General features: G+C 38.4%; 38 protein-coding genes, 4 long non-coding RNA genes and 7 other non-coding genes across 82 annotated transcripts; 22 read left to right on the top strand and 27 right to left on the bottom strand.

Annotated features, from left to right (window-relative positions):
- Positions 1-10,897: 10,897 nt before the first annotated feature.
- Positions 10,898-12,985, bottom strand: LOC135172592 (uncharacterized). Its single transcript, XR_010301137.1, has 4 exons — positions 12,722-12,985; positions 12,351-12,577; positions 12,178-12,261; positions 10,898-12,032 (listed from the first exon to the last, which is right to left on the bottom strand). It is a non-coding gene; the product is annotated as an uncharacterized LOC135172592 (long non-coding RNA).
- A 53,654-nt stretch (positions 12,986-66,639) lies between these two features.
- Positions 66,640-70,644, bottom strand: LOC135170278 (uncharacterized). Of its 2 annotated transcripts, XR_010300349.1 has the most exons (3): positions 69,674-70,644; positions 69,480-69,603; positions 66,640-69,163 (listed from the first exon to the last, which is right to left on the bottom strand). XR_010300349.1 is itself a non-coding variant. In XM_064135968.1 (2 exons), the coding sequence occupies exons 1-2, from the start codon at positions 70,031-70,033 to the stop codon at positions 69,553-69,555; spliced, it is 411 nt and encodes a 136-aa protein (XP_063992038.1). In that variant the 5' UTR covers positions 70,034-70,644; the 3' UTR covers positions 69,435-69,552. The 2 variants fall into 2 exon arrangements, 1 of the variants encoding a protein (XP_063992038.1); XM_064135968.1 differs by lacking the exon at positions 66,640-69,163 and having other exon boundaries at positions 69,435-69,603.
- A 4,881-nt stretch (positions 70,645-75,525) lies between these two features.
- LOC135159856 (uncharacterized) lies at positions 75,526-91,911 on the top strand. The gene is made up of 3 exons (XM_064115949.1): positions 75,526-76,418; positions 82,353-82,765; positions 86,186-91,911. Exons 1-3 carry the CDS (start codon positions 76,280-76,282, stop codon positions 86,366-86,368), a joined length of 735 nt encoding a protein of 244 aa, XP_063972019.1. The 5' UTR covers positions 75,526-76,279; the 3' UTR covers positions 86,369-91,911.
- A 10,796-nt stretch (positions 91,912-102,707) lies between these two features.
- Positions 102,708-105,585, bottom strand: LOC135159859 (uncharacterized). Its single transcript, XM_064115955.1, has 6 exons — positions 104,543-105,585; positions 104,251-104,410; positions 103,516-103,781; positions 103,245-103,444; positions 102,851-103,101; positions 102,708-102,770 (listed from the first exon to the last, which is right to left on the bottom strand). Exons 1-6 carry the CDS (start codon positions 104,752-104,754, stop codon positions 102,768-102,770), a joined length of 1,092 nt encoding a protein of 363 aa, XP_063972025.1. The 5' UTR covers positions 104,755-105,585; the 3' UTR covers positions 102,708-102,767.
- Positions 105,586-105,773: 188 nt separating this feature from the next.
- On the bottom strand, positions 105,774-108,567 carry LOC135159860 (uncharacterized). 2 transcript variants are annotated; one of them, XM_064115956.1, is made up of 5 exons: positions 108,415-108,567; positions 107,775-108,026; positions 107,180-107,378; positions 106,035-106,198; positions 105,774-105,955 (listed from the first exon to the last, which is right to left on the bottom strand). In XM_064115956.1, the coding sequence occupies exons 2-4, from the start codon at positions 107,959-107,961 to the stop codon at positions 106,063-106,065; spliced, it is 522 nt and encodes a 173-aa protein (XP_063972026.1). In that variant the 5' UTR covers positions 107,962-108,026; positions 108,415-108,567; the 3' UTR covers positions 105,774-105,955; positions 106,035-106,062. The 2 variants fall into 2 exon arrangements, with proteins under 2 accessions (XP_063972026.1, XP_063972027.1); XM_064115957.1 differs by having other exon boundaries at positions 105,774-105,951.
- A 1,921-nt stretch (positions 108,568-110,488) lies between these two features.
- On the bottom strand, positions 110,489-241,538 carry LOC135159843 (uncharacterized). Its single transcript, XM_064115934.1, has 8 exons — positions 240,305-241,538; positions 239,510-239,690; positions 220,016-220,188; positions 176,528-176,706; positions 170,470-170,615; positions 114,381-114,607; positions 113,956-114,088; positions 110,489-111,654 (listed from the first exon to the last, which is right to left on the bottom strand). Exons 3-8 carry the CDS (start codon positions 220,086-220,088, stop codon positions 111,483-111,485), a joined length of 930 nt encoding a protein of 309 aa, XP_063972004.1. The 5' UTR covers positions 220,089-220,188; positions 239,510-239,690; positions 240,305-241,538; the 3' UTR covers positions 110,489-111,482.
- LOC135159844 (uncharacterized) lies at positions 118,848-124,360 on the bottom strand. The gene is made up of 10 exons (XM_064115935.1): positions 123,833-124,360; positions 122,199-122,340; positions 121,267-122,099; positions 121,108-121,197; positions 120,499-120,561; positions 119,963-120,028; positions 119,444-119,485; positions 119,297-119,368; positions 119,147-119,250; positions 118,848-119,043 (listed from the first exon to the last, which is right to left on the bottom strand). The coding sequence occupies exons 3-10, from the start codon at positions 121,348-121,350 to the stop codon at positions 118,896-118,898; spliced, it is 669 nt and encodes a 222-aa protein (XP_063972005.1). The 5' UTR covers positions 121,351-122,099; positions 122,199-122,340; positions 123,833-124,360; the 3' UTR covers positions 118,848-118,895.
- On the top strand, positions 128,215-128,286 carry Trnaq-cug (transfer RNA glutamine (anticodon CUG)). The gene has a single exon. It is a non-coding gene; the product is annotated as a tRNA-Gln (tRNA).
- On the bottom strand, positions 128,636-128,729 carry Trnay-gua (transfer RNA tyrosine (anticodon GUA)). Its single transcript has 2 exons — positions 128,693-128,729; positions 128,636-128,671 (listed from the first exon to the last, which is right to left on the bottom strand). It is a non-coding gene; the product is annotated as a tRNA-Tyr (tRNA).
- Trnaq-uug (transfer RNA glutamine (anticodon UUG)) lies at positions 132,750-132,821 on the top strand. Its single transcript has one exon. It is a non-coding gene; the product is annotated as a tRNA-Gln (tRNA).
- Trnag-gcc (transfer RNA glycine (anticodon GCC)) lies at positions 153,407-153,477 on the top strand. Its single transcript has one exon. It is a non-coding gene; the product is annotated as a tRNA-Gly (tRNA).
- On the top strand, positions 153,624-153,694 carry Trnag-gcc (transfer RNA glycine (anticodon GCC)). The gene has a single exon. It is a non-coding gene; the product is annotated as a tRNA-Gly (tRNA).
- Positions 186,610-188,499, bottom strand: LOC135159842 (SUMO-activating enzyme subunit 1). Its single transcript, XM_064115932.1, has 6 exons — positions 188,311-188,499; positions 188,048-188,219; positions 187,588-187,844; positions 187,355-187,527; positions 187,022-187,160; positions 186,610-186,867 (listed from the first exon to the last, which is right to left on the bottom strand). Exons 1-6 carry the CDS (start codon positions 188,406-188,408, stop codon positions 186,705-186,707), a joined length of 1,002 nt encoding a protein of 333 aa, XP_063972002.1. The 5' UTR covers positions 188,409-188,499; the 3' UTR covers positions 186,610-186,704.
- Positions 188,597-192,510, top strand: LOC135159839 (protein C12orf4 homolog). Of its 2 annotated transcripts, XM_064115926.1 has the most exons (10): positions 188,597-188,686; positions 188,775-188,819; positions 189,453-189,986; positions 190,306-190,527; positions 190,736-190,933; positions 191,018-191,136; positions 191,266-191,523; positions 191,604-191,722; positions 191,890-192,015; positions 192,230-192,510. In XM_064115926.1, exons 3-10 carry the CDS (start codon positions 189,487-189,489, stop codon positions 192,341-192,343), a joined length of 1,656 nt encoding a protein of 551 aa, XP_063971996.1. In that variant the 5' UTR covers positions 188,597-188,686; positions 188,775-188,819; positions 189,453-189,486; the 3' UTR covers positions 192,344-192,510. The 2 variants fall into 2 exon arrangements, with proteins under 2 accessions (XP_063971996.1, XP_063971997.1); XM_064115927.1 differs by lacking the exons at positions 188,597-188,686; positions 188,775-188,819 and adding an exon at positions 188,861-189,031.
- On the top strand, positions 192,757-195,518 carry LOC135159841 (slit homolog 1 protein-like). Its single transcript, XM_064115931.1, has 4 exons — positions 192,757-193,051; positions 193,365-193,721; positions 194,061-194,659; positions 194,989-195,518. The coding sequence occupies exons 1-4, from the start codon at positions 192,986-192,988 to the stop codon at positions 195,272-195,274; spliced, it is 1,308 nt and encodes a 435-aa protein (XP_063972001.1). The 5' UTR covers positions 192,757-192,985; the 3' UTR covers positions 195,275-195,518.
- LOC135159840 (homeobox protein SIX3) lies at positions 205,900-233,602 on the top strand. Of its 2 annotated transcripts, none has more exons than XM_064115929.1 (3): positions 205,900-207,572; positions 230,470-230,874; positions 231,209-233,602. In XM_064115929.1, the coding sequence occupies exons 1-3, from the start codon at positions 206,932-206,934 to the stop codon at positions 231,588-231,590; spliced, it is 1,428 nt and encodes a 475-aa protein (XP_063971999.1). In that variant the 5' UTR covers positions 205,900-206,931; the 3' UTR covers positions 231,591-233,602. The 2 variants fall into 2 exon arrangements, with proteins under 2 accessions (XP_063971999.1, XP_063972000.1); XM_064115930.1 differs by having other exon boundaries at positions 205,905-207,572; positions 230,473-230,874; positions 231,209-233,601.
- A 9,055-nt stretch (positions 241,539-250,593) lies between the features above and the next one.
- Positions 250,594-388,069, top strand: LOC135170672 (dipeptidase 1-like). Of its 2 annotated transcripts, none has more exons than XM_064136711.1 (13): positions 250,594-250,612; positions 341,570-342,293; positions 345,574-345,891; positions 364,521-364,798; positions 365,033-365,189; positions 371,907-372,039; positions 373,738-373,888; positions 377,293-377,362; positions 377,883-378,059; positions 382,819-382,903; positions 383,019-383,094; positions 383,452-383,590; positions 384,104-388,069. In XM_064136711.1, the coding sequence occupies exons 2-13, from the start codon at positions 342,033-342,035 to the stop codon at positions 384,191-384,193; spliced, it is 1,935 nt and encodes a 644-aa protein (XP_063992781.1). In that variant the 5' UTR covers positions 250,594-250,612; positions 341,570-342,032; the 3' UTR covers positions 384,194-388,069. The 2 variants fall into 2 exon arrangements, with proteins under 2 accessions (XP_063992781.1, XP_063992772.1); XM_064136702.1 differs by lacking the exon at positions 250,594-250,612 and adding an exon at positions 332,827-333,873.
- Positions 273,792-273,873, top strand: Trnal-aag (transfer RNA leucine (anticodon AAG)). The gene has a single exon. It is a non-coding gene; the product is annotated as a tRNA-Leu (tRNA).
- On the top strand, positions 275,118-278,277 carry LOC135159869 (epoxide hydrolase 4-like). Its single transcript, XM_064115967.1, has 6 exons — positions 275,118-275,843; positions 276,542-276,666; positions 276,800-277,075; positions 277,161-277,318; positions 277,483-277,731; positions 277,992-278,277. The coding sequence occupies exons 1-6, from the start codon at positions 275,637-275,639 to the stop codon at positions 278,168-278,170; spliced, it is 1,194 nt and encodes a 397-aa protein (XP_063972037.1). The 5' UTR covers positions 275,118-275,636; the 3' UTR covers positions 278,171-278,277.
- LOC135159868 (organic cation transporter protein-like) lies at positions 278,522-284,802 on the bottom strand. Its single transcript, XM_064115966.1, has 9 exons — positions 284,435-284,802; positions 282,955-283,268; positions 282,158-282,261; positions 281,902-282,056; positions 281,639-281,807; positions 281,192-281,526; positions 280,799-281,103; positions 279,944-280,080; positions 278,522-279,790 (listed from the first exon to the last, which is right to left on the bottom strand). The coding sequence occupies exons 1-9, from the start codon at positions 284,454-284,456 to the stop codon at positions 279,760-279,762; spliced, it is 1,572 nt and encodes a 523-aa protein (XP_063972036.1). The 5' UTR covers positions 284,457-284,802; the 3' UTR covers positions 278,522-279,759.
- LOC135159835 (WD repeat and HMG-box DNA-binding protein 1) lies at positions 286,822-290,453 on the bottom strand. Its single transcript, XM_064115920.1, has 4 exons — positions 290,241-290,453; positions 288,416-290,003; positions 287,512-288,310; positions 286,822-287,327 (listed from the first exon to the last, which is right to left on the bottom strand). Exons 1-4 carry the CDS (start codon positions 290,315-290,317, stop codon positions 286,996-286,998), a joined length of 2,796 nt encoding a protein of 931 aa, XP_063971990.1. The 5' UTR covers positions 290,318-290,453; the 3' UTR covers positions 286,822-286,995.
- On the top strand, positions 290,593-293,068 carry LOC135159837 (alkaline ceramidase). Its single transcript, XM_064115924.1, has 4 exons — positions 290,593-290,905; positions 291,500-291,656; positions 291,897-292,134; positions 292,536-293,068. The coding sequence occupies exons 1-4, from the start codon at positions 290,813-290,815 to the stop codon at positions 292,855-292,857; spliced, it is 810 nt and encodes a 269-aa protein (XP_063971994.1). The 5' UTR covers positions 290,593-290,812; the 3' UTR covers positions 292,858-293,068.
- LOC135159838 (nuclear envelope phosphatase-regulatory subunit 1 homolog) lies at positions 294,996-296,251 on the top strand. Its single transcript, XM_064115925.1, has 4 exons — positions 294,996-295,186; positions 295,300-295,371; positions 295,439-295,573; positions 295,716-296,251. The coding sequence occupies exons 1-4, from the start codon at positions 295,150-295,152 to the stop codon at positions 295,871-295,873; spliced, it is 402 nt and encodes a 133-aa protein (XP_063971995.1). The 5' UTR covers positions 294,996-295,149; the 3' UTR covers positions 295,874-296,251.
- Positions 295,714-301,057, bottom strand: LOC135159836 (regulation of nuclear pre-mRNA domain-containing protein 1B). Of its 3 annotated transcripts, none has more exons than XM_064115921.1 (5): positions 300,723-301,053; positions 299,333-299,637; positions 298,812-298,997; positions 298,229-298,504; positions 295,714-298,043 (listed from the first exon to the last, which is right to left on the bottom strand). In XM_064115921.1, the coding sequence occupies exons 1-5, from the start codon at positions 300,871-300,873 to the stop codon at positions 297,894-297,896; spliced, it is 1,068 nt and encodes a 355-aa protein (XP_063971991.1). In that variant the 5' UTR covers positions 300,874-301,053; the 3' UTR covers positions 295,714-297,893. The 3 variants fall into 3 exon arrangements, with proteins under 3 accessions (XP_063971991.1, XP_063971993.1, XP_063971992.1); XM_064115923.1 differs by having other exon boundaries at positions 297,986-298,112; positions 300,723-301,056; XM_064115922.1 differs by having other exon boundaries at positions 298,006-298,136; positions 300,723-301,057.
- A 401-nt stretch (positions 388,070-388,470) lies between the features above and the next one.
- On the bottom strand, positions 388,471-406,044 carry LOC135172925 (uncharacterized). The gene is made up of 4 exons (XM_064139441.1): positions 405,846-406,044; positions 389,729-391,522; positions 389,069-389,307; positions 388,471-388,949 (listed from the first exon to the last, which is right to left on the bottom strand). The coding sequence occupies exons 2-4, from the start codon at positions 389,801-389,803 to the stop codon at positions 388,730-388,732; spliced, it is 534 nt and encodes a 177-aa protein (XP_063995511.1). The 5' UTR covers positions 389,804-391,522; positions 405,846-406,044; the 3' UTR covers positions 388,471-388,729.
- Positions 391,551-402,187, top strand: LOC135172912 (uncharacterized). Of its 2 annotated transcripts, none has more exons than XM_064139425.1 (7): positions 391,551-391,962; positions 393,900-393,983; positions 395,122-395,224; positions 395,367-395,498; positions 396,797-397,456; positions 398,573-398,825; positions 398,906-402,187. In XM_064139425.1, exons 2-7 carry the CDS (start codon positions 393,909-393,911, stop codon positions 399,375-399,377), a joined length of 1,695 nt encoding a protein of 564 aa, XP_063995495.1. In that variant the 5' UTR covers positions 391,551-391,962; positions 393,900-393,908; the 3' UTR covers positions 399,378-402,187. The 2 variants fall into 2 exon arrangements, with proteins under 2 accessions (XP_063995495.1, XP_063995494.1); XM_064139424.1 differs by having other exon boundaries at positions 393,894-393,983.
- Trnat-ugu (transfer RNA threonine (anticodon UGU)) lies at positions 396,071-396,143 on the bottom strand. The gene has a single exon. It is a non-coding gene; the product is annotated as a tRNA-Thr (tRNA).
- Positions 402,345-408,770, top strand: LOC135172916 (pre-mRNA splicing regulator USH1G). 3 transcript variants are annotated; one of them, XM_064139430.1, is made up of 7 exons: positions 402,345-402,599; positions 403,370-403,513; positions 406,509-406,781; positions 406,905-407,196; positions 407,416-407,724; positions 407,825-408,029; positions 408,443-408,770. In XM_064139430.1, the coding sequence occupies exons 1-7, from the start codon at positions 402,577-402,579 to the stop codon at positions 408,694-408,696; spliced, it is 1,500 nt and encodes a 499-aa protein (XP_063995500.1). In that variant the 5' UTR covers positions 402,345-402,576; the 3' UTR covers positions 408,697-408,770. The 3 variants fall into 3 exon arrangements, with proteins under 3 accessions (XP_063995500.1, XP_063995498.1, XP_063995501.1); XM_064139428.1 differs by having other exon boundaries at positions 402,346-402,599; positions 408,440-408,770; XM_064139431.1 differs by lacking the exon at positions 402,345-402,599 and adding an exon at positions 402,960-403,280 and having other exon boundaries at positions 408,440-408,770.
- Positions 408,762-416,909, bottom strand: LOC135172921 (HUWE1-associated protein modifying stress responses). The gene is made up of 5 exons (XM_064139437.1): positions 416,197-416,909; positions 415,885-415,956; positions 413,541-413,712; positions 413,282-413,424; positions 408,762-412,846 (listed from the first exon to the last, which is right to left on the bottom strand). The coding sequence occupies exons 1-5, from the start codon at positions 416,390-416,392 to the stop codon at positions 412,704-412,706; spliced, it is 726 nt and encodes a 241-aa protein (XP_063995507.1). The 5' UTR covers positions 416,393-416,909; the 3' UTR covers positions 408,762-412,703.
- Positions 416,910-417,145: 236 nt separating this feature from the next.
- LOC135172929 (uncharacterized) lies at positions 417,146-419,111 on the top strand. The gene is made up of 2 exons (XR_010301214.1): positions 417,146-417,959; positions 418,475-419,111. It is a non-coding gene; the product is annotated as an uncharacterized LOC135172929 (long non-coding RNA).
- On the bottom strand, positions 418,619-425,481 carry LOC135172914 (sorting nexin-8-like). Its single transcript, XM_064139426.1, has 9 exons — positions 425,106-425,481; positions 424,502-424,629; positions 421,582-421,714; positions 421,306-421,499; positions 421,109-421,226; positions 420,539-420,998; positions 419,922-420,138; positions 419,605-419,793; positions 418,619-419,337 (listed from the first exon to the last, which is right to left on the bottom strand). The coding sequence occupies exons 1-9, from the start codon at positions 425,128-425,130 to the stop codon at positions 419,230-419,232; spliced, it is 1,572 nt and encodes a 523-aa protein (XP_063995496.1). The 5' UTR covers positions 425,131-425,481; the 3' UTR covers positions 418,619-419,229.
- A 248-nt stretch (positions 425,482-425,729) lies between these two features.
- Positions 425,730-426,556, bottom strand: LOC135172928 (uncharacterized). Its single transcript, XR_010301213.1, has 2 exons — positions 426,293-426,556; positions 425,730-426,129 (listed from the first exon to the last, which is right to left on the bottom strand). It is a non-coding gene; the product is annotated as an uncharacterized LOC135172928 (long non-coding RNA).
- Positions 426,557-428,059: 1,503 nt separating this feature from the next.
- Positions 428,060-429,356, bottom strand: LOC135172927 (uncharacterized). Its single transcript, XR_010301212.1, has 3 exons — positions 428,871-429,356; positions 428,695-428,792; positions 428,060-428,432 (listed from the first exon to the last, which is right to left on the bottom strand). It is a non-coding gene; the product is annotated as an uncharacterized LOC135172927 (long non-coding RNA).
- Positions 429,357-431,917: 2,561 nt separating this feature from the next.
- On the bottom strand, positions 431,918-433,512 carry LOC135172923 (UPF0193 protein EVG1 homolog). 2 transcript variants are annotated; one of them, XM_064139438.1, is made up of 5 exons: positions 433,057-433,512; positions 432,858-432,979; positions 432,689-432,794; positions 432,286-432,429; positions 431,918-432,201 (listed from the first exon to the last, which is right to left on the bottom strand). In XM_064139438.1, exons 1-5 carry the CDS (start codon positions 433,151-433,153, stop codon positions 431,975-431,977), a joined length of 696 nt encoding a protein of 231 aa, XP_063995508.1. In that variant the 5' UTR covers positions 433,154-433,512; the 3' UTR covers positions 431,918-431,974. The 2 variants fall into 2 exon arrangements, with proteins under 2 accessions (XP_063995508.1, XP_063995509.1); XM_064139439.1 differs by having other exon boundaries at positions 431,922-432,201; positions 432,698-432,794.
- Positions 433,513-433,675: 163 nt separating this feature from the next.
- LOC135172924 (uncharacterized) lies at positions 433,676-436,590 on the top strand. The gene is made up of 5 exons (XM_064139440.1): positions 433,676-434,188; positions 434,285-434,459; positions 434,523-434,608; positions 434,681-434,816; positions 435,412-436,590. The coding sequence occupies exons 1-5, from the start codon at positions 434,108-434,110 to the stop codon at positions 435,618-435,620; spliced, it is 687 nt and encodes a 228-aa protein (XP_063995510.1). The 5' UTR covers positions 433,676-434,107; the 3' UTR covers positions 435,621-436,590.
- Positions 436,401-439,678, bottom strand: LOC135172919 (WD repeat domain phosphoinositide-interacting protein 3). Of its 2 annotated transcripts, none has more exons than XM_064139434.1 (6): positions 439,444-439,678; positions 438,652-438,828; positions 438,202-438,459; positions 437,821-438,022; positions 437,456-437,676; positions 436,401-437,262 (listed from the first exon to the last, which is right to left on the bottom strand). In XM_064139434.1, exons 1-6 carry the CDS (start codon positions 439,508-439,510, stop codon positions 437,156-437,158), a joined length of 1,032 nt encoding a protein of 343 aa, XP_063995504.1. In that variant the 5' UTR covers positions 439,511-439,678; the 3' UTR covers positions 436,401-437,155. The 2 variants fall into 2 exon arrangements, with proteins under 2 accessions (XP_063995504.1, XP_063995505.1); XM_064139435.1 differs by lacking the exon at positions 439,444-439,678 and adding an exon at positions 438,944-439,200.
- Positions 439,679-439,878: 200 nt separating this feature from the next.
- LOC135172915 (sodium channel protein Nach-like) lies at positions 439,879-443,238 on the bottom strand. Its single transcript, XM_064139427.1, has 9 exons — positions 443,081-443,238; positions 442,586-442,921; positions 442,221-442,353; positions 442,038-442,160; positions 441,775-441,946; positions 441,630-441,683; positions 441,382-441,559; positions 441,189-441,304; positions 439,879-441,119 (listed from the first exon to the last, which is right to left on the bottom strand). Exons 1-9 carry the CDS (start codon positions 443,236-443,238, stop codon positions 440,863-440,865), a joined length of 1,527 nt encoding a protein of 508 aa, XP_063995497.1. The 3' UTR covers positions 439,879-440,862.
- Positions 443,239-444,398: 1,160 nt separating this feature from the next.
- On the bottom strand, positions 444,399-447,025 carry LOC135172918 (sodium channel protein Nach-like). Of its 2 annotated transcripts, XM_064139432.1 has the most exons (8): positions 446,701-447,025; positions 446,436-446,565; positions 446,005-446,127; positions 445,530-445,701; positions 445,412-445,462; positions 444,950-445,127; positions 444,753-444,868; positions 444,399-444,625 (listed from the first exon to the last, which is right to left on the bottom strand). In XM_064139432.1, exons 1-8 carry the CDS (start codon positions 447,009-447,011, stop codon positions 444,399-444,401), a joined length of 1,308 nt encoding a protein of 435 aa, XP_063995502.1. In that variant the 5' UTR covers positions 447,012-447,025. The 2 variants fall into 2 exon arrangements, with proteins under 2 accessions (XP_063995502.1, XP_063995503.1); XM_064139433.1 differs by lacking the exon at positions 445,412-445,462.
- A 1,447-nt stretch (positions 447,026-448,472) lies between these two features.
- Trpm (Transient receptor potential cation channel, subfamily M) lies at positions 448,473-464,817 on the bottom strand. Of its 7 annotated transcripts, none has more exons than XM_064139418.1 (16): positions 464,370-464,817; positions 463,696-463,848; positions 461,648-461,730; positions 461,061-461,117; positions 460,327-460,513; positions 459,655-459,868; positions 458,957-459,116; positions 458,497-458,633; positions 458,183-458,339; positions 457,869-458,034; positions 455,906-456,752; positions 454,871-455,082; positions 454,613-454,780; positions 454,127-454,186; positions 453,236-453,448; positions 448,473-453,140 (listed from the first exon to the last, which is right to left on the bottom strand). In XM_064139418.1, exons 2-16 carry the CDS (start codon positions 463,723-463,725, stop codon positions 450,903-450,905), a joined length of 4,929 nt encoding a protein of 1,642 aa, XP_063995488.1. In that variant the 5' UTR covers positions 463,726-463,848; positions 464,370-464,817; the 3' UTR covers positions 448,473-450,902. The 7 variants fall into 7 exon arrangements, with proteins under 7 accessions (XP_063995488.1, XP_063995489.1, XP_063995487.1 ...); XM_064139419.1 differs by having other exon boundaries at positions 463,696-463,844; XM_064139417.1 differs by lacking the exon at positions 464,370-464,817 and adding an exon at positions 461,885-461,989 and having other exon boundaries at positions 463,696-463,844.
- A 2,173-nt stretch (positions 464,818-466,990) lies between these two features.
- LOC135172926 (protein lethal(2)essential for life-like) lies at positions 466,991-468,022 on the top strand. Its single transcript, XM_064139443.1, has one exon. The coding sequence runs from the start codon at positions 467,124-467,126 to the stop codon at positions 467,646-467,648; it is 525 nt and encodes a 174-aa protein (XP_063995513.1). The 5' UTR covers positions 466,991-467,123; the 3' UTR covers positions 467,649-468,022.
- Positions 468,023-469,652: 1,630 nt separating this feature from the next.
- Positions 469,653-470,750, top strand: LOC135172920 (pupal cuticle protein 20-like). The gene is made up of 2 exons (XM_064139436.1): positions 469,653-469,817; positions 469,970-470,750. Exons 1-2 carry the CDS (start codon positions 469,722-469,724, stop codon positions 470,624-470,626), a joined length of 753 nt encoding a protein of 250 aa, XP_063995506.1. The 5' UTR covers positions 469,653-469,721; the 3' UTR covers positions 470,627-470,750.
- A 370-nt stretch (positions 470,751-471,120) lies between these two features.
- LOC135170428 (golgin-84) lies at positions 471,121-474,005 on the top strand. Of its 2 annotated transcripts, XM_064136244.1 has the most exons (5): positions 471,121-471,271; positions 471,374-471,540; positions 471,815-473,123; positions 473,490-473,714; positions 473,874-474,005. In XM_064136244.1, exons 2-5 carry the CDS (start codon positions 471,395-471,397, stop codon positions 473,931-473,933), a joined length of 1,740 nt encoding a protein of 579 aa, XP_063992314.1. In that variant the 5' UTR covers positions 471,121-471,271; positions 471,374-471,394; the 3' UTR covers positions 473,934-474,005. The 2 variants fall into 2 exon arrangements, with proteins under 2 accessions (XP_063992314.1, XP_063992305.1); XM_064136235.1 differs by having other exon boundaries at positions 471,126-471,540.
- On the bottom strand, positions 473,994-530,917 carry LOC135170554 (uncharacterized). 6 transcript variants are annotated; one of them, XM_064136531.1, is made up of 4 exons: positions 529,584-529,722; positions 518,098-518,204; positions 478,049-478,300; positions 473,994-477,497 (listed from the first exon to the last, which is right to left on the bottom strand). In XM_064136531.1, exons 3-4 carry the CDS (start codon positions 478,284-478,286, stop codon positions 477,184-477,186), a joined length of 552 nt encoding a protein of 183 aa, XP_063992601.1. In that variant the 5' UTR covers positions 478,287-478,300; positions 518,098-518,204; positions 529,584-529,722; the 3' UTR covers positions 473,994-477,183. The 6 variants fall into 6 exon arrangements, with proteins under 6 accessions (XP_063992601.1, XP_063992592.1, XP_063992584.1 ...); XM_064136522.1 differs by lacking the exons at positions 518,098-518,204; positions 529,584-529,722 and adding exons at positions 484,053-484,176; positions 484,297-484,442; XM_064136514.1 differs by lacking the exons at positions 518,098-518,204; positions 529,584-529,722 and adding exons at positions 484,053-484,176; positions 484,304-484,429.
- LOC135159853 (beta-1,3-galactosyltransferase 5) lies at positions 492,669-495,237 on the bottom strand. Of its 3 annotated transcripts, XM_064115947.1 has the most exons (3): positions 494,542-495,237; positions 494,178-494,288; positions 492,669-494,100 (listed from the first exon to the last, which is right to left on the bottom strand). In XM_064115947.1, exons 2-3 carry the CDS (start codon positions 494,185-494,187, stop codon positions 493,031-493,033), a joined length of 1,080 nt encoding a protein of 359 aa, XP_063972017.1. In that variant the 5' UTR covers positions 494,188-494,288; positions 494,542-495,237; the 3' UTR covers positions 492,669-493,030. The 3 variants fall into 3 exon arrangements, with proteins under 3 accessions (XP_063972017.1, XP_063972016.1, XP_063972015.1); XM_064115946.1 differs by lacking the exon at positions 494,178-494,288 and having other exon boundaries at positions 492,669-494,058; XM_064115945.1 differs by lacking the exon at positions 494,178-494,288 and having other exon boundaries at positions 494,542-495,236.
- Positions 498,109-501,199, bottom strand: LOC135159854 (beta-1,3-galactosyltransferase 1-like). The gene is made up of 2 exons (XM_064115948.1): positions 501,067-501,199; positions 498,109-500,680 (listed from the first exon to the last, which is right to left on the bottom strand). Exons 1-2 carry the CDS (start codon positions 501,197-501,199, stop codon positions 499,596-499,598), a joined length of 1,218 nt encoding a protein of 405 aa, XP_063972018.1. The 3' UTR covers positions 498,109-499,595.
- On the top strand, positions 513,931-529,163 carry Cadps (Calcium-dependent secretion activator). 7 transcript variants are annotated; one of them, XM_064136118.1, is made up of 15 exons: positions 513,931-514,065; positions 514,139-514,212; positions 520,553-521,131; positions 521,425-521,592; positions 521,964-522,455; positions 522,552-522,949; positions 523,020-523,844; positions 523,932-524,171; positions 524,231-524,534; positions 524,952-525,108; positions 525,231-525,682; positions 525,919-526,077; positions 526,166-526,282; positions 526,349-526,587; positions 526,665-529,163. In XM_064136118.1, the coding sequence occupies exons 3-15, from the start codon at positions 520,673-520,675 to the stop codon at positions 526,864-526,866; spliced, it is 4,212 nt and encodes a 1,403-aa protein (XP_063992188.1). In that variant the 5' UTR covers positions 513,931-514,065; positions 514,139-514,212; positions 520,553-520,672; the 3' UTR covers positions 526,867-529,163. The 7 variants fall into 7 exon arrangements, with proteins under 7 accessions (XP_063992188.1, XP_063992206.1, XP_063992178.1 ...); XM_064136136.1 differs by having other exon boundaries at positions 520,540-521,131; XM_064136127.1 differs by having other exon boundaries at positions 514,012-514,065; positions 514,115-514,212.
- Positions 530,918-531,814: 897 nt separating the features above from the next.
- LOC135170461 (pyruvate dehydrogenase E1 component subunit beta, mitochondrial) lies at positions 531,815-534,679 on the top strand. The gene is made up of 5 exons (XM_064136306.1): positions 531,815-532,003; positions 532,124-532,186; positions 532,506-532,712; positions 533,029-533,659; positions 534,040-534,679. The coding sequence occupies exons 1-5, from the start codon at positions 531,995-531,997 to the stop codon at positions 534,189-534,191; spliced, it is 1,062 nt and encodes a 353-aa protein (XP_063992376.1). The 5' UTR covers positions 531,815-531,994; the 3' UTR covers positions 534,192-534,679.
- LOC135170456 (acidic fibroblast growth factor intracellular-binding protein) lies at positions 534,045-537,114 on the bottom strand. Its single transcript, XM_064136293.1, has 6 exons — positions 536,720-537,114; positions 536,230-536,431; positions 535,798-536,025; positions 535,387-535,614; positions 535,065-535,319; positions 534,045-534,821 (listed from the first exon to the last, which is right to left on the bottom strand). Exons 1-6 carry the CDS (start codon positions 536,802-536,804, stop codon positions 534,743-534,745), a joined length of 1,077 nt encoding a protein of 358 aa, XP_063992363.1. The 5' UTR covers positions 536,805-537,114; the 3' UTR covers positions 534,045-534,742.
- Positions 537,115-538,857: 1,743 nt separating this feature from the next.
- On the bottom strand, positions 538,858-546,718 carry LOC135170450 (growth/differentiation factor 8). The gene is made up of 4 exons (XM_064136279.1): positions 545,997-546,718; positions 542,135-542,392; positions 541,509-541,891; positions 538,858-540,946 (listed from the first exon to the last, which is right to left on the bottom strand). Exons 1-4 carry the CDS (start codon positions 546,433-546,435, stop codon positions 540,779-540,781), a joined length of 1,248 nt encoding a protein of 415 aa, XP_063992349.1. The 5' UTR covers positions 546,436-546,718; the 3' UTR covers positions 538,858-540,778.
- Positions 546,719-553,312: the final 6,594 nt, after the last annotated feature.

Here is a 553,312-nt window from a genome sequence, read left to right as displayed (position 1 = left end):
TCTTTGGTATCGATATTGGGTAATAACGAGTGATCGTTTTGTCTGTTGTGTGCTGAAGTATTATCACCTAGTGGGGTATCGAAACACGACCGGTTCGTTCCGCATTCGCGTCATTATACGAGTTGTTGAGTCGATTGAAACGAGTTCAACACATTGTTTGATTTTTTTTCCATTTTTTTTCTTCAATTTATCCTGTTGATATTTATTGTTTAAACTAACGCAATCGTAATTCATTTTGCCAGTTTGTTTCTCGGAGCTCTAAAGAAGACATGCTAACAACAAGGCAATTGAAAACAGACAACATGAAATGAAAACCAAGTTTAAATTATATGAATAATTAATCGTCGAATACATGTGTAAGAACATTAGTGAATTTTAATTTTCCTCCAGTGGATTTCTGCATGTCAGAGAAATTATGAATTGCATCGAGTCTAATTAAAAATTAGTAGAATTACTTGTACGTGTTCCTCCAATCAATCCTTCAGAGCATTAATTGCAATAATACACCGCATAATCTACCAACAGAATATCAATTATAATTTAAAATTATTTTTCCAATGAAATCCCCGTCTGCCCCAGTAATTCTATCTCTACTCAGCCCTTCCCAATCGTCCTCACTTCATATTTACATGCATCACATTTACGTGTAGTCCGTTCAAATGTAGTAAACTCAAAAGCATTGCGACTCAACTTGTATTCGTGTCTTAGTATTACGACAGAGAGTAGGCCCGTTATCGGGGCCTGCTGATTGCCAACGAACAAAGCCTCGCCTCCGTCGGCTCCAGCGATACGAGGACGACGCTATGAAGCGCGGGGGAGGGGGCGGGAGGGATGAGAGGGGGAAGTGAAGCGAAGAAAAAACGAAGCAGAGAAGTGGTGGAGAGAGACAGCTAGTGGAGAGGAAAAAATAAAATGGAAAAAAAAGGAGTAACACGAGGAGATTGTTCGTGATGAGGTGGTTAGACCGGTTTCGTCGCACGCGTGTGCGTGAAAACGTGCTTCTACCCGTCTCACTTTTATTTTCGTACCTCCATCTCTGTCAGCCCTCACCTCAATCCCATTCTCATTTCACTCCCACCAACTACTGTTGTCCGGATTGCCATCTCTTTCACTCTCTTTATCTCCCTCTCTCTCCCTGAAACATCAACTCAAACTCATCTCCCCGACTTCTCCTTACTTTGATAGTTTGAATCTTTCACACATACAAGGAACTGCTCGAGGGGAAGAGCGAGAGCGTTTCTTCACGAATTTACGTGTGTAGGCGATTGAACAGTGGTTGAGGAGAATAAAGGGACATTCAGGCAAAATGTTAAAACTCATTCTCTTTCTTCACCTCATCGCTGATCTGGTTGGTGATGATCCTGATTGGGTTAAGTGCATGGACAATGGGTCGGACAAACTTTCGGTGGGGAGATTTTTTTTGGGAATGCACAAGAAGCAGATGAAGTGGAAAAACTAGGGTCGAGATGCTGTCATTTGAGATATTGAACAGAAGAATAGAGTATCAGAAGGGAATTTGGTAGTAGGAAGAATTATCAAATCACGATATTTATGACACTAATCTCATTTAATGAAGTAAGGGATGATCAGAGTTTCAAAACCGCACATATAATAACGGAGGACTGGTGAGGAAGTGCGACCGGTTCGCAGCTTAAGGCCCAAATGTCGAGCTGTTCTCCAACCCTCTGAGTCCCCCTATGGGGTTCTTGCCTTTGAATCCATCACTAGGAGATGCGAACTGCTCAGTTTTCCTTTTTTCAATGACCGAAATTTTGACTGGCTTCGAGGAAGGGGATTTCCTCCATTGGAGACATGAAGATTAGCATATCAGTGGTCATCATCAACCATTGGAATGTCCGAATAAAATGTTTATAAAGGCTGCTACTAAATTCTGTCATTAAATATTATTAAGACTCATGGAGACAATGAAAAATGGTAGCAAGTTCGTGGTGACTTATCCGTTCTTTTCACAAGCCCCAGCAACACATGAGTCTGAGTTAACTCCACTACATCAGGAAGTGTGAGTCGACAAATACTACTGAGGTCTTTTCGGCTGTGGTCAGTGACCGATAAGCGGATCTGGTCGGTACAGAGAAATGTGCCTGAGATGTTGAGTTGAAAAAAATGAGAGAAGGCCCATTGGGGTTTGATAAAACCCCGAGAAATCGCGTGCTACTGGAAGTTTAAAAGATGCTTCCGTGAACTTGAACTCCCCTTGACTGGGGAGGTTACCTACCAGTTGGGCATAATGGAGCCCTTGGCGATATCTTCTCAAACTGTTATGGATGAACGGTAGCGAATCCAGGCGGATAAAACCAGCGTGGAGCTGACAAGAAACTAATTGTGAGAAGATGGGGATTTCAGGGAGAAGACAATGATTGGATGGGACTATTCGAGATAAGTGGCTTCATCTTTTGTCATTGATTTCAAAGGAAATACTGAGGTTGAGAAAATTCTTCATTTGTGTTTCCCTTGATTCTTCCTACAGGCTGAGAAATATTTATTAGTGCAAATTGAAAAAACGATTGTCACGATTGAACAATTGAGCTGTTGATTATCAATATCTCATGATATTGTAAATAATAATCATTGCTTGCCCACATCGCTATAAGAGGACTAGCCATCTCTTGACCTTTTGCAATTCTTTCTCATAATTCTTATTGTCTATTTTTTTCCCTGAAATCTGGGACTTGTCTTTCCGTCACAGAATATTAAGACTGAATTGCTTTGCGGCTTAACCCGAGGTGGCGTCCTCACTGGTGGCTGTCCATATCAACTACCTTGTGAATTGTCCTCTAACAATGTCCAATCTCATTGTTAACTTCCTCATCGAAAAGTGCTCTCAGAATTAATTTTCAGGGATGAATGACCGTTCACCATCCTCGAGGATCACAAAGTACCCGCAATTTATTCCGGAATAAGATGTCCTGATGGAAACTCGTCATCCCGGCTCATGATAATGTATTCGTGAACATTTATTACCGTCATAAGCTGACTTCTTCTTAATCTCCGAGTGATCGATAATGCAACTGTTGCTTCAGGTCAACAAGATTAATCGTCATCCAACTCCCTTGAATCCACGCTCACTGAATCATGATGTGATCTCTACAAATTTCAACTTCCACTGGATTCATCAATAATCAATCGTCAGCGTCCCAAAAATCTACTCCTGCGGTTGCCATCGTGTAAGATTTCATTTTATTCAAAGATCCCATTGGCCCTAATTTTATTGTCGCTAATGAATACTCCTCGATCTTGAAGGAGATCTCCCCGCCCCAAATATGTGAGCTACTTAGATATTCTTAAGTACAAAATCTCTCGACAAAAATTGTGAAAAGATGAACCATCAATTACGTGTCGGGCCACACCTACTGACGATTAATAATACGTATTCAGGTCTCTTTCACTACCAACACGTTTATGAATATCTAAAATCCGAGTTGTTTTCGTGAAAAAAGATGGAAATTAAAATAAGTAGAAACAGTGTTTTGCGTCAGCCAACCTCCGAAGATCTCCAATGGTGATATTCAAGGTTATCTGGTAAAATCCAGAATAGTAGGATCTTTTAGCTGGAAAGGGGGAGGACGTCTTGGACGACGTGCATCGCAACTGGAGGCTATAATTACTCTGTATTTTGATCCGAGAGAAGAACTGTGATACCTCATTCTTCTTCTCCAACCTCTTCACAAAATTTATTTCATAGAAAGCCGTTCCCCTTTTTTTCTCCCCGAGTTGTATCTCCCACTGGTGCCCTCAAAACGTGATTCGACGAAAGCCCGAGGTTTTGTTTTGACAAATCTTTACGTAGGTGTGTGCCTCGCTGACCGCTTGCTGTTGTGTTGGTGAAGAAATAGAAGAAAAAAGTTGCGTGTGGAGGGGGTGGAGGAGGGAGAGCGAAGCTCCTCGTTTTTTCCCCCCGCTGGGCGGCCCTTCCGAGCGTACGTCGTCCAGCTCCGATGTAAACACGAGTGGCTGATAGCCCCGTAGGGCCCGTAAAGAGGGACAGGCACGAAGATGGCTAAGGAGTATAACGCCGTTGATGCCCGAAGTGTTCCGAGCTTGAGCCGAGTATATTCCTTCACTGGTTCGTGATGCAAAACGAACACGATGAGAAAAACGAGAAGAACACGAGAGGGAGGCTAAGTGCAGCTGAGGGGCTACCAGTAGCGTAGGACTTTTTCAAGGCTCCAATAATATCAATTTTATTCGTTTAAATAATCACACATTTGGCTACGACGATCTGATTAGGCATTGATCAGAAAAAAAAATCTATTCCATTTTCTAATTCAATAGATAATTTGGAAAATTCACTGACAATATGTTGAGGGAAGATTAATCCTTTATCATAATCGGTTATCTTATCCCTCAATGTTTATACTTCTGTTAATATTTTGAATCCATTCCTACATAAGGTCACGCAGGCTCATAGACTAATCTCAGAGATAATAATAGTGACGATAGTGATAACAATTGACAATGAATTCATTTTTCAATGTTCAGAAACCAAATGTCAAGTGGGTCTTAAAAAATCTTCGATAAACTGCAAGAGAAAGTTTTTTTTTCATAAATTTATACGAGTTGAGATGGACACCCCTTTGGGATTGAATAAGCTAGAAGTGCTATTGTGTTGAGGATAAGTATTCAGTAGATGAAGGGGAATCTCCACGAAGGAGTGTAAAAGGAAAAGAAGAGAGGATAAAATAGGGGGGAGGAGCGTGGGCCCAACGGTCCCTGCTGGCATGAAGTGGGTCACAGTAAAGTGGTTGATTGTTATTTTTTGTTCATCGACATGCCCCTCGTCTGTTTAATCCCACGAAACAGTCAACAAATCGATATGCTATCTATTCACAATTTTTTATTTCAATTTTTATTTTATTTTCACCGAGAAATGCAGAGGGAGAAGGGCGTTATTACGAAAATGACACTGTACCTGCAAAGAGATACGTGGCAACCGCAGACCGTGGCAATTACGCATAATGAAACGCCCCTTGTACGAAATGGTAAGATGCCGAGCATGTGAGGCAGAGAGGGTAGGAAAGGATGAATAAAGCGAGAGACACGAAGGATATACAGTGGCAATTATTGGTGACGTTTTGTCAGTGAGAGGGAAGGGGGTGGATGAAGAGTAAAATAAGTGGATTGAAAAGTTCCAGGTAATGTGTACACAAACGTACAGAGGATTGCGTGCAGATAAGCCGTTAAAAAACGTGTATTTTCCTTTTTACCCATAGCCAACCCCTGGGTTGAGATGAAAATTATTGACGACGAAGCACGTAAAATGCTGGGATCAACATCTTCGCTGAGAATTGAAAATAAACTGCGAAATTTAATCGAATAATTTTTACCTCCATTTAATTTTTTTTTCTCGCCCTCACCCTCCCTCCCTGCCCCCGACGGGTCTGGATGAAGTTTTAAAATTCAAGACACGCGGTGGGAAGAAAAATCGATAAATTGTTGGTACATGTGATACAACGTTGGCGACAACGAGACAAGTCTTAAATCTAAACACGTGTTTCTCAACTCGTACTGAAAACTCAAACGCTCACACAGACAGACATACATACAGATTAAGAGTGAAATGAGTGTGAGCTTTTGTTTGATGTGATTCACCTCGGGGTTTTGGTTGTGGTGGCATACATCCTCACGACTTTTATATACAAAACCCGATAGGTTAGGATAGACTCATGCATGGGTTATGTACACAAGACTCAACAGGTACGGGTTACTTACTCACACCGACGACTTCACATGGGCTGGATTTTCTGCCCTCGAGTATCCAATGTGTTACACGTAACTCTTGTCCAACACCGAGATGAAGGGCTCCCGGTATTGTTACCGGTGTATGACTCACTAGGCCAACCATAAAATATTGCCCTGATTTATGTCTCGAGGTTGCCACGAGAGTGCAATATGCCGTGGGCCGTGCAGCACCGTGAACAATCGGATAATTGATCTGGTATTAATTTTTCACATCCCTGGGACAATTCTGAAAAATTGATAATTGAGGTTAGGGGAATAGAGGCAATTATGAGGGGATCAGAATTTCATTTTTTTTGTGCCGTTTAAATGATGAGAGTATGTGAATTCTAACTTTCAATCGCTCAATCGGGATGTTTTAATTAATTCTTAATAAAACTTAATTTATTCTTCTACATCGGTATGAGCTTTAGTAGTTGGAATATGAACTATTCGATAAGAGCTTACTCTCCTACCATTGCTACACGATCGCCATCTGTCAATCTACATGTGCATCAGCAAATGAAGTTTTTAGAGCAGTAGAAAATTTCTTCAATGTCAGACAAAATATCTCAGGCAGTAGTTCATGCCTTTGAAGTGAGGAAGCATTGTTTTATGTTCGAGAACCTTCGATTCAATCATTTCCCACAAAATGAATAAGGTAAAACTGGATGAGACTCACTGAATGGAGGGATTGAGGCTTGTGTACGTGTATTGGATGGTCAGACGTGTATTCTGTCCAATGACAATTTCGTAACAGCTCATACACGACTCGGCTACACTCTCCCCCTCGTCGCAACCGCCATCTTCACCCCTGTGCGGCACATCGCCATCTTGGCTCCCCGCACCCCCGGCTGGCTCATTCCACCAGCATTAGTTTCCAATACACGTCCCTCACGCCTTGTCTCACACCGTGTTTTTTTCATCTGCATTTAACTCTCGCGTTTCACCGAAACAAAATAAAAATCTTTGCGGCGTAGACGATCGACATGACACACGTGGCGGCTGACCCAGATAGAGAAGTGGATGATAATTGGAGGAAACGTCCACGAGAGTCAACCATTTCATTGCCGATAATTTATTCATGTTTTTATTGTGAACGAAGGGATTAAATTCGTTAAATCAGCAATTTTTCTTGAAGTTTTTTATGAAAATTCATTTCATTATTTGTTAGAATATTTGATCTCTAATTTCACACACATAATCATAGAAATTATACTCAAAACCGAATCGCTCGTCTTGAGCACTATGTCTGATCTATTTGTAAATCAACGTCCATTTCTACTTGTTCAGTTCAATTCTCGCAGAATTCTTTTACTCGGCAAATAATTCTGCTATAATTACATTTATGTCGTCTCTCACTAGATTATTTTCTAGTCAATTATCGATGTGTCCCTCTCCCTGATCCATTTACTCCCATAAAATTAATATGTCATCATCCAGTTAGAAGCAAAAGGGTAAAAAGTGTAGATAAGATTTTGAAGTTACGTTTTTTTCTGCGTCTCCCAGCTTTGTTCGAACTAATTCTTTCTCCTCTATTTCTACCATGAGTTCTCAGATCTCTAACCCAAGTCTAAAAGAGCCTGGACTCACTTTATGTGTCAACTACAACTATGCTCCCGCATAAAACCCGCGGATTAGGGTCGATTGGAGACAAGAGCAGCCCATGTGTACTGATTTTTTTTTCTCTCTCCGCTTGTTTCTTAATCCTACTATTATTCCCCACCGACTGGTGGAGAAACACATGGTGTCATAAATTGATTATCACAGTCATTCAAGTGATGAAAAATGTTAGAAACGTATTTTCATTTTTTCATCGCACTGTAAAATACGTGTACGTGAGAAAATAATTTATTTCAACCGAGAATTGATATTTTTTATAATAAAAAATATCCTTTTGAAAGACCGGCACCATCTGAATTTAGTGCCAAACATCCAGTTATTATTACAGTCATTATACTGTCTATAACCCTGATAAAATACATTTCACTATTTTCCAAAATCGTTGTATGCAATTTAATTGGCCAATTTAATAATTGAAAATTGTTAATGTATAGCGTGATCTCTACGAAATCGTAAAAAATCCTTGGATAACCATAATGGGGTTAATGTACGTTGTCCCTAATGGGGTTCACGTATGTTGTAAAGTTTTAAATTTCCTCGCTGGCATTTGCAGACATTACGAAAAGGTCTCATACACCAGTCGCCTCACTCTCAGGTATTCCAAATCTCAGTCATCATGAAGTACCCAAATAAGTCCCAAATTGAGCCGTCCCAACGACACTACTTTCCACTCACTGCGTCTGGAATATTTTTTTATCATCGAGAATAGCCTTAACTGATAAACATTAAACTATAATTCACGGCAACGTGATTTTTATCTCGAGTAAATCCATGTCTGATCTTTCGGGCAAATAGCCGGGTATTTCAATCTTCGAGGGCCCCATTATCCCTCTCCCGGTCTCTCTCTCACCTCTCGCTTTCTCTCTCCTCCACCTCTTCCATTCGTGAAGACTATTACGACAGGCCGTGTGATTCACAGTATTTGCAGAGGGGTTACCCATCATTCGTCCAACATTTTTTCTCTATTTACTCTCTCACATTGTCCCTCTTTCTCTCCTGGCCCGACTCTTTTCTCCCTTTCTCCATAACCCGGGACTCTTCGTAACCGGACGACTAGTGACATAATTATACACCGCCTTTACCACGACGTTACACCACCTGAGTCATTCTCAGCTACTCTCTTTTGTTTCTTCCCCACCTCCCCCTTCCCCCTCACCCTGCCCCGCACACTTTTTACATCGTATTATCCAAATAATGTAGCTCTTTACTCAGAGCCAACAGTTACATTATGGATAATGGAAGAAATGCACTCGCGGCCACTGATATTCCACATTTTAGTGTGCGATCGTTATTGGAATTAAGACCTGGAAAAAACGGAGAACATTTTTTATGATTGGATTAACTGTTTTGTTTCAGTCGTTCTATGAATTTATGACTCACGGCTCGATCATTATCTCTTTCCAAAACTGTCGTTCGTCATACTGAGTGTAACGCTGTCCTTATCGAAGTCAAATGAAATAGGGTAAATGGATTTTTTAAAATGTCTAGTTCTTCAGATCTGTTTTTTTCTGTTATCACTTGGAAGCTTTCAGTGTCGTTCCCCGAAATGACAGGGCTAATCTCGGGGCTTAATGAGCTGCAGGAGAGGCTACCGGGTGCAATCACCTGGACATTCACTCTACAACTGAATTTTTAAGGACAAATTTACATGGAATTTTTATATATTTCATTAGCGATGAGTGATTTCAAGTTTTCAGATTTTTACGAATGAAATAATTTGAAATTTTCCTGGTATCTTTCCGACGCCACTCATCCGGTAGACCACATAACCAGTGTATAATCCTGATGTTCATTCCACCATATGTGTCCTATGATTGGCAGTGGAGTGACCCTTTTCCGTTTGAAAGCCGAAAAAAAATAATCAACCATAAAAATACGGTGTAACATAACGACTAATCTGCATGTGAATGGACCCCAACTTCCCCAGCACCCCTCACACAGGTGTACAACCCCGTTCTAAAAGCGATGAGAAAAAAAAAAGTGAACAAAAATCTATGGGACAAGTGTGGTATACGGTGGAAACGGTTACACCATACCGATTTTTTCTCTCCCTCAATAGGTACATAACCTCACAGCGTTTGTGCACAGGGGACCGCTCCGATAAATAGGGGGAAGACGATAAAAGTGTATGGGAATCTCACAGGTGCAAGGATTTTCTATGAGGGACTTCCCCATTGCTTCAACCTCTGGCTAACGTTTGTGTGCGGATCGTAAAGAAAAAATGTGTATAATGAAAACGAGGGTGGGGTCATGGTGGTGATATTAAAATACAATACATTGGAGGTGAAAACTGGATACACAAACGTGACAGTTAGTAGAGAAGTGAGACCGAGGAGACCCCATGGGCGATGAGACTGCTCTAATGCACGTGCATGGGAATTTGATAGTTAAAGAAAGGGGGAACTCATCGTTGAATTTTTTTGGAGGATTTATCAGACAACAGGAGCTAAATTAATTTTTTAGGATCTCCTCACTCTATTGTTAGATTTTTAATTTATTCATAGATTGAAATGTATACATTAAATTTATACGTATTTGATTCAACGAAAAGTGTTCATTAAAAAATCTCCAATCTATGGTGACCCTTATATAAACCTGCAAAACTGATTTACACATTAGTTTCCAAATTGGGCCCACGAGTGAATCAAAGCTGCACATTCATTGCTCACGTACTCCGATGATTCAACTCACGAAAAATCTCCTAGAGAAAGTTATCTGATTCTCCAAAATCCCCATTCCCCCATTTCAAACTGCATTTGTGCCTTGACCATCAGTTTTTCCGTTGTAAAGTTTCACCTGAAATGAACGAAAAAAAAAGTATACGAAAAAAAAACCTCGTGTGAGACGTAAATCGATCAGACACTGGCTTTGCCTCGCTGCTAGGGTTTTGTTCGTTTTTGGGTCCTGCTCCTGTACAAGAGGGAATCGAGGGGGCCCTGATGAGTCACGAACGGTGCCCCGCGGCGAAGAGACCAGGGGTTCTCTATTTTTGGTTTGTAAATTGGAGATTTACTCTATCAGAACAATAGTCCACCCATTCACTCTCATCCACCCCAACCATTTCCTCAATATTCCATCAATTTTCCATCAACAAAAACGACAAAATACCTTTCAACGCCTCACAGCATTTTCCACCCCAGTTTTTCTGTAAATTAATTAGCAATCGATGTCGCGATCTCAATCATCGACTGAATAAAATTCCTCACAGATGATTTACGGACATTACTGAGAAATTATTGTCACAAAGGACCAATTCAAAACAATGATTTAATTCACTCCAGTAATAAGAACCAACTGAGAACCCTCATCCAAGCAAAAGAGGGGTTTGGGTACGTTAGGAACACGTGCAAGTCTCGAACGGTCCAGCGTCTACCCCTCTCCCCACCTCACCCTCCGCCGTCCCCCTACCCCCTCGTGAACGTGTTCGCGTCCGGACGTAGTTGGTACCGCGTAGAAACCCGAAGCATATACACACAAACCGTTTGCATGTATTCGTTGAGATATAGGGAGTCGTCTGCTGTCCTTTATTTTTCTGAGCCTGCTCGTACCTAAGTTATATCCAAGAAGGGAGAGATTTGTATTTGTGCATTCGACGCATTGTTTGTGTAGGTTGTGTTGCCCTCTCTCCCTCGTTTCATTCCTCTTTTTTTTCCTTCCCTTGGTATTTTCCATCTCCCTCTGGCAATGGCAGGTTAGCCACCTGTTGACTAACCTGACTAACCTTTAAGTCTGCCCACACTGGCTTTTGTGCAAGGGTACCACGATGATGGTTATTTTTTTTTTTTTTTCAAACCACCCGCTTTCCACTATTCTCGTTTAATCTCGGGGTTAGGGACCTCGCTGTCGATTTCCATCAAGAAAAAGAAAACATTGCATTAAAATTCAATCAGCGAAACTAATCCCATTGACTTTATTCCTTGTTCCCTTATCGTCTTCTGATTTTCATGCGTTCAATCCACCCGAAATTGAATGAACAGAGGACAGACTCAAAGCTGTCATCTCATTTCTTCAACATCTCCAATAACGACTTATCTCATTGTCTCTTTCTCGACTGCAACAGTTGCTAGATTGCGATGCAATCTCAGTCCGAGACAGTGGAAATGAGATTTCCATCCGAAATTGTTCCGGGGTCCTGCAGCCTTGGACCCACTGATTCCGACCCCCATTATCCAGATATTTCTTGTTCTTGCTTAGTCAATACCTCAATCGAATTCAAAATGTATTCAAAGATATTCCAGATACCTGCGGCTGTCAGGTTGTTATATCGACCAGCGGATAGTTTTCCGAGGCAATTCTCATTACCAATGTTTCATGTTTGAATTATATGAATAGCCGATTTGGGTTACCTTGATAGATTTCTGAGTCAGTACTGTCTTTTGCATTGGTAATGGTTTGATCTAGTAAGAACAAAAGCAGTGGAAAAGCCAGTGTCGAAAATAGATTCATTATGGATTAAGAGCCTCGTTTTTGTAACCCTCATCCTAAAAAAGGTAGTCAGTAGGTAAAGACCTTTTTTGTCTGGCGTTGAAAGACGTTGATTTTTCCCAATTGAAATTAAGACATTTTTGTCTACTCTCTAGATATCGTAATTATCTTAATCCAGATCCATTTATTCACGTCTTGTAGACACTAGTTGTTACAGTGAGACAGAGGTGTTTCATAATCTGGAAAAACTAAGAGAGAAAATTCTCATTGAAGGAAATTGATGCATCTACGTCTAATAACACAGCTGTTTAGTGAAGCAATGATTAAAAGAACACGACTTGTTTATTTGAATTTAAACATCCTCCTTTGAGTAGAAATTATGATAATGCCTACCCGTTAATACTTATCCATTGTCTAATTATCATTTAGTCTAACGACATATCCATTCAGATGATTTTTTCCACTCCTTCTTAGAAACTAATGGATAAAAATAGATATTATTCTCAAGAGGGGGCAATTCTTGGTGGGTAATCGTGCGAATAGTCGTTGTCTGCCTTCCAACTTACGCGTGATTTATATTTTAATTACGCATCAACCGCCGTCTCGTTCACCCACGCTGATATTCAGTAAACACTGGGTATACCCAACTGGTGGAGCATTGACTTTGCATAATGTCCTTTACCTCTGGTTACTGGACAATAAAGAAAGCAAAGACCCTTGTCTTTCCTTCCGCGTAGATAACTGGTTTTGTTGGATTTAAATAAATGTGGCGAAAAATGTTGGAATCGTTGCTCTGAAAAGGAATACATTGAGATTTTGATGGTCAGTGGATTAGAAAATGTTCCAAAAATCTCTTTCCATTCAATATCGATTTAAAATGCTAGTGTTTCTTCCCCCCCCCATTTTTCAATTCAGAAAACTCGTAAAACTACCCCACCTCGGTAAATATTCATTTTGTCCACCGGTACAAATGAGAAAATCACTGTTCCACTAAACAAACAATGAATGACATTCACTGGAATGATTTCTTCTCCATTATCAACCCCATCACGTTCTAGTCCAACTATACCTAAACACCTTTACAGCTCTAGTTAAATAATTGCCGGGTCATTATGAAAATAACTCCAGCTAAGTGGCATCATCGATATGTGCCGCCTGAAGCACAATGAAGAATCTAATGACACGCGATGCCTCTAATGATGATCGCGCTGATTTCTAGCGCATGCGCACAATCAGTGTAATCAAACGTTGTGTAAGGTTAAGGTGTCATGGACGCGTGTTGTTTGTATTTGCGAGGCGGGAGAATTTTTCCTCCTATCTCTTTCTCCCTCTCTATCATGTGTATTAAATATCGAAGATGAAGTGCAGCGTGAATAAGAAACTGGGGAGAATGTAACGTGCGCGCACAATCGGCATGAATTATGTTGTGAATAGTTAAATGTAATAACGAACAAGGCCAAGTTTAGATCATCGTTCGGTTCAGCCATTGGCGATCTTTCAATCTGCGACATTCTAGTCGCTGGGAGAGACAAATAGGCGTCCAGCGGACGCTGTCCTCGTGTTGTTTATGTACACGAAGTATCGGCGTTACCGCCGATAGAATTTTTTTTTATTTCACTGTAATAATGGCCGAGTGAGGGGAGTAATAAGGCTTTTATCATATCGATCGTAACGGACCATTCAAGGGTATTTCTACGTCACTTTAACCAATGTACGTGCTACAAACTAATTGCTCTATCAACGGAGATATACCGTTAAGTGTAGCGAAAGTACTGCACGTATTGACACGTAGACTTGACGGATGACGAGGCTCTACCATCGGGAAAAATTATTTTCTCGATTTTTCTTTCATGTTTTTTTTTTCCATGAATTTTCTCTTCTCATTGCGGTTGATACCATCTGAGCATCCTCACGGTCACCCTTTCACGTGAATTGAAGCTCCTTGAGAAACAATGCCTATGATAAAATGATGAGGAATAACGCCTTCGGGGATTTTAGAACAGAGAAGAAAAAAAATCGTTAATGTTTACTTGTTCTTCTTCTTGCAGTTAGGCACACATCGAGGGGCTCGTTTTAACGTAAGCAAATGATCATGTGGGGAACGAGTGCCGAGAGGATCGCAACATGTGTTGACGAGAGTTTAAATAAATCACGACGATGTGTTAAAGAAACTTGAGAAAAACAGAACGTGAAACTTATGGAGGGGGTAGGGGGAGAATTTGAAAATATGAGGTTGGAGGGAGTTTAAACGAAACATTATGCTTGGGTTCTGACCTGTGACACGTGCTGAATAAAGTTGAGGGCTTGCAAAAGTTTTTGATAAATAATGAATGGAAAAACTCGAGACTGATGATCACTGTTTATAAATGTTCAATGGCTATTTATGATAATTTAACTGGGGGTGTGGTAAACAGTGACAGTGAAATACAGTGAATTATCGATGAGGATCAAGCAAAGTTTTGTTCCCTGGAAGTAATCGCGGCATTTTTGAAATCATTTCATGGAAATAACTGCAACCGAGGACAATTGCAATGTTGAAAAGTTTGAGAAAGTTGTCGGTGGGAAAAATAAATCGCAGCAGAGCACAGAGGCAATAACAATTTGAAAATTGTCCTCGACTGTGACATAAGCCAGATGACAACGGGAATTATAACAAGGAACTATGACTCAAGTGAAATAGGAAAACTCACGTATATGGTAGTGTATTCCTTTTACGTTTGAATTGCAAAATTTTTCATCGCAAGTGGATGTTAACTTGTGGTATAACGTCAGATGTCGTATATCCGGCTGACAGAGAAACATCACAGGGAAGTGAGGGCACATTGATGCACGATGAGTGTCCGAGATTTTTCTCACGGAAGAGGAATAAAGGTAATAATTCCCAGTGAATCGTTGAGACAATCGCAGGTGTTCGGGGACACAGTCACGGTCGTTACCAGGATATGAACGAAGACACTAGCAACAAGAAGTGTCTGAGATTGAGACACTTCAGTTCTTTTTTTCAGTCATTCGTGTACCAAAACCAAGTCATTTTTAATGTCTTAAATTGGACCATCTTGAACACTAGTTCTTACAGCCCTCCGGGCAATTGTAGAAATTATCCTGTGGATTGAAAAAAAGATCAGCTCCAGGTGAACCGGAAAATTTCGAGGTTAATGGGTAACCACGATCATGTTTAACGACTTGAGCGTCCATCCATAGCGAATTTGTTCTGTTCAAGACAAATCCTTCACAAAGATGGTCAACTCAATGGTTCAGTCAGTATTTCTCTCTGAAAGCCAATCAGCAGTTAAATTTTCAACAGACTACCTTTCCCACCAATTAACCAATCCTCCCCTTTGCCCTATTATACCCATTCTCAAAGTTTCGTACCACGGTGAATCCTGAATGAGAGTAATACAGGTACACATGAGATGAATATTTGGATACAACCGGGATGCGTCTAATTAGCCCCAACCTATTCTCAAACTACCTTGTATCTTACTACACATTGTGAACAGGAGAATACAACATTTGAACATTCACTGTTTACAATAGCTCGGTACGATACACAACCCTCAATGGAAACAGGTTGTTAACTTAATATCCATTCTCCAAAAACTCATCCAATTTACCCAGCCGAGTACCACGAAATTTTCATAGAAACCATTTTCAAAATGAGATCTCACTGATTAAATTCAATAAATTCATTCTCCCCATTAACATCGCAACGATTCTATTGAACATCGTGGCAGTTATGCCCATGAGAACTTCATATTCTTGAAGCTAGAAACTCCCAAATGTACCCAGTGAATTTTTTTTAATGAAAAAAGCAATCAAGGAACCATTTCTAACTCTATTTTCAATTTATAAATTGAAATTACTGATTACTTCGATAACCAGATCTCCAAGTAACCCATCTTGATGTAACACCCATTACCCATTAATGATTTCTGTAATGCTATAAAAAAATGATCAGGGCCGATCCCTGATTCAAAATAAACCCTCGGCATCAACAAAAAGGTCGAAGGATTATAACGGTAGTCACGACGTCACCACTGGACCCGGGCGAAGGAGAACCCCAAGCGATGATGATGCAGATAGACCCTTCCTCTGAGTACGCAGCTGGCCAGGTTTATCCTCCTCCACTCATCTCCCCCCATACCCCCCCCCCTCCTTCACCATCACAATTTTTCCCTCTCAACCAATACCACTGGTGTCTCCCGTGCATTATGCCATCGCGTAATGCCTATCTCACTCAAGGCCAGTTGTACTACAGTATAATACATGCAGGCCAAGAAGTGGACGGTGTATTGCATTATTGCAACGGCAGAATAAAATTGTTGCGCAACCCACAACCACCGGGCAATAATGCTTAGACACAGTATGTGTGTATCTGAGAGATAAACAGAGAGGAATGGAAGGCGAGGGTGCTGTGGCATAAAATTATTGCCTCGTTTATTCTAAGCAATGATCTCATTGCCGCGTCGTGTGTCTCTCACTACACGGCTAAACGGTTTAATGTGTGGTATATCCACTCGATCGTTTTGTCACGGTGAAAATCAGCGAGTTCTTGGTGGATTTTGAGCCTTTCACCCCATTCGTCATAACGTAGAAATATTTTGTAATTGACGGAGATCTCCACAATTTTTTACTTCCGAATGGAAGCTATGCAATTATACTTTATGTTGTCACGCCATTATGTATGGAAAATGTTTATACGTACGGTTTCACATAAATTTTAACGCGATTGATCGGGAAAGGAAGACCATTCTCAACCATACTATTATGTTCATGTAGATGCAAAAACAATTTCAGACTTGGGTCATCTAAAAAATGTGCAGAATACGAGTCATTGATGAAAGGAAATTTATTTCCGCCGATTGCAATGATAAAGGTCTCAAGTATCTTGTGAATTTACCTTTGGGTTCTGTTTCGCTTGAGTTTTAAAGAAGATTAACTTACTCCCTGCATCGTCCACTTAAATTCGGCCAGTGCGCTCTCTCGGGAGCGTTTTGGTAAAAAAAAAAAGGGTGAGCCAACGGGGCCTCGGAGTATAAATACACACTGGGTTTCAAACCAGAACCCTAGTGGTGCTGGGGAAGGTGAAAAAGGGGGAGAACGAGAGAAAAAAGTAGGATGAAACAAAAGTGCGTGCATCGGAGAACCGGATCATCAGCTGGTACGACTGGTCTCTGGGTTCTCTCCTTCTTCATCCAAGTGGGTGCATCACCTTCTCTCCTTCCCTGCCTCGATACTGGCCTGAATCCTGCCCGCAAAAAAAAGGTTGAAGAGAATTTTTACATTTTCCATCCAGGGATTCAGCTTCATAGTTTTTGTCCGTTTCCAACGGAGCTGCGGTTGAATTAAAACGTAATTGTCCAATTGAAGTGAAATTCACAAGTGAATCAGATGGTGTTTCTGGTATCGTCACTGTGCAATTCGTTTGAAAGCATCGATTGTCTCCCCCTTCCAAGTTCAATTCGGTTCCTTGCCTTTAACGGACAGGGGGACCTTGACATCGACCAAATTGTCCCAGATGCTTCACCCAAGGAAATCTCCTTGGATTCCCTTTCAGTTTAAACGCAATTTCCTCCAGGTAATCCGAGGGTGTGTCCTGAAAATAGTTAAACTACAATTCCTCCCCATTCCCACCAGTAGCTCTTACCTCTTTGATAATTTACGAGACACTCGCTGGGCTCTTCGTTTCGGCTGAGTTACTCCAGCAATTTGACTCGAAAGATCTTCGACGTACATTTTTTATGAAATCTCATTACAACCGAAAATCCTTGGCCATCGTAAAGCCCAACCATTAATTACTATCATCATTTCAATTTGAGTGCATCCTTGGAAGATGTAATTACACTGTTAGATTGTATTCAACAGAGTGTTTGAGCCTGAAACGATCGGCTCCTCATCTTTTGCACTAAAACTCTTTGAAAATATATACAGCAGAGACGTACAATTCAATTTCCAAATTTTATTCTACTCCAGCAAGCTGCGAAGCCCCATCAGGCTGACTTGGCCCACAACTGCAAGCCCTGAATCACGTCATGATTTTAATGAATCCAATCATCGACTCGAATCGTCCTTCTTAGCAAGAACAACTTGAACGGAATAGATTCTCTAATTGAATCCTTCTACACGGCTTCAACTCAAATCACGAAGTATTTTCTGGGTAATGTTTCGAGTCTCTCAGCACCCGCGTATCAGAGAAGCCGATAGACCAAGTGCTTCTTCCTCCACAGAATCAGCAATGGTAGAAGGGGGTTTCCCTATCGGCGCACGCGGCCAAGAGGCATATAATTTTCTCAGCATTTTTATTGTGGGGTAACTTGTCTTCAGGTGAGCCAGTCGATCTCTCTTGCTCTCCAGCTTGCAACAGCTAAGAAGTTGGAGGTGGGACACTATATCCAACAAGACCCCTCTGCCGTCCCACCGCACAGTACCATGAGCTGGAGTACTACAGGCACAGCTAACGCGCAGTAGCCTCGAAGCTCTCGAGTTGATAATTTTTCTCTCTCTTTAACTCGAAGTAAATGCACAGCATCTCTTACTCACCCAGTGTCCCTCTTCCACCTGGTTCAATTCCCTCATGTCTCTTTCTCGCATCTCTCCATCTCCCTCATTACTTCTTACTGGCTGTGCAGGCTGTCCCTCTGAGCGCAAGGATTTTGACCCTCGTTTCGTGTTGCTTGCGTTTCGCCGTATAAACTTTGCCTTGTTTTTCGCTCTCTCCTCTCTCTGTGCTCCTGGAAAACACCACGAGATAAGACCTGATAAACCAATGTCCGGCACAATTTTAAGGGAATATAAAAAAAAATACTGGGGAAGGAGTTGTGGGTGAATTTTTCGTTGGAAACTCGAGGGTGAAGATGTGCGGGGAAACTCGCGAGTTGTGGGAGTTGAGTTTTGTGGCAGGTCCGAGGAGGAGGCAAGCAGATCCGATCGCTTCCAGCCGGATTGTAGTCTTATTGTCCTGGGGTCCTTGACGCTTCCAACCTCGGGGCACTGTATATAACACCAGTTTACCACTTGGGATTAACGAAAAAGAGAGATTGAGGAGATAGATCTCTACCGATGATGCGGGGAAAATTGATTGGAAAATTGTAGAGGTGATGTGGAAAACCTTTCGATGGCTCTTTTTAAGTGGCTGATGATGGAGAGCTCATTGTGAGGGTTCGGAGTGGGCCATGGGATAGTTTGCGCGGGGGCAATGGCCTGGGGCAAAAAGCCAATGGCGTTTGAGTTTCGAATTGCTGGGAAAATAACCGACGGGGAGGATTAAAGTTTGGAAAAGTTGGAGAATTGCGTGTCGAAGGGATAACGATAACAGTTACATTGGGTAATCGAACAGGCATTGATGGTCTTTTTGGGGTAGTCGCTTGGAGTTTCTTCGAATTTCGTTTAATGCTTTATTGGGGTCTGTGCATTACTTCCTCAACAATTGTCATGATCAATTTGTGGCAATTTTTTTGACGGTTTTTGTTTACTTCAGGATAAATTTACAGTCACTGAATTGAATCTTTACATACTTATCGTCTTATTCAACAGAGAATAGGTGGAACACGTGATGAATTATGAATTCATGTTCATTCATTCAGGCAATTCATTCTTTTTTAAATAAACGTGATGGGACATTGGGTCGTCATAAATCACTGGCCCATTTGTATAATAAGTAACCGCCGAAAATGAAAACAAAATTAAAAAAAAAATCCATTTCCCGTCAATACTAGATTCACTTCATTTAACGACTGGAATTTGCATCTCGATGAAAGATCACAATCAATAAAAGTCAATCTACGTATGATGGATCATGGAAACACTCACTCAACTCATAAATTTCGCAGTTTGTCCGTTAATGGAATAACGAGCCCATTTCATCCGTCAATCGTTGCCATTGCGACACAACACCGTAAGGTAATAAAGGCAAAAAGGAGTTGTAAAAAAAAAAAGTTGAACGCGAAAAGCGTCTTAAAAGGCGACCGTCCATAACGCCTCGTAATTAGGTGATCGACCGCGCACCTGCACTCGCGTGACGTTTACAATGCAAAACCCAATACACTTGAGCACTCGTCGCGCAAAAAGCGGTAAATATGGAGAGGGAATAAATTGAAAAATAAACCGTAAAGAATGAAAACATTGAATTCCTCGGGGTAACTCGATTTGTCAATACAGGATCTTGGACGGAGATTAGTCACTCCCGGACAATGTCTGCGCCATGCAGTCTCGTGTCTCACAATAATACTGACTCGAGAATTTTCGCACAACGACACAGAATTTATAACTAATTAATATTTAAGTGGCTTGAGGACCTACGCACTCGTATTTAAAGGTATTTCAAAAATTTATTGTCTATGAAACACCGTATTTTCCGTGACCCAATAAAATGGTGAAATAATAACAATCAGTTATAGAAAAACAGCAAATAAATTGCTCCACAAAAACTACATTATATATATTCAGATTATATATTAAGATTGGGGAATATCTCAGAATTCACAGACAAAATTGAAAGCTCTTGTCGATTCATTATCGACTATCGTATCGTCATAATGTATGCTCGCCCATATATACAATAATACATGCATTATATAGGCCGTGTCCCTAGGGCCAGTAGCGCTTGTCTCACACAAACCACCGTGGAATTGCGTAGCATGTTATTAGCAGCATCCCCAGTCGAGCGTGTTGCCCATGGGCTACTGTATATACTCGGGTTGTACCCCTCGTGTGCCTCCTTCCTGGACGATAGGTTGGGGCCCAAGCCACAGCAAGCACATGCAGACCCGTTGTGCACCATATACTCGTACCTCTTGAGGCAGTAACAGACACCGTATCTCATTCTCATCCCCCTTTTACAGAGTCTACAACTCTCCAACTGCAGTGTTCAAGGTACATTTGGCAACGTATGTAGGAACATCATACCAAGTATATACTGGCCAAACCCACTGCAATATCTTGTGTTGAACATTATTCCAGGATAGGCAAACAATTCAAACGAAATCCATAATTTTTCTAGATAAATTACGAGAAAAATTTTGATTGTTTTGAAATAGCATTTTTCAGGTCTAAAATTATTTTCTAAAGATTTAATTCAAGAATGAGAAAATTTCGGGAGGAGCACTGGTAATTCTGAAGATAACAATAAACTGGTGAAGTTTTTAGATTTTTATTTTTGCAAAAATTCGCTGAAATAAAATTATTATCAGAAATAAAGAAACAAATAATTCTCTATCGTGTCATCGAACCTAATTTTCCCCCAGAAAGTTTGCCATGTGTGTACCGATGCGTCCCATAGATACGGAGAGACCTATGTACACTCGGTTTATTGGCCTCGTGTGGGTGAGCGTTGACTCGAAAGTACGAGAGGAGAAGAAGAAAGAAGATAAAAAGCCCTAAAAACGAGAAAAAAAACAGCTGAAAACTACGAAGGGAGCAAGGCGAAACCGGTGTACCCGACAGCGTGACGCCAGTCCTGCCTTATCCCCGCCCCCTGCCCTGGTGTCTCGGTGAGCCTCGGGAATATATCGAGAGCGACGTCAAGGATCCGAGGATGTGTCCCTAGCAGATAGTTTCCACCTTTTGTTATTTTGCGCCAATAACGAAACTGCTGAGGGAAAAAATACAATGGATCCTCCCTTTGCCCACAACAGTACGAAATTGATATGCTCTTTGATGGTTTTTGGGACATCTCCGCTCACAAATTGAGACCCTTTTTGATGTCACTGAACAAGATGTGAAGAGATGCTTTTTATCGAAATCTGATGTTTGGCTTGAAGATTTTTTACTTCATTTATCTTTCCATCATTCATTTTAGTTGAGTTGAAATTTCATTTTAGACGCAAGTGATGAAGACATGAAGTGATGATGACGCCTGATGATGTCTTAAGTGCCCCGAATTGAAACGAAAATCATTTTGAATTAGATAACTGGTAATCCAAGACATCAAGAAATTTTTTGTCTATTGAAAGCTCTAATTTTAGATTGAAAAACTCATTTTAGAAGAATCAAAATTGAACATCACGAAATTAACTGGTAAAACGTATTTTTGCGGCTGATGTCTCAAATTGAGACGTCTTCAAGACACTAGTTTTTACCGCGTACATGTTAAAAATAATGACTCGTCTATCACGAGTAACACAGGGGGCCATGATTTAACCACTGTTGTTCCCATTTCTTTTACCGTTTCTCCCTTTATTCTTCTCCAAAGGACCCTGATGACTCCTTCCGACGCGCCTTCTTGCGCACGGTAATACCATAATACAACTCAAAGGCTTAAACATTGGGTTCATCTCATCCATGGTGGACTGAAAAAGTGGGGTACAATGTATGGAAAATTACAGGCTTGAGGCTGCTTTCTTATGAGGTTTCATTACATAATTATGTGGGTATCTAAGAAATGGGACGGAGCATGCAATTAAAAATTGTTGTATTTATTGGGGATTTTATTGCGTGAATGTTAACGAAAAATTGAAATTTTATGATGCGGTGTTTTAGAAGCGTATAACAATTGAATTTTTTATTCAGCCACTACCTCATCGGAATTCTGATTTTTGCAACAGTGACAAGCCGTACATTTCCAACTCCCGTGAATTATCAATTTACAGAGATTAATTCATAGAAAAATATGAGATTAAATTTTACTACTCAATAATCGAAGATTCCGCAAAAACTGAGATAATAAAAATCATAAAAAATCTTCTTGAGAATAGAACCGCAGTATAAAAAATCTGATCGATGAAAAATCACCCAATCAACCCGCCACCATTTCCCTAATTGAATATAATCCTAAAACACGATCCTCAACTTCAACTCTCTAAAAATAGTACCTCCAATTGCAAATGAATATTACGAGAAAACCACACGCAGTGAGGATTCGACTGGGAGACCGGTTTCAAGGTGAGTCCGGGGTTAGAGGATCCTCGGTGCTCTACCCGCGAGTATAACCAAGGTGAGGTTGGCTCCAGCAGCATCCCAAGGATAAATATCCCGTTGCACCAGCCCCCCCTCGAATTAAAAAGAAAAGAATTCGTCGAGAAAAATAATTATTTTACACCATAGATGCCGAGTAAGGAGTGCTCAGCTGCCGAGAGGGATAGAATTTTGTCGTTATATTCGCTCGAAACAGCCATCGTAAAACAACTGAGCATAGAATAATATTTTCACCAGAAAGAAGAGGGAAAAGAAAAAAAAAAATGTTGAAAGAGGATGGAAAAAGGAACAGAAGAAAAATAAAAATTTTCACTGACTAACGGGTGTTGGATCGTTAAATCCCCCTCGGTTTATTCTCTAACATACAGAATGCGCAATATCTTCATTCTGTTAGAGGGGCGCGGTCGATCGTTTGAAAGAATCCACTGGCAAGAAAAGCAGAGATGTAAAAAATCCATTGCACCTAGCCGGAGCATTGTTAATGGAGAAATAGTTGGCTTTGCCATATTTGGTGGACCTTTTACTTGGTTACAAGCGTGACTATTCAGGGTGAATAGATGCCAGGAGATGAGTATGTTATACTCGTGAGGAAACTATCCTTGCATCCGCGGCTAATTACTGAGTCTGTGTTTCGTAATCTGAGAGTTTGTGCGCGGTTTCAGCTTACCCGGGGAGGAGAGAGCATGCTGAGAGATATATTCGTCGGGAATATTTTAGGTATTCAAATGTAATTAACATATATTGTTTAATTGAGTGATGTTTCATTGTAAGGAGACCTCGCGAGTTGGCAGTTTTGTGGACTCGACGGCTGGGAAAAATGGAATTTATCGTGATTTCAGATGTGAAAGTCATTGAGGGTAGTCAGGTACTTTAAGCAAGTTTATTCAACTGGTGAAATCTATGACATCCACTATGATTTTATGTTATTAATCTCCCTCCATCGTTCAGATCCACCGACAAGCAATTTTATCAACATAAATTGAACACAATAATTCCATAAGGGATTTTCACAACTTTTGAGTTAAACATTTGTGCTCAGTACTGTCGATTCCGTATAACGATGCTCTTTGATTTCAACCCCTTTCTCCAAGTCGATAAAATCCGTCAAATTGGTGGGATTTTCCACTTCCTTCCTTCCGCAGTTCTCCTTCTTATTTCGGGAATCGTCGACTTCCTTCGTTCCTGATGCTCCTTGAACACCCAACTGTTGTACAGTGCTCGATGGAGGGGTTGATGAGGCTCAAAAGATTTTACGATATTTCGAATTCTGTGGATTTTCACAAATACACCGTAGAACAGTTAATGATCCATGGGGTCCAAGGAGTATGGCTGAGTGTGGCTGAGGGGGTCCTTGTTCTTTTTTTTTTCTCCCCAACTTCTCCAGTCGTACGACTTAAAACTGAAGTGGTACACAATATCGTCGTCGGGGTCAACGACACACCCCCACATACAGGTCTCTCATTTTTTTTTCTTCTTCATCGTTCTATTCTTCCTGGAGACCCTTTTCTTCAATTAAAGTGGAGGGAATCGACGGGGATGATTGAACGTATTGTGAGAAGTGGAATGGCACCGGGGCCCTCGATATTTTGCAGCCAACATATGTACATAGAGGCACATGGAAGCAACTGGACCATGATTGACGACGTGATGTCTCCCCTCACCTTGGTCTCCCGGCTTTTATTGGTCTCGAGTATGGTGGCTCCTTCTTGGGCGCGTTCGCCAGGAGGTGAAAGAGGGGCAAGGGGAGGGGTAATCCTCGACGAGCAGAATATCACGCCAGAGGCGTCCGATACACACCAGCCTCGCCTTCCTCTTTTACTCCTCGTTTTATGGTTTTTTTTTTTCGGGGTATTTTTATACTGCCGCATCATTTCGATCCGCTACTGGCTACCAGTCAGGGTCAGACACCTTTAATTTATTATTTCGAGTTAATCAGTCTTTTTTTGAAGGGAGGAATTTTTTTTACAAGAGCAGCATTCTCATCTAGGAGAAGGGTCGGTGAAAATTCAGTAAATGGAGTCTCATTTTCTATTCTTACAGTTTTTTTCACATCAGATAGGTCTAATAATTGCTTCATTATTTTTTTTATTTCGCAGACTGGAAATTAACAATTGTTTAGTTGAAGCGAATCTTAATTTTCATTCCTGTGTTTATTCCATTTTTCGCCATTTTTATTATATCTGACATTCGTAAATTGATAAAATTGCATGAATTTATTCAATACCCAGTGGCAATTCCCTCGGCTGCAGAAAAAAAATCCCCCAAAACAATCTGCATTCGAAAAATTTTCATCTCAGAACGGCGATCCAACTGGATTGTCTCCCCACTGAATTTCTCCCAGTGATCTCTATAACGTTCCAAGCTTTTGCACCAGATAGAAATCCCGGAGTACAGTGAATTTCCTCGATAGAATAGAATGAGAAGGAGGAAAGAAGTGGATGTCACAGTGTCGTATGTCGAGTTGAAATGAAATCTCCGAGGCGTCAAGTCGATTCCTTAAGGGGTTATTCTCATGTGAACGCCTATATTTTACCACTTTTTCGGAATTTTTTTTTTATGCGACAACAAACTTCAATCATGTTGATTTTTCAATACATTTTTATTTGTATTTTGAAGTATACGAAAAAATTTTTTTTTTTCGTTTTTTACATTTTTAACATATATTTTTTTTAAGTCAAAGTAGTCTCCAACAAAAAAAGGTAGTTCGCTGGTCAAGGTGATAACGGCTGTTCATGTTGTCTGACATAAAAAAATCGAATGGATTATTATTCAGTAGATCTGTGGCTATCGTCCCTACCAAATATAATCAATTTCATTAAAAACAAAAAAAAATATCGAACTTTAAAAAAAAAATCACGAAAATCTCCTTCTTTTTCGTTACAAATCGTTTAAAAAAAATATGAAGATATTGTCGAAAATAAACAATTGTGGTAGGGACGATAACTATAAATGAGTAGAAGAACATATGTAAATTTTAAAGCAATCGGTTGAATACTTTTTCTTGTAGGACCTTGACCGTGTCAGAAAATGATGATTCGAGAAAAACGCGTTTAAAGTTGAAAGCCTGGTAGACAATCGCTTACGACACGTCGGCGACTATGAGCTGTAACTTATCAAATACTATGAATTTCGGTCTGAATTTTTCACAGCATGTTTTCAATAGGTTTTACTGTCAAAATATAAAAAAAAAAAAAAATCGATTTTTTGAAGTGCTCACATGAGAATAACCCCTTAAGACGACTGAGTCGCGCCAAAAGGTAGCGGGAGAAACGTCTTTCTCCAACAGTAATTCCCTGTCTTTCTCTACTTGTCGGTTGTTTGCCCGCTCTACACTCCCCGGGTCAACCAACTCGTACGTTCGAGCGTCCCTGCAATGTCTTTTTAATTTTCAATTCTTTTCTGACTGAATTTGCCAGCTCCAATCTCGCGCAGTGCATCTAGTGTCTCCAAGACGTCTCAATTTATTATTCAATTTTTTTTCTGATTGAAATTTCAAATGTCTTAACGTGAGATATTTGATAAAATGTAACATGTTGGACAGGGATTTTTTTAGGATTATTTCACGAGACTTGAAGACTATTAAAAGGTGGGATGCAGGTAAGGGCGGAACGTAATAGACGTAGAACTCAATGTGAGAAGAAAAAGTCAAATTGATCAACGATAAAAAGACAGAAATTTCACAACTTCCCTTGAATTTTCGCAGGATTCCTGAAAAATTTCTGGAACACCAATCATTTTTTCACAAAACACTTTCCCTAAAACACTCTTGAGAAAGAAGAAACGCAGAAACAATTATTCAAATGAACTAACTCACGGAAGAAATTATGCGAATTATTCCAATGATTGGGAGAAGTATAAAAGATACATCTCTACCTCATGAAAATCGTAAAATTTAATTCCATTGAGCAAGCCGATAATTAAAATTAACACGAGTCATTGTTTTGGAAATGATAGAGAGACACATGCACGTATACATTGTGCGCTAAACACTATTTCCCTATAGCCGCAGCCCTCCCGCTAATTACCCCTCTCCAATCCCCAGCAATTACTCATTACTGTCTTCCTAGTTGTTGCGCACTTATGATTATTCCCAGCTATTTCATTTCACTCGTGAATACATTCGCTCTTTATTCAATTTCAACAAACAACCGACTGTATTTCATTCTTTTCCTAGTTTGAATGCGATGATTCAGTGTAACGTAATTGTAATGCTGTGTAATGTAGCTCAGCAGTGGTTTTCATTAGCGAGGGAGCATTAAATTGTGGAGAATTATTGAGAGTGAAAAGAAATTGAACCGCTGGTTATAGTCGGGCTTTTCGTAACACACAGGGATTAAAATCTTTATCATTACTCTTGACTTTTGTTATTGTGCAGCATTTCAAATGAAAGTGAACATTATCTTTGAACTTACAATTATGTTGATGTGCAACAGGCTAAGAAGCAAAACTAAACGCTGCGCAAAATAGAAATCCTCATCAACGAATGAAAATTACAAATTTAAAAATTCATGTAATCGAAATATCAACATCAAGATCTTAATTACATTTTTGTCAAATGTCCCCAAACACCAGAAAAATTATTGGTCACGGGGTTCGTGCCCAATCGCGATATAAACAACTCGGTAGTGTAGCACTTTGTGCTCTCGCCATTTGTAACTTGCACCAACGAAACAATGAAAAAAACGGCACTTCAACCCCCTCGAAATAATTGGTATTAAATCCCCGTAGATAGATTCAATCTTGTGGCCATGATTATCCATGTGTTTGCGCGCGACAGGTGGGACCGGTTTGTTGTCTTTTTATCGTAGACGAGATCGACGGCCTCCGTTAAAGCTGGATGGGGTAGAACGGGACAAGTTACGCGGGCTTTTGCAGAGAGTCCATTAAGATCCGGGTGATATTTGCCTGGGACTAATCAGAGGCCCTCTAAAACCCACCCAGTCCAGCACTTCAAACGGGGAGACGAGTGGCGGTGGTCAGGGCTCGTTGTCAGTGCCCAGAATGGGGCTCGTAGGTTCACAGTAACGATCGCGTGTTTCGCGATACTTCGAGGGTATACAGTGCAAACACGCGATAAGAGGTTATAGCCGTGCGGGGATTAGTTTTTTTTGGGTGATTAATGAGGCAGTGACAATTTGGCTGGGATATTTGGAAAATTTAGGAGATATTGTTGCTGTATTTTGGAAAATTTCCATGACAAATCCGTACGCAGTGAGGGAACAAGAGCGCAACAATTTCCGCTTCTTCAGGGTTTAGCGTTCGAAGGGAGGAGTTGAAATCGTTTCATTGAGAGATTTTTTTAATTTCCTTGGAGGGTTGAAAATCGTATGGACACGAATGTGCGACTGCGACGCGAAAAAGGTTTATCACTGAATAAAATACTGCAGTTCTGCACAATATGACTGCGTTCACAAACATATTTGTGGGGAAACATGAACGCTGATGGTTCGTAGAACGAACAACGCGAATAAAATTGTTGACATATATTAGATAACAAATAAAAATGTAGTATTTAAAGCTCGGGCATCTTCAGTTACCAATTAATTCACAAACTCAATGAAATGTGGACAATCGTTCATTGTTGTCGGTACTTTAATCTAACATTCAACTTCAATAGCCGTTACCACAAGTTCCAGCCTCAAACTTCACATGCTGAAGTGACGATTACGTTGGAGACGTGCACGTGCACCACAAAAAAAAGCGAAAAAAAAGAACACGAGAGTTAAACCAGAGGAGGTTATACGCGTGTCGATCTGGTGGCTGTTGTTGGACTGCAGTTATACAGTTTCTTTGAGGGCCGATCGTGTTCGTGCAGACGTTCGCGCGCAAGTGTGTTCACGGCTGATCCCTGAAATAGAATTAGCCAGAAGGGAGTGAAGAAAAAGTCTCCCTCAGGAATTGAGATCGACGAGTTTTTTGCTGCTATACTTCTACACTTCGACTTCTCGTAGTTTTCGTGATCAGACCGCTGCATTTTTAACTTCCGGTTTTATATCAAATAGTTATTGTAATGACTACGTTCTCCCAAAAATTTATAAAAATGAAAATATTGCTTGACGTTTCGAGTGAGAAAATGAATTGATTTCTCTCTCAAATTGGGATTTTTTCAAATAAATCGGAAAAAAATTCTACTGCTGCGGCTTTTGATGTCAAAATCAACAAGAATTATTGAATTTAGATTTTTAATAAAAAAAACCCAAGGAATTATTCAAGATCTTCTTGGTTCACCTTGTAATGGATGACACTCAGCCGGTGTCCGATTTTTTTTTTTGGCAAGTGAATTCTATGAGAGGCCAAAGGGTTATCTTATGTGACAAGTCTCAGCTCCGAAGATTACGGCCCTCGGTCGTTACCACCCACAATTTATATCTCTTTTTTATAAGCACAGTATCAACAGCCGTACCATTAAATTACGACACTTGTAAAATAAATTCCAATTAAGTAAATTCACTCTTTTTGATGTTTACGTTTAAGGTCAGTGACCACGGAATTGAAAAGAGAATAAGTTAGTGCGTTTAAACGACACGTTTGCTGTCGGTTTCTTTCTTTTTTTTTCAGCGGTTGATCGGAATAATACACGTGAACATTAGTGCGTTATGTTTGGTCAGGCGAAGGTCAGTACCCCGGCCTTGCGCTTTAGTACATACGGGTTAGCGTTTGGCAATGACGGTGTGTTAGCAAAACCAGTGATGCATAATCGGTTGACATAAGTCATATGTTGTTTGAGAATAAGAATTTTCTCGGCTGGAGTATTTTCACATGCGTTATTTGCAAATCGGATATTTTATTGCGGATGTACAGAATTCATCTAGAATTTATGTATAATAAATTTCATATGAAATTGATAAATGGATAGAAAATATTGCAATTAATTTCCATCCAAATATGTATTTATGCATAAAAATACATGCGAATTTAGAAAGGCATATAATGGACGTACCATCGTGGGTAATTCGTCTTTTATCGCACGTATTGATTGAAAAAATATATCCGTCGAATCCAATGGGACTAGAAAAAAAAGAGTTTATTGCTTCGATGTAATTACACCATAGGGTCAAAGGAGAGTGAAACCACCTCTCATTGGTGTTATTTAATTCCATTGAAACTTGAACAAAAAATGGAAAATTTTCATTTCAGCATCACGCGACGTTCGTAGAAAAGAAAGTACCAGTGACTTTCCATCGAAGTAAAAACCCTCTCCATCGAATTCTCGTTTTTTTCTCATAGACTCAAAAATAACTTCATCATAATCCTTTTTGCTGTACAACACGAGAGTATCCAACAGGTTGTCGTGCAGTTTCTGCGACCGGTTTCCTGGGGCCTCGAGGCGGCAAGTATCCTCCGTGAATCCAGAGGAAAACGAAAATGTTGGAAAAAGTGATCCAATAGTAAATGAAGGAGCAGCACGAGGAGTGAACGGTGAAAAAAAAACAATGTGATAGTGGCGAGAAGACACCGTAGTCGCGTTAAGTAGGAACGCGACGTGGTCGGATTTATGATGGACCCTGGCAATGGTCCAGGGGTAGTTGGAGTCAACATTTATTCCCGGGAGTTCTTCAGCGAGGAACGCAATGGTCCACACCCAAGTGCCCTTATACCCATCTCCCTTTTGAACTCTAGTCTTGTATTACCCTATAGAGCGTTAAATTATGCACGAGAGGTTTTTTACAACCCTCTCACTATACTTCGAAATCATGTCAATCCGGAGTACAGTCTGGGGGTGATGTGATGTCAAACCTCCTCTTTGATGATGAAATTCGTATTTTATAAGCTACTATTCCGACAATATTTTTTTATAATAGAGATAAGAAATGCGAAGTTAAAAACAGTCGAATGCACATAATAATTTCAACTTGCCAATCACCCCTTGGGCTATATTTGTTTAGAGTATTGAGACAAGAATAAAAACATAATTTTAGTCAAGACTTTAGTCAAATTATCAATGAATAAAAATTCATCCGCAATGACAATAAAAACATTCCACCATTTATCAAAAATCAAATATCTTCACGTCAATTACCCGAAAAATTTTCATTAATATCCCGTTCCTTAATACTTCTGGGACATTAACAAATAACCGCAGAACAAGAAACGCTGCCTCTCAGAATTGGCCAATTTAACACCAATTTTTACCAGATGTGTATCACACACGGGGAAAAAATTCACGACTATATCCCTCTGACTTTTATTAATTCGCATTGCATAATTGATCTGCGATCTACAGCTACCATTGATTTTATCATGAGGCTGTGAATTTTAAATGCTGAAATTCTTTCGAATATCAGTAAAATTATCATCTGATAAATATTTATCAGGAATTCCCTCCCAAAATCTCGAACATTCCATTAAAAATCAAACTCCCCAACGCAAATAACCCAAACAATCCTCATTTATACGCCCCCCCTTTATTCATTTAAAACATGAAAAAAATGAAATAAAAAAAAAACAAAAATCATTGCCCCTCGGAATCGGCCAATTAAACGCGTCCGGAGTTGGCCATAAAAAAGGAACAGAAAAGGACGAGTAAACAAGAAATAATAAAGGCCCCTGGAGGGCGAGTGAGGTAAAAGGAATAAGGAAAGAGAAGAGCTTCAAGAATACGGTAGCCCGGGCTAAGTTATATTTGATGCGTTGATAATTAGTTTTCAAGAGAGGGCCTGGCCTCTGACTCTTTTTTCCTCCCCTCTCCCTCCCCCACTCCAGTGTTTTTTTACCTCTCCCCACTCCTTTCATTTTTCTTATCTCCACTGGTCGCCCCACTCCGATGATGTTTCGCTCTATACCAGTTTCTCCGTTTATCTCACCAATGTTTCTCTGTGCTCTTTCTTCCAACTTTACTTCACTACCGGGGGAACTTCCCAAGTGGAGCTGTCAAGTCGACCATTTGTTTCCCGACGCGCGTCCACCATCTCCCCCTTCCCTAACCCCTCCAGCCCTCCTCATCTGTCGACCATTCTCGAATTTTAATGCCCTCATCCTCGGTTTTCAAATGCCCTCTCTTTGTACTCGTCAGGAGAAAAAAAAATACATTGAAATGAATAAAAAAGAACCGAATGACTTTTATTACGACATCTTCGAGTGGTGGGGAGACGAAAATTTATTGGATGGTTTTGTAAAGAAGAGAAGAGTTAATTCCAAAACGAAAAATAAAAATCTAGTCATTATTTTATTGACATTAAACTCAAATTGTATTTCAATTTTTGAACGACTGCATTTTTATGGGGGTTTTAAAAATAAAGATTCTTTTTTTTCGAAATCCTCATCAAATTTTGTTTCAATGTTAACATTTTAATGCTCTTTTCTATGGTTCTCGCATCTCTTGTACTTCCCAGAGGAAAAATCAATACATTGAAATGAATTTAAAAAATCGAATGGCATTTATAGCGTCTTCGCGTGGTGGGAGAGGGGAAATTTATTGGATGTATCCGCAAAGAACAAAACAGTCAATGCCAAAACCGGAAAATCATTCTCTAGTCATTATTCTATTGTCATCTCGTCCTTTTTATTTTTTCCTGATTTGAGGACAAAACCCGCGACTACTCCTTCGTATTCACTTCTCGCATCCGCCTAGAATCAATCCTGGGCTGCTTCGAGGACGACAAACACACCAGAGCGAAGAGAAATACTTCAAGGACAACGCGAATCAGGAATTGTTCTCGCGTTCATTGGACAAAGGTGGGGAAATAAAAATTGGCATGAAGTTGACGAACAGTGCAATGTTGAAAATTATCGGTTTTCAACGGGTAATAAATCGCGATAAATTCACAAAAAAATATTACTAGTGCTCGTACTTGAATTTTACAAAAAACTTCTGTCCATTTTTTCTAAGAAAAGGATCTTAAATTTTCGTTAAACAGTATACGATAAAAAAAAGCAAAAATTCAGTGGTAATTCTGATGTTGATATTGCGTATCGATTGGGAAATCGATCCTTGGAGGTTGGCGCCTCCACCCCATTCCATTTTGACATTAATCCCTGGATTCTCCAGGACTGCTCGCATGTAAATGCATCCCGGGTTATATTTAGATCGGGGTATACAAGCACACTGACAAAATGAGGGATAGCCTCTTGTTTGTGCGAGTGGCTTTTACTCCAGGGTATTGGTGCGCCTGTATCACGACGAAAAGACGGCCGCTGATGGGAGTGAGAGAGAAAGAATGATCGCGCGGAGGTGAAAGGGGAGTGGTAATCGTGTACGGTGGAGAGAGGAGAAAAGGAATAATGAAAAAAAAAGTACGAGGAATAAAAGTAGTAAGAAGAGGAGATGCGTGCGTGCGTGCAACTCCTGGGGACTCGTCAAACCGGTTACCCACGCGGCCCGACACCAACACTGCCCTGGAAGACACCACCTCCAACACCCTACCATCAGGGAATGAAAGTATAGGGCCTTTGGCTAACAAATGTTGATGCTTATTGCTGGGAGAGCGGACAAATTTTCCATTGCAAAGTGCTTTATTTCGGTTAAAGGAAATAATTATTTTTTACTGTATCAAATAGATCTGACTGAACAGGGCATTAATTCAAAAGTGTCTTCAATTTTGAAACGGAGAATAAAAACGAGGATTGACATTTATTTCGATTAATTTTCTTCGGCTGATTCCACTTATCCTGTGTAAATATTTCCCATATTTTAAATTCTGTTGAGTATAATATGAAAATTTTATGATTTATTATTATTGAGTTGTTCCAGGATTTTAGTGATTTTTTCCCTTTTTATTTCATTGCTGTTCAATATAAATTCGAGAAGATTTTAGAAACATCACCTGGAATGATAATTAATCAATAACAGATTGTAATAAATTTCCAGAAAGTTTTTATGAAATTCATTTAAAATTCATGAAATAATCAATTTGAATACTTAATGAATTTCTCGTGATATAAACATGAATATTCCCCGCAAAACGAAACAACATTGTAATATCTTTGCCCCGTAAAATGAATAAAAACATTAGAACCTGTGATTTCTTCATTTTGTTTCTCCTTTTACACACTTTTATGTCCCCCCCGCAAAAATTTTGTAATCCCATGGGCTATTAATCTCAAACTCCGCGAAAGCACGTTCAACCGTCAGTCAACATTCTACATATTCCTAGAACCCAGACACAGGAGACTTCCAATTGTTCTCTCTAGTTTACCGTATAACCGAGACGATTAGACAGACATGCATTCAAGAAGAAAAAAAAAACCATGAATAATCCTGCGATTCACGCAAAAACCCCATAAACCTTGCAATTAACCTGAAACAACTCTCCCTAAAAAAATCATCAACATCACTGGCTGAAATTTCTTGCTTCTAAACGAAGCGGAAAAGAACTTCAACATCACACGTACGAGTAAATTTCATTATAAAAGCCTAATGAATTCTCTATAAAATTTCATTGAATTGTTGGTGAACGTTTTATTGGCTTTGGGCCGATTCTATTGAAAAATTCCTCTGATGGTCTCCAATCTTTTGCCAGTGGAAATGTGAAGTAGGAAATATTTCATAAAAAAATCAATTCGGTCCGATTTTAGGCAATCGTCTGAATAATCGGCTAAAGGAAAAACACTCGAAGAATTCTAATCTACGAAGTACAATAGAAATCCAATAAAATTCGCTGGACCTTCTTGAAAAAAAAATTTTTTTCGTTCGTGTACATATTTTCTGGCAGTACCAGATTATGGTACCAAGAGCACGATAAAAAAAGGCCAACCGAAGGAGTTCGCCGACTCTTTCGAGGCCCAGATGTGCCCGTGACACGAAGTAACCTTGCGCATATATTGGCGCGAGCCCCAGCACAGTTGCCTGATATACCTGACGTAACATTAAAGAGAGAGCATGTGTACTTCAACGAAGTAGTAACAAAACGCGTGGGTGATGAGTGTTGGCGCGTAACCGCAGTGAAACGCATCACTGGCAGGCGATGTATCCTGTTTTATTTACGAGCAAGTGTCAGGAGACAGATCAATGAATACCGTGAATTCCCAGTAAATCCACATGCATCCATCTTACCCTGGATAATTGTTCAGATGCTTCTGCCGGTGAAGAAAATAAAAAAAAAACGTAATAGGCTGCAGGATTAAGACAGCTTCCGCAATCTTCTTGAGCTATTGGGAATTGACGATTCCACGCGGAGAAAAATGTATGATGAATGTTGTGGTTATGACGTGCGGAAAAATAGTGACATCAATGTGTCATACCATTAAAACAATTCTGTCAAAATAAACGTCCGAAATTAATCACTCGCATGTGTAGAAAAATCATTGTCTAGCGAATGTCTTTCAGTCTTCAGAAGAATCATGGGAGACTATTGCAATATTTGGGGATATTTTTCAGAATAAACCCCTTCCAAGATCCTTTCGATCTTCCGAACAAAGATCTTTCTACGTCACTAGGATGAATTAGAACTCCTTAAACAAAATTGTGCATAAATGACCTAGATCTGCATCAAAAAATCACCAGCCGGGGTTATTTCATAATTCCTATATAAAAAAAGAAGCAGAATAAACTACGCCGTTGGTTGTGCCCATTATTTTATTGGTGAAAAGGTAGCTGTGGTCATGATCAGTGGAAAAAAATTATCGTAAAAAATGGAGGAGTGCAGGGTTGGCGTAAACAGTGAAGTAGTGGAGAGGGAAAATGTGGCCCAAGGCGGTGGCCAGTCCTCTTCGATTCCGTGTCGTTATTGTCCAAGTTTACCGCAATAAGTTTTGCCGGGATAATCTGCGCGTAGATGGAAGAGAGAATGAGACAGTGAGAGAGACTGGAGATTTCCAAGAGGTAATAATGACAGGCCATGACTCGTTAGAGTACCAGAATCGAGTGAAACAGATGCATAAAGAGAGATGGAGTAATGGGCTTGAGTTAGAGGCAAAAAAGCCCCATGACCGTTCATGCCTTCGTTTGGTACTGGACTTGGGTTATAGTAATAAAAATAAAAGAGGGGAGAACAAAAAGAAATGTTCCGGGGGGTGTGGAGAGGGAGGGGGGTGAGGGGGAAAAAAGGAAAAGGGAAAAACCAGGGCGCACCTGTGGCCAGCGGTAACACTTTACTGCCACGATGATGTAAACGTGAACGTAAATGAGAATAAGTGGCTGTGGAGACGCTGGAAAATTGCACAGGAACTTGAATCTTGTGATAGGATGGCGCGATCAATATTATTTATCGTGAAGTGGTCAGAAGCTTTTATCAGTGATTATGAAATTGAATTCTCGAAATTGACGGAATGGAAATTATAATATAATTTAGCACAGCATAAAATTAAGAATTCCAATGTCCAATGAAGATATAAAAAATTAGTGATAGCTGTCACTGAGTTGTTTTATCTTCCAGAATTTTATTGAGTTGTGTTAATCTCCTCGGAATAATCAAATAGTTGCTATTAATTTTTCAGGAGCACTGCAATTCCCAGGAGCCTTTATCATATTACTTCAATAATTTCCTCGTTTATCCCGAAATAATGAAATTGAGTACCTTGAAGCGTATGAGTCCGTCAGTAGGTGAACGTGAAGAAATGATCTTCATCGCTTGAAACCCGTTAAACCCCACCTCTCAATAACCCCTCAAAAAAAAATCAATGAACAGCACTTAAGCCTCCCAACCACCATAATCGTAGCGGCGACTCCTCAAGATAGCCTCAATCCTCTCCCATTTTCGACGAGTGAAAACTCGGCGCATTAATCGAGTTGGCCCGCAATTGACACGACAGTCATTTAACTCATGAAGCTCCCAAGTTACCCCGTTTGACACTTGGCAATAATTTATCACGAGCCCCAGATGTGCTGCCGAAAGATTCCACGAGACAAAAAATTCACGAGATGCACGAAGAAAAAACATTTCAAGGAAAGCTCCCGCATACAGCAATTTATTAACAATGAAACTATCATAAACACAATAAACTATAATAAGCTATGATACAACCTTTTAATCACGTGACGTAATTTATGTGCCGACAATTTTTCAATCTCATCATTTATTCTATTCATTCTATCAAAAGACGGACACAAGTTAAATTTATAGGTTTTCTTTCATTATTATTTAAAAAATTACTTTTTACTTCTTTCCATCCACTTTCTTTCACGCCTATATTTTCAAAGTCATTTTTATCCACCTTCACTCGGTGCAGAATTTGAAAAGAGTTAATTACTCCCTTCGTTTGATGTACATCGCTGCAGTTTCAATCGAGTGCACCCCAAAAGCCGCTCAATCCGAAAGTACATCACAAGAATAAACAAGAGGAAATGTGAATTTGATTCGCATTACCCGAGGATCAAACCCATCGACTCTCATCTCAGCTGAGGTACATCGACATTTTCTCGAACCACTGCCATCTCTTTTGAGAGACAGAATATCCTCGAGTGGTTTAAAGAAATCCTTTAACCGATTGCACAAAACCCACCCCCTATATCTTTTTTATTTTCTTCCTTGTATGCGTGCATTCAAACTCACATAATGCGTACCTACTCGACATCACTGTACGTACGAGGGCATAAACACGGACCATTATACACACATAAAAGCCATCGTGTTCGTGGCGAGGTGAAGTTCATTGCCTCCGATGCCACAGCCGTTGCTTGTGTTTTCCCTCCTTCTCTGGCTTGTATGTTTTTCCCTCTTTTCTTACCTCCTCACTCTCTCATACATACTACCAGTGTACCTCGCACTCATTTCTTGAATTTTATAAGTACTCGGGGCATCTTAAAGAATTACCGTAACAATTTTATCTGTTCTTCGTTTTTATTCTGTTGCAGACACTGACATCATGATGCTTCGAGGTGAACCTATGAGGAAATTAATGATAATTGATAATAACTGATATTTGGTGGACAGACAGACTCAACTGATATATTTAGAGTAGAAGTCCTTTAGTTCGCATCTTCGGTTGTTCCCCACCGATTTCTATTTTTTTCCCCTGGGAAGATCTAATTGAAATTTTTTTTCAATTCCTTGAAATTTTAAGAAAAAATAATTTGTTCAATCAATGATTCCAATACCTTATTTGAATAGCTTTGGATATCCCCGATGCCGTCTCAAACGTTCCTCCCTCCAATAAATTGTCCAAAATACTCCGATATCCGAAAAAAGTAGTACAAAATTTTTTATGTCATCCACTAGTTATCCTAATACACAGATTACACGTGACTTGACAACTCGACTTGCCAGGTTTATCCCACCTGAATCCCGATAGAGCCCCAGAAAAGGAATAAAGGTAAGCAGATAAAAAAAAACGAAGAAACGTGTATACCGTTCGGAGGGATTGGAAAGGGACGAAAGAAATTGCGTTGTGGCGCAGCTTATGCGCCCTCCAGGCACCATTATATGGTAAACGCTGCATCTTCTTTCAACCAATACCGATCCCAAGCCCCTTATCCCTCTCTATTCCTTGGGTTTTGCTCTTCCCCTTCGTTTCCCCCGGGCCGTTCTTCCTGTTCGCTCACCCGAGGCCCACTCGACTCTGTCCCTTTTTTTTCCCTCCTTTTTCCCTCATTCTTTTTTCATCATCATCCCTCTCTCTCCCATCTTTACTCCACTTCTATCGCCCTCCTTCACTCTCACTTGTCCTTTTTTCTTCTCTCTACATTTTTTTTACTCCTTTCTTTTTATCCATCTCTCCACTCCACTCACTTCTGCATCACCATCTCACTTCAACCCATCGCTTCAACATCTCCGTCTCCATCACCCTCCACCACCGACGTATATTTTCTCCTCGCTTTTAGTTTGTTTTCCATTTTGCCAGTGGGTAATCGCACTCGTTTTTACCTCTTCCACCATTTTCTTCTTCTTCACGTTTCCGTATTTTTTGTCAAACAGTTTTGTTCTTGGAATCTCCACACACGAACCAACTCGTGCTACAGTGAATTTTATTTTTATTTTTTCACTCTTCGAGCTTCTCTTTATTATGCTCTTTTGCCCTGTGAGTCGCGTATTGAGCAACTGATTTTTCTCAAAACCCGAGACGCAACACGGTAGCGCTTGAGGGGGTAGTTCTGCTGATCCGGAATGAGTGGATAGGTATAGGGCTCGCCTCGGGCTGTTGCTTCTGATGCTTCTGGCTCACCGACTCCTCCCTGATGCTCGAAACATTAAGGCTGGAATCTTGTTGAGCATTATCATTTTACATATCAAAATAAATTCTAGAGCCATTAGGAAATCTGTTTCAGGACTTTTTTTTGTTCTAGTCACTACTGATGGTGATGCTGGTGGAGATTTGTGTAGTGCCTAGATTGTCGTGGCTGTTTAAATGCTCTGGGTATTCATGGGGTTTTCGATATGAGTTATTACGTGCTAAACTGTCGAGCGAGGCGACTCGCTCTTAGTGAATATCGCAAGCAGGTTTTGTATTCAATTCAGAATGCCGTCAATTTCCACCAGCGTCAGTTACGATTTAAATGAGAACATGGAATTCATGATTTCCCTTCAATAAAAATTTATGATCTCTACATGATTGGAGGAAAATTTAATTTCAATTATTTCTTATCGGAAGGACTCATTTTATTTCAACTTTAATTACAAAATTGATGAAAATGTGGAGAGATTGGTCCTGCGAATTCAGAAAAATTAATTCAAGTCCAGAGTACAAGCAATTCCATAATGGATGACATTATTATTGTTGTTCAAAAAATTATAAACAACAAATTGTGATTCATTTCGTTATCTCGGGGGTTGGAAATGTAGTGTCACTTTATGGGTCTGAATAATAGAATAATTAGTGTCGATTGGTTTATCTCAATTTGATTTGCCCCGTTCAATTGGAATAACTCTGGTTTAAAACGCACATGGGAGCGTCAGTTGACGGATTGAATTGGTGCACTCAATCCATGGCGCGTGCTTCCAACACTAGCATCACGTACAACTGCTTACGAATAAAATTGTCGTGGCTCTTATTATATTACCACGTTATTATCTACTTATCGAGTTATTGTCCGTATTGACTTCATTGAGCTTGATACGGCAGTGAGGAGACGCTCACATATATTCTGTTTACATTCCGGTGGATATCGCATGACAGATTGTTTTTTTATCACCACCGCGTGAAACTTTTCTAATTAAATTAAATAACATGTGCAATAATTTCAACAAATTTTTCCAATAGTTTATCTGATCCACAGGATCATCACTTTATGATGAATCGATCTATGGCTGAAACAACCTGGAAATTTGATAATTTTCCGAATCACCAGATTGTTACACTATTAATAAACGATTTTTACCAGTCAAGTATTCTCTAAGGTTGCCCTGTACACCATAAACTACTCGACATATGCGTTAATTAATGCACCAACGAAGTGGAATGAGTGGAGGGGATAACCGAAGGGTTACTCGTCGACGTAGATTAATTTCTCGGACGTAGCAACTGATGCTTCACAAACAACGTTACATATTTACTCCTCGGTTACTCATGTTGCCCAGTTTCCCGGCAACTGAGCCGTTGCCGAGGAAGAATGCCACGGTGATTCCTTGGTGTACGTTCCATTGGCTTCTCATGCATCGAAACCAATGGAAATTTTCATGTATACATGAACTTTTCAGTAATACTATACAATCCAGGGATAGTTGTAACTCTATACAAACAGTGGTATGGGGCGCACTTGTGGCATGTGCCGCAGCTTGTTTCTGGTGTTTTTTTCATATATAAAACTGGGAAAGAGGCACCGACTACTGATAACATACCCAAATCGTATGAAATTATCTGCCTCACGTCATTCACAAAAAATAAATGATTTCCGTGAATTATTAACTGTATATGAGGCAATAGGGGCCATTTTTTATCGCCAATAAGTCACGTACTCGCTAGTTATTTTTACGAAATTTTTTAGATCCATTTTTATAACACAATTTGACATTTTGCCTCGCCTCTCTTATTTATAGAACATTATTCATCGTGATTTCTATGACTACGCAAAATACAGTTTCCATTAGCGAAAAATCATGCAGTGAAAATAGGCCGGAATGAATCGCACGAGTAAATCCACGTACGCGTGGCTCTCGATCCCCTGCAGTGGAAAGGCGCGTGACGAGTGCTAAAGTAAGTGGTTGACTTAAAGTCGAAGCCACTGTTACTCCTCGAGCTCTACCCTGAGCACAGGTGTGCGAACGTAATCGCGATGTCACGGGCAAGTCACGCCCGCCCTCCTCGTTTCCCCTCAACTCAATTCCCTTTTTTTGTGTTTTCGGTCTCTCTGGTCTCTTCTCTTCATCTACATTCACCCTTGCAACTCCACCCAATCACTTCACATTTCATTATTTCTATCACCCCCTTTTTCGCTTTTCCAATCGCTTGTGTCCAACATAAAACTAAAATGTTACAATGACTACGAGCTCTTTGTGTTTTGCGCCAATGTCTGTAATTTTCCACTGCTCTGAATTTTTAGACATCGATCGAGGTCAACCGACAAATGATGAACATTTGATTTAACACCACAGGACATACCAGGACGATTTAACCAGCGACGTACGTATTTTTTCCATTGACTTGTAAATGTGTTGTTTCATCCTCACCATCTCGCCTCATTACCTTCTTGTTTTCCTCGCTGTGCTGCATCGAGTAACTCCAGTAGCAATACTCCATCACCACACCTCAATTTTCTTGTACCATAATTTTTTGCCATTTAATACAATTTGCCATAACCCCAAACACCCGGCAAAAACTTCAACCTCTCATCGAACAAAAAAATCCTGATTACTCAGAAGCGAGAGCTTCCCTGGGTGGTTGTTGTGCCCATCTCCTCAATACGTGACGGATCAATCTGTAAAGTTGTTTGCGAGACGATTAGGACTTCTGTCTCGATACATATTCCACAGTCGTTGCGTGCCACTAGCACGTGTATAACATCCTCGCATACCTGACAGCATTCAGCGTTAGGCCAATTCGATCTTTTTGCTTGTTTTAATCGCCCCAAGACTGGTTTTATATCAGTGGAAAATTTATTATCCAACATCCCCTCGATCAATCTCCTCCCGATGTTAAAAGCTAGCTACCCCGAAGCTCATTAAAGGACATTAAACAATCCACCGTAGAAGGCAATGATTGAATACAATTGTTTTACCCCACAACTCACTTCCTGAAGGCCCCTTAGCCCTTGCAATCTCATCTCTAAAAAGAAAAAAAAATATCACATCCGGCTCGTGCAAGAACTTCACCTGAGCATCATTGTATACCTTATTAATTACACGAAACATGAAAGCTAAAAACGCACACACACACACTGACTGGCACGCGTAGGCTGCACCTTCCAGTTGTATAATTCCCAGTGACCCCAGTATGACCCGAAAAACGTAACATACCGTCACGTCATCCCCTAAGGATGTTAACAACCTAGAACTGATGACTTCTAGAGGAAATTATTCCACATGCAACGAGATGTATTTCCGAAGGTAATGTCTTTGTGTAGTGGAAAAAGATTGATCACTTAAAAAATGTATTTTTTAAAAACAAACTCCATTAACCTCTAGGTGATAATGGAGGATAATGGAGATGAATGAATATGCTTCGGTATTAAAAAATATTCAGAACTAGCTTCGAACCAATGATCACCGAGGGCTTGATGATGCCCAATGCTGATTATCGAGGTCTTCTCCAGTTTATTTAATTTGCCACGAAATACGAAAATCATCAGAAACGCTGGAAGTCATCAACCATGACAGACTTCTCCGTCTGCGTGGGCGTCAGTCAGTCGAAAAAACGCGTGTACATTATGGGCGGTAGACCCCTCTACACAATCATACCTTGAATAAAAAGGGGAATAGCTACCTCTGGAGTGACACACGCACGACTGCCACGCTTAGTGGTCACGGTCGGTGGAACATCCCCAGGACAGCAAGACGAGTCCAGGGTAAAGGGTCACGCTTGGCTAACTCAGCAAGTTGCACGACAAGTATAAGCTGATGTATATATTTAAGTTCCACCCGTCCTGATAATTCGAGGAATTTAAGCTCCATCATGATACGATTCGGTGCAGCAAGGTCAATTGATGCCTGGTATATTTAATAATTCCAGGCATGCTGGTGTTTCCATCGCAATCTTATTACCCGAGTGATTCTGTAACCCGATACGATGAGATATCAAAAACGATTCCAATCTACCTTTCATAATACCGGTTAGTATGCGTAAAATCACGTTGTACGTTGGTAGCTTGACTACCGGGTTTGTAACACACTCCAGAAAAGATAATGAATGTTATGAAGGTAAGTTGGATGAGAAGAGCCGGTTCTCTGTACGAGTATGACCATCTCCCCGTGGCTAATACCAGACAATTATATCCAGCCCCCCCGAAGGTGGAGTCACGATGTCATCCCAGCTGCCATTAGTGCTACCGAGTCCACGTATACCTCCCGAATGTGCGTTCCTTCGTTGAACAAGGGGACTGAAAAAATAAGGGAAAAATGAAGGTTAAAAAAGCATCGAAGAGACAATGACTAGAAGCGACCTCTTCAACAGAAGCTTAATCATTCCTACCATATACATTACCCGGGTTCACCGAGTACTTCGATTAGTCTGAGTAACCACGTGGATAAAGCTCACGGCATGGTAAAATAAACTACTTCTCTCATTTCACGCCAAAAAGCTTATCCAAGGCTTCTCCAACGAAAAAAATTTTTTACGGTCGTCTGGAATAGGTTGATGTACGTCTTCGTAATTAAGTCGAGGATTTGGAGTTTAATAGCTAGCAGAGTTGACTCTGAGATATCGTTCGCTAACTATTCAAGGATATATCCAACTCTTTTCTCGTATCGTGATCTCTTCTTTCGTTAGATCGTAAAAATAATTCATGAATAAAACTTGTTTTCAGGTCTACTGGTGTTAAGACAGGAAGATAGTCTCTTTCCTTCATCCACACTATTGGAATAAGGGATACAGCATCGCAAAGTGTTCTTGTTACTTCGGAAAACGAGGAGGCGGATGTTAAGGGGTTTATGCCACGGTTGCTGTAGTGCGAAACGTAATCTTGTTCATTAGCGTTTGCTTCAACTCGTCTTTTTCCTACAATTCACCTGTTACAAACAACTAAACTATGTCTTTTCCCTGGATTCTACGTTGTTTCACCGTTGATGCAAATGATTTCGTGTACCGTAATACTGAACTTCTAGCTGATAGACCACAAAAGATGGTAATTTTTATGGATGAACGAGTTACGTGAGCCTCCAACCAAACGTGCCAATCAACCAAGGCGATAGAAACGTCAGTGAGATCGATTACCATCACGTATTTCTCTCATCTAGTGTTCAGATTGATTCTCTCTCTTGCATAACATTCCGTTCATCATCAACGCCCTTTTCCGTTCTCATTCTGATGTATTTTCTTGATGAATAGTGGAAAGCCACCGACAAAGTAATGCTCCTACGTTAATTCAGATGTTGTTAGTTCTGAAATAAAAATTACTGGACGACCGGAAATCGTGGCCCAAGATTATAATTCCATAAAAGATACTTTGGCTTCAGCCCTGCGCTAACTTGACTCTGATCAGGCATTTGGTCGAATCATCCAGATGTACGTTCTCCTTTCTCATTACCATAAAGACCGATTGGCTGTCGATAACCCCTTCGGACCAAGTCAACCAAGCACAAGTAATCAATTAATTATCGTATCCACGTGTGAGTGATTCCACAATTCGTCCAGTGATATCAAGCTCGAAGAGCATGCTTCCAAGCAACTGTTCCACCCTGATATACCCCTGAAACGCATAATGCATTTTCCCCTCACTCTCCCATCGCTCTTGTCTCACATAAATTGACCTGACACCCTCTCCCTTCACCATAAAATGACAGTTGGATGAAACTACATAGGTACAATGCCTTGCAGTATGCCTCCAAAGGATTGCCACCGAGAATGATAATACGAGTTACCCCACACGAATTTCAGGGTAAACACCCACAGTGATATTAAATTGACAACGAAAATAACACATAGTTATTTTGTATTGGCATATGGCTGGTTTTGAAGAAGGCACACATGACGGTGATGGCACGTGAGGAGGTGGTAACCTCAGCGAAATTATCCAAAACACCTGGTTGACTCAGCTACATTTCGATATGATTAAAAAACCAATCAGGTTAGTCATTAAAATGACAGTTCAACGATGTACTATCTAAATTGATTCAAGAATCAACGATAACTGAGGACAAATAACTATCTGAAAACCCCATTTTACGGTAATTATGCTACCGTTACAGTGATAATTGCTGGCTTATACGAGTGAGGGGCAAATAGGCTGTTTTAATGAGTGGCGAATGTTAGTTGGAGCTCTATTTAACGCATTGCCACGTGTTGTTGAAAATGAGGAGGGTTCATTTTAATAATAAAAAATAACCGTGAAGCGATGGCATATGGTGGAAATGCATTGGAGCCAGATGACCAGAGAAAAAGGGCCACAAGTTCAACATCCAGTGCATACAAACGAGGTGATATTCCGGAGGATTCGTGTGGTAAGTGACAAAGACTTCAATTGGTTAATTTTTTTCTTTACCCCGACGAGTGCCCTGTAATCCTCTGACTCGACATTTATGGCCCCTTTCTCCACCTCAATCTTCATCCCTCGCGTAATTCAATGGTCCTCACCCCTACTTTCTATTTATTGTCCAATGGCCTCTGTAATATTGTCAGCTCTCGATTCCAACAGCTGAAAATCTTCATTTGCATTCGGAGATAAATGCGGGCGGGCTATAAAACATTGTAAATCCTTCAGTCATCAGTGTAACTGAGCAAAATGCCACTTGCCCTTGTACCTTTAGCGCCCGAAAAAGATTGCCGAGAGATATATGCATGGGTTTTGGTGAATGGGGTGGATCTGTACGTGATGAAACCCCTTGGTCTTCTCGACTTCAACTCAGCCGTTATTTAAATTGGACCAATAAACCTCAGGGCTTCACTCTATTTTATCTGGTAGGGAGGGCGGCTGATGTTGATCGCACATTGCTACTCATTTTGCGACCTCTATTAGTAATATCTGCGTCTCGTCAAGCGTGTTTCTGCGCCTTGGTAATGCTGCCTCGAGTCTTGGGTAAAATTGCAGCTTAAGCGGAATCGAGCAGCTGGATAAAGCCTATCCTTCAGCGTAATTCACTAGAATTTGCAAAGTACGATGGGTTTAAGTGGTACGTGTGTATTTGAGGTTTATGGATGTTAGGGGGATGAATTAATTTTATGCATAAAATACCCCAATACCTCACAGGGTATTGATAATTGTTTTTAACGGTTTTTGAAGATGAAAGAATTGAGGGAATTTTTGGCCAGCCTCAAAACTCGTTAATTATGAATAAAACCTCATTTCAGAGGAGAAGAAATCATTTTAATAGCAAAATCATTAAAGTGAGGATATAAGTAGCCCAGATAGTTTTGCAGGAATTTAGGAGTAATTTATTTTAATGAAATTGTATGTGTTATAAGTATTTTGTTTGTCTTGAATGAGTGCTAGAGTAAGACAGATTTTATTTCTCCCGGACGTGCTACGAGACTCTGTCTCTGCCTCTGTTTTGACAAGGATTTCAATGTCACTATATTTTGGGTGTTGAGCTATTAATAGTTCCATAACGAGCAATTGAGATGGACCACAATTGCCTCGTACGTCAGTCAGATATTTTTCCGTAAAATATTGAGCACTCAACCCAATAAATTCCTGAAAGCCGCCGTAAACCGAGGATCTATATTCCATTTAAATTCAACCCCACGATTACTCATCGCATAATATAATTTGTCACGATATTCTAGATAATTTTCATTCAACAAACAACTGGAAACAACTGGAATGAACATCAGGTAATTCCCAGCCATCACAAAACACTTCGTCTCATTGTTTCCCCATTAACCTAAAGTCAATGTCGTCGCCCCTGATTATATATCGCCTATAACTCAGCGAGGGAATTAAAACAATGCAATTTCCCCCTTTAAAAACCGTCTCTCCTCGCGACAGTCGGGTAGTTTCGCCTTTGAGGATACTATTTAACTTTACGACTCTGAGTATTGCGATGAGAAATTTATCCAGAGCGAGGTCTCGGGCAAGTGGCGTCCAGGCGTCACAAGTCCTCCCTCAGAAGTTCATTTTTACAATCGCACGATTCGCGTCAAAATAAGAAAAAAAAAACTGTTGAACAACTTATGAAGTAGAGGAGTATAACTCAAATGTATTTGCCCTCGTTTTTATTCAAGGCTCAGTGCCCTCTCCCATCGGTAATTGATCATTAGACAATGGAGAATGGCCGTTACAATTTTACAATAACGAAATGAGTAATGAGAGAATAACGCGCAAAAAAATGAAAAATTGACTGTATTTCAGTGCAAAAGAGGGCGAGGATATTTTTTATTATCCAGGGAACATCAAACAATTTACTTTAGTATTTTTTTCCAGCAATAACTCGTACGTAATGTAACGTTGAAGTAACGTTAATTGTAATTATTCAATACCCACATGCACTCAAACTATTTGTTTAGCCAACATAAAACAGTTATTTATATTTTTATTCACTAAATTATGCAATATTCAATTCCCCTTGCGTCATTTATATTTTTATCTGGGAAATTATATGAAACTGATGATCTCATTTACCTCCCCCATGAATAAACGAATATTGGTTTTCCTCTGTTCCGAACATTTTCATTATCGCGTCGGCTTTCACGCATCTCAACAATTCCGGGAGGGTGAATATCGAACTCTCTCCCTCTTGCTCTCTACCCCTTTAGCAGAATAACATGCCAATTGCTATCTCCCTCGCGCTTTTCCAACCTCCTATGTACCGGTTCATATGATTTTCATTTGGCTGTCGCAGGCCCCGGAGCACATTGGGTAAATAGATCAGACTGATTAACTCTGCTAATTTAATACATCGATGATGCCTTAGCTCAGGTTATTACTAAAAAAAAACACGAATGGCAGGTATCGTATTGGATATGAATCAACTCCGTATATGCATTGATTAACAGACACGGGTTATCAATTACACTTATCGTATTTTATTACCTACATCGGTTCTCCGAGGAAAGCAGCGATAGGGCAGTTTAATTGTTGGCCATTTATAACGAAATTTGTCGTCAATCTCAAGGAAATTAATTCGATTTTGTATTTTTTTTTATTCTGATTGAGAGTTGATTTGAGAATCAATAAATTCAATGAATTTGAATTATTAGTATTTCATAAGATTTAAATTTAGATTTTCTACTAAAATCCATAGGCTGACCCAAACGTCTTCAAAAAAGAGAGGAAAGTGGGGAAATGTCTTGTCTTCACCGGTATATTTTTCTAATACATCTCACATCCATTAGTTTCTCATATTGCTATAATTCCCTCAAGATTTTCACAATGGAAATCCGATCGTGAGACCGGTGAATGACACACCCCATCACCTGGATATCAATCAAAACATGTACACGGAAGCACATAGTAGAATAGTAAGTACACACCACGAACAAACCCAGGAATAATCATTCTTGTCTCTATCCATTTGTATTATTCCATCGGTAGAGGTGTCATCATTGACACCTCCGTCACGCTCTGTCTACGTGCAAAATCGTTCAAACGCGTCTCCCTCCTAAATGTAGCCATCAAGCACGGGCACATGTGACGCTCAAATCCATTAGAATTTACACGCACCATTGTACGACCAGAATTCCCCCCCGTCGCCCCTTGCACGAGTCAAAACCGCTGCTTTGAGATATCCAACAGCTGTTTATAATAATTCAAATCGCTGTAGCTATTTAGCAATAGGCCTCGGCATAGTCATCGAGTTAATTATCGAGCATCGATTGCACTGGGACTACTCGAGCGCGACGTATTTAATCGTTCCGGAAGTCAATGACTATCGCATTCGGCTTCAACCCGTAATTCAATCATTTTTATGGTTAAAAACGGAGGTGAATGAACTTATCAGTCGTCACAGAGGAGTTATACCTTCGAAATTAAAGATATTCAACTACTTCGTTGACGTTGGGATTTTTTTTTCAATTTGTTGTTTGCGAAATTTTCGTTGTTGAATTCTGTTACAGAGGAAATTCTAATGACAACGATTGATAGAATGATTTAAATTTTTTTAGACACGTGGAACTGGATCAAAAAATAATTGAGAAAAAATTGATTTTCGTAGTTTACGTTCTTCAATTTTTTATTGGCAATTTAACTGATGAATTTGATGATGAAAAGGTTGAATCTATAGTGCGAGCTTTACCAAGCTGTAAAAGACACTCAGATAGTCTTAAGAGTCAATTTCAATAGCTGGTGGCTAAATTGATAATGATTTCAATCGAGTCTCGTCCCCGTCGAGTCTAACGATCCTACAAGTGATTGATTCGACCAAACAACGCCGAGTCATTCGACTAATTACGAAGGTTCGTAACCACTGAACATCTGGGTGTATCTGGACACTGGACTGGGGCTGTAGTAAACAAGCCTGACACGTGTGGAATTTTATTCTTCGAACTGACCAATGACATATGACGCTACTCGCAATGCTACCGTTTATCTGTACCAAAAAGAAATTTATATTTAATCGTGTCAGTTACGTTGTTCTTAGTAATCAAGAGCTCACCTCACAGCTCCTGTCAGGAGGTAATTTCTTTATAAATTCAACATTTTGATTGAACGCCCAAGATTTTTATTATACCATCCAAAAACTCTTACATCCTCTCAACATTTCTCCATTAATCACCATCGAAGATTTGTTAGCCCTCTATCTATTCCAATAAATACCCATATTTACCAAAATAACATAGCACCCAAAGCATTATACGAAAACGTTGGAAATACGTCAACACAAGGGATGTATGCACTGAATAATGCATTATTGTTGGTTGAGGCTAATGCACAGTCAGCATATTGCTGTACGAAATAGGCATCACCGTGTAATTGAGGTTCATGTTTGCGAATCAAAGTCATGACGGTCGATGCAGTAGCTCTTCCCCTCTCGTCACTGCTCATCATCTCCGGCTGGACGTATGGGCAACGATGAAATGTCCGTTGGGTATTCAATACGCGGCAGGGGGAGAGGGCGACTGGGTACAGTTCATAAATGATAACCGCTGTGCAAACACCTGATACACTCCGGCAGCGATTCATCATCTAATAATTGAACTCGATATTTCGTTTCAATTACATAAAATTGAAATTATTGCGCCGACTGGCGATCGTTGACCTCCTCTTTAATTGCGACCGCGACATACGTTGCGTTTTGCATGTGGGGAGAAAAGCTTTGATAAAAATTGTGTGCAGCTTTTTGTGCGAGAGAAAATGGTACCTCAAGAGTCATAATTCAGGTGAATTGATCACTGGAACTAATGATAATAATTATTGCAATGAAATTTCACTCTCGAAAGATCGGAGAATCTTTCGAGATGATGGAAATGTGATAGTCAAAGACATCTCGACAGTCACAGTTACATATAGCTTATCTGATTTCCAATGGCATTCGTTCTCTGCCATTTGTGACTCTCGACATCGCCCCTTCCGCCCCTTCGTGATGTCGTCGACGATCTTCGTGAGTGCCCAATACCCCAATGGCCACGACTAAAGCTCCAATACACAATGCAAGAGAGAAAAAAAGAAAATGCACAAACGTTTATATCTGCACGGATGTAAGGGTGTACGTGGGGGATTCTACCGAGGGGCCTCAATAATGGGACGGGGGCAAACTTTTATAGGTGTACCAGTCGCCACCGGTGTATATATACGGGCAGGAGTCCACGTGAAGAGCCAATAAGAACGGACACGATGTTAGCCGGAGAGAATTTAGCAAAGACGAAATTACATTCCAGCATATAGCGATGTCCACTGTCACCACTAGAACATACAATCCTCCCACCACCCCATTTTCACCCCCTCCCCCTTTTATGCTCTGAGATGAAAGAATGCGTCTAACGAGAGCGCAAAATTGAGGAGAGAGAAAGACAAATGCAATTAACTCGTACCGTAAAAAATTCTGGCTTCCCACGAAATGAAATTTTCCCGTGTCTTCTTGGACGTTTTCGATTGTTAGTGTCGAGGAAATTATTGTCGCTGTCGTCTCTTTTGTGGGAGTCTGTCTACCCTCATTTACGTCATTTTTTGGTTTCTCGAATCTACAGGTCGAGATGTCCATTGAGTTATTCCACGTCGACAGATATTTTCCAAAAAATCATGAATATCAAATTGAACCGGTAAAACTGGCCGCTGAAAAAATATTATTGAATTCAAATTTAACGTCCTCAGGATGGTGTGATGTACTGAACAACCAGATGATATGAAAAAAAAATATTTTGATAATTCCCCGTGGAAATCCGAGCACAATGCAGGCATCATATATTTTTGTATCGTTTTTCCCATTTCTCAAAGAATAAAAAGGAGTACGGGGGGCTGAAGATCGTATTCAAGGCGCAGAAGCGCGCGTTCTGTCTCAGATTTCACGGGTTTCAGTAGTGGTATGAGACGAAGAGGATGAGTGCCCCTTACTGTACGCCTGTGCTTCTCTCCTCAGCATCACGTTTAATATTCTCTCCTGTCCCCAGCTACGCCAATGGCGTGTAGCCCGGTAGCCAGTTCTCCCCCATCCCACACCTGCAGGTCAGCCCCTGCCTCTCATTATCCCAACCTGATCTTTCAAAAGATATACCCGGACTTTCGTTATTTACCAGGAGGGGGTCAACGATCAGAATTTCTAAAGGCCACTCGAAAAACACCTATTCCCCTAGCGCGCCTCGCCGAGTTTGTTTTCAGTTTTTTGTTTTGTCCCTTTTTTTACGTTATGGGTTCAGTTTGAAGTGATCTTGTAGCAATTCGTTGAGGGGTTCGTTGTCAATCGATGAAGTTGAAATGTTTTTATTTATTCCTGCTAACGTTACATGAGAGTTGTTAAATTAATCATTTCAATTTATAAATTTTCAAGAGGAAAATTGTAGTGAATAATGGAGTAATTTTGGATGGCCATTCCTGTTTGATTGATGAAATGCGGAACATCTCCACTGGCGATCTTAATATAAGAAAATATCAACAACCAAATGATAATGTATTTTTTGCACGCACGACACGCTTGAACAGCAACTCATTTTCTCGTCCATCTCCGTTGAAGATGTTACCAATGTCCAGGGAGGGGCGAAGGTAACGACTCCCCAGGAAAATAAAAAAAAGTGAAGAGAAGAAGGGCTCGTAGTGAGCGTGCAGTAGTCACTCGCTCTGACTTACGACGACACCTCTCACGGATTAAGCCCACATGCGCGATAATAAACTGTTGCGCGCAGCGTAACACGCTGTAACCCGTTGGCATAAGACTCTCGAAACGGGGCGTGCCAGGTTACCAGGATGGAGAGAGGAAAAAAATAAGAGAAAATAAATAATTTCATGAGGTCGAAAATGAAAAAGAAAAAAACATGAAAATCAACCCAGGAGTTGAGGTAAAAGTGAAAGAGAGTGAGGAATAACGAGAGACAAAGCGGATGAACTCGGACAGAGAGAGACGTACGACAAAAAGAGAAGTCTTTAAATGAGAAAAAAATGAAGAGAACGAGAGAGGGGTAATCGACCGATCTCTGCGCGCCGTAAAACAGGATTCACCGGGACGATGCGTATATTATACCAAACTCTTCGCCAAGGGCGGGGATGACGGGGGAGAAGAAGTGCACTTACTCTTTCGTTTCGGTGCTTAGGGATTCAAAATAAAGGAGTTGTGGGAGGAAAAAAAGACTGGGAATCGGGTGGAAAAAACAAAACAAACGTGACCATTCGAATTTCATATTCCCCGGGGTGAATTTCACTCGCGTTCGTTACGACCGATAGTCCTATGGCGAGCGAGATCCTCGCATCCGATTACCATTTTATTGCTCGACCTATTTTCGAGGTAGCCAGCCAACCGAGACCGAAAACGCACTCGTTCGGGGATGATTCAGCGGGAGAGGAGAGTTCCTGGTTACTTTGAAATTTTGATTTTACAGAATTTTACTAGTTCTTTTTTTCACATTTTCTATACTTTCGTACTCACGGTGTAGCAACAATCGCAATTTCATGGATGGTTGAGTAACGAATTTCCAGAGAGTGACATTAAATTTGATTCACAGGGAGGAACTCATGAAATTTCGAATTTTAAGGACCATTCAACTTATTTGATCAAGATTGTTGAATAGTTTGCAATTGGTTTCATGTTCTGTTCATTATTGCGTAGACTGTGAGAAGAATAATGAGCGAATGATCTACTGACTCATGCAGCTTGCAAATTTTACTTCAACATTTGCTCAATATCACACTGTGTCTTTGTTATCCAAACTGTGACGGTCCAGGTGGCATGAAAGTTACGATAAAATAATACTATATATTTTTGACGTAATAAAAATAAACGTCGCCATAAAATAACTTCATGACACTTTCATCTCTCGCATTTTCGTTTGGTTTTCCATTCCTCTTTTGTCGAGAAAAATCGAGAAAAAACGATTGAAAAAAACTTATTAAACATATGCCAAATCCTTACCCTCACGACCCCGCCGTCTCTGAAATGATAATAGCGGGTAATCCGTCTATGTTGAAGAGAGACTATCCGTTAATTGGGGCTGGGGTGACTCGACCAAATTCACCTAAACATCGAACCAAAGAATGGGCGAGTGGAGATCGCCCCGGTCAGCCTACTCCCCCTTCCTCGAGCCCCATCCTAAGGTATTATATTTATACCCCCAATGTACTTGTATCCATCGACTGCAGAACGGAAAAAAAACACCATATGGTGATTGCAGGTGCACCGAAAAAGTGATTAGCTACCTCGACCGAATTCCCATCAACGTGCTCGATTTTACGATATGTTAACGGGATTTATCGTTGCTCGCGTGACTTCGCTTCTGAGTATGATTGAACATATAATAATTATAATGTTTCTAAATAAAAAAAAATATCATTCGAAAATTATTTGATTTTTAGCGTGACAATATGTCGAGAATTACATCAATACCTTAGTTGCGTTATCCACCATAATTGCCAAGTGATTTATCTCCCATTCAGTGCTAATGACTCATAAATAACCACTTTTTATCTAGCAACAAATCACTAAATCACTTCGAGCAACAAAAAAAGCAATGGTGGATTCAGGAAAGTTCAGCACGGACTGCATTTGCATATTTTTAGTAAATTGAATTTTTTATGCATGTGCCAAGTAGATTATTCTATTCAGTCTCTCGACCATTTCATTTTCATCTAAATTTTCTAAGGGCAATCGTCAGAATTATATTAATATTTTGACGTGTCAATTATGCTCCTAGTTCTTTTCCCTCGTGTACTTGTTGTAAATGTTTTTTCCTCAAATGGAACTCAATGTAACTGTTACCAAAACGACTAACATATTTTCTATCAATCCAGGTGTATATAAATCAGTTGAGAATGACTTGAAAAATTATCTACAATATAAAACAAAATATGAAAAGTTCTGGCGTACATTTGACGTTCAATGAACATCTGCAACGACCGTTTTGGACCCATAAATTTACATTTCTTTACACAATTGTGCCTTCTCGTTTAGATACCGTTACCCAAACCCTGAATTTCCATTATTGCGTCCGACCCCGAGTGCCCCTCCTCATAAGAAAAAAAAACCTCAAATCCTCATCCACAACAGGTTTTTCAAACTACATACGCATCGTCCGTACTCCATAAAATTAACAGGTTTCACCAGATCGAGTTGACTCTGTTAACGCCCACGTGGTGGCTTCAGTTTTCTCCTCCACGTTATTTTTATCTCCAGAGCTCATGCAAACCTCTGAATTTCTCAACAACCCGAAAAACCAATCCTCAACAATTTATATCTCTTCACGTATGAAGTGGCCCCATAAAATGCAAATGGACGAACAATGTTTGGTGAAGACCTCCACCACATGCTCCTCAATTTTCGAGAATGACGTCACTCATGCATAACACGCGATGTAACCACCTGTGTTTTATATATTGTTATTTCAGTACGATTCGGGAGATAGTGAATCCTCGGTTGAATTAATGATTTTTCATTACCATAGATCAATCGCTGATTCTCGTAAGCGATACATTATTATACTGTGGGTTCAAAATACATAGCGTGGGTCAAACACGATTATCCAAACACGTGGTAGAATTCTCAAAACGCGTGCCGTATCCTCCTCACGGTGTAATCGTCAGATCGACTGTGTTTGATAATTCAAATTAGGAGAATTGAAAATAATTAGAGGCACCAAGAAACCCAATTTCCTAAAATTACCTTTTTTTTAACGTGGCGGTGATAATAATTACTTTGTACTTTCGAAAATTAATTAGACGGAAAATCAGCAACGGAGAAAAGAAGGACCTATACTGCCCCATCATCTGCTGTTGATGAAACTGTTAAGCAGTAGATCTCATGGATATTTTTTCAGAGGAAATTTCCACGTATGTCAGACCGTATAATTGAAACTTTCAATGTGAAAAAATGGCACTGCAACGACGTACGAACAAGAACTCTACGACCCAATTAAAAACGTTCAAGTTCACTGATTCACCTGAAACAAAAAAATCTCCACATTCTTTGTTCTCCTAATCACATTTGTTCATCGAAACAAATACATAATTACCCCGCGAAATCAGATGGACTTGTATATCACCTGCCCTTCACTTAACTCAATTAGCCGGCAATAACCTGAAACGAAGTGTCAACAGTGTTACGTTTACCATGAATTTTCATACCCATCGGAGAATGACTTTTGTCGATATGGCAAGTGGGTCAATGTCTTACTCATTAAATTCGTTTCCCTTTCATTTGCCATTGAAATTGACCGTCCGCACTATTGATGAGTCAGGTTAACAGCCTGATTTTCTGCCATTGCGGGCATGCGCCGACAGAGAATAAAAATGAAGAATAAAAAAAAATCAGAAGCGTCGCGCGCTGCTTAACAACGGGAACGAAGTGAGTCATCCGGGATTCGCCGATGGACTCTTCCGTCTGGTGGCTTTTACACATAATGCACCCCACCACCACAGGTGAAGCCACCACCGAGGGAATTTTTCAGTCGTTTTAACGAACTTCGACGACCAGATGAAAGATTGAGCTCGGATTTATGCTGGCGTCAAACCTCCAACAGCTCGGCCCTACCATCAGACTGACGTTAAATGCCACTTTGAGGTGTGCACTGCGCATAAAGCCACTGTCCTTAATCAGTGATTGCCTATTAAAATAACAGAGTTCATGAATAGAAAGTTGTAATATCGTGAGTCTCATGTTTCGCAGCCAGAAACTATCCCGGAAATTGAAAAATTGCGAGAACACACAAAACTCTTGCCAATTTTATTACTTTTGATGATTGGATTTCAGTTAAAAGTTTTCACTGTCATTTACGTCACACACTGGAGACATGACTTTGTCATCAATGTCTCAATGCAAGATGTTGCACATAAAGGTATGTCATCCATACGAAGAGAAATTTCTGAGACAAATTCTCGTACTCGGACGGGAGATAAGGCGTTGGGAACTTTATTCAGTTACACGTTAGTTGTTCCTCGAATTTCTGCGGAAATAGTTTAGAAATCTCAAAAAATTCCTAAACATCATTCACCCCCGAGGGGCGAAGGGGGCAGGTTATTAATGAGAATTCAATGTATTGTCATCCAATAATCCTTCATTTGCGTCCATTACCAAATTTGTTTGACGAAAATGTCTCTTTGTCAATCAGACAGCAGCTCGTCACCTGGACTAATCAAGTTATTACCCATAAACAAAGCCATTAAAATCCCCGAAAGCCAAAGAATCGTGCCATAAGGCAAGAACCGGGTGTAAGGCCCCCCTCGATTTATGAAGGGTTCATAAAAACAAAACCTGACACACATTTCCACCCTCTCAACTCTCCACTCATGCGGGTCATGAAAGCCATCGTATACGGATTAAAAACTCCGATTAAAATCCACCCATGATAATCCTAAAAACTGATTGATGTAATCAACTGGTGAATAAGCTAAATCCCTTAGCTGAGTTGTATCAGCCAGTGAAATGAAGCCCACGAGACCCAACGAGAATGAAAATTACACAATTACGCCACCTTTGACTTTTACAATCCATAATACTCGGATTATTTACGACTTTTGGTACTTCAGGATAGTAATATGCGTGGGCAAGGAGTGCGAGAATATACATGTACATGTTGTGTACTTTAAGATCAAGCAAATACGCCGTTCGCCAACCTGTTCAATAAGGCATTCTATAAATCCATTTGCAATGTGTTGAAATTCACATGGGATTTTCTTTTTCGTTATTCTCTATTTTCCACTATGACATGTAAAGTTTTGCGAGATAATGGAGAAAACCGAATAGAGACTGAGCTATAAAATCCTATTTTGTCATTGTAATTGATTGAAGTACATTGAATTTCTCAGACAATGGTTTGTTTACTTATGATAGTCCAATGAATTAAACGTTGACAACATTTTTCTGTCTACCAGAACTTTCACGATTTCGAAAAATGAATAATTCTGGGAAAAAGGGTAATGGAGGAGGAATGTATTATGATGGGTAACTGAGCTTGAAGTTCCTACATTTTATCAGACTCTTTCCTTGGGATGCAGTGAAATATGAGAAACTGTTGACAAAAGAAAAAGCAAATAAGTAATTTCCCAGACATATCCAGTGCATCCTGAGCTGAAATTGAATGCATAATACGGAATATTCGTTAGAGGTCTTGAATGCCGACATCTCGGAGCCACTGCATACATCCAGTGTCATACGACCATCAAAAAGGGCCAGCAACTGGGAAACTATTCCCAACAATTTTATGTCCCGTAACTCGCTTCGCTAGACAAACGCCCGCTTGTTTATCCTCTATCCTCTCATCATGCTGTCCCTCACAAAATACCGTACATGTCAGCTCCTCGTCTTAATGGGAATCTCCGAAGTTGTTGGACATTTTTTGCTCATAACCCACCGATAAATATGACTCCATATTTTCCCCTCAAATATCTTGAAAAATACCGTACAGCAGATGTTTCATTTAATACCTTGAAAATTATTGTTCATCGGGAGGAAAATACTGAAATCATTCGACGATAAATATTTTGTTCTCCTGAAATTTCAAAGAATTTGTTGTGAATATTTTTTACGACTTTTCATTGGAATGTTTTTTTTATCAATAAAATCCATCAGTTTTACCATGATTTAGTATCAGAATCGATTCGCCTTCGATACCAGCTCACGCTCTTACTCGTCCATTAACTGGGGGTAGACGATTTTCTCGAGTTTTACGATCACCGGCTGGGCACATCCCCACAAGGAGATCAGGGCGCTATAAAACTCGTCTACGAGACACCGATTTTTCGTTGTACTGGCATTGGATGGTATGAATAGACCGAACCAAGTACTTCAGCATCATCGCAATGCCCGTCTCGGTCGAAAATTATCGGGTGAACTCGAGTGGAAAAGAAGGTTAATAGCGGCCACATGTGTGTTGACAGTTTTGCGCTTTCAGCCGGGTCTAGTGAATTCGGAATACCTCGCACCTGTGATCGTCGGTGCGTGTCTCCCCCCTAAATCAGGGAGTGAAGAGGGGCCTGTCCATCGTAAAATCCGATGAATTATTACTGAATGCGTGTCTGCTAGGAGTTTTTTTTCAATTTAGTTGGATTGCTCAGTCGAAACGAAATCACTCTCAAGTGTTCGTCAAATACGGAAACATTGACAATCTAGTTGAAATGACTTTTATTTGTAACGATCACATGTTATGTGTGTCACAACAGGGTTTACTGGATATTTTTGAATGAAAAATAATGTGGAAAGTGCTGTTATTCGGGAATGGTTAAGTCGTTTTTCCGATTTTATGAAGCTTTTTCTCATTATAAAGAGTTTTTCGATTCTTCCGATTTTTTAGAATTATTTCTAACGGTTTTAAATGGGACATTGGGGTCAGAATTCAATAAATTTGAATGTTTATTTCAATTGAATATGTTTTCATGTTCTCAAATAATTTTGGAAGAATATTGCCTGTCATCAAATATTTGACGTCATTTTATTCAAATCACTTGTCTCGGTCCGTCAATTTCTCCAAGTATTCAACCTAGAATTCCCAATTTCCCTAATTTCATGAAATCTCCTGTCCCACTTCCCCCAAAATAATTAACTCCCAAAGATGATGATACATAAATACACAAGACCGATGGGATTTGCTCATGCGAGTTAAAGATTTGATACCCACATTACTCGGAAATACTCGTGCATAGAGTCCTACTAGGAGCACCGAGTTGAGCTTGGCTGGATTACTTACGATCCAGTGATTACAATCAGCGGGCATTCAGAGAAATCACCCTTCCGCCGACGCACCACACACCACTGCTGTTTTACTTTGGTGTACAGCCGCGTATGTACGGTTATGGAAGGACGTGAGGCGCCACGTGACCGCAATCACGGACCCGTTTGTGGGTACTTACGCAACTGTTTAACAAACACGGATGATTCCACCGAGTGAACGCACACGCACGAGGTACGAGGGCGTCTATAACGGGTATCAGAGTACGAGAGGGATGATATTTTCGGGGGAGAGGGATGGGAGGAGACCAGAGGTGAGGGTCTGACCCTGTAACGCTCCGCTGAGGAGGCTCAGAGTTCCATTTGGCTTAATTCATCAAATTTTCAATTCAACACAGATGGAGCATCGGTAAAATAATAATTTTGTTTTATAATTATTTATCCAATTCATCTCTTCACTTGCCAACTAGAAATTGCCAATTTCTTTTTTCATTTTTTTCGTTATTAAGGGGTTATTCTCATGTGAGCACTTCAAAAAATCGATTTTTTTTTTTTTTGATATTTTGACAGTAAAACCTATTGAAAACATGCTGTGAAAAATTCAGACCGAAATTCATAGTATTTGATAAGTTACAGCTCATAGTCGCCGACGTGTCGTAAGCGATTGTCTACCAGGCTTTCAACTTTAAACGCGTTTTTCTCGAATCATCATTTTCTGAAACGGTCAAGGTCCTACAAGAAAAAGTATTCAACCGATTGCTTTAAAATTTACATATGTTCTTCTACTCATTTATAGTTATCGTCCCTACCACAATTGTTTATTTTCGACAATATCTTCATATTTTTTTTAAACGATTTGTAACGAAAAAGAAGGAGATTTTCGTGATTTTTTTTTTGAAGTTCGATATTTTTTTTTGTTTTTAATGAAATTGATTATATTTGGTAGGGACGATAGCCACAGATCTACTGAATAATAATCCATTCGATTTTTTTATGTCAGACAACATGAACAGCCGTTATCACCTTGACCAGTGAACTACCTTTTTTTGTTGGAGACTACTTTGACTTAAAAAAAATATATGTTAAAAATGTAAAAAACGAAAAAAAAAATTTTTTTCGTATACTTCAAAATACAAATAAAAATGTATTGAAAAATCAACATGATTGAAGTTTGTTGTCGCATTAAAAAAAAATTCCGAAAAAGTGGTAAAATATAGGCGTTCACATGAGAATAACCCCTTAATCTACTTACCAAGTGCGAGAATCCATAAACCGACGCAAAGTAGCAATTTCCCAAAAATTACTTTCTCCTTCCCCACTCCCAAGGTGACGATAATTGCAGTTTAAATCAGCTGTGCAGCGACTCGTCCAGCGCATAACAGAAAAAAAATCCTGAAAAACCTTCAACTCTGCACGCAACCGTATTTGCGTTTGTCTAGTCTAGCACCATTAGACGTAGCGCATTACATTTTGTTCTGCCCTTAATTTTCGGTCGTTTTTTTTTCCCGCTCACTAACAAGACACATATTTCCCCCTCTCCTCGTCGTGCGGCTCACTCGCGTGGGGTAATTAACAGCACTAATTTTAATTGCTCCAACAAAGGGCGGATGAGCCTGCGAATTCCCACGGGGGCTGAAGTAAGAGGCAAAATAGAGAGACAGGGCGAGCAGTGATGAACGATAATTCCGCTGAATTCTCTTTAATTCCTTCCGCCCTCCCGCCCCGTTCGCCTGCACCTCCGCGAATCTCAATTTTTTTTAACTCTTCCGTATTTTTTTGTTTTTCATTTCATCATACGGCGAGCGCGTGCGATTCGATTATTCACGGCTCGACGACTCGCTCGGTGTGCACGCTCGTGCCTCCAACCCGCCGGTTGCTCTTTAATTTTATTCGGCGAGGATAAAGGGGGGGAAAGGGGGCAGGGGGGGCTTGACGAGTACATCAACCCAGTACAACTCTTATCGGGCTGTCCATGCATGCATGCATCGATTAAAAATTCACGCGATTCGCTGAGTGCAGGCAACGCTGAATTTTCAGGGGAAATTTTCGCCACTGAAATAGTCAATGCGAGAATCCCCGGTTGCGGGAAATGGTGGGGTGGTTTTGGGGATGAATCAACGTTTTGTTTTCTCAGTGGGTTTTTCATTGTGTACATTCATCTTAAATCATTGATGCCATTGAAGTTTAAATCAATTGAAAAATTGGAGAATGATTTTGTGAAATTAAAAAATACTCAATTTATTTGTCACTGGATTTTTTAAAAAAGAAGAAAAAATTAAATTTTTTATATTTCTACATCTGCTCGATTCATCGATAAACGATAATGCACCAGTGTGGTGTCTTTATAACTACCGGCATTATTAACCTCGGCTTATCAAGTCGATCGCAGTATTTATGAGCGCCAAGGGGTGACAGAACGAATCAACTCTATTATGTGGGTTTTCCTATTTCATTCAATATTTTTTTTTACTATTTTTTTTTGTTTCACCGTTGGGTGTCGCCGACTGGGTGGGTTAAGCGACAGTCTCCGGGAGGTAATGCCCCATAATGCAGGTCTATTTCAGGATGGCGGATGAAAAAAAACTGGTCAACTACCCCAGCGAGTGATAATCGACAACAGGGACAACCGAGGGATGAGGACTTTTTTACCAGAGCTTTTTGCTCTGCACTCGCCCTTTTTCTCTCTCTGTCATCCTTGTATCAGGAGACGCGTGACTAACCAACCCAGTGAAACTGAACCGAGGATAATAAAAGTAAATTACCCGTCGGCTTGGTAATAATTCATGTGGCTTCTGTTCTGCGATTTCGGGGGGTTCATTTCCTTTTGTCGATGTGAACAACTTCACTTTTGGATACCTGTCCGTGTACCCGTATTATTAGATTATGAATAATGGCCGATGTCAGGTAATTTCAGGAGGAGATCCGAGTTGATATCAATTTTCATCATAATCATAATTGGACGTGGAACTGTCTGAAATTTTCCTTTATTCATCAATTCTTTTAAGGGGTTATTCTCATGTGAACGCCTATATTTTACCACTTTTTCGGAATTTTTTTTTAATGCGACAACAAACTTCAATCATGTTGATTTTTCAATACATTTTTATTTGTATTTTGAAGTATACGAAAAAAATTTTTTTTTTCGTTTTTTACATTTTTAACATATATTTTTTTTAAGTCAAAGTAGTCTCCAACAAAAAAAGGTAGTTCACTGGTCAAGGTGATAACGGCTGTTCATGTTGTCTGACATAAAAAAATCGAATGGATTATTATTCAGTAGATCTGTGGCTATCGTCCCTACCAAATATAATCAATTTCATTAAAAACAAAAAAAAATATCGAACTTCAAAAAAAAAATCACGAAAATCTCCTTCTTTTTCGTTACAAATCGTTTAAAAAAAATATGAAGATATTGTCGAAAATAAACAATTGTGGTAGGGACGATAACTATAAATGAGTAGAAGAACATATGTAAATTTTAAAGCAATCGGTTGAATACTTTTTCTTGTAGGACCTTGACCGTTTCAGAAAATGATGATTCGAGAAAAACGCGTTTAAAGTTGAAAGCCTGGTAGACAATCGCTTACGACACGTCGGCGACTATGAGCTGTAACTTATCAAATACTATGAATTTCGGTCTGAATTTTTCACAGCATGTTTTCAATAGGTTTTACTGTCAAAATATCAAAAAAAAAAAAAATCGATTTTTTGAAGTGCTCACATGAGAATAACCCCTTAAATACAGGATTTACCAATGAGTGCATTGAATACATTCACCGATGAAAGTTCGTCAAGATTATTGAATTGGCAAAGGGATAAAACCTACCCCTATAATTCTGTGCAGGATCTCACGATAATTGTAACAAATGCAGGGATTATCTCATATCTGTCCCAAAACATTAAAAATTAATTTATTGTGATTAATTTTGATTCTCGTTCACATCAATTTTTTTTCAACGCATAATAAATTTTACTCTCCCAGCAAAATTTTGTGCAGATAATCCTGAAAATTCCTCAACGGTTGATAAACTTCAACCTACCGGTACAGTGATTTCATTTTTATCGAAATAAAGACTTCAGGATAGAAATGAGGTAACGATGACTCATCTCAGACTTTTATAGGACGGTGGGGTAATTCTTAAAAAATTTCTCACCATGTAGTTTGTCGACATTTACATATAATTAGGAATTTATTACCTCATTATAATAACTGTATCATCTGACTCATTATAGAGAGTTTACGACTTTTCTACGCATCAAAGTCCAATTCTGGTCTCATCTGTGCAAACTTAACCGCATTCTAAATAATATCTCGTTTGTTTATATTTCATTGCTCAATCAGCATAATCCAATAAAAAATCCTTTAATGTTGAGTGCATTGGCGAGATTAATGTGACAGCATCATTATTAGAAATTGCTAGATTAGTTAATCAAAGTTTTCGGATTAATTAATTAATTTAGGTATTGTCCAATGGAACCCATGCTTATTTCCAATTGTTTTTCCACCTCTCCACACAGTCGTCACGATTTCATCATTTTTATAACAAAAATAAAATAGATAAACAAAGTCTCCACCCACATCTCGCTTTCACCCAGCCCTTTTTTCTTCCGGGATTTTAATCTCGTAATGTCAAAGGCTGACAGTGGGCCCGGTATCATTAGTCAACCTGTCATACCGATATTAATAGCATAACGCGCAAGTATCGAAGTATGCACTCCAGTGAAAATGCATTTCATTTATTCCTCTGGCGTGTTTTGGTACGAACAGTTGACATTGTTGAATGACTGTGAGCTGTTCAATTTTTTTGATGAATTTCTGTAACACTATTGGAGGTTTCTGAATCGATTTAACATGCCATATTTTCAGTGGATATGACACATGGGGAATTGATCGATAAGAGTTCGTGATTGAGGGTAATGTCAGTTATTACAACAAAGTGAGAAAAAAACAATGAAATTGATTATATTTCGAGAAATAAAGATGAAACAATTCATCGCAGAATATGTAGTAATATCATAAGTCATTATTTTCCCTCTGTTCTCCTCTAGTTATGAGAGTCCCCATTTCATCCCTAATTAATATTTGAATAATGAAGTTTAGAGTTTCTTGTATTAATAAAAAAATCGACAACAATGCATCACTCCCATAATAATTATTACATCCTATGTAATGATTCCCGTTAATTCTTATGCAAATGAACCCCTCCAAACGCTCTCCGTAAAAATATAATATTTGTAAATACTATTTTCACGTATTATTCTCCCAGCTCGACAATTAACACCAGTGTGCAAGGCGTACGTTGAGCTCTAACGAGATTAGCATTAGATCGAAGTGTTGTACTAGTTCTCCACAGGTTGAAATACGTCTGGAGTCCCTGGGACTGGCAAACGGATGGGCCCCGGTGCGCTGCCGATGACTCATGCAGGAGTCTATGGTGGTGGTGGCGATGATGATGACGGGCTATAGCTCCCCCTCGGAAGTCACCCTTTGCCGTACACTCCTCTTCACGTGTGGGTATGCGTGTGCTAGAATGGCGATTAGTCACCGGTGCCGTTTTTTTTTTTTATATTTAACCTGATCACAACCTGCACCACCCATTTCGAAAGGTGAAGAGGGGAGAATGGGAATGGGGAGAATAGTATTCTGGGAAAAAATTAATTGAATTTTCGGATGAATAGATGTGCATTTATTTCATTCAGAGAATTAATTCGGAAATGATAATTTATCACATTTTTTTTTGCTTAAATATTTTTTTAATTATCCTTCTGCAAATCCACCCCGTACAACATCACGCAAAATTGTAAATAAATCCAGCAAGACAGTGTAAATTTCCCTGTAAAAATGATAACAATTCAATTTTATTAGGTGTTTGACTGCAATGCCTTTGTCCACTAAAACCACCTCATTGCATCGCTATCTCGCCATAAACCCCTTATACATGCGTTATATACATTCCACACGGTTTTGTTTTGATTCGACGAAATGAGGATAAGGAGGTAAGGGGAAAAAAAGGACAGGATACGTAAAGCGGCATACACCCAACCGGACATTGCACTCGGCCAAGTTTGAGTGTGTGGATGCCGGATTGCGATTTGAGATGACGCATCTTACTCTGGGTAACTAACCGACATGGCTCGCAGCACAGGTGACACAATGTAAAGCCGGGTTCGTCAACCTGTTTCGTGATATATATTTGTGGGATTATTGACCGTCACGATTCCCTGGAAGTTGTGAATTTTTATGCATTCCTGAAGAGTTAATAATTTAATCGTTTATGGAGACTATCATTTTTGTTAATTGTAGGAATTTACGATCCTCCTGCCATATTCGTTTTATTCCGGCAAAAAATATGAATTGGTATTTATATTATTTTATACAGTCGTTAATTAATTATGAACTATTCATAATGAATCGTTGCTTCAAATTAATTCTTCGATGAAATGATTTACATTTTTTCTTCTTCCAAAAGTGCTCTCCCTCTCGGACAATGTTAATAGAATGCTCAACGCCAATAATTCATACCTGAAATTACTTTCCCCAAGCGATTAAGATATCTACCTAAGGTGAGAATAAAGAGCTTTAATTTTATACCAGGTATTTGCATGGTTAGACACTGCGCGATGTTTAAAATATATCTTGTTGGGTGGAAATGAGGCGATTCTGCGAAGACACTCATAAAAACTATTTTTTTTTATGATTCAGAAATATTTCAATAAATGTCAGATAATATTCTTGTCATTATGAGGGGAACCCTCGGGACTGTTCAGTAGAAACCATCGCGTGGGCGTCCTGCATGAGAGGGCACCTGAAACTACTTATCATGCCGGCACAAAATCAGTTTTTCTCCTTGCAAAAAATCGCAAGTTCAGGACTTCAAAACTGTGATTGTTCTGAACTCCAAAGTTGGACCTGTATTTAGGCAGGTGGTTAAACTCAGGTATACCTGTATGCCTGAATTTCTCTTTATCGATTCAATTCAGGACCGAACCTGAATTTGTATTTGACCGTTAATTTCACCACAAATTTGAATAAATACGATGAACATTATCTGATGGCTGAGAATATCTCAGTTATCCTAATAAATTGAAAAAAAATATCAAATCACAATCTTCTCATCACGAGTTCAACCCTGAGGGCTGTTCACCGGAAACCATCACGTGGGCGTTCTGCACGAGAATGGCACGTAAAAATGCTACTCACGTCGGTTAAAAATCATTTTTCTCCCTCCGAAAAACCGAAAATTCCCAATCTTGAGATAAAAAAAAAGTTCTCTCATTGGTGTACATGGGCTGTTGCACTGGTGTTAAGTGACTCGGTGCGCGATTTATCATTATTTTTGGTTTACCATAATCTGCGTTCGACCGCCCACCGATTATCCGCACGTTGGAGGGGGCCCCGAGGCTATTTCCCATACGGTGAGACCTGTGGGGATGTATTTTTCTCACTCACTTTTCTACCACTATCCTCGTTTATTCACCCAATGTTCTGGGGGGTTGTGGCTGGGGCTTTATTAAAATGCACCATAGACCTTAAATAAAAAAATGGAAAAGTGAAGGGAGACTTGGAGTCGGTAAATAACTGTGATTAGATACCAAGGGCCCACCTACGCTAACCACTGTTTCGGACTTTACCCCAATTACCCATTTTGCCTCTTGTTTCCTTCTACAATTTATTTATTTTCAACTGATTTGTTTTCGATTATGAATTTATTCCATTATGTTAAATATAACACTTCACTAGGTCAAGTCTTTTACATTATCGAAAAGATTATTAAATTTTCTGATAATTATCGCGTTAACTTGAACCTAAAATTAGGTACAAGGACCTGATTTTTTATTCTGCCATAAATTTCAACCTGAAATTGAACTCGCCGATTTCACCCGGAAAATCCTCGTGAATTTCATCACGGTCTCCACTTCTCACCTGAATTTTTACCATCTCACAGCATCCAAGGCCCCCCAAAACCCAAAGATCTCAACGGTTATTCCGCTTTTCCATAAATTCCACGTTTTGTTGCACACGTTTTGCCCGAGACCCATGATGTTTTGGTCTCGGGTATCGTGTTCGTGGTAGGGCAAACGAAACTCCAAGAAAACGATGCTCAATTCTCGGAACCGGGTTCCCTCGTCTCTCCCACTACTCCCCTGTGTGTCTCCCCGGGCCACCACTTGATTCTTTGTCCCTGCATTTGTGGGCCCCGTGGTTTTTTTTCCCTCCACATGTTGTTTGGGACCGAGAGTGCGATCCCATAAAGATATACGGAGACCAGTTTTCAGTCCTACTACGTTGTACTAAAATCCTGGGGCCGCTGGTGTCTGGTCGACTTTTTCATTTATTGGTCTGGTGGTAGCTCTTTTCGAGTGAAAAATATCTTTTTATTTGGTAAGAAAATAACCAACATGTTTTCTACATCTGGTGGAATAGCGGGAGGGCCCAACCTGACTGTCAAATATGGGGGGAAATCGGAGACTCCGTTTAGTGGCTGTTTTTTTGACAACGCCCGACTCACCAGCTGATTTTTACACTGGAACTCAAATTTTGAAGTGTTGGTCATTGATATACAGAGAGAAATATTTGGTAAAAAATTAGTTCCGCCCGTTCGACCCAAAATCATTTGAAATTCGATTCCAGCCGAATCAAAATCCCCCGATATCATCTCCCGCACTCGTTTATCCCTATTTCGTCCCAAGACGTCTATCCGGGTCCTCAGGTATCGCAAAACTGGTTTTTGTGAAAAATCAAGTGGGGGAGGGGGAAGAAGGAGCTAAAGGGCGTCTGAGGGAGAGGCAGTCTTGATCCGACCTGTTACGACCTGTTCCAACTCGCAGGTGGATCAGCCTCCTCCCGTGGAGCCTAAAAACTCTGATTTTGACGAACAAAAGGCCCTCGCACTGTTTGAGCTGCTGCCCTTTCTGTTGGCCCTCTTTTCATCGAAAAAAATTGCTCCATGACGAATACCTGCTCCTGAATAAGGCCCTAAGTACACCCCTCCATGGTCACGCCATCTTTCGTGCATTGCGATAGGTCAGGTTTTTGCATTGAATGCTTTCTTAGTCGAATGTTACTTCTTCGCAGGTGTGCTCTGCCTTTTCAGCGTTTTTTTTTCTCTTTTAAGGGAACACAGATGTTCGGTATTCAAATATAAGGCAAAGCTTTCATTCGATCAATGGAGATAATGAGAATTCAGGAGGTCTTTCATCACTTCTGGAGGATAAAAACATTGAGATCTTTTTTTAATAAATATTTCTCCTTTTTACAGCTTTTGGAGATCATCATTTCAATCCAGGTATTCGAATTGATAGACTCAGTTGCGTCAGAATGATTCTATCATTTTTTTTTTGGAAATATCTTCCTGATTAAATATTACAGTCTTTACAAAATTTTAGCGTAGCTAATGTACTTTACCATAAATAAATTTAAAACCTTTTCGGTCAGTTTCAAATGAAGAATCGTCCTCTGATAAGTCCACAGTAATAAAACCGTTGCGAAATATCTTTCATTGCCCCTCTAATTAAGGAGACAAGAAAAAAAAAATCAACTTACTTGAACTTCTCAAAATAGAAATGTTCCGCAGACGAATTCACAAAATCGTTTCCAGGAAAAAGAAAGACTGGCTATCTTCACAAAACTACAATCGCTTTCAATAAAACTCTAAACAAACTTTGATATTAAAAAAAAATGCACTAAAAAATCCCGAAAAAGAAGATCGTGACCACCTGTCAACCCTCTAATTTGAAACTTACAACTGAATTAAAATTGCCATAAAAAATTCACCTGATCCTCTAGGGATCAGCCGTCAAGTGCCCTGTAATTACCCATCGAACAAAAGAAATTGTCATTACGCATTAAAAACCAAAAGAACTATTCAGTCTAATAAGCACGCATGATATTATCGTCGTAAACACAGCGGTCTGGACACGAACCGCGAAAAAATAAAAATCACATTTGAAAATGAGAATAAAAATACAACGGATAACTCCATGTGATTTAATTCGTGGATTCACAATTATTGCGTATCTATCTGTTAGCTCGTCGATGAGGAGATAGTGGCTTCATCATTTATGCTTTTTGCGCGTCACTCTGGAGGTTATAGTAGTCTCGTATGCATAACCAACAACTAGTATTACTCATCGGCTCGATAAGTGCATAAAAAGTCTGTCCTTTTCTGTCCAAAGTATATCGCTACTTTTTTTATGGAGAGGCACGAGTAGGAAATGCACCGGGAAATGTGCAACACTTGTGACTTCATTCATAACCGATGACGCCCAGAATTTCATGTGTGACGTGGGATTATAATCCGTATTTAACTGTAATTGGTCGCAGGCCGGTGGGACTAAAACGAAGGAGTCAACATTGTGAATCATAGGAATATGATTCGAAAGTTGGAGGAAGGTGATGCGAAGAGAGAGAGATATCGAAAGGCCCTCACGAGTCATCGAAATCACTTCTTAGTTGGAAGAATAATTGACGGGTCAATTACTTATCGGAGAAATGTATTTTTTGATTTTCAATGGTATCAGCCTCTCAGACTTGGAAAATTCAGGAAAATACGTCTCTTGCTATCAATTTAATTAATTAATGACGATGATATCATTATTCTCCGGTCTGAAACGACAATATTTTTCAGAATATCAAAAGTTCAAACTAACCTGTTGTCCCAGCTTAAAAAACAACCGCCGATCTTCCTCGACGATGACTCATAGGATGCTCAAGCAGAAATCCCTACAAAACGCATCCAGCGGCGCGAGTGAACACCTTCAGCCTGTTCTCCATCTAAAAAAGAGACAGTAAAAAGTGAAAGAAATAAGTAAAAATTACGTGATTCACGGTAGTTCTGACTAACCTGGCTTATTTCACGGAAGTCATCGGCATTTCGTCTCGATGAGTCAAGGCATACTTTTTGCCCCGCGGGTACTGGACACTTGGATTGCCCGTACTGATTGTGATAACTCTTATCGGTGGTTTGGTCGCTGAATTGGGTCAGACCGGAGTGAAATAGCAAGACGCAATAACTCGGAATTTCACAATTATCGTTGCTATCGGCAGAATCAGCATTAAATCCATGAATTATCAAAAATCCACCAAGAATTATTATTTCCTTTAGAAAGCAACAAGCGACGAATTCCCGGTCGATCTCTGGATGAGTCATTAGCAGGTTATGGACCAATAGCAACGAACCAGAAAAACCCTGAACCACCGCCATTGGCTGATGACGGTGGCGTGTTCTTTACACATTCGTCCGACCGTCGACCACGATTGTGCATACTTCACAGAATAAAACGTCTATAATCGAAGCTATAAACCTCCTTTTGCATCACGCAATCCCGTAAACACCTCCATTGAACACATCATTTGAAAAAAAAATAATAATCAGTCTGACGTCAGAAGCGTAGGGAAATTTGGGCTCGTGTAACGGTTGTTGAAAAAACGTCTGGTGAAGCCGAGAATTCACAATTAGAATGCGCACCGCTCTTTTTTTGCTGGGCTGACTCAAGGATATGCCTAACCTACGGCAAACCTCTTCACAGGTTTGGCCAAGGCGAAACAATAAATGGTGGGGGCAGGGGAAAGCAAATCGACCTTGATGGAGTTCTAGTATTTTAGCAGTCGTTGGATCTCCTGCGGAGCAGATAATCCATCATTTCGAATCTTTAGAAAAAGATTGATTTACTGATGATGACTTGATTTAGGAAAATTGAATAATCAAAGGGGAACAATTACAAGTCCACTGATATTCAAAAGAATGTCGTTATTTATGACTTGACATTTCAGGGTAAAATTAACGCTTGCTGCAATTTTTTGATGAATATATCTGGGGGCATAGATTGTGTCTAGTAATGTTCATCGTAAATTAATCAAATTAATTTATGGCAGCCCTTGTTTCACATAGAAAGCAATTCGGTAATTTTCAGGACTGTAAGCGTTGCATTGGGCCACTTGACACTGATTACATCCGGAACAATATTTTCGTGTTGCTTGGCATATTCACGGGTGAATGATAAGGATCGTCTAGTCGGTATTATGACGGTTCATAGTAGAAATATAGCGTGACGTGGTGTATTTGATGGAAAACCGCAGGACTTGACGCGGGACAAAGTCAACTTGTGGTTGAGTTTATTATTGCCCGAGAATTGGGAGATATGCCTCGGGCTTCTCCGAAAATTGTCATTCGTATTTGACGAAAATTCAATGTCTTAAATTAAGATATATTTAAAATATTACACGGGTTTTTACACCGGTCACACAATTGGATTCGAAGGAGTAACGGTGCCACCTAATCAGACGCGTGCAATCGCCTCCACTCGTAATCTAGTAATTCACAAATCAATTCTAATCACTTCCCCACCTCCACCCAATTTTCTTGTCAAATAAAAAAATGATAAAATCACAATCTAATCTACCTAATTTCCAAATTGAGCATGAAAATAGTCTAGTCACTGAGTCCCCATAAATCCCGGAAATGACATATTGTCGATCACCAGTCGCTGATAACCCCCCAAAGCTCGGAGAAACGAGCTGGCCCGCAGTTTTTCCACCCATTGTTTTCCACGCATATCTATTTTTTTTTCTAATTCCACAATGCGTGCATAACCTCCACGGCGTCAAGGCCAAACACGTTGCGGTGCACCACGTACGATAGATAATTGCCATGTGCGTTTCCGCTTCTATTCATTCTCCGAAAAGCCCGAAGGTATTGCGATGAGAGGTATTAGAACCTTATTAAATTACCAAATCGGGCAATATATCTCTTTGTGTCAAGTTTAGATCATACGATAAGTAGCACGAAACATTTGAGATTATGAGTCATACCGACAACTTTCACTGGCCTTCATCACTTCAGCTGAAGATTTTAATATCTTTGAGGAGAAGATGATTACCTGCGATCGAGGTAAATTTTTTTTTCTACCATAATTTTCATTGATATTTAGATAATTAAAGAAGAACTCGTCAAATCCCTACTTTTCAATGTAAATAATCATGTTAAAAATAGCGACGATTTCTAGCTCTGGATTGTCAATTAAATTAAATGAGATATATGAAAAAATCGCATTATTCAAAAAACATGTTGCAAAGAATTACTATTTTTTGTTATCGTTTACAAAGTGTCTAGACATCCTTAATCTTAAAAGTGATTAGAATATATTTCCGATTTTATCGTCTTCAATTCCTAAATAATTGAACTGTTTTATTAACTGTCAGAATGAGTTTTGTTCCGTAAAATATTTTACTTTTCCTATCAAAATTTATTCTCATTGCCTCATCACAACTCCACATGAGCCAGAATAAAAAGGTCCTACGTCACGAAAGCGATAATAAACCAACGCTCAAGCGATAAATTATCGCATCACGATAATTACAGGCTTCTCGGCTATTTCTGTCAGGTCTATAATTCTTTTTCCACTGATGTCAACGCTTATTATTATTCATATTAGCAATTATTACGTTTTCATGGGACTGAGAATGAGTCAGTATTACCTGTCAAGCTTTATCAGGTTGCTTCCTTTGTTCGTCACTTCATTCAGACGATTAATTACTGACTATCGCCCGAACGGGATCAAGCCGATTAATGTTGCTTTGAACATTCTTTTTCGGGTGTAGGATATTTGCGGAAGGCAATAGCATAATCCTCGCACTTTGCCTGATGAACGTATTCCAATCAGGCTGATGTGAGCCCACCCCATAACAATTCTGAGGTTGACTGCCAGGATGCTGTGTGTATCGGGTAGTTTCCAACAGTCTATAGTGGTAATGTCATCGGTCTGTAATGTCATCCTCGGGAATATCCCGCAAGCTGTTTCTCCCTCTGAATCTCGTACGATATCCTGCTACTGGACCCTCCATAAGCTGATATCCTGTGTCAAGCTACTATCGGCACGTACCTCGCCTGCATTTGCCTTGACAATCAATTATACGGGAGTAATAACGTAATCACTTAATTTTATACGACGAGGTATTTTTTTGGACAAACATCCATTACCGGACGGAGAGAAAAATTCTTGACAAATCACGCACCTGTTCCGTAATCTACCAGTCAAAAGTCAAGTTTTTATTGAACGTTCTGGTCTTTTTCCAGAAAATTCACTGAAAAAGTACGTAACTGTTCCGTAATTTTTACCAAATATTCTTGCAACTGATATATTACGCAAGAGGCACGTAATTTTCCAATAATTTTTCTCTCCGTGAGTCAGAGCGTATTCTTCACTCCAGAAAATAAAAAAATTTAGAAATGAAACCTCATATTTTCCTCTCGATGGACTATTTTTTAAATAATTCAATCGTTAACGAAGATCGTTTTCTCCGACTAAAACTTTTTATTTGATTTTTTTTCCGAAATTGGAACCTACCGATTAGTTCAATAAAACTTTAGCCGGAAATTCATAGACTTGTTAATGTAAAATGTTCCAGTCGCATGGAATAAATTCCTGGATTTGAAAATTATTCTTCGAAAGCGAAAGGGAAAATCTGTCGATGAACAAAGTTGCTGTTATTGTGAGGAGTAATTTTTTCTCAGGGCATTGGAGTGAATTTTATTCGAATGCCTCTTCACTTTCTTCAAAGTCTTTTGTCTTGTAACGACCGCTGATCATTTTCATATTGAATTTTTATTCAGTTATTTTGCGGAGAAGTTGTAAATAACAATGGGGTTTTTAGTTATTATGATTCTGCGATGGATTTCACACGATTTTTCTTTCCGAGGAAACGTATTTAATCGGCTGTTGTGAATTAGATACTCCATCGCTGGATAATGACTAGTCATTTATGATTCACCGCTAGTTGTTTTGGAGCTTTATTTTCATTTTCTACCGTCATTTCTCCGTGAATCTGATGAATACGCACTTTTTTACGTAACAAGATGCTGAAAAATAGGAGAAACCACGATCACGGAATTGAATTGTGCATTCATGCAGCGTCAGATATACTGGAGATACGGGGTATGCAGTAACATAAGTAAAACGTCTGGTATCTTAACTACGGTGGCACGTTCTACAGTAGAAATGGATAGATAGGCACTTTTACATTATCGTGGTGGGTTGGGTGGAGGTGTATGTACACGGACTTATGATCGCTTTTGCGGAGTTCAATCCTGGGGAGAGGTCTTGAGTCTTTGTCTCTCAGTATTTTTTATTTTTTTATTGGCGACACGAGGGAATCGGGGAGATAACGGATGGACGAGTGGTTAAGGGGTTTCCTAGATTTTTGACTGCGTGGGAGGTTTCTGGGTCAATGCTTTTTTTGGTCATTCGACTTTTGTTGTTTTATGTAAACAGAAGGTCACAGTTATCCGAGGAAAATTAATGAATTCGGCCAATTAGATGGATCAGCCGCGAGATTAATTTTTTTGAAAATCCCTTCCTCACATGAAGTGGATTAATTTCTCTTCCGGAACTCTATGAAATATTAAAAAAAAATATATCGAATATTCGCAAAGGGAACAATTTATAAACAACAGGTCTATATAGCTCTTCTCAGTAGTTTCTTCTCGCAATAGAATAATGTATCCCACAATGCATTTGTGTTCCGCGTTCAGGTTCAAACTGTGAACGCGTACAGAACAGAACAGAATAGAAAAGAACAAGCCGTAATACGGTAGCCCCCACGGCCCTCTCTCCTTCTGTCTCCATCTCTGTCCTGGACAGTGCGCCTACCCCCTTTTACTTGCTTCTCCTGGTCCACGGGCTTTACAAACTACGCAGTTACGCTCGACCAACTCAGTGGTGGCAAGTGGTAGAGCCCCTCGAAGAGGTTTACAGCCCAGTGTCGATGCATACTGACTTGCATGCACATGAGTACGAGCGATAGAGGAAGACGAGAGGAAGAGGGACAGGGACAGCGGCACTGACGTATGCTTATGAGACTCGTTACATGCTACATGTGTACTATTGGAGTGAAAAGTCGAGTTTGAATGTTGAGGAAAAATTGTCTTTGTGGAGGCGGTTGAAATTAGTCTCAAACAGTAGTTGGAAGACACAATAAATAATCTAGATTAGGAAACATTAAGCGAATATCACGTGGAATTTATGACTCAAGAAAGTGACATCCCTTACCGTTCAACGTGAGACGCCTACCCTTCATTAATATCAACGATTTTATTTTATTTGTAGTCATGTTCATTTTCAGTAATTTACATATCGATGTGAAGAATTGAAAAAATCAATCAACTAATTGGATTGCAGCTTTTATGCAATAGTGAAAATTTAGTGATGACACTATTTCTATTGAACTCAATGAGCCCCTAGAGATGTCTAGTTCCAAAAAGCAGTTCAAGATTAAATTGATATCATTAAAAATCCCCCCAAAAAATTGAAGACTTTTATCGTCAATCCCCCCAAACAAATAAATACCCCAAATCCTCCCATATTTATATTTCCCTGCCCTAGAATCTCTCCTCACGGGACACATATCGGTGCATATGTGCGACGCTACCTCTCCCCACCCTTTTTTTTTTTCAATTCCTCCCTTCACCCCACCATCCCCCTCCAGTTAGCCACCACCCCACCCCGTCAATCAGAAAAAAAAACCTAATGAAAAAAAAAAATGCGCGCGCTCTCTCGAGCATTGTACTCTCCATCGGGTCCACGAGGTGCGCGCGCACAAACTCCCCCACCACGATTCAGCGAAGCCAGCGTGTCGTTAGAAATATTGTAGAAACCCCAGTGTATTCAACTTGCGAGCCGATGGGGTGGGGGTAGGACACAGTGTGTGTGCTGACGCTAGGGAGCAACGTTTGCCGAATGCACTGGATCATTGCCACATCAGACCTCGAGGAGATTAGACGCGTTTCGCTGGACTCAGTCGAGATCTCGTGCTTACCCAACAATTAAATAAATAAAAAATCGCTACAAACTATATAACACTGTTATCTGGATTTAGCCGAGTAAACACGGTTTCCGTAGACGTGTGAAGACAATTTTTAGTGAAATATTGTGAATCTGTGGTGTGAGGACTCAGAGACACGAAAAAATTTTGAACGAGTGATTTGTTAAATTCACTCGACGTTCTACGAGTTTGTTCTGTTATTCGGGGGTGAATTCGCGTGAGACGCGATCATTGAGACTTATGGAAATTGATCCCTTCGAGGATCCACCCTACAGACGCTTCAGACGGCGTTTCAATAAGTGAAAATCAGTATTTTCACTCCTGAGTTGATGATCTCTTGTTCAGAGTGGGACACGTGTTTTGATTTTTTTGTCTCGTGAAATTCGTGATTTTTCGATTATTCAGTCTACAACGTGTGCTGCCTCGGTGATAATAAAGTTTTCTTTTTATTGAAGTATGATAATATTTTGTGGTATCGTGAGGGTGGTTTATTGCAGGCAGACTTTTCGCTGAGAGGAACTTGAGAACTCGAGGTTTTTTTCTTGGGGGCGGGAGGGGGGGTGGAGGGTGAGTGTCAGTGAGAGACTCTTTTTGAGGAATTCGTTGGGAAGATTATTTTTTTCTCGGAACGATGGCTATTCCCTTTGCTCTGCCCTCCGAGGATGAGGCTGAGATGCAGGGCCAACAGTTGGAGCAGCTGATGCTCGATCTCTACGCAGCACTGCAACAGGTACTGCGGAGCAGGAGTGCTCAGCATCCGTCTCGCAATCGTGAGTACCATTGGTATTTGAGGTTTGGTTTTATGGGGATAATTGACTCTCGCGTTCTCGCGATTGTTATCATGTTATTCTGAGTCACGGGACGAGCGAGCGTATGAGGTTTGATTGGCGAGAGAGGGAAACGCGGAGTATTCGATGATGAAATTAGTTTTGGGGGAAATTCAGAGTACGAGAATTTTGATACTTGAGAGAAACAGGATCATATCATGTTTTCAGAGGGTTAGGAATTGTTTATCAAGTGAAAAAGAATTTGTATATTTGAACTACTTGTCTCGTTTGGAGTGAAAACATCGGTTATTTACCGAGAAAAATACGGTTAGAAAAAGAATTCGTGTTGATGGATCGTAACGGAGTATTTATTGGATGAAAATTCAGTTTGCGAAAGTGTTTGTCTTTGACTTCAAAATATTTGCTCACCCGCAGCTCCGACTTGATTAAATATTCGAATTCTGAATTATTTATTTCAGGTCTTTTCGTAGTGTCGTGTAGTCGGAGGTATTGTCAAGTCGTAAACTGGTTGCGGGGATATTTTCACTAAATTATTTATTTATTCCCAGAATAGTTGAGGTTAGTTGTATTGTCAGAGAAGTCATTATTTTCCTCGGTCAGACTTTGCATCAGTTTCCAACCTTGTTACGACTTCCGACAATTCGTCACGTCTTCCATAAACATCGGGACAAGTTGATAAATTATGCTCATAGATGTTGTTCGCTAGAAATAAGTGACAAACCGTTGTCAATTTCAACGTACCTATATTCATGAATCAATTGTTTTTTTTGTGAAATAATTTTTATGTGGTACTTAATAAATTACTAAATTATTTAAAAGTTTGAGAGTATCATTTCGATATTATTCTACGCTCAAGTGACAGTTGACACACATGATTATTGTATTTATCAATTCTTCACATTAAAAGTTTGATGAAATAAATTATTTACGTCACTCACGCGTAATTTTCCTGCAGTTTTCTTCATTCAGTTGTTTTTTATTTGGCATAATCATAAAATTTTTCTTTTTCAACCGTAGAACAGTTATGTCCACATTAATAAAACTGTCTTGTTTCAAAACTGTATCCATCCTTAATATGAAGTGTCACGTGACAATAAAAACTCACCCCTCAATTAGTCAAAAGCGTTGTAAAGACTTATAAATCCTCCCATTGATATTTTTTCTCCTGAACCGTAAAAAAAATCACCGAAAATGAACATAAAAGTCCCTTGCCCTTGCAAAGTGCTCTACAGTTGCGCACGTGTGCCGGTTGGATTCACGAAAGGCGCAAAGTACGATGATTTACATTCGCCTCGTAATAAAATGTAGTTTTACGAGTAGAGATGGTGAGAAAGAGAGCAAGAAAGGGAGAGTTAAAAGGTTCGCAAAAAAATGAACGAGGTGGAGAATACGAGTTACAGATGCAGTGTGGGTGAGGGCAAATCCCAGTAGAGGTAGAACAGACGATGTCCGGCCGTGACCCTGCGCCGGTCCGCGTCGGTGGGAGATCGCGAAGGACTTTTTCATGTAACTTGTGTCCAATTCAATCGAAATATCAAATGTCAGGATAAAAATTATCTATCTGAATCTCGATAACCAGATTAGGACTAGGACTACATTATGCGCATAATAATGTACAAATTCAAATAAAATAAAATAATGTACAAGATTTTTAAAGTCAATAGTAATTATGTGAAGAGATTTTTTTTTTAATGCACAGACTAATTGAAAATGAATACAAAATCTCGGGTTAGTTCTCCACGCTAATATTTCTCGCATGTGTGCAATTATTCATGATGAAAATGAAAACTCTACTGGGTCAATAACCACTTCAACAATTCACGAAATAACCAGTGAAGCTCAGCAGCGGGAGAGCCGGCTGTTGCATCAGATTCAGGGGGTTTTGGGTGATTCTATTTATAGGTAAACCCGACCAGCTGTGCACTCTGGCTGGTCGGCATTAGGGTTGAAACTGTCGTAACCATTTGCAGAAAATCCCACCTCCCATTTCTCCATTTATTTTCTTCCTCTCATTCTACTCCTTTTTCTCCTGTCTTACCTCCTCTTACTTTACTCCCTGCGGTCACGCCTCGCGATTTTGCGGCGTGCGTGGCATCATGTCGCGGTTATGAATTTTATACTGAGATGAAGGAGACGGGCTATCGTCTTACGTTAAATCGACAGCACGCGTCAACGTACTGCCAAGGTCAAATTCTTCAAGAAATCGTAAAAATGAGTAGCTGCAAACAATAAGAGTAAAGAAATATAATTTCAGATTTATTGGGAAAATTGATTGATTATTTCTCCTCTACTATTATCGTTCAACAATCATAGAATTTTATCACGTTATCAGCCTGTAAGAAGATAGTACTCGTGAATACACTAACAAATCCTAAAAATTGTTATTTCCGCGAATTCGAAAGTTCATTTAAATCATAACACTCGCAAAATTAGTCTTCTGCACTTCAGTGGTGAATTTACACGGTCTCCAGAGTAAAATCAATGTCTAACAGGTAATCTCTCCACAACGCTCCTCATACAGTCTCTAGTGCTCATGAAATATAGACGAGATTCATCATACCCCCGACAGAATTGGCAGACAGGTTATAGTCATCGGTGAAACCCAGAGAGGCATCTCTCAAAAATTCATACTATCGTCGTTCCGAATAGCAGATGACGTAGCTACTCATATGGATGAGCACGAAAAATAATTCTACATAAAAATTACTTGGGATTACATGTCCATGTAAAACTACCTGATGGAGTTGAACAGATTTAAATTAGCAGATAAATTAAAGAACAGGTAAATTAATGCATCGCGACTAAATAGATTTGTGGGGAAAACATAATTCTTATTTTTGAGGCTTTCGGGGCCATCATTGGCTGTCTGATGGATGTCACGTTTATGTTCAGCATCGAGCTTATATAGTTGTAAAATATATAATTATAAAAATATAAGTTCGTTATATGCCTTAGCGCACAGAGCGAAATTTTTATGCGCAATAACGTTGCGAATGAGAGTGGAAAAGTAAAACGAATGGTCATCCCTATCTCGTTATTTTCATCAGATCACTACGAACTATACTCTACACCTCTCTCTACCCCATCCTCTTTACAATCTCCCTTTACTACGCGACGATACTCTTATCAACTTCCACTCGTACGCAGAATTTTTTTTATTCAAACCAAGATAACGATACGAGGCGCACTGCGTCTGTTCCCTGTCTGTTCGATTAATCGCGAGATGGGCTTATTCCGCTTATTACAATTTTTTTATTGTTCAACTTACAAACGACAGATTTCTTGCAACCAAAGGATTACGATATGTCAATACTGTCTTTCTCTCCGATGCCTAAACAATAATTCTACCAATAATCAATCAAATGTTTATTTAGAGTGATTGAAGACAGGTTGACATTCAGAAAAACATTGTTTAAAAAAAAGACGTCAATTTTTCTATAAACGAATCGATTCCATACCAAAGGGAATATTTCATTAATGAAAAAATCATCGAAGAAAACTAGCAATTTCTTAATTTCCAAAGTGAAAATCTTTTAAAAAATAATAACTTCATGATTAACGATTTCTTCCTTCCGTCATGTATTTATCCACCAACGCAGTAGCGCTCGTTATCTCCTGGGTATTGTCCCATTGTTCCGGAAAAGCGTATTGCGATAAAACGTCTCCTCTCCCTTTGCCTCGCTCTCCGTCAAGTAAACGGTTAGCAGTTGCAAGGTGGAGGCTAGGCACGCGTCTGCGCGAGTGTGGATCATAACGAATTGACTCACTCACACCACCAGCGTAATGCAGCGAAAAGGAGAAATAAAAAAAAATCACCAAAGTGCATACGGGGTGGCAAACGGGAGGAGGGAGATTGAGAGTTTAGTTGTAAGAGTGTAACGCACGTGTACGATGTAAGACTCGAGTGCGAATAGCCGTGGACACCCCCTTCTCCCCTCGATACCAAACGGGACACGTATCGTTGTGCGCGCGCCGCGCGTGCGCCACTCATGCGGCCTTGAGTGAGGCTCTTTGTGCAGCAAAAACTGCATCGGCCGAATGCGACTCATGGATGAAGAAATGTGCAAGGCAACTGTTGAAAATTTAATAAAGAGATGGAATAGTTGAGCGAAAACTGGAAAACACAAGACTGATACCAATGTTTGATTTCATTTCCATTTTTATTCTGTGCGGAATCAGACTAAATGAAAAAAAACTAATTTTTCAATAATTCTTTGTTGATGATTAAAGAAGATCAAGACGCTGGGAAGAATTTAACGGTAGAAGACAGCGCCACAGATTTTTTAAATAGTTTTCATCCGTTTGAAGAACAAAAAGACATAAAAATGTAAAAAAACCACAATCTTTATGGTATTGTACAGTTGACTCATACGTGCTCTCAACGGCTTCAAGGGTGTGTACGTAATGCAAGTGCATGCGAGCACGTAAAGTTCCTGCATGCGGGTCCACGTGTTCCATAAAATGCGAAAAACGAGATATCGAAGCCAAAAGTAGTTCAAGAAAACCATGCAAAAAGTATTTCAAACTCCTGCAATCGATTTCCTCCAGGCAATACACGTTTTCTCTATTTTTTTTTATATTACCCTCATAATAAAGTGAAAGAAGACAATGTGGAAAATGTCAAGGATGCTATCACACGAGCGAGGTGACGTGAAACAATGAGCTGGAGGGCAATTGACGTTTGTCACGCTCGGTCATCAAAATTATTGTAATAGTTTGTAATAATCGTAAAACATTTATCTAAAGGCCAAGATTATTACCATCCAGAAAAATTGAACCCATGAGATTCATGAATAAATTGAATTAATCATTGGCCAACAAATGGAAAATTTAAAACAGATGAGCGAAACTCATCTCACTAAAAATAATAGAATTTATATAATTCTACATAAGCCCCCATTACTAACATGTGGGCGGTACAGAATAATTTATTTAATTCATCTTAGTATTCAATAGTAATAGTAACAATAATAAATAGTCCGTTGAAATAAAATAATACTTTCTTATTGCCACTTAATGCTCAATATTATTTCATTCTTATCATTAATAATGATGCGATAATCATTAGTGTCGTAAACGTCTCTCATGACAAGACTCAAGAGCAAACACAAAGCAACAGATTAATCATATGATTATTCAGAGGATAGAAAAAGTAATGAGAAGAAAGACGGAATAAGGCATTTTTATTTCCTCAGACCCCGTAACAAAAACATAAAAATTAAACGGATGAATTTCCCTTGAGTGCATGACAACTCCCCAAAATCACCAGGAATGAATACAGACTAGTTAATTTGCAAGTACCACCCCACAATCCACTTTGAAAACGAGGAGGGCTCTTGTGTGCCAACGGGGGCTCGTTGTCTTACCGCGTCTAGACTCGATAAACCAAGATATACACAAGTGCACCATATGCAACGGCTTTACGAGTGCATAAAACTGACTCTCTAGCCCGTCTATACTCTGCCTTCTTTCCTCTTTTTTTTCTCATACTTCTTCCGTGTTTCGTCCGGATGAGTATTTTTCTGGGAACTCGGGTTATCACTCCGGATTATATGTCACTCGATCACGGAAAATATTCAGTGACACGTGAATATGTACACGAGACCTCGTAAATTTCTTATCGCCAGACGTGCATTCTTGGATTATCGATATCCATATTTGTATTTTGCGTAATAAAATGGGTTGCAAATATTTTTATTTCTGTTGGGGTTAATCTATGACGTTAAATCGCGTGAAGAAAAATAATTAACAATGTCATTCTCCACGCGCTTTATAAAAAGCATGAGTTTATCTCGTAAGCAGTGATTTAACCGTATGGTATGTTCCGGCCTTTTCTTTGGAAAGGATTTTAAATAATTAATAAGAGTAACTGTTTTCGAGTTGATTAATTCTCCTGTGATTTCCTCAATGTTTTAGATCGTCTGCCGCGACGACCAATGGACGTCCCAGGGACTCGTGACCACCCGGTGATCCTGATTGACTCGGATCTGTCGCGTCTCCCACTGCCCGATCTCGTACTCTCGGCAGTGGAGCAATTGCCACCACCTGAGCCCCAGGTGACAGTCTCAGCGCCCAGCAGTCCCACTCGAGACGCTGCATTTCAGTTTCCCGAATGCAGTGTACCCGTACCCAGTCCTCGGGCAAGACCACGAAGACGAAGACTAACGTCTGAGAGTTCAGTGCTGGAGAAGGACAACAGTAGGAACGACAGTGGTATCTGTAGCGGTTGCTGTGGTCATATCAGGGACTCGCTGAATGAACGAGAGTGGGCCAGTGTGGGAGCTAATTTGAGAAATATCGCTGATGATTTTCACGCATCCAAGACCAAGGTAAGTTCATCAGAAAAAAATTTAAAAACCTCCCAAAATTATCAGCACCAAAGACGAAGCTAAACCTCCGTTAGCCGTCAATATTTCTTCATTCAACGATTCAATTAGGACGAGTCATATCTCATTTTGAAAATTAAAAAAAGTATCTTGAACCCGAAACCCGACTTATCAACCGCTGAATTCGTCCGACGAATATAAAAATAATTAAAAATTTTCATTCACTCGATGGGGTCGTTGGACACGCGGTGAAGAGAGTTCGTGAAATGGAGCTGAATTTCTATGACATTTCAAATTAGCATCAAGTATAAATATCCGACAAAATGATTACCAGAAACCTGTGAAACATTTCAACTCAGCTCCCACTGGGGGTTTTCTCATGACTAGAAACTCCCCAACTAACCCAACTTTCCTCGAAAACTTTTACCACCCCCTTAACGTACCAAAACTCACCACTTGCGGTGACGGTACCTGGAAAATGTGCGGTCCATTATGCTGTATGGGTTTTCCGTCGGTCTGGGGATACCTTCTACTTCGGTGTACATTTCAATTTACCACAAAATGCCTCAACCTCACTCGCCCCTTTCTAACACTTGGTGGAGGGGAGGGGTGGTTTTATGTGTGTGTTTCTGGAAACTTTAGTTGGAAAATTAATTGCCAGGGAGTGTCTGGCAAACTCAGATGGATCTAATTTCATCCGAAAGAAATGAGTAGCTGACAAACTTCAATTTATATCACTGAGAATTTTTTGAGGCAATTTTTTTTGTTCAATTTGTTGATTTTCTATGAACATTTTTCTTCAATATGTTTCTACACTCAATAAGGGCAACAATACATCCGCATTCAACCTTCAGATAAGGCTTTCATTCCGCTGTATAAATATTCGGCAAAATAATGGACAAAAGCGGAAGTTTAGTTGAGGATCTGAAAATGAATGAATTGATGAATAATATTGTTTCAAAGATAAAATCAAGATTCTTCCAATTATTATCTGGATTTCAATTGAATATTTATAAACATTCTTCTCCGGATTATATCCTCTAGGGTCATTATTATATATTTGTATCGGGAGGCTCGCTGGTATAAACTCAGGGCCATAAACGCGAATTTAGTTATCAGCCAGTTGTCTCTCTCCCATGGGTACAATAAATATCGAGTCTCTGACCCAGCAAGACGTCTATCGTCTTCCCTCAGTGGCTAGTTGTCATTCTCCCCTTCCATTTCCCCACAATCCCAGTCTTTTGGATTAAATATATATTATCTGCTAGAAGGGATTATTGCGAGTGTCGACGAATGTGCTTTCTTGTGCTCTTAATTCATCCCAATATCAAACAGACATTGTTCCCTCATCTCAACATTCCCAAATCTACTAATGAACAACAGATATACCATAACAAAAAAGGTTTTTCAAATATTTCCACTTGACTTAAAATTCCTTTGACAAATAAAAACCTTCTTCACCTCAATTGATACCTCTTGCATCATGAATGGCATCAAAGTTTCCCATTGACTTGCAATCGATAGCCCAGTGACACACATGTCGAACATTGTTCCCCGAAGCAATGAACTGACTCATGGCATTAGCAATTCAAGAACTATCACCAAGAATTAGCGATAAAACTTGTGAAACAATATTTCAAATTGATTATGACAGCTCTCGAGATGAAAGTTCCTCGAGTGTTTTCCAGGATAATTCACAGGACGATGTGATAAATAAATGGCCCAGTAAATAAATAAACCCGAATATTATGCATGCCAGAGTCAAGTGAGCATGTAACACGATGTAAACTGCCACATCCCCCATGGGCTTTAGCACGTGAAAGTTAAGTGGGCATGTCGTTGAACGCACGAGGCCGTGGCCGCGTGCACTTGCCCGTTATAAATTCCCCGGTACACATTAAATAAGAGGAAAAAGTGACCCCTCAAATTGTTCTACAATTGCGGTACCCATACTCTTACCTTTAAACTCTTGTTCTCTACTGTTGTGGAATTTTTTTTCAGCCACTCCTAGACTTTTTATCCGCAATTATGTATTTTACGGAATCATTTATCCATTTTTTAAGCTCATTCTTATTTTTATGAAGGAGAAAGTGAGAGTTCACGAAGCCAACGTTTTTTATATTAATCGCCTAAGATTTCCACTAACAATGGATTTTGGAATACTGCTGTTATTCATTTTTACTCACTTGTTAATTAATTTTTTTTTATATACTCATTATATTTATTGATTATTAATTTATATCTAGGGAATATTTTCAAGTTTTAAAGTGTTAAATTTTTATGTACAATCAGGAATTCGTTCTATTTAGCGAATAAAAGGAGAATTCCTATTGTTGAGATTATTCGTAGGTCAGATTATTTATTAATAATCAGAGAATATCTAAAAATAGGTTTTGTCTCGAACAAAAAAAGATATATTTCTTCCTAAATTGTGGGAAGGTGTATAAATAATAAAAATACACATCGAAAAATACAGGGATTTCGATAGCACTGGGGGTATTAATCGAAGCGTGTGTTATATTGCGTGTCGTTCCCCATAATTCTCCTTTAATGTGACGTTGTTTTTTCCTCCACCCTTGTCTCTTCGTTTTTTTCGCACGCCCGATAATCTTCTTTCGTCGTTCATACACCCGCGAGGACCGAATGAATGTTTGTAGTCCAGGGGGGGGGGCAGGGGGATGAGTTGTCGTCAGACATGAGGGGTGAGAAAATACGCAACAACGAGGCGAAGAAAAAATGAGTGGAGTCTCCATTTCGACTCTCGAGATTATTGCTCACACCCATAAAGGCGTCTCCCAGATTGGACTTTCTCTCCGGTGTTTATTATTACTCGGAGTGCGGATTAAGATGGGAAAATCGGGAGTAAGAGGCACTGTTCGAGAGGATGTACATTTTTCCCCCTTGTGGACGAGACAAAGAATGGACCACGCAATTAATTGACCGAGAGGGAGGGCGCGAAGGTGGGAGAAGAGTGATCCTTTATTCGTGCTCGTAGGACCGTGGACAAATTGGTGGATGAATTCTTTTATTTTCGCAGAGGTGGTTATGGCTCAACGATTTCAGTAATTATGGGACTCGGTTTAACAATAGAACATTATTTGATTCGTTTTTTTTTTCGGAGGAGAGGGGATCATTTGGGGGTTGGAGAGAGATGAGATGCGTAAATTCTATACCTTTTTATGTCAAACGTCAAGGTTATTGACATGGGGGGGGGGATATTTATAATACTTCGGACTTTAAGGGGAGAGATTATGTGAAAATCAAAGTATTGAAATAGAAAATATTATTATGAATTGTATGTCTCTTCACCTTTTTCCACATATGAAAAACTTGAAGGACTGATCACTTTTTCATTCGAATTTTTAGCAGTTATTTATTGATAAATTGTTGTTAATAATTGGTTCTATGAAATCTATGTTGCAGGACGCTGAGATTGAAAAATCGAGACTGCCATGTATCGGTACGAGTTTTCCTCCTGTGCCAGCCTCAACGTCCTCATCACCGGACAGTCTCCTGTCGCTCCTGATTCCAGCGCCTCTTCGCGAGACCCTGTGGACGACAGTGGCGTTGTACCTAGGTTGGCGGCTGGTGTCACGTCTCCGATAGAGACGAGTCAGACGCCCAAGTAGGCGACGCTGATGGCCCGACTGAACCATCCAAGTGAGGTAGTTGACCGATAATATCGAAAAACCAGGGGGCGAAAGGGGTTACGTCGAGGAGTCGTCTCGCGTTTGCACTTCTTAATATCGAAATAAAAAATAAATAAATAAAAATCCAACTCGAGACTGCGCACTCGTTCCCAAGAGCGATCGAGATAAGCCGCGGAGCCACGAGGAGAAGAACAATTTACGACATACGAGGAGCAAAAAATTTTAAGATTAACTGAAGAATGGAGAGAGGGCGGAGGGAGCTAAGGACGAGATCCAAAGAGGACTTAACCGAATAATCAAACGATGATCTCATTACGAATAAATAAGGGAGAGGAGTCTATAAAGTAGTGTGATTTTGTTTTCTAATTAAATAGGGGAAAGTAAATTTTTTTTTGTGATTCATCGATTAAAGATTGTGGAGTTTTCATAATTGCTCGATGCAAATACAGAGTTCACTTCATCATAAAACAAATTAAGTATTGAGTTCTGTAAATACACGAGCAGAAGTCTGTAAATATGAAAGTTATTAAGTCGATTGTATTCCAAAAATTGAGAAATGAAAAATGAAAAAAAAATGAGAAAAAAAATGGTGAGATGATTATGGAGGGAATAAGTGGAGGATTTTGAGGGGTTCGAGAATGTGTATAGCTAAAAGTTAGAAGAACAAAAAAAAAACAACAGCAAAATGAAACCCACGAAACAGTGAAAAATGATACTAAAGTAATGAATCAGTAATAAGTCGAATTTAAATAATTAAAGTAGATAATTTGATATAGAATTCGAGGATCGCAGCAATGAATTGGCTCGCTGCGATGCCCGTGGACAGTTTTCAAATGATCTCCGGTAGCTTAGCTCTTATTGTGGCGCCCTCGTCCACGTGCGGGACGCCCTCGTAGTTGTCTTTATCAGAGGCGTTCCCTTCTTCTTTTATACTTTTCTCTTTCTTTCTCTTCTATATTCAGTTTCTTACGCCATTTTTATCCTCTCTCTATTTTTCTCTATTGCTGATTATTACGTTCCAATTAATTTATAATTGAAGATAGAAGATATAGAGACAAATCATTGAGAAGAGTGGTTATCATTCACTCGATTATCCGACATTTTTTTTTATTATGAGAATAAAGTAATATAATTATTTTCGATTTTTAAGTTTTAAGATTGGTTTTTTCTCTCTTCTCAACTGTGATTTCGCGTCCCAACTTCTCATGCCCTTGATTATTATTATTATTTTTTTTTATCGTGGATTCTCGTTGAAGCCAGACCAAAACTGCATTACCGCGTCACAATCGTGTCGCCTTCTCTCTTTTTTTAATACCTTTTTTATATCCATATGCATTTATTTTTTGTTCGTTTTTTGTTTAATTCAATATAAGTATCTTAACTTTAACGAATATTTCCAGTATGTAAAGAAAACAATAGTATTTATTTACTGGAATATTTCCAGTGTGTCAAGAGAACAATAGTATAATGAAAACCGCGATTCTCTTCAGTAAAGAAGTGATTTTTAATCCCGGTTATTTTGTAGTAAGATTTTTTTAAACTCGTAAACTGCCATTTGTTCCACCGAATTTTGAGAATTTTTTTCGATTATTGTGGATGCCATGGATTTTATCATGCATTTTATTGATCTTTAAAATTGAGTATTTAGGAAATTTCCCATGATCTCGACTCTGCGGAATACAGAGAATTTTATTGATGTGCAACTGCAATAGTTTGCCACTGAATACAACGATTTTTAAAATTTTTCTCGAGATTCGAGAGACGGTTTTTCATGCCAAACGAGAGTATAAACGTAGGGCCTCAATTTTAGAAAGAATAATAGGGAATCTGCAGCCTCTTCCTAGATTTGTAAATTTTTTTAATATATTCGTTACAAATTAAAGAAAAAACCATTTGTAAGACGGACAATTGTGTATCAATTATTTATAAACAAAGAAATTAATTTGGACATATGAACTATTCATTGAAATTTTTTTCATCGTGAAAAAGATGGGGCGATTCCGTATTGTTCTTAAGAAATTTTAAAGACGCATGTAAATAGCTTTTTTATGAAAAAAAAATGAAGAATAGTGATTTCATAGCTGAATTTTCCAGACTTTTTTCCCCATGATTGTTTCTTATAATTTCCGCTACATTGTAACTCTAGCCAGAAACAAACCCTCGTAGATGCATTTTTAGTGGTTAGTCAGCCATATTTGGAAACGTAATACTAATGATTATAAAACCAGATGAAACATGATTAAAAAAATCCTATACATATTGGAAGCAAAAAAGACCCACATATTATACATACGCATAAAGTAAATATATGTATACATCGTGTATATTTTAATGCAAAACGGTATATTTGATCATATGCTGAATTGTTTTGCACATGAGATGGATATTGAATAATTAACCATAATTTTTTTGTGAATTTGAGGGACAAAATAATAGGATTTTGTCGGTGATGAGAAAGTAATTATTTGTGAGCAGGCCGAAGGGCGGATGTTTTTTCGTTGTTGTGCGAAAACACGAAATTGGCTCGCTGATGAGTATAAAATGAATTATTTAAATAAAGAGAAAATTAATAAGAGCGTCAAGGTGGAGAAGGTGGGACATAAGCTGTAACTGTGACTATGCGGATCGTGGGGAGCAGGCTGTGTAAAATGTTTTTTTGAAAAAAAAAAAGACCAGAAAACTCGCAAAAATACGAATTCGTTTTATTTTTCATGCAGAAATATTCAAAATAATTGATACAGCCCGCTCGCTCCAGATCCCCGCGCGTCAAAGCGTCACTGTGATCTCGTAATTAATAATAAATATCTAATTATAGTGAAACAAAAATAACCATATGAATATTGTAATCCCGGTCCTCCTCCCTGAGATTAAAGTCCCCCTCCGTATGAAATATTTGAGAAATAAATGATAAAAGGTTTTTCTTTTAAACAATGAATAAACTTTTTTTTTTAACCAGAAAACGTACCATATTACGCATTTAACTGAGTTTATTGCAGATGATATGAAGAGAGTAGACGTTAGTTTGTATTTTGTAATGATATTTTTTACTTTAATGCTCGGATTTTCACATGATCTCTTGGAGGCATTGTTCAGTGCGGCGGCATATTTTCTTTATTATTTTCTTTGATTGAGAAAATATTATGGATATGCCTCTCCCGTGCCAACAACCTCACCATAATTAATTAAATAAATAATTGAAAACGAAGAAAAACATATTTGTCGATATTGCGTTATGTATAAAGTAATTAGTTTATTATTATTACATTATTATTCATGAATTATTTCTATTATTGTCACTACCAATTTATTATAATGATGAATCATCTACATTTGCGATTACTATCGTACTGTCGCCTATGAATTGAGGTTCAGGTTAAACTCCGTCACTAAAGAGGTAATTCGACTAGTCTTTACCGGACAAAGCATTGAGATTTTTTTTCTTTAACGAATGGATATTTTTCGAAGGAAAATGCAGTTGACTATGTTTCCTTTTAATATTGAATTTTTCTCGGACCATTTCGCCTCGAATGATCCTCGATCTGACGATGGATTTTCCTCGATTATTCGAACAAAATTTTGTGAAAATGTGAATTGTCCATCGCCGAGATCGACGTCTCGATGTTGATTTTTTGTAAGATTATTTTTTTCTACCAGTAATAAATTATTGTAATATGCCATATGACATCTTATTCGTCAATGTATTCTTGGGGCCTTTCCTCGCACACTCCATAACCCTCAATATCCTCATCATCACGATTATCATGAGTACGAGGGTTCATTTTAATTTTTCGCGAAGTTTGGACGACTGGAGGTGAGGAAATGCTCTGAAACCGTCTAGATTTTGTTTTCATTACCGAAATTTAATGCAGAATAATTAGCTCAACTCTGATGGTGCCAATAATACCAGAACATTCTCATGAACTTGATCTCCATTCGGTTGCCAAAACCAATTAATTTAAATGATTATCCCTGAGAGAATTATTCAAAAGAATATTCACTTTTTGATGGACGAATTACTTTCGTGTAGCTACGAGTGAATATTCTTGTTTCTTGAATATTTGTCAATAGTATTTACTGCCATTCATTATAATCACCTCCGCATTCTCATGACTTCGCTGATAAATTTGTCGATAACTCCTGTAAAATTGATCATTCCAGGGGAATTAAATTTTCGCAAACGTTACCTGTAACCAAATGTCTCGTGGACCATAAGATCGCTGCGATTTTCGGGAGAGATGAGAAGAGAATACATCAAATTCATAGCACTCATAAAAAATTATGAGATACAACTTGAAAAATGACATTGTTATTCCTCTTGGATTGAAATATCTCAAAAGTTTATTATCATTTCCCTGCAATGTTCCCCACTTCGCCTTGTGATAGAGCCTGGACTACCCGTACCAATAACAATATTCCTCACGACATTCAATTAAAATTTTTTTCATAAAATCAAAGAATGGTGTTTAGAGAGTATTGAATATTTATCGAATTAGGAGAATTTGTCCAGCTGACCAATCCAAAGAATTGACCAAATAAATACGGAGAATGATAACTGGGGGATGTGGCAGGTGAAATAGATAATAATCACATAACTTCTCCAAAATTTCAATCTTAAAAAAAATTATATCATTCTATAGACTATGATTCTTTTCTCAAAGACACCTCAATCTACGAAAATAATGGCGATCACGTGATTATACTGTGACAGTCCGAAAAAAGACAGAAAAATTATTCAACTCTACTAAGATCGACCAAGCTCAAAATTATTTCAATTAATCAAAAGAATTGCGTAAAATTCATCAATTCGATTCTAGTATAGCACGGAGTTACAAAACGTTTTTTCAAACTCAATCCCTCGTTGAAGGAAATTGTGCGATTCGATATTACCGATCTTCAATTATCAGAATGCTCAAAAATTGATGATATCGAATGATTGATTTGAAAGAAAAATCGAATTAACATTTCTGCGAATCAACGAAAGGACAAAATGCTGTGTTATTTAAGTCACTATACATACCATGTGTTATTGCTACATTTATATTATTTTATGACAATTTTTTTCCATGTTATTAATTTTATTGAATTATGATTTACCGCAGTATATCAACTAAGTAATTCTGTAGTACGAATATTTTAGTTTTAATTTACATAAGTTGTAAGCGTTGTGAGTTGATCGCACGCGATTCTCTGGACCCTGATTTTTTTTCTGATAAAATGACATGATTGAGGGATGAAAGATACCGCGAGGCGTTGGGCCTCGAGCGCAAAGCGGTTGTGGTCCATGAGGATGTAACAAAATATATGATAAATTCAAGGGGCAACAGAGGCATCTCGCCGCTACCCGCTATGTCTTTCAATGTACAGATTTTTTCACTTTTATATAGTTAATGATATCATAAACGTTATTACGTCGAGTTTATGCCCGGATTCGAGCGGTGCATTATTATTGTACTTGAGTTTTCTTTTTCTAATGAATAAATGTCAACACGCCGAACGCTAGTCTGTCTTGTTAATCTTTTTCCCCTCCCTTTACATCAATTTAATGAATACAATGTACATCTCCCTATTCATTGATTCCAATCCCTCCCTACACCTTAGAGATTCAACATGATTGAGCTAAAAACTGTACAAACCAATTTCGTTCCGGAATTTCTACAAAATATGTAACTTTTATTGAAACTCATTTGTCGAAATCTCTTCATCGTTGGAAATAGTCACAAATGAACCGCTGACAAATTTTTAAATTTATTCCTGTGAATCTGTTTCGCCGATACGCCCAATCGAAGCACCTAATTAACAACAGTGGACATAAGCCGATTCGCATCTGGCCTTGGAGTGCCTTCAAGACCCACTCGGCGTCGCATAACACGACTATGGCCATCCCGCTAATACATATGCATACATCGAAGAGGTAGGAGGTCCAATGGCCATGATGTTTAGAGTCACTCTAATGGGTTCCCTGAGACGTGCCATCTGGGGAGCTCATTACCAAGGGATGCAACCGCGAACCAATCAGTTGCCCTTACCCAAACTGGAGAGATTGCTGCGCCCAAACGCACCATCGGGCGCTTAACCGCAAGGCGCTCTCGCTTCCCTGATTACGGATTAGGCCTGTAACGGCTTGCTGGTAACATTACAATTGCGTTTATGGGTCATAAATAATTAATAAGGCACTAGCTGAATCATAAAACTATCTGAACCTCGATAAACGGTTCATTTGGATCACGAACGATTTCGCAGTACATTTTTTATGATTTAAACTCGCGTACGTTAAAAACTGAATGATATCGTAAAATAGGAGTTCAAATAATTTGTTACAATGATGGATCATTACTGGAAATACCTCTAATGATCCTATTGCTAACGAACAATTTTCCACGATTATTCGAAAAATTTTGTTTAAATGGGAATATTTCTTCACATCCTCATCATCACTGTCATCATAAGAACAACGCTATTTTTTTTTTGTCAAGTTAACACGGAGGGGGGGGGGGGGGATTGCCTAAACATTGCTTGGATGGTTTTTTATTTCAGAGGTTCTATATGCAGAACATCAAATAAACCAAAACATTCTCTTGAACTTGACCTCTATCTGTTTTCCAAAACCAATTTATTTAGATAATTATTCGCGAGGGAATTGCTCAAGCGAATAAAAAATATTTACATTTGACTGTTATCTGTGGTAATCAGCCTCGAAATCACTCAAATTCACACACTCACATACCAACTACGCTGTGATTTTCCGAGCGACTGACGGAATAAAAATTGCAACCATAAAAATCTATTGACTCAAGCGTAAATAAAAGAATGAATAATTTTATCTCATTCAAATTCCCGACAATAAATATCACAATACTTGGAAAAAAAAATCTCCCGTGAATTAGACCAAAAATGTAGTGAAAGACTGGGTCATAAATCTTCATACCTCTTATGCATGTGCGATACCAATGCCACCAATCCATATCCCACTATCAGTTTTCCCCGGGGAGGCGAAAATTGCAACGTTGGGTTTTCAGTGCAATTAATTGCGCTCGATCAGTCGTACGCTCTGGTGAACATACCCGGTGTAAACCAGCTCATATAGACGCAACGAGAGATGAAAAACACGTTAAAATTGCTGTCTACAGCCGCTGTAATCGCCTGGTAAATTTCATTCACGTACTAACGGTGAAGCGTTCGTTAAATTCAGCCTATGGTGTGATGAATATTTGGCTGAACGATTTAAAAATATGCGGTGAGGGATACTCGACAGCCTCCTCATTGGCGATGTTTGATCATTATGAAACCCATCAGGTAGTGCGGAAATTGTTCATTATCGTTCTACTTCAAAAGAACAACTCATTCTAATTGATTATTCGCCTTTTAAATCCAACGCAATTAAAAGACTCTGAGCATAATTATATTTAATGATATTTAATTGAATTGGGTGAATGAAGGGCCATTAGTTAAATTAATATTTTTCATTCGGAAATCAGGTGTAACTATGCGGAAAGCCCCAGGAAAAAAACCTTTTTTTCATGATTTTTTTTTTCTCGTCAATTTGAGCTCAAATGTTCCCTCCCCTATTTTCCGCATTGCGTTGATCTCTGTGTTGCATATCTCGTGAGTTGCATCCATATGCAGATCCCCATTGATATGACAACATTTACATACTGCATATTCGCTCTAGGCCATATACTACGCTCCACGCCAATTCCCTATTGTTGGCTTTCGACCACCAGTGCGTTTGATTGACATTATTGCTCGCGCCGCTGACACCAGATTACATTTCTATTTGCATACATTCTCGGCCTGGTTTAATCCTGCCTGCCGGTTACCATTACTTTTTTTTTCCATTTCACCCGACTTTTGTTTTTACGTTTAATCTGAAATGTATGGATTTAATACCCGGGATTTTATTTTACTCCTCCAGATGATGGTTTATGAAAATCTGTCGGACATTCTGCTTTTATTTGTCCTTAAAAATTTAATTTGATGGCCGAATTTAACGAATCTTTCGCTCGTATTTGTAGTCAAATGCGAATCATTTGTTTATGATCGTCATTTATGTAATTTGCATGTGCAATGAACTCAAAATACCCAGAATAAGTAATCCATAAATAGTGTACGATAAATAAATTATGATAATGAATTTTATTGAATTGAATCGGTCCACCAACAGCGTTTCCACTAGAAATTAATTATGAACCAAATGTAATTATCTACTCAAGTCTCTATGTGACTCCATTTTCCTTTGAAATTTTGTCGTGCAGAGGGTACGTTGTTTATACCCTAGCCCTTAAAAAACTAGATCCATTGACTCGTGATCAAAGCACGAGACCAGATCGATTGGAAACCAGCGCAGTGGGAGTAAAGGGGGCGGAGGTTTGAAAACTCTGTGACACAGAAGGGCATACGGAGGGGAGGTAGTTGCGATTAATAGCTCAGAGAATGCCCCGTTCCGGATCGATTGTTCACAATTGCAATGCCATAGTCAGGGGGAGGACGAGGGAAGGGAGAAGGGAATCAGACATTCACATTTCGTCATTTTTCTGTGTTTTATTATTTTCAGTGAGCAATATTGTTTGAGATTTATAATTATTACTCCTGGCATTAAAGTGATCTTTGATCTCAGCGAACGTGACAAGAAGTTGTGGAACTAATCTAGTGGATGAATCATTAAGAAACTAAAGGAGAGATACGTAATTAATCTGTCAATGGGAGATGCTCATTTTGAATGCTTGAATAGCTGAATTCGTTGTTCATTATTTTCAGTAATATAATGGCTTGAATAGATTGTAATGTGCAGACTGTAATGTCAATCGATTATAAATACAACAAATAACCCGAAAAAGATTGCAGACACAAGATATCCTTCTTACCCCTCCTATCATCAAAGATTTATTTCAACTTCTGTTTTTCCGGGGATTTTGGCTCATTCAGGTGCTAATGAATCACATTATCAGCCACTGAAATGTCACTGATACCGCCAGCCAGTAAAAAAATGCGAGAAACAAACGACCGGGCAATAAAGCGATGGCGACAAGCGGTCTAGCGATATACTCGTGTGTAAGTATTAGGCGAGGAGTGTGTAAATGCTGGTTTGTCTTGTGTGTAAGAACGGTTTCAGGTTACACCTGTGTACACACGTTTACCTGCTCCCCGCTCGATTGTTAAAAGAAATCAAGAGATATGTTTCTTTTTACTCTGTCACTGGTGTTTGATTTCTCAAGTTGTGTGGGGACATTTTCGTGCGTCATCGGGATTATTCAGGTCGATTTTTGATTGCTTGGATGGGTTATCGGGTATTTTTTTATTGATTTGACAACGGTGAAATGACGTTGTGTAACATGACAGTTTTTGGTTGACATTTAAAATAAGATTGCTGACATTTTTAAATGATCACAATTTCAGTTGACTTTCGTTGCGGAAAATCAATGAAAAATTCTGGAAAATTATTTCTTGATATTTCAGTTCAGTAACAATTACGTAGAAAGGAACGATTTTCTGTAAAAAAAATAATAATCACCAGTTCAACTCAAGAGATATGAATCAAGAATATAAAAAATCAGACTATCGTATCTCGATAAATAAACGCAATTTTCATAGTAAAAGGCCAGAATTTTCAAGATTTATCATGAAACCTTCGACAGAATTCGAATTAATTCACGCATGGATCGACTTCCATGTGCATTCCACTGGGCAGTTTATCGTCGACTCGCTCAGTAGAAAATCTACGCCCAAAATTTGCATCGTCTAGTCATTAGCATAGTCCCAAGTCATTCTGCTTAAAACACACACGGCACACCCCCCCCCTCCCCTCACATCACCCTCTCTCTTGCTCCAGTTGGTGTGACCCCGGAATGAGTTACGAGGAAAAGGGTTGAGTTATGAACAGAAATTATTCGTCCGACTGAATTTATGTGGCGTCGGTTGACTTGGCGCGCGCGACCACGCGCTCACGAGTGATATTAATTGCCGTGGCAGTGAAGCCGACGGGGTGGACCAGCCCACTTCGAAATACCCCTTCGAGCGGCTAAATTCATTGAATTAATCTTAATTATCATTGGACAATTTTTAAAATTCACAACGATCCATATTTCCATCGACGAGCGCAATTGAACATTCTCTAAATTTTCATTCCATATTTTCTCATTCCTCTGAGCAATTGTTCGTTTAATTTTCATTTCCATTTAATTATTATTTGATTAACCAGAACAAAAATTATCTCTGAGACCAAATACACAAATTTCTCGTCATCCACAAACGTGCTTTTCCTTTGAAGGATAAAATATCCTTTCACTCCCCGGGATTTTCATTTCCTTCCTCAATGCTCTTCATCCAGAGCAGTAATAGATGAATTCCCCTTTTCCACTTGTCCTGGAAAACGACTTGCAAGCGTGAGGATAACGAAGTAGCAACAACCCCCTCTGCACTCACCACCCTCACTGGTAATTGTCATGCCGGAGAGTGCAGCAAACTCGGATACCGAATTAGAGCGAGTTTGAAGGAGCCTGGGATGCCCCACGGGCAATGCGGAAGGAGAGGGGTTCTCTGGAACGTTCATGCACTTTAAGAGGAGTTACTGACAATATAATATAAAGAGAAGAGCCAACGCATTGCAGGGCCATTGGGGGCTATTTCCAGGCAGCCAGAGACGCTGGATAGTCCGTCAATTTCCGTCATTTTCATAAAACATCAAAGTGATCGGGGAGTTTGGGCCGAGTTGTGTCGTTCCGCTTGCGTGACCACGAGTTTTCAACCCTACGCCTTTCTCTCGGAAGCCACAGGTGATCACTGGCTACTGCTGTTGTATCCTGGATAGATAATTCCGCGGATATATTTTTGATCGTTAAAGGGGAGAGTTTTGTGAGAAATGCACCTCAGGAAATACTGTTCACACGATAAATTTGATTTTTGCATAATCGTTTTGGTGGTTGAAGTGAGTTTAATAAAAATATTTGATGGGTTGGGAAAATAGTCTTCGAGGGGAAGTCAGAAAAATTGGATTTTTATATTGAAATATTTAATTTTCATAACTTGGTCAAGTTTTGTCAAATTCTTGGCTCTGAAAGCTATTGATCTTTCATTGAAACAACACGATGATCTATAGATTAGTTAAAGCTGAAGTTGATTCACGATATTTGTAATAGATTTATTTAAATTCGAATTGGGGAGAAAGTTCACACAATTTGCATTAATCAGCTTCAAGACGCGAAATGTTTATAGACCGGAAATGGTTAATTTACGCATAACCGAACTAAATTTTCATATTTCCTCAAGTTTTTATGATAGCCCGTTAAAAATTTATAAACTAAAAACTAGGGAAATCAAATTAAAAAAAAATTTTCACCCTCCCAATGGAAAATAATACATCCCTCTGAAAAAAATGGGAAAAAAATTGTTGTGAATCATCCCTCAATACATTTATCCCCAAGATGTGATTATATGGTGTCAGTGACCGAGGTTACACATACGTGCATACAACCCGCGGTTTCATGCGGGGGTTGGACCGAAACGCACTTTGCGCTGTTGTACACTGAGAGAGGGGTATTATTAAGCCGACAATACGTATTGCCTGGGCCCCGGTGTAGGGGGTTAGACAGAACTGCGGCTAACCCGATGGGGTAGAAATTCGACTCCCATGCATCATAATAGAGACGCGTGCAAGCTTTGCTCTCTGGTATTTAAGCGCGACTGTAATTATATGCCCTCCATTTTTTCTCTCCCGCAGGCTCCATGTCAATGCGCCCATCACCAATAGCCCATTGCCCTTCTCCTGGTTCTTTGGTACCTTATATTACTGAACCTCCCCCTTATTAATTCCCATCGTGTGATTTTTTTCAGTTCAAATGAATAATTTAATAAGACCTCAAAAATTCTGGAATACGTCAAACTAATTTTGTATCTAAGACAGCAATTTTTAATTATTCTAAGATTTTATAAAAAAAATTTTACTCTCCCAAATTGATGTGGACATTTTGGTACACCAATTGGTGTTGCAGAAACACCTTTTTTTACAGCGGATAAATTCACTTTTTCTTTGATTATAAAAATCGAAGAGTGATCAGTCTATGTTTGCACATCCCAATGATCTCATCTATCGCTGGCGGGTGCTGGAAAGCCACCGATAACCTCCCCTAATCCATCTCCCCCTGGCTTCTCTCCAGGTCTTCCATTGCAAATTTAAAGAAAAAAAAAATCCGCAAACCAATAAGGGGTTCGAATGTTTGCTTTTTCACGTGCGTAATACACCCCGACATTCATCCGCTTTGCGCTCTTTTCACTCCAGTTGAAAATCACCAGTGAAAAAAAAAAATTCGTAAATGTTAAATCGAAAGGTATATCCGTCGTTCGATGATACGAAAATAGTGGCACGCGCGGGTAGTTACCCGACCGATTGATCTCCGCCACGTGTCGTCAATGCTGCAATCAGCGTGCCTGATTGACGGCCAAGCCCGCACATTTTTTATCCATTCTTTATTCCTTAATGCGTTATTTATGAAGAAATGAGAAATATAAGTGAAAAGAAAAATACCGGTCACTCGAATTGGCGGAAGGAGACAGGGAATGCGAGAAAAAAAAGGAGAGAATGATCAAGAGGGTGGCTATTGTGTCCAGGGAATATCCACTTATCGGTGTGTCTGACCAACAGGATTCGTGGAACTATTGAAAGGAGACTGTGAGCACACACAATGGATCCATGGTATATCGGGAATTCACGCTCGTCTATCGTCTGACATGAATTTTTATTCCCCGGTGGAGAATTATCCTGTCGTTGGCAGACCCCGGGAAATTGGAGAAGTCGTGATCTCGAGGCGTTGGGTTTGTAATTCGATAGGATGATTTTTAAGGGGTGATAAGAGGAATAGGACGAGTGAAGAGAAATAATTCGCTGCGGGATTCAGAGCATTTTTTACCAATTGTCCATCAACACTGGTTCAAATTTTCTGATGAAAATCACAGTGACAATATCATTAAATTTAAATTTTTATTTAAATAAAAAAAACTTCAAATTTTTTAAAGTGGAGAACACAATGGGGTCGTAACTGGAGATTGGTAAAGTGAAATTTAACTTTTTTTTCATGCTGTTACCTTTATTCAGGAAAATATCCGGAAAAGCATCAGTCAATTAGTTATTCAAATCACAACATAAAAATTCAAATTTAACTACTACTCGAATAGACAAGTAAATTTTAACAACCCAAATATTCCGGCAAAATCTACTCAGCCATAAAATTAAATTCCTCTTCCATAATCCCCCCCGTTATATTTTCACCTGCATGAATCTTTTTCCACCATTTTTTCCACCGGATTAGCCGCGTCTGTCACTTATCCTTTGTCGCGACCATCTTCAGCATCGTTTCCAATTCCCTCGGATTTGTTTCGCCACCCTTGGGGTGTGTTAATCCCCCCTCCCCCCCTCCTCCCAACACGGAGTAGAACACTGTCGCCCCGTGTACAACCGCACTTCCTTCATCTCCTAATAACGTGGAATTATCACTGATACAATACCACACACTTCACTTTGATGTTGCTCGAATCCGGTGGAAAATAATACCCACGGCTAATGAAATAAGATTAGAAGTACATAGAGTATATGTATGTTCACAAAATACATGACATACCCCTGAATGCCCCGCACCCCTGATGACGCCTGATCGTGCTCATTGTTGCATCACTAATATTCAAACAACTTTGTATGAAACACGCGCACTTCCGCAGACCCAACGTGTCACAGGTGTTCGTGCCACTGAACTACCGAATCATGCGGTTCACGAACTCATTCATGGGGAAAAATTGACCAAACTTGGTGGGTGTAAAGTTGCTACTTTGTAAATTGCATACAATGTCATGAAAGTTTCGAGTGAACCCATGTTATCGGTGACGATCCCTCCGAATAATTCATATTTTCATTTCGAATTTATGAATTTATGTGGGGGGTAGTCAATTTGTCATAACACTTTATTGCGGATGTTTCTTGTTAATTTCACTGGAACCTGAAAATATATCTCCGCCTTCATCAAAACGTACAATTATATTGATAAATCAATTACCTAACTCAGTATTTTTTAGATATTTATCACAAAAAAATTAAGAGATAGTTTAATTTATCTAATTTGACCACTTCACTAACAAAATCATTGGATTATGCCTCAATAAAATTTTCTCAAAAAAAATCTGGCGGCTGTGTCCCCTGAAATGTTTCAACGGTATTTAATCGCTCGTCCCTGGGTCAAAAAGCTCATAACAAATCGACGAAAATCTTCGACAAAGTGAATAAATCGTCACCCTCGGCAGTACCATCGACAGGGCCTGAACAAATAAATATACTCGCATTATCGAAGTAACGAAAAAATGAGTAGGGGACGGGGTGTAATTATTTAGTCCTCTGTGGCGTATAATTTGTGGTGTAGACTTTCACGGGTGGCGTGCATTGAGAGGTGAGGGGGGCTAAATCGAGAGACAAGACAGTGCCCTGAAGGGGCGTGTGCTATAGACAGGGCTAAGTGGGGTGCAACTGACAGCTCCGAGACAATTAGCTTTTTGATACAAATCCAAAACACGGAGGGATCCTAAGAGACCCTGCCCTGATAACTCCCCGTGAAAATATTCAAATCATCTGACGAAAGGATAAACATTCTGAAAATTGACATTTTGCCTCCTTTGATTTCCTTTTCGACACTGTTGCTGCGTGGGCTACGCAAAAAGTTTAGTCGCTAAATTAATTCTTTTGGTGACTCCGCCGATTTAATTTACCGTCGACGTCTCTTGAAGGCGTTTTGGTCACTGCAAATAAGCCAAACGTGTAGTATGATTTGTATCCACTATTTATTTATTTTTCTTTAAGTCAGTCCTCACTGTCATCGTCGGAAACTATGCAACATATACAAATCCGAAATAAAAGTGTTCATTTCGGTAGTTAGTCACGTTATTGTCGTGAGTTGTTTGACTTTGAAGAAAAAAATAAATAAGAAAAATACGAAAGGTAGACCAACCCTAATGACACTTCCTGAAAAATTGGAGTCATCTGTTAAGGCGATGGGGTAGAATGCTTTGAGAAATGATATTTTGCTTGATGTGATTTTAGGGGCTGGGGTTTCGTTGACATGTGTTAAAATCACGTGTTTTTCTTAGTGCCCTACCTCGAAAGTTCCTAGTGCCCTCCGGGCGGAGATCCCAACTGGATAATCCTCACCCTCTCCAGTGTAAACATTAGGGTCTCTCGAGGCGATGAAACTGGGTCAAGGAACAACTTTGAAGGTACCTGGTGTTTGGGTCGTTTTGAGTTGGAATTTGTTCCTTGTGTCTAGGTGATGTAATTCCGTTGGAGTCAAATAATGACCTTGAAGAGAACTGCAGGGGATCCTTTTACCATTATTTTCCAAAAAATAGTGACACAATGTAGAAGTCAAAACAATACCTGCGTGAAGCACATCGACAATTATTTTTTAAATAATTGATTTATTAAATTACGTACCCTGTACGTATACGTTGGCCGATTAGAATAAAATTCTATCAATCGCTAGATGGGTTGAGAAGTGACCCCCGAGAGAAACTCGAGGGTTGGCACAAACACATTGAAAGTAAAATGTGAATGACGATATGAACTCTTATCTATTCCTGGAGGCTAAGAGAAGAGATAAAACACCCTTCGCTCAACCTTCGATAAACGATTACGAAATTCCCATTAATTGTTTTCGGAAAAATCATGAATTGCCGACTAATTATCACCCCCTTCGCAACCCTAATTATTCCCAGCCGCTTAATACATCCGATAATAGAGCCCGCAATTGGATCTCTGAGTGTATTTGACACGTCGTGTGCACTTGGTGCATCGCTTTGTGACAATACACAAGGCATCTCCACGTAACTGTGGCACCTTGCGAGGGTCCCTCGCTCTAGATATTCGCTTCGTGGGACCTGAGCCTATTGCCACCTGCTGCAGCCCATGGGTGAGTCGATGGAGTACCACCTGGTGCATTGAAACAGGCTCAGAAGCCAATTCCATTCAAAGAAGTGAAAACACCGAACTGGGGATTCAATCTCCACAACAATGAGACTTGAATGAGGTCTTGCTGATGGTGAAGAAAAGATCGTCTTTCTTTGGATGCATTTTAGGATTGAATAGATGGTCCCAGGGTGACAAGTATCTTAAGGTGACTGGGGAAGTGGATTAAGGGGTAAAAAGTTTTTCTCTTCGACGTAAAGGGACAACTTTCCCACGAGACGCAGCTACTTTTCAAGGGCTCTGGTGCACACAAAGTGCCTGGGGGAGGTAATCAAATTTTAAGTCTTTTCTTATTAATAAATACTTTATTCTTTAATGCATTTTTTTAAATATCTCCTCAAGAGTTATTTTTTTCTGCGACTCTTCACTGAAATAAAATTATTGATGTTAAAAAATGAAGGATTGAGGGTGTTGATTGGTTCGAAAATAAAAATATGGTGTAATTACTTGAGGAAAGAAGTTGATTTTGCCTCTGGAATTTGATAACTTGGATTTCCTCTTGGCTGAAGATCCAGGGAAAACAACTCCCTTCGTCTGACCACTTTCGGGAAGGATGCCCTCATAGGGAGTTACATCACTGGGATTATGTGATGGGCTGTCGATCGTCAGACTACCCGTACCTTTGCGATCAGACTCAGGGCCAGATATGCCTGGAGGAGGTGCTGGTCGTTGATTAACAGCAGCCCTATAGTCGAGACCTTTGATAGGAGATGAAAACCAATTTTATGAAATTTCTATATACTTTAGAAATCGTTCAAGGAAGAAATGACCTAAAAGATCGAATGACTCGGATAGAAACCAGAGAAAGTAAAGAATTAATTAATTTGTTATTTGAATTCACCTGAATTTCTATTTCTGAAAAATCTGAAAAATCCACCATTATGATTGTTGAGATAATCAACAACAGCACTAGGTTCCCTAGGGCATCGTGGATACTGCCGATAGCAGACATCTGGATTACCTCTGTTGGTATATCCCATCAAAGCGGATTTACCAAAGGTCAGGAGTGGCGATCCTCCGGCGTCGAAAGCTGTCAACAAACTGCAAAAAAAATCATCAACTTGATGGAATTCCGAAGTCCCATGGGTGCAATTAATTCAGACTCAACTGACCTGACGAGGGAGTTCATAGCGAAACCCCCGTAACTCTGCTTGTACTCGGAATTGCGGGGTACGACACCAGTGGCAACCTCGCAGAGAATTCTGGGAACGCATTTACGATCGTCGTATTGTGATATGGAGACCAGTGCATCGAGCAAGTTGACACCCAAAATTCCGGGACTGTAATTCGAGGTGGGTTCGAGGGGATAGCCCGGTGGTATTGCTGGTGGATATCGGTGTGGTGATGGGAGAACACTCGGGTACAAGGAGTCTCGGTACTAGATAACATATCAGTTTTAATTGATATGTTAGATCTATGGTTTTAAAGTTCCATAATCATTGATTGTTTCATAAAGTTGCGTGAGGGTCTTTTAAAAAAATACAGACTTAATCGAATTCTGCCAAATGAAAGATATTAATTGTCAATAATTTCAACAGTTTCATAAGCTTTTAGTCATTATTTAACGTTCAATTATACATATTGAGGAGAATGAAAAAAGTCTTCGATTGAAATAACGCAGTATTGAATAAAACGAATGGAATTAAAAACATGTTTTTCCATTTATTGAAGAAAGTATTAATGATCTTTGATAACAAGTGGCCCCTTTCAATCGTGAATATAAACCCGTCTTGTGGGCGATTTCCATATATCTGGTGGAAAGTGAAACTTACGAAATCCCAGTTCTACAACCTATGAGTAAACAGCACTCAAATGAACTATTATTTTGATTGATTCTTAATCTTTACCACAGAATTAGGCCTGTAGTCTTGCCAGTCCGGATGCGGTGGATATCGAGCATATCCGTAAGGGTCCGACCTCCGCAATGCTGGAAGGATTCTATTTTCCTCATTGGTTCGCCTGGACAATCTCTGGCCCATCATTTGTGATGCCAAATCGTTCATGCAGCTTTCAGAAACAAAGGATGAATCAAAACCTTAAATCGTGATTGGTGTCATAAACAAAATAATAATCTCGGAAATCATGTGACCAACCTTAATGAATTGATCATCAAAATCACGGTTTCGTGGTAAATAATACCTCAGTAGGTCCGAGACCCGGTGAGTCCCATCCTGAGTCTGAAAATCGCATTGAGAACATTCACGGGGATTCCATTGAACTTGAACGGTACTCGTGACTGCCTCGCTCTTGAGACCCAGTAACAACGGAACAACCAGGACAAGGCTGCTCTTCCCGGGTTTCGTCACTTTCCTTCGAGAGCAGTGGGACACTGAACTCAGTGATGTGGGCATGTTAACGTCCGACTTCTCACTCCACAATTTGATCCCCAATTCCAAACTAAACAGCTCCCACTTTACCACCTCGAAAATCCTCACATCACTTCTCTGAAAACACTGAAACTCCTCATCAACTCCAATCAACTGATGAAATTGTGCAACGACAGATTGGAATGAATCTGACAAGTGGCGAGACGTTTTAATGGCGTAAGGATGGGTAAATGAATGGTATTTCCCTCTGTACTCTGTGAAAGGTGCTTCGCAACTGATCGTCCGGGAACTTCTTTGACACACTACAGTCACAGTTGGTGAGGCGTGGGTCGTTGAGCCTCAATTCTCAAACTCTCTCTGCCTCTTTCAACCTACATTTCTACCAGACTTTGCCGGTTAAATTCTAGTTTTTTTTTTTCGCTGATGTCAGAGTGTGTTATGAAATTTTTATTGGAGGGGTTTATTGGAGATTGGTTGAGAGTCTTGACTAGTATTCACAAAGTAAATTTTTATTTATTTTTACTTATCGGTTCGTAGCAAGAATTGAAGAGTATTAAGTCAGTTACCGCTGTGATCAAACATTAAAAAAAATTTCGCAAGGGTTTTATTACTCGTCCCTTCAAATCTCCTACTACAGAATCGTAAATTAGATTTAGGAAATATACGATTTGAAAAAGCAATTCATTCCCTCTTATGAATGGTTCTTAAAAAATCCCGTCTTTTATCCATATTTTTGAAATATTTCTCAAAATCAAAGTTGACTAATCCTTACAGCTCATTCACAGAGATATAATTTCTTACGGAATTTTAATGGAACTTCTGAAGATTGAAAAGGTCAGAATGTGTTACAAAAGATTGAAACGAAATTTTTCAAAGCATCTACAATAACATATAGTTATGCAACTGATTAACATTCTCTAAAAATCGTTTCCAATCCCTAGTGTAAATTTCTGAGCCCACTCTGCCCCTATTTAAATCTAAACAATCATATTTTTTGCCCTAAATACGTTTTTTAATTGTACACTAACAATATCAAGACAATGTTCAACAAGAGAACACATTTATTCCACCACAATTTCATATTTAACATTAACACATAACACACCTGAGTTATATCACTACAAAATTCAATCTAAAATATTTCACCGAGAATTATTTACATGTTCTGTCTATAGCACATTCACGGAAGTTTCTCCACCTATCGCCTAGAGAGCTGCATGACTATCTATCAACACAAGATATATGCTCATTAATCCTAGACCTTTAGAATACTCCGATCTAAATAACTCCTCAGAAGGACTCACATCATCATCATGTGTCATCACTTTCCCTTCAGTCGGTGAGTGCCTGCTCACAGGCCCGACGTTTAGCAAGTTGATGACACAACCTCGGGCTACCAACAATGTCCCCCAAGAAAACACTGAGCAAGTAGTTTTCCTTCATAGGATCCGGTGACGCCTTGTACTGACTGGAAAATTAAAAAATCATGGCTTTGATGAGCTTTGACACGTCTCATCGGGGGATCGAGATAAAGGCACTTTGGGATGTGAAAGAAACGGTAGCTGAATAGACTGGTTCGAGTGCTTGACAAGAAACTGTGGAGTTATCAGGGAGATGCATTAGGGCACGTGCGACAGGCCATTAAGACTATCGTCGCCAGTTGCATTACAGGAGAATTTAGTGTAAGCTTTACGTCCTAAATAACAGGGAGAATATATTTGTCCCGCGTAAGTCTATCTCAGGTGAAAAAAAAATCAGGAACGAACCTAGCGAAGTTTCAAAAAAATTCTACGGTATTTTCTCCCTTCAAGATTGACTCACTATCGCCACAATTTTGGGTTGAAGTACCCTCAAGAGATTAAAATGCCCTTGAATGGCTAATGTTAATAACAAGAACCTTGATAGTGCGCAATAATCCGCTTTTCAACCCAAAAGATCCTTTTGATGTAAATTCTCTTTGAGTAATTAGAGGATCCTGGCAAGTTCAATTGACGGAGGTGCCTTCATACATCATTGATTCTGTACTCATCGTATCACAGCCAACTACAATGTTTCGTAACAGGGCGTGACAATCTATAGAAATCACCTGTAGCATGTAATAGCGCACTCGGGGAGCTTTACGTTGCCCTGTGAACTTGGTGAGCTGCTCTTATTGCCGAGTTTGTCAGTTATACTGGTTCGATGATGCAAGAAGAATGTTGCAAACGAGTAGAGCGAGGTATCATTATGGCGAGGGTAATATTATAATATTTTCTTTGTCGACAACCGAATGGGTTTGTGGATTTTCCTCGTCATACGCGAGGGAATGGCACCGAACCGCGATTAGTGGATCAGTTACGGGAGGGGTCAGACGCAACGGCGCTGATCCATATTGAGACGTCTGACTACACTTCACACGGTTAGAATAGCATTTTTAAATAACGAATGGTGTAATTAGTTGTTTGATTACCTGAAAATCTCTTCCCAATCGAGATTCTCCTGGATCTGCCCTTGTTTCAGCGTAATTTCTGCGTGGCTAGCGCATATTTTCTCATAAATACAGACATTCTCACCCATTTCAGAGACTAATTTCTTCTCCACTTGTATTACATCAAATATTTCTGGAGAAGTTTCGGGAAGGGACCTCTTCAAACGACTGGTATACGTCTCTGTAATAATATAACAGTATTTCGTATAAAATATCAACTGAAAATTTATCAATTATTTATTGTGATCTGGACCCTTTCGATATTTTCCACTATAATAATTTCTAATTTAACGAAATCGGGCGTCTTTTCTCCAGACGTATTTGGGGGAATAACCAATCAACTGAATCAATGGATTTATCCACTAATATGATCGACTTTTCGATTAAAAAAAAAAACAAATCACTTCAATGTAACCATCAACTAAAAATCCTTGGCTTCCGCAGCACTCTCCGATGACGATAATAATTCTAGCTTTCCCTTTCGCCGCCAACATGTTACATGCACTGTGGAAACTGTTGTTTCCTACCGTAGCACATCGGACGCTAACGCAATACCCCACTGGAATATTAGACTTACGTGGATTCACAGAGTAGGCAAGTTTCTTGACAAAATTGGTTATCCTGACAGCGGCGATTATCACGGGAAATCCGACCAATTGCACTGGCAATTCAAACGCTGGCTCCTGGGGGCTAGGGGCTGATGTCACGTGGCCAAGTGCAAGGAAACAGCCGAGGAGAAGGGCGCACACCCATGACAACTGCATTTTTTTACGAGAGTAATCTAATGAATAGCCGTTTCCAGAGGTGTGACAGTGATGAGTTCATTAAACTGAAACAATCCGAATTTTATGGGACCTAATTGCGCGAGGGTTTTAAACTAAGATGGAAAATATTCGTCAAATTTTGCGGTCATTATTCAATAATTAGTAATATTACAATTGTTATTTTGTACAATTATCCTCAATTTCATTTGACCCTATTATAAAATTAAATATTAAATCCTCGAATTAAAAAAAATTCCACAAATTTCCTGTGTTTCTTGCTTCTCCCGAAATTTCAATTTCGCTGAACTCCCATTAATTTCACTTACTCATAGGCCAAAATTGAATATTAAATGCCCAACACCAAAGAGTTGTATAATAATTCAGTCCACTGTTGAGTTATGAATAAGAATAGCCGATAATTTTGATGATAATGCACAGAACCTAAATACGTACTTAGAAAACAGTAAAAGCGCTCGATCCAGCAGACTGGAAGGCCTTTGAATCCCGACGACAATGTCGGCTGACTGATAAAAACTGGTTGGCTCGAAAATGTTACCTAGCGGTTCTGACCACGCTCATTTCCAGGAGAGAAAGTGTTCGGGCTTGCCCCACTCGTCGACCACTGGGGGATAATGCCGGTGAATTTATACAGAGCACAACGTACGAATTGACAATTGCAACATTGATCCTTAAGGGACGTGATAAGCGGCACGTCGACTTAATCAAATCAAATTGAGGGAAAGCTGTTCATAATCAATAATTATTCAAATAAACTCCAACATACAGACATAAGGTACATAAACTGAGCAGCAAATGTATTCATTAGACATAAAGTTTATGGGCATAAGATCTCCGCTAAAGTACGTTCTTTATCGAATTTTTGTTTGAAGGATATGAATTTAATCCAGAGAAATAATTTTATTTTTCTGTGCAGTGCAGTGTAAATTGCAAAGCTATCATTTTACGAGGTGAGATATTATAATTGCTCTCATTAGGAAAACCTGTTGGGAAATATCTGCGTGTGATTCGTCATGCCCCACTTCACTCGGAAAAATAGAGTATTGAAAGTATTGTCACATCCCTGATTACCATGCCCGAAGACTTCTTGACATTTCATAATACGTTGATGGTGCTGGTTATGGTGGCATTTACTTTCCATCTTGATTGCTTGATTAGAATGAAATATGTGTCGCATTGATGAGTCGATTGATGATTTTCATTACAATCTTATGAAATTCCTTACCAACTTTCGCCAATATTGTTGATCATAAAGTAAAAGAATTTTCCCCAAGTCCACTCACCACCAGAAAATTTATGTTTAATAATATCATAATTATATTGTGACATAATTCCATAAATATTTCCAAAGTATTAAATTCAACCGTGAAAAAAACTGCATCAGAACTTCGCTAGAACAAAAAAATAAAATAATACAAAAACGATAACAAAGCCATCCCCGAAAGATATCCTCAGCAATTCTCCACGTCCCATTTACTCCTTAGAGTTGAGCTCCGCAGCATTCACAGTTATTCCTAATGACATAGCTATAGTTGTTGTTTCTCCCAACCCCGTTCCATTGTTATCGGTAAGAACGACCAAGAAAAGTCATTGGCGTGCCAATGCCTGGCAGACGAGTCTCAAAATGTTTCAAAATGTCCACCCAAACATTTCACCCTCATCCAGAAATTGGAGAGAAAAGTCTTTTCAACCCTCCACGAGACACAACTCGTGTACATCAAACTTTCTCAATTATGAAGGACAGTTTACTTGGTCCCAAGGAGTTGGAGCTATTCCACTGTGTGAGCATCAGTAACAACTGATGAAAATCGTCGGTCATTCAATTTCCGGGGGGTGGGTGGGGGAGATGAAATAGCAGACACTCTGACATTGATTTGAACCTACGATAATTCAACTGAGGGTCTCTCAGTGATCATGACATCTATTACGGGTTATAAGACCAGTTGGATTGGATGGTATTGAGGGAAACGTGATTGTGATTCTCTGATGTGATAGCGTAGCATCGCTATATTGCCGGGATTTTATGGATTTATTCGGGAGAATGACATCTGGCATTTGATTGGTGCGTTCAATAGTCAAGTGGCATGACTTCATGAGGAGAATCTTCTATTTGAACATTTGTGTATCAAATAATGTCTCATTTCGAATAAGGTGTAACATATTTTTTGCGAGAAGTTTACCCGTGCTCCAAAGTGAAATTGAATAAATAAATATGATCTAATATACCGTTGTTAATTGTTATTATTCAATTGTAATGAAAGGAATCAAATGAAATCATTTTTGCAGATAATTTTACTGTGCCCTGTCAGACATGTCTGACTATTTTCATCCAAAATCCCTCATGTTGACGAGGAATGTACTTCAATTAGATTGCCGGGGGTTAATACTTACTAAATTGTCATCTTAAGGGAAGGCCAAAACTTCTTGCAATACCAATAAAAAATAGTACAATAAAATAATTCTCTCGAGTTGTTTCGTGTTTTGGGGAAATTGTAATCATAAACACCCATTCAGTAACAAAATTTCAAAACGAAATTTATTATCAAATGTAAAACACATGTGTTTAGACACTAATAATACAAAAAAGCTTAGCAGTCGTGAATAATAATCGTGAAAAGAATATCAACGGATGCTGGAATTTATCAATAAAATAATATTTACCCTTAACTAATTACATTTAGGGATATTCTAGTTCATCTGATCAGTATAATCTGATGTCTAGAATAAAGTGGAGCTCTACGACTCATTTTTTGGAGTATTTACAGCGTTGCTCACACGGTCGAACAAAATTTATAGAATGACTAACAAAATCGCTAGAAAATTTTATCAGAATTATATGGAGACTTTCCTGAGATTCTGATGGTTTGCATTAGAAAATTCTGCATCTTGTCTATGTTTCTTATTCCAATAGGAATGTGCGATGGAAATATGTTACTAAAAAATCCATAGAAGCCGATTTTTCAAAATAATTTATTGTATTCAAACAGTTTCTATAGAAATTCTTTGGCTCGAAGTGTTTAGTTCATTTTTTTTCGAAAATAAAATGCAAATCTTAGACAATTTATGTCAGGAATTCTTCGAAAGAATGTCTTGCTAGAAACAAATATATGGATTTTTTAATAAAGTACTTCCTATTTCCAATTTTTTATTGAAAAATGCACAAAATTCAAAATTCCTCTATAGAATCACCTAAAAACTAAAAGAATAATTTCACCGATATAATGGACAGAAATAGAAATCGATCGACGTAGTTTTTCTACAAAAATTTTTCGTACATGCGGAAACCGCCAGGCTGGTCTCCTCGAGCAACGTTTTGCCAACAGAATGGAGACAGAACCTCATTGCGGTCCTTCAATCCTTCGATTTCCGATTGAACTGAATCTTGCACGATATCACAGATATGTCAAGTAATTCTCGAGGCGCCCTTATTGGTCCCCTGAATCACTTGAAATTGATAATAACAGTCGGAATTTAATGATCGACGTATTCGGGTTCATGATAATTCAACGCAATCTGATCTTCTTCATCATATTGAGTACACTGGAACGAGGTAGAGGACAAGTTGGATAAAAATTGTGACAGCCTTGACCCTCGATTCCGGCGATTAGTTGACCCATATGCGCAGCAAAATGATATCTCGAGGCTACTTCCGCCATTGTTGTTAGACTTGTGTCCCTGTAAACGTGAAAATAGTTGTCAGATGCCATTGGTAATTGATAACAGAAATATATGATCTACGGCTTTAAAAAAATCCAATTACGCTCTAAAAATCAATCAAAATATGTAAATAAATTGACGAGCAAATAAATAAAATTTTCGTCTATAGGAAGAGGACATTTCATGATAATAAAAATGTATTTGTTCATATTACCTCATTTTTTATAGCGTTAAAAAAATTTCTGCAATTCTCTGTAATACGCCATGACAAATCTTCTTAAGATTAACAATCACATTTTTCGCATTGTACTGTCGTAATAGATCATGCGCCCCAGCGAGAAGAAAGAATGACCGAGTTGCTGTAATTCCCCGAGTTTATTGCAATAGATTCAACGAAGGTGGTAAACTTGGGTAAAGAATTCAATGTGAACTCGAGACGGAAACAGGGACAAGGCGAGTTGCCTTTTACTTTTGAAGTTGTCTGCGAAAAGTTTTCAACGACTTGTTAAATGTGATTACTCTTTTGATTATACCCATTCTCTTCGCTCCTCATTAAATTCACAATGCTCGACATTTCATTCTTCCGCTCAATTCTCCCGAGAATATTCACTAATTCTTCAATTAAATTGAGCGGAGAATTTTTTACTGTTCATGTTTTATTCACTTTTTCAATTATTTGATGATTTTTTCAGGTTTTCGTAAACATTTACCCGTTCTTCGAAATGGAAAATTGTGGTAAAACAGATATTCACAAAAATATGAGAATCATAATTATTTGAACATTATATTGCACAATTGTCTTCATTTGCAAATACTTCCTCCTAGTCAAGGAATGTCAAAATATCAGAATCGACATTTTGAAAAAAAATTGCAAAGAAAGTACGTGAAAATGTTTAAATAAAATGTTAAAATGCCAAAGGAACATCAGTGCAATGTTTGAAGGTGAACGTACAACAGCGATGGTCAAGAATAAACGAGTCATCACGTGTTGAGTCTGCGTGAAGAAGAGGAGAAAGTATCGGGTTGGATAATCTATGAAAATGAAAGTGGCTATTGGCATCACGTTATGTGTGTTATGCAAAAAGTGAGAGACCGCGATCGTAAATACGAAACCGGTGGGTTACATTTTTCAGGAACAGCTTGGCCACTGATTGCATAATTACTTTTTGTTAGGGGTTTCGCTTTCACATTTGTCATGCTTATTCAGTCGCTCTGATATTGGCATCATCCGCAGAATGAAAATACTACTAATTTGGTGATAGTGGGCGGAGTCCTCGTAGTGAAGCATAAATTACTGCCGAATGGCGGAGCCAAACGTTTATTCTATCGAGGTTCTAATTTTTTTTACTCCTTTGGGGGAGTTCATGGAACTAATAACGAGGCTAGGTGCTAAAAAAAAAGTCACCTTTAGATACATCAACTCTGTTAATTTTTGGGTCACTCGTTTAAAAGGTAAATAGTGGGTTAGAGTGTAATTGCCAAATTCATTCGCGCGGTTGTAAAATAATGATTCTTTTGATGAATAAACATCTTGGGGATTCAATTTGTAAAAGTAAATTTAATTTCATTGAATTTCTTTTGAAAGGTCTACTTGTGTCACTAATACTTTCATTAAGTAGTTTCTAAAGTAAACAACTACGAGGCCGAAATATTTATAAAAAATACCTCAATAGAATGAATGGACTTCCATTTATTTTTCTGCCGAATTTTTGCCATTGAGAATTTTTATAAAAGACAGTTGTAAAAAAATAGCTGATAGTCTGTTCAATAGAAATCCAATAGAATATCCTCTTGAACTCGACGGTTCACCGACGAAGTTTCCTCGTAATTAAGAACATCCGACAAATCGAGTATTTACACCACTTTGCCATCTAATCAAGTAAGAGAATTTCGCAGTGAGATCATAAACATTCCCGAAAATGTTCCCATAAAAAGGCAGGACGAAAAACTTTTTATACTTTGTTAGAGACGATCATTTACAACTTTCATATCACCCAGCCCCCTGTAAAACAAGGCGGAATATATGCAATGTCGAGGGCAAATGCTAAACCATTATTCCGAGTCAACGGATCTACGAACGAAAGTCGTGAAAGTGCCCGGTGAATGCACCATACCGAGAAGTTGAAAGTGGTCTTGGTAAACTGCATGACAAGAGCCCAACGACTCTCAAGGGAAATTCGAGGGCCGGGGTTTTTTCGCATTTGCCGTCGAGTTTTTAAAAATTCGTGGAGTCGAATGAGATAGACTAATTAATTCCTACTTCCGGGGATTCACTATTCCCATGGCAGCTTAATTCAAGGAGACAACAGTTGAATTTACCTGATTAAATTCAACAGCGACTTTTCCATTTCACTCAGCTGATCTTGAAACGGCGAAGATGTTAATTCGCAAATTAATTTTGGTAAACACGCATTTTTTATTGTCGCCATCAGCTTCGCCTTTCTCGTTGCACCTAGAATTAAAATTCCTGATAAGAAAACATTTTAATTAACAAACTCAATTGATCAAGGAATTAGCAGTCCATATTCTTTAAAAATCTTACAATTCATATCTTTGAAATCGAGACGACCTGCTTCCCTACTTCAACTGAATTAGTTACATTAAATTTATTTAATCCTTGTGTTCAGACACGTGCGAGCCTTGAGCACCAAGGAATTGACTAATCCACTTGGCTCGTGTCTCGACTACTGATCTACATTAGTATTTCACAAATTAGTAAAAAAAAGAACGAATTGTCTGGGTACCTTCGGCGTCATCCCTCACGCCTGTCATCATGGTCAGCCTCTCTGCATGTCCGTCTTTAGCCTCCTGGAGACCCACAAATGTTGAATTTCCCGATACCATTCCATTCCCGAAAACAGAGTTTATGAGAGTTGTGTAATCACCAGCAAAAACCAAAAACATTCCAATGAAAATGACCAGACGGACGGTTCCAGTGTCAACCACCATCTTTGATGATCTCTCAATCACTCTGAAATTAATATTTTATTTTCCGAGGTTATCGTCAGTCTTCCGTAATAAAGTTTTTATTTCAAGCAGTGAAACATTTTTTGTAGTTAAAAACCCATTCATTTCATGTGAATCAGAACGACAGTAAAAAAGTTTGTACACAGTAAAATAGTTTCAACTTTATATGAAACACGGAAATACTTATTTTGCATTTGAAAAAAACATTCATCTGAAGTGGATGCATACAACAATGCAAATTAAATGTTTGAACAGTTTGACATGTTTGAATAACGGCAACATTGTCTTTGCATAAGAAGAACATTGATGTTAGGTGAATACAAATCTTAATACAAATGTTTAATTTGAGATTGTTTAGTTTAAATAAAATCCTTTCATATTATCTCTCGCGAAAGAAAATCTACGCGCTCTAAAATTAAAGGTTTCTCTTGTATAACTATCCTGTTAGTCCTTGTCATCCTTTTCGAAAACAAAAAAAACATTGTTTCTGTCACTCGCAAATTACTCTCATTCCGCATTACGCTTGAAACACTGGGACTCATTCCGTTCGCGGAAATAAATTATACCGGTATGCTGGCACTTTGTTGTTTGTGGAATGAGCAAATTCTGGTGAAACTAACTTTCATATTAAATTTTGTAATTTTAGTATTTGTTTTGTGGTGCGCGCAGACAATACAAAACCATTTGCAGCACTGATTTTTCTCCAAAGTAAATAATTCAATAAAATTACTTTTATATCCTGTTTGCACGATTGTCGTGGTGCATTCTTTGATGTTAATGGGTTGATACTTGGTAAATGATCATGTTAAACTTCCTGTTTCAGACATTAAGAGGATAAATCATGATGACTCAGAACGAATCAATTGCACGATTAGACCAATTAAATCTATTCATCCCTTTACAAAAAAATTTTTAGCAAATTTTTTGTTATAACGCTTTAAAGCGCTTTTCCTACTTTTTTTTTCTTCAAAAAAAGTTACTATAATAAGTCTGCCACTTCCCGTATTTCTCCAGATATTCATTAGAAAGCGGACTGGAAGATAAGTTAATCTACTTCCTTTAACCGCTTCTCTACAGACTTAAAAAAAGCGTAATTGAGATTATGAAAACATTGAAAAAATCGCACTATATACTGCAAAAACCGCGATACTCGCGATACTTTCACCTGTCTGAAGCGCTAAAACACGTTTGAAATCCATAGCGAACTTTTATTTTTCCTCTCACAAAGTAGATTGAAGTTACCTTCAATCCAAAACACTTCATTGCCCGCACAGACTGCACTTTCGCTCTCTTCCCAGTTTCGCACTTTCATCGCGCCTATACATCTTCGCGATAGAACGTGCGAAGGCTCCTCAGTAATCGATCGCTAAAAATATGAGGAACTTACCAGATTTTTACCCAACGACTCCTCAAGGGCTTTAAAAAAATGCAAATAATATCCGATAAATCCGCTAAGACTGGCCTGTTGGCGCGCTCAAACAGGAAGAAAATTTTCAAATGCTTCAACTTCCCATTTAATCTTCGGACGAGGAAGAGTTTCCCGAGTTGACGTCACCTGTTCTCAATTTGTCAGCAATCACGACTGACAGTTGACACTGATATGCCCGTCGGTGTGGTTTCTCCGCGCGGGCAATAAAAAACAAGACGAAAAATACAAAACAGTGCCGGCCGGTGACGTAAAGAGTCTCAATGCTCATTAATACGGCGCATACGTAAGCACGAGGGTCAAGGGTTCCACGGGAGTTTAAAAAATATAGTGACAGAAGCCAAATACAACTGAACAAAACAAAACTGAGGATAATGGAATGAGACAGTTGGAGGAGAAGTTGATAAACACAAAATTGAAACTCCTTACTCATGAATTTTTATGAAAACAACAGTGGAGAACGTGAGGAGTAGTGAACCGTACTGGCTCTGCGGATTGACTGTGAACAGCTCGAAAATTGCGCCGGGCGTTGAGTTCACTACTGGTGGAGGACCGAGACCAGTGAAAGTACAGGTAGAACCTCGATAGTTTGAACGTGCGTTGGTTTATCATGAGCTAATGCGTTTTTTTCATATTACACGAGTCAAAACCGGGTTCTGCACTTTTTTAATAGTACAGTGACAGAAGAGGAAATGTATGAGGAAACATACGGTTACTAAAAAATTAACACTCTTGAGGAAGGTCATGTGAGACAAAGGATTTTAATTTAAGAAGTGTCTTTTGTTGTTCTAAAACAAAAATTATTCTGCTTCTGACGTCAATTGGATAAATAGAATAATTATTCCCATAACAGTGTGAGATTCACTGGGAATTTTTGGTTAATGAATTGGTTATGAAAAGCCAGGACTAAAGAGTTAGCGGAATGAGACAAATCGTTTAGTACTTGTGAGAAAAGGGCTTTTTGAATCGTGGGAGGGTTGTCGCACGAGCCAAATGTTGACATATTTCCAAACGTATGGCACGAGCCATACGCTCATAAATGCCAGATGTTTAAAGGAAATGAAAACGTAGTCCATAAATTACAGAATTTTTACTTCTTCAAATGCTAGTTTCCCTCTAAAATTTATATTCAACTTTCTAATAAACATTGAAATAATTGAAGTAAACATTTGGCAATATTGTGGTTTATTAGATCTTGAATAAGCATTTTTGAGAAGCTAAAGGCCAACGGTAAAGCATTTGCTGGAATTACTGAATGTAGTAAATTATCAAACCTCAGTAGCAATTTTTGAACACATTTTTTTACCGTATTGACATTCGAGAGATGGACGTGGAGAAAGTCGATGCTAAAATGATGTGATGAAGTCAGAGATTGAGAGAAAATCCAGGACATTGGTAGCAGATTTAATTAGAATTAGACGGGGAATGAGATGTGTTTCGAGGGTTTAAAATACTTATCGCGGTTCACTTACAAGTGTTGCATTCTGTTCCAGTGAATTCTTAATGGTTTTTAAATTTTGTGATGATTTTTTCGGATGTGAATGTTGCAGACGACTTTTGTTCTTGCTATTTTAATTTTCTCGGTATTATTTTCCGGTGGAGTCCAGAGGATCAATGCAACTGGTTCACCTTGCAGACATTGCTGAACTATAATCGTGCATCAAGGCTGTGCGTGAGCAGGGGATAGCCACGTGAAATCGGAGGCAATTAGTACTCTGTGTTTATTTGTATATTTTGATGAAATTTTTTCCCCCTATGGTAATTTCAAACCTTGGGAATTGTCAATGATTAACAGGGAGACTGTTGCAGCAGTTCTGTTTTGCAGTTAATGAATTTTTTCGAGGCAGACCTTTTTTTGCGGCTCCTCCATTTTTATTTCATTAATAAATAATGGAATGTCACTGCAAAAAAATAACCCCTGCGATTAACCTTGAGATAAATCGCACTTATGAAAATTTCGATCAAAGGTCTGAGTGGAATTCTCTCTGTTTGTACTGCAATTTTACTGTTCAATTTTGTACAATTTCTACCAGGTTCATATTGAATAAATCATGTAACTTTCCACTTATTTTTCATGTAACAGGATTATGTAGACGCCACTAATATAAATTAAATATGTAATGGGTTTAGAATGAAATAAATAACCTAAAATCCGATGTTATGATCGTTAACTCCAGACAATTTTATAGAATTCCTTAGTTTTTTATAACCAGAATGTGAATAAATATGTATGAGAGCTATGAGTTCGTGGATTTTCTAGGTCTAGGCTGCTGAGAAGGCCACTTCTGTCTTCATCAATCCAGGGAAAAATTTTACAATGTTTATTTGATTTTTCAATGTTGAAGTCATTCAATTAAACGAAATTCATTCCGTTAATATTCTCTTGCACAACGATGACGTTCTTCACTGCTCATCGCAGCTCACAGGTATTTTGATACTACGGACATAATATGGAAAGCAAATGGTCAGAATGTTTTTTTTATGGGTCGAGTGCTCTTGACATTAACACACGCAGATGCCTATATTTGGCAGTGCAGTCGTGGAGCATAAGTTGAGTGACAATGAGGAACACTCTTTTTGGAAATTAAATTGCGTGGAAATGACTTGAAGCATTAATGTCATTCAAATTACACTATCACTAAAATTATTTTGGTAGCTGCTTATTATTTATTATCAACGACGGATAGAAAATTTTTAGCTCTCAGAGATTTCATGTGGAAACATTTGGTAATAATATTTATGAACATAATTTGTGTTTATTTTTAAATATTCCCGAAAACCTGAGATTTCTCAATTTATTGAAATGATTTTTGGAAAATGTTACAAAGAGACCTACAAAATTTTTTTAAATTACTAAATTCTAAAATTATTTGTAAGATGAGGTATATTGTATCGATGCACAAGAAGAATTTTCATCAGAAGCATTACTGGAGTCGTCCCTTCGTCTGTCTACTGACAGAGAGCCCATATTTTCTCTTAGGCGGCGACCGAGGCGGGAACGACGGCTCGAGCACCTACACCCCAAAAAACAATGACAACATAAAATCCCAAGAAATTGAACATTCCAATTCCCCGAAATCGATATGCAGATGGCTCCGAGCATCGAGATTGAATTACCTTGGCATCCTCAAACGATGCCGGGGCGTCTTCCTGGAGGCATTGAACCCCCCCGAATCCCCCAGGGGTTCCAACCGTTCGACTCCTCCACTTCTGTAATTTACCTAATATTTTACTTAATTATCATAATTTTAATTCCTTTAACTTTACTTTGTCCAGGAGTTTCTCCAATGCAGTTAGTCTCTCAGTCATTTCCGAGCACTCACTCTGCAATTTTTCAATCTTGAAACAAATCCGGGAATTAGTGCGAGAAATTTATGGTAAAAAATTCAAGGCAATTGAAATAATGTTAATTACCTCGGCCTCGAGGTGCTTTGAAGTGATTCTTTGGGCTCCTTTCTGTAAAGAGAGCATTACCAAACTCATTAAATTTTTATGCAGCAGGTTATTGACATCTGCACGTAACTAAAAACATGAAGTTACATTCGTTTAAACATTCGACGTTTCTAAACACCAATAAAAATACTACGTCATATCATCATCGTTATTATGTGTTGAAATTCATTTTTTGTATTTGAACACCGAAATCGAACCGACGGGCAGATAAAAAGTCTCGCTGTATTCGTCGTCAACCCAAAATCCTGAGACTTGATAATTATGAAATGCGAATTGTTAGAGGGCAATTTCTTTTCCCCCGTATTTCACGGCTATTCAATTAACTTAATTATTCGATTTGTTCATGATAGAAAGGATTGAGGTAAATTTTATAGCCGCAATATAATCTCTGCTGTCCAGCCTGTTACCGGAACGACATTGGTAATATAATTTTTTACAGGAGAAATTTCATCGAATGACCCAAAGTGCTTCACAACTTACCACTTTCATTACAACTTCTTCGTACTCCTGTCTCTTATTTTTCAGTGCCATAACGTCATCGAGTTTCTAGAAAAATATGGTCGCCTGTTAAAAATTGCATTAATCCACGGAAATAAATATTCAGTGAAAATGATGGAACTCAAGTTCATTTACCAACTACAGATCTGACTAGGAAAAACGCTACAAAAAAATACGTAATTTTTATTTAATGTGTCTCTTCGTGGATTAAATATTTTGATTTTTTCCAATGCTCGAACTAGAATTTTTAGTGGAAATTTCTCTCCGCGTGTGGAAAACGAACGATTTAATAATCGTATTCATATTCAATACGTCATATTTTCATGTTTGTTTGGATAATATCCCAGAAGTAATTGATTACTGCTTGACCACTCGATCATGTTAATGTGGATGGTGATGCGAAGGAAAAATGTTGAGTAATAGGCATGATTTAGCGTGACCGTTTATAAATTGAAAATGATAGTCGTTCATACTGAGGAGCTATCAGAATTAATCGCAGGAGGAAGAGAGCCACTCACTTCTCTGTTCTCCGCTACTACTTCCAGCATTCTTTCATTAGACTCTTCGATGCGCTTGATTACCTGGCCAGAGAAAGTTTTGATTAAAGAGTAGGATCAGCCATGCACAAAAAAATATAATAGAAAAACCTAGCAAATTCGCTAGACAATTATATTGAATTTCCCACAGGATTTTCCTTCATTTCATTTGAAATAATAATCCCAACATTATTTTTATTCGTGTTAATCTCCATTGAGGTAAATAACTACGAAATTTTTCAATACATGCGGCTGAAAACTAATTAAAAAAGCAAGACAATTACACAGCAAATTCTGTAGGTTTTTTTAATGAAATTTCTCATTATATAATACAAACTAAATTATCTAAAACATGACATAACCTTTCCCCTGCCAATCTACGAACATTTTTTTCACCACTGACATCCCAGGCTGATTTTCGTTAATTAAACTTTGAGAAAACAATTTGCAGCAAATGAGCAAAAAATGTTTTTAAAAATGAAATTTTTCATCACTTGTACTTCTCGCAAAATAAAACTGTTGCAATTAGTCATTCATAAAGTAAAAATATTTTAACATCAATGCAAAACAATATATTATTTTGACACATACCTTATTTGCATACCACAGAGCTCCGAAAAACACGATGTATGTCAAAATACACACGTAAATATTATCGAAAATCCATTCTCTGACGAATGACTGAAAAATGAAAAAAAATGACGGGGAAAAATGATAATTCAACGTGCGAAAAAGAGAAATTCGTCTAACCTGTCTGTCATAAATGTTAACGAGTTTGAGTATTGGATGTGACTTTGCGAATCGTGAAAAATAGTACTGCCTCTGGGAATACATGATGACATCGGGCGATCCATTAGCGAGAATAAACGACTATAAAATTCATGGAATACTGCTTATGATCCACCGGAATTCCGTTTGTACTGTTGATAGGAGATACTCGGGAACAATTTGTGGGCTGACAGGGTAAACACCGTGACAGTTAATTCGTGAATTTGGCGCTAAGTTGTTTGAAATGCAAACGAATTCATTTTTCCCTTTGACGAGAGATAGCCCGTGGTGATTCAATCATTATTTTTCATTATTCAAGTATCAAATTATTTGCTCAATAAATTGATGCAAAGTTGTTATCAAAAAATTAGTTTTCATGAGCAAATGGAAGAGTAAATGCGATTATAACCCGGACATTTATCGTCTTTGAGTTTTAAATTGTTGATTGAGGTAAATTTCAGAGTAAAATTCACTCTCAATCTCCCACATTTTCGGTTATTTGAGGTGCAAAAATAGTGGAAATCCCCATTACTTGTTCTGTTTGGTAATTTTTCCCCAACTTTTTTTTTCGTGTGGAGTTATCGACGATGGAAATCCTCAGGGTAATAGCATCTGGCGCTGTGCACACCTAGTGTCAACGAAAACACGCCCCGGGGCAAGGCACTTGAAGACCGTACGTGTTTGCTGTTGCAGTTATTTCGTGAATGCCAGGGGTTGTGGGCTATATTCGAGCACTTCCATGGCTCTGAGCCAATCGTTCATGAAGAACACTCTGTTGAATGTCCATTTCTGAATGCAACTACTCAGTTGAATTTCTGCATTGAGAATAAATTTATATAGTTAAACCAAAAGTTTTCCTCTTTTAGAAACACCATCGAAGACGATTTTTTTCTCGTCACATAGGTAATATTTACCTTCACGATTCTTTAAATAATTCTCGAGATGAACTATGGACGAGGAAGTGACGGATAATTCATATGTGAAGGTTTCCAAGGCCCCCTTGAATAGGCGAATCGTTTGAAGGCTTAATTTCCCAGCCACCAGTGAATATTTATTCTATCCCCATGAAAATAAGGGGCATCGATATCCGGAAAAAAATTGAAGGACGTTCGTGTGTAGACATAGTTCATATGGATATATGATATCATCGAAATTAATGAATTTGACAGAGTCGATTTAGAAAGGGATTCGAGGACAGCTCTATTCTTCGAGATTATTAATGAAATACAAAAAAATGTATACGGTATGATTTGATGGTTATCACTATGAGTCTACAAAAATGGCGAAATCTCATAGGTTCTGGCACGTGATCGGTGCGTGTCTTTGCATCTTGCCTTTCCATGACTCTTATTCCATTCCACCTAGTACATCGTAGACTTAAATTTTCACCGGTGAAACACACTTTTGAAAAAATAAATATTTCCCGGAAGTAAATGGATATTTAGAAAAAATAATTTTTTTCCTCTTGTGAGTATGTGTGTACCTCTTGAAGTACTTAATGGTAATTTTACTCTCCATCATCAAAAATCATCAAAATATTTCCCGCAGATATGTAGACAATAACTATCGGACTTTGTCTGTACTGTGGCCGTAAGGATTCAAAGCACGACCCGATAGTGTCTCGTAAAGTAATTCAGCGTCGCTTATACGCGTGTCTCAACGAGCGTCGTCTGGCAATTTCACTGGATATACCAATGCCGGTAGTTGTGTGTATAAAACCAAAAAACCCCGGCTACTCCTTGCGGAACTTTATAATTTTACGAGGCTTAATCTCGGGAGCTTCTGGCGATGCCATCGTCCACACCCGGAGGCCACCCCGGGGTTATCGCATTATCGGGTGTATATACTGCGATATTATGGAAGAGGCGGTCACGTGCGGCAAAGTTTGCGCTTCATTTTTTATGCTGGCGTCAATTATTATTGGCGAAACGAGACAACTCTTTCATAATATTAAAATTGTATTTTAAACGGGATTTAGTGATACGGATTTCAACGCAATTAACACATCTTTCTGGTATCCGCAGAATTATTGTCGTACATTCTTGCAAAAATCGACGAGGTCATAGTTCTCATTCTTTTTTCGATTAAATTATGGGAGGTTTATAGCTTGTGCCTCATTTGTGGGGCCAAACGTTCGACATTTTTTCGAATTTCTTTCCATATGGTTATTAGAATTCACCGCACAATTCACTCTGTGAAATTTGAATAACATGAAAGAGGCATCTCAAACTCAAACGAGTATACACGTCCTCTCCAGTAAATGACTAATCACAGATGTCATAATTTACAAATATTCACACAGCCGAGGGCCGAAAGACATTACGATTCGATCGAATAAACAGCGATTAGCACATGAAAGGCGGTGACAGGGGGTTGGGGTAGAGTGGATCGATAATACCCGGTGTGTCTCATTGGAAGCATTTTCGAGTGTAGAGAGCTCCAGAGATATACATCTCCTCCTCTCTACGTATACACTCGCCACTTGTCATTTCCCACATCGCCTCGCGGCCAGGGTTGACTAACTAAATACGAAGTTACCTAAACATACCTTGGGGCCAGGGTTAAACCGAGCTTAAAACTTTGGCCCACTCGTCACTCCATGCGTGGCCAGACTGGAGACATTGCATGACCCCATCCCTCCTGTCCCCTCAATGCTGAGCAAAATAAATAGGGTGAGAATCAACTGGAAAAACATACTTCGGAAATTAGGGAAATTTCGAGTGAATGAGCCGATGGTGGAGATTGTTCTCTAGTTGTTTATAGAAAATAAGTTTTTTTTCGTGATCCCTTCAACACTCGACGCATCAAATATGCCAGTGACATTCAGGATGGTACGCCTATTCAATGTTTCTCGTTGGGGGAGGGAATATTAAAATATATCATCAATAATAATTGCATTTGGAACATGATACATTAGAAATCAACTTGTCTATCGTTTGGGTTTTCATTAATCTAAAATCAATATTTATGCAAACATGAACACGAGGAATATCTCGTGGTTATTATTAAAAATTGAAAAAATAGGAACAAAGAATGAAAAATATTATTCAATGAAAATGTTTCCAGTTATTTTCAAAAAGAACATCAAGGCTTGAGAGTAAAAAAAGTCGCATATTAATATGAAAATTTACTCATGAAAAAAACTTTATCTATTCTTTTCACCCATCGAGTAAATCCCCCTAACTCATGAACATTTTCAGAAGAACATTCACTTACCTTTCAATAAAAAACCCCCCGATAAATCTCATCAAATTTGATGCTAACACGAAGAGACACCGGATAAACTGCTCGAAACTTTTCCCCACTACCGGAACACGATGTATATTCTTTCAGGAGTTGTCATCCTCAAAGAACTAGACACAAGATAAGAGTACAAGCGGTCGATGATCCGCCTCATCCTGTATAGCTCGCGGTGAAAAAAAATCCAGAGGAAGAGACACTGCATGGGATTCCCCTGGTTAGAGTGAGAGAACGCATGCCACAATCGAGAAGTCTCTCACACTGGTGCACGACATAATCGATTTGCTGTGAAGCCAAGCGTAATTCACCCTAACCAGTCACAGTGTGACAAGAAGAAGTCCTTCTCTTCGTTTCGTGAGTTACCAAAGGCGCCACCGAACCGCGAAATTACTCATCGTTCTGATTGAGGTTAATTAATTAGATAATTAAGTCTCCGCAATGGCCCAACTGGATGATCTCAGACGCTGTACAGTGTCAGCCCTGTGGCGCGATAGGGAACGTCTCAGACGCCTCAAAGAACTGAAAAAAATATTGTTAATTTTTAAACTGCTGAAATCTATCCACAGAATTTGATGAGTGCGATGTAGGGCCGAGGTACAACCAGGCTAGATCCACTTTCCCTGATAAATCCAGATTTTTGTCGTATTTATTGAACGACCAGTACATTAAAAGAAAAAATAATTTCAGAGTATTTACGAAAATACTCAATTCCAATTGAATTATTTTGGGAGCATTAATACAAACCCATAAAATACAGAACTTACCCAGAACTTTTCTCTTCCTGCCACAACTCACCCTATTTGTCGAGCTAAAAATGAGGGATGTGCTCTATCCAATCCAAGGACAAACATTAATCAAGAAACATTTAATTGCCGAATGCGTTGGGCTTTTACCCAGGAATTTTTACCATTATAAAATATCAACGAATTCGCAGAGCTGAAGTTGAAAATTTTCACATGGAGAAACGTGTCAGAACGATTACATCTTTATGGTTTTATAACAGCAGACACTCCAAATGAAGATTTTATCTTCCCATCCCCTTCAATTTACCGTATACCGGAGTAGAAATGAAAATACATAACTAAGGAAAATAGAAATAAAACTGAAATTGCGTGTGTGTATGCAACGAATTGAGTTTCGAGCACGTAATTCTCGCTCACTTTTCCTATTTCACATTTTCCCTCTATTTTTATTCCCCCCTGCCCCCGTTCCGCCCCTTTCCACTCTCTTTAGATATATTTTTTTTCGACTAGCGAGAGTAGCGCGGGGACGGAGATTCGTTTTGTCGTGGTAATGTGGAAAAATACTGTATCCCAGAAGCGAATGAACGAGTACGAGGTTCACTGGATGGGTTTGGTGGTGAGGGGAGGGATTTGTGTACACTTATTTCATGCCTCGCGTACCATTGGAATTGAATCGTCGGCATTGCTGTAGAAATATTCCAGTGGGGAATGGGAGTTTATACGTTGAACACACTTCTCCACGGCGCCAAGCGGACGCTGGAATCATACGCGAAAAAATGAGAAAAAAATACACCCTTTTTCCTATTGAGGCATGGAGCTTTCGACAATATAACGCAGACACATCTGTGTAAACTCGGGATTAATTAAAATCTTGGGATATGCTACCGGAAATTATACGGTAAAGGTATCCAAGTACTTCGATTTTTTAAAATCTCTTTCCAGTCGCATTTAGAATTATGTTGCTATGATGCGGCCATTTTAAGTATTGTAGTGATGTGAGAAAATTAATCTGCAATTGTTGGTAACATTCACTCACAATCCGACCGAAGTCGGTAACAAAATAAAGGTAAAAACCATTCTCTAAAATAATTAATATATACGCATTCTTTATCCGCGAGAAAACGAGCTTTTCGTGTCACCCGAATGAGATTTATTTTTACCCTCCTGGGGCGATTATTGCACCTCTCTGGGCTTATTGACATTGCCAGGAAATAAATTTATCATATAACGGATTTTTAAACCTCTTTATCCGGTCCCCTTATTATTCCACTTTACGATGTTTGATTTTTTGGAGATTGAAGTCTCTCCCCTCCACAAACACCGCGATGAAATTTTGAAAATTCATACACATAAAAATTATACACGACTTTATCAGAACCAGGACCAGAATGCCCTGAGGTAGGAAGCGATTATTGTATCTATTGAAAGTAACGAGCTAATTGTAAATTAAGGAATCATTTCAACCACCGAAAACTCATCTACTCCACATCATGGGAAATAATTGAATCGTGTCGAATCTCCGTGATTCATTCTTCGATCAGTTGAAAAGTGATTCAACAATGCCACTTGCCACACACCCAACAGTTGTCATATCTCTTGACATGCCCGCACTTACCATCCATAACGCCAAGCGTTCCCTTCGCAATGCCCATTCCACATCTCTTTTTAACAATTCCCATTTCTCACTTGAACCACGAGCGTGCAGCCATCCAAAAGGGGGAGGTCACGAGTGGAATTTGGGCATCGGGGATTGGCAAGTGTTGCCAGTATTCGGTTGCTCCTGTCAGTCAAGGATTAACCAACCGTAAGGATAAGCATTGTGTACGGAAAACGAAATACAACAGAAATGGAATTGAGGGTTACATGCACAATTTTAGTTCTCCACACTCTCTCCACTGTTTGCTGGGGTGATATGCGACTGATTGAATGTCGAGTGGGGAGAGGTGAGGGAGACAGCAAAAAAAAACACCGTCAAATTGAAGAATATGCTTTGACTTGAAATTAATTTGAGTGGTTTTCACATGAATGATGCTGTGAATGGATTTCATATGTGTGGGTGCTTTGAATGCACACTCCTGATTAATTACCATCGGTGCATCCTATTCTCTACATGTACATACAGAGCATATCCATCCCTCAATTTCAGAAGGCCTCTCCTGAGACACGGGGAGACCAATTGCAATTCAAACTGCATTACTGTGAGCTCTATGACGATTAAAATTGCATGGTCTTTTGCTCGGTCCTTTACGTATTTGTGGAGAATATTTTTCAATGGTTTTGAGGGAATCCGGTGAGTCATCGGAAAGAACATCCCTGATGTAATTTTCGGTGCACTTGACTGCATGCGATGTAATTATTTTTGTCACTTCATTGTCCAAGTTGTCAATTTCCCTGGAATTTTCGGGGGAAATATAAAGAAATATAAAGTAATAAAAACATTTATGATTTCATTATGGGTAAACCTGAGAATAAATCCTTTATCAAAACAAAACAACATCATTTGCAATGAAAGCAATAGTGAATTTCCCCTAACAAAAGCATCGACACGTCAAATTAAAGCCTCAAGCAACAATTTAATTTGTTTCTCTGGGTGTAAAAACACCAGCCAAAAATGTTCACTTCAATTTACTCTTTTATGTTCACCATTTCGGTTGATTAGTATCTCTCCCACCGAAATCCTATAATCTAATCTGCATTGTATTCGAAATTGTGTGATTTATCTCCTGTGAATGGATTCTCTTGTAACCCAGGCTTAAATTGACAATCAACCCCACAGCTATACCGGGGGTATACATCCAGTCTATGTAATTCCGCATTACAGGTGTTTGTAATTGAAATTCGCGAGGCGTGTAACGAGTCTGCCACTATCCATCGATGCCAGTGTTGGACATTTTGGTGGTTGTCACGAGCCTTCCGGCTCTGTATTGACAGCCTGAATTAACGTACAGGTTCCATGGTGTAATGGTTAGCACTCTGGACTCTGAATCCAGCGATCCGAGTTCAAATCTCGGTGGGACCTTTATTTTTTCTTCAAATCTAGGGATTTTGGGGAGCTATTAGTACATCAACACAGTGTTGTTATCTCAAGACAGGTGAGCTGTGAATCATCGATTCAATGCGCCATAGTGAACGATTAATCTCCCACGATCTAGACTTATGACAGGCCAGATCACGCAAATCGTCATTTTGGTCCAATATTCATGTGTTAATAATCGACAATAATGATCTTCACGAGTAATGTAATGTTATGACAGAGGAATTTCAATAATTGTGGCATTTTTGGGGGGTTTTTGTGCCTTCGATTTGCAAAATTACTCTTTGGAAAGTGTAGATTGCGGAATTTCACAAATCGAAATAAAAAAAAAAATTCCTTCGAGCCGGATTTGAACCAGCGACCTATGGATATCCATTCGAAATTCAACCAACTACAGTCCACCGCTCTACCAACTGAGCTATCGAAGGAGAAGATATATAAGTCTGAGCCACGATGTTTACTTAAGCTACCGCGCGTAGCTGACAGTTTGATGAGTCATTTTGAACAGTATAATATTTTTTAAATTAGAGAATTTAGCGTAGAAACTGATGTAAGTGAGTTAAGGTTTGTTTAGATGGAAACAATCATGAAATTCATGGAATGAAATCATGGAATTCATGGTTCATAAATACAGTCCTTCTAAAATAATTTTTACTTTAATTTTTTCATCTTCGCAATCCCGCTTATCCCCATTTGATGTTTAAACTTTTATCGATATTTCGTAAAAACTGAATGAATAGCATGAGACAGGTAAGTTTACGACATTGAAGGCATCGAACCAGAGAATTGGGTGTCAGGCTAACCCGAGTACGGTGATTGTACTCAAGTTTATACCTCAGAAATCCCATATCGTTTGCGATGCTCGCCAATCACCATTAAAACCCGCCTCAACGAAGGTGAATGGAGAGAGAACTTTTCATGGGGATGGTTACCGACACAGTTTTACATAAGACCGTAAAGTCATGGATCTGTTGCCGAAAAGTCTTCAACTACCCTCTTGAGTCACGAGTAAAAGTGCCAGAGTGACTGCCAGCGTCGTTAAAAGCATTCTGGGTATTTTTGCATGGAGTCATTACTAGGTTTTATAGCACGACTAAATGCCCAACCCTTTAATTGCACTTCTTATTACTGAGTTAAGAGACTTTGCAACGTTATATTGTCCTTTGAGGGGTTTATTACGAATTTATCCCGTTGAGACAGATTTTTTAGATCTAGAAAATTGCCATCTTTATTTTTTTAAGGAATTTTCAACATTCGTTTTTTATTTCAACTGAACAGACAGAATATTATGACCTCTATGGGGTTCATAGTAACCCCGTCCTAATCTAGCAGCCGAAACAATGCTAAGAGCTAGTGAATCTTGATACTTTAAAAATAAGTACCTCGATATTATTTTCGAAGATTTATTTTTGTTGTTGTGAATAACAGCGTAAAACCGCCCTTTGAATTCTCGAAGAAATAAAAAAAAATCCATTATTTGTCTTCCTAAATTCAATTCAGTATCTCTTCTAAAAGTTGCAAGTCACGTACCCATTAAATTTCTATGATTACCTCATATCCTAGCAACTATGTAAAGAGAAAAACGAATAATACGTCAAATAAAAACACTTATTGATCTTAAATTTCCCAAAATTCTCAGTTATCATCCAGCGGACTCAAATACATCGTCAAAACACTGCAATAATTCTTTTATTACTGCACATGACTCACAATACAAAAATTCAGCACTAAAAAATTAATGTTAAACTCCGCCTAAAATTGTTTACCCACGGCAGCCTTTAGAGGCAGTTAAGAGACATAGTAGCGACGACTCTGAAGACGATCCAAGATATAAAATATAAACTGTAGTATCGACATAACAAACGACCCTGTATGGAATGATTTGTTTCCCTTCCCTATTTCATATTTTTAATATGCAGAACATTCAGAAGAGCATTTTCTCTAACGTCCCGCTCACTTACGGTATTCCATAAAAAAAATTCGTGTCTTATTTAAACACCGTCTTCCATTCAGACTATCACAAGGTGGTGAGGGGGTGGTCTAATAACATTTTTTACGATATAAGTTTTATCAAGGGGTGGCGCGTTGAATCCCAGCCGAGCAAGGGGCGGGAAGGATACAACCACCGCCAATTTTTTGAGGGGTTTCCATCGCGTTACAGGAGGAGTAATAAAATACATTATAATTGCTGTGATGTGCGTAAATCTAGGGTATCGGACTTTTACGACGAGCTTTCAAATTGGCTCAAGACGTTTACTGGTTACCAAAATAAATATGGAAATTAGAGAAGGTTTTATGCGCCGGAAATTTTCAGGATGTTTAACTGGAGGGCTAGTGTCATGGAGACGTCGTGGAGAAAAAAGAAAGATCTGTCCCAAGAAGGATATGTATATAAGCTCAGCGAATATTTCTCTCTGTTGCAATCGAACATCAATCGATAATTAATTTTTCCCGAAGTTCTCAGACAGCAATTTGATCGGCAACTTCTCAATAACAAAATCTCCATTAACCCCAGCAATCAACCATCCAACATAAAAAAAATAGTATCAGAAAAGCTTCGCAAGTCCCCTGCGTACGCGTCTTTATGCCTGGATTTAAGGAATACGCCGTTTCGTCATAAACTATAAAGATTCAAGTCATAACTCGAAGCGTATCACATTTTATTTAATTGCCCCGCGGGCGCACTTGGTATTTTTTCCACTGTTTCCAGCCCCATCCCCTCTCCCCCTGGTAAAATATCCTCATCCGTGTGCATAATATTATTTATTACCGTGGAAGGCTGTTAAGATTTAATGCCTAAAGCGTTCACTCTTAAAATTAAACTCGATAAAATGTTTGGGCATCCAATCGGCCAGGAAATTTTAATGCCATTCCCCTGTGAAATTTTTGTCAGTAATGCTTGGCATCAAGGAAGAACATTCTTTAATGCCAGAGATATAGATTAGGGGTAAATCTTCGTTTTCTCCCGGTTTATGGAGGAATTCAAACATTTCCATTCTATCGCTATGAACAGTGGAATTGTGGAAATAGGGGAGAAGCTTTAAACTCGGTGAATAGCGTTGAGTCACGTCATTTCGTCTTATCCGAAAGTTCACGGATTGCAGTGAGATAAGGTACAATCATCTTTCCTCTCACACCTGAAGTGGAAATTTTCATGCGAGTTCGTTAATGGTGGAAAAACAGCGAGAAAAATTTTACTGTCCGCAGTAAAAAAATCTCCATCAATAAATAAATTAATATTTCTCAAAAAATTTATCAAATGACATTATGAAGATTTGGCTTAGAAGGTTAGCACAAGAAAAATTTTGGAGGTCTGGGCGCTTCCTCATTAATGTCGAATAAAATTCTAATTTTATAATCTCAAGTCACGATAGATTAAATGGCTCCTAATCATGACAAAGAGAACTATGAATCATTCAAGAATTTCATCATCTCAAGCTTACTGAGTCCTTTTATTCCACCTACAAGTCAATGAAAGAGGGTAAATATGCATATCGATCGGCAATAATAATAATGACAGCGGGCTTTTAGAAAATACCTCGAGGCCACGTAGTCGTTCGACATCAAAGTGACAGTCTCCGTTGGTATGCAACAGGGCACGACTAATGAGATTCATTTCGCTGTTTACCCTCAGCAAAAACCTCCTCTCCTCGACAGCCCCGCGGCGCAATTTCACTCTTCGCTTCTACTCCTTTATTTAACTTAATTCAATAATTGAAACGTTAATTAATTCGATGAATAGCGCGTTCATGCAAAATATTTATTCTCAACCACATTCCCCCTCAGCTTGATGACTTCTTCACTCCGATGAATTTAATTTTATGACTTGTGGATGATATAGCACCGTGCGAAATCCAATAGGCACGATAAAATAAATAGTTTTCGAATTGCCGTGAAGGTTTTCAACACACTGATTGCACATCCGCTTCCGTTTTACAAGCGCGCGTGTGTATGTTACGGGTAACACTCGTATAATTTTCAAGACCGTGTGTTGTAAAGTTTCGTAGCGACCCTTACTATGGCTGAAACATTATATTTATTGCCGACTTCCGTTCAATTAGGGGTTGCTCATGTAGGGGAGGCTTCACTGGTACACTGCGGGAATTGTTTCCCACTATGATTTTGAATCATATGTTATTTTTTTTCAGGATATAATGTCACGTTTAATTGTTAATGCACCAGTGAAGTAGTAAAACGTGATAATTCTCTTTTGACTGTTGACCACTTTATTGGTGTATTTTATAATCAGGGCCTATTATAGTGTTGATATTTTCGCACTTTTTGGGTCATATGGATGGACTGCAAAAATATGAGTTTATGACTGTCTAACGATTTTCCAAAAAATTATGTTGTCAGTTACTCATATGGGAAGCACATTTAAATGTTAAAAAGTGGTTTAGTTATCATGAACTTGGTGTAAGACTTCCCAGAAATTTTTCCGCATCCGCGGTCCCATGGTGTAATGGTTAGCACTCTGGACTTTGAATCCAGCGATCCGAGTTCAAATCTCGGTGGGACCTGCTCAATTAAATTTTTTTTTCCTCCCATTAATGCAAAATATCTCGATATTTTAATACCCCACCTTCCCAAATTCTTTAGATTCGCAAACAACAACGAAATTTTTATTATCTCGTCATTTACACATTAACGCTCCGTTAATTAACGAAGACATGCGTCTCCCTCATTAGTATTCTACTGCTACATTGGGGAATCTAAGGTCCGATGGCCAGAGAAAATTCTAGATACATAATTCTGTTAAATAACAACTCGGTTAATTTTCTCTCACATCTACCCCTAGTATTATCAGTCTCCCTTCTCTACATTTATTCTTCCACAATTAACTAATCAACGTGAGAGCATTACCGTTTTAATGCGTCCGATTCCGATTTGCCGGGATAAGCCACCTGGCATGAGCCATAAAGCAATCAAGCCACCATTATTCACGTAACTCGGTGATTCTAAAATACCTACCCGACATTGTACTATCTATCCCTTATCTCTCCCGACGCTTTCACCGCATCACCCACCCACCAGTCGATTGGCTGCACTTGCTGTCAGTCTGATGGGTCTTATCTCGTAGCAGCTATCGTCCATCAAATTTTTACTGCTGTGTTCACGTTTTTTCAAAGCCCCATTTCTTGTTTTCTGGACACGATATTTCCGGCTTTTTTCGCAGGAAATATGTACAATCGTAAACGCTGATTTTATTGCTAAAATACATAATCAAACGTGGGGGATATAAAACGTGAAGGATATGAAGATATTGTGGCGCGTTGATTTCTTTGCGGTTTTGACACATATTTTTTACGAGTTGATGTATACGAGTTGAGAATAACATGTATCAAGTTATCAGCTCTCAAACTTTCATATTGCAATTAATGATTTGTCCGCGTTATAATTTCGATACTCATTTCACTCGTAATTACACTTCTGTAGAAGAATTATATCCTCAATTTTTAGGCCCTCCCCTTAAAGATAAATCATTATTAATGAACTTTCCTAATCGCGTGATAACAGTTGTATTTTAAATGAATCATAATCGTCGGGTTATGATTGGGCCTGATAAAATATTAAATGGAGTAATTATTTTCTATGATACAGATTTTACTTTCGTAACCTGAGAACTTTCCCCGCAATGTTCCTCCCTCGCTCACTAAACTCTAAACATTCTTAATAAACTCAGTTCGCGCTCCACCCCAACAAAAGAATAAAATCATCATTTTCATTTCTTTCCGTCCTCCTATTGAATAAAACTCATCCAATCTCCTCCGACCATCATCTCCTCTGAAAAAACCACTGCATTCACAATTTCTCCCTGAAATCGTTACCGGAAGTTCATCAAGATGTGACAACGTCACCGTGAAACTCCTCACAGCGCTCGTAAAATACTTTCTCAATTTAAATTTCAAGACCGGGCAAAGACATAGGAACTAAACGAGAGAGATAGCCAGTTTTCCTATGACGATCCACCTCGGAAAATTCAAGGAGAAACTTCTTGGGCTTAACGAGCGGAACTCCGTAACTCAGGGCAAGCGATAAAATATCCCCCAGAATGGGCTATAGAACTCAAACTGGTTTCTATATATATATTACATATATCTATAACTATAATGTGATAAATTCGATTTTCCACGTCCGTTCATTCCAACAGTTTAGTTCCATCCATAGGCTCATTTTTTTTTAATTATTCGAATTAAAGGAGGTCAATGTGTTTACGGATATATATACCAATTTTATAAGTAATTTAATCAGGTCGATTCTAAGATTAAAAGACTAATATTTCCAATTACAATTAATTGACAAAATGCAAGGGCCTAAAAACTTTTTACCGCCTATTGCCACCACGTGGTTTCCCAATTTAACTATTTCGCTTGTGGAGTAAAATCATTATTGAAAATTATTTATTTATCATAAGGGACATTTATTCCTATTAACTGATCACGATAAATATTTAATATTCACACAAAAGGTTTAATTACCTTGTTTCAAATTAATTAAATCCCCTCACATATTTCGGTTGAACTCCATCAAATATTGCCACGCGGAATTAATACTTTTTCGACAGAACTAATTTTTTTTCTGAATGTAGTGATAGTACTCGCTAACTATACCAAGTCATATTTACCTAATTCTTCAGACCTGGAGTATATGCCTCGCAATCTGATCTCCGTCAATTCCTCTGGATTTACCGAGTACCACGGGAAAGGAGTGCAGCGGAAATTGAAGTGGGATCGATACAGTATACAATGTTTGTTCTGGCACGGTATTATCAGAGAGGTGAGGCCGCAAATATTGAGAATCGAGAGACGGATTATGTATGCGATGATTCTCGTACCAGCTGAAGCAACACGCTCCAAACTGTGGCACCGACTGCGGCCCAATACCAATCCGCCCCACGAGAGACTGGGTTTCCATATCGTGGAGGTTTGTGTATCTCCTGTGGCTGCCACCCAACCCACAAAGCAATACCGATCGTCATTCGCTCAACCATTCTTTGGTTAAACAACACGAAACGGATATTTCGGAGCTCCCGCGGTGAACCTCATACTAATTGTTCCAGGAATTTCTCAGATCGCAATTTTTCGTTCGAAGGTGAACTAAAAATTTCATTAGACAATTTTGATGCCATCATAATGTCTGGGTGACAATAGGACATCCCCATCATCTCGACATTATCAGATACACTCTGGTAGACACTAGCACCACATTAGACACATCATTTTTACCATCAGGCGTGACGTGCACACGTTTATTCTATTTTCTATATTCGTTAATTGAAATCCCCCGACCCCAGCTACCGCGTGTCATCCCTGCCGATCTGTTCGTACAACCCCTTGGCACCTCTTTTCTGGGGCATTTTAAAACACACAGCAATGGCCGTCGCACAGGGTCACGTGGCGCCATAGGGGTGCACTGTGTTTAATACATTCATCGTGCGGAATCGAGTTGATCTCGCACACTCGGGGAAAAAAATAAGTCGTGACAAAGTGTACGATATACGCCGAGAGGGGTGTTTAGTATAAATTATGGGATGTGAATCGCGTACCGATTACGGAATCAATTGAAAAAAAATTAGGGCAGAATTTGCTATGGGAATTATGACTGTTGATTGGTATAATATTTTAAAATGAAACGTGATTTTAAATTATTTCCTGGTAATTATTATTGAATTTTCCTTTCCGCGTAAGTGGGCATTGTATTTCGATTCGGTTAAGTTGGCGCCCGGGAGGTGTACCGTAAATTCACGGGGAAATTGGACAATGACTGACAGGTACGCAAATATTCGTGTAATTAATTCAAACATTTTCGAGTCGGCCAGATGAAATTTTCCCGTTTCTTTTGGCGTCAATACCAATTGACGGCTGATAATGAATATTCAAATGGCGTTTGATGTTCATTAAACGTTGAATTAGTGGTTGTCCGTCTCACCCGAGGGCCCATTATCGTAATACGTAGGAAAAATAGACTAGTTTGGAATTTGATGGTTGGAATTTGCGGTGAATACTAAACAACTGAATGATGATTGAAATTTTCGATAATGGTATCTATTGACTATTTAATAAGTATTTCAGGGCTTCAGCGAAGAAAGAAATGAAAATTGAGAATTTTTATTTAAGTTAAATCTAGAAAAAAGTGCAATCAACCCCTAGTCCTAATCAATAATTTAGAATAAACAATATTTTTCTTTCAAAAAATTCTCGAATGGGCATTTCCATGTTCTCCGATAATTAATCTTCTCCAACTAAAAAATAATAATTATACTCATTTTCCAATCCTCCAAAAAAAAAAAATCCCAGATACCATCCTCTCTCAGTTTATCCTCCGCACCATTTTCCCAAACTCCATTATTCATCTATTTGCACTAAAGCGAGTGGAAAATGAAATGGCAGGCTCAAACACGAGAACAAACATCGATTGAAAAAAAAAGCCCGTCGATTTCATTTCAAGTGGAATTCACAGACAAATCACAGCTGTAGAAAAAAATTGAAGGGTGAAATGTTGTATGCGCGGACAGTGCGGTCAATATCGTATCCACCAGATGCGTCATGACATGGCGTACCATTCCACATTTTCGGCCCTCCTCCCTCCCTACAATCACCCCCGCCTCACCCGCGATTTTTTGACGTAGGTCAGTGGCTCCAATTGCGTATATTACACGCACGAATTGAGATATTGCGACTCTCGACAGAATGGGTTAAAAAAAGGGATTGAAATTTCACCCCTGAGCCTATAAATTGTTACAACTACTTTGACCGAAAAAAATTTCCCACATTGTAAATTTATATTGTTGCAGGCTCATATATCTGTGTAATTTGTCGATGTTTCGGTGCTCTTTCTGTAAATACGAATTGCATCGGGTTACGTAAATTATTGGATGGCTCCCACGATGGTCCATTGGGCACGTAAATTATTTCCTACATTTTTTGATACATTAGATGAAGTAATTTGTAATTTCGTTTTGTTCTTATTTAACACTAAAAAAATTCCTTGTTCATGTTTCTTCAATTCAAATTTTGCTTTCAACTGAAATTTTGGGAAATATCCAGTTCATATTTTTCCCATTCGATTTGCTGATAAATTTATAACTAATTAATTAAGGTTGTTGTAACTTTATATTATCCTATGGGACCATCTCCCGGCGATGATGGGCGGTTTATTTCTGGGACGCGAAGTTTCGTTGATGGGTGACCACGTGAGAGCACGTGGGGAATTTTAATTTTGAAGTGAAAATAACTATTAAAGTTCAAAAATATGTACTTCATTATTGCGCTCTCTCCTTCCAATATTCGTCACGGAGAATCCCACTTATGTATCTCAATCAATCCGTATTCTATTTTTCAATGAAAGCGGATTACCGGCTACAAACGATATTAGGCAGATGGTGGCAATGCGGGCTGTATCGCTCCGAAGGAATCTTCTCGCTTGGCTGCCCCTTTCATACTGTTTCCCTTGGCTGGTGGTTGTCGCTCCAATTTTTGCGTCAACGCTCCGGAAAGAGTCACGATCAGACAGGGCGGGGGGTCCGTTGACCCTTGGCCACCCATCGAGTAATTATTACAGGGCCTGCATGAACCCATTCAATCCAGGGCAATGAAAAAAATTTGCCACACTGTTGGGTAATTGTTGCTGTAACTGATTCCTTATCTTGAATCTTTTCGCTAGAACACCTTTCGTGAAAAAATAACAATTCACCGATTCCATTTTTTTTTCATTATGCTCTCCAACTGTATGTTCACACTATTTTAAATTAAATTTCACGATAAAAAATTAAATTTCGTCCGATTTAATTCTGAAAATATTTTGCACTACTGCAGTGCAATAATTAATTAAAAACCCCCATTCAATGCAATAAAAAATTGTCAATAATTCCGAAAATGAGTTATTTAAAAAATGAAGGATTTAATTTAATAATTAATTTTATATAATAATTGTCCTCTTTGAGAAATGGGAAATAATACTGATGAATATTGATGAATAATTGATGGAAATAAATTCATGAGTGAATAAATTCCACGTTAAGTCATTCCTGACACATTCCTCCCCATGTCTGTACCTAGTATCTCGTCCAAAAGGGTCAGATTAGATATGTCGTTCGCTCAGAGGCCATATATCCCTCAGTCCTTTCCATAGGTTTCACGTTTATACATCTATGACCCTCCTCAAGGACCACGGCGTGTGCTCTGCTGTGTATTTATCGACCATGCGTGTCCACCAATATGTCAGCGTGTGCGTACCCCTCAGCATTTACACGTGTATATGCCGGACGAGTGAGCGTAGTATTCAGAGTCGGGGAGAGGTATTTCAGTGACCAGGGTGAGTTACGGTACTGCGGACAGAGTGATGCATTGCTAGTGAAACCGAAGGACCCGGGGGCCCCATGGGAATTGAATGGGATAGAGGAACTCGATATCTCCCTGTTAGCTGTATCTAATCCTCTGTCTTTCGGCTTTGAATGAAAACAAGAAGAGTTGAACGCATTGTGGGAGAAGGATTGAACTACATATCTGCGGGATTCGTGGTTCACGAGGGATAAAATGAACCTTCTCTCAACCTTTTCTATCCTAAAAAAATTTTTTTTGGTGATCAATAACACATCATTAATTTATTACAATATATTATATCTGTTATCTCAACTATCTATAATCTTAAAATATTTTAAAACCTCAAAAAATGATTACATTCTAATTTTTAATGTCTTCAATTCACAAAAAAAGTTTCCACGAACGATTGGAGAAACTAAATCGTTTTTCAATCCCAAAAAAATAGGCAAATTATTCCCGATCATCATGAAATCGTGAATGTGTTCCTACAAGTCAAAAACTCCCCAATCTTTTCGAATATTCATCGATAGACATCGCCTCATCGTTCAATCGCATGTGAAATGAAAAAAAAATGAATAAAAATCTGTCTCATTGCAAAGAAATGATTTTCTCCTCGTGAAATTAGTTTGAATCGACCAGAGTGATTGTTTTTTGATGACTGAATTTGCATAACTCCTTGTCGGCTCCTCCACTCCATATACTCAACACGTGTAGAATTGAAATTTCGCAAAACTCGTTAAAAGTAACTCCACTAGTTTCCCCATTCGCTAATGCGTCCATTCGAGCATTTCCGTACACTGGCACTTTATTTTTATTTAAAGTACAGCCCCCAACGTTGCACCGTTGTCGTCGACTCTACACGTAGATCGTTGGTTGTATCCCACCCCCTGTTCCACCCCTCCCCCAACCCCTTTACTCCACCCATTGGTATTCATTCTCCCTGATGCTTTTCTCAGGTTCCTCTTTTGGCTGTTCGTTTAATTCCGCGAGACGATTCGATCGATTACCGCGATTAAAATAAAATGTAAATGGGGGAGAATGAGAGGTGGAGAGGAGGCCCTCACTATTTGGGTACTGAACGTGCATACAGACTGGGTGGAAACTCGTGTGCTATGCAAATACGCTCTTGGTAATCGCTGAGTGGAAGCTGATGTCTTCCTCCGGCGATACTAATGGCCGGGAAAATAACGAGAGGAAGGAAATATCGTACAGTGAGAGAAGGTGAGGGGAGATGGTTATAAACTACTATGGATCTGATATTCCTGGTGAAAGGAAGTGAATAGAAACGGATTAATGGAAGGTGAATTCATCGTCTGGGTAATCCTGTATTCTAATTCAATTAGATTTTTAATTACTGCCCACACGGAGGGAAAAGTTCGTGAAAAATTACTGTGCACTAGAATCGAGTGTGTTTTACTGGCACATAAAAATTCCTGTTAATACCATAAATTTTGTAATTAATGATGTGTTGCTTTGTACAATTTACTAAATAGCGCTATCAAATTAGAAGGTCTATCATTTTTTATTTGAAATCGTTTGAAAATTTCCATCTAGGTCAGTGTATTTTACTAGAACTTTCTTCATTTTTTATTATGCCTCTCAACAATTTTTCGGTAACTCATTGTGATTCCTGGTACGAACGTAAGTCATGTTTTGCTCTCAAATATCGTCCTTCTTTATCTTATAAAATACCTACAGTCAATGTACAGTTCGATACAACTAAATAATTTACCGTCTCGATTGTTATCGTACTATCATTCCTCATTTCAAACAACTTGTAAGTCACCCCCTGGATAAATCTAGTTCTAGAAAATATTTTCTTCCATCATGAATATCAATCTTTGGCTGCAATCCGTTTTTTTAGGGAAATAAAAAAATAATTTCACTCCCAGTGCCAGATCTCCGGATTTTTGGTGCATTTATTGAAGCGAGGGTGGCGGAACGCTCATCATAGCCAACTCCCAACCGCGCTCTCCAGTGTTTCCCCCCGAATGATTAATTGGTTGTCGCGGGTACAATGTCACAGTGTCACTCTTGCCACGGCTTTGTCACTTTCCACAAACACCGGGGGCCCAGGGGCCATCGCCTAATATATACCCATATATACATTGAACATATACGCCAAGGCAAATTGCATTGTAACCGTACTGCAACAGGCGTGCCATTAATCAATGCCCGCTGCATCGCACCGTGAGTCTACAAGTACAATATACATTCTGCCAATTTCCCCAAGTATGCGCGTATATGTGCCATTGACGTTGGCTCTGAATAACGCGAGGTGGAAGGCCTTCCACCCTTTCCCTTAAATCCTGCTGTGTAGTGTATTTTACGGGCGGTAAGGGGGGAGGAGGGAGGGGGGAGAAACACATTTGCAGTTCTCAACGTGTGTCGAGGCATCTGCGAAAGTAGGTGTATTGATCCATCGATCGTCCACTGCGGCATGTGCAATAGGGAGAAGCTCATTTCCACGCCCTTTGATGAGATGCCATAATTAGTTCTGGGATGAATCGATCCATCATTTTAGGACGCCAGAGCTTATCGGGGATAACGTGGAGACAGTCAATTGGGTAAGATAATTATTGTCATTTGGGAAATATAATTTGGGTTATAAATTGATTATTATTTGTCTATTTTTGACTTTCATATGTTTACCTCAGTAAATAATTGTTTTACTGAGAGAAAAAGAATATTCATATGCTCAATCAATTGTTTGTGAACAAAATATTTATGGACTCTAAATGAATCATCCCATAATTCCAAATAGACGATGAAAATAATTAATGTGGACTCCTCTTAAAAGATTCCCACAAAGATAATCCAACCGGAGCACTTCTGTCGCAAAATCCAGCGGAAGTGTCGCATCAAAAAAAGTCCCACAAAAAAAAAGTAGAGAAAAACCTTCTAAATCACTCGACTCCTTCCACTCCACTATCTCAAGAAGTCTTACATCAAAGATTAAAGAAATTGAAAGAATGAACTCCTTTTCTTCTCCCCGGTGCCCATTCAAAGGTACGAAGACTCCACTGAAAAAAGAAAGGAATAACTTGAACAGAGACAAGGGACTGAATCCCACTGAGCATTTAGCTCTCGTGAATTTCTTATGCCATGAATTCGCGTTTTGAAGTTAAATGTACTTCCGGATGGTGAGAGAGTTCTTTCACCCCTTTTTTTCGGGGGTGACTCAACGGTAATTGTTTTTTAGGGCATTGACCAGATGATTCCAAACCTGTACAATAATCCCTCAAGCCTGCAGTGTGCGTTTTAATGAGCGCTTCGACATCGTTCAACAAAGAAAATCATTATCTGGTAGTTGTCTTCAAACGTGAGTGTCCATTTCCAAATTACGTAGAGATATTCCTTGAAGAATTCAATAATATTTCACAGCAATCGCCCCTTAGGAGTGTTCCAGCCGAAAATGCTCCACTGTTTAATGAATTTAACTATTTCTTCAGTGTTAATTGCATGAAATGAGATAGAGGAACCCTCCACGAATGAATAACCCAGAAAACCGAAGTAGGTTCGTTCTAAAAATTGAAAGAGAGAATAATAATACCTCGCAATCATGAAATACGTGAAAGGATGGAAGTATCATTGAACCTGGTCAAACACTTCCAATCTTCTCGGTGAAGGAGACCAGCGGGTTTTGAAGTACACGATAACGAGGATACTCGATGCAACGGTTTGCACAATGAGTCTTTCAGCTCTGTGGAAAGCGATTGCACGTTAATGCCTCACATAAGCCCACGAGGAATCATTTCTCCTTTAAGATCTCAAGCTGTTGTCAAGGGATTGATGGGGTTACCATGGCGACCTATGGACGAGGAGAGAGGCCTATTGTTGCACCCCGGGTTGCTGCACTGGGTAACCCACTCCATACCTTCGTGGCATATTTATTTGCATGCGAGAGAGGGAACTCCGTGTCCTCCTCACTCATTGTGCATACCGACATACACGATGAGTGTGTGAGCCTCCTGTTTCCATCTGTGCCAGTGGTACCACATTTCACCCCTTTTTCATAAATCGGAGCAATGTCCTACCTTGAAGATGGTGACATATCTGCACAGAGGGGGATTAAACTCCCTCTTATGCAGCGCATTCTGTTACAGATAATTCCGTCCTCGAAGGATCGTGATTATCTCGCCAAGTAAGTGATGGGGAGACTTTTGGAGTCATTGAACTCGGGAATACAACTTTTTTTTCCCCCTATTTGTTGTGAAGATAATTTTTGTAATTTCCTGGGCTTTTTCGTCATTTAGGTGATAGATATGTTTCAAGCATTTTTATGAAAGATCTATTTGATCTACCAATGTATGATTTCAAATAAATCAACTAATAAAAACGCCAAAATACAAATGTTTCAAAAGTGTCATTTCGGCATGGAAACAGATGCCACATTTTTTTTATCATTCCCCCCGTAATTAAAATCCCGGGGATGATTCTTGGATGACAGAAGAACCAAAGAGAGTGTAATGACACCCCTGTAACTGGTGAAGACGAGAGATAATACCCCATCCAGGGTATTCAGAGGTTGTAGTAGGGTATTACGTACCATTCGATGATTACCTTCCAAGTTGTTGGCTCTCGCTGGATTTAGCATGAGGCACTCTCGTCATCGAGACTCTCCAGAAACGTGAATATCAAGCTTTTCCATTCGCTTCCCAGGGTTTTCTCGTCCTTTTAACCAACATGCACATTGTTGGCAAGGGGATTTTTTCTTCACGCCAGAGCTTGTCGGTGGGAGTATTCCATTTCCGATGCAGTGGTTGAGGGCTTTTGTTGGGGCTCTTCGCGAGGATAATTATGGTGTGATGTGTGAGGTGGGTGGGATTGTGATCAGGTGATAGATTTTTTTTACAAAGAGAGAAGATGATTGAATATTTCAACATCTATTTCTGATTCTTTTTGCTATCGATTTATCGTTACTTTCTGGTCCTCGATTTCTATATAAAGTGGTAAATAACATTGTCGTCTTGGAATAAAGTGAAAAGCTCTCATTAGTCCCAATTTTTTGAAATAGCGAGAATGGCTTTCTCATTGTCAGTACCTGGAGTACCTTCGCCGGCATAAAACATGCTTCGTAAAACACAACTTCGTTAACTCGGCTATTTGAGGTGTAAAGAGCGACACGGGGCTTGTTTATGAAGCGACATTTCGTGGTTCAGTAAGGCAAAGAACTTGGAGAGTGAGACAGTCATATCATTGTGTGGGTGAATGATGAGGACACGAGGTGTGGTTTTGGGGATGTAGAAGATGGCAGAGAATGGCAGCGATGTTAACACGTAAAAGAGTAACCCTTTTTGGTATTACAATTACCGTAATTTACGAAGGCAGCTGGCTGCAAATGCGTCGGCATGTCGTAAATTTTATTTTTGTAAAAAAATTTCGTTTCTATTTTTGTTCTGTACAGTCATTACAGAAGAAAAAATACTTGTAAAAACACTATCCTCAAGTAATTGTGAATTAATTATCAGGGCAACGAATAGCATTGGTTGAATAAAGACGAAAATATCACCGCTGTAAATTGAATTCATTTTATGAATAGACGGGTATCACATTTTTAAATGAATGAATTTCGAGTTCTCGAATTAAAGGATTAAGCTGTAATGCAGCAATTACAGAATCACCTCAGCTGTGAAAAACCCATGTTTACTGAATTATACAGCCCGGAAATACCCATGCAAACACGTATAAGCGTGTAAGCGTAACAAACGATTAAATACATAAAGCAAAATAAACAATTGACGAATGTACGGTAAATTGTGCGTAACCAGACCACTAAATATTAGCATTCTGTGCATGGTCAGTTGTAACCACGCAGTGGACGATTGTCAACTGACTGCTGCAAAGGTAAATACAAACACAACAAGCACATACAAATGCTCATTTGTTCGATGGGTTTGGGTTTGCATTTACAATGGTTGTGGGGTTACATGGGAGAGGTATTGGTAATTATTAAAGCAGCTCATCATCCAACAGTGAGTAACTGGTAAACGGTTTGGATATGCTTATCCCAGTGGATTCTGGAATTGACGGTGGTTTAATTGGTGTCCGCAGGAACCATCGCCCGATCGCGCATTCAATTTCTGGAATGATCGGTTGTTACGAGAGACTCCAGGGTATACTTTGAGTTCTAAGGGCGAATGGGGAGTTTCGGGGCCTATCGGGTAATTTATTGGTGATTGAAAATTAATTTATTTGAAATATTCCCTTCCAGGAATGACCATTCAACTGAACATTTTCGTGATTCTTTGAAATCCATAAACTACCACATTTTTTTTTTATTGCAAAGGGGTTAACGAAATTGTCATTGTTGTCAGAAGATTATTGAGGAGATAAACAATGGATGCAATGGATATTTTTCCGAAAAAATGTCAATCGATTGACTGAATTTTTTTCAATCTTCTCCGATAATTTTTCCAATTGTTCTCTTCTCCGGTTGTTATATTGCCCATCTAGCCATGCACGTCGACTCCCCTGATTAATTACTGATAAAAGCTCATTCCTCCACCCCCAGGGGCCACCCCCTCTCCCACCAATTGATCGAAATTTCTGGAGTGATGTAAACGCGTCGTAGTGACGAATGATGAAGAATTAGTCGTTCAATAATTCATAGCCAGAGGTAAATCAATATACCTCACAGTGTCCACGTCAACTGCAGGTATAAATTCCCTTTATTATCCGCACAATGCTTCCAATCAGTTAAAACTTTATTTATTATGTTATTATTCACGATTTTTGATAAAATGTTCATCAAGTAGTACAAGTAAAAAAAATGTTCCCATCCACGGTCGGTTATTTCCGGTGGTAAATTGATTAAAAATGGGTAGCAAAGTGAACTTTATTGAATCTCCACTGGTGCACACATATTTGTGCCAAATATTTCACCAGTTCTCGCAATATATTCTCCTGAATATGCAGAAATTGGCAAAGAGGAGACGAGAAAGTACAATATTTGTTCAGCCTTTTATTTTTGATTTAATTACCTCCGTTGACTAACAAAAAATCTCTCGATGTTTTGTTTACGGAACAGACGATATGTATACCTGAAGCGAAAATAAAAATTAAATATAGATATTTTTATGGAGCACAGGATGCGAGAGTTTTTCATCGATGTGCAAACATAAAAGAGCATAACAGGGAGGGAGAGGAGAAAAAAAAATTACCGGTCATAAATGCAGATTGTTGAATTGAAAAACATAAAACTGTATGTTCATCCCTTTTGTATTTCGTCCGAAAATCCTCGGTGGCATGGGCCACTCACTCGTGTTTGTGGTGCACTTCACGAGATGCATGTGCGCTTGCGGGTGCAATGTTAGGCCCACTGGACGATATCCCTCGGTGTTTAGTGGACGTATTATCGTGATGCGTGTTTGACCATGCTTTGTTTGTTCAATATGCACGTATTGCAATATCTACGTTTGTGGATTCATGATACTCTAGCATTTTAGAACACGATTTCTCATTAAGATACGAGAAGATTTATGGGGTAATAAACGCTGGATTTGTGAAGATAAAAAAGACACGCTGACAATTGTTGCTAAAATATTTCGAATGTTATCTCGAAAGAATAATTTTTTATCAAAGAATAATATGAGGATTTTCATTATTTTTTGATTTTTTTATTGAAAACAAATCTTCACCGTGGAAGTAGCATAAATAAATGTGATTGATAACTTAGTTTGTTACATAAAAAGTGAAGGAAAAATATCAATTTATCTCGAAATCACTCACGTAAAATGAAGCCACATTTGAAATTTATGTTCCCATCAGCCAAATATTAGTAGAAGGTGAAGATATGACGATTTACCCCATAAACAAATGCTCCGGTACACCCCACACGAACAAACTAACAATTACATTTTAAGGCACAATTTCAATACGTTAATCTCGCTTGTTTCCAACGAAGTGCATGTCAAAATGAAGGGGCAAAGGGAGAGTGAACGGTGAGGAAGTGAGTAACTGTAATGCAACGGACATTGGTTTTAGCACATAGAGAGAGGCACTTGAAATACCCCATAGAGATTTTGTGCTTGAAATTCGAGGAAGAGGGAAATACTCGACAACGGGGATTCGTGAGTGGGACGTTTCGCTCAAATGTTATGCATGGCGAGGATGAGATAGGGAAAGGCCTCGACTTTACGAGCAATATCTAATGGATTGCATTGGGGGCCATGTGAAACGTTAAATTTGACGTTCACGATTATTGCTCGTGCCGCCAAAATGTGTTTCACCGCGGGGAATACAGTACCTGGTGAATGTTAATTTTATAATCCTCGGTTACACGAGGACGAGAACGATCAAAAAAGTTAATGAAAATGTCGGGAAAATTCATTGTAAAAACAAGGGCTCGAGGAAATTTCAATTGGGGACAGATTTGACAGAAAAATTGGTTGCCATAGCACAGGAGTAGAGGCACAAAGTGGTTTCTAGTGAAAAAATCTAGGGTTGCTTCTGAAAATTTCGTTGGTTTGAATGCAATTTTTGCAAATATCTCTGAAAATATTTCAGAAATCCCAGAAAATGCTACTTCAACAGCCTTCAATTTTTGCCACGAATATTCCACGATTTTTTTAATGTCGATAATAATAAAGAGAAAGCCACGCGCCGAGAATGATTTGAATTAACCATTATGGTTAATGCAACTTGAGAATTACTCGACTCATTATTTATTTTTAGTGGAGGAATATCATGCTTATAAACACGAATATAATTCAATGGCCGCATAGACGAGATGGAATTTTGCCGTGCCAATATCCATGAAGAGACGAAATAACAGTGGGCAATGGATCCCGGGCGTTTGTAAAATAACTCGTCACTCCATTTACAGCGATTGCGTTATGACTGGATTAACAGTGTAACGCATTGGACCATCCCGTCCACCATCTCCCCATCGGATCGGCGAGTTTCCACGATAAGTGGATTTCGTTGCGCATCACCTCGTCAAAGCGCTCTCCGCAATCTACCCAGTACTTTCCACGTGGATTTATTCCATCATTCTCTTTGTATGGTATAAATATCCCCCCGGTATCGTATTGATGCCGACACGGATGGTGTAACTGAAAAATGATTGCCGGCGTTTACATCTATGTTGATCGTTATAGTCCCTTATGAATACGTCATTTTAACCGCAGGCTTTTTCAACTGAATCCTCCGCTCCTGTGTCTCTCTCTCTCTCTCTCTCTCTCTCTCTCTCGCTCTCTATATTTTTTTTTATTCTCGCTGAGTGCATTTTCAGAATCGATAACGACGCTGTAAAAGCCTGTGCAATGCTTTTTTTTAAAACCGATTGAAATATTCACTTCAGGTAGGATGAAAATTTTATTCCGAAGCGATGGGCTGTCCGCTGTTGATTCAAATCGAAATGATATTGCATACCGAAAATTACTGCACTTGATAATGTCTTGTTCTGCTCATTCAGTTGTTAATTCAAAGAAAAATTCTTGATGGACGTCAACGAGGTTCGACGTTGAGGACTTGAATTTTTTGTCTCGGTAAGGAAGAAATAAATTCTCTTTTCATAACAGCCAACAGCTAATACAGATAAACGTAACTATCACAAATATTCCGGAGGAAAAAAATATAGAAACAATATTATCGAGGGATAATAATATTCTGATTCTGGATCAGCTGCGATTCCTCCCCCTGCACTCAGTACAATCCACTTACATTCCTCCACCGAAAATCCACAAATAAATATTGATTATGCCAGTGCGATAAATCAGCTCGACTAACCCCGAATAATTCACTCCTCATTTGATTAAAATATATTTACGACCATGAGACAAACTCTTTGATTATCCCCCGATGGATATTGGACTTTGGTTTTGTGCAAAATCCAGTGGTTTGCATGGAGAATGCACTGGGGGCGGTTGGACGCGGGTGGTATAACGCCGTTAACACCCGTGATCGCTTTGAATCCACGTAGTTCATCATTCCATATTGGCCTGAAACCTCGTGTGAATACTCGTTCCCCTTTCAATGGACTTGCGACAGCGACGGTGGTGGAAATGGTTGGGGGGGAGGTGGGTTGGATGATCGCACGAGTCCACGGAATCATCAGCTTGGAGCGCAGTCATCATCGTTAACGATCCCCTCGCCCTCTTCGGAGAGGAGAGGGTTGCGAATAGATTGCTTGACGGTTGGGCCGAAGCTTTCAACCCTGTTTTCCTTCTCCAGAAGCGATTTATGGGCACAGTGGAGCCATCATCGGGATGATTGTTCATGCCTCGGTTGGTTGGTTAATCGGTTTGGAAATGTGCAATGATGGTTGAATTTCACTTTTTTTTTATTCTCTCGAAGGAGAAAATAGAGGAGTAAATTAAATGCGACTTTTTCTTTATCATTTGATGATTCCGGTTCTTAGTAAATTGTCGGGAAGTCAATTTTTTGCAATCTTATAATTAATGTGATGCCGTATCCTTCTTTCAACTTCGGCTTGAAATACTCCCCATTCTTTTTAAAATAGAGAAGAATTTTATTTCAAGTTCATTCACCTCAAATAATACGAAACATATATTTGTACAAGCTCTGAAATTCCTCTAGAAGCGAGAAAAATAATACAATTTTATTTGTCCCACGTCTGTATCCTAAACTGCGGTACCACTGACGTTTTCTCATATCACACGTTTCCACCCATGTACTGATCCCGCAATATTCCTGATACACCTTCCGCTCTCATTTGACACGTCGGGGGGGACAACCTCATGAAAAGCTCGTGACGAAATTCAACAGCAGCCATTGTGGACAAAAAAAAAATTTTATTCATAAAAACGTCACATTTAATTTTCGTCCATCAATTCAGCGTCACATATTGAAAATTTTCCACAGGACTAGCGGCCAATGTTCATACCAACGACATTGGGAGCTTCATTATTCTTTATTTTGAGTGAAAATTGAGGTTTCGGGGAATGAGGGAGGCGAGGGCAATTCGTGTGGGCGTTGAGGTTTATGAGGTATTCATCCTACACTGTCGGCCTCTCGCGGAATAATCAAAAGCTCAAATCAAATGGTAAAAGCCAGAGTAGGCGCAATTTCACAGAGCATGAAACACCGACTTCATTACTCGGTTGTTAATTCGCTACTGATGTTCGTGTTACGGCGCCTGTCCTCCTCCTGAAGCTTTTTTATAGTAAAAAAGGGGAAAATTTGATGAACATGATGCAGTTCTCAAAGTAAATAAGAATTTTACTCAATATTTCTCTGTTTATAATTCATTGGAAATTCATTATCTGGAGAATTGTAAGGAACGGACTGCGTCCCCAAAAGGTTATCAACCCTCTTCAATAAAATAAAACCCCCACGCCAGGATTACACCCCTCCTCGCACCGCACCAATCTCAGTCCCTCTTTGAGTTCAGCAGAGAATTCCAAGCCCAGGTACACATCCCCCCCCCCCCGCCCCCCACCATACTGTGTTCTCCTCGCCGGGGTTATGCGTACACCAAAGAGGCTAGAATGCATCACATGGGAAGTAATAAGCAGGGTGAATAGCACCGGGCTATTCATAATGCACAGTCGACCGAGGCGGCTTTCCCTCTTGCATCATCATCCCCCTTCCCACCACTAGCTTCCTTCCGTTCCTCAAACACCATACGCACTATTCACCTCTTTGCTATCTTGAAAGCCCCTAAGACTGCACCGCTCTCCCATTGCATTCACATCACATCTAATCCGATCAACTGGTGAACACATTCAAAACCCAAGTGTCTCTTGATTTTAATCGTCAAACACTTTGATAGTTGTCTGCATCGGACGGCTTCTCGTTACTGCACCATGAAAAATTTTGATATTTGTACATGAAGAGAAAGTTCAACCACAATCAAAAATGACCAAACTTGAGTTTTCAAGTTGTGTTAGCGAAAATATCCTGTTTATTCTGTAAAATTCACAGACTTTTGCAGAATATTTTCCAAACATCAGGTGAGATATTATAATTTTTTCAGGTTCCTCATACATCTAACTCCTTCACATCAACCTCTTTGATCACCACACTGGCATAAACCCTTGGGGAATATTCTCGACATATAAACGAAAAATCTTCAGCAGTGACATCAAATCAAAATTGAGCCCTCCTTCACCAGGTCTTCGAAACCTCCCACAAATCCACAATCTCCAATTCCAGCATTCCCGTGCATCCCTCTCCATAAAAAAGCCTTTCCATTGAGTCCTTCCTTACATATTTCCACCCCTTTTTCCTTTTGATTCACATCCTCATTGCCAGGTCTTTGCCCTCTCCTCTCGTCCCACATCGAATCCCCCCCCCCCCCCCAGCACAGGAATTGCACACTCCGCTCACCTCCACCCATTCTCACCCTCTCTCACCCTCATCGTTTTCTTTCTTTTCCAACTCTCATCTCGTTTTCCCTCATCCCTCCCCCACCCCATCCACCCACACCAACACCACCCAACGAATCATCAATAGTGCAAGGCGTATGTGCCCACAAGGACTCATATGTGTTTCACCAGGTCAGGTCAATGTCCTGTCTCTCTGTCAGGAGTGCACGTATGTTCTCGCCATTCTGCGAGATATACCACTCAGGCTCAATGCACGCACTTCTACAAGAGAAGAAAGGGGTTGAGGTCTCTCTCTCCCTCTTCCTTTCACTCACCCCCCCCCCCCTCACATTTCTTTTTACTCTGCAGAACACACGCGGTTATGTACAGTGGGCTCTTCACAGCTGTGTGTGAGGGTGCGATTTCATTTAACTGACGAAAACAAATGTGCGTGCAACGAGAGAATCTCACCCTCTGTTACCAGGCAGTAATAATGTATATTTTTACTCCACCTTTCAAAATCGAAAATTGTGATTTTTCCCCTTTGATAGTTGACGTTTTTCTCCCGCACACCACGTGAATCATAAATTTTTTTTTTCTCTGCCTTTCTGAGGGCATTTTTTTTTCTTTGATGCTGCAACGTCTGATGCTCCTCTGGGTTTTTCATATAAAATAAACATCAGACGATTTCTACTCTCTCGTTGCGGCCCATTGTTGTCCGACATCACGCCTTCTTTTCATAAACAAAATGTAAAATAATCGTAAATCTTGGGGAATTGACGAGCGATGGAATACAGGATCTTGGGAGGATTGTGTGTGAAAGGGATGGGTCGTTGGAGATTGGAGGGATCTATGGTGGACAGTTTTACTGGGTTATTTCGCTGTTAAATTGTCTCATTACGCAGCTTGTGGGGGTCCAGTGTAAAGTATTTGCATTGCAACTGGAGTAGTGAACTAGTCCGGTTGGGTTGGATGGAAAGAGGTTTATGGGGAAGTTGCAAACGGTTCTTGGAGCTAGAAGTGCGGCTGGTGAGATTTTCACCAGCACTGAAACGTGATGAATTTTGTATATTCAGAAATAATTGTGCGTATTGTATTACTCATTGAGAGAGAGGAAAAGAACTTTGATTTTTTGAATTTCCATTACGACTTTAAGTTTTTATCGAATTTTTTTCCCCGCCTAGATGCTAAATTCCAAATGCAATGGACTTATGGAAATTATTCCATGTCTATTCCGCAATATTATCGTATGTGCATTGATTTTTGAACTCGCTTTTTGTCCCCTGTGAGTATGTTTTGTTCTGAGAATAGTGTCATTCCTGGAGTATAACCTGGCAACCCCATTATCCAGTAAATGATGAGCTAATAATGGCAGTAACGAAGCAATAATGGTAATGGAAGACAGGGAGTCACCTCCCAAGGACTCGAGGATTGCTACATTATTTCCCTTCGACTGCGGAGGCTCAAGAACCACACGGGCTAATATCACTAATTATAATCAAATTATTCGAGAATAGCGCATGTCATGGGCTCATCCCAACGTCAGTTAAATTCTCACTTTGTCAAGTACCGGCAGTCAAACGTTTTATTTGAGATATTTTCGTCAAAGTATTTTCAACAATTCGAATAGACTGATATCACTCAAAGTGATTCCGTGAAGTTTCAACCGAAAATTCATGAGCTAATTATTGTGGTAACGAACTAATAACGGTAATGGGTTTGCGCGACGTTGAAGACAGAAGCTTGGTGAACAGAACTCGAAGGCGGAGAGTTTGGCTGCTTGTATGAAAGGAGTTGGAAATGGGGGGGTGGCTTCCTAATTCAGCTCTGTGACGTTTTAGTGGTTGAAATACGACCTCACAAAGCGCATACATGATGCCTGATACTCGGTGATGCTAAGTAGACGACGGAAACTCGCGCTTTTGGGCGCAAGTAACTATCGACGAAAGTGGTGTGGAGTTCATGGGGTTGAAGGGGATTCACAAGTTGCCGAATTTCAGAAACCGGTGATGCAATTTGTAAATGGGGGTGCAGGAGTGATTCACGACGACAATTGTCTATGTTAAAATCAAATTGCATACTGATTAAAAAATTGAAAACCAAGAGTTTGAAATTTATGGAGCAGGGACTAGGGATTAATAATAAATGAAAAGTGCCTTTATGAACTGATCTGGCGGTAATTCTGTAGCAAAGCAGAAGCCGAGATACGCTGAGCTAATCTTGTGACACATTTTTGAGTAATGTATCCGGATTTTAGACAGAATTTTAGTAATAACCTTTATTGTAGAACTCAATTGGTTACGTAACATAAGAAAAATGATCGATCGTTACAAGTGACTCTTCCCACTTCTCCATTGAAGTAATTACAAATAGTAATGACCGGAGAATCGGAATGCGGGAAATAATAATTGCAATAGTTTGGTGTTCAATTATATAAAATTAAACGCAGAAAGGCTGTGCTCGCGAGAAGGCGTACCACCAGTCGACTTGGAATCCACTCGTTTACAAGAAGCATCGGTGGTTCAGAGGTAGAATTCTCGCCTGCCACGCGGGAGACCCGGGTTCGATTCCCGGCCGATGCAATTGATTCTTTTTTTGTTTTTTTTTTTCGATTCAATATTAAATTGACAACATATACAAAATTAGTTCGATTAAAGAAAAAAAAAAAATTTCCAATTTTCGCAGACCTTCACCACCACTTGACTCAGAATCCATTCGATTACAAGAAGCGTCGGTGGTTCAGAGGTAGAATTCTCGCCTGCCACGCGGGAGACCCGGGTTCGATTCCCGGCCGATGCAAAGTATTCATTTTTTTTTTTCGGTTATAACTACCCAAAATTTATTCACTCGCAAAATTTTTTTCCCATATTCGCAAGCTTTGAGTTTTCTGAAAGTTATCCTCAAAACACAAATTCCGCACGTCATACGAACTCTAACTCGCGGGATTATCGTCTATTGTGTATTTAACAATTTTGAAGCTTCAAATAAAAGCCTCTGAGACAAATTCATCTTTTGATCAAAATATTTTTTATATCATCTAGACATTTTTCTGTCGGAGTCAACCGTTTATTTAGAATCATATGCAAAATCCAGTTTCCCCAGCACTACATTTGAATGGGCTCGTGCGAAATACCGGGTGTCTTGACAAGAGCAATTTATCATCACCGATCTATATTTGCATACGTCGTCAAAGGGCCTACACTCACCCATTTATGTCCTGAACATCAGATAGTCGAGGGCCTTTTGAAATTCACGTGTTTGCGAATACACTCTCGCCCTCTCTGGCGTTGGTACACTCTTCGCCCTCGTCATATCTCCTCATCCCTCATCACCATTCGTTCTTGGCTGCACACCTCAGCTAAACATCCCAATGTTCCCCTCTTGGCTTTCATTTTAACCTCCATCTCCATCCTTCTCATTCCAAGCTCAACGGTGCAAAAGATATGAACTCGACGTAGCGTGAATACTTTTTAACTGATCTGCTTCGTTGAAAAAAAAAAAAAAAAAAACTTGAAACCCCAACGGCGCATCATTATCTCCGATCATCTTTACACACAAGATTATGTATTCTCGTTTGATAAATGCGCACGCCGTCGAATTTATTTCACACATTAAATTGTATATTTCAGTGACACTGATTCATTATTTTGCATGCCCAAGAGGATTCGTCTGGCGATAATTTATGCAACTGTTCAAGTTTTGCAGAATGTCTGAGACTTGCGCATTGACTTGCCTTTACCCCCTGTTGCTGTTGTAAAAATACCTTGGGAAGATGTTCTGGCACGTACCTTGGCCCCTTCACCGTCATCATCAGTAAATGTCTCAGTCCAGTTTTTTCCAGATCGCACGTTTTATTTTTCGCTGTCTTCACGCCCCATCCGGCTACAAACAAGGATCACGCCTCTTCGAGTGTCCACAAGCCACTTCGATACAGATAAGTCATGCTTCGTCATTTTTCATTCATGAAACAACTGTTTTTACCCCTCGTCTCGTTCCCATACACGTCACTTTTGGCTTCTTTTTTTGTAAAAGGGTTGATAGACACTCTGTGTGTACTTTTCCACGCTTGTGAATTTTTATATTCTGGATGATGTTTGATAAATTACAGTGGCAATATGAAGATCCCGGGTGGCATTAATCAGCCACCTAGTGTATGCATACATGAACGGCATTAAAATACGTTGGATGCTGAGGATGGACGGAGGGCTCTTGGAGCGGTCATTTATTAAGTCTGAGAGGGGGAATTCAGTCACTCGGCGCAACCTCTATCTTGTTCAACGAAAGGTTTACACACTCTGGCACCTTTCGCTCGGACGAACACGGGAGATTGAATTAATGGTGGATTAATTCGACGATCGTGGACCTCTCGCTGTTTCTTTCTCACTTTGGGGTTGTATCGATTCGAAGTTACCGGAGGGTTGTGGTTTTCCGGAAACCGTTGCGAAAATTTGGGATAGGGTGATGTCAGAGGGATTTTTTTGTAGAGTGAAAGGTTCTGGAGATGTGGGTGATGTATGCAAATGTAGACAGTCTTGAGCATATGCGCAATTACGCCACTTGTGTAATAATTGCGCACGTTGAAAATTTACAGAATTGCTACTTTACTTTGGAATGTAGTTAAGAAAGACGAAAGCTTTGTCTTCACAACATTCCCTAAAATTTCAGGCAGAGAATTCCCTAATATTTCGCAAAACCCTTCAGTCAATAAGTGCAGGGTACTTGGAATATTGAAATCTATGTATCATTTACTCTCAAAAGTTATTTGATCATCTTCAAATCAATTACTATCAACGTTCCGCCATTCAATTCTTCACAAAAGAATGAGAAACTTTTATCCTGCCTTCTGCATTAATTTTACACCGAAAAACTAGAAGGAGGACCTAAACCCATCATCAAAGCTCGACCCCTCTGTTCTCTAAGTGCTCAAACCCCTGATTTACTAGCTGTTTATGCCCTGCCACCAGACCTTGCCTACATTATAACCGTATTTATACTAATAGCCCTGTCTCCGAGACCATAGTTCCACTGAATGCTGTTTAGCCTTCCACAGGACATCTCACAATTTTTGATTTAGTGAGATGGTAGAAGCCCATGGACCTGCACTCAACCCCGTCTCTTGTCTATCGACAACTGGATATGTTGTTAAAATAAAAAGACCAGCTAACACCCATGGGAGAGGAAAACAATGAGCGTTACGCCCTGGTGGTAACGGTGAATAGGGTGAGAAATATTCAAGTATCCTGGTTCTGCGCTGGATTATATTTCGCTTATGAGTTTTAACGTATTTTAACGTATTTTTCTCTGTACTGAACATGAATAGAATTTTTAGAATCATTTTCATTTCTTTTGTTCAGCAATTTCAGTCAATGCATCCTGACGGTTGAACATTACAATACCTTAGGTAAGACCTTTAAATTTGAAAAAATATCTCACTTTCCTCTAATATCGTTCAGAGGATAAAATAAATAAATAGAGAATATTTCATGCGATGTTTTTCATAAGAAGTATTGTTGTTTTTAAATATTATCCTCCCGGTGTTTTCGAAGATTCAATTTTCCAAGACATACGTGACTCACGCCAATGTTTGACTTGTGGGCCAAACGATTAGAATCAAAAGTGGAACTCTTTCCAAAGTGATTGAACGATTAGGCTCATTGGACACAATCGTCAATGCCCCTAAATCAGTGCTGAGACACAGTCGCGAGATAGATGGCCTTTAGAAGAGGGGGATGTATTGCTCCTAGTGCCTGCGGTTCACTCTAGTCCAGGATCCAATGTGCCAAGCTGGAGGAAACTACGGTGTTACCTTCTCTCCCCCGAGGACATACGTACCATAATCGAGTGAGAACAAGGGAGACAGATCTCACCCACTCGGTATACACGAAACGGGACAGAGAATCGAGACACGGAGGAGGGATTTCCCAGTAACAGGATGTAATTATGATCGGTGAGATACGTCACGCATAACCCCAGTATTGACGTCCACAAATCACAGGGCCGTCCATGCGTTATATCTCGATAGTACGGATCCAGGATTCTCTCACTCTGGGAAACACTGGGGGAGTGAGGTGTCGTGACAGCAGTAAATCAGAATTACGTGGATTCTGAAGACGTTGCGGAAGATTGAGAGTGTCTTCTTCAAACAGCGTAGCAATCGTTTTGTAATAATTCAAAGATGAATATGGAAGAATTAAATTTGGAGAACTTCAGACATTCCATACATCACAACCGTGAGGATCGTCTTCTTTGCCGATCATTTTGATGCCTTCTTAAAGGAACTTTCCTGAAGCTGTTCTACATTATGACCTCTCAAATATCACTTGAGTTGCGAAAAGTATCCCCACCTCTAACGAGCGCATGAATGATTAAGGTGGAGTGCAAAGAGGCAGTCCTAAATGAGCCGAGTCCTAATTTTTTGAAATATAATCATTTACCACCTAATTGGTATTTTTTATTCAAACCCGCCTACCCATACATCACACCATCCCATTACATAGACCTCCACTCAATCAGCCACTGACCTCACATTTCCCAAATATCAACTTCGCTTGTCCTTTGGACTCCTCACCACCTCCTAGACTCAATCCTTTCTCCTTTGAAACTACTCCCATCCACAATCAGCTCTCGCGTGTCTCTCGGCAAAAGGGAAAATGGGGGTACCGATGGTAGACTGCTCGGCTAATCTCCCGCAGTAATTACATTTTGCGATATGTCGATCTACGAATATGTCATTAAAGCGCAGTGAGCAATAGAAGGCCCCACGGTGTATATATCTGTCCCAGTATTCAGAGGAACCAGCCCCTCTCACTCACTCTTGCCATGAATTCACGGGACGCAAAGCACTGGGTGCGCGTTGGCTTCACCTATTAACAGCGATATAACGGGCCGATCGTATGACGCTATATGTAGGTAACATCAAAGCCAAAGGCATAGTTGCACCCCGGGGAGTCCCTGTGACGTATTCCAAAGCCGATGCTATGCACCAACGTGCATTTACCATCCTATTTCAACTGCCCTCCAACCATTCCCTCTCCCAGTGTGGGCCCTCCGGGCGTGCATCTAGAGCCTCTATCTTCCCTCAAACTGTGATATGGCCAATGATGCTAGCGACGATGTCTCAAATTTCGGATCTTCTGTAATACAGTTGATTGTTGTTATCGGTGGATGATAGGCGATAGGGCTACTTTAGTCGTTTGGGGAATCTGTCGGACGTTTCGGTGGCGGAGGAATTCAATTGTGTAATTTAAGGGCTCCAACGTGATCAATTGGATTTCTCTGTGTCGAAGATTTCTTGGTGATACCATTGATCGACAATTGCTCATTCTGCTTCAAACCGAATATTCGTTCTCATTTCACTGACAATCCATCAATTACTTAGTATTTTTTGGAGAATAAATTGATAAATTAATTTTCCAATTAATTTGGAACTGTGAGATAATGTTTAGGTTACCATTTTTTCTTATTAATCATCGAAAATTTCGATCAAGTGACCATTTCATGAGAGTTTAATACATTAAAAAAAATACCCGTTTTCAGAAATCGTTTCACTTTCATTTTCTTGAATAAAAATAACATTCGACGCTCCGTTGTCATTAGCAATGTGCAATATGGTTCGAAATCGTTCAACCCCGAAGGACAAGTGTTCGCATGTGCAGCGTAAATATAATCAAAAGAGTATACATTAAATATAAACATCGTCTGAACAAATGATTTCTGTGAAGAGAAGATTCGCCAGTTGGCAGAGGTCACGACATTCCCCATCAATGAGCAAAGAGAAATTAGGTCGCCTCAACTCTGCACTTTCCTCCCTGAATTTGAAAAAAAAGGGTTGCGGATCAGTGAGCCCCACCGCGACATCTGCCAAGCGGGCCACACACCGATACTTTGCCGCCCCCTTGAATAGTTCCTATTGCTGTTCTTAAAATAGCGTGAAAGCACGCCTTTTCTTCCTCATCATATTCATTCACTCGCAATCGGCATTTTCGGAACACCTGAGTTCACCTGACGAAAAGTGGGTGTCACCGTCTTCAAGAACATCCGATGCTTTGTTACCTTTTATTTAATGCACATGTAACTAGTGATTTGCCGTGGGTGAAGCGTGAAATTGTTCATTATTATCTCGTAAAATTTAATAACACAGAATTGAATGAATTTAATAATAAAATGTACAACGAAGAAATGGGGGTTTTACTGGAGCATTTTAGTGTCATGAATTGAAGAGGGAGGATTTTTCCTGACGCACAATGTCAAAGCGTGAGAAATTGCAGAGGAAAATTCATTCTTTTATTCTTTTATTAACGAAAAACAAATGAGTAATTTTCCTATTGTTTGGAAAATAATAAATTTGATAAGTTCTCCTCCCAAATCGCATTTAATATAAATATATGGGAACTGAGCTCAAATTTTCTTAAATTTCAACTCAGTTCCGTTCACGCTTGACCATGTTTGCAATTCCCTGATGCAACCCCATAATATTCCACATCGTTGTAATAACGCATTTACGAACTTCCGGTTGTGACAGCCCCCAGCACCTCAGTCTCCAAAGTCCTGAATAGCGCCAAGTGAAAACGATTCAACAATGAACAGGATGCAGTCCTTAAGTTAACATTGCAAATCACAATGGCAACCGCAAATTCAAGCGACAGGTTGGTGAATAGACAAGAGAACCCGAAGTGGAAAAGTGTTACGAGTATTACTACAAATTATGAATATTTTTCATCCAGATTGTGGGAAAATTTACCTCAAACTGAGATTTTTACTTCATCGAGTGTGGGAACATTCCTTCGCCAAAATTAATTAACGAAACTCATTTAAGTATTTATGGCGTCATCAGGGAGAATAAAAGATGTGAAGATCCTGGTCATTTTGTTATATTCTAAGAAAATCGTAAGAATTATAGGAATTTATGCACGAGGCTGAATGAGATATTCATTGTTCTACAATTTCCGTGTAATATGGGGAATGTCGGCAATTTAGGGAAAATAGGGAAACTCTAAATTCTGATGAAGTGATCCCACCACTCCACAATTTCCTTCACAACTCTGAAAATGAACACAGGTGTCTCATCACGTTAATTTCAAATTTCCGTAGACGCATTAACGTTGAGGATAAAGCACAAAAAAATACACTCCGAGAGAATAATCGAAGCTATTCCCTTGTACGCGTGGGCCTTCACGATGACACGAAAGCTGTTACGGTAATACGTCCAACGACATCCCGTTGCAAATGTGGGAAATACATTTCAGTTGAATGAAAAATAGGAAAAGTAAAGTTTGAATATCCTGGGGAGTTACTCAGCCTGATTACTCGAGCTTCCCGTGCCTCAGAAAACGTAAAAAGAGAATGTTTTCAGCACACATTCAATGGAAGTAATCAATCTCATTTTCAATCACCGAATTAAATTATTTTCCTCTCCTCTCTTTGCTCCATTCAACGACGAAATTCCGAAAGTACGTTGTAGTCAATCCCGGGGTTCAGATTTATAGAGAGGGAGTAATAAAAATCTTCGTGCGAAAAAAGACTGAAATGAGTTGGGCCTTAATTAATGGGTTAGATACATGACAAAGGCTCGCCAGGATACAAAACACGTTTCATTCACTCTGCCTCATTCGATTTCCACTCAACTCGATTTACGGTGCATTTTCTTGAGTCGTTTTTCACAAAATGTTACAAATTAAGTTTATCACAATTTTATCAAACCGGTCAATAAAAACCCGGAATTTTTCCAATCTGTAGATCAAAATAATTCAAATAATGACTTAATAAACCAACCGATGCGTGAAGTCCTAAAAATCCACTATATCCAATCAATGGGTTCAGATTTATAGAGAGAGAATAATAAAAATCGCGTGTCCAAAAAGATAAGTGACTTGGACTTCAATTAATGGAAGAGATACATAACAAAGGCTCGCTCGGACAAAAATCTTATTGCATTCATTCTGTCCCATTTAATTCCCACTCGACTTGATTTACAAAGAATTTTCTTGATTCGTTTTCCACAGAATGTTGGAAAGGCCTCACCGCACGCGGTGGTGGTCACCGTCAGGGATTTATTGCCCGGAGCAATGAGAAAACTCCCTGCGTATCGCCAACAGTGAATAGGATCCTAGGGCCAATTAAATATTTTTCCCCTTCGTTTAATTGCTCCAATACACGAGTGCACACGAACTGGAAAAATGTGAATTTTTCATTCGACATTTCCTGGCACTTTTAGATATTTTTTTAATGCAATTCCACGGTAATAGCGAACCCATACCATTGGATTCATCATTGGGGAGTGAATTATGTAGCTTCAGGTGTTGACTAAGCCACTTTGGATCGAAAAAATACAAGAAAGAAAATTATTCCCAGGTTTTTTTTCTCTTGACCTGGGGCGACGCTGAGTCCTCTGCATAGGACATACAGTGGTGTATAAGGCGCGAGTAAATAAGGCGGATCGTGGGTGGTGTTAAAAAGAGGATGTAGCGTAGTTGATTGTTGCAATATTCCCTTTTTTCTGCTACAATAGAGCGTAATAAGCGGGTTCGATGATCAACCAGTCCACGCCTTTCCACTTTACGGGGAATTCCACCCCCTGAGCGTCAGAGTCGAAAGAGGAATAAAAACGGAAGTCCAAGTAGACTGCACATTTTGAACGCGATGACCTGACAGGTCTTCTGTTTTATAGATTGGCAGGGCTGTCTATCAGACAGTTGGAAAAATCAAAAGTGCTGAATTTACAGTGAAAAATAATTTACAATTTTTCAGAGAAAATTCAGGCAAAAATTATAATATCATCTGATAAAGGGCATGAAACACTCCCAAAAATGGCCGAGAATACAATTTTTTTCAGCTTCAATAATTACTTTAATGATCTACAATGTTACCTCTGGGTTTGCATAAAAAAAATTCAATTATCATTCGCACTCTGCCCCTCAGTAATGACCTGAACTCCCCATTTTAATCTTCGTAAAAGTTTCCACAAAATCATCAAATGACAGGTACTAATGGAGACTCCCTCGAGGCCATACTCCTCAGTACTCTCCAAGGGTGTCATCGTACTGTCCCTCCAACCCGATCACTCTTCAGTTGACGAAGGTCAGTACTCGCACTGGCTAATACACCAGGGCGTAACCTGCTTATGCATGCGTAAACGCATAATACTGATGTGCAATGTGCACGCCACATCGTGACAGGAGGGACACTGGCCATAGCACGCGCTACCCTCACGCGAAGAACGATCTTATCGGTTCACCTTCGCTCCTTACATTGTGCGGAAATAATTGCATTTCGTACCATCTTCATTGGGGTAATTAATCCGTTGGGGTGGGGGGGTATGAGCGACATTTGCCAGGAGGTAGTTATGATTAGTTATGCCTCGTTGATGATTATTTTTTCATAATTCGCTGAGGGGTAGTGAGACAGTTGTTGAATTAATAGCTCAACAGTTTTCAACTAGCTTTGGAGTACTTGTTAATTGTGAATACTATTATTGTACGGGGGCATGTGGGACGAAATGCCATGTGTGTCACTGCGAGAATTAAAGTTAAGATATAATTAGACAGTATTCAACATGAATGGAAATAATTGATTATTGTTCTTGTTATGTCATTAGTCTTCTTACTAATTTGATTTCGCAAATTTTCTGGGATAAGAAAAATGTAGGAAAAAATTCAAACTGCTCGATATAAATGGAATTAAAAAAAATAATTGTCATTTGTTTTTATCATTCTTTAAGGTCTGAGACAGTTGTTGAATTAATAGTTCAACAGTTTTGAACAAGGTTACAAGTATCCGTCAGTTTTCACTACTGTTATTATTTCAGAGCATGTGGAACTAGCCGACATATGTGTTACAGCAAGTGCAATTATCTTGAAGGATAAAAATGAAATGATAACTAACCCGTCGTTAACCTAACCACCCACGTATTTTTTTCATTTAATAATTAGTATTTCAATGAAATGTTACACAATGGGGGAATAAATCTACAAAAATCTTCCGCAACTCATCGAAATCGCCAAAACCAATATAATCCAATATATGCAGATATATTATCCAAGCAATGTGCAGACACAATTAATATTCCCCAATAACAAGATTTCACCTAAAATTTTCATCTACCCTGGAGCATTAAATTTACGCATAGAAGAAACATTAGTTAATTACCAGGAACATAACCAATGATTGGTGATCGAAACGTAGGCCGCAACTCATGGTGCTGTTAAGCCCGGAGTTATTGCCAGGATCATCGTTAAAACTAGAAATGTATCAGTCAGCCGCTTTTGCGGGGCTACGCCGTTGACCATATACACTATCTGACCATTCAACGTGAGAGTGGTACAGGGGGTTGAAGGACGGGGGTGAGGGGGTAGATGAGTATGGAGTCCAAAACCATTCGAAAACCGATGCACTGGCAAACGTATTTAATCCCCGCAACGCTCGAGGCGAACCGACATTTTGAGGATGAACCGTTTTACCCCCTCCCTCCCCCTCCCCCCTCTAACCCCCTGCGACGGCCGCCACTTCTACCACCCCTTGCCTATTCCAATTCCCCGGAATTCAGTATGAAATGCAACGACTATAATCCATCGAGGGTTGGTAGTGGTGTGATAAAGCCCTCTGGCATTCGTCATCGTATCACGTACAGACTGATAGCAACAGATGACCATATTTTTTACATGTTTAAGGGGATTTGATATTTTTCGGTGGTTTTTATACCTCGGGTAGTATTAGCGGTTGTGTAATTGAGCGAGAATGAAGGTCCGATTAAAATTACCGAAGATCGATTAAAAAATAGAGAACTTTCTGTGAATAACATACCGTGAATTGCGTCATTTTTCGATGGATCGTCGGTAATTTTTATCAAAAGTTTATTCTTCCTTGGGAATTTGGCAACTTTCGGGTCATTTTTCTTGAATAACTTTTATCCCGCCCCCATTGGATGAAAATAAATCAGCTATTCCTCGGCTATTCAACCAAATTTAAAATCCACGAAGGTGGAACCATGAAGCTGATGAGAAAAGACTGGACACAACTCATTTTATCCGAATTTTGTGGTCACTCTCGAGTATCAACGTAGCATCTCCCGGGCCGTAAATTCACCGAGAATAACGAGTGATCCTCATGCTGTGTCCCTACCCCCCGCTTCCACCCCCTGGTGAACGTACAACGCCACATTGCTATCGGATTATACCTTGCGACTTTTCGAGTTATCAACGTTGGGTTTTATTAATGACAGGGCTAGACGGTGTGGCCCCGCGTGTGGGTCTTTATGGCAGGACATAAACTCTAAACTGATTAACAGTAGCCAGTAGTCCGTTTCTCCTCTCACGAATATACATGCAATGGCTCTGAATGTATATTCACCGAAAGGAGGAGTGCTGAGGAGGGGTGGGTTGCCAAAACTACCACGTGCTGTGTCTCGTTAGCAATAGCCACCGGTTTATAGACCATCGTCGCTGAAATTAACATTGCCCAATTAAATTGATAGATGTTTCTAACCCAGTCGTGCCATTAAATCCCGTATCCCTTAGTAAAATTGCACGTAAATCACGAATTTCTACGCTCGTTATTTCGATTATACGTGTTCATTGACAATGGGGTAAAAACTAATTTCTCATATATAATGTTTCTCGACATTCACACGGAGAGGAAAAACTCTTTAAAAATTATGTGTCTATTCTGTCATCTGCCAGTCAAAACAATATTCAGTCAAAATTCCCTAAATTCCTGAAAGTTCTCTGAAAAAATTCATAACCGAATCGTAATTTTTGAAGAATGTTTTTCTCCAGTTGAAATTTTCAATCTTTTGTAAATTATCTCATGAATGCTCAGATTCCAACTCTTCTTATCAATCATTCACTCCCCGGTGTCACGCAAATGACGCATCGAATGATGAATTCAATAATGATTACTGTCATTACCCTGGCGATACGTACGATGAAGCCCGAGTTCTCCACTAAATCTTTGAGACGCCATTTCTCATGTTGGCCACTGTTCATCGAGTGTGCAATCGCATGTATGAAATAATACAGAGAATTTCATTCCCTGTTGCTCCTTGATCAAGGCGCACGGGAAAGCAGAATTATTTACATGCGATTACGCGTATGCTCATATTCTTGGGGTGCTGTAGAAGTTTCTGGGAACATTGCGGCTTTATTCCAGCCCTTGAAAGTTTCTTGTTCAGGGAACAACACGGATTACCGACAACAGGGAATAATGCTACATTTTTCTGAAGAACAATCTACCGGTTGTATCGGACTACGATCATAAATTAATATTCAATGTCATGACAGGTGGGGAGAGACACATTGATCAAATATTGGTCTTTTATTATTCCGTTTTGCTGATGATTATAGACTGTTAACAGTCTTTTTTCTTTGATTTGGAAATAAATCCGAGGTATCGCATATTGTAGAGATAATTCGGGCTTTGACGCATGCGGAAAAAAGAGTAATTTAAACAAAATGAAGTTTATCAGCGAGGAATAAATATTTTTTCAATGATACCCGACTTTTTTTTCGGATGAATGAATTATGAATTTTATATAATGGAAATATCTTCATCGGAAAACAATAATGAGATTATTCATCTTTAATAATATTGTCATAATGTCAAAACGCTTTTGTTGTGATTTTAAAGAGCTCGATAAAAGAAAATTTGAAAATTCAATGACGAAATCAATGGCGACTATAAATTTTAGTTCAATTGTTCCATTAAAATCAGTATAAAATTACTACAGTTCTGCTCATTAAAAATTCAGTGTAATTCAAAGCTGAACATGTCCATTTTTATTTAAAAACAGAAAAAAAGTTCTACGTTGCAACTTGTATTTTTCCTGAGACTATGCTATCATTGCATTTGCTTTTTCTTCGGTTATTACAGACCACATTCCCGCCCTTCCACCCCATATCCATAGAATCTCATCGAACCAGTAATCATGAAAAACTCAATTCATCATAGAACAGAAAATCAAAGCCGGCTATCATGACATATATTAACCATGACTCGATATGAAAGTGAAGCTCCAAGATCGTCCAATGATGTTCCTGCTTTTGATATAGTGTCGCGACGTGCGAGGGCTCTTTTGCGGTTATAAGGGTTGCCGGAAGGTACAGCTATTAGGCATAGCTATATCACTGCGGGATTCAGTGCGACGTGCTGGGCAGAGAGAGACTCGATGGTACGTATTTTGCCAGCCGGGGCTTATCTTTGTCAATTAAATTAACTCCCATGCGACACACGCTCATACCAAAGGGAAGGACACGTACGTGTACGTACACGTCGATTTCATTAAATCTCATCTTCATTTGCCTATTTTATGCTCTATAGAAACACACGGAAATTATTTTGTTTTTAAATCAACTCATCTGCAATTTTTTTCCAGGGAAAACCCTTTTTTTAGGGAAAAGCATTGAAAAATGGAGAGAAATGTTTATATTGATTATTTTAATTTATTATCATCTCTTCACTAGAGAAGAATTCACTCGAAATTGAATTGATCACAGGAATAAGGAGGGAGTTGATTTTCCCAACAACTTTCAATTAAATAAGAAATGTTAATTCACCATGTACTTCAGCTAAATAGAACTAAAGTGAATTCAACTACGTTAATTTTCTTTTCATTCGGTAGAAACAAATTGTACAACCAGTTATCCGAGACACCGGGGGTGCACTTAGCTGATGAGCGTCCAACAAAACTCGCTAAAAGCCGTAGCACGCAAACGGCCTCACGGTTATCCTCGCGTGTCGATCGGCCAAACGTGCGACACGAATACGTATAACCCACTCTAGTGATATCAAAGAGGTTCAACCAACTCCAACTATTTTATGGTGATGTGAATCCGTGTGCAGCGCTGTTACTTTTCGCTTTTTCATATTTATCTTTAATTGGAGCAATTTTTATATTTATGAGGCTGAATGAGTGAGTAACTAATTCATTCCATTCCTATTTGAAATTCACTGAATTAATTCTACGACAACAAAATAACGGATTTTGTTAATTTGATTTCACTTGAGGATATCCCAGTGCGGTCTGTAGCAAATTGCAAAAGATAAATTCCACTCATTATTCAAGTTGATCAAATTCATTCAATTGCATTGGGATTAAATTGGCAAATTAAATTGAGGTATTACCCCGTGAATCTATCGAATTATTAAAAGCACGAAAAAATGATATTTCCTTAATTCAATTTCATTTTAAGCGGATTAATTGTGATGGGAAATAAATTTCAAGGAGGTAGGGAGAGGAAGGCTCATAATGACGCGTATATCCGGACTTTATTGCGGTGCTTGACCGAGCAATAGAGTCTGAAAAAGTCCAGAAAGGTAAAAGAAAGAAAAAAAAACCAGTAATCGTTAACTTTTGCATGGTCACGTGTCCCACGGAGTTAAACCAACTATTATACGTTACGTTGTGCGAACGCATCGTAGTAATTTATTTTCAAAGGAATATAATGGACCACTGCACATTGGTAAATACACTGGGTATGTTTGGGCGTAGGTGGTGGAAGCAAAAGGTTAAGTACCTATTGGCCAGTCCTTGATACTAGGCCGTGTGTCGAGGGTTTATTCTGTGCATTATTTTTAAAGGCGTATGGCCGTCGGGGCGGAGAAATTTTTTTTTATGTTTCTCTCGCTCCTGGGGGTTTTGTTGGCATTTGTGGCGCCCACAAATCCCCCCTCCCCCTCCCCGGTAGCCAGGGGGCTGATTTTGAATTTTTTTTTTCGAAAGGAAAGTGACTTTTGCCAAAATGGAATTTAGAAGCCGAGTGATTTTTTTTTCTCAATGCCAACAAAACCCCCAGGACCGCGGGAAGCTGTTAGCAATAGAAAAACAATTTGCGATTTGTTTTTCTTTCGCATCGCGAACTGGAATAAATATCCAATTCGAATCTCAATCTAGTTCAGAGATATCTCCGACGAAGGTAATGCAAAGAAAGAGTTTAGTCCAAGCAATTCATGGGAAATTCCCCTGAAACGACTGCTACGATTTGCTTATAGTCATCCTCTGGTATACATTGTCCCCAATAATTCCCCAAGACATGCAAAATCCGGGAGAACTAGAGCAGCTTAATAACTCCGAGTTTGTATCGCATAGTGTCATCACACTACTATCAGCACCTACATCCACACATCCATCACCCTCTACCACCTCGAAGTTTAATACTCTGTGTAGTTTTCTCTAGGCAGCTCAGAATGGGGTTAGAAAAATGATGCGCCGTACAATGGTCACTTTATTCGCGTAATTGACTCAATGGCCATTTAGCGAGGATGTATAGATGTATTGGAGACAAGTGGTGTAGGGGAAAATATGGAGGTAGGGGGAATAATCGTGATCGCCTTGATGGGCTTTCTTTGTTTCCATGAGGAACACTGAGATTGATACTTGAGCAAATTAGAAAAACACTTGAGATTAAAATATTATATTATTATCGCGAATTTCATTTGAACGTGATACGTTCATTCATCAATGTTGCAAAGGAATTAATAATCAGTTGAACAATTTATTTTCAGAACTTTCTTCAAACCAATTATATTAAATAATTCAGGATCAATCTCGGCATCTTCGAGATATATTGTACATCAACTCTTTATCGCCCAATCACGCCATGTCCCAAGGACATACCGTACATGCCCTCCTCCAGTTCCTCTCGTGTCTAGCCCACCTCACTGGCGATTGCTCATTCGAGAAACTAGTTAGCAAAGTCGATAAAGCCACAGCGTTTAAAACGTCCATTGCCCCAACCCTTCCTACCCTAGAATTTTCGACTACCAGAGAATGCATCTGACACCTGACCAAGCGATAACTACAATTCTCTCCCTTTGAAAAAAAAAGAACAAAAAAGAAAATTAATTCAAATGAATTTGGAAAAAATTTGTGATCAGCCACATAGAAAGCCACATCACCTATATTATTTTATATATTAATTTAATTTCCACTGCCGTTGGCAGATTGAGCTAATTGATTGACGAAAGCTAATAATAAAATCAGGTGGAAAAATTGTACTTTAAAATTTTCTAGATGGCAGTGGTTTAGCATAACAAAAAACAATGATGTTTGAGTAATTTCAAAGCATTGGCTCGGACGCAAAAACACATATGAAAATTTAGCATCGTTGTGACCCTAGCCCTCCGCAATCAATTACCCCATCAACTCTTTTGTGTTCCAGATAGACCTATTACATTATCAGCGCTGGACCCCGAGGAATCACTGATAGAGAGGAACGAGTAGCAAGAAAAAAGGGAGAATAACTCCCGGTATGATGGTGTTGTCGTTGGGCCATTGACAGGCCCAGCTGTTCGCCTCCAATTAGCCTCGCTTGATAAGCTCAACAATACCAGCATTATTACGACGAACAACCGTCTCACTGACCCATCAACGTCTCCAACAAACTTTGATACAGAGGCTTATGCTTATTAAAATAAACCATCCCCAGTTTAATTGAATTCGTGAAAAAAAGATTTCGTCGTCTAATCTCATATTAATTAATTTGGGTCAATGAAATGTTTTATGGTGATTCAACAATTAAGTGTGAGCATCCTCATTCGATATTGGATTTATCAGTCATCCTGCAGTGAAATGTCTACTTTATCGTAAAGCAGTCACGTCCTCCAGTTTATCGGAGTTATCAGTGTGTAATTTATCGTTATTTTTCATGCGCAATATTTTTACTTTTGCGGTGACGATGTAAACAAATCGTTAGACAGATCATGGATCATTAGGGAGAAATCGTACTACTTGTTCAGCCAAGGCAACTTTGTATTCGGAGGAGTTTATGTGAGCTACATAAATTTTAATTTTGTGGTATTTAACAAATACGTTGCGTTGACTACGAAATCACACCCCAAATTATTTGCCTAAAAAAAGACAAATCCACTAGCTATCATTGCCAGAAAAAAAAATCATGGGTACTTGACTACTAATTTTCAATTTAGGGGCTAAGAAGTTGACGAAATTCCAATAAAATTTCAGACTTTGAAGCGTAAGAAGGATAAGAATTCTTTAATTATTTAACTATCTAACCTCCAATGATATTAACAGTTCTCTGATTAGTTTTCGCCTACATCATATTGAATGTCATTATCCCCAACTTCAAGATCGCCTTTATGTAAATGGAAATGAATGTTACCGTCCCGTTCGATTATTCGTCGAGATTTTGAGTTTCAAAAATTAAGATGTTCTAAAATATAAGTGAAATTGCCACACGATAAAAATTTCCGCACTTTGTTGCAGAAAATTCAAACAAAATTTTCTAAGGGAAACGCCGTTTCAATTTTCACATCACCATGAAAATTATGTTTACTCAAAATAAAAAAGCCCATCCACAAGACTATTACTTCGATCAAGCCACCAACGAGAGGTCGTGGCTCTCCCAAGTGGTCATCGTGTAACGGCTACTACACTTAAAAGCACGTGCGTGCGTAGTACGATACGTAGTACTACGACTCGACTCCCTCCCCTCGTTCGTTTCGCTTTCTCCATCGTTCGTCCGGCTCGTACATCGTTCGATGCCAATGATCCCTACTACTCGCAACGTATAACAAAAAGGGAAGAGAGATTTGCCAGCGGCAATGACGTCACAAGTGGCACTGACCTTACTTTAACCGGCGCGTTCCTTCGGGGATTCTCTCCTTGGCTGAGGGTTCCTCTCTCCCCCTTCACCTTTGGGCGCTGTCCTTGGTGGCGGTGATGGGGTACTGCATCGGCCATTGCATCTGGCGATCCAGGTGCAGGAGGGGGCTGAAACGTAAGTGAATTATGAGCTATTTGCATCAATTTATTGGATTTTATCGCCTACCACGTGCAACATTCATTGCAATTCAACAAAAATATTATCCAGGACTTAACTTTGATAAAGAAATTACGAATATTTCGACGATGAATATTCACATATAATACCACAAGTGGTTCAAAATTATCGAATATTTCCCGATAGATTCGTTGCAAACAAATGAAGGAGTCAAGTTTTTCAGGCTAAAAAATCACGAGTGCGAAGCACGAGTGATTTTTCCTGAAAAACTTGACGACTTCATTTGTATGCAGGGAACCTAGAGGGAAATATTCTATAATTTTGAAGCTCGAGTGGTATTCAGGGGATTATTTTTCCTATCCAAATTTCGGCCAAGAGAATTGCGCCATGACATGAAAAGAGGTTTATTTGGTTAAGTGTCGTTTGTTTACCAAAATATTCAAAAAATTATCGCTGATATTCGAGGTAGGCTATACAAAATATCAACAAATGGTGCAATTCTATTGGCTGAAATTTGGGTGGGAAAAATAATCAATAAAAATTACAAGTCAAAATACGTTTGGAAGTGAATTTTCCATACGAATCCCTGACCGTAAAAATTACGCTTTACTTCCTTAAAAATTATGGAGCTTTTGAAAATTCTTATATTCACAGTCACAGACTACAAAATTTAATCTTAGGTTCAGAATTTTGTTTTTTATTGCGGTAACCGCAACGCAATAATTTCGTGATGAATAAATAGCAGTTAATCAAGAGATTATTTTTTCATAAGGTTTACAAGCACCTCTTGCGTATAATTATGTTTAAATAAATAGCGTTGTGAATGCATGAAGGACATTTGGATTGATCTATCAAAAGATCACTTCGAATTACCAGTTTCAAATGGTAAATTAACTCATCATATGGAGTCAAACGTCCCTTTGATCTGAATGTGAATAAGAACCCATTGATATGAATAAAAAGTATCGAAATTGCAGGCTAATGAACAGACATGAAGACTGGACAGGGAGATGGATAAATTCACAAACTGTGTGGAGGAACGTTTGATGTTTGGAAATCGAGAATGGGGAATGAATTTGAACAACACGATAGAGGCATTAATTACGGATCAAGAAATATTAATTTTTATCGGTTGTTTCATTAACTATTTATAATTGGAAGATGAACTCTTCGATATAAATCCAAGGAAGTTACCGCAATCCAATTCGTCATTATTTATTATTTAATTGAAAGACTCCCAGCTCCCTATTATCGATATACTCGAGTAACCAAACACCGCGAACGACAAACCACACGATATCTCGCAAAAAAAGAAAAAAATCTTGAGTTCAAGGGCCGAGGCCACAGCTCGACTAAAACACGCGCGTAAAAAAGCGGGAAAAAAGGGAAAGGCATATGAAAACAGAACACAACATGTGAACCCACATGCGTGTGACTCAGTGCCGCGTTAGGAAACTACATAGTAGGGTGAAAAAAAAAACCAGAAAACACAGGACGAGGAAAAACTGGGGATCACAGACCAGCACACACGTGGCTGAACACGTGTCTCGTCGATGTGCTCGCGTCATAGGGTGTCACCGCAGTTTATTATTTCCACCTTACGTGCGATTAACTTTCTGCTTCGAAAAAAGGGGATGAAATAGAAAAATAAAAAATGATAAAACATAAGTACAAATTTGTGGAAATATACCCTGGTTATGTACGAACATACAATTTGATTTATGGGAGAAAAAATCGAGAGAATGTCACCCTCTTGAGTTAGAAAATAATAATTGACCAATTTAGTTAAATTAAGAATGAAGAGTTGATAGTTAGAATTAATATTTTTAATCAAAATAGATATTTCCACCGGATTTTTTTTACATTATTCCTTCGCAATGAATAATCACCAAGAAATGACGCATGTGACATCGTACTAGTTTTTCTGGTCGGGGGAATTCCGCAGCGATGAAAATGTAATGAACATAATGAGAACGCAATCAATAACCAATAGGGGCCGAATAAATTAGCCGCCTGAAGACGCCCGGGGCGAGTCAATACCTCAACTGTTCCAAGTAATTCCCGAATCGTATTATCAGAACAATCTCCATATCTTTGAACCTCCCTCCAATACCTGAGCGCCCATGAAGTGAGGACAATTGGGCGAGTTATCGTCAGCACAAGGTACTATCCGAAAATCCAATCAAGAACCAGGTGTATATACTCCCGGTAATTCCACGATTATAATGGCAACAGTTAACGCCAAGATATCAACTCTGTTTCGTTGCCAGTCCTAGAAGTGAATATTCCAGTCATCCTCAACCCCTCTACACCTGAATATAATGTAACAGAGCTAGAGGCGTGGGTATTGTGTGCAGTTATAGACGGGAGGGATGCCTACCAGTGACCAGTAATTGCCGGGGATAGACCAGGTCCAGATGCTTCCCAATCAGAGGTACCTCACGATTGAGGATATATCCCACTGTGTTGACCCCATCGTGTCACCCCTTTGTATCACCGTGTACATATGATTTTGTCGGAGTTGTGTTGGTGGAGGAGCTGATGGGTGAACTCGCCACAGTGCCGTGACTGCGTTGAGAACGGCCGGTTAGTTCCTGACCATACGCATGGTAGCACCGGTTAATTGGCATTCGACACAATAGATTATGGGGAAAATTTTCAGATTCGGAGGAAAATCATTTCACTTTCGTTTCGGTGGGATGAAGTGAGGAATTGCGCGAAGCTTTTACTTTCGAATAATGGTATGTTATATTATTTCTTTTTTTCCAATTCCTTTTCAGGATCTTTTAAACTTAGATTTCAAATACAAGAGTTTATTGAATTAGAACTTCAGACTTATTAATTTTGAGAGAAGTATGAAAAGAGAAAATTGAGTAAATTGAAAATATTTTGTTATAATCAATTAATTCAAATGAGTGGGCATCAAACTAGTCACATCATTTGATTTTTTAAATTTACAGCAGTATTGAAACATTAATTCAGAGATAATCCTCGGAGTTTGCGGAAGGATCGAGGAACCGATAAAGAATTCTCCCCGATGACCACCCCCTACTTTAATTACTTTCGCGCTCCAGTTAACAGTTCAATTCAATAACGTCTGTCGCTTGAAATATCGACGACAATAGCATTCTTTATATATCTCTATTTCTTCCTTTCACCGTAGTTTTTCCTCTCGCTATTCATCTGTCGCTGTCGTCTCGTTGCAATTTTTTTTCCTTATTTTCCACCCCGACGTACCACCTAGCCCCTGGAAGATCGTAGACGCGGAGCCACTCAATTCCGTTCCCCAGCATTAAGCCATCGAAAGGCAGTAACCGTCTTAAATTTATCGCCCTTTGGGTATTCCCAACTGCAGTTGTTGGTTTTTTTTTATTTAGTTGCGTAGTTCGATATAAGATTGACAATAAGAAATAAGTCATTGGAAGACTTGAAGAAAAATTAAAATGTTTCTGTCAAGTGATGTTAAAAACATTTTTGTTATTCCATTAAAAAATATTCTTTCCGATTCATTCAAAACTAAATACTCTTACAAATTTTCCACCACTGCCATTTATCACTGATAAATGATAGGAAATATTTGTACAGTCGATAAAATGTTCTCCATAGCCGTACATTTCTTTGAAAAATCACATTAAATGAATCGCAAATAATCTCTCACGTCCCGTAAATTCTAATTACGTTCATATTCATGATAAAATAAAAGGAAACAGTAAAAATACCGCAAAAAGTCGAGACATAATTTCACCCAACTGAGGGGAAGAAGCTCCATAACTCGGGTTCATTTATTTTTATTCATCTCACTCGCATTCAATTGTCAAAAGGTATTGCCCTCTCTCTTATCCTCTTTTTCTCTCCCTCATCCACGAATATACCGAGGAGAATGGGGAGGGTTAAAGTGGTATGAAGCCCACCCCGGTCACCCTTTCTCACCCAAGCAATATCGTTCGGTCAGACAACGCTGGACAATGGGCGACGGCATTGAATTCAGAGGCCCTCGGAAGGGGAATGGAACAAGGGCGCCAAGTGGTAGAAGAGTCAGACAAGAGAAATACAGAGAGAAACGCTTCGCAGGACACTCATGTGTCATTTAACTGAAATACCTCCGATCCGACGAACTGATTTACAACCACCCACCGCCCCTATTCCACTCTACTATTGCAAAATACTCGTCCCTGTAATGTTGCGATTTTTTTTTATTCTATACGCGCGCTAGTTCTTCTCTTTCGTTTTCGGTTTTTCTCGCATCGACGGTGAATTTTATTCCTCTTTATCTTTTTATTTTCGTACGAAAACGACACAACAACTCACACCACCCCGAGTGAGCTGTTTTGTGTCCCCGAGCACCGAAGAGTTGTGGGCATCGCGTGGCAAATTTATTTATCGCTCAGCCACGTCCCCGAAGTGCCGATGAAGAAGGAATAAACCGGGAGGGGGTAAATAAACTGCAGTGAAAACGATTTTCATGGACAGAGTGAATTTTTTGAAAATTTACGCGGGGAATTATATCGGAGGACGTTCCGATGAGGTGCGAATGACCGAGAAAAAATTGTTTTTCACCAGAATAAAAGTTGAACGACTGATTAAAAACACTAATAACTGTCTGTAAATATATAAACCAACAATAATCACTAATTAACAATACCAGTTGGCTCTTAAATACTTGGCAGTATTCACTGGAAACCTTCCCAATTTTTCAACGCAGTAGCAGAATAATTATGTATCCTCCAATATCGAATAAAAACCTCTCCACCACTCACATTATCACTCCTGCTATTCACTCCTCCTCCTTCCTCCTTTGTCAACTGTCGAATTTCCATGGATGAGGATGAGAACGGAACTCTGAAGGACTTGGGTTTCGTTTTACAATGGAAAACACAGAATAACGGGAGTCGGTTAAAAATACACGAGAGGAATGCACCAGGGAAAAGAGAAGAGAAGTTATAACTGAGGATGTTGCCATGGGGATGCTGCCTCGAAGTTCTGTTGGCGTGTGCCATTGGAAAGACCAGAAGAAAGGAATAACAAAAAAAAAAAACAAAATAAATGAAAAAGCAGAATTTGATGAACGACATATTCTCGATGGGTTTCAAATCTTTTTTCACGTCACTCAAGACTTAATTAATGGGAATGTGATAAATTTTTTTTCCGTGTTAATTAGCGGAGGAGAATGAACTATAGTCAATAGGCATATTTTCGGGAGGGAGGGCGGGGGGATGGGAATCGTTGGCTTATTCAAGGAACAATAACCATGATGGATGAAATTACGCACATCTATGTATATCCAGCAAACTCCTATCCAGGGAGATTAGATAGTTGCTCAAAGGAGGCGACAGCGAGGGACCGAACAGGAGGGAGGGAAAGGGGATTGTAAACCGATCTATACATATGTACATCCGCCAGCGTATCCACAATGCTCGAGTAATTATGTACCTCAGTGTCAACACGGGGTGGAATAATCAGGATAGTACGTGTGTATCATAGGGTGTATCAATTCAGACACAAAAATTTGTGGATTCACTAATTGGGTAATTATCCACTGGGTGACAATGAAATTAATTAAAAAACCTACACTATATCGATTGACTCCCTCAATGTAAATTCTACGGAATGATTAAAACTATATCAGAGAATAGGGAGTGAAACCAAAGAACCCGTCAAAGATAGATTGTACCTTGCTAATGTCAGGACAATTAATTTCCAATGAAGCCTGACTGCACCATCCACAGGGCTAAGAACCATCCATTAAACATTCCCGGATGTTTAATCAGAACTCTAAAGTAGTCATGGGGATAATTGGACGGTGGCAGGAGCTGTATTTGCCACCGTCTCCCGCTTTTTGACCATGAATGAAGAGCAGAGAGAAAAAGGTGGATTTGAAAAAAGTGGTAAAATGTACACTCACGTGAGCTGGGTGGAATTGTATCGCCCTCTCCGAAAGAATACTAGTGAAAACAGGGTGGCTGAGAGGGCAAGGGGTTGCACAGGGCAAACATGTCAGTTGCAGTGGTGGGCCATTAATTAGGAGGACTCTCCTCTCTCGGTTGAATCGCCCGCTTCTACTCTCATCCGACTGTCTCTTTCCTGCAATTGGCGAAAAAATACATTGCTTTGGGGGAGAGGAGGGGGGAATGGGGGGAAAAGCAACACACAATATCTACTCTGTCTTTTGCGCCAGTTCCATTTACGTTTTGTCACAGTTATGTTACTTTGTCAACATTTTTGTGAATCGACTTTTTTATATTAAAAAAAATTCAAGATTATGCAAACCATTTAGGGGAATAATGGCAATATTAAATATTCAGAGTATATTGATAAATATAAATGTTTTGAACCTAGAATTTCTGAATATTTTTTCTTACTTATAGATCAGTGAAAAAAAAACCCAAACATTCCTTCTACATCCAATAATTCATGTTTTCAAATCTCACATTCTGAAAAATAAATACGAGCATAAATAAATAATTATGCATAGTATGTGATCGAATAAAGTATCCCATTGAGAATCAATCAAAAGCACCGACATAGTAATAGGTGAAAAGGCAACAAGAAAATAAAGAGTCAATGAGTAGAGAAAAAAAGAGAAAGAAATAAACTGAAAATAGTCCAGGGGGGGAAGACAAAAAAGATTGGATGAGAGGCCCAGTGGACAATATTAGACGTTCATTAGTTTGAAGCACGTAATTACACCCACAAAAGCCCTCGTGTAGGCACGCGACCAGTGCGACATATGGCGAAAGGCACACCGTAGCGCTGGAGAAATGATGAGAAGTGCATAAATGTCGTCCTGACGATTTGCTATACACGCGGGTTTGACATTTCGTGAGTCAGAAAAAAAGTGACGTGACGGTGACTAGCGTGAGTACCCAATGTGGATTATGTATCGTTAAAACTGGGAGAGACAGAGACAGAGAGAGAGAGAGAATAATCGGGTAGTGCCGGTGGTACTCGAGCTATGGGGTTTATCAAGATTCGTTGGAGTACCTTGATGGCATCCAGGTGAGGATTAACAATGTAAGTACTACGATTGTTCAGTAATTTTCATGCGGTTAGTTGAGGCTATGAGTGCACGACGACATGCAATTGTAAGCTATTTTTCATTATAGATTGTTGACATGAATGAAAGTTTCATTCAATTGAAGTTGAAGTAGAATTGAGGAAGAAATTTTGAAAATCTATCTGGTGACATTTCTCTTAAGGATCAAAAACTATTTGCAAAATTTCAAAGAATGAGAAATCGAATGAAACGGAAATTACGACGCTACCTGTTTCCCCCATTGCTCTAGAAAAATTTCACAACTTTTCAATGACATTCCTATCATGCCGAAATTTCGGCGTTTTACAAGCTCAAATTTAATCAGAATAAAGTTTAGACGCGCGAAAACCCGGCTGATACATCAGAATAGTCTTGGATAATAAAATGCGAGTGCAGCATCCCATGAATTTGGTAAAAGGATGAATACCAAAAATTCACCTTTTTCATTCTCCCCCATAACATTTTGTAATCCACCAGAGGGTGAAGACGCGGAAGGGGTTAATAACCGAGAGCGTGGAGATAGGCAGACGGAGAACAATAAAATGTTTCATCGAAGACCGTTGGGTTGAGTAAAGTAGATGAGTTTAAAGTGAAGAAAACAGGATGAATACCCATCTGTCTCGAAATAGGGTTTGTTTTCGGAGTTAAACTGCAACGCTTGCATCTCAGGGCTAAATTCCTCAGAAGGAGCTTCCACCCCTCATTTTGGAAGGCACTATCTGGTATGGCTGGATGCGTCACGGTAGAGAAGATACTCTCATCGCTGTCTTCATTACTTTAATGGAGGTGGAGTAGGTGTGGAAGTGGAAAGCTGGATGATGCGATGGAGTTGGCAGTCGGTGTGTAGAATATGGGTGGGATATCACTTTAAAGGATATTTTCAGCGTATAAACCCTGGATGATTATCCTGGCTTGACGACAACCAGGCAGAGGCAGACAGGAGTCCAAAACAATAATGCGGGAAAAAAAAACAACTGGGTCCCTGGAGTATGACAGACTGTTGGACAAAAATTCCCGTGTTGTGTAAGTTTCACCTTTTTTCTCATATTTTCCATTTCCAAACAGAAAATCCATTGTTTTTCAGCCTGTTGCGCACTCCCAAGTAAACTGAAAATTCCGAATGAATAGGAAGAATGACGTTTTGTTCTAAATATTTACACTTTACATATTCCCGTGAAGACCATATAGTTTATCAGGAGCAGCAATTTTTTCACTCGGCAGAAAAATAATATCGATTTTCAGCTCGATAATTTTCATAAATCCGAGAACTTCGTCGTATCGTGCTGGTGAATAGAATTCTTCTCCCCCTCTAGTTAAGAAAAGCCAACTGTAACTATTTATAAAAAGACTTGGAAGAGCGTGTTCATGAATTCAGGAGCGACTGAATATACATTTCCAGTTTATATGATGTCAGAGAGAAAAAGGAGTGAAAAGAAGTCAAAGGCTTTCGGGACATATCCGAGAGGTTCAGCGAGCAAGAAGAAGCCAGATAGACATCAGTAGTTTCCAGTCGATGGAGTTTCCTCTCTCCGTCGTGCGCACACGAATACCAATAACGAATATCTGCCAGTGACACATTGCCAAGCGCCATCACACTTGCCTTTTTCTCAACCCCCTGGGTTACAGGAGAAGGGGTTTTTCAGTGTGACATAGTCGTTCTCTTGCCTTTTCTCCGCTGGCTTTTCTCCGGGTATGCCTCCTGTTCCAAGTATTTTCCAAGCGTTTCAATGACATCCTCTTTCAACGTAAATCGTTCTCCATTCGGATTCAAATGAGACCTCGTTCACATCACGCCACGCATCATATACCTTCCAAGACTCCGGCTCTATATAACCCCGTTCTTTCATACTATTCCATGAGTCGAATATTGTTGAGGTACATTTCACTATATTTTAAATTAAGTTTCATAATTTTTGGATAAAATTTTTCACGGTTCGTTGAGTAAATACATTTTTTTTTTAATTACTTGTGAGGTGAACTGCAGAACTAATAATTATTCCTTTGTATCGTCTCAGTTAGGGATTTTTTTGACGTAGGGAATCCTCGAATAATTCGAGGACACGAGAATGTCAGTGGATTCAGTGGGAACTTTTATCTCCCACTCGAATTAGTCTCGCTGGTAATTTGGACAGTCGACTGTCACCGCAATTATCGTAAACTAATTCATTGCACTTATGTCGCAATTTTTCTCCATTGTCTACACCATAACATCACGATTATTCCGGAAGTCCTTAGCCTCGATTTGCGGCGGTCGCTCGCGCCGGAACATTTGGATAATGTCTCAGTCAATTCGATTCGACGCGGTGATATTTCACGTGAAACGTTGACACATTGGGGTTTTCCCCGTGGGAGAGGGAGAATCGGGGCATCGGATGATCAGAATTATTGAATATTGAGTGCGGCGCGTCAGTTGGCAGGGGGAAAATGGTGGAAAAAAATGCCGAGATGTTTCTTATTTTCGGGAGGGATTATTGGGGAAGTTGATCGGGGACGCAACCAGCATTTTTCCCCGAGTGATATAACTTATCCCGAGCCCTGACATCGGCATTAAACCCATGGAGCATTAATTGGTGCTTTATGAAACGAAACTCTCGCCCGTTAACTGTAATAATATTCAGTGGACATTGTCCTCCGCCACTCGAGCGAGGGGGTAATCGCTACATTCGTCATTTTTGGTCTATTTCATGTTACACGTAATTATTACTTTATTTAGTCGATTCTTTTTTCGGGGATTATTACGTGGGGAATTATTCAGGCATGGTCAACAAAAATGATATACGGGCAATTCAATTTTTTGATTTTTCCATGAGGAATGAGAACAGTTCACCTCAATTATTCCAAATAAAAAAAATACACAAGAATAAGCTGATACAACTGATGAAACACAGTTTAACGTCAGAGGAAGATCTCAAAAGTGCTAATTTTGGTGTAATTCATTCCATCCAAAACATTTGAATTTGTTAACGATTTTTTAAAATTTTTTCTAACTGAAAGGTGTGTGCTACAATGCAAATGTCTCGAAGAGGCACTTTATGTGGCAATAACTCATCATTTCAAAATGGACCCCAAAAAGCAATTAATAAATCCAAGATTGCGGGTTAGATGAAATGAAAATCTGAGGACAAGATAAAAGGGAGTAATAAACGTCTCCATAAAGGCGAAAGGGGTCGAATCCTCGGGCTTTGTTGTATATCGCAGAAATCAGATTTCAAGCGCTGAAAGCTTTCCCATCTCCACCCACACCTCCTGTACCGCCTCCATTGATGGTAGGATTTTGTTGAATCGCTTGCTCCGAAAATCCCCTGGCTTCATCTTCCCCTCTACCGTACTACTGCACCATCCGCTATAATTTTCGATTGCCAAGGTGGAAATACAGATGAATAAGTAAGAACATATCGTGCCTCAGGCCGTTTGTACGCACTTTGTACTCTAGGCTCTGGATACCTATCGTCAGTGTGTACAATTTCCCGGCTTCTCCAGAATACTCCTGACTCCTTCGGGATTTTGCCGAGCAATTACGTGATTAAGACGCCTCTGGCTGTTCAACGTGGGCTCTTACTAAGTACGTACTTAGGACTGATCCGTTACCCCAGCATCGCTCGTTCACGTTGGACGACGAGGAGTGTATACAGCTCCTTGTGTTTCTACTCCGTCGAGTTAAAGGGCGGAGGGGATGGGGATGGGATCTAACATGAATCTTGGTTTACCGGAAATTAACTAAATAATTCAGTTTGCTTGGATACCTCATCGGGCCCGAGTTTTGTCCTCGTGTAGCCGGAATAATTAATGATAATCAAATCAGTTCGTCTGTTGACGAATCTTCGCTGATAATTTCTATGGAATTTTTCTCTCGCCTAATAAAAATGTGATGTAATTTTTTTACTTGAAAATTCACATGTATTGGTACCCATACCCACTCAAAAATATGAATATTTCATGTTTTCTAAGTGCCTAAAAACATTCTAGGGCTTCCTCGATTTAAAAAAACTGCCCGGCGGCTAGAAAACAGGGAAAAAACCACCGCCACCGAAGGAAACAAGCACTTTCCCTCGGTGACGTTATGTAGAACATGAATTAGGGTCTCAAACGTCGGGAAATAAAAGCACGAGAAAAAGAATTCCCAAGTTTTCCCCGAAAAGTCTTACATCCCAATAACTCTAACGTTATTTCAGGCTCAGATTTGCCTGAAATTTGTTTCTTGCCGGTACCAGAAGCCCATAAATATGTAATACCTCTCATATCCCTTTTGACTCTCATTCTTTCGTACAACCCCTTACACATTTTGCTCTCCACTCTATTTTTTTCCCCAGCATTGGCCCGAGGCACTGACGCTGCACGACGGAAAAACCACGGAGTGGGAGGACAAGGTGAGCACGGGGAGCGAAGAGGGCGGTAAATCATTTGTCCCGAAAGAAAACACAATGCAATATCCCGGGAACCCATTGGCGTTATAATACACGCAAGACTGCGCTCTCTCTCTCTCTCTCTCCTCTCTTTTCTTTCGCGGGGAGAGAATTGCCAAAACCATAAGTCAACGTTATATTGCCAAAAATAGTTTAAAGTGCCACTCAAATTGGAGTCGAGTCGCATGGATTCACACACACGTAGAATATTTGGTGTATATGAAGGTCGTTGGATCCCACGGGACAATTTTCAGGCGTTACGGTGCCCGATGAAAAGGCATGCCGCCGTCGATATTTTATCGCTCTGTGGAGCTTTTCAGAGGAAATCATGTGGATACGAATGCCGGATGAATTGGAGATATCAAATTGATTGAATCATCGGATATTATTGGTTATTCAATCTGATATAATATTTTTTACTGTGGGATATTTGATGTTGAACTGATTTATTGAGACACTTGAAATATTTTAATGTCATTCGCTATTGTATGTCTTTGCTAGATGAACAATTCTATCAATTTCTACAGTTGAACACAAAGTTTAAAGCTATCGTTCAAATATTTTTAATTATTTATACATGAACGATAAATGAAAAAAATAATTTCACTGACACTGAATATTCATGATTTTTCTCATTTTCTTTCGACAATTTAATTATGTAAGGGTTTGTCTCTGTCGTATGTCAAAGTTATTATTCATTCAAATATTTAGGTCAACAACTTCATTTTCATACCACCCCTAAATTAACACAAAAGCGAAAGAATTGCGTAACTCATTAAAATACTTCGCCACAGTAAATTTCCAGTGCCCCAATCGAGGTGCCTTAATTAATGAACAATTCTGGGGTTGTCATGCAGTTGTGAAACATGGAGAACTGAGGGAAGAGTGTCAATTCAAGTCTCATGGGTCCCCCGAGTGCTCTCTCACTGCACGCGACCCTTCAGGGAGTAATATATTTTTTTTTCTGTTACTTCTTATTCTTGTTCTTCTCGCGCTCCCTCTCACCACTCGCGAATCCAACAACTTCCAACTTGGGAAACAGGAAACATGACGTATTTCTCGGTAGTTTATTATATGGAGAAGGAATCGCACCGAGCTTTACTAAAATAATGCACTGAAATCGAACAAAAGCATGAATTATTACTGCTGAGGACGGGGCAGTAACTCATAGCACATTTCCTCTGGTTGTGGCAAAAAATGGTAGAATACCAGTGAGGAAGTAGAAAAAACATTCACTTGGAGGCCATTATGTGGAGGTTAACACATAGGTTTCCCCTGTCACTTTTTTTTTCAGAGAGCTGGAGTTCTGGGGAAACGTCTACCACAACCATTTGACAATATTTTTTGGCTATTGAGGGAATCCGCAACTTTTGTGTGCGAATGGTTCGAATGGCAATGGGGCATTGATATAACGAGAGTGAAGGACCTGGGGCATAAAACATTCAGGAGAGTTCGACGAAAAGTGCGATGATTGGTGTGTACTTTTTTTTTGGTGGTTTAATACTCCAAACTCACGAAAATCCACTTAACTTGGGCTGAAGCCGGACATCTACTGTCAGACAATGACCTGTCCGGTGTGGCATGGGATATTTTTATGAATAATTTAGGTGGATTGAGAGGAGTAAATTTATGTCATTACAATTTCACGACTGGGGCTCGGTGGATAATTATGTGCTCGTTAGATACGTGGGTAAAATATTTTTTTCATGAACTGGATGAGCTTATTTCGTTGAAAGGTAAATAAGTGCTTTGAATTTTGGCAATGAATTATTCACTTGTGTAATTGTTTTCTATCGAAAAACAATTTTTTTTCGTGAAAAAAAAATCATTATGAATAATTCAAAATTTGTTTTTTTTCCAGTGAAATAATTACCTCCTCGAGACATTAAAAATCCCCTCACCACCAAAACCAATAAAAACTCCAGAGGCCCTCCTTTGTCCCATGACCCACAGCAGATGACAACCTCGAGCCATTTCCCCATCTCGTTTGCACTGTGAATTAATTGCTAAAACTACCAGGGATACCCTCCCCGGTTTAATTGACAAACTCCCTGAGGGACATTGAGTGAGGGCCATTAAAGAGGTCTAAGGAGTCCAAAACCATCAAGTTTGAATGTTGATCCCATCTTATTACCGTGTTTCAGTTTCAAACCGGACACGAAGTAAAACCTGAAATAATAATAGCAATGTCTTCGCTGTATACTGCAAGACGTTATTTGCATTTTAGCCGTTTTATCATACGGCATTTCGTTTTGCCCCTCTCCCTCACCCATCTCCCGCTCGTTTTTGCAAGAAACGACTTTTGCCTCTTGGGTCCCGACGATTTCGTGAAAGCAACGACCGCGTCTCATAAAGACTTTCTGGCGACGCTTCCATTCTAAACCGGATGTCAGGGATAACGCTTCGAGTGTCTGGAAAAATGCCTCTACGAAAATGCATATTGAGTCACCTGTCCGTGAAAATCACATTTTCTCGAGAATTCTTCGTTCTATTTTCTACAACTGCTGACGACGAATTGCACCGGGGGTTTTCAGACTTTTTCACTCTGGAAGGCAAGTCTTTTTCATCGTAAATTTTTCTCATTCTCTAATTGTTCATGGGGATAACCTGAAGTGACGTAAAACAAAACGTTTTCACGAGTTTCATCAGAAAAACGGCGGATAAAAAATATCGGGATAATCGTGGCAAGTGTCAGCGCACTGCACGATAATATAATTGACATAATTTGAATGTAATAAGTTGAGGATAATAAATAAATATTTTTCTGGAATAAACAGGGGTTCCACAAAAATATTTTTTTCGTGATGTAACAGTGAAACTCATTGCACTCAGACAAATTTACCACTAATATGAGATGATAATAAATACAGAAACGAGTAATCACTCAGTTTTTTATTATTATCCCTTGATTGTCGATGTTTTATTCCCTTGAACTTGAATTTAGGGGAATGCTGAACCCTTTGTCGAGTGAATTAAGAGATTGAATAAATCCCAAAGGTTTAAGGGCTGTAAACGAGTAGCCAGGGGGTCACTACTCGAATTATACGACGTACGTGTTGTAAGGAAAAAATAGTCCATCCAAAGGAGACTGTCTAGTCCGTTTTTACGAGAGCTTCATACCTCAGGATTTTAGGACGTGAGAGAACCACTCAAATTTTATCATGACATTGTGTTGATGTATGAATACATTTATTTGCAGTAAAATGCAGCGAGAGATATGGCATCCTAGTGAAAGTGGTATCATCAAATATATTTTTTTTATGGCTCTGTTTGCAAAACGCAAATAAAATTCATTAAAAAGTTGACTGAAAAAATTGAAAAATGTTTGGGTTATATTGCTAAATTTGTCATCAAACCATGAATGTTTGTTGGGAAATTCCATCGAATTTCAGCCAAATAATTCAAAAATTGAATTTATCCTCAACTAGGAGGGCTGGAAAAACCGTAAATAAATTACCAAGATAACGATAAAACCAAAGTATGTGGCAAAATGAGAATTTTCATGAGCACAAACACCAGTTAGTAGTTTCCTCACGTATCTAATTTCCCGAAACTCTAAAAAATATGGAATTATCTTCCGCGAATACTACAGCCGACCCCAAAAGATTAAACAACTCCAATAGTTTGTCTTTCAAAAAGCTATTCGCAAGGCATTCAATCGGTTAACCAAAACTTTACGATCCCCCCTAAATGTTAAGATACATTCTCCGAGCTACTTTAGTTCCTCGTTAAACCATCCAAGACGTGGACTTTAACATCCTCATCAATCAAGCCTAATTGTTACTGTCCAGTTTGCGAACAGAGGTGTAAAGAAACAGTTGTTGTTCGAATTCATGAGCTCAAAGTATTATTCTAATATTTATGCCACATTGGAAAATTTCCTCGGGCATTCCAGAGGCACTCACGTGTCATATCGATCTTCCCCGAGCACCTGGGTTAATGCTAGGGTTGAGGTACGGATTCACATTCCTTTCTATGACTCATGGGAAGTAACCCGACGTCTGGCGGGGATGACAGATAAAACCGATAACGTGGCGTGACTGCGAATCACTCGACTATTTTGTAGAAAACTTGACGGTGATTATGCGAATTGCGGTGTAGGAAATTCCGGGATACGATCTTTTCAGGCTAGACCGTGAAAGTAAATATAAAATTGCTGGGCAATGTTTACTTTCTTCTTAGAATGACGGAGAAGAAGGGTGCTGAATAAGATATTTAAATGGGTCTTACGATAAGGGCTGCAATTCTTCGCGTCTCGGGTCGTTCACTCAAAATCCGGATTTTCTACGGAATGTCATAGAATATTCATCATTTACCTGCAGGTAAAATGATAAAAGAAATCACATTAATTCAGAGGATTATTCAAATGTTTTTTTCAATCTCTGTTACTCAGAAATTAAAAACAAATATATTCAGTCAAATATCTGGCTTCCAAATTCGAGACTTAAAGCAAATTATAATTTTTTCCTAATGGGAAGAGATTCAGGTGGAGAAGAATGGAAAGTCCACTGATTTTCCATACTCTCGTGAATAAATTATGACAAAATGTATTGTACTGAAAATGAAAAATATATTTCAACATTGAAATGAATGGTTTCGAATGGAACTGTTATGAGGAAGTTGAGATACTGTAGGTACGGGGTTTAGTGCCCCAGACGAATGGCCTTTCCACACATGGTTGCAGGATCAAAGAGGAAGAGGTTGTGGAGTGGTGGCTCTTTTTGAGATACTGCTTTTATAATCTCCTGACCCATCACTCCACCCAGAATTGCGCAGACTGGACTCACTTGAGCATACAGATCACCCCTAAAATTTACAATTAATAGTAACTAATTCAATCATTTCTTAGCTATATAATCTCTCTGGATCCTTTAAAAAATACCATTGAATATACTCAATCCGGGCTTGTAATTATCTCACAGAATCGAGTCATTAATGATTGCAGATAATTTTTACTCACTCGATCAAATCCTTAATTTTATCCCCCAGGTCGAATTCTTTTATTACAGCTTCTGCTTCCTGGGACAACTCGGAAAGCTGGGACTCACGTTCATTTGGCTGAGGATCTTTCCCGTGCTTCTCTCGATAGTTCATCATTACTTTAAATTTAGAACAAAAGCGTAAAGTAATTTCTAAATATATTGTTTCAAAATCCCGTAAATTATTGCATACATGAGATTTTTGCTGCGCTATACATTAGAACATTCTTTCTTCACAGTACATTAAAATTTGCCTGATTTTACAAATTACTTTATGAGCTATTAATGTTTTTCTAATCGTAAATTATACTTACTTTGGAACAAATGATAAACTTCGGAATTTTTTGGCAATGTCTTAGCATTAAGAATTTTCTCAAATGGAACGAAATTCTCTGTTCTCTTTACAGTGTTTACAAGTCCGTCGACACTGTCATTGTCCCTGGATTCACACCCAGGTCCTGCTTTCTTCTTATTTTGAACGACATCCCTGAAATAATGAATTTTGGACATCAATCTGATTTCATAAGATCTTTCATTAGTCACTCACATAGCATATTCATGGGTCAACAGATCCTCGAACGTGTACCCGAACATTCCCCAGACATCACCAGCAAAGAACTTGACATTGTACTTTCTGCATGCTGCATTGATTTTCTTCAATTGAGAGATGGTACACTGTGAGGCACAGACAACATCAAAATCCCGGAAGAATGTATCTGGCTTGCTGTCAATGTTGGAATCATCAGCCGTAACTTCAACCATTGAATTCAGGTTCTGGGCTCGTTCCACTGAAGCTTGTGCTCTCTAGAGAAAAGTTAAATGGAAACTTAACATAATGAGCAATGGAACAAAATTAAAACCAATTCAACAATAAAAACAACGAGACAATATTCTTGAACAAGTTCTCGCGAGAAGTTGAAGGAAATTTCGTCAAAATATATAATATACTTGTACTGAATTAAAAATAAAGGATCAAGAATGAATAAATATTGTTTATGTATACTCACATTTTTGCCAATATCTTTCCTATCAGCGAAGAACTGGGAGCATGTATCCTCAATCGTCAATTCCCTGTGGTCCAAGAATTTAATGGATTTGATACCAGCAAGAATAATATTTTTAGCAACCTCAGCGCCAAATCCATTAAGTCCAATGAGAAGGACCTTCGCCAAACGCAGCCTAAAACCCCAAAATTGAGTTCAAAACGACTGTTTATAGTCCTCCTGTATTGGAGCCGGTGAAGTTTGAGGTTAGGATGAAAATAACTTACCTTTTCTGTGATTCTAGTCCCCAAAGACGAATCTGTCTGTCATACAACTCAGCCTCTGCATCAGTGAGCATCTCCGAACCGTTTTTCTCTTCCACCATTTTTAATAAAGAACGAAATTTTCGTAATACACTTATGACCACTGATTTAACACTGTAAACTACAAAGTGCCGCTCACGCGTTGTGAGGTTGATAAAAAAGAGTTTATCATACCAGCGGAGTAAAAGAACGCGAATTCGCTGCCATCTGGCGCGACGAAGGAGAATTCTCTTCTCAATCAGCTTATTAAAAAGCGAATTGAACTGTCAAAATTGACAATTATGACCAAAAATAAATCATCAATAATGTGATTCGCATCCAGTGATCTCTGATCTCAAACGTAAATAGGTTGATTTATTATCGTTGATATTTTCCTCGCATTTACATCAATAGTCAAGTGATTTCGTATAATATTTTGGTGAGAATAGGTTAGGTGCAGTTGATAAATTGTTAATTATTGAAACAAGTTCACAGTAAGTATTATCATTGTTGATAATATTTGAATGGAGCTAAACATAATAAACGCTAAGATAATTCGGCGACTCTTGTCTGTCCTCACTCCCCGATAATAAAAATGATAAAATTTTTCAATAAGTCAAATCAAAGTAATAAAAGTGAGAGCAATTTAACCAGACTAAAAAAATGTGTTATTGAATTAAGTTCATCGGAATTATCACGATATTTGGTAATAGTTGAGTGAAAGCTATCCATAAATACAGAGATAATTCGAGCAATATTATCAGTGGGTTCTTAACCCTGTCCTATTGAGAAATCTGACCTTGCAGAAATTCATAAACTGCAGCAAATTCGTTCAACTTTGGAGTTATTTTTCACGTTCTTATTTTCCCTTCGATTGTGCGCATGTTATCTCGTAGACACAACGCCTCTCAATACTGCTAAAATTAATTCAGTGGGCGTTAATCAATTTAATGAACCTCTTGATTATAATTTATGTTTGGTAAATGATAGTGTACCGAATTAATTTGTGGAATTTTTTCCGGAAATCTCATAAAAACAATCAATCAAAAACTGTGTTAGAGAACACTAACAATTGATATAAATCAACTTTCTCCCCGATTTTCATGAATCTCGACTTAAAATTTCAGCTCAAATTCCTATCAGAAAAATTACTAAATAAAAATGGCAGAGAATCCATACGTGGAGAAGCTCTTCGTCTTTGAATTTCCCACGTGCACAACGAATGAAAATTATACTCTGGAAATTCCAATCAAAATACCCTATCGTGGCAATGTCACAGAGTTTGCCTACCGAGTAATGTCGTCATTCAAGTTACCCCCTTACGTGGAAACCGACCTGATGAATTCACTCGCCGAAGCTGTGGATAAGTGGACTCAAGAGTATTACGATGAACGAGATGATAAACTAATTGATGCTGCGATCAATGGGGAACTTGATGTGGAAAAGATAGTGAAGGAATGGGAAAAGGCGTACAAAACGAAAACAGTTGAGTACGCTGAGCCCATTGGGACCACTGACGAGGAGCTTTTTGCTGCTGCCTATCACAGACTGGTACACTCACCATCCTTGGACCCTATTCTCCAGGCAGAGCATAAATATGGAAAGGATGTCACCGAAGTTATTCAAATAAGAGACGGAGAATACGATCAGCTGACGCAAAAGTTAGCATTTTCTATTTTAATGACAAACATTAAATAATGAACGATGTGATATTGAACTCTACAAGTAGACAAATTAGTTCACATGAGAAAAGAATAAGCACAATTGGCTAGTCTACAAAATGAAAGAGACCAACTTCAGTATTTAAATTTCTAGATCAAATTCAACTGAATATCCCTAGAGCTTTAAGATTTTACTCCAAAAATCTGTAAATTAAAGTTTCCAAAGACGAACTTCAAAATTCTAAGACGACTGGAGTCCTAGTAATCGTCTAATAGAGAATTTCAAACAGACAATCTGAATATTTGTATTTGTTAATAGACAAACTGACGAAATGAAAGTGGCAGTCGAGGCTCTGGAGGCTGGATCTACTGAGAGATCAATCAACGAAATGGCAGCGAGACACTTTGAGGAACAAAGTTTATTACAGGGTCACTGGGGTTCAAGAGTTGACACGCTTAAATTAGAACAACGTCGTCAATACCGTAATTGGATCATGAGATTACTCGAGGAACAGCAAACTAATATGTTACCAACACCAGTGTAATTATTCATTCGCAATTCAGAAAATTATAACAAAATAAGCCAATTTGCCTTACGTTCGCTGAATACTTAATTACTACAGATTCAACAAGAACACTGTTATAAAAAAATATCTATAAATTGATTTAGTTCGTTTCAATTTGAGTAGTCAATGTTCTTTCAATTCAGTCAGTGTTTTTTAATTACATGATTATTTTTACTCTTTCAGGGAATCTCCAATGGTATTAATGCCACTAGTGCCCGAGCTCCTTTCAAATAACGATAATAAGACAGTTAAAAACACCTCGGATTTGCCACAATTGGAAGAAAGCTTCACGATACATCTGGGCTCGCAAATGAAGCAGATGCATAACATTAGGATTTTAACAGGAGATGTTCTAGATTTTTGTAGAACGAAAAACAATGGGTAAACACAAGTGGAGTTTTCAATGAATTTGACGAAGGCATGATTCCTTCAATAAATTAAGTAAAAAATGAATGTTTATTTTAGACACATGGAACCAACTCCTCAAAGATTACAGACAGCTCTAGGCTTATACTCCAACGACCTTTGTGGCTTAGTTCTTTTGAGTGATAATCATTTAGGAAGTTATTCCGGCATCACCAAAGGTTAGCATAATATCTCTCGACTAAACAGACTCCCCCCTATCAGACCGTTATAAAAAATCAGGTTTCCCTGTTTGGGAAACTCACATCTGATGATTTATTTTTCAACTGACCAGAAGTTATCATTTCCAGAACTGTGTTCTATCTGCCAACTGACTACTGAGTTTCATTTTCCTCCGATCGATGAACAACTGGAAAAAATCAAGGACGATGTCAAGGAGGCTGTCGCCTGGAGGCAGACACACCATCGAGAGGGAAGTGATAATCAGATTAAAAAATCAACATCAACTAGATCGCTGCAGACTGGTGATGTTTTTATCACGAGGCATTCTAATTTGGCACAGGTTCACGTAGTATTTCATATGGTGGTTAATGATTCACTGCGTTCAGGTAGCAGACTTGATCATTTACGCAATAGAATTAGCGACCTAAGTGAAGTATTAATTAATCAAATTTCGATTTTTTTAAAGGAGATATCAACTCAAGACATCCTGCCATTTTGGGACTGAGGAATATTTTAAAAACAGCTTGTGTTAATGACGTTACAACAATCACAATTCCAGTATTACTTGTCCATGAAATGACAGAAGTAAAGCTCTTATTTCAATTCAGTGCAATTATCGGTACCTATTAATTACCAGATCGGCTCGAGAATAATAGGAGAAGCTAAGGAATTTTCTTCTTCAATTCAAGAGTCAGCTGTGTAATTAACGAACGTATCGATTTTTCATCCTAATTTTTTAAATTGGATTATAGGATATGACAGTTGCCTGGTGTACAAAACGTGCAGAGCTTGTATTCAAATGTGTCAAGGGATTTATGATAGAAATGGCCTCTTGGGGGGGTGCAGAACTAAAGAATCTACAATTTCTAGTTCCAAAGGTGAAGGCATTTTTCACTTTTTAAAAAATATTGATGATTTGTTGATAAAGAGGTTTCGTCATATAAGTATTTCATTGATTTCCAAAATATCCGTTGTGATATTTTCCCCCTCGTAAATCGAGATTTATCAAATTGCTGATAAATTATTTATATTGAGAAAAATAGAAATAGCACTTTTCCTTAGATGGATTTTCATTGAGGATTGTTATTCCAGGGAATGTCTGAAGAAGTTTTTGGTACACTCGCTACAATGCTCCCAAGTATATTCCGAGTCTCGAATCCACTGGTTTTCAAGGCAAATGGAGCACCGAATACACCGAAGAAATGAACTTTTACATATTTGAATTCCAATTATCAGAAATGTTTTCGTTATAAATTGATATGTACATTTATTTTGCTATGAAGTATCAGTTCGTTTGCTCACAATTGAAAAATTTTGGGTGATAATTGTGATAAGTTATCTGTTTAATAAATAAATATACAATTAAAACACAATCCATAATTTTTATGAATGTCTTTTAACTCTGAAATTATTTCATTGCTCATTTAACTGCTGATAATAAGGCAAATTGCACCCACAAAAGTGATATATCTCTGGTTCCTAATAATAGTCCAGCGAACCAAACGCTCCTATCAAAATTTCCATAATTAATTAAAAAAACATCATCACCAATTGGCCGAATTTCGGGAAAAGAGAATTTCTCGATATTAAACCCGAGGGCAGCTAAAGTATTTTTAATCAACTGTAGTGGGAATTATTTGATAAATTTATCGCATGAAGTAAAGAGTTGTACATTAGCTTCCACAATTCTGAACTCAATGACCCGGTCGTTACTGACTGAATTCTCCCGTTGAGCAAATCACGAGCGCTCTTTGTATTCTGATGCCTCGTCACGAGTAGACAGCCTCCGGAAAATCTCAATACAGTACCTTTAATCTTTGTTTTTTATTGTTAGGGAAAATATTGAAAATGTGGTCAGGTGTGCTGACAATTTTAGCAGGGGTGATTATAGCAGTGGATGGAAGCACGTCTGAGGTGAGTGATAAGAAGAATGTGTTATCAATTCAATGATAGAAAGTTCTGATATTTCAAGTTTTCAAAAATCATTAATAATTAATTTGAAGAGTTTATTAATTGGGATGGTGATGTAGGAGATGCCGGCTTATCAATCGTGCTGATTGGCAACCTATCATAATTTTTTTGTAGTGTTCAATTACAATATTGATAAGGATAACGTCATTTGTTCAAGTAAATCATAAAATACTTTGACTGGGGATGAATATTTTTTGGTATCTTAAATCGTTACATCCCATAGAATATGAAACATTACGAATTATCAATTTTGCAGATAGACTTGTCCTATCGGCACATAAAAAAAGAAGATTTCTTCGTGAAAATTCAACACACCCTGAACTTTCATGAACTAACGGAATTGAATCTGAAAGGAAATGAATTTGACAGTTTTCTCGATTGTTCTGCAAAACTGGACCACTTAAAGAGCCTGGATCTGGCTGAGAATCAACTCCAGCGATTTTTCTTCCTCTGTAATGACGAGTATGCCCTCGAATACTTGAATATCAGTCATAATCATTTGGAGTATATCGACGATCAAGCCCTAAATCAGCGAACCAACAAGCTGAAGGTGGTGGACATCTCTCACAATAGAATTTCTGTTATTAATGAGACGATGATTGAGCATATGAAGGTACATTCTTAATCTAAAATTGAATGTCTCACATCAGTAAGGCACAATTCAGTGTTTTTTTGGCTTCAAAGTCTTTTGCGTCACTCGTTAAACAAGCAATTAAAGCAACGGCGATAACTCACCAATAAAGCAGAATATCTTAGAGGAAAATCATCCCGTACTCTCCCCCAAAATCACCGCTTTAACGACGTTATGCGAGCTAGAACATCACAAAACTATACACAACTTTTTATCTCAATTACAAAGTAGTGTCAGCAAAACTAGCGATAACACCAGTGCCTGATAACCGAACAGACGTGATTTTTCTCTCTTCCAATATCTAATCACATCCGCTTTCAGGTCCTTGAGTTTCTTTCGATGGCGCACAATCCAGTTATTGACATCCACGAGAAAGCTTTCCTAACTCAGAAGAATCTCAAGCATTTGGATCTAGCCAATATCGGTGCAGAAGTAATCCCCAACTCCCTTTTCCGCCCCCTAACGAATCTAACATTCCTCAACATTTCCTTCAACCCCATCACCAACATACCCTTCCTACCCTCGTCCCTACTTGAGCTCGATCTATCCGGAACCTTCATCCTCTACCCCGACAACATCATCCTCCCTCAGCTCGCCCGATTTCACCTGAACTTCATGCCGAACATAACAGGAATTGTCCTAAATGATTTCGAGAACTTCACAATGCTAGAGGTCCTCTCCATGGAACGATGTCCCATCCTCTCTGAGTTCAGAGTTTGGCCTCCAAATAATAGAATTCTCCCGCGTCTGCATCATCTCTCAGTCAAGGGCTGTGACCTGGAGACCTTGAATGATGATCTTCGGCCAATAATGCAGAGAATCGCATTGGTAGACCTTCAGAACAACCCCTGGCACTGCGATTGCCGGATGCAGTGGGTTAATCGATTGAACTTGTCGAGCGAATTGAGCCGAGAAATTACGTGAGTACTTCGCAAAAACCACAATCTCTCTGATTATCTCAATTATTATCAATATTTCCTTTTTGGGAGGGATCGGTCACTTCAATCGTGAAATTTATCCCTTGCGGTAAAACAGAATTGAGGTCTGAACACTAAAATGAAGATGTCACTGGCAATCATCTTTGGAGATAGGGCCATGACGAACGTTTCATGTCCAGATTCCGAAATTTCCTTCAGACAAAAAATACCTAACCGTCTGTTCACACTAATTACATCGTACATTGGGATTTAATATTTTTTCCCAGGATGAAATCAATAAAGTTTTTCAATTTCCTATAATTGATTTCCAGGTGTAACACACCTGAGCAACATCATGGAAGGCTTCTGTCCCAAATTCCAAACCACGATTTGGTCTGTCTCGAGATATCAACAACCACCTACACAGCGATTTGGGCATCAATGTCAGTGATCCTAATTTTCTTAATACTAACGGGAGTCTGGCTCTTCTGGCGAGGTCCCCTGAGACACTGGAGACTACCAAAGCGCAATGGTGATACAGTTAGTTACAAAAACGTGGTGGAATCCTCCAACGACTTAATTAGAATATTAGTAACGGACGACAGGGCTGAGGAGTAGCAAGTCATTAAATTTGGTTGATTGAATGAGAAAATAACTGAATATCAATCGTTATTGTTGTTGGCTCGTAAAGAACGTCAAATTACTTATTTATAAGTGGCACTAGTCAACTGTAGTAATTTTGAATCAATGTATGGTTCACTTGATGGTGAAACACCATTGTCCCCCATTATTGAAGTATCTTTCAGCAACAATGGATGTGCATTAACCAATGGGAAAACATGAAGTTCCAGAATACATTTGACATGTTCTCTCAGCTCATTTCAACCCCTTCGTCCTTAATAAAGGAGATACAGTGGAGATACTAAAGAAAACAGTCTACCTGAGTACAATGGCTTACAGTGGCTTGGCTACCTTCGAATGGAACTACCAGTGTATCTATCCTTCATTTCACTCTACAACTATATACAATTTCCTTTATATTTTTTCATCTCTCCTCTCGCTTTATTTCAACGTAACGAAGAGGCGGTGCGTAAATACACACGTGGTGGGCTGATTGTTAACATTGGGGCGGAGGGTGACGACCAGTCAGGCAAGTTAATGGCGCGGTTATGTTCAAGTTCAACAGATATTTAAGTTCATTTATATTCACATTTACTGAAACATTTATTGAGAGAATAAATGATAGAGTAAGAGAAATCCTGGGTTGCGTATGATTTTTTTACTCCACGGAAATCTCTCATCAATATTCTAGATTTATTCGTTGATTTTTAATATTTGATTTTGGTATTCCATGGACGAATGATTGATCTCAAGTGGTTGACACATTTGCATGGAATAATGTATAAATTCGTCCATTTTCAATGAGAATGTGGTTGGAATGAGTAGTGAAATTAAAAATTTAATTTCAGGCCAATGTCTATCTCCCGAAAAATACCACTCAACAATTCACCTTTTCCGCATCATATATCACGCTACCGGAAAACTAATCATGAAAATAAAAACAGGTGCCCATTTACCACGGCTCAAGTTAAAAATTCCGGGTAAATGTTCAAAAACATTGACATCATCTCCTCAACTGTAAAATTTTGGCCACTATCCAAACAGCCCTATATAAAGATCCATTCGCTGACGTCGACCATGATCGCAAGCGATGTAGCGATCAGTCTTTGTACCGAAAGTATGATCTTTCTACAGGAGAGGACTATCGAGTTACCCGTGACGGGGGCCCGTATACAACCCCCGCGTCATCCTCATTCTCCAGAGCATCTCATATTAAATCCCCTGCAGTTGGGATATAATATTCCATGCCCTGACGTTCCACCCGAACGCAACACTCAACCGATTATACCAATCTCACTCACTGCAATACTATCCCGTTCTTCTCTCCCTCACCCTCACCAAATTTCATCCGGTAACCAATGAAATGTGGTTTACAGCATTATAATACTCGAATCGGTCGGGAAAATACTGTGTACACTTCTCTCTCCCCCGTACAATGTTCAAAAAACCGACGCAGACTGGTGCCCAGCGCTGTATATGTTTTTTTTTTTCGGTGATCATGGGAGAGGGGGAATTTTATCTGATTAAACCGTCATGGAAACATGGGGTTACGCGTGTAAGCCTCGTATGACTCGTCCATGGGGAACATCGGGGAAACAACTGAATAATGAAAATAAAACCCAACGATGGTATCGCTAAGTACCGAGGGATTACGCACGCATCAACGCTTTCTCGATGAACTTGTACTAGTTACAACGAAGCTCTTTTGCTTCGATTATATTCCGCTACTAAAAGTTTTGTTTTTTAATTTTCATGGTAATTCTATAAATTCTGGATAATCCGATTGATTGTTTTTAAAAATCTGGCAATCTATTTGAAGAGAAAAATTCTCTAAAAATTATGTGCCTGTTCGGTAATCTCCCAGTCAAAATAATAATCGATAAAAGTTAGAGAACAGTAAAGTACTCTCTCAGTGAAATTTCAGGAAAAAGTCCGGGACGTTCAAGAAAAGATGTGGAATGTTCGGTAATTTTTACTGAATACTGTTTTGATGAGCAGATTGCGGAGACACGTAATTTTTAAAGAATTTTTCTCTCCGTGTACGGAAGAAAAATTTATAATATTGAAGCGCAATATTACCATCATAGAAGTCACGTTTTCCACTAATTTTTGCAATTGCATTTTTGGCACGAAAATCTCTCTTAAATAGACTGAACAATAAGATATCCTCCATTTTTTAAATTGAATTACTTTAATTGAATTCCGTTCTATGATTACCTTTTGTGTAGTAAAATTCGCCACTATTTCTCGCTCTTTTTATTAAAATTTCCTGCGTATCCCCGCCCTCAGTACCCGTAATAGAAAGAACCAGAGGACAGAATACTGATGTCGGAATGGAGGAGGGTAGATATATTTGACAATACTCCATTCGGTATTGCGTGTCCTATCGTCGTGTGTACATTCCCCTCGGGTGTGCACCACTACCACGCATCCCCTCAATGTTTGTTGCCCCCTAGATACAAACTCCAGTGGACTAATGGGGAGAGTGGGGTACGGAGGTTGGACAATACTGAGTTATAATGGTCGACAAATGTGTCGTGCATTATACACCAAAGGTGTGAAACTCCGAGCTAAATAACTCGGATTTTAGCTCTCAATGACAATGGGATAAAGACGAAGGGGTAGGGATGGAGGGGCACTGAAGGGCAAGGTAGGGGCCCAGACTTTGGGAAAATATGAAGTGAGATGGGGTATATAGGTTTGGGCCAAGCAGCTTATGTCGATCAATGGATGCACAAGCGATCTTTACGGATTGCTTGTTGGGGAAAAAAAAATGTCCGGCTTACAATGCCAAATGTCTCCATTCAATAATACTCTTTAAATACTTTTGACCAGGGCTATTCTAACCACTGCTTTTCTCACCTTCCTCTACTGCATTATTGTTGCACTCGAGAAACTCGAATTATCCGATTTTCAGATGGTGTAGAACGCAAGTCTCCGTAACTTGAGATGCGGCACGTTCTCGGGGGTTGGGGGATATCTGGAGCAAGATATTTTTTTTTCCGACTTGAAGTTGGGGAAAAATTCTTTTGGGAATTAAAAACGATTAATCGGGGATCAGGATGCATTTAAATTAAACTCTGGGAAACCCGTTCGAGTGTTAGTGAGACATAGACAAGTACGAGAGCGAACGCATGTCAAGATATAACAGCGAAAAGTGAGGTACCGTGAGGTGAGGTAATGAGTTACGATCTGTGGAAGAAATTTACTTAATCTTTTGGATAACTTTGAAGTAAATTGGTGAAGTAATGGGTTCATTTCTAAAATTTTACGACAATTGTGTGCCCTCCAAATTAAGCCGAGTTAAGTACCTTAAGTAGTCCATTAGTTATGTAGCCGGACTAATACTCTGAATAATCCTCAATATCGGAGATCTAAATCGGAAATCGATCCTAAATAGCAGTTAATGTGCATTGTCACTGTGGTATTGATCATCATTAATCTAGAAAAACAAAGTGAACGAGGTTTCATGAACATTTGAATTTATGGCCCGAAATAACTTGTAAAGAAATCCATGGGACCTTAAATCGCAATCTGATTATGGAAAAATGGAGAAGTAATTAACTAGAGAAGAAATAGCCAAAGTTCTTGGAGCCACTTGAGATTGAATTAAAAATAATTCGATTTGGAGCGATTTTTTTATAAGAATTACGTTGTTGTAAAATCATTGTAATCTTTTGCGCACTTCAGCTGGAAGTCCATTCATTTGTTCGAATATATAGCCAATAGTACTGCCTGAAAATCGATACATCGCCATGTTTCTCTATCATATGGTGATCACCTTAAGGTTAATGGAGTATCTTATCTCGTCAAGATGTTCACCATCCATTTTCCGCTACTCGGTATCCCAAAGATGGTAAAGTAGTGGAGTAGTAATCCGTGATCCTCCTGGACCCTCACGTTTTCTCGGATCGTTGTTTACACCTCGTATCTTAAGAGGGTCATAGGACACCTTGAAGGCCCCCGGTGGATGCTTCACACTGCCATGTAATTACTTCAAGATGTGGTGACGGCACTCTAACGCCTCCTCCGTGGGAATATCCACTTTGCACTGTGAAATAACCTCCGTATTCTCAATGGCGAGAGGTTTATTGTCATTGCCTTTCGAAATGCTGGATATACCCTTAAAATCGGTACCTATTCGTCGGAGATAGGGCTGGTACATTGGAGGACCTGTGCGGGTGTTTCATGCACTTATTTAGGGACATATCCTAAGATACCTTTCCGTCCTTTAGGTGGTCAGGTTGAAGTGTAGAATTTAACAGGCTTAGTTGGAAACGATGAGGGTTGGGAGTTCCCCCAAGGATCGATAACCTAAATAGTTACTCCAATGAGCATGAGGATAGTCATAATTTTGTCGTGTCGATTGCCCCCACTCCAATTTCAGCCAATATAATTATACTACTCACCTATTATATTCTCTATAGTTCAGTATCAGTATACTATTGTATAGTATTATAGTATAGTACTATGGCATGGTACACGGAGAGAAAAATTACGTGTCTCTTCCGTCGTCTGCCAGTCAAAGCAATAATCAGTAAAAACTACGGAGCAGTTATGCATTTTTTTTTACCGAACATTCCGCACCTTTTATTGTACGTTCTGGACTTTTTCCTGAAATTTCACTGAAAAAGTGCGTAACTGTACCTTATATTTTACCGAATATTGTTTTGACGCAAATTAAGGAACAGGTACGTGATTTTTCAAGAACTTTCCTCATCATGTATCATATTCTCTAGTCAATATAAAATTCCACTGATATTTTTTCACGTTTAGTATATTTATGGGAAATAAACGATCACGTGATCGCAGGAATATAAATATTTCCAGGCAGTGATTCTGAATTGTCCCGGAATAATTGGATTGAGAAAAAGGGGAGAATTTTATTGATAAAAAACATTCCGATAAACTGCTATTTTTCAGTAACGAAATTCAAATAAAATTGTTAATAGCTTAATGATTGTTAATCACCATTATCCTTCGCTATCGAAAAGTCAACTGTTATTGTACACAGCCCAAATCAATCCGGCTGACTAACGATGAATGGTGAACTAGCAGGAGAAGAAACTCTCTGTCAACTCGCTAATGCCCCAGTGAAAAAGCACTTCGGCTGATGTTACCTTTTTTACAAATTTTTTTTCCCATCTGTGACGCCACCGAGGTGTTTTAAAACGGGAGTGCACGATCGAGTGAAACGTAACAACAAACACCTTGTGGGTGGAGAGAACGGGAGGCTGTCTATCCACTGGTGTATGGGTATTTCTGTGACGGTACTATCGGATTCCAGGGGCCATTTCCTGTGTCCCGGTTGTCTGGCGCTACTGGAAAGTAGTCGATGGTGGGACAGACATTTCTTTTTTGACGTCTTATCCACAGGGTTCTGACGAGTGCCAAACGCTCATTGGGAACGAGAATAAACGAGTGCATTTAGTAGCGAAAAAAGGGGAAGAAAGTAAATCATTGGGCCGGTATGAAAACATCCACTGAGAGATAAAAAAAAATTCAATTGACGATACTGATGTCTTTAGGAGGCAAATGAAACTTCTCGTGAGGAGAAATGTTCGAAAAGAACTTTCCACATTTCTCGTTGTTCCGAAAATAGAAAAAATCCGTCTCTATACGGATGGAGATTGTCTGGTGTTCCGTTAAAGTAAATTCACTGACTATAATTCGATTCTTTTTACTCGTATTTTACATGTTTTTTGGTCGTTCGGCGCTGTAACATTGAAATCGTTGCATTTCACAAGCGATTTGTTGGGGAATAAAATATACGTTTGCAATATCCAGTTTCATCGACGCGTGAAATCATCAATAGTGTTTCCAGGTGGAATTAAATGCAACATGGACTTTCGCATTGGAAAAAACATAAAATGGATTGGGAACGTACGTTCAACATTTTCAAGGGGAAATTTTATGATTTCGTATTTGAGCTTTAATTTTAACTGGAAAAATCAACTCCCGATTTTCAACACTAAACGCTTCAACAGTATCATTGAACCATGTTACGAACCCTCGTTAAAGACCTCATTAACTCGGGGCGGTTAACCAAAAAGCCGGGGCAGCTACGGACCCCGGCCCTCCCAACTAAAACAAACAAATTCACGGTGGCGCCACCGCAGATGCGTCTCGTCATCCCGCGATCCCTGTCTCGTATTTTTTCTCCTTTTTTTTTTGTTAACCCTCCCCCTGAACTCACCCCGCCCCGACACCCCGGTACACAACTGGGATTTCAGCCTCGAATTTCTAACGGTGAGTTTACCACTCACGGTTTCACTCGGTTTGACTCTCCCCGATCCAAAGGCTCCTGAGCAAACAACATCCTAGAGACGTACTTCCTCGGCGCCAGGCACTTGTGCTCGTGTATGCATGCATCCTAAGGTTACGTCTCCGATTTTCTCAGTTTATTTTTTATTTTTAAAGTTGCGACAGATTCGATTGAACTCGTGAGAGAAAAAATTTCTTGAGTGAAAATTACAAAAGCAAGTTCATTTGTGTATCGGAATATTTTACGTAATTCAGTAATGAAAATTTAGTCTAGAAAATTGCATGAAATTCCCACACGATTTCTACCGAAAATTATGGAATTTTCCCGGAGCGTTGCGTAATTTTCACTTGCATGTGGCATATGAAAAACAGGTTGGGTGTGGGTGGGTGAAACAGGAACTCACATTTCTCGAGCAAAAGTATTTAGAACGAGCGAATGGTTTCCGCAGCTTTTTGGCGACTAGAAAACATTCGCGAGCCGTTAATCGAAATTCACCACTAAAAGTCACAATACACCTGAAGCACTTGAATTTCCCCAATTCGATACCGTACTCAATACATTTATATTAAAATATCGCTTGAATAGAGGTTCGTACGTGGGACAAAATACAATGACCTTCGCAATTATAGAACTTTAAAATTAGCATATGAGGGAATAAGACTGCTACCGGTGTTCACCGCTGAATAAGTAAAATAAGTTTTTCACCGACGTTAAAATGAAGGGAGGGTATCACGAGTGCCAGATTGTGTAGATCGGCAAGAGGGTTTCATGCTGGCTCCATTAGGTAGTAATTGAATATGCAATAAACCTCAGGACACTCTGTATCTCCAATGCACGAGATGCCCCAGAGGCTTATTCGAAGGATTATACTGGAATATGCAAAGGGTGATGTTCGACGGTTTGATAACTCTCATTTATAAAGTCTTATTTTCATGTAGAGAAGCTCAACTCCCCCATTGCCACTATTTCCAAACCAAAAAATTATTCTCTAATACCGAGGCAATCACTAAAATTGCAAAACAGGTCTCTATGATTTTTGCTATAAAATAACCCACATTAAATCAATCAATTGATGCACAATTTTCGTTGAAATGAAACTCCAACTGAAGAATTCATAAAAATTCGTGTAGAATCACAATATACACTTCTCTATTCTCCCATTAGGCGGTACAATCCATCACCCGGCATTTGACACGTAAAAATATAATTCACTGGGTGTGAAATGAATATAACGTCATTAATCACTTCCGATGTTATCACGACTTCCATTTTCATTTCTCAGAGTAATACGAAACTGAAATTAATTTCGTCGGTATGGGACACACACCGCTGGGAGACAGCCTGACGATGTCCAAAAAATACAATGGCCACTGCGATGTTATTTGTCGAGAGATAGTGCACGATTCGTTCAAACGTAAATACGAGAAAGGAGACACGCGATGAATCGATCCCGAGTAATCGGAGGGTCGGATGCATGATGGAATGGTGTAACTGGTGGCTCTAGGAATATCACACCATTTCACGATATTCCGTAATACCGCATGCTATAATGCAATCCATTATCGTTGATTCTATTGAGAATACAATTGTACACAATAGTATCGTTTCATGAATTCAACTTTTCCTAGTTTCCTACATTTTTATTGTTATTCATAATTTTCGTGCATTTATTGCGGTGTTAATCTCTATTCGTGTAGAACCGTAATAGAATCATCCAGAACTCTATTCGTGTATATGCAATTTAACCATTCGTTAACACTTAACAAATTCTATTTTGCATAAATGAGTCATTCTGTCAATGTAGCACAGTTTGACATTCGTTCAACGTAACATCATTATCAAAAAATTTTATTTGAATACACGTGCGACGAGGTGTTTTAACTCGTGTGATTGGCAGGCCCCGTTTCCCCTCTGGCCGCTAACATTACACAAATTACCACCCCGTCGCACCTGTATCGGAACATGCTATTTCGTTTACAAGTTTCACTTTTCACTTATAACAACTCACTTTTCAATTTCAAGGTGGGGTCCCCCCTCTGCGCCACTATATTTTCGACCAATCCGGTGTTGCTAATAGTGTGATTGCATGTGGGGCCACAAGAGAAAATTGTCATAGGTAAGTCTAGCAGTTTGACTAGAAAGTTCGAGTACAGTGATCATCTTCCTTGTACCTTACACTGGGAATTTTCTAAGCGGTCTTCGAACTTTCAATTCCACCGTAACAATGGAGTTCACTGGTAAGTTTAACGTTAAAAAAAACTTGAACCATCGTCTCAAAATGTATTCCCCACCCTTTCAAAGAGGGAACAAAACAACTTCATGCACCCCACGACGTAATCCACGTTTTAAAAAATTCACAAATAACCCTTTGGGACCGAGAATGCACCACCAGTCAGCAACTAATTGGACCCAATAAGTATTTACCATCTTTCGATTCTCACTCACAGGTAAAATCTTACTCTCACCCATCGGGGGGTTTACTGGTGGTTATCGTTGTCACTTGTGATCTTTGTACAGCGAAATCTGCAGTAACGCCTCGGATAACTTCCCAACGGTTTCTGGCCTCCAGTGACTGACCCCAACTTAAATATCTTTGGGGAATCCCCAGTCGACAATTCCTTGGTAGTTTCACTGAAATGGCTCTCGCTGAGAGGCAGGATCCTTCGAGCTTTTCCCATTCCCTTCATAAATCATAAACGCATGTTTTTTTTTGGATATTCGTTGGTCACGGTAAAGGGGTCAAATGCGCCCACTCAGTTTCTAACACCTGATTTATAGAAATTTATAAGCCCAATGTATATCTCTCAATCTATCGTATTGATGTATTTCATACCTACGAACATCGATACCGGGTTCTATTAGGAGCGTGTGGTAAACAATCTGGTCAATAGACTCATTGAGTACAAAATACGATATATAATTGTAATCGTTATTGTAGAAGTTTAGTTGAGTGAATGGCTGTCTTACTTCTACGTCAGATCTATCGTGGTGCCTTGCAGCAGTGACTGAAGTCATTTTCGCATTCCAATTTGCAAATAAAGTTACGAAAAGCTGAAACATGTATCGTATGACGAGACTTTTTTCTAGTGCGTGAAAATGTCAATTTTGTGTAGATAACTATTTTTCAGACTATTTATCAAAATCCCAACCACTGGAACGGCGCCACCCACCTGATCAAGGACATGTGTACACCCAATGTACCTCTCAGTCCTTCGTCTCACTTTCCGGATTTTATACCTACCCTTCAAATATCGATACCAGGCCGCATTGAGCTTTTGGAAAACATTCAGTCCAGTCCAATCCAGTGAAAGATGCTGTCCATGTTATTGCCCTCCCACCATAAATTATGGAGAGGTTAATAAAAGTGGAAGTGACGATGGAAAAAAGGTGACAGTGAGGCAGAGAATACCTGTGACGAGATTACTTCCAGATGTGGATTTTTGTCTATTGGCAATGGTACTGGCCAATTTTAGAGAGTGTTGAAACGAAAAAAAGGCCAAATTTTTTTTCTAGAGAAAATCAGAAAAAAAATACCATTTCATCTACTAAAGTGCATTCAATTTTCTACACTCTAAAAAATTCCTGATGAAGTGGTCCACTATTTACATTGTTGTTTTAGTTTATTTTAAGAGATTTCGCCCAATGATAAGTGCGTCTTTTTCCGTGAATGAGATCTGGGTAAAACTGAGTATCTCTTCTACTCCTAATACCTGAGAAAAACCGGTAATCCGTCCGCTGTCTGCTAGCTCTTTTCTCTCCCTTTTGCCCCATAATCTCATTTTCATATTCCTTGTAAATATCTTGGGGAAAAGTTTATCCCAGTGTTCAAACGATGATTTTTTTTGTCATTGAGTGCTGATAATTCTATGGGTTCGCATTATCTCAATATGCAGTGTATCGTCAAACACGAAAGACTTATCTACAGATATCGATATCGGTATATATAGTATCTAAAGATAAATGCAAATATTGAAGATTCAGCTTTATTATGAGGAATGCCAACAGTTTGAGTGGCAGGAAAACCAGTTTCCCGACTCACTCAAAAATGTGAAATTATAGGGAAAGAAACATCATAAATGTAATTCAAAATGTCATATCTTATTGATAATTCTCGACAACTTCCACCTGCCGCAACTTCAATTAAATTCATTACTGAATTCATTTCCTCATCTGGAAATTAACAAAAGAGAAAACCACTGTGGAAAATTATCCTCAGTGCCATCGGCACTCGTCGTGATGTATCCCACATTAATCAATAAAATAATTCGGAATTCAAAAATTTAAACTGTCAGACAGCCAGAGAACGAAAATTTTGGAATAATATTTTCGAACGAACAATGTCAAAAGTCAAACATAATGAGAATTCCTAATGATGGATATCCGGCCAGCCAACACGTAAAAATTCAACTCCTCAAAGCCGAAAAAAAACCGGTAATATCACAATCATAATGTTCGAAAACTGTCCACCCACACCCCCAGTAGAAGGCATCCCCAACACTTCTTAGTAGCACCCGGCTCGTTGGAGCATCTTCCACCGACCAAACGCCGAGTGACAAAGAGCCCTCCGGAGTGGTGGGGCGTGATGTAGAATCGTGTACCTCAGCTACAGATAGTGGTTCATATCACCGCGGTAAAACACTGCTCCCACCCGGCAAAAGGAGGGGTAAAGAAACGGGGAGTAGTGGGGATAATTAAACTCACACAGTAGCGATCCCCTGTAACACGAAGAATTGTAACCATAGCAACGACAATTCGATCCGGCCAATCGGCTCTTGGTGCTGGGGCGTGGCTTAGTCATTGCCCACCAGTGGAAGGTTGATACATATGATGATCATAGTGGGGATAACGAAGGACTCTAACGAAAAAGGAAATACACCAGAGGTGGGGATGAATATCGAGGGGGATGGAGGCTTGGGAAAGTTGGAGTAGGTAGCACCGATGGAGAGACTCCTGGTGCAACGGGCGTACAAACGTATCATGCTGGGTAGGGCTGGGACAGAGATGCCGGGATGTAAGCGAAACCAGTTTGCTATCCGATACGATCGAGGCAACAGTCAGGCCACCGTTGTCCCTAGATTATTTTCATAGGAATGCACAAAGACATTGCAACAATAATTTCCATAACTAGTGGATAAACGCACTCCAGTGTCTAATTAACAAGGCATAAATATGTAAAATGTCAATTGGTGAAAATTACAAAAAGTGCTGATGACAAGTGTGCGATTGAACATCTGACATTATTGTGATGACTGAGATGATGTCAAGATGAGAAGAAAGTACAAATCCATGAATTTTGGGAAACTCGTGGATATCGATGCTATTGTGAAGTGACAGTGAATAGGAATTTAATTGTTTAGGTTTTCAATTATTATTTTTTCATAAATTGATAATGTCGGCAGTGGCGCCAGCAGGTGCTGCATCAACAGTTAGCAGTAATGGACCAATAATACCAGCACCAATATTCGCATTGCCAACGCTGTCATTCAGCGTTAGCCAAGTGGCAACAGTCTGTGAAACACTGGAGGAAAGTGGTGATATAGAGAGGCTAGCAAGATTTTTGTGGAGTTTACCAGTAGCACATCCTAACATACAGGAATTGAATCAAAGTGAAGCAGTGCTGAGGGCAAGGGCTATTGTTGCATTTCATTCGGGACACTACAGGGAACTATATGCGATATTGGAGAGGCACAAATTCACCAAAGATTCCCACGGTAAATTGCAAGCAATGTGGCTAGAGGCCCATTATTCCGAAGCGGAAAAACTTCGGGGTAGACCTCTAGGTCCTGTTGATAAATACAGAGTTAGAAAGAAATTTCCACTACCGAGAACTATCTGGGATGGTGAACAGAAGACACATTGTTTCAAGGAGAGAACGAGATCACTATTGAGAGAGTGGTATCTCCAGGATCCTTATCCCAATCCGGGAAAGAAGAGGGAATTGGCCGCGGCAACGGGCCTCACTCCGACGCAGGTGGGAAATTGGTTCAAGAACAGAAGACAGAGAGATCGAGCTGCTGCTGCCAAGAACAGGTAGGAACATATTTTTTTTTATGAAGATGTGACAAGTAGTTATTTGTGTGATTCGAGATCAATGAAAATACGGATTCATTGACGATTATATCTAGACACGAGCATTGACAGAAAAAATTTGCTTGTGTAGAGCCCATTCGATTGGGAGACGTGAGCTATTTTCGATGGTTTAGTTACTTTCAGGTATCAGCTGTCATTTTTGATCATGAAATTGAATTGGGCGAGAACAATGCAAAAAAACGAAGACTGCGGAATTATTGTTTTTCGAATATTCATTGCTTGTTAATGAATAATGGACAGTATTTAAAATCGCAGACACTTCATTCCTTCAACATTGTATGTTTATAAATTGCTATAGGAAGCACTCATTTCCAAAGGCAATTTGTTAATTACTTCATCGATCTGCTTTTATAAGAAAACTCTCAAATGTCTTTTCAGATTTTTTAAAATGCATTCCAAATGCAAACCTGTCAAGTTTCATCTTGATAATAATGAATCCTTCAATTATCCCACTTTAATTATTGGTAACAAACCGTCGTAACTATTAACGAATAGTGTAAATCGCTAAGAAGACTCATCAAGAACAACTAGATCCAAAAATTGATTACTGACATTGAGAAGTAACTGATTTATTAAACCAATTCCGAATGAGATGATTTGCCAATCCATTCAATGTTGAATGGGAGAAGTATTGATTTGGCACCATGTTTATTCAGAATTGGGGACACGGTTTGATTTGTGGGAACCAAAAATGAATTTTATCCATTAAAAAATGTTTAGCAAACGTCAGGAAAATAAACCACTACTCTCTAGATTTTTAATATGAGAGAGAATTAACTAGATGGACTAGATGTATCTGCATGATTTTTCTTTGATTGAGAAAATGTGTTGTTTTTTTTTCAATTGAAAAATGGATTGTTCACATTAAGAAACGTTTAATGGAAGTTAATCACAAAACGTTTAGTGGTTTAGGTCCCTTCGGGGCACCGAATGCCGCTTGATATTCTCTGTGTTGTCCTCAGCAAACGAGGGCTTTGTGGAGAAGTACAGTGTATGGTCCCGTTGGCTGTATACACGTTATTCTCCTCTACCCCCTTTTGGACAAACTCCATATACCCCCGACAAGGGTCGAGTAATTTCATTTCAACGTCCGACGGAGGGTCGCTGCCGTCGGATAACGGTGGAGCCTCGATTTTCGAATTACGTCTTTCAAATCACATTTTACCGAGTACATTCGCATTTCTGATAGTCAAATCTCTATTGGGGAGAGGGAAAAAAGCCATTAAATTTAGGAAATATTTTCGACGATTATTTCAAATAAAATTCCCGCATAAAAATCACTGGGACAAAAATTTTTGGTAAAAATTGAAACAAAATTGTCTGAAAAATTTTATTGGAAAAATTTTTAAGGATAATCAACGCGAGGTTGGGCATCAATCAACGATTCGTTTAATAAGCCAAACCATACAGAATTTGAGGAATGAAAGACTACAATAATAACAGCTGGTGTCGTTTGAACCGAATATTTAGAGAAAAATATTCTGAGTGATACCTTGAAAATATTTGAGAGTTGGAAACAATGCGAAAATAGGCCTCGCAATAATTCTCATTGTTGCGAAGTTAATCAACACAAAAGCAAATGAATTGCTTCTACCAAATTTTGCCCGAAATAATATCTTTCAAGATTATTTCTCGATTCAAGTCAGCTGATCTCATTTTACCACTGCCAAATTTATAAAAGCTGTATTGGTTACTTCAAATGAAAATACACCAAATTCACTGAATTTCTTAAATTGAAAAATAGTGAGATTCTTTCATCCAAAACTGAACAAATTACTCATTGATTATTGAGCCCATTAATTGACTGGGGAAAAACTTTTATTGGTTCACCTTCAGCAATTTTCAAGAACGGAATTACCTAGTTGTAAAACAATTGTCCTTCCACTCAACAAATAAAAAAAAATCCATGAATATACCTGTCCATCGAATCTAAGGAAAATCCACCCGGGGAGGATATAATTATTAGTACCCGGCACTCGTAGGCTCACGCCCGTACTAGAGACCAGCAGGTTTTGGCTGGTGGTGTCATTGTTGGAATACCGCCTACACCGATTTGTTGTCCTGTCTTCACTTTCCTTAGGTACGGTCATTATGGTTCGGGCTTGTTTCAAATGACAATAAGAAGTGAGGGAGCCGAAGGACTTTGGTTGTGTGGATAGTTTCCCCAATGCCTTCGTTACTTGATTTATGAAGAACCCAAGGGAGTGTCCCAAACCAAAAAGTCCAACAGACACTTAAGGGGTTTTCCCCATCATATTTTTCACACGGTATAAGGTTAGCGCATTTTCCGGAGTTTAAAAAAAATCATGGAAAATGTAACTACTGGGCACACAGGCCGGCCTTAACACATTCCTGTTCTACTCACTTAGGGCACGATCACCGAACCAAGAGAATCTTAACCTACAAACCAGATCCATTCGTTTGTAATAACTAATCTATTGTATCAGTGGATTAAACAATTACATCCGTGAAAATTTACCGCACCAGAGCTGGAGCTATCGCTATGAAAGATCAGCCAATGAGCGATAGAGATGACAGAATTTTAATATTTTAAATTCGCTTGAAGACACAAGTGTATAAATGTTTTAATATCGGAGTGTATGGAATAAATTGTTAAGTACTTCTGTGAAAAAAAATTCAGAAACGATCTATCAATACATCCACAATGGCAAAAATTCCATGAAATATTTCTTGATAAATCCCAAATGAGCCGTAATTTCATACTGAAAAATTTTAAACTCGATGATAAAGTCTTTATCTACTTGAATAAATATTTTTCTATAATCCGTAAAAACCGACAAAATATATTCCGATAGAATTATGGGAAGAATTATCACTCCGTTTGTTTAGACGAAAAAAGAAACGTTACAATTGCAACTCACATTTTCAGGGATACAAATAAAACGAAAAAAGCAATGTAGTGAGACTTGGAGACCCCACCATCCCTGTAAAATCCGTGCGAATAAAAAAAAGAAGAATGAAAAAATCTGTGCAAAGAGGGGTTGGAAAACGTATGAATATGGGAAAAACGAAGCGGATAGGATACATGCAAAGGACCAGTCTATGCATCCAGTGCAGGTCCTTTTCACCGTAATGTCGATATGCTCTCCAACGGTGGGAGAGTCACTGGTATGTATAACTCCAGCCGTACATAACGAATATACCGTCGCGATATACGTATTGCCGCATAGAGATAGCTCCAGCTCTGATGCGGTATATTTTCGCGGTCCAGCGAGCGAGTTATTCAATATGCTCAACCCCGAAAGCCCCGGAGCAATCTCCGCATTTCTCCTATGTCAGGGGTTGAGGCTTTAGACGTGTGTATGTGTGTGTGTGTGTACATGCCGGATCGCATTTGACTCACTCCCACTGTCTCTTTTACCCCTTCGCAAACCCCCTTCTACCTCTTTGGTACACGCTTTTGTGTGGCATCTGATTTTATTCACCAATTTCTTAATATTGTCTATAATATAATTTTTCATATTTCTTTATCGATTGGTGACAAACAACTTCAACTAAAAATCAGTTTTCTTCAATTGTCACCAACTGGAGAAATGAAGACTCGAATTTTCAATTTATTTTTGTTTCCAGAATTCTTCAGAGGGTCTTTCAGCACAATTTTTTAATTAATTCAATTTCTCTCATTTGTCCGACTCTAGTCTAACAATAACTTTTCTAATTTTTTATTTTAAAAATTACAGAAACGTTAAGGGCACGGGCTATTCACTAGTGATTGACAATTGTTGAATCACATTTCCCCTTGAAATGGACAATTAGATTTTTTCAGTTTGTAAATCAGTTTTCCTCAATTTGTTTATTTTGATTTTCATCTTTCATGTAACTTCCATTCGCTGTTCACCGCCTGTTCGTCACCGTCCGTTATCTTGATGACCTCAAACGAGCAACAAGCAAATCGCAAATGTCACGTCGTGATTCGTTTTATCTTTTACGACCCTGCGGGGTTTTAATATTTGACACGCGTGTGTTGTGTGAGAAAAGATGAGGATTCACTTGACGACAGCTGCCCACTGAATACAGTGTTCTGTTTTAAAATTTATTTTCATTTCATTTTCTTATTTTTATCACCCAACTTCCTCTTTTTGTCTCGATTTTAGCGGGAGAAGAAGGGGGGGAGGTGAAATCAATTCGCGAACAATGAAAGCAGAATGTGAATTCCAGAGCCCCCTAATGCCGAAAATATAAGTCTTGAGGTGGTCAACGTGAGACAAAGGAGATGATTAATTTCACCGTAGGCCGAGATCATTAGTGCCAAGGTGCTATGACACCTGCTCTCTTACAACTCCTCTCTGACACTCCACGAGTTTTTGATGAATTGCGGTCAACTTTCTGGGGGATCAAGAACCTCACACTTCAATTTTTTTTTTCAAAACTCTCAAATTTACTCGACGTATTCCAGTCCATCAACTCTAGATCTTTTCCTTTACGAAAAATGAGATTTACTTTTATTCAAATTTGTTGAATAATTAATGGCAGGCCGGCGGTGAAACCACCACCTTCACTTTAAACTCAATTCCTTGTTTTGAGTATAAAAAAAAAAATCCAAATTTTTCGTTTCAAAAATCACTTATTGGTGAAGGATAATAGAAAAATCACGTCTCGTGCACTCCCGAAATGAAACAAAATAATACGAAATGGGTAATTGCCAGGCAATCGCCGGGTCTCCAGTTGTCACTTCCTCCCAAAATACTTTCTTTTTGTGCACCGTAGGACCAAAAATCGAGACAATAATAATGATTCTCTCATACGGAACAGCGGAGAGATGTGAGGACGACGTGTACAGGGACAAAACTAGTCGAGTGTTGAGGAGGGTGCACGCGTGACTGTTTTCACGCTATCGCCGTGGGGGTTCCCCCATCAAGGGCTGAAATCCCAGAAAATATTAGTCAATATATGGGACCACAAGTCCACTAATTTGTCCATCGATTGGCCCATGTCGTGATTGCCTTCACTATCCGTAAAAATAAATATTAAAAACCCATACATCTCTTGCCATCAATTTCTAACAATTATATAACGCCCTCTCTCGTGATCAGTGTCAATTTTCCCTGTGAATTTTATTTTTCACAAGTACTATTTTTTCAACCCTCCGCCCATAGTTTTGAAACACGAATCGTGAATTATAAAAAATTGGTGCTCGTTACACATTGAATGGACGAAAAAGAAAAAAAAAACGAGAGTTTAATTGTAAAGTGTCATGTGATAGAGTGTCGGAGTGAGGAGACAATGCCAGATCACTCGATACTCGTTATCCCTCCGATAGGTTAATCGATACCCGTCGAGGTTCATCCGACACTACCGATTATCCATTGGATAACCATGCACTTCCAGCCGCTGATTATCCGAACGGTGCAATAACAAGGGGGCGATAGCTTCTCAATTTTCGTTCTTTCCGTTGGGTTTTAGTTGACGTTTTAGTTGTAGATGAATGAGACTAGTGGATTTGGGGATAATGATTCGGAAAGTCAAACCAATTGCAGATTTTGTTGAATTTCTTAGTTTGTGATTAAATGATCTTGGGCATAGAGTTAGAAATGAAGTTCACGATCTCCGAAAATGATCAGTCGATTGTTTTTTAAACTTTAACGTGATGAGAACTGCAACCCTACTGACGTTCAACTATTTAATTGACTGATTCAGTGAATTATAATGGCAACTTCAAGTAGATTTTGAAAAGAAATACTTTTCCACATGAAACACTATCGAACGCTGATTGTTTTTGTATAGAAGATCGAAATTTGAAGTTCTGTGAGTTACACCTCTACTAAATGTCAAATTTCCTTCAACTACATTGCAAAATAGAAGAGAAAGAGAAATTTAAAAAGTTTTCAGTGCCAACAACCGAATTGTCCTTGTCCTCTATTAAAAAAAATGAATACACTCAAATGGAAATTTCTCGTGTCCATCTTTTTTAATCGACACATCTTTAGCTTAAAAAAATCCACTTCGTAATTTCAGAATAAAAATTCTCTTTGCCTTCAAAATTTTCTCTAAAAATTCAATTCCCCATTGATCTTCAATTTCCCCAATAGCCATATGATTTCGAAGAACCTGAGGTAAACAAAAAAAAACAATTTCTAGGATGATCACATGCCAGGCTCAAAGCACTGCCACCTGTGATATAGAGTTCCATTGGGTGCGTATCGCATATCACGTTACGTCCCGTAAAAGAGACGAAAAAAACGAAATATTTAAGAGAAGATTTCCAGGTACCTTCGGCACTGATCAAGGCCCTCTTGGCAAAAGGGTGCAAGAGGGATCGTATGGAGGCTCGTGTTGAGGAGGAAGACGGTGTAGGTTCCTTAGGTAAATGGTGAGGGTGTATCGAATGTCCATGCGGTATTCTTCCTTCATAGTGTCCGGCTACCCCTCCGCTTGTTTCATGGTTAATTAAGCGGCTGACAATCTGACCACGGGACGGTTAGCAGAGGAGCAAAAGACTGGTAGGGGGGGAAAAAAAGAGATGAACCAACACCCAAGAGCTTCTTTCAAAGACCGTCAACGGCATCAGAAATTCCATTCGATGAATGAAGTTGATCTGAAGATATGCGCGTCCCATTCTGACATTTCGAATGTATTTTTTTTTTTTATTGTAGATGTGGATTTTTTTCTGTGGTCGGTTGTAATGGATATAGGGTCATTGTTGTGTAGAAATTCGTGAGAATTTTAACGGGTCCGAGTAGGTTATTTTTTCCTAGCATTGTTGGACCCAAGGGCTTATTTCTGATGATTGTTACTCACACGTCCGGTTAACAAACGACTCCAGCATGATTTGGCGGATACTCGGGGTCTAGGTCCCCATCCAAACGATCCGGCTTAATCATGATTGTTTTACGATTGAGCCGTTAACCAACACAAAACCTATCTCTTCATTTTCAATGCTCCCACGTTCTAAGGTGATTAATCGTTTTAAAATTGAAAAGAGTATTGACGTCTCAATTTCATTAGATCATCTTTGGTCCTAGATGCCTTAGATGTTAGACGAGATATTTGGTGAGCGTGAAATCATTGAACTTAAACGTGATTCTGTTAACGAGAGGCACATACGCCTTTGGAAATGTACGAAAAAGGGTGCCGACTAGAAAGGCAAACAGTTTAGCTGGAAACAATTGACTGCAGATTGAAGAGGGTAGACATCTGACGATCGATTCCGCCACGCGCTCCACTAAAGCACTCCTCTGCTCATGCTTAAAGTAAATGTTACATCTGTCGAATCGATGAAAATAGATTTCAAGTATGTGTGGAGTGAACGTTGACTCGCTATGGAATCGAGGGTGCGTTGAGAAGAACATGTCAAGGGGAAAGAACTTGAGGTTATGTATCAAATGGTCGTATTTTGTTCCTTAAAACGTTTACATTAAAAATGTGTAGTTCCTTCGAGGAGAAGTTGAGACACAGGAAGAGTATTCGGACGATTTCCCCAGGGGATTTAGTGAGGATAGAACAGAATGCAACAGAACAGAGCAAGAGTGTCCATTTTCTGGGTATATTAGTGTTTTTTTTTGTAATACACCTGTCTCCGGTGCATTACGAGATGAAACTACAATGTCAGAAGCTACAATCCTACCAAAATTCAACCTTCTATTTAAATTATTTCATAAATTATAATGCATAACTTCTATAATCTCCAAAAAGGGCGATAGCTATTCAATTTTATTAGCATAACTGTTTAAGCTTCGATTTGAATGTATGCATATGCTATCAATTCAAATATATAGGAGTATAACCTAATGAAGTTAATTGATTATCGACTGGAGTGTATTTCTCAGTAGAAATAGTAACAAGTTGTCCGGCATCCCTGTTACAACAACATTCACGCGCGATAACATTCACGCATCTGAAATTCAATGCGACACTCGCAGATATTATCGATAAAATTATCAATTTGTCCGAGGAGATTAAATTTCTACAAGGGTTGAGACACCAACTTGGAAACAAGCTGAAAGATTGCACTATTAATGACATTCTAACGCAATTTTCTGCTTCTGTAAAAAAAACCTAACGATTTATGTTCATCAAAATGAGTTATTCAAATTTTGAAACCGATCAGCCTTCGTCAATATTTATCTCTCCGTTCTTCAAAGCTAACGTTAATCTACGATGTCAGGTTTTGGATCATTACAAAGTATAATTTGACGTGTTCTTACTCTAGATTACCGTACTATGAACCGAGGCGAAAACTTGTAAACCCAGAGTATGTTGTCCTCCACTCGCGTGTCAATTAGCCACGGTTTTAATAATCGCGGTGTGGGAAGAGTCGTGAGGGCATTATAGCTGAATTTGATTTGACGAGTTGTTCGGTAAGGTACATTAGAGCCTTCCACTCGTAATGAATTTCTAATATCTCGTATGATGTGACGGTTCAATCATCATTCAACGTCGTCAGTGAATTAATTGTTCAAAAAAGGGGGTCATAATCTCGAGAAGGAAAATAACTACCACTATCATTACAGCGTTTCCATCAGTGTATCAGTGTAGTCGTATCACTTTTCACAGGTGATTTCAACGCTGACACGAATGAACGTTACTATGGGGAACATAGGGTCTTGTGTAACCGTGTGTGGAGTTGCCGACGGAGGGCTCTTAAACCGCAGTAAATCACTCTCGTGCACAGTCCTTCCACTATTACTTCGTATGGACCTGTACCGAATTCTTTATTGCCCCGGGAGTTTTTTTTTCCCTCTTGTTGTTATTTTTTTAGTTGACACATGCTTCACTGATTGTGGAGGATATAAAATACCGATGAATTGCGGGGCGGGGGGGGGCAGTTTCACCCAGTGGCTGACTTTCTACTTTAATTCAGGAATAATAATTTACGATTAATGTCCTACCCATAAACTCGATTCTATTTAAATATTACTAAAAATCAGATATTCTCGTACTCTCAAAAATAAGAATGAGAAGAGTACCTCCTCATCACTCTGTGTATCGTGTAATTCAGAAGTGATAACACGGAAATATTCACCCTCAGAGTTTTGCGGACAGGGGGACGAGAGGTTGGAGATAAGAAATGATCATCGTTAACTCAGGACAATGGTGTTTTGACGGTAGTTATGAGGAAGAGAAGGCGCTATGTGCGTCGAGGTTACCAGACAAATCGCCAGTGGAGTCTTGGGAAGAAATGACAGGTGAACATGGCGGGGTGCTTTGTGAAGAGCTCATTCATTACGACTGACGAAATTTTTCATGTTCACAGTCCATTCTACCCTGAGTAGTAGAGAAATAACACTCCATTATCCTTCATACGAGCTTTTCATCCGAATCGCTCAGACAATTTTTGATACACAAGCATGAAAATACAGTATAGATAATGCCATGTTTTCGAATGTACATAAGCCGAATGAAAAGAAAAAAAAAAGTGTAAAGGCGAGGAGCCCAAACGAGTGTGCAAACATTGCGCGACAAGTGACGTAGGTGCCCCCCCGCCCTTCCCCCTTTTTTATTCAGAGACTGTAAAAACAAGTCGTGCACGCGACGCTTTGCCTATGGGATTACCATTTGGACTAATCCGTACGCCTTGCCAATCGCTAGGCGTTTGTGAGTGCGCGAGTGGGTGGAGAGAAACGCAAACATCACGTTAAAATCTAACTCGCATGTAAGAGGATCGGTTTAAAAGGATTTCAATGAAGCATTCCTCATTGGTTCCATTCACATTTTCTCTTTGCAGTTGAATTATTTTATGCGACAATATCCCATAAATGATTTAATAGTGATTATGAAAAACGTGATACTGAAATACATTCAGTGAAAAAAATTGTAAGAAACTGGAATCAAAATTCACTGAAGTTCCAAATGGTTTTTGTCCTAAATTTTACCCAATTTTCTATTAACAATGCAAAATGGATTAATTAACGGTGAAATTTTTTATTCAGTGCAGTTTCCCCGTAATGCGGTTCCTCTGGAATTGCAGAAAGTCTCCTTCATCCCCAAATTATGGAAATAATTTCGTGGAAGTCGAGAGCGAGAATGATATGGCTAGAGATATAATAAATAACTCAGAACATGACTCCCCAGATTTTTGACAAGTTAATTACCCCCACAATCTATATTTCTACATTGTCCTAGCTGTCCTAGGTGTATATGTTTCGTGTTTCAAAAATGAATCGTTGTTTCCAAAAAAAAAAGGGCGCCCAATGGCGAACACTCTACCCCTGGCTACCTCCTCACATCCTGGATGAATCTACAGAAATCGAGCATACTTATGTAAATTGAGTTCGAAGGCGCATGCATCCGAGGTGCAAACTCACCTAACCTCTCTTTTGTTTTAATACAAATGTTTCAACCCAGGAGGACGGCCATGTTTTTCCAACGATGACGCAGCACAATGTGGGGTTGAGCCGGCCAAAAGGGGCCTCAACGATCCAACCCCGCGGGATCATTGACTTACGATCGTGTATGCGATTATAACGTCAGAGTTGACTACTCACTTTAGTCGTGAAACTTTATCGCGGTGAGTTTTTCAATGAAGATTTCGTTGTTTTTTCAAGAATAAAATAAAAGTACCAATACAAGAAGTTACATTTCGTGACTTATAACTTCAAATTATGAAACTTTCAAAATTTTGAAAATTTAAATTGAACACAAATACTGAGTGGGGGTTGAATAGTTCGCTTATTTAGATGCTCTACTCGGGACTTCACAATTTTAAGACTCTTGAAAGCCTCATCCTAAGATCCTCACGATCTTGAAATAGGGGATTACGTTTTGGTGACTTTATGGCGTTTAATTTTTCCATTACGTAAAAGGGTGTGCAAAATGTAGGAACTATGATCCTGAATGATAATTTCCAAATATCTCGACTTAATGAACAATGTCTAGTGTAATTGTGAGATTCCTAATTTCACGTACTCAAAAATCACAAAATTTTATTTGAGAATCTTCAATCTTCTGAAATACTGTGTCACCCGGACATAAAATTTGACAACTAATGGGCGATGGTCTTCGGACAAGGGCCAAGTCTCTCGGAAAGAATTTCAACAAATTTCGTTAGAAATAAAATAAGAAAAATATGATAATTAATGAATGCCATAGAATTCCAAAATTCAGCTCTCAGTCTTTCAAGACTAAATTCTCCTCCGGTGTCTTGACAAACGGGAAAGGATATTTTTACCAGTTGACACGCCATACAGATTTACCGTTAACTTGTCTCCCGGTCGTCCCAACGGATAAACAATAAAGCCTCCGACCGGCGTCACAGGGCACCGGAATGATAATTTAAACGATGACTCTCAGCTTCTTCGCATTCAATTACTAAATAATTGGCGGAAGACGGAAAGAGAGGGGAAGACAGAATGGGACTCACAAGATAAAACCTCGAGAGGGAGAAATTGTGTGTCACATGCCCTCAATGCGAAGGAGAGAGAATTTCGCATCGAGTCATTTTGCACTCGAGGTGACGAGCGTGACTTATAGCTCGTGAATTATAATCCAATTTGCGATTAGAGTTGTACACCTCGAGGGTGATTTGTCGAAAATAAAGAAAAAAAAAAAAAGAAACAGAGAGAATGCCCTGGATGAAGGTAAAAATGAATGTTGAAGACTTTCTCAAAAAAAAAATATTGAATGCAAAATTGAAAAATATTATTTGACGCGTGAAACGGAAGTCTCTGGGATGATTTGATACGTGCTAACGAGCCTTCATATCTCTCGGAAAAGTAGCCAATGTTCTGCTGGGGTTCATCTAACGAGCTCACATTGTCCTTTTACTTGAACTCCCCGCCTCAAGCGGATCATTTCCACTCGTTGCATCGCCACGAATTATACTACTTTTTTTTTTATTCATCGGTGTATTTATTTTCACTTGCTCTCACCCCTGGGGCAATGTGTGAGAGATGTGCTTATTAAAGTCTCGATATGCCGAGATCCGCGGAACGTCTTAGTCATCGCAAAAGGGCTCGAAGAGGAGGTGACCTTCGCGAGGGACTATTGGGCTTTCTGTATAAGTTTTTACGGATATTTAAATGTATAGGATACGAATTTTGAACGGACGTGAATGTTGGTTGAAGTTTACCAATCGTTGTATTGCTTTAGCAATTTTCGTAATTCGATTCTTACGACTTTGAATGAAGAAATTATAGCAAAATGTAACCGAAAAATATTCTTCACCCGGCAATTTTGACGAAGTTCCCGCCTAAAAAAAAAGCATTTCAAGACCCTTGCATAGCCTCCCAATGCATCCGCCCGTCTAAAAAACTCGCCACGAATAAAAAGATAATCCAAACCAATTTGTTCAGAAAAAACCGCCTATCGAACAAAGTGAAACAGACGTTTTCTCTCCGCCATGCGATCGCCTCATTGTATACAACGTTAAAACACGTGAAATTAATCGGGGAGACCGATAAAAGATAGCTGAGGTAATTACTTACCGACACACATCGAGACAACGTAACGCAATGAGGCTATATCCTCTCCGTCCTCTCCTTTACTTCCTTTTTCCATTTTGCAGTTTTATTTTTCACCTCTAGCGTAAATGCACCGAGATAATATCGCTTTTGAGCCATCACTGTATTGTTTTTATTTCTTCATAGAGTGAAACATACTGAAACATAAAAAAATATTGCAACATAAATAATTGCACACGTGAAAAAAAAGCTAACTAACAAAAACTCGGCTCTTTCATTTTCATTTTTACCAGTTTGTTTAGGTCATTTTTCAATTGAAAGTGGAAATTGAGTTTCGGCTAATTTCTTATCTATATTGCGCATGCGGTAATGAGTCCAGGGTAATTATTACTCTGACGAAGGGAACAGGGGGATTTTCATTAAAGGCAATATCAATGTGTGTGCGGCGAAAAAAGTTGGGGAAAAAAATGCTAAACAAGTCATGTAATCGTCGAATGGAATCTCGTTATCGGGGCAAAAATCCGGGAAAATAGTAAATTCATTATATTTCCTTATTTATTTCGCAATGCTTCTAACCCGCCCAATATTGATCCTGCGGAGGATTACGACATATGATAAACTCATCACAGGAAGCACTTTAAAGAGTGGCAGGAGACCACCAATAAATATGAGATGACAGTACGTAATGGAAAAAGTATTGCAGAATTCGATTAGCAAATGGTGAAAATAGTGAATGTTTCTCTGCTGAGTTGAAAACACCCAAGAAACACTGAACAAGAAATTAATGTGCGCTGAAATTGCCAAATTAACTATTCAGACTATCAGAAATAATTCCATGAACGTGAATATTTATTCAATATTACGTAAGCATACCGTCGTAATCAACTCTAACATTGGCCAATAATTGTTGAAGAATTTTTGTTTGAATAAATGAACAATTTTATCCGTATAGGGTAAAATTTTGTCCCAAATTTTTTATTACTTTTTATTAAACTTTTCTCTTCGTGTGCGATAAATCCCAGCACACTCATTTCACTACTTCATTACGCCTTTGCTTTCTCTCATCTCTTTCGTCACTTCCCACCCTCAGTCCAAGTTAATGCTACTTGTTACACAACGAGGTATACAGCAGTCATTTAGCCAACAGTGTCGAGAATCACCTGCAACGTGAATCGATATTTGCCAGGTGTATTAGCATCAACTCGCGCATGCTATCACGCTCACAGTTGTGTTCATAATGTCGTGGTGTGCCTGTCGGTGGGGATAATTTTACACTCGGTTTCATCATTCGCGTTCGTATAATAGAGGTAATAATGATTTTAGGTGGGACAATTGAATGATTAATGGATTGGAGTAATGACAAGGAAAAAAAAACAATTATTCTCGACATTTTTTCAATTATTTCGAAATTCACCAGATTGCAATCATGTACTCTATGCCAAATTTTTGGCTAGTCACTAACATTTTTATTCAGCGGGGCAGAATGGACTGACTTTTATGTGGAGTCAATTGATCCTCATATATTCGAATAAAAATGCTTTTGTCAAAAGTCTGGATAAAAATTTTTACCATGAATTTTCTTATTAGAGAGGAAAAAATACCCGGTGGATAGAAAGGTTGTCCCGCTTATCGAATTTGACACTTCAAGAAACCGAAACATTGAAAAGGGCCACCCCCCATTCTACTTGCAATATCAACTCACCGAGTCTCTCATCGCTCCAACTGCGAATGAAGATGGGGTAGGATTTGCTCATTGCCCCGAGGGACGAGGGACTAATTTTCCACGGGCGAACTGAGATCCCAGGAAATATAAAGATGAAAATCTCCGAATTCCCAGTGGAAACGAAAGTATTCACCTCTGAATTTCACTGCGAGAATTTTTTTTGTCTGAACTTTTTCAAATAAAGGTTGAATTTGATAATTAACCATGACTTGTGTACACATGTCGATCATGAAATGACAATCACTCCCTAATATTGAAGGAAATTCAGTATTTATTCTGTGGAATAGGAATAATACTAGCTGTTTATAAACAAATCTTTTGGTGGTTGAAAACTGAAGCGAAAAATTTGGTCTCCGAATGAATAAAAAAAAAATTATTTTTTCCTCAATTTCTATTTCATCTTGAACTTCGTCGCTGCTCCAAGTGCGTTTCCAGGTTCAACCTTTCTCCAACGTATTGAATTGAAAAGTTCCTCGTTTTCCATGGGCACAGAGGTCAATTCATCGTATGGAGTGGCTATTCTTGCCTGGAAATTGCCTGAAATTGGTTTACACGAAGATCGTCGACCCCCAAGAACTCGCCTAGAGTTTAGAAATTGATTCGTTTTTCACCGGGGGTTATCCCACCGGGGGCACCACCGGAATCGTTTAATTTTTACCCTCGTCTCCACTCGAGTCGTCCTTTGTCATTTTCCATCGTCACATTTTCCCAACATCGTGAAAACAGGTGGATTAATTCCTGAACAAAATAAACCTACACCCAAGAACACGTGCTGATGATAAATCATTCCGAATTCTTTTGATCGATCAATTTCATGATTAGACAAGATCGTTTAATAATATTTTCACTCCAATAATCCAACCGGCTGTCAATGTCACCGGTGAACTGCAAAAAAAATAGTGACAACCCTAGGTGTATCAAACCTGATAGCACACGCATGTCCGCGTAACGAGTGAACTGATTCTCCAAGATACGTGGAACAAAAAAAATATGATGCCTTCGAATCGTTGGGGCTTAATTGCTTAATCAAACGTTGTAAATCTCGGTGAGTGGAGGCATTTACGTGGGATATCAACAACGGGTTATAGGCAAAAACTGTCGTCTCGTTGGAGGTGTAATTCTTATTTGAAAGTCAAATTTTTTTACACAAATGAATTATTGTGCAAGATAACAAACAAAATTGTGAATTTCAAAATAGAATTGTTCATTAACAAATGAAAAATATTGTGAGAGCTTGCAAGAAGGTTAAGAAGGCTTCTAGAACTGAACTTTCAGAATTGTTTTGAAATTTATTCACTGGTTATTCATGTTTTAACCAGGAAAAGTTGGGAAAACTGCAAATTGGAGTTCAATTAGTCAACGATGACTATTAGAAAGTGGAAAAATCGACGGAAAATTTTTCTGGCCTCTCAACTCATGAAGATTTCAAAACCTATTTTTCCATTGGAAATTCTAGTGTTTTTTAACTACTAAAAGATAGAATTCCACCGAATTTTCACTTCACCTTTTTCCCATTGACAATTCATTAATCAAAATTTATATCTTGAGACCTAAAATCAAAAATTGAGTTTCTCCAGCGGATGATTTGCATCTCCAGTGTCGTGAAACCAATCAGTACCCGACATAAAGAGGCAAAAGACAGGATATCCCCGGAAGGCATAAGAGAGATAAACACAGCGTCTGCCCTGAAGTAGAGGGGAACGGAGATAAAAATTTAACTTTAACGCAATTCCAAGCGATTACCACGTACCCAGTTGCCTCCTCTGATACAGCGCCCCCCCCCCTCCCCTCAGTTTACTACCTTGATTGGCTTACATTGTCGATGCTTAACTGTTTCATGCACCAGTGACCGATCAACGTTGTATCCAAAGAGAGGGTACCGAAGGATATCGTTGGACACGATAGGGGTAACATTTCATACCCCGAAGGGATTTTCATTGGCATTGCTCGTGAAGATTCAAATCCCTCCACCCCTCAGCCCTTTGATATACCCCGGGTTACAGCCATCAAATTATATTGCAGTTAAATCGAATCATATGAGTTTCGTTTATGAATATTTCATTTTCTTCATCACATGGGGCTCTATTAAATTCATTGATTTTTTGAAATAGTAGTTGTTTTTTTTTTCATTAAAAATAGATATTTCCACTAATCGTCCAATAGCCATAATTATTTGAGTCATTTATGAAGAAAAATGAGTTGAGTAAAGATTAAAATATTTTGCTATTTTTATCCAAAAAATACTTATACCTTTCAACGGATGTATTTTTGGAAAAAATCCGAAATTTGCTTTAGCGTACACGCGATAATGTCTCTCAAACAATAAACCTCATAACTCCAATTAAATCTCAAATATTAATATAAATATCCCTCTCCGAATAAACGGAAGCACCACATACACAATTTCACCCCTTCAACCACAAGACTAGGCAAAATGAGTATCCGTAAAACGGACACGCCGACTAAAAGGCTTACCGGGTAATTTGCGACGGCTTAAGGCCCAGGCCAATCTGATCCTCTCCCTCCCCAACAGCTTCCTTCACGTGTGAAATTTTATACGCTCCAACATTCTCCATTGCCCGTTTTTCAGAAGAAAATAAAACCAAAATAGGTAAAATAAAAAAAAGTTCCCGAAATGTACGAAAAGACGTTGAAATCAACAGTGGAAAATAATCCAAGTGAAGAAAGTACACGAGGTGGGAGGAACGAACGGATCACTTTGAAAAACGATACAGATTGTGCCCACTCCATCATTCGATCGCATCATTTCGCTTAACCCTCCACTCGCACGCATCATTCGCCATTCGGTCCACAGAGGCGAACACGAGAACCTAAGTTTCACGGGCTGTCGCCCTCAATCTTAACCAAAAATTTTTATTTCAATCAGTTGTATGCCCAGAATTAATTGTGCGTAATTGTCCGTAACTTAGCCACGAGGAGAAAAAGCCTCACTAAATTTTTTTCAAGTGACAACTCCACCGAAATAACGAGGACTTTGATTATTGAGAACTTACTACTTCATAAAAGAATCAATTGGACTGAAAATTAAGGTGTGGATATCATTGGAGAAAAATTTGAAATTCCTTACGACTTCCCATCCTCTAGTAGCAATGAAGCACAAGTCTGCTCTCCCTTTATACTCTGAATGTTCAACTACAAAATGAAAAAAAAAATAGAACAGAAAAAAATATTTTCTCGAATTCCTATTGTTTTTCATCTACTACCGTTCCTCCACAACCCATGATCCACGGGTGGTCGTATCGATTTCTCTGATCGATTCATCCTCGACAAAAACCGATCCGATTACCCGTCTACCTCGTCCCTTTATTTTCGAAGAAAAATCCCTACCCCCTTTTCATTTTTTTATCCTCAATATTCACATTTTGATTGTTCGCCAAGGCGTATTTGGCTCTCCGGTGACCCGTGCCACCAATGGAGAGACAACAATATGGTACGGGTGGTCGTCGAATGATCTAGGATGCTTGGAGTGTTGAGGAGTGGAACTTAATTTGTCACGAAGAGCGCTCTCACTCGAGGTCTCAGAATGGGATTCGACTGGCTTGTTCAAGAGCCCTCGACACTCATTGGTATTGAGTCCAAAGGCGCGTGGGCGTCAGTTCAAACTATTGCGTCAATTTTTCATCGGTTTGTCAACATTTCACTGATTTAGATTTTTTTTTTACTGGACAAAAATGTCTTAGGGGTCGATTGAACGCCTCTTGAAGCAGTGGATTGATATCTGAATGGGATAGTCTCTCGTATTTACCCTCAAACATCGCCCAAAAGCTCTGACAAGAACGCCCCTGTGCACACTTCAATCCCTGACACACTCCTGATTACAAATAAATTATTTAACCCCGTATTTTTCTCATCTTCACACGGCTAAACAACTCATGAATACGTAATATCTCGTTTAGGGATGTTGGGACTTGTTGAAAAATTGAATAAAATTTCAGGTGGAGACAAAATCGCCTTACAGAAGTTCTTTTGATGCATTGAATCAATTCTCTTTAAATATAATAGCGAGTGATATTCCGATTAGCAAAACATACCAATTAGACGATAATTATGGGAAAACCCTGAAGGAAGAAATAAATTTTCACTGGTCAAAAATTGTTTCCCTCATTAGATAATTTTACGATTTCAATCTCTCATTTATTTCTTTAGAAAAAAAAATGGACAAGAGCTTCCGGTCTTCATCTGCCAAATGTCGGCGGGTTTTCCCATTATTTTCCAGGTGAGGAAATGGCTTAATTACCCCGACCCGAGAATAAAGAAATGTGGAAATATAAGGTAGAATGATCCACACCTGAGTAACAAAACATTTCCTCGCCTTGTAAAATCCAATCGTGCGTAGCAGAGGTATTACCCAGAGGGCCATTGAAGATGGTGGTAGTAGCTAATTATCCTCTCGTTTATCTCGGTTCGCTGCGGCAACAACGGTTAACGTCAACGGAATAATTTTACGGGCCAAAGACAAGCAAGATACATGGACGCAAGAGAATGGAAGAAGAGGATGGCTTTCCTACATTATTGTATACGGGGTTTGAAGGTAACCCCTGGAGTACAGCCAGGGCAAATTTTACGGTCTCGTTGAACGTGTAGAGACAACGGGATTACGGTTTTGAGTCCGGACGTAGTTTGCCTCGGGAGGAAGTCCTTCCACTGGCATGTTCTTGTCTAACCGAAAACGGTAGAGTGGATTCAATTTACAACTAAACCGTCTCACAATTTCTCGAGTTTTAGAAAACCCCATTTTCTTATATTTTTCACATCACAACGACGAGAAGAAAGAATGTAATCTACTGTACAACAATTATTTGAAATACTACAATTGTAACTCAGTGTAATTTCTTCAAATACAAGTTACCAACGCAAAATAAGTCAAGACATTTTACACTGAAAAGATAATTAAAGAACGTAAATTATTACTTCTTTTTTCTCTGATGTATTGCTCTCTTCCATTGAAACAAAATGAAAAACTTATTCTCGATACTATACACGTCGGGAGATGTACGTCAAGTGCCATTAGGACAAACAACACTCGAGAGAAGTAAAGGGAAAGTATAAGTGCGCCTTCCATCCCCTTCGAGTGTCCGAATATTTCTCCTGCCATAAGCGAAAAGACAGAACTAAACCGCTCGCCTCATGAATTTGTACAAAACATTGTGAACATTATCTATATAAACTTGACATTTGACCCCACATTTTAGACTTCCACTCGTCTATATCGGATGTCCTTTAACAGGCTCCCAAGTAAAACAAATCGAGCACTTAAAAACCGTCAAACATATCGTCATTCTCAGTTTAAAAAGTCATTCTACACTATCCACAAGATGAGGGGAAAATCAGGGATATGTAACTATAGTCCGGCACAAAGTGCAACGAATTTAGTTAATAAATTTCATATTCACTCCTAATATATAAATAAATCCCTCGAGAATTGTACCATTTTCTTTGTAGTTCGGAGAAAAAATCCCTCATCACTAAATTTTATTGGAAATTTTTAACCGAAATTCCCAGTAATTTCCATCCCCAGTTCTACCCCAATCTCATGTATTCGGCGCCACATGAAATGTATTCACCCCTCCCCCTCCCCAAAATCGAAGGAGCTAACGCCACAAGAAAAAAAAACTCAAAAACTCCACTTGATCTCGGTGCGATAAAATATTGCAAATCATGGACTACCTGTATACTGTCGGCGTTTCACAAATCTATACCCGAGGCATGCTCCTGCACTCCAGACGCCCTTTGTTTCATCCTAATGCACCTCGTGATAAAACCAAAAAGTCCAAAACAAGCAGTGAATATCCCACCAAAAAATAATGACTTTGTTCTTAAATTTATGAATAATATGCGATAATGAGATGGCGCAAACCTACGTTATTGTTCCACCTAATGAAAGAAACGAAGAATGAGCATCGAGTGCACAAATACAATTCCCCATTTTCAAATGAAAAGAATAAAACGGCCAGAATGAACGATCAGACCGTCAGAGTCGCGCAGGGGGATGGAGGAACCATATCGTTTTAACGTCTCTATTAGCGGCTATTAAAAACGAGCTAGCAAGATGAAAAAATGTCCCGAAGGGTATTTAGGGGGTGAAGGATACAAGAGATCGAGGGGATTGAGGGGCTGAAGGGAGGGAAGCGTGTACCGTTTCGAATCGCGCCTCGACCGTTCACATCATGCACATTGACGGACCCTGGTATCCAGTTACCTTTTGTCGTGGGCCAACTGAGGCTCAGATTCTCCAGGCCCGATATATATATCCATCCATTGTCCCCCCCCCTCCCTCCCCCCGGTACTGGGTATTTAGCATGGCACGAGAGATGGAAAATATCCTCTTGGGTGATGTCTGTGTGAAGAAAAAAAAAATAAAGGTAAAATCCTCGTGGAATATGGAGGGCGGGTAAGTGTGTGGTGTACAGTGACATGACCCCCAGATTCTGTTAAAATGATAGCCTTTTGGAAGGGGTTGAGGTCTGGTGGGGTATGGGGTGGCTTTTCGATTATTGTATTTGGTGAGACATGAGGGAGATTTTTTTTTGTCGAAATCTTAATCCATATGAATATCGAATACTTTTAGATAATTTTATGAACATTGATAATGTTCATATCCATTCAAACTCGTATTTTCATTTCAGTGATCAAAAATATTTTTTACTCTGTGATTTTATTTTTTGTTAAATTTGATTTTCTGTAAAATTGTTAGTCTTGAAGTAATTCACGTGATGTTCGCTGCTTTAATTGAATTTTGATATTTTTAATCACTCAAATGCTAACTTTTCGATTAAATTATTGAAAAAATGTATGTGAAAACTCGATATAAATTTTTATCTTCGGAAGAGCAAAATAAATTCCAAGGAATATGCATCAATATCGAAATTAATCCCCTAATTTCACCATTTCCTTGACAATAATTCCCTGAATCTATTACGAATTAGCAAAAATAATTGCTAGGGTAGAAAATGATTGTATTTCATTTGGACGAATGAAAAAGTCCCGACCATTTGCCACCGGTGTCCCATTATCCATCTCCATAATTGGCATCGTGCTGGCGATATTCCTAAAAAAATTGTCTCGTCATCCCGTGTAAATGCATATGGAGAGGGCTGAGTGGAAGCTCGAGGAGCATCGGCGTCGGACATATAATACAACAGGCCACCGAATTTCTCCAGTCCCTCTTCCACCACAATCACCACACACCAATGCATTCAGCGTCTTTCAGGCACCTGTATCAAAGCCCTCTCTATCTCCGTAAGTGCCTTCCAGCGATTTGATACACCCTTCTTGCCAATTTTCAATGGTCGATGAAGATGATTAATTGCGGATTGAGAGTCAAAACCGAATTATTTCAATTTAACTAAAGTAGATTACAATGGAAAAAGACAAATTTATTTACCGGAATTCTACCTAAGGCAAAAAAATTTCGCTTTAACCAAAAATATGTCATTGATCAGGTACTGTAATTTTGAATTTGAAAACATGAGGATTTTTGTTTCTTTTTACCTAATGTCCCAAAGTGATAAATTAATAAATTTCATATTCAATATCACAAGTCACAAACAATAAACTCCCCATTCCATTGGCAAGCTCGGGTGGTCCACATCCCCATCACCTCAACATCTATCCACACTTGAAATCACCTCCGCACTAATAACTTGGAAATCTCCCAAGCCCCATCCCCAAAATACATCAAAAAGCATCGAGGAGGCGTAAAGAGCGATAAAAGACGGCTGTTGAGTTGTTTCGAGATGTAACAAGAGGGAGTTGAAGTCCGATTAGTAACGAAAACACACGGACTTTCCTCCTACACTTATTTTTCTCCCTTTCATCGCAGAAATGTCTCCCTCATTCTCCTCATCCTCAGTTCCCCGACTGGCACCGGGGAAAACTGTAGGATCGATTCAGCGTCTCCAACGTCAAAAGTAGAGGGAGTTACACCCGCTGTTCACCAACTAAAATTTATCGTATTGTTTCCATCCCCTCAAATCCCTCCTTTATTATATACACATTATCAACTGAGATTTTCAATGTTTTTTTTTCCCTCAAAGTGCATTCATTTCTGAATTGAAATATTATTTCGTTACGGTGAATGAATAAAAATTGAGGATTAATGACTGCGTCTGGATGTGACGCTTGTTGGAGAATGAATCCCTTTCATCCATGCATTAATTATCTGAATAAAGGCCGTTGGTTAATGACTGGCTGAGTCAACGAGCTGTGTTAGAGATTATTATTAGCGCGTTGTAAACATGATGCGGATGTAGCGACGTTTAGCACCTCCGTGTGTTCTACTGAATGCGTCGTTTCCTCTCTCGTCTCTTATCGCTAGTATATGGTATCATCTGTTGTAATCGGTTGAAGTTCAATCGATTGTTATTTGCAATTATATTGCTGGGTTGTTTTTAATTAAAGATATCCAAGTCTAAACGTGGAATCTAAAATATTTTGCAATTTTTCAGTAAAATATAATATATCGACAACATATAGCTCCAATGCCATTAAATATTGATTTTTTTAAAATTTTCCTCACGCTATTTAAGTAACAAATATGATGACTGATAATGGTATGGTCTACAGCAATTGTAAGACACTTGGATGTCCTTAAACATTTATTATTTAGTTGATCTAAAAACCAAATTGCTCAGCGCGATAATCGGGACCTTCACGAGTTAATTGTCTACTCGATGACGAAAATTTCTACATCTGTGACTTGATTATTAATCAATATTATTTTTTATGATTAAAGCAGAATACAACAACAATCTGGCCAAGGGAATGGGGCTTCCCGTCGTGCCCTGAGTCCCAGTCCAGGCGGTAGCGATACAGAAGACTCTGACATATCGCTGGGCGGTACATCACCCCCATCACCATCATCACCACCACCATCACATCATCAACCATCACCTGTCTCTCTCGGCCCAATTGGACCACTACCACCCCCAACGCTTAATTTTCGATTTGACGCCGGCCATACGCATGCATTTCGCTTTACCCACGCCACCGCCTTCAAATTCCCAGGGACGGGTTTTCGCTTTGGGCCACACAGTCCTCAGCATAATCACCCGACGATTCCCAGTACAGGAGGAATGTTTAGGCTTACGGATACAAGTCCGTTTCAGGCCGTCGGACCGCGGGATGATTTGGGGTCGAGGTTTGTATAAAATTCATTTATCACATCAATGATATTGAAAATTTCTGGTCGTATCAGAAAAGAGCACAGAGGAACATCAGCAGAAATATTTCAAATTAATTTAAAGTCACTAATGAACGAACCTCTACGAAAGGCGAAACCTCTTTTTGGCATAAAAAATCAGTTGCTGACGTTATTTTGAATGATATTCTACTGTTCTATTGTAACTTCACCTAAAATCGTCCTGCTATTGTTATCAGAAATTCAATAATTTTCTATTTTATAAATTTTCAATAACATGGAAAGTGTATTGAACTAAAAAAATGTAATTGATCACGAATTCGGTTATTTACAGATTGCCGGAGCCTCTAGGATTACACCCCCCGAGATTACACCACCACGAAACGATTCTCCATCATCCTCACCCCCAGCACCAACTCCCAGAAGGTATATCAAGGCTATCAGATGCTTCGAGGCTATCAGACGGTGGTATATCCCGTCTGTCTGATAGCCTGAGCGAAGCTCACAGTCCGCCCCTGGTAGCCACCAATCTCTCAGTGACAGGACCACTGAGAGTAGCTGTACCAAGTCCCCACACCCCATCGTCTCGAGGCAGTCCACCGAGTCAAACGTCCCACCATATTCAGCAGAAACCCGGTCAGGGTCTAATAAGAGTGGCAACACCACCAATAAATCCTAAACCACCGCAGATTCACAGGCCATTTTCACCAGCGTGATAGAGTCATCAGAATTCTGAATCCTCGATCGGGGCATTGTTAAATGGATGAATCATCATAATGATCACCTCCAATTCTGTAAATATCTATCGTACATCACGACATCAAACGATCTGTTTTTTTTTTATGTTAACTGTAAATACCGATTTAATTGTAAGAGGAATGAGAGAGCGGAGAATCATACGGGAAGTACTAGAAATCACCTCAACATTTTTTTTTCTCTCCTCTCGTCATTAATTCCCTGCCCAATCACCGAATTTGCAATGTCATACGGTATTATTGATGGTTAATTCCAACGGTTTGTAAATATCATGAACCTCCAGTCATTGAAAACGCTTGTTTTGAGGGAACACGTAGAACTTGGATTTCATGACATCTTCTAAATTATATAATGTGTCATACACTGAAATAATCCAGTCCCGCTCTTTTATTCTATTAACTTCTATTCGATAATCCGCGAGAGACACGAGACTGATTCGCGGTGATTCCCTAGTGGCAATTTTTGTTTAATTGTTTTTTTAAGAATTCAATGACATGTCCAGACTGTTTTAAAATCACATACTCATTTCTAAGTTATTGATAAAATCGAGCCAATTAATATTCAGTAATGTAATGTTCTATAAAAATTAACACTGGGATTCCAACAATTGTATTAAATACTGATTGCCAAGAAATTTGTTGCCTAGAATTCGGGTTAAAAATGAAAACAGATTGTATTTTACGAAGAAATTACATGACCTTTTATGGAAAGAACTACAGATTTTTCGGGTGCTGTAATTTTTTAGTAAACCTTATTCGTCATTTTCATTTTTTATCATATTTCTGCAAATATTAAATATCTAGCCTGGACAACCTAAGAAACGACAACGAAAGTCTGTAGTCGTTCTATTGTAGAAATGTTCCAAATTGTATTATAATTTTCCTAGTCTCAAAGACTGGAGATGCCTTTTTCGTTATCAACTATTGTGATGAACACAATGCCATCAGAATCTTAATTTACCATCATCCCAGCCCTGCCTTGATCCCTATTCGCCCTGTACAAGTCCGTCATTAGATTAAGTAGGTCTAGCGCAGCTTGAAAAATACGATTATCGTACGGATTCGCTAAAAAACAAAAACTAACCTGGGAGTGAAATAAAAGATGCAAGACACAAAATGCGGTGAAGAATAAATTAATATTAGAAAAATAAATCAACTAAAAATATGAATTTCATGGATGATGGGGGAAACAAAATCGACAAGCGATTACTTGGAAAAAAAATTAAATCCTCTCCACGTATAACGAAAGACAAAGTTCTGCAGGCACATTCTGGAGGGTGAAAAAATTATTCGAAATCCAAAAAAATAAAGTAATGAAACTCGTTATGCCTATGATAGAAGGAAAAAAATTATTGTATAGGTTGAATCCTTATACATACTGAACATACTAGTACGTAATGATATCTAGGTTATTAACGCAAACAAATTAATTATATGAAAAAATTATACATATTATATATATGAACAAAAGAACCTTATTGATATTCATTATTAATATTATGAAAAAAATATTATTTGCGCCTGTAAATATATTCACGCGAAAATATATTAACAGATTATTATGAAGCTACGGAATTCGTTGATTATTTATACGCATCATCCAAATTACTTCACTGAAAAATCTAGAGAGCTCAATAGAATATTTTATCAATTTCTATTGAATAACTCTGCGCATTCTGTGGAATAGAAACTCTTCAACCGAATGAATGACTAAAATTTCATATTTTCATGGAACTATTTCTACAGCAATGCATAAACACGAATTTTCTCATTTTCCGCTCCCTTTTTCCCTTGTCAAAAAAAAAGGGGAACATTAAAATTTGGAAAAAGTAAATCAAAGAATTTCAACAGAAAATATCTCAATAAAATAAACTGAATATAGAAAACATCTATTAGTTATTTTCTGTAGAATATCTATCGATGAGACATTTTCATTATAAAAACAGCCACAATATCTGCGGAATTGTTCAATAAAATGGGCGAAAAACCAATATAAAGTGCAATAAAAATCCAACACAATTTTCACGAGATTTTTCTATGAAAAATGAACTGCTTTTATTCCCCGGTTTTTCGATAGTGGGTGGAGGACATAAGATGGGGCTTTCTGGTTGGATGATAATGCTGGTCGTGTGGGCGTGGGGATCGCTGACAAATTTAACCAATGGGCTTTCGTCCCATCCCTGTAACCGATCCCCATAGGTTAAGCTTCACTCGTGAAAAGCCTGGCGCATGCTTTAGCGAGAGTTACTCAACTTCAATCGCCCTACTATCATCATAATCTCCCATCCGTCAAATCCAAAAAAATACTTTAGTCGAGTATTTTTTTTAATGTTTTCCCTTAGTGAAAATTTCTTTCATTTCCTGGCTTCGAATGATGGACTAATGTTTCCATCAACAACCCCGTGACAAAGAACAACCCCTCATTGTTAAAGGGGAAAGGACTGCTGCTCGTTTAGGAAGATGAGAGATATATCAAGATTCTGGGATAATCATTGGTCCATCTAAAACGGTGGAACGAATTTCCAAGGGGCACAAAACCAATACATATGCTTTCATTCTCGGTCCCCTTCCCTTACAATTTTCGCTTCAACCCCCGTAGTGAGTACTAGCTGAATGACACAGCGTCACGCTTTTCGCCTGGGCGTGTTTTGACAGTTGCTGCTCCGACACCTCTGGCACATTCATTAGAAAGTGGTTCTCATTTTTAAAGCGGTAAGTTGTTTCAATGTATTTTAATTTTGCTCCATTCGGAATTTTTATGTTCGACCACTGTGTTTCGAATATTTGAATTTATGTAGAACTACAACCTGAAGCTCGTCAATCGACCCAATGACTGCTCCTTCTCTTCTATTAATTATTCACGAATAATTATACTTAAGAGATAGCTGACTAAAAACAAAAGAAACAGATGGTAAAATGAAGTATGAAGAACAGGGCAAAACGAATTGTCTTCAACGGTGGATATCTCCTGACGAAACAATACGATGTCAATGATTGGAAGCTCATTACGAAAAGAAAAACAAACATTAAAAATGGAACAAAATACCCGAAAATTTACCCTACCGGCTGAAGTCATTTATAATTAATTGTGATCAATGAAAATACGCAAGATGGTTTCGAGTCAAGGGGTTGAGAACCCAGATGAGGATCCCAGCTGTCTGGATTTAGATGTTTAGGATAATGCGGTGTGGTTGGAGAACCTTACAACAAAATAATGTAGTCCACTCTGAATGGCACAGGCCCGAAACGAGGCGTGAGATAACCCCACGACAAAGACACTATTTCAATTCCCGTAGGTGAAAAATCCTAGTATATCGGAATGAAGAGAGATGGAAGAAGTGAGACCGGCAACACTGGCACGAAGTAACAATTTCTCTAGTGGTTATTTGTAGACAGATTCGACACCTCGACAATACTCGTGGAATCATAATGGATCTCGTCTTTTTTTTTGTTGTAATGGACCAGGTCTTAGAGAGATTATGGTTTTGGACCCCAGGTATTTGTTGTGGAGGCCCTCTGTCTCCATGGACGGTTGGTTGGGATGCCACGAGGCCAGCAAAAAAGGTGTGAAAAACCAATGGGGATAAATCTCGAAAGGATCTACGGGTTTTTTTTTCCCGAGATCGTTTCATGCTCATTGTTGCGGTAAGAAGTTTTTCGTATTTTAGGATATTTCGATCTTACGGCCACTTCTTCCGGCTAGTGGATCGAAGATCATGCCCTCTTGGATGCTCGAGGAGCATGATAATTGAGGGTGAGAAGAATAATATTTACGAGTTTTTATGATATTCTAGTCCAGTATAGAAAAGAATTGCGTCATAATCTTTTAAGTACTCAATTCGTTGGCTATTCATTCAGTAGAATAAATATTTTTATCAGACTAAGTATGTATGTGACATTTTTATATAAATTCTTCAATTTATTAAATAATAATATGTATGATAAAAAGCTACGGATGAACCTGGCTCATTAAATTTTACTAAATTTGTTTAAAATCGACGAATAATTACGATTGTCAATTAGTTATTAAAATTGGTTCTAAATTTGGAAATTTATTGAATAACTCGATGATAACCAAATCTTTCAGAGTTAATCACTGAATGATTGAGAAGATTAAAAATTTTTTAATTGAGTTGAGTTTTTATGTAACTAAATAAATTCAATAGGAAATATTATGATCGAGTTTAAATTTGGGCGTATTCTCGACAAAATTTATTTACATTTCATTCGAGGAGCATGAAAGAGAATGAAACTAGTCGTTTCAAAATTAAAAATGGAAAGATATCGTCTTACCAACATCAATACTAGAGACCCGGCTGAGTAAAGGTTCACACGGGGTTAATAAGAGGTTAGATATAACTTGGCATTAGGATACCATAATGCGACACTGGCCCTGCGCACATTTAATTTAAGTATATCCCGTTGTGTACGTGATTTCAATGGGGGTGTGTCTCAGGGCCCCCTTTTTCGAGTTTCAGACTATGGGGGTAACTCTCGCATGGGAAACAAATAATATTTTCTTAGGTGTTTTCCACTCTCAAATTTTTTCATACAAATAGAGAAAAATATTTTTCAAACGCGAATATGAGACATCATCATTGAGTAAAAAATTTGTGATGCAAAAAGACTGAATAGATGCGTTTTATCTCCAAAAGTTCAACATGAAAGAGTCAATGTCAGATTTTCTTCCGTACAGGGCTTTACTTCAGGGGTATCCCTGGGATGTTTCAGGCGTCACTGCCCCTCCGAAGTTACTAAGCCGCTTAGTACTATGAGGTTTATGTTGTGCCAATGGAGTATCCTAACTCCATCACCTTATGTACAAAACTCATGTTCCCCTAATACCAAAATGTTGGGTATTATCCGATTCCTACTCCGCATATGCTGGCAATACGACCACAATTCAAGCCACACGGGGTAAAGGTTTTAAATGTTTTACTGGTTGTAACAAAACGCTCGTTAAATACTCATTCCAGATCGTTGGACATTCTGAGTGTTTTTTTGAAATTGTACAAAATGGTAGATTTAGCATCGTAAAAGACTGAATCACTGAATTTTTTAATCAATTAATGCACGAACAAAAAAATTTTTAAGGAAAAAATTTGAATTATTCACCTGAACGATTTGATTCCGAATTGGGAGCATTCAAACATTTATTATACTTCTAAAGAATTGTACAATATTATTTAAATTTATTGAAGATTGTTTAAACTGATAATGAGTTCATTTGATCTTGAAAGCTACATTTAATATTTTACTAAGCTGGTAAGCTTTAGAAAACAAATTCGATTATTGATATTCTGAAAAATTAGGTTTTATGATTTTTTTGCAGATGTGCATTTCCTCGAATTACTATGATGAATGGAATTCAAAAAGGCGTTCTAATAAAAATGTGAAGTTAAGAATATTCACTGATGAGTTTCGTTATGAATTAAATTTTCATGAAAAATGATTTAGTTTCCACATTATTTTCAATTCAAATTTCTTCCTCCTCTCTCACACAAGAAGATTTTAATTTTTATACTGTTTAGCTTATAATTTACCCTCGAATGTGAGTGTAAAGACGGCATAACTGACGGAGACTGCGGATTAAACAGGGGGGTGAAATGCTATTATTATAAGGGGTGCCCTTCCATCTCCTCTGAGCACTAAGTACCCTAGTTAAGTATGTTGTTTAAGCCAACACGGTAAGTAACCATCCCCGGAGAAATTTTGGTGAGCTCTGTCAGAGTTACAGGAACTTCTTTTTTCCCCTAACTCTTTGGGCTACGTCCAAGTCATTTTCCACATTTGGAAAATAACATAAAAAATGAATGTGCGGAAATGAGCAATTACATCATGAATAATTTTCAAATACTGTATGATTTTAGTAACTAACTTCGCCAGTTTCATTAACCACTAAGAATCGAGGATTAGCAGTGACATAATTTCCCGAGAAAGACAAAATTCATGAAATTATTGTCCAAAAAATATTATCTATTTTGAATTTTTATTTCTCAGCAAGTATTCAGGTATCAAATGCCCAACGAGACCTTGAAATTTCAGTTTAACCGTGAGATCTAAGATCTCAGAGTCGGTAGTTACCCAGCGACAGACGTATAATTTCCTGGAAGCTTTGAATTGAACAGTTCTCACTCAACGGTACCGAGTGAGACGTACAGTGCAACTCAGCTTCTCAGTCTTCATAGAGCTGGAGGTGGTTACGTAGGGTGAGGAAGCTCATTAACAGGAGCTTTTCTCGGTTCCCTTCGTTTCAGAGGCTCTTATACCCACAACCTTAAACTCTCCATCTTGTTGAATTTTCTCACGACTGAAAACCCCCCCAACCCCCTTCAATTTCTCGTCTTTGATGGGGTAAAAGAGTAAATTTTCGTGAGTCCTTTCTACTTTAAGGGAACGGATGGGTAACCAAGACAAATTTTCGAGTATTTAGCTAAGTAGTTGGAGTCTTCACCACCAACTTTAGTTCAATTGATACGATACGATATTATATAAACGATTGTTCTATATTTGGAATATTTTCTGGAATATTTTTAGTATTTTTTTACTTGTAAGAATTATCTATTCATTTCATATGAAAGTTCCTGTGTTCTTAAAAATGTCTGTCTCGAATTCCATGGAAATTTTAAACAAATTTGAACATTCGAAATGGACAATCTGATGAGAAAATCACTGGTTAAATTAATTAATAAAAATAGAAAAATTAATCATTTGAAATAATGCACGGAATATTATTCTAGATTTGAAATTTAATTACTTTCATACTGAATAGTGATGTTATGATTAAAAAATTCACATGACTTAGGAACTACTCATTTTTCTAGAAATGTCTCCCAGAAAATATTCATAGAAGACGTATCTTGTTGCGATCGACCTGGTCCAAATAATTTTTGTCTTAAACAATGTGTCCTCACGTGACAATTAATTGATGATAAACAAATTAATCCAAGTCTAGTAATAAATCCCCGCATTTTTTCCCCAATGGAACCTCTCGTTCCCCATTCGTCTCCAATTAAACCCAATAATTATGTTCAGTCGATATTCCAGAATGCGGGTGATCGCATCGATTGGCCCACCGAACTACCAAAAAGCCGCATAATACAGGAATAACTCTCAATAATTCATCAATACCACCCAGCCTTCAACCGCAGTTTTATTCCTTCCCTATTTCATTTCGCAATTTCTCCCTTTTCATCTTTTTTCCCAGCAAACAGAATCAAGCGAGGTGCGAAAAGACCGATGTACCTCTCGTGTGCTTTCACAATGCTGGTGCTTTTATCGGGTTTCGGAACGAGTTTTACAAATCAAGTGTTCGGGCTTCCGATGAAAATGAAAAAAAAAAGAGGAGGAGGAAAGGGGAGAGTGTAAAGGTTGGAGAGGAGACGAGTGTAAAAAAAGGGAGAATGAAACGCGAACAGAACAAGAGACACAAGGGCCAGAGGGAGGAAGAGAGAGAGAGAGAGGAAGAGTGAGAGATGAGAAGGGGGAAAAGCGGAAAAAAGAAAAACCCCTGGCACTTCCGCCAGCCGGGTCGATCGACACCGCGAAATGTGGGTGATGCAAGCGCGAAATAAAGGGCGTGGTTTTAGCTCGCTGTCGTGGATTGGCTGCCAACTTGGCTCACCGGTCGATACCAGGCGCCTATATACACCGACCTGTACATTTGATACTTCTCTGGCGCACAAGCGTCCTCTCATTTCCACCGCTATATATATATATATATATATAGATTTTTTTTTATCGCAACCGAAATAACTCGACTCTTTTCAGGTGAAACGTAGCAAACCGATGGGCGGCTGGATGGTTGTCATGAAGGATGGACGAGAACAGGGGATTTTGTACAATGAATTAATACATGAGTGGGACAATATGATACTCACAATTCCCTTCATCGTACGTATGAAGTCTCGTTGAGGACAACAATGCAAAATAGATGAGTTAATCGACAAGTTCCTCTCGCCATTTCGATAGTTACTTGGGGAGTGGATGTGGCGGATTGGATTGCGCGGGGGGAGATACGTATGTCCTGTTGGTAGATGCTTCCGTTTTGAAATTGTCACTCTGGAAAAGTAGATTTATAATTTTTAAAAATTAGCTGATTAAACACACGAATCCGATTGTCAAAATTTAATTATATTTTCGAATTTTGTAGCTGTAAAATTTGAAACAGAGATTGGTAGAATTATAATCAGTCATGAAGTTAGCTAGAATGATGATTATACAACTAATTGAAGAATTAAATTCGCAAATTAAAAATTAATTGTTCAATTGTATTTAATATTTCATTAATCTGCTGTAAACTTATTTAAAAAGTACTTGATAACAATGTGGATCTATCGCTAATTATAAGCGTGTTTTAAAAGGGGAAATACGATTCAAATTTCCGTTTGCAGAAAAACTCAAGTTTTTCCTCTATGTCAACCTCGCCTTAAAGAAGTATATTTCAATTACAACGAAGTCCTTGAGTGCAGTAAATAAAAAATAACTGGGAAAATTTTTCAGAAAATATTTGTCATTGATAATTTCTTGCAAATACGCGAACCTCGATATGGGTCAGAATTTGATCGATGAAAGTCTCGCTACAATTACTTTCCTCCTCAATAAATTAACTAAAAGGATATCTTTTCTATTCTGAACTAAATTATCTTGTTGATATGGTGAGTATGTTTATTTACCTTTGAGGGATTCCTCACTGGTACCATGATGCAGTGATGATAATCACCCGGCCAACAGGAACATCACGTTAGGATTCTCCAATCGTCGATATTTTGTGCACATCAGACAAGTTTCAGAGGATTTCTTCAGGGCTATTACTTTCGTTGATAGTCTCAAAATCACTCTGGATGTTGAGAGCCCCTGATAAATGGTGCAATGTAGAGTAATTCATCAGCCTCCGAGGACATCGAGTAACCCGATCCTCCGCATAACCTCACTCTGTCTCCCTCTCATTCCAATTGCACTGGAGCCAATATAGGGTCACGCAGCCCCCACTCGTTAATTCACCAGTCGATTTTTTCATCTACCTCCAGGCTATATTCGTCATTATTAAACTTGATGATGAATGCTCAGATGCCCGCATCGATCATGAGAATTGACCTCAAAGTCCGAAACCACAACACGACGGAGAGACCAATGGATAAACAGTATTTACAAGTTGATCTCTAGCCACTTCGCTGGCGGCGATTCACGATTTACGTGCTTCCACTGCGGGGACTAGTCTTCAGGCACCTCTTGGAGATTATTTTGGTTTCAACGATGACGTACCACCTCTGACAACACGACATGATATTCGCACTATCAACCAATGTCTGTCAGTCCAAAACGAATGCACACACCACAAATCACAACACTGCACACACAATCCACTAAAAACTCACTAAAAAACACTAGATCATCAAAAAATCCCCCCATAAAAAAAAACGAGACAACCAGTTCACTAAAGAATTAACACAAAAGTATGACTTTATGACTTTTACGACTCTAGGGGTGAACGAAGTGAGATTATCACACTTTCAATCCTAGAGGCACAAAAGGTCGTCTGCCCACAGCAGTAAAAGTATTTTCTAATGATGTGATTATAACCTCACATTCATCACAAAATATTTTTACTCCCAATAGGCGTAATTTACTATTTTTATTATTTTCCCCCACAACCACCACTAAACGAACTAAATGTCTAGAATAGCTTGACTAGATTGATAACTCAATCGCGAAAAATTGTATATTCAACCGCGAACACCTTAACAGTCCCAAAGCTATCGGAGAATAATAAGAGCCTATCACAGCGAAGTGTCCTCCCGTCTCGACCCCCCATCCTCCCGCAACACACCGTGAACACCAAACTCTTTAGCAATTTCACAATTTGTCCATTGGTTTTAATAATGAATTAGAATTCACTGTTCATAGTTTTCCTCGTTAACTAATTATTCTCTCCATACCTTGGAACAGCTATTTTTCACTCAACGATGATCCTTACATCACGAAACACGAGACGATACACATCGCGGCCGGGCAAATGCTTGTGTCCAAATAAACACGGCGAATTGATACCACCTCGAAGCTCAACGCTAGAAACAAAATAAACTGTAAATACACCACACCGACGAGAAAATCACTGAAACTTTGACGATATAATAATAACGAGATACAAATAAAAATTATTTTTCAATTATTCTCGTGATAAAATGGAAAATTAAGTGCGTAATAGACAATTAAACTGGACAACAATAAATACCTTCAACGGGACAGTTTTTCGCCATTACGGCCAACAAAAGACTGTACACGGGGTTCCGTAAGCCCACATTTGATTGGATCCCGTAGGTGTCCAGTCTCACCCAAGCCGTCTATAGAGGGCAGCGGGCTACTTAGTGTCCTTAGTAGCGTCTTGTGACTACATGAGAGCATTTCAATATATTGTTAGCATAATTATCTCACGTAACAGAGCAGTTTTATTAAGCCTTGTGTTGTTTTTTCTAAGAATATCCACGAAATAAATAAATGAAAACTGTTTGGAAACGGAAAATTTGGTGAGTTCTAGATAATTAAATTCGGCAACGATAAATACCTGTGAGGCGATTGCTTTTCGTCATTACGGCAAACAAAGGAGTGCACACACATATGCTCCCACAAGCCCACATGTACTTGTGTACAGTCGATGTTGAGCCTTACCCAAGCCGTCTATAGAGGGACGCTGGCTACTTAGCGTCCTCAGTAGTGTCGTGTGGCTGAGCGAGAAATAATAAATTACGCAGGATATTTCGACATATTTTTTTTAAAATTATCTCATTTAACAGTGTAGTTTTACTAAATATTGTGTTTTTTCTGAGAATACCGACCACACAAATGGATACAAGTGTTTTTTTAATTGTTTTCGCGATTAACCGGTAAATTCAGTGCATACTGGACGATTAAATTCGGTAACAATAAATACCGCTGAGGGGGCTATTTTTGCGTTGGCAAACAAAGGCGTGCACACACATGCACTCACACGAGCCCACATTGGCTTGAGTACTGTAGGTGTCCAGTATTAGTGAAGTCAGCTATAGAGGGAACCTGGCTACTTAGCACCCCCAGTAGTGCCGTGTAAGTGAGTGAGAAGTAACAAATTACGCAGGACATTACGACATATTTTTTTGGTAATTATCTCACATAAAAGTGCAGTGCTATTAGACCTCTCGTTGTTGTTTCCAAGAACAATGACCAGACAAACAAAATCTTCAAAGTGTATTGTCTAAATAAGTGGGGGAATCGAAGAAAATCGTCTCCACAATTGTACCAAAAACTTCACAAGAGACAAAAGAACGAGCCTATAGCGTAACGAATGCTGTTGCCCCTCTTCGCCCCCCGGGCGGACCATACGCTGTGTCGATGCCTCACACCAGTGGCTCGCGGTTGGAGCTGACAGTCAGGTGCCACGATGATTCCATCACGGCCTGGCACTTTGGATCATCATACTTTGTAACTGCTCAGATAAAAAGCGTGCAAAAAGTCGAATAAACGAAGTACCATTGCCCATGGGGCGAGAAAAAAAATAGCAGGAGCAGAGATACAGGGCTGGTGAGGACGAGAGAGAGACATGAAGAATGATGACACAGAGGGAAGAGAATAAATATTTCAGATGTGTAACTGTGTGCACATGGGGCACGGGGAAAAATATACACGGTGAATTCGCCACGTCGACTTGACGTATGATGATAGTATGCTCACGGGGTGAATCAAGATGGCGCTGATAATATCATTATCCCCAGTTGAGGCCACTTCGAGAGTGAGACATTTGTGGGTGATTGCTGGGCATCGAGAGGATGATTCATTTTTTGCTGGATTCCGAGGTATGTACCGTGAAGCTGTGGACATGACATGGCATGTCGTCTTTATACATTTTTTTTACATTTTTCTAATTTTTTAAAAGAGGAGAGAGAATATCTCCACAAAAAAGATTGTAAAACATCTTGTGAGAGATTTTATTAGTTCAACTAAAATTTATTTTCCCGAAGAAAAGCAATAGAATAATTTTTTCGGTTGTGACATTTTTTACAAAAATTCGTCGATATAAATTTTCTCATTTTTTTCACTCCATCCTTGCTTTTTTTATTACAATAATAAATTCTATGGCGTTTTGGAGATATTTTCCAATCAGTACTTTACAATTGAGGATTCGTCGAAGTCAAGTAATTTCTATTCTCTTCACCACCAATATTACGACCCCAACACCCCATAAGGGCTTTGTACAACTTCATTAGAGACAGATAAAGCTCACCGTTGGTGGCACGCGATGATGTATGCCCAGCAATATCTCAAGTGACTCAGTTTTTTAAAAGAAAGATCCGTGAATGATAAAATGAGGAGAAAAAAAATACAAAAAAACTATAGAAAATGATCTCTTTCTGTTTTACATCTCTGTCTTTTCGGTTTCGTTTAAGCAAAAAGGCCCCTGATGGTAATGACGTCAGCGATGGAGGGCAGCTGCCTCGGTTATTAATTAAGAGCACGTCCGGAGACGCTCGTCAGCTTGAAATTCGCCCACGGTGAGATAGAGAGAGCCCCAAAGAGAAATTAATCGAGGAGGCTCCAATGGCTCTCCATCTCATTCCCACTTGGCATTACTTGCCTCTGAGGTTTTTGATCATCCCGTGAGGACTTTTAAACTCATGATGTACAACTTGCTGGGCGTTATTAAGGAGATCACCTAACACAATCGAGGGAGGAAAGAGGGCAATGGACACCTTGAGGCAAGTATATATACAAACTCAAACTTAATTATCAAATGAGGACAGGGATCCACCGGTGTAATGCTACGAGAAAAGGTCTCGTCGTTCCTCAGACAGTAATTACTTTGGAAAGCATCTAATGAGTAGATTCATCAAAAAATCATCACGATAATTTTAAGATTATTTTTGTGGTTTAGAAGGAAATTTGCTATCGTGCATTCTGTTCAACTTTCTTTGCAAAAAATGACGGATTCTTAATGAGGAATTAGTTTCTTCCAATTTTATAATTTTTAGAAATTAATGAATGGGATTTTTCTTTTTGTTAAACCCAATTTCACGAATCCAACCCTCCTCAATGGACATTTTTAGGATTTTTTGAATATTTCATGTTGAAAAACGTTTTGAAAAATCTTCCTCCTCAGAATGGATCATAAATTAGGATGTATCCAATAGAATGGTCTATCAAATACTCATTAAGGCATTCAGCAGTGTTGTGCGACTAGTTAAAATTATTCTCGATACTTGTGGATTAATATCGACATTGTACAGGGATGATAGGGAGACAATCGTACGAAAAATCTGTTCTCTAGGGATATACCTTAATATTATTTCGTTATATTTCACTGCAGACGGTGCTCCATAGATATATTATGCTCTCTATATTTTCTCTGATGGCGACAGCGACGTTTTAATAATTCTCAGGATGGTTTTGGCTTTCCCACGATTTTCCTCCGCCTTCCCAGCCTCGTGAATTTTCACCACTCGACTTTTCAATTCTGATCCCTCTCGTTCTGTTCCTATGTGCCTCGCGTATCCAACCCCATTGTTCTCACGTCCAAGAGTGTCGTACAGTGGAATTGCTGGTGAGGGCGGGACTCGCACGTTGTGCCAGATTCCAGACTGGATTTTTTGCTCTCACAACTTTACGTGCGATCGAAAATTATTATTCTTCATCTTTCTGGGATTCAGAATTTTTTCAGGTGACGCTGGATTTTTCGTATTCTCATTGAGGATTTGCATACACTTTCTTCTTTCATCTTTGGTCCTTGAAAATCCGTTTATAAAATTTTCATTCATCTATTTCGTTCTAAATTCTGAATTAAATCTGATTCGTGAAATCTCCACGAATTTGAATCCTCGAATATGAAATAACGTTATGAAGCCATCTCAGTGGTGAAGAGAGAAATATTATGAGTTTCATCAATTCCATTATCACCGGATTACATTTTCTCTTTACTTTCAAACCCAAATCGCTTGTCAGATTTTGGTTTTATAAATGAAGAAATCCGTTGAAAGACCAGGGATTAGTGAAAAAATAACACCAAGCCAAGGATTAAATTAGGAATTACTTTTCCACCACTTCGAGATCTCCAGATGTACCCGAATATACGTTTATCTCATAAAAAACGAATGTCATACATTATGCAGTCAGTTTGTCAAAAGTTTCTGATGGAAAAGTGTTGATACAAGTGAAATCTTTCCTCCAACTTTTAACGAAAGAAGCATTTTCACGGAAATGAAAATATCTGGTGATGGTGTGAGAACCGCTGCTCATCCGGGGTCCAGCTATAGAGAGCTCTAACCCGAATCCAATCCTGATTGACGTGGAAGAAAAAAAAAGAGGAGTGAAGAAGAAAGAGGGGACTATCGCGAGGATTATCTCTGGCGCCACCAACACCACCAGCCTCCTTGTCACTCTCTATAGTATTACAAGGAGTCCATCTCACTTGGGCTCAAATGCTCGTACGAGTGAAACACTGCTCGTGGTATTATAATTCCGTGGGGGATATATACGTGGTTGGATCGATCGGATACTCCTTATCATCCTGTGGACTAAAACAAAAGCCCAAGCCTGTCAGGATGATGCCTCCATCGATCCCCGGGTGATATAGGTGCCTCAGGGTTTCAGTGAGACGTCAGATGTATAAAAAGAAAGTCAATAAAACGGGAAAAATAAGACTATAAATAAAAGACAATATATAATTCTTGTGTTGAGATTTTTATTCGAAAAGATGTACTGATGGATAAATTCCAGATAGTACTGGAAGATAATTCTGGAAATGTCGACCTTGTAGTCATGTAAATTTAACCATGAGAATTTTTATTTTACTATAACTTTTACAGTATTTGAACTAGAATTTCTACAAAAAATTTGCCAATCTTTCAATATTAGTCAGAATATCGTTATAATTATCCCACGATTGAATAACACCTGAAACACAATTGTTTAACAATTCAAAAACGATCTTAGCTGGATTCCTAGTCGTAGATTCACATGAAAATTCCCTAAATTCGGGAATTAAAGACATTCGTAGTGATGACGTGAAAAGAAACACCCAATTTTTATTTAATTTTAAAAGTTAGAAGCAAAAAATGCAAGGTCGACTTTTTTCGGAAATTATATCCACATCACGATCGAATAACGACTCAATACAATTATTCAATGTCTTTAACGTTTCTCAGTTTGCATTCCTAGTCGCAGATTTACTGGGGAATCCCCCTGCGTTCCACAATTTCTCAAATCATTCATATTCAACGATTCCCTCTTATTTATCAAGAAACATCTCCAAATGCATCAGTACCAGTAGCTGCCATCCAAAGTGGATACACCCGATCCTCCGGTGAATGGGATTGTTTGTAGGCAAACATACCCAACCGAACACGAAAGGAAACATAGATGGAGGATGATAGTGAAGTGGTAGACCTTTACCAAAGTCTGCGTCACTCCTTCAAGCGTATTCACCGAATTCTCTTCTTGTCTCCTCACCACTCTCTGTATACAGTTGTTGTCTATACCAGAATCATCACCATGATTTTTCAACGATGGAAAACGAGCACAACTCTCGAGTTGAACATCATCCCAGCGCCAAGTGGAATCACGCAGAGATGAAATTACCAAGTTGCAAGTCACGTTTTGGGTATAAACTCAGTTGGGATGCTTATGGTGAATGCATATATATCTTTCTCGGTCATTTTGATACACACAGGAATGCACGTGTTGGAAATTTCATTTGTTCACAGTCCACTCCATTAACTAATTCAATCTTTCACGAGCGTCCAATCGACATTTTCAAGAGTCAACACAACAAAAAGTGATGGTTACTTTTTTTCCGTTGATTTTTCGTTGATGAATTTTGGTGGTCGTGCTTTTTCTCTCATTTGAGGTTTGAAATAAAAAATTTTAAGGAATTTTTGATGGCGTTAAGGTAGACAAACAGGGAACTGTAGTTACACTGGGGCATACCACACATTAACCAGGGGAATGAATGAAAATGGTAGACGTGAAAATTTTGAGAGGGAGATAGGAATCCCAGGGATGTACGGTTAGTTAGGGCTCGTGTTTGCCGAGCGAGTTACCCTAACCCAACTCAGGCGGTTGGCGGAATTAAACGTTCGACGGAGGCTCGTTAACGTCATGAATATGTACCCTCCTACTCTGTCTCTTCTCCCCTCATTCTCAGTATAAATTCAGTATCTCACTCGGAGGGTTATGTCTGCTTCTGGTCTCTGTGCCCAACGCAAGCGTCTGTTTGCTGGTTAATATTCATTGACTTGGCTTCCAGATGCCTATCCTCGCTCGATGATTTTCACTAGCTCTCGTTACGCTCCATTTGATCCATCAGGAAACTACTTCTGGAGGATCCTTGACCTTCAGAGAGAATCTTGTCAATTCCGGATGGAAGAAATTTCTTAAATTGTTATTTCTGTCACCGGAGCCAATAGATTTTTTTAATAGGATGGCTTAGAAATCGGTTTCAAGTTTTGGCAATGGGACGAAACTAGTTGAAGGTGAACTGCAAGGTGATGGATAGTCATGAGAATTTTTTGAAAGAACGAAGTGGTTGACAGGTGTGGCGACCGCCATCATCGGACAGAACATCCAAGATGACGGCGTCCTCGCCGTTGAAAGTATTTATACTATTTGGTTAACAACCTTTTGAAAGCGCCTTCAACATCCTTTCGCTTCTAGGAGAAAAAGATCTAAATTCTCAAGAAATAATCAATAAGTAATAAGTAAATACGTGTATCACCATTCCCCATTAACCCAATATCAATGAAGTCATCATTTCGTAATTTCAACAAGAGCATGATCCTAAGCAGGATATGCCGTGAAGATTTCTAAAGCCCCCAAACCCATGACGAATTCACAATAGGCATGACGGATCATAGTAAGATCATTCCCTCGTCTCGGCGTTTTTTTCATCAACCGAGAACCTAAAATTGATATCTCAATTCATTACCCGTTACGACTATCCGATTCGCCTCAAATGAAAACAAAAAATCGTACCCGGAGATAGGAATGCTTTTTTTACCATTCCCCTTGATTATTTTCATTCATACCAAAGCTCACGACAATTCAACAATAGCAGAACTCTGAATCCCAGCTCCAGTTTCTAAAAACGTCGACATGACAGAGATCGATGAGGAATAAAGCCCGCAAGTCGGATTGTTAGCCGAACGTCTGGGAAACGTCTTAATGTTCGTTATCCCGCTGGTCATTTATATAAATAAGAAACATCAGCGATACCTGACTACCGTGGAAGCAACCACCATCAGCAATGACTTCACACTTTGCATTATCTCGTCAACCTTTTGTGATCAACGGGAGTGAAAAATAAAATAAATGTCGTAATAAGAATGAAAAAAACTTTAGTCTCGTATCGTTAGTCCTCATTCAAAGATGCATTTCACTGCAGAATGAAAGGAGGAATGGAGGAAGAGAAATGTAAAAAATGAATAAATGCTGGGATGAATACCAAGTGATTGGCCAATTAATTCCGTGATAGAAAGGTATGAATTTTTCAGTTGATTGAAAATACTGGGCTTGGGGGAAAAATCATGAGGAAATGAAGTTTCTTCACACGAATGAACCGTTGAATTTTGTCATCCTTGTGCACGACATATGCGAAATGGTGAGTTATTTGGCCTGATGGGGTACGGTTAACAGGTCGTCATAACACTCGATCCTGTGCCCCTCACAAAAGAAGGCACCCTAAGCAAATAAATACACCGACGAACCAGTTACTTAAGCGGGTCGATGCCCATTCGGGGGCTGATGTCCGCGGCCAGAATACAAAGAGAAAAAATAGTTTTTGAAAGATGGAAACAATAATATGGATAACGCTGAGTGGGATATAAGAACGGGATGCTGAATGTGGAAAGTCGTAGGAATAATAGTGGACCAGATCAACTGGTCTTCGAGGGTTTTCGGATAGCGAGACTGGCAATTTTGGTGAGTTTGACGGGGTTTCATGTTCATTCTGTTTTGTCAGCTTTTATATGGGGTTCAAAACACGCAGTTGCATAGGACATTCTAGGGGAGTGTCGGAATATTATTTATGAATGGTCACGTAAATTGTCTAAAATTTAGTAGTAAAAGCTCATTCACGTCATCAGGAAGCTTGACATTTTCCCGGATCGTTCAGTAACAATAGTGAATAGTGAGTCAGTATAAGGGTATGACATCACAACTGGCGAACTTAGTTGTGTGACAATATTTAAATACTCCCAACGGTTCCTATTTGAGGATACCAGTGTTCTTGTTTCCATTAGCGAACAGTTTGTGATCCCAGTTTCATGGATGTATTACGCATCAGCAGATTACATTTGCTGAATTTATTACTTATCGTCAGAAAAATAAGGCCACGCTCCGGTGGATCGCTGGAACCGCTGGTTCCACGAAATTATAACAGGATATGAAAACCAAATTTAAATGAAATATCCTCAATTAACTGATCAGCTACCGAACGGCGCCATCCCTGAAATGTACGGTGTCTGGGGCGTTGTAAATCGAGGAGTGAAAAAAACTTGAAAGAGAGAGAAGATCAAATTAAAAAAGCAAACAAAAGCCGGATGCTGACTGAAGACCTCTCAATTAATTTCGATTTATCCGAGGCATGACGCGTGAGATTTCAATTCGATTATCTCCTTTTGTATTACCTGGCGCCCTGGAGCTCCCCCTAAATACGGTTGTGGCTTGCACAAGGCCTACAATATTCATCGAGCGATCGATCTCTTATTTCGATTGAGAGCAGAATTTCATGACCCCAATACTCGTTCTTCCTCCTCTCAAATAAAAATTATCACACTGAGAGAAAAAAAAGCTCATTAGGAGAATTATTTATTCAGCTAGAGAGAACTATAACGAAAATAATTTCTCAGTAAATTTCTTGGAACTAATTTTCTTCATTAATTCCAGAACTCGAGGCTGGAGAAGCAGGTCAAATTGCTGATTTTTATCCGGGGCATCAGGGCAGCTCTGACACGAACCAGGTGGTGAGTACATTTATTTCATCATCACTTCACTGCAGTCACACCTCGCAGGAAATACTCAAGTTAATTGCTCTTTCACTGTGCACTCCAATACTTTTCAATTTATTCTGACTGCAATTGTCGTTCTATGCGTTGTGTTCCTTATTCTGGCTGGTAGTGGGGCTCTTCTCGATATTCTGTTACTTTAAAATCTCGTGACGATGAAAACTTTACGCTAAAGCTCGGGACAAACTGTGAACGTAACATTTAAATTATCCAACCGTGGCGAAATTAATTCACGAAGTGGCTCACGAAGGGATGAAGATGAATGATAGAACATTCTCAAAGCTACTTTTTCTTCGCTCAAAGAGTAAAAGAAAATCTCGTTCGCCAGCAACTGAAAGTAAAATAATAATTCCGGGATTTTTTGAATTAATAAACTGAGAATAAACTATTTCTCCAGTTTGACCATTACTTTGGCTTCAAACGCAACTGTTAATAACAAAAGGAGAGGCTGATTCGGTTTTGTATTTTGTAAAATTAATTATATCCGTGGAATTGAAGAAAAGACACTGGGGTAATTGTTTATAGATTCATGATTTAGACCAACTTACATTTTAATCCTATTTAATTTTCATTAGAAATTCATTTTTTTTCCTCGAATTTCCCTTTTTTGTTCTAAAAGTAAAGTTCGATATTTGCTTCGGTGAATTCGCTGCTAGCAATCTTCCCAAGTGTTTACCATTATGTTGGACAACGTTCGAAAAAGAATTGGCTCATCACACCTTCACCCTTTATCGCGCAGTCTCGAGTTTCCTCCCTACGACCCCAAGTGTCCAAAGATTCGAAGAGGAATCAATCGCCCTGGGGGGGTTATATCGGTCGAACTCGGTATCTCAAGGGTGAATCGTGACGGTAATGACGGCGCTACTGGCCCAATGTTTGGCCACTATATAGACGAGATTGTTGAATCAAAGCCAGAGCACTGCCAGGAGTTAGGGAAACAAATAAAGGGTTATTGTATTTGCACCGGGGATTTCTCCGGATATATTCGAACGGGTGAAGTTGCCGGATATTTTGGGGTTTGAGCATCAATAAGAAATCTGACAAAGAGCCTAAAACCTCATCTAGATTTATCCAAAGTTGACTCAATAAATCCCTTAATTTTCACACGAACAAAAACGGTGTTTAGCTTCAGTGAACACCTGCGAGTGACATCGCACAACCTCACTTTGGACCTCCATTGAAGACGCCGAGTTGTGCGTCTAGACGCTCAACGTCTCACACAGCTCATGGTGATGGTGGGGCAACCGGAGGGTTATGGGGCTCTCCCTGAGAATGAGAACTGCCTATCGGGTTAGTGTAAGCGCGTCTGATATCGCGTTACGCCTGTACCCTTTGATCTCACGACACTTACAATTTCCATGGGTGACGATACACCCTTATTTTGTGCACGCCACGCGAGCACTAATGAGAGGCTATGGGGCACACCCACCCCCCCTTGCTTCCTCTGCAACTGCAAAGCGTAATCACAAGGCCTGGATGGTACCGTTCATGGTCTCTCGTTCCTCGTTCTGCATGCACCCATCAACCCACACCGAGCACTTTTTATATTTTTACGGGGCTTTTATTTATTTTTTGATAATTCATTTTTTTTTGGGGACGAGAAGCAAAGAGAAAAATATAATATATCATTTATGATACGGTGTTTTGCAGGATGTAGTAATAACATTGTGAATTCTATCAGAATTGAAACGTTCAACAAAATAATCCTATATGGAACAGGAAATGGAAATATCATATAATCAGTTGCACTACTGTTAATTTCATGGAAAATCTTGATTAAGGGCTGATTTTAATTAAATCTAAAATAAGCTCGTTGGAAAAAAGCGAAATTATTAAAAAATTCTGGATAATTCAGTGTCCAATACTCATGTTCTGATCGATAATCCAAATGAAATGAGGAGTTTTAGTTAAATATCAGTCGACAGTTCATGGAATTTTCTAAGAAAACAAAAAATCTAGGACATCCATCAGAAACAATTATTAACGCACACCTAACCTGACCACGAAAAACATATGTATATCAGAGTCTGCATGGGCGTCAGAGATTGGCGCCGGCAGCGATAGATACCACTAATTATCGATCGTAAATAACTCGTGGGGGTGGCCAGGACGAGTGTCTGAAACGGTGAGGAACGGCAGCCCCGATCATATCAGTGAAAGAGTTCAGTGATATAGAGTGGAGAAGAATCCACGTATCCTCCCGAGGTGGGAGAGGGAGGAATGTTAAAAGGGAATGAGAAATTTCTCTGGGCAATGCCACATCGGGGTGGCTGGGATATATTACAACGTTCTGGCTCCCTGCTCGGTTATTACACAAGCGCAGTAATTGCCGCTGATCGCGCCAGCTTGATTTGTATCCGTGGTTGTACTAATACCTTGTGTGTACACCAATGCGAGTGGGAGGGAATATTACGTGCTAGCGAGTATCGATTTACCGACTGATAACAAATTACTGCAGGGGGGAGGGGCATATCATCTGATTTTTTTTTCTTTGTTCATTTTTTCATACAGAGAATCGCAATTTAATAGACAATCATTTCACGTAATATGCAGATCATTAATTTGAAAATGATTACAAATGTTGATTTTTTTTCGGCTAATTGGAAGCGTTTCTCATCCTTAATCACCCTTAATCATTAGTACAGAATGTTTTATCAAAAAAATAATTCGCTTTCAAGTCTATTGACGTAAATGTCGTATCATTACGTCAACAATTGAACCGCATCTGTTGAAAATAATTAACCGTCCGAATTTCGGAGGACTTGGGGATCTTCGTGAGTGAAATAATTAGTCGAAATGATGTGAATCCGGACACGTGGCAAATTGCTGAACCGAAGTGGGTGTTCTCCCGTGCTTTGACACATTGAAAATCACCTGGACCAGAATCTATTAATTTTATTGATGGCTTGATGATGGGATGCCTTTCACCAGCAAAATCGAGTCATCCATCATCCCCGGGTAGATGAAATACTCTCGATGTATTCCGGCATTTTTGTGACTTTCGAATTGTAGGGAGAGAAAAAAATATTAAATGGTCGTGTCGAAAATGGGACAGGCGCCTCTAGTGACAGGACGATATAAACACATGTCACATCACGTGGATATGAAAAACTGAGCAGAGTCAAGAGAGCTCGACGGAAGCGGAAGTGCCTGTCACAACTAGATACGTAAATACGTCGGGAAAGGGGAGGGGCGAATTATTATACCTTCATGGTGCAACTGTTTTTATATTTTTTCTTTTATTTCATTTTTGTCAAAATGCCGAGTCATTGACAATTACAAAATGCCCAAACACCCAATGACTGGAGGGGAAAAAAAAAATTGGAGTTGGTGAAAAACTCAAAAGTAATGAAATAATAATTCCAATGGGCTGCAGTGACACGTGTAGTGGCGGCATGTGGCCAGCAGCGAGTGCGGTAATACCACTTCTACCATATCTCGTTTTTATTTCTCCCGGCTTGATATTTATGCGAGACCCGTTGGTGTAACTGTCCGCCCATTAAAGGGTTCCTAAACGCATCAATTCATATGGTACGGCGCGAAAAGGGCGTGAATATTTGAAACGGATATCTATCTTGCTGAGGTACACACTCGGCATTATTATCGCCGGAAGCTATTTCGGAGGCAATAAAATATTCGATTTTATTGGTTCGTTTGGGAATTAATATTTTCGGATTTTAGGTGGTAATTTTTGAAAATTTTCGAGGACATTTTTAATTTGTATTGCTGTGTTGAATTGCCAATGGAATGCGATGAATTCTATTAGTCCAATTGCCGGGATTTTTAATGACTTGGTGAGGCATAACGGGCCTCTTTATTTAATTTAGAGTTGAAAATAATTGGAAAAATTCACGCGTAATGTCTTCAATTGAGACGTCTCGATATTATAAATTTTTGCAATATAATCAGTCGAATTTATCTCCTCATCCACAAACATCGGGAAAACTCCTATTATCATTGTATTTCATCTCATCGCACAACTTATCCAGTTTGTCTCTTTCCACCCAATTACCCAGTTTCGTTTATTTCCAAACGATTTACCGTAAACCATGGTCCAAGCGACTTTTGTTCCAAATTCGGTATAATGTTCCATGTATTTGGATCACGTACTGCGATATGTCAATATAAAGGAGTTTCTCCAGAGGCTCTGCATACCAATATCCCTGGAAAAGGCGAAATTATGGAAGATATATAACCCCGGGTGGAGGCGACCCGAAAGCGCCATGCTCAGCTTGTTATCCTAAATACACGAAATCCTTTGGAGACGTCTGTTCAGTCCTACATACTCCTTCATCTGCCTCTCTCTCCCCCCTGCACCCGTCGTCGTCAACCCGGCCTATTCTCTCCACCTCGATTTGCAATTCCTTTCCCCATTGCCAAGAACCCACACGACTACTGCCACGTGCCATTGCGCCTTTCTCGTCTGCGATAATGCTAGACAAATTGACGATTCAATCGTATCTACAAGGGATACACCAGCTATTGATGGAACTACTGGCATCAACGGCATCAATTTTGTTATGTTGGTGGTATGGAGGTTCTGTTCCAGCATGAATTCATCGGTGTGTCATGGGTTAAAGGATTAAAGGATGCGTTGTCACGAGGTTCATGAACCAAAATAGTATTATTTCAAGCCGTTGCAATGGACCTTTTTTCTTTCTTGTGGAGTTGGCATCGAAGCCCAAGGCCTAATTGCAAATCGCATTCCGTGTTACACATTTCGCGAATTGTAAAAATTTAGTAGCTTTACGCACCATCTCAATAATCTAATATAATTCTCTTTTTCGGTCCTTATAAACTTTCGCAAAAATTTAATCCCCCTTAACTTAATAATTAGTTTTCTCACCAAGCACTCACTTAATTCCTTAGCCCTTGGAAAAATTTCCCTCCCAAACGAGTAAATGAAAAAAGAAAAATTCAATCCTCCCTTATTTATTTGTGTTAAAATTCAATAAACCCCCGTGTTACCTTATACCAAGCCCCCCTATCACCCCCGTTGCCACTCTGGTGTGCAATTCAAAAGAAAAGTGAGTGAAAATAAAGAGAAATCCTCTCTTGAGTGAAGTACAAAACCCGAGAAATCTAATTTTTCACCAAGGACTGATCGTCTCACCTTCCTCATGCACACGCATGCGCATCTGGCTTTGAACATGCTAGGTTCTCGTTGCGAGGCGAGTGCCATCATCGGGTGTGCAAAGGAAAGGGAGGGGGGGGGGATGAGGCTCGCCAGGGGGGATATAAAACAAGCGAGTTGAAAGGTAAATCGCAGAGGCAGTGAAAAGGCGCATTCCTTTTATTTTTCAACTCCTACCACTCGTTCTGTCGTACCCCCCCCCCCTCCATTGCCATCCCCCTTTTTTTTCCCCTCCCCCTGCCCCTGAATCGCTGTATTGAAGGAGTGAGAGAGGTGGCAAAGAGAAGAGGAGTGAGATTGGAGACAGGAAAGAGGAAGCTCAGGGGCTTTATTTCTCGTTCTTTTTATCATCTATCCGCTACCTCTGTCGCCTAAATTCCCCCACTCCTTCTCAACTCATCCCATAATCTCTTTTCCTCTCTCTGTTGGATGTCTTTTCCACGGAATCTGTTCGTCCTCGGGCTGCAGGTTTTTTTTTTTTTTTTTTGTTTGCATTTGAAGAGGATTGTCATATAGCTCTCGTCACGGTTCCGCAGTGACTATAAAATATTTGCTTTGGTAATGAGGCCACGGTCTCGTCTCGCACCCTCAGGAGTGAGTTTTTGGAGAATTCGAAAGGCAAATAGGGAATCAGAAAGGGGGACGAATTATGGGAGCACCTATTGGGTTCGTTCAAGTCGAAAGTTTTTTTATGATGTATTTATTTTTCTCCAGAGTTGGGTTTCGATATTGATAATTTATTTTTTGAGAGGTTAATAGTCGAACTGGGATAATAATTAATGGGACTTGAGGTAATTCGTGTTTAATCCCATGATCGTTTGCCTCTTGTGAATTTTCTATTCAATTATTCGAACAATTTCCATTTTTTCCACCGGTATGTGTAGACGTGGACTAATCAAGATATTCAATACATTTAATTTCCCGTCGATTAATATTGTTGTGAGACAAAACAATGGATGATGTACTGAAGCGTTAACACGAGATCGGACGCTTTAACGAGGCTAATCGCGTTATCAAATTCCTTGGGCTGTCAGCGAGGTATTCCTCGATGCAAAGATATATATAACAGGGCATCCCGCGTCGCATCAGCCCACCAGGGGGTCCGTACCTCTCAAACCCGTCGGTATATGCCTTACGAAAGGGAAAAATGGTTGGATGACCGATTATGATGAAGCGATTCCTCGCGTACCGACGAAACAAAAACTATATGTGTACATAAGTTTGTTGCTCGTGCGACTGTTTCTCCTCTTTTTTTCTCGACAATTCTCTCCCTTTCTGTCTCTGTTTCTTCATTCTCAGAGGGGCCCTGACCGGCAATAATTGAAACACGCGATATTGTAGTTACGATTATGTTTATTTTTGGTATTTCCTGTCCTGCGAGTTCCCCTTTGATTGAGAGATTCAGATCGATCTTTTTATTGCTCAGACTCGATACATATTTTTATGGGTGGACTATTAGCGCTATGGTGAGGAATAAGAAAAACTAGTACAAGAGGTGTTAGCATTTCAATTAAATGAAACTCCATTTGAATAAGAAAAAATGTTTACAAACGAATTGATTTGATTTATTCATAGGATTTATTTGATTGGGATGAAAGATTATGATATGTTAATGTTTTTACATTATTTTGTTTGTAATACTCCAGTGAAATTCGCAAAATGTCGGCTTGCATTTAAAGCTAAAACTCTTACATTTCCCAATAAAGGTCAGAAATTTTATTATTGAATGGGAAACGACTGGAATAATTAATTAGAAGGTCACACTTTCAATTGATTTTAATCAAATTGTCAATTCTCGATCAAATTTCAGATAAAGCATAACTTGATTAAAATTTACAAGTGTAAAACTACGATATCTCCATCAAAGGACAATAAAAAAAATCGTGCAAGTGATAATTAGCATCCCCCGTTGAGCAATATAATTATGTTAATGCAATCTCGAGTTTAAAGTTGCCTCCAGAGCGCATTCTGATGCATTACCCATGACGCCATCAAGGACGTTTAAGCATCCCAGATGTATTCAGAGGGGCGTCATCCGATAGAGTCATCACATCTCCGACACTAGGATGCCCATGACAGATAATGTTTTATTATAATATCAGATGTACGAGCGCCCGAGAAAGAGAGACAAAATATCGAGTGCTCGTGGCCCAGCATATAAGACGTTATTGTGCGGCTATGGTGTGCTGTATCACAGCGGGGTATCTCTGCTCGAACTTCCATGATCGATCTGACGCGAACCGGTGCGTCATATGTGAAGGGAAAATTTAGTTCGTTCGTGGCACCTCGAAATTGAGGTTCATAGTGGGTGTGAACGTTCCGATCAAATAAAAATGATAATGCGTACATGTTTGTTGAGCGGAGAGTTGACTGGGTTCATGATCATCAGTGGTTCTGATGATGTTTCATGATTTTGGCAGAGTTGAGCTGCTTTCAATCCTTAAAACTTGAAAAAATACATTTTCTAGTCATTTTTAGGAGTCTCTCATGGGATTCGTTTGATATTTCGGACAATTCTGGATAAAAATTCGCAATTTTTTCATCTAATGTTCAACTTTAACTAAAATTAATATACAGTTGAAGGATAATGTGATAATAATGTCGAAATTCACTGTGAAAGAAAAGAGAATACATTTTTGTTCAATTATCCCATGAGAGTTCTAATCAAATTCAAGAAAATTTATTTCTGGAGGGGAGGACTGAGAAGGTTTAAGCCCCATTATAACACGTGTCCAAGATTACAGGGTGCCCACCCTTACTCCAAAGTCGAGAAAGATTATTTAAATTGGACACCAATAACTCCCATCAACCCCCCGGACACGGCAAGATTTCACGTACTGGCTCTGCTGGTACATTGAAAATTAGACTCCGAGGAATATTCACTTGTCATATTTTCTCCGAGCAATACGTGATTGTAATTTTGATCATTGAAATTGTCAATCAGGCGGAATGTAGAATGCGAGGAATACAGCATAAATAAAAGGGCGGTCGCATAATTAGAAAAATCAGTATTAAAATTACATGGCTTATTTTTTATCTAACGTAATTTAAAGTATAACAAAGTGGAATTGAATTTATCTATTATTGAACCGCGTTATCACGAATTTATGTTGGAATTAATTTATCAAATCTAATGAATTTTTCGATAGCGAAAATTGCATTTGAACAACCAGCGGCGGTTTTATTTCTTCCCCCAAAAAAGAATGAAAAATGATTATTTAAAAATAATGCGGCATTTTCCAATAACACAATATCCTCATCTCATCAGCTATCTGTGGTTTCGAGTCGCACCAATGCTATTGCTGCGGTCGAACGTCATCACCGTAGCTCACACCCTCGTGACAGGACGAATGCTTCTTTATCCCCCTGAATGGTAACTTCTAATATTCTGAATTGCTCGGACCTGGCATGTTTATTCGACGTGGTCGGTGCTGCTGACTCGTTCAGTCAGTTATTTTTCAGATTCTTTTATGCACCGACCACGGCTCGCCAATTTGCCGGCTGACACTTTCAACGGATCCAATAATTTCTTGCTTTCGTTGGGTTCACTGACCCCTAAGCGGTGATAAAGCACGCGTCCTTTGAAATTAACCGTATTCGGTCTATCACTACATTTAGCCCATCATTAGAATTCTCTCGCTAAAAAAACACATATTCATGAAGTCCTTATTATTATCTTATTATTATCAATTCTCTACATTTTCATTATTTTCAAGAAAAACATTGCGATGCGCGGATAGACATGATTACCATTTTAAAATCCAATATGTCGGAACAATCAAAATGTATTCACCTTCGAAACGACTTCTATCCTCTTCCCTCTAATTAGCCAATTCACGTAAATAGTTTCCGTGGCACATATGATAGCATATATATAAAAACGAACGCGATTGAAAAATAAAATAGATCAAGGACAATTCGCAATAGGAAGAAGGCGATTAATGTCGTGTGTGAATGACACCGTATGCGTAATATATTTTTAATTCTACCCATCGCTGAAACCACTCGCAATATCACTGACGGATCTGTGACAAGAGATATCACGGAGTAGCATCGATGGTCGTTAGGCAACCCTCTCACACCGTCTAGTATCCGTTTTTTTTATTATTATTATTTTTTTTTTATTTCCGCAATTCGCCTCCTCCTTTTATTCTCCGCAAAATACGATTCTTATCGTGTACAAATGAGTGCCATTTGCCGAGCACCGCCTGTGTGTACACTGAAGCCTCTTATTTACGCTGAATGCGCCGCTTGGCAAATGACAATATAAATGCACTTTGAACGCGTGCCGCTGAGGTAAATGGAATCATTCAAATTTCTATTCTCCACTCTTCGTCTCTCCGGTTGGGTAAAATAGTTGATGACATCGTTGAATGATTCTGGGTATCATCGGGTGGTACTTTAATTGGGGAATGTATTTTTGATACGTATGTTATTATATCCAAGGCCCGCCAATTTCGCCTCATTAATATGAATTATCGTTGCCTAAGTGAGCGCATAGACTGCAGGATATTAAAACCTTTGACCTGCTTTTGCCACCCAAGTTAATGTGAAAATATTTCAAAGATAATTATCGGGATTTTAATATTGATAGAGTTAAAAGCATTTTATTTCTGAACACATTTTGGATCTGAAAAAGATCCGATCGAGTTAGTCGATCCGAAAACTATTTTTACCGTCGAATTCTTTCAAATTAACTCTAGCTAAGCTAACTTGAAAATTCTTGTACAAAAATTGTTATAAAAAATATCCTAGCAGAAAGCGTTATGTAAATAAATCAGATTAATTTCATTTTGATGCTACGGTCACTCGTATTTCATCAGATATTTGACGGGCATTTAATGTATTTTTCAAATAGATGAAACTACACCTTATTTTTCGCTAAAATACTTTCAACGGAGCAATTACCACGATTTTTTAAATATTCAAGCTTCTGAACAATTTAATCCACTCAGTCAAAAAAGACAACCCTTTTCAACACAAATTCAATACATAATAAATCTTCAATTCTTTGTAGAATTCTTTAATTTTCTCGGCAAAATTTTTGGTCTCACAAGCAGTAGCTCAGCGACCTCTATGCTACAACCCTTGAACCTTTTCCCTCGATCACATAAATATAAATTCTACCTTATCAACAGTAGGCTTCCCCACCACTTACCTTGCACCGTAAATCATAACAATAATTTTCATAATAATAATGATGAAGATCCGGTTGAAATGCTGGTGAAATCTCCGCCCAAGTAACGCCCTCGAGTATTCTATTGGCCCGATATGCATTCCCTGGGAAAAGGCTGTCATGGCCGGCGTGATGCTGCGAACGGTCCAATCAGAATTCACTATTTCACGAAACAAAAGACACGCACAGTACTTGAGAGGGTATTCTGGCCACCCGGGGGAACAAATGAATGCTGTGAAATACCCGTAGGGAATATAGTATGGGCGGAATGAGAACTATGGTTACAGAACAGTATTGCAAAGAGGGTAGGGGGGGTGGGCGGAGAGAAGGGGAGGGGGTTGGATTGCCGAGTTTTTGATGTATTAAACCGTGGGCGCTACGTGACACTGAATGCTAAGTAGACCTTTGAAATATCACACGATGTCTCTCTGTTGCATTTGTATGCGAAATACTTTTTATGACTATTTCATGAGTTGGTGAAGGGTACTCATTACTGGAGGACATTTTCACTATTTTTTAACAAATTAGTCTTTATTCAGTCAATGGTCTTTGATATCATCTGATAAACGTTGGAAATCATTTGGCTTCATCGCCTCCTTGATTAACTTTGAATAATGTTGGTAGATATCTCTATATTTAGCACTCGATGAACAATAGTGTATATGTGATGACCTCGGAATCGAATGACCCTTCTGCGTGCAGATGCAGATGATAGGAATGCGAAACATGGTACAGAAATAGATGGTCTTGAAAGCGGATTAGAGTCCATTGCGAAGATGTTGCAATTGTTGGGGGATTTGAAGTGTTGTGGATGATGGACGGGTTCTGAAGAATGTAGAATACATGTGGGGAACAGATTGAGTCTTTTGGGGAGTGTAGAGAGGATTTGATTTTTTCAGATGTGATCCACTATAATTGGGTAGATGTTTTCCGAAATTTGGAAATATTATACATTGATGGATGATCAGGATATTCCAAATAATATTTGTTGATTATGAATGAGTAGGAGATTGGAATATGACGGAACATATGTGCTGTAATAGTTCCTGAATCAACCCCTCATTTGTTGACTATTTTTTCCATGAGACCAGATATTTCTTGCTCATGTACATGAGTTGTGCAGTATGTTCTGGTATTCCAACTGGTCACTAAGAGAATTTTTTTTTTAATTATGTGCCTGTGCTGTAATCTACTAGTCAAAACGTATACATTTTTTCACGGAACGTTTCATACTTTTTCTGAAACGTTTTGGACTTTTTCCAAAGTGTCCTTTTTTCCAAATATGGTTTCACCTGACGGATTACGGAACAGTCACGTAATTAAAGAAAAAAAATCTCTCCCCGTTTCGAATGCTTTCGTTGTCAACTGCTTTTCATTTTCTCCAACAATTTTGAAAACGATGATCTCTTCAACGAGCATCTTCATCTTCACCAAGATGTTTGTCTATGCATCGTTGAGCTAGACGTGAAGAGATAGTATAGGGTTGGAAGTTTTGTGAAACAAGATTATGCATTTGGAGCTCCTCCCTCCTCCAGGTCTTCTGCTGTCAGTCCAACGTGACTTTTACCTTCGAGCACTTTTTGTTTACTCCAACCATTCACGATATACTAATGCCCATCCTCTTAGCCTCCTTTCAGGCCATAATTTGACCGATTGGTTGCTGACGCACAACTATTACAGCACCTCTTGGATCCCTCGCTGAGTACTGACAACCTTCCTTCATTACACCCAACATATCTCCCGGTTTTTTTTACGCATATTCCGAAGAAAAGTGTCTCGTCACGTCCTGCTTTACTCGGGCTACTGTTTCCCGATGCCTTTTTCGGGGAGAGTGGTTGGCCCTATACTTATGTACTCAGATCTGATGGAGATCCGACCCGTGCGCCCGATGATCAGGCCCACTGTCAAGTGGGATGGATTGGAATATCCACGTTATACCACTCCCGAAATTATGTACTGAAGAGTTTGTCATTAACTGAACGATTCCATGTCTATATGATGATAATTCAATCGTTCAACGGAACTGCCCGGGAAAAATATTTTCTGCACGGCGTGAGATATTCCGTGAAAATTAAGGAACTCGCAGTTCGCGCAGCGATTGCAAAATCCACTGGGAAATATCATTAATTATGGAAAGCGACAGTATCATAATTTTTCACAATCGATTCAGCCAACGATTACGGAATTTTCTGGAAAAAGTCTGCGACAGTTCCGTAAAATTCCCGACAATCGTATTTCGCTCCAGAATTACGGAAAAGATGCGAAATTTTTCTTGAATATTTCTCTCCGTGTGAAAAGATATTTTCGTCTACCAAAAATACAAATCCTTAGCTGAAGTACATTATTCTGTGTGTAGAGCTAGAACTCAGAATTGACTGTTCATCGGAGATGACTAAATTGTTTATCGTATGTAGTTAAAAAATTCTAACTGAAACAAATACGAAAAATTACTCAGCCACAAGAATATTGTAGTACTGAGTTAATGAATTGTAATTTAAACTTTCCAGTAAGTTAGATCCGTATTTTCTCCGAATGTAAGGAACAGATCAGTCGAATTCAATGCGGTTACACTGAGTTGTTGTAATTGCTCGGTTTTTCGTAATTGAAGGCCTGGAGCAGCCACTAACACGCATGGCGAAATGCTCTGCATTTGCCCTGATTTGAATGAACCGGGTGAGGATGAAGGATCCATTTTGCGTAATGAGTAGAGTACAAAATCAATTTGATAGACGAGAGGGGGCTACGCGTGCCAAATTCCCTCTACGTGACAACGGTTGCGTTTCTCCATTTTCTCATTATTAACGCGCGATGAACGTCTACTATATTATAGATTTTTTTTCCTTACGTGCCAACTTTGCGGGAATTCGTAGCAATGAACTTCACTAATTTGAAGTGATTCATTTCAGTTCCAACTATAATAATTACATGATAAAGAAAAACTGTAATTTATTGACATTCCGGATTTTTTTTCACTCGAAATGCTAAAGGATTTGTGACGTCTTTATTCCGAACACTAGACAAGACAACAACATAGTATTTATTCTGTTAACTATTTTTCTTTAACTGCAAAAATGGGAAATTCGAATATTAGTTTGATAAAAAAAAGTATTTTTCGTCAGTCTCTTCAGTTACAAATTTTTTCCCTTGACTTTCTTAATTTCATGTACAGGCTATATATATTTTTAGGTACATAAAAAATCAAAAGTGTGTATATTATTTCCAGTGCTGTTGACGGTTTGAAATATCTTATTGAACGATATAAGAAATAAAGGAAATCACTCATTAGTGAGAGATTCAATAGCCTTTTGGTTATTTATCCCCTCGAGAAATAAAAATATGATTAATTTCTCGGTCGATATAATCCAGAGCGTAACAAGGGACTAATCCAGACTACCTGTCATTCACATAGCGTCTAGCCGGAACCATCATCCGACGGGGCACAGGATTACCACGCGTACTAATTTAACCTCTGTCTCTTATCCAAAACACAAGGCATCTCTACCCCGGGAATTCAACACGAAAAATCACTCGGTCTTTCTAATGCGAAACTAATGCCACAGGAGTCCATTCAAAAATCCTCGGTTTCGAGAAGTGACACAACAGGTGTTTACCCATGCTCCAGACGGATTTATTCGTGATTACAATCTTGGGATGAATCCTCGAATTACACGGTCAAAACGTCGAAACCATTTGCGGGAGTTCGATAGGATCTGGGGCGGGTCATGGGTTTTCTTTCCGGTTTTTGAGGACTCATCAACTTCGTCAAAAAATTTTGGCCCACGAGGGGAGGAACCGAGCATTTTTGGTGATTTGATGGGTTGCGGACAATGCTTTCTAGCAACACATGGTTTAATAATTTTCGATGAATAGGGAAAATTAGCTGTACCCATTAATTATACACATTGCGCGGAGGTCAATTGTCACTTTCAAAAGCCGACTTATTTGATTAACAAAATCGACAACCTTTCAACTTTAATTCTGAAAGTTAGTGACATTATCGCTACTTATCAGTAACATAATCCATCGAACATCTAAAGTGCAATAGAATTCTAGTTTCCGTAAACTATTCCAAAAAAATCAAGATCACATCCCGAAAAACCTCTCTTCCAAGTACCATATGGTACCCAAAATAATCTATCAACGAAAACGCATGGGGCACTATCCCCAAAAATAAATTCAAATATCCCAAAAAATTACATTCCAAATGAATTTTTAACGTTGCAATAGCATTCACACAAAATGGCGCGTTTGAATTTGTCTGGAGGGGTTGGACTGCTGAAGTCACCCTCGTCGATTTCCCCAAAAGTCCTTTTCCAACCCACGTTGGAGTACGGATTGTGGGGTGAATATCGAGGGGTGACTTCACGTTATGTAATCGTATACATGGACTAAGATCCGGTTGGTTGTAAGAGTACAGGGGACGTCGCTTTGTCGTCTGGCCATGTGTTGCTAATGCGACTCCCATGGGGGGGTCATTTCTATTCTATTTCTACTCTCTCTCACTCCATGTTACAGTTGGGCCGAAGAATTGTGACGCCTCTTCATTCTATTTCCAACCCCCCATCCCCCGCCCACCATCCACTCGATTTCGGGTTTTTTTTTTTCACCCCTAGTATACGACCCTTATCGCTTATGATAAACGCATCATGGAGGACCCACAAGGGCGCTGCAGATTGACGTAAAATCAATGAACAAAGTCAATGGGGCTTTGGTCCTCTTCCCATGGTGAATTTGTACGCCCTTGGCTATTGGGGTCTGTGTACGTATCCCCTATCCCAGTGCCTGTTACATTGTTAACGAGAAACGCGTTAACAGCACTTATGCCACCCTATACTCCAATGTATATTCCACGTAGTCAGGCATTTACTAGCACCTTCTGGCTTGACACGTGCTATTGACTCTAACTGCAGAGATATTCCAAGGGCCAGGTGATTTTAAGTATATATATATACCTGCATGGAGGAAAAAATTACTTAAAAATGACGGAACAGTTACGCATTTTATCTCTAAACATTCCATACTTTTCCCTGAAAGTTCACTGAAAAAAATCGTAACAGGTAATTTTTCGAAATAGAATTATTAATTGACAATTGCCGCCAATATCACTTCATCATGTGCCCAGCAAATATTCCATTCTTAAGTTCACAATATTGAGTGAATTCCATCATTCTCATTGAAACCTTTACGGGATAAAAAAAAATCAAAAACACCTCAACTTGATCCCCTCGAAAATATCGAAATAGATCCCCAGAAATATGAGAACTCCAAACATATTCCTTATTGGGAACCCTCGGAGAAGTCTTACAAAAAAAAACTGTCTCGGGACGTGCGGTATCACGATGAAATTCGCCTCTCACTCACTACTAGCTTGTACTACAAAGCCTCATTCTGCGATATGTATCAAATTATCCTCATAATGGAAAATGGCGGCAACGTTACACCTACCAGGTGTCACACTACCCCTCAAAGAATGGTAAGCAATGTGGGATTAACACAATGCCTTATAATGCCCACATTGGGAACAATAAATGGATACGTGACAATAGAATGGAATGATACAATAGGTGTTGGTTTAATAGGTGTCCGATTCCATTTGTGTATGAGTTTATTTCATTTACAAGTAGATTTTTTGGACATTCTTGGGCCTCGGGGGCATATTAATTCACACAGGGGATGATGAAATCGGTGGTAATCAATTATTGGAATAAAATTTGGGTATTCAACACGCGATGAAAATTTTCCTACGAGAAAAAGTTATAATTTCCACAGTTTTCAATGCGTAAAATAATTTCTAATAACAACCACTCAGTGATTTTCTTTTTAACAAATTCAAGTGCTACCTCGACTTCTGCAGAGGATAAAGAGGTGTACACAAATGCCTTTTTCCGGAAATGAGGTGAAAATGTGCAACTCGAATGCTCTTTTCCGAACAGGTAATTCTAACACTTCATTTTCTCTTCTGCTCGTTGTTTTCATTCTTTCTGCTCCACTCGTTTTTTTCTGTTCCTCATTGCGACTCCGACAACAACGGCATTTCATCAGTATCTCTCGAGATTGCTACCGTTTTTTTGCCACCACCCCCGATTTTTTGTTCACTTCCTTCTTTCCTCTATTATCCGCTGTTTCACTTTCTCATCGCTCACGATGTACTTTGTTTCAACAAAGAAATTTCGCTGTTCGGTAATTATGGAAAACTCCTTACGTTGAGATTCTTATATTTTAATTTTGTGAATGGGTTTTTGAATTTATTAAGCAGGGTTGAATATTTTTATATAAATCCGGGAGATCAAGTGGGTGTCGCATTAAAATATTTATCGGGTTCTCGAGGATTTGTTTAAAAGACTTGATTCTCTAGAGCTTGATTAGAGACAGATTTTTTTTCTTGAGATCGGGAGGTTAAACCGGAACGAAACATTTCTTTTGGACGAATCATAATGATGGGTTTTTCAAAAAAAAATCGGGACAGCGTCTAGATGATATAAAAATGGAATATTTACACGGAAAGATGTTTTGTTTAAAAATTAGATCTGCAGAGGGTAAAACGTGGGACGAAATGACGATGAACTACTTTTTAAGGGAAGTTTTGTTGGACAAATTAGACTTGGGAGGCTAATTTTTATGATTAAACTAACCTTCGTTCCTCCTTTCGCCCCCTTGAGGTCTCATTTTTACCTCAAATTTTTCGCGGTGTATTTCGCAGTCGCTAGGAATTTTAAGGTTAAAATATCCGACTCGGGAGTAACATTTATTTGAGTGGACGATAAAACATTCCGGGACAGCAACTCGAGTATCCCTTCTCGTGTCTGTAATATGGATGTGCTTGCATAGTTATACACACTCGTTAGTGGGAATGACTCCTCGACTTTTGGGGAGACTACAAAAGCCACTTTTTTTGGTATCCGTCCATTGGAGTTATACTTTTTTCAACGGTAGCCAACAAAGTGTCGGTTTCTCGTTCGTCAGGTCGAAATGTAAACAAAAAATAGTCGCGAGGAGAATCATCCTCGGTAAGTCATTAGATTAATTTTGGAGTCGTTTAGGATTTGGGAATGAAGAGATACCAATTGAGATGCCTTCCTAACAAGCACACCATCACATAGAAGAGAATCTTATTTGAAAATTTATGTTTGATCCGAGTCTCTGATTTTTAATTTTGGCTAGGATCATTCGAATTACTGTAATCTGTTGTAAATCAGAGTTGCAAAATTCATTTTAATGGTATCACGAGTAGATGGACAATACCACACTCTCGTTGTGTCTGAGATTAAGATCTTCATTTGATATTTCAATGGTTTGATAACCAGACACTTCTTTACTTTCCCCTTTTCTTTGTCAATTTATTGATGTTCCATTTTAAAAAATTGACTGTATTTTTCTATTTCCTTGGAAAATATTTTGACGTACGATCCATAATCGTCGGGCATATAAATGTAGTCTCTCTCGTTCATGTACAGGTGGAAATAAATTCGATATTTTCAAAGTTTCCAACAATAAAATCTATTACAACAACAGAAATGTTTTTGAAAAAAAAACGACGAATAAGTCTGCCATTGGAAAGATTTTCATCACGTAGAGAGCTGTAACTCCGTTACCCCCTCAAGAGAGACCATCCTGAAGTTGTATAACGTGTCTATACTTCTTTCCGAAGGAAAAACCCTATGATTTGAGTGCCCATGGAAACTAAACTCAATATGGCGAAGTCAATCCAGCTCCTCCTGTACATTGGAGAGTATCTCAGTTCCGTGGGGCTTGTGGGGAGTCATACAAAGGATACTAGACTTTGAAATACAATCGATAGTCACACAAATGCGTCGTGAAACCCAGAGATATTTTAACCCTCGGTGATGGCGCAGTGATGTATATGGAGTCGATGGACTTGGCTGATGGATTGCTCAAACGCATTATACTGATGGGGACGAACTACCATTTTGTTTTTATGAGGTGTATGTCAGAATCAATGGGAATGAGAGAGTTCTTTCTCACGTGATGTTTATTGAAACGAAATTAATTCTTTTAATTTCGTTTAATAGGAAATAACATATCATTACGAACGTACAGTTTAATATTTTCGTTTTTAAATGATCACATTTTCAAATTTCATATTTATTAGAAATAGGGAAATGACGGCAAATTGAATACTTGATGATGAAAAAATTTTAATTATTAGAAATCGGATTTATTGAATTTTAATTATTACAGTCAAAATCACTTTTCTTTCATTATAAATTTATAAACTCAGTTGATACATATTTACATGAATTTTGATTACTGCTGGAACAGTTTTCATGTTCGGTTCGTTAATGAAATAATAAAGTTGCAATAAAACGTGTAGGGAGCGACAATTGTTAAGGAAAATTAACAAAAAGCCGTTGGTAACAACCGTCCAACAGGGGCTGGGAAAAGTGCCTGCCGTTGGAGAAAGCATATTGAGTCGCGAATCAAAATGCAGCCACGGTCTGTACAGAGTGAAGAGGAACCCTCGAGGCATTTTGAGGAGCCCTTGAGTACTAGAGTGAAGGGCCTTCAAGTGCTCGACGAATCGCTCACTAATTGCATTCGTGACATGCCCTGAAACTGTCAAACGTCTCTTTTACCTGTATAGGACACTGAAACCAACAGTTATTCACTGCTCTTGCTCTACGAAATCATCAATTCACAGATTAATTTGATAGACTACTGCCATCAGATTGATAATTTTTTCATGAAATTAAAATTATTTATTGAAGTTTAATCGTTCAGGCTCAATTGAAGGGAAATCAGACAAAATCAATGAACAATCAATGCGATTAAATCACAGTTCTATTATTATAAATAAGCGCCCTTTTATATATTTTTAATTATCCCAAACGTATAATTAATATTGTTTTCGTCACCTCAAAATTGAGTAATGAGTACCTCCTCAGGGAGCCCCTCATTATCAATCGACAACTTCTCAATTAGCAATCGAGCTTCGAGTACTTTCCCGAGACATTTTCAAGCATCTGAACTCCTCAAATAAAGCCTTCATTTTCCCCAAAACCTCTAGTCTCTCAACGACCCCGAATCAATTAATGCGGCCTGTCAACCCATCATGAAATTACCATGAGAAAAAAATATTCTCTGGAGAACGTGTCAATAGCCCCTCGGAAAATTGGGGACTAATGATTATTACATTGTGATATCATCGTTGCGATTCCAACAATGGCTGCTTCTGTTCGACACGTACACAGCGCATAATACACACGTAGGACTTTCATTCGCCCCTCACACGTGTCATCCCCCCTTTTCGGCTCCCCTCCCCTTTTGCGGAAGCGACGTTACCATGGTTACAACATTGAGACTCCACGAGGGGCTGACAAAATGGTGAGACACTGACTAGTCAATATACATTTTGGATAAATATGCCATTGTGGTTTTTAAAAAATTCAAAATGTTCTCAAAATATTATAAAAACTGAAAAAAATTGTTCCCGATATCAGGGGGGAAATTTATTTTTTAAGTACAAAATCCCGAGCGATTTAAATAGTTTGAAATTTAAAAAAGGAAGATTCAAGTGATCTTCATCCCACCATTAATTAATTCACTCGGCTCAGCACATTTTCAATCAAATAACAATTTCATCAAGCTGTTAGCTAAAAAATCAAACTAAATTAATGAATTGCCCTCTTTCTCATGTCGTTTGGTAAATCTCATGGAATAATCAGACTAAAATCTAATTCGCCTCATGTAAACTTTACCAAATTCACAGTAACATTTTCCCCAAATTAGTTCACCGAAGAAGTATTGCACCTCCTGTCTACCCATTGGACACATCCCCCGGCGATTCACATCCCCAAACATCCGCACACATTCATTCCACCCATTGCCAACGGAAGGAACGTTGAGAAACTATTAAGGCTATAACTCGTCACAAAGTGGTGACAGAATTTATGCTGAGATAATGGGTTGTACAGCGAACCACAGATGTATAGTTGAATGTAGGTGCTTTTCCATAACGAGACGCCTCCCGTGTAGTAAATTAATCATTTCAACGGCTGGCTGTCGTATTAGTAAAGGCGGATAAGACAAATGAACGTTGTGGAGCTTGTTAAGACGTAATCCGAGAGATATGTCCGCCACCCTCGTTCCCCCTGTTCCCCCGTTGTCGCCCTTCCTTCCTCCCGTCTCATCCCACAATTCTCAATCTCTTCGCGTCCTCGACGCCATCTCGTATATTCAACAATCGCGACGAGACTCACTCATTCCCGATTACGACGCCATTTTTATCAGCAAGGCCTTTGTTTACACCCTTGACGCATTATTTTTTTTCACTTTCAATTTTCATTTTAATTCTCTTTTTTCAACTGTCTGATACTCATCGACTTTCCCCCCTCACTCTCACGGCGGCCGGAAGCCGCCATTTTTGAGTCGTAAAATCCGAGATCTTGTGCTTGGATCTCCTCACCCGGGACCATTCTCATTTTGAATACTATGGAAGTCTGATGTAGTTTTTTTATTGTTTGAAAAAACGTAGCAGAGGAAGGGAGCGATATTTTTGTCGGGGCTGACAATTCTCACGGGATAAGAGGTGGGTGTTGAGTGATTTCAGATTGTGGGATAGGGGTATTCTGTTAGTTTGGGTTTATTCGGGTTTTATCGGACCACCAAAGGATTAAATAAATCAAATAAAATTGGTACCATGTGATGAGAAATATGACAAATAAATTTATTTACCGAATTTTATAGTCCCCCAGGTCAATGGTATCATCAAGAACAATGATATTTATAGGCTATTTTTAAATAATGTCAAAACCCAGACATTTTATCGCTCTTTCATTTATCCGATTTATACCAAACTGGTTTATACATCAATCCAATACCTAAGTCGACGTGTTCTTGTCATAATCATCACTGATCGATGACTAATCCCATCCCAACTGTCGACGTGTATTATCTCCCAGGCACTTGCATTTTGCGATACAACACGAATTCACTAACATCTGCTGTTAGAGTAGCTCGGTGGTGGCAATTGAGAGCCTGAGCACTTATAGAATCTAATGAGGCTAACTTGACGAGATTGGCACGTACTAGTCATGGTAGCGGAACAAAGACCACCCTGGATAATGCACCACGAATTCTCTGACCGACGGAAACGACATGTGTGAATGGAGGGCAAGACGAGAATACTAAATTTCAACGAAATTGTGGGCTATTGTCAATTTTTTTTTTTTTCGTGGCTTCACAATGACTCTTGCATTCCTATTTAGTGCATCCATTTATTGGAAGTGAGGAACGTTTGGGATTGTCCATCGAATCATTTTTAAAGCCCTTAATTAGGGAAATTACCGTGGCCTTACCCTTGGCAGGTTATTCATGAATCTTCGTGAATTCGTGAATTTGTTTAATTTTATCTCCTTGCGAACATAGTTTTGCGGTATTTTTTTTCCGTCGGTGTCAGCTCTAGCTAATTTTTCGCGGAATTTCTCCTAATTTCCCCTTTTCTTTGAAAAAACGTTCGTTACTGTAATGGATAGAGTATATTCAGGTGATTCAAATACATTAATTCCCTAGATTTAATTTAACATGAGTTTGAAAATCCAAGAGGGTGAAAATTTAAAAAGTAAAATCATGTCAAAAGGGGGTAATGCCACTCTCGTTACCACTGCTACAAAATAAGTATCTTGTTTCAATATAACGAAACCCAGCTCAATTATCTCATCAGTATAATTACTAATTCCCAACCAGCAATACCTGCGGAATAATCAACGGTGGTCCAGTAATTTGCGATACAACTCGTTATCACGTGGAAAATATGCCCCAGGAATATTAAATTCCAACAAAATGGCCGTCGGATGCGCGGAAATTTCCAGAAGCTGGTGAGAGTCGAAGGGGATGGAAAAAAAATGTATACATCACGGAGATATATATTCACTCACTCTGTACTCTGCACGTTCTCCGATTACGTGACACGAGTTGAAATATATTCGAGTTTGCACAAGGGCCGAGGGGGTAAAATTGGATGGGTGTGTTGGAAGACGGTGGCGCAAGCGCCTGAATTTCTCGTCGACGAGACGAGAGTGTGAGCGATCGAAAGCTCCGCCCGGGGAATGGAGAGTGAGGTATCGTCGGCTCTTTATTAAATTCTGCCAGACACTACACCAACGCCCAATGACATGTGACCGACAAACTAATATCGACTGATGGATGATCGATGATTGGGGATTTTTTTTTGCTTGAGAAAAAGTTGTGATTTTTAGATAGGGACATGTCTGTCGTGGTGCAAAAAACGATATTTTCGCGCAATATTTACTCAATGGGGAGAGATATTTCTTTATTACAGTATTTCATTAAATGAGTATTTTCTAGAAAATTCTCATTAAGCTTCAATTGTTGTATAGCAAAATATGGCGTTGGGATATCTTTCAGAAATCTTTGGAAGGAAATTTTCTTTTTGAATATTTTTGGACGATTCCTATGTGTTCAAAGATCTTCAAATAATATTTCTTTGGAAGAATTCATTTTTTTGGAGATCGATCGCGATCACTAAAAAGGTTTTTGCGATAATTAATAATTAAACAGCGAAAAATCAGTTGACCTTCTCCTCGGTAGAAAAAAAACGAAATTTATGAGGAATGACTAATGATTAGAGGAGTTCATCTAAATTGACTTCTTTTATTTCAATTAAAACATCGTTTATTTACGTGTGGGTTGAAGAACTTTTTGTAATGATTGCATTATTGCATGCATAAAATTCACAGTTCAACACTTCACAGCGAAAAAATGAAAAAAACCCAGAATTGATATTTCGAACTCTAAAAATATATCTATCCAAACTGATATACATTTTATAGAAATTATTTTAACATCTCGGTAGCGTGGCCGAGCGGTCTAAGGCGCTGGTTTAAGGCACCAGTCTCTTCGGAGGCGTGGGTTCGAATCCCACCGCTGCCATTTTTTTTCCCATAGAAAAACTTAGCCCTTTGAGATACTAATCCTAACAAAATTTTTCCACTGCGACAAAAATTCGTGGCTCATCAAATAATGAATCCTCTATATATCGCTTTAAAATTGTGTTTATCTAGAATTGTTATTGTATATTGATAAAATGACATAATTAAATCAACAATACAATGACAGGTGTAGTAACCTAGTGTTTGAAGTTATTTTACAAATGAGAATTTATATTGTAGAAATAATGAAAATAGTACACTCTGTAACGAGTGCAGACGAGTATTCTCTCGTTGTTCTGGGCGTTTTATTTTTCCCTTCATTTTCAATTAATGGCTCGTCGGGCTGTTCTCGACTATCGATATTGAAGGTTCCTAAATATCAACTGTCTGACGCCATTCGCAATTCAAAAATCGAAAATAAAAAAAGAAAAAGTTTATCAATTCGTGTTTCATATCCATGGAAACTTGATTCAAATATGGAATTGAACTCATCAATATCGAACCCCAATCAAAAATGTAATTTACTGAGAGCCTGATGAGCATTCAAAGAGGATTCCACAGTGCCCCCAGGGCATACCAACTTACAAACGATCCAGTGGAGGAAAAACGAATGGCAATTCATCCTGTAATACAACCAGCAGAATGACATTGTAACTCGATTTTCCAATTCACATAACAACCACTGTAATCAAATATTCTCGTCTGTCTTCCATCCTTTGTCATCTAATATCCCACATTCTCCATACATGTCACAAGCTTTTTGAATCAACCCACCTTATCGATCTTTCCTGAACGTATTTGCGCTATAGGTAGATGAATATTTTTTATCTCATAAGCATAGGGTCTGCCATTAACCATTATTTGCATTACTAATTATTTTAGATCAAGCGATCCAGCTTTTTAATATCAATTTACCAGAATAATTTACACAATTACCTTCCCAATTTCCGGAGTTTTAATCGAAGTTTAAATCAAAATATCAATATTAAAAACGTAATTCATTGCGTTGCATTGTCGATGGAGTCACTATTTAATTGGATATTTATATGGATTAATTGACCTAAAATTCTATTCCTCTTAAATCTTCATCTAAAATTATAAATCTTCAGTGACACAATTTTCGCAAAGCTCAATTTATAACTTCAAATTTCCCCCCATAATCACATGATCCGAAGTTTAATGCCATTCAGTGTATCAATATCAGTCGTCGTATCGCGATAACATCATCAGACAACACGAATCTACGTGACAGGGTCATAGTCCGCAGCCGGGATGAGGCTATCGGAGAAGCATTATGGTTAGTTCCTCAGTGACCGAAAAATATTGAATCAGCCAAAAACCTCTCCAGTGTAAAATACCAGACATTTTCCCTCCCAGTTACTCCCCACCCTTCACAATCATGAATATTCCTTCATCGAAGTTTAAAAAATCCTCTCCAACAATTATCCACGAGCCTTGCGTTGTTGCTCCCTAATTGAAACAAATACTTCCCGTTACGATGAGTCAAACGATTCGAGTCATTCTCCATTGATGACTCTGCCACGGTTTCCGCTAGTGATGTGAAAAAACATATGAAATCAGTGTAAAAGTGGTGATTAGCTGAGCCTCTTTAATGAAAAGAGCTAGTTTTACGCGGTGATTTTCATAATAGAGCAACAACCCTACGGAATCGCACGTGAATAAAGAACACAGTAATACAGTGAAAAAATAAATCATCAAAAAATTATCAGGAATCAGTAGTGAAAGATCATCAAACCGCAGAGGATGACAGTGAAGATTGTGCCAGTTTCCTTATGGGAAACCATTAAACTTCATGTGCTATCGTTTATCTTCGGAGTTTATTTGATTGTTGTGCGACTTTTCAAGTGGGCATGGGACCCCAAAAAGTTCTTTGGAATGGTCCAGAGAGATAAACCACCCCCTTTCATGGTTGATAATAGCCTTGGAAAACATTCCTATGTGAAACTAAAGGTAAGTTAGTAGTGACTACCTTAACATGTTTATTTAATTCATACTGACTAAACCAATTGATTGGCCACGTAATTAAGCTATTGCTTTTGATAATACGAGAATTAATTTTTTTACGGCACCCAATATTTTTTATATAAATTTTCGTGAGATCACTTGGACGACTTGTCTTCTAGAGATTAAATTGAAAGGTAATTTTCAACAGATTGTTCGATATTCAATTCTCCTAGCACTTAAAATTATTTATTCCCCGATTTCGAGGCACTTTTGAACTCAACGATAACACATTATTGTCCTGGGGAGATTTTGGCGTGCGCGGTATCATCGCTCGGGTGATCGTGACGTTTTCAATGTCAATATCAATATCATAAATTGAAAATTAAATCGGAGATGTTTTTGTCAGGGTTTTAGTATTTTTGTACGGAGTCTATCGGAATTCACTTTGACACTGTTCCATAAAAAATGAGCACAAGTGAATAATTTCTCAACATCTAAAAAATTTCGTGTAATAAAGTAACATAAAGTCATTCAAACACTAAACAAGATGTTCTATACAATTTTCTTCAATTTTTCTCTCTGTAGTGGGATTAAATAGATATGAGAAATTTATTGAATCTTTATTCTAGTATTGCTTGTAATGGGAGGGAGATAGATGATTAACGAGTCTAAGAGACAATTTATTAGATTGATAATTTTTTCAGAGCATTAAATTGCATTATGTGGAGGCTGGAGAAAAAGATAAACCCCTTGTTCTGCTGTTGCATGGCTTTCCCGATTGCTGGCTGTCTTGGAGAGAGCAAATACCAGTTTTATCGGAGCACTACAGGTCAATTACTATGATTGTAATTCTAATGAGTCTAATTTGACATGTCGTAAAACACATCATCGCTGTTGTTTTACAAGTGCTCCAACCATTCAGGCTGTATTCTTTGATTCAACAGCAGTTTTTAAATCTCTAGGGTTGTGGCCCTAGACTTGAAGGGCTTCGGAGACAGCGACAAGCCCACCCACACAAAATCCTATAAGATAGACGTTTTAATCGATGAACTGCATCAATTTATTTTAACATTTGGTGTGAGTCGGTGCAGTATCATTGGACATGATCTTGGTGGGCTCCTGGGGTGGTACATGGCAGCTTTACACAGTGATATTATTTATAAATTCGTGGTCATATCCAGTCCGCATCCGAATTATTACTGGAGCGGGATAAGTCGTAATACTACTTTTGATGATAAGTATGCTGAGAAATACTGCAATTTTCATCATAATTGATTGTAATTAATTTTGAATGATTTCGAATAAGTTATCGTCTGTCTCTAGATGGATGCACTTCAGTAGACTTCCATTTCTACCTGAAATGGATGCACTTAAGGAAGATTTATCTGTGATCAATGATACGTTCTCTCACCTCAAGATTAATCAGACAACAAGTGGAAAAAATTATGTTGAAGCGTATAAATATGCTTTTAGTCGAACAGGTAATTATAAATTCAACGAAACAATTCAACATACAATGTTTCATGGACTGACGTGTTTTGGGTCGAAGATTGTCATTTCATCACCTTGAAAAACTGATACTAATTGCGACAACGATACCATTAATTGAAAATGAAAGTAATCAAAGTATTTTTTTCCTCATTAGAGGATTGGACTGGGCCGATAAATTACTATCGAAATTTACCCTTCATGCGGCTCTACTCCATCGAGCCCATCAGCAATCAGACTCTGTTGATAGTCGGTAATGCAGACCCCTCAGTGTCTTTGGAGAGTATCATTCAAAGCTCTGACCTCGTCGCGAGGTTTAACATTAAAGTTATCACCGGCGCTCAACATTTTCCTCATCAGGAAAAGCCAGAAATGGTTAATGAAGTTATTTTGAAATTTTTAATAGGTAAGAACCATGATAAATTAACTCAAACATTTGCAAAGTAACATTCATAACTTTTTTTGAAGACAAAATCAATAGGAATCATTAGAATTAAAGAAAACGGTTCAACATGAATTTTATATTAGTAGAATATTAAATTCACGTTTACCTACTAAGAATTTAACGTGCAATTGGACCACGAATCGAAAAAAAATGGAATTCCACGGAGAAAAATCTCACTACGACCAATCAATCATCATAATGACAATTATTTCATCCACCAGGCAAACCTTCACCATTGGAAAAAACTCCATCAAAAGGAATCGTCTCGACGTGGTTGGGTTCCCTGAGTAGTACAGTAAAATATGGAAACCAAGTACTCGATGCTGTGCAGAAACGAACGAACGATGTTGTAAGTGGTTTACCCAACAAAATACACTATCTAGGTCACACGACAACGTAACAGCCAGACCTATTGTCATGACTGCAACGTCTCCAGAGGTGAGACCATTCAAAGGCTGGGCAATGTCTACTCATTATTCGTTAAATAAAATAGAACATTTTCACTTACTCCATCTACGGCAATCTCTTTTTCTCCTGTAATATTATCAAACCTGTTATTTCAACGGATTATTTACTGTTAGTTCTTCATGCAATGGGCACAAGATGAATGTGTTTTATGATCAATATCCTCCATGTGGATTAATATGATTTCAGTAATCAAGTTGATTATTGGGGTTGTGAGAAAGCTCAGATTTGGTTAGCACATTGTGTCATTTATCAGGATGAGGGAGTGTGTTAAATCACAAAGTCATTTGATTCAGCTGAAGTTCATATTATTCGCATTACAAGCACCATTTTCTCACTTACAATATTTTTTTATGTGTGTTGATACAAAAAATATGGGGCACCCTTTGTTGTCATTGAGTAGTGATTGCTTATGATTTACTCAATGATACGAAACATTAAAATACCATTAGATGTTTTGAAATCTAGAGAGAAATGAGGTTCATAGATATTAGATGTGATGTTTAGTAGAGAAAGCAAGTCAATGTCAAATGCGAAATGAAAAAAAAATCTCACGTTTCCGCTTGTCTTCGCGATTTTGATCTGAGAAGTATTTAAGTCCGAGCTCTCGTAAAATTTTTAGAATGATTAGATATTTTTCCGGTGAGCTATTACTTTTGGAAGATTTTCTATGTCTTCAGTTAAATTTTTATTTTTACTCCATACTGAGCACAATTGAACTCGATTTATTCCATCCTTAAACTATTATTGCAGAATCATCGCTGCGAAACTCTACTTGAAATGATTATTTTGAGACTGCCCAGCGTCCAAGTCTTGAATTTACTTTATCGATGTTTTATAAACTGACCGTAAAATGATAAACTTTATGGATAACTATTGCCTACGTAATATATACTAAAATATGTTCATATGTTTTTAAGAACGTGTGCCGCATTCCGGAGCAGAGGGCTCTTACGGTGAAATTAAATCTCGGTTTCTATGAATTTTTAGAATTGTGTTTTCGCCTCCAATTCATATTTCTCTTTTACGGAACTACTTCATTGATTCAGTAATGAAATGGCCGAGTCGATAAAGGAATTCCACAGATAATAATTATTGTACGCGAAAACACCATATTGCATTTCAATTTCTTTATTGTTGAAAATGAACATTGAATGCAAAATATGAGATACGTACTGTCTTCTGCAGAAATGTGATGTGGAATAGATACGCAATGGGTGATTAAATACTGCGGCAACTGTAACGATTATGAGTATTGGAAGTACCATTCTTTCGATTACAGTCGTTCTGAGTTATGATACAAAAAATATTGGGTGCCCTGCGTTCTCATTGAGCAATGGCTGTTCATGATGTACTCAATGAAAATACGGATTTAAATGTCAAGATACTATTTACGGAGAACTAACGCTTATGAATATGAGAATTGATGTGGGTGAATTGTTTGTAGGTAGATGATGAGAATACTGCCGTCAAACTCCAATTAAGTCTCTTATTTTGTGGGTATAGACTGTTGAAGTCTTTAATTCACTCCTCAAGTGCAATTTCCGTCTTTCCTCTGAAAATTTATTAAATTCTTTAATGCAATTCCTCACTTAATATCAGTCTCCAAGGCACTGAGCGCAAGTTATCAATATAAATAAATAATCATACATCGAACGAGATAGGCAACCCCCCATCAAGACACTAATATTTTTAAATTAAATCTCACTTTCTGAAATTCTCGGCTTCTTCAATTGTCTCTGGAAGTTTGCAATCCATTGTTTCGGGTAATAAGAAACAAAGGCCTGCGCCAATTAAGGGACCAATTCCGAAGAATAGGGGGGGAATAGATGGCCCGTAATATCCCTGCGAATTAAACAAAGTAACTAATGAAGACAACATCATTTAATGGCATTTTCATGACTTCTTTTTTCATGCAAACAAAATTCATTCTGAACGTGTTGGAAAGAAAACTCTTTCAGCAGCAAAGTGATAAAACCATTCTGTCGAGCTATAAGCTGAGCATTCGCGGAATTTTCTTGAATCATGCACACATACTGCGTATTGATGTTCTTTGGATCACTCGTAAAAATATCTGAAATCGATATGATGTTCGATAATTTTCAATGACAAAGCGCACCTCGTCCGTTTCCCGATAAAGGCAGTGGCATAAAAATATCATTGCAGTGTTGAATATGTACCGCTTAAAATATGATATGTTTCGCTCGTATTAGTCACTTAATCATAATTAGTTTTTTACCCCCCCCCCCTCTAAAAAAAACAGTCGCCCAGTAGGTACCGTCTTATCGTGCTGGAACGCATATAAACAATGAGGAGCGGAAACTATTCAGATATATTTCAAAAGCCATTGATTTAATCCACGAAAATATACAGTGACATTGAAACGATTGATGAAGAATTTCTGAGTTTATAAGAATCCTATAAAGATGTAATCATATCAACACTAATCAAGATCGACTTGAACCGTTTTTCCACTTTACTATTGATTTTCGTTCTCATTCCATTCAGTTCCAGTCCTATTCATTTTAAATTGAATCAATTAAGAAAAATCTCAAATATTTACCATGGTTGCGATAAAAGGCGCAATTATACTGCCAACTCTAGCCGAGACACTGCACAATCCGAAGCCAATATTCCTGACAACTGTTGGGAACAATTCTCCGGTATAAAGATAAATAGTGGGGAAACTAATGGACATAGCACTCAGTCCAATCGTAGCAAGAACCACTTGTGCCGTTCTGTTGGAAACGAACATCAGTATAAGTAAACTGACGCCAGTTGTTACATTACCACCGATGAGAATCTTCAATCGAGACACTCTCGATATGAGAAAGAGAACGATGAGAATGCCTGGTAGTTCACAAGCAGCTGAAATTTACGATCAAAATTTCAATTTCAATTCTCAGAGGCACTTTAGTGGAAATTTTCTTTTACAACGAATCTACAATTATAATACCTGATATTGCAACATTCGCAAATATATCTCCATCCAATTGGCCCACGTACTGAGCCAGACCGAAGAAGCAGATACCGCAGACGAACCAGTTAACAGCTATGCAGATACTCCTGATACGCATATTGCGTGTACGGAATAAGTCGAGTAGGTTGTACGTTTTAGATGAATCTGAATCGGTCTCAACTTCTTTTCCACACTGGTTCGAGTGAGATTCAATAGCAGCGGTTACCTTGTCCTCGGGGATTGAATTTCTCTTAGCAGCTGCTTTCAGCACTTTTCGGGCTCTCTTTAGTTTTCCCACTGCCAGGAGCCAACGCGGGGACTCTGGTACAAGCCTGGTTAACATGGTTTTAGTGAACTCATTTTTTATAGCAGTGCACAAAGTTTCACTTTACGTACGTGAGGAAAAAAAGTGTCAGTGTATGGACAAAGGCAATAATTACTTACCAGTAATAAGAAAGTAGCAGAATTGGTGGTATTGAGACAGCAACCAAGAATATCCTCCATGCTCGGGTATAATAGGCGATCAACGGAATCAACAAGTGGCCGAGAAGGAATGGAATATGGAATAGGACGGACAATGTCGATCGCCATTCGATACCAACGACTTCCATGACTGAAAAAATCGAAACAGATCAATTTTACCTGCTCTAAAACTACATCTACAGTCTGAACATTCTCATGGGAATCTTCATCATCAAAGAACTCACGTAGGACGAAACTGATCAACATGGTTCCGCCTGTTGCAACAGCAGCAATGAACTTGCACAACAAGAATAATTCAAACCAGGGGGACAAACTGCTCAATAGACCTGTCGCCGATTGCACCACCACAGCAATCATCAGAGGAATCTTTCTACCAACTCTGGAGTAAAGAAAGGAAATTCAACAAAATAAATCAGTAATTGTTTTGATCGGGTATTTGTATCAGAGCAATTAATGAGTCGTTATCAATTTGTACTGTACCTATCTGCCATCATGCTGAATACCATGTTGCCGACGAGAATACCCAACATTGTGCATGACTGGGCTATGTTGGCAAGTTGTTGACGGTCGCAGATTAAATCCCACTGAATAATACAAAAAAAAAACCAAGTCGTTATTATTTAGAAAATATTTTCGTTCGTTTTTTATAATCTAATTTAGATGAACTTCTTTCGAGAATATGTGATTTCAGGGGGAAATATCAAGTTGTTTTTTGTTGGCAATTTTTTCAACTAAGAAAGACTATGGTAGTCATAGAATCGTTGGTTTTTCAATCTTTAAGGACATCTGAAAATTTTGACCCCACTTGTTATATAATTTACTGTTACAGACAGATTTATCGCCTCAAAAATAACAGATCTGTTATTTTCATTTAAAATCATTTCTTATCACGAAATTATAAAATCAAAAATACTGAATTTAATCAATTCAGCTCTTTAAATTGGCTTCATCAAGGTTTATCTCAATAATGATTAAATTTATGAGACAATTACCGACGAAATATTTTTGGGACTTCCATCAGCTCCAAAAGTCGCTTCACGTCATATTTCTGACATAACTGATCATCAAGATAACAGGCGCAATTGTGCAACCAAACATATCGAATCTCATGGACTTTTACAGTACCATTGTTTAGTACTTTCTTTCAGGATATCACGTTACCCTCACACTCAAATGAAACATCATCTGAGCGTTAACGAATGAAAATATTTCGTAGTACATTTTAATGAATTCGTTCGAAAATGTTATTGACATTTTTAAATTTTGTTCCGGCTTACCTCAGTAATGATTGTACTTTCGAATATACTCCTATCATATTCGAACTTCTTGCATTTCACTAGTGATCCTATGGCAGTGTCATTAGATCCTGTCGAATTAACGAAACACTGTTCGTTCTTCGTCGTGAATATAGTTTCGTTATTAAGTGGTGGTGGATCAACACAAGTAAAATTAGCGGGTGGTGCCAGAAAGACAATTGACAGTTGATGCCATGCCACTGGAAAATTCACTAAAGACAAGGCAATGGTGATGACAATCTGCCAAGGTCCCATGACTCCCATGGCTTCCTGGATAGCGTCCAGTGGTCCATAATCTATAAAAATAGAAAATCACTTTTTCTTTAAAATCTAATCGGCTTCGTTCCTTAGATTCAAGTCACGAGTTTTTTTAAAAATGCACAAAATTGCACTTCGTCTATACCTGGGTCCTTCACTTAGCTTTCCCCTCATCCATTAAACCATAGGGTATTTACAACCACTTCCAAATAAGTTTTATGGCTTTATTGCCCTACGCGCCTTTCTACCTGAGGCAAGCGTAATGAATTTAAGAAACCTAGGGAATTCGCATGAACTTCCACTCTCTTCTTCTTCCTCAAGTCAAGAAAATTCTAACTACTCTATATTATTATTCATAGTGATTAGAAGATGATACTCCGTTTATTCGCAGACGTGTGTATTTTAAAAATTCAGACTCTGTCAAAATGTCCTATGCCATGCTGGAAAATGATCCAACAATCAGAAAATGTTATTGCATCAGCAAATTTCTATCGTACCACGTCCGTAATGACTAATGTATGAATACACACCGCAAACCGTCTACCAGGAAATCCCTGTCCATTAATTATATTTCAGGAATTTTCTTAATTTTCTGATTTTTATAATTTTCTAGACAACACGTTTTGACAAAGGAGGCTAATGAACTACCATAGTTAACCAACCTCATTAACCCAAAATAAATCGATCTAGAGTTGTAAAAAATATAAAACTTATTCAAAAAATACAATGCTCCGAAAAAGAATATTTCTCAAATTTTGGTCTTTGAAAGTGTTTAAGCTCTTCATTAAAAATGCATCGTTAAAAAAATATTATTTCGTCTCAATTCACAGATATACATGAAGTAAATAGCTCCGGGCAACACCGTATCAGACCACTAGATATTCATAAAACTTCAGTCACACGTGTCTTACAAACAATCTGCACTTGAGTCAATACGATTCCCACTCCCAATAAAAGCGCAGCTATTATTCCCGGAAGTGGATAAATTTAAATATAAAATCCACCGAGAAAAGAATAAAAAGCTCCTATCGATGAGTTCAAATTGCCACGAGAAGCCACAGGCATGCCTGATGCACTCACCGGTTGGCTGATGCAATGAAAGTGCATGTGGAGTTTTAAAATTAGATGGAATCCTAACGTTTACAAAAATCATTCGAAACCGGTCCTAAATAGAGAAAAATTTTTTTTAAAAATATCAACTCACCTCTCTTCGTCTTCTCCGTCATGTTGCAAGTAAAAGAATTCCAAAGCAATTGTATTTATTTTTTCACATCTAAGTTTCTCCGGAATCAAAGGAAGCCGACCCTATGCGGCCGACGCGCGTCGTTCAACTAACGGACAATCGAAATAGACGCGATGCCTGTAGCACCCACCGACCACCAATCCGTTTTTACCGATACCTGCGTCGGTATCGGGAAGAAGATCATTCACTAAAATCCAAACTGCATTGATTGTTTTGAAAAAAAAAAAACAGTAGAATTTTACAATTGAAATGTTTTTTTTTTAATTTAGGAAGAATTTAAAAAAAATTAATGAGAAGTAAATTTTTCGCTCCGAACTTTACGAACAATACGAATTCGAGATTGTATTTCGATTTTACAAACGATGATCAGAATAATCAGCTATTATCAAGTGAATCCGTGCGTGTCAACCTTTTAAATCCAACTGTTGCAATACGAATGGAGGATAACCGAAAAGACGAGTCCTAAGGTGGCTAGTCCCGCATTCTTCTTCGGTGGTGGGAGATGAGGGTCAGGGGGGAAAGGGAAGCGTCGGTGAAACTGGCTGGAAGATCAATTTGGGCGATTGGTGAACGCTACAGATAAGGAATTCATTCGATCATTCAACGCATCTGTCTCGGAGTGTGCAGCTCATGTTTAATGTACACCAGGAATTAATGAATTTGAGATGTGCCTCGGAGGGAGCAATTGAATGGATAGGCTCATGCATTCAACATTTATGTTTATTGGGGTTGAGAGTGGTAATTGATTTGAGAAGTTCTGGGATGGGGTTCGAGGAGAAGGCGTGAGTAGGTCGTATTACTGGGGCAATTTATTCTCTTGAGGATTTTTATGCTCGGGATTTCCTCCGAAAAATATGGGATAGATCAACCATAAGTTTTAAACGACTAAAAAAAATGCGGAGAATTATTACTAAAATTTCAACGGGAGAATCTGGAGTTTTTTTAAACGCGTGATTTATGAAAGATTTCCATATGCATTATCACTGGGGAATCCACCAATTTTCAAAAACTGGATAAATCGAGCTGTACACGTCTGTTGCAGATGTAACTGATGAAAAATAGACCCAATTTTTTGTAACCACCCGAAACTCTTTCCCGGACTCTGAATCCGGGTATTAATTTATTTCCCGCATGGAAATAAAAATATCTTGCCAACATATGTACTCACACACTTGATGCATTTCATGTACAGCTTAGGGGGATCGATTGAACGGCTCGGTATTCATCCAAAATTCCCATTTCTATTTATCAAGAAGGCATTGCCACATTTTTGTTTATCACGGACTTCCCAGATCAAGTGTTAGCAGAAGGCAGTAGGTCATATTACTAGGCCTATCTGTAGACACTTTTTCTCTAAACATGAGTGTAGTACAAAGCGATAAAATTATGTGGAAAACCAGTTTGTCACATTTATTATTGTGGATTGCTAGCAAAAGAGTCAAATTGAATTAATGTACAAGAGAATCGACAGCTGCCGCGTTTTTCACTGCGAATTTTTTCCCGAACGTTTCCATAGAAACTCTGATATATAGCATTAACTAGAAGAGAACTGTTAACAAAGCTCTCGACAAACTCTGCTACAAAATAATATGGAATAAATTTGATGCTACAATGGAGATAGCATAAATCAAACCGAGAGGTTTCTGATTCACTCTAATTGTAGAAATATTTTTTGAGACCGGAGATGTGGGGTTTTACTTGACGAAATATTTCAAGATATTGCCACATATTTGGATTTTGAATCAATAACAAACGCTCCACTTTACCAGACCTTTGTCGGAAAACAATACCAATAAAGAAGATTACAGAGAAAAATCCAAATCGGCACTTTGAAGTTGCGAAGCGGAAAAATTGATTAAATGGGTTCAGATTGAGGTGAGTTTTCGGAAAATACCTTGGAATCTAAGGAGGATAATAAAATTTTTGAATCACAATTCTAAATGAAGGGTACAAAAAACCGTAACAGACAAAAAGAATATAGTAATTTTTCCTTTTAAAAAATCTCAATAAAACTTCTATCGTATTACACTATCACCTAGAATTCTTCATGGACTAGACTGGGCCTTTCAATTTTTTAAAATGTGAAAGCAGAAGTGTCGTCCATCACTTCAATTAGCCAATTTGAGATACTGTTGATTAAGACCAATTGAATGGCTGGGGTGAAGCTGCAGCAGTTCTATTCATTAATGTTGCCAGCAATAATTGATTTAACAACTTGTGAGATCGAGTGTTCAGAGGTGGTGTCAGTAGGTCATGTAACAAGTTTGTTCTATATTTCTTCAGTTTCTCTGTTTATTCTTGGTAGAAATGAGAAAAATGTCAGGGCGATGAAAATCCATTGAAAAGCGGAGCGGCATTCAAATTACATTTTGCAGAAAAGCTTGTTAGTTTTCCTATGAAAATTTATTTAGTATCACAAGTTACAAAAATGGAATATATATTAGAAGTATCAAAAATTCGTTCAACGAAGAAATTTTGTTTTTATGAAACTAGCACTGAATAAGTTGTTTGAATTATTTTTCTTACTCCTTCGTGAACGCAAAGTCTAGTAATTTACTCGCAGGCCTCTTTGCCTCACCGTCTTGCGTCTCTGAGCCTGACAATTTTCTTTTCTTCGTCTCAAGGTCCTGTGAATCAGACTCTGCCTTGTACCTCTCCAATCCAATTTTTGTTAGATCGCGTGGTGCTACCTCTGGGAATTCCTCCTGCAATTCTTGCTTTTTCTTATCGAACCAAGTGACAAAACTTGGCTTCTTCTCAGCCAGCATTTTTGGTTTTGCTTTTGGTTTTGTGACGGATATACTTGGAGCTTTCTTCTGAGGCTTATCAGGAAGTGTATTTAATCCATCGAGTGCTGCAAACAAAGAGGAATTTTTAAACTTATTTTGACAATTAAATTTGACCCCAGAAATACGAAAAAAAATGAATTGATTTTCAATTTCCCGAAGAATTGGAAAATATCTTCAATGAATATTCGTTTGTTAATTTTCAAGCTACAAAAACCCATTCAAATATTCCATAAGAAGCTGTATAAATACCATTAGGTGAGGCAGTCGTCTGTTTTTTCAAGAATGGATTTCCCCTCTTGAAACTAAGACTTAGTGGTTTTATTTCAATCGTCTCAGGTTTCCTATTTCCAGTTGGTGTCAAGAGCAGCTCCTCCTCTATGTTTTCCTCTCCCTTCTCCTCCTCCATTCCCTCGAACATATCCTGCGACACGATATCCTCCTCTCTTCTCTCCACCTCTGCCTCCCTCTCACCCATGCGTGCCTCCGCAATGGTCTGTAATTTTTTCGCCAAAGCTATTCGATCAGTCTTCCTGGCATACTTAATAGCCAACTCAATTAAGCTCTGTTTAGCGACGTTCTGACACAGATCAACAACACAATGCTCGAGTTTATTATTGCAGAAATAGCCAATAAGCGTGAACAAGGCGGTATCCTCGTCCTCTGGAGATGTCCCAATTCTCCAGATGGCAGCTTCCTTCCTCGTTCTGTCTGCCTCACCCTCACACAACGGAGTATCGAAGAGAATTTCAACAACAGTTGGTCTGGGTGTGGTAGCAGGGTAATGACTTCCCTTGCATAAGACACACCTGATGCAGCTCTCCTTCTCGCTGATTCCGACAATAAAATACTGATCCATCTTCCCCTTGGGCTGATTCCCAGTATCGATAGCAACCCTCCAGAGACCTGACTGCTTGCTATAGATTCTGATGACTCCGTCAGTATCCATAACAGCTGGTGATGCCCGATCAGTCAGTCCTAGCCACATGAGTTCATTCTGGGAAGAGAGAGGGAGACTAATCGTCTGGGACTTGACCAAACCTCCGCGAATCTGGCGAAAATCAGAATGAAATTATTGCACAAGTACATTATCTGGGATATTCATCAATATAAAAATTAGAAGAATAAAATAGGAATAAGACAGATCTCCACGAACCTGCAGCCACATGAGACTCATCACCTGGTCGTTAGACAATCCGACCCCCGAGTGGTACGCTACCACAAGTTGATTTCCTAATGCATTCATGGCGACAACAGAACCAGGGATGGCTACAATTTCCCTCTGCACTCCAGAGATCATGAAGATTCTCAGATGTCTCTTGGATGTTGCTAAAACTATGAAATTGTTGCCAGCCGCCACAGCTTGTACCTCTTCGTCTCCAGGAAGGTCGATACTCCATTCTTTGTTACCACTTCCCCAGGCTTGCAGCATTATCACCACTAATTTACTAGGATCTCCATCTGACGAGGGACAACTGAGAGCAAGTGCTTCAGTGGAGAGTGCTGCCATGGTATGACGAAGATAATTATTCATGTGCATGCCATGGTGGATAGAACTGTCATGGAACTCAACCTCAATCGTGGAGTCTTCATCATCTTCACTCTTGTAACACCTGACGATTCCCACGTCGTTCCACATCATGAATCTAGATAGCAAGTGAACTGGAGTCGATCCTGGTTGAAAAGCGTCCTGCAAATGAACCTCAGGCAGCACCTGCTTGTCCCCATGAACTGACGCCAAGTCTGAGTGACTAGCGGCATCATCGCCAAGGACTGAAGCCTTCAATTTATTTAAGGAGATGACGTTCTCGTCGTCTTCATCATCTCCGAGGTCAATATGGGCATCTTCGTCGACTGCTTGACCATTCGTTAAGAGCTCTGATGAGTCATTAAGAGAATCCTCGACTGACGAAACGTCGATAGATCCTAGCTGACCTAGACTGTCACAAAAGGCTAGCTCTGTTGGAGTCTTAAGGTGCCATACGAGACAGGTTATCTTGGATTTCTGGTAGTGCTCGACGCTCCCAATTTCCTTATGGCTCACCACATCCCATACAACAATTTCTCCTGTCACCGAAGAAGCTGCCAATCTTGTTCCACATTCCGAAAATTTGCAGATGTTGATGTCTTGTTTCAAGTTGGGAGAGGACAACCTGAATAGCTCCTTCCAGGTACCCCTTTCAATGACAACTACTTCAGACCCCTGGGGGTAGGCCAAATACTTCCCGTCTTTTGGATCGAACGAGGGGGATGAATGAACTTTAGCTGTGAAGAATGAATTGCATTTTGGAACTACGTTGAGTGTGTGAATGGCTTTTTTCTCCTGGATGCTCCAGATACGGAGAGTACCGTCCCCACTGGAGGAGGCGACGAACTCTTCCTTCGGGTCGAGTGTGACATCTAGGATTGGGGCCTCATGACCGTGCAGTTCGGTGGTGGTGGAGGTGTCCAAGTTTGTTATCTGGATACGCATGTCACAGCCACCAGAAACTAACAGGTTGCTGGACTGGTTCGTGGCCAGGCAGGAGACTGTAGAGGAAAAACGGGTCACTATCCCGGATTTTTCGAGGTCAGGGTAGTTGAGGATTTGGACTGTGTTGTTGTCATTTCCTACGTAGATATTTGAGGATTTGGAGATGCAGCAGGTTGCTTGTTCTGCTATACAGCTGTCGGAGGGGTCGTCGTCCATCAGGTCTAGCCATGATCGAACGTCGCCGTCTGCTCCACAGGTTATTAATCCACCCCTTTCTCAACAAAAAAAAATGATTGTGAAGGAATTGCGAATTAATGCTCTGGGGCATTGAGATTGATTATATTGACCTTTTTAGTGTTTTGGATTATTTTCACGTTTTTTAATGCAAATATTCAGTGGACATAAATCTATAGTAAAACTATTGAAATTATATTTTTTAATAGCTGATAGATGAGCCAGACACGATGGTCAAAATAAGTCAATAAAAATATTACAATATTCAACTCACTTATCTCCAGCGAAGTAACAAACAGACGTATGACCCTCCGGATGAGCATACCTCATGGGTTTCAGTTGCAACGGCATTTCGATTTAATATTGCGCACAATTGGGTCACAAGTACAAAAAAAATCACTCGTGTTATTGAATAAATTCTGTAAATCGTCCTCCACCAGGCCAAGGTGTTGGATCATCTGGTCATTCTGGCGGGAAAATATTTAATGACTCATAATTCTGAAGGTAGAGGCGCTGAGTGCTATTCCTTCTTTATCAACAGCTGTTCATCTTCCGCATTTGTTTGAAGAGCAACACGCTGTGCGCAGTAACGAACGCGCAGTGTCTTTTGTCCACTATAATAATGCAAGTACCACGGACGTTCGTCTGTAACGAAAACAAAGGAACACACATGTCTCATGTCACTGACGTTTCTGTTGATTCAACGATTGCAGTGACTGCAGCTATTGTTTATCACTTTGGTGCATTGATTTAAAGTGATAATATTGTGAATCAGGCTGTTGTTGTTCTCAACAGTAGCTCAATTATTATTTAGTGAAGTTTAATCAAATTGACGGCAACGAAATTATGTGGAAATTACTGGAACCTGGCAGCTCACCCGTCGACTGGTGCGAGGGTAATTACAGTATTTCACCCCTCATTGCTGAGTTTACGAATACAGTAAGTGAATAATTATTTATTTATGTTAATTTCTTATTTCGACTCGCGGAATTTCTGTTAGAACTGAGCCTGCAGATCTACGATTTCGGGTTCTCAATCCTTTAATCTGATAATTTCAGGTTCAATTAATATTTTTCATTCAATTTGGAGTTTTGGATGCAATTGTTCTCTGCACCCGATGACAATTAAAAAATAATTGTTTTTGTGCTGGATTAGGAAAGCGACATAATTTGTAATGAGTTGTTTCATCGTTTCTTTTATATTCTCTTTAAAAAAATCTCATTTTGATTGAGTATCGAATTATTTTAATTTCTCAATTTGAGACCTTCAACTTTTCTGTAATATAATTTTTACGATCATGTAATGATGATACAGATTCAGTCTAATTGTTTCCACAAATTTGACAAAGTAAATGTAAAGTTGTAAAGTGCTAAATAATGTGGAGGAAATGATTCACTTAATTACGATCATTTTTGAATGTACATAAATTCATTCAGATTTTGATTTTGGAAATCAACTTCAATAATTTTGGAAGTGTTGATTGACCTCTGCCCCGGGTTCAAGTAAATCAATCTTATTCTTATTGTTCTACAGCTCAGCAATTTGGTATTTCTACTGCTGCCGCCGATTCTAATGCATCTATTCAGGGATTACGGTAGATTCGTTAATCCCGCAATTCATGTCATCTGGTTTCTTCTCATGGTCGTTGGATTAAGCAGTGCTTATTTTCATGCCACACTCTCGTTAATAGGTAAATTCAATCACCAGATACTTAAATCTCTATCCGTGTCATGAATAACATATTTAATAGGAAAATGCTGCGAATTCGGCGAAGCAGTTTATGGAATTTCTAATTAAACTCATTTAAGAAAATCGATAATACAACAATCAAAAATCCTCCGGCGATTTTTAAAATGTTTTTTTAATCGATTTCTGTTAAACATATCAATAATAGTGTACGCAATGTTCCACTGATTTTGATCATGCTCAGGACAACTTTTGGATGAACTTGCGATACTCTGGGTCTACATGGCTGGATTCTGCATGTTCTTCCCTAGAAGATACTTTCCTATTTTCATGAACAATGATAGGAAGATATTCTCTGCCCTTGCCGTGCTGGCGACTGTGATTGCCACTGGATTAGCTCTTGTGCATCCGGCCATCAATGCATTTGCACTTATGTGCTTGGGGATACCAGCATTTGCATATATGTTCATAGAGCTCAAGCGGTAATTTTTTAAGAAAATCATATTGGAAAACAGCGGACAAGGGGAATAAATCAATTCAAGTTATTTCTTTATCAGTCTGATTAATGAATTCAATTAAATTGCAACGGTAAGATCGAGATAGACCACGAAAGTTCAAATCGTTGATAACAGCGTAAATTTTTTACGGTATTAAATGAACTTATAAAAATATAATGCAGAAGATATAAAAAATTCATGGAAATTTATTAATTACTATTAATAAATTTTCATCGATTGAGTTCAACATATTTTTTATTTCGTTACTAAAATGCAAAAATTGCAGCAAAAATCAAGTGATGATTACAATGAATTCATTAACCAGTTGATTGTCATCCCAAATTAACAATATCGAATTGTTAGTTCAAATAATTAAACTCTTCTAGAACCAAATCAGCAAGGGTATATCGACTAGGGGTTCGTTGTGGTGCTATTTGGCTCTTGGCAGTTGCCTGTTGGTTAAACGATCGCTTATTCTGCGACACGTGGTTAAGTCTGAATTTCCCGTATCTTCATGCACTCTGGCACTTGTTTATCTTCATCGCAAGTTACACGGCAACTGTCCTCTTCGCATACTTCTCAGTCAAACAAGAGAGACCGCAACAACAGCCACTGCTCAAATACTGGCCCCGAGACAACTTCGAGCTTGGAATACCGTATGTAACGATCAGGAGTTATATGCGTCTCGATAACAACACGAATATCTAAGTGATGAATCATCGACTTTTGCATTGACAGGATTTTTATATCGCGGGCATTCAGTAGTTTGATTGGGAGAAAAAATTCTATTGGATTTCTATTAAAATTTCTATGAGGTTTTGTTGGAATTTGACAGCAGCTACACAAAAACAAAACTCAATGGAAGTTGAGAAGTCTCCCCTTTATTTTGTTTAATTTTTTTGATGAGTAGAATCAAGAATTCTATCTAAAAAAATATTTTTTGTACGGATACTGTGCAGTTAAGCAACGAAAATTTATGTAGAAATTCAATAGAATTGTCTACAGAATTGATTATCTTTTAGTACGAATTTTTTAGGCATGAAACTTGTTCACTGCCGATAAGTTTTTATAATGCAATAGAAAACTCCGTAGAATTTCTGTTGGATTGTTTATTAGTTTTTACATAGTTTTATTTTTCAAACAACTTATTCTATTGGTAAGAGAAGGACGATTGAGCGGAACAGATAAGAAAAAACCACCTTCCCACAAATTTTTGCAGAAGGAAAATTTATTTTTTAATCAGTTTCATGACCCATTCTTAATAATTATTTAAGTGTACTTTAGAAAGCTAAGGGCTACTCGATTGCTTCCGGTCGCAATATTTTGCTTTATTTTTCAAAAGGCCTTAAACAGTTCTTAGAAGTTGTCCTATGACATTTATTATATTCGTTGCATCTTAAAGTATTTCTTGATATCTCTATCAAATATTAATTTTATTTAGTATTTATCTTAGCAAATTTAAATAATTTTATTTCCACTGTATGGTTTTACACCTTTTACAGACAAAAAAGATTTCCTTAAATAATATATGTTGTACTCAATAATACAAAGGACCTCACTTCTATGGTTCACGTATACGAAATCTACTTTATAAAATCTCTAAAAGGAAAACACAACTAAAAAACAAATAACAGTTCGGCCTTGGTTTCCTGGTTCCCCCCTAATTCCTTGCCTGGGCTGTCTCTGCTTCTTTGGTTTTAGCTGCCTTGTGAAATACCTTCAGGTAGTTACATAGAGCTAGGTTCGGGCTGCTTCTCAGAACCCCCATGAGCCACTGGTCCAGGGGTAGGTATCTTGAACATTGGATCATGCAATTGGACAGTTCTCTTGATATTGCGGTTGGGATTGGTTTTTGTGCTTGTAGACACAGCAAAACGTGCTCTAATGTTTCCGTGTCCCCTCAGAAGGCGCAGCTAGGGTTAGCATAGTCTTCCTGGGTACTTTTGCCTACATAGCTCTCCAAGTTGTTCCTGATCCCAAATCCTCCTCAACGAGGTCCCGTCTCCGACTTCCTCGAATGCCCCGGTCCTCATTTTTCCAAGTTTCGAAGGATACCTGTTGAGTACCCCCCTTACCTCTTCCCTCAGTGCTTTCCTGGGCCACCTGTAGGCTCTCATTCGTCTCTTAATCTCAATGCTGCTTTGTCTTATTAATATATTCAATTACTAATTTATTCATTGCATTTAAAGACCTTGAAATAACATTTTGTTGGCTTCATTTGTGACGACCTTCTAATTTCATATGAAGATTAAAAGAAAGGATTTCTCGCATCTGTGATATTTCATGACTTAATATTCACAATTGCTTGATATCATACGAATCACAATAATCCGAGATTTTCCATCCACAAGTGCGAAGATTTATTGATTCAATCCAACCATTGAATATTTATGAATGTTAATTTATTCATTGGAAGAAAAAACATTTTCTAATTTATTACATGAATAATACAATTCGTACGTATAGATTGTGAATCAGAATCCAATAGTGTGAATGAACGGCAAGTCCACAATTGTGATAATAATGAACTTTACTGAAGATTGTATATTAATAGCAGAGGCACTGAGAGCAGTATTTATTGTGAAAATAATACCAGTTGTCGCTTACTTATAGATTGAATAATTGATTGAATATTTGTATTGATGATGATGAAAGATTCGATGTCGACAGCTGTTATATTCAAATGAAAAAAAATTTTATCTTCGATATTTTGTCAACAAAGCAAACGTTCTGTTTTTATTTGTCCTTAGACCTATACATCCTTTTTACTTATTCAAATGGAGAAGTGGGATACGCTGCCATCTGTCAGTGGACACAATGAGCAACAACCCTCAGTGTTTTAGTCAGCCTATAAGTGGGGATGAACGAATTTTGGTCCATCAATGCCACAAAAACATTGAAGATCACCCGATCTCTATAGTGTAAATATAACAGTAAATATTGATGAGATCAATATCGTCAGTTTAGTTCATATTTAGTGTCTGTGTATTCAGAGTTTTCATGTTCAAAATGTCCCTGGATCAAACTGTCTGTGAAGGTAAGTGTCACATAACCAAAAATTTTGTTGTATTTTATCGGAAAAAAAACTTTAAACAGTTGTAATTTTTCGGAAAATGCCATTAATCAAACATTTGCGATCAACAATTGCAGATCTCAAAGCGTTTGAAAGAAGACTTACAGAAGTGATAGCTAGTTTACAACCATCAACACTCAGATGGAGAAGTGAGTGACGTTGAATTTTTCCAATTACACTTTTGGAAAATTTTATAAATTGTGAGTATTTTTCCAGTTCTACTTGGCTTCATCTCGGTGTGCACAGCAGTAGGAGCTTGGCACTGGCTCACAGATCCAAATACTTCAGCTGTCTCCTTCACACAGAGTCTTTATAATCATCCTATCTTTGCGTTAGCTAGTATTTTATTAGGTAAGGTACACTTTCTATATTTTGGAAATTTTCATTGCAGTATTGCAACCTGCCCAGAACTTTGGGGGAGGAATTTTGATATTCTAAAGTTATCAATCCTGATGAATAGTAGCTGATAAATAATCTTTCATATCATTTCCAGTTGTATTGTTCCTACTGGGGGTGCACAGAAGAGTAATAGCCCCCAGTATTATAACCCAGCGAGCGAGAAGTGTCCTAGGTGATTTCAATATGAGTTGCGATGACACAGGGAAGCTAATCCTTAAGCCAACACGACCACCCCACCCACACGAGACCTGAGATTACCCCTAATATAGATATATTATTTTTCCACTGCAATTAGCCTGCCATTCAACACTGGTAGGTTCAATTATCCCCCAACAAAAACAAATAAAACGCCATTTTTTCATGACACATGAGACCAAAGTTATTGAATTTGTGGGGTAAGTTCAGAAAATCAATTGAATTACCAACTGAGGCGTCTTCCTCAAAATCCAGCAGAAAAATTGATTCAAAAAAGAAGTGTTAGAGATGAAAAATCCTATGATGTTCATTTCAACAAGGACAAGTTACCAAATTGTTCATCTGGATTGAGAGAATCCTCTTATGACGAAGAATTAAATCTAGTGACGATGTATTTATTAGGAATAAAGGAATTCGGATGAATAACACAAGAAATTTGTCAGTTGAAAACGTTTATTTTTTTTTTATGCACAAATGATGCTATAAAGCAAAATTTACCAATGATTTCTCCTCACACGATTCGCGAATCATCTAATTAAATAATTCTAGGAGAGTCATGGAGAATAATAAAGTTGCGTCGAAACAAATAATGACATCTTTTTAATTACAATTTAATTGAAATAAATTTCTTCATATTACTCGTGAAGATCTAAGTTAGTGGAACAAGTGAAGGACGAAATTACAATGCGATTATTTACAAAGGGTGAGGCGATTATTAAATTATACCACTAATCTGATAACTGTGGTGGAATTAAGAGATAAACCTGAAGAGGAATTGACTGTTGCATGTTGTGTATGAAAATAGAATGATTGCGCATGAAAATTGCATTAGAATGGAAAATACGTAGTGTTTGTCGATATTTCGTGCAATTTTCATATGTAACAGTACAAGAATTCATGCCAAATTCCGCTTATTAGGCAATAATTTTCAATTATATAAAAACGACAAAATTTTTGCCGAAATAATTATTGCGATGAAACGGGTGCTATGATGCCCCAATCCGTGAAAAATTCATAATTCTTCGGTTGTGAATATAAACTGGCAATGTATTTATAGGAATAAAAAAATACTCCTAAGCAACATAAGGAATTTGTCAGATGGAACCATTTATTAATAATTTTTAATGCACAAATAATGCTATAAAGCAAAATTGATCTATGCTTTTTCTCTACTCAAAAATTCGAATCACCTAATTGAACAGTTATAGAAAAACTATTAATGATAATAATATCGGGCCCAACAAAACAAATAGTTTTTTCGCCTGCAATTTATGATTTAATTCACATTAATTTTATCATAGAGCTGGTGAAGTAATGATTTAATCCAAAAAATCAAGAAGCAAATCAAGATGGAATTATTTACAGAGGGAGAGGGGATTACTCAAATAAATGACTAATCTGCTAATTCTGGGGGATTGTAGGGGATAAACTTGAAGAGAAATTGAATGTTGCATATTTTCCGTTTTTATTGAATAGAGTAATTATCAAAATTGCATTATAATTGTAGCTACGTATCCTGTCCTTAATTCTTTTGCAATTTTCATATGCAAGAGTAGACTAACCCATGCAAAAATCCACTTTTTAGGCAATAATTTTCAGTTACATAAACACAATAAAATTTGTGTCACTATAATTGTTCAGTTTAAACGGGTGCTATAATTTATCAACCGGTCAATAATTCATAATTCACCGGTTATAAAAATAAATTGTTTCCATTGAGGCATGGACTGGCCCATTTGCAGATAACATATGTTCGTATTTTGACAGTAACTTCTCTGTCTGCTGATAATTAATAACTAATTTGAAAATAGAAAGGTTCATTCGTGTTTCACATAGTTAAAACACATACCCGATTGTTTTACCATTAAAACATCACAGCGTTCTGAGGAAGTTTTTATGGATTTATAAATGATTCAGGAAATCGAGGATTCGGTGACTCTCGGTGAAGCACTGGAGGTAGATAATGCCATGCAAAATCCGTAGAATTTTTTCATATTTAACAATTACTCTCGTTCCTTCGTGGTGAATCAATCAATCATTCTCAGGGTTTGGTCTTCCTGATGAGTCAAATCAGAAACTAGTGCAGTGAGAAGAGATCACCAGCTGATGGTAGAGGTGCCAGACCACCTGTTACATCTGGCAGTTGTGTTAAATCTGGTAGATTCGAGATGTGAGACTTGACTTCTGCTCTGACTGTACAAACTTTCTTCAATTTTTCTTTGTAATCCTGGAAAAAGGGAACGTGGAATTATTTTCTGGGCATTTGATGACGTCGAGTATCCAAGTTATTCTTCAACTGTAATTGAGTATATGAAAATGGCTAATTTGGGAAGAAATATTATCAAATGAAACTATTTGTGTTGGTAATAAGGATATGCAAAGGACATAAAAGAAAAGTTCTGGGCCACTTGCCTCTAAAGTAGTTTGTGCCTGCTGGAGCAATTGTTTCTGTGCCAAGGTATAATCCCTCAGCATAGTTAATAATCTCCGTCTGTCCTCCATTTCGGCCTGCAGTCTTCCATTGTAATCAGCAAGCAACGCTGCAGCCTCATTAACAGCGATACTTAGTTGATCAGCAGCGGCTCGATCAGCCAAATTGGCCAATAACGATACCTCCGACACCTCTGGAGGTAGTGAAGCAATTCTCTCTCTTACAGCAGCGTCCGATGACGCTGTATTCTCTAGATCCTGGAACGACAATCAAAGTTTCACTCACTCATTCGTCAATTACCAGTCTCTGAATGAAACTGGAAGGGGAACTCAAACGAATGTGATTTTAAAATCTGTATAGAGACATAGGTATGTCAAGAATGACTGAATGAGATTGCCACGTAATTGTAAAGAAATATTGCAACATTCGGTGATAATGTCCAGTAAAATTTGCCTTATGATTTCGATTAATGGATTCAAAATTATCATTGTTCATAAATTCTAGGTATTTTATTACAGCTGATACATAATCCGCGTCATAAATGTTTCTACAAACGGTAATAACCATTAGGGCTTTGATAAGCTCCTCCGTTTCCGGTGGATCGCCAGCTGGTGTTCTTGGGCTCAGTGTTACATGCAGTTCTTTGGTACCATCAACTTCAATTTCGGTTTCCGATTTTTTTCTCTCCTTTCTGTCTAATTTTTTGTCCAATTTTTTTTCAATTTTTTTGTCCGATTTCTTGGGGGCCTCCTGAAAAATGAAGATTGGTTAAAAGAATTCCAAATGTTTGAACTAGTTGTATTATAGTCAGCGGTATTACTTTGTTAGCATCTTTTAAGATTGAAATTTCCAATGGAAGCTTTAAGGTTAACTACTCCGGGATCATGAGGAGTTATTCTGAATACATTATGTTGTCAATGATTGTACTATCTAAGCTTTACAGATCTGAATTGAAAACTCTATACTAAACTGTTACAAAATATTTATGAGTCGTAAAATTCATCAGAAAGATTGATCCTTCAGTGACTCATACAGCCTTTCATTGGAAAATTCAGTCCTTAATTGTTTTTAATCCTCAATTTCACCTTCTCAATGTCGTTTCTGGGTCTCTTCCTGGGTGGAGTACCAGGTTCTTTAATCGGTTCTGTAGCAGCATCAAAGGCTCCCTTGAAATCAGCAATTTGTGTCTTATCATACACCCCTCTTTCCTCCCAAATGACAAGCAGCCTATTCAGCCTCTCTCGAGTCTTTTCATCGAATGTCTTCATATGTTCAAATGCTTTTGGGAGAACATTACCGAACTCCCTGCCAAACTCCGGTCCCTTCTTTTTGCTGTTCTGTATGACGTCGTTCGCCAAGTACATGAACATCAGCTTGCGAGTGTCCTTTGCTGAAACAATAATATATTCTAGCCTTGGTAACTTATGTAAAGAATCATAGAAGGTGTGAAGCTGAAGCTACTTAAATATTCGCTAATGAATGATTCAATTTCGAGAATTATTACTGGACTGGAGCTGTAATATTCATATCTTTCGATAGTCTCAGCTTTATAAGAATGAGATGGAACAATTTTCAGTGATCGCTGATTTTTCAGGGTTAACATAGAGAGCGCATTTGATCAATGTTCATTATTTTTCGGGGTATAACATAAGGTTTGATTCGTGCAAGTCCTTTGTAATGTGAAGGAGGTTAAGATGAATCTTTTTCACTCTTCAATCGTTCGATACAAGTAAAGTGGAATTATGGAGTTGTGCCGGATGAAATCGAGACAGGAAATGTAAACACTGGAAAGAGGTTAAGTTTTTCGATCAATTTTAGCTACGGCACCGCTAATAATGAAATGAACCTAGCTTTATCATCGATAATTCGAGATTGGCTGAGTGGAATTGGGCCCTTTTAAATTATTTTCAAAGGGTTTTCCCACTGTTTAAAATGACACTTCATTCATCCAAATCGTATCATTAAGGATGGATGCTATTGGCAGTTTTAGAAACATCATTGTCATTGGTCTTGTGTACGATGAGGAAGATAACAAAATTAACTCTTTTAGACCCTGAATGATTTTTCAAAGTTTTGAAGGCATTTTTTAGAGTTCAAGATTATGTGGATTCTCTCCCCTCCCCCATGTGCGTAAATTGAGGCATCTATTATGGTTATTGGGCCCTTATTTTTTAACCTCATAAGATAGTTCAGTAATTATACGATGATATCAACATAAAACTAACCATAAACATAGAAGGACCCTCCAATTTCTATTTCTAAATCAGTTATTAAAAGAAAAATCTCGAACATGTATGAAAATCGTGTGAACAGTTCCCCTAACCTACAAATGCTAAGATGTAACTTCAGAGCTCTCCAGAACATTAAAAAAATGAAAGAAAATCGTAGGGATGGGCTTGACAATGAATAAATACTTTTAATCAACTCGAAAAATTGTTTACCAACTCCCAACATGTAAAAATATCGTAAAAATACCTTTGCACATCTCCCTGAACCAGACCTTGACGATAGTTCCATGATGTTTTCTGTGATGTATTAGCCACAAAGACAGCGTCTGAATACTCTGCTGCGATGGATTAAGATCCATAAGTTTCTTCACAAGCGCGTTCTCCGTAAATCCTGCCATAACTCCAATTACGACCACAATTGACGACTTCGTCACCAAACTATGGACGACAAAACAAATTTACGGAGTAACTGTCCCGGTAGAGGAGAGAAGGCGAGTGCACGTGCACACTCCAAGGTGGTACACACTAATGTCAAGTCCGTCGTGAATGTTCGGCTTGTTATAGTAGTTTATTATGGTTCCCAGATTGCTTGAAAATTGTCATGAGACGTGTAGTGAGTGGAAAAATTGCGCATTGCAGTAGTGAAGTTGTAATTATGTTGACAGATGTCGTTGCCATGACGAATCATCCGGTTGCCGGGAATTTCCCTGATTTCAAATTCTATCCAATCAGCATAAAGGCTGACCTTGCCCTTGGAAATTTTCATTTTTATTTTTTAACAATCATAATTATTTATTGAAAATTAATACTCTTCGTTAGAATTAAATGAGAGGTTGAGTTCATCCCGATATGATAAATCCACTTGACTTAAATTTTTATTAGAGTTATTCAATGAGAAAAGACTTAGCGAAAAAAGGAGGGGGGAATGTCATCCATCTTGAATGGAATTTTCACGCTGGCCATTCACAACTGTTGAATTTTTGGGGATTTCCCCAAGTACAAAATTCAGTTTTTCTTCTCTGAATATATGCTCTATTATAAAGTGAATAAAATAGAACAGAATTGTTGTTTATTTAAATCCCATAATCCAGAACAACAAATAAATAATCCTTTAAATCTAAAGATTGTTTTCTCGGCCCAAATAATTTTTTTATTAGTCAGAAAAAATTATCAAGTAGAAATAATAAATGTCTAATTATCAATTATCAAGTAATTATCAATTTTACAGAATTCAAATATTTTCCCCTTTCTAATAATTGCAATGAATTGATTTATTTTCAATGAAAGTATTGCAGGGGAAATAAATAGAAAAGTTGTGATGAAAGTTTTTATTTGTATGAATACGTCATATCACTGGGATTTTTTTGACAGATGTCGTTGTCATGAAGATTTATTCAGTTCCGGAGGGACAGGCGTGGATTCAAATGTCCGTGAACGACGTGGATTGGGGATTATTTTATTTTTTATATTATATATATTTTTTTCGTTATTCGGAGTGGGATAAGGGGACTACGAATGAGGTGAGAGTGAGAAAGGCGTTGAGATATGATTTCGGGGAGAATTTTTGAGGTATAGAATAACCGGTATTTTTCGACATAAAAAAGCACTCCTGACTGGCTTTTCGACGCACCAGGTCACGGGGATGCTCCGGACATAAATTTTACGACCCCGGCTATGAACTTCATTTCTCCCCCCTCGTGGCTCCAATGATTCTCATCCGGGGAAAGTAGAAGCGAATTTTCTAGTTTTTTAGGAAAGGGAGGTGCGAATGAACTCGGAATTTTGGAGATTTTGAATGTAAATGAGGCGCCTCGTAAAAGGAAGATGTTTTGAAGGTTTTCACGTACGGAACGGTTTTCACTAACGTTATCCAACTTTTTCAATGATTTTCTGTGATAGTTTGTTTTATGGGAAAGTGGGGCAAACAGGAAGGGTAGACAAAAATGAATACATTGTGAAATTCAAATAACATTTATTCACGAAATTTCTGAACAAGAGATCCTGGAACGACGATTTGCGTCTAAATTGCGGTAATTGGATAATTTTTTGTTCGTGAAAAATCCTTCTCTCTCTCATTCCTTTTATTTAAGCCTTCTCTGTCACGAAATTCGTTTTTAAGTCGTCAATTCTCCTGGAAGTGTCGGGAATTTTGAATCAACGGAGGGCTGTACTCCAGAATACTAGAAAATCCTCGAGGTATTCCTTGAACGCACGTGACATTCCTTGGTAATAAGTTGACTTCTCAAGGACTCTCTAGTCACATTGATGTTCAGATATGCCGGGCGGCATCTGAAGTGGGTCGTTGATCAAAGTAGGAGAGTCTCAAGTGAGATGAGAGTTGAAGGGCGATTCTATCATTTCTCCTGCAATATTTAGAAATATTCAAACACTATTACTAAATATTGACAAAATTCGATAGAATATTCTCGCAACTCCAAAAACTATTACTGACCCCCTGCTAAGAATGTTAAATTGTTGCAGTCGTTTCATAGCTTAGCACCACGAAAATTTTCAGTGCTTCTCCAGTAGGGCGGTTCACAAATTCAAATTATCCGAAAAATCCCTCATAATAATCTACAATTGCTGGTTTAATCCGCACACCAGGCAATTACCACCCGGAATATCAATCAGTGTCAGTAATTGGGGCGCAGGTCTACTACACCTCCCTAAACACTGCAAATGGGCTTCAACTCATTTAAAGGCCGGGTCGTCTCAGAATGATTTCGGTCAGCATCGATTGGCGCCACAGTCCATGCAAGACAGACACAAAGAGGGAATGAGGAATCTTCAGGGAAGTCGGGCATCGATGAATATTTCATTGACACGTCTCGCCCCACAGTCGTCTTTTCCTCTATTTCAAGTATCTCCTCATCGCTCTTTAAAACCACTGAGAAGCCGTCTCCACCCGCTTCGTCCTTTTCAATCTCTCCCGGAATAACAATCAAGAAATAATCTCTGCACTCTGATCGCAGAATAACAAATGATGCAGATCATCTCTCCTAATCTCCCCCTCCCTATCTCTATTTTTTATTTCCCTGGCAACATGTTTTATCTCCGTTTACGGAGGAAAAAATTATTAAAATTTCATAACTTCTGTCGTCAGTGCTTTTTAAAGCCCCAACTCTTTCCCCGTCTCCATTTCGTCTGCGCCATTCACCCTGTAAAAATAAAATCATAAAAAAAAACTCTGGCACTCCGGTTCAATCCAACAATAACTCCCCTTTTATTCCTCATCCTGTTGTCTTTTTCGTTTATCTTCATAAATGCTTGGAATCGGGATTTGCTGGATGAGAGACAGAGAGAGGGAGATGGAAAGAAAGAAAAAATTGATTAAAGCACACTGCTAAATAATTTACCTGATGTTTTCGTACCAAGAGGGTGATTTCAGAAGAAAAAGTAAATGCAATTTCTAAGTGCCACTGAATATTCATTGAGAGAGCCCCTTGAATTAGCAAAGAATTATACCAAAATGGTAGGAATTCCGGGGATTTCAAAAAAAAATTTCTGGTGATTCAGAGGTATCAGGAATTCAATAAGAAGTTTCGCTGAATGTCTCTGATTTTTCTTTAATCCTCTTAAAGTAATTAACCTGACATTAGTAGTTCCCAGGTATTTTTCCAGGAATTTTCATACAAAGGTCACAGATATTTTCGGGAACTGATTATTTAACTTTTACGGTTGTATCACCCAATCGGAGTGATAGATGTCACTAAACATTGGGTTTACTTCACTCTGTGTCCAGTATCACCAATAAAAAAATGATGAAATAAGTCTGGCACTCTGGTTCAATCCAGCAATAACTCCCCTTTTATTCTCCACCCCGTTTTCTTTTTCGTTTATCCTCAAAAATACTTGAGATCGGGATTTGCTGGATAACGGAGACAGAGGGAAAGCGAGTGAGAGAGAGAGAGAGAAATGGGAGGGCGACCCAGAAGGACTCTCTCGCCACGTAAAATTGCTTCACCAATTTTTCCCGCAGAATCCTGTCCAATTTGTTTCGACCCGTACAATTTTCTCTCTGCCCCTTTTCATGTTTTTTTTTTCTGCCTACCGAGCGGGGTACTCTCCTCGGCTGCTCATCCACGTGATCCCCACCAGCCAATTTTGCCAACTGTACGTGAACTGTGCTGGCCTTTTTTTCTGTTTTTATGTGCATTAAAGTTTTAGCTTTTCTCGGATGACTCTATTGTGAAGTCATTTTCTTCGAAGGTGTTCGGTGAAATCTCGGGTTTATCGTGGTGGAGGGGTAAGTGAAAATTTCTGAAGTGAATGGGGGATCCAGTCACTTTTGAGGGAGTTTACAGACGGAGAAGAATAGTTATTGAGATGGGGAGTTCAAATATTCACTGAGAGTTGGTTAAAAAAAATCATTTACTCGCAAGGAAAAGCACTGAGCAGATGTTCTCCAACGTTTTCAAAGTCCAACTAAATAAAAAAAATTTCTTTTCGTCATACAATAGACAGATCGACAATAATGAAAGAAACATGGTGATGTTATGCATTTGCTTAAATTGGAAAAAAACCTAAATTATATTTTTCCACGCTTTTCTTCACCAGCACAATTACCTCTCGAACAAAAAGACACCACCTTTTTGTTTCAAACCGCGTGGATTATTTCACTCTTCAATTTCTTATGGGAAATCCAACTTTAAACTCCCTCCCCCTCCGACTCCCCAACTTTGCAGTTTCTTTTTCCAGCGTTGATAAGCAACGAGCACAAGATTATGAACTAAAACTTTTCAAGAACTTTGAGCTACAGAAGGTGAAACAGGTTGAACCCACGTTGGTAGTTTCCAAGATTTCTAGTGGAAATACTTGTTTGAAGAATGGAAAACGCATTCACGATACATGTCAGATATGGTAATTAATAAGAAACCCTAAAAATTATATAAATGAGCAGTCAGACCGTTCATAAAATGGAATATCAATACTTAGCAAATCGCATGGACAATTCTATGTAATTCCTAGACAACGTCCTCAATTCCAATTTAGCAGTTGGATGAATATAACTTCCATTTGATTCACTTGGATAAATTAATGGGCAATTAATTATAAATCCAGTAAAATTTCCTGGTGAGTGTTGTAACTTTTACAACTGATTCATGCAAAAATACAAACTGAATATCGTCGAATCTTGTCACAACATGGTGCATTGGGACTTTTCCCTTTTTCATTTCAATCATCCCCTTGATTTCGCCTGTTTCTCTCATAAATAACTTCTCCACATACACTTTTTTCAACCCCCGACGAATCCAATCAACAGAACATGCGTGGACAAGCTACACGTGTACGTACCAGTCAGTAAATTCATCCAACATAGCCGGAAGCATTGTCCCCTCCAGCAGTAGATACTGATTGCATTTTGTCGAGGGGCTTTCTACCTCTTTTCTATCCCATTTCTCCCCAGTGATGTTAGCATATAATCTTTTCCAGTAGCAAATAGCGGAGTGAGTAAATTGAATTTTTCTTTTCGACTGAACAACATCGCTCCTCACCCCAGACAACGATAAATTCCAACTGCCTTAAAAAAATTATCAGAATTATCAGAGCTATGAGAAACTGAAGTGGAGAGTCAAACTCCCCATATAATTTACCGGGGTGAAATGAGAGAGTAAAAAAGTCAATCAACATCTCCGATTACAGTGTAGAGCTACTCTGTATAATATTCCTGTTCGTCGAATCAACTGAAACTGGTCGAGTAGTTGTAACATATCCCCGGAAATATAACCCACTGGGCTTCTTGATTAGATACGAACTGCAGTTTCATCCCCATCTCACTCCCACCCCCTTGAACCTTTTCATTATTAATTTCGCTCGTGGCAGTTTCCTTTAATTACGCCCACTGGCATTATGCAAGCTAAAGCCAAAACGACTGGAGTTATTCTCAGTTGCGGACAAGGTCTACACCGAGTTTTCAAGCCCAATACACAATGGCACCTCACACCACTTGCTGGATGATATAATAGAGCACTCGGTGACGAATTCACTTCACTAACTCTACTATTCTGCATGTCTCAGCATTCCGATCTCATTTGGAGTTGGGTCATGTTTTCGTTGTGAGTGGACTTTTGATTATTTTTTATTCCATGCTGCATGGAGAGAAAAGTTCAATAAAAAATACCCAAAAAGTTTGGTCATTCTGGAGCCGAGTGGCATTCAGGCATAATTTACTAAACGAAATTGAACTTTTCCATGATTTTAGGGGAAAATTACGCGAAAGTCATTAAATTGTTACGGAACAGACCATAATTTCTCTCTGAAATTGTGGACAAATTCAATTTAATTTTCATGCAAATCAACAGAAATATTTCAATCGTATAATCTCTGTATCTCCGAGCATAATAAAATGCATTTTATCTTCTATCTAAATTGAGACCTCCCACAGTCTGAAATTGATACTTGAAACTCTCGTCTAAAGACGTTCAGGATTCGACCCGAGACTTTTGAAAATCCCATTTTGAGACCTTTAACATCTTAAAAGAAGGTACTATTTCCTGTGCAGCTACCAGAACTACACAATTACCTAGTTGTCCAACTTGTCGAATGCACGCACGTACACCCAGAAAGGGTATTACCAGAAAACGGGGATTTGTAGGGGAACAAGCATGCGATACAAAAAACAACCGATTTTTCTAAAGCTCGGATTTAAGAAGAGATCCCTGAAAAATATGGATTTTTACGTTTTGTTACTTTTTTTTTCTCTTTTCATCAGCTTTGTCTTTTTTTTCGCAGCGAAAATAGGAGGGAGCGATGTGGGGAGGGGATGGGGGGTGGAACTAGAATGGGTCTGTAGAACGAAGAGCATCCCAAAGTGCAGCTGAATGTGTATCGATGTACCCCAGCGATCGAGCATTCTGTGCGCTTGTCGAGTCTGGAGATTATCGTTGTGCACCCTTTTTCCAGATTATCTGAGGGGGAATATGGTGCAAAAATCAATGGTGAAAATGTGGCACGGTTGAGTGCACACAGCGAGGTATTTTGCTGGAGACGATACTCATATTCTGGTGAACCTTGAGCATATGTCTTCGTCTTGTCATGATACTTCTCATGTAAAATTGACCTTTTCACCCCGAATTCATCCGGGTACATTCCAATGGATACATTTTCTCTGGCCTGCAGCCCGGTGAGCCCCCAAAAATGCTGGGGGGAAAAGGGTGAAAAGAATCTTTAGCCACAGCAGAAAAAAATCCTCATACCCCCGGTGGTCACGTACCTCAATACCACAGGAGTCGAGGTATGCCTTTGCCTTGCTGTTATAATTGAAAATTTTATTTTTTCTCCCCGAGCACACGATGGGCGAACAGTACCAGTCAGTGATATTAGTGATGTTGGGGAGGGACAATGGACGAGAGAGATATGCGAATGGCCTTCATTTTGCCAACTGACGTGAACCACAATTCTCCATATTTTCCATTTCTCGTTTTACCGTGCTGGCATAACGGCTGTTTCTACCATGTCTTTTTCTAATGACGCCGAGAAATGTTGCACTCTCCACGTCGACCAATGGGCATTCATTTTTTTCCATTCTCATTGTTTTCCTTTTCCGGTTTTTTTTCCAAGGGGGAGGAATTTTCCATTCCCCCACCTCCCCCCTTCTTCCTCATATCCGGGGTTTTATGCGTATTTTAGGGAGAAAAAATTGACGAAAAGTTAATGTAAAATGTGGGTAATGGGAGGGAAAAACATTTTTTTATTGCAATATGTTTTTATGGTGCCTTGATACACAGGTCACCAAATTTAAACATTTCTTTTGTTTTAATTTGGAAGAGTTGGAGATTACCTTCTCCCTTTTTGAAAATATCGACGACCTCTTGACTTGCCTGAAATCAATTTTGGAAACAATCTGTCAAAATGGACAATTTCACATTAGAAAAGTCATCGGTTTCTCATTGAGTGGTTTGCAATTTTTATTTCATTATTTACAGCTTCGAGAGATGTACGAAATGGTGGTTGTTAGGACTCCAAAGGACTATGATGATCATTAACAACCCCTTTTGCTTTCGAATGGAAGCCTTGTTGAATGTATCCTTGGGTGAATGATTTTTTTCTTCGGCAATTACAATGATACCATCCGAAAAACGTTTCGCACCCCAAGATTTTCACTGAAATATTCGCCGACACATCAGCACGCACTCATTTCTCCCGAAGAATATTTTCATCTTTTGCTGTCTCATCTCTTTCTCCTTCCGGCTTTCATTTCTTCTCCTCTTTTTCTCCCTCGTCATGCTTTTTTTTTACCCTTCATTTTTTGTCCAACCTCCCGTCTCACCCGTTGTATGATTCTTCTTCATGTTTATTTTTCAGATCTCTGTCATACTCGGTGGAGATTCGTTGTTGTCTCTCGTTTTCTCCTGGCACTGAAAAATTTGTCGCGTGGCGTTTATTGGCGCGAACAAAGAACCGTTCCCTTCTCTACAGACTCGAGTTTTCTCTCTCGACGTTGACTGGGGGTTATATAGAGAAAAAGATAATGGGGATACTGGGGAGTGAGTGCGATTCAACCGGGGTGATAGAGCGTTGAACGATGAGCCACTGGGAATTTTTATGATTTTTTCTCAGTTTTTCTTATTACCACTGTCGTTGAATTTATTATCAACGATTAGGGACAGAGTAGAGGGTTTTTGCGTGGGCCAATATAATCGGCTCTCATTGTCGGTCGTGATTGAAACCTATAGGGTTAATCGCTCGGATGATTGGTATCAATCGATCACACATTTGGTTAGGCAAGAAGAGCAAAGTGGAAAACTGCAAAGTCATTAGCTTTTGATTTTAGCGAGAGGGAAAGCTCCAATAGCTTGCGAATGTGTCCACTAAATAGTGGATTCTTCATTAAGAAATTCCTCGGAATTTCAACGAAACTGTGACGCTAAACATTTTATGGCGTCAACCAGAAATTGACTGTCAATGGATGATTGTTAGCTGGTGAATGTTTGAAAATGAATAAATATCAATATATTTACGAAAAATGACAACCAAATATTCTCACGCCAAAAGTTATCAATCAAACGGGTCATTCCCTTTACTGAATCGCCTCAAACAATTGTTGTGTATTCAAGACCATGTTTCGAATCGCGTGATAGTCCGACTTTTTAGGGTCAATCGACCATAGTTGCTCCACTGATGGACCATAATTGTTATCGTGACAGTGTAATGGTGGACGGCCAGTTTAACGGTGTTTTGAGAGCAATATAATTTTATAGGGCACTGTAACAACATTCACCTGTATTCAATTTGTGAAATGTAATTTATATGAGTGAAAATTGACACACACGTTATTTTTCCCCCATTCCTGGTACAACGGACTGCAGCATTATCGATCATGACACCATGGCATGTACAATCTCGTATGGTATTTTTTTTATTTTTCATCCTTCTTTTTAATTGGATTTTCGGGGTGTATGAAAGCGAGGAGGTAACAAAATTCAGTTATACAGCTTTTGTATCCTTCTGCGGGTGACACCCCCGGTGGATATGAACAAAAAAAACCGAAAAATTCAGACTGTTGCGGGAGAGGGATGAGGAGGTTCTCTCTCCATTTGTGGTACACTGTGGTTTTCGTGGAAAATGTCGGGCTGTCCTGCGGTTATGTCTATAATTCCAAGTTCGGCGCTGGCCTCCATAAATGCGAATGGGGGTTTTGACTTTTATGAACGCAATTTTCGTCGGTGGAAATAGGTTCGAATGGCGCATAAAGATGAAAGTTTAATGTGACAGACTTTCTATCGGTTGAGAATCATTGGGAACGATTGACCGAATTTATTGGGCTTCTTTCATTAATTTTCCCCTATAACATTGAAATTACGATGAAGACAGGATAGAGGGCCTCTTATACCGCGATTCCAATCTGAGAAATGTTATTTGTTATTATTCTCAGGGCCTAGAGTAAATAATGCGTTGAAAGAAATTGAGTGATTAATCACCTTCAGGATTAGTGTTGAAAGAATATTGAAATCGTCGTGGGATTTCCATTGATTAAAATTCGTTTCATTCATTCAATTTCTAATAGATTACAAATTCTAATATTTTTACCTGAATTTTCTGAATTTCTGTAAAAGTCCGTGGAATAATTGAACTGAATATCGCAATGTGGGAGACATTGCTGTAAAGAAAGATAACTTTTCCTTACGTAGATATGTCTTTTATTGCCAAAGGAATCATAAAATATTCTTCACAAACAGGTAATTTTTCACTGAACTATATATCCGTCCACGAGTACCTATGACGCTGTAAAATTCATCTCATTTCCGAGGAAATTTTTATCCAACTTTTCCCTCAGTATAAAAGCATATGACAGTGTATTATAACAATAAATAAATTAATATCGTTCCAATATGAACGGAAACGATATGTGGAATGATCTCAGCGGACGAGAACATATCCTCGTTTCATATCGAAGCTTTCTGGAACAAAGTTCCGTTTCGTTTCCAAAAATTGCTAGAAAAATTCGATTTGCCCTTTCATTTTCATCTGTGCACTGTAACCCGACAGGTGCCAAAGGAGGTATAGGTAATATAGCAGCGAGAAGTGGATGAAAACTGGGGTGAAAAAAACGAGAACGAGTGCAGGATCAGGTCGGCTGGAAGGCTCGAGCTGACCCGGATACGTCTCGCTTTGGGGCACAATCTCTGAACATTTTCTTCCGGTAATGCTTCATGCGAATGCTTTCAGTGCCAAGAGTTTGCTATCCATCGTTCTCTCTGTCTATACGTGCCACTGCTGCATGAGTTTTTCATGAAAATTGGGCGGTTTGCAGCTACAGACGATATTACAGTGGTCTATTCACCGAAATATTCATTCCGCAGGACTTTTATCTCATATTGAGAAGGCCATTCCGAAATTGGTGGACCAAATTCTTGGAAGGGCGAATAGAATTTTTTTTTCAAATTCAGGTCTATTGACTTTCCATATTTCATCATATAAATTGAATTGAATTCTTTAAAATTACTTCCAAGTGGTTTTTTTTCATTTCATTTTCCGTAATAATCCCGCGAATCAATTTAGATAATGAGGATGTAATGATTGTGTTTGTTTAAAAAAGGAACTGCTCCCCTTATCGGAAAAATAGTTTGATTTCTCTCAGATTAATGGTGCGCCTGGCAACGCAAATTTGACGTTCACTAATATTGATAAATAGTATCATTATAAAGTTCTCATGTGTGCCAGGTGATTTTAATATTTTATCATTAAAATCATATTCCATGTCATTTTCCTGACAATCGCCGGGGAAGGATTATCGAAATTTTGCTTTTTATAACGTTAAAATATTTCGATGCAGCGTTAATGTCACGGGTGATAATATAAATTCAACATTTACTGATATTGACGAATATTATCATTACAAAGTTTATGTGCTCACGAGACGCATAAAGTGCGACGTTGGTACAGGAGAGGCCGTGGTATAGTGGGCTCATCGGTGTTGCATTGTTAACGCGATCTTGTTAACTCAGTTTCCTGGCAGTTTGCAACGGTGAACACGCGCGCGCCTTCCACGATTGTCGGAGTCAGCTTTCTCGGTAGGTAAAAGAGGCGAAGATGGTGGTGGGTCACGGGCCCTTATGTACGAGAAACATCGGATCCACACCACTATGTGGCCATACATGCAAAAGTTTCCGGGCCTTTGTCTTGGGATTCTGCTTGCAGCGACAATTTCAGGGAAATTTAACGGTGAATTAGACGCTAATGAAGAATCAATATTTTGGTACGACAATACAAAAATACTGGCTTGTTTAATATTTATATTTAGCGTACAGAAAGCTTTAAACAATTTGATCTGGACCTGAAAGAAAAATTCAGAGTTGCACGATTTTACTTTAGAGTGTCATGAACTCAGTAATGGTCTTGACCTCGATTCAGATCAAGAATAACGTTATGTTTAACTGGAACTAAGTACCTGAATGTTATTTAACGTCCAAATATTCTAGTACAAAAAATTAATCCCTCCACAAATGATAAGCTCGTGCTTTCAACAAGACCAATAAATCTCCCCTAATTCTCCCATTTCGTCAGAACTATCACTTCAGTTTTTATTCGCAAAATAAAAATGTGTTTGATTAAAATCAGTTGAACATTTCGCCACCATCATTTGCGACTAAAAACACCAGAAAAACTGGACACGAGTCTCCATTAGCCCAGTGACAGGGTTCAATTTGCCCGAATGGCTGGAACAAAAAAAAGATGTATATATCCACCAGAAGCCCACACCAGGGTGCCTGAGCATACAAACACGTATACACACTCAGACACACATTTCGAGATTGTCGGACATTCGAAGTGGTAAAGCCCTGAGCGCGGTTCATTTCATTTCATCGAAGTTAGAGCGAGTGTGTGCGCCCTGTAACTCGGCGAATGTAGGTGTGTAAATGTCTGCCGGTTTGTGGAAGTCATCTCCGAGGTAACGTCGAGGACTGTAGAGGCCTCTCTATCGCCCGGTCTCTCTTCCTCACCGTGTCCAAGCCATCCGCCACGCTCATTGGTCGTGCATTGTTAAACTCGAACTTGTTAACTCGGTTTTGCCCACGTCGACGAGACTCGAGGTAGGAAAAGCCCAGTGAGGGAAACAAGTGATATACTTTTTTATTTACTTTTTCCCTACCACCCCACCCGTTTTTTCAGGAGTTTTAAACCACGTATTGTGAGGCTAAAAATCCCAAAAAATACATACAAATGTGGGATCAACTCATTGCGGTTTTTTTTGCATTGATACATATTTTTACGCCGGAATTTTATATGCCAATCCATAGAATAATTATGATTTCATTCTTCCGTTACTGCCTTTTATGATCCAGAAAATAAGAGAAAAAAAAACTTTGATTTTATCACCGTAATAACAGCACTGAACACAGAATTAAAGCGAAAAAAATTGAGGCTGAAAAAATTGTTACGTGGACGTTCGTGGGGTGTAATAAAAATTGTGGTCGAAGAAATAAAGATAGTGGGTAATGTGAATACTAGTACAAGTAGAGAAAGAAATCTGAGAGAAAAAGTAGGAGGTAGAGAGTTCGTGGAAGGGCAGAGCTTTGTTTCCAGAGAAAAGCTCCCTCTTCGTAACCAGTCTTCCCCCACCCACCCCTTTGTTTTTTATTATCGAAAAGTTCACTCCCTCCGGATAGAATTTCTTTTCAATTCCTTCACTTTCCCCTTATCTATTTTTCCTCCATTTCTCATTCGCTATTTTGTAAGTCGTCTCTCTATTCTTTCCGAAGAATTGTAGTACAAAGCTCATTAAATGTCAACGTATCATTAATTCATGAATCTCCTACAACACTTGTTTGAATTATTCAGGTTTTTTACATTGCAAATGAACATTTGCAATATTTTTTTTGGGGAGAAAAGTAGAGCTGGATTTTTTTCTGAGACGAAACTTGTAGTACTGCGAATGTTTACCAGAAACAACAATTGATATTAAGGAAGAATAAACCCTATGCTTCGATATTTGCCTACCCTATGCTTTATAAAATAATTAGGGATATCGGACTTTTTTCAAGAAAAATCCCTTGACGTTTTCCCAATATCTCGAAAATTATCGAAGGGACACCGTTCTTTGATTCCTCTCAAGGTAAACAATTTAATCCCGTCGCTTGTGCTCATAAAACACATCTCCCTTAAATTCAAAGTAAATCTCCGAATTCAAAAAAAATTACTGTTTCCATAAAACTTCCACTGCGCTCCATTGATTGCTCCATATTTTCCCCCCCACCATCGGTAAGAATTCAAGTTAGGAATTGAGCCAAATGTAGTCAGAAATATCGTGGGACACTAGCAACGAAGGACTGGAAATGGAGAAATGAGAAAACCCAGGTGGAATGGAATACAGCCATCTGAAGAAAGACAGAGTTTTTAAGGAGAGTGCGCCTGGTTTTAGTCAGACAAGCCGGAACGAAATGCTTTATGCAAGCGGCCACGATGAAAATCCAATCAAGGAGAACTCGGGGGCGCAAAACCGGGACGACCTAAGCACTGATGAAAAGAACAGGTTGAATGAAAAGAAGAATTATGACGAAAATTGGAATGGAACATTTTTGTCCTTTTATGGACAAATACTCTTTGGGTGACGATATCAGGCACAAGTCATCCATTAAATTCATTTTTTGCTGCTGAACTGCCTTCAATATTTTCATTCTAAATACTTGAAGATTTGAATTTTGATTTTTGTCCATAATTATTACGGTTTTAACTGGTTTTCCAAAACCTTGGAAAAATTTTTTATAAAAAGGAAGACGGATAGTTCGAAAAACGACTGTGAAATCGGTTCAACACGAAAGACGGAATTTTTCAGGTGATTGCGGAGAATTTCTCACACAGGGTCGTACACTCCTTATTCCCTCATTTTCAAATGCAATAAGAGGGAAAATACACTTTACGAAAACGATGTACGTCAGGCGTTCAATTTTCCGAGATCTGTCATTAAGCTCAACAGCTACAATTTCTAGAATTTACATGAGTTTTAACATTCGATTATTCAAGTACCAATTTATCATTCGAGTTGTCGTCATCAAATCATCATAATTTTTGTTCAACCAGGTAATTTCGATTTCCGGATAAATCGCATTGCCTTCTAGTTAAAAATTTTAACGACTCGTATTATGTATTCTCCGATATATTCTCAACCGCCTGCTACGGACATTAGATCAAGTTAGTGATGCCCGACGAGTCTGAAAGACCTGTCGTCGGCAGGCCAATATAAAGAGATTGTATTACCTCAGGACAATGAATATTGCGCGGAAGGTTCGCGAAAATTTTCAAAATATTGTTACATTTTCTGTGGCTACATTTGGTCGAGAGTTTTCGGGACCAATAGATCTCGAGATCCATTGGACCGTGGATAATTATCGTAAAGCACAAGGAAAATGGAAAAAAGCATAATTTCTCAGTAGTGGTTGCCAGAAAAACGTCAAACAGCCGTATGTAACATAAGCTGAACTTATAACTCTCCAACATCACGTCTTTTCCCGTTCCAAATGTTAACCTCATATCGAGTATTGCAAAAAGGCATGCCAGTATATATCGCATGTGCCGTCTGCATCTCAAATGTCTCGTGCATCCGTTGTCTCTCGCATTTCATTGATCGTTTACCATCGAAAGACGTTTTCGTGCTCAACGAGAGTTAAGATATACATATTTCTCGAAAGTTTAGATGCTACGTATCCTCGTACCTCATACAATGCTACAATTTATTGAATATTCCTGAAGAGGTACGACAATCCGAATGCTCAGTGCATCATTTACGTCAAAACGTAATTTTAATTCATTAAAATTCACGAGAACGAAATTAAATATTGCTCAATTATCCCAAAATTTCTGCCACGACATTAAATAAAAAATACTGAAGATATTTCTATTTGCACTATAATTTTTTTCTAAAGCAGATAACATTTCTTAGAAGCCGGTAGATCCCCCAACCCCGGAGATTCTCGCTCTACCACTGACTTCCTCCTAAATTCTCAAATAATTAACGGCGGAGACACGAATATTCCCTTTCACCCAGTAGAGTAACTGTCGGCATTTTGTGATTTCATGAAACACCCCGTTGAAAATTCACTTGGCACCTTGAACTGTTGCAATTCCATTTTTTCCCCCCAGTAGGACAGCCTTTCGCCGACGAAGAGACAGGTGGCAAAGACTGGTCCCTAGATTTTACCCATTTCCCCGACCCCTCCATCGTGTCCTCCTTTCCACTCTCTCCCATCCCCTCAATCTCACCCTTTTCCCCACTTCCACTAGTCTCGTTGCTCGAAGTAACGAGGCCGACGTGACGATCCAGCCGCGACGAAAACAGTATGAACGACTACCCGACAAAGTAGACGAGGCCACTCTCTGTCATCGGCCGAGGTGTCGTGGGCAAAATTTCCCGAGTGTTTGACGTTTCTCAATTTTTTTTACCTCTCATTTTACTCATCAAAGTTTTTCGTTCATCCTTCAGAATGACCTGATTGGCTCGTTATGTCAAGCCCCGGGGAGCTCAACATCTCAAGGGACATAAAAAGGCACCCTGGTAATTAACTTTAAAAGCCTTTATGCAATATCCATCAACAACTACCTGAAGTATTCCCTCATTCACCTCCTCTGAATTATTCATTCCGTTAATTCGACGGGCTTCATTATTACCTTATGTTACACGTTATTCATGACTGAGTGCGAGGATGGGAAAATAGATGAATTTCCTTGAAAAAAATACCGAGAGAAATTTCCAAGAAAAATTCTCACGCTACGATGGAAAAAGGGACCGTCACATTGCCCTTGTACCAGATTAGAGAAAGATTCGATCCTGTTGGATGTTTCGTGGATAAAAATATACGAATAGATAAGTTGACAGAGGGATCAATGAAACATGAGGGGTCATGAAACACTTCATAGGAACCAATATAAAAATTAAATTAATGGACGAGTTGGGCTTTGACAGTAACCGACAAAAATTACCCCCAGATTTTTTTTTCTCTCCTGAACGAGGAGAAGGGGGATTATGGAGTCAGTGTGGCAGGAAATATGATGCTGGCAGCGCGGAAATTTCGCAATTTAGAAAGGCAGCTTCTCCCGTGAGGACCTAGTGCTGGGAGCACTAGGATTTTCATGTATGAGCTCCTCCAATTCCCGAGACGGAGTTGAGGGCTATCATCCTTCAACATAAATCAACTGTCGTTTGTGAGCGAAATGATCGGTCACAATTAGACGAGGAAAAGGCGGATTTTTCGTTGAGAGTGGAGAAAATATTGGAGTTGCTATGAAGCATTCTTAGTGGTAGTTCCTGTAACCGCAATTTAATCGTAAAAAATTCCGATATTCGCTGAAAATGATTGCGACATTGTGAGAATAAAATTGGCAGGTTTCTTTCAACGCTATTAGAATTTTCTTATCTGTTCAGAAATATGTTCTTTTTAATGCGTTTAACAAATCAATTTTACGTAGATTTACCTGAACTTGATGAATTTTCATGGAACAATGAAACTGGAAGTGACAGTTTCTACTAATAGTTCCATTAAACTGTTAATTTTCCGTGACGAATTCCCTTGAAATGTCGACAGAATTGTCATTTGATGAAAATGTCCAAAAAGTTTGCTCTCCGGGGAAGAGATTGAAATTTCATGGTTGGTTTATCTGTAATTTTCTGGTGACATTAAATGCAACTGAGGACGAAAAAGAAGGAAATTTCAAATTTCACCGTAAATTAAACCGTAATTTTGTGAATATAAATATATTTTATATTTGAATTTTTTTCATACACACAATCTTTCTCTAAACGGATTTAATGTTTAAAAAATAATATTTACTGATTTATATATGTGTCCTGTTAAGGAACAAATCTAAACTAATAATTGCGTCAAATTTACCAGTTGTTACAATGGAATAGCCTCTACCCCTGTGAAGCCAGTGAGCAATAAATATTCCCATCAACCCTAATGGAAATATTGGCCAAGAATAGTCAAGACAGCATAATAAAATCAAACAAATCATCGACAGCAAAAAAATCTGATAACAATTTGCATCATGTGCCTCCTTCCCTCGTCAGCCCCTACCGTAAATAATGGAGTAATGGCTGCTCATCGAGTAGAAGAATCCAATACCCGAGTGGATGATACCCGATTACGTTCTCCAAGTATAATCAGACGTAGAATAAACCTCCACCGTACCGTACTTTATTGCCGGCAATTAAGTATTTACTGCTCGTGAGCGACCGTGGATTAACGTAAACTGGATTTGACATTCTAAAGGATGACTATCATACCAAAGAAAGGTCACAGCTGGCTACATATCGGAATTAATGAAGCCAATAGTAAACCACATGAAAAAATCAATAATGCCTTGTTGATTTGATCAGCGGCTTCAATTATTCACCCGACTGCATTCATACTACATTCTACTATGTACTTCACTGTTGCCTATGGACCACTTTTTAATGAATATCTCGGAGTCTAGAGGAGATGCACGAAGAAAAAAATTCTTTAAAAATTACTTGCCTATTCCGTAATCTGCCAGTCAAAACAGTATTCAGTAATAATTACAGAACAGTTGCATAATTTTTTCCCTGAACGTTCGATACTTTTTTTTGAATGTTCTGGACTTTTTCCTAAAATTTCCCTGAAAAAGTGCGTAACTCTTCCGTAATTTTCACTGACTATTGTCTTGACTGGCTGATTAAGGAACAGGTACGTAATTGTTAAAGAATATTTCTCTCGGTATGGTACAATTATTTCAATATTTTGCGAACCGAGTTGAATACGATAATGATTTTAGCATAAAGAGCACGTTGTCTTCCTTGAATTTGGAAATATTATTCCAAGGATCTACATAGGAATAAATCAACGAATCGAGTAATGACGTGTTCACCTCCGCCAGTCATCTCTGGAGTCATTAACTCAAAAAGTTCATTATTTAATCCATCATATCAGGAGCCTTAGGGCCGTTGTTCGTTTCTCCCAATGCATTGTTTTCCCGGAATTCCTATTTGACATTCTCCTCAAATCGAAACGGGAACACAAAGGGCAGAAAAAAAAGATGAGAAACGAACAAACAGCCCGCAGGACGTCGTGGAGTCGCAGTAAAGAGGTTTCAACAGACGAGACGGAGGAAAACGGATGTATAACATGTACCCATCCTTCGCATCCACCACCGCCATCAGCCCTCTTTCGTCTTTGGATTCAGGCCAGTCCGCGGGTGTTTCAAGATATTGCTTTCTGCTGGGCGTACGCGAAACGTCGACGCGAAGACATTCTTCCTTCACCTCGACCTCATCCTCCACATCCCGTTGGAATACCTAGCATTATAGCTGAAACCTCAAAGGTCATTCTGATTCTCTCTGTCTGGGGCTTTTTATTTATAAATCACGTCGGCTTAGCCGAGACTCACTCGCGTCGTGTCACTGGGAATTAGGAAGTGCAGCTTTCCATTTCAATTAACATTCTAGTGACCACGTTTCCTGCTACGAATTGTTGCCAAATTTTTTCCGAAAATTAGTAGAAATAAAATTCACCTATATGAGTCTATTTATTTAATTACACAGATCATCAATGGATTACACTCGAGAATTAGATGATGTACGTGGAAGTAAACCTGAATCATTCATTTCTCATTTTGAATTCTCCTCTGGACACCGACAATTTGAAAAATGCTATCCAAACTCAACACTTAGATAAATCCATTAGGTAATGGCATTAAAGCCCGCAGTACGATCTTGAGAAAATATATACGAAAAGAAACTAAAGTCTACCTTACATAAATCGATCTCAATCTTCCTCTCTCCAGTAGATGTTCCAGACTGTGAACATTAGCATGTAATCCGCCTCTTTCTCTCTATCTCTCAACTTCATACTGTTTTCTCTCTTATATACTTCAGTTTTTGCTCCTCCATTTTATATACCGTCTCGCTTTTCAGCTTTTCCCATCCCCTATCCTCTATATCTAACCTACTCCCTTCCACCTCCTCCCCTCACCCCAACCCACGGGAGTGATCCTCCACTCTTGCCGACGCGCCGCGCGCTGCTACCTCAGGCAGAAGCGAATTTCCGACGGCGGATTTATACCTCCTTCAAGGGTTCAATCTTGGTATTGCCCTCACCTTACAGGATCCTTCAAGCTACGTGGAATCTCATTAACTGACATTATACACGTAATTATGTATCAACCCTGCCATCGTCCTGTCATTTGCATATTTTTTCATGTCTCACCAATTCGCTTTTCATTGTAATTTAGTCAAGAACTATCGTGCGAATGAAGTAGATATTTTTTCATTTGCATTTTTTACTACTTTCCCGGTTTTTTTTTCTGCTTGAAGTATGTGAGAATTTTTAGTGGAGAGGGAACAGATGATGAGACTTAATACCGACGTTAACAATGATCTAATATTAATGGTGAAAAGGTTTGTTGAATAAACGATTCAAACAATTTCTGGAAAATTTCGGGTGGAACTGGAGAAAAAGAAAGTTTCTAGCAGCACTAAACGAGTTCATCATATTCTTCTCGGTTCTTTTTTATTGAATCAACTGTGTTTCTTCAAAGTTACGAGGATCTCCTTAAAACTAGTAACGAGCCGTCCAATGAGAGAAAAAATAAGGATTAAATTTCTCGAAAAGCTGAACAACCAAGAACAAATAATTATCTCAGCGTTATTCGCATTTGATAACCCAACATTGGGAAAAAAACTCGTGATGTTCCAGGTCGACGAAAATTTTAGAGAATTTTTTAATTGAAACCTAATTTTATGGGAAAATCTATGAAAACGGTATATTTTGATGAAATTATTCGACGGCAATAAATTAGAATCAGACGGATATTATTCAATCCATAGATAAATTTTTAATTAATTGGAAATTAGATAATTCGTAAACACTATGAACTTTTTGTGTTAATATTGTTAGAAAGATCGGAGAATATGTTCTTTCGAATCTTAAATTTCCGTGTTTTTCTATGAGTGCATTCATGAGGAATGGAATCCAGGATGATTGGAGAGTGATAAGACACAATAAAATGAAATTAAAGTGATGCCCCGCCCATTCATCGAAACGGAATTTCCTTTGACAAAGGCCCGTACACCCCATTACACACTATTTTGTTCGTTTTCCTTAATCTCCGCCATCGTTCTCATTCTACTGTAGGAATTCACCTCCTCCTCCACAACGGGAGGAAATGTCTCTACAACTATCCAAACTTCAAACGTGATTCACTCTCTGTCACGTTATTCCAGGTTCATCCGCCTCGTTTCCATTCGCTCTTCTTCATTGGCAACTTTGCACAGTCACGATGATACTACCAAAGGGTATTACGCGCCAAGAAATTTCCAAAGCCGACAAGTTTCATTGTGAATTGGAGATGAGATTCATTCCAATGATGACTTTATTATTCAATCTGCGAGAATTAACAGAAATGAACAGTGAATTTTAATTGCCCATCGCAATCACGGTAGATATTTTTTCTAAACATTAGCAGAAAAATCTTCCTTCGAAATTCTGGTCACAACTCTCTCAAATTGAATTATTTGAATTTGAATTGAATTGAATTTTTACGAGTAATTTCTAGCATAATTTAATAATTACGGCTACGCTACCACTTCATGATCCCATAATCTCATCCACTCCCTCGACAATTATATTTTCAGTAAACTAGTTGAATAAATTCAGCATCAAAACGTTTGCAAACACTCGTAATGCATGATTAAAGTAATTAAAACAATATTAACATGATATACGTTGGATAAATTCGCTCATTCAACTTGATAGTGTCGCGAGACACCCATTTACTGGCATCATATCACCACTGTCGATCTCATTTTGCATATTTCCTCGTGCCCTAGGATACTGTACCCTGGCACGTCGAGTACGTGTTACAGGGGAAGGGGTGGGGCGACGGGGGCAGAGGAAATGGAAAATATAAAAGTTCATATATACGATGAAAAACAGCTAAGTACGATAGTAGAACCATCTAACGTGGGTCAATGACCCATCCCCTATCATCGTACTCTAGTGTCTCACCCTTTAACTTTCCATGCACTTCGTCTTTTCAAAATGCGGGAGAGAGCGTCGTTGACCCGTTACCCAATGGAACGATCCATACGCGAGAGTATGGCTCAAAGATGTACGGCCCAACTATCTCATACTCACAAATTTAATAATCGCAGCCAGAATCCAATATCGATTCCCGCTTATTACATGACTCATATTTTCCCTGGAGAACGGTGAAAAATTATGATTTTGTGAATTTTTTTTAACATGAAAAATTTTCACTGTTGGAATTTTATTTGGATATGATGAGAAAAATTTTCTCTGCCGAAAAATTATATGGTCCCCGTGAAAATATTTGATGGAGCAAAATAAATTTATTTGAGAGAAATTGGCCAACGCAAGAAACATTTATTTTGGTTCATTACACAGAACCAAATTTTGGATAAAAATTAGTACTCTAGAGTGGGAAACGAGTTTTGTTGGAAACATTTTTCTGATAAAACCTGGAGATCTAATTTTCACCTAAAATTTCTTTCCGCGTACAAATTGTTTTTTTCTCTTGATTTATCGTATGACAATCTATTAGTCGTAGAAATATCTAAATTACTATGTGTAAAAAAATTAATCAAAATGTTTTCTTTAGGTTCCTGTTTTTGCTCTACCAAAAAGTAAATGTTCTATCTTTCAAAAATATTCTGATCAAATGCAATAAAGTCGTATCACGAACATTCCGTAACATTCGCTCCCTTTTATCTCCCATTCGTATTTAAATTAAATGGACGAATTTATTACGGTTCAAAGAGCAAGCGCATTTCCTCCATCGATGCACCAGTTTTTTTTCCTCTCCTTCCCCCTCTCTGGACATTTAAAAAGGAAAACTGGAATCTTCATTACGCTATTTTTCAGCGAATATATCTCCATTTTTAATAATTTGATGTAATATTCATTGGAGTCCGGGAAGGATTGGGGTAGTGGATTGGGTGGTGAGGGGTGGAGGGAGCGAGGAGATGTAGGAATATGGAAGGTCCGGGGTTTTCAAGTGGTTGCTCTCCGGTTTATCTTTCATTTCTACTTCTCCTCGTTTGCGTTCTTTTATTCCTCGGGTTTTACTCTTCATTTGAAGTTTGAGAAATTGTTTATTAGAATAATATGAGTTGCAGGGTAATTGTAAAATTTTACGGGAGCGGAGGTAGACCTTCATTAAGCGAAGTATTTCGCATGGAAATAACTGATTGCGAACGATGATCTATGACTGAGTCCTGTGTTTCTGACATTGAGATCTGAAAGTTGAGTAATTTCAAGAATTTCAAAGTTGTCTGGGGAAACTAGTATTCGAAAGTAAGGTATTAAGACGTGCATTATCCAAGAACTTTAATTCAACTGTATTCTAGTGTAAAGGTACACTATATCATGTAACAAATAGAAAGGAAATGTATTCACAGGAACAAAAATAATTCTACCAAAAATTAAATATTTCTCTGGAGAATTTTTTGTCGTGTAGAATCAATTTATTTACGGTCAATGATAAAGTTTCGACCAAAAAATGTCAATTAACTTTCGTAATCAATTCTGTGGTAATAACTGCGATTGCTATTTTCCCTTTTTAAGGATAGCTTATTTTGATCAAAAAATTTTACTCATTTTGAAACCAGTCGATGACTTTTGTGTCCAATTTTTTAAATTGACGTACATGTTATGCGCAAAATAAATATTCTCCATGCAGATACATATAAAAATTATCTAGGACAAATATGTTATATGCTATATTTTCCCACATTTATTTTTCTGGCGTACATGAATGAAGAATGACGTGTGTTTTACCTCTGGAATGAAATGCTCCTCATTTCTTACTATTTTCCTTTCTCCTGTGTATGACTGAATCCTCTAAATACGCGGTTCACCACTTGTCTTGATGCCAAAAAACTTGACTCTAAAATCCATTTCCCTGTGACCGCAAATACAGTCGGGCGAGTAAAACTCCCCCCTTTTATTCCATTTATATTTCACGTGTATGTACTTATGAAGCATCCAAGCACTCCATCTACACCCACATACATCTGTTCTCCTGTCTCCCTCAGCCAAGTGGGCTTTGATGAAGCTGCCCAATCACGTGTATTGTGCAGCCTGGCGAGAATAAAATGTCGAGTCGTGGCTGATTCATTCATATTTAAAACCCGATATTCATCCCCCTGGAGAGGATGAAGAAAAAAAATTCATCGAAGGAGAATCTTTCTCTTGAAAAAATGGATGAATAAAAAATGAACATGTGTATGTCTCTGTATTCAGAGCTGCAAACACGATAAAAAATAAACGGAAATCTCATCTTTTCTCGTACCTTTAATATCTGGAACAGGATATTTTTTATTTTTAATGCAATTAAACATACATCAACCCAGATTATAACGATGAACGCCTCACTTGGTAATTTTAAATTAACCGAGATTTACAAAAATTAACATATGATGTTGAAATTTTATTCACAATTAGAAAATTTATGAATCATCACATATCCATTTTCTGAATTCTTCTGAGAATGTCTTCAATAATCACAACGGAGATATATTTTTTTCAACTTCCACGTCACGTCAATCTGTCCAACTCTTCATCAAATGCCCTCCAGCAAAAATCTTGTTTTTCAGCAGAACAAATTTTTTCTTCCCATAACCGCTGATATCCCAACACGATAAATTTTCCCCGAATAAAACAGAAAACTCTCGCAAAATCCATCCCTCCTGCCCCCCTACCCTCATCGCCCCCATTCTTTCTCCATAAAATAATCAATCAAAATCCTCCAAGAGCTCTGAAATCCGCGAATAACGCCACAAAGCTAAAACTTCGTCAAATGACTCTGTGAACCCCCATAAAACGCCTCGGCATCAGTCCATAAAAACTCACGCTAAAATTTAATACGACACTTATAATTTGCCAGTAATTCAGTGTCAAATGCTATGGGAAAGTTATAATCCTTCGTCTCTCCAGATGGATGATGAATGAATTTTCATACAGAGCAAGTGCCCAATTGCCAAACTCAGAACGGCCCTTTGGAAATACCCACACCCTCCCTCCACCTACGGGGTGGGATTTTAGTCGTTGTGAGGAGCAGAGTTGAGCATTAATAACCCGAGGTGCATTCACCTCTTGGCCCAAAGTTGGATTCTCTGAACAAACGTCGCTCTCTATATGTGTCCCCACACGCATTCGACGATTTGCCGTTGGGATTGCGAAGAGGTGGCCGAAGGGTGGCTAGGCACCAGCCAGTAGTGCCAATGGCCCTTGTGCCCCTCGCACTCAAACACCTCGAACGATTCATACGACGAAATTGTACATAGAACGGTATATTTCTACCCTTTGCTCTTCCACGTCCATTCTCGGGTGGAAACTTCAGCGGCCAACATGTAGACACGGGCCATCCCCCGCATATAGCGCCGAGGGACGCCCAGCAGCGCTTGGAATGGCATGCGAAATTTCGCGGCTAACCTACACCCAAAATGCGCTCCTGCATGTGTGGCCTGGACGCTCGGGCAAGTCAATATCCTGAGGTTTTGACTTGACGGAGGTATTTTTGTTATTCTTAAGTGGGGATGTAACTGAGGAGGGAGGGGAGGGAGTGATAAAAGTTATGGTTGTTGTTGGAAAATTTGAATGGAATGCTGTTGATTATTTTGAGATTAAATTTCCAGTCTCCAGGCAATGAATACATTTAAAAACTAATTCTTAATATCTCATTTCTCATGTGATGAGATGTTAGACAATTTTGAATGAGGATTCTTGAATTGTCATTTTATTAAAAATGCAGGATAATTTCACATGAGATATTCCATTGAGAAAAGTCAATTTAAATGAAAATTTTCATTCAACTATCAATTTTCTAAAGTCAATATTTGTTAGTACCGACTATGTTGATTACTCGGTCTGAAATTTCGTGAAATTTAATTGGTATCCCCCTAAGCAAAAATTCCATTAAAAATTTAATCTCAACTAGAATTTAAAAAAATCAAACTACACACGGAGTTTTAGACAATTTTTCCCTTTTAATTGCTATTCTCCAGTTACAACCAACGAATAACGTTTTTTTTTTCACGTATCGAGATCATTTTGCAAATATCATCATTGTTTTGAATGCATAAAAATCCGGATTCCGGAAAATCGGTTCATACGCATTCCATCACTCGGTTTCGGCAGCTTTTCGAATATCTCCCATTCCCCCAGTGAAATTTTCTAGTCTCCATGCCACATTCATTGTCACACTTCACCTCCACCCTTCCCTCTGCACCTCCATCATGTGGGTACACACAGGTCCCATTCGTCTGTTTCGTCTATTTCGTGTACAGAGGTGGAGAAAATGTGGACAAAGAGGGTAAAAAAAGAAATTTGGGTAGGCTGCATCCAACCTGCCATCGTTTGCCCTTCCCTCCACCCCCAGCCGACCAGTAGATGAAAAAAAAACTGAATTCAGTGCCAACGCGTTCAATGCATGTCGACAAATTTCTGGCATACGTGTGTATATAGATAGAGGGCCTGGAGTGCACTCGGATCAGGCTCATGCGGCGTCAGCGATAGATTATGAATTTACGAGACTGCTGCGAGGTGAATATATCGTGTGAACCTGTGGCGAAGTTTACTGTTTTCATGGACTTTTTCTCCGATATTTATTTACTTTATTTTTATCGAGCTCTTTTCCTAGGTATTCCGATGTGGTCTTCAATGGTCGTCTGACAGTTTTAAAAGATTTTCCCTGAATTTCTTTGAAAAATATTGAAAAACAGAAATTGGTTCACATAAATTCCGATATATTTTATATTTTTCGTTTCTTTTAAATCCTTTTTATTCTCTAATTCTTAACGAAATTCATTCGAAGAGTTTCGTTAGATCCACGTAAAATATACACCGATATATAATACGAAAAAAAGAGGAAATCAGTAGGAACATAAATATTGAATGGGACAGATTAGTTGTTTTACAATATTATTCGTGACGTGAATGCAGACCGGCTCAAGGGACGTGGCAATGGCACTTTTTTTATTGATTTCCAAATTCATTCGTTTATCTCTAGACGACCCCTCTTTGATATCCAAAGGAACTATTCATCTGATTTGAAAAAAAAACGCCCCCATGGAAATTTCATCAGGGGATATTTATGTCGTTTCCCCCATTTCATTTTTTTAATAAAAATATTTTTATGGATGTCTCTTTTGTGACGTGAAGACTGGCTCATTTGACATTATGAGATGCACAACATTTTTTTAGGTCAAATGGCGACTGGAGAATGGTGGGCTTGTTTGGTAATACTCTTGTTTGAAGGTGGAAAAATTCATGGAAAAAATAATTATAATGCTTTTGACGTGAGAACCTCTTTGTGGAGGGAGAAACAAACATGAAAAAATAGACCATCAAAGGGCAATTTCCCCTTGTGAATATTTTTTACGTGCTTCTGTCCTCTCTAAAAGACGAATGAAATTTAGAAAATAATATTGTTACGGTACGAATGAATTTTTATATTCATCTGTATCTTCATTTATTTGCGTTGAATACCAGAAATAGATCAGAATGACTGATCAGTAATAGAAGTTTTAATTAAGCAAATTATTTATCATTGTAACCGCCGATATTTCATAAATAGAATTACAGACAAGTTCGAATTTGAATAATTAACTTCGGTACAGAAAGTTCTTTTTGAAAAATCGATTTTAGTTAAAAACTTCACCATTCTCGATTGAAAGCATTTCACCGGCTTTAATTAACAGCTTTACATTAAAGCTCTCCAAAGGGCCGACGACCTTCGGGAAATAACAGTTCACCCGGTTCCAAAAACTTTTATTGGAAAAAGGTTCACACATTTGTTTGACGATTATTTTCTATGAAGAGTTTTTTATTAGTTCCCATCGAAACTGTTTCGTTACTTAACGAACAATCTAATAGCATTCTCCTGAAATTACCAGTTTCCTCAATTTTCCCATAAAATTATTGATTTACAATGAGGATATCTCTTGAAACTTCAGTAAAGCCAGCACTTCATCAAAATGTCTGAGAATTATATCGGCAATTTCAACCGAAAATCCTCAACAGTGTACCTCAAAGGAATACTTAACACCTGGTGAAGATAAATCATTAAAAAATGAGCGTTACGTCAGCCTCCGGGCACTCCTGAGAAGCGTTGAAATACCCTTAACAAGTATTGATTTGGCTGCCCCTATTTTTCGCCCACCGTGAGAAACCCCCCATAATCATTGAATTACCGTTGAAAAATAAACCTCAACCCATACTGGTGCCATTAACGCCCAGTGACAATTTCGATTTTCCGTTAGCAGCAACTAGTTAAGCGATATCTCTTCTCCGTCTTATCTCAACTCTCTCATTCGTTTCGGATTTCAGTGGAAGAGCTTTCTCGACCGTTGTCCGAGGGCACCCTCCCCATCCACCCCCCGGGGGCCCCTTCCCTCACCTCTAACGTCCGAATCGTCTTAGATTCGAGCGTCGTCTAGCTACGCCCCGGGAGATTTATATCCCCCTTTTAACAGCCTCTCCCAACCCATCTTCATCCGTATTTTTTTTTCACCTTCTCTCAGCTTCTATTTCTCTCTTCTCATTGTCCCAGCTTTTTTTTTCCCTCACTATGTAGACTCGGATCTCGTTGGCCACGCGCACGATGCGAAAACCGCACACGTACACGCCATTCACCACTGCATCGTCCGTCTGACAGATTGCGATTGACGCTACTTGGTCTCGTCGCTGCAACGCTACACTGGAAAATCCAATGCACGGATGATCAGAAATCCTTTTGAAAATAAATATACCTTCAAACGACGATTTCCGAATTTTCTATTTGAAAAAGGAAATTGCGCTTATTCCAATGCTCCGAGAAAGATTGTGTGTGTGTGGAAGAAAAATCTCTGCACAAAAAAAAAATCGTTTGTGATTTTGCAAAAAGATGAAAGTCTAAGGCTGAGAAAAATGCCTCTGGTTTCCAGCTCCATGATAAATCGAAAAACGTGAATTTTTGAAAATAGGTACTTTGTGTTTTCCTTCGAGAAGAGCGATATCTTTAATTTTGATAGTCGTAATTTTACTAATGGTAAAACTTTAGGAAATGTCATAATTATAAATTCAGATTTTGTTAAGGTTTGAAATTTCATGTACATCAGCAAAATTCTAGTGAACATTCTTCAATTGTTTTTTTTTATCGTGTTCAATTTGTAATTTTAATTTACCATGTAGTATGTACCAAGCTGTGAGAGATAATAGGATAGCCTTTACGTTGCTCATAAGTCTCGGCTCCACGGAATTTTTCACAGAATCTGGAATCCAATTTTTTGCCTCTCTCTTGTCCTAAAAAAAAATGGATAAAACGTTAAAAAGTGACAAGGAAAAACTGTTTAAAAAGACTTGGGGTCGTCTACGCACCTCAGGTTAACGTGAAACCTCTAAAAAAGCTACAAAAAACGAAAAATGGAGGGGAAATACTTCCGCGGAAAGAACGTAACTCACTTTATTACGCAATAACCGAAACAATTAATAATCCAGCATCATCTCGAAACAGATTTCGGTTCCCCCTTGCAAAAACCCATTCCCCCTTTTCATTTAACACCCTGTTCCGGCGATGGCCGCGTTGGCGCGCGCAATTTAACCACTTCCGCTCGATTCCACAGCTGGATTTCATCTCAGACGATTTCGCCCTCTCCCCCCCTCAACCCCACCGCTTCCGGCATTTATTCTTTCGTCTCCTCAAACTGACGCCCATTCGTCCATTCAGTATATATCAATATTTCCCTCAACCCCCACTTCGGTGGTGTAATCTAATCCAATGACAATTTTTTTTCCCCTGTTGTTCGTCGCCCTCTTCACCTTTCACTAGTCCGAGGATTAGTTGGAATATTCTTACATACGTCAAGCGATAAAGACGGAAACAGAAGACGGACAGCCCAAGAAAAATGGAAGACGAAAGATACACTACCAGAAATGTTCGGGAATTTTATGGAACATATGGTAGTAATTCTCATGAGAGTAATATTGAATCAGATTGAAGGACGAAATTCTGAGTACGATTCAAACTATATTGAATCTTGATAGAATTGATGAATTGAAATGACAATTAATATTCCATTATTTTAATATTAATAATTAGTAGTTCATTAATAATGCATGTTACGATTAGGAGTTTAGTGTGGTTCGCATACAAGAAAATCGTTGGGATGAACATGATAAAAAATTGAAGTAACACATGAACATCTCGAAACATTCATTATTTCTATAAACAAAATTAACCTTCTTTACCCCCAATCAATAATTCAAATGATAAACAATTGATAAAGCTCGGTACTCTCTTCAAATATTTTCCCCGAATAAGCGAGGTAATCAATATTTTCATTATTGTTTCAATTTCCTCATTGATGCATCAATAATGAAATATTTCAATATTGTTCACAAAGGATTTAATGGACTATGTATGGAATTTTCATGATTTTTAATAATTCTCATCATTACCCAGCTGAAACGAGCAATTTGATTGAATACTCGTGATATTAACTGATTTATTTTTGGAATAATTTCGTAGCCTTGCAGGCATGAGAATTATCCTCAACCAGAAGATTATTATTCAACTAATGGCGTACAATAGTAATCAACATTTGGATTATTCTGAATTACTGGGTCTATGAAATTTAGACATTCGGAAATTCAGGAAATGCCGAAGGATTTATTATCAATGTCTTGTACAGTATAGTAATAAAATCGTTTCGTATAACTGTACTGTTTGAAACAGATTTTTTCTTCCGTTAGGAACATCAATCCTGGGATATAATAAATGTTTTTTTCAATGTGGAAGTCCCAAGGAAACGATCCTTCAAAAAACTCCAATAAGCCTTACTCTCCATTTAAGGAGTAATTTTCCTACAACTCATGAACTATTTCACTGAACTATATCACTTGAGTATCAATCATTTAAAAATCAAGCCAAAACTTTCCATGAAATTTCAATTCTTCCACACCACCCCTATATTCCTTTAAAATATCCACTAAGCCAGTGCGCCACACGATTACCCGAATTTGTGGGGAGGGGAAATTTAAAAAGAAATTTCCCTCTAAGAGCTCTCTCTCCGTCACCTAAATACCGCCATAAACTTGAAGAACTGCCAATATTGTTCCTCATCCGATGTTGAAGTGTGCACAAGACCAACCTCCCCCCTTTCTCCATCAATCCACCCCAAAGTAACAAAGAGAAAAAGAATGGCCAGGAGGGTGCGAGCGTCACGACTCGTGAAGGTGTGTTTTGAAACCCTTCGAGCTTCAGGAAAAAAAATGCGTCTCTGGAATAACAAAACTCCCTCACGATCCGGCGAGGAGGGCCAAAGAAAACGTAAAGAAAAGCACGAAAACACACACCGACACATACATAACGAACGAGGGGTGGTGCCCAATGAAACACATAATGCGGGGGCTGCGGAGGGGTAGAACAACCGTTGTCATTACTCGTGGCCGTCATTGAGGGGACAAAATAGGAAAACAATGAAGGAGTTCTTTGAAGCAAAAGCACCGCGGGTGGGGGAGAAGAGAAAAAAAATAGGCAAGAGGGAGTATGAGAGGGGGTGAGGTAGAACCACGGGACAGGGGCATGTAGAGACGTGCCGCAGGGATGGAAGCTTTCTTCTCCCCGCTTGCAAAGCCCTATCGCAATTTGTTCGCCTGCAAGCTCTTCACCTTGTGCAAGCTCACTCCTGAGGTTCACAGGCTCACTCACACCCATCAAATTGTGATTTTCCTTACGTACAAGTGAGCTTTTTTTTCTTCACCCTCCCATTCTGCGCGGCCTCATCGCTGTAGCATCGAAATTCGTATGAGGTTGCGAGCTTACTCCAGCAAGAGCGAGTGCCAATCGCTGAATTTCTTCCGCTTCATCTGATTTTTCTAACATGAAAGCTCGAAAGACGAGAGGGGAAAATCAGATTCTTTAGCTCTATTTTTTCTAACCTCCTTGGGGATTGTTTAAGCCTCAGCTTATGACTATCCACTGAGAGTATTAATTCTAACGAAATCCGTGAGCCTCTAAAAGTGAAGTCCACTGTTTATAGAAAGTGTAATATTTGAATATTTCTCACCGTGAACTCAAAGACGAAACTAGATCTTGGTAAACAACAAAGTCCCTTACGTTTTATTCTCTTGGAATTTAATTTAATCCTACAAAACTAGTATAATAAGAGTGATAAATAATCCGAGTAAGCGTAATTGTTCGTTGACGAGTATCGCTCTGGCGATACACGCATTCTCCACCCCTAAACTTTTGCTACTATCATTAGTAAAAAAACGACACACTCATTAATTTCCAGTTTGCCATCCTTCATGCTTTCTGAGTGAATGCTTATATCGTGCTTCTCACTGAGTTTTTCAATTTCAAAGAAAATATGCATATTTTTTTTCACCTGCCAAACTTTTAACACAACTTTCATCTCCACTAGCGAGCTTGCATGCAGCGAGTAGCAATCACTGAGTTTCTTCCATTTCACCTAGTTGTGATAATGCGACAGCTCAAGGGGGTAGTAAGAAAAAATACCAGAAATGTTTTTTCCTCCCCGAGCTTTCACAACCCTCATCACGAGAAAAAGACCGCATACGCAGTAAATTCCAGCTGTCCATCCCTCGTTTATCCACACGAAAGCTCGGCCCATAAACCTTTTTCCCCGTTCTCCGGAATATCAAACTTGAATAGCACTCCTGCCGAACTTGCAAATTTTATGGAGAAGAATGGGTCATTTTTCCTCACTCCTACCTCTTAAGCTCCAACTTTTTTATACTTGCAAATTTTCAACGGAAGGGATAGTGAGTTTCTGAAAGAAAGCTTTCACCGAGACAGAGAGGGGAGTAGAGGTGGCTTTTTCCGCGTTGGGCTTGCAAGTTTCATCGAGAGTGACAATAAGTCCCAACAAGTAACTTCTCACCCCTTTTTGGTTGTTCATAATGTGAAAGCTCTCTCCAGTCACCTCTGTATCCCCTAGTTGGTTGAGCTTGCAAGCTTTATCGTAAGGGACAGCAAGACGTAGAATAGGGGTTTGAGTGAGTGGGAGGACAAGCCGCAGGAAACTGGGTGGGAGAGAGAGAGAGGGAACTTCCGGGGGCTACCACGAGCTTCTGTGACTTTTTTCCAACGTACAAAAGCATATATAATACCTCAACAGGGAAAATTAATACGCCTGCGCAGACTGTTGCCGCACGTTGTGCGCGGGGAAAATGAAATGGCTCTGCGAACCGACATCTAGATGGCGTTGTCTCGTGATAACTGTGTGTGTTTATGTGTGTATACCTCGCGCTATGGTAAGCGCACGAGTGCGGTGACGACGGGGCGAAGGGGAGAAAAGGAGGAGAGGAAATTGAGAATTGAGGAGAGGGGGTGAAAAAGAGCGAGAGAGAGAAGACAGGGTTGCCATGGGAGCTACCCGGCCGGGCAGCAGAGGAGCTCCAGTCTTGCCGCGGCGACTCGAGCGCGCTTCGGCTCTAGCTTTTAACCAATTTTTTCCATTCGCATCTCATACAATACGAGTCCAACAGCCCGTGTGTGATTTTTTAACATTATTTAATCTCGTGTTAACGTGTATGTGAGTGTGTGCGCGCGTGTGTGTTGTAAACATTTTTTTCTATCCTCATCAAGCGAAAAAACAAACATCTAGGAGATAAATTTTTTCACTGTTTGATAAATAAATCGTACGGACCTATCTCAACATCTGTGCGTTGTGAGTTTATGTAACAAAATTTCTAGACTTTCGTGAATGCACTGGCATTTGCGTGAATTATTTTGAAAAATCCATAGGCGATTGTCCTTGAAACGTCGTCCTTGCTTATTCAGTCAACCCACGCGTCTTCTCCTTTTACCCCCGCAGAATTGTTGAGACCAGGAATAGAGGAGTCCTTCAGTCTGCATGTCATCGTATTCATAACAAAATAAATAAACACCGGATAATCAAGAGTGCGGAAATTTTTAAAGAGGTGTGTATTATCAACCAGTGTATTTTCAATTCTTTACATCTTACCAATAGCAGAGCGGAAAAATTTTTTCAAGGTGATGGCTCGTGACTCAATGTGTTACTCACTCATGTATAAACCCTTAATGCCATGTGTATGGTAGATACAGCCCTTGAGGTACATCATTACTGCAACCACCAGCTCGTTTCTCCACTCTTACCGTCTTCTTCTACTATCGGGTATCACGCTCGAGGCGTCGAGACGTCCGTTGACGTCTCGCCATTCCAATCCACTCTTGTGTACTTCCTCCTCGTCCTTCCTCACTTCCTTCTCCGTTCACTATCTATTTTCTTTTTTTTTTTTATATCTTCTTCCAGTTCTGTCTACCCTTCACCACCTTCGACAGGAAATACAAAGGGTTGGTATAAGGAAAAACGGCCAAGGGTACCGTGATGCGGGTGGGTAGAGGGTGGGCGGGTGGTTAGGGGGAGAGGGAATTGAACGTAGTCGATTGCGCCAAAGCTTATGGCTTTGTGCCCATACAGTTTCAGCGGCTAAAGTCTAGTCCTTTCTTTCCTGTATTTCCGGTCGTTGGGAGCTCTTTCTCTCTCCATCGAGCTATTTTCTTTCATTCGGCTGGCCTTCCTCTATCAGCTCGAGTGTCCAGGTCGGGTTTTCAGGGAAAACAATAACAGTAAAGTTGATTACATTCGATGGCTCGCTGGGGGAACATTAAGGTTAATGGGTTTTATTCTTGGTCAAGTTATTTTAGAATTTCACAGGGATTATTTAATTTTGTTTTTAGGGCATTGGGGGGGAGGGAGTTGCATTGTTGAAGGGTATTGACATGCCGATGGAATTAGAGGAGTTATTCGACTGGGTTTTCAGGATTTTTATTTCCGAATTCATCGGAGCGTTTTTTCGATTGTATCAATTCGATCGCAAAAGGTTCAAGGTATTATGAAACATGAAAAAATGATGTTTTTGTGACTGTCTATATGCATGTGAGTGGTAATGCGAGCTTTTCGTGATGAATTTTCAGATATTTCAATATGAATACAGAAATATTTAGCAATAAAATCAAAAATTCTGGTTTTTGCGAGCTCTGATTAAAACTCACGGATGGGCATTTACAACCCCATGGATTTATTAATATCTGTGGTATGACGCTTTTTTAAATTGCATTTTTTTTCAATAACTCGAAATTCATCCTACCAAAATAATTTTTTTAATACTGGTAGCACCGGCCTCTATCGACCCAAAAAATATGTGAAGTTTCAGACGAAATTTGGAGATTTTAATGGGAGGAAAATCGTTGATAATATTTCAAATATCAAATCTAATTCCACTGAATTCTAATACTTCGGATTCTAAATACGTAAACGACCCCTCAAGCTACTTGAATGTTCAAATTAAAATTAATTAGCTCATCCCTAACAAGCTTTAAAACTCCATTCTCCTCAATTTTCAGTAGAAATGCCGCAATATAGTCAGACGGCATTCCAATCAACTAAATAAATTGCTCTTTCAATTCACAAGAAGAATGAGGTAAATCTCTTGAAAATCTTTATTGTTTAGATTCTTTATTTAGTTTTAATTTTCAATTATTATTATTATTTGAACAATGATTGGCATAATTTTTTAAATTATTCATTCGATCCGATCTTATTGATCGTCACCAATATTACCCTCCATATGTTTCAATTCAAATGGTGTAATTTTGTTTTTCATTTTCTATTGTCCATCTTTTTCATTGTTAAGGTTCTATCAAGGGTTTAGGGGCGATTCAGAATGTTTCACTGCGGAATTTGATGCATTTTGCAGTGACAATCAAGCTCGAGAGGCCGAGGTTATTAAATGCGATCGTTTCTAATAGTTACACGCACGTTAATGGGAGAATATGGACCTTTACATGCATGCATTATATCCATAAAGTTTTATTAATACAAGAGGATGTATATGACACTATTTCTCGGCCATCCTCGCGGATATTTAATGATGTTCATTTTCACTAGTTGGATAATGGATTTTTTTTCATTAATTTTTTTCGTATTTGTTCTCGTTTCCTCTGGTCGGTTTTTATAAACGTGAAATTAATTAACGCTAAACGCTTATGTTATTTTTGGAGTGCACTCTCAGCGATGAAGATTGGCTGGGATAGAAGAGAGGGTGGTGGGGAGAGCCTGCAACAACTCCACTGTGTCTCATTCTTATCTAACCCCTACCACCCCGGACTGTTGCTTTTGTTTTCGTCCCACTTTTCGAACTACTTCCGCCACTTGTCCCTATCCAATTATTTAAATTAATTAATGGATTTTCACTCTTTTTGTTGCTTTTGTTTGATGTGTCAAAGAGTTCTTCGGTCGTTGTGAGACGCTTTCTTTTTGGTTTGTTAGATCTTATTCTTGGGTAATTGTGGAACTCTCGACTGCTCGGCTTTACCATTTCGTTGCGAATTATTGAATTAGGAAAGACTATAGGGAAAACAATCAATAAAAAATTTGAAATTTACCTATAATTTTACCAAGAATAGCTAACGAATTTTCTTTGTTAAAAATAACTTTCCAAAGCGAAATCGTGAAAGTACAATTTGTTGATGTAAATGACCCAATTATAAAGCAGCAAGGAAAGACTCCGAGAAAATAGGCAAATAGGGCTCTTAACCCTCGCTACTCTCCGCCCCTATCATCACATTTAATCAAAGGATGATAATAATCTTCTCTGTACAAAATCACCCTCTTGACAATGCCCCTTCCATCTACTTATGTCCCTCAACCAGTTGCTGTCTCTCATTCTCACGATGTAACCACTTGCTGCATATATTTTTTTCTGAATGCTCTTGAATCGGGATGGATAAGAAGGCAGATGACGGGGTAAAGAGAGACGGAAGGGGATGATCGAGAGGATGGGAACGAAAACGAGTAGAACGTAGTCAACACGATGCAGGAATCGCTGTTTGAATTCCCCTGCGAAGTCAACGACAATTTAACCCCCCCTTCAACTTCTGCGGGACAATGTTTTTTTTTTGGTCGACAGACACATCCGCCTCTTTCACGTAGTTTTTATTTATTCGAGAGACTCATCGTGACACAAAAAATTAGCCAAGTTGGGGGGAAAATATGTGTCGAGAGTGAAATGACGAAGAATTACAGAGTGAGAACAAAGTTTGGGTTTTACAGAAATAAAAAAGTGCCGAATTCCAGGGAAATTCCAACAGCAATTGGAAGTTTTTTTTTTCAGTTGCTTCAGTAAAGTCCATTAAAGTTGATGCGTATGCTAGGGTATAGATCAAGACAAATGTCGTAATTTTGAGCAGTAAAAAATTTTATTAAAAAGTCTGTGTATTCGGAATTTATCATTCTGCCATAGATTCGGTTTCTGAAAGTTCGTTAAAAGTTTGGTTTCTTGAAGTCCTCATGAAACACAACCCTGAAATTCAGGAGAATCCATAATTCCTGATAAACCTATGCTTATTCATTAGCTCCGAGAGTGGAACTCAGATAGAATTGTTCAAATAGCTGGGAAATATCATAAATGTAATTACAACATTTTTCTATCAAGAATTAAATTCAGTCGAAATGAGACAGGACCTCTTCTGGAGAGCAAATAATTGTCTGGCAGAACTAATTGTTTTTCTGAGTGTTCGTATAAATTGAAACGTTCAATTAAAGAAAATATTTTTATTAAATCATAGTCAAACAGTTCGCTCCAGTAATTTCCTATGTATTTTTAATTAAACCTGATGTACGATTACTCAGACTGCTCTTCCGTAAACTTAACGCTCATCAAAACCAGAATTTCACTCTAATTATATTTTTATATTCACGTCAAGCCCGAGGCAGGCAACATTGTTTTTAATTTCTCATGATGAATGTTATCACAGTGACAATAATTCCCTCCTGAGGGGGAATGTCATTTTATTATGATGGGGAGCAACAGACGGTAGGGAAAAAAATAAATACGTAGAAATGGCTCGGAGAGAGGAGTGGAATTTCAGGGTTGAGACGAGTCTCTCGAAACAAGCTAAAACCCGTATCAGGGTGTATCGCCCACTTGTATGTGATCCTCTCTCTGTTCGTTCTACTTGTCTTAGAGTGAGACTACACATGATCCGATTGAGATTGATCTCGCGGCAGCACACGCCAGAGCTCTTTGAGGTCGACAAATTTCGTTAGCACACGGTGTGTGGGCTATCTTGCGTACAGCCATCGTGTTGCATTAGGGATCGCTAGTTGTAGAATTAGCCCTTTGACGTGGTCGCGATCGTCTATTCAAATATTAATTTACTTTGAGTTTTTGGGGGAGGAGAGTTTACGGTTGTTGTTGATCAATTATTTGACTGAAGTTGGGCCAACCGATTGATCTGGAGAATAGTTGGTTGAATTGTTGAGAAACGACTGTTTTGCAATTTGATGAAATTATATTGAAACGTGAAATTCGGGGGTTGATGGGCAATTATTTATTGAACAAGAAATTTATTCGCATGAACAATATTTATGTCACAAACAGACAGAATTGCATTGAAAGAAAAATGGAAAACTACTATGAAAATTTGAGATAGTTAAGAGGGGGAATGAGATACGTCAACTTGTTACTAAGTTTGTTGTACGAAAAATTTCTCTCCACGTGCGAAGTCTGTCGGATATTTTCAAGAATAAAATTTCTTGACAGTTTAGAAACTGTAATTCTCTGCCGTTCAAGAAGTCTACTGGGAATTCCAATGAATTCCGACTGGTAAATGACACTATAGAGTCATTATGAACCTCATTGCATTGATGACCAACACTTCCCGTAAATTTCCAATGATGGAGTCTCAGATAAACCCTCAAGGGGTTAATCTCGGTCTTTTCTAGTGAGTATCAACCTGTATCCCGCATAATTTGATATCGATCCCTCCTCTCTCCCTTCTCCGGCATTCTGATACCCCTCCCATCTTGGAAAATCCCAGTCATCACTTGGGGTTGCAAACGCGCGATTATCGTCAAAATTTCCCGATCCGATTTTACGGTGAATGTCACGATGTGGCGAATAATCGGGCAGAGAATTGCAGTTCGGTTGGATGAAATGAGACGTGACACTCCAGGGGATGAGGGCACAGGGGTTGAGGAAACTTAGGGATCTGCACGGAGAGAGGAATTCGGGGTAATACGACGCCGCAGGAAGTGTCTGACCCTCGGTGGGAAAAAAAATGTTCTCTTACTATCTCACTCTCTTTTTTATTTTATTTTCCCGTTGACTTCTGTTATCGCACCCCGGGATACTAGAGGGGATCGAGATTAGTATCGCTCACGCCCTGTAATGGGTCCACTCGGTGAGCTCAGTGTCGGTCTGATCATTCGTGAATCATTTGTCCTGGAAAATCGATTCGGAGACGTATGTGGGAGATCGGCTGACAGATTCCTCTCATTTCTCTTGCTTTTTTCGGGTTTCATTCAAATGTTTTCGGCATTTTGTGGGACTCGGAAATTGAATTTACTCGAGTCGAAGACAGGGATTCCAGTGTTTTTTTTTGGAGAAGAAAGTCAAGGAAAATGAATGCAAGAGAATAGGAAATGGAGACGAGAATTGACTCTCTGGTGTTTCATCAAATTGACATATTTAATGTAAATGTAGAATGTACCTCCCGACAGTCAAACATGCAAATTATTTACAATTTGCCGGGAGAGCCAGCATACGTTTTAGAAATGTTTACCCAGGGGTAGTTGTGTTTGTCATTTGGCGAAGTTGATTGAGAATAATTCGTAATTTTAAACCTCAATTTCAGTTTTAATCCCCACTTCGCACTCAATTGTAGATAATTGTCATTGGATAACGACGAAATCATTAGCCTTTACACAACATAGCTCAAAGAATCTAATGATTATCATAAATTCATTCCGCGTTTCTCCCCTAATGTCCACACCAGTAAATCAATTAACCCCAACCTAAAACGACGTTGATCAAATTTTACGTCGTGTTCTCTAAAACCCTGAGTGTGTAATAGCATTTTAACCCGAGGTACAACATTTTAAACAAAAAAAAAATGCCCTGTATCTTCGTTAAACGGGTAAATAGAGGGCTTGCTTTAACGCCAGCATCGGCTTTTCCTTGGGCTTAAACATTCCCTTCCTCTTCTCTCCTCTCGACCTTTAAACCCCCAACATTTTCCAGTGTCGCGCAACGCTCGTAATTTCATATCGTTTCCCTTAATACCGTTATGACCACTTACCCAGGGTCCACGGGTGTCGTACATACTAATTTACCTCCACAAAATCCATACTCACGGTAACGGGTAGCTGGGTGCGAGGGAAAGTGGTTAAACAAAACCTGAAGATAGAGAGGGAAAATAAAAAAATAGTTGGGATGAACTTTTTACCCCTCGAGTGGTCGAGTGCACGGAAAACGAAAGCGACTGGAAAAAAGAATGTAAAGTGATAATAGAGTAAAAAAGTAATGGGGGAGAGGAGAAAATTACAGATGGAGATGGGGAAAAATGAAAACACGGGAGAATATGCTGCCGACTTTTCCACTTCCCTTCGAAGAGGGTGAGAAAAAAAAATGAGAAACGGTGGCTTTTTCTTCTTCTCATTTTCTCTCTCTTCACTCCAGACTTTGTATTGTATTTTTCAAAGTTGCGTGCATGGGTTTCCCAGCCTCGTTATCGTCTGGGGGTCGCTGAAGGGCCGAGAGATGAAAAAGAGAGTGTAAAAGGGGCGCGTGAAGAAGAGTCATGGGGTGCAATGAGAGGGGGATAAAGTGAGGGAGGAAGAGAGGAAGGGCAGGGTGAGGATGAGGGTGACTCTGCGGTGGAGGTTTAAGGGTTGCAGTTGAAAATTGCAGTGCACGGGGTTTTTTTTCGCGGTGAGTGAGGGGCCAGTGGGGAGTGCCGAGAGGAAAGGCCTGTTGTGCAACATTGAAATCGCTTCCTGGGATGAGCTGGCGGAAGGGGAGTCGGGTCCTCAGGGAGGGATATACACACATTTGCCCTGAGTGAACGTCGTCTACTGGATTTTTCTAAACGAAAAGAATCTGGTGCTAGACGCAATGGCTTGGTGGATGAATTATGAAGTTTTCGCCATTCGATATCTACTCGGTTATGAGTAAGACGCGGAATCATCCCCCATTCTCGATAACTGATTCACTTTATTCCAATCTGCCGAGGTTCGATAGGATAATATTAATGTTTGTCTCAGAAAATAACTCTGAATAGCAACTCCATTGACGTGAATGGAGATTGAGTTATTTATTCATGGTGAAGGCACCCTCCCTTTTTACGATATAGTCAATTGAGGGGAAAATTCCCGGTTAAGTCAGGCGTGAGTTACCTAAACAAGAGGGTTATCACAACATGCCGGAATCACAAGTAATTGGCGAGCAAAAATAATGTCGATGGCGACGTAATTATCAACCCCATTTACATATTTAAATCATTAAATTTTTGATTGCTGCTGAAAGTCTTGGTTGAGTTTTCGAGTAAACATCTTAGAAATTAGTATTGGTATTTTTTAACGTAAGAATTCAGCTAAATTTACAACTGAATATCCATTTTTCGATTAAAAAATCGCCAGAGATGTAGAGAAGTCTCATCCTCCTGGGATCCAAAAAATTTTAATTCAACAACTTTCTCTCAAAAACTGCTATTTTCCAACTATTTCGAAAAATTTCTATTTCTATTTCTATCTAAATGTAATACAATGTCACCAGATTCTCATCCACCGAAATCCTATTCTTTGTTTTTCAGATGGAAACGAGATTTAAAATGAAGTAAACTGGCGACGATTCTCCCTCGAAAGTGCACTTGTCGCTGTTAAATAGTGTTGAATGTAGTGAAACAGTAAACAAAGTGGGAAAGTACAACAGCCCCTAGTATTCGAGTCCATCCAGTTCATTAGGATGGACGAGTCCATGGACGGGGAATACATGGGGACAGTACTGAGGTGGTTTTGGGCTAACATGGTGACAGTGTCGTCGGTTTACTGGTGCCAGGGATTGGTAATTGCCAAACCTATGGTCCTGGCGGCTAACATAGCTAGCAACATTGTCTACTGCTAATCTCTCAGCATTGTGCTCATTCAATCGTTATCAAGAGGTTGGCCGATGTTGGTGTGGGCTGAAGAGGTACCGCAGGATTGAATTCACTGAAAAAATATCAAGATTGTGATAAAGGAGGGTGGGAGTGGGTGGGGGTCACGGGCACTGCGAGGATGCATCACAGTGGTGGCTATGGTGCTGGTCCACAGGAGCGTGTCCACCAGGTATCGAGAGCCTCGGGGACGACTAACGTCGATGGCAAATGCCCTTATGACACCTATCCCACGACGATACCAGATTGCTGCGCAGCTGCCGCTGCTGCTGCTGCAGCTGGACAGGAGCCGTTTCCAAGACCACCGAGTGCTTATGACGGACGCTGCTATGATGAGTGTCACCGAATTCGGGCAAATTTTCCGGAGGAAAATTTTAACCAGGTATTACACATAAATTTTCACGTCCAGAGAACATTCGATATGAATATCCTAAAAGATTGATTAACCAAATTGATTAAACAAATCTTCATAAAAAAGGGAATCACTTTCAAATTCAGAAATTTCCTCGAATTTTTTACACTAAAGTTTTTATAACAAAGTCAAATCTGTTGAAAAAGCGGTTACCTGGATAGTCCATGAACTTTTGGAATGTTCCAATGTTTCTTTAAAGATCAATCTGGAAAAATTCGTTATTTTACAGTTTTTAATAACTGTCATTCGTTACAAAATATATTCTCAAATATTGTCAATCACTTAATTGACCTCATTTGAAATAATTCACCGAATGAAATCAAAGTGCCTCTCCCCGATATACCCCGAAAATACTTCAACAACCCGAAAGACAATTTGGTCTCAAGATAACGAGATCGATCAACGTGCCAACAGAAACTTATGCAATTATGTTAATCAATGTAATTCCGCTGGTGGAGTATAACGCCGACTAAACGTTGAAATTCGAGACAGAGAGACAGAGTTTGAAAGAGAGAGAGATAGAGTGAGGTAGGGAGGAGGCGAATTGGCACGATTCCTCAGGCGCCGTCGTACCACCAGGGTCAATATCCTCTGCTGCTAAACTCAACCCCCTCCCCCCTCCAGTTTGGATTTAAACTAGTTGCCAGTATTATCCCTCTATTTTTACAGAGCACTTGAATTTTTTAAAGTCATGCCCTTCGTTAAAACACATCAGCAATAATTAAATAGAAACATCGGTTTAAACACCCCGGGATAAACTTTGGGAATGAGAATGGAGTAGCTAAGTGCAGAGCAAAGTGTAATTGCAATCGTAACCCACTCCGATGGCACTGCATGCTTTGTATTTATGCCCTGCATATCCCTCCTGGTGGTTCATTAACAATAAAGTTTCTTTAATACGATTTTGATGGGATGAAATTCGAGGGGGTGAACTAATGGATAGCCACGAGTTTCGAAATGTCTGGGACTATTTTAGTTCAATTTGTTGGAATTTTCCATATGATAAAATATGTAGTAAAATGACTGACAAAATATGTAGGGTTACTTTTTAAAAAGATAATGACAGTTTATTTTCTATGAAAAAAGGTACAATACATATTAACACTATGTCTTCACTATGTTTAACACACTTAACACACTCTTCAGACATTCTTAAGTCCTTCTGACTGATCACTCAAAAAACAAAACGTCCAAGTCCTAATCGCCTAACCACGTGTCTATCGTCTATCGTTGCTCAAATCCAACTCTGACCCTGTTGTCTAAACCCTGACTCTTCTCCCCTCCCTGGAGTGGGTCGTAATGGTCCTAGCATCCCTGGACCTCGCTGGCTGTAAAGTATGTTTGCCTGTCACATCTGTGGGCCTCTCATAAATCCACAAAATATTTTGTCTAGGTACTTCTATCGTACAGCCTGGCATCCCTATACCAATCTATTTCTATTTACGGGGTTTCCCCACAAATAGCACCTACGCTACAACTACAATATCATCTTATAGTCTTACATCTTACCCTAGTACTATCTTAATAAAATATTGTGGACACCTGTCTATCATATTCGACAGACTACCATTTTTACACTGGGGATTTCCCCATAATTTTTCCCCAGACTACAGAAATGTTACTAATTTTTTGGGAAATAAAATGCTTTTTCTCAGTGCATTTTGCTCCTCTCCATATCTCTTTCCCCACAATTAATGAAACATCGCAACTCAACCTGTCAGTTCATTCAAATATTCAACTCCTAACATTCTCCCATAATTCACAAACCCATGGTCTCTTGATCCTGAATGCACGTTGAAGTGCACTTCGAACATGTGAATTCGTCTGTGAATCGCATAGTTGATTCTCAAGGGTACTCGTGCCTCGCATCACGTGACACGTTGAAGAAGGGGTTGGAAGGGGGGTGGGGTTGGGTGAGTAGAGAAAGAGGGAGAGTGTGCAGTGAAAGGATGGATAACGGGGATTTTGATGGTGAACGTTAATAGAGAATTCTCACTAGTTGACTGGAGAATATTCGACTTGGGGAAAGGGGGTGTACTTTGTGCATTGACAGGGGACGAGTGCCTTTCCCCGTTCGACTTCAAATAACTGTAAAATACGTACACGTCTCGGTTGGTAGGAGACAGCAGTAACACTGGGTACTTTCGGTATGGTCTGACTACTATCAGACGTCGTTTGGAGCGTCTAGGAGCGTGCAGACTTGAACGGGTTAACGTCATGGCTTTATTATTATGCAACAGGCATTTGGGGGGAGGGATTAGATTCACATTGGGGGATGCTTTATGTTATGAACGGGGAGAAGCGAAATTATAATTGAATTTTTTTAGAGTGGAAGAAAAATTCTCAGTGGAGGTATGACAGCCATCAAAACGATGAAGAGAATGAGGATTTCGTCCCTACGGGGAGGACAAGAACTCATTTGAAATTTGAGAATATATTTTTCTGAAGCTAATGAGAATGACATGAAGCTCGGGTTCTATTAGATGCGCCTCTGTAATAATTGTTAATCGATCTAGTTTTAAGATTAAATTAACATTCAAAGGTTTGAAGTATTGTCGCTCCACTGCACGTTGATTTCACTTGATAAATTGTTTCCGTTGAATTTAATTAATTAGTCGAGGAGCTTTGGCTACATATTTTCGATGGATTTAGACTGAAACCAGGAGGAGAGGGTTTCTCCAATCGGTTGATTGAATTATTGGCTTTTCAGAGAAGTTTCCGTTCCAATAATTCCTGAGGGGTCAAATATTTGCATTTATTCATAAAAAAGTTTCTTAGGGGTTTCTTATTCATTGGGAGTCTTTCATGCTTCGAGGATTTTCATTCCAAGTTCGGAATATTCATGGGTTTGGTCATTTTTTGAGTTTCAAGTAGTGGTGAAAACAGAGAATTATTATAACAAAACAATTTTGGGAATATCGTATTGGTATCTCGCAAACAAAATTAGTGATAATGTCACCCAAAGTTGATAATAGTATTACGCAGTGGCCAAATCCAACTATTGAAACCCTTCGACCCGAAGAGCAGAATATTTGTCTTCGTAATTTCCAAATAATTATTTTGTTGATGCAAACAAGACCTGTTGGAGAGTTCCCTCGTTATTCCCGCAGTCTAGATACCGAGACATTCCTCGAAACCGGTGTCCAGGGTCACATCGACTCCGGTTAACCGTTTTACTGCTTCGTATAGTGAACTCCGCAAAAAATTTAATTTTTCTTCTCAACACTACATTAGCCCTTATCAATTCCAGCAGGATGTACCACCAGCCGGATTACATCGTCCCCAATCGCGGGTGGGATTCGATGATCAGCGGCCCCAATCACGAGTCGGTTACACAAGTGACTCAAGATGCCCGAGTCGCCTCGGTTACGATGACACCGGTGGTGGATATCTCGATCAAAGTGATCCGAGAATGTACTGCACCGGCACTTACTGCATGGGTGACACGATGATGGCGACTGCCAGGGGCGTATGCGGCGAGGAGGTAGAGCTCGATATGCGGAGGCATATCCAAGCATGCGCCTGCACCTGCAATCACATGGGTTACGGTAACTACATGGACTATCAGGTGAGAATGTAAATTTTTATCCACAACGAGTGGTTTTTTACGTCGCAATCCGATTGGTTACACGGCGTCGTTGGGCGAACTGCAAATTCTTTTTTTCATTTGATTTTTTTTTTGTCTCTGGTTGCATACCATACCTGAACGCACAATCGCTTGACGACTCGACGTTGCGAGCCAATGAATGAAAAAGTAATAAAAAACGTAAATAAAAAATGAACTGAGCGGCTCGAAATTGCCAGAACTTTTTTACTTCGTTATTGTTTTTTCGAGAGGGGCGTGGGAGGGGGGGAACGAATTTTTATGATGACTCGTAGGGCTTCCGACAAACCCTATTTGGTATTGTCTATGAGAAAAGAATCCCTGGTGAATAATGACGTTGCAGCGTTAGTATTATTTATTTAGTTAGAGGTTTTCCATTTATTCGGAATTTAGTGTACATTTGGAGTTGTGCATTTTTAACTGAAAATTTTTACCGTACATTTCGGGGATTTAGTAATTAGAAGTTAAATATTTGAGAGAATAATCGTTAGAGACGATTGACGGGTGAGGAATTGTTAATTGTTTTGATTGGGCGTGTTATTTAAAGTCAACAGCTAGGTTATCAGTGAGGGAGCTGATCAATTATTTAATTCATTTCCGTCCATTTGGTATGGTCATTAAATTGTTAATCACCTAAAATTCCAAGGAATTTTATAAATGAAATTACATTGTTCAATGGAAAATTCAACAGAAGCGGGAAATTTCTGTTCAATTATCCTCGGAAAATTAATAATCATAAAAGAAAATCAGATGAATGTATCTCATATATTTATCCTCATGGTGAATGGATGAATCTGGACTGATGCATCTGGGTACATGCACTCATTTGCACAATAGTGACCCTTAATATATCGATTGCCATCCGTAACCAGTCCCCTGGCCTTGTCGAGGGGACAATATTAATTACCGGGGAACAAATTAAATGCAAAATGCTAAAGCTAACCAGTTGAAACTGGAGAGTTTGGCGAGTGGGGGTAACAGGGAACGGGGGGAATTATCATATCTCGTACATTTCCGCGTATATTTTAGTTTAACAGTGGGTAAGGGGGAGAACATGAACCACCATGGCCAGTCTGATTACACGCGGAAATATCCCCTTTGTCATTTAAACTGATTGAAATATTTTTCTCCTGTGATTGTATTAGTTATTCAAATTATGAGGCGACGAATTAATGCGGGAGTTTATTCAATCGTATGTGACAAATTTTTCGGAGATAATTAACGAGGGTTTAATGAGTCGCAAGTGATAAATATTATTTTCTCTTTTGGGTCCCAATGCGATAGTTAAATGAGATCAATTTTTCTCATTAATTTTCTTCCGTTGAAACCTGAGAAATCGACGAACTTTATAACAAAATAATAATTTTCTATTGATAATTGAAGCTAATTGATAAATAATGGGCTCATGGCTCCCGAAAAATTTTAAAATTTCATTGAGTTTTTACAGTTATTAGAAATTTTATTACTTTCCAGCATGTAAAATTGCTTGAATCATAATTAATGTTGATTTAATGGTTTGGAAGTCATAAAAATTATTTGTTCCTTTGTGATGAAGTTTCCAAGCGTTTTAATTCTGGTTATATTCTTCCTTTCTGGTTTATTCTGATTAATTCATGCTTCTTCGGATATGCAGAAAAGCCTTGAATTACGCGAATCCGCGTAATTAATTTCTTTTGTATAATTTAGAGTTTTATTCGCAAATACAGAGTTACGAGGTTTTCACTAAAATTCTCATTTCTGTCTCTGAGGAATTTCGGGGTCTCTGGTTTTATTAACATAACAGGAGAAATTTTCAACGAGGAAAGATGAAAAGGGTAATCTAAATACACATTACGAGGAATTCAATCGGTTCCCTCTATTTTTTGAGAATATACTGTTATATCTAATCCTCAAAGACTCACGATTGTCACGAGAATATTAATCTTTTTGATGGGAGAATAACCTTTAGCGTTTGTGGAGCTCCGCGGATCCTAAAACCAAGTGTCATGAAACTCATAACACGTCTCATGCAGTATCACAGAGGAGAGACAAATGAACTCGTTAAATAAACTCATTTAACTACTCATCTCTCATTTCTGGGAGGAATTCAAACTCACGTTATATCCACAATTTTTTCTCACTGGTATTCATTTGTGATTCTACAATTTTTATGTTTTTATGGTTCTTGTACTTTTTTTTTCACGTCTGCTCATTTCGGGGAGAAAGAATTTTAACATTTTTATCTATCGAATTGTCAATCACCCATTGCAAATGGATGATTTATTCATTTTATTAAATAAAAAAAATTCCATTCGCATAAATGAACCAATTTTGTGGCTCATTTCTTTCGTTAATTATTATTGAAACAAAAAATTTCATCGAATGAGAATGCGTCATTTTATTTATAGTGATATTAATCTCTTAATACTCCGATATTACAAAGATAACCAAACCAATAATAATAACAATTCTCGCAACATTGTCAAAGTCCAATAAAAATTTTTCCGAAAACTGCATAAAATTTCTCCGTAACATGTGTTAACACACTTTATATATTTGTTACATCAAAGCTCTAGTTTGCTGTATTTGCAACTCATTCAATCGTGATTTACCAATGAAAATATCACTTGCTGATTTGTCAATGATCCAAACGCAATGAGCGAGTTATTTATTGCATATATGTCTAACATTCCCGTTGGCACAAATTAAATTATTCCATGCATGCATAGCTCTTCCAATAAAGCGGGTAGTTACGTTTCAATAATTACATTATGAAAATTAAGGGTTTTCTTGAATTAAAACTTGTCATTTGATTATAAAAAAATTCCGATTTTTGGTGGTATTAATTTCTCGGTCCTTCAAAGCTTCAAAACTGTCGAGAATAATCGGTATAACAATCTTCCACATCAATATCAAATTTCAATTAAAACTTTTCCTCACCACAAAATCAAATATCCTCGAAAAAAATGCACGATAACCGCGTAAAATCTCTCTGTAACATATGTAGGTACATTTTGTTTTGTACACAAGTAAAAACCATATGGTCACATCACCCTTTCGCCGCTCCCTCAACTTCCAAAACCAGAGGAGCCTAACTTGGTATAATCGAGAAAAGCCATATTGGGTTTTAGCACGCCAGTGAGCTGAAGCTCAAAAGTTTTGCAAAGCCACACACATCGTAGGCGAATCGCCACATTGAGCCAATGGTCGTAGAATGAGAGGGAGAGAGGTAATTTTACTCAGGGATGGAGAAGCTTTGCCCTGCACCCATCTGCGAAAAGCCCCTCCCCTTCCAGTTTTTTTTTCCCTTCTTTCCCGTGCCTTTGGTGCACTGCAGTTGCCCGTGGAATTTAGCTGAGCGGTGGTGGGTACGTTTGAATCGACGTTGAGCTTGTTTCTTCTAGCATTCCAACATCAATCCTCCTCACCACACCACCACCACTCGCCAATCCGACACCCATCCATACACACCGAGTGACGAAGCTCAATGCCCCCACGTGCCTCCACCATTTCCATACGTTTATGGGATTTTTATTTGCCAGGTTTTCACGTTTTACTTTCACGTTACCGCAATTATCTATTACGCAATGCTCATTAGGTTTTTTTCAGAAAGTTGGTGCAATGCGCAAATGATTTAATAGCATTATAACAGAGCTTTTTTGGAATCGTAAAGATCCACTGAAAGAATTATTAAATGAAACTAGTTTTAGAAAAAATTGTTTCCTAATCAGTTATTAATTTGCGTGATTTTTCCTACGATTAATGTTTAATAGAATCATTATGAAATATCAAAGTGAAAAAATATTTTCGGGCATAAAATTTGGAACTCGTTTTACTGTCGAAGAAATAGCCAAAGTACTTAGATACCCTTAGGGTGAATATATGAGTTAATTTCGTTGCAAGAAAAATATTGGAGTGAATGTAAAAAACTCCCATAAAGATTTTTATTAAATTCATTAATTTTACCCCTCGAATTATCGGAAAAAATCTCCGACGTTAATGACAACAATATAATTTCCAGTTACTTCATTCCATTTCTCGAGCCCCCTTCCCCTTAAACCATGCTCGACCGTTGAGTTTAATTCGGGTTTAATTGATTTCACTCTAGGACATACTCGCAGTCATAATTTTTTTATCGGTCACACTGAACTCCCCCAGCCACCGGGAGTTTGTCCAGTGAAAATAGTGAAAAAAACGAATTCGATTTCCCTGCGAAGAGATTGTTTTCATAGTGAACATAAACGTTACTCTATAGTCCCCCTTGGTTCAGAGCACATTTTCATCTTTATCGTGGCCACACACCAGCTTGCCCATGGCAAAGTGGAAAACCGAGGGCAGAATGTGGAAGAAGGAACGTGGAAGGTGAAACTGCCATGGCATGCCGCGATAAAGGTCAAAAAATACAAAGAGGTCCAGTCAGGATTCTCAGTTTCCTTTGTTTGCAGACCCCCCTTTTTTCCGCACGAACTGGAAAAAATCCAGTCCCTCACCCTCTTTATGTTCTCACGCGTTCCAGTGGACCAACCACTCCATAAGAGTGTCAAATATTCACTGGACATTGGACGGCCACTTTCAAGATGAAAGAATATGTTTTTATTGAGAAAGCGGGGGGAAAAAGACGCTGGTAGTGGAAAATGGACTTTATCCGAATAAAATTTCCTCGGATTGATTGAATCTGGTCGTAAAAAAAAATACTGGATAATTTTTCCATTTCCCTTCAATAATCTACTTTCAAATTTTTTGACACATAAAACGTCCAGGCGATCGAAACAAAGAGTTCATTTAATTGATAAAAATGCACAAATAGAAATAAGTTATCAAAGAGAGATATTCAATTTTTTAGCTCAATAATTGAGCTGAAGAGCTCTCCTGTTAATTTCAACAAATTTCATGATACGTAAAGCAGAATAAAAAAACTGAAAAACCCACTTGAAGTTGAAACATAATTCAGACTCAAGAACTCCCTAAATTAAATAAAAAATTGATCAAATCCTAGACTTGGACAGTTAACAATTGATTTGAAAATCCAGTCGATAAAATTGATTTTCTTTTTGTCCATTAAATATTAGAAAATAATAAAATACATTTACTAAAATCGTAATGTAAGATATATTGGGCGTAAACGCCATTTAACATGCTTCATCTAGACCTAATTAACGTTTTTATTTTGGCTGGAAAATACTCTGTTGTGAATGTGTAAATTGGGATTTTCATGATGGGAAAAACGGTGCCATACAAAATACTGAAGTGAAACGTCAATTAAGTTTAGCAAAACACAGCATAAGCTCAAGTTTTTATGTGAGCAGAACCGTCGAAAATCCTCAAACTTCGTGCACCCCCTCTGGCGCTCCTGGCCGCACCAAAGCCACGAAAATCCACCTAAATAATTGTGCCTCCACCTATTCCCCAAAAATCTTCACCAACGAACCCATTTAATCCTATTGATTACTGGCGTCGCCCACGAGTCGACCGAGATGGAAGACCTTGACATCAATATCAAGCACTGTTGTGCATCCCCACCTTAGCCCCGGTTCCACCGCTGTCGGCAGCATCCGAGCAGCCCCCTTTTCCCACCCCTATCCAACAATCCACAATTCTCGCCTTCTCCCTTCTACTCCCTATCCTCAATTCCCAAGCATCTGAACTGCAACACCCCCGCACTGCCGCAGCGTCACTCATGACCCATCGCCCTCCATGCGACGAACTCTCAATTGCCCTTGCACCCTCTCCCGCCCACACCTTTTCGCCAATACCTACGGCGTATTTATGTCCCTCGTCTGCAGTGCATACAGCACACACTGAACTCTGCCAAAAATGCAGCCCTTCGCGAGGAATTTTTTCTCCCCGGAGTGAGGCTTTAAGGGTCTGTTCTTTTTATCGGACCTTTCGTAATTTTTATCAGATGTTTATTGTCACTTGCGCATTACGGAACCTGTAGGTACTTTTTATTAAACATTTCTCTCCGTGGAGGGCCTTTTGGGATTTTGTAGCGAAGGATTACGTTTCCAAAATTCTACACGGAATTAAATTTTGGATGGATTCGATCTCTAGAGGGCGAAACGTGGGATAAAATGACAATCAACCACTTTTTAGGTCAAGTTTTGCTGGAAAAATTGGATGTGGGAGGGTAATTTTTGCGATAAAATGAACTTTCGTCTGTCGTTTCGTCCCCAGGAGGTCCAATTTTTATCAAAAATTTCTTTCCATGTATTAGTTTAATGCGTTTTGGTAGATTCATATCCACTATTTTTCTGGTGGTATGACAAAGTCATATCCAATTTCGGGTGATTCGGTTCACAGATGAGAGGATTTTCAAGTGGCTATATCGCCGTGTATTGCGCTGGATAAAATATCAATTGATAATTCCACATTCATACTAGGATTAAATCGTTATCTACTAAAAAATTTTTACCAATTTTATTCCGGCATTTTTATCCATATACCTTGTCTGCATTTTATACCGAGCTCTCCGTATACACGTGATACGTTGGGGGGTGGGAGTTGGAGGAGACCTCATTGGGATTCTCGTTGGGTTTCGAGAGGGAAAAAAATTCAATTGGAATACCAAAATTGTGTTTTCCTAATTAAATGTGTCTGATTAGTTTTGAGAGGGGCTTTTGTATTCAAATCCCCAGCGTACGAAAAATATTTGAAATTTCAGCCATTGAGAGGAATAACAATTACTCTGATTGAATTTTCACGCTGAGTATTTTTTCGGTAAAATTATCTCTCTCTCCCTCTTCTCACAATTTTCACGACTATTCGGATTATTCCTCAACGCCACTCGGGCAATTAATCACCAACTTTAACTCAAACTCATTTTCATTTCATCCCGAATTTTAATCAAAGACAGTAGAGAGTAATACGAGCATAATCTCTCATTGCCACAGTGAATCCCAAAAATTTTCGAGAAAAGTGTTGTTTGAATGGCACGTCACCTTGAATTTTAATATTCCCTCCGTGAAATTTAATCACGCACAATTCACTCGCTGACAGTTATTGAAAATTCTGCGTTAAAAGTTTATTGACAGAGGAAGATTTAAGGACGGGAAAACTTTTGACTTTTCCTTCTCGTGTGATAATAAACGCGAGTTTAATGAAGATTATTTGAATAGAAGTTGATGTGCCGAGAGTTCCTAAACTCTAATAAACGTCCGAAGATTATTCAGGCTTTATGGGAATTTCTAGTGCATATAAGATTGTGCGATGTGGGGGAAATGAAGGAAATGACAGCGTAATGGCGAGGTAAAGTCAATTGCGCGGAATTCCAGTCTTTGTTTCGAATTATTTCAGTAATTTGACCCTTTATTTTTGTGATAATTTCACAGACATTCGCTGGCTTATCAGACATGGCAATTAACTTGATCGCAGCACTAGGATTTTTTAAAGACCGTGGATTACGATTTTTTTAGTACCAGTGTGAGAACTTCTCTGGAAATTTGTTTTGGCCCTTTGGGAAAATTATCGTCCGCTTCGGAAAATTTTTAGATTCTTCGATAAAAATTATCTATCCCTTTGAGTTGAGTAATTGTCCTCGAACGCGAAAACACACCTGAATTTCTACTGAACTTTTCTCGCCGTGTGGAAGACGATATTCCACAATTTCTGATCGATTTACCCACCCAGTGCCGTCATGAGTTCATAAATGAGTAGTCCCTCACGAGAATGATTCGTTTGTTTTTTTTCCATTCAAAGATATAACCTTTGAGTACCAAAAAATCCAACATTTCCTAAATCCGTGTCGTGGCGGAAAATTAATCGTCCCTGCACTCCTCCCACCGCTCCATCTTTATGAGAAAAACTCGGAGACCCGGATAGTTCACTGGAATTTTCCCGGGGGTTGGTACACTTCTGCAAGTCACCTAGCGTGCAGCCTGTTTCGCTTCATTCCCTTGCCCCCATCCCAACCCCTTTTTTTCTCTCCTATTACAACTGTTTCTTTATCTCACCAGGCACAGAAAATGAGAGATAAAAAATAATTGAATTAATGGAAAAGAAAGGAGGGTGAATGAATTTTTTTTTCCTGGTAAGAAATTACCTCACCGAAAAATAATGATTCTCTTTGCCTTCATGACAGTTAATAATAAATAATAGATTGTCAGGTAATGGAAAACCGGGGAAAAAATGTTGATGAGACGATATGAACGGCCGATATAAGAACACTAACCATCCGGAAATAAAAACAAGGAAAATAAAACGAATGAGAGATGAAAAATAAAACAACACCGAGTGACGAGATAAACTGAGAGAAACGTTGTTGAGATAAATTCAAAGATAAAAATGAAACGAGTGGAGAATAAAATTTCACGTGATACCTCACGCAGAAATGTAAACCCTCGTGCAAATATAAATCCCCTCCACTCGGGTTTGTGGCTCTCGTCACCTTTTTTTTTCACTTTCCAATTCCTTACGCGAGGTGAATTCCTGAGATCGTGCAGGGTGGCTATAAATCGATTTCCGGTTACCTTCTCGGTGTTAGGTTGGAGGTGTGCGGTAAAAACCCTTTCTCATCAAGTTTTTTACACGTCTCGAAATTTTCACTTCGGAGGGAGAAATGGAAGGGAGAATTATAGAAAAAGTCAAGTGATCGTGGGGCGCGTTACCAGGTCTCTTTCGAGCTCTCAATTTTTAAATCGATTTTTTTCACCATCGGAAATACGTTCTACGATTCTTGACCGACAGATTCGGCAATTTTATTGCATAAATTTTGAAGTACACGACGATGATGTGACGACCATTATAGGGCCATTTGAATTTAAAAGAAATTGCAAATAAATAATGAGTAATCAATGGATGATTGTTAGCTTTGAAATTTCGTCTGTCTTAGCACTACTCCCTGTGAATTAAATTACATTTAGCTCGACGACTAGCTTTCATCCAGCGATATTTGCCCAGCACATTCCCTGAATAATTTGTTACTCGACTTCTTTCTTCATGCGTCGATTTCCCATCGGCATGTTTTTGCAGCAGTGAAATTCCCCTGAAATATGAATACTCATGGTGTATCAAGGCAACAACGATGAACCAACGGTGAAAACTTCAGTGCACCGTGACTCCCTGGAGCTGGTAAACACCAGCTGTAATAAACTTTAATTTCATAATCCGCCCTCTGCAAAACCGTTAACTTGGTTTATAAAGTTCAGTGAATGGATTCTATGCTGAATGAGGTTTAAACGGTGCTTCATTAAAATGTCTGATGAGTAATAGATGAGCATAACAAGTTGGTGGAAATCAAATGCACTGGTTCTAACCCCGAGAGTATCCCTCATGTTTGATTCAAATGGAGTGGATAGAGAGTAAAGTTTTCCATCAAACTCGGGAGAATATGTTTTGCATTTGAAACTGATGAAACCACATTTGGTTGTATGCTAAATTTACAGGAATGAAAAAAAAAAAACTACGGGTCTTAACACTAGATAGTGCAAACTGGATCGTTGACTTTATAATATCATGAATTTTCATATGTCGTGAATTTTAGGATTAAATCATGATAAGATTTGCGTTTCGGTATTTTGTGGAACTCCTTTGTGGAACATTCAGTGAAAAAAAAAAACGGTTCAATAGAATGTTCCTCCCATGAGTGTTTCCACATTGCGATGAAATCAGTGGCTACCCCAGCCATAAATACGCCTCAAGACTGCTTAAGGGGGAATCCTGCCGAAAGGCCAACATGAGAGGAGGGGCTCAAGGGGCATTGAAAGTCCCCAAGAAGAGCCCCGATAACACGACAACTCTCCACGATACAATTATTATCGAATTTCCATCAGTCCCTAGTTTGCCATACCATCATGAGTCCAAAGGCTGCCCTTACGCCCCCCAAATGTCGTCGGAATGAAGCAGTCGAGAGCCAAAGGTGGGGGTGAGAGGGCACGTTCTCTCGTCGATCTAATCGCCACTTGGTAGATACATCCAGTCGCCTAGATATCGATGGAACGTGTGTGCTCAACCCCATCCCCCTGAACGCTAAGGAGAATGAGAGCGAGTGTGGGCGCCAGGGAAGGTCGATGAATATGGAGGTGGGGGTGAATGTCATGAGAGAGAGAGAGAGAGAAGTGTGTTCCACTGGCGACAACTAACCACCTGGTGATGGCCTGGAGGTAGTCATTCAATAACTCAACCCTATGGTAAACGATCTGTTAAAAATGGATATAGTGTCAAGGTAGAGGGAAAAATACAGACGAGCGAACCATCAATTTTACATACCGGAGAGAGGTTAAATGTGAGGATTTTGAGGCCGAGTGAGAAGACCGATATTTATATCCATCGATTTTAATCAAAATAACTGACAGTGGTATTGGCGGTTTTTTTAGCTACCAGTGCATAATCTGGCTGAACACTCTTTGGGTTAAAGTTTCTAGGGCTGATGGGACTGATAGGGTTTATGAGATTGAGTTTTATTTATCGCATTTCACGCTATGTCATCAGGAATAATTAAACTGAAATTAACAGTCACGCATATTTTTCCGTGAAATTATGAATTGGTTTGTTTGACTGGAGGCAAGAAAATCCAACATTTTATTTACAATAATTCAAACTGACATGGAACACGCGTTGATTACGAAGGCTAGTACTATGATTGTGAATTCAAACGAATTGAACGCTCGCTTCATCACGTAGCATATTCCCATTGTCATCTCCATTGACCGTTTCGTTTCAACAAATGTACACACCATTTGAAGGGTACTGATTAAAATTGATAATCCCTGGAAGGGATGAAACCAGAATTATTTACTTCACCTGTCATTCACTCGCTAGCTCAATGTAACCTGTTCGAAATAGAACAAATAATCGGATTGATTCGAGTGTAAGTTCGCCAGAAAAAAAACCTGAATTTGTTTAGCGAGGGTGTAGACCATTTTTAACTCTTGTGCTCATGGAAATTAAAGGAAGGGTTTTTTTTGGGGCATTGCGGCCTTCACCATCTAGATACAAGATTTTCATTGCAAAGGAAATCAAAAATTTATTGCCTCCAGTGGCTTTACGAATTGATGTCAACACAGACTGACGCCATGATCTACCCATCACAACCGTAACACCATCAAACATCCCCCAAGAATGGCCTCCAACTGCCCCAACAACTGTAACATCTTGCTCGGGCAAATTCGATCGACCCTCCCCTGCCCCAGTCGTTGAAAACCAATAGAAAACTCTCGAAAAACATGAACTAAAGCATAACACACTGCACATAACTCACCTCAACTCAATTTTGGCGATAACAATCACTAATGATTGAGGATACTCTACACGGAGAGAAATTTTTGATAAAAATTACCCGACCCTTCGATGGAAGTGTATCGTGACTCATCGTTATCCCATTTCGAGCCCGACACTGAGTAAAACTTTAGCGAATTTCATCCTGATAAAAATGAGCTTCTGATAACTCAAGATCTACTTTTATAGACCAGTATGTGCCCATGTCGCATATAATTAACGATAAAAGTCTGTAAATCAAAGACTTATCCTTGAAAATAATTTTTTTTCACCTGCTCTTCTTGGAAATTGATCTCATTACAGAATGCCACCCTGATCTAGCCATCATAAACATAATACTATCAAATATCCCTTAGGAGTCCTCTCCAACGGCACCACATCCCTAATATCACGCCCAGACAAACTCGATCGCCCTCTCAGCCCTTGAAAATCAATAGAAAACCCTCGGGGAACATTAACTAGAGCATAAGGCATTGAACGTAATTCAACGGGGTGAGTAATTTATCGGTAAAAATGACCCTACGCAAAAAATCCCGAAAAATCTTATCTTAAATCCATTGGATTTTCTCACAACCAGTAAATTGTTATTTTTCCAATATTCGTACAAAAATTTTCGTACAAAAATCTCTCTGTACAGTCACTGATGACCAGGGACACTGGTCACTGGCCACCACGACAAATAATTTATGGTAGATGCCTGAAAATAAATGACATGTGCCTGAAAATGAAACTTGTTTGGTCTCTGTTCCCATAACGAATTGATGTCATTACAGTGTGGCTCCCTGATCTACCCACCTTATCCATAACACCATCAAATATCCCCCCAAGAATCCCCTCGAACTGCTCCAACATCCCTAACGTCTTGCTCAGACAAACTCGATCATCCCCCTCAGCCCTTGAAAACCAATAGAAAAGCCTCGAGAAACATGAACTAGAGCATAAGACATTGCACATAACTCAACAATATCTTTCCAACAGACAGCACTCAAGCAACCCTCACCCCTCCCCCTTCTCTTACTCGTGTGTAATCTAGCCCCTCCATCTCTCCACAGGTAAGTCGATAGGGGAGTCCCTAAGTATGGAATGGTGAGCATATCCTTTCAACCATCCTCGGGAGTAATGCACCGAGTAACGGTATCGGCCTCAATTTCTCCATCCCAGCTCCTCCTCCCCAACCCTTTCACCGTGGCCAAGTTGTATGTCATCGATAAAGCGAGCACTCTCTATATGCCCGTACGCGTCACCCATATCCATGGATTCCACTGATATTAATACCCCTGTACATGAACCATCTACATCCCGGGTAGACTCGTCAATTCATCAAGGTTTGGGTAATGGGGATTCCCGAATCTAGTAGTAGTGTCCACTCGTCGTCAGACAGCATTTATGACTCAAACTCGACGTATCTGGCTTTGAAGACGTTAACAACGAGCACTATCAATACTGATCAGAGGACTGACGAATTAATGGGATGTGATTCTTGATTCTAAATAGATTTTTGCTGATGAATTTTCTTCATATCTTCGAATCCTTATTTTGGGACTGTTTTATTTGAGGAGAATGAAGAAGAGAGTATTGGAGCCTCGGATGGATCCCTATCCATCGATTCCAGGGATATTAATATCCCATATAAACCATCTCCATCCCGGCCAGATTTGTGAATTCATCCGGGCTTGAGTAATGGACATCCCAAAACGTAGCGTCCACTAGTCCTTTCCCAGCGTTTATGATTCCAGTTCAACACATCTGGCTTTGAAAATGTTAACAGTTCAGGTATTAATACTGGTCGAAACGCTGGTCGTTTCCACCCACCTCCACCCATTCAGTGGTCTGGCAAATGGAAAGGCCCGTGGAAGACCAGCAATTCAACGTAGCACTCCCTGGTCACGTTTAAAGTGGAACACTATCTGTCCCCAGTGCTATCGTTACCATCCTCGTCCAATTAACCTCTGGAATGACGGGCCTAGTTCAACTCTACGTTTTTTCACTGACTATTAACTGAAGTCCATCTCGCTCTGGTGTATATCAGCTAGGGGCTGGTGTAGAGTGCCAAGAGGATGGGATTTGGACGGTTGTTCAGTCGAGGTGATTCTTCACAAATTATAATCAAATGAGATTAATGATTGTAGATTATGATTGAAGGGAATTTAATTCATTTGGTGAGGTGAATTCTTGGAAAATGGAGGTGCAGGATGAACAGTCCAACTTCTGAGGATTTGGCTGATTGATTACACTCGGGCGTCATCAGCTGCATCGTATCTCAGATTTTACCTTGTGAGTAATCAATGTCTGGTGGGATGGTGTGTTCTCCCAGCAATCCCAGAATATTATGGGAAATGGAATACAACTTTTGAGTTTCCAACAAAAATGTTAAACTAAACAGATGAATTGAAATGGAACCGAATGATTCGGTTGAAGTGCATCATTTATCTGCATGAAATGGTTAGACGAGAGAACAAATTCCATGCAAATATCACTGATGATTCTAGATTATAATCGAAGTATCCTTGAGTGAATTAAATTCATTCAGAGAGTGAGATTCTTTGAAAATGAGGTAGTCTGATAAGTACATCCACTTTAAACTTTCCGTCTGATTGATGAGCCTCAGTATTCATCAGTTATTCCGCACCTCAGATTTTTTCCACGTGAACATTAATTTCAACTTTGGCTCTCGATGAAGAATCAAGTGGAGACCGCCGAAAGGACTTTTCCCCGAGGAATATGATATAATGATGACACTAGACAGCCTGAGAAGTGTACTTGAGTTGAATCAATGAGCAGCTGTTGAAGCGACGCACAGCACATACAACGAGACAAATTGAAATTCCAAATCCATCTCTCGAAGCTAGTATGTGATTCAACAGCGCCAACTTCTATTTGTCCGTAGCGTTATTCCAACATTTTCACCCTCAGTCATGACTACCATTTCCCTTTTCCCATTTACCCCCTCAGTCATTCCAATTCAAATACAAGAGATAGGTGGATGAAAACTAACGTCTTGGGAAGTATAAATATATATCATCTCGCTCGTAGTACAGATACTTCACTTGAATATGGTGATGAGGAACAGAAGATTATTTCACAGTTCATGGAAGACATCCACCTACTCCACCCTCTTCTCTACCCTTCACCCCACTCACTCGGAGTCTTTGATTTCTCGTGAAAATCATGATGAAAATCAGGGAAATAAATTTTACCATTTTATGTACATACTCGAGGCGATTTCGATTCTCAGGCTTCAGTGGACTCGATTTGCCGCTTGGCTTTTTCCCGAAAAGCCACGATTTTTTTGGATGTCTATTCAGCCTGTGCTTTTCCCATTTTATTTCTATCTGGCGTTTGGTTTATCGCATCTCGATACCCAAAACAATTCACGTCCGGAGAACCTGAGACTTTATTTGCCCAGGCCCTATCCCACCTATCTCGTACTCAACCGGGATGTCATTGGCCCGAAAAAGCATTACTGAGTATTTAAATAAATATTGAGCACATGCTTCATATCGCGTGCGGAAAAGCTGGAAGAACGAGGATTTATTCAGGTTAATACGATTTTTTTATGATGCCTTTGTAAACCTTGACGATTTGATTTGCATATAATATGCAATGGCAGTGCAATTGAATTTTCGGGCATGAGCCTCAGGTTATACTAATTTTAAATTTTGGTCGAACATTCAACTATAAATTCATCGAATACAATCCACACCATTTGGTCTAGTACTCAACTAACTCCACAAAAAACGTTTGATCAAAATTTTGATCTTTGCTCGGTATTCAGAAATATCCATAAAAAATTGGACAATGAACAAAAGTGACCCATCTTGGTTTACCCCTTCAGTACTAAACCAGTAGTTTATCGTTGCAATGTGGGCCAAACAGAACGTTCAATTTCATCTTCATGATGTTGTCAATACGACGCGAAAAACAATCCCCTAAATGACATTAATTTCCACAGACTATTTGCCCATAATGACAAACAAATATCAATTACCGGCCATTAATTTTGATTATTCGATTATTGAGAATAAATGTACGGAAACCAATCTGCGATTTAAAAATAAAGAATTCCATCAACATAATTATTTACAATCCTCGTTATGAATAATACCAAAATGTAATTCTCATGTCTAATAGACTCAATTAATTCAAACGCCATTTCATGCACAGCATCTCTTATTAGGAAGTGGACCCTACCATCGCCTTACGATAGAAAGCACCATTTAATTTTAAAGTTCGGTGAGAATTCAATGAAACTCCAAATGTGAGAGAACGCGATAACTAAAATCCCCCAACTTACTCGGATTTTCACACCGAGCATTAATATTTCAGCGCAAAATTACGCTAAATCAATAAGCAACTAATCCAGTTACTAAACTTCCGCTCCGAAAATCCATTCGATAAATCCAGAATGGAACCAACTGTCCTCGAGTTCCTGCACGAAGATAAATTTTTGATGAAAAGTTTGGGAATAAAAATGAGGTAAAGATGACTCATGATCCACTTTCATAGAAGAGAATTTCTAAAAATTACTTTCCGTATCTCCTTCGACTGAATCAATTTCAACCCTCAATTCAATGGATTCACAATTTACAAGGACGGAATTTGGAAGCTCGAGGGTTGGTATAATGTCAGGGTGAAACGTGAGAGCGCTAGGGAATTGCCACTCGGTGATGTCATTGGAAATACTGAGTTTATTCAGTGCTAAAGACCACTGCGCTTATCTCCTCGTGATGCTCCCAACGGAATTCAAAAAAACACTCGATCCAATAACATTCATTTCCATAACATATTCTCCCTCACTGCGATACACAAACATCAATTACCGGCCATTAATTTTGATTATTCCATTATTTGCAACAAGTAAATCCGAATCAATCATCTGGGAGCTCGAAATAAATTATTTTGTCAAAATAATATACATGCTCTAACTTCATAATCCTCCCTCCCCGAAGGGTGAATTAATTTAAATGCATTATGAGGTCGAAATTGCCATTTCATACATTGTTTAGCGTTCATTAAGTGAAATTGAAAGTCTCATAGAATTTCAAACCGATAACAATTGCAGAATTCACAATTTGCTGACCGAAAAATCCTAGTGACGGTATCGTAGTTTTTCACAGCCCATCTAGATATAAATTACGGAATGCCCTTAAAAATTGTGTATGCAGTTCCATCAAATATTCTACAACCACATTTTTCGTTCGGAAATGACCGAAAAGAAACATTAACTTTATTGCATATTTCTCTCGGTATATTGGGGGTTAACGGTATTTCATGGAATGTTTGATCAGCCGGATAACTAAAATTCCCTATCATTCGTGAATTTTCACTCCAAATATTGAATATTTACCATCGAATTACGCTAAATTCGTAATTAACCAACATCTCCCCTGGGAAAATCGCCCTCTGGATCGATTTCAAACCTCAAGTCAATGCATTGATAATTTACAAGGGCGAAATTTGGAGGCTTCAGGGTGGTATAATGTCTGAGTGAAACGTGAGAAAACTAGGGAATTAGCACCCAGTGGTGTCAGCCGAAATACGGTATTCATTCAGCAGTTGAGATCACAGAGTTTACCCATCCCCTCTGATCCTCGCAAAGTGATTCGAAAAACACTCGATTCAATGACATTAATTTCCATAGAATATTCTCTCTTAATGAGACACACAAACATCAATTACCGGGCATTAATTTTGATTATTCCATTATCCGTAACAAATGCTCTTGAATCAGTCATCCAGAATGTCGAATTCCCCCTGGAGCTAATAACCAAAACCAAACACGAAACGGAAAGCCAGAACAAAGGAAAAAATAATTCAACACTGTACGGTCAGAACAAACTGGCAGACGGTCATTTTCCGGGTGAATCAAGTCTCGCCGGGTTTAATATCACTCCCCCACTGCCAATTCAACTCCGGGCCACTGCAATCATACACGATGGGCCATTCCGAGAGCCAGTACACGAGACGGGAATTCTGGGGTAGGGGGTATTGAGGACCAGTAATACTGGATCGATGTCGCGCTTAAAATACGAGTTTCGTGTTGCATATACAACAGTCTGGTATACACTGACACTCGACAAACATTCGACACTGGCTACCATTCGATTTTGGTTTACGAGTTGCATCGGTGTACCAACTGGCGCGCAAAACTACTGTGTCCCAACCAATTGATGGTATACGATGGTAGATGACTCAAACTGACGTTTTGGTTTGTGTTTGCACTTGGGAGAGGGGCGTTTTGTCCCGTGGTATTCAGCGGCCAGGATCTCCATCAGAAGCGTGATGGAATTGTTGCATTGGGGGCAAGGGCTGGGGAAGAATGACATTGTTGAGATTAATCATGCGGTCGTTTGAACAACAACCTTGTTGGATTAATAGTGGCTTCACGGTGGCGGGAGTTTATTTCCTCGTTAGAAATTTCCGGGGGACAGTACCTTTCGAAAAATTTTGCTTCCCGGCGTTGCGCCAACATATTTCGAATGGAACATGAGGACATGAAAATTTTTTCAAGTGGGATAACGTCCTTGGTATTTTAACTTACGCAGGATTCGATGGAAGAATCGATTCCATCGAAGACTAAACTGTTATGACAATTTCGACGAATTTTATATTTTTCCTAAATCATTCATGTACCCGAAAAATGTCGCGATGAAAATCGATGATTGATAGTTGATATATCTGGATCCAGTTAATCCAGAATATTCTCTGGTAATTACAGTCATAGAAATGTCTGTTGTTCGGATTGCATTGCGAGTGTGAAGAGCACTTAGACCCTCAGTCTTCAGAGCTGACTGAGCCCAGCAGCTACCATGACACCACTGTATGCCGATTCTCGAATTTTCTCACGTCTCAGTCCGCCATTATACCATCCCCCCAGCCTCCACATTCCCTCCTTGTAAATTGTAAATTCAATGAGTTGAGGTTTGAAATTGATTCGCTCGGTGAGTCCATCAAACGCTGCGACTGAGACAAAGGATAGTTAACAGATATATAGAGTGGATTTTCGGTGAGTCTAGTATCTGGGTTAGTTGAGTTAGCGTTCGGAAGTGAAGCTGTTGGCAAAGTTTTGCCTCTTTGGCATGACGAGAGAGCCAAAGGATCGGCTTTTGCTCAAGTGGCATCCCAGGGACCAGATAAAGTTGAATGACTTGTCTCACCAAGTCAAGATCTTCACTCAAACTGATAGTTCAATTTGCCGCCTATTATGCCACTGTCTCCAGCCATTATCTCCAGGTGAATGGTAGACCACCAGCCAGTGTATTTGTAACAGCGGATATCAAGTTAATGATATTGTCAATTGTATTGAAACGTTCTTGCTCCTTTTGTCGTTGGTAGAACAATAGTTGTTCTCTTGTCATCGATTAAAATCTAATTTGAGTTTTGTGGGTTGAATGTGATTTCAGACAACGTGCCTAACAGAACTGCCAGATGTTGCACCGTGTAATGGTACTGTACGACTACCACCACCTTGTGAAGAGTCACCGAGCTCTGGTAGCAGCAAAGACCGCAGAGAGAGTCCAAGGAGAAGGTGTCGTGTATTGGCACCAATATTCCTTCTCATTGGTGCATTGTTACTGGGTGGACTGTGCCTCCCACTTCTCCTACAATCTGCCCCAGCGACGCATCAGCAGAGGCTCGATGTTATCAGGAGAATTCTCACTGAAGTGCCTCTCATTGATGGGTTAGTATCCGTTAGTTTCAAGCATGTCAACACGAATTCCCCTTCGGTTATTGGACAATTGATTAGTTTCTCCGTCATTCTCAATTCAAGGAACCATGACGAAACTAGGTGGGATCAAGTCAAATATCAACATTATTCCAATGTTTGCTCGGGCTTTTGAGTTGCCCCAAAATTGGTCACCTCTGACTGGTCTTGTTGCAGCAATATATTGAAACCTTGATTTTGTTTATTTAGGCACAACGATCTGCCCTGGAACGTGAGAAAGTTTGTACACAATCAACTTGGTGAAGTGAATCTCAGCAGTGACCTGGGCAGAGTTGACCCTTGGGCCAGGTCTGACTGGAGTCACACCGATATACCGAGGTTGCGCGCCGGTCTCGTTGGAGCACAGGTAAATTGATTACCATTGGATTTTACTGCTCCTCTTTCCAGTTTAGATTGTTAGAAGGGGAACAGGATGTTCGTTATCTCGAATTGACCGGTCAAATTGGACGTCGGATACACGAAATATTTTGGCATTCCGACGGGCATCAGGATATTGACATTTATCTCTACGTTTTTTAATTACTTCGAATCGTTGATTCGAGGATGTCATATGGGTTATTGACGGCATTGAGGAGTTCCTCATTTCATAATTGAGTAGCAATAGGTCTCTTTTTATGTTCACATTGAAATCTTGTTTATCTCAGTCTGAGAAAAAAACTTATTTCTCCGTTTTACGTCCATCAAGGTGAAAAAAATAAATCCAGGGAAAGATATTATAGTTTATCAGAGGCTGTAAGTAAGGCTTGGGATGACTTTGTACATGCCGCAGAGAAGATCTATCTATTTACCAATTTGTCGATATCACGAGAGAAATGCCTTGTGGCAGTACGAACAGGATACCCTCACACCGGATAAGAGTTAACGCTCACTTGTTGACCCACTACGTACTGTCGTAACTTATCGAAGATCCCATAGCCAGACTTGTGTCCGGCAAATTTATCTTGAGGATCTAACCAGTCGAGACTGTGTAACCCCCATTTCAGTACAGAAAATATCGTATCATGACAGGGGGGGGGGATATGCTTTCCAATACGGCCATTTGTAGAGAGTTATCGACCCACCCGAGCCCCAGGTTGGGTGGGCCATTTCTTACAAGAATTTACACCAACTATTAGTATGAAGAAAAATTTCTATTTATTGATAACGGAATCGTTCATTTGATATTTGATAAACTTCGGCGATTGAAAGTTCCCAGGCCACGGTGTTTTCTTCTGGGAAAATGTCTGGTGATCACAAGCAATACTTAACGTTCATGATTACCTTTATGTCAATTTGGTCTAGTCCGTACAATAGGATCACGTGGACTATTTAAGGTTTCAATAAACAATTGCACAACCAACTGCAATATTCCGTGAAGGTATCAGCATTTTGTAAATTATCACCATTTGATAAAACAGTGGTCGTCAAACATTTCAAGCTCTACCATAGCAGGTTCTCCAACCCCTTCAAACAGTACACAATCAAACCCCCGCCAATCACACGATTCATCAATCCCGATGACATTGCTTCATTTCTGGACACCTGTTTGTCACTGATACGAAACGACGTTGACACGGTCAAGAACATGCCAATTGGGACATGGTTGAAGACAAGAACTACATGGAGATGACCCAAATGCAGTGCCAGGGGCGGGCTTTGTCGATTACCTCCATTCACGCCTGATTACACTCAGTGAGCCTACACGGTTGAAATTGATCGATGCCGGAAGGTATAGAGGAAAAGGGACCAACTGAGTAAGGGTGATTGTACACGTTCGACGACCATGTCAATCAGTGAAAACATTGGACATATTCTGGCAAAACTTCAGTATTGAGTATGAAATTACTAAGGTTGTCGTAAAAGGGCAAAAGGTTGATCAAGTGCCTTGGAAGTCAGTGAAGTAGGTCAGACTAATCTTTAATGTTCATAATGTCTCTCGAAAACTCCACCAATCACCCGAAGTACAACGTTTAAGACCTGAATATTCGGTGGGGTCCAGAAGTTATGCCATTTCGATCCTATCCCATCATGCTGTTGCGTCCAATGAAGTTCCCCAAGTTCACAGTTGACAGAGTCTACTCTTAGGCAATGGTGGCAGGTGTCGATATGCCAATCACGTATTGAGATTACAGGCTTGGGGTCCTACTGAATGACGTTGCTTTATCGAGAAAGGATCCGGTTGGTTAGTTGGGATGGAAGCGAACTAGAAGTGAGCACCAGGAGTAGGATGAGGGGTGGGCAATGGATGGGAGTTGGACGGATTGTCGACGTTCACTGGATGATGATACTGCTGTTGCCTGTGAGGAAAGGCTAGGTGGCTAATGCGCATCTATTCGCAGTGGTCGCTGAGGACTCTGATTGAACGCTGCAGCTTCATCCATAATTAGGTCATTCCGGGATGCATTCACCGTATATCTATACAGATTAACTGAGTTAGATTGGTGGGAGGGAAGGTGGGAATCGATAGTTTTGGAAATTCTATCGTCCATTCACTGATCCGGGTCTCTGGCGAATTAACGATCAGATCATCACAGGACTACGTTGTTTGATGTAACTGTTTGACTTTAATGAGGAGGTCATGGCAAACTAATTACCGGAGCTGTTATCAATGTTAATGGATTCTGCTTCTTAGTCACGATTTTGGATGAGTTATACGATTAAAAAAATTATTCCTCGAAAATTACTTGAAAAAAATCCTTTTCTCGCCCATTGCAGGGGATGTTTTCTTACAGTTGGGCGGATGAACAGACGTAGAACAGCAAGACCCGGAGGGGAACGGAATCAATAGTTTTGGAAATGATATTGCCCATTCACTGGTCTGTGTGGCTAGCGAATCGACGATTAGACGATTATTGGACTGCGATGTTTGATGTAGATATTTGATCATGATAAGCGGCTCATGGGTAATTAACTTCAAAAACAGTTGGTATCAATGCTGATATGTTTTTTGTCCTCACTGATGATCTTGAGATTTCGCTAATAAACCCGACCACCAATCAGTGGCGTTCAACTTCTGTTTACCTTTGAATACACAAACAAAATACGCGAAACTCCTAGTGTTTCTCACTGTTTCTCACTCCTAGTGTTTCTCCTAGTGTGTCTCACTGTCAGTCCGGAATTTCATTTCCGATGTTTGTCCCTCTTTTGGGACCGATATGTGGCATACACAAACAACTCACTGGTATACTCTCTCGGGCTTTATCAATTCAGTTTCTCTGTGCCATATGGTTCATCCCTTTCCTCCATAAACCGACAGAAACATCTCGTGCCTCCCAGCAGGATATAAAGCACCCTCGGAATATACATGGGTAGTGGGGTAAAGTCACTCGTGTTGCAAGTCTACCCATGAGTGAAAGATTTGAGTTGGGGCTTTATAGTGTGGCGATACATTTAACGGATACGTCTTGCTCAGTGAATTGTGGTGAATGTGTTTTCACAATTAGGGGCAATTGGGAAAGCCTTTGGGCCATTTGGGGATGAACTGGTGAAAATGTGGGGAGGAGGATGAGAATGAACGTCCATCTCTACCCTTTGCCCCTAGAGGGTGCATCCAGAGTAACTGTTTTTTGCGGTAAATCAACTTTACTCAGATCAAATGAATGAGTTCATGTGATACAGCAATCTGATTTAATACCAGGCATTCGATAAGAGATTTTATCCATTTTTCTTGTCAACGAAACTTTGCTATTTTTTCGGGTTGTAAAAAATATAAAAATGTAGCTCATTAACAGCCCTCGGTGTCCAGATGAGACCACATCGATTTTTTTTTACTGCGTAGATTTAAAAAATATTTTATTATCGTTCGCCATCGAGGTGCAGATTCACGTTTACAAAGTTTAAGTAATAAACTTTCGCAAATGAAAACTTTTATGGTGAGCCAGAAAAGTGGAAGGACATTTCACGGGAAATAATATTCAAAGTAGTTGGATGTCTTTAGTAAATACATCTTGTTCGGTCCATTGTACAGAATCGATTTTTACAATTAGCGGAAATGTCTGAACTCATACCATCTCTCGAATTTCTGTGTGCAGTCTAGTTTCGTGCAGTGGGTAACCCAGTAAACCAACCTCCAGCCCCGACGGAAATTGATATCACACATGTATAGTCACGTGGTGTACCCTCTTGCGGAACCGCTTGCGAATAGCATCGTTCAATATTCCGAGTGAAATCACTGTGAAGGGTACAAATGCATTTCAATGGATTTTTTTTACCTGAGTATTCTCTTTCCATTTGAAAATGTATGTGTTGCGTATTCGAGAAAATGCATTCAATCTTTTTGCCGGTCTAACCATTAACTTCGATGTATTTTGAACGCCTGCTATAGATTAATCTTCGAAAGTGCTGAATTATTTTTGAGGTTTTTATTTTGCTAAGAGACAATATTTCAAGTACAAATACGCAAATAATCTTTCTTTCAGGATTCGTTTAATTACTCCCATTTTATTAATTATCGCATGAAATTATTTTGTGTAGAAACAGGTCCAACATTTTCCACTCAACAAATGACTCGGAAATTTTCGTGTGCGTTTAGAATAAATGATTTCCAAAATAAATAAAAAATCCTCGACACAAGCAATTTGTGTCTCTGTACTGAAAGCCCTCCGGGTTTTGTCATTGCATCTGTTTGCATATGTTCGGATTTATCGAAGTCCACGGCTACCAAACGGGACGTACGCCCGGGGTCTTCCCAGGGGTTGATCGAGGTGTGAAACCCCCGAATGACGAATAATTCCAGAGTGTGAATCCATTCGAGATGGGAAATTCGACATAAAAGGATCTAGGCACTTGCCAACAATTCTTCAGAATTTTTCACCGAGCATCTGCATCTGGGTTTGCAGTTCCATTACCGGATATTGCGTTTTCCCGTGGGAATAACGCCCTCCCCTCCCTCTCACTCAGTGTTACAGCTCCCATCGCTCTACTGTATCCATAGAATCCTCGATCTTCTTACCCTCTTCACGCACTTTACTACAGCACTTTATGGAACATTCTTGTGGTATTAAAAAAAATATTTATTTTCAATGTGTGCTCTTGAGGATCTCACATGTGAATATTAAAATTTTCTGGCGGTAACTTTAATATGCACTGCCTAGTAAACCCTGCGCTGCGAAGTTTAACTTTCTGTTTATGGCTGTGTGGTACGTTGTACTAAATCCTGATAAATCCGCTGATACCGGATATGCTGGGGAGCCAATTTCCCCATTTGGGCTTTGGATGCATATTAAATACGTATAAAAGATAACCATGCGGTTGTCGAAACCCTGAGGATACTTGGTAAACTCGACAATTAATTTGCAATAACTAGCAATTCGCAGGAATATGGAATTTCCGATTTTCTTCAATATTTTGTAAATAATTAAGCGGTTAAGCGCAATTCTCGACACACTTAATTTTTTCCTCTCTATAGTTTTATATTCCACTGTAAAAAATCATCACCAAAATGCACCAAACAACTCAGATAAACATCACATCACGACTTCTCCTCAAATTTTAAATCCACCCCCCTCTATCTGCCAAGATCCCCCAAGATAACCCCTGGAGAAGATTAATTCTCCCCTGAGTACACGCAGACGCAGTTATTTAGCAAATTTTTACCGTGAACCGGCTCCCAAGAACTCGAGCCAGAATGAACGTACGTTATGAGCCAACGGTGCATTAATGGATGCTGTGAGTGGAAAATCCGCATCGGTAAAGTTCAGTGCTTATGGTGCTTATGCATAGATAAAAGCCCATGGGCTCGGGTTAAAGCAGCCCTGTAGCCGGTATTAAGATATAAAAGAACCCGAAGAGAGGAAATAAGTGCAATCTCCCCTCGGAACTTCATCAGACGTATCAACGACTGAGTGCAATGCTCTTAGGATGCCGTCTGGTGACTCCGGCTGAATCCTTCCCTCTCATCCCGTCACGATATACGCCTTGACGATCCATTGTTTTGCATTTGTTGCTGGAAATTCCAAAAGCAATCTCGGGTCAAACTGTGTTGTGCAACCGTCCTGGTGCCCAGGGGTCGCCGGGGGAGGAAGTTGGCCGGCTGAAGGGGATGGGAGAGCTATACGGAGACACGCGAAGCGACCGATCGTCGATGGGAACTGCTTGTTTTGTCGGGGATAGGGGACAATATTACTCAGTCCATGTGCCAACTCGAGCCAACCAATTGAATACCATTGGACGATTGTTCGATCGTTGGAATTGGTTATCATCGTAGCGACGATTTCCAACTATTCCATTTTGACAATCAGCATGATCCGGATTTTCAACCATGGGTTTTGTATCGTGTCACTTGTTCGAATGTCAATGAATGTAGTTTGGAATTTTGGAGATGAGAATGGCAAATTCTTGGCCATTGATTTGGTAATTATTTGGTTGAATTTTCGGGGGATTCAGAGTATTGGAGAGGATCCTGCAGAAGCTGTGGCTCGACGGGGGGGGGGGGGGGGACATTTGCGATGGGAATTACTACAGGTGTTGGCAGTATTATTGCAGGAAATTGTAGATTTGAATATGATAATTCTCGATTACATTTATGTTAATTACTTGAAATTTTATAAAATTCAAACAAATCGAGTGAATTCATGTGGAGGTTTTATGTGGGTAAAAATTACGCTTGATTCGTAAAACGTTGTCATTTTTTAATTAGAATGAAATAATTGCATGTGTCTGATTATTTTTTATCAACACAAATGAGTGCTAATCGTGAGGATTCAAATGTTTTTCTCCTCGTTTTCTCCTCGAGCTGATGCACTCAATCTCCATAAGTTAACAATGAATGTTGAAACTCCATTTAATGAACAAGCCCGTTGAATTTCTGGATTAATGAATCACCCAATAATTACCACTTGATGGATTTTTTTCAATTACACCCATTACCGTAATTACAAACTCACTCCGAAACGGTTTTTCATGATTCAACAGACTGCCAACAGCATTCAATTCGGGGGATGCCGGGGGATGGGATTTCACCGTGATCCAATCGCTTTCACAGCCCACGCTATTCGTGACAATTTACGCCTGTTACAACGCTATGTATCTTGATAGAAATGTTTGTGTTTAATGCGGAACTTTTTTTTTTTTTGTTCACTATCAGTTTTGGTCAGCGTACGTCCCCTGCGGTGCAGCTCAACTCAACGCTGTTCAGCTGTCTCTCGAACAAATTGATGTTATACGAAGGCTGGCCGAAATGAATGCACAGCATCTGACGCTCGTCACGTCTGTAAGAGGTGAGTATTTTACTAAATTTTAGAATGCGCAATACGGCTGCTCGTCTGAAGTCGTGGTAAATGTTAAGAAAGACTCCCACCCCCTCCTGCGACGAATTTATATTAAATTGCGTCATGAAGGGGAGACGAAGTTGTATGAGTTTAAAATGATGATAAATTCGTCGGAAATGAAGAAGACCCCCTGTACCTCAATTGGAACAGTAACAGACCTCATAAACTCTGGAGCCACTAATGGGCCATATGTTTACCAAACCTAATAGAAATAAATAAAAGTTTTTCAATGCTAGGTTTTTATTTACTTCTATAGGTAACTAATTAATTGTCAGAGTGACATATTCAACTCTCGCTCTAATGATTTTTCACGAATTCTTAATAAGCCAAGTCCAATTAAAAAGTTCACCTCTGCCTTGAGCCTCATCACTGATGGCTCCATGGGGAATTTCTTTTCAACAACTCGAAAATAGGAGATTGCAACAAGACTATGAATATTTAGAAGTCAAGAATGAGAACTGCTCTCACCACGGCCAAACTGCTCTTTCCTCAGTGTCAAAAAAAAATTGTTGACGACGAAAGAGCAGGGGGGTGGGGGATCTAGAAATTGAGAAAAAGTTCGGTGACTTTTAGAATCCAAGAAACCGAGAAATATGCCACGAAGAAACAGGTTCTTAGCGCCAACTTTTGAATCTCCACCTCCTCGAGTTTTTTCCATTTCGCATTATCTCTTTTTCATTTATTTTTACTTTATTATGTGTTGTTGTCACATTTTCGCTGGATTTTTCTGGCCGGGTATAAAAGGCCCTGTCTCGCAGTTGCTGAACTTATTCTTTATTACTACCCCATTCGTCCTCGCTACTGCGATTACTTCGCCAAGCGAAAAAAAAGGCTCAAATACATTTATTAAATACGTTTCCAACCTCAAGTTGATGTTGTTTGTGTCGCTACGTGAAGAGTAATTGGAATGGATGAGTGGAATTATCAAGCGACATGGTGTTGGAGAATGCGTGCGAGGGAGGTGAGGCAGTGGCACACGATGCAACACCGTTAAATGTCTGGTAATATTTCATGGTTGGAAAGAGAATGTGCATATCCGCAATGCGGATACTAAAATTGTAACAATTCTGGGAGGCCAATTGTCGCTTTTTAATTGTCTCTCAATTTTGCCGTCGAGATGAGTCCCATTGTTTTTTCAACTAAATCTATAGGATAAGGCGATCTATAAGCGGTTGTCAATCATTTTATCACGATCTTCAGTAAAGAACAAAATGCCAATTCACCATTACCTCTGAAATTTTCATTATTTAAAAAGGAAATCATTTTTTCTCGAGCTCGATAAAAATCCGTTGAGATCAATGAATTGATTATTAGATATCATTCAATTATTCCGCCCAAGATTGGATTTTTAACCGCGAATATAAGAGTTTATGACTGTCTAACACAGTTACAAAAATTTCTGATCATAAATCAAGAAAAATTATCACGAAATTTCATTCTATAAAAAAACAACTTACTCTGCCGCACTGAAACCTGCCATCTACCGAGATTGATTTTTCCAACTATCAGACATTTTTTTTAAGACACCTCTGAAACTACTAGACCAAATGGGTCGTTTTTTCCTCAATCCCATATCGCCATTGCCATAAAAGAACGGAAGTGTATTCACCTGTCACCATTGATTCAATCGTATGATTAACTTTCAAGGTTTGATCGAGGCGCACAGAGACGGTAAAATAGCCAGCCTCATCGGTGTGGAGGGTGGCCATTCCCTCGGCAATTCCCTCGGGGTACTCAGGACGTTTTACGGACTCGGAGCACGCTACCTAACGCTGACACACGCCTGCGACACATCCTGGTAAGTCAGTGCTGTAACTCCACTGGGACGCGTTCTAGTATCACACCTCCAAATCTCTCATCTCAATCCTAGCAAAATCCTCATCGATTTTCTTACGCACAAATCTAACCGCCGAACCATTAATCCCACTTGGCCCCTTTCGAATCAACCCGACCCCCATAAAACATGGCAAACCGGAGTACACAGCCTAGATAATGATATAACCCTGGATAAAGTTCCATTAGGACTCAATGGAACGACGATTTGACTCGATTAATCCGCGTCGTCTGAATCCACATTCAGCCGGAGATTAAATTAAAATTTTACTCGGTCTCAGAGGAGGCTGGAAGGGGAGAAAAACTTTTCAAGGAGATCCACCACATGATTGAGAATATTCAAGTACCTTTCACACTTTTCAATGGATTTTACCGATAAATTTTATTCATTAATGGAGTTAAGATAGGAAATTGCGGGCATAATTAACATTCCTCTATAATAGCAGTTTTTGGAATTTTTTTTGAAACAGTTTTGTTCTTGGGGAAGGGACATAGGGGAGGAGAAGTTTCTAAGGATATCTACTGGCTGATTAACACTACCCAAGGACCTTTCATACTTCCCAATGGTTTATAAATTATCATTATTTTGTTGAACAATGAATTTGAAAGGGGAAATTTCGTAGATAATTGAGATCGTTCTACTTGCAGTTTTTAATTTTTCTTTTCGTGTGTTTCATTTTTACTGAACTGTAATAATTTTGTAGTGGTAGACTAATTTGTAATTCCATAGAATGTGGCCAACTGAACTAGCCCATATTTAGCTAGCTAACCGTGGAGCGAGGCTCATTGGGGCTGAATGGAACAACGATTTCATTTAATTATTCGGTATCGGGTAAATCCACATTTACTGGAAGATTAAATTAAAATTCTACTCAGTATCGGGGAAAGAAAGAAACTTCTCGAGGTGATACACCACATAATTACGAATATCCAAGTACCTGTTGCAGTTTCGAACAGATTATACATTTTTAAATAATCGAATTAGGAAATTAAATTACCGAACGAGAGTTGGAGAGTTTCATAGTTAATTAACGTCCTTTAATTTACATTTTTCCTCCCTATCCGTATTTATTTCAAGCTACTAAAAAAGAATGATCAAACAATCTGCTGTCAATGGAATGTGTTGGAAGTATTGGTCATTATCAAATAGACCAGTTGTTTATTACCTTTCCCACTGCACTCCTTGCTTTTTCTCCCTTAAAAAAAACCCTGCAACAGCACCCAGATCCGTCAGAGAGAATATTCATTCATATTCACAATTCATCTAATATCATGTGAAGAACAGAGTGATAAAAAAAACCTTTTTACATCTTCCAACCGAGCGATGTCTCCAACTACCCTTTTCCACCGAAAAACCCTCATAAGAAGTTCGCTCAGCTGATTAAATCCTGCTCTCCTTCTAGAGATCTACCATTGGCCCAGTAGTGCCGTTTAGTTACCTCGAGACCAAACCCACGGGTAAATGTAAAAAGTTGACTGGGATTTGTACGCGAGGGGAGTAAAAATGACTTTTTCCAGACATTGTCAATCTCTCCTGAGCAAATTCTCCCCCCCTCAGGGAAAAGGTTCCCTGTGTACCTTTGCTCACCTCGAGTCGACTCCGCAAGGTCCAAGGAGAATATAACCCGTGTCCGTGGTCCCTTGACGGTGAAATCCCCTTCCACATTCTCACTCCCTGTTGTTCTCCATGGATCCCCCAACACAAACGCGAGTTTTCAATCCTCCCTAGAACCAGTCGCTCACACCCTTTACACCTCCCACGGCGACGACGTTGCAGGGGCCCGTAAATAAACAGTTGGCGCGCACGGCTGACGCGAAATTACCCAGGGCCACTCTGGCCTCCTCCTCCTCCCTCATCCATACCACCCCCGCCTAGAGCATCCACTTGCCACCGTTACTCTCTTCAACACCCGTAAATTCCCATTTCACTAGGTTCACGATCACAGCGTGCCATCCAACGAGTGATCTACACCCGTTTATCGGCCCACCCAGAGACAACACACAGTATCCCCACAGTCAGGATCTATGCAAACTACTGAACTTTGGTTCAAAACCCACTAAACTCACACGTTCCACAAACTACCATGGGTGAATCGATTGATGTGGACTTGGGGGGTTGTTGGAGACTGGGGGAGAACTGCTGATGGTCTGACCGGAATAGGGAAGAAATTATTTTAATTTTTTTTCGATGTTAGAAATTCGCTGTTGAGCTTTGAAATAAAAATTTTAAACTCTCGAGGGAGGGTATAGTCTTGTTGAAGTGTGCTCGAGCCAACCATTATCACCTTGCATTGTTAATAAGAGTTGGAATAAGCAATGAGCATAACTGCACATGTTGGGGGAGAAAAAGGAGATTTTGAGAACGTCCTGTGGCGTTGCACAAAATATGATGGTGAGAGATTGAAACTTGTGGGCTGGTTCAATAAAGAGAAATAATTTGGTTCTTTTAAAGAATTAAGGATAAGCTACAGGATTAAAAATAAACTATGGCTCTATCTTAATTATTTTATGTTATTAACTTTTATGAATGTTCTAAAGTAGAAGTAATTCATTTTACTAATTAACTTATCCACTTGATTTTCACTGAATTTTTTATATCAAATTGCCCTATTTATTCTTAATGTGGAAAGACCTCTCCGTAATATATTTCGTCAATCAAAATGAAAAAGAAAACTTTGCCAAAGCCAATGTTGGCATTAGGCAAATGAGTTTACCCCGCTCAAACGAGCAATTTTTCCATCTATCCGTCGACTATCACCACCCGCACGTTATTCCCCGGTCTATAAAGGTTTTTCAGGGGGATAAATTAAATGCAGCGTGAATTGAACCAGTGAGTTTGCACACCTCCCCTCTATGTGATCGTGTCGCGTTCCTGCAGGTTCGTAAATAAAGCACAACACATATTCCAGGAAGGTAATAATAAATACCAGTTGAAAATCGGGGAAAATTGCCAGGTTCTCACGTAAACGATGTAAATTTTTTTTTGCCAACATGGCTTTATATATCGCGAATCAAACTTACGACCGGACTTTAACATTCCCCGGTGATGTTTTTTTTTTCTTACTATACTCCTCGGGCTGGGAATTGAGGGAGGGAGTGGCTGACTCCCTGAGCGGGGCCAAGTGCAAGGGAAAAAGGTTCGCAGGAGCGTTCGCCTTTTCCATTTCCTTCTCCCACTCCACCAAGACATTTACGAGTTCTTTTCCCCGATATTATTCGCGGTGGCTTTACTCCGGCATTCTACGTTTTCTACGATTTTTTAATTCCCTTTATTCCCGTTCCACTGAAGCATTAAAATATGAAATTAAAAGTCAAGTTGTTGTGGTCGCTGATGGGATCTTTTTCCCCTTTTTTTTTCTCTCTTGGCAGGGCAGTCTGCTCCGTTGGTGAAACAAACAACACTCAGGATAATGTGCCAGGACTCAGTGAGTTTGGAAAGGTAATGTTTATCTATTTTTTTGGGCATTCGCAATCAGCGCATTTTTCGGGTCATTTCTTGAGAATTATTGATCAACTAGTTGAATTTTCCTAATTATATTTTGGCAAAATTCGGGTTATTGAGAATTATTCACTTATGAGCGATAGAGAAGAAGTTTTTATTGTCAGAGACCCTAATCAATTAAATTGCAATGCAATTCATTTAGTAGACTTATACCAATAGTCAGGTAAAAAAAGTCAATTTTATAATCTTTAATTCTCCTATATTCTCACTGCACTCACCCCCTCGTTGATGACCCCATAAAATCTCTCGTAAATCCCAAGAAAAAACGACTCCCCAAAAAACACCAATATTTATCGCCAACAATTAATGTCACAACCTAAAAGAGTGCGAGTATTCTTCCGTTCATTCCAAAACCCTTTATTCCATTCTCTTTATATATTTTATCCGAGTAATGGTGTGAACAAACACACGTGGAGACACAATTCCCCCTGACTTTTACGATTTGTTGTACCAACAGGCAGTCGTAAGGGAGTTGAACAGACTTGGCATGCTGGTGGATCTCTCTCACGTATCTACGAGAACTATGAGGGCAGCACTACAGACCACAAGGGCGCCGGTCATATTCTCTCACAGTGCAGCACGGGCACTATGCAATTCCAGTAGAAACGTGCCTGACGACGTGCTCAGAAATCTGGTGAGTTTTGTCGGGGAACAGAGGAAATCTCACGTTTACTTGTCTAGTGTTTTCATCTTGATAACTAATTTTTTTGCTGTTATGGTAAAGGAAAGTCGCATTCTCTGAAAAACAATGCAATGCAATGGAATAAAAGGTTCCCTTTATTTTTTTTCAATTCATCTGTATTACACACTCACAACAATGAATTCACGGCAAATATTTTCATTATATTAATTAGTATGTTACGTCAGCTTGAGGAAAGTTGATTTAATTTTTTTCTAAAAATTGAAGACTCGTCATAATGGGCAGAGAGAATTTTTATCTTTCAAAGGTTATTTCTAAGTTTTTTAACCGATAGATAGTGAATTGCAAACCACCAAAAAACTGCACCGATAATTTCGGCTCAGTGAACTTCATGCCATCCCTCCCAGCTGAACCCCTTCCTCCTACCCCTACATTCAAATAGAACATCATCACTCTTTTTCATCTCCCCTCGTAATTACCGAGTAACTTTAAGACTCCTGGAACTCAGTGACCCCCGGCTATTGATCTCTCCCATAATTGAAATTTATTTCATCCCTGGGGACATCATTAAGTCCTCCAGAAAAGAACCGAAGACATTTTAATAATGAATCCACGACATCGGGGAAAAATCCTCCACTCAACGAATCTCGGATAATTTCTCACGCCCGTCCTTCCCTTCCTTTTTCATGGCTACAAACTGTCAGATTTTTATTTCAAAATTTTAAAAACTTAAAAAAAGAACAGAATGCCCATTAATTCCTTGTTGACAATTCAATATTTTCTCGAAACAATTAATGGTCGGAAGATTTCATTCAGTAAAATTAGATAATTTCCATGCCAGGTTATATCACATGATATTTCTGAAAAATATCTCAAGAATTTTTCATTTCGAGCGAACTAGTCACTCTTTTCAACAAATTGGAATTCCAAAAATAGCCAGTCACAAAGAAAAGGTAACAGGCGACTGTCGAGGGAGGAAGTTTTCAATAAAATCTAAAATTTTTTCCCCCCAATCGAATTCAATTTCAAATATAGTTTGAGTTTTATGTTTGCAATGAAATTCAAATGTGTGTCGCAAAATATTGATGTATCCATAAATCTAGGCATCAACATTGAAATATCTGGTGCAAGTGAAACTTATTCAATAATATGTTTCTCCACCAATGCATCATCCCTCACCCCCCTTCACCCCTCCCCCAACGAATCCTATAAATTGAATGAAAAGGTATTTCCCCGAGTTTATTCCACTCGACCCGATACATCCCCCGAGCCCCACTGCACCCAATTTGATAGCCTTTCTTTTATGTGTAAGTACTTGTACAAATTGAACGTAACAATCGATGCTGTGGGCTCCAGACCACAACCGCAATTAACCGATCAAACCATTACTCCGTGACACATGATGGGGCTTTTACGTGCGCAATTCAATGGTATCCAGCGCTCACCGATAATTTCATCCATGAAAGAGAAGCGATTATAACCCAGAATCAATGTGTTGTTTGGACTGAACTTATGCTCCCTGGTGTCGACAGGTTCTTTATATTGCCTTCCCTGAACATTCAATTAAATACGAGTGACAGATATCACGATCGCTCGCTGCAATTAAGTGAGTCAACGATTGAATATAGAACAGCAACTTTTAATAACAGGCCTTTGTTTCAGAGAAAATGTCAAATTGGATATGTTGATCGTTCTGGATATGAAAGATTAATTTTCCCCCCCCCCTCTGTTTTTGTGACATTGGATTTAGAAGTTTGGTGAGCTTTGTACCCTTAATTAATCCTTTATTTTATTATATTACGTTCTGTGCACATGACATAAATTAAATGAGACAGAATCCAATGTATTTCTATCCATATAAAGAGAAGTCCATTGTGAGAAATTAATGTTGATAAATTTCGCTCAGTTTGATGATAATACTAATTAGAAAATCCCTTTTTATCGAAAATTCATTTTCGTGTACATTTCCGTATAATCCATGGAGTTTTTATTAGGATTGTAAAATTGCCGTTATTTTTTACGTTCAGCGAGTTGATAGTGAAAGATTGATTTATTTGGTGTAAATGAACGCAAATGCAATTCAATTTATTAAGTGACCCATATTATGACAATTCCCTGCAAAGAACTGAGTTACTCATTGACTATAGAATAGCGATTTTTAATAACACGGCTTTGTTCCGGAAAAATGTCAAATAGAAGTGCTGATCGTTCTGGATCTGACAGATTAATTTTTTCCCCTCTACCCCAGTGGCATTACCTTTAGCGGTTACATGACCTTCTGCCCGGCATTGGTTCGCCGGGTTATTCGCTTGGTGGATGGTCACACCGATGATTAACCGCGTTCAAGCATTTCGGCGCGGGTGGCCTGCTAATTGACCCAGCTTGTTGGCTTTGACGCCCGATAATTATTGAGCGCATGACCTAATTCTGCCTTTTTTTTAACTACCTCCTCAATTATGGGTGCACCTTGCACTCATTGTTCCCTTTTTTCTGGATGTACCTGTCGATTTTGATGAATTTATGAATGACAAGGGCGATTGGAAGCTGCAGGCACCTCAAGGCCGTTAATCAAATATTGAGGAATTCTGAATGGCGAGGGGGAGGGGAGGGGAAGAGGAGGAGGGTTTCAGTCAATGGTTGTGAGAGTGTTCAGAAGGGGAATACACACTTTAGCTTATTGACATTAAAACTCGGTGGCTCTTTCGGGAGAGCTTGAAAACTTTGGATAACCACTTTCATGGGTTCTTCGTTCGGAGTTGAAACGAGCAGTGGGAATAAAAGTATAACAGGAAAATGTTGAGACCTTCGAGCCATTTTGTATTTGCGCGGTGTTCAATGTTCATTGCCATTTATTTATATTTGATGGAGTGGTCACAAATATTTTCACAAGTAGTTTTATTATTTTTAATTTGGTGCTTGTGAGCATTTAATGGCGATTAATGGAAGAAATGATTTATTTGAAAAGAAGTGATTTGAGTTTAGAAAGTTAGTTTATTTATGGAGCGTGTGATAAAATTTAGATATGAATGTAAAATGCATTTTTATTCATTCTGTCTAAATTTGAGCAAACATTTTATCAACGAGAAATGAAATAATTGTTTAGATGGTGAACAGATCGAATGTATTGACGTGTAATTATTATTTATTGAAACACGATGAAATGTTCTTTAAAGTCGATCACAATTTTTTCGGGTTAAACGACTGGACTAGTGGTTTCAAAAATCATGAATTTTCAAATCTCACGGTAATTTCAATGGGCTTCTTGACTTATAAGCAGCAGAAAAATGAGAATTTCGTGACGAAGTTTTATTATTTGCCATTATCTGGTGAAAAATTATAGTAAAAATTCACAATTCATTGAATCATCGTATCGTCAATCTTTAAAAATAATGTATCATACTTGTTTGCCTTTTTCCCCCTCGGTGTGAGAAATGACGCGAAGTTGACAAATATTTCACAACTCCCATAAACATTACGTGCGAGGAAAACAATGAATGCTAATTCAAGAACGTGAAAATGGTCGCCATTGTCTTTGATAAAGTGTATTCAAAGGAAAGAAAAATGAACAAATTTTTAATGCAAAAAAGCCGTCTCTACCCCTCGAAAATTCTCTTTTACCATCGTATCATCATTCCTCCACTATTTGATATCGAAAAAAAAATCCCCTCGGGCTACTCCCTTCCATAAATATTCAGATACAAAAACAAGGGGAAAAGAAGGAAAAACAATTCCACTGGCAAATGCGATACGCAAGTTCTCAAAGTATCACGAAAAACTTTTAATCCCAAACTTTGGAATATCAAGTGTATCCAAGAGATCAATGGCCAAGCGTTAGTCTGACGCTTCCGAAGGGATCTCTTCCTCCTGTGATTTCCTATGCAACAAAACTCATCCCTCCCTTAACACTGATAGTTTGCAGTCAAAACTATGGTGACAGTGTACACAGTTTCGAGTTCGGTAGGGGGGAAGGGAAGAGGGGAATCAGCGTCTCTGGACTGGGTGCAGGGAGAGAGATCACCGGATGTAAATGCGGAAAGCTCCGGAGGAAGACGAAGGGGGTGGTAGGAAGGGGTGCACAGTCGAAAAGTTTTCAGCGGACATCCGGCTGGCACGGGAATTACTCGATCCTGGGTTATAGCGGAAGACCACTGAGAATAGCCGACTATGGGGTTTTCATCTTAAATCGGATGTGGACGTCAGGAGGAAAAAATTATAAAGTGCCTTATGAGTGAATAAAGAAGTCCTCCATTTTTTTATAATTAAAAATTCTTACTTGTCAATGAAAACCTTATGAGAGGGTGAATCTAATTATCAGCAGCATTTCCTCATTATAAATCATATACTAGCTGTACATATGATACATATTTAGTATAAATTTGTCCTAATGAACTGTTGAATAGCTCGAATGGTAGGATGGTCCCTTTAAGATACGTGAAATGTCATTAAAAAAGTTGAAAGAACCCATTCCCCCTCAACTACCCCTATTCTCAAGTGATATGAACTCAACGGATATTGTTAAATAAAAAGCCAATACTTCCAAATAGTTATGGCCTTCAAGGTTGTTTGACGCGACATCATAAAGACACATATTCCGAAATAAAATACAAAATTTTCCTCACGATACTCAAGAACTAACATCGAAGCTGATCACGCGAGACAATATTCCATTTATACTTTGCAAACAATTTTTACGATCAATAAGTCCAATAGCTGGGGAAAATTGATTCATCATATTTTCTCGGTGTGTTGGCAGGCTAAGAACGGCGGTGTTGCCATGATACCTTTTTATACGTACTTCATAACATGCAACAGCACAGCGACGATAAAAGACGTGATCGGTAAGTATCCAAATACTGATTTAAAGGGACGTATAAGAGCCTCTCAGCATGATGAGACACAGCTGCTCCATCATAGCACCGGAATAATCGTATATTCTCAAATTTTGTTTTTCAGCTCACATCAATCATATAAGAAAGGTAGCTGGTATCGATCACGTGGGCATTGGGGCTGGTTTCGATGGAATAAATTTGTAAGTTTCACCGTAGAATTATCGATTACACTATTCGTCAACTTTTCACACTACTTCCCAAGCAATTTATTTTGCCACCATATCTCATTGAATCTTTTACTTGACGCGTAAAGTTGGCGGGAAAATCGCTCAAATCAATCTTATCTACGCTCAAATTATTTCTCCACATTGCAATCGTTTATTCGCATTGAAAAATTGACAATGAAGGGTATTCGACTGTAGTCGAGCCTCCTTCCTCTCCTCAGTCCCAGAATATCAATTTCTTTCCATTCATTTCTCCATCTCTCTCCAAGTGCTATTTTCCTCCAGCACATTGTCAAACTGTTTATTGATCAAGAATGCTTCTGGCATTTTCAGTACGCCTACCGGTCTGGAGGACGTATCGAGGTATCCCCAGCTATTGGCAACACTACTGGAAGACCCCGCTTGGACCGAGGAGGATATAAAGAAACTCGCCGGCCTCAATTTACTGAGGGTTTTCACCAAGGTTGAGCAGGTGAGTTTGTCCTTTTTTTTTCCTCAATAAATTCTCTCTCATATCTCGATGACAATAATTGTGAGATAAAATAGTTGTTGAGGCTGATATCGACATTTCTGAGATTAAATAGAGGTGAAATACTTGACTTTGATCGTAAAAATAGTCTCTCGCTGTGAAACTTTTCCGATACAATGAAAATTTTATTTGCAGTAGCTGTGATTTTCTACTGTAATCAAGTCAGATGACCGAGAAGTCTTGCGATAAGAATACACAATGAGTGTTTCTTTTTAAAACGAAGTTTTTGTTAAGCTTTCCCGAAATTGATCGATTATGGAAAAACGCAATTTAAAGCTGTCCATTTAAAGAACAGTAGAAGCAAAGAAATGTGAAAATAAAAAAAGCAAATGTGAAGATCTTATGATAACTCGAGTGAGTGTATTGATAACGCCAGCGTATCCGTTAATGAGATGCATCGATGAGCTTGTGGCTTATTTGGTGCTTGAGTAATGACTCGGTCTTTAACAATTTTAGGTGAGAGACGAGTGGCAAAGGGCTGCTGTATTGCCAGTTGAAAAAATAAGTCCACCGGACAATTCTGCCTGCGCATACGGCGCATCCTGATCCGCTTTAAAAACACTGGTGCCCGGATTCCTCGATTTCGGACGATCACCGATTATTCATCATGGCCCGCCTGATCCAAACGCCAGGATTGATGTCATCAGAGCCACAAGCACCTAATAATCAATCATCGAAATTTGATAACTCATTCACGTTTTCATTCCGCCGCAATCAGTTTTCCTCATTTTATTTGTGAGCTCGTGGAGCTGAACGAATTGAATTTGCATTGTTATTTTGTTAATAAACCATCACGTATGGAGAAACACATATGCGGACATGTATGTCAATGGTATCCGTGTTTACCGCACATGATGTTCTCGGTGCGGGATTATTTTTTAGAATTTGAGAGAATAGTTTTGACTATTATCATATGATAAAATGGTATTCATTGATGAGGACTGAAAGTATGTTGAAATGCCGAAAGCACTCAACATATTAATGTAGCGAACCGGATAGCCAAACACGTAGACGTAAGTAGATTGTAGGATTATGTGAAACAAAAATGTTCAATAGCTGAAAGAGATGACTTAATGGGCTTGATGATTTTTGAAATTGGTGTAAATGAAGTGACATTTCCTCGAAATTTTTTGCAGAAACCTGAATAATTGATCACCTATTCGTAAAGTGGTTGAGGACCAGAGCCAAAATGAACACAAGGAAGAATATTTTGAAGTGGTTATATGAAAAATCATTATACATTTCGAGGTTCGAGTGGAAACAACTTTTTTGCCAAATGTTTTACCCAGGTAAAAAACCAAGTGTTCACATTTGATACATTCAAGTGATTTAGCAACAACTATTGATTATGTCAAATTGAGATAATGAGAGGGAATACAAACGCTCATAGAAACTTCTTACTGATTAATTAGTTATGATTTTCTCACTATTTGGGTGAGATATTGATGAAATAAGGTCGATCATTGCAAGAATCTTGAACTCAATCGTAGATATTAAAGAATATAAATTAATAAATTGATACAACACACAACTGCCTAGATCTCAGAATAAAATAATGTATTATCTATATTACTTTTAAGTCCAAACGCACAAAGGACTAAGTTTGGAGATGCATATGCATAAAAGTGACGACGCCAATGCGAGATGTTATTCAGTCGGTTTCCTACGTATTCCAGAATTTTATTCAATATTATTTATACTGAAATTGAAATGTTACTGTTCGCATTTGCATCGTCACTGCTGCAAGCAAATATACATGAGATTAATATGAAAATATATAAATATCTTTTCCGGCTAGAAATGTACATATAGCCAAAATCCGAAGGTCATGAAAATAGATGAAAAATTACGAATAAATGATAATGAAAAATGTATTAAGAAAAATTTTTTAGAAGAGAAAAATTTCAAATGAAATCCTACAATTTTGACCGGAACAACTACTGTACTCAAGCGCACCTTCATTGTAAGGTTCTTTAATAATTTAATGGAAATTTAATTGAAGGATAGAAGTTAGATAAATAATGCGCGAACGAAAGTAGACGGTCTGAGTGAACTTTTGTTCGCTAAAACTAGGTAATTGCATTGGATGACGAGATGTTCAATTAGATAAATGAGATGAATATATACGATCTGATCCCTTTGATAAATCGAAAAAGGATCGTCACTTGAATCATTACGTAGACAAGACTAAATCCATAGACAAATTGAAAACAGAGCATTGAGAATGTAGATATTCTCACACGTATGAAAGGATTTCATTGAAAAAGATGGCGAGTTCGGTAGGAACTTCTATTTGTTTTGAGCTGATTTGATCGAGTGATTTCACAACGTCACTACAAGTTTTTTATAGAAAATATTTAATAGAGATTATATTCGAAAATCTCCACAATTGAAGGTTTTCTGCACAATGGAACATCTTCCCTCTATTCAACCAACATAGATTTTTTGAGTCTTTTGAATAAAATTTCAATAAAATAAGTTTTATGCACAAAATGAAATTTCATTGATTTCTTCTATACAATCCGCCAAAAACTTATAGAATGGTCTGAGTGAATTTGCTAAGTTTTTCAATGAAATATACCCTCATATACAGTAATCTAAAATAAATGAAATTTATTAAAATTAATAATTTGTATTACAGAAAATATAACAGAAAATTTTCTCAAATTGAACAGTTTCCTAATTGCATATTTAAATAGGAAAAAGATTGAAATAACTTTTCACGCGAGAAAGACTAACATTTCGTACGCCGTGAGTGTGAACGAGAGAGTAGGATGATTGCATAGAGCGAAAGAGAGTATACTATATAAAAGAAAAAAAACTAATTATAATAGAAAGTTTAAAATAAGTAAGTGACGTAAAAACAAAAAGTGTTTTTTGTTCTCAAACAGAGGAAAAAGATTAAAAGCAGTCTCGTGCAGATTATCCATAATCAAAATCGAATATCCGAGTGTAACGATTTTGAATATGTACATTCATCACTTAGCCGATTAAAACGCCGAAATGAAAAAAAATTCATTAACAGTCAAACATGGTTAGCACCTATGGAAAATAAATATCCCGAGAATAATCGGATGCGTTGGGCATTGCGAGTCAATAGATTGAATAATTCCACCCAAATTGAATGAAGCAACATTATTGAAGTGATTACTGATTAAGCCATTTCGCTGTCTAAACTATCACATTGACTGTTAATGAATTCAGAGCTGAATGACCAATTAAAACAGGTTGAAGGACTGAAAATGAATCAAATGAGTGACGAATTCACGTGTGCTCAGCAACTGGTATGAGCAATATTTTTACGCATTATTTCTGAGCGAGTGAGGCTTGATGGCAAATGGCCACTGAAAATGTGTATAAGACAATCTTATCAGAATCAACGTCAACTTTAGATCAACTCATTTCTCTATATGCGATCGAAAATGATCATTGACTATTGACTATGTAATACAAGGACACGATGATTTCGTCACCATTGAGGTAAGACTTCAATTTCGAAATGAATTATCAGAATTCCAGGAGATGAATAAGTTCTATATGGAGAGAAAAATCTGTTCCAAATTGCTCCTGAACTATAGTAGAATTAATTATTTTATCTATAACTTCCGATATAAAATTAATAATTCCTGGATTTGTATTTATGATTCTTCTTCTCAAAGCTTCATTAGACAATTCAATAACTACATTCAAAACTTATCAGCACAGAAGTAGTTTAAACAGATTTTTTTCTTTTCATATAACTCTGTATTACGTCACGCCAAAATGATTGAAAAGAATATGATAGATAATATTATAGTTACTTTGGGTTTGTTTGATGTTAGTTGTTTACGAAGTGGGAGAATTGGAATGAGACTTATCCAGAATCTTGAACTATCCGATATCTGTTGGAACTCATTCGCAAGAAATTAATTTCAAATTTCTTTAACAACATAAACAACGAGAAAATGAATTTTCAAAAATAAATTGATTGGATGGAATGGGTTCAGGAATATTACTTCGTTACCGATTTTGCTAGTTCACCGTGTGGATTGTTGTGTGAGCGACTAAAAAATTATTTAATGTTATTTCATATCAATTTCCCCACTCCATAAACACAGTAGATATATATTTTATTCTAGAAAAAGAGGTAATGCAGACTGAGAGGGTTTTTTCCATTCTCGGCAGGGAGACAGCGACGATCAATTAATCCACAACAAACTCCCATTTTTTTTGCAATCCCAATCGTCGTTGTGAAAACAGAAAATGAGAAAATACAAGAGAAAACCATCGCCGAGAGTAAAATAAAAGATAAACAATGATTTTATCTGTGTTACCTAGACGACATTGCTGGAACAATGATTTGTACGCCTTCTATGAAGGACCCTAGAGTACATTATGTTACCTAATACCACGTAAGCACTTATCTAATAAATATTATTTACAAAGAAGTAATCTTGAGTCGAGGCCGAAGGTCAATTATTACCTCGGAAAGGAGAAATTCCAGAAATTGGTCCTCCTTTTTTCCTGCCATCAAGTTCAATCAGCTGTGCAGTAGGGCGGTCCATTCTATAAGAAAGGAGTCCCGACGGAGAAGCCAGCAGATTAATCAAGTAGATGAAAAAAGATAGATGAACGATCAATCACAATGCTATCAATAATTAAATTACACCAGTTGGGTGCACTCGGAGTATCATCCATTAGAACTTCTAAATAAACTCTTTCGAAGGCCATCAACGGACCGGGAAAAGCGAGAAACAAAGCAATTATTGAATGGGTGAAATGGATCCTGCGAAAAGGTAAATGTCGGGGAATGGATTTTTATTTTTATTTCACATGTGGGAATTGCGATGGATGACAATCCATGGAGAGCTTTGTTTGTTGATATTTTTTGAACAACCAACACTTTTCTAATGAAATCGCAGAATACAAGATACAGAACTGAGAGGATTGCATTCGTCGCGTCTTACTTTTTTAGTTAATCAACAATGTAACACTAATGAGTCGTTTCATAATTTTTTTATTTACACTGAGTTAATAATCCGTATTATCGAAAGATACATTTAAAAATAACAGTTTCAGTTTTCAATAATCCCTGTAATTGATTTATTTATCGAATTCCTCTCCACCAGTATAATCTGGCGTCTTGGGGTTAAATACTTCAGATGCTATTCTGACAGGTGTGTTCACAATTAAAATATTATCTTTGAAATTTTTCACAGCGGCTTCATAACCACCTGCGGCAGCATCACTTACTTTTTGAACTTTATCTGTGAGAATGGCGTGATTCTCCTGCATAATCTCGGACAAGGCCTCTCCGGTTTGTCTGAAGAGTTTCATGAAAAAAATTGAACAATTTAGTTCTTCGTATAGGAGCGTCTTTCGCCAGAATTTTTAAAATAATTCAACTCTGTTACGAAATTGCGAATAAATTGCTGTCCATACCTTTTGATATCACTGATATCAGTCAAGTCAACACCTTTCTTCACAAATTTGATTCCATATCGAACAGGGGTTGCGAGGAGATCGACGTCGGCTTTCACAACGGCTGCAGCTGCATTAGCACCTTCCTCCACAACTTTGCGCAAATTAGTGACCTTGTTTTGCAGAATCTCTGTATTCTCACTGTAAACCTTTGAAATAGCCGCCTGGGTTCGATCGAAAAGTCCACCCACATCGAAGAGCTTCGGAAGAGTTAAATCAGAATCGGTGATTGAGGAATGATGATCGTGCAAAGTAGTTGATCGATAAGCGATTTATTGTCCATGAAAACTAATAATGGGATTCTCCACACGAGTGGGAAATACAAGCGAGTGATGTTTATATCTGCATATATATCTTAGATATCCACTGCATATATTTTACATATCATTCCCAGGTATTTTCCATGTATTGGACACGAATATATCGCAAATATGGGACTGGAATAAACGCGACGTGTATTTCTTTTATGTCCGCCGAATAAAATCCGTATATAATAGGAAACTAGGGCCGGATGTATTTTACGCAAAAATGAAATGGCAATTTTAATACGAAGCAATATCATAGGACAAATTTCGAAATTTTTATGGCATTAAGAAATGTAGTAAAAAAATATATTCTTACGCCCCCCTCAGGTTTTGGTGCCGCCTGGACGAGAGTGCAGGCTATAAGTGTCAGGCACAGTACTTTGAAAGACATTTCTATCTGTCACTTGAGATCCTCTGTTCGATGATTATCTGTTGACTGATAATTGAAATCATACCAGTCTCAATTTATAGGGAATAATATGCAATTACCATAGTCCACATTTGTGTAAATAGTGTGATCTCGGGAAATTTCTTGGCAACCGTTTGAAAATCATCTGATTGCGTAGAGTTAAATCAGCTTGATTAGGTTGAATTTAATGGATGGGGTGAAGTATACTAACGCGCTTCTTTATTTGAATAGCTGTGGCGGAATTGTATGTATATCGTGGGAGACAAACACACGTTTTTTCATTATCTATAGGATGGAAACAATTTTCGTATACACGTGTAATTGGCGTCGCGCCACCTCTTTCAATCGTTTTGCTATAACCATTAAAATATTGCGAATGACAAACTGAAAATGTAGGGATCCTTCACTCGATGTCTTCCTGTCATTGATTATGACGATGGTATCTATGGCCATCACCTTTTCTGTTAATTAATTATTCTATCTTGTGTGGACGGAAAAAACCGCGTAAAGCTTCTTCTGCAACCAATTTGCTCATAGAAATTTCCCGAGCGACGTTGCCAGGACTAGTGTGCACAATTCAGTTTCCACATGCTATAGAATATCGTATGGCAACGTAGCAGTGAAAAATACATGGATCGTGCAGCGGATTACGTGTGACCGATAATATTTAGTGGAGAGTCTAGGCATATTAATCCTCCGACTGAATATTAGTCCTCGACTAATGAATCGAGGATTAACATTCGGTAGATGATGCATTTTGCCGAATTTTTCAAAATTAAACTTCTTAAAAATTCAAGCTATTGAAGACCATTTTTGCGGAAGCTGTTGGAAACTCCGTTGCAAGCAGCTTCCGCAAGTGCCTCGATTCAATCTAAATAATCATTAGCCTGAGACAAAGGACAGTATAAATTACAATTCGAAGATTTATCATTTTCCGAGCCGTGAGAGGTCAAACTTTCCCGGCCGCTCTTTAAAGTACAAGAGATGAAATACCAATTTTCATTGCGTCCCCATTATCCCCACGATTACATTCCGTTCGATAATTCCCTTCGTGTGCCCAGAAATCTTTTAAATATTTTTTCCCCATGTCTCTACCTTGTTCTTCGATTACTCCGAACCCCTAAACTCAAAAATATCTCAAATTGAAACATTTCAACGCCTCCAAAACATCCGCAAGCGAAAAATAACAAACGATATAACACATTGATTTGGGAGATTGAGCTTGCGCAATGGTCCTGGATGCTACAGAGCAGCTTCCACTGGAGCGAGACAGGTGGCGAATTGTACGAGTGAAAGGTCGGCGTCGCTACGACCGGGAATCACGAACCAACAGGTGATGCTGGAGACACTCCCTAGGACCTCTGCTTTCGCATTCTCAACAATAAGTTGCCTCGCATTGCAATTACAAGCCCCCGAGCTCCATCTCCACCAGTATCAACATCCAGATGACATGGTATCATCCCCCAATTACTCAAAATAGTGCGCCACAGTTGAAGAAGATGAGCGATTACCCAGTGATTCTGTGCATGTGCAGTTTATTTTGTACATAATAGAGTGATCTTTGTTTCGTGAGACTTAGCTGTCCTCGATGATGATGATGATTCTATCGAAAGTGGACGAGTGATAGATGATTCAGATTGGATTTGCTCAGATCTTCTCCTCGTTGTGAATCACTTAATCCTGTTGAATAGTCCGGGATTACTGCACGGAATAAATTATGATTAACACTGGCCAGCTTTCACGAGCACTTCATCAGGTGCGGGAGCTTGCGGCTAGCTGCTTTATTACAAAAACACCAGGACAAGGGCTTTCCCGTGGTCTTCGTGAAACACAATATTTTGTAAAAAATTCCACGACTCAACGACTGTGCTCTACGTGAATAAACAAGTGATTTTTGGTGCGAATAAGTCACGCGTAGGACTGATTATTATGGACTCCTTTGACTCTTTATGTTTTGAGGATAAAAAATGCAACCAACTGGGGACATCGAACATCACCGAGTTGATCTACCATCGAATGTGCAATTGACTGGATCAGAGGGTATCGTATAATTAATCACCTGAGGGATATGGCTAAACCCGTAATTATGATGATGCTGTGACACGCGGTAGTTGGGATAAGCGACTAAGGGTGGCTAGAAGGTGAGTTTATTGTGATAATCAAGGGTGGAACGGGGTAAATGGTTTAGGATTTTCATGGTACATGCTATCGCGGAGAAGGGGAAATCGGGTGAGGAGTTTTTGTACTGTTACAAATGTTTTAATGTAATTGGAAATTCTGGTCGATTTTTCGGAGAGTGGCAAACATTAATTAGTTATTTAATTCAGTTACTGGGTGGAGAGGAAAAAATGGGGGAGAATTACTAAGATATTTGGAAAGGGTTGGTAAAATTCTCAAATTTACCATTAAAATTTCCTGTAACGTCTGGGATAAGTTCGGGTGCTGGGCCTTGCATGACTTTCGACCCAAAAAAGTTCATATCTCAGCACCGGACATTTGCTGTATCCAACAAGAATTTTTCATGGCAATCCTAGAGATATTCTTACAGCTTACAATAAAAATTTCTGGTACTGGTACTCAAATTTTTCTGGGTCAGTCCGAATGAATCCATTCTACCGTACTAGCACCACATTTTATCCCAGATTTTTCTCCGCATGCTTTTCATTCTTCAATAAACAACTAAATAACTATAAACAGCGGTATTGTCGAAATAGTTTTGTTGAAACACCATCAGAACCGAGCCCTAAAGTCTACATCAGAAATAGCCAAGAATACAAATTGAAAATTCAACCTACAAAAGCCCTAAACCCGAAATTCATTCCAGAATAAAATAACCGAAACACTCGAATACAAATAGATAAAAAAAACGTCATTAAAAGTGAAAAACCACGATCAATGTTCCGACATCACTGGTACGTCTATTAAATCTGCATTCAAATAGTGAAGCCATTATTCTTGTCCCCCCTCGGGATTCCTAATTTCCATTCGCATCTCCCCAAAACGATTTGCATTGATTTCTACCCGAATGCAACCACCGGAGGAAAATTGAGAAGAATCACTCGCCTATTTTATTTCCAACAGTTTAAATTCCCCCCTTCTTGCTCAGCCCATTGAATAATCAATTCGTGAACATAAAACGGAAGTTTAAGAATAAAAAGAATGGTGGAGAAATCGGGCCTCAGCATCTGGAAGAGGAGCATTGAATGGGGTGAAATCGATAGGAGAGAGATTTTACATCATCTCGATTCCTCTGACCGCGTGTTCGCCCGCTAGCTCCAGGCATGACAAACAACCTTGGTGACAATAGACTCCTGGGTAGAGGAAAGGGATTGTTTCGCGCTTGTCTCTTTCTCTCTCTCAGGTGTACAATAGTCAGACCCAAGTCTAATATCCTTTAGCGCGTGTTTTCACGTAAAATGTGTCGGTGTGTCAACCTCCATCGATGTATTCGAAGTAACAATATGCCAGGGGAATGCACACGGACGTGCAAACACCTAAATTTCATAGTATTGTACTCAAACATCGACCAGGAATGAGAGCTTTTTGAATGGTCTCGAGGAGAATTAGAGCGAATGCATGAAAAGGCGAAGGACGAGATGAAATTTAATACATTTCTCGGAGGGAGAAAGGGAACGAGCCGAATCCTCCGAATTTATAATATTAAATTGTCATTGACTTCACACGTTCCAATATCAGTAATCAACATTAACTGATATTTATTCCTGTGAAATAGTTCAAATATTTCTAAGTCATTGATTATCACGAGAATAATTTCATTTATATAAAAGATAGTGAGTTTTTCATTCTGTAAATGTCTTCCACTCCATCACAAATTCTCATATGAACATAAAGTTTATTAACAGAGGTCGTTTTTTTTCTTCGCAGAAAATTTTATTAAAAGATTTAACCCTTTATGATTTATCAATCTTTATGATAACGACCCGGTCCTCGGTATTCACGTCCAACTATTTCTTTATGATGATCCTCACTGATAATTCTCCCGGGGCTGTAATCGGACGCACGCTAGTGTACTTTACACTCGACTTATTCAAAGTCAGAGAGCTACTCAAAGTTTCAGAAGTGCAGGATGCCGCAGGGGAGTGTTCACTGGCAAGGGACACAGAGGCGAGCTTGCGGTCCTGGTGCTCACTGGAACGTTCAGGTAAATCCGGATTAATGAAATTAAGGGGTGGGCCATTAGGGGGGCCTATTTACTGTCGAGCTCTAGGGCCTCTGTTGAATGAGTGTCTTCACGGTTTGATGATTAGGGTTTTGGAAGAAGAATTTTTTGAATCGTTAAGATAACACGGAATGGCAATCATGATCTGATTGTTTTAATTATCTTAAAAACTCAGGTTTCCCAATTATTTATTTAGAGTTACGCTTTTCGTTCCAACGATTTGGAAATTTGATGTTTTCGGAATTTTAGTTTCAATCCTCTGCCTACTCTAGACTAGACATTTCATAATAATTTTTATACTTTTAATTTGGAATAACCCTCCAAAAAATGTATAGGATAATTGAAAAATTGTCATTATGCATAAAGAAATTATGAACAATTACTAATCCCCTCCGCTTAAAATTTTTCAATATTCTTAATTAGTCCTGAACTATAAAAAATATCTCGACGCTTTGGTCCTCTGCCATTTTTTACTCCTTTAACATTTCATTTATTAAATCTCATCACGGAAATATCCAAATATTTAACGTACAAAGTTTGCCGCATACCCTTTTTTCCTCCGTAAATTACACGGTTTCATTTCTCTAATAAAATTTTCCAGTGGCACAAAAAACTGAGGTAAACTTGTAAATGTTATGAGTGGAGGATAGCCCCGAGGGCCAATTAAAAGTTCCTGCACAGTGTTTCGCATTTACAGGATCTTTACTGACCCTGAAGAGCCGTTGAAACTACCGAAAGTTGTTGTGACACAGCTCCCCAAGTTTAAGGGATGAAAATAGAAGGAGAAGGTTTCGTCCTCAACATCATTTTTTTTAATTGGAAGAACTTCTCGTGCTCCAATGAGCCGGGAAGAATGGGAGAAGTTTGCGCATCGCTTAACGATGCATCATTAGTGTTCAATAAATTTTTTTAATTAATTCTGACAGCATCGATTATTCATATAACTATCAGTTATTATTCATAAAGATTGAAGTTACTTCATAATATTTATTTTTGCGTCAAAGATGGTAAATTTATTGAACTTCTTTCTCTATGTAAATTTTTGTCTGATAATGATGAGGTTTTGAAGGCTCTGATTATCCCAATAAATGCTAAAACGTTGAATTGTCATTTTCTCAAGGTGGTAAAGGGGAAAGTGACAACGAGATGTCTATGGCACGCCTGCAAAGCCCTGGGAATAGGCCTTCTACTAATGCTATTGGGTGCCTGCATGGCAACGATAGGTGAGCCCCATTTATCACATTACAACGCCCAACCTATGATCAATTTCCCAATATTAATTCCCATCCAACGATAATCGAAATTCAAACCAGACAATTAACCAAGCGGATTGCATTATCATTGCCAATGATACGATTATTCCAGGCTACTACGCTGACCAGTTGTCCGTGGCACAGGAGATTAGAGGGAATATCACCGTTAAAGTGAAGAATGAATCGAGGGGATTTCACCTCAATAATTTGAGCTACGCCGGACCAATTGTCATGGGTGTGGGAGGTAACACAATTTTCATTACAAAAATCTGTCATTAAAATTATTCGTCCATCTGTATGACATTGTACCACGAAAAATGCTGGATTTTTTTTCATTCTCTCCTGTCACCGGTCTTAATTAACTGAAAACGCAATTTTTAAAAACTCTGACTTTTACCAATTAAATATCCTCACTAATTGCCACAAAATAATGGGCCTGGATATCCTGCGCTCGTCATCCATTTTTTTCCAATAATAAAATCAAATTGCCGGTGAGGTACCATCCTACCCCAACCCTAGAAATGTCAAAAATACAGAGAATGAGAAAATAAGCCGTATAGCAAGGACACTTGTGAAAGTGGGACGCTGGCAAATAATCGATCCCCCACTTTTCCAACAGTTATACGAGGCGCATTCGACTCAGCATCTCCCATCGGCATCCGCACAATCGCGTGATATGCCGGTGAATATATGGGTGATAGTTAAAAAAAATTGAATGAGACATTTCGCGGACAAACTGTTAACCCTTCTGGGGATGGAATATTTGCAGTGGGGAGTGAGTCGATTCGCGGTGAATGAATAAAACAAAAAAAAAATTGCCCCCAGAGAGATTTGAACTCTCGACCCCTGGTTTACAAGACCAGTGCTCTAACCCCTGAGCTATGGAGGCTTACCTCTCTGGCGATTTTGGTTAAACACCTATAATAATTGCTACTGCTATTATTCACGATAACATTTATTTTGTATGAGCCAAAATAGATTTTCATGAGAATATTTTTTTTAGAACATGTGAGACACTTCACAGTAATTTAAAAAAATATTTGAACATTTTTATCTATAAAACTGATGAACAAGAATTATCAAAATTTATTCAACAGTCTATTGATAGTTATTATCATAATTTCGGGCAGATGGAACGATAAAATAGTTATCAGGAAAGAATCAATCGATCATAAATGTATTGCTCTACGCAACAACTTGTTATCTTCTTTTGATCGATTGTTCTAATCAATTGATAACGGAGATAACTCCTCCCATTAATTTGAACTCACTCATACGTGGATATAGTAGACGCGTGACACTTTGTATTGACACGTGCAGTTCAATTATTAGAGCGATATTATTCTGAATTACCGATAAATTTGGAAGCGGGGGTCTTACAGACAATAATCATGTATTTCACAGGCAGAAAATGCTCATTCTCTATAATGAAATAATTATACTGCTTAATTGGCATCGGAGACTGAAAAGTCCCCCAATGTTCTCGATTTAAATTCTTCAAGTTTTTCATAATAAAAAATTACTGATCAAAAAATTCAACAGGTTTCATCGTAGTGGCAGCATGTGTGATGACCTTCGAGGCGCGTGATAGTGCAGCTAAAGTCGTGCCAGCACGATTTCGCTTCAATCAGAACTCGACTCTCAAGTACGGTCGTCATCAGCGGCCACGTCGGTCAACCTCGAGTCAAACGACAAAGTGGGACCACCAATTGGGTCTATTTCGCGTAAATAGAACTCCAAGCCCAAGTGCCCACGAGATATCCCGGAAAGCCCTCACAGCGGAGTTCGTCAGGTTCTCCAAAAACCTCGGGGATAAGGGAGTACCAGAGCATCCAATTAAGAAGAGTCCAAGTGCTCCATCGTTAGTCATGAAAAAATCACCGTCAAGACGAAAAACATCGAAATTCGCAGCATGCGCGTTGCTGAATCCAGAGCTTTTGCAGCGACATGCGGTGTCTGTTGATAATCCTGGGTATAGTCCTCCGAGGATTAGTCGGGAGAGCTTGGATAATAATAAAATGACTGGTAGTCAAGTATCAATGGCAATGGACCTCTACATCCCGAACAAAGGACCCGTTACGCTCAAGATTAAGGACAGATCGGACACTGCCAAACGCCATCAACTTCTTCGGCAGGGGAAAATAGAAGACATTGAGGATGAAGAAGCGAAGAGAATGTTGTCACGTAGACAGCATCATTCAGGTAAGTAATTTTAAAAAATCAAAAATATTTCAATTTACGATGAAAAATTTCCAACATAAATGGGCGTCCTATAATGCCAGAAATGAGGCACAAGGTGACGGCCAGGAAATAATTACAGTGGTTTAATTTAACTGAAATTTCCTTTCTCCGTGGAATTCCCTATGGAATCATAAATTTCCTGTTCAAAAAGTTCGTGTAATTGCAATGGAATTATTTGGTTGATCCAAACTCGCAAAAATTTTACCAAAAATATTAGATAAAAAATTCATCCCTGAATTACAGGCTCAACCAACAGCTTTCTATGCTAATAACGATCAGCAGACTCTTCCAAAGAATGATTAATGTACGCTCAAAAAATCTGATCATTATTCATCAAACAAGACTGATCGCTTTCCCTATGACAAGCACCACTTAATAAATTATCTCCCCTGTGATGCTGATACTCAACTGACCCTGTCGTCGCCCGAAATTTTACCTTGTCCTCCCCAGAATACTCGCTCTTCATAACTTATGGTTCTATTCAAATTCGCCGAAATGATCGATTTTGTGGCCTGGATTGAAAACATCTGACCCTTTAAATAATAAAAACCGTGTCCATTATTGAAACCAATTTTGACAGTCTCGTAATCGAACTCGATATTTCAATCGCGCTTAACTTCAGTTACTACCTATAAAGTGGGCGAGATAAATAAGGGGACCCTTTACGATCCTTTTATGTTCAAACCTTAACAATTTTTTTATAAGCCCACATGTTTAATAATCTAGTTGATAAATATAGCTCTCTCGAGTTTCCATTGTCGTTGAAGTAGAACAATTCAATTTGCTAGAGGCGCCGAATAAAACACCACTGGAAGAACGATTCTTGTTTGATCTAAGCAAATGATGAGTTTCAAATTATCAGAAAAACAATCGACCAGTTCCATTTTACGTTAATATACCACAAAAGGTTCGAAAAATAATTATTTTAAAATTATTTCTAACACACGATCGTTTTGCGCATGTGGGACCGTGGATAATTGCGTGATTTTTTTTCCCCAAGGCAATAAACATTTCAGGAAATCTTCCTATTCCGAAAATTACTAGCCACACACTAACTCGCACACATAATTCACCCAGATTCAATAGCCAGTCCAATGGGAGCATACAGCCGATATCCCAGCGACTATGTGCCCCGCAAAAGAGCCTCAATAGACCTCCGATTGACGGATGAATACGGAGCGATGGGTATCCTGAGTCGTGGCAGTTCACCCAGGGATTTCCGTAAAACCTCGTCCCCAAATTTCCGTAACATGTCGTTCGACAGATCATCAAGTAGAAAAGCCAGCCTCGAATTCCGGCGTAGCCCGGACTTCCGCAGGGCTGACTACAGGCTAGTTGAACACACTCAACGATAAATCAATCATCAAACTTCTCCGTGAATTTAATTCTGTCTTGACGATGAATTTACAGGTACATGGATGAGGTTGAAGTGAGGTCTAGGGCAAATACCGGAGAAACTAGACGACAGAGACAGAAGCTTAATCACTCAAAGTCCGATGATAACCGGAGGAGATCTTTTGATCGCTACAGAAGAGACTCTCATCAAGCAAGCAGACACTCACTCAATACACAAGTTGTTGTTGAGGGCTGTGGGCCCGAATATGAATTGAAGTACTTCACTAGTTTATCATTGGAGAAGGACGAACGAAGATCGAGTGTTACGGATTCTAGTCACGTTGTGGAGATTGAGGAGACGGAAGTTCATGATGTTAATGTTTCCGAGGAATGTATCGGGGATGATGCATTGCTGGAGGAGCCGGAGTTGGAGAACATGAATGATGTTGAGGAGGTGGAGCAGGATGACGGAGCTTCGCAAAGTGATCCGGGGGATATTGAAAAGGACGGTGACTCGAGGGAAATTCTTCTCAAGGTTGAAGAATGAAGTTGATTGAATCCTCAGTTTTGAAGCTTTCCAGGCCATGATTATGTCTGGCATTGATGTCGGGATGAATATCTTTCCGAATACGTCATCTTGATTGCGTCGAGATTCGATCAGTGTTCGGAATAAGGTGGATGAGAGTTATGTCGAACGCTCTCCAAGAATTAAAAACGAATTAATTATGAAAAATGTGGATAAGTCACCAAAAACGTCTTTGATTGTCTTGGTGAGGCAAGTGTCTTGATTGAGATAGACACAATGTCTTAAATTTGGAGACTTGTGTTTTGAGACGTTATGAAAGTGTCTTGTCTATTGAACGTCCCACTTTCAGACGGAAAAAATCTCATTTTCGTGTCTCCCGTTCGAATTTTAGACGTCTTGAAGACACTAATTTTTGCGAAATATGAACTTCGGTTCTGAGATCCGATGTCCAGGTATAGCCCTCGCATATTTTTGCCTCCAACGAAAGCATAAATTGAAAGGAACAGGGATTTATTCAACGAGATGGTTCAATTGATTGGGTCCAATGACAAAAGCGAGGGAAACAGTTTTATAAATGGGGGTACTCCTGAAGCATCTTCATTGAATCATATTTAAGTGATAGGGAACGAAGCTGTAGCACCGGCAAGTGATGCTTCTCGTTATTATGGCTGGAAATGAGCTGGGAGATCACCTTGAATGCCGGTGTTTAAAGAAAATAATATGAAGAAGATTTATGAAATGAAAAGTGCAAAAATAAACGACCAGAAACATCACAGTTATGAAGAGATGAATCACGGATGATGTGCATTATTCAGTAAAAGCGAGTGTGAAAGTTCATCTCGAAGGGGAAAATTTCATTTTCCAGATTCCGAATGCGGATAAACGTGAATCGAAGGCACTCGTGACAGTGAATACACTCGTAAAACGACTTGAATGATATTTAGTGGGAAAGTTTTTCAGTGTCAATTGTATCAAACGTCACGAATTGCGTTTTTGTCATGTGACAATCAACTTTTAAGAGCGAATATCCGATTCCCTCCGTGATCTCTGAATTATTCTTTCGTTTTGTTTCTTTCCATTTGCGGGTGAAGCTCAAACTGCCACACGCAGACGACGATGGTCAATAGTCTTTAGATTTGCGAACGGGAGGAAACGGATGAAGGTGACATGATGGGGCACTTTTTTAATTGAGTAATGGAAGAAACGGATGTCATTCACATGGTCTCTCAGGAAATGACGGTAGAGTGCGTTTTGCAGGTGCAAAATGTTGATATTTCGGATCCTTTTTCGCACGAGAAAATGCCCGACTTTTCTGAAATGGTTATCATTACTGTACTTCATTAAAAAAATAGAGAAATCATTTCAGTTACCGACAACGTTGAATTATTGTCAGATGTATATTTTGTACCTGTGACACAATCGAATTCAGATACACGCGATTTAGGGGGGAATATCGATTGATAATCATTAAATATTTGTAGAGTTACTTCCGGACTTGCAGGGTTTTGAAACGAACCTCCGGGTACCGTGATTTTTTTCATGAATTAGTCAACTCATCAATCCGTGTCTGACGGCCTCAAGAATGGATAAGAAAATTTTCAAGGTTTAAACCGGATATTAGGGCATCTCTAGAGAAAGAAGTGAGATACAACTCCAGTGTAACAAAGTATTTCTATCGCACACTGGTTTTAGCTCTCGTGTAAATATATTTTTGTACCCTGTGGTGATGTAACAACTGTTGAAATATTGAATATTGAGCCGTGCGGTACAATCATCGAAAATTGTGGAGTTGTTCCGCATTTTTTAAATAATTGTAGCTATTGTTGGAATCTACCCTTTTTTTATCACGTCTAACTCGACATTTCATATCATAAGTGTAAATCTATCCAGTTTGTACTCTTCAAGACGACAAATTTCAACTAATATACAAGTGGAAAGATACCAAAAATGTGGTATTAACATGTAAAAATTGTTGTATCCTTTGAATGGAAAATAGTACTACATGTTGTACTTCGTTGTTTTAGAGGTAAGGGAGGATATAAATGATAAATAGACACTAAGTAACAGAGAAAACATAATCGAGCTGTGATGTATACGTTTGTTCGTTATCGTAATCGCCCTGAAAATCAGGAACAATTGGTTACGGATGTATTCCAACCTTGACGACACTTGTTAATCATATTTTTAATCCAAAAAATCGTCTGGAAATGTATCATCGATGATGTCAGTAATTGGTAAACTCAATTATTACTGAGGGTATGTAAAACGATAGTTTGTTGTGCAAAACCCGAATTGTATCCTTTGCATGTTCATTGTTGTGACATATCAATAAACAAAAGATTAACAAACCATGAGGACAATTTGTGCCATCACGACATTGTTTATATCTTTATTGCAAACTGGCATACAGTCGAAATCACACTGGAAACTGCGATTCCCGCGCTTAAATTTTTCAAGTGAGTTTCTTCAGTTCTACTGAACATTTCTTTACGTGAGAATTTTTGCACTCAACGAATACAATGCTCCCATTCAATATCAGTTCTCTCACCCAAACTTACCATCGGCTTAATCTAATTATCAATAGCAGAAAATAATAAAAACATAAAAATAGTGAAAAATCTAATAAATTTTTAAAAAATCAAGTGGATAGTATTTGATGTAATACAATTAATACTTTGTACAGCTCCTGAGTACTTTTGAAGAATAAGGAAGTACTCATGGGGTAATTCCTCAAGAGAAAAATCAATCAATCGATAAAACTTTTCGACAAACAGTGACAAGAATTGCCCCGTTCGGTGGATAAAACAGACTTATTCCAGGAACGCTCAACCAGTCTAACAACAACAGGTGCAAACAGAGGGGAAATTGACTGAAAAAAAGGCAAAACCATTCTCTGGTTTGGTAGAGGGGGAGAAAGATAGCCAAGGTGAGTGCAGGAGCGAAGAACGCTTGCGGCATCGACGGTTCAGTTGCGTTTTAGTACTACACCGGTCGCTATACCACATCTCTCTTACTTTCCTAACAATCTCATTGCACTACACAACTGATTTCGCGAGTCCGTAAAATTTTCCGATTAAAAAATATCCCCCAAGTTTTCTTATCACTCGTCGTGAAGAGTTCCATCAAGTTTTGGTGAATAAATTGCTGCTGACGTCCTTCTGAGCTAATTTCTATGTTTCATTATTTTGATTAATTATTGGCCACTGGAGTGTGGATAAGGATGTCGTCGGAGAGATTTCACAAGTAAGTCGAAGTCTAATTTATCTCAACACGCATCCGTAATCGCCCTTCATGAATAATATCTAATGCTCAGTGGATTACAACGAGAATAATTGCACGGACTTGATGAATTAATCGCGATTTACTGTTAAGAAAATTATGGAGTGAATCAAATTTTTTCGTTTGAAAAGCGATAGTGATCTCTGCGTCACCACGATATCATTGTTTATCACCCCAAAAAGCCCCCGCGTGCGCCGGAAATCGAGATTTCGAAAAAAAAAATCGACGATATCTGGGTTTTTGTGATAGCTTATCATGGGTTAATCAGTCGATCGATCGAGAACGCAGAAAGTATCAGCATTCAATTTCTCGGTCATATTGACTGAAGAGAGTGAATCGCCGGTACAAGTAGCCTTATTTGTTTAATTTCGAAAAGAGAAAATGAGCAATTACCCCGTGTTTGGATGAGAGAGAACGATCCAGACCCGAAAGGACGAGAATAACGTGTCAGCGGTCATTCCCTCGTCATTTTCATGTCCAATTAAGATGATTATCATTTTATGGCATTCGGCAAGTTGACAGGAATATTTTTTTTCGCACCGTAGAAATGCCCGAAGAGATCGAATTAGAGCAGAAAAAACAACTCAGATGTTCCATTTTAATCGGCACAACATCATTAAGTGGAAGGATAATTGAGTAAAAATTGTGCGAATGAAATGTCGTTCGTTCATAAAAATTGATAAATAATGGCATTGTGAGAGGAATGCAGGTAACTAAATGGAAATTATTTTCAGAGCTGCTAGGGACGGAGCTCTCGAGATACTGAAAGAGACGACTAAAAAGGATGCCAATACTCGAGATGACGGTGGAATGACCCCGACACTGTGGGCAGCCTTCGAAGGCCATGTGGATGCACTGAGACTGCTTGTCGCCAGGGGGTTTGTATTTTATTCGAATTGTTTAAACGAAAATGTTGAGAAATCTGTAGGGAAAAGGGTAAAACAATGCGCAAATGAATATTCTACCGAACACTCATTCAGATATTTTCACCTGGAATATCTGGAAGGAAAAGGATGCATTCAGTAACAAAGTGATAAGAGGAGATAATATGGATATTTGAACATACCCAAGTCAAGGGGGGCCATTTTGCAATTTTCTGAACTCTACCATTAGTATCATAAACGTAAATCTTATTTTCAACGAATGTTCAGGGAATAATAATTGGGGGGGAGGTTATTGATGTGGCAGTGAATGGATATTGACACGTAAAACTGTTGAAGCCATTAAAATTATACTCTACTGCAATTGTTGTTTTATGAACTAACGGGAAAATAAATAATAAATAGACGTTAAGTAACAGACGTGAAAATTTGATGACAATTGTTGACGAGAGTATTCCGACCTTGACGATACTTGCCAATTCTATTTTTAATCTACTAAATCGTCTGGAAACTTATCAGTGAAGCTGTCAACAAATGATAAATTCATTTGCTACTGAGAATAATGGAGCACAATTGTTTATCAACTCATATTTCTCAAGGAACAAAAAATCCCTGGAGTGTCTCAAGGATTTGGTGAAGACACTTGAACATCTCGTGATAAATATCAGGAAGGCCTGCAGGATTGTCACTTTAATGAGGAAAAGCCAACTAAAGTAGAAAGAAAAAGTCAAAACTTGGGTGCATTAGCTGCACGGTTCTACCGTCCAACTCCCTCATCCGTGATGACGCTGTCCCCGATGAGGTTCCGGGGCGTTCTTTTGTTGTCATCGAAAAATATAATATCCGTGGTTTTCACTCATTCAGCGAATGTCGACGCGAAACCATGAATGTTTGGTGTGTAGACTGGCTAAATTGTTATTCGGGCCAGCTGACACTGCAGTTTAAACCGCAGTATGAATTTCCCCTTTCATTGTCATCCCGGGTTTTTTCCATTGACAAAACGATCTCTTTTAACGGAATTTTCCGGTAAAATGAGGTCCTGTCAGTGGTGTTTCGGTGATCTACACCTGATGGCATTGAGTAAATCTGAAAGATTGACGATATTTTCCAGGCTGACTCTATTATAATTTTCAGTTGGCTCATCGATTCATCAATTACGTATTACACTTCCTACTCCGAACGTCGAAATACTCTAAGTATTGTTTACGCATCTAATTCCTCCAGCTGATTACGATGCTGACATCATCAATTTCGATTATTTCTCCATCCCCGCATAGAACAAATGTAGAATTCACTGGTGTCACGCGTCGTCGAGCCCTCGGCTAAAGCATCTAATCTGGGTGGTCAGTGACAATGACACAATTGCCTCAGGAAGTAACAATGACAATTTCTTTCGGGGATAATTGACATGGCGGTTGGCACGCATTCATGCACAAAGGGGCCTTCGTTAGAAAATCTCAGTTTTAGTTGATGGATTCCTAATCGCAAATTGTCTTTCATTCTTTCAGTTCTACACAGGGAGAAGAAATTCTTTCGGAAGTATTTATTTTTAGTCTAATAGACGGTAAAACTAATTAATTATTAAAATTTTCATATTTCAAAGTCTATTTCATATCTAGAACTGTCGGGAAACGCTTTTAAAATCAGAACAAGTTTGAGAAAGTCTTCTATCCGAAGAAGATTTATTGAGAAATAATGATCATTGGGAATTAAGACGCTCCATTGTCCGTAGCCTATGAATAATAGATATTAACAGCCTATGAATAATAATCTTACTGCAAGTTTTGCGAGCACTTGCGACTATTGGTAAACAATAATTTTTAAAAATAAGTAAAATAAAAAATTTAACGGAGAATAAAATTGAATGAAAAAGTAAAATTTATATCGAAATTTCAATTGATTTCTATAATTGCGATTGGAGACTCGATATGATATTATCGACCACCAGAATCACCCAAACTCGTTCTCCCACTTCACATTCAAAAAAATTGTAGCATGAAACATCCGGACTAACTGACAATTTCCGAACCCCCGGGGCATTGAGACAGGTACCAATATCGATCGCATAAAACGACAGGTGGCCCCCGCAGACCGGATGTGGAGACCAGCCCCCACAACAAGGCGAAAAAATCGAATAAACCAAACGTCCATGTGTTTTCCCTCCCATTCACTACATCCACAGCATGTGCAAGCGTATAGGAAATTAGCACCTCCCACCCCTTCCTAATTGACGGGAAATGTCACGTGGGTGGGGGGCGCAAAAATTTTAAAAGACAATCGAGCGTGCACGAAACAAAAACCGGAGCGCATGTAACGAAACGGAACGTACCGGAATGGGAAGTGATGGTGTTGGAGTACACCTCTGAGGACTCTTCCTCTCCCTTTACTCCTTAACCCTCATGGTATGATGTTCACTCGGTTAAAATGCATGTTATGAATCGGAGGCCAGAACGAATGAGTGTTATCCAACGCTTTCTATAATCTGCACATCACTAACTTTTTTTTCATACGCGGGAAAATGCAGTTTACTTTACCTGTAACAAAGGAAAAATTACATTTTTCGCGAGATGTCCGTATTTAGAGCGAAGTAGAATTGTCTCATTCGTTTGTGTTCTGTGTTGGAAAAATAATAATTGTGGAATTTAAGAATTTTTTATTGTAGGAAAGAGTATTCGTCTTTCTACAATAAAACAATAATGCACAGACACTGTATTGGATAAATTCTGTATTTCTTTAGAATGATAGTGCAACCGGTCTCCAACATTTCTGATGATTGCGAGAGTTTCGTCATGACACATTTAACAATTAAAAAAATATAAATTTTGTGCACCCGAACTTGTTCGAAATTTATTTTGTCATTGATTGTTCAGCCTTTGGAGAAGTTTGAAAAGAAAAGTGAGGGGCACATGACAGTACCAATAATTTATTTACTGGGACGATAATATTGACTATCTCCATTGACCTGATTAATTGCTGTAGCTAATTTTTTCAGAGGGGATCCAGACAAAACCGATTACTTCGGAAACACGGCTCTGCATTTATCAGCGGCACGAGGTCATGAGTTCTGCGTTAAATTTTTAGTGAAATTCGGGTGTAACATATGGGCACTGGACATCGACAGACATTCTGCACGAGAATTAGCAGCGATAAATGGACGAGAGAATATTCTCCAATTTTTGGACATTGCTCAAGCTGAACAGGAGGCGACAAACAGGAAGAAGAGCAAGCTGATGAGGGAGAAAGCGGAGAAGGATGCTGAGAAACGGTAACGATTCCAATAATATCTTATCGTTTTATTTCCCTGAGTCATCGTAGTACTTGATTTCGTTCGGTTCCATCGAACAATTCTACAGTCTATTGCAATATCATCAAAATAATTAATTTGCAGACTGAAGGAGTACGTGAAGAGACAGAAAATGGCGGATATCAGGGCGGAGAAGGAGCAGAAGAAGCTGCTAAAGGATAGGGCGAAAATGGACATCGAGACCATTAATGAAAATAATATTCTTCCCCATAGACCTAGTATTTTAACATTCAAGGGCAGAGTGAAACCATCACAAACCTTCAGTGATATCGTGGGAACAATTTCCACAAATACAGCCGCTAGGAGACGAGGCAGCAGTGCTGTCGGAAGAAAAGTTCAAGCTCGGAAGGCTGTTGATGATTTCAGAGTTGTGGAGGTAAACTATTTATCGATAAATCATCAATTGACCCCATACCTAAGTCTGAAAATATTTTAGTCAGCAGTAGATTTAATTTGCAAAGAAACTCCAGTAGAATTGATCTACTTGTCAAGATTTTTCTCTAAAATTTTCTCGCGTTTGGTCTGTCAATTTCTCATTCTCTCATCCTCCCAATCCCACGAAATCCAGTGAAATATAAATGAAATAAATTTCTAGATTGAGAATGATGGGAAGAGATCGGTGAGAAGTCTAACTGGGCTTCGAAGAGACTCAGAAGTGATGTACGTAGGGACTTACGAGACGCAGGCTCAACAGATGGGCAAGAGGGGTCGAATATCGGATGTGTGGGGGACTCTCAGTAAAGCTCAGAGTACTCCAGATCTTCTTGGTGATAGGGATTACGATGAGGAGGGAGAGGATGAAAATGGATCTTTGAAGAACGTTGTTGAGGAGGCAGTGCTCCTTCAAGAGCCGGCCAGTATATTCAACAGGCCCGGGTTCGGCTCTGTGGCATTTAGAAGATCGGTAAAAATGTAGAACTAATAATGTTCCAGATTGGCTTCACGGCTAGTAATATATGTCAAAACGAATCAGCCAAAAAAAATTAATGCATTAAAATTTTTAGATTACAGCAACATTAGACACTCTGCCGATTACCCAGATCGATTCGAAAATAAAATTACATTCAAAGGGATACTCCAATGGTACTGATGTATTCATTAATGGACGGCGCGGTAGTGTTAATGGACATCATAATGAAGAAATAAGTATTGGGAGTGCTGGAAGTCTCGCGAGGAGACAGAGCATGTGGGACGATGATAGATTATCAGGTGAATTTATGCACTTCGTATCCGCATTTTTCTATGTAAATAAGTTGAAAAGATCCAAAATAATGATCTCAGCGATTGCATCACTGAAATCAGACTTGAAAATCTCGAGAGTTTGTAAAAATGTTCTTCCCGTAATTAGAAGATTTGTCTTTTAATAAAAAAAATCAGTTTCTTCGTCACAGAATTACATTTTGAGAAAATCCAACGAAATTTGATGATCGTGGAATTCGTAAAATATTCTGCAAGAATTAAAAACGACTCATCAAATTCAGACGTCAGAAGGTGCCGAAATATGTGAATAGTTATTGATGATTGATGTTCTGGGTCGGAAAAAAGGCTTTTGAAGGGCTGAGCAGTGAAGGGAATGACTTGAAAATCGTTGAATAACAGTAAAAAAAATTGTCCTCCAGCAGGAGAAGATACTGATGAGACTGATGAAGAATGGAGTCCCTTACAAAGATTCCTAGTAGCTAACAACTTGACGTCCATTCAATCCAGCCTGGAGGCAGAGCAAATCGACTTGGAAGCCCTGATGCTCCTCACAGACGCTGACATCGCAGCTCTGAAACTGCCCCTGGGTCCAAAAAGAAAGCTCACAAACGCCATTGCCAACAGAAAAACCGCCCTCGGTGGCTCTGAGAATATCATAAAGGACAGCAGACTGTGAATAGTCAAAAGGTGCAAATACCCTTCAACATGTACATTGAGATGAACAGATTAAACACTACAATGCAAATAAAATTCATTGTTTTATCTTTTTTTCGTTCTTTATGTTCTTACAGAAATTTTACAAAGTGATTTTACAAATTATCTCACACAATCCTTCAGGACAATCCGATGTCGACACTCTTCACCGTTTCGTTCTCTCAATTCTTCTTTAAGTTGTATTTTTCATTAGTACTTTTCTTTCTTCGTTTATTGTAGCGAAAAAATATATATACTTTCTTCTAGGCGATAGAGAAGAACAAAAATAATCAGCACCATCGTGGCTTCATTCATTTTTTTTTCGTATCAATCCAACATTTGGCTTAAAAAGTAAAACTTGTGCGAAAATAATTCCTGGAAAAAATAGCGAATGGGATAGAGACTTCTAATGTTTTCGGAAAAAACAAAGCACTAGAACTCAGCCAGCTGAAAAGTCTATGTTTTCCTGTACAATGTATTTGTATAAAAAAAATTGTCAAGAATGAAAAAAAAACCTGGAGAAACTCATGTACAAATTTCAATTCAATGAATTGTATGGAAAGATGAAGTTTGGCCAGTTTCTTCAATCATACAATTTTCCATTAAGAACTTTGAATAAAATTGCGCAATTTGTCAATGGGCATGACCAAAAAATAAAAAAAATTCTGTCGTATTCGCTAGTTTTTTTCCCTGAAAATTTTCATGTGTAAGTAGTTGGATTGGAGAGACAAATCAAGATGTACCACGTATGAAAATTCTTTAAAGACGGAAAAGGATGACTGCTCGAAGATTTGATGTACATTCTACTTGAATAATTTTCTATTAAAAAATTTTCCGCAGAAAGTGTCTACATCCTTCGAAAAAATATTTCACATGGTTTTCCACAGAAATTAGTACGAGAAAGATCTTTAAAAAAAATTCACACATAATAATTTAAAGTACAGGAAAAATCACTCGAATTCGTTGGAATATTTTCAATATTCAAACGTAATCGAAAGATTACACTTCCTTTTTGTGAATGTAGAGACGAATTTGGTTGTATACCCGTAGGAAAACGAGTCCCACATGCTTTATTGCACGTGCAAGCTCGCGGACAGAGAGACAAATTCAATTTGAATCTAAAAAAAACTCACTATATTTTTTTCTAATAAAAAAATCGCCAACAAAGTCTTTAAAAATACACAGTATCCATCCTTTCTCATCATTCCTCACTGGAAAATTTTTCCTAAATACTCCATTTGCCAATTATTTCTCGTGTAATTACAGGGAGAATTAAAACAACTAATTCAACAATTCAGTTTTTTGTATTCAAATGAATTTGCTCATCAGTGTGCCAACATTGAAGAATAAAAATTTCTGAGATGATTAAACAAATTTTCATACAATTTTCATCTTCGATGAATCCACTATGTGGTTTCGAGTACTCAAATAATTTTTCATTTCTGAAAATATAATATAAAGGATATTAATTTCCTGGAGAAAGGTTCAGTTGAAAGAGCTTTTTACACCGTCAATATCTTATAACCCGACGATATAATTTGGATAAATCAAGACTTATCTTCTAGTCTGAAAAAATACCATTAAAATAAAAATAAAAATAAAAATCACTGAGTTTCATTCTGACAGTCTCAAGATATTGACGATGAAAAAAGATTTTCTTGAATACTCTATCTTGAATACTTTCTCTCGCGCCACTGACATGAAATGTTCGACTAAAAACAATTATTATAAATAATCTATTCATAATCCACCGAGTAATTCACTGTCAGAAAATTTTGACTGAAATCTCACGTACAATGCTTGGAAATCTTTGTCACATCAGAGTTTCACCGGAATTTCCTTGAATTTTACGATTAAAAAAATATAATTTTCTGGAAGAATTCATAAAAAATAAAATTTAGGTTTAATTATCCATCGTATTTTCAGCAAGACCTGAAATTTCGTAATTACACTCTAACGCGAATTAAAGTTTACTCTTCAAAAAATCTCTCATCACTTGGCCATGAGATTTCAGTTTTTTTCCAACAGTATTTCATCCACTTCATTGTAATTAAAAAAAACAAAACAAAACGTACTGAGTGATTGTTAGAATCATAAACGAGAAATGAATGTTCTCGCAATTTTTCCCAGTAAACATCAGAAAACGTGTTTCTCCCTTTTCATTATAAATATATTACGATTAAAGCTATCAAATAGTAGTCAATGAATTACCATTAATTATGTACGATCTATCATTTAATAGTATACCATAATAGCCTAATTAGTTACTTGAATCGTTAACTAACTTCACAATGAATTGTCATTGTTAATTTTCATGTATCTCAGTTTACTTTTCATTTCGAAAATTATTTGATTAGTAAGCACTATATTTACAATCGAATAACAACACTCACATTTTCTCGGAAAAGTGTACTTTTTTTTCAATTTTTCAATGATTTTTCTCACTTTTTTCCGTTTTTAGGGGATACTTAATGGGTCTCAGCCGATGAAATAACTCAAATGCAGGGGATACTTGAAGTGACACGAACATATTAACGAAGGATTCTTAAATTCCAAGTATCGCCTGCGTTTCCATTATGTATCAATTTACTTTCAAACCCCGGTGGGAAAAAATTATAATAAAAAATACACAAAAACAAGAGTCCAGGCAAAATACGAACTGCGTCAGTCAGCCTGGAATTTTCAATTAACTAATTCACAGTTTATCTCATTTCTTATCGATCTTGAGACCCAAACAATAAGCAAAATGAGGCACAGTGCGTTTTGCAATTTTAATGTACAATAATAATTCAATCTTGAATCATTACAATAATCACTCGTGAATATGCATTTTCGTGAAAACTTCCCGAGATTGTTTTATGGGGAAACCGTCATGGGTTCTTAATATCTCAGGCCATAAGAGTACGATCCATAATATTTGTATAAAAGCGAAGAATTAGAGAAAACAAATGATTGATTGTTCATTGGCCCAGATGATAAAAACGTTAACAATGTCCAGTGCAAATTTTAAAAAAAGTGACGAATAATAATTACAAATTACTTTTGTTCCTTTGACTAATCATTTCGACGTTTTTCCTCCCTTTTTCTTATAAGCATTAGACTGCATTTACTAGTTCCTAATAATAAATAATTCGTTGACTTAAATAAATGAAAGCACTTGAAATTGTAATTAATTGTTCAGAAAAATGTCCGCAGCTTTCAAAAGGAGGACACAGGACTCATAACTTCATCATTTATGCTATAATTCTTCGATCTTATACATATGCATTAATCTTGAACATATGAAATAACTTATGCCAATAGTCCACGACTTTTCAAACTCAAAGCAGTCAACGTAAAATAGTAATTCAATGTTGAACTATTATAATCACCAATCGTGAATTATTTAGTCATAAAATTCACGAGATTCTTTTCAATTTCGTACTTACACATGTACATAAACATATAGGGGACGTGGAATATCTGTTTGAGACAAGTGTTGATTTAGTTTATTTATACATTTTTAAAAACTGAATTGTTGAGTCTCCGACATTCAACAGCCCCTAGTATGTGCCTGTAGATATGTATAAATATCATTACGAGATTAACTTTACACACATCCAGGGTTTACATATGTATGCGTTTAATAGCGATTGATGTGTCACTGTTCAATGAAAAAATCCTGATTCAAATGACCTCACACATTGCCCTCTCGATATCCCTTACGAAATTAAATGGCAACTGACTTCTTGATACAATTTTATGGTATTTTTTTTGTTTTATTACAGATTTATATAATTTTAATTAGTTACACGCTAAAAGAATCAGGCAGAAGTTGTTGGCGAGATTCTCCTCGTGATGTGTAATAATTTTGTTTTGGATAATCGTGGATTCACTCCATTAAATCCATTAAATACCAGAATCACGAGAAGACAGGTCGCAGGACGACTTCTTTTGTATATTTTTTTTCTCGATTTTCCCTCTACTTTGTGAAAACAATGACACGATTCGTTACATGAAACGCGAACGCTTGTGCGTGGGGGAGCCCATATCGACGTCGTGCGAGGCTGGTCTTTTATGGTGTCGTGCAAATTCACTACTTATGAATGCTGATAATTCAGACTGTCTTCCTGAACGTCGAGACATTGGTGTACCTGAACAGGTTTATGGATAATTAATTTATAGGGAGGACTGAGTATACTCATCTCATATCATAATGATTGCCTTACCCTTCAAAGGTCTTCTAAATAATTCCAAATTCCGAAATTTTTGAGGTATTTTTTAAATGATTTGGATCATAACTCTGGTAGGTTTGGGATTCGACTGAACATATATTTGTGGAAATGTGTAGAAGAACGAACTCTTCAAACATTTGGAAAATTGTTTGCATATATGTTTTAAATAACAGATATCCACAAAGAAAGAAGTTTTTAAAAAATCATTTGCACAGTTTCTCTAATTAGGATGCTGCATTGATTAATTTATGTTACTCTCAACGCTCTAGTTTTTTCCGAATATTCTCAAAATAATGTAACAAAATTTGTTGATAGTCCGCAATTCTACAATTCATAGATTCAAAAAATACTTACTGGATAAGGCAATGGCTTCTCTGAAAGTATGTAACTCTGAATCTGGATCGGCTGGTGGTGGTGTTGGCGATACCACCATGCTTGGTGCTGGGCCCTGAGAGGGTGGTGAGCCGCAGACCATCATACGAGGTTTTGGTGAGCTCCTGAATGAGCAAGAATTAAAATTAAACATCAATTCACCCCATTCGCATTATCCCCGAAACACATCCCATCGCCACTTACTAATGAAAATAATGAAATTACAGGATAAGTTTCTTACCTGTGTGTGTGAGGCCTTGGCGGTGGTGGTTGTCCAGCCAGATATGCCAACAGATCCTCCCGCCGTATCATACGCCTCTTCTTACGTGCCCAGTTCATGATTTCTTTGCTCTTCTTTTGCCTCCCCATTTCCAATCCCAATTCGCCGCACCTCCGCATGCCATCCAACGAATCTTTCATTAAAAAAAAAAAAATTAAAAAATGCACCAGCCTCAAAATAATTTTGTCTGACCAAACCTGTTGCATACACCAAAAAAAAATGAAGTCATTGAGACAATTCATCATCAATCCAGAAGGAATTATTCCAAACCGAATGATGATAAACCGTCTGACAAAATAACGTGCACTACGATGAACAATAAATCAACTGATATTTACCGGTCGCCGCTGATAAGAATGATAATGAACCATGCATCGTCATTTCAGAGAGACAAACTATTCGCCACTCCAATCAAACAAAAAAGTTCTGATTCGTTTTAAACTGAAACACCGCGAATTATCGATACAAATAAAATAAATCGACGAGAGCGAATCAGCTGATGCCAGCCACATTCTCATGTTATTTTTATCCGTTCGAACAATGGAGACTATGCCTCCATCATCTGCGTCTCAAAATTATCCTCATTCCTGCGACCATCTTTTCAGATGAGAAAGAGGATTAAATTCTCGGGGAACTCATTTCTAGAGTCGTTCTTATCAAAGAAATTGAATGAAAAAGTCAGTATGGCTGTAACGTGACGTGTGCGCGAGAAATAAACAGAGGAATTGCTCGGATCACGGAAACAGCTCAACGAATAGACCCCTCGAGTGAAGATGAAAGTGAGATCAGCAGCGAAAGGGGAATGAGAATACACTGATAATAATTCATGTATTATTAGTGTTTCGTCAGCTTGAATAAATGAAGCAGTTTAATGTCAACGTATGAGTCCATTAGCCAGATAAGTTGAGGTAAATGCACTAATTATTGACGTGGAGTTCATGTGTTTACAGAATTTCAACTTAATTGATAAGGAACTTCCGAGGAGTTCCTTATCAAACGTCTTTTTCAGAAATTGAGAAAAAGGCGAACAGAATTTATTTAGTGAACATTAATAGAGAAAATAACGTAAATTAATGCTTCTGACTATTGAAAAAATTGTGTAGTTGATGGGAATAATATTAGCGGTTTTCACGATGAATATTAAATTATAATGCAAATAATGAAGAAACAACGATTAATGGTGGGGTATTGATCATAGATAATTTATGAGTAATGAGTAATAAATACAGAAAAAAGTCGTGGATTATTAATCTTGAAATAGTTAATGATTTACGCTTGTCGACATGGGAATTAATAGCGCATACAAATATTAAAGTACCAATCACCAACTGCTGCTAATTATCAATAAATTATGATGGGTCGCTAACGAATATAAAAGGAGAAGATTTATGTTCCAATGTCAGAATAGAATATAAAGTGAACATTCCCCATAGATGACATATGAGTGATCTGTCAACAATTTTCAAAGAAAGTATCTCATTCTACACGAATAATTAAATTTTGATGAAACAAAAAATTATTCACACAAACCATGAACGGTTCAATCAACACATCAGAAAGACTTACATCACAATAGTCATTAATTCGCAACTAGTGAAATAATAATTAAATTCACATTCAAAAAATAGACTATCAATCGGGAACTCGTATTTCATTATTAATAAACAAACACGTTCGAATAATGCACATAGAAAATAAAAATTCCATATCAACATTTCTCCAAGGACAAATGTCAGAATTGACGATATTATTCTATAGATGACACATGTATGATAACCCATAAGCTCCTACTGATTCACCAATAACCAATTTTCAGTAAAATCGGTTATTAGTTCACACAGCTGATTCATTTTTAATGAAATGGAAAACTTTCAAAAAGCATTTAAAAAGCTTAATTGTCAGAATACAAAAAGTGCATTATATCATCAGGCGATAAAAATTATCTGACGAATGTGACTTTTTAATGCAAACCTAAGGCGAGACATAATGACGTAAAAAAATCGTCATTACTCTGGAAATGATGATGAATTTCATATAAAAATGATAATGTATCGCCCATCACCTGCTATTAATTATCATTAAACAATCGTAATTTAGTAACGAATATAAAAGGAAAAGGAAAACAGTCATGTTCACTATTTCCCCAGGGACAAATGCCTCAGTTGACACATCAATAATGAAGTGAGCAAACAATTTCCATCAAGAGCCTAGTGCCAAAAAAACTAATTAAGATATCCCATTGAAAAAACATCCATGGCACCCCACGAGGGATTCAATTGCGACAAAATAATAAATAAGTACATACCTTTGTAGAGAGAAGTGACAGTCCCAGCGGCTGTTTGAAATGGTAACCAGAGGGATGCTCCCTGTGTGCGATCTGAAACCCAAAAAATAAAATTAACACAAAAACTCGCAATAAATAAATTCCGAACATTCCGTCCCCTCTAAACCTCCCAATGCCCCACGATTTAATCAGCAAAATGTACGAGACCCCAATCCCATGATGAAAAAAGAAAAGGGAGCCCGGCTCATGGCCTTAAGGACGAGGACGAAGGTGGGGTCAGTTGTGGAATGAAACAGAGCCAAAAAAAAATATCATTTCTTTCTTATTCCTTGCCTTTGTAGAGCTGTGCAATGGCTGAAGCCGTTGTCTGGAAACCCGTCCATATCTGTTGAGAATAAATTTCCTTTTCATTGTGCAACTGACTCTCATAATCGGGCTCGGATTCAACCGCCTCGACACACTGCTGCTCCCAATTGCTGTACCACAAATCCATTATCGGATCTTCATCGCTTCTGTCGTGATCACTCATTGCACTATTTTTTCAAAATCTAAAAACGCACTCCAACACCACTTTTTTTTTCTTCTCTTCCGTTCAGAATTTTCTCAACTCTCTTGGCAACACCCACACGTTATTCACGATCGATTGGGAATGGGTGATGGGGGCGATGGCAATGTGATCGGGGACTGTTCACCGGTGCTTATTCCAGGGGATTTTATTCACTAGGCACAACTGTCCCACGAGAAAACAAAACTTCAATCCTACACGACGAAGGTCAGGTTGCGGCCATTACGACCAATTCCCGTTTGTCTCACACTGTTTTACGCCACGAACTATGCACATGGAAACATCTGGGGATTTGGTTAATGATTGAAGCACATTTGGGTGACGGGGGCTTAATACATCTGCAGAGGGCTGGAATTATATCACTATTGTTTATTTTTTCAGGGGGAATTACACTTTTGGGTTGAGAACTTTGGAGTTTGTGGCGCACAGCCTCCCACCTGAATGCGTTTTTTCTCGTTTTCGTCGGGGACACGAGTTTAACCCCCACTACAACGTCCTATTGATGCGCATGGGGACAGGGGGCGTCCGCATCGAACGACACTAAAACTATCGTGCAAAATGACGGTCATTTTTCAGTCAAATGACCCGGAAAATTTCGAACAATAGATGAACGGCAATAAATAATTGTGAGAAAAATAATTCGCAAAGGCTTTCTGTATATGCAGAAGTTGAATGTAAGTATCGTCCTACACTGCCGACCCCTCGATAATCGTTTTTTGGGTGGGTTTGCAGGACACGTCGTAAGATGTCGCATGTTGATGTTTTGGTGGCGTTCCCGCCTGCTCGTCACCAGCGAGTTCGAATACAGATCTGATCCGTTGTAGAATGTATTCAAATTATTTTTCGTTTTCTCATTTTTATTGTAGTTATATGTGATACAAATATGGTATCAAGGAGATCAAGTTTTGCGCGGGAAATTGTGGATTTTTGGCGGGACATGGCGGGAAATAAAGATGGCGACAATTGCCTTCGCGGTTTCGGCGGTGGATTGTTGGTGCCGGGTTTTAGACTGTTGTTTAGGGGTTTTCAAAGGGTAATTACAAGAGTCATGAGGTAAAACTAGTGCTTTTGTTCCTTCTCATGATGATATAACGTTTCATGATAGCTTTTGGTGATGTGAAGGCTCAATTTGATTGATCCTTGTGTAGACCGTTGTGATGGTTGTGCTGGGTGCTCGGTGGACGTGAGTGACCGGGTATTTTCTAGATTTTCTTCATAAGTTCAAGTTTCTTCGAGATTTTTCTGTGATTTATATATGATTTCTTTATCTCTTGGTCAGTGTGTTGTGTCTCAAAGAGAGACTGTGATGATTATTTCGTTGTTTCAATTTTTTTGTGTTTGATTTTTTGTCGTGGATTTTTGGTGGCAAGTTGAGTGTATTCTGATAATGGAAGCTTCCTATCTGTTCAATGTCGATTGCATTGAAAATCAGTGAATTGGTGCTAATTTCATGGTGGAATAATAGTGGTGTGTGTGAGCAATAAAGGATTACCTGCAAACATTCCGGCTGATCAGCAACTGTTGGAGACTGGTGAGTCATTCTGTTTCCCTTTTGCTGTAGAAATCCTTGATAAGGTCATAACAAATTATGAGGTTATTGTATTAAACTATCTACGATGCCGATGCATTCATTAACCGGAATGTAAAGTTGAATAAGTCATGTTAAAACATTAACCCATGATCTATTCATCCCAACATCATAAAATACACGAGACTGCCGGACACCATTGAAACACATGTCTCAACTTCTCGTTGCACACAAGCTATTAATTAGGTTCAAATAACGTGAATAATCCCCTGTAATTATTATTCACAAACTATATATTAAGTACAACTACTGGCATCATTAACATCAACGTCACGAGCCATAAATATAATGAGATTTTTCATGATTTAATCTTTACTCAGTAAACAAAACAGTTAAAAGAGAAGTTCGTTTCCGATAAGTAATTGTTCAGTCATTGACTCGGACCAATGACTTTAATATTTTAATTAAGTGAATCAGTGCCAACGTCATTATTGTTAAGCAGTATTAATGTACATCAGCAATCAAGAATTACCTCCCAGCATTGCAGATCATTTACAGCTATTGAAAACACCGGTGAGTTTTTCTTTTGACATTTTATTTTATAAATTGATATAGTCAGGAATTAAATCAAAAGTACATGCAGAAGGAAATAAGTCATGATAAAACATTGAGCCATGATTTATTCGTTCAAACATCATAAAACACATAAGAGTGCCAATCCTCATAAAAAGTCATCCATCAACAATTTTTCGATATATACAAATCCTCAATTATATACAAATCATGTGAATAACCCATTACACTTATTATGCATAAACTATATATTAAGTACAACGAGTGGCTTCATTAAAATCAAAGTCGAATATCGATTATCACATCAGGAGACAGATAAATTTCGATGCTTCACGATTGAATTAAAAAAATGCGAAAGGAATGCAGTGCATAGGCCCATAGAATTGAACCATAAAACTATTATGAATCATTTGACAAAGCGCACAGTTCTATTGCAGAGAACAGTCTCATCATCTCATCAACTCGTCTTCAGTAATGACGCACAAACGGGTCATTTAAATTATGCGCAGATCGGTCCAGTTACCATAACACATAACTCACGGATTGAATTATTGTCCTCGCTCTCACTTTAGCAGCATTATGCCATTATCACTAGTTTTTTCCATTTTTAGTTGAGTATTTATTTTCCTTTGAAATTGATTCAGCTCGCGTCCTCTAAAACTCGGAAGATCTGAATAGTTTTTTTTAATGGAGAAATATGTCACATGAATCCCGCTTCACTACTCTCAACGCCATTGCTACCCACTGATGATTTTTCGGGAAGACATTTCATTATTGTTGGTTCTATCAGCTGCCATACCTCTGCCATCTGCGAAAATAAATGACTTCGTCAGTTGCCAATTTATTGGAGATTCAGAAATATTCCTATTGTCGAGAGAAAGAGAATTACTTTGAAGTTTATTATTTTGGTAGATTACACTGAAATGGATATAAATAATTAAATAAAAATAATCACGCAGTCAAAAATGATGCAAATATCGGTTTCTAAGTTGAAAATGCGATAAAAAATGGCTTCGTTTGCCTGTCTGTTTAAATAATTACAGATTTGTTTGTGAATATTGAAAAAGTATTTTACCTCACTGTGACCTCTAATTTGCACTTTCACAAGGCTCTGCAGCACTGTAGCAAGTATTTCCAAGTGTGCATGGACGAGCTGTGTCTCCATGTGGAGACAATGAAGTGAGAAACAGTTTCTTAATTCCACATTCGCTATCACCGACTCCTGAGCTACCATTTTATTCTCAAGGTACTCAACAGTGTCCGCCTAGATAAAAAAAATACAAAAAGTATAGATTCTTCGTGTATGCTTCCCATTCAATATCGAAACTGATATTCGGATCTGCAGAGTTTAAATACTCATCTCACAAAACAAACAAAAGTAAGAGTACTCACGTCAGTGCCTCGAATCACCCCCTGCATCTGTCTCTTCTTCAGAGCAAGCATGGAAGATAGTGCCCGTTGATGATCAGCACTGACCCCTCTCTCGTGCCTTTCACAGAGTGTTCTATGTGCCACCAACACATCCAACAGTAGATTCAATCTCTCGCAGATCATGCTCTCCTCTCTTACTGCTTGCTGGAGTGCTCGGCTCGACAGTAAATTGAATTCCCTAGAGTTTATAATAGAATTTTGATAACAGTTACGAGAAAGTTAGCTTCTTGGGTCCTTGATGTCTCCCAAGGGAATGATTTAACGTACACTTATTAAATCTCATGTTAAACTTTGTGGAAATGTTTTCATATTTTCATAATGAGCTTAAAACTTATGATTATCTAAGTCAGTCGCAAAATCATCTTTTTAAAGACAAACAAAATATAAAAATCAGGATAGGGAGGTGAACAGTTCATACAGTTTTACTGACATTGCAATCATCAACAATTAAAAATAGTAACGACATTGTGAATAACCACATTGTGATGAATTAGAAAAAAATATCTCACGAAAATTGATTTAATGAGATAACATATTTTGCCTTTGTAAAACTATTAAATTCTGAACTGGAAACTCACTTTGCGATAACGTGAAAGCCCTTCTTCATGTCTTGCCATATAGTCGAGCCACCACTGGCCCATCCACTATTACCATGCGGCTCCGAAGCTAAATTACTCAATTGTGTTCCTAATTCCGCCATGTCAACCGCACACGTGTGTGATCTTATTGCCAGACAGTCAGCAATATTCTTGAGCCTCGATATTCCAGACAGTATCACACGTATCTGATCACGACTGTTGGCGAATTCGGTTAGGGTTTCAGGAGGTACCAATTCCTTAGCTCTTGAGGACAGCTCAGACGTGGCAAATTCGTCCGGAACTCGTCTAAAGACTTCGCGAATTTTGTGCTGAGTCTCTTCACCCGTGTATGTGAAGAAAAATTGAACTATTGGGTCTTTGCGAATTATTGGATGTCGGGCTATTTGGACCAGGAAACGGAGGAGGGAACGTCGTCTTTCCTCGAGAAATTGAGAATCCGCTGCAATGAAAATGAGTATTTTTATTTTCGTTGGGGAAGGAATATCTTTAGAGAAGGGGGGGGGGGAGTGATCTTTATAAAATATAAAACACAATTATCAAATTATTTACCTCCAACAATTTTCTTAGGTGGTAGCTTTGGTATTAGCCTGTAAGGGAATCTCGCTTGCAGTAGTTCATGTAGAGACACAAAGTCATTATAACGCCTATGAACAATTGAATTGAAAGCCTGCAAAATCCACATTCTTGAACATTCACAGTGAGTCATTGAATTTTTAATCAGCAATCTCGTTATAAAAATGACTTACTTTACTGGTGACTTGGTATTCCACATGTTTCAAAAATATTCCCTTTCTCTCTGGTACAATATTCACTTCAATACTGTCCAATTTACATATATCGGTGTATGTTAGATTTAACTTGGCAGGATTGGTTCCACGGTAGAGTCTTTGAGCGAGTAGTACAACCTCCGATAAATCACCGAGAGAAGGCACTGGAAGTTCTGTGAATGAGATTGAGTGAAGTAAATCGGGGGAATTAAATTAATCAAGAGAATTAAATGAAGTGGGAGGGGAATGTCTTACCTTGGGATTCAACATTTTCGAGGAGTTTGTCACTAGGTTGCTTGCCCTGCTGGGCGAATGCTACTAGGGCCAGGCCTTTGTACAGTCCACTTCTACTTAAATATCCGGTTTTGCTGTCTACGAGCTCCCATATCTGCACAAAAAGGAACATGCAGAGCCTTGCGGGTTAAACAATATTTGCAATATTATTTCGATGATCTTAATGCAGCAATTAACATTTTAATAATATAATATCATAATTCTGTGGGAAAAGTAGTTTGATTGCTATTGAATATTCATCTCATTTGTTTTTTGTTCCGCAAAAATAATCTTTAATTACATTTTCTCTAAGAAGATCAGTAAAATGACCGCGCAAATAGAAATCAAATCCACGACAAGATCAAACGATGGGAAACATGAGTAAATACATGACTATGAGTCTCGAACGTTCAATGTATTCTGCGATTTAGTTGTGTATGAGTAGCGGCGTGACTTAGATTAGACTATCACAAAGTGTGCCCCTGGGCATCCGGAGATACGGGCTAATACACAGGGTTCAGCATAACATCCCACACCAAAATAATTTCTCCTCCTGTTTTTATGAGATTTTAACGATTGCATGATTATTGTCGAAATAATTCCAGTTCACTTGAGAAATTTTCCTTCTCATTGTAAATAGAGAAAACTTTGCTGGCGCTTGAGAGTGAAAACTATCTGTGCTCCATGGGAATGTGGAAGTATCAATAAAAACAACATTAATGCCTGCGGTTATCTCCTTCCAGCGCACACAAACAACTCACTCTCTGCTGTACCACTCTGTTACTGGGATATTTTAGATTAAGCAGGAAGGCTCTAACGACATTCTTCCCTTTAATTTTTTTATTATTCTTCATCTTCGAGATTCTTTATTTTTTCTCTCGGATGTTTTATTCGTTCACGTACTGTTGCTCTTGAGCGACCCTTTGAATGAGGTAATGAGAAGCATTATTGGGCTGGGAATTAGCATTTTTTACTGAATAAAATTATAAATTTCCAGGTACGTATTTTTCTCTTTAAAAAGTAATGAAAAATTATTGTTCCGTAAATTCTCGATCAGCGAGACAAACATTTGCGTCCATTCTTCAACGCCATATGGTAAATATTTTGAAGATATCGCGGAATAATTTCACTCGTTAGGCTCTTCGTTAAATAATTAATCGCACGTGGGCAATTTTCTATTCCTGGACGGAGAATTTTACTTTTCTTTCGAACGTTATGATAATTAACTTTTTTTCTTTGTGCAATCTCGAAAGATTTGTGAGTTTTGGAAACATTAGTGGTTGTTTATGTGGAAAATATAGCCAGAAAATGTTGAATTAAAGGTACGTGGAACCTTTGCAATTTGTAAGCGACAATGAAGGTCCGATAAAAATTATGAGAGTTCCAGGGAAAACTGCGGAACGTAATTTTTATTGAACCTTTCTTCTCATTTTCACTCTTTCACTCTTATGAAGAGCTCCACTTCTCTTTATTTCTCAGTATTGTACAAATGTCATGTCAGGAATTTTTCATTCATATCAGTTAAATCTCTGTAAATTGTAATCTGCGTTTCCAATAATTTTCATGAATAACTCGCATTGAAATACTAATTTGCATATATTGACGTCGTAACCGGCTCAAATATCTCAGGGTCAATTTTATATTCCTCATTTTGTCCACTGAAAACAAGAAGAACCGGAAGTTGTGCATGTCCGAAGGATATATGCGGATATCGCTGCGATTGTTGGATAAATTAACGAGCCTGAAGTCGCGAGCGTGACTGTCACACGTTTCGTTATCATACCTCCACGTCACATATAAAATTCTTCAATTTTTTACAGTCAATTATCTCCGGGTTAATTATATTTATCTTTTGCGATCGAGTTTTCTCAGGTGTTCGAGAAATTTATTGGATTTTTTTATCTCGGTTATTCTCCAATACATAAAATTGCAAATTGAGACCCAGTCAATGAGTCAATGATGATTATTCTATAGTCGGAAGGGAAAACGTATGGAAAATTTAATGAAGCAATCCAGAACTTCCGTATCGTTTTGCCACTGTGGGCCTTGATAACGTGTTTGATATCATTGGGAACGTCCCCCATACGAGATAAAAAAAAAAACAAATTGCAATGATGTGCACCGATGACTGATTCGCTAAGAAATTCTATGAAAAATTTGAGTAAATAATTTCCGTGTCTCATTATCCATTTATCAGTAATTATAAAGTAAACGAGCGAAATTAAGCAGATTTTTTTCTCATTCTCCAGATTTTTTATTCAGTTGTCATTTTTATTGCGGTAAATTCCTCGGCATAAACTCTACAAGTTTTTCTCTCAAATATTATGATGAGAAACAAAACAGCAATAAAAAAACTTTATGTCGGAGAATTTAACAGAAAAAACCGTAAGAGGATAAATTCTAGTCAATGATGAGTCTCTCATATTTAGTTAGACATCATTTTTTTTCTAATCCAGGAAAGACCGGAAAAATCCAGAATTTTCAGTCGAATTTCCTATTGACTATACAAAAAATATCTCCTGCACTGACACGTTGAATATTTTTTCGCATACATGTAATTATTTCATTAAAAGTTCCTCTGTAACAATTTAATATTTGCGCGCGCGATAAACACGTTCCAGCGTCAATATTTTCATTGTCACTCCCCAATATTTTCTGAATAAACAACGATTCACGTGACATTCCCCACAACAATTACTATAACAGAAAAACCTCAAATTGCGAAATTTTTCCACCGAAGGTCGCACTGACGCAATTCTCGTGAACGTATGCCTCGTACATAAATCACCCGCAATAATATCTCCACAATCAAAGAAAAAAAAACGCACAAATTACGAGTCATTGACCCAAATTCACCTGACAATTTCCACTTTTCCGAAAAAAAAATCCGGTGCAAACTCACCTGACTGAGAATGGGACTGCTCAGCTGTGACTTGACAAGCAACGATTTGAAGACCTCACGCTCAACATTTCCACTAGTTGGTGAACAGATCTTCTCATGGAGTTCACGATAGAAAGGTGGTATTGAGCCTGGAGGTACAAAATAAAGAAAGGATTACTAAAATGCTAAGGCAAGTGACTGAGAACGACAGCACCGGATGGCACGTGAGACTGAGAACAAAGAGTTGCATCAAACAAGAGGAACAAGGATGGAAACAGTGAATTCGTGCAGTACATATTCATAGGAAAAATAACGGTAAAGGTGTTGGAGTCAACGGCACCAGCTATTAAAAATGCAAATAAAAATTTTGCAACTGTCTCATTTCACCGAGGAAACTATTGAAAATTATTTGCAATATGCATTCGAGATCCGAAAATTCACTTCAATATCAAAAACTACCCAACAGCAGGTGATACAGAAGCGAATAAAACTGGAATTATTAACCAGAGGTGACACCTGCTAAATGCCTTCTCCAGGAATTTCTCCAGAAATCCCTGAAGCTCGAATGACACAACATCACACGAAATGAGATCATAAAGTGATGACATAAATGATGACTATTTACCCGAAGACAGATCTGTTGACGCCATATTGTATCACAATGTGGATTCACAACCGGTTGTTAGCCAGAAGCGATGAAATATCAATCACTAGGTGAAAACAATAACAACAATAACACTGGTGAACTGCAACTGAATAGTTTCTGATATCGATAGCGCTGTCTACAGTCCCTGTCACTCAAATGATAACGACACCACGTGACGCCTCGAATTTTCTTACTCCAGGTGAATTGTTATAAACAATTGTAACGTGGTGAATTGTCAATGGTACGTCGTGCGCCATTGCCGTGCAGCGTGTAACTGGTGCCTGGCGGAGAAAACCCTCACGGGTGTATAGTAGCGGTTAGCTGACAAGCCACTATGATGTTGCCCACTCCAAACCAGTTTTCGCCGATCCGGATCCGTTGCCGTCTCTTCTTCACATCCCCTACCTTTCAATTCTCTCGTTGACTCTTTCGTATCGGTTGAATAATGCGCGCTCTGGTACGCCCTCTGCACTAAGAATGAGAGAAAACTTTAAAAAATTGGCGAGTAACTCTTGACTCAGTCAAAATAAATCACTGGAACAAATTTTGGATATGAAATAGGCCATGAGGGAGGCAATTTTTTTATTGAAGAAGACAATTAAATGCGGGTAGGCATATTTTATTGAATTGTATTTTCTATTAACACAAGTAATAATTTAAATTGATTATGGATTGGCACATGCTTCACACGATATTCCATAGTTTTTTGTAATAGTTAAGATGGAGTATTCTATTCTAATTTGTGATAGTTAGGATGGAGTATTCTATTCTATATGTTCAGGGCCGTGAAATCGTCGACATCGGGGTTGTCCAGGGCTAACAAGTCCAACATTTCTTCTGGAAATTTGGGAACTTTAGGATCAGCTCCTATATCTGGTATTACTTCTGAGTTTTTTTCTCCTTTTAGAATATGTTCCAAAAATTTCAGTTTAGTGTCAATCATATCTTTTAAGGGCTTCAGCAAGTCACAGTCGTCTTTAGAGTTGCCTATTTTAGCTTTATCCTGGAAGTCGAGAAAATACGTTTTCAATTAAACATTCAGGGTGTGCAATTGCGGTTGATGGATATCTTAAGATCATCAAGTTAACTCCACAGTTGAAATGGAAAAAATTCGCAATAAGATTTCAATTACAAAATTCAAGTAAAAATAGTTTTCATGATCTTACGATAGTGCTAGCTTTCGGTGCAGCCTGTGCCAGAGCGCAGACCAGGATTGCGAGACACAATACTTTCAAGAACATCTTCTGCTAGTAGACCTCTTTAGATTGATAAATAATGATTGACTGACATATGACAATTGAGCCGCCTATTTATATCCAAATTCGACAGTTATTGCGGAAATGTTCGTATGAAAAATACATAAAATAGTATTCAGGGCCATCGCATTGTAACTATAGCCCTATTCAATGACACATTACGACTAGATTAAGTTTCGGTGAAGCTTCATTACATAAGTTTAATCCAGAGAAGTTAATCGGTCATTCGGGCTCGTGTCTTCCTGTATTTGAATAGCTGCGACTATCTAGCGCAAATACACCCTTGTTTGTCTGCGGTAAACATAAGGGGAAATCTCTAAACATCAGTTCAACTATCCGGGGTATTAAGAAAGAAATGGAAGATAAAGAAGAAAGAAAAGTCGATTAACGAAATAATGTTTTAGGTAAAAAAGTTGCCATTAGATTATATAATAAACATAAATGCACGAAAATTCTTTAAATCGAGGATATGCTTCGGACAATCATTTACTAACGGAAAATATATCATCTTTTTTATATCTGTCACTTACACTTTTCGACCGAAATGAAAAACAAGTAATACTAGTATAAATATACAGTTTTTCAAGGTTTTTGGAATTTCCTCGATGCAAATTAAATGTAATTGTCACTGATAGATAGGGAAATCAACAACAGCTATTCAAATACAGGAAGACATGCGTATAAATAGATTGACTTAAATCGGGGGAAATTATTATAATTCAACTGTTATCAGAATAGCTGCTTAGATGACTTTAGATTTAGTTTTTTGATATTTTAGAATAAATATTTTCGTGTTGCTCGTTCAGGTGTGATATAAATAGGCTGATCACTGACGAAAACATATACTTACCTCAACATGTAAATAATTATGTGTGACATATATATGACATATTGGGTTTTTGATCGGAATATATGTGCATTATTAATGTATATTTCGCACATCTATCAATTCCCGTGCGGAGTACACTTCTGACAACAATTTGAAGCGAGTTTTCGCAAAATTCTATTTTGTTTTCAGTCTTGCAATTACATTCAGCCAATGATTATCCGTGAAATAGAAGATTCTAGGTTGCTAGAATTGTAATGTTATGATTACCTATTTCACCTTCAAAATGTGTTCTATTATTTTGACATTCTTGTTCCTTTTCTTTAAAACAGATCTCTTAAGTTGGCCTAATTCTTTTGGCATCTGCTATTCAATTCTCACATTCTCAATATTCATATCATATTTCATTTTTATATCATCCTCTTAATTGAAAACCTTCATATTGTCCTGATGTATCTCAGAATATTTGAGGAATGTGACACTTAACAAACGTTGAATATCAAGTTTTTTAAAGGGTGATCGAAAAGTCACGCTGATATAATCAATCTTTTTTTTTAATCAAATGAAATCCGTTAAAAGTTGACGAATGATTAACTGAAAAGGTGAAAGTCGTGTCGGACGTAGTTCCTCAAATATGTGTTAACTATTAACCAGTGAACTTGTCGTGTGAGTGAATTAGAAGTGCGTCGATGCCCAGAAAAGGACTTTTAGTTCTACAGGTACGTATTATTCTATTGTTAATTCATTTAATGAATTTCTTGTATTATCCATGAGTATCTTATTGTCCGAAGTGGAATTTTTTTCGTAACTCAAAAGAAAAAAAACAAATCACGTTGAGAACTAGCATTTTATTGTAACAATTACATATTAACATAGCTTATTTTTAATGATACAATTTAAGAAAATACTTTTTGGTTGTTCATGACAGTTCTTATAAAGCGTTGATGACTCTTCTGTTGATCAATCAACAAGTGCTCTCCTCGTAGTGCTTTAACGGCTTAAAAGGACGAGATCCGTTTCCGGAGAGCCTTGCGACTGTTTTTCAATTTCTTCCTTTGTCAACAAAAGAACACTTTTGGGGTCGATAGGTTTGGGAGTTGGTGCTTTTAAGAATTGCTTTGCTGCTGCCCTTTTGATGTCGAGAATAGCATTTATGTCAGCAATGAACTGTTTTTGAGTGTTGGTGATAACGTCTGCCACAGACTCTTCCTGGCCGTTTGATGCCTGGAAGAAAATAAATGCAACCGTTGAAGAGCAATCGAACTATTACTAATAGTAATTCAATTAGTAATTGATGTATTATCAGGACTGAAAATATCTATTTTCGCCAATTGTCTGTTATCGATAAAATATTCATTTAATATTTCCACTGAATAACGAGAAAAACATTTTCATAAAAATCGAATAGAATTTTCTAGCAGAGAATTGTTCTGTACTTGAGAATCACTTATAATAATCTGATGAGAAATATTTTTACTGTTCTTACGTTTGACCTCCCTCGTGGCGCAGCCTGAACTAGAGTACAGGCCACAAGTGCGAGACAGAATAATTTGAAAACCATTTTCCTCGATTATTGGGAACCTTCTGTTGTGATAAAAAAACGTTTACTGATGACTGAGAAAATCGTGGGGCCCATTTATATCGAAATTTGAGGAAACTCACGGAAAAAAATAGGGCTAAAGGCCCTGAAGATAACCAGTCACAGACACCTTTTGACGAATTCCGTTAACAGTAAATAAATGTATGGCTGGAAATACCGGAAATTATGGTTATCTGAGTATGCGGATTAGTTCAATAACATGTACGATTTCATTATTTTTGTACTCGCGTCTCTTCCGGTATTTGTATAGATACTAGATCTGTCCGTGTTTATCTACGAAGAATAACACATATATTTTCAGTCTGATTTCCGTAGTCATTTTTAAAAATTAAGTGAGAAAAAATATATATATGAATAAAAAGCGATTGCCCTTCTGAAAATAAATTTCCGAAAAATGTAATGATTAAATTCTGACGGTTCGAAATTGTGCAATGTCATAGTTGCATAGAAACTGCAATGATTTAAATAGATTATCAACACAAATTAAAAAGAACAAGACGCGCTGTTTTGGTTAGAGAAGAAGTGCAGAATGTTGTACAGAACCATGATGCACTGTAGGGGTTCAACTAGACCTCTCTAAGTGTCAAAGCCAAATGTCGTAGTTTGCATAGCCTTGAAATTTTCAAGTAGAGGATCCGGAGAATATTTATAACGTGACCTAGTATAGGGGTCAGATTCCTGTATAAATGGGCAACAACAATTATTCTCTTCTTCAGTCAACCGTAATCCATCAAATAAACAGGTTTCCCAACAGTTGAGAAAAATGGTTTTCAAAATTTTATGCCTGACACTTCTTGCCTGTGCTCTTGTTCAGGCTGCACCTCCAGTCAACCCAGATGTAAGTAGATTAAATTTTTTTTCAAATGTGTTAATTCAAATTTCCAGGATACTCGCGACTTTTTGTCTTACTGACACCATTTCATTGAATTCTGTCGAAAGGAAATCTTCATTAGAATCGAGGAACCGATTTATTCGATGCAAATACATAATTATACCAGATCAATAGATCAGTTTTTTAATAAAAATAAAGCCAATCAAGGGAACACTAGGGATCTTTCGGTTATCTGCATGCAACGGATTCTCTGTTAAACGTCGTATACATATGCAGATTAATAGTAGTATTAGTAGTAGTAGTAGTATACATTGATGATTCTTCAATGTTGTCATCTATTTTGCTCTATTTCAGGCTTCTTCACATCCTAAAGACAGTCTGACCGACCTGGGAACCGCTATCGCAAACGCTCTTGGCGATTTTAAGAACAGCTTGAGAGATCACCTTCACGCAATTCTGAATGCAAAAAAAAATTTTGTGGATGGTCTCCTGGGGGAGGGAAGTGACGGGCCATCCGGAGAAAGGCGTGCCCATGGTAAAACCAGAAACCCCGATTTTTATGGATAAGACACCCTGCTTAACATTGCTCAGGAATCTTTCTAGTCGCATCGCAATGGGGAGCTGACTTTCTATGAGAATTATTATTAAAAATTGAAGAATATACTTGACAAGCATTCATTGACAATTTATCTGAATAATTGATTGTTCCGATAAGTTGACGACTATTTAACATTGATTCTTTTTTATTTGAAATTAAACATTTTGACCAAATTAAAGAAATTAAATTTACCGCAACTTTAAGATTGTTTTATTTATCTCGTGTGTAATCTTGGAACAGTTTTTAGTTCTTAAATAATTTCTATGATAAGGTGTTTTTATTGATTGTGAACTCTAGTTATGAATCTATGAGAATTGTAATTTATTGCAAAGTGAATTTCCCTTCCATAGTCAAAACATGAGATTGACTTAATGAAATTCTGCGAATTAAGTATTGAATTAATTTCGGTTTGTTGACGTTCAGGAGCGGGAATCCATGAATCTTGAAATTTCCTTCCTTAAAAATGGACTGCCATAGGCAGTCGTCACACTAGAATTTCTCCTAACCATACAGAGCCATTAAACATCTGATAATAATTTTAGAGAAGTGAGATTATCCGGAGTTTCCATTTTATTGCTCTTCGAAATTTCGAGTGCTTTCGAACGATCAAACCAAACCTGCAAAAGTAATAATCAACTGTCCTGCGATTTTTTACACAAGAGAGAACGGTATTCTTATTGTAAATCCTCCCATAAATTCAAATCAGACGGAGAAAATTTAACATTAAAGAGCACCCATAGTAGATAACAAATATCGTGTGCTCGTCACGGATGCGCGTGATAATTCTGGCACATCACCTTTCCAAATAAAGACACAGATGCGAATTATGATAGACAATAGCCCAGCAGATAAATATAGTCACGATCATGTGATTCGTTAAGCCTTTGTATCAAAGGAACGATGGAAAAAAATTTTATGATATTCTAAATTTTTCCTATCTACTTGTCTAAAAGTCTCATCACACCACTATTTGCTAAAATTTTGGTATAAAAACACGGCGCAGTTGTCTCAACCATCAGTCACCGATTATTCCATTAGTGAACAGAGAATTGTCAGCAGCTAGCAAGATGGTCTTCAAAGTATTGGGTCTTGTACTCATGATCTGCATTTTTGTCCAAGCTCAATCAGAGGTCGACGATTTATTGAAAGGCGAAAAGGATGGCGAGGGTGTAAGGAAATCAATCAGTCAATCTACTTTATTCTAAAATCCAGGAATGCCACTGTTCATCTCCATATTTTGATTATCTCTTACTTTAGTCAAGCCTTAAGAACTGGTTGGAGGAATTAGGGGAATCCATCTTGGACAAAGCCAAAGAAGTCAATGAGGAAGTGTTCAAATCTCTTGATGAAATAAGAGAAACTAAACACAAGGCATGGAATGATTTCGTGGACGTGCTGACGAAAGATTGAAAAAATTCTAGAAGTGAAGTAGAATAAATTTGGAGTATCAGAGGGCTTTCCAATCTAGATGAATCATTTAGTCTATAATCTCCAACTTACTAATGATGATAAAGAGCGAAAAACAATTGCCTTCAAGTACATCTACTAATGATATAACTGTCTAATTTACTGTGAGAATTATAATAATTTTAAAAAGTTGCAGTAAATTGTCATTCAATGTATTAGGAATTGTAATAATCCTTGAATGTGTCTGACGTCTCAGTATAGTATTCCTTTATTAATTTTTCATTAATTTTCAATACCTCGTTGATTTTATTTATGAGCATTACAAAAATTCATTCGTCATCCAATTCTCCAACTGGAAACGGTTTAGGCGGTGGTCTCTCGTATTTCAATCCCTCCAACTCCATCTCAACGTCCGCTGATTTGTTTTTATCCATTGCATCGATGGTTCTAATTTTCTGGGCAATTTCTTGTTGAATTATCGGACGGTATTTTTTGCTGAGCCCGAGGGACTCCATCTCCTGGAGAAAGTTCATGCGCTCTCGTATCCCCTGGACAACTGTGACGGAATAAAATCGTCTCGTGTTAAAGCGAGAGCAGTGGGAATTAGTTGAGCGATTATAGATGTTATTCAAATAATTACGATCGTCCAGTGGATCGGTGCCTTCAAGAAGCTCCGGCTCTCTTCTTGCCCGATGACGTAACATAGGCCCACGCGATGTCTCTGGCACGTCCTTTCCGTAGGCCATCATGCAGGCGAGATGTCTCTTCTGCTGATCCTTATTCACTTATAGCAAGTTGAAGATGACGAAGAAATGAATAAAAAATATATGAGATGCTGCCTGATATTTTTTCGTTATTCTATTGAATTTTAACAGAATGACATTGAACACATTTTGATTGGTCAGTAATGAGATATGAATAAATCTAAGGCGACAATTTTTCAGTGTTTAAAACTATTGAAGTCACAAAATGAATCTGGAAACTAATCTGTATAAAAACCTTCCATAATTCTCTCCTTGAAATATTAATAAATACAAAATTACTGAAATTACATAACGGAACGGTTCTCCGATATTGCTCTCGTTCGTAAGCTCCACTGCTGACAATCGCTTCCTGGGACCTCTTCTTCCAATAACAGGGATAAGCAATCTATCAAAAAAAGTATTAAACTAGGATTTTAATTGAATAAATTCGGTAAAACTCTATGAATACCTGTTTTCCATTATCCTTGGAAGCAATCGTTGCCGAAGGGGTTGGCAGGGGCTCTCCCTTGTCGACAGCACTCTGAATTGCTTTTCTCTGCATCATCGATAACTTTGACTCTTCCATCAGCACTAAAAATTAAAATTGAATAACTCCATCAATTTTCCTCCAATATTCCATAAAGGTTAGTATCCAATATTTGACAAACCTTTTATTAAGTTTCGCGTCTCCTCGCTGTACTGTGCACGTGGTGGATTGTGAAAGGAGCCCACTCCCATCTCAACCCTTTGCTTCTTGCGCTCCATCACTTTAAATTGATCTTACGTAGACTTGGGCATCAATTGCGTTAGCTGAGCCTTTTTATCGGTGATTTATTCTCTCGATAGAACGACGAGTCCCGTTAACGTCTCAATGGAGGATTGAAATCGGGGGGATTATGTTTCTATGACTACTTGAAATATGACGCATAATAATCGAACCAACTTCTTCTACGGATTTGAATCCAATGCGTCCCCACTTGAACTCTCCTTTCGTTTTTTTCCTCCCCCATCTATCAATTTGATTCTATAGAATTATTGCAACCATTTGCTCGTAGGAAAATAGATTATAATTGCAATTAGAAAGTAGAAAAGCCAATAGATTCCGAGTTTCATCGCCAAAAAATTCTCCAAATCAGTGATATACGGCGAATTGTGTAAAACAGCTAAAATCATCCACAAATATTTTAAATTCTACTTTACGAGGTGAACACCAGCGGTGTTGAGTCTAATCACCGCGCATGACCAGCCGGAACCTTTTCTGGGGATGTTCCCAGGGGGATGTACACTCTGTCAAAGATACAGTGCATCGGTCGAGCTTATTTTAACGCACGTCCAGTAGAACAAATTCATCACTCGGTGTTTCACTGTCGATCGAGCACCTCATTACATCAACTCTTGCGTTTGTTCTCATGAGTTGAAACCACGGTACACCCACACTTAATTATTCTGTTATACCAAGTTTTTTTGAGTTCATACAACTGAAACTAGACGATAGCATAGTTATCGATTGGCCAACGGTAGCCCATAGACGCGTCAAGGCAGCAGAAAGTGCAATAATTTGTGAAGAAAAATTATCTAATTTGTTTTTCTGTGAGAAAATAGTGAAATAATTTTTTAAAACCCTTCATCGATCCTGTATCGTGCATTCGGGAGTTGCTCGAGGGGTGGAATCCACTCTCAGTGTAACATATATTTTTTAAGTTAAAGAATAAGATAAAAATGAAGGTGGGATTGTTGAAGAACTTCCTGCACTGCTTCAGCCTGATGCAGGGGACAATTCTCATCGCAATTTTGCAATTAGTAAGTCTAGAATATTTTCCAATTAATTAATTCATTAATGAATGGCCCTCAGAACGAATGAACATTGTTTGACAATTTTTTCATCATTTATTCCAGTTTATATCCGGAATCGTGATGACATTCTTTCTTCTTGCTCTGGCACATGCGATGGACATTCAGGAAATGGTAGCCAGAGATTCTGAGGATGCACTTGAGCGTGAAGCCTTAGAGGAAATATCCTCAATGCACCTCAACACGAAACGAATGGATATTGCTCATCACAATGCTACTGGTATTCCAGATTAATTGTTTTTTGCTCTTTTCTGTGGGATAACGTCATGGTAATTATTTCCAGAGAAAGTTTACGCCATGTATTGTGGACTTGTCATCTCGGTGTTGCATTTCATTGCAACTATTTTACTGCTCTATGGAGTTTTACTCGTGAGTGAAATTGAGAAATGTATAATTTTTTAATGACAACTTTATGACCATTAATATTGATTTTTTTGACAGAATAATCGACACTTTATGACCCCGTGGCTGATGATCATGATGACGACCATCATTACACTCATTTTATCTCTATTTCTTGTCCAACAAGACTGTCCGTTCATTGCGATTCTCGGAGGGAAGGCTGATATAACTGAGCGTAAGTGAAATATCTTGAATTTATTGATAAACAAATTATTTAGATCATCAATAACTCTGGCAATCGAAAAATGGTTTAGTTTGGAGATGTTGACGATTGAAGGCAATTAGTTTTACTCCATTCTTTTAAGAGACGAAGTTTTCGGCTCCGCTTATCGTGCATTTATCTCGAAGACGGGAGAATTTAGCGGTGAAAGTCACAGAACATATTGTCAATGATTATTTCTCTCAGTCGAGTGTCACCTAATCAACGCGCGGTATTCAAGGCTGTCAAACAGTTTTAAAATGTAATAGGCCTCGAGGGAGAAAACATCGTATGCAACGCAGCAATAGGAGCATTTTCTGACTCATGTGATTATGACCCTCACTGCTAGTACGAACTGTAACGTCCGAAAGTACTTTTACTCCTTTGGGCCATGATATACAATTAAACTTTCCAACGGGAAGTTCACTAGCAGGTTTTTAAGTGTTCTTCATGTTTTAGAGTATTTCACGTGGAATATTATGTCCGACAGATGGGCAAAAAAGTTGATTATCCTAAAGGCAGTTGTTTAAATGTATCCAGATGCCGGACTGATTTCAAGAACTGATTGCAGGTATACTCGTGCTTGTCATGATCAGCATAAGCTTGTACATCTGGTTCGCAGTGTACAGCACCTACAAGAGTTTGGAGTCCAAGAAGGCTGGTTTGATTCACGAAATAAATCCCCTAAAAAAACAAAAATATGCGCTAACACCTGGTGAGGGTACGAGCAATGGAAAAGTTCGCCTCCACCAGGGGACACAAATTCCTTACGAAGTTTAAATTTCTTTGTGTCATCAATAATTTAAAATCATCGATTACACAAATGCCTCTTGATCATTCGCCTGGGAAACAGCTTCGCAGGTCCATTTTTCTCTTAAATAAGCAAGAATGTTGCTTTCTTCATCACAGACCGATGACCACCAGCACTAGAGAATCATCAAGATGTCAGCGAGTTATTTTCATCGAGCAACGGTTGGGAGTAAGAAGTGTGTGCGGATTGGAGGATAATTGAAGAGAAGGCGATTTTTTTTATCAGCGCACTTTTTTGGAAATGATAATAAATCTTTGATACGCAGAGCAAGACTTGTAATCACGCACGTAGGCATATTTAGAGAAATGATAATATTTGTAAAAGAAATGTGTCATTGCGGATTAGCTACTGAACAATCATTTACACTAAGATGAATAATTTATTCATTATTTTTAAGTAATGAAGATAAAATATGTTCTTTTGGTTTTTTATATGATTAAGAAACACATAGGTTTAAGGTTATTTTCACGTGATAACATGAATTTGTAACACAAATTATGGTACAATGATTCGTAACGTTTCACAGATTTTAATCATTTATTTTTTTAATATATTGATTTTTATATTGAAAATTCTAGGCAAGTTGGCTGATAGTTTCTTCGTTAATTTCATGAATTAGGTTTGGGTGAAATTCTTTCATTCGAAACACTGCCATATTTCCTTATAATCGGTTAGAAGTGATTATATCTCACCAAACTCATGGCAATTACCGCATTCATAGAGTAGTCACTTCCTCCTATGTATGTGTATTATGAGTGTGCGATTAAACTATTAATAAAGCTTGAACGACTCTAAGTTTTTTCTATTTCGTCGTTAGTCGCGCAAATAAATTTTGAGGCTCAAGAGGACACGCAAGTCGATTTTTAAAAATAAAAAGTTTTCTTGCTTTCTCAGCATAACCGACGTGTAAATTAACAATGGTATCTACTATTTCAGTCAATTTATTTCTGTCAGAAAAATAAAATTCAATTAAATATCTCTGCCGTGTCCCCTTGATAATAGAATACGAGACATTCCGAAAATTTCATCGGATCAAATTAAATTAATTATTATGCACTGGGATTAGGTCCTTCAGCCGGGTGAAAATCAATTTGGTAATATCGATGACTATTTGTTTGTAAACTTTGGGTGGGGCTCATACCCCCAATAATCTATGCCTAATTAATGGGCATCGTTACAACTCCTGTTACCAGTACACTCTCAGAATATTCGGCAATAGGGCCTCTTATTCCTTACTCAACGACACTAGTTCTCAACTAGTTTACAGTCTGTGATTAAACTGCACACAAGATATTATTTCAGCGAATAATACGAGAATCTCACTCTATTCACTCTTCACTGCGTCCTTGACTCGTCCGTGTCGTTTGCAAACTGGCTCCAATGCTCATAAAAGAAAACCTTTATTTCTGGTAATTGACAGACCGCGCAGAAACTCCAGAGTGAATTTATTTGTAAATAATTCAATATTGTTCTTTATTCAGTCGCTCTGGGACTCCGAGTCGGGTCACATTTTTTCGTCTGTCATGTCGAGAAATTGCGCGTAAAAATCTCTTGTACACTCGCCTTTGTGGTTGAACACAAATTTGTAGTAGCTACCATCTGCACAAATGACTGCAACAGAAGAAAAATTACGTATTTGCATTTTTTTTCTTCTTCAGTTTTTAAAAATATGGTCTTGACACAAATTTGAATCATTCCATTTCCCCATGTTTCATAATCAATAAATCTTTCAAATGTAACAAATAATCCGAGCACGCATTTTCTCGAATCGAAAATAGATGGATAATGTAATTCAAATACATACCTATAATACTGTTATTCGTGCCAAAGGCGCACATACATTGGCAACCCCCTGGTACTTGAAACTTGCAGAAACTCCAGCTCGAGCTGAAGTATTTTGGCAGAAATGTAGCGGAGGCAAGGCTTGATTGACGGTTTAATTTTTGATCTTCAACCGCAAATACGTGCACTGTTCCGTGATCACTGGCTACACACAGCCATGTCGAGTCGTGATTGAAATTTATGCTAGAAAATGACGAACAATGTTTTACAGCAGTAGAAACGAATGAAAAAAAATTTGAAATGCATGAAATATGTTTTAAAACATAAAATATCCCACAGCATAATTCAACGTGTGAGACATATTTCGTAATGCAAATAACTATTTACCAGTAAATATTCGCGTGATTGGCACCACGTCGCAGTTCATTAATCATATTCCCAGTCTGTGTATCAAAAACACGGATGAGAGTTCCTTTTTCTGAAGCCGTAGCTAGTCTAGTCCCCTGGAGATTCAATGCAATGCATGACAGCGGCGTTTCATGGGCTTCAATGTTTAACGGTTGCTTTTCAGTATTTGCCAAGTCAATTACTGCAATGACGAATAAGTATCAGTTGCAACACGACTCTGAATTATATCAGATACTTTTTACTTAACGTATTTCCCTTTTCCTTTTATGAATTCAAATCTAATGGTTTAGAATAATTGAACAATAAATGGATGCAGTAAGCAATAGCCTCAATTGTCTTTGACTTCCAAAAAATTCTTACTTTGAACATGTCCATTTTTTCTGCCCGGAAAAGCAAGAAGCGAGTTATCACTATTTGGACATAGTACACACAGTCCTCGAGGGTTTGGATTGGTTTCGAATACATGAAGCGGTATTGGATTTTGGGTAAACGTGTAGACCTTGATGACACCCTCTAAAATAGCAACTATCCTGTCTCTTCTCAGTTTAACTCCTTTCACTGGGGCGTTGAAGTCTAGTGTGATTGCTGGTACTTTCTTCAAGTCATCCCATATTACAACTGCAAATCGAATAAATCAGTGCTTAAAAAATAAGCCAAAAACATTCATAAGACACTTCCTCAATTTTTTCCTGAAGTTAATTGTTTCTATAACAACATTTTTTCATTGAGACTATTTTCTTTGTTCCCATGGTCAGTTGATGTATTATGAAGTTGAGTTAAATTCTTCTTTTATTATTCTTGTCTCGTTACCTCTATTCGTTGGATGAATGGGTTTACTACCCCCTCCGACAAGTGCCAGATAATTACACCTAAAAAGCATCTCTACATATCCAAGCCCCCCATCATTAAAGTCATGTCTCTCCTTTTCCTTCAGGGGATCACAGTTGTACACTCTGTAGCCATTCTCCATTCCACAAGCAAAACATCCTAGAATAATCCAAATGAACTAATGATTATCGCTCCAAAAATAATCGATAACAAAAATAATCTTGAAAATAAATATTTTCATCATTTTAGACAATATCAAATTTAGGTTTATTACTGAAAAATTGAAATTTCTTCCACTGTACTCCATCACTCCTATGATTCCATGAATGAAGTATCAAACGGTACAATGACGATACTCAGCATAAAAGAATCAATTCTCGTAGCATATCCTCAATGAGAAATAACCTCAAGTGAACTCTCATAAACCAAATCAATTACTGACTGGCTTGTATATTAAAAAGTATAAGAAGTACTTCAAGAGAATTGTTTATCGCTCGTCGGGTTAACAACTCAAGTGCTAGACCCAGGGAGTAGCCAACAGCTGCTAAAACCCATATGAGGCGATATGATCCTGATATTCGTCTCATGGAGATCGATTCTCCCAGGATTATTTTAGTAAAAAATACCTTCAGGTTAAATTTCATAAACGGAATCAATAATCTGCTAGCTTATACAATAAAAATCCAGTAGTAATTGCTCGATTTTATTTGGAGGCAATTTTTAATAATGAAGCTCAATAAATCGCTGACGAAAAAATTGACATGCATACGGTACCTTGGTCCTGATTGAAACCGGCGTAAATCAGGCCGTTGGCGTGCGGATTACCCGCATTGAGATTCATTTTTCACTCCATAAACAATTACAATAACCAATTCAACACAAAATCATGGAGATAGACGAAACCTATCACACGAATTATAAATACACCGGCTTTGTGAGACGCTGTGTTATCAAAGTTTTTTTTTATTGATACGATTCGTCATCATTTCTCATGAATGATGATCACTGAGGTGAGAAGAGGGGCAACTAGTAAACCCAACAAAACGGCGTCCATTTAATCAGCTGACAGACCATTGGGTGAACTTTATCTAGAAACCGCTAGGTATCTAGCTCTCAGATAATATTATGATCTGAAATAGATGGTGATCACTCCGCGTATAACAGACCCGACTGTAGCGAGAAATATTCAAATGAAGGGAAAATCAATCAATAAGACCATCAATTGGAAATTATGATACCTAATCTACTATTATTGATAATGGGAAAACTAATTCTCTGTTATTTTTTTTCTCGGATTAATGTTGGGTATTTAATAATTAGGACAGTGTTTTTATTCTTCGCAGTTATCTTTTTGTTAACGTGTAGATAGCTGTGCCATATGTTTTCCTTTTTTTGGTAAAGTCTAGCTGATTGTGGAAACCGTCACTCAATCGGATGTGGGAGGTGCGCATGTGGGGTTCAAGCATTTCTAGTGACACAGAAAATTTTATAAAAAAATCAGTGGGCAATTTAACAACCCGTGGAACTAGCCCACGATTACCAAAAACATGAAATGTTATTTCCCCGAAAGACTAGGCTAGAATTTTCAAAAATTAAAGGGACTCTGTCGAATGTTTGACCTTCTGTTTGGTTTCCACAGATATTGGGTAGCACACTAGTTTTTCACGGGATACTATGGGATTATTATGATTGTTTTTGATCGTTAACTGATCCCATGGATGTCAGTTTTGGCAGGGAATTCGAATAACTAATAGGGGAGTCATGAAAGGTTGACGGGATTTTTCTATTAATGACTTACGTTTTTTATTTCAATTAAAAATTTTAGAATTAACGTATTTATTTATTGTTTTTTAAGTTCATTTGTTATGACAGAGGACATAGAAAAGAGGATATAATAACGCTCCCCGATGGTTGAGAATATCAACGAAATGAACTAATCATAAACACCATTGGTCGATTCTTTTTTTAACTTCCGGAGCAAATGTCAAACATGCCGCGTTCTTAGGTTTTACCATCAGTGAGTAAACACTAAGTAGATAATGTTCTGCGTTCGAACTTGCACAAGTGTACAAACGGTCGACTGTCATAATAAATAGCACGACACTGTATGTACACGGTTTGACAATACTATCATGAAATTATAGAATCAATTGTGGCCATGATATATATAGTTTGACGTATCACTGCTAAGTATTATCTAAGTGATAAGTTCTGTTTCAAGTGTGAAATTAGATTTGTACATTTGGGGCTGGAATTGCCGACGTTCATCTCCTGCCAGTAGATTTCAGGATAAATCGTAATGACTTTTTCATCAACTGATGCAATTGCTGTTGAAACGGCTCTCATGTTTTTACGCTTGACCAAGACACTCCGGAAGAGTTTATAGATTATTTCTATTAAGCTCATAATGCTCACACCGAGAAACACACTGCAGAGTGCTCCGTAATCACCTGCAGGAAATACTGATAATGTATTTCTCTCCATTAAAAAAATTAATCAATACATTCATAAATACTTACTCATCAACTCATACCAATAGTATTGAACATCATGCTCGAGTTTCATTGCCACAGAATTTCCAAAGTAGACGTTTAAAACCGCATGATTAGGTGTTCTGTTGATTGCATTATTGGCTCTGAATATGAAAACAAGTTTGTGTTAATGAGGTAGAAGGTAAAAAGGAGCGAATTGTTTCCAAATGGAGATCATTACGTGTCCCAGACGATAACTGGATTCTTCATATTTCCATAGCTCATGGAAACCGTGTAATCGATGTTTTGACAAGCTGGATAGCATGGACATGTGATATGTCCCTCCGGACTCTCCGAGAATGCACCGGCAGGATAAGACTCACCTTTGTCAAACCTTGGAGCCATTCCCCACCATCTAACTACAACGATCAAATCCCATATTCAATACCAGAATAATCGTTGATTATTAAATAGCAAAGGAGCTCATACTTTGATATTTGTTCAGACATTTGAGATTTGAATGATCGCATTCTAAAACGTCATCTGAAATTCACCACGAGGGAAGACAATATTTAAATAGCCGATCAGGAAAGTTATTTTTTTATTATTTTAATTGGAGAAATTGAGTACTCACCGTGACCACTGGGACGAGGATAGAAAAATGGAATGCACTCACATTTATTTATGATGTCACGAACACGACAGTCTATAATACAATCGCTGAATGAATAGTGCCCGCTAAATTTCTCAGTTAATTCGGATTTGAAGAGGCAATTGCGATGGGATGCGTCAATGTTTTTAACATCCTGGAGCCAATAATTTAAATTTAAACTCATGGAATCCTAGTAAAGAAATTAATTCTCCTTTCATGAATTCCTGCATTGCAGGCATTCATACCTCTGTTGTATCAAAAACACGAGCTCCGATATTTAGTAATGTTTCCCTCCCAGTCATCACCAGCACCTCTCGCGTGCTACCACTGGGAGGATCAGGAAAATCCGTGGCGTGGTAAATCATCACCTGAGAACAATCCGGAGAATCATAAAAAACGCAAAGATTGATTTATTTTATTTGTTGTACCTTGAATCCGACCATGGGTAGCAATTGATAGAAATAGTCTTCGCTGTCTGCATCGAGCATCAACCAGAGTCCGAAATCTGAGCCCGCTATTTCTGATCTCAGGACGGGTGCCACAAAATTATCATCCTGAATACTTGAAAATTTAATAAGAAATTATTTAATTGAGATCATAGGAATTATCTGCTTAAATTTTACGCTCATGAATTGTTCGGAAAGGGAGAAGGGGAAGAATTTTTTAAAAATTACGTGAACACTTTCTTTAATGTGAAATATCTAAGAAATTCATCGAAGAATCAAGTTGATTGATTCATTACATGGAATCCTGCGTCGCCAGAAGGATTCAAACGTTTGCTCAAAGAATTTACCCTGGAAAATGGTCTCTCCATCTGGCATAATTAAAAGTGCAACAATGGCCATCCGAGGTGAACCTGGGCTCCAGAATGTCAGAGCACAGTTGCACAATGCCGGCCCATTGACAGCGGACAATATAATGTTCACACTGTACACCAACTGCCTCGGTCAATATGGAAAGTCCTTTTTTATGATCACCGTAGACGTTTTTCAGAATTTCTTGAAGCAAATCAATGTCGCCCGCACTTTCCTCCTCAATTGAAAATGTGTATAGATGTCCAATGTATTTAATTAACTCCAGCAGTCTGGCTTTTGTCAACTTCATTGATTTGATCTTAGAATTCTGCAATCTAAATGAAAATATGGATAGCAGAAGAATAAAAAAAATTGGATAAACATTTTTATTCTCTCAGCTCAATGATTATTGATTACAAATTTTTCTCCATGATAGATTATTTCAGGTAAACATTCGAGGCAAATCAGATTACATTTTATCATTGCTGACTTACAATGTTTCTGCGAACTTCAGCGCCTTTCTCTTGCTGATGAGATTCATGTTGCAAACACTCACAGCCGGAAAATTAATTTCACTTATCGGATACATATCCGTTGCCATGTGCGTAGCTGTTGGAGTATCTCTGTAATGTTCTGTAGTATCGAGAATCATAAAAACAAAGGCCACGATTGCGAGGATATGAACTGTAATCCATAGTGCCCTGAAATTTAATCAATAACCACACGGAGAGAAATTTTCCATGAAAATTTTAGTTCGAGTACGAGTAGAGACTGTTCAAAAAAGTCGAAGCCAAATTCTCAGAGCCAACGCTAGAATTTTTCTTATACATTTCTCTCTGTGCAAATGAATAGCAATTTTAATCAATAAAAAATTTTACTTCTCGATTGGATGTTTTCCTGGGACAGTCGATAGTAGTCGTTCACAACTAATATGCAAAAAATCACATTTTTTCTTGATCCTCTGAGTGATTACCATAATTGTCTCAAAGAAACAACTTCAGTGCCAAAATTATACAAGGAAATGAGTTTGTTACTTCTGGATTTGGAAATAATGGTTTTCGTGGGGTGATGCAGCATATTCTGCGATCAATAATTACAAGAGTGTATTTAGATACTTTATTTATTCATTCTAGTTAGGTCAGTCCCTGAGGGATTCATCGTTGCGTCAAATTTTTCTTTAGCGCCGCCTAATTCACGCTCAAGTTGTAAATACTTTTTTCATAATATCTAACGAATTTGGGATTTAAAAAAAAATCGCGGAAGACTGAAGTTTAAGAATGTTCAATAGGGTTTATTGAGAGCTAACGTAAAGAAACAAAATTAATACTAGTTAAGTCAATCATATAATAATTGATTTAATTTTTACCGCATTCGTTGGGCAATATACTATTGTATTTATTCTAATAATTTGACTAGTGACCCAGTAACGAAGTGCGTGTAATTTGTAATCAGATTGATAAACTAATAACATCAAAACCTGATAAGAGCCCACAGCAATAAACGATAATGTACATAAAAGTGTTTATACCGTTTGGTAACAGTTATCATTCAGTAAAAATAAAAATCTCCTCTGATAGAAAAATATATGTTGCCTATGATATATATGATGCAGTGGAATAGATTTGCCGGAAATAATTTAGTCAACTTGACAGAAGGAAATATCGTTTCTCAATGATTGAATTTTGGCCGCCATGATCTCATATATCCCCAAATTAATTCGTATTTTCACATGTAATTAATGTTAGAAACGAGGTACGATTGCCAATTCTGATCTCCGGAATATATTCGGTCTGGAATGAAAATTAGAATTCGTTAAAAAGCGCCCCCTATCTCTCTTGTGTCAATTTGCGGGCAGAAAATTTGAGGATCTTTCTCCGAAATGAAGGAAATTAATTTTTCATTCACTGGCCTGACTTTAACTGGAATTCCTTCAATTTTTTTTGACTTGCGCCAAAGTCTTCGAGAAAATTTGTAGATTACTTCAATTGCACTCATGAGACTCAGGCCTAAGAATATGCTGCAGAGTGCTCCGTAATTACCTACAGGAAGAAAAATGTTTAAGAATAATCACCGAACAAGTGGGATAATTGTACTCGTTCCCTCCATACAGATCGTGTAACTTTCTGAATCTCGAGTGGATAAATTGATATGTTTTTAAATACTCACTCATTAGTTCATACCAATAATATTGCACATCATGCTCAAGTTTCATTACCACCGGACTCCCAAAGTACACATGGAGAACAGCGTGATTGGGATTTGGAGTTAAAGCATTCCTTGCTCTGAAGTAAAAAATAAAACGATGTAGATGTAAGTGGAGATAAATAAGAGAGAGTTACATGAAGAATCATTTGGATAATTACTTATCCCAGCTAATAATTTTATTTTCCAAATTTCCAAATCCAGTGGAGACTGTGTAATCGATGTTGTCGCAAGTGGGCTTGCAGTCGCAGTCCAAATGTCCCTCTGGAATTTCTTTGAATGCATCAGGTGGATAAGATGCATCTGCTTCAAAAATTGGACTCATACCCCACCATCGGCCTGGAAATATTGAACGACCTCTTCATTACAGACAGAAAGGGTTTAATATTAGAAACAAATTAGTAGCATCTCGGTAAAACAGTTCTAGTCGATTTTGATTATTAATTATTTTTCACAGAATATCTCACAATCAGAAATATTCTCAAGAGTTCTTCAATACTACTATCACATGAATTGCGTTATGTCCCTTAAATTTGAAAATGCCTCTTGATAAGTCACAATCAGTGTTAAGTTGAGCCGACTTTAATGGTTTTACCGCTTCACTACCGAAGTGTCCTTCATACTTTGGAAATGATTCAAGCATTTGAGTTGCTCAAGACTGCACTGACTCTTGCCTGAAATTTAACACGTGAAGAAAGTTATTATTTTCAAATATTTTAATTGGCGAAAATGATTATTTACCAAGACCACTGGGACGGGGATTAAAAAATGGAATGCAATCACATTTTTGTACAATGTCCCGAACTCTACAGTCCATGATGCAATCACTGAATGAATACCGTCCTCCAAATCGACTTTTCAGTTCGTTTTTGAAACGACAAACGCGTTTAGATGCGTCGATCTTCTCAACATCCTGAAGCAAATAATTTAGGGCCATGAAATTTAACAAAATCATAACTGTCACTGGGAAAACTGAATTTGCAAAAATATGAGATCAGTTCATATATGGTCATAGAAATCGTCGTGACACATCGAATAATCAATTTATTTAGCATTAACGATAGTTCGAGAAATATTTCAAACATTTATTGGACCCGACCTTGCCCCCACCTTAAAACTGTCCTATCACGTTTGTCTTATGACGTCTCCGTTATTACACGGTAAATAGGAAATGGAATTAATTGACAAAGTGTAAGATTTAGAGGTGAACTTATACTTGTTTAGAATCGAAAACATAAGCTCCAATATTGATGTATGATTCCGTTCCGGCTTCCACTAAAACCTCTTTCGCGCCGCCACTGGGTGGATCAGGAAAATCAGTGGATGCGTAAACTACCACCTGTAAAAGAAAAAATCTTAATAAATTAACAGGAGTCATCTTTTGATTTTATTATTCTTATTTTAACATTGAATTCTTGGAAATCGATTAAAGCCGTGAAACCACTCAAAAAATGATTGCACCATCGTCTGAAAACACGGAAATCTTGCAGCAATGGCGTGAAATCAATAATCACTATATTCCTGACCTTGGTAGCAAATTTTTTAAAAAACAAATTAAGGATTATACGGAAAGGCCATCACACAAACTTCTTTTAAATGGGAAGAATTTCTCAGAATTCAATCAAGAACTTTTAGAAACAAATGTACCTTGAATCCAACCATCGGAAGCAATTGATAAAAGTAATCCTCTGCCCGAGCATCCAGTAACAAAGATAGTCCGAAGTCCCAGCCAGCTATTTCTGATTTCAAGACGGGTGCGATAAAATTTTCCGTAGCGCTGAAGATACATCATTTAGTTAGCAAACCCAAAGGAGTCAACTTAATTTTAAAATCAGTTAGAGAAAGAAGAAAATCAAGGATTATATGTTTTTTATTGTTCAGTAGAAATTAAACGTACCCAAGAACATCATACCTTGAAAAATGATCCTTCCATCTAGCATAATTGAAAGTACAACATTGGCCATCTGAGGTGAACCTGGGTTCAAGAATATCAGAGCAGATCCGCACAATGCCACCCCACCGACATCGCAGAACATATCGTTCACATTGTACACCAAGTGACTCTGCTAGTACAGAAGGCAAACGTCTATTCTTACCGTCAAACGTCTTCAGAATTTTCTCCAAGAGGTCTATGTCGCCGGGACGGTCCTCCTGAATAGAAAATGTGTACAGGTGTCCAACATATTTAACCAACTCCAATAGTCTGGTTTGTGTCAAGTTCATTGAACGAATCTTTTGTTGACTTAATCTAAATAGAAATGTACATTAGTGTCTTACATGCATTTCTAAGAGGTGGATTGGATCAATTTTTTATTCCTCCAGTACAATAATTATCAACTGCTAATTTATGCACATGACGAATGATTTCGCGAGAAAATAGCAAGTGAAAAGGCAGTATTCTTAGAATATTGATCGAGGATCTTCAACCTAAGGTTTACAAAAAGAGAGATTTTTCGATAGAACTTGACAAACTATAAAAACATTAAAAAAAAACGTCAACTTTTCAGGGTATAGTAATGACGAAGATGATATATTCGTTAATTCCAGAGACTTAGTGTAAAAATAAAATTGTATACTATTTTACCACCGTTGACTTACAATTTGTCAACAAATTTTAACGCCCTTTCTTTACTAACGAGATTCACATTGCAAATGCTCACAGCTGGAAAATTAACTTCACTTATTGGAAACATGTCCGTTGCCATATGCGTTGCCGTCGCTGTATTTCTGTAATTGTCTGTAGTATCGAAAACCATGTATGCGAATGCAGCTATTGCGATAACATGAACCGTAATCCAAACTGTCCTGAAATTCCCTCAATAATCAATAAATAGTACTAACAAATTGAAAAAAGCTTTACCTCTCAATTGGATGTTTCCCAGGAACTCTCGACAGTATGCGTTTAGACATGACCAGTAGAAAGTCATATTTTGTCTTCATCCTTGCCATGATTACCATAATTTTTTTCGAGAAATAAGTTCAGTGATGTACAATGAAATGAATTTATTTTATGCGGGTTTTGGACAAGTGCTTTTCGTGAGGTGATGTAGCACATTTCGTGATGAACAAATACGAAAGTGTATTTGTAATCATTAGTTTATTCATTGATTGTAGTAGGTCGGTTCCTACGGGATCGCGATTGTATTGTTTGGCGATATGTGTTCTGTAATTTTCTTATTTAGTCAAATTTACGAGTTCATGCAGTTAAGTCTCAATATTAAATTTGCAATCGGTTCAAAAAGTTATCGACAACTTGGATTCTTGGTTCTTCAAAATTGTGTTATTAGTATTTGGAGAGAATATTTGAATGAGTGTCAGTAGATGAAGCATCTTTTGCGGGTCATATCTCGTGCAATCCCAAAGGGGTATTATCCGCCAAATATGGGACATTAGAGGAATTAACGCACTCCGATTGAAGTTAAAAAATAAGAATATAAACGAGTGTAGCACAGGGGCCGCATATTCTGTGAAGTAACTGCAAAAATATGATTCAGGGGAAACGTCCAACATAATAAAAAATGACTATTGGAGCAGAGATAAATGCTAGGACATTCATCTCATAGCGTTTGACCACTTCGCTATTGAATTGTTAATGTTCTTAATAGGCACAGGTCACCTGGCATTAGCACAGTGACACAGCAGGAGACTAAGATATTATCTTATAAATAAAACACACAAACCCAGTTATGCTGGTATTTTTTTGTATTTTGTCAATCCACAACTTTCGATGCTATTATTAATTTTACAATTATTTCTATTCTTCTTTTTTCATTAATTTCTCATCCCCGGGTTCAATCTCACAATAAAACGAACGATTATTCAATTGTATCATGATTTCAGAATATTGAAGCTCCCCCTAAAGGAGGAAATCAATTTTTATCATCGATTGCGTTAGAGCTCGTCATTGCTGAAATGTGACATCAGCCATTCTGATATGTGATTGATGATCGGGCGAGGATAAATGTAATGCTTCGGTATTATGAAAAATAAAATTTGTTGAGTGAAGTCTCATTTCTATTCCTATTCAATCTCCTTTAATCATTGAGTTCCTGTATTTTATTTCTTTCGTCACTGGAACTACTGGCGAGTAACTTTTGCAATTCAACTTTGTACTTTTCCTCCTTCTTCAATCTCAAATTGCCACACGTCATTAATGGAACGATCGATCGAATGTCCTAACTAATACATTCAATTTTAACTAAATTAAATTACATTATGATATCATCTCATAATTAATCAACGAAATAATAAATTTTTTTCAGTTATTTTTTTTGCACGACCCTGAGTTTTGTTCATTAATTGACAGATATCTTGACGTAAATAAATTATGAGGATTACCCATTTGATAATTATTTCGTTGTTATTATTTGTTATTCTTCGCGTGCACGTGATTAATTTATTTCATCTATTACATTATATTTTTTGGTTTTTCGTGGTTTAGTGGGTATCACATATTCGATCGATCAGACTCACATTCTATTCACTCGTTTCTCAGAGTTTGATGGTAACAGTAAGCTCAGAAAGAAGTTTATTAGGTATTTGGTGGAATGATCAGTCCAATAATAAGTGACAATTCCAAAATTACAATCTATCAGCAAAGTCGCGTCACTTACAAAAAAAAAAGATTGAAAAATGTAATGCTGTTCCTTAGAAATCTCTCAGATTTGTAATTTCAATTCTGGTAAATGATTTCTTTGCGTGAATTTTATAATAAAAAATACACAACCTTTCAGTATCCATTGCAACTAGAATTTCGAGGATATTGACTATTCTCTAAACAATATTCTAAATGAATTTGTCCCTGTAAATTCTGGGGTCTAAAGTTATCATCAACAGAATTGAAGCAAAAATTCAAGGAAATTTTCTTAGTAAAGCACTCAATTTTTCCATCAAACTCTCTCATAGATAGCGTATTTACGGTCACACTTAAAATAAATTTGTAGTTTTTTTGATTCATTATTGTAAATGTAATTTTGAAACAATTATTAAGTAATGAATATATAATTATGAGCTAGTTTCGTCATTCATTCGAGATTACACTTTTTATTATTCCACAAATTCAAATAAATCACATGAAAATATATTGTTACTCACACATGGAGTCATAGAAAACATGAAACATATTTTTTTTCAACTGAAAATAACACCAGACAAAGAGCGCATGCTGCTGAATTTAAAGTGAAACGCCTTCATTTGAGCAAAATTGGCATCTATACCATTGAAATATTACAAGAAAGCGAAAAAAATAGAATTTCATATTTACATTTTACGTTTGATTAAAAAATATATGGACTCATTAAATTTCATGCCAATACGCGACTTGAGCAGTCAGAGACCTCAATCAGGCTCTCAATTATCAATTGCTAACGTTTTCGGGTACATTAATCTAAATCTACGAATTTTTCTTTTGTACAAGATTCTGGTACCTCAATAAAAGGCTAAAAGAAGTAAATCAGTTACTTGAAATTCGATTTAATTAATCGTGTTATGTCGACTAGAGTAAAATTTATCTAAGTATCGTGAAATTGTATCGTGTAATTGATCGCAAAACATAATTTAGCCTAAAATTTCAAATGTAAAATTCAATGTTGATGTGGGCTGTGATCATCACGTTGAATATATTTAATTGTAAAAATTAATCACGAGAGTGATATGCGAAATTTCGCTAAAATAATTGTATGATAAAAACAATTAATTATCCAGCTAAAATGCTGAAAAGTACTTTGGATTAATACAAGTGGAAAAATCATTCTAGATCAGTTGTGAAGTGGTAAAATTTATCTTAATTCTTTCATTCTTCCTAAGACTTGGAAAATTGAAAGAATGTTGCTAAAACTTGAAAAAATCAGTAGAAAGTAGATTTTGAGTAGTTTGATTTTTTCAACAACTAATGCCTTTTACGTACTTGGATAAAAAATTTCTAACTCTTCCCACTAAAGAATCGGTTCAAAATATGAAATGGCATGCGCAAAATTTAATTTCTAAATACACAAATAACAAAAAGATGTGATTCATAAAAATCTACCACTTCACTCCCTACCTAAACAATCATAATAGAATTGGAAAATAACATGATTATTCTAGCATTTCTAAAAACTATAAGAAGCCAGTGCCTCAGCACATAGTTTCTGAAGCTGGTGCAGGACCCGGATTATTTTGATCATCAGGTTCAGAGGCATCTGAATCTCTGATAGCAGGTGGTCTTGATAAAGTCTGTTCAATTTCCCTCGTAACGCTGATAGTAGGTGGGACCCTCCTCCTTTGATGAACATTACCTTTGCTCTCCTCGTCGATGGCAGTGGATCTCCTCAATCGATGTTCATTAGCAACATAGAACGGTGGTGGTACAACATCATCAGTATCGGAATCATCGTCCTTCTGCCTGTACCTCCTTTGAATGAGATCCTCCATTTGCTGATAGTCACATGCCTCTGCATCCCTGAGATGTTCATTCTCAAATTCCAGAGCGACCTCAGGATCGGACATATCAATGACGTGTTTGGCTCTGCTGGGAGGAGGCGATACAGGAGGAGTCCTCGGAGGACTGAGAAGCCCACAGTATCCCTCAAGTTCATCAGTAATGCTGGTGTATTCATTTCTCATAGCGAGTAGAGTCGACCTGGGATGACCTCCACTGGATCCAGTAATGATGGCAACCCTAGGATCAGCCCATTTGACACCTTTCTGTCCACCAGGTGGCGCCAGATGCATGGCATCATCAGATTCAGATCGTGATCTGCTTGTCTGCCTGGTTGCCCTCTCTGATGAATCCTGGCGCATGTCTGACATTGGTACATCGCTGCTGGTATCCCTCTCAACCTCTGGCTTTTTAACATCACCCTCTGGGATCTCTCTGCTTTCTCCACTTTCCTCCTGACTGGTTGTCGCCGTCTGCTTCTCATTAGGGCCAGTCGTTAGCACTTCTCCACTGGACGACGACTCATTTCTACTGAGATTCTCACGAGACGTCGCTGTCTCTGACTGTTTTATCGTGTCATCATCAATGGAGGGATTTAAGTGCAGCACTGGTGCATCAGTTAAAGACCTCAAGAGTCTCCTCCTTGGAAATAATCCTGGAAGATGGGAGTGTGAGTCCGCCTCTGAGATTACTTCGGACCTCTCAGACACTCTTCTGGGCCGTATTTCTATGTCCAAATTTGATATATTTTCATTTTGCATATGTGTCGCCATGAATCTGTGTATTACTCCCAAATGAGCTAACGTTTGTTCACTCAATTCTTCTAACTTACGCATACGAAATTCCACAGCTTGGGACGAAGCTATCTGGCTGTTCTCTTTCTTATCTATATCTTCTAGCTTTTGAGACATATTATCCACTCGTTCTGTCGTGAGTTTCACTCGTTCCTCTGTAGACATTTGTAGCTTGAGCTGTTGTTCGGTGAAATAACCCTCAACACAGTCCTCCTCAAAGTCGTAGAGGCGCTCCATGTCATCCGCCTCGAGGAAGAGCTTCAGACCGTTGTCATATGTCTCGAGTGATCGCATCTCTCCTTGGGTTATGTAACGGAATAGGTATCTTCCGAGGAGCCAGATGTGGGAGAAGACTATAAAAGGCGGTGGAAGAACAGGCTTTTGCTCGTATTCCATGACAACAGTGAAACGTTGGAACATCCAAACTTGATGGGCCACTGCATTCACCTCGATGAAAATATTGTTGAAGACTGCTATGAGGAGATTGATAAGGAGAATGTTGGCTACTAAGAGATACATTGACATCACTATTGGGGTTATCCAACGACCTGGAAGGCAGGGCATTGAAGGCTCATCCCCACAGTCTGGGGCTATCTCGTCTGCGTATACTTCACCGTAAAGCATGAAGTACGGTTGTAGAAATATATCTCGGATTATTACCCATTGTGGATCTGAATTAGGGTTGAGAATAGCTCGTCGAGATACTCCAAAGCTCATCAGTACCACGAGCAAAAGGACAACAAAGTAGATCATATTCTTCACCATCTTACCCATCATTGTAACTAAGGGCCCTAGGTACTTATTAACACCTAGAATGTTCAAAATCCTCAAGTACCAGTAAATACAATCGACACAGTACAAGACTCGTCCAATATCGAATGTCGCCTGCCTAACTCTCAGTGCTAGACCAATAAGAAAGAATATAATAGCAGCTGCATCACAGGGATTCCACATGTTCCACGACCATACACTGAATTTGTGGAACATTGTTGCGGGCTCGGACGTTGCTATCTCACGAACTTTTTCACAGCCAAGAGTACATATGTAAGCTATTGCGTAGAGCTCAGCAAGTCCTGGGTATTCAGTCATTTTTACGAGGATGCAGTATGAGAAGAGCATTAGAAAAACCATGTATGCTATCTGTAAAAAAGAAACCATAAATATTATGAATAAAATCATCCAAAATGTTGAGAGATAAAAAACAAAAGTAGTTGTATAGAATTGAAAATACTTACAGCGTTTGCCCAAAATTTAGTAATAGGCGAAGTGTAGAATTCGTACAATTTTTTCTTTAATCGTAATGGTCGATTTGTTTTATTATCATAATATTCTGATAGAAGGCCATAGGGACGATGAAGATTGTCGTCGTTGTCCGTAAGTACTTTTCCATTCTCCTGAACAATAGTCTCTTTGGCAACTGCCGTGCTGTGTTCATTGCTTATTAAAGCCTGGACAAAGGACAACACACGTATTACTAAATTCAAACGAAAGACAGTTAGTGATATAACGTTGACGGAGTAAAAAAGAAGAAGACTAACACATCCATCCTTCATATATTGTTATAAGACAGGAAATATTATATGAGTAACGAGAATATTTTGATGTATTATGATAGGTGTTAAAGAGAGATGCATTCGAAATGGTCGTTCATCAGGTATTCTAGAAAGACAAAGAAATTGAGAGACAACAGTTTGCGGAAATATTGGAGTTAGAGTGCAATCCAGCGGTGAATACATAACAGGAAAACATAATATCTGTTCAACAATATAGTAACATCACTGAAAGTTAAACCGAAACAAATTATATTCGCTTCACATCACACTTTGAAGAGACAGTTTGTGCTATTGTCTAGGGAAAAAAAAATTAGATAACTAGGAGATGGTCGTTAACGACGAGTAGTGGATAATTAATCTACGTCAAGACAACATTTTTCACAGTTTTCGAGGGGAAGTTTTTGAGACACATGGACATTGACCATTGAAACGAATGAAAAATGTTTCCATTATCAAATGAGTGCTGAAATAAACTTCAACAATGAGACATAAATTATTCATTGAAAATAAATGGAGTACATGAGGACAAGGGTAGGCATCATAAATTCTTTGCCTAGCCCGTGGGTTATGTACCTTTGGGGCCTGCTGGCTGGTGGATTTGTTGCAAATGCTGAGGCTCCTGCGTAGACGTTTCTATAAAAAATATTCAACCATATGCCGAGCTAGTTTATTTACAAGGGGAACTAGACACCTTCTTCAATTAATATCTGTTAATATTATTAGTTGTGCTGATAGGCTAAATGTTAATTGTATACTTGAATAAATTGAGTTAATAATTACTTTCATTTTACATTTCCAAAATCTCGCATTTTTCGTTCTCGCATTTAAAACATTTTCATTTCTGTAACTCAGTTTGGCTTTCTATGCACGGTCTTGAAGAAATGAGTTTTCAATTTTTCGATAACTTCTCCGGAATTCGAGTGGCCTCGCCTGATTTTTTAATCCAATAAATGTAGAGCTTTATATACTAAAATCAATGTATTTCCAAACTTCGTTCCGAAAAATCAAAAGTTTTTCCCTCTCTACCCATGACAACTCATAAATGTTCAAGATATTCACCTCCACATCTGGACCAACAGGGGTCCCCTGCTCGGACTCGCTGTCTTCATTCTCATCCTCCAGAGCGATCAAGTGCTCCTCCTGTGTTTGTGGCATCAATTGGAGCTCTTCCCTTGTCTTGAAGTCCAACTTGATTATATAAAAAGGGCACAGCAGTCCCAAAACCACCTGAAATAATTCCAAAATCACATACAATGGTTACAATTGTTCACAAACACAGGTTTTTGTTTTCTTTTTAATTAAATTCTACCAAATCACCTTCAGATTGGTATTTTTCCTGGTTCTCAACCCCCCCATCCACAGATCCGCGAGAATAATCTGGCTGCATGGGTGTGCAAGAATTGGACGATGATTTGCGGTCACGGCCAGTGACAAACAAGTCTGACCCGACCAATTTTGCAATTCAGAAGTTAATAATTGCTGTGTTTGATCGTCGTCCTGACGGTAACAGTAGTCCAGTAACTCCAGTGCTAGATGAAACCCAATTTAAACTCAATTAAAGTTTTACCAAAGGGCTGACGTAATTTTCAATAAGCTGTCAAATGAGTTCACGAAAATTTAATCGAGGATGTTGAAATGGTTTGGGGTGATTGAAAAATTTTCAATTATTTCTCATTAGTTTTTAATTTCCCGATTCAGGGAAGGGTAGAGAAATTTTCACGCATAGAGGAAGACTTAATTTCGATGAAAGGAAATATAATTTTCTTTGATGGATCATTCAATGGGCTATGTATATGGGTAGAAAGCTGAAGGGGATGGATTCTCCATTCCTTGGCTTCTCGAATCTATGTATATGGAAATGTACACTTTAATTTGTAAATAAGGTGGGCATGAAAGTGTATGTGACCCAGTTACGTTCCAAAAGGCTAGTTTGCCTGACGGCTTCATTAATTCGTAAAATATGCTCATGTGAGCCAGCGCTGAGTTTCAAAATCACAATTATTTGCGCATTCATTGAAAGTTTAATGAATGGATTCGAGTAGCAGTGTGCACCAAGGATTTCTAAGTACTTCAGCCTTTTATTTCGGCAAAATGTTGTTAAATGGATGTAATTATAAATCAGAACTTGTAGGGGAGTCTCATTCACTGAGCTCTCAATGATGTAGTTGGGAATCCGCTTGACAATTTACAAAAGCATAAATCCTATTTTTAGAAAGATATTTTCTACAAACATATTTGCAAGAAATCAAACTACTAGATGTACTGAAAATACTTTGATATTCTTAAGGTCATAGTCTAGCAAGTCTTTACCCAGCACCGCCCTACTATCCTCCACCTAAAATCAATAATTACCGATATTTTCGAACTCCTTCCCATATCCTCGCAGTTCATCATAAACTTCAGTCTCAAGATCATCCTCTGCAGCTTCATGAGCCATAGCCTTGTACAATTTAAGTGCAACAAGAGCCTTAGCAAGTGCCTCCTCACCATGCTGCCACATGAGCAATGCCATTTGCTGTCTCTTGGTGAGAACAGACCAGATAAGAAGTTCATTGAAAGGATAATCGAACAACGGTGTATCTCGATTAGCTGGCAGTGTCTCAGCGAGAAGGCTCATTGTCAGTCCGTGCGTTTTTTCACCAGATCCTGAATAAAATTTTAGCCCACTGGCCATGCTGTTTCTGTGCTGCTGGAGATGTCCACCTGATCGTTTCATCACTTTAGCATAGATCATTCGAAATTTACGACGTGTGTACTGATGCCTGTAAGCACCACCCATCAATTTATTAATCACGAGACCGATATCGTGAAGTGTATAAATGTATCCCCTTGGAATATGTGGCCTCACATCGCGCAGTATATATCCCAGAGTGTTGGATGGTCCTTCTTTAGTATTGTACAACTCCTCCAAACGTGGTATTGATAAAAATTTTCTCATTGATACACCATTCTCAAGCAGTAGTTTAACGAAATCTATTCTATCGTGCTGGAGTGCCTGCATCATTGATTGCTCTAGTGCACCTGGTGGCCATTTTTGACCATAAACAAATATCTCACTTCTCGCTATGTCTACACGATTCCATATTAGTGATAAGGAGAGCTGTTCGGCGGGGGATAATTGTTGGGATTTGAAGAGGGCTGTCAAGATCGTTTGGTCGAGCTCTTGTGGTCGATCTTGAGTTATCCTGAACACAGTTATCTGCAAGTTTTTAGGCTCGAGTCACTTGGGAATTGGTTGCAAAATGAAATTTGTTTTTTATTAATTAAATTCTTACGCAAACCACATTCATGCATCTTGACAACTGCACCACTCCAAGCTATATTGCGCTCATAATCGTAGATCACTTATTGAATCGCGAGAATAAACAAAGGGATTGGCGATTATCTCATGAAAGATTCGTCCCATTTTCATTTTCAGGGGGATTGAATGAGAATACATACGGGATGTATCCCATATGTGCTGTAGGTAGATAGTATTTGGGGTTTTTCTTACAGCAGTAACTTTTATTGAGTCAACGTAATATTTTCTCTGTTATCCAGTCAATTACTTAATTACAATTGTGATCGCAATATAGTTCTCGGTCGTTTTTTTAATGTTTAGAGGGCTAGGTAGTAGAGAAGCTGATGGTTGGGATAGTATGGCCACAAATCTGTTTGTGAAACTCAGAAATGTTAGTGCATTTTAATACCTTTCATATTGTAAGCTAATTTCAAGCGACAAATGGTGGAAAATTTTAGAATGTTGTCGAATACTGGGGAGAAGCCTAGATGGCGCAGGATTTTTAGAAGATTACATAGGCTTTGGAATTAAAGGCATAGTTTCAGTCATTTTCCGAGACCCATTTTGAACACCTTAGAAAGAATTTTTACACTTTGGCCAATTGAACGAGAAACGAAAAATTCAAATTGTCCCATATCATAAAGTAATTGAATAGAATAATTCAGTATAATTGCTTTTATCAAGCTCTACGAATATTTATCACCCTCACGAAGAGTGACTCATGGGACGAGTGACCATACTATTTGAGTGTACCAAATTAGCGAACAGGCTACAAATGAAAATTAATATAGAACTAATATTTCTATCACTATCAAATTAAACAGAATAATTCTGTCGCATCCCCGACGGCTATTCTGCATTCAGGACTTTGGCTAAATTGTAATTCACATCTCATGTTCTTATATGGTGCTCAACAGTTTCAGTATCACCAATTTCATAACGTAACTACATCTACAATTCATTACTTGTGCACTCAGTCGTCTGCCCTGACCCTTGAATGCACCTACTACATTTTTTTTTATCATCAACACTTACTAAATGTTTTTTACGAGTACACTGAAGCAATTCAGAATACAACTGGGCTGCCTGCTCAGGTGATACTTTGAAAGTGTGCTTAATTGTTTCTAATAAATGTTCTTTCATGCTCTCCAATGGTCCATCAGTGCTTCCACCCTTAGTATCATCACTCTCAGTGGCATATCTGAAGAACAAATCTCTCGTAGAGTATCAGGAAATAGTGAGTGTGAGAGGTTTCAATGTTGAGGGATAATTGGATAGACGAGTCATGATGTTTCTTATAAATGGCTATCAGTAATGAATTGATATAGGGTTATTCTAGTTGCTCATACTTATGCATGAAGGCGATAAGGTCAGCTGCACGCCCAGAACCATCACAGACAACAACAGGTACAGGTGGTTCATCTGTGACATACTCCAGCACTGAACGTATTGTGTTTGTTCCACCCTCGATAACTAATGCCACCACTGGGATACTACTGTGCGTGTCTGATCAAGAGGGAAAACAGAAGATTCCACGTAAGTTTACGACAGTAAACGATGCGGCTGATTGATTGTTATGGCGCAATGTTAGCTTGTAAATTCAGTCGTTTTATCGATTTTACGAGAAATTTTCGAATATATACATGCAGGTATTTTGACTTACATGGCTGGAGTTTCAAGTTTGAAATATATTTCTCAAGTTTACGACGAAGAACTATCTCGGCACCGTATCGACCACCTGTGCCGTTGTCAACCAGGAGGAAGTAGGCATGACGATTATTTAGCACTGCGAATTTTGACCTGGAAAAATGAAGAAAGAATTTTTGAATGGCGAAACTATGTCAGAAGTTGATATATGCAAGAGGTTCATGATTTAAATGCGTGATATAGTTTTCTGTTTGTTAGGCAGGCAATATCGGAAACAATGTATTTTGTCCATGAAGTTTAATCGAAAAATACGCTCAGAGATATTCTCCCACCACCAATCGAAATTACCCTTAAGTGTTTCATTAGAGCGGAGGTAATGAAGTTTATCAGCAGTTCGAAACTTCATTTCCCCAGCTCCAGTTAAAGAAATAAAGTGATTATGATCCGGGGAAAATAATTAAAGAGAGTGTCTTTACCAGGGGGAGGCCATGGAGTCATAAGGCACCTCTCCTCCGCGACCAACCAGTTCATGGCTCTTCTCGAGTATTCCCCACGGAGCTATACCAATACTAACCACTCGACCCTGCCGCTGCGATCGTTCAAGCAGCAATGCATCTCCAACTTGACGTGTAACGCCTAAAATAATTATTACAGGTAAAATGGAGAGGAGTAGGTAAAATCACCATTTCTGACTGAGCTTAACTCTTAGAAAAATAATAACTTTAACCCGTTTTTCTCGATGGTTGTCCCAGCTTAGATTTATTCCGGTACACCCAGGAAAAAGAAGGAAACGCGTTGATGACATTTTTCCCGAGAGAATGAATTGTTTAAACAGTAGCGCTCTCAAGATTTTTGTGAGCGATTCTAATCGCATAATTCTCCTGACAGAATTGTTCACAAAGCAGTACGACTAGGGTAATAAAATTAAGTTTTTTTTTAGTGACTTCATTACAATTTTTTTTCTGCCAGTGTATGATACAATTTTCAATTATCCTTTGAAAGAAAAATGACGAAATAGGAACATATTCTGGAAATACATCTTAATATTCCATAATATTCTACATAATCTGTAAACAAAAATTAAAGGATCGTAAATCTGAGCAATTATGGAGCAAAAAAATAAGATAAAGAAGAAGAATAATTATATTCGAATGAGTCTAAAAATAAAATTCACCAGTATTCGTTCCACCAGTGAAAATCCATGCCCCGGTTGTCTTGGCGGCCTTCAATAAACCCTTGCGTAATACTTTTTTCAATGCCGGCTGAAGCTCGAAATTGGAGCGGCCACCGTGCACTGTTATCAGTAAACGGGGTAAGCCCAGGTTCCATTCTCGGCACAATAGTTGAACAATTGGCTCGGGCCGAGTGTCATGGGCCATTCGAACATACTGCGAAAATTAACAGAGTAAAAAAAAATTCACGATCCACTTTGCCGGGAACATTGGAGGAAAATCCGTCCTCTCTAATGAGGAGAATTATTGGAAAACTTTGCGGCGAGGATATTGGTTTTAAACAGAGCAATTTATCGGCTCGGAAAACCACAAAGGAATTGCGTGCAATTTAGACCTTTTCTGTCCTATCATTTTTTTTTCATTCTCACACGCTACGAGCGGTTTATTTATACCTGACATCGGATTGAGCGAATTTTCAAAGAATTTTAAGAGAAAATTCATTACTAAAGCGACACGAAGACGTTCACTGATCTAGTTATTGAACTTATCACCGATATCCAACTAGCTTTAACATTTTAGTGGGGATCATCGCGACATGACGTTTCCATTATGGATATTATGCTTCAATAATTAGTTATCTCTAGGTCAATTATAAAAATTTCTAAATGACTCACTTGAGCTTTCGTCGGATGCGGTCCGCCCTGGAATTCAACGGTTCCATATGCATCTGTTGGTGCGGGTTTCGTGTTTTTTCCAGGCGACCATTGTTCCCGCTCAGCTTCAGCCGCCGTGCCCGTTGCAAAATTCTGTACATCCGCTCCAGTTCCACAGTGGTGGGTGTAAGAATGACCACAGCAGCACCTGAAATTCCACCGAGACTCGTTAACAATTAACATTCATCCTCAATTTCATACTGCGAAGGATAAAAAGTACAACAGTAAACACAAGATCAAGCGGAGATAGATAAATGTGTATTTTCCTCTGCGAAATGAAACAGATGCATCAAAGGCCTTATCTCGTGAATAATCACCAGTTAAACCTCTGACATTTCAGATATTATCGAGTAATTTTCCTGCCGATGCATCTGTTACTGTAATTTATTAAGCGTTTTAAAGCATGTCATATAAGCAATGTCCTGTATGTGAATGAAGACAAAAATATTTTGCATTGTTAGTCTAGTTGTCTCTATTGCAAGCACATTGTCTGGAACAGAGGAAGTCGTTACTTGTTAGCGAAATCATGTGAATTTCAATCACACATCGACGTTTTGCTTCTGTCTGTACAGGGGAAATATTTACAATTTTTTCCGAAACAATACCATGTTACTCATTTATTTTTTAATGTGAAACTTCATTACTTTGTGCATTTTTTTAAATTTCTCTCAATGCTATAGCTCCAATAATCTCACCTGGAGGTGGTGATCACGTCGTATTCAGCACTTTTATCTCCTTGTATGTCTTCAAGCCTATGAATATAATGAAAAATAAAGAGTAAAGGAAAAATAAATAAAATGAAACTATTGAAATTCACCCAAAATAAAACCTATTAGATTTCGACACCCATTCAGTTTCAGAGTTAATTCCAATCTGGGAGCTCTAGTTTTATTATGAACCTGTAATTCGGATTAACAATTTTGCTAAACAAGGGATTTAATGGTTAATTAAATGAAATTATAATAAAGAGTAATAAGAGCAAACACAAAACGTTCGTAATAATGTTAATAAAGCTTAAAACGTTTTGAAACATAACAAATGATAACTATCATTGAAAATGCGTTAGGGTGTCTCAATTGACTTGCATAAAGTGCCTCTAATTTTGTATAATATTGTAAATAAACTGCCAGTGCTGTAGTTATTGTGAGAGAAAATTTATAAAAATATGGTATTACTGCAGTATAAAGTACGTCATTGGATTCTGTGGTGTAATGCCAGTCATTAATTTCTGATACCTTGTAATGATTTGAGATCATGATCATAGAAAGAGGCGGGAACAAACCTATGTTCATCTTTGGCACTGGGGATGAATTTCGTACACTCTCGTTTCTGAAATGTCCCCTCGATCCAGCTGCGCTCCTGGGTCTGAAAATTCAAGGAAAATCGTCATGGTCTATGCAAAAGTGAGGATGAGAGCATCGCCATTAATTGGCTGATAACTCCTCAGTGTGATTACCCACTCCAGACCACTGATAGATGGAAAACAAATTAAATAAATAATAATGGAGTTCACTTGTACCTTTGCCTTCTTTTTCTTTGTTTTTGGAACGTTCGCCCCGCAGATAACGCTTCCAATAGCCATCTTGACTTTATTCAAATACTTTCACGATAAATTATACCATGACTAAAATAAAAAAAAATAAGCCGTGATTTATACTGAAAGAAATGGGGTATTATGAGTGGAATTTATTTTCTTGAGGCAGAATATTTTCCAGGAGCAAAATATATGATTAATTGAATTTTTAGGAGAGACGTTAGACCAGAGTTTCGTCGCATGTATTCGGTTTGAAAACCTCAAAATTTATATAATTTGAGAATTAACAAAGATGTCTATGTCTGTCAATTCTTGTTTTGATTCTAAAATAAGATGTCAAGAGACAGTTCTTGGGGAGGAGGAAATCTCCAACGAAAAATATACTGTGACGTTTTCTCTGAAAATAACTCGTCACCGAGATAGATTAAAAATGTATTGCACTGGTAAATACTAAACCAATGCCATAGTAATACAAAACGTTTATAAATTTTAGTTAACTATCATCCATTCCCGGAAAAAAATGTAAATCATATGACGTTGCATTCTCAGAAATTAAGGAGTTTTTTCGATTTCACATGTACTTGAAGTAGGCAATAATAATTGCTCGAATCGAATGCTGAGGAACAATTTCTGGTCTCAAGAGAATATATTCCATAGGTAAATACAGGTTCCATCAGCATAGCCGTGAATGACAGTGAATGTGAGTGAAAAAAGATTGCAGTAGTGGACTGGTGAAATGAAACGACTCAATTTCACGGAGGCTTTTAGCCTTTTGTAAAATATCAGTATTGGAAGCGAAGGGAAATAGCGAACTTTTTACAGGAATCTTTTATAGTGCGGATGGCTCTGTAAAAAAAGCTTTCATGAATATTCTCCGATTTATCTTCACAAAGAAAAATGAGGGAAAAATGGATGTGTTGGAGATAACGACAATGCAAAATTATTCTCGCGTTTATGATTTTTTAAAATCCAAACAGAGTATTTTTAGGGAAATCACAGTAGCGGTTGCCTTCAACAATTGTGAATAACATGGATTCGAAGAGAAATAAACGGATAGAGGGTAGGGTCGGACGTTTGATATTGTCATCATCAATTAATTCATCATCCATTTTTTTGCTACTCATTGTGTCATTATATATTCATGGATTCATTGCAAGGGATTTCGTTCTCTTGATGCTCTAAAATCAAGGATTTTTACTTCTACAACTAAAAACATTTTCTCTTCAGAATTTTATATTGGGTCTTTCTGAATACGTCGAGAGTGAAGCCAGATAAGCTCATTTTAGCAGCATTTTACTCCACCAGAAGAATCTCATGAAAATTTTTACATCTTTCTGGTGCCCGGATATAATAAATTTTGTAGCTCTAAATGTCAACTTTTCATGTGAAATCTTTTGCATTTCACTTTCAAAGCATTCCACACAATTAATCAACTCTGAGCTCAGTAAATCCACCCTCGATGTGACCAACAAAAATGATAAAAGTAAAATAAATTCAACGTTGTCATTATCAATAAATTTATCCTTGACTTTCTTGCAATTCACCATCTATTGTAAAAAAATAAAACTAGCACTAGAAGGAAATGTCATTGTATAATTTCCACGAACAAATCCACATCACTCCATTAAATATTTCACAACAATTCTTATCAAAGCAATTTGAAATTGTGATATTCTTTCCACCAATCCACCAGTAAAAATTCAAATACCAAACTACAAAATCATATGAATAATCAAAATTCGTAAGTGCTCAACTTCTCTACAATCATCCAACGTTTTTGTTTACAATCTACTCACCGCTCGTACAATTTTCGGCTTCTCAAGCATGCCTAAACACGAATGAGTGAACCGAAAGTATGAAAATTGTCGACGTAAAAATCACGATGGAAATCATGAATCATGAGATAATTTCGTTCCTCCTTGAAATACGTGGAGTGGGCCGAGAGCTAGCTGAAATCAAACCAAACAAATGATAAAAAAAACGTCAGACATTCGCCTGCAAAAATCCCCCAGAGCTGACAATTCCAAGCTGTCAATAGCATTCGCAAATTTATGAATCATGCCTCCAAAAAATTCCACTCCGTCTTTAAGACAATTAAACAAACCCGGCAAAGTGATTCGTTCCAAAAAATTTCGTGCCGCATTAAACAGATGAAAAGAACAAAGAATCCCCGGAACGATCAACCCAATAAAAAATCCTAAAAATCAATTGTCTCAATGACACATCTCCAGACGCGCGACGAGGAGAAGGGGGTATGGAAAGAGTGAAATATTATTGCACCAGGCCACGTCTGACCTAACCTTATCACTCCAAACGGTCTATTGCGCACGAGAAACAAAAATCTAGGTTAATTACTTGCAATTCTGAAGCGATAAATGAAGCATTCACGTGAATTATGACGACATAATATTTTCCAAATTTAAAAAAAAAGGCCACTCAATAAAAAAAAATCCCCAGGGGTTACCATTACCTGGTAAAAATCAGTGGATGTCAGTACAATCTTACAGACCATACTAACGCCAATGGACTCGTTATTATCGATAACACGAGGAACTTGAGATTTAAAACATTCGTAATGACAATTTATCTCAACGGCAAACGTCTCGTTCATCGAGTACCAAGCACTGACACTCAAACTCCTCATGAGTTTTTCTATTCAACAGCCACCAAGCGACAATTAACATCAATCATCACTCCAACACACACGCGGTCACTCTGAGTTGCTCAAGTATGGACAGAGAACAGCTGTGCAGGCGTCACTGGCCACAGTCCCGTTCTCCTCTTCGTTTTCTCATTCACCCAGAGGGTGAGTTTAGTCTGGCGAAAGAGTGATGATTAATTTTTATCATCCCTCTTGGTCACAGGTAACCGAGCGACGCTCTCCCTGCCGATGCTTTCGCGCCACTGAGTTGCACACTGACCGCGTCAAGTGGGTCAAATCCCCCACTAGAGCACCCTGTTAGTTTCTAGTTCAACCCCCCTGACGCATGAGATATTTGCAATATTGTTTTATGGTATATAAACAGTTGTTTTATGCTAAATGTACATCAATCCTCCCTAATTGCTGGTTTACTCTTGAGAGGCGGAAATGTTTTCGAAATTTATGCGACCAATGGGCATTGGTCGTTTGCTTTCGATATCGATATGGGGGAGGGGGATTCGGGTTATTTGTTTGGCTAATGAATTTATGAAATACAGCAATTGAGGGGAAACTTTGGAATGCAAATATTTGTATTCTCGTGCAGTTTAATTTCAACTAATTGTATTTGAAAATACGATGTCACTGGAATTGTTTTCACGAAATTTCCTGGAATATCTTGAGGGTTTATCTAGCAGAGGGAGGTAATTAATTATATTATCTTTGAAGAGAAGGAAAATATACTCGCTTAAATTTTCTGGTTGTCCGGATTTATTACGATGGAGATTTTTTCTATTGTTGCTTTACGATTCAGAGACGGAAATATTTTTTAGAGATTTATGTAACTAGTGGACATTAATCGTTTACTTTACGGATTGATATGGGGGAAAATGATGTATTACCGAATTTGATTGGGGATTCTGGGCGGTGGGGGAATGCAGGTAACTTATTTGATGAATAAAACAGCGAAATACGGAAATCAGGGGGGAAATATGGGGAACGGAATTTTTGAATTTCATGCAGAGAGAAAAATTCTGTGGTCATTATCGAAAATATCAAGGCGTTTGCGAAAAATCAGCTAACAGTTGTCTAATTTGAACCCAACGGGTAAAAAATTTGGATTGAACAATCCACAAATTTTTTTAAGTGGTACGGTAATTTTCCGGAAAAAACCGAAGCAGTACAATTATCAGCCAGGCAATTTTTCAACTGAATATTTGACAAGTAGAAAATAAAATCTGATCTGATTGCTCCACAGAAATTTTCCCTATTTTTTCCACTGTACCTTATCACCAGCAAATGTAAACAGAAAATTACGTCTGCGTAATATAATAACAAATCATCATTATTGTGACGCCTCGTCGCGCACAATCTCTCCAATCCGAAGAGTATTATCGCACATTCTTTTCTAATTCCAAAATCGTAAACCCCAAGATGGTTATAAAGCATTGCGCACAAAATTATCAATATACACGTGCAACAGTCAATTTTAATAACAGCAAACCTGTGGTACTTAGCATATTCCATCCTTGTGGACACCTAAACTAGTAACTTCCCATTACCAATTAATTTTTCGATGCGTGAATAATTGATGCAACAACGGATAAAGCAGAAAAAAAATCTGAAATACATAACACTGTACCTATCGCGTTAGTTCAGAACGCCCATTGCCCACGTTCAATAGTGATTCATTATTGCCACACAACCGAGCACCAAAACTGTGTAATTTACACGTGCGGCCTTCCAGTAGACATTATCCAATTTCAATAGGAATAAAAATTAACTGGAGTAAATATAGAGAACATTCTGATTATTTGGTGAACCATTAAAAAATAATGATTTCTTGTTAAAGTAGGGCGCTCTGGAAGAAATTTTCTTGAAATTGTGCCTCCGACAAGGAATTTTCAAATTAGAATTCAACAATAGGTTAATAAATTTTCTTTCTACGTGGAAAAGCTCGGTTGTATAATTTTCTATACAACATCTCATAAAATGAATACAATTTCCATAACATATGGTACAAACTCCTGGGAGTCGTCATAAAATCGGAACGAAAAATGTAATAAATCTAGTTAAAATTCTCCAACTCATGGTGACCAGATTTTTCCCTTCCTGTGATGACGTAAATAACAACATCCACACGAAGAAGACTTTCCAAAATTTAATATTAACATAAATATTTGTCACGTCTGCCAAGTACAAAAATACTCTTAATCAGTTCCCCCCAGAGTTAATGATTTTCGCAATGTTTGGGAAGTGGACAATAACCCGTTTGGTCTTCAGCCCATGATGACTCTAATAATACCTCGATTAATCACTTACTGATATACATAATGAGCAATTGCAGGCACACGTACATTTACGACATAATCCAAGAGTGGATGTCTATCTGCCGAAACGTCCGTGAAAATTTGCGGAGGGGACTAAATATATAATCCGACTGGGGGGGCTTGGCTCCCAGTTTTGTATGAAACTACGTTGCAAACGGATCACACCTTAATTACTCGAAACCGTTGAATTCCGTTTGTCGACAATCGCGAACGAACGATTTTACCTGTCACAACTGTCAATTTAACGAGTTGAATAATGGCACTGGTACCGAGCAACTATTGGCGCGATTGGTGGGACGATTTTGAGCGTCCGAGTAAAGTCCTGGACAAGTATTTCGAGCGAAATATCACTCACGCTGAGGTCCTGGAGACCCTACGGTGGCCGACATTCAGATCATTCTTTCGCCCCTGGGGACGATCTCTCAGCGCCAGTCTCAGTGAACTCGATAAAATTGAGAATGACGCCGACAAGTTCAAGGTGGTTCTTGATGTCAGGCGATTTTATCCGCACGAAATTCTGGTGAAAACCCTGGATAACTCCATCATCGTCGAGGCAAAGCACGAGGACAAGGAAGATCCGTTTGGATACGTCTCCAGGCGATTTCATCGTCGGTACGATTTACCCAAGGGCCATGACATTCGTCGGGTCACCTCGAGCCTCTCCACCGACGGTATTTTAACCATCAACGCACCCAAAGTTGTTCCACCCCCTGGGGAGAGAATTGTACCCGTCGATCGCACCTATTTCCCAGCCCTCAAGAGCCCAAGATTACTTCGATAATTTATTAACGTTTGCTTTACCGACACCAAGGACATGTTCTGTTGTTTTGATTTTGATTATTTATTGATTTTATGAACGATAACGAGGACTAAACCTTTCAGATCGGATACCAAATTTGAAATTACTAGTCCATCTTTGACTGTTGTTAGACTGTTTAAGTGTAGTTTTTTTTACCGCTCTATTGGGGTAGTAAGTTAACTTTCGACTCGTTATCGAATTCCATGTTATTGGTATTAGCAGAATTATCTACGTTTTAATGAGCTAGAATTAACGATTTTCTGGTGTTGTAATTGTTGATCTGCGAAAAATGTACCACCGTTGTTCAAATTTTAATGATTATTTTTTTAGAGAATTAATAAATCTGTTGTTACTAATTTTGGAAAATTTTGTTTTCTCTATGTTCCTTCCTCTGTGATGTGGGTTCTCCTTCCAGTTATATGTGAATGTAATTTTTATGTGGGACAATAAAATTGTGGTGACGACGTTGAACAGTTGCATCATTGGTATCATCACCTGGAGCCTTAAAATTGTGGGGCCACATTCAATTTTTTTTGACAGTTCTGATTTGATCCCATGAGTCGGTGGATGATGTACTAACTTTTATTAGAATGTTCTCTCCTGCAACCGTCAACACACCCAAAGTCGGTCCAACAGCTGGAGAGAATTCTAGTCGATAGCGGCTAGACTCCAGCACTCAAGAACTCGAGAATACTTCGATAATGGTTGTTTCACTCGTTTTTTGCGAATTAGACGCGGTCTGCTGCTTCTTGGATATAATTTATTGACAGGAATTTTAATGAGGATCAAATCTTCGGATTGGAGCCAAATTTAAAATTACAGTGGCACAATTTTTAAAATGCGTTCAAACGTAGCTTTTTTCATTGGCTCAATGGGGATTTATCAGGGCAATTAATGATTAACGATAAGGTGTTTTACTACTTGCTCGGTAAACAATTTATCAAATTGTTCAAATTTTAATAATTACTCCAAAGAATTAATTAATCTATAGTTAATGAATTCAGGCATTTGCTTCTTTTGTTAATCCTGCAACCGTAATACGCCCCTTCCTGAGTAATCGGATTTTATTTAATTATACGGGTTATAGTTATGAGTAAAATTCGTGGATTAATTAGAGAGTGTAATAATTACCGAGTCGCGCAATTTTAATTAAGGATTGCATTTTTCTGTCACAGCAGGGCATTGCGTATGTAGCTGTAATTGCAATTTTATTTCATCTGGGAATCTTAATTGATAATCGAGGAAATGAGTGAAAGCAAAATTTATTTTCTCTCTCAGTTCATCCAATTCATCATTTTTTATTAGAAGTTGCTTTTTTGAAGCTGCGGTTTTTTTATGCTATGGTATCCTCAATCCGTTACATAGAACACCCGCTGAGTGATAAATTCGGGCTTCTTTCGAGTCTGTCTTTTTTATGTAATACTCATTTTATTCTCATTTCTATGCATTATTGCATGGGCGAATTATACAGAGGTGCGACTCCCAAGGCCGTTCGGTGTTCTCAGGCGAGTCCGGGTCGCAGTGGCTCTCCTATGCGACGAAATTTGTTTTTAGTGAATAAACAATTCCGATATGTGATTGCATGGCAGTTGCATCACTCTACAATTCATGTTACTGAGGAATATTTGCATGTTTTTATTATTTTATGCATCTCCATCCATAATATGCATAATGAGAATGGCATCCGAGTGACAAATAGCGACAGTACACGATTTAATACATCCAGTATAATTAGATCAGATGTGGCATGATGCTATGCACTTCCGTGTTACTCACGAATAATTAATCAATGAATCAACCAATTCGAAAGCGATCCATCTGGTCTCAGCCAAAAAAAAAATAACAATGAGTAATCAATGAACTTGAGACGAAAGCCGAATGATAAATAACCGAAAATGATTACGAAGTCAAACCGATTCTGTCATCGTCGATGCGTCTCCCCGATGAGATCTTCATAAATATCATTTTTTCATCCTGATATTCAAGGGGAAATGGTGAAAAAATTGCTACAACCGGATTGGCTCCATGATGATGATAATTTTTTGAAAAAAACAAATGGAGTATAAAAAGGCCAGTGAATTTTCGAATGAGCATCAGTCGAGGTGTACTCTAGTACCAAACAATTCAAACCCAAGAATGAGGAGTTTCACGGTAAGTCTACACAGTAATTTAACGGAAATGAGCGATCAAGGACTCGATATATCGAAGCATGGGTTTTTTTATGCAACTGGTAATCGATCAACGCCAACGTATTAACAACAATTGCGCATTACGTAATTTGGAGTGTCCATTTGATGTTTCAGATATTGGTGGTGATTGTGGTGGTGGGTAATTGCGCCTCTCAGCCCGTTGACAAAGTTCACCAGGTGGGAGGGCAACTGGGCCAGTTTGTCCAGGGACAGGGGCATGTGAGCCAAGGTGGCATTCAGGTACCAGGTCAGAACTACGCCCCCGTGGGCAATGGACATTATTCGAGCAATGGATATCCAGCACAAGGGACGATTAATGTTCCTCAAGGAGTTCAGGGACAACAACCAGTTGACGGAGCTCCGGGACACGTGGAGCATGGCCAGGTCGTTCCAGTTGGAATAATCTCGCAGGACTCTGAGGTAAATCCCGATGGTACCTTTCACAATGTCTGGGAGTCGGAGAATGGTATCAAGGTTCAGGAGGAAGCTTCTGTGAGACTCGTTGGTGATAACACCGTTGCTCAGACTGTTACTGGACAGATCAGCTATGTCGACAACGACGGCAAACAAATTCTGCTGAGGTATGTTGCTGATGAGACTGGATTCCATCCTGAGGGGGAACATCTTCCAACACCACCACCAGTTCCAACGGGCATTGCCCGAGGTCTTGAGTGGATTCGCGCTCATCCACCGGTGGAAGAATCTGACATCACCGCTGACAGTGTTGTCACTGAAGTGAAGTCCAGCCAGGAGCACACTTCACAATATTAATTTCGATTATACGATGCCATTCAGATACTCAGATTTTTTGCTTTTACATTGATAAGCTACTTGGCATGAATGTTTAAAATTTGTATAAGACCCCTTTTTATAAATAAATTTATTTTCAACTATATTGATGAAGTGTTCTATTTTTGAATGACTGAAGTGACCTTTCGGGTATTTCCCCAGCTATGAATTTCAAAAATCCAATAATTTAAGAATAAATAATTCATGTTATGCCACAAGATGTCACTAAAACCCAGGCAATTAGGCTTTCATGAAAGATTTTGGGGAAATTGTTGTCGAAAATTACTTTTACATCATTTACGAAAAATAATTCCTGAAGAAACACATTTCGTGCGATATCACACCGATTTTTCTATTTTCAAATGTCTAAAGTGGGAGTAACCGATGGAGATTTATCAGCTACTGAACAGGTAGAGAGCGGAAAAAGTTTCAGCTATACTACAGCTCTTGGACACCAGATCGCACCGCGTAACCATTTCCCTGGGAATAATGGCAGTCGCGATAAATACATGTTGAATCACCTACGTGTCTCTTGACTTTTGTAAATATTAACAATGTGAGTAGTGTATAGAAGCCAGCGCTCAACTTCCCACTAGATATTATTACTGTTATTAATTATATAAATCGGTAAGGATTCGGAATTCATTTTACGGTTGGATTACCCTGGGACAGGGTGTCATCAAGCTTTCACCAACTTTCAAGTTTCTATTTTCTACAAATCGTTGACAGTATTCTCTATTGTGATAAACTATGGCGTGGCTAGCTGATCTTGCTGGTAAGGCTGAAACCTTGCTCAATAAGATTGATCAGAATACAGCAGCTGTTTTGAGTAAGGATAATTATGACCCTGAGCAGGATCAGCTGATAAACGTCACTTCTGTTGTGGCCGCTAACAGGTAGAGATTTTTGATTGTCAATTTTTTTAGAAGCATATTATGATGATCTGCTATAATTAAGTTTCAATTATGTGAAAAAGAGAATGGTTCGTTCTAAAATTTTTTTAGAATTAAAAAAACCTCACTATTAATGAAATAATTGATCATTAGTGGTGTACAATGATCAAATGATATCGTCGATTAAGATTAAACGGCAAAAGAATTAACGAAACGAACCAATCTCATGAAATCCACTCCAAAAAATGCTCCGAATTAATCAAGAATTGATTCACAGTTCCTTGTCGAATCATCCTGAGCCAGGAACACCCACTCGTTTCCCTCAATTTATCACCACTCCCCAGGGCACGCCAAAAAAGTCACAGCCCCAGAGCCAAGAGGAGTTAACGACATATCTGAACAGCCTCTCATCAACCCCAATGAGCCAAACGAATGGAGGAGTGTTCCACCCTCCTCCAACTCCCTCATCGCTATCCGTTGAGACATCAGACCCGAAGGACTCATTATCAGAGTACTCCCACAGTGGGCGATCATCCCCAGAGTTCCCTCACACCCTGATCGACCTTCCTGTTCAAGACATATCGTCATCAGATCCAGTGACTGAGAATCGTCTCCTAAGAAGCGAAATTGAGAGCCTAAAGAATGAATTACTGGTGTCTATGCACGTTGAGAGATCGATAGAGAGTGAACAGAGTGAGATGCATGGAAAATTGGAGGCACTGAGACAGGAGTACGAGTACAAATTAAATCAGCAGAGACAGCAGATCGAACACTTGATGAAGATGTCGAAATATTCGGAGAAGAAACAGTCCAAGTCTGGACGAAAAAACCTGGAGCAACAAAACGAATTTCTAAATAGACAGCACACTGACAATCAGAAAGAGATTGAAGTGCTCAGGGAAAAGATGGACAAGGTGGAGATGGACAATGGACAGTACGTGAAGCAAATCTGTGATCTGAAGGGAATTTTGGAGAGGAGCCGGTTGGACTTGCTGTCTACCAGGCAAGAGCTTGAGCAACATCGGGCGAGGGCCATCAAAACCCTTCAGGAGAAGGAGAAACTCATAGCCGAACTAAGGGAGAACAAATTGGATACTGGAGTGGACAGTTCTGCAACGACCATGGAGTTGAATCAACTGAGGCAGGAGTGCAATAGTCTCAGGCACGAGAATCAACTGGTCGGTGAGCAATTGAGAATTGCACGGGAAGAGCTTGTAACTGCTGATCTCAAAATTGAGGAGATGAGTAGGAAAATTGGACTTGCCAACAGAGAAGTACAAGAGATTTTATCCCTGGAAAAGCGGAAGAGGATCGAGGCCGAAGAAGATGCTAAAGCGCATATGGAGGAAGTCAGGGCTGTCAAAGAGGAGTTGGTATCTCAGGGTGGCGTTTGGTCGACGAAGATGAGAAAACAGGAGACGGAAATTTCGAGACTTAGGTCACAATTGGCTGCGGTCTCTACTCCTTCCAGCGCTGTTGAGAGCAGATTAGCTACTCTGACGCAGACTCTTGTCGCGAAACAGAATGAACTTGAGGGACTGACTACGGAGAAGAATGCACTTAGATTGCAGTTAGAGAAGGCTGAGGTGAATTTACTTGTTTTACATTTCGGCATTGTACCGGATATAAATTTTATCGACAATTTCCAAACTACTAAAAAATTAGTCATTGATTTTGAAAGGAAAAAAGGGTAGAATTTCACTTCTGTACACATTTTCAAGACATGTTCTACGACAATTCCGCCATATAATCTTCCCAAATTTTTTCCACCTAATTTTTTTCTCGTCATATTTAAATGAATACGTTGGAGAGCAAAATCCAGTTTTATTCATGTTGTCAGCTAAAGACTTACAAAGAGTTCACTTTTAATACAATAGGTTTTTTTTTTAAAGTGTGCTCAATTAATCGTCGATTATATGAAGTAACGTCAAGTGAATGACGGTTATTTTTAGCACGAATACAGGAAACTCTTGGGAAACTCAAGAAAGCCGTACAACGTTAACGATACTGATGACGCTAAAGCTCAAGTGCCAACATTCCTGATGGAAACTCCATTCGATACCACAATGGCTCGAAAAGTCAAACGAGCTTACTCGTCATTGGATGCAATTAGTGTGAGGACCGGAGTCTTCCTCAGACGATATCCACTGGCTCGGATATTCGTTATAATCTATATCGTACGTATACACCCACGATACGTATCAGAGAATTGTATAAAAAACCTAGTGAAATGATTTAGTATAAAAAACCTAGTGAAACTCACTAGGAGTTTACATACTTTTTCGTATGCGAAGTGTCAATCGCAAATTGTTTTTTACGTTTACCTTCTGTTCCAGGCGCTTCTCCAATTCTGGGTGTTGGTAGTGCTCCTGTCCCAGTCTCCAGAGGCGCACTAACTAGGACCAGTATCTATAAATAAACTGTTACTGGAATTTTGTAATAAAAAACATCCAAGATATTTTAAATAATGGACTATTTATTTTACAGTTCCAATATTAAGATTACATTATAATACTTTAGATGAAATCTATCTATCAATCACTTGACAGGCCTTTCCTGTCTCATCATCTCATGGAATAAATAAATAAATCATCCAATCACTTAATCTACGCTTTGAACATTGCGTGATATCATTCACACTATCACCTTAATTATTATTTTTTACTCGAAACGTTTTCATAACTATTCAATACACCGTCATCTCAACACAGAAAATATTTCCAACTGTGGTTCACCCTGCGTCCTTTTATATCTGGCAGTCTAGGTAAAGGTTGTTAAAATAGGTGAACAATTTTCATTCGGAATTTCCTATTGTTTCCCGTACTGTGTTTGTGGGAACACATTTGTTCATTGAATACGCCCATTGATTCGTAAATATTGCGTATACAACCACTTTGGATTTGGAAAATTGAGAATTATTATGTGTGGAAAAAAATTATTTAGTTACAACTTCCGTCTGGCAATTTCTTCTGTAAATCGTATTGTTTACGTAAAAAAATTTTTTTTTCATTTAAAAAATGAGGTAAATTTGATGATGAGCTGTTGCTCATTGGAATCGCACAAATACCAACCAATTTGCATTGCACGATCTTGAATGCCGCGGCTTTGATTATCCAGAGGTCACATTTAGTGCAAAATACTTTGTTTCGATACGAATGCAGAAAAATAGTTTTTGACTCGTTGGGGGGTATTATAGCACAGGTTGAAGGGCCTTAATATAATTCCCCGAGCAAAAATTAATATCTTTCTCCCGGGTATCAAACGTCTTTTTCATCACAATGTGTGGAAAAGGGCCTTTTGCGCACAGTGTAATGAGAAAAATATTCATCATTTGTTCATCTTTTGTGTTGAGTTGTCATCAGTTGATTAGTCATGCAACCCTCGAACCAGTGCTCTCTTCATTTATCGAGAGAGTAAATCACAATCTACATGGTTGATAATATTCTACGTGTGTCTAAGCACGACATGAAATAGTTCTTGTAAACGCTTTCCAAGCCCCAAAATAAAAAAATTCAATGTATCCGAAATGTTGCACGAGTGATGTTTCTCTCTTGCTTCCATGCATTCTCACCATTCGGTTCATTCTAACGTGCAGGTAGCATTTATCGGATATCAATTTCAACACCATTGTAAGATTTTTATCAAAAACGTCATGTACTGATATGCCAAGAGCCTAACTAACTCTAATTACCCTACATTATTTAAGCCAAAAATTGTGATGTTTCGGATGAAACTTTAGCTGCGCGGAAATCGTCTCTTTAAGTCGTTTCCGAAAAAATATTTAGAAAAAACAGATAGACACACAGATTGAAGGGCACTGGAGTATGATTCGATGTGTCTAAGTGGGCAATACCGTCCAGTGGGGGAACCACTCTATTCCTTTCAAGTTTTAAATTTTTTATTCCACTGAAATCGACTTTTTTCTATTTTTCACTCAACCGAAGGTTCATCAACATCCCATAAACAGTCAGACATTAATTCATGGACTTGAGTTCGTCAAAAAACTCGACGATTCACTTCATTTAAAAGTAAAGGACTAATCATTACCGCGATTATCAACAATTGCGAAATCATCAGGCACGTGATGTTTCTCTAAATATTCCAGAGATAATTTATTTCAACACTTTGAAAGACTTGCAGTGCCATGGATATGAAAAATATGTGAAGTTTCTGAAAGAATTTTCTTCGTATGTAATTCTCCAGGCGTTTATTCCAGGAGGAAATAAACGTCACACACTCGATGAAATATAATTTACTCTTCCACGAAACTTCTTATAAAGTTTTCACATTTGAATTTTCATTCAATATCCTCTCGGCAATTTACGCCCCTTAGACTTTCTCAATTTATGTCTCAAATTGTGAAGAATTATTTACTGCGATCATCGAAAATTTGTGAGTCATCGAACACCAAGAGTTCATTTGCATCAGCAGTTTAAAAGAATTTCATTGCAGTTTTCAGTGTGAATATTACGGTAAAAAATATGGCCCCAAAGTGTTACGATAATTAATGCAACAATGAAAATTATTTCAGAGTATGATTAGTATTGATATATTTTTTAATAAAAAGTTATATATTACTAGAATGGTGCTTTCATTTGTTTTTTTTCCACACTACTCACAATATCTGAATTTTTCAATGAATGGTATTAAAATTGGCGAACTATTGATCGTTGACAGTATTGTTGAATTATTCATTATTTAAATTTTATCCTAGAAGGAATTGTAGAAGTATATTAATTATTTCGAGGCATCTTGTGGAATATTCGATTATAAACACCTTCAGTTACAGAATCTTCTTGTTGAATAATCGATCAATAACTTCGTCTTGGTCTATTACTCTATTAATTCAGTAATATCATTACGTGATATTTTTTACCGTAATATAATGGCTCCGTAATAGTTAAACCCGTAATCGGATCATCTAAATAGTTCAAAATTGACTTGAATCAGCAGTTTAAACGAAATCCGAGTATACGATAAATAATTCTGGAAAGAATTCTTGCATAGCTATCTACTTTTGCAATTTTCGACGGTTTATTTACTTTGTGAAATGTAATTGCTTCTCCGATGGGATTTGATGAAACATGTCTACAACTGAGTTTTCATTCAATCCTTTCTGGACGATTCTCCCCACCTAGGGCTCATCAATCTATTTCTCAAAATTGTAAAGGACTAATTATTACTGCGATTATCGAAAATCTCTAAGTCATCAGGCACGACATGTTCTTCTGAATACTCCAGAGTTTGAAATAAATTCATTAAAAAATAATATCTGGAAAAGATTCGGAGACAATTGTCTCTATTTGCCATTCTCAATATTATGCATTATTTTAAAAAATATTTCTAATACTCTCTACATATAAATATGCATCGTATGGTTCAATTGCTCGTATAAGCAATGCCTAGGATTATCAGTGAAATAATTTTTCTCTTCTCTTGTTGCAAACGAGAAACTAATCACTATCTCAATCCGGAGATGTTGAGAATAAGAATAATCTCCAATCGTAATTAATGTATATCAGTTTTACTAGTACGCAGTGATATGAAAAGTGGTATAAGTACGAAGAGAATATCGTACCTTCCCTGTAAATCATGGAAAGCATTATTTCGTTAATTCCATGAATTATGGAATTGTATTTTGAGATCCTAGAAGGAGCAGTCGGATGATACACCGCTGTCGGTGTTCGATAAAATGCAGGCGGATGTCACTGGATTTGGTGACTTGATTTCTGGCTCATTATTATTACTTTGCCTTGTATTATCAACTTCCATGGTGTCGATGGAAGATGATTGAATGCTAGATTGCTTTGAAATCTCACCAACTTCGCTCTCGAGTTGTCTGTTTCTCAGCTGAGATCTGACGAACTGTTGTGTTTCCAGACATAGAGCATCCATTCGTTTTTGGAGTCTGTGGTTACGGCGAACAAGGACCAGAGTTCGAATGACAATGTCCAATAATTCTGTGGAATCATTTGTGATTGTCATTATCAGCGTATTATTACTGGTTCATTTGATCGGAGGTAAGAATAATGAAGTGGGAATTAAGTGAAGTGGTAAAGGGTGCTTTGAATACATGATTGCCTTCACTTGACATATTCGATTGTATCTTTTTGTATTGGCCATCGGAATCATGAAGTTTTACCACTTCGACATTGAATGCCACAACGAGATTAGAAAAATAACAGCTGTAAATCAGACTTTCATGGTCTTCATGAAAATATTACGAGTTTTCATTCTCTTAGAGTTGGTAATATTCGAGAGAAAAATTTTAATCGAAGAGGAATTTGTTGATGCTTGATAACGTTGCTATTAAACTTTCGAATTCACCTCGAAATCCTTAATGTTGACTCATTCATGTGATATTTCAACACTTGTAAATCACCTCATTTCTGAACTATTATATCACGTTATCATTTTCATGACAAACTCGAGAATTAAGATGGCATTTGATATTCACATGAAACTAATAATAATTTAATTCATATGAATAATGATAAATGTCTGCCATTACCTTTTCTTCGTCTCTCGAGAATCCTCCATTGTACATATTTAGGCTCCTCAGGTATTCTCGCTTCCGGTAAAGATAACTCCTGACAATTAGCCTCCCAATTTCCATTTTTAACAGATATCTCTTTCAATTCAAACCTAGAGTGCCTATTGATAGCTCTCTCCTGCCAATATTTCCTTCTCACGCAAGGTGCATCGGTCCCTGCCTTCGGTATATCAGTCATGCAAATTGTCGGTGCCATATTTCCAAAAAAAACTGCAAGTTATAAAAAGAAGAATTCATGAATGGAAAGCAGTTGTTGTTTCATCTAGAATTAATGAAATTGGGTGGTAGTTGTGCGCGGAAATTGTCGATGCCTCGTGCACGATTGCACTCTACATATACAACATTGAATGTGGAACACCAGGTGGCCTTGAACCCTGTGGGTACACGTGCGGAACAGCTTGTAACCCGTTAGTGTGCGTGCCAACTGCAGTTATATACAAAGTATGAACGAATAGTCCCTTATTCCGTATGAAGCGAAGCGAAAAAAAGGACTTCCCCTCGACTCTTCATCCCGCAATTAATCGTTTTCGCTTAGTAATAACGGGAAAAATCGTAACAGAAGTGAAGAATATTTGGTGAACCTTTTGATTCATGAATGACCATTTGCCCTTTCAATGTTGAAACAAATATTCGTGTGACTAATGCCTTATTATACATAATTTGGTGGGGAAACGCTCGAGCTGATGGTAAAATTACCCGGTCCCTGGATGCATAAATATTAATTTGCTATTTAATTATTCAAATGCATGTCCATCTTTTTCTAATTTCCCAACATATCGAATGAAGTATAGGACAGCGAAAACAACGTCCCGGAAATTGTAGTTGATAATTAAATTAAACGAGCAGTTAGGGATTTTTGTTCTCCCATTCTCTAACTAATTAGTGTTCTGTTGTATGTAATCATCACTGAGTTATTATTGGAAACAGCGGGAAATATATAAAGGATCTAGAGATTATACATGATGAATAAATTAAAATTGAGTATCTAAATGAATAATCTTCGGGAAGGAAAAAAATCCCTTCAGCTGTCAACTGAATAAAGAATCCATATTACAGGAATTCTTCTTCATTCAATTAAAATGTGTATAATTATATATTTAAATAGTATCGTAATGAAAAATTGGTCATCGATGATGCCAGTTCAGAAGCTAATGTTATGCAATTTTTTTTTGGGAAAAAAAATCGGTTATATATTAACTTTATCTTGTTATCTGATATCTGTATTTAATCCGAGCATACCACATGTGCCAATCCCCCCTCTGCACTGTCTCATCAGTGTATTATTCAACTTCAAAGTATTTCATGGACAACAAACTGAAGGTGACGTAGTAGCACACGTGTAGCTGAAGACGAACGGCAAAACAAGTGTTTCACAGAAGAGCTCTGGGTGGGAGTAAAAGCCTGATGTTGTGATTAATTCAGATGTATGATGGGAACTAATGGTTTTATACATCGTCGAGTGTTATCAGTCACTTCATCGAACACGTGGGGGAAAAAAATTATGATAATTCGGTCAGCATGATTATTATCATCTTCAGAATAATTGATTTTTCAGTTTTTTCCGGTTTTAAATTTTAATCACCAATTAGTCGGGTCAACGAAGAAATTCTGGGGAAAATTTGCATGATCTGTGCACTTTTTCAAGTAGAAGGGTTCAAGGCAAGACATCATACAGTAAAAATCTATAGAATTTGATTTTTCTTGCGACTTGGTCTATTGAAATATTTTCTATGTAAACTCCTGCCTTTATTTATCTCCTATTTGCATCTGAGATCATTATTGTCAGCTGACTTATAGGTTTCTGTAACAGAGTGAACCTGCGGATTTACATGCATTAAATTTAAGAAGCCGCCAAAGGTAATCGAAGATTGGATAAATTGAAGCTTGAATATTTTCTATTCTGATATTGTGTAGGCGATATCTATCTGGCATTAATTATTATTCTTGAATACTATATTTCATCCCCTAACCATATACTCTGTAATTTGATTGCACCCACTCCTGTGACGGCCAGCCGCCTCCGCGTGACCTCGACTATACCGGAAATGCCAGCAAATGAGCTCTCGATCTCACTATCAAATGCATACGGAAAATTTTTAAATAAAATAATTGCAGAGGTAGTTTAATATTCTCTGTTGTTCTGCAGCGGATGCTGTTGAGTGCAACATTTGTCCTCTCAGTATCGCTTTGTCATAGAAAAGAATAAACCCTTTGCAAAGTTTTTATGTGGGAATAAATCAGATTTATGAGGGCACCATGAGGATATGATGTATACTTTTTCATCTTTCGAATTAATGGGTAATCAAGGGGCCATTCATTGCAAAGGAAAAATCTTCGTTGTGATATCGTAATGTTGTTTTTATCGAGTCGATTATTGAAATTATATTTTCTGTGGTGTCCGAAGATCGAAAATAACCATACTGAGAATGCAGAGAAATATTTGTTCAATAATAGTATTTTGTGCACAAAGGACAGAAACTAATGTTTGCCAAGCACGAGGTGCACGTGCTATTATTGAAGACGGTGGAACGGAAAAGTTGGCATTCTGTTTTCTGATGAACAAAAGAAAACTAAATATACTAGACAGCAAGTACGAGCTTTGCCTGTTGGTGTGAAAAAAAAAAACTATTGTTTATCTAAAAGCACGATGTTTCGGTAAAAGTCCTATGGGATTTTCATTTAAATAAATGACGCAATTTACACCGTGTTAAATCTAGTGATTATTCGTTGACGTTATTATTCCGTACTTGCTTCTAAGACTATTGATATTGTCAAGGAGTTTTACAGTATACCAAGGATTATTTTATAGTGAAAGCACTTATTTAGTGTGAATTTATTCCAATACTCCTACGCAACAAGTAACTTCCTACCCTAATATTTTGCGTACGTAAAATCTCGCTTTCCGCACACTGGCATGAAAAATATTATCATATTCTCATGGGAAACGTATTTATTATTTCAAGGGATTAGATACGTGGACTTTACTGCACTCGTGTCGAAAGAGTGCATTTTGTCACTGTTGCTACGTTCAGCCCGAACCGAAAAGTACATATTTGTTGACGAGTAAAAGGTTCAATGGGCCGTTGAGGGTATTGTTTGAGCATTAATATCATTTATATGACAAAAATTTCAATTATAATTAATTATTACAATCAAATCACAGGCAATGTGCCATTGAATTCTATAAATATCCAGCGTGAATTGAAAATCTTCTCACGATGTATTGTAAGAGGTATTAACATGTGCCACGCGCCTGTTTTTTCAGCTTCTGAGAAAATACTTTATACGTCTTTTTCTTTTCATTTGACCCTAAAGTTATTTGAAAGACACGGTCGTCATATTGAAGGAGACGTAAGGCTCGAGGTGAAAGAAAGCCTTCGGCCACACGTGTTTTATATGTACGATTATCGTCAGAACAGGGGTTCCATTGGTTCAAGTACTAGCCATTGTCGGATGGATTTCTTGCCCAGTCATCGGGATTATGTGGAGTTTTAGTCCGGAATCTCATCATCATATTGTATTTGTTCAGGGTATATCATTCTAGGATCAATATTCATTGTAGTGAATGGATCGAAAACTATTGTATCCAACTATTCGATCTCAGACACTCAGAATGACTCTTTTTTTTCAATCCATTCACATTTACTAAAAAAAACTCCAATATTACGGGGCATAACGCTATGAATAATGGCACCAGATAAAGGTTGTCTTATCAATAGAGCATGTTTACTCAGGGGCGTGATAAAAAAAAACCGACTTCACGATTTTTTTCCCCACTAGTCGGTAAAAAAATGAAAATAAATAATCTGACTTTTGTGGACCAGAATTGCGGACTATATATTATAGTGAATTCCAGATTTTTGATTTTTTAAATCATAACATGGAAAAATCGAGTTTGAAAGGCCTATAACTCTACTTTAGCGTATCCTTCGCGTGTTAGAAGGCCGCATTTCATTAGTTATTATCTGAGGAATTGTGTCGAATAACTAGTTAGCATTTTTTTCAATGGCTGCAGACTATTATGAAGAGTATCTATGAGAAACGACCGGACAATCTAAAGAAACGCATTTTCTATATTTATTGCTAAACATGAGGACTTCTCAACTTTCTTGAGATTTGGTATTCAATCTTGTATATAATGTTCAATGTCAAATTGGGTATAGGACAAATTATATCATTTTACTACATACAATTTCACCAAAATTCAATAAATAACGTCAGCCTGTAGATAATTCCCGGGCAGTTGTGCTCTTTTTGGTTGCAGATTCGATATCCCTTGCTCCAATTAATTGCTTATAATCATATGTCTCAATCTATGGCGAAATCAGCATATTACAATAAAATAATTACTGACATTCTAATTCCTACGATTAATGAACAATATTTCAATAATAATTGACATGGAATGCGTTCTAAAACACATCATAAAATGCGGAATTCTGGAATTTAATATTGACTGACACTAGTGTAACTACGTGCTCAGACTGTTATCAACTTTTACGTTGTTCACTAGATCATTCAGTCCGTTTGTTGTTCATTTCATCAATATAATTCCGCGTTTAGAATACCGCCATCTGGTGCTTTGAACACCCAAAATCAAAAATAGAATGGTATAATTGAGATAGAGCTTCTGCTATCCTTATTAAATAAATCAAAAGTAATAAAAAAGATTGTAATAATCTCATAAATCTACCTATTAATTCTCATCAAGTTCGTTAGAATAAATATTAGAAGTAAATACCATATTAACATAAAAAAGCAAAATGATCCTATTATTCTTTGACCTAAATCATTTTGACGATTATGATTGATCTATTCATGTCTCATAAAATGGTATTCAATAATCTCTTTTGTGGGAAATTCGCAAAGCAGTTGTACTCATGAAGACAGCCTTACTTTCTCCATTCTCTCTAGATCTCCACCATTTTAGAATTTTCACGTTTGTCTTAGAATTTTATTCATAATTTTTTTGCCCCGAGAATTGGAGAATTTAATCATCCGAACCTTCAACTTTAAAACATTTCCAAATCTCATGAATTTTCCATAACGTTTCAATGTCGGCAAATTTTTCCCGAAAACTTCAAGGCAAAAATTTGCAACAGTCTAGATTCAGGATTGAATATGTTGACTGCCACGTGCGGCCCATTCCCCCGACTATTTCTCTCTCCCTTCGAGACGATTTCTATCCTCGTTCAGTGCAGACACATACACAAAGTAGTGTACATCAGCTCTCGTGGCCCCAGCACGTTTTCACCCACTCTCACAAAACGCCTATCCTGCCAAAATGCCTGGACTGGGCTGTACTGCCAGGAGTACGGAGGGAAAGTACACGTGGCCTTTGACGAAGGGTCGTTGGCCGCGTATTGTCCCATACCCATATACCTACGTATATGCGACAATACTTTCTCACCTCTCGTAGAACACTCTCGCCCCACCTCTGTCCAATGTTTTTGATCGATTGTTCATGGGCTGATTGAAACATTCCAATAATTCTCTCCCTTATCAGGCGTGAAGTATGGAACGTTGAAGGCACTCTTTATTCATAACACCACATGCAAATCATTGTTTTGAGTGCTGTGGAGCGCGATGACAATAATTACTAGTTAAAAAATAAGGTGAACATAATTTTTGCAATAAATCAACGATAGCCCGAACAGAAATTATCGCGCGTAGTACAGAAGAAAAGGAAATAAGTGAGGAGAGAAATGTCTAGACAACAAAGGTCATTGATTTAATGATTCACCGGTCAATACCTAGACGGGGTGGGGTAAAATGGACCATTTTAAATTGGCATAATTATTGACTGGTGTCACACCAATGGAATTGGTGTATCCGTAACCTAAATTATTGGAAAACCGGTTTGAAGAATCCATTTTGCCCTCTCCACTGAGCGCAAGTGGAATTATTGAGGGGTAAATACACAGGATAATGTGATATTATTGTATTTAAATAGGAGCCTCACCCAAGGAAATATCGTTTCCGTTAAGTCCTCTGTTAATCGTTATCGTTCTCCTGTCAATCACGTGTCACCTCCGCCAAATTGCTTGTTCCGGGGGAGATATGGCAACGAGAGAACAAATTCGTCGCTATTTTACAATCCACAGTGTTAATTAAGTAATTTTTAATTACTTGGGAGGATGTCACTTAATATGCCGAGAATATTAACTTCATTTTTTTGATTGGATGTTTAAACAAATGGGAGTTACCACGTGCCTGTTGATGTTACTGAATGGATGATGTGCGACGAACTTGAATCCCTTAATGGGTCTACGGGTACGACCAACACGTCTGAACCTGCGGACCAGACTGAAACCATGAGTGATACCACGCGCGCGCACTCCGATATTCCTTGTGCTGTACTCACACCAAAGGGGAGAAGTACGAGGAGGGGAGAAAAAAAAAATAAGACGAGTGTGACGAAATCGCGCACCATTGCAGTTAACAATGATAATAATTCGAATTACAAACGTGCGGCACGTGTATCCCCACCATCATCACTATTTGAGACAACGAGAGAGGGGGAGGGGAGATTTCGAGGGTTCGAGGGGAGTGAGCGCGTGCGCTCAAAGGAAAAACCAACGGATTTTCGGATGTCTGGGATTTCATCATCTCCTTTGCGAGATAATATTTCGTTTATGGGTAGAGGAATTTTCAATGCAAATTTTTTTTTATAAAAAATGAGTCATGTCTTTACAAGTCTTCGAGCGATTAGTGGAAATCGCGGTTCTTTTACTCGACAGACGTCACTAGAGAATTAATATTTGTAGTTATGATTTTATGGTGAGAGAGACAATGGACTTCCGGATTGATTACATTCTTTAGGTACAATAATGCGAAAAATATCATTCCATAAAGAATGACAGGAAAATTTTTCAGTGGCGGAAATTGGGTGAAGAAGATAGAATTTTCATTGATCATTTTTCAACGGTTGAAGGAGAGTTCACAAGCGATTTACATTTTCAATTGTAAAATTATTTGCAGTGTCAATGGAACTCAAATGTAAAGAGATAGTAGAAGAAAATTTTGGGAAGTGTTACGGATTTTACATCCCCGAGAATTTACAGAAAATTCGTTTTTGTATGGAGGTGACGGTATTAGACTGTTAATTTTAGCAGCTTAATGATTATGCCTGATGACGAAAACGTATATTTCTTACCTAGGAAGGTAAAATGAAGGGGTTGTCCCCAGGTGCCCAAAGGGCCGAGCCAAAGGCGAGTGTGGTACACCCGATACCAAGAGAGAGAACTTCTTTAAAAATTACATGCCTGTTCCGTATTATGCCAGTCAAAACAATGTTCGGTAAAAATTATCGAACAGTTACGCACTTTTTCACTGAACGTTCCATATTTTTCCGGAAATTTCACTGAAAAAGTGCGTAACTCTTCCTTAATTTTTACCGAATATTTCTTTGACTGACAGATTACGGAACAGGTACGTAATTTTAAAAGAATTTTTTCGTCTGTGTGTTGGACAACATCTTTCATCGTAATGTGATTATCCACCTACCACGTGCGTAAAATCCCCGAAAATGTACAGTTAAATTCAGCCTCCCCCTTTCTAAAATTAAATAACAGACCCCTAAAAAACTGTCAACCCTAACGACTAATGCTAAAATACCAGCATAACAAGAACCCAATTAACATACTAACAATAATTACCATAATAATAGCTGAGTGCAATAGTGCCAGCGAGTCCGATAAGAGCTGTGCTATCAGTAATAATGCTAATCGAGCCTACAAATGAAGCCAATTGACAAATTGTCTTCAATAAACGATTTATAAACCGTACATTCTGACAAGAAAATATTCTATTTATTTTCCCAGATAGTGGAGTCACGTATAGATAATTCAAGACCTCTCAAAAATCTTTCTCAATCTTTTTTCGCCTCTTCCGTGTCTTAAAGATTTCGAAATATCTCGGTGAACGATTTTGTGCGTCAATGTCCTCACGATGACAAACGAGGCACGAAATAGTGTTTTCGGAAGTTACGGGGGATATTGTTTGGAAAGAGGTCTCCGGGATTTCCACTAAGAGCAAAAAAAAAAATAACTCATATGTGTGTGAATGGTTTAATGTATTTATAAAACGATACACGTGTCAACCACGGCACTGGTTAAAATTAATAAGCGGAACATCAGTCTGAACATGTTGATTGATCAGCTCAACTATATCCAACTTCGGATATTATAAAAGACGGTAAATGTCGGAAGGGGGGAAAAAATAGAGTGGCAATGACACGTGTTGTATGAAGGATAAACACATCGGTGAATTGCAGTGAGGCCGGTGAAACAAAATGAAGGTTACGCACATACACGAAACGACTGCAACGATTGCGTTATCTCCACTGTGCGTCAGTTGGTCATTAGTCACGTGCCTGCACCAAGTCAACATGAAAGGGTCTCTTGGATTTAAGTGTTAGTGCTATTCCATCTCTTCTCCATCTTTTTATTTGCTCCGCCAAGCCACTCACGTATGTTAACACGTGATGCGTGTGCAACTGCGTATTAATGGATGAGGAAAATTTGTTGTTCTAAATACGTTTTTAAAGGGGAAAATATGATTTCCATCTCGTCGGGGGCAAGGTGACATTCTAGTTCCGGACGATGATGTCCTAATCGCGGAATATAACAAAAAGGACGAGCGGGAGGAAAGTGAGTACTTTTCGTCCTAGGATAAACAGGAGGGAATGACTCTCCACTCAAGGGAGGGAAGTCCTCATTTTCCTTCCCCTCATTAGAGAGAAAAGTACGAACTTGCCCAGCCGATTGAAAGACACCATATTTCAATCCTTTCTGAGAAGTTACCGCAGGTCGCATGAGTACAATCGTCTTGCGTAAAATGTTTATGAAACCCGCCTAACAAGGGAAGGATCATTAAATAACGTTCTATTGAACAAATAAACCCGTCATAGCAGTTCAAATAATTTACGTCAGCGTAGAACTCAATTCTACTCTCTAATATTACGTCCACCAAGGGTTTCATCGAACCAAGATGATGAAAAAGGGTAGCTAACATTGCGAAATCATCTCATATTTATGACGGTAACGATAGGAGAGTCTGAATACAGTAAACTAAAAATTCTAATCCATTTTCGCAATGTCAAAATTCAACAGCCAATAAATTACGAGATATGATTCTTATTTAACGCATCGTGCTTCATAATGAGAGTAATTCTAAAAGGTTAACAATTAATTGAAGAAATAAATATCGATTTGGATACGAAAAGGAACTCAAACTCGTTCACGAATTACGTAAAGAAATTCATGTAGATAAATTTAATTGGATAATCGTAATTTGTCACCGAAAAATGTGACGAAAATTCGGTAAGATTTTCCCTAACATTTTCCTCCGAAACGGCGGAAAACACGTAATTTTGTTTTTATGTTTTCCTCCATGTATTCAAGACATCAATGTTCCGTTTATTTTTTTCCAAAAATAGATTTTAGAAAATAAATACGTCAGCATGCCAATCATTGATATCAGTAATGCTTGAAAACAAACTGCAGATAAGATTGTCATTGCTTCCATTTTCCTCCCCTAAAACGGTGGAATGAAAACTAGCAAGCGCAAGGTTCAACACGTGTATATATGTCTTTGACGATGAAATGTCTGTGTGGCAAAGCGAAGTCGATGCACACTGCAACGTCATGAATGACGCAATACTCGGGTTTATATATGAATGGACTATCCAAGGATGGAATCCGTATTTCACGGAGATTTCGCAATTTCTCCCCTGTGAGGTAACCCAAATGGCATGGAATTCACCCCTTACGGGACATGAACCAGATTTTATGAGAAGAAAATGCCCACTATAAACCGGGAAACTATGTGATGAACTCCCTTATCTATTTTGATGTACAGAGACCGAAGCAAAGTGTCGCTTTTATCTTCAATAATTTGAGTTTTACGATGAGGTGGACTTCATCCAAATAACGAAAATCCCTTTTTGACTGACAGGAAAAAATTAGAGTCCAGAAAAAGACTATTCAGTTTGGTTTACATATATGGATAACTGTATTGTTTAAAATTAATTTATTATAATGGAGACACCGGGCTTTTACTATCCTACCGTCTGTTGTCAAATGTAATGAGAATAAAATAGAATGTCTCCAATGATTTAAATTGTTTTTATAAAAGTAAAGGGCATCCAAAGGGAAAAGGCCCAGTTTGGGCCCATAAACCCCTATTGTTTCTTCATTTATAGATGGTAGTTGCAACGTTAAATTGAATTAAATTATCATAATGAAGATAAAGTCACTCAATCTCTCTCGCGGTCAATAAATTTAATTTCAACGTCATAATGAAGCGGATACTTCTCCGGATATAAAAAAATTCTTTCAAAATGATTCATGATCATAAGAAAATATATTTCCCAATGGAGAGTTGAAATAGTATGCGCTCAGCTTTGAATATAAGGAGTGGAGAAAAGCCAAAGAGTTAGATGATACGGGTGAGAGCTGACAAGAATTGAACTACTATGGTGGGAGATAGCGGTGATATTATACATAGGTATAGCAGAAAAGGTTGAGGGACTCGCACGTGTAAACGAGATTCTCCACTCTCGTCGTGGTTGGAGTAACTGTGAGCAGCGTCCTTCACCGTTGATACTGGTGGAGCCTACGGAGTGTTGTTTCGACCTTCCTCCGATCGTCCATTAGGTCTAGTCTCCAGCGTGGCGACGTCGATAATCCACGGAATAATTTGTCAAGTGTCTGGTATATAGAATCCTTTTATGTACATGCAGAGGAAAATTCGTGAAAAATTACCTGCCTCTTCTGTAATCAGCCAGTCACCATAATATTCGGTAAAAATTACGGAACAGTTAGGCAATTTTTTAGTGAACTTTGAGGAAAAAGGACGCAACGTTCAGTAAAAAAATGTGTAACTGTTCCGTAATTTTCCGTAAGTCCTTTGGGCCGTTCTCCGACCCTCTCTTATGTCAAATCTCATAGAAGATGACAGGGATTCGTTGTCCACTATGTGATGACTCGTGTAGAATTGTACGTCATGTGCTCCCTAAACTGAGTCAATTTTTATTGCTCTTTGCATTTGATTTTTCTTAGTAAATCCTCAGGTTTCACACAAGTCCTCCATTTCAGGTAGCGATTTGTGAAGCTATTGGAAGAACACCGGAATCCTAATTTTCTATTACTGAGTTTTTTTAATATTTCTGGAGTATGTTATTGTAGAATATGCTTAAGTTGCCCCTCTCTAACGTCAGTGGTGCAGCTTTAGAAAGGGACGTTCCTGCACTTCCCCGTCAGTGCTATCATCCAATCCCAAACGGCTGCACCGACTCCACGTGGCAGCCTCAGACGTAATCGATGTTAGTGTTCTATATACTATGAGTGACGGAGAGCCAACACGTTTTTGTTAATTCGTGAGGTGACCTATGATGGTTTCCTCACATTTTTATTCCCTTTTATTATCTTTTCATTGAACAGGGGAAATGTAAAAATGAGACAATTAATAATACTCAAGGGCATAGAATTCCTAACTTATCCTATTTCTCGGAATGAAAATTTTTTCGGATTTTCTTTGACATTGGTGCATACAGTAAAACCACACCAGAGCATAATTCCCAGTTAAAATGCGACATCATAAAAATTTGTTTAAAAGGCAAACAAAATTTATGGTCCCTTTAGTTTGTCTTCTATACGGAGAGGAATCATTGGGCGAATGAGTTTGCCAGATTCTAATTTTGTCGGTTTATCTCAGGAAAAGAGACGCTTTGTTTGTATTATGTGGGGAGACTCTTATCGGAAAATTGTGAGGCAAATATTTCTTCTCCGCTTGACTACTTTTTGTGTTGCAATGCTTTCAGATTCAGATATGAGGGGAATAAAAAAGACATTTTGTTAGAGAGAAATTTAAGATATCCGTATAGTTGGGATAGAACAGTTTATCTGAAACGAAGTACCAAGGTCGCCATTAAAGTGACTCGACCCAAAGAAAAATTTCTGTACAATTTAGCCACATTTTGCTGTTGATACGGCATCATTTTTTAGATAAAACTTTCGCTCAAAAGCCGTCCAGGTGAAGCTTAATTGGCTAAGAGAGTGAGGAAGTGTTGTCCTCCATTGGGTGAGGATCACGTTAACAGGGGGCTAGGTTGAGTCAACCCACTCTATCATTAGGCCAGCATTCGCACGTGTAGGTGACGTAATTAGTAATGCCAAAGCCTTTGAAATCAATAAATTTTAGAGACTACTTATTGAATAAAGAACAATCTGTCGAATGTTCATGAATGAAACAACTCATTTACGGTATAAATTTCAGATTACGAAATGGAAAAAGAACTTTGCAAAATTCTTCTTGGTGCCCACAATTGTTTAAATATATCGCCCACACTTTACACGTTTGCATTACCAGTCATATCATAAATCAAAGTGATTATCCAGAAGTAGTTTCTTTCGAATGATATCCAGTAAAAGATGACTTTATTATTGTTATTTTGGACGTGCATACGGACGGAAGAATTGGTAAAAATTACGAAACTCACAGTTGACTTATTGATTACGAAATCGATTCGGAAACTTCAAGGGATGGTACCGTAATTTACTCTAGGCAATTCAGAAAAAAATTACCAGAATGTTTTGGATAAACTTCAAATAAAATTCAAATAAAATGGACGCATGGTTAAAAATAAATAACTATGCTACTGTATAATGCTTAGTCTAGGTTCGAAGAACCTATTGACATGTCAATTTAAGGGTAATTAAGTCTGTTCAGAGCAGTGTAATCAGTTGACTTTTTTTTCACGATAAAAAACCGAAAAGGTAATCTCTTCTAATATTCCGCAGTCTCATAGGTCTCATAGAATTCTCGAAGCCAAATGACCAATAACCTGACATCTATCGGATATCAGTTTATTATCTACCGCTGATTCCGTGGAGATCGTTAAAAGTAGGAATGATGTCGGTAACCTTCATTCCTGTAAATGGACATTCTAAAAGTATTTGCCAAGCTATCATATTGAAATTGATTTAAATTTTCTCCTGACCTGGAATCGAGCTAGCCCCTAACAAGCCCAAAATCCCCGAAAATTATTACAAACCATTCGACTCCAAATTGAAATCCTTCAAAGTTCGATCATAAATGATAAATTATGATATTGAGCATTTACGGTCTGATATCATATTAGGTTTGCAATGACTAATTAAATGACTCAGTGACAGCCAATCAATCATCTAATGAACAATTATTTTCTGCGACGATCTTTCGCAAGCGCTGCATTTCCCACTTTTTTCTAACTCACAAATACAAGATTGTGAGTCATTAATTTCCGCGAGAGATTTACCTGATCACTACCAGTAATTGTCGTAATTACAGTGACAGAATGAAGACAACAAGAATGAAATGATGGAAAACCACTGATTCAACTTAATTAAAATCCTATGCTTAATTAAAATGCTCCACTGTTTGAATGCGGACTTTCCAAAATCATTGAATAGAATCAAGGTAACGGTTCATCAAGATGCTGAGAATTCCTCCCACAATCTCTGAAATCCATGGTCCATGGATTGCCGGATACTCTGGTGCGCAAATGGGGAGAGGGATTAAATCTTATGAGTCACAAAAGCAATGCCGACAGTAAACGATGACGACACAAGGGCAAGAGTTCAGTTTGTGCTATTCACCTCTTCAAAAATAACCGTCAAAATAGTTCTAAATATATCCAAACTTTTATCTACGGAAGTTATCAATCGAACTCATAACTCTACTGCATGAAATTAGAAAATCTAGGTGAATGCCCGGCCTTCCCATTACCGTAATATTAATCCTGCCTTTCATTGAAAGTCATGACTGTGTTGCGCACGAGAAACATATACTTCCGAGGGCCTATTACGAACAGTCGATGAATATTAAATAAATATAACTGATATCCCTGGCTCCTCGTTGTAAAACCGCATATCATACAATGGACACTTCAAGTGTTTAATAATTTGTAGTCAGACTCTAGAGGATACAATTTAAACAATGAAAGTTGCCTCGATGAATTTAATCCGGTTTTGAAGTAACTATTGTAGGACATAAATATCTCCCACTATTCAATTATGCGATACGATATTTATTTAGTTCCTAACATATACGTTTAAGTGAAAGATCCAATATAATTCTAACTGGGTTGATAATCCGATGTGGTTTACTCGAGAGACCGCTCCAGAGTATCTCTAACTCTCGGTTCATCCAGGATGAGAGATTTGACCGAAAGATAAGGCCCTTTTGTCTATTGGATTGTTCACGTGTTGGGTTCTTTAGATCATAAACGGTCGAAGTATTTGCCGTATTTCCCGGTGACGTTTGCAATGGGTCGAGCTAATGTCAAAATATTCCCTACACTATAATGGTACCCAAGGCTTTTGAACAAGATAAAAAAGCGTTATTCAAGGGACAGTAAAATATTCATTTTCATGATTTCAACATTCAATTGCCCACAAATGTTACTCCCGAGCTAGCTCAAATGTACTAATAGTCCATTTCACCACGCAAATAGTACAGCGAAAGGAGCCGACTTATGATTCAGTTGCAACAAAATTGTTTGACTTGGTTTCAGGGAGAAATAATATTGCGGGGATTTAATTTATGTAAACAAGAGGTTTTTAATTAAAATGCCTATTGAACGTGCGCCGCATAATATCCTATGCGGTACACATTCATATGCGTTACATGCTACAGAAACATCAAAGATGAATTTTGTCAAAGTTAGGAAGTAGTAATGACCCTCATAGACATTTTCTTTTAGGTTTATAAGCCTTGCTGTCTTAATTTTCTGTAAGTAAATGTACAGAGAAAAATATTCTTCGAAAATCACGTGTTTTCTCCGTAATCTGCGAGTTACAACAGTATTCAGTCAAAATTATGGACCAGTTACGCACTTTTTCACTGAACGTTCCATACTTTTCTCTTCGTATTTAAGCTCGGTAGGAGATGATTACATTACGTTAAAATGCAATTGGTGTTGGTATCAGACAACATTTTCCAAAGACGAGCTTGATCTCCAGGTTTAACTTCATGTATACTGATGACACGTTGTACATTACAAGGAGAGTAAGCGACGTTGACATTCAGAAACTCAAAGGCATGTCTTAAATTGATCTGGAGTTTGGAAGCAACCATGCCAGTAATGAAGACATCCTCCAGCTTGAAAAAATTTTCGTTCAGTGCAGTTTTGTATAATTTATTGATAACATCACTTGACAAAAGGTAGGCTGGTCCGCTCATAAAGTTAGGATACAGCCTATTTTTGTATTCATTCCGAGACACAAAATATTTGCTCTTTGGATCTCTGAATGGCCTCCACTTGTGTGCTAATTTACCGAATACAACATTCCTATCAGTCTCATGTTTTTTGACAAACGATAAGAGTTGAGGCATATTAATGAACACATCGTCATCAGTTTTCAGAATAAAGTTGGCTCTTGGACAGTATGTGTCGATCCATTCTAACATTGAAATTGTCTTGAGCGTTAAATTGAAATATGAGTCGAGGAATTGACCTCTTATCATGTCGCCGTATAACTTCTGTTCACGCTGAAGATGACTCTCCAGTTTGGGATCTCCTGTCATCCCAAGTATGAATACTACACTAACATTTGTGCGTTGTCCAAGGAGTCCCCAACTTTTTCGTATCGCAGTTCTAGCTTCTGTGTGCGATGGGGCTGACGTAATCACAATTATCAAATCCATATCTTCACCGTAGTTGGGACACTTCCCCTGGGCTGTCACAGCGTGCCCACTTTGATATATCGCACGTATTGTGTCACTCTCACTGATGACTGTAGAGTTGGTGCCGGATGTGGTGAATGATTGATAAATTGGATTATTGGAGAAGAAACTGGTAGACGCATTTGTAGAATGTTGAAGAGTCTGTGGTGCTGATGATGATGTTGGTTCCGTTCGAGAAGTGGTTACTGAATGCTGGAGAAGTTCAGATGTTGATGAAAACGTTGCCCTTGACCTTGAGCCTGAATTAGAAATGGCAGTGATGTTCATCTCCAATAAGTCCCCTAGTACAGTTTTCAAAGCGTGAAACAAGATTTCTCTGTTGTTGGAAGGGTGCAGTTACGAATTAAAGTCGCATCACCTGCTTTCATATCACAGTAAATTTTTTGTGACGCTATGTAAATTGATATTTCGCCTCAACGTGATGACAACAGGAATTAAATGATAAGCTTAGAGTAAACATTCCTTCATCCTAAGGAGCAATAGATTTACAATCACCCCCAAGATCAAAATTTCCTTTGGGGAGAAGGTAAAATGTAAGTTTCGCGGGCCCAAAACAAACACTTTATCTCATCAAAAGCTCCCCGAAAAGCAAATTTGTTAGCAGATCGTTTAAAAAAAACTTTTCCAAATGCAGATAATGATTTTTCGACTTGTGGTTTTTGTCTTTTTTCTGTCTATGAATATGAAAATAGAGTAAAAAGAAATCCTTTTGCAATGTTTACCGATGTATCGATTATCCGTCCACTTTTTTCCACTCTTGGTATGAAGTACGGCGACAGAGGAAATATAATTCATGATCGCCTGATGATACCAATATAAGGTGAGAATGAAGAATCCGAATATAAAAATTTGCAAAACGTGACGTCGAAACTTCAAAGATCGGCGCATGATGATAATAAATAAATTAATCCAGGGATATCCGAAAAATCACATACTACTCTCTAATATTATTTTTCTGCGTCACGGAAAGTTCGAATTAAACGAGTACGCACTTAAAATCAATATTCTCAAACACAGACCCCGGATGTCATGTAAAAAGGTGGATTAAATATTTTCATGATTCTTGAAATCCGCACTGAAAGAATAATTAATTCTGCTAAAAAATTCTATGTTCGATTTGAAAAGTTTTTGGTCGTGTTTAATTATTTGACTCAGAGGTCTTTTGGGTGAATAAATTCGTTGTACAGAAAATAGTGAGAACTCGCCAGTATTAACACTATTTTTTCAGCTTATAGTGTTCATTTAAATCAAATAATTGCTACTCAATAGATTATTTTTCAGCGGAGCTAATTTTTTCTCTTTGTGCACTGAAGTATACGCTACACAAGTGACTGCTCTTCACTGTACAATACTTTTTTTTTCCGCCGAAGAATAAACAAAAAACAAATGAAACAATATTATAAACTACAAGTTTGAAGCATCACGTTTCGCTGTTTTATAACGTGATTTATCGCTTGCCAGGTGTTATTATACTTCCTGATTCTTTTGCATTAGCTTTACGATTTTTTACATTTAATGGAGAACTCATTGCAGTTCAATAAAAATTTGGATTTAATTTTTTTTCCGGAAAACCCTTGCAGAATAACTAATTCTGAGATTCAATTTCTCGACAACATGTAAAGGACGCAAAGCTGAATCATAATAAAAATTGAATGAATAATGTTGTCAATATTTGGATCATTCTCCTTAAAAATGAAGAACATTTTCATTGTGAGGATGAGAAATCGCTGCCATCGGCCATAAAAAATACAACTTAAAATGTAAAAAACATTGCTCACTTTTGCAGTGTGACCTTGGGATTCTATTCCCAGTCATAAAAAAATGTGAATGTATTTGCGATTGTCTATTTCCACAATAAAATTGAAAACAAAATATTCTTAAAAATTCTGGTGATAACAAATTTTAGCCACCTGCTGCAAGGCATTAAACATTAAGTGGCAAGTTGTGGGAGACGTGATAAATGTTGTCTTGAGCAATTTCAAAAATAACAGTAGTTTATTTGGCAGCTTGACAAGCCACCATAAATCACTCACAGACAAATATCTATTTTTCTCTTTGAGAGTCAGGGGTCAGATGTTGGATTTTGTAGTAGGGAAAATGGATTTTTACCTGAATCGATTTTTTCCCCGCAAAATTCCCACAAATATGTCATATTTTCGTAGTCGAGACCAGGATCATCTGAATGCAATGCAATAATTGCATCAAATCCAACTATATTTTAAAATTTAGTGCCCTTAACGTTATAACAATATTCTCAGCTTGAAATTGTTTATATTATAATGGAGAGTGTACTTCTATGATGAGCATTGACACGACATCCATCGGGTATTTCTACTACTTCATTACCTACACTCCGTTTCATAGGAATCATCATAAATAAAAATAAAAACAATGCAGTAGATTCCTACGATCAGATATAAGCGAAATCCTCGTCACATTCTAATTTCGAAATTAATGGAAAGCTTGCCAACTTATGCAATGGTGAAAATTACTAAAACTATTGAACACTGAAGATAAATATGTGTACTTCAAAGAAAAATTCTGATGTCTAAATACCTATTTTTGCTGAACTTTACAGACCTAAAAATTTTTATGCACAGTAATAGAACTCAATAATTCGAGAATGGGAGAAACTCATTATAAACTGGTCAAACCAGAATTTGAGTCTTTCAAAGTTCAACTATAAATTCCCAACTAAAATGTTGAGTATTCGCAGTCTGATATTTTGTTCGCTATCGCAATAAATAATAAAAATACTTCAGTGATGGTCGATTAATTATCCAATAAAAAATCATTCCCCTCAGAAATCTCTCATCACCGCAGCATTTTCCACTTTTTTCTACCAATTACAAACAGAGGATTATGACTCATTAATTTCAACGAACAATTTACCTGATCATTATCAACAATTGTCGTGATAATTACAGTAGTGGAATGAAAACAACAAGAATAAAATCGCGGATAACCACTAGTTCAGCTTGATTAAAGAGACATTTTCAGTGTTCGTGAAACTTTCCAAATTCATTCAACAGGATATTAGTAACGGTTCATCAAGATGCTGAGAATTCCTCCCACAATCTTTCAAATCCCATGGTCCATTGATTCACACATAATCCGATGGGGGGAATTAAATCTTATGAGTCACAAAAACAATTCTGATAGCAATCGATGATGGCATGAGGGCAACCATTCAGGTTGTGCTATTCAATTTGTTAAAAATAGCCATGAAGAAGATCCTAAGAATATCCAAGCCTCACGGATATTATCAATCGAGTTCGTAACAGCACCGCATGAAATTAGAAAATTCTGGTGAAAGCCCAACCTGCCTATTACCGTAATATCAAAACTTGCTTTCATCGAAAGTCATGAATATATGTGTAGCGTGCGATAAACATATGGTCCCAAGAAGCTAGTACGAAAAACCGATGGATAGGAAATAACTATGACTGTTGGAATATTTGAGTACAGTCCTTTCATTGTCCTACAAAAATCACTCGACACCTCTTTTACTTTCTGGGAAACAGCTCTACTAAGGGACTAATTTACGACCGGTTGAACTCCGCTTTCGAGACGGTTTAATCCTAAACATATGCTGAAATTTCGACAACGGACTGTGTTCCTTTGAGTCATAAAACTCTTTTTCTTTTCCCTGAGAGCGTTTTCCTTTTGATATAGTTTTTAGTCTCTGGACAACGGTCCTCTAGCTAAGACGTGCCTTTCGCGTGCTAATAAAGAATATTCTATAAAGTATTTTCACTGTGTTTCTTGAATAGTTTGTTCACTTACACCCATATTCCAATAATGACTAGTGCCTCCTCAATTGTCGTAATAAAACCGCATACCAGAGAAACAACATTTGAAATATTTCATTATTCGTAATGTCTCAACGCTTAATAAATTAAATTGTCTCTTTGACGCTCGGGGATACAATTCAAACAATGAAAGTTGCTTTGATGCTTTTAATTCAGTTTTAAATCAACTGTAATTGTACCTTTTCAATTCATCCCCTTCCCCTCCTGCCCATGACATCAAGTCTTCTGGACAAGACAGAAAGAAGTTATTCAGTGTTTCAGCAACTGACGCATCTTCCACGAGGATGAAAACAGTAAGGTCTTCATTTTGACGATTACAACGTTCAATTGCCCACAACAGAAACTCTCAAGCCAACTCAACTGCACTAATAGTCCATTTCAACACGTAAATAGTATAGCGAAAGGTAGTGAGTTATTATTTTTATGCAATAAATTTGTTCCACTCGGTTACAGGGAAAATAGTATTATATAGCAGTATTTTATGTAAACATGAGGTCTTTAATTAAAATTATTCTTGCACATTCGATAAACAATATATTACAAAGGCCATGTTCTCACTCACACAAGGTTACAGTAATCCTTTCGTAACCTTGATATGAGATGAACCGATAATTTGGTCACAGTTAGGATTTATTCATATATTTCACATTAGTTTTATCTTAAAAATATAAGACTTGATTTTCTTCATCATAATATACAAAAATAAAAGTACAAACTCGAGGACTTAATTACTAACAATTTTCAGGAATGAAAATAAATGAGATTATTGCACAATTGTTTTCCATCATGATATCAGTATAGAATAGGGGAGAACAATTGTGCAAAAAATCAGTTAATGATTAATGATTATTCACAATACTGCTAGTAGATAAGATTAAGTACAATATTGATACAAAAAAAATATTTACATAGCCATTAAAATTGGTAAAATTTAGAGAAAATTGTGAAATATCATGTGTTGGGAGAATTTGTTTTACGGAAAAAATTTGCGGATCTAGTGGATGGCACTATCCAATCCAAATCATTTAATTTGACTCGGTAAAAGGAACACAAAGGACGAAGCGTGCCAAGGATGCGATGGTGATGGTATTTTTTTCTGCTGCCTTTCCTCAATAGAGGCAAAAAAAAACGGCGCATAAATAACCAACCGGCACGATGAGGTAAACAATCATCCAGTCATTACCTCTTCACTTTTTACCCCAACGGTTTTTCAATAGTTTTTTAACTCTCTCATGATTCAATTCCATTACGTATTTTAATTATCCATTTGATTCTGCAATTCCATCAGAGGAACTAGGTAAAAAACTGGTGTCACTGTTTTTCCATTTTTTTTATGCTCTTTGATATGGCACTCGAGGAAATACCACGAATATTTGACTCCATGAGAATGGAATTATCTGATAGAAATCTGCTCGAATTACACATATGGCACTACTAAGCGAAATTCAGTTCCTCATCAAATGCATCAAGTAATGTGACTCCGTGACATTGAAATAGTCTTCAAAAAATTCCTAGCCTACACGTGTAAATAAATAAATGCCATTGTTTATAAAAGGATGTTTAAAAAATTCTCACGACACGTCTAAAAATGAAACAAAAAAATGTGGGTCAGTAAAATATCCGCTTCAGCAGTGACAGAGTGTTCATTTGGATGATATTCCATAGCTGAAAAAATCTTATCGCAATGACTGATAACTTTTTCAAGTACACCGATATCACTTGCCCGTCGAATTAATATCTCTGTTGTTAATGGTATACACATGGCATTATTTGATTTTCAAATTGACGTGGACTTATCAAAAACACGTGCTTGAACGTGTAACCACTAACAGAGATTGTAACAAAGAATTCTTTCGACAATTGTCGATACAGAGTGAGACCACAATTACTTGTTTCACTTGGACTGAATATAATCAATCCACAAATCCATGGAGTATAAAAACTCCATGATGAATTACATTTAACTACTGTTTCTTGCACTTGGTATGAGGATCATTTAACTTTTTCCAAAGATCAAATTGTTCGCCGTACTTCACCATATGTATACTGATACTACTCCGTATATTGCAAGGATTGTAGGTGATTTTTTTATTCAAAAATTCATTGACATGAACTCGTTTTATTCCGAGTTTGTCAGCAACAATACCTGTTGTAAATACATCCTCCAGCTTAAGATAAGTTTGACTCAGTGCACTTTCGTACAACTTATTGATAACATCCCTCGACAAGAGATAGGCCGGTCCAGTCGTAAAATCAGGATATAATGGAGGTTTGTATTGCGCTGAAGAGACATAGTATTTGCTCTTCTTATTTCTAATCGGCTTCCACTTTCGTGCTAATCTACCGAATATGATATTCCTGTCCTTTTCGTGTGATTGAGTGAACGATAGGAGTAGAGGTATGTTGATGAACATATCATCATCTGTTTTCAGAAGGAACTTGGCTTCTGAGCAGTATGTATCAACCCACTCCAGTGTTGATATTGTTTTGAGCGTTAAATTTGAATATGTATCTACAAATCTACCTCTTATCACATCATGGTACCGACCCTCCTCTTCCTCAAGGATAGCCTCCAACTTGGGATCTTCTGTTGTACCAAGCATGAATAATATACTCACGTCAGAACGTTGTCCATAATGACCCCATGTTAGTCGTATTGCGTCTCTAGCTTCCGTGTGCAATGGGGCTGACATGACGATAATCACCAGGGAGATCTCCTCACCGTTGTTCGGACACTTTTCCTGAGCTGTCACATCGTGTCCATCTTGATATATTGCACCAGCTGAATTTTTTTGTTGAATTGTCGACTTGGTGACGATGGCTTTCACTACATGGAGAGTTGGATCATTGTTGGGAAGGTTGATCGAGGTACTTGCGGAAGACTGAGGACCCTGTGAGGTTGATATGGATGATGGGCCCGTTGACAATAATCCATTGTGGGGTCCAATTGCATTCGTCAAAAGTGGATCTGACGTTGTATTCTTTGATATCTGTTGCAATACATCGCTGGTGTTCGGTAGATTGACTATCTTTATGATAACCGTTTCACCTGTTATTATACAGTAAATATTTAATAAAAAAAAAATGTGAAAGACACGCCACTGAGAGGAAAAGGTTATTTCCTTAATAAAAATTTATAGTGATACCATAATGACCAAGTTAATAAATAATTATGCAAAAAATTTCGGTAAATTTTAGTGAAATTCACTTTTCCTCAATTTTAATTCACGGAGTATTCAACTTTTATACGATAACATGATAATTTTTACGAGTTCATCTGCTGTATCAGTCGAATAACTACTCTGAAGATTATATCGAAATCAAATTAAGAATTTCGTCACGAATTTCTAAATATAATTTTAATTCTAATTCTTATCACTCAAAAATCTATAATTTTTCTCTCAGTGTGAAAAATGACGGCACTTAAACACTCACCAACATCGATAGGCACCGTAACAGGACGATAGTCATCAAGGGTTGTTCGATAGCACGTGTAAAAAGTGAGTACAAGGAGGCCAAGTATAAGGCTCTGCAGAACACGACTGCGAAGATGCAAAAAGTGGTTCATGACGATAACGAATGAGCCGAGTCAGAGACGGATATCCGGAGAATCGAATACCGGTCTCTAATATTATTTTGACTCGTTAAAAAATAATCAAAATTCCAAAGGGAGTGAAAAGTTACTGAGAACAAGTATTAACAGCAGATAGTAACTCAAAATTAAGGACTTAAGGATGAACAATTAAAGCACTGAATGAGGCACTTGGAGAAAGACACAATTGGGAGAGACGAGGCCAAATATCTTCGGGGAAGGTCGACGAGTTATTCCCATAATTTCGAGGTCCACTGGAGTATTTCCCCGAATGCAGAGTGCCCGAGCCAATTGGACCACTGCACTGATACCTGCTCTTCACCGCACAGCACATGCCCTTCTTCAATAGTAAAATAAACAAATGTAAATCGATAAATAACTTAAATTTACCATTTGTTAACATAAATTTATCAACACTTTAATGGGATTTATCTTCACGTACCACTTATTATCATCCTCCCTGGTTTCTCCACTTCATAATCAGTTTCATACACGTCATTCTGTATCAGTAATTCGTTGCCCACACGTTCTAGTATGTCAAGAGGCGATCAAATACACGTATTATTCCCCCCCCTGATCCTGTCAGACAACTTTGAATATAACCTCCTTTTATGAAAATAAAAGTCGCTGAACCAACGATCTTTCTCGGAACGAGTTCCACTGAGCTCTGAGATTCGTTTCTCGTGTATTGGCCAGTGATTGAGGCCACCACAGAGATCCCACTCCCACTAGTTCCTCTCTTTTTTTTTTTTCGATTTTCACTTTTCACTAACCCTTGGTGTTGTCCATTACCGCGGGATGGCGCGCCCTGTCAGTAAATACCCTTCGAGGGTTTTCCTGTTTTCTCGATTTTAGGCAACGGAGGTACCTTTGGGCTATTAAAATATCCTGGTAGATTGATTTTTCGAATTTTGCCCATTCAGCGCAAATACGGCTATTTTAAGCTATAAATGTGGGGTAAAAAATCACCACTGACGGGGGTAACGATAAAATACATTAAATAAGTACAAGTGAAAGAATTTTTTTGTTGCATAATTTTCAACAGCATCAATTAATGCGTGTGGTTGTTCTATTACGTGATGGCAGTGGAAAGAATGAGAAAGTCAATTAAATTGAACATTCAGACATAAGAATTGAGGGAATGCGGGGATAAAAAATATTCTCATGGTCTATTTTTGATTAAATTAAGTTTAGAAAAGTCGCCCGGGCATCAGGATTCGCAGTTCCCAAATAAACGAAATATTATTATGCAAACGTCAGCATAAATTAAAATTAAAATTTTCAAAATGTAGTGTATTACAACTATATGAAATTGTAATCTACAATAACGTCAATTGCGTTGAAACTTTATTTTACAAGATCATGGAGTGTAAGCGAAGAACAAATTAAATTAAATGGATTTTTCGACCTTCGAGCATTGAGTAGAACAATAAACTCCCCAGCTGATGAAGCAGAGTATATAGAAATAATAATTAACTGAATGAGTACGATGAAAATATTTTCAAACTATAGTTCACTTTAAGTAAAGTTTGGACAAGCTTGATAAGACCATTACGAAATAAAACGAAACAAACATGCACCCATTTCGATAGTTAAATAGACAAATAGACTTATGAAGCCTGAGAATAAATTTACGTGAAATGTGTACTAAATTTCATTCTCTAATAAAGTTGAGTAACTTGTATGTGTCCATTGTGAAAACTATGTTGATTAGATCGATGAATAAATTGAATTCAATTTTGGAACACATGGGGGTGAAGAGTGTGTTTAAAATTCGTTTTACGTTACTTCCATGAACAATTAAATTTGCACGATATTTCACATCCCCTTCCAATAATTAAGGAGTTTTTAATAAGATTGTATTTTATAGGGGGTCACAATGAAAATCCGATTATACATTGCCAAGAGGTAATTAAAATGAATTTAGTGAAAAAAAAGTTTGAAATTTACGGTGAAACTTGTGATCCAATATAACGCACCGAAAGATATTCGAGGAAAAAATGATCGTCTTTATTTTATTTTGTAAATAACGATTCGGGCTCCGTCTCTGGAATAGGAAATAACCCCTGAAAACGTCGGGGATTTGAATATTTTTGAATTTCAAATTTCATAATAGAGGTAATAGAGATTTTTGCCGGGAGAGAGGCGAATTCGTACGATCGCGAGAATGTAGAACGGGAAATAGAGATTTCCAGGTTTCGTTCGCCCACCAAAAATTACCAGCGGTGGGCCGATTGAAGTTACGATATCCATATGTTTTTAGAGTATTGTTTGAACGTCTTACGAGGGTACCTGTGGTGCTGAAGATTACACCTACATTTGTGCCGTCGATTATCACCGTTTCAGTGTAATTAAGGACATAATGAGTCACAGTTGAGACCTGGAATTTTCATAGTAAATGAGATTTTAATGTTTATGGATGTGATTTTGATGGATTTTTCAGAATAACACGTTCTTCGTTTTCAGTTATGAGAAAATACGGGGAATGAGATTGTAATTAAATATTTCGGCTTTCAAAAATTTTAGAGAGTAGTTTATATAAAATAGAAAATAAAAATACGACAGAATTTCGTGATACGGTGAATAATTTTACTGAGGGAAACAGGTGATATTTTATAATGACAATGTACTTTGATTACGTCACAAGGTACAATGTAATTAGTGGACCTGCATAATTAGATCAATATATAATTGTTCTCATCAAGTTGACGGAGATCCGTGAAATAATGGAAAATGGCAAGTTCGCTGTCTGATATAGCGCGAATATTGATTTTTTTAGTAAATGTCTAGTATCCCCTCCCTCCCTACTACCATATGGTATGAATAAGTAGTCATTTGAAGGGACTGAACAGGGACTTTAATCAGACATTTACCGATTTTTCAAATAAGATGATTTTTAATATGAATAAGAAATCGATTCACTTTTCTTTTACACGTAGTAAAAAATTGAATGAGATCTGAAAAATCCCAAAGTTATTAATTTGATAGATTTATCATGCGGTAGGTGCGGCTGATTTGTTGTGAAAAAGCACGAATGAACCGATGTCTCAACATAAAAAACTGATCTGATTTCCATCTACTGATAAAATTCGACCACCATTGTTGTCATTTTTTAAGACATGATTAGAACTTTATCAGCGATGATTTATGTGTGATGATTTCCACATCTCAGTCTAGAAAAGTAGCAATAACTCTAATCGATTGACGTTAGGTGCAATTACGTCACCAGATAAAGCTAACTCAAGGATATATTCGGAAAAAAATCGGGAAAATTTGGAACTTGAAAAACGGTATCCATTATCACTGCCAAATATAGGTTAATATTAATCATATTCATTCATCGCCATTAATCGATGGAGAAAGAAAAAGTATTTAAAAATTCCCTAATTGGCTAGTCAAAATAATATTTGGTAAAAATTACAGAACAGTTACGAACTTTTGTATGAGGACATCATCCAAAGGTTCCCTTATGAAATAAATGAAGCACTTGAAATATTGTTTCATTCCATTCTTTTTTATCGTGTACATTCCATTACCTGGAATTTTCAGATTTGCAAAACTGTCTCAACCACTTGCATACTCATGATGCATTTTCATCCCACCTTTCGTGACTTTCCATCATCTCTCTTTACACACTTGTACTCTGATTTTATCGGTTCGCCAAATATTTGATCGAATTCGCCCCTGAAACATGACTAAATAAACAACTTCTGCATAACGCGATTCATAGTGGGAGTTTGAGTCAGGACGATGCCCCAGTGGAAGTAGAAGGAAATTCGCCCAGTACAACCGTTCTATATTGACTGGTTCTTGATTCAATAAAATTGCGGTTTTTGCGCCCAATGATATCCAATAGTGTTCGATACATTATCGTGAAAAATGTGTCTAGCTGGCATCGTTGCAAATCTCTCCCTGACATGTGGTGTTACCTTTTCAAGGAAACGGTTGATAAGATTTGCACGAAATGAACTGTTTCTGCTAAATAAGTTTAATCATTATTTAATGACTAATAAAGTGATATTGCCGTGAAGAAATAGTTGTTGCTAGTGCCACCAGACTTTTCCGGAAATTATCACATTACCAGAGAGAGAAATTCTTTAAAAATTACGTGCGTGGTCCGTAATCTGTCAGTCAAAACAATATTCAGTAAAAATTACAGAACAGTTACGAACTTTTTTCGGGAATTTTCAGGAAAAATTCTAGAACGGTCAGTGAAAAAATGCGTAACTGTTCCATAATTTTTACGGAATATTGTTTTAACTGGCAAATCACGGAACTGGTACGGAATTTTTCCAGAATTTTTTCTCCCCGTGTGAATGACTATTTATATGAATGAGTCATGACTAGTAAGGTAGCAGGTTAATCTTTAAAAGGAGTCGCACGAGATTGCTATGTCTTTTTCTCCCCATCTATGACTGAAATACCAAAAATGAGCCCTCTACACGACTTCTCATGAAGATGAAAATGACCAGCTTCCCCTCCGGAGATAAATAAAATTTGAGAAAAATTCAAAGATATGGGAAATAATGTACTAAACGTGACAGCGACGGTAAATGGATGCCATCGGGGAAAATTAACGTCGATTTCCACGTTTTTTGCATTTTTCTCGGCGCCTGTCTGTCCTAGGGCGATAAGGGCTAGACTTCGGGATCACTTCGGTTTGGTGCGGTTATCGCAAAAGCGTTCTAGTTACAATTCTATTGGATTCCTGAAACGATTAACAATTTTTCAATGGCTCAGAAAACAGCCTAAGCGGATGTTCCAATACCTTTGCTCGAATTCCGTCTTTTCTCAAAGTTCAACGCGTCACATACACTGAATTATGATTTCCTCATTACGATATCCCTTCAAATATCTGTGATATCACTGCCGACATCACTGGCAAGTTCACAATAATTTCACTGGTTTTCCCGGACTCGTCATTAATTATTGGATACAAACAAGTTTTACTGATAGAAACGACTAATGATCGTTCATTTTAATCACTATCTGAATATCTCGGTCTTAGATAACTGAAAATCAGTACTAAATGAAAACTTCCTTTTCTTTTCTGCATATGTTAACAAGAACTCCATGAGTCTTCATCCTCTGAGTCTCATCTGCTAAAATACTCACATTTTATTTCACGTGAAAAATCTTATTGCAATGGTTTAGTCAAAATACTGACAGGAAAAAAATTATCCGAAATTTACCAACGGAGAGAAAAATCTCCAGTCACCACCTGCTACTACATTCAGTATACGAAATATAAATGTCTAAATCACACCCAACCAAATTTTTCAAACAATGAATCAATCATCCCATCAGACCCCCATCTCTACCGGAAGGGCGATAATTCATTTACGGATGTCCAGAATATATAGAATAAATTCTGCTACTCGGCCCTCTGAAAAAACTTCTCTTCCAAAAAGATAAATGTTCACCTATTCAAAATTTTCTCGTCTCAAAAATTGTTACTCCCCGCAGATAATGGTATATGAATAAATATTCTTTCGAGTAAATAACCCCGATTAAAATGTCACGATCAATGATAACGCGTTTGACTGTAAAACAAACAAATGGCCCCGAAGCAGATGTGTGAGCTGTTTTTTTCGCTTCAAAGTATATGAGACACTAAATTATGCATTTGCATGATACCACTCGTTGCCCACGGGAATCTTATATTATTATACGACAATATCTTAGTATTTTTAGCCCATTAAATATATTTCCAGTAGATAATTTTTTTTCTCTCAGTGTATCGCCATTTTTTTAAACCGGAACCAGGAAACAGGCCTGAACACGTGTTATATCAGCGGTTGTATCATTCAACAAACCTTGAAACCACATACTCGCAAACGACAAGTGTCGATGTTAGTGGGGCGGGTAGGCAAGGGGGTGTGGGAGAGAAAGGAGTGAATTAAAGTGGAGCTTTCCGTCAAAAAAGTCCCTCATAAAGAGTTGGATAAGAGGGAGAAATAATAAAAACTCTCTGGATTTTGTCGTCAGCGCTTGATCGATAACCCATTTTCTGGAGAAATCTGGCGGTGCGCCAAAATTTTCCACCCTAACAACTTTCAGTGAATCCTCGTAATCATCCCTTACCTATTCTCCTTCAGAATTCACCTCCCTCTCACTCCTTTCCACTTCTGTTATTCTAACCTCGACCTCGAGGATAGGTCACGATTGTTTTCAAAACTCAACTACCTGGGTTGACTTTTTCTCGTTCACAATGTCACGGATATTACTCCGTTGGCCAATTCAGTAATTTACAAACTTCAAACGTCCAAGTTCTGAACCACGAGCTATTCAACCTCTGGCCCATTGTTAACACTGGTACACTTGTAGTTTAATTAGTTGGAGTAATTTCCAGAATTGTTCTGGGAAAATGAGCACTTTGGTGTTTTCTGCAGAGATGAGATGATTTTATGGAGAGGGAATTATATCCAGGGTGAAAATTATTTGCTAAAATAACATTTAGCACTTGAATAAAGATTTCGAGAATTTTCAATTGAAAGCTTACGTTGAGAGAGTTATGAGGTAATATTACCTGTATAATTTTCTGAACCGAAGAAATTACAAATTTCAGCCAAGAAAGTCCTCTTGCTCACAGAAATTTTATATAAAAAAATCCTGGTGCGGTTTTTTGTCACAATTTGATTTTCATTTGAATTATATAAAAATTGATATAGAGTGTATTGCACGCATTCTTCATACATTTATGAAGACTTAATTATAAGGAACTGTAAAGCGTCCGAAGGCCGAAAAATATTTTTGTTGAAGAAATCATCGATAAAATTCAAGTGGATAATTAGCTATTTCTTGATGGTAGTGTATGTTATTCTTCTTATATTCTCCTCATGCCTCACCGATTTTGTAATCGAATTCCCTCACCTGTGTAATGTATTTTTTATCACGCTATCATTGGGCGACAGTGACATCAATTTTTATTATTCATTTAGTTCCTTCGTTCAGGCAAGAATGGAAATTTCTAGATAAACTATTATGAAAGTTTAAATTCCAATGAATGTCGAAGTCCTAAATAAGGCAAATTTTTCCGGTTACTTGAAATTTTAATAAAATCATCAATTAACAAAAAGTATCAAGAATTTTATCGGAAATGTCCATCAATATTTTGCAATACTTTAACCAAATTCTCGACTCAAAATTCTGAATACATCACCGTTTAATTGAATACCTTCTCACCATCCAAATTAAACCAAGTTCCATTTCACTCGAATAAATTTCAAATATATTCCGCAGTTAATCCCAACAACAATGTGACACATAATAAATTCGAGCAACACGATGGAGGACTACTTTTAATTCCCGTTGACATGAAATTCATTAATTAAATTATGCAGATAGACTCCATGAATGCCAAGTGACAGAGGTATTTTTGATGTCTTCCTGGGGGATATGTGTGTCACATGCAGAAGACGTGTAATTGCATTGTTAATGCAGTGCACCTTGGAAAATAGGGAGAAGGGTGAAAAGAGATTTATCAAAGCGGTACTCGTGAGTGCATTTTTCATTTTCAAATTGTTCTCAATTTTTATGACCGAAAGACCAGACTCCATTTGGTTTTGTACGTTTCATTAAGGCCTAGTGACACCGACACGTCGGTTTTATATAGAATATTTTCAACAAAGGAACGCCCACGATGTCGCTTTCGCCTGGCAGAATTACGGAAATAAATGTCTGTACATGAAGATCATAATTTTTCCAACGACATCCTGAACTACCATTGACATCAACATAATTATCCTGTATATTCTGCATGAAGAATTCTATTGAATTTTTTTTATACAAAATATGATTTGGGGATGAATTTACAAATAAATAGGATTTCCTAGTCAATAATAGTTAATTTTTCTTGAGACACATTCCATCATAAGTAATACATCGTTCAGAGTTTAAGCTCATTTAATTCACTCCATTTATGAATGTTTGTCAGTCTCTGAAAATTTTGTGATTTCCTGGAAAAAGAAAACTATTCTCACGATGAAAATTAGTATGACATTAACATCCGAATATAATTGCTATTAATAACGCTCTTAACTACGTTGTCGGCTTATCAATGGAATGAATAATTACAGAGTTCAATATTGTCTCATAATGAATATCCCAAAGCGAAAAAACATTGAAACTGTCATTGAATTAAAAAAAAGTTGTCACTTCTGCGACAGAAAATCAATCCGATTAATTTACTATAACAAAATCACAGATGACTGTAATTCTATATAAATTGAGATACCCTAAATTCCATTTGATGAAACATACCGTTAGCTAACCACTGAATTTATCTATCGAAGTAATCATTACCTAGATAAGAGTATGGTTATCATTTTATGAAAATATAAAATTTGTTTAGTGGATATGATATTTTCGTTTCAGCAGTTCCATTTTATCGACATAAATTCCAAATATATCTGCAGTTAAAATAATTAATATTCATCGTAAGATTTTACTAATAGGAAAATTGTTCAACTACGTTGCGCATGATTCAAGCAGAAAAAAATCTCATTAAAATTTTTTTATTCAATCGAAAACTCCTACTTCAGTTATGGTTTTCTTTGCTCGTCTGTTCCGCCTGAGTTTAAGTTTATCCCATCTTTTTTCGTCATTAGAACGATTGAGACATTAAATTAAGTAAGCGGATGGTCTATTTATCCAGTGATCAGTCAGAATTTCTCAATTAAAATCAACATTTTCCTAATTCCAAGAACAATCGAATCCAGAAAATGAAGAAAACCCACCCATGTCAACAATAGGGAAGACGATCGATAAATAAAACGTTCGATTTCATGACAATATTTTATCTACGTAATGGGGCGTTTTACCCTTATCAGTCGCACCCCATGCGGCCTAGTACTGCAGGAAAAACTACGGAAAATCATAGTAGTAAAGTAAGGCCGATAGTACAGGGGTCTGTGTCCATTCGTCACTCACTAAATGAACATCGTAGTTCCCGGTATTCACGACTGGTGGCAGTAGTTCCACACTCTGTTCACGGAGATACGACTAAGGGGACCCTATCCAACTACTAATTAGGCTAAAACTACTCTGAGAAAAATCTTTTTTTTTTTTTGAAGGCACATCGTCAGGCCATTCCCAAGTGAACCGAATGCAATTGTAGGCATGAAAATTATGGTGAACTAAAAGAATATTATTCAACAAACGAACGGATAACGATTCGTTATCGATGATCAATATTTTAAATTAATATAAATAATTTGCTCTGAAAAAATCTCAAGTCCGGAAATAAATGATGGGTAGGATGGGATATTCTCTGATGTCATCCTACCCAATCCAAATTCGATCCCATGGTTTTTCGTGACGTCACAAGAATGTAAAACGTTATGTAAATTCTCTTTTTTGTTATAAAAATAATTAGATTGGTTGAAACTTATCAGTAGAAGATTAGAAGATAATAATTAGATCGTTTGGCATAGCTGACGGATATTTGCAACTACACTTCGACTGCCTGAGAATACCTGGAGTGGGGAAATACCATTCAAAAAGATATTCTCTTCTGTCAAGAACAGTAATCTTCGATGAAAATTATTTTTTTTTTTCGCAGTCTATATAGTCCCAAGGCAATAAAATTACTTTTCCTATAGTCTCAAAGATCCGGAATTATCAAAACAATTGATGAAAAATTAAGCGGAAATGATGAATTGATATAATCATTTTTTGTAAATTGATACAATTTGAATAAATTATTGAACGTTTCGATGGTTAACATATTTTTGATGTTGGATGGTTTTTTAATCTCGATTCATCGTGAGTTGGAATCCATGAATAATGTATGGAGTTTATTTTCAATTTGTTTCGTGACGGGGAATGAAAAATCAGTCTTCCGTTAGTCATGGAAAAATATGAGGTGAAAGAACTCAAAAAGATGATGGTATTCATATCTTAAAAGGTTTTTAATTGAATCTATCGAGGAGAGTAAATCCAATGTCAGTCAGATCGTTGGCAGTCAAGGTGTTTAGAATGTTGTGGGGATGTCACAACAGGTTCATGAATTTTTAAAGTGTTGGCAAGAAATTTTTCAATGAACGAGCGAGGCCAGAGAGCGATCCTGTTGCCAATATTCAACTCCAGTCACTGCTACGTATTTTAATATCATTTGTAAATATTCATTATTTATAAAGTGGCTATGACATTATCACGAGTTGTATGAAATGATTGAATTACCTCTCGTCAAAAAAAACAAAAACAAAGAGAGAGTTCGATTAAAATCACATTGAATTTGTTTTCGAATTCATCAAGTTCAAGTTCAGACAGATGTCTTCTAAAGCCTCTCCATTATTAAACCCCGACAATGAAAAATTCATGAATTACCAATGTCACCCGTAATTACCACCGAAAACAAAGAGATCCCGGACAATTCTTTGAAAAAAATATCTAAAAACCATCAGAAGTCGAGAGAGAGAAAATTTTTCCAAGGAATTGGCACATTGAAAATCTGGTAATGAAGATTCCAATTAACCACATGAACAATAGACCCTTCAGTTTTTTTCCCTTCTCTCACACCGACAAAAACAAACCCTCAAGTACACGCCATATATCTGTCACTGAATGCGACGATGATTTCCGATAGACAAGCGCATTAATAGGAACACGCTACGCCACGACAATTCACCGGGGGAATCAAAACTCCATCGTCGATCCTTTCGTAATTTCAAAATCCAATAAACTCAACACGAGATTGAGCGTTTGCTGCATCGGTCTGTTGCCTATTATTCTAACGAGTATGCCAAACACAAATACAACGTTCATACCCTATATGTATACGTGAATAGTTGGATATACGCGTATAAATGGAAAATGTGCAATGCGCCACGCGTATACCTGCACACCTGCAACCAACAGGGGTGGGGATTGGCAAGTGCACGGAGTACGATGCAATTGAATAACGAAAAAAATTAATATTTCGATTTGGGTCGTTATGTGGCCTCACAATCACCTTGACTTCCTCCATCAACAAGCACAATTTTTCAATGAATTTTTCCCTATTTTTCATATTTTATCAATTATTTGAATAAATTAGGGCGTCAATCTGCACGAGCTCAAATTGTCTAGAAAAATACCATCATTTGTAGATAAAAAATCCCAAGAAATAAACTTGCTTTTCCTCAATTTTCATGTATCGGTGAAACCCAGAATTCAACAAGAAATAGTTAATTCTACTATTTCTATAAAGACCCCCAAAATTACCTTGACTCAAGCGATAAAAAGTAATTATCAAATTCCCCCTTGTCCTTTATTTTCAATAGTTTATCCTGTTATTTGAAACAATGTATCAAAATAAATGAGCCTGTTTATCTTGATAAACTCAATCTACGTTACTAATACTCCGATTTTCGGATAGTGGATCGCATCCCTTCCCTCCATTTTTTTTCCTTCAACCACCGTGTTACACAGCCTATACAAAAAATGTACTCCCCAATTTGGAGTTAGAAGTGATGGCAGAATCTCATTGACTGACGTAGATAAGAAAAAAAAATAATCAAAATAATTTGTCGTCATTTTTAATAATGTCATCCCTTATTAGAAAAATGCAATAAAATAAATGGACTCATCAAGCTTGATAAACTCAGTCTAATTTATTCATCCCCGATTTCCCTAGTGATCCACCTCAATTAACTCTTCAGCTGCGAACTTGCACAAATTTATGACCAAAAAAATCCGTCAAAAGCACAATTTGCATTAATAAACAAGCCGATGCAGTAAAATTCTGCAATATCGGTTACCCTTAAGCTATCATTTCCTTTATCAGGATATACAGAAGTAACTAAGAACGATTAATCCTTCCATTTGAGTCTTTCGATGGCATCAACATCACCCCCAAGAAAAAAGAAATCTAATAAATTACCTTTCATTGGCAATAATCTCAGCCATTATTCAATACAATAAAATAAATGAGCTCAATGAACTCAACCTAATTGACTTCCCCAGTGGTACACCTCAATTAACTCCTGAACCAGAAAGATGAAAATCTGCTGGAGACAAAAAAAAAACTAGAAAACGACAGAAAAAGAAACTTGAGCTCGAGAAAAAAAATTGAACATAAATCGCAACTCTCAATCTTACTTCTCAGATATCCCTCCTCTCAATTTTTCCTCCTCTTACCACCCCCCCCCCCTCCTCCCCCCCTCCGTCCTTCTGAAACATAGAAAAGTAGTGGCTCTGTACAAGCCCGTATTGGATAAAAATCGTGAAAAAAAGTTGGATATATCTGTCCGTGCGAAAACGGTCAGCTGGTATTACAGCAGTCGCGCAGGCGATCGATGGCCCAGTGGCACTATCACATAGACCTCGACTACATACACATCTACCCCCCCACTTGTATGGCTCTATCATCGGATTCGTTCCCCACCCAAATCGCAATTCCCCCACCCGATGAATTTCGAGCGTTGAATCAACCCCAGAGTCCTCATCCTCCACCCCTCGCTCCACCATCACCACCACCACCATCACGACTCACCCCTCTGCATTTAACCACACGCATAAAGAATCGAATATACGTGAACTGAAAACTCAAGCCCCACGGCTATTCAGTCCACCCTCTCCCTCACCAACACATTTGTTTTACATTCCATGTATTTTTGCTGGGTTTCGGTGTATTAAGGCTTCCCACCCCTCTCCCAACACCCCTTCAAAGGATAAAAATACCCTACTTTACCCTACCCGAACGAACCCGTCTATCTCTCTCCTTCGTCACAACTACCAACCCCTCTTTTCTGTCTTTTCCTCGAGAGGATCCTCGAGACCTAGCGCCACTACCACTCCCGCGCCGGTATCCAGTCCCTCATCAAAGTGCATAACGTGATCAACGGGATAACGTGCACAAGGTACCACGTTATCCCTAAGTACGTGATTTTACGTAAGTTAATTCGATAGTTACTGTTTATTGTTTTCATGAAGATATCGATGGCTGATTGAACAAATACGGGAATGCTGAGAACTCAATATCGACGTTGGACAGACTGATTGAAGAGGTTAGTGGTTACAGTCGACATTGGTCAGACATGCGTTTTAGAGGTTAAAATGATTTTTTTTTTCGTGAACTGTTGGGAAAAGGAAGGGGTCATTCACGGGGTGTTCTAAGGGATGAGTTGTTTTTGGATTTTTTGACACACCCAGTGGTGGAATATCTCGGTAATACACATGTGCCTTTCCAGCAATGGCGAGGCTTCATACTCATGCACTAGATCAATAACGTTACCCACTAAGAATTCCACGACGCTAACGCCGTTTTCCTATTATCGCGTGGTTTTTTTTTTGTTCGTTCTCTCCTTCTGGAGGTTTCTTTCATTTTCAGGTCATTCCATTCATGATTGTGATTATCAGGGGGAAAGAAATGGGGAGCACTCTGGAGACTTGAAAGGGGAGGAGGTATTGCTGGGGGGTGAGGAGGGGGAGAGAACTGGCAGGGTTCTAAGAGGGTTCTTTGATTTGTCTGATAATTCTATCCCTCTCGGTCGTTATGAGCGGAAGTGCCGACGGTGTCCGTTACACTGGCCACTCTATCCCGTGAAAGCTGATGGGTTTTTTTTTTCTCCTTCAGCTGGAGGCTTTTTTCTGATTCTGCTCATTTAATCTTTTAATGAATTAGGAGGTAGATGGAGAGGTGGAAATTGTGAGGATAAGAAGTAAATTGTTGGTTCAGGGGGAGGGAAAATTATTGGCAAGAAATCGAAGGAGTCGATGAAGGAAAATTGTTGGAAGTCAAGTTTTTTTAAAACACTAGCCAATGATATTTACCCTCAACCCTTCGGTTGGGATTCAATGGAAAGGGAAACAGAGAGATGTTTTTATTTGTCGGAGAGTCTTCCGATATCAGGGAGGGACGGTTAACGTCCTCAAAAGTCAGGGAATCCTGGCGAAAAAGTCAAGTTATGGGAAAGTTATAAAAATATTGAAATTCCACGGATAATTGACTAGGAATTTGTGGGCGAGTCACACTAAATTTTTTAATTGTCAATTGAAAATTTCGCTACAAAGATAATCGTAATTTTCAGCTCTATACATAGACCTTTTGTCTATTCAATCGAACGCAGGATACAGAGACGAAAAAAAATTTAGCTAGAGAGTACAAGCAGCAGTAAAAATTTTGCATTGATGATTGATGATTGTTGACAATTCCTGAGCATTTTTAGTCTATTGAAATTTCACAAATTCAATCCATCAGGAACTCAACATAATTCAGGGGAATATTTTGAATTTGAAGTAAATAAATTATTGAATAAATTTGTTGCATTGCAGTTGGTTTGAGAAAACTTTTCCTTCTCATAAATAAATAGTCCGCGTCTTCAACACGAGTACGAAATATTTTCAGGAAAACTTTTTTTCTCAGTGTAAGAGTTTGCACTTGAAAATTCTCAAGCCATGAGTTGGAATAAACGTATATTTTTGAAAAAAAAAACTTTTCATTCTCACGGCATAATAAGAAATTTTCCTTTTAAATCATATTTAGCACCACAATTTCCTTCTGGTGTCCTTCTGGACCATTTAACCGTGAGGTATGCTTGAGTGTTTTGTGCTATAACGCAGGTAGGTGACGTTATTGAATCTCCAGGGGATGATACCATGAGTCTAATGAGGGATTAGGCTAGGTCGGGATGCGTCTGGGTGATAAACTTAAGGGATTTTAGGAGATTAATGAAGAATCGATAGCGGAATTTTGGAGGGATCCAGAAGAGGGATATTTTTTTTTATTGAGATGTGTTGATCTGAGTTTTTATTTGACATAGCAATTGGGGTGGAGAGAGATCGGGGATTTCGATACTTGATAGAAGTTTTTAGGGAATTGGGCTTTTTCAAGTGCACGACGACTCTCTGGCGATGATAGGGATGAATTCAGATGACTGATCGATCATAACCCCCTGTGAGGAGGTTTATGATTTTATACTTGTGATTGGATTATTGTTGTAATACTCTCAGAGGAGGGGGTAGATTACTGAAAAGTCGATAGAGACTTTAACGTTTTCAGGTGAATTCAATTTTTAGGGTTTATTTATCGTTCTTTATCTGGAGTTGAATCTAGAGAGAGAAAGAGAATTGGAGGTGATTTCGAGGTGTAGTAAAAATTTTATATCATGCGCCGAGTACAATAGTACATTTTATGACTCTGCCTTGGAAAACAGATCGCCCTCCCCCACGTGCTTGCCATCCTTGTTCTAAACTCGTGAAGCAATGCACGTGGGGGAGTGAACATTATTTTTCGTGTAGAGGTACCTGAAAGAGCCCATTTTCTTGGGGCTGTGCGCCAAGAACATGTGTTTTTTCAGATATTATGACACGAAAGGGAAATGTTTCCAAGGTAAAACATTACTTTCAGCCCTTATAGTATACGTGACGATCAGATTTTAAATGAGCGCAAGGGAAAACGCATGATTCCTCTAGAATTTAAATGATGGAATTGAAAATGTAACTGATACCACAGTGAATCTGCATTAGTGTCGAACTTAATACCAAAGCTTCAATTACGAAAGTGTTGAATACTTTATTTTGACGAATAATGAGATTTCATCCTCCCAATCAAGTAATTTTCGCTCTACCGGCAGAGTAATTATCATTTGTATTATGATCAAATTTCTCTGAGTCAGGATAAGTCATCGCTTGATTCACGAAATCAAGGAATGTGGTTGGATAAAAAGTAAAATTCCTAAATTTCTTAACTGGTAATTCTCTATATAATCAAAATTGCAGATTAATGTTGACAAATCTGAAACATTTTCATCAAAATCTAGTCTTTTTCCTGTATAATTGTTAGAAACAAGTTCCTCTTTCGCACAATTCCGTTCCAATTATCACTGATTCAATACAGTGACTGGAATAGCTTTGATCATGTAATTTCATTTTCCCCAATCTATACCCGTGCCTTCAATAATCAATCACATAAATTGCAGAAAATGTCACGGCAGTGGTGATAAAAACATGAATTTTTAAATTTCGCGGATGTCGAATTTCTCTATCAAAAATACCAGCCAATGTAAAAACGATTTTTTTCGTCTTTCACAATCTCCAAACGAAAATTGCATTAATGCCATCAACGACGTGAAAGAAATGGACTTTCAACTGAAAAAAAAACCCGGCCCACTTTGCGTGAAAAATATTCTATATGTACCAAAAATTCCTATAGGTAAAACCTCAAATTTTCAAACACAGGAAAATACTTTTTAATCATCGTTATTTATCGAGCGCTATGTTTCCCCGGAGAGTTATCTGTTTCACTGACGCTATATTGACTCTATGGATTGCTAAAAGTTTATGATTTTTAAATCCACAATACTATTAATTCAACTTGACGTATATTGCTGGTAATGGTTAGTTATCGGTATTAAAATTTCTATTGTAGAAAAATTTCGTATTATCTTAAAAACATGCTATCAAATTTCAGGATTTCATTCAACAAGTTTTTCTATCCACACATAATCCTCAATGAAAACTTGGAAATGGAAAAATCTTCCACTGTATCAAATCCAGACAAATATAAAGTGATTTTGATTTCATGTCAACAGTAAAACGTGAAAGCACGATGAGAAATAAAATACGCGTTATTCGTCGTGATGCACTCCTGGCTATAAATAAACTGCATTTCCTCGATAAGAAAAACTTGAACGGTTTCAGTTAAAATCACTTATCGATCCCACGCGATTACATAAAATTGTCCGTAAAGTGGAAAACATTGAAAAATAAAATTCACCCACAATTATTTATTCAATAAACACGTGAATAATAGGCTGACTAAAGCAATCGTTATCCCCTTAATTATACATCTGTTGATTGCCCAGACAGACCGCAGAGGCCAGTAAAACTTTTCTGTTTGGATTTATCCCCATTCTAATGAATCATGCTCTATTAAACACAAAGAAACTCACGTTATCCAGTATCAGTATTCATTAGCATTTCTGGGTTAAGCATGAACTCGGTCTTGTACATGTCGACGAGTATACGCATGTCACTGTCCCGCGTGTGTTTCCTGGCACTGGGGAAGAAAATAATTGTTACACGAAGGTGCACATAATTTTTTTTTTTCATGCTATTTCAATAAATAGATGTCAAAAGTTCACAGCGATAGGCAAAGTTTACGCCACTGCGGAAATATAAATTATTTTTAAATGTAAAATTTCACAATAAATCATAAACAAGCTATAGCCTTCAAGGTACGTCTAATTATCGAATGTTAATTTCATTAAAATTCCATTGGACAGAGAATTATTCTAAAAATTTTTTCATGAAGGAATTGTGTCTAAATTTCCGATTTTTGTCTTTAGGAGCTCAGGAATAATTGAAGAATATTTCCGAAATTTATAAACAAAATGTTACAATGCTGAATCATTATTTTCAAATTGTAATAATGAATAGTTGTAAACCAATTAGCCATTAGCCAAAATTTGCTATTTCCATACGTTTTTCCACAAAATTTCCAATTTTCAATAACGAAACGTCTTCAAGTTTTAGTGTAACTGTAGTACGACAAAAATTTGCAACAAATTATGGAATATTTAAGCCAACAGCTTGTTAACAGTGGAAGAATTATGTGAATAGACTCATAACCCAGTTATACAGAACTGGGCTGTGTTTTTACGAAATTTTTTCCTTCATGTACGTTTGGCCGTAAAGTAACGAAATAAAAAATGAGAAAATGTGGGTGCCAGTAACATTACTAATCTCCGGTGTCGCAACCGCAATTAACATGCGTGTCACGAAATGTAATGAACTCTTTTAAACAGCACAGAGTAATACGGAGTACAGACCTCCATAATTTACGTCGCTGTAAAAACAACGATCGATAAATTATTATCAGGAAACAATCGCGTTTCGCATTTATTTATTTTTCACCCCTTGAGAGTCTATAAATCGCAGTTCAATGCCTCGAGGGCCAAAAAAAAAATCCAAATGATGAACGAGATGTTGTAAAATTGTGGCATGAGTTGGGAATTTATCCCACCCCCAATATAAACTTATAAAAAACTGAAAATGAAGAGATAACTTCCCACTGAGATAAACCTCATGAATTAATACTGAAGCGAGGTACGATAAATAAATGATAAGGAGTACCACATGGCTGTGAGGATCGATAAATTGCCAAATGGTGGAAATACAAGAGACAGGGGTGAATGAACTCTTTCAGTCTGGGGCACCATCGTAAGCAAAGTTCACCAATTTTTTTTTGTTTTCACCTTTTATTTACCATCACGTAAAATGGGTAATACTCCAGTTGGTATGCAATTTTTTTCATTGTTGTGTACTTCCACACTATGACTTTTCATCAGGCATTTAGGGGTTGATTTCCGATACTCGCTTGTTCAGAATAAAATCCCCTCGTTACTTCTTTTTTTTTTTTCACATTTTTTTCATTTTTGTTACATTCGCTTTAATATTCGAAACGTGTGAGATCCAATGGAGGATGAGAGAGAAAGAAGGGGAGATGGTGAGGCCGATGGATTTGCACGCTAATGAATATTGATTCTCCAAATTTAGATGAGGATCTTGTACCAGACGCCGCTGGTTGAATATATAACCCATAGTGTCAATATCGATTTGACTCGTTAAAGAAAACGTAAAATACAAATCCCGTCAGTTTTATCCCAAGAAGTCACGTTTTATGAATTCACTCAATACTACTCCGGTCCCCTCGATTTTCATTACTGCCTCCTCGGAATAACGATAAACGAGGGAAGGGTGAAATAAAACGAATGAAAATGCGGAAAAGAGATGAATAAAAAGGATGAAAAAAAAAAAGAAATCAACCAACTCGATACTCCAGACAGAAAATGAACCGAGAACTCATATATTTTCTTTTGCCCGTTTATTCCGGGCAATTCGACTCTTCAGAAGAAAAAAAAAATACTAAAAGGGGGTAACGACATAGGTAAGCCGAGTGAGGTCAAAAGGTACAGGCCTCCAAAATTGGATGGCGCCCGAGTCGTCATATTCACCCATCTCCCACTCTTCCATTTACACTCACAACCCCTTTCCCACTGCTGGGTAGCCAAAAATCCTGATAAACTCGCGGGATAAAAAAAAAATCACGAAACACCGATTGCAATACAGAGACAACAACAACAACAACCGGAGAATCCTAGCAAAAGGATATTTTTTTCACCGTAGGAATAATTTATGAGTCTCGTGTGACCCAAATATCCAAATCAATACAAAAGAAAATCAGCATAGAAAAACATTCCATTAGATGCAGTATCGTAGTTTTAAGAGAACAGTCGATCGAAGAATGAATGGCGTGTCTATGAAGTGTCCTTGTTATTTGTATAAATAGACGAGTTATATGTCGAGATAAAAAAAAATATATAACATTGTAGGATGTGATTACAGTTGAGGAAACCGGGTGACTTGGTGGGATAACGGAAACGGCGTTAGTCGCGTCAGTGCCGTTGGAAACGGCTGGAACGGGTGTGAATTCAGTGGGGACACGGTGGTGTTACAGTCAATACAATGATTGACCCAAGCTCCTCGGAGGAGGAGAGCGATGAGGATCAGAGCACTCATCGCGGGGGTGGAGGCGGGGGTCGTGCTCCAAGTGGTCACGTCTCTCGTCATCATCCCGGCGGTGGTGGCAGTGGTCCTGGTGCTAATGTAGGCAGCGGTCCTGGTGGTTTGACAGCATCGCCTGGTGGTCACAGTCAAACAAGCAGCATTGGCTCACCAAGTTTACATGGTGGAAGTTTGCATGGACCACATGGACGTAATATATCTGGCAGCCAAGGAGTTCATGGTTCTGTTGGTGATGCTGGGCCAGCTGGACTTGATGTGCCAAATTTAACAAGTGCTAGAAATTCATTGTCACCATCTATGGTTGCCACCCAGGATGCTGCCAATTATGCAAAGTCGGCGCAAAGGCCCATAAGCCCTTCGCCGTCGCTTGCAAGTGAAAAAACTGAAGCTGAGATACACGTGAGAAAAATTTAATTTTTTTGATAATAAAGTTTGCTGAGAAAAATTTATATTTTTAATTGAGAATAGCGACATCTTCAGTATTGAGTTATGGGTTCATTTAATTCACTTGTGTCAATGTTTGAAGGGTAGTTTTGGAACAGTAGAAGTTGGCTAACTTGATACTGAAGATGTATCGGTAATGCAATCTGCGTGAATTGACTCGTCGAGAAATTAATTTGTCGAAGAGTAAGCCAAGCAAAACTGATTATTTGTTCAAAGATTAAATATCATGTTTAACTTTGTGATTAAAGGATAAGCAAGAGAGAGAAGAGGAGGAGAGGAAAACTCGTATTCAGCTGTATGTCTTTATATCAAGATGTATTGCTTATCCATTCAACGCCAAACAACCCACAGACATGACCCGAAGACAAATGAAAATCACGAAACAACAACTAGAAACACTGTGTTCAAGATTCCAGGTGAGAAGTTGTTTATTACAGTGACGTGGTGCACTTTTTTTTTCTGTCCAATTTGCCAGTGTTATACTGAGGCACGAGGGTTTCCTAATGATACCTCTAACGATTAAGTGAAACCCCACCGTAAATTTTATTTTCACCAAGGAAGCCTCGATGATGTAATTTTTTTCAAGCTAAACGTATGTTTAGAAACGTGACCTCGACTATCGTAACCAAATCGATCTCATTCTGTGCAGCTGAATAGATGCATACCCAGTGATCTTTGAATCTGTTTGAAAGACGCCTGCGGCACAAGATGAGATGGAAATGGAAGTAGTCCATTTGACAGAGCGGCATTTTACATAATATTTTTTTCTTTCCTCCCTCGTGTGCAGGCATTTCTCAAGGGCGAGACTCAGATAATGGCTGACGAGGCATTTCACAATGCCATACAGAATTATTTTGACGTATTTTTGAAATCAGAGAGAGTCGTGAGGATGGTGCAGAGTGGTGCTTGTTCCCAGTACGACTTCCGCGAGGTGTTCAGGAACAACGTTGAAAAGCGTGTTCGCAGCCTCCCGGAAATCGATGGAGTGAGCAAAGAGACTGTACTTAAATCATGGCTGGCAAAGTTCGATTGTATATTCAAAGGAACTGGTGATGAAGACAGCAAGAGGCCATCAAAGATGCAACAACAATCCCTGAATTCCGAGTGTATATTGTCAAAAGAACAGCTCTACGATATGTTTCAACAAATTCTTGGCATTAAAAAATTTGAGCATCAGCTTCTGTTCAACGCCCTCCTGTTGGACTCAGCCGATGAGCAGGCTGCCGCCATCAGGAGGGAGCTGGACGGTCGCGTGACACGAGTAAACGAAATGGAAAAGGTGAATTATTCATCTCAAACATTCACAACAAACAAAAACAAATCAAAACCTGAAGAATCGGCATTTTAAATAATGAAAAATATATTTATGCCGTAGAATCGTAAGCTCATGCCGAAATTTCTCCACAAGGAGATGGAGTCGCTCTACATCGAGGAGCTCAAGTCGTCTATCAACCTATTGATGACCAATCTGGAGTCATTACCTGTCTCCAAGGGTTCGATAGACAGCAAATACGGGTTGCAGAAGCTGAAGCGCCGTAGTGACCGCTCCCGCTACCGCACCCAGAGCTCCCTCGCTAAATTGGAGGGCGACTCCGCTGATTCCGATCCACAGTTGACTAAGATGGATGTTGGTTTGACATTTCAACTCGAAGTTATTGTTATGGAGGTAAAGGGCCTCAAGAGTCTCCCCCCAAATCGAATTGTATATTGTACTATGGAGGTTGAAGGTGGTGAGAAACTCCAGACAGATCAGGCAGAAGCGTCTAAGCCCATGTGAGTTGTCTGAATAAGTTCAATGAAGATTTTCGAATTTTCCAACTATTTCTGACACATTTGAATTTAGGTGGGATACACAGGGTGATTTTTCAACTATGCATCCATTGCCAGTTGTAAAAGTACGTTTGTACATGGAGAATCAAGCAATGTTAGCATTGGAGGACAAAGAAATTGGTAAAGTTATCATCAGACCAACGCCGTTATCCTGCAAAGTGCCCGAGTGGCATCGCATGACCGTCCCAAAAAATAATCCTGATCAGGATTTACGTATTAAGATAGCATGTCGTATGGACAAACCCCTCAACATGAAGCATTGTGGCTATTTATATGCCCTTGGCAAATCAGTATGGAAAAAATGGAAGAAACGGTACTTCGTGCTGGTTCAGGTCTCGCAGTACACATTTGCGATGTGCTCATATAAAGAAAAAAAAAGTGAGCCGTCGGAAATGATGCAGCTGGATGGCTATGGAGTGGACTATCTCGAAGCCGTTTCTGCTACTATCGTGGTTGGTCATGATTTGGAAGGGGGAACATTTTTTTTTAATGCTCTACGAGACGGGGATACCATTGTATTCGCATGTGAGGATGAGAATGAGTGGCATTTATGGGTAATGGCGATGTACAGAGCAACGGGACAATCACATAAACCTACACCACCAGTCTCTGTTGCTGATAAAAATTCAACTATTAGTAAGATTCAAGGTGATGCTGATAGGGCTAAAAAACACGGCATGGAAGACTTCATAAGTGCTGATCCCTGCAAATTTGATCATGCCACGATATTCAACTTTCTACAGAACTTGACCCTGGATTACAGACTCAATGATCCATATTGCTCGTTGGGATGGTTCTCACCAGGTCAAGTATTTGTTCTTGATGAATACTGTGCTAGGTAAGATATAATTTTTCATCACGTCAGAAGTGAATCATCAAATTAGCCCTTTTTATCCTCAATATTATCAATATTTTTCACCCACAGATATGGCGTTCGTGGATGCTTTCGACATCTATGCTACCTCAGTGATCTACTTGATCGTGCTGAGCGTGGAGTTATGATCGATCCTACTTTAATTCATTATAGTTTTGCATTCTGTGCCTCCCACGTCCATGGCACCCGGCCAGATGGAGTTGGTTCAATCACCCACGAGGAGAGGGATAAATTTCAAGAGATCAAAGAACGCTTACGTCAACTCTTAGAGAAACAAATAACTAATTTCAGGTAGAATAAATTAATAAAAATTTCCTTACAAGTTTAATGGTATATCGTTGGGTAAACAGGTATAGTTTTCCATTCGGCCGTCCTGAGGGTGCATTGAAAGCAACATTATCCCTGTTAGAACGTGTCCTGATGAAAGACATTGTTACACCAGTGCCAATCGAGGATGTTCGTAGCATGATTAAGTCGTGTTTGGAGACCGCAGCACTTGTCAATTACGACAGGTTATCAGCGGCTGCCAAAATTGAGGATGACTATAATGGAGAGGTCTGTGTACCTCCTGGAAAAAAATTGGATGATCTCATACGTCTCGCTGAACTATGCGTCGATTTGTTGCAGCAAAATGAAGAACATTATTCGGAGGTATTAGTTAGGTTTTTAGAACTGAGTGTTCATTGTACCAGGGTTTTCGAGGTAGAGGACTGAGTAGCATGCAGAAGAAATTACGAACTTTGGTAAGGGTTCGTTGTCCTCCTCAGAAGACAATTAAAGCGTCATTTCGCTTTATAATCATCACATTTGTTATTGCATTTTATGTTGTCTAACACTTTGACAATAATCTCATCAAATTCACGGCTATTTGTCTCGAGATTCATGAGTGCATTAGATGAATTTAGGATTAGATAGATAGACTAACATAATGCCTGATAGTGTCTTCTGGGTCCTCGAGAGCTCTGTGCCCGTGAATGGCGTACCCACCATTCCGGCATATAGAAATTAGCCCACCGTATATGTGTGTCGTCCAATATTTTCACGTTTCGCTCCTACTACACCGCACCGCAGGCGTTCGCCTGGTTTAGCGACCTCCTGGTGGAGCATGCCGAGATCTTCTGGTCGTTATTTGCCGTTGACATGGACAAGGTACTATCAGAACAGCCACCAGACACTTGGGACAGTTTTCCACTGTTTCAAATATTGAACGATTATCTCAGGATGGACGGTAAATAATCAACTCAACGTATTACTGAAATAATTTTACTCCGACTTTAATAATAGCTTTTACGAATGTCTTCATGACTCATTCAATGGAATCCATTGAATTAATTGTTCATCCAATTTTAGATAATCTGAAGAATGGCAGATTCCACCAGCATCTCAGGGATTTATTTTCACCATTGGTGAATCGTTATGTCGAATTAATGGAGACATCAATAGCACAATCGATTCACAAGGGCTTTGAGAAGGAACGATGGGAGGTAAAGGGCAATGGATGTGCTACATCAGAGGATCTATTTTGGAAACTCGATGCCCTACAAGCCTTTATTGGTGGGTTACATTGGCCGGACCAGGATGTTCGAACACAATTGGAACAACGTCTGAAGCAGATGGCATCGGAAATGATTGAACAGTGCATAACAAAGACAGATGCAGCATTTCAAACTTGGCTTAAAAAAGGAGTTACATTTATATCAACTGATTATATTTTACCATCGGAAATGTGCGCTATGGTGAACGTTATCTTGGATGCCAAAAATCAGAGTTTTAAGCTTTGCACGGTTGAAGGAGTCGATGTGGTAAGTCATTTATTTATTCAGCAAATTAAAAAAATGGGATTTTTCGGAGGGGTAATGTAGATCTTTCATACCTTCTTGTAAGAATCATGTCAGTAGTGTTAATAGACTTTAATATCATTAGTTATTATCAAGCTTTATTAATCTGAGATAGCCATATTCAAGCTCTGCTACTGTATTGCAATTTTTTTTTTGTACATGGCACAATTCTCGGTTGTGTTTCTCTTGTATGTTTTTAGCATCAACTTCACTCGAAGATGGACAAAACCATCGATAAACTATTGGCGGACATGACACAGGGCATGGTCAACAAATTAATCGCAGTATTGGAAGCAACATTGTCCAAGTTATCGCGTTATGATGAGGGTTCCTTCATTGGTTCGATTCTCAGTTTCACGGTCAGACTTGACTACCAAATTGTGATAGAAAATAATAGAGAAAAAATTGTTGTAGATTTTTCTTTAATCTGGTGGATGCAATTTACAGAAGGTTTCAGGAAGCGGCAAGGAGATGGGCCAGGCATATGTCAACTTTGCGAGAAACTCCATGGACCAGATTCGTAGCAAGATTATCGATGAACTGTGGATACTCAATTTCTTTGAGGTAGATTTTTTGTGAATGAATTGTTGATAGAGAATTTTTATCCGATATCTCTGGCTTCATTTTCAGCAATGGTACACGGGAAAAAATCAATTGTTGTGCAACTGGTTATCAGACAGACTCGATCACAATCTTCACTTGCATCAGTGTACATGTTTAGCACACATTGTTAAGAAAGTGTATACAGACTTTGAGCTGCAGGGTGTTATCGAGGAGAAACTCAACTCGAAGACATATCAGACGGTATTGCAGAGAATGCAGACGGAGGAAGCAACTTGTGCCTTAACCATGAGCTCTCAGAATGACGAGTAAGTTTCACAACAAATATAATGGTAACTAACGTTAGTTCTATGCTGATTTATTATGATTTTTTCACACTAAAAAGAGGTCTTTCGGAGAATGGAAATGACGACGAAGTTGAGAGACCAAAAATGAAGATGACGGTCGTCGAGTCGGGTGGCGAGGATGCTAATTCTCTTACTAATCTCACCAATATTACATCAAACGTTACTGCAAAAGTTGGAAGTATGTTTGGAAAAGGAATCGGTGGACTTTCTACCAAGTTCGGTGGCGCCAGCTGGTTTTAAACTTTGTGTTTGAATATTCGATTACTTGAGCCAGTGGTAAGCAACTGAATGGGCGAGAAATTTACTAAAAACAAGGAGTGAGAGAAAAAAAATTGAAAAGACCGAATAATAACATGGAATTTGCCTAAGACGTACCTTGATGCACTCATTTTCATAATTAAAGGGAATTAACATCATTAAATAAACTCCCGCATCAGTTTGGATTTAGAACTCAGGGCATAGAGAAGTCGACGGGCAGGAAAAAAAATCAGTTTGAAAGTAAAATAGATGGAAAAAGAATTAAAAATAACTATGCAATTATTTTGATTGAAACTAATGAGGAAAGTTTTAGCTTCGTGGATGGGGTGAAAAAGTGAGACTTGTTGTGCAAATGAGAAGCGTAAAAAATAGAGATAAAAGACCAGGGAGAGGGAAAACATCGAAGCAAGTTTCAGTTGCGACTACTTCGGAAAAGTGTAATTACCTTTGAACAAATGAAACTAACGATCGAAGCACTGGAACACGTTTAGAAGCAAAATATGTATAGATATATATGCATAACCGTATCTATTACATTGTCCATGTAATAGGCCATGTAATTTGATGCATTGAGACGCTAAATGTCCGCCAAGTTGGACAAATTAATGAAAAAATAACAAGAAAACGCCATTAATGTTAGTGTGATTGTGGCGCGATGAATAAATTCCCTATCTAGCATGTGTAAACGCATTATTCAAGTGGTTTAGAAAAAGAAAAAGTATATATATTGATAAAAATAGAATCGAATGAGTATGCTGGATTGCAAGATAATGGTCCACTTTGTTTTTCAAGAAAAAAAAAAATGTTTCGACCTCATCAACACGTACGAAAAAAAACGTTACAACGTGGAATAGAGTAGGGGGCTTATAAAAAAAAACAAATTTGTTTGTAAATAAAAGAAAAAAAAAGATACAAAAAAATTAGCGGGAACGTCAACAAAAAATAACTATCGAGAGTGAGAGAATACTTTTTATATAATAATTATAAAGCGCGCGTATATCGAATTTGTGGCTGAGATATGTAAAACAGAGTGTGACAGAGTTTGCTTCGTCATAGCTTTTAATTTTAGGTGAAAAAAAAAAGAAGTAATGTATTAAACGAATACCAAAGAGATATCTGACGATTAAAAGACGTATAAGGGAACCATAAGATAGAAAATAAATACGGAACAAAGTAATGAGAAATGTGCACCACACAGTTTATATATGATTCGTAATATTAAAATGAAAAATGTATGGAATTCGAATTTTGAATTTTCTAGATGCCTGAGTATTTTCTAGAAACTATGATTTTTCTTGATAAATTTATCAATACAAGTTTAGTTGTATTATTCAATTCATTTATCAATTACTTTAGGTTCGCATACAGGGGAATCTCTATTGTAATGTTGTACGGTGAGGGGAAAGGAAAAGTGATGACAGAAAAAGTTAATAAATAAAGGCGTGTGTTGATGTCGTAGCTTTGGAGTAATAATCTCCACGTGAAACGAGTATGATTTCGGCCTCACTCAATTTAGATGCAGATGAAAAAACAAAAATAACGAGACATAATCGGAGATTCTTTAGACTCATACAGAACTCCTAGACTGAATCACGATTCAAAACTGGCCTTTCGCAACGCACCGATAGGTTGCTTTTCAATTTACTTGTTTTCGAAGTGAATATACAATTTATCTGTTGGCAAAGGAATTAGTGACGAAAAAAATCAGAATCAGATTTCATTAGAGAGGAAAAATAATAAACCAGTGAGACAAAAAATAAACTAAACAAAAGCCCTTCTGACCAGAGTATTTGTCACTCAAGTATTAAAATTGAAATGGTTCCAAAGAGGGCTTCTGCATATTCGCATTGGCCCTCTCTAAAACAAGATAATAATTCTAGATCATTACGATTATCATTTTTAATTAATCTTACTATCGGTAAAAAAAAAAATCTTTCTCTTATAATCTTTACATAATAGATTAGATCTAGGACGATTACGTAACGATCTCTTTCCGCTCTCCGACGATACTAGTTCCTGCACTTGAAACGAACAATTGAACAAGACAAAGTTCTAAAAAACGTAACTGAAACTTCTATTTATTCTTATTCTCATTGTTGCGTTAATTGTGAAATTATAACTTGACTTTGAAACGAAAAAAAATATGAAAAAACAAAAAAATATATTTAAAAGAAAAGCGTGGGGACTTCTTATCTCCCAGGCAGTGTTCTAGCACATTCAACTTCTATTCAACTGTTGTTCTCTCGTTAATAAAAATCTGCGCAAAATACGCAAAAAAACCATCTATGGAAAAAAAATTGAACATGTATGCAGCATTCCTGATATTTTACTTCCTCTCTTCGTGGCATGTTTTCATTTCCACTTAACGAACAAGAAAACCAATCTCATTATCTCTATCTCTGCTTGTTTTTCTTATTAAAATTCTCATAATATCAACTTCTCAATTCACAATATCATAACTATATTTTCACTCGCACGAATTTAGTGGAATGCTTCATGAAACCTAACATATCATTAATGCATAAGAAAATATCATAATCGGTCATTCCCGGTGACAAATAATTTTTGTCATGTCATAGCATAAATGTTGTATGGAAAAGAAACAAAGTTAAATACCAACAAAATGCGCCGTCTGTTTACCGTAAAATAAAGACTGGAACGATGTTATACTTTTAATGCGAATCATTGTTATTACATACCCAGTGTTGCTCTTGGTGATGCATGCCGCTGTGTCTCTAGAAGAAGTCGATCATCATGCGTGTGCAAAGCTCCATTTCACAAACACAAACACAAAATCCACGATTTACACTCACCAAACACATTTTTCACGTCACTTAATCACTACCACAATCACAATCAGAATCTTAATCACAATTTGAAAAATGATTTGAATATTCCTGATGAAGTCCTCAAATGTTTCATTGGTTTTTGCATAAATCTATTCACACAACACTGAAATTGTTTAATGTTCACGGTCACTATTATTCTCTAGAATCATTTAGTCGTTCATTTTATGCCACTTAATGTTCTCATATCATTGGAATATCAGGACTACACAATCGGATTGTCAATAACTCATTTCTTGCAAAAATTATCATTCATAATCATTTGTTAAAATCAATTGTATCAGTTTCTTTCCATGATAAATATGCCAGTTGATCCACTGATTACATTGTCAACATGATTTTGTATTTAACGTGTTGAATTCATATGAACAGATGATGTTGTGAGAGTCATGATGTCCTTACAGTGACAAAATATAAAGATTCGCTGTCGCCATCTAGTTCTTTCTAATAAGATCGTAAGATCGTTTATGGTATGTCGCTCGATGTTTGCATGATTTACTGCTCAGCAACATCAGCAATCTCACAATAACATTCTCCTCGACATCGAGCCCATGGGACTAATGCATATTTCATACACTTCTTGGGAATTGGGCAGTTGTCGATTACAGAATCACTAGATCCCCAGAATTGAAGAAAAAATCAAATCGATCATTCACGACACTCAATTTTATCGTTCTCACCATATCATCAACGCCACACAGCCACTCATTTCACTAAGGATAATTGTATATTTGGTGTATTCATTCCACACGAACGTTGATGTTGTCATGGAGGTGATGAATGTCCTTGCAGTCCCCCATGATGAATATACACTGGCTCGTTTCGTCGATTATTTCACTCGCAAGGTGTTTTTATCCAACCGCAGTATTCACGACAACAAAAATGGATTCCCAAAGACAAAGAGTACTCGACACTTACACAATAACATTTCCCTTCCAAAACCCGAAATTAATGAGTCAACGATTTACTGAGAATATCCTTCACTACTTGACGATCGAATAAATCATTAAAATCAATACATACTCTTGATTGAAGCAGTTCGAGACTCGATTATTCGTTGAAATCCTCACAAACTCTTCCGAAACAAAAACGAACCGGCAGAACGCGACCGGCTGTTACTGAGTCCCGCGCGATACTGACCATTCGTCAACAAACAACACACGAATTTATTTGCACACACAAACCCCGATACTCATCGATCCTTCCAAGAAATCTTTTTATCATCACAACAGGCTTGAATATTGTCGAAAAATTATTAATATCTCTTTTCTTGTGCGGCGTCAGATTATTGTGCGGCTTGTGTTGCTTGCAGTGACAAACGCGCGGGAAATCCAAACAGTCTCAAGCGCCATCTTCTGAGGACAACCATTACTACTAATGTACATGCCCGAGTAATCATATTGTAAATCAATAAATCGATGAATAAACATAAATGAATGGATTTTTTTTATGGACTGTCTAATATTTATGTGCAAATAATTGTTTTTTAATGATTGAAATTGTTAATCAAATTATGATAAAGACTTCGCCTATTGTAACCAATAAAGAAACCGTCTTTTCAAATATTTTTGGAAATTTCATTCTAACAATAATTAAAGTATTCGTTTTTCAAAGGCTCCTCTGTTGCCAATCAATAGTGGAATTGTTTAAAATTTAGAATTCATTATTTGTATCAAATTGATTGACAGTAATTGCCACAAAACTCAAAATTATAACCAACAAAAATTGTTCAATTATTCTCAATTCTTCCAACTTTCAAGTATTTTTAATTTGTAAAAATCTTATTAAAATTCCAAAAACAAGAGTCAATAATCAATCTCAAAAATTTAAACAAAAACATTATTGTATAATGCTGAAAAATCTGATCAAAATAATAATAATTTTCTGGTCATTTATGACATCATGATAATGCTTCATCAATTTCATATACCATGAAGCATTATTATGCGGGTCTTCAATAACGCGATGTCCAAAAATTCCATCAATTGTCAAAAATTTCAAAATTAACTGTCGCGACCTCGTGCGCCGTCCCCTGGCACCTTCCGTAAAATAAAACAGCCTACGTCAGGAGTATCGTCGTCCTTGGCTCCATTGTCCCACTAACGCGTGCACTCACTAGCGAGTAGTGTTGGGTGAAAAATCACAGCCCCCCTCCTAAGGTACAAATAAACGCGAGGATCTTCACCAGGACAAGATAAATAATCACCAGCAGCTCCCCAAAAAATAATTTAAAAAGAATCCAACGTTCGAAAACTCGAACGAACATGCTCACGGTAACAATTAACAGAAATTTGAGACCTGAAAAATTAGAATGAATAGAACGATTAGAACTTGTGTATAATTAACGTGTCAAGTGTTGTAGTGGTCTGATTTTTCATTGTTATAATTTTCAGTCAGCAGCAAGAGGAATCGTCCGTCGTTCATTCTCCACATCAAAATGGGCAGCTGCACAGCAGGTAAAATATGTGATCATGATTTCAACTTAACCTCAATCACGGCGCCTCTATTTGATGGTGAAAATCCGGGATTTAGACTGTGTCATGTGATCCAGAGACCGTAAATGCATTTTCCTGTGCAGTATTTTCTTTTCGTCGTGGACGTTCAAATAAATTTTTTTCTTTTTCGATAAATTCTCTCATGATCTAACGATATTCAGACGTGATTAGCTAATGTCTGAAGGTCGGAAAAGGTCATATGACTTGTCATACGATGTACCACTGGATCCCACGATTTTTTTTACTTGTGGAGTAATTATTTCAATGGTTCTCTGGGTAGATGACGGTGCGGGATGCGCTGAATTCAGCCCTGGATGAGGAGATGGAGCGGGACGAAAGGGTCTACCTCATGGGTGAGGAGGTCGCGATGTACGATGGGGCCTACAAGGTGTCAAGAGGACTGTGGAAAAAATATGGGGATACGAGGGTCATCGACACACCGATCACGGAGTCTGGCTTCGGGGGAATGGCTGTTGGCTCTGCGATGGTGAGAGACTTTTGAATATATACAATAGTACAGGGAATTATAGAGCCATTTACTCATTATTATTGACATAATTTGGAGCGCAATAAATGGGAAACAAGTGGGAAATTAATAATCAACTAACGATACGCGTCCAAATGGTTATTTCGCCCACTATTTCATTCCTGGGACGGTGTCCATTCATTACTTAGGTCATTTTATTTTAAAAACATCTAACAGTCAATGAATTCAATTAATTCTTCAATTCGAATTCAAATGTCTTTTCAAAATGTACTAAATCTATATGACAACGATAAAAATAAATATTCTTTTATTGTAGGCCGGTCTCAGGCCAGTCTGTGAATTCATGACCTTCAATTTTGCGATGCAAGCGATCGACCAAATTATAAATTCCGCTGCGAAGACATTCTACATGTCAGCAGGACGAGTCAATATACCAATTGTGTTCCGTGGCCCTAACGGTGCAGCAGCTGGCGTTGGTGCTCAGCATTCGCAGTGTTTCGGCGCCTGGTATGCTCACTGCCCAGGATTAAAAGTAATCTCTCCCTACAACAGCGAGGATTGCAAGGGCCTGCTCAAAGCTGCCATTCGTGATCCCGATCCCGTTGTTTTCCTGGAGAACGAACTGCTGTACGGCGTGCAATACCCAATGTCCGACGAGGCATTGTCCAAGGATTTTGTTCTTCCCATAGGGAAGGCCAAGGTGGAGCGTGCTGGTAATCATGTTACACTTGTGGCACATTCCAAAGCTGTTGAACTAGCACTGGAGGCCGCTAAGGAACTAGCTGGAAAGGGAATCGAAGCCGAAGTTATAAATTTGAGGTCACTCAGGCCGCTGGACACTGAAACGATTATTAAGTCTATTGTTAAAACGCATCACATTGTCACGGTTGAACAGGGCTGGCCAACATGTGGCATTGGAGCTGAAATTGCAGCAAGGATCATGGAAAGTAAGTTATCAATAATGGAACTATTTTTATCAAGAACACTCAAGTTCATTTTGTATAGAATACATTCTAGACAACCCTATAGGTGATTCCTATTGCCAAAGAGTATACACTTTTGTTGTTTTAGCCATTTAGGTGGCTGAGGAAATTGCACAATTTTTATTTCTATTTTCAACATATTTTCTGTTAGTTGAATATCGATGAGAACGAATTTCTCAAGCTGTAAAGTTAAATTTTATTGTGGAAAACAATAAAATAGGATAAGCGGAAAAATTCCATGGGATTAAAAAAAAAGATCCAAATTTCAGTATTGAGTTTTATCACTTCACTTCTCCAGTGTATTTTCAAACACCAGAAAGTAACTCGCTTATTCTCTATTGCAGGTGACGCATTCTACCATCTGGACGCCCCCGTGATTCGTGTAACTGGTGCTGATATCCCCATGCCATATGCAAAATCGTTAGAAGCCCTAGCTCTCCCAGACACGAAAGACATTGTGTTGGCAGTGAACAAAATCCTAGGAGTATCTCAGTAGCAAATTATAGTGAATTAGGTACATTAATTGAAAAGAAAAAGAACCGAAAATTCTTCAGAACTCAATTGATCCTCTGGATCGATCATCACGAGCATAACTCTGTTGATTTTTTCTTTGTGAGAAAAAATTTACCGAAGACAAAACCTTCTCTATCTGAAACCGTAGATTACTTCTGTTGTTAGACAATCTTTCACATTTCTTTTGATGACACTGCTACAATACTATCTAATTATTGATTTGAAATCGCAGCATTGGATAGAACATTTATTTTTTTCTCGCCAGATTTTATTAGTCTGCTGGAGGAAGGGAGCGAGGAAATTACAATGATCAGTGTGCCGGTGTAATGATATGTAGTTATGTGAATATATTGTAAATGGCACTGAAGATTGCGCACTTTGCCACACATGTTATTATTGATTATTTATTACGCAAAAGAGAGAAGGAAAGAACGATTTAACAAGGATAAATAAATTGTAATATATGATTTATCGACTCTCCTCCTCTGGGGTATTTTCAACAATTATTACGTCTGAGTAGACGTTTGTCAGTCGTCACGTATGGTACATTCTCAGCAGACAGCTCGTTATTACTTTCATGTAACGCTCGAATGCATCACGCAAGGTTCCGTCTCTGAAAATCGAAGATGAAAGGAGTTGTAAAATCGATGAAGGCTGAAAAATCAGATTTTTCTCTTTTCAATACAATCATTTCCCTGTCACTGAATTGCATCGATTGGACGACTATTAGCTAGTTTTTTTATGGATGAGAAAATAGTCATCATAATCCAGTTTATAATTTGACGTTCATCAGGGTATTGATGTGTTTTATTAGTGAAAATGTTTGAGAAAATTAGCTGTAAAATGCGCATCTTACCTCAAGACATCCAGATCGAGTGCACATTGAGTATATGCGCTTAAAAAATTTCTCAAATCTGTATGCGACCAGTTGACTTGTTTCCAAGGTTCAATACACCTCTCCACTAACTCTAGGAATAAAAATCTCAGTTCTCTGGATCTGTGAAGACTGCAGGCAATGCCCAGTAGAGCTCGTGAGTAAGATCGAAAATTCAAATCCAACTCCTGATAAGATCTCTCAAGGAGAGTTGGTTTCAATTTTATGCAAACGAGACTGCAATCGATAAAACAATATTACAATCACTTGATTTTATTGTATGCGGAGAGAGAGAAACACGTACTGTTTGTGATGTTTATCGTTCTCCAGAAGGATTCGACATTCAGCCAACTCCTGGAGGAATTCTCTGTCCAAATCGGTGTCAAAGTACTCGGAGCCTGTTAATCGATATGTCCATGAGGCCATCATGGCATTTGCACAGTGGTAGAGATCAGGGAATGTCAGGAATTGCAGTTTTCTTTTGCTCATCTCAAAGCGCAAGCACGCTATGAAAACTACTGCTGCGTAACGTCTGTGGATTAGAAATGCATTAGTTTAGTAGTTAATGAGCAATTTGATATTTTTTAAATGGCTTTCCTGGACATGAGAAGATAAAAAAATTTTATTAGAAATTTTCCATTTCTCTACAATTAGCTGTAATAAACCCTTTACCCTTCCAAACATCAATTACAATTTCTGAATACAATCCACAAACCTTGCTAAATCATCTGGCAATAAAAAATTTTGTTTTATATTTGCGACTAGGGATCCAGGTAAATCTTCGACAGTTTTAAAAACTCTTTTGACATTATCGTATTGTCGTCTGCAGCTCTTCAACATGATTCCAGTCTTCTCAGCCACTTCATCCATGTCTTTTCGACTCTTTGACGTCAACTTTTTGCCCAGGAGTTCACGAATTACCGAGTCATCGAATTCGTAGTACCTGAGGAGTGAAGATGATCAATAACGCTGTTCCATACTTCGAAATGTGCTTTTGGTAGAAAATGCGCGATCCTTTGCATGTATGCTGTTGTAGAAATAATGTGTTTCTTTTTGTTTTTTATTAATCAGGATTATTTATGGATGTGAAGTTTTTCGGATAAATAAAGAGAAATGCACACCTTCACGTCACGGAGATGATACTCACATTTCTATCAACATTTGACTAGTTTGAGGTTCGATCTGAAAGGCCAATTGTTCACTAGCCAATTTCGGTGGTGAGTGAAGTAATCTCTCCAGAAGGGAGTACGTACGATAGTGATCAAGTACATCAGAGGCCACTAGTTCTATGGGAGCATTCGTCTGTTGACAAATGCCTCGTTGATGTAGAACCCCAACAGCATCACTTGCTAAAAAATAATGGATCATAAGGTGAAAATGTTTAATCGTTAAAAATTAAAATAACAGACGGAGGTGGAGTAATAAAATAAGCCTTCAATCATTACCATCTTATGCTTGAAAGGATCATGGCTTATTTTTTACTCAAAAAAAAATCTTTAAGCCGACCAAACGTTGAATTCCACTGTGCTGATCTCGAATCCCTGAGGTTGGACATATCTATTGTACCCTCATCACCCCTAAACCCCTCAACAATTGACTTTCTGTCTCATTATTAGTATTTTATTTGCAATACTCACAAGTGTGGCCATCGACCCAAAGCTGATACACTTCAGGATCCACTAATGTGTAATTACTAATAAAAACGTCGACTTCTGACAACATCTTAAATACTTTTGGAAACTTGAAAAATTAAATTTAAGAGAATCTCAGCTCTTTATCATGCATATTCTACCCCATTCGTGCCTTCCCATCATTCGTAATGGAAACCACTTGAAAATACCGTGGAAGTGCCGTAAAAATCAATGTTTACTGTCTCAAACGTTTGAGTATAAACACTATCTCAAGTTCAACAAGTTCTAACATTTATTTAATTCTTTAAATTATTATTTATAAACGAATTTAATAATCCGTGTCGCGGAATGGAGTTATCAGCTGTTATTATTCGGAATTGCACGAGACAAGTGCGCCGCGGCCGCCATCTTGCGGTACCACGGTGGATTACCATTCCAAAATGGCGTTGCGACGCCGTGCATGTCAGTTTTCCGCGTGATTCGGAGTTTGTGAGGTAAAATCGTGAGTTTTCGGGCGTTAGTATTAATCTAATTACTTTTTATTGTGATTTGAGTGATTAATCAGTGAATATTGAACATGTTTAACATACGGCATCCGTAAATACGAGCAGTGTCGGGGTTTTATCGGCTAACACTCAAAGTTGGCATTGAGTTTTGTGTTAACTGGCGAGATGGCATCTCCAGTGTTGAAATTGCGTTCATTCCGGTTATACCGCGGTTGACGAGCGTCATAACACGGTTTTGAAGGACTAATAAATCGTTTTATAACGTTTATAGTAGTTCTAGATGAATGCCATGAGGACTTTAACGTACGGACATTAAAACCAGGACACGAAATGAAGATCTTTGTTCTTGGTATCTACTCATGTTCACAGTGGGGGTGTATGGAGAGTTTTGGATGGCCATAGGAGTGCACTAACAGGTAAGAGCAATTACAGGATCATTACCTGTTATCACAGTCAGTAAACCCTGATGGATTCCTATTTAGTGGAGATAAGAAGGATAGTGCATCAACCTGGATCTTTGTCAAGGTCTGGTGTGTCTTCCTCAGAGAATAATATTCGTGGGACGATGGGAATTCTTAGGGTTTCTTTCGGCTTTATTGAATTTTTTATGTCCAGCAAGTCCGAGGAATGAAACCAGATACAATTCTTTATTCAAGCCCACTCATATTATTCTCTTGACCCTCATATCTCTTTGGAGGTATTATTTAATCCATAAGCTCCATATGGGATTATTGACAATGGTTCCAGTTGAGCTCTGAAATCATGACCTATTGATTGATTTTCTTGAATGACAACAACCATAATTATTTAGTTTATTGGCACAAGTATCATCATCAGCATCTGCAGGTGCGAGATGTCATGGACTTAAAAAACTAAAAAGTCCAACATTAGTCATCCTTTGGCGTATTTAACACATGCCATTTTTGGCAATACCATTGTTTTGGAAATTATGTTATGAAATTTCCAGTGAACTAAAAATTGAAACGATTAATTGTGGGAATGAAGAACCCTTAAATTTCTTGAATATTCTTGAAAGGAATGGGTTTATCAGTAATGAAAAATTTAGAAGATTGAAGGAAATTCGGTTCCTTTTTAACATCATTCTTTTTCCTGAAAAATTGTGACAGTAATTTTCCACCAGTCCTGGAATGTATTTTAATCGGAGTCTTCCAAATGAATGACCCCAAAAAGTGTTTTTTTCCAATGCCAATGGTACAGCACTAACTGCTCCACTTGTATATCCTCAACTAAATGACTCCTCTGAACACTAAATCATCGTAGCAATGATAACAGTCGCTCATGAATGTGTCGAGGCATTCTTATTTCTCTGATTATCCTCATGTAGCCAATTAGATTGGACTTTGGAGTCATGATGATCTTTCACAGTATGACAATGTGTGTGAGTTCACATCGTACAAATGCAGCTTGTCTAGTCGTTCCACTGGTTGTTGAGTTTGTATTAAATAATAAGAGAAATTGGATTTAATTGCCGAAAAAACAAAGCAGTAAACAGTCATGTACGAAGGTCAATTATTTTCAGTGATTGATTATTGCTCGTTGATACCAGAGTTGTTTTGTTTTGACATTTGTCTCATCAATTTAAATTAAGGAGCTGGAATCTGAAGGAATTTACCCAAATGACAATTAACATAATTTATTCATCGATTTAACAAAAATAAAATCGACATTTATTTTACAATTTATTCTTCATAAATAAGAAAATTCAATAAGTTATCGTTATGGCGTGTATATCACGACATGAAATTGAGTCGATTCAGGCTGTAAATATTTTTATACTTTGAGTTATGGAATTTCCGGGATTAGAAATAGGTTTTGAAGCTTGAGTTTTGTTGCGGGTAATAGTCTGTACGAGTATGGATTAAATTTTTATGTTTTTTAAACACAATATTATTTTCTAAGAGCAATCAGTGAGTGATAGGAGAATAAAATGAATAACTTTTAATCGAGATCGCTTGATTTTAGTCGCACTACTAAACAATCAAAAACATCAAAATCATTCTAATTCTCCCTTCTTTCGGAAAATGTAAAGTCTTGGATTTTAAGTAATTTCAATTTTGAAAAATCATCATGGAATTACTTATTCGCATTGGAAATTCACTAAAATATGAATTTTTCTTTAGGAAATATTCCTTAGAATTTCAATGAGAGCTTGAGATATTTAATTTGTAGCTATCGTGAAATATTTTATGCAATCAGATGTTCAAAGGGTGGCGATTTCGTAACCCCGACTACCAAACAAATTTCAATAATAGTCATTGAATCTTTTAGGAATTTATCGATTCATCAACAATGCAAGCATCAAAATTCCATTTTAATTTTTCCATATCAATAATTTCCAGATATTTCACTCAAAATTCCAGTTACTAATAAGACAATGACCTTGGCCCAGCTGCAAAGCACACGTTACACTTCAAAGCCTTCCACCTACGACTCATTATCATTCTACATCACTACACAATTAAAAAAAAATAAACTCATGAATTAATCACAAAATTCCGTAACTCTTGTGTACATTGGTTATCTTATCACTGGGTACTGCTGAGCCGGATCCAAGTGAACACCCAGAGTCAAATCAAGACCAAACTTGAAAAAAAAAACCGCGAAGAGAGAAATAAAAAATTATACAGAGAGATATGGAACCTATAGAATTTCCTACAACAAAGCTCGAGACAAAAAAAAAAACATTAACTAACTGCTCGTTACCATGCCACGGGCAGTGATAGCTTAGCTTAACGAATAAATAAATTTTTCATTCGATTGGAGAACAAAATAATAATTATTGAATCATTGTTTACGTCGGTAAGAACCGGAGAGAGTCCACAGAGGTCAATGATGAGCGGAGGGAGGATTTATTGAGAAAATCAGACAATTTGAACTCGTGGACTCGATTACAAAACACAAGGGGATAATTAACACATTTTTTTCTAGCTGATAGGAAGAAGGAGGGGAGAGGGGAAACGATGGTGGTGGTGGTGGTGGGAAAATACTGTCTTGGTTTTTACGTTGCCCAGTGCCTTCCATTTCGACAACTTTTGTGCTCGTTCTTTTGCTCTTGTTTCTTGTTTCGAATGAAGGCACAATGTAATACAATAACACGACCACTGGGCTAAAGCTAAGGAAAAGGATAGGGGAAGGGAATAAGGGAGGACTCAAGTACGGTCCTCTTGTCTCCCGGTAGAGAGAATCTTCACGAACGGTAGCTTCAGCACGTTGCACTATTTCTACTTTAATCTCTTCATTCTTCTCCATTATTACATTTTTTTCCTTTTCACCCTGTTTATGTCTTGCTTTTTGGCTTGTTTTCTATGTGTGTTGAGGTTTTTTTTTCTCATTTTCAACGAGTTCTTTCTACTATTATGTCTCTTCGTCGTCCTCTCGTCTCTGATTTCTGTACGTGCAGAGGGAAAATGAAAGAGAAAAAAAAAATGCGTTTCCAACACATTTGGGCGAACCACATGCAGCTTTTCACGTTTGCCGGTGGATAAAAAAGAGAGGGATGCGCGGATTTTTGTTTGTTTCGTTTCTTTGGAGCTTTCTTTCACATACATCCACACGCCTCTACTACCATGTTCGGCAGTGTTTTCTGGGTTATCGTATTATTTGAGTCTACGTAGAGTAGCTGGATAGGTGAGAGCTGAGTTGGCGAACAGCAGGGTACAATTTCGTTACCCCGTCGGTGTATGCTGCTGTTCTTTGTCAACCATTTCTGTAATAGAAGAAGTAGTAGATGTGAATTTATTGCTTGAGGAAGAAAAACGAGGATGAGCATGTAATTTTGAATTTAGAAACATGAAGTTTAAACTATTGAGAGAAAATTTTTGTGTTTCTTTGTGGTTTAGGGAATCTATTTGTTAAATGCACAAAAAAGAAATTTAGAGATTTCTTTTTTCTATTGATAATGTGTCAACACATTTGATTGTTCATTTATGGGGTGAAAATATCACAGATTTACTTCTTTTTCCAAATATAATATTCCTGACATTTTGGGTGGGAGATTTGACGTTTGAAAAGTTGACATCGTTAGCATTCTTCATGTGAAACCGTATAAGGTAGTTTGGTATACCCCGAGGACCTATAGGCCAGTTCATCAACCCGAAAAACTTCTCAAGATGATAAAGAAAAACAAAACGAACATTTTCATATTGGAAAACTTTGCTACTCTATTGTCTTCCCCAGTCAGGTAGAAGAGTTTTAGTAGAGTTTTCAACTGAAATATTGAATGGCCTCGTCCAATATTTATACTAGAATAGGGGTAATTTTGTACTCACTCTAATGACATTGTTGTATGGTGAACCACTCATCATTAACGAAGCAGCCGATGTGCACGATCCTCGACAGAAATAAGCGTGATAGCCACTAGGATGGAGGATCCAATCACTCCATCCAATCTCCTCGAAGCTTATGTACAAATCGTCTCTGCAGCACTCTTTCATTTCCGGTAGGCAATTTGAATTGCGCTTTGGGCGATTTTTTTGGGGTAATGGCGATGTGTGAATGACTAGAAATGGCTTTAACGTCACTTCAGTTGACACTGGTGCATTTTCACGATCTATGGAGCATGTACTGCATGCTATTTGCATTGCGTGATTTAATCTGCGTTTCTCCACCCATTTTTTAACAGTGAAGGCTACATCAGTCTTCACCCATCCCTCTGTAATTTTTCCAAAATTTTTGACCAAATTAATATCTAACTTAACTCATACCTTAGGAAGTGGCACGTAATTTTTAAACAATTTCTCTCAGTCTATGGAACGAAAACCTGGATTTGATTTTCTAAATTATAAAATTTACGTGGGAGTTAAACTTGGGTTTTAGTCTGATTCAGTTAATAAATAAATCAATTAATTCGAAATATCTGTGTATCGTATTAAAAGATAATAGACTTAGTACTCACCCTCAATCGATGTTTCAAAGATAGCCATAATCGTGTTCTTTTCAAAGCTCCCTCCCTGATCCCAATGATCGAGCTCCGAAAGCACAAAAGTCTGTCCAAATACATCATTTTCATCGTTCCCTTTGTAAAACCATAAATCGGCCGATGTGACAGCTACAAATTGCATTTCTGCGGGCAGATTAAATGTGAAGCATGCTGCAGGGCTGAAGCCAGTCAAATGATTAGAGGTGGTTCGGCAATTCGTGAGATCCGTTGGGCCTGGGAAATTTCAAATCAATACAATGTTTCGAGTTTGAAAATTTTCCTAACACGGAGAGAAAAATTATTAACAAATTACTAGGAAGGTTCGGTAATTTTGGAGCCCAGTGGTATTCACTTTTTGCGTAAGTTTTATTGAACTTTTAGCTCCATGTATTCCTGGTAAACTCTGTTATCATGACTAATGCAATATCATTAATTTTAACACATTGATTGCTGTTTGTCTTTGTCATCGTTTGTTTTTCCATCAATCGTGGAAAATGAGGACAAATGTTTGCTTGGGTTGAATTATTTCCTATCAATTAATGGACGTCGTGGTAATGGTGGTTTACATCCAATTCTCAATCCTGCGGTGATTCCAATAGTGAAAATCTAGAATAGCAACTCATTATTCAGAATTACGGTTGAAGTGCACGGAAATACCGGTTCATTATTTTCACTCTGCACTAGTGACTCCGCATTCTTTTTTCCTCATTCTGTCATTCACTTTTAATTCTTTTTTTTTTTTAAATGACGTCAAAGTGTTGGCAAGAGATCTCGGCAGGAGAATATTCGCGCATGGATAAGCGTAATGACAAATTTTTAACGAATGTGCGGGGAAATATTGAGTATTGAGTCTGTATCATTTCCACCTCGGTCGGAGGGGTGGAGGGTTGAATATTCTACCTTACGGACATGGTTATGCCGGATATGCGCATGACGAATGTTCAAGCCTGGGGGGAATTCGATTTGAAATCATCGTAAGGTAATCAGCAGTGGGGGAGTTATTTCAGTTGAGTGTTCCGGGGATTGCCCTTCTCCAATTTCCACCGCGGCATTTGGTATTTTGTACCTTTGGCTGATTTGACATTCTGAGGGCTTTTATTTATTATCGTTATTTGATGCAGAGGGGAGTAATTTCAAATTTTCAAAAGCAAAGTCGCTGATTGCGATCGATCAGTAATTTTGATATGCGTTAATTTTAGGGTAAAACCGTTCTGTTAAAGGGTATCAGAGGACTCGTGACGTTCTTTCTATTCTGGGGGTTAATAAAATTTATTAATATGATGATTAATTTGTCTTCTGGATTAACGCAATTTTATTCTGAGATATACTAAATTGCATCATATTATACTCCGATCCTTTTGGATTCCATAAAAGTGAAGGGCGGTACGGAAAGGGAATAAAGTTGAGAGTTGTAATATCAAGGATTACTCTGTCAATCAGTATGAAAATTAGGTCAATCCACAAATTCCCATTAATATGAATCACTTTGGAATGGGAAATTGAACGATCAATATAAATAATTCAAAAGCTGCTACTGATTGATGAGATTCTTTGCGTTTCAGTAAATTTGTTGCACACTATCATTTTTTATTCACAATCTGTCAGAGTTTTAATTCTCGGAGAGGTCCTCGTTTTCAATGCATATCACGTTGAATTAATATTCCATTTCTCACTGCATCTGATGGTGAATGGAGGCAGAGTCCAAGCGCATTGGAAGCTGCTTTTGACGTTTTGCATCTGGTATATCGAGTACAGTGGCCTACATCCAGTGCTCATCGCATTTTTTTTTTAACAAAAGTGAATAGGGATGGTTGTGAAGAACTCTGTTTATCAACTCTACAGTTGTCGGTAATCTCCATAATTTTTTTCAGTTCCAGGGATGCAAAAAAAATTACGGAAAACCTTTAAACTTTCGCGTTATAGCGGCGATTTTGCATTTTACAATGTCCAACTATTTTTTCCTTTATGTATTTAATAAATATGAATCCTTAAATCTTGACAATTAAATTGTGGATGGAAAAATTGAAAAAAATCATGGAGATTGGGGGTGTTTCAGATTATATTTTTCAAATAATTATTTATTCATGAATTCGTTGATTACGAATGAATAATTGAAATCGGTAAGTGATTAACCTTCACGGTAGAGTTTATAGAAATAAGTGATGCTCTATATTTGCGAAAATAATTGACGTTGATAAATCATATGCATTTACGTGTGATCCATATGTGGGGTGCGGAGCGGTTTTTATACGAGGGGTTAATTGGTACGGCAGTTCCTTTGGTTTTTAATTGGGAGTTTATTGGGGATTGAAACATGCGGGAATTGGGAATTTTAGTGGGTAAATTGATGGAAATAAACTCCTTTTTCATCAATAGAGACAACTGATTTTTTGAACTCATACATTTATTAGAGACTGCAATGGGATGAAGGGATCGGTGACTCAGTTTTGGTAGAAAAATTCGCGAATTTCAGTTGCATAAACCCAATTGTTTTAGGAATAATGAATTGTTGTATCCGGCATCTGCAGTTTCATATGAAGAACATTAAAAAGAGATGGAATTCTGGCGTTATTGATGCTCGAGCGGGGTAGAAATGAGGGATGAAAGGGAAAAATGAAGAGGGTTAGATACACCGGTGGTGATGGGCAATAACATATCATTGGTACGATTTTCCAATTAACGTTTCGATGCCCACAACTGGGAATAAAACATGAGACTACTCAACGCGTTTGAAATCGGTGATTCCGTTTAATTGATATGGGGTCCAGCCATTTTCTTTCTTAATGAAGAGTTCGTCAGGATTTGCAATATACTGGAGTTGGCGATTATCGATGAGTAATTGATGGAAATGGATTTCTCTCTTTTTCATAACTGCAAATAGTTTTGCGAATGAAAATAAAATTCATAAGTTCCATAAAGGCCATAATAGGCAAATGAATTTAATTTCCTCAAATGAGATCATAAATTTGGAATATTTCGGATGATGGGACATCAACGTGGTACCGGTTGATTTGACCAATTACCATCTGGACGAATCTGTGAGATTCCATAAGGAGTAATTAGGATTGACGACAATTAGGGTAGCCCGTCAACTCTATCGTATTACTATTCTGTCATTGGGGCAATTAAAGCACATGAGAGAGTAGCCTCACTTGTTGGGGTAGATGCACTGGTATCTGTCCAAGAGTCAGGCGTGATCACAAAATGGATATCGTTCTGTTTCAACCTGTTAGATCATACACCTGTTGAAATATCTCAGTTTTATTTTAGTATAAAGTTTTGTGATTAATTGGGCTTCGGTGTTGCTGATTCAATTAAAGTTTTAGTTTCTACAGTTCCATCATTCTGGATTTATCTTCAATGTTCTGGATTAATTAAGTAAACTTTGAGTTTCTCCTTCGGTGATGTGTTGGTCGAGGTGAAGAGGAAGAATAAACTTTTAATGGAGAATCTTTTTAATTAATGATTTTCAACCATTGAAGTTACGACGCTGAGACGACAAAATTCACGGATTTATGGAATTCACTGAGATTTTCGGAGTAACAGTAAATTTCAAATTATTATTTGAAAAAATTAAAACACGGTCATTATTAATTCATCTGCAGAACATTGGGTTATATCCAAAGTTTTTATTTTGTAACTTAATAAATGTTCTGGAATTTTGTTCTGAGGGTTAATTTACGAAGGGTCGAAATTAAATTTATTTAATGTAGGATAGTCATAGGTACCTATGACATTATATTTTTATAGAACGGTAGAGTAATCTTTATGAAAAATTTCTCTTCGTACAAGAACCTAGAAAATCCACAGAATTCAAGTGAACTTCGTTAAGTATTACCTTCATTGGGAAAAATCACTACTTGATCGGTTTTTCCATAAAAGCTCTCGGCCTGTTTCTCCGGTTCCATCGGCTCGCCGGGTCGTAATTCAAGCACGTGGCCATTGATGAGCGGCTTAGGTAGGGTAGAAATTGAGATTGTGACGTCCGGTGGTTTTGACAGTCTCAGTTTTTTCAGGATCTGCTGTTTGACATATTCAACCCTAATTTCATTGAGTATCTGATCCACTCCATCGCTGACAACACGATTTTTGACGCAAGAAGGACACACATGATACTCCACTGATTCTCTCGTATCCCTCTCTCCATTTCTCTCAGTGCTTGATTTGTCAGAGTAAAATGATGATAGTACAGTTTTTAGGGGCTCGATAAGGGTGAAGCCATCCGTAGTCAATGATGACACTGCCAGTACGATAATTGACAGGATTAACCAGTTCATTTTTTGAGATTCACTAATAAATTATTATAATCATAAAAATCCTAAATTAATGACAACTCTCGTCCGTTCTTTTCTCATGCCAAACTACCTGGGGGAGGTAAGTTTGAAATGTTAAGTACACTTCACTCAATTTCACCGGAATAAAAATAAATAGCTAAATAATTAGTTGATCCATTGACACCAACTTTTATTGGGAGTTCATTGATGAAAGAAATTTAATAAAAATTGGTAGTCACTAATGCGAACGTTGAAGACGACTGGAGGTGATTGGTGACGATGGGCCAGTCATGTAGTGGACTTGGCACGAGCGACCTTTGCCCCTGTACCCGGGGCCGACTGGCGATTGGACGGCGTACCCAGGCGGCTATCAGTAGAGTAGCACGCACCACGGACATGTCCGTAAATGTACCATTTTGAAATTTTGGACGTCTAAATTATGGCTTGTCATAAATTTAGAGAAATGTTTCATCATGCTGTAATCGAGAGACTGGTTAATATTTTACAGTTATCGTTTTTTTTTTCTCGTGAAAATAAATTGGGCAATGAGGAAAGAGTCGTGTGACATTGCATCTTCGGTGTCATATTTATTTGTTTATTTTGTTAATTTGTGCATTTATGCTCATTTTGTCTTTTTCAGGGTGAGAGACGATGGTTCATCTTTTGGAGACGTCTCCTTCGAGACTTGTGGGCAGATATGTGAGCTTTTCGGTGAGTTTTTACAGTTTAGTTGAGATTGCTGAACATCTAATCTTTCAGCTAATTTTTTCCTCACTTTTCAAGGATCTTATTCATATCTGAAGTTTTAAACATTAGGAAATATTAAAAATCAGATAAACAGGGTCAGTCGGTTAGTAGGACTCTCTTATTGGTTTTATTCGATTTTTAATAGACTATTCTGGTAATTTTCAGCAACGAACATTTTTTTAGTAATTAACTGACTCCTTATGAGGAACAGTTTTATATTTTTGTAATCGAATCTGAGCTTTGAGAGTTTTCATTCAATCGTCGCGAACTCGAAGTTTTCGGACATTTCCCAATGTCTTTAAAGTATAGAGTATACGTTTAGGGAAATTTGGATAAAATAATTAAAATTTAGCAGCTTTTGAAAATTATGAGAATTTTATCAAACGGTAGAAGATACTTGTGGTTATCCGTGATCAATTTACCGAACTACTTGGAAAATTTCAATTATCCTCAATAAGTTGATCTTAAAAAAAACGAAATGCCCAATCTTCAGAAATTGGATATTATGCAAATTGCAAATATCCCTTATTAGATCATCCATACAATTTCGTAGTTTTATTATTCGAATCGCGTCATCGTGAATAAACGTTCATGAGGCAGTTAAAGTACATTTGAATAACTATGATAAGACGTATTGGAGGTATTGAAGGTATGCATGACGATTTGCCCGAATTAAAGTGCGATTGAATGTGGATTTCAATGAAGGGATGAAAGTCTTAGGAAAGTGGTGAGTGAATTTCATGGAGGGTGGACGCCGAGAACGGCGGGTGATGAGGTGAGGGAGAGCTACGTGACTCGGTGAACGGTTGCGTGATCAGTAGAATGAATTCATCCGGATGTGTGTTTGTGCCAGGCATTTTGCCCTCTTATCACCAAAAGTAATTAATTATTAATTTATCGGTGGACGGGCAGATGCAAGAGGTTCTGTATTCATAACCCCAACTACTCAGTCGGCTTTACTCATCGGTTTTACTCATCGGTTTTACTTCCACTTGGCCTCGGGCAAATAGACATTTTGATGCTTTGGTACTAGTGTTGCGCAGTAATTGTTCAGTTTGGAACAGAATAGAATGGAATGTTTATTCAAATGTGGAATACCATATTCATGCGATTTCAATGTTGTTTTTTCAAGCGCGGATTTTCTCATTTTTAACGACGCATATGTTGAGCAAAAAAAAGTTTCTGGTTTTTAGTAACAGTTTGTGAATATTTGTATCTGAAGTACGGAACCCAGGGAGAGTTTTACACTCAGAGGAAAGTTGAGTAAAACTGCCTCGTAGGTCTGGCCAAATTGATAGTAATCGTGGAGCAAAATGGAATTCAGTGAAATAATATTGATTGTGATAGAATTTTTAGCAAAAGTCACTACACATTGTCTACTTTTCTTCTATTTAAGGTGTTCACCCCCCGGAATCCCTGTGTCTATATGATTTTTTCAGAGGTATGTTATTTCTCACAACTATTCGATATTTGCCATTTACCGCACGATATCATAAAATTTATTATACGTCAGAATAGAATTCCCCTGACTTCAAATTACAATGAATAATCGTATATGAATTTTCGCTGAATTTTGAGATAGAATTCAGGAGAGGATGACTCGAGATCCACTTTTATTGAATAGTAGAATTTTTATGGAAAATTTCTCTTCGTATTTAAGGATAATTTGCAATAGGAATTTTTCTCCATTCGGGTTTCAATGGGAGCTCTGGGGAGATTTGGCTGGTGATGCTTGATCGATTCCTTGACCTCTTATCCCCAATCCCGGGGAGGCCGCTGAGCTTCTTCTGTATATGCTTGGCAATTTGTCGTCGTGGCATCACCATTATGCTTCAACTCTTTTCCAATATGCAACTGAGATTCTAATATCGGTCACGGAGTTTCTGCTCGTTGAATTTCAATTTTATATTCAAGCATTGTTCAGCATCTTGATCATGAGAGTTTCGCGGGGAGGTAGAGAGGGGGAGGGAGTTGGGTGGTTGTTTTCAGGTCTCGTTCCGCTGAAATTGAGGGACTTAACTTGTGATTGGGTTGAGATTTATTTGCCGATTATTCAGTTTCATTATTTGAGAGAAAAATTTTCAGAATTAACACCATTTCGACACCTTAATTACAGACGGACGTGACTTCTATGAATTTTCTATTATATCGATACGTTTATTATTAACGTATCGATATTAATTTCCAACATTTGCTATCTTATCTATATTTTATCTGTCATTTTGCTGGGATTCAGAATTTCTGATCATGCGATTTCTGATGTGTTCGTTAAAATGGAATTTTGCGAAAATTCCATTCTTATTAATTTAAATACTACCGTTAAAATAATTCTAACTGTTAACTTCGGCCCTTCATGGAGAGAAAAGTTCTTTAAAAATTATGCCTTTTCCGTAATCCCCCAGTCAAAACAGTATTCAGTAAAAATTATGGAACAGTTATGCATTTTTTCACTGAACGTTCTAGACTTCTTCCAGAAAGTTTCCTGAACAAGTGCGTAACTGTTCCGTCATTTTGACCGAATATTGTTTGAACTGGCAGATTACGGAACAGGCGCGTAATTTTTGAAGAATTTTTATCTCCGTGTGTAAATCTACCGAAATTAATCTATCATTCATCAGAAGCCAATTCAAACGGAACCAACTCCCTGTCAAATTTAATTTTAGAGGGCTTTGTTCATCATTCATTTTATTCATACTGAATAATATTGTATCATCGTTACAAATTTTCGGGTCTTTTGGGGTTCCTTGAACCCCTCTATACTCCACTCATGTTTATAAAAATATATTATACTTACTACTCACTTAATAAAATCTGTCATGTTCTCATGATGAAAGATATCTTCACGAGGGTTGGTTAGCCCTACAGCTCGGCGAACCGTGCTGCTGGAGAATAAAAAAGAACTAGACTAGAAAATTTTCCCTACCTCAAGACTGACTTTTGATTATGAATAACGAGTCGGGTGAGGGCGCGAAGGGCGTTCATACAGCTTTCATGGTGAATGGGCGAAAGGGTGGAAGGAGGGCGGGGGGGGTTAGGGGATGGTGTGAGAAGAAGGGAGCGTTAGTCGCTGGTTGAACGGGATAATCTCGAAACTATGTTACCGCAAAAGTTTAATGCGACGACATTATTTATCTCCGGGTATTTCTTGCGCCATGGAATAGATTAAGGATTTTACGCGGCGGTAGGATGCATCTCATTGTATTTTTTTTCCTGGCATTTTTATTTATTGTTTATGCAGTTTTATTATACTTGGGGGAGGGTAAGTGTTTTTCACTCATGATTCCTCGTTAAATCAGAATAAAAATCTTAAATATTTCATGGGCTTTGTTCGCTATTACTTCTTTATAAAAATTCAGCCAATTTATCCTCCGAGGAAATCCATTTTGTTCAGCCATTGTATATATTTTTTTTTATTTTGTCCCAGTTAAGTGATTTATTCGGTCAGAAACACTAATGTTGAGCATTTATCATGTGTCTCCAGTGAATTATGGGAATAAAAATTATGTTTCAAATTCTTCAAATTAACAATCAAGAGAATGTTTGATTTTGTTATCTCAATGGAAGATGCAACATTTTTTTTCATTTTTCTTCTAAATTTCCTTGATCTTCTGGAAGAATTGCTACTACATTGTCCATGGAAATTCAATTTTATTTTTTGCAACAGTGCAGTCGTTATCAGCAATTACTCCTTTCCATAAATTTATGAAATTTTTTTTTTCTTGGACAAAATTTATATCACAGAATATTTATTCAACATTTTACCCCAGTCAAGTGACTTCCCCCGTTAAATCACAAATATATAGAGCATTTCACTTAGATTTTTCTTTCTTTTTTTCCTTTTACATGCAGATTTATGTTAAACATGGTTCTATCCCGATAATCGATAGAGGCCTGTATTTCAATGCACGTGGTGATTTTTTTTCTCCGGGTGAGAGGTATATTTTGTTGAGTGGCAACCGGGGCAAAATAAAAAAAAATAACTGGCGAGATTGTTGGGCGGGGGACGGGTGAGGGCGGAGAAAGCGATGGTGGTGAGGGAGGGCTGTGGAGAAGGGTGGGCAATAGAGGGGGTTGCTGAGGATCGGGAAACCGTGGCGACACGACAGGAAAATCCCAGGGCTTTCGACGACCTCCGCTGAAGCCCTTATCGCGCACGGGATATACAGGCAGCTGCGTTGTGGGGTCGTTGGGTCTACTGTACATTCCATTCTTTCTATTTTTCTCATCTCACTCTCCACCCATCTCACTCAAATATTTTTCCTCTCTCTTTTTATTCGAAAGTCTTTTACTCTCGAACAATCCACAGGCGAATAAATAGCCCCACTGTCGATCTCTCCGATCTGCATTTCCCGTCCGTTTCGTATTATTATTTTGTATTTTTTTTTTCTTTCTTCTTCAATTTTCACGGATGAAATAAAAAAGTTTTCCAATAACGGTGGACTTGAGATGATAACGGATCAGGAGGAATTGTTATTTGGGATGGTTTAATTTTCAATGGTTGCGGGGAAGATTGAGTTGAAGGGGAAGTGATTTTTGTATGGAGAAATATGGGGAGAAAAATTATTTGAAAATATAAGTGAATAGAACGTGATGTAAAGTTCCGTTGGAGACATTGGATTTGACTTCATTTTCATATTTGCAGACGGAGAGAAGAATTTTCTTAAAAATTACGTGACTGTTCCGTACAGGGAAAGAAATTTTAGGGAAAAATTAGACCTCCATGGGGCGAAACGAGGGACGAAGGGTAGTTTTATGACAAAAATTAGCCTCTCAAGTCTAATTATTCCAACAAAACTTCACCTGAAAAGCCGTTGACTGTCATTTCGTCCCACGTTTCGCCCTCTAGAGGTCTAATTTTCATCCGGAATTTCTTTCCGTGTAGTCTGTCAGTCAAATCAATATTCGGTAAAAATTACGGAACAGTTATACAGTTTTTCAGTGAAGGCACATAATTTTTAAACAATTTCTCTCTCTGAGCAAAGTATCCCAATGATCATCACTTCCTGGCCATATGGTGCTTCAATAATAATTCCAAATTAATAGTTAAAAGTATGAAGATCTTATCGTTCACTCGCGAATAAAAATACTTGAATGATTTATTCATTTATTTATCACTCCATAATTCAGTGAAAATCAAATTCATCAAGCGATGCATCATAACGCACGCTCAAGAGATACCTCACGTCTCATCCTGCTACTCGTGCAGAGTGCCCCCATCCCCTTATGTACCCACCGAGTACAATAAATTTTTCGTCCCACCTCTTACCACTTCCTACTGCGTCACTCCTGTTACCGCAGTTGTATGCACAGCCCCTCACGGATTAGAACGAAGTGGATGATGAAAGCCCCACCGAGTATCTTCTCCCCCTGCACCACTACCATTTCAGAGAGGTTGTTTTATTTATTTCCTCCTTGGAGAAGTACCTATAGTACCTACCCTGTTGGTGGCTTTTTCCATCCGGCTGCTGAGGCAGAATACAGAGGTGCCATTCCCAGAGAAATCTTTTTGTAGGGAGAAAATCCCCTGTTGTGTTAAACAAAGGGAGGAAAAAATAAAATGAGGAGATTAGAAAATAGAGTAAAGCTAGTAGCTCTCGTGTAGAGAATTTTCGACATTGTTTCTGCAGAGGGGAAAATATCGTGAATATATTTTTATGATTTTTCCATAGGGGTTTGTGTAATTGTTCGAATAAATTTCACTCATTATCCACTTCATCTTGGGTAGAAAATTCGTGTGATAGGGTGTCAATGTACGATATTCATCTCACCAGGTCCAATGCTGTAATGACTAGTATCTGAAGACCCATGTCAGGGCATCAACCACTTCGAAATATTTGTGAAGGGATTCTCCGGGTTAATCTCCAGAGCATGGCTGATGTCTCTCAAATCCCTACGTCAATTAGATTCACATGGAGAACAATCCTGTCTCTGATTATGCGAGGCATCTGGCACGACAATGAGTGTAATCATCAACGAGGCAAATCTCGACGTTATGTCTGGCTCTTGGAATTCATCTACTTTAGGCATCCCTCTTGGTGATGTGCATGAAGAGTGATTCGAATACAATAGTCGTCGTCGATAAAGTGCGAAGCCCAAATTGAATGACTCTGTCGCGTCGCGGTGACACGGGTGC

This window comes from Diachasmimorpha longicaudata, chromosome 2 (assembly GCF_034640455.1).
Source record: "Diachasmimorpha longicaudata isolate KC_UGA_2023 chromosome 2, iyDiaLong2, whole genome shotgun sequence".
Taxonomy (NCBI): domain Eukaryota; kingdom Metazoa; phylum Arthropoda; class Insecta; order Hymenoptera; family Braconidae; genus Diachasmimorpha; species Diachasmimorpha longicaudata.
Note: the sequence above shows the minus strand (reverse complement) of the source record. Positions and strands in the feature narration are given on the sequence as shown.

Bases quoted from the DNA above. Each gene is read 5' to 3' on its own strand.
- LOC135170278 (XM_064135968.1), bottom strand. From the start codon at position 70,033: ATGGCGGTGGTTCAGGGTTTTTCTGGTTCGTTGCTATTGGTCCATAAC. The intron at 69,604-69,673 runs GTTAGTCAGAAC...TCTCTTTTTTAG, and splicing joins ACTTCCGTGAAATAAGCCAG to ATGGAGAACAGGCTGAAGGT.
- LOC135159856 (XM_064115949.1), top strand. From the start codon at position 76,280: ATGGCTATTCCCTTTGCTCTGCCCTCCGAGGATGAGGCTGAGATGCAG. The intron at 76,419-82,352 runs GTGAGTACCATT...TCAATGTTTTAG, and splicing joins TCAGCATCCGTCTCGCAATC to ATCGTCTGCCGCGACGACCA. The intron at 82,766-86,185 runs GTAAGTTCATCA...TCTATGTTGCAG, and splicing joins TTCACGCATCCAAGACCAAG to GACGCTGAGATTGAAAAATC.
- LOC135159859 (XM_064115955.1), bottom strand. From the start codon at position 104,754: ATGCCCACATCACTGAGTTCAGTGTCCCACTGCTCTCGAAGGAAAGTG. The intron at 104,411-104,542 runs GTATTATTTACC...TGTTTCTGAAAG, and splicing joins CGGGTCTCGGACCTACTGAG to CTGCATGAACGATTTGGCAT. The intron at 103,782-104,250 runs GTAAAGATTAAG...TATGTTATCTAG, and splicing joins ACTACAGGCCTAATTCTGTG to TACCGAGACTCCTTGTACCC.
- LOC135159860 (XM_064115956.1), bottom strand. From the start codon at position 107,961: ATGCAGTTGTCATGGGTGTGCGCCCTTCTCCTCGGCTGTTTCCTTGCA. The intron at 107,379-107,774 runs GTAAGTCTAATA...ATATTATTACAG, and splicing joins TGCCTACTCTGTGAATCCAC to AGACGTATACCAGTCGTTTG. The intron at 106,199-107,179 runs GTAATCAAACAA...TTAATTTTCCAG, and splicing joins GATTGGGAAGAGATTTTCAG to TCAGTACAAGGCGTCACCGG.
- LOC135159844 (XM_064115935.1), bottom strand. From the start codon at position 121,350: ATGTATTCCCAGAGGCAGTACTATTTTTCACGATTCGCAAAGTCACAT. The intron at 121,198-121,266 runs GTTAGACGAATT...TTCATTTTTCAG, and splicing joins TTAACATTTATGACAGACAG to TCATTCGTCAGAGAATGGAT. The intron at 119,251-119,296 runs GTAAAGTTAAAG...GTAAAATATTAG, and splicing joins TGGAGAAACTCCTGGACAAA to GTAAATTACAGAAGTGGAGG.
- LOC135159842 (XM_064115932.1), bottom strand. From the start codon at position 188,408: ATGGTGGAAGAGAAAAACGGTTCGGAGATGCTCACTGATGCAGAGGCT. The intron at 187,528-187,587 runs GTGAGTGACTAA...TCATTATTTCAG, and splicing joins TTGACCCATGAATATGCTAT to GGATGTCGTTCAAAATAAGA. The intron at 187,161-187,354 runs GTAAGTATAATT...CTAAATTTAAAG, and splicing joins AGTTTATCATTTGTTCCAAA to TAATGATGAACTATCGAGAG.
- LOC135159839 (XM_064115926.1), top strand. From the start codon at position 189,487: ATGGCAGAGAATCCATACGTGGAGAAGCTCTTCGTCTTTGAATTTCCC. The intron at 190,528-190,735 runs GTAATTATTCAT...TTACTCTTTCAG, and splicing joins AATATGTTACCAACACCAGT to GGAATCTCCAATGGTATTAA. The intron at 192,016-192,229 runs GTGAAGGCATTT...TTGTTATTCCAG, and splicing joins TACAATTTCTAGTTCCAAAG to GGAATGTCTGAAGAAGTTTT.
- LOC135159841 (XM_064115931.1), top strand. From the start codon at position 192,986: ATGTGGTCAGGTGTGCTGACAATTTTAGCAGGGGTGATTATAGCAGTG. The intron at 193,052-193,364 runs GTGAGTGATAAG...TCAATTTTGCAG, and splicing joins TGGATGGAAGCACGTCTGAG to ATAGACTTGTCCTATCGGCA. The intron at 194,660-194,988 runs GTGAGTACTTCG...ATTGATTTCCAG, and splicing joins GAATTGAGCCGAGAAATTAC to GTGTAACACACCTGAGCAAC.
- LOC135159840 (XM_064115929.1), top strand. From the start codon at position 206,932: ATGTCGGCAGTGGCGCCAGCAGGTGCTGCATCAACAGTTAGCAGTAAT. The intron at 207,573-230,469 runs GTAGGAACATAT...TTATGATTAAAG, and splicing joins GCTGCTGCTGCCAAGAACAG to CAGAATACAACAACAATCTG. The intron at 230,875-231,208 runs GTTTGTATAAAA...GGTTATTTACAG, and splicing joins CGGGATGATTTGGGGTCGAG to ATTGCCGGAGCCTCTAGGAT.
- LOC135159843 (XM_064115934.1), bottom strand. From the start codon at position 220,088: ATGGAAAAAGGAAGTAAAGGAGAGGACGGAGAGGATATAGCCTCATTG. The intron at 170,616-176,527 runs GTGAGTGTACAT...CTTACGTTTCAG, and splicing joins TACAATTCCACCCAGCTCAC to CCCCCTCCTGCACCTGGATC. The intron at 111,655-113,955 runs GTAAATTCAACT...TCACGTTTACAG, and splicing joins TCGCTGTTGAATTTAATCAG to GGACACAAGTCTAACAACAA.
- LOC135159869 (XM_064115967.1), top strand. From the start codon at position 275,637: ATGACAGTGAAGATTGTGCCAGTTTCCTTATGGGAAACCATTAAACTT. The intron at 275,844-276,541 runs GTAAGTTAGTAG...TAATTTTTTCAG, and splicing joins ATTCCTATGTGAAACTAAAG to AGCATTAAATTGCATTATGT. The intron at 276,667-276,799 runs GTCAATTACTAT...TTAAATCTCTAG, and splicing joins GTTTTATCGGAGCACTACAG to GGTTGTGGCCCTAGACTTGA.
- LOC135159868 (XM_064115966.1), bottom strand. From the start codon at position 284,456: ATGACGGAGAAGACGAAGAGAG. The intron at 282,262-282,954 runs GTAAGCCGGAAC...TGTATTATTCAG, and splicing joins AAAGTACAATCATTACTGAG to TGGGATTTAATCTGCGACCG. The intron at 282,057-282,157 runs GTACAGTACAAA...TCTTTACTCCAG, and splicing joins TTCAGCATGATGGCAGATAG to AGTTGGTAGAAAGATTCCTC.
- LOC135159835 (XM_064115920.1), bottom strand. From the start codon at position 290,317: ATGCCGTTGCAACTGAAACCCATGAGGTATGCTCATCCGGAGGGTCAT. The intron at 290,004-290,240 runs GTGAGTTGAATA...TTGTTGAGAAAG, and splicing joins TGTTACTTCGCTGGAGATAA to GGGTGGATTAATAACCTGTG. The intron at 287,328-287,511 runs GTATTTATACAG...CTTTGTTTGCAG, and splicing joins GACGACTGCCTCACCTAATG to CACTCGATGGATTAAATACA.
- LOC135159837 (XM_064115924.1), top strand. From the start codon at position 290,813: ATGTGGAAATTACTGGAACCTGGCAGCTCACCCGTCGACTGGTGCGAG. The intron at 290,906-291,499 runs GTAAGTGAATAA...ATTGTTCTACAG, and splicing joins TTGCTGAGTTTACGAATACA to CTCAGCAATTTGGTATTTCT. The intron at 292,135-292,535 runs GTAATTTTTTAA...AAACTCTTCTAG, and splicing joins ATGTTCATAGAGCTCAAGCG to AACCAAATCAGCAAGGGTAT.
- LOC135159838 (XM_064115925.1), top strand. From the start codon at position 295,150: ATGTTCAAAATGTCCCTGGATCAAACTGTCTGTGAAG. The intron at 295,187-295,299 runs GTAAGTGTCACA...CAACAATTGCAG, and splicing joins GGATCAAACTGTCTGTGAAG to ATCTCAAAGCGTTTGAAAGA. The intron at 295,574-295,715 runs GTAAGGTACACT...TATCATTTCCAG, and splicing joins GTTAGCTAGTATTTTATTAG to TTGTATTGTTCCTACTGGGG.
- LOC135159836 (XM_064115921.1), bottom strand. From the start codon at position 300,873: ATGGCAGGATTTACGGAGAACGCGCTTGTGAAGAAACTTATGGATCTT. The intron at 299,638-300,722 runs GTATTTTTACGA...TTATTGTTTCAG, and splicing joins GTTCAGGGAGATGTGCAAAG to CAAAGGACACTCGCAAGCTG. The intron at 298,998-299,332 runs GTGAAATTGAGG...TTCATTTTTCAG, and splicing joins CCAGAAACGACATTGAGAAG to GAGGCCCCCAAGAAATCGGA.
- LOC135170672 (XM_064136711.1), top strand. From the start codon at position 342,033: ATGCATCACAGTGGTGGCTATGGTGCTGGTCCACAGGAGCGTGTCCAC. The intron at 372,040-373,737 runs GTGAGTATTTTA...TTAACTTTCAAG, and splicing joins GCTCGTCACGTCTGTAAGAG to GTTTGATCGAGGCGCACAGA. The intron at 382,904-383,018 runs GTAAGTATCCAA...TTTGTTTTTCAG, and splicing joins GACGATAAAAGACGTGATCG to CTCACATCAATCATATAAGA.
- LOC135172925 (XM_064139441.1), bottom strand. From the start codon at position 389,803: ATGTCTTTCAAAGTACTGTGCCTGACACTTATAGCCTGCACTCTCGTC. The intron at 389,308-389,728 runs GTAAGAATATAT...ACTCTTCCGAAG, and splicing joins CACCAAAACCTGAGGGGGGC to CTCTTCGATGTGGGTGGACT. The intron at 388,950-389,068 runs GTATGGACAGCA...GAAACTCTTCAG, and splicing joins GATATCAGTGATATCAAAAG to ACAAACCGGAGAGGCCTTGT.
- LOC135172912 (XM_064139425.1), top strand. From the start codon at position 393,909: ATGCCGCAGGGGAGTGTTCACTGGCAAGGGACACAGAGGCGAGCTTGC. The intron at 395,499-396,796 runs GTAACACAATTT...AAAATTCAACAG, and splicing joins AATTGTCATGGGTGTGGGAG to GTTTCATCGTAGTGGCAGCA. The intron at 397,457-398,572 runs GTAAGTAATTTT...TAATTCACCCAG, and splicing joins ACGTAGACAGCATCATTCAG to ATTCAATAGCCAGTCCAATG.
- LOC135172916 (XM_064139428.1), top strand. From the start codon at position 402,577: ATGTCGTCGGAGAGATTTCACAA. The intron at 406,782-406,904 runs GTAACGATTCCA...ATTAATTTGCAG, and splicing joins GAGAAGGATGCTGAGAAACG to ACTGAAGGAGTACGTGAAGA. The intron at 407,197-407,415 runs GTAAACTATTTA...ATAAATTTCTAG, and splicing joins ATGATTTCAGAGTTGTGGAG to ATTGAGAATGATGGGAAGAG.
- LOC135172921 (XM_064139437.1), bottom strand. From the start codon at position 416,392: ATGAGTGATCACGACAGAAGCGATGAAGATCCGATAATGGATTTGTGG. The intron at 413,713-415,884 runs GTATGTACTTAT...TTTTAATGAAAG, and splicing joins TGTCACTTCTCTCTACAAAG to ATTCGTTGGATGGCATGCGG. The intron at 413,425-413,540 runs GTAAGAAACTTA...TTGCTCATTCAG, and splicing joins CCAAGGCCTCACACACACAG to GAGCTCACCAAAACCTCGTA.
- LOC135172914 (XM_064139426.1), bottom strand. From the start codon at position 425,130: ATGGCGTCAACAGATCTGTCTTCGG. The intron at 420,999-421,108 runs GTAAATAATTTG...TTTTCATTGCAG, and splicing joins ACCTAAGAAAATTGTTGGAG to CGGATTCTCAATTTCTCGAG. The intron at 420,139-420,538 runs GTGAGTTTCCAG...TATAAACTCTAG, and splicing joins GGCTTTCACGTTATCGCAAA to GGAATTCAATTTACTGTCGA.
- LOC135172923 (XM_064139438.1), bottom strand. From the start codon at position 433,153: ATGGAGCGCAAGAAGCAAAGGGTTGAGATGGGAGTGGGCTCCTTTCAC. The intron at 432,430-432,688 runs GTAATTTTGTAT...ACTTGCTATAAG, and splicing joins CGTTCCGTTATGTAATTTCA to TGAATAAGGATCAGCAGAAG. The intron at 432,202-432,285 runs GTAATTATTTGA...ATTCCGTCACAG, and splicing joins CACCGATCCACTGGACGATC to TTGTCCAGGGGATACGAGAG.
- LOC135172924 (XM_064139440.1), top strand. From the start codon at position 434,108: ATGAAGGTGGGATTGTTGAAGAACTTCCTGCACTGCTTCAGCCTGATG. The intron at 434,460-434,522 runs GTATTCCAGATT...AATTATTTCCAG, and splicing joins TGCTCATCACAATGCTACTG to AGAAAGTTTACGCCATGTAT. The intron at 434,817-435,411 runs GTAAGTGAAATA...AACTGATTGCAG, and splicing joins GAAGGCTGATATAACTGAGC to GTATACTCGTGCTTGTCATG.
- LOC135172919 (XM_064139434.1), bottom strand. From the start codon at position 439,510: ATGAATCTCAATGCGGGTAATCCGCACGCCAACGGCCTGATTTACGCC. The intron at 438,460-438,651 runs GTAACGAGACAA...TTCGATTTGCAG, and splicing joins CATTCATCCAACGAATAGAG to TTGTAATATGGGATGACTTG. The intron at 438,023-438,201 runs GTAAGAATTTTT...TCGTCATTGCAG, and splicing joins AAAAAATGGACATGTTCAAA to TAATTGACTTGGCAAATACT.
- LOC135172915 (XM_064139427.1), bottom strand. From the start codon at position 443,238: ATGATTCTCGATACTACAGAACATTACAGAGATACTCCAACAGCTACG. The intron at 442,354-442,585 runs GTAAATTCTTTG...TAAATTTTCAAG, and splicing joins TGGAGAGACCATTTTCCAGG to TATTCAGGATGATAATTTTG. The intron at 441,947-442,037 runs GTATGAATGCCT...TATTGGCTCCAG, and splicing joins GTGTTTTTGATACAACAGAG to GATGTTAAAAACATTGACGC.
- LOC135172918 (XM_064139432.1), bottom strand. From the start codon at position 447,011: ATGAACTTGACACAAACCAGACTATTGGAGTTGGTTAAATATGTTGGA. The intron at 445,702-446,004 runs GTATAAGTTCAC...TATTTGCTTCAG, and splicing joins ATGTTTTCGATTCTAAACAA to GATGTTGAGAAGATCGACGC. The intron at 444,869-444,949 runs GTAATTATCCAA...TTTTTACTTCAG, and splicing joins AAAATTATTAGCTGGGATAA to AGCAAGGAATGCTTTAACTC.
- Trpm (XM_064139417.1), bottom strand. From the start codon at position 461,947: ATGGCTATTGGAAGCGTTATCTGCGGGGCGAACGTTCCAAAAACAAAG. The intron at 459,869-460,326 runs GTGAGTCATTTA...TAATTTTCGCAG, and splicing joins CGCATCCGACGAAAGCTCAA to TATGTTCGAATGGCCCATGA. The intron at 458,340-458,496 runs GTAAGTCAAAAT...CCTCTTGATCAG, and splicing joins AAACTTGAAACTCCAGCCAT to ACACGCACAGTAGTATCCCA.
- LOC135172926 (XM_064139443.1), top strand. From the start codon at position 467,124: ATGGCACTGGTACCGAGCAACTATTGGCGCGATTGGTGGGACGATTTT.
- LOC135172920 (XM_064139436.1), top strand. From the start codon at position 469,722: ATGGAGTATAAAAAGGCCAGTGAATTTTCGAATGAGCATCAGTCGAGG. The intron at 469,818-469,969 runs GTAAGTCTACAC...TTGATGTTTCAG, and splicing joins CAAGAATGAGGAGTTTCACG to ATATTGGTGGTGATTGTGGT.
- LOC135170428 (XM_064136244.1), top strand. From the start codon at position 471,395: ATGGCGTGGCTAGCTGATCTTGCTGGTAAGGCTGAAACCTTGCTCAAT. The intron at 471,541-471,814 runs GTAGAGATTTTT...ATTGATTCACAG, and splicing joins TCTGTTGTGGCCGCTAACAG to TTCCTTGTCGAATCATCCTG. The intron at 473,715-473,873 runs GTACGTATACAC...CTTCTGTTCCAG, and splicing joins TATTCGTTATAATCTATATC to GCGCTTCTCCAATTCTGGGT.
- LOC135170554 (XM_064136539.1), bottom strand. From the start codon at position 478,286: ATGGCACCGACAATTTGCATGACTGATATACCGAAGGCAGGGACCGAT. The intron at 477,498-478,048 runs GTAATGGCAGAC...ATGATTCCACAG, and splicing joins TCTCGAGAGACGAAGAAAAG to AATTATTGGACATTGTCATT.
- LOC135159853 (XM_064115945.1), bottom strand. From the start codon at position 494,707: ATGCGCCGATCTTTGAAGTTTCGACGTCACGTTTTGCAAATTTTTATA. The intron at 494,101-494,541 runs GTAAACATTGCA...AAACTGTACTAG, and splicing joins GACGGATAATCGATACATCG to GGGACTTATTGGAGATGAAC.
- LOC135159854 (XM_064115948.1), bottom strand. From the start codon at position 501,199: ATGAACCACTTTTTGCATCTTCGCAGTCGTGTTCTGCAGAGCCTTATA. The intron at 500,681-501,066 runs GTGAGTGTTTAA...GTATAATAACAG, and splicing joins TACGGTGCCTATCGATGTTG to GTGAAACGGTTATCATAAAG.
- Cadps (XM_064136118.1), top strand. From the start codon at position 520,673: ATGATTGACCCAAGCTCCTCGGAGGAGGAGAGCGATGAGGATCAGAGC. The intron at 522,950-523,019 runs GTGAGTTGTCTG...ATTTGAATTTAG, and splicing joins GCAGAAGCGTCTAAGCCCAT to GTGGGATACACAGGGTGATT. The intron at 526,588-526,664 runs GTAAGTTTCACA...CACACTAAAAAG, and splicing joins ATGAGCTCTCAGAATGACGA to AGGTCTTTCGGAGAATGGAA.
- LOC135170461 (XM_064136306.1), top strand. The intron at 532,187-532,505 runs GTAAAATATGTG...TTCTCTGGGTAG, and splicing joins AATGGGCAGCTGCACAGCAG to ATGACGGTGCGGGATGCGCT. The intron at 532,713-533,028 runs GTGAGAGACTTT...CTTTTATTGTAG, and splicing joins TGGCTGTTGGCTCTGCGATG to GCCGGTCTCAGGCCAGTCTG.
- LOC135170456 (XM_064136293.1), bottom strand. From the start codon at position 536,804: ATGTTGTCAGAAGTCGACGTTTTTATTAGTAATTACACATTAGTGGAT. The intron at 536,432-536,719 runs GTGAGTATTGCA...ATTATTTTTTAG, and splicing joins TTGGGTCGATGGCCACACTT to CAAGTGATGCTGTTGGGGTT. The intron at 535,615-535,797 runs GTTTGTGGATTG...TCTAATCCACAG, and splicing joins TTGCCAGATGATTTAGCAAG to ACGTTACGCAGCAGTAGTTT.
- LOC135170450 (XM_064136279.1), bottom strand. From the start codon at position 546,435: ATGAACTGGTTAATCCTGTCAATTATCGTACTGGCAGTGTCATCATTG. The intron at 542,393-545,996 runs GTAATACTTAAC...GAAATTTCCCAG, and splicing joins AGTGATTTTTCCCAATGAAG to GCCCAACGGATCTCACGAAT. The intron at 540,947-541,508 runs GTGAGTACAAAA...CTTCTATTACAG, and splicing joins CATACAACAATGTCATTAGA to AAATGGTTGACAAAGAACAG.